A 503943-nucleotide genomic window follows, 5' to 3' on the forward strand; every position below is an offset into this window, starting at 1 on the left:
GACTCAATCCCGGGTCTCTGGGATCATGACCTGAGCTGAAGGCAGTCCGCCAACCAATGGAGCCACCCAGGCCGCCCAAGGATAAATTTTTAAAATGAATTTCCGTAGTCACCAAGAAGGAAAGAAAAGAAATCTTTCCCTAGTCCTCTTCTTAGATCATTTCTGTGAGAAAACTTAGTGATTGTGAATTCTTCTCTAGCTTTTTAAAAAAAATAAACATTTTATTTTACATGCAAAGTATGAGGGTATTCTACTACACATCTAAATATCCCACTCAGAGAACTTAGAATTTAGGGGCACCTGGCTGGCTCAGCCAGTAGAACATGCAACTCTTGGGGTCATGAGTTTGAGCCCCATGTTGGGTGTAGAGATTACTTAAAAATATAGAAAAAAATTTATACAGTAAGCTCTTCTGTTTTCTAATATATGGTCCATATTTAAATTTCCCCAATAGTCCTAATAATGTCCTTTATGGTTTTCTTTTTTCTTCAAGATTCAATCAAGGATTACCCATTCCTTCTTTAGGAATTAGACCTATTAGCTATATTTTTAACCTTTCTTCCCTCAGAGTTTTGTTGTTGTTGTTTTTTTTTTAAAGATTGTATTTATTTATTTGACAGACAGAACACAAGTAGGCAGAGAGGCAGGCAGAGGGGGAGGGAGAAACAGGCTTTCCGCTGAGCAGGGAGCCCGACGCGGGGCTCAATCCCAGGACTCTGGGATCATGACCCGAGCCAAAGGCAGCTGCTTAACCAACCGAGCCACACAGGCGCCCCTCTTCCCTCAGAGTTTTGGCTTCTTTTCTGTATGTAAGAAGTAAACAGGTAGACAATAGTATGAGGTACTAGATTCAAATCTTTATACTTACAAATTATTTAATTTTACTAAACCTCAGTGAATCAGGTAGGATGTTTTTGGTTGCAAGTAATAGAAAATCCAAAATAAAAATGATTTAAACAATTACATTTAGTATCTTAACTAAAAATAAGTCTAGAATTAGAGGAGATGCTCATTGATGTCATCACCATTTTGGAGGCACCTGGGTGGTCCAGACAGTTAAGCAGCCAACTCTTGATTTTGGCTCAGGTCATGATTTCAGGGCCATGGGATTGAGCTCTGCATTGGGAATCCATGTTCAGTAGGGAGGCTGCTGGAGATTCTCTCCCCCTCCCTCCCTGCTGCCGGCTCCTGCTCTCTCTCTCAAATAAATAAATCTTGAAAGAAAAAAAGAAAGAAAGAGGAAAGGAAAATGAAAAGAAAAGCAACCAGTTCTTTCCATCTTTCCATTGCCAGTCTCAACATACTGGTGTGCTGCATTAAGCTGGCTTCCTATGTGATTCCAAAATGGCTGCCACAGTTTCATGGTCACACGTGAATGATAATGTTCAGAGGTAGAAAATGATAGATCTCTTCTTGACTCTTTTTAAGAGTGACGATAACCTTCCTGAAAGCACCACCCCACCCCTCAGCCTTCATTGCCTAAAATTTAATTTCATGTTACTGCTCAAACCTGCTCATCTTGGCAAGCACAATGACAACTCTGTGATTGCTCAGGCCAGTTAAAATTTATCCCCTAGTCTAAGAGGGCACTGAAACACCTCTGAAGGATTTGTCCGCATAATGAACATAATCTGGTTTGGGAAAGATGACAACAGTACCTGCTATACTCAGTTTTTTCTCTTCTCAAAAGGAGGATGATATCATTTATGGAATATTGCTATGAAATAATATATGTGAAGTCCTCTTACCAGTGCCTGGAATAAAATTTCTTCCCTTGCTTTCTTCTTCTTCTTCCTTTAAAAAAAAAAAATCACTTACTTATTTGAGAAAGAGAGAGAGAGAGAGAGAGAGAGAGAGCGTGCATTGGCGGGGGGAGGCAGAGGGAAAGGGAGAAGCAGACCCCCTACTAGGCAGGGAGCCTGACGCAGGGATCCGATGCCAGGATCCTGAGATCATGAGCTGAGCCAAAGGCAGGTGCTTCACTGACTGAGCCAAATAGACACCCCTTCTTCTTTAAAAAGATTTATTTACTTATTTTTAAAGAGAGAAAGAGGGCATATGCATGAGGTGTGGGGGCAGAGGGAGAGAGAAAATCTCAAGCAGACTCCATGTTGAGCATGGAGCCTAACACAAGGCTCAATGTCACAATGCTGAGATCATGACCCTGAGATTACGACCTGAGTTGAAATCAAAAGTCAGATGCTCAACCTACTGAGTCATCCAGGTACCCTTTCTCTTGCTTTCTTCTTAAGGTTTACTACTGTTGTCTAACCAAAAGGTGGCAGCAAAGGGAAAATCTTCAATTTAATATTTTCTGCTCTCATCTACCCAGCAGAGAATATTAGCTCACCTGATCCATCACTTTATCTATGTTAGAATTTATCAGACTTTTTAAGTACTCTGAGTTTTAATATTACTAGCAGAACAATTTTAATAGATCATAGATTATATTATTAATGTTATAATAGCTGTTCTTGAAATCAGATAGTTTCCACTCAAATCAATCAATTCAGAAGAAGAGAACATATTGGAATTACAATTCTTAGCTGACAGAGCAATTAAATAGACCAGGAAACATGCTGTTCAAGCCAGTTGACTCTCCAAGTATTTTTATTTGAGGGGCAAATCATTTCATAATTTTGCAATGCCTATATCAAATATGTTAATTAGCCACTGATTGATTAATACTCACATCTCCCGATGGAATTTGAACTTCAGTTTAGTTCAGCAAATATTTGTTAAGCATCTGTTAGATGCTAAGGTCTGTGCTGTGCTGCCTTAGAAGAGTCTATTGAGTTGGACAAAGGCACGGATAGAAATTCCAACAAGTAAGTGCTAAGGTAAAGGTATATACAGGGGCCATAGGAGCAACAAGAAACGTACCATACCCCTTCTGGGAGACTAGGGAGATTTTTTTAAGGTAGATGAGGCCTGAGCTGCAGTACAATGAATGAGCTGGGTTTAGATGAGCAAGAGTTGGCTGAGCAAAGAAACTTGGGAAGACATTCCGAGGTGGGCACAATCATAAGCCATAGCCTGAATCCCAAACTTACAGCAGAATGTTGGGAGAATGGGGATCTGTGAGATCTGTGAGCAATGAAGTATTACCCGAGAGTAAGGTTTATTGTACGGAGAAGGGGATGAAACTGGAGACCTAGGGAGCCCAGTTCTTTGAAGACTTTTCAGACCAACTGAGAATAAATTTTAAAGAATCAACAGTGGGCCCTCATCCACTGTCTAAAAAGTTTTAGGCAAAGAAGTAATATTGTAAAAATTTCCTGTTCAGGTAGCTCAGTATGTCTATTTACTGCATTTAGTTTTAATTTCTTAAAAACATTTTAAGGGTGGCTCAGTTGGCTAAGCATCTGACTCTTGATTTCAGCTCAGGTCCTGATCTCAGGGTCATGAGACTGAGCCCTAAGTCAGGCTCCATGCTGGGCGTGGAGCCTGCTTAAGATTCTCTTTCTCCCTCTACCCATCCCCACCTAAAAAAATGCTATTGACTTGATTACAAAGCGGGGTTAATTGTCCCACACAAAGTCTCAAATTCTGGTTTTAACTGGATATTCCTCTTACTGTTACTTAACTTTTTCCTATAGCCTCCATTTTTCCTGTAGACTTCAGGCTTGATTAGATCCAGGTCTGAGGTTTTTGTCTATTTGTTTTGTAAAGACTTTTTCATAGGTGGTACTATGTACTTAATATTGCATCATATGCAAAAGCATGTAATATCTGCTTGTCTTACCTTTAGTGGATGCTAAGACTGACCAGTGAGTCCAACCTGCTCCCTTTATTGGAAAGTTTCCCTTTAATCTTTATCTAATGATTTTGTTATCCCTTGCTAACCATTTCTTTTTTTTTTTTAAGATTTTATTTATTTATTTGATAGACAGATTACAAGTAGTCAGAGAGGCAGGCAGGGAGAGAGGAGGAAGCAGGCTCCCCGCCGAGCAGAGAGCCCGATGCGGGGCTGGATCCCAGGACCCTGAGACCATGACCCGAGCCGAAGGCAGAGGCTTTAACCCACTGAGCCACCCAGGCGCCCCTCCCTTGCTAACCATTTCATTAGGAGTTGCAAAATGTTGATTTTCTAATTCAAATATATATATATATATATATTTTAAGATTTTATTTATTTATTTGACAGAGAGAGATCACAAGTAGGCAGAGAGGCAGGCAGAGAGAGAGGAGGAAACAGGCTCCCTGCTGAGCAGAGAGCCCAATGTGGGGCTCGATCCCAGGACCCTGGGCTCATGACCCGAGCCGAAGGCAGAGGCTTTAACCCACTGAGCCACCCAGGTGCCCCTCAAATATATATATATTTTTTTTTAGATTTTATTTATTTATTTGACAGACAAAGATCACAAGTAGGCAGAGAGGCAGGCAGAGAGAGAGAGGAGGAAGCAGGCTCCCTGCTGAGCAGAGAGCCTGATGTGGGGCTGGATCCCAGGACCCTGGGATCATGACCTGAACCAAAGGCAGAGGCTTCAACCCACTGAGCCATCCAGGTGCCCCTAATTCAAATATTTTCTAATTCTAATTTTTATCTACTAGAGCTATTTAATTTCCAGGAAATTCTGTTCATACTAGAAAGGCAAAATAAATTCTCATCTCTTTCTCTTTAGTTATCAATTTTTAGATTAATGAGTTAGTGCCCAGCAAGCTTTAATTGTATCCACACATTCTTGTATTTTCTTTACTCTTTTTCTTTTAAGATGTCTTTTTTAAAAAAATTCATTTTACAGGGGGCATGGGTGACTCAGTCAGTTAAGTGTCTGACTTCGGCTCATGTCATGGTTCCAGGGTCCTGGGATTGGGCCCCATGTCAGGCTCCTTGCTCAGTGGGGAGCCTGCTTCTCCCTCTTCCTCTGGCTGCCACTCCCCCTGCTTGTGCTTCTCTCTCTCTCTCTTGCTATTTCTTTCTCTCTGTTTCAAATAAATAAATAAAACCTTTAAAAATAAATAAAAAATTCATTTTAATCATTTGAAATCGTAATTCTTCTATGATCAAATCATCTCATCTTTGACCAATAGGAGCCTCTTCCACGTGGCTCATGGTTTTTTGTTTTCTGTTGTGTTCCCATTTTTGGGTTTTGATAACATCTTCGCTTTCTGGTACAACAAGCTGTTCCAAGCTCATCTTGTGTACTTTCTGCCCCACACATGAGTTAGACTTGGTGGCTTGGAATGGGAAATGGTGGGTTTTTTTAGCTATACTAATGGGTGTATAGTGGTATTTCATTGTGGTTTTAACTTGCATTTCACTGATAATTAATGATTGTGAGCATCTTTTTTTGTGCTTACTGACCATATATCTTTGCTGAAAGTGTCTGTTCAAATCCTTCACCCATTAAAAAAAATTGGGTTGTTTTTTATTATTAAGTTGTAAAGGTTTCTTTTTTATGTATATTCTGAATTCAAGTCTTTTGACAGATATGTGTATTATGAATATTTCTCCCAGTTTGTGGCTTGCCATTTAATTTCCCATTGTGAGGTGCCTGGGTGGCTCAGTGGGTTAAGCCTCTGCCTTCGGCTCAGGTCGAGATCTCGGGGTCCTGGGATCGAGTCCCGAGTCGGGCTCTCTGCTTAGCAGGGAGCCTGCTTCGTCCTCTCTCTCTCTGCCTGCCTCTCTGCCTATTTGTGATCTCTGTCTATCAAATAAATAAGTAAAATCTTAAAAAAAAATATTTCCCACTATGTTTTTCAAAGAACAGAGTTTTGTTTTCATAAAGTCCAGATAATCAATTATTTCTTTTAAGGCTTCTGCTTTTTTATGTTCGAAAGTCTTTCATTATCCCAAAGTTGTAAAGATTTTTCCTGCTATGTTTTCTAAAAAATTTATGGTTTTATCTATTACCTTTAGGTCCATAATGCATTCTGAATTAATTTTTTGTTTATGGTGTGAGGTGTTTTCATACCATTTGTTTAAAAGACTGTTTTTTTCCTTCATTAAGTTATCTTGGCATCTATTCTTGAAAATCAGTTGTCCACATATGCATGGGTCTATCTCTGAACTCTTTTCTCTTCATTTGATCTCTATGTATATCCTTATGCTAATAAAAAATTGCCTTGATTATGCTTACTTTATGGGAAATTTTGAAATGAAGTAGTGTAAGTCTTTGATCGTTGTTTTTCTTTTTCAAGATGGGTTCTTTGAATTTCCATATTAGTTTTAGCTTGTCAACATCTACAAAACAGACTTCTGAAATTCTTATTGGGATTGCATTGAATCTATAGATCAATTTGGGGAGCATTGACATTTTAACAATATGATTGTTTCCATCTATAAGCATGGTGCACCTTTCCATTTATTTAGATCTTCTTTAATTTCTCTCAGCAATGTTTTGTGGTTTCAGTGTATAAGTCATATTTTGTTAAAATAAGTATTTCATGTTTTGGATATTACTGTAAATGGTATTTTAAATTTCAGTTTTGAGTTTATTAGTAATATATAGAAATTAAGTTGAATTTTGTATAATAACCTTATATCCTAAGACTTTGCCAAATTTATTTATTTGCCAAACTTATTTAAAGCTTTAGTTACTTTCTTGTAGAGAAAGAATGATATTTGAATACCACAATCTAGATTTTAGTAATATTCACTGCTGCTGGGTTGTCATTGTTTCTAGGGTTTTTCATTGGATAGGACCAGGAAGAAATCATGAGGATATATTGATATCCTTGGGTTTAGATTACTGGATTTTAAAAAAAGATTTTATTTATTTATTTATTTAAGAGATTGAGAGACAGTGTGCACGTGCAAGGGGGAGGGGCAGAAGCACCTGAGCTGGAATGATGACCTGAGCCAAAGGCACGCTTAACTGACTGAGCCACCCAGGAGCCTCCGATTACTGGATTTTTACTTAAAACGTTTGGTTTAATTTACTTGTATGTCTTTTCTGATATTGAGAACCCTGTTTCTTAACATTATTAGCATAAGTGCTTGTTTTAGCCAACAATATAAATATACTTAAATCAAAATATCAATCTTAATATCATTGCTAAAAAGAACATAGAATGAAGTTCAAGATTTTTTTTTCTGTTCTTTTTATCCTTAGGGCATCCCACTGAGGCTATTCAGTCAAGATCCTATATAACATAGTTAGATTAATTTGTTTTCATTTATTTTAAACTTCTAGATGTTGATTTTAATTTAATTTTATTTATTATTACATAAACATTTTTATTATCCAAGGTTAAGACTAAATAACTGCATTTTGAAAAGTCTCATTTCCGTCACTGTCCTGTCTATCCTATTCCCTTATGGGTAATTATTTACATCAGTATTTCATTGTTCATTCGGCAAATAGAGGCAAAAATCGCAATTTTTTTGTTTATTTACTCTTGTATCTTTGAGATAGACTACTAGCAACAGGAATATTGGGCCAAAAGATAAATACATTTGTAAGTTTGTTAACCATTGGTAAATTTGCCCTTATAAAGACTGAACTATTTTGCACTCCCATCACAAATTATGAGAGTCTATTTTCCCAAAATCTCACTGAGAGGGGGTATTGTCAAATTTTGAAGTTTTGCCAACAAATAGGTGAGAAATGTTATTTTAACAAGGATTTTAATTTATATTTATAACATTTTTAATGATTTTTTTCTGGAAAATTGCTAATGCTACAGATTTTGCCTTTTAACAAGATATTGCTGATCCTTGGAAATGAAAATGATTTTATGAATTTGACATTGGTTATCTTCTCTGTTGAATTCTTGGTCAATAATCAATAATATCAGAATCACATATTGATTTATGTAAATTCAGAGATAGGCTATTTATATCATGTATTAGCTAAACCCTTATTTCCTTTCCTCCTTTTTTTGCAGTATGATCTATGACTATTTGACCAAAATGCTTTCCTTGTTATCCGACTAGGCAGTCAGTACAAAACATAAGGGAAACTTTAACTAGTCAGTCAGTGTTACTATTTGTTGGTGACTCAGCATTACAATTAGTTATATAGTAAATTTCTCCCTGGACTGTTGATTTTAATAAGCCATGTTAATTCTCTACCACCTTAGAAAACTGAGCATTGTCTGAAAGTTACATGTGTGCTGATAACATATGCTTTAACATATAACTGGTAAGTGGAATGAGAAAATGGTTGTTTGTGTAAGCAAGTTTGCATTTCTCAACTGTTTTTCATGCCTCTGTTCATACTTGTAATTGAGATTATCAGGTTAGTAAGGCAAACAATCACTGTTAGGAAAGTGTTTTCAGGAACACAGTAGGTAACTCGTACAAAGAGCAAAGCCCTGATCACAACTGTTGGAAATGTTGACGTCTGCATGACAGTTTTGTTTTTTTTTTTTTTTTAAGATTTATGTAATTATTCATTGGCGAGAGAGAGAGAGAGAGAGAGAGAGAGAGCGAGCAAGCGCTGGAGCAGTGAGGAGAGGAAGAAGCAGGCCACCCGCTGAGCAGGGAGCCTGACTTGGACTCCGCACTCCAAGATCATGACCTGAGCCCAAGTCAGTTGCTTAACAAACTGAGCCACCAAGGTGCCCAGCGCAAGTTTTCTTTTTTTTTTTTTAAGATTTTATTTATTTGACAGAGATCACAAGTAGGCAGAGAGGCAGACAGAGAGAGTGAGAGGGAAGCAGGCTCCCCACCGAGCAGAGAGCCTGATATGGGACTCGATCCCAGGACCCTGAGATCATGACCTGAGCCGAAGGCAGCAGCTTAACCCACTGAGCCACCCAGGCGCCCCACAAGTTTTCTTATTAATGATGTTTATCACCAGCTCTCTTGTTTTTGATGTACATTCATGATCCATTAACCAGAGAATCCCCACTGTTTGCCAGAGGAATATCAGATTCTGAAAACCTACCTGGTAAAATGCAAAGGTTGGGGGCAGGTGGTATGTGTAGGGTGCTCCTTCTGGCTTTCCCTGTGCTAGAGTGAGGGTAGCTCTAGTTGTGCACTTGCTTATGTGAAACAGGAGGAGCACTCACTGAGAGGCAGGGGTGCTGGTTTCCTGAAGCTGTCATGGTCTGAATGTTAGCTGTTATGTCTCTTTAGATGTCTCCTGGAAGAGTCTCCTTGTTGAAACTTTTCCTTTAGACTGTCAGAGCTTAAAGATGGTGATTTTATCTTGTGTGCCTTTAATCTCTACATGGGACTCATATTTCTTCCCAGATCAAGGGATACTCGAGCCTTGATACTCTGTGCCCTTGACCAGTAGTTATTCCCCAACACCCCCCACAAGTGTTTGGGGAAGAACTAGTGCACTCCATGTGGGCAAGAACTACATCTTGTTTAGCCTATTACTGTATCTCCAGCACTTAGAACAACAGCGTTTTGCACATCATGGATGCTCGATTTGTTGAAGGAACTATCTTTTCTTCCTTCAGCAGCTGAGTGTCACAGCTTTGCTCCAGGTTTGCAGTCTCCAAGTCAATGAAAAGTCAGTTTGACTGGCTCAGGACCCCCAACATCTCACATAGGATCTGGAGTTGATCGGCTTAGCCCAGAGTAAAGTTCAGAGGTAGGGTTTTTCCTCTTCTCCCTCCATCACTACACGTTTTATGTGTCTGATTTGATTGAGTGGGATTCTTCCTTTTTTTTTTTTTTTAAGATTTTATTTATTTATTTGACAGACAGAGATCACAAGTAGGCAGAGAGGCAGGCAGAGAGAGAGGGGGAAGCAGGCTTCCTGCTGAGCAGAGAGCCTGATGCGGGGCTCGATCCCAGGACCCTTGGATCATGACCTGAACCGAAGGCAGAGGCTTTAACCCACTGAGCCACCCAGGCACCCCTGAGTGGGATTCTTCTTAAGTGCATACTGGGATTTGAGTCCTACCATTAACCAGCCCACTTGGCAATGGACCAGATCCCCTGCATACCTCTAGCTTGTTTTCTATTTTCTTCCTAGGGAGTTGGCTTCAGCTCCTGGAAGCCCTACTTTGTCCTGTGTCCTGGCTATCTCTAAACCCACAATGGTGCCATGATTTTAACAGCAAGTTAAAATCCAGTACCCATTGACTCTTACACTAAGTACCCTATCTATCGGAATGGATTCCTTAATATTGATTCCATCCTGGATCAGACCAATGAATCAATGCCCTCTCAACACACACACATGCACACACACTTTTAGATTTATATTTTAAAATACTGTCTCCACTTTGGGGATTGCTTCTATTACAAATATGCTATCTTAGTCACAGCTCATTCATTCCTGGGGCTTACATTCATCTCTCTGCCAGTTCACTATTGGATTCCCAGCAGATCTGAAGGCCAAGACTATATATGGTTATAAGAAAAGCTCCTCTCTTTGGCAGTGCACAAGGGGGATAAGCAGACTTTATTGCTTCGGTTCACCCTTATCTGTCCACTTCTTTGAAACAGGAATTGTCTTGCTTTCCCTTTCTAAGTCACACAACTTATATATTATTAAAAATAAAAATGAAAGTGCTCCTATGATTTCATTCCATTGGCTAGTAATTTATTTAAAGAGGATCCATGAGCCAATTCTGGCATATGAGATGGGAGTGGAACTGACCTGTGAGGGGTTTCTTTCCCAAAAAACCAGATGAAGGCACCAAAGGAAAAAGCTCTTACCCCCCCCCCCCACTTTAACTGGCTTGAACCGGGGCGGAGGGGAGGGGGGTATTATTTCATGTGACATGTACTATGACCTCACATTCACACATTCCTGGCCCGTCCCTCTCTTGGAATTTTATTTTTCTTTGTGTCCCAATTGTAGACTTTTCCTTGTCTACCACTGGATGTCCCCCTACACTTTTTTCTAAAGGCTAAATAAGACTATTCTACTCCATGGGTGCCTGGGTGGCTCAGTAGGTTAAGCAGCTGCCTTTGGCTCAGGTCATGATCTCAGGGTCCTGGAATCCAGTCCCACATCAGACTCCTTGCTCAGCGGGGAGCCTACTTCCCCCACTCTCTCTCTCTGCCTGCCTCTCTGCCTACTTGTGATCTCTCTCTCTGTCAAATAAATAAATATAATCTTTAGAAAAAAAGACTATTCTACTCCCACATAATTATTCTATTTTTTAGATGAAGGAAACAATGATATATGGAGGACCTACCACATGTCAGGCAGCATACCAGGTATGTTAGAGTGACCAGTTCCCTCATGGACACTTCCGAGAGCTGCATACAGAAGTGATGGCTGCCAACAGAGTAAAGTGCTCTAGCTCTTCAAGCAGAAAGGGACTGGTTTCATAGCTTACAGAATTTCCAGGAGTGCCAGGGACCCAGCTTTAGTGCTGCACAGCTTACTTTAAACACTCAACCACACTATGGACTGTCCCTACCCACCCCACCCCCAATGCTGCTTGTGTGTGAGAGCCCTGGGCAGCTGGGATACCAGAGCGTGGTCAGTGGAACTTCTCACACAGCAGCCCCAGAGGAATTGTGTGCTGGCACCACCAGCGCCCATGGGTCCCAGGGCAGCTGCCTCCTCACAGGACTTTTTTTCTCCTTCCAAGTCTCCCCAGCTTGCTTGACCAGGTCTGGCCATGTATGTAACTGAGGCTACAAGGGAGTCTAAAAAACCGAGTGCTTAGTTTTCCAGAACTCAAGTGTGGGTTAGCAAGCTAGAAAGGGTTGCAACTGGCACTGAATGAGCCAATAGGCGGATCTGACACTGGCTTCCTTAAATAAAGATCTTTCTTTCCAGGAGAGCTATTTAACTGGTTAATTGGCGCAAGGCAGAGCCAACAGATGCATTGCAATACAGGGCATCTCTAGGAGAGAGGTAGTGTTGGAATGATCGAGGTGGAATTTCAGGAATGAGGGCCGTGGTGTAGGAAGGATGCCTCTGCTGGCTGAGGAGGAAATAGTGGCTTCTTGCCATAGGTTAAGGAGTTGTTCCTGAAATTTCTTTTAGGTAACACCACAAATAAACATTAAAATATTCACATACTTCTTTTTTTTTTTTTAAGATTTTATATATTTGACAGAGATCACAAGTAAGCAGAGAGGCAGGCAGAGAGAGAGGAGGAAGCAGGCTCCCCGCTGAGCAGAGAGCTCGATGCGGGGCTCAATCCCAGGACCCTGAGATCATGACCCAAGCCGAAGGCAGAGGCTTTAACCGACTGAGCCACCCAGGTGCCCCTTCACATACTTTTTAGTAAAACGAGGACCTGCTTTAAATAAATTAAATCCTTGAAATTTTTGTTTTAACCTGTTTTAATTTTACTTCTGGAGGTAAATGGCCAGATAAAACCTTGCCTCTGCTCCTACGTGAGTATACGGGAAAGCCAACCTATGGGAACATCCCTTCTCTGTTGGTGGTGATCTTATATGAAATGTAGACTAAAAGCCCTTCTAGTGGCTTATGGAAAGTCTTAATGAACTGAAAGGGTGGAGGAAAGCTTTCTGACTGGTCCTATACTCGTCACCTTAGTAATGGATACATTTTAACATCTTAAAATAAGAAAGCTTCTTCACCGGGGCGCCTGGGTGGCTCAGTCGGTTAAGCCACTGCCCTCGGCTCAGGTCGTGATCCCAGGATCTTGGGATCGAGTCCCGCATCGGGCTCCTTGCTCAGCGGGGAGCCTGCTCCTCTCTCTGCCTCTGCCTGCCGCTCTGCCTGCTTGTGTTCTCTCTCTCTGACAAATAAATAAATAAAATCTTTAAAAAAAAAAAAAAGAAGAAGAAGAAGAAGAAAGTTTCTTCATTGATTATTCTGTTAAGGTTTTTTCCCTTTCAAGGGCAATGTTCATTAATTTAGTACCACCAGCTAGCTGACAGGCTGTCCTACAGGCTGTCAAGGGCATTGACAAATGACAAGGATATTGCTTTTCCTGAAGGATTCCAGGGGGCTTATCACCCCCACTCACAGGGTATTGACAGCAGAGAATGTCAGTCCCCTGGCAAAGAGTCTCCAAGTGGCAGATTGAACATTTCCTGCTGCTGCCAGAAACCCAATACCATAGAGTGAAGCTCTTCTCTGCATTCAGCACCCCCCGCCCCCATTCATTTTCAGAGCCTGTTTTTCCTTTGACAACACCTCTCAGAACTGTGACAAGTGTACAAATGAACTGTCTATTCCTACTCTGTGGTAGAGCAACATGTCTACTATCTTAAATCCTCAAACACAGCAGCTTCTAGTTCATTTTCTTGATATATTCATTCTGGTGGCTGTACCAGGGGTGATCAAATCAAATTTTCATTAGTGCATATCTCAAAAGAGAAGGTGTGTCTCTCTGCAGGATGGCATAGCTTTCATAAGTTTACTATGAAGTTACTTTAAAACGGATCATGCTTTTCTCATTAACATCATCTTACAAATGAGGAATTTCATGCTTATTAAAAAAAACTAGCCTCAATATATAAGTAAAGACACTTGACAGAATATAGCAAATTAAGAAAAAAAAACTTAAAGGAAAAGGAACATCATTAATAATTTTAGCGCATTTCAGCACAGATACCAGATTCAGTGTTTGTTGGATGAAAAATCATATTATTTGAACTTTAATCCTCCTGGGTTATTAGGCCTACTAAACAGGTAAACCTAGTAAATAGTAAACCCTTTTAAAATGTCAAGTCTATGGCTTTTAGCCATTTGTTGCAAAAGCGTTTTGCTGTTTGCTCATCAGTTTAGTTTCTTTTCCTAAAGACTTCTGTTTAGCGCTAGGTCTCACTTCAGTCAGCATATCTGATAGACAAGGGGCTCAACTGATGTTTGAGTTTTATCCTATTGTTTGTGAGCCTGGGACTGAATCTTATCTCCAGACCCAGGCCTGCTGCCTGAGAGATAATACATTTGTCAGTACCTGAATGAGTTAACCTTGATGCCCACCTGAGGAGAAAATAATCACTGCCTTTTTTTTTTTTTTCATTTCTATAAGTTTGTCAGCATAGGAGGTTTTAAGTACTAATATGTAGTAATTAACAGTAAAAGATGAGGTGAAAAAAGGAAAATGAAGAAAGCAGATCATTAAGAAGAAAGAAATGGGAACGTCTGGGTGGCTCAGTCGTTAAGCATCTGCCATTGGCTCAGGTCATGATCCCAGGGTCCTGGGATCAAGCCCCACATTGGGCTCCCCTCTTGGCAGAAAGCCTGTTTCTCCCTCACCCACTCCCCCTGCTTGTGTTACCTCTCTTGCTGTGTCTCTCTCTGTCAAATAAATAACTACAATCTTTAAAAAAAGAAGAAGAAGAAACATGGGCATGGAAATTTGAATAAGAAGAATGTTTGATTGAACAGTTACTAGTTGGGGACTGGTTTAGCTTAGAGCAGGGGTTAGCAAACTGGATTGTTGGCCAAATCTGGCACAATGCCTGTTTCTATACAGCTCATGAATCAAGAGTGGTTTTTATGATATTTTGATCGTTGGCAAAAAAAATAAAAGAAGTCCATTTTGTGACTTGTGAAAATTATAAGGAATTCAGATTTCAGTGGCCATGAATGAAGTTTTATTGGAACACAGCTGCTCTCTTTAAGTATTATTTGTGGATGCTTCCCTACTATTATGGCCAAGTTGAGTAGTTATGACAGAGATCATGTAGTCTGCAAAATATTTAATATCTGGCCTTTAATAGCAATAGCTTGTTCACCCCAGACTAGATTATTAACTTTATTTATTTTTTTTAGAGATTTTATTTATTTTATTTTGAGGGAGAGAGAGCGCGTGCGCACAGAGGAGAGTCAGAGGGAGAAGCAGACTCCCTGCTGAGTAGGGAACCCTACATAGGCCTCGATCCCACCGCCCTGAGATCATGACCTGAGCCAAAGGCAGATGTTTAACCAACTGAGCTACCCAGGTGCCCCACTTTCTAAGTTTAATATTTGATACTTTGCTCTTCCTTGCTTCTCCAGTCCTACACCCCTCCTTTTCTATGCATATTTTGGGGAACTTCAATCTGAACTCAGAGGAATTGGGTTAAAGTGAGAGTCTTGGTTTATTCCTAATTCTGAAGTAGAAGAGGTCCAGAAAGAGCAGAGAACTTAATAGAGGACAAACCTGAGTTTGGATTCTGGCTCTGCTGGATGCTCTTTATGGAGCATCAGTTTTGTCATCTGTACAATAGGGATGTTAATTCAGACACATGTAGTGTGTAGTTTAAAAAAATTGAATACACACAGTACCTGATCCATACCTTCCTTTCCAATTTCCTAAGGAACAATGCTCTATGCTTGAGGTTGTTTGCCTAAATTCAGAGATGGTTTGGGGGGGAAGAACTTCTCCTGTAGGGTAGTTTCTTCCTCTGGATCCTCTCCTGATGCCATGATTTAAAGCAACTTCCCCTGGCTCAAGTGGGATTTCTCATGAGACTGCATTATAGTCCCTTTCCCCTGAGGTTAAGGAGGCCTGCCTTTCACAAGTAATATGGTGGCTGATGTAAAGAATCTGGGCTTCTATGTGACTTTTTATTGTTTTATTGACATTTATCAACTTTATTTTCATTTTCACTTAACTCACCTTTCCTTTAAACAATGTATGTCTAGGGATACCTGGGTGGCTCAGTTGGTTGGGCATCTGCCTTCTGCTCAGGTCATGATCCTAGGGTCCTGGGATAGAACCCCACATTGGGCTCCCTGCTCAGCAGGGAGTCTGCTTATCCCTCTCCCTCTGCCCCTCCCCCCTGCTTGTGCTCTTTCTCTCTTTCTCAAATAAATAAATAAATAAAATTTAAGAAAAAAAAAGTGTCTAGATTTACACTTAGATTGAATCACATTATTCCATAGTATTTCTTTTCTTGTGTTGAGCCCTAAAACTTTATGATCCTGACCAATCTGGGGTTTTTTTTTTTTTTTTAAAGAAATTTTTTTTTTAAAGATTTTATTTATTTATTTGACAGACAGAGATCACAAGTAGGCAGAGAGGCAGGCAGAGAGAGAGGGGGAGGGGAAGCAGGCTCCCTGCTGAGCAGAGAGCACGATGCGGGGCTTGATCCCAGGACCCTGGGATCATGACCTGAGCCGAAGGCAGAGGCTTTAACCCACTGAGCCACCCAGGCGCCCCTGTTTGGTTTTTTTTTTTTAACCAAAATGCTCTTAAATATTTTGATCAGATGCTCTTAAAGATATACTGGAAACACCTGACTGTGTTTTTAAATGTCATTTTTTTCCTCCACAAAATGTAGGCACTCATTAAAGTTCTCACTCTTAAAATGCTTCCATGATATTTTTATATCTCAACTTTGTTTTTGGTCTGGATAGAGGCCACAGTGATGACTCAGTTCATTCCATGAACCTTCAGTCTATTTTGCTAAAATAGACAACAGCTGAGCCATATTTATGTCATAATTTAATGAACCAACAGTGTATATAATAACATTATAAATATTTCCTATTTGAGAAGGAAATTCACTTAAAATTTCCTTTTATATCTATTTAAAACAGGCACCATAGGATTTTTATACATATATATGTGTGTGTGTTTGTATTTTTTTTTTCCTACTCCATCTCTATAGGTACATATTAAGTTTTGGGAAAGCTTAGAGTTTTTGCTAAATACATTGAGTCCTGTTTTCAAATCTAGGCTTTGATAATTAAGACAAGCCTTGCTTTTTCATCATCTGTGAAGTGGAGATAACTTTACTGTCACATTCTTAGTCCTGGGTTTATATTTGCATAAAAGAGGAGCTAATTGCTGAAACTCTTCAAGTTTGGAAGGAGCTTGTTCCTTTAGCTGGCACAGAAAATAGATCTGCTCCCCGACAATGCCGTGGAGGTGGGAGGGGTGCTGATAAGGCTGGTCAGAAGTAACTGGCTACTGTGGCTTGAGTGCCATGGTTTGAGACTATGGTTAGGTCCCACACTTATGGGTCCATTCTAGACATCTGTTATCCTCTGTTCCACAGGTGTGATGGGTGGGCTAGAGACCAGGACCTTGAGATCTTAGCTGAAACTAAGAGTCAGTTGCTTAACTGACTGAGCCACCCAGGAGCCCCTAGGCATTGCTGATTCACATGCTAGCCAGCCTCTGAGGAGGTGGGGGAGTTCCCAAGAAGAACATCTGACCTGCCTGCCTCACATGTATTTACAGAGCCTACAGCCTCTATAAAGGGCTTCCTCAGTATCTTTGTAGTCTCATTTATAGAGGTGAAAGTGTTCAGAACGTGCCTACCCCAAATATGGCCCCTTTGGTATATTGATTATTTTGAGCTGAAGACACTTGAAAATCAGCAAAGGCAGGAAGATGCTTTTCTTGAACTCCTCTTATCTGCCTAAAGACTGATCCTTCAGAAGGAATGGGAATGCAGTTGTTAGAGATTCTCTTCTGGAGTTTGATCAAACAGGGAAGATTGAGTCTTATCACAGGAAGGAGACTAGAAGTCTCCTTCTAGTCTCCACATCCAGACAAACTTTGTCACAAACTATCATATCTCCCATCAATTCTCCTAAGGCCCACTCATTTTTTTTTCCCATTCATTTTTTTTTAAAAAATCATGAGGTCTCTCCAAAGTGGCCTACAACCTCTCTTCCCTTGTCCTATTGAGACTGTAAAGCTCTCAGATTTCACAGCTTTTTTTGGGTATTCACTTTTCCCCCCAGGTGCATAATATTAAAAATTAATAAATTTGTGTACCTTTTCTCCTGTTAATCTAGACCCAGATATTTTCCCTAGAAGGGTGGGGGAAAGTCTTTCTCCCCCTACAAAGGCTTATAGCCTTTTATATGCCCATATCTACAGAAGAAACATAATAGTAAGTTTTCTATTTCCATACATATTTGAACTCTCTAATGAGGAGAAAGTATGAAATTTATAAACAAATAATTTTTTCAACTTACCATTTAATCAATTATATTATTCTTTTGCCTTCCCTTTCTATGTTTGAACATGTTCCTTATTATATACTATAAATTGAATAATTTAGGATTTACTTAATTCCTCCCTCCATGCCCACTCTCCCACCCCCCCAGCTTCAGGCCCACTGGTGGTCATAGTTCAATTTCCCATTGACCTGGTTGGATGTCATTATTATTGTAACTATCATAAAGTTTCCCCTGACCCAAATTACTCTGTGTCCCATGTCTTTGCAAGCTTTTTTTTTTTTTTAAAAGATTTTATTTATTTATTTATTTGTCAGAGAGAGAGAGAATGAGAGGGAGAACACAAGCCGGCAGAGCGGCAGGCAGAGGCAGAGAGAGGAGCAGGCTCCCCGCTGAGCAAGGAGCCCGATGTGGGGCTAGTCCTGGGATCCTGGGATCATGACCTGAGCCGAAGGCAGCGGCTTAACCAACTGAGCCACCCAGGCATCCCACTTTCCAAGCTTTTGAACAGGTTTTGAAGGTGGTAACCTGTGTCCCCCCAGATGAGTGATCTGCAGTAGCCCAAGTCATGAACTGCTGAGCTCAATGAAGACATGACAGGAATAATTCCCTTTGATTGCAAAAGTGTTCCATTAAGGACTGGTTGTATTTATCATGTTTATTTTTCAGTATCCATCCTGACAAGCCAAGTGTGGTATAGCCTCAGTTATGAAGTAAACAGCTACAGACATGGTTTGATGGATTAATAATGTAGTCCTCACTCAACAACCTTTGTTATAGACTGTGGATATATTCGGAAAGATTGCTCAGGGAGTATTCACTTTAGGGTAAAAGGACATAGTGTGGCCTGATCTTCCCGATGACTTGAATTTCTTCTGCCTACTTCCTCCACTAAGACTACTTCTTAGCCCATACCCTTGGTCTTCTAGAAGAACATGGCTTTGAGTGGTCCTCTACCCCTGTCTATTCACAACCACATTTGAAGGGTCCAAGAAGGATATTACAATGGACAATTCTTTCCATGGAGTAATATGGATCCCAAAAGCATCAGACCTGCTTGCCTTAGCCACATATGTGATAGAGCCAACCTTCCGTGTTTCTCTCATCAGCATTCGATCTGTCACATTCAGGTAAACAATCAAAAGTACTTAGGGTTTCTTTGTTTTTGTCTTGAGGGTGAGTAATAGAATTCCTGGTCCTGAAATGAAAAAAATGTTTTTTAAAAATTAGTTGAATGTGTTGTGATATGCATCATGTCTTCCATCCCCACCCCTCTTCCTGTCCATATCCCTCAACATGTCCTCCATGTTGGTTTTGCATGTGCAGCTTTGATACATGATGTGTGCCCTTCTAATCTGCGAAGGCTTCCCTTCTGGCTCCAGAGATCTGTTGCGTGTAGCAGTTGCTTCACTGATCATCTCAATTTCCAGTTGTACTAATTGTGTCAGGAGTGATGTTTGGAAACATGAACAAAAATCCTCAATGGTGTTGTAACCAAACTAATGGGAGTTCACTCCTTGATGAGTCACGGTTAAGACTACACCAGGTGGACTCATCACAGAAGGGAAGCTTTATTTGCAGCAAATATGGAGATCACAGGAAATAATTTCCAAAGCCATGACTCCCTGAGCAAGGGTGATTGGGTTTTTTTTATTTAGAGTTAGGATGAATATTCAAAAGGGGGAACTTTCTCATCGCATGTAAGGATGGGCATAAGGTTATGTAGGCCCTTGGAAAACATGCCTACGCATGCATTCTATGTCATGTTCATCAAGCCTGTGCTCCTCCTACTCCTAATGAAGCAGAAGTAACCATCAGAGCAGGGGAAGGGGCTCTGGGCATGCTCTTGGAGCTGGTATAATCTACATGGTGGTCATAGGGGCATTATCTTGGGGAAGGAGTGCAGGTCATTGCTTACTTATGAAACTCAGCACTGGGAGTTTTAATATTTATTTATTGTCTCTGATCCGGTTAAGCTATTTGCTGGCCTGGTAGAAACTGTTACTGTTTGAATTCCCTTTGTTTCCTGAAAATCCTTAGCTACTGAGGTGTTTGCATTTCTTTGTAATTCCAGCACCTCCTAGGAAGTTCTGCAGGAAGTGTGCTTGGGCAAGCAGGGCACAGATCATGGAAAACAGCTGGGTACCTAAAATAACTTCTCTTTTGTCAGGAGAGCTAGGTCTTGTCTTTTATTTCTGAGAACCCCTAACTCTTTCTGCTTACAATGTTTCACTTGACTCATTCTGCATAGCTTAAGGCTTGAAACAAAGTTTTAAATTTTGTGGACATTTCCAGTTTCTAGTCCAATGAGAGAGGAGACAGTGGTGTAGGAGAAAAGTTTGTATTTACAGTGGACGAACATCATTTGCCTGTTGTGAGGCCTTGGGCAAGGTATATAACCTTTCTGTGCCTTCGTTTCCTCATCTGTTAAATAGGAATATAATCTCCTGTGGTTGTGGTGAGGGGTCAATTTGTTGTAAAACACTTAGAACAAGGCCTGCCATAAAGTAGCATTCAGGACATGTTATCTTTAAAGAAAGCTTTAGAGACAAGGACAATGGGTTAGGATGAAATCAACCTTCACGTCTGTTTACCAAATTGAACATCAAAAGCTTGCAGTTGGGTTTTCCTTAATCACCCGGAGAATGCAGTTGCACTTGAGATAAATAGGTGATGAAGTTTGTATAGCTCTGTCTAGCATGGGGCGGTGGGCCAGGTGTATAACATCATTGAATCTCTCAGTATTATAAAAAGAGGTTGGTATATCCAGGAACATTTTTTTTTTTTAAAGACTATATTTATGGGGTGCCTGGGTGACTCAGTGGGTTAAGCTTCTGCCTTCAGCTCAGGTCATGATCCCAGGGTCCTAGGATCGAGCCCCGCATCGGGCTCTCTGCTCAGCGGGGAGCCTGCTTCTTCCTCTCCCTCTGCCTGCCTCTCTGCCTACTTGTCAAATAAATAAATAAAATCTTAAAAAAAAAAAAAGACTTTATTTATTTGACACAGAGAGATCACAAGTAGACAGAGAGGCAGGCAGAGAGAGGGGGGAAGCAGGCTCCCTGCTGAGCAGAGAGCCCGATGCGGGGCTCGATCCCAGGACCCTGAGATCATGACCTGAGCTGAAGGCAGAGGCTTAACCCACTGAGCCACCCAGGCACCCTTATATCTAGGAACCTTATTAAGAGAAATCAGAAGAGAGATTCAAGAATTATTATGGCATATGCTTTGTACTTATTAAAGTGTTTTTAAAAGAACAGAAAAAACTAAAACTGTCAAAAAACAGATGCTAAGAAGTTGAGCTGTTCATGTAACACAATGCCAAACCATCAAACTTCCCTCTACTAGCAATGAGAGAAAGCATTTTTTTAAAAGATTTTATTAATTTATTTGACAGAGAGAGAGACAGCGAGAGAGGGTACACAAACAAGGGGAGTGGGAGAGGGAGAAGCAGGCTTCCCACCAAGCAGGGAGTTGGATGTGGGGCTTGATCCCAGGGCCCTGGGATCATGACCTGTCGGAGGCAGATGCTTAACGACTGAGCCACCCAGGTGCCCCAAGAGAAAGCATTTCTAAAAAGAAATGAATTTGGTAGATATACGATTTATTTGATTTGGTTCACTAAAAATTATTTGTGCAAGCTAGGTATGTAGGCATGGCATCATCTGGGTTTCCATGGTTGCAAAAATACGCACTCTCTTACAAACAGTCTTTGCAATAGACAAGTGTTTGATTATGATCTTAAAATTACTTTATAGTTCAAGGAATTTTCTTCAACTGAAAGAACAAAAACTTAATTTTTTAAAAAAATGTGTTTTTCTGGAATTGAGCATGTTTTAAAAGAACAGGAGAAGAGAGTCAGATTACGGAAATGATCTATCAACAGTGCTTCGAGTGTTTTGCTTTTAAAACTATGCGCACATCTTCGGTTCATTCTGCAGGACTGGAGTGTTAACCTGAGTGTCCTTTATGTGTTCCTGCCTATTCCCCATGACCGTTCCTCAAGCCTCTCTACTACATTGTCTCCCTTCTCTCAAAAGATGACTGGAGAAGGAGGAAAGAGGGCCCCTTATCTTGTTTAAACAGATAAAAGGAAAAACACAAAGACCTAATAGAAAGATTGCAAAAGATGGAAAGAGGGAAGAAATGTAAATGATTAATAGAATAAATGTAGTGGTTTTGGTCAGAAGGTTCAATCTCATTGGTTATCAACAAAATGTAGATTGAAACGACAGTAAGGCAGTACTCCTCTTTTGCCTGTCAAGTCAGCAAGAATTTTTAAAAGAACTCAGCACAGATAAAGGCATGATAAAACAGTAACTTTTTCCACGCCAGTTGATGGGAAAATTAGTACACAGCCTTCAAAACACGCATGGTCTTTGCCCAGTCATTCCAACAGGGATAAAACAGGAATGAGGCTAAAAATACATATTATTTGACCTATATCCTTGCTAAAAATCACAAATTTGCCAAAAGAAGCAGCCTGTGGGTAAAGGCAAACCTGTGGGTAAAGGCAAACCTGATCAGTTATACAAGTCACAGTACTCATGTTATAAAAGCAGACCAGTTACTCTGGAGAAGGCCAGCTATTCTTGATAGTAAGATCAGACACAGATTTATTCCATAGAATGTAGAAGGTTCTCATAAACGATATTAGGTGAGGTCATGGCTCATGACCTCAACAGTATCCTAGTGTAGTAGACAGGATGACCACTTATACTGGGTTGAGTATTCCAACTTTTCTCATAGAGCCTCATGACCCCGCGTCAAAACATGGTTAGTTGGCAAGTAGAATGTGGGCCAGGCATGTTGTTCTGTACTGGTCCAGAGATTATAGAGTACCTGTGAGTGAGTGAGCTGATATCCTTTAGATAATCCTCCCTTTGATAAATGTTATGGGGCATGAGATTGAGATTGTGTTTTTTAACAAGTACCTAGAATTCAGCTTTTGTATTTTGTCAGTTTCATGTGCACTAAGGACCATTGGATTGGTTGGAGGCAGAAAGGATTAAAAAAATTATAACATGAGATAGTCAATTATGCAGCTATTAAGGGTGATGCTTAGGAAATATTCTGATAACATGAAAAATGTCTTGGACTACAATATTAAATAAATGAAGCAGGATATAAAACTATAGATAGCATATGATCTTAGCTATGATAAGAATATGTATATAGCAAGATACGAATCTTCAGTTTTTCTTAATATAGAATCTGATTTTTTTTTTCTGTTATTTACTGCAATAGGAGAACGGAAGCCACTTTTGGGATCAATTGGAACATCTTAGAAAGAGGAACCAGTTTTCAATTACTAATTGTTTGGGTTCTAGGTTTGATTTCACAATCCAAACAAAGGAGAAAAGAAGAAAGCAGGTTTTGTTTTGACTTGATTTGGGGGGCAATTTGATTTGATTTGATTTGATTTGATTTGATGGGGGGGAGGTACAAAGACAATATGGGGTAACAGATTGGGAGGAAGGATAACAATGAGGAGAATTTCCAGGGGCCTTCAGAAACCTAAAAGCTGGTCAGTGGAGTTGCCCATGAAGGGAGGGAGTCCAGGACTAGATTTCTGTGCCCAGGAGAGAGCTGAGCCCTTATACCCTATCGGATACACCTGCACTTGAATGGTAATATGCCCATCACCAGTGTCCCAGGGTATATGGCTGTTTCTTCTCACAGAGATATAGGGAGTGATGTGCTCCTTCCTGAATTTGCATTAAGCTGATAATTGCCACACAACAAGACTGTGGGATCCCTCATTCAGTACTCCGTATGTGCATCTTCAGTAACAGTGCTCTAGGATACCGGTGCAGGCTGGGCAGGGGACAGGAAGGAAGCTTTTGTGTGTAAAGAAGGCGAACTAGACAAGTTTGAGATCATTTTCTTTTGAGATAATTTTAACAGTGTGCCCATGTTTGTATGCTTGTACACATGCACATACTGGAGAAAACTCTACCTCCTTCAGGGATCCTACTCTGCCTCCCCTATCTGCCTCTTAAATATGGGTGCTGCCGGGGCGCCTGGGTGGCTCAGTGGGTTAAGGCCTTTGCCTTCGCCTCAGGTCATGATCTCAGGGTCCTGGGACCGAGCCCCGAATCGGGCTCTCTGCTCAGCAGGGAGCCTGCTTCCCTTCCTCTCTCTCTGCCTTCCTCTCTGCCTACTTGTGATCTCTGTCAAATAAATAAAATCTTTAAAAAATTAAAAAAAAAAATGGGTGCTGCCCAGGATGCATTCTCAGTTCTCCTTCTCCTCATTCTAGGTATGCTTCCTGGGCTGCTTCAACTTCCACACAAATTCTGATGCATGTACATTAAATGTGAAATCTCCAGCAAAAATATCCTTCAATTATAGTCTAATGACACCCAAAATAGCTTCCACATAGGAAACACATCTAGTTCCTCATCTATAAGCTTTTTTCTTTGTTTTTGTCTTTATTCCTTAATCCTTGATGAATATCGTTCCATCATAAACAGGAGGGTCCTAGGAAGAAGAAAGAAATTAGTACTCAGAATCCTTACAGCTACTTGTGAAGTAGGTGTACAGTCATTCCTATTTACAGATGAGGAAACTGAGGTTGGAGCAGGTAACTTGTACAAGATCAAACAGCTTGGAAGTAGGATGACTAAGGTTTAAAGTTAGACTTCCTGGCTCTTGTTGGGGAATCAGACTTCTTGTCCCCAGGATATGGGAGACTTTGCCAACCAGAATATAACTAATTCCTCTAGGACGTGGTCATGATTGAGGTGTTTTGTAAGTCACCCCTGCCTTTTAACCTCAGTTTTATTTAAGAATCCTGAGTAAATGTTGTGACCTTTTGGCTTCATTTATCTTCTGATATTACCTGGAACCTCAGCCTGCCCAGCAAAAAGGCACATTATAGGATGCACAGCATAAAGAAAAAAACAACCCTCCCGCTGTGTGTCTCCTTTACTCTCACACTACTCTCCTGACCCCACATATGTGGGTTTTCCACACATCAAGCAATTCTGGGATACCAGCTGGGTGTCCTACAATTTAACTCAGCTGTGACACCACCTACCCGGAGATGGTTCAGATCCCACACGTTAAGGACTCAGTCTCACGAAACTGCCCTACACCCCCTCCTTCAGACACGGATTAAAAGTCAGAGTTGTTACCTGTGCTTCTGACCAACAGGCTGTCAGGGAGAGGTTTCCACACCCAAATCCTTGGGTGTGATTAATTTACTACAGCAACTCGTAAAACTCAGGAAAATGGTTTACTTACCAGAGTGGCAGATTATAATAAAGGATACAGATAAATAGCTGGCTGAAGACATACACAGGACAAAGCCCAGAAGGGTCTTGAGTGTAGGAGCTCTGTCCTCATAGAATTGGGCTGTGCACCATCCCAGCACACGGATGTGCTCACCAACCCAGAAGCTCTCTGAACCCCACCCTTTGGGGTTTTTATGGAGGCTTTCTTACATGAGCATGAATGATTAGATCTTTGGCCTTTTGGTGATTGATTCAACCTCCTTGCTGAAGTGGGGGATGGGACTGAAAGTTACAACAATTTACAACATGATTCTATTCATATTAAGTGTCCAGAATAGGGAAATCTATAGAGACAGAAAGATTAGTGGTTGTGGTGGGGCCATGGGGTGGGGGTGGGGGGCTTTGCAGGGGGAGATACTTGGATGATAGCTAAAGAATACAGGGGTTTTTTGTTTATAATTTAAAAAAATATTCTAAGTAATCTCTATACCCAGTGTGGGGCTTGAACTCACAACCCCAAGATCAAGAATCACATGCTCTACTGACTGAGCCAGCCAGGTGCCCCACAGGGTTTCTATTTGAGGTAATGGAATTTTTCCAAAATTGACTGTAGTGATAGCTGCACAGTTCTGTGAACATACTAAACACCATTGAGTTGTATACTTTAAATGGGTAAATTCTAGGGTATGTGACCCATATCTCAAAAAGGCCGTTAAGAAAACAAAAGATTGACTAGAATAGATGATTTCTAATGTTGCCCTTCTTAGGTGTTCCTTGCAGTCACGAAGGAGGAACAAGAGCTAAGCTAATTTTCTCAAGGTTTTTTATCTTTTCTAACTTAAAAAAAAAAAAAGTCACTTTACATGGGTGTTGAGTTTAGAATATTAAAGCTGGATATCTCACCAGTCGTCCTGTTAAGATTTAAGGACCTAGGCAACTTCTATCCTGTGGCTCATTCTACAATACTTTCATTATCAAACTTACTTCATGGGCTGGATGGCTCCTGGAGCTCGGCCATTCTGTTTGCATTCCAGACAGCAGGAAAGTGAAAGGGGAGAAGGGCATACCTCCTCACATTAAGGACAACTACAGAGTTGTACGTGCCACTTCTTAAGTCCAATTTGCCAGCCCCTAATCACTGGCAAGTAACTGAATGCATTAATTTAAGTAAATAGCCATGACCATTCATACAGCAAAAAATTGGGGATGCAATTATTATAGAAGAAAAGAGATGTTGAGAGACACCTAGCACTTGGCCATGTTCCACAGTTTAACCCATCAGTTACCTTCTCATCCATATCCATTCCTTGTCTCCTATTCCTCCTACACACTCACTGACAAAACCCTAAGTCTGGACTGATACATCTACCCACCATCTCTGCTCTTTTCCTGATCTTTTGGAAAAAGCCACACAACTATATGGCTTTTAGTGTTTCTATAAGTCTGTGATATTTAACTACAGGTGAGGTTTTGACTCAGCTAGCTTACAGGAATTTGTTCAGAACAATCTTTCTATTCTTTGATCCATCGCACCTTGGAAGACCTGGGATATAACTATCATTGGCTGCTAGCATATAGTTTTGCTCACTAAAGTGATCCTTAAAATAAACTTTATAAAAAAGAGGAATTGATCTTCTGAAACAAATGACTCAGAACACTGCCTCAGATCAAGAAAATCAAGGCAGGTTAGTGGACGAATTCTAAAGAAATAATAACTGGCAGTCAGAAGTTCTTAGTCTTCTTAAAGAAAGAATAAGTTATATTAGCTTGTGTACTACAGTGTACAAATTCCTTGTGGTTGTTTGCAGCCAAAATACATGGGAGACAGATTTAATAATGAAGAAAGAATTAATGAGATGAGATTGCCTCTGAAATTGGCAAATGCTGATGACAAAAAACAGTAAAATCAAGAGTTTTGAAGAAAATATCATTTAAAAAGTAAAGCAAAACACAGATGGAGAAATGTAATTCCAACGAAAATTAAATCAGTGCCTCTCTGGTGGGAAGATAACAAGGATGTAGGCTGTGGCTAAGAAATAACCCCAGAGCGTCTGGTGGTCACTGATTTTGAAGGTGTAAAACGAGAGAACAGCTATGTGCCACCCTCCTTCCCCCCAACAAAATACTCCAGCTTTAATTCATTAGCATCTTGCATCTTAGAAGAGACAAAAGACAGATGAAGTAGCAGAGTTGGGAGCGTTCCCTGAACCAGTACCCAGAAAAGAGCAGCCGGGGCACAGGAAACCATGTGAGCAGAGGAAGGCAGCAACTTCTGGGAGTGGGCCTGGACCCAGGGGTGTGCTCCAGGATCTGGGCCAGAGGGAGCTGCTCAGAGGTCATATATCTGAGCAGCTTGGAGATCAAGTTCTGGCTCAAAAGGCATTGACGGGGGAAATCTCACTCTTACCTTGAGGGTGCATTTGGACATCTCAGTGTGAACTGCTCTTGAAGGGTGGATTTCCCACCAGCATCTCATAGCTGAGATTCCAATCCAGATTCAACTTCTCTTTGTATGTCATTCCCTTCACTGTTTCTTGTGAGCTCCAGCTATTTCCACATCTTAAAGCTCTCCTCATGTTTCAATCTCCTATATTCTGGTTTTTACCCTCTTTGTCCTGCACAAACTACTGTGGTCAAGAGTACTTATTTGCATGTTGCTAAATATAGTAACATTTCTTTGTCCTCATCTTACTTGACCTTGACCTCTCAATGGCATTGACTTGGTCCTTATTCCTTCACTCTTCAAGTACTCTCTATTGTTCCCTTCAGATATTTCTCTCCTGATTTTCCTAACCACACTGACTGGTCCTTCTTAGCTTTCTTTTTCTTTTTCTTTTTTTCAAGTTTATATTTAAATTCCAGTTAATTAACATACGGTGTAATATTAGTTTCAGGTGTACAATATAGTGATTCAACACTTGCATACACTACCCGGTGATCATCTCAAGTGCACTCCTTAATCCCCATCAACTATTTAACTCATTCCCTCACCCACATCCCTTCTGGTAACCATCAGTTTGTTCTCTATAGTTACCTCTTAACTTTGTTGGCTTTTCCTCTTCAACTCAACCTTAAATAGGGGTACCTCAAGGACCTCTGTTTCTTCTCTATTTGTACTCTTTTCCTGGATAATACCATCCATTTCTTTCATTTGAAATTCACACAATGCTGGAGCACCTCGCTGGTTCAGGCAGAAGAGCATGTGATTCTTGGTCTCCTGGTCATGAGTTCCAGCCCCCTACTGGGTGTAGAGTTTACTTAAAACAACAACAACAACAACAACCCACAAAACATTTAATGTTAATGGTTTCCAGAGGAGAATTGTTATACCTCCCAAGAAGTCTCTTCTTAATTCTGGTCTTATATCCAATTGTTTGCTTAACATTTCTATGTCTCCAAAATGTCTTAAATTTAGTATGTCCAAAATAGAATTCATAATTTCCTGAAATTTTCTCAAAGTCTTTCCCATCCAACTAATGGCAAACCACCTTCCCAATTGCACAAGTCAAAAAATTAGATTTTTAATGATTGCTTTTTTTTCTTTCTCTCCCACATCCAATCCCCAAACAAGTCTGGAGACTTCTATCTCACCTTCCCGTCTGGCAATATATTAGGAATCCATTCATTTCTTTCCCCTACTGCTACTACCATACTCCAGGCTGCCATCTTCTTCTAGACAATCACAACAGCTTCCTAACTAGTGACCCCACTTCTTCTTTTTTTTCCCATTATTTATTTAATTTTTCATTATTTATTTATTTGAAAGGAGAGAGAGAGAGCATGTGTGAGTGAGGGGAGGAACAGAGGGATGGGATCTTTAAGCAGGCTCCCTGCTGAGTGCAGTGCCCAATTCAGGGCTCAATTTGGACTTGATATGGGCTTGATGTGAGGTTCCATCCCATGACCCATGAGATCATGATCTGAGCCAAACCCAAGAGTCTTGATGCTCAACCAACTGAGTCATCCAGGCACCCCCTTTTCTTTCTCTCTCCCTTCTTTCCTTCCATCCCCTCCCTCCCTCTCTTTCTTTCTTTCTCTCTCCCTGCAACATTGCGCTTGAACTCATGACCCTGAGATCAAGAGCTGCAGGATCCACTGACAGAGCCAGGCAGGTGCCCCTTCTACTTCTATTTTTTGATACCACCAATCTTTTTTTCTGTATAGTCATGATGCTCTTAAAATATAAATCAAATAATTTCATTTCCTGACTAAAGAATCAAGTTTTCCACTCCACTGAGAATAAAACCCAAATTCCTTATTCTTCTCTTTCTCTTTTCTTCTTTTTTTTTTAGCCTGTTGGGTAAAGGAATGTTTCTGAACAGGTTAAGAATCTCTATATACGTTTTAGGGCTATCAAAAAACAAGAGAAGGGGACATATTTTGGCAGAAAGAAGCATATTAAGAAATTTTGCTCAATTCTTGAAGAGCTGGAGGCAAGACCAGCCTTAGGCACAGATGTGAATTGGGTAATGTTTATCTGCAGTGTTCCCAGCTTCCACTTCTTCAGCCATTCAGTTCCTTCCTTGGGGTATTTCCTTATCAGAATCAGGAAAAAATATAAAGCAAATATAAGTACAAATTTAAGTTTAATAACTTTTTGCATTTCAAAGTTACTTCTAATTACGAAATGGTAGGCATCTTTCTTTATTACCAAAGGAATTTCAGACATCTTTTTTGAAGGGGATTAGAAAGAAGAGCAGATGATTTAAGAAGTCCTTTCTGGCAGCCTTAAAATCCCCATTTACAACCTACCAGCTATTCTGCCTTTAAAGCTAATCCAGTTAGGGTTATTTAAAATTTCTTATAAAGCATGCTGAGAAGCAAAATAGAAGTATTTTGTCTCCTCTTGTTCTTGTGTGGTGTGAAACTTATTTGCCTGGGAAAGTTTTTTAACTCTGCAAATGTTTGCAATTTGAAAGACCATATTCTTTTTTTTAAAAATTGGGATATAATTGACATATAATATTATATTACTTTCAGATGCTCAACATCCAGATTGGTCTAATCTGCATGGCAGACATGATCTGAGTTTCCCTTCTGTATTGCCCTTCTAGTGCAGTCCAGGCTATTTTCCCTTGGCTTATAAGCCTCAGCTTTTGATTTTTATCCTTTGTACTCACCAAATTCTTTTCTGCCTTAGACCTTTACACACGCCCTTCCCTCTTCCTGGGAAGCTCTTCCTCCACAATTAGCATAGCCAGTTCCTTCAGATTCCTTAGATACTAGGGTAAATACCACTTCTGCAGAGAGATCTCCACTGATCTTTCTGTTGTTTCTTTTTTTCTATCTCAATCTTCTTCTTCTTTTTTTTTTCCCAAAAACTTAAAAACAAACATACATTTGCTGCTTATTAGGTGTCAAATACTGTTCTATTCACAATAGTCTCATCAGTAATTATATTATTGTCCCCTCTTTAAGAATGAGGCAACTGAGATACACATAGCTAGTAAGAGGTAAAGTTGGATTTGACCCAAACAGATTAGCTTCTGCTCTTAACCACTATGCTGTATCCTGCTTATCAGTGCCACAATCTGGAATTTTTGTATTTATCTTTTTAAAAAAAGATTTTATTTATTTATTTTAGAGAGAGAGGAAGCATGAGAGTGTGTGGGGGTGGGGTGGGGAAGAACAGAGGGGGAGGGAGAGGGAGGAGGAAAGAATCTCAAGCAGACTCTGTGCTGGGTGCAGAGCCCACAGTGGGGCTTGATCTCATGACCCTGAGATTATGACCTGAGCCAAAACCAAGAGTCGGAGGCTTAACCAACTGAACCACCCATGCATCCCTGTTGTTGTCTGTTTTTAATCTGTTTTGTCATGTGTTTTTTGCTTGTCCCTCTCAGAACACAAGCTTCATGAAGTCAGGACCACTGATTACTGGTATCTTACTGGTCATTGATTTCACAATACCTACTATTGTTCCTAGGACATAAGGGGCACTTAAAGAATGGGGCGTTTAAAGAATGAATGAATGAATGAGAACAAGGGAAAACAATATTCATGTAAAGTTGGTGAGTGGTTGGTTTGAGGTACTAAGTCACAAAATATAATTTTTCCTAAATATTTGGGTTTTTAAAAAATATTGTTTATTCTCTACATCCAGTGTGGGGCTCGAACTTATGACCCCGAGATCAAGAGTTGCACTCTCTTCTGACTGAACTAGCCAGGCACCCCTAATTTTTTTTCTAAATATTTGTAAGTAAGAAGGTTTCCTAAGTAATCAAAGGCTGCTAATTTAAAGAAATATGAGGGAACACTACTTCCAGGAATGGTTTAAGAAATTCTTTTCTAGGGCACCTGGGTGGCTCAGTCATTAAGTGTCTGCCTCTGGCTCAGGTCATTATCCCAGGGTTCTGGGATGGAGCCCAGTACCAGGCTCCCAGCTCAGTGGGAAGCCTGCTTCTCCTTCCCCACTTCCCCTGCTTGTGTTCCCTCCCTCCCTCTCTCTGTCTCTGTCTCTGTCTCTCTCTCTCTCTCAAATAAATATTTCAAAAAAATTCTTTTCTAGATACTTGTCAGTGATCTATATATACATCTATCTATATCTATGTGTGTACCTATATATACATGGTATGTATGACATATATATGGAGAGAAATGTAACTTTGCAGCTCTGGGAGAGTATGGTAGGTAAGGGAATAAGTTAATTCTTTTCAAGTTAAATACCAACATATAAAGGATCAAAGTTGTAATAAGCAAAATCTTGTAATATTAAAATAGTGTAATGTCTGAATGAAGTCAGACTGAATACATTAATGAATCAGGAAAATGGGGCAAGAAGGAAAGTTGCAGAGGCAAACTCCATTCTCAGTAATATCCAAAGGAAAGGGAGTAACAGGCAATCTCCCCCAAGTGTTATGATTCCTTCGGAAGGGCTCTGCTTATACTTTGTGGAGTGAGGAAAGGCCAGGGGGCATACTGGGAAGAAGGCAGTTTGGCTACCCACAATTATAGCTTTTATCTCTTCTCTCAGCAGGTCATGATCATTCTTCATTGTGGGGCGCCCAGGAGGAGCTTTGCAACTGGACTGTGACATCAAGGCAGTATAAGTGGAAATGATGTGGTCATTATCTCCCCTGCTTCTCTGCTAGGTTGGAAAGTATGGTTAGGAGCGTATTTCAAGTATTTTCTCCATTTAATTAATTAATTAATTATAGGTCAGATAATCACAAGAGAATATTCTGTTGTAATTGTCAGCATCTGGAAGGAATCTTTTTTTGTCTGTTTTTGGAGGCAGTGAAAATCACATCCAGACTGCCTATTAGTTAAGGCTTTGTAAGAGCATTGTTTGCTCTTCCTCCCACACCATCAGCAACTGTCTTTGTTTCCTTACCTTCTACAAAAGGGAGTGTTGAGTCCTGCTTTCTAAATCAGAAAGTGTGTGTGTTGATCACCTCCTGGCCACTGAGAAACAGCTCTCTACATAGTGGCCCCCAATAGAAGAGAAGGAAGGAACTGGTAAGACCTTTGGTGTATTGGTCCCAGAGCCTCCCTTCTATTTCCACAGAAATCACTCCTTTTCTGCTCCCATTCTCCCTTTCCTCTAGGTTAGCCATTCTCATCTCTTCTCCATTTTTGGTCTTTCACTCTGACTTTGCCTTCCTCTCCTTTTGTGACTCTTCATATTGATCAAAGTGGTCATTTTACCAGCATATAATATTTAGTTGCCGGGTGTGTATTATTAATGAGTGGTGAGACCAATATAATCCAGTTTAGGGCTCTGGAGTTAGAATTAAATTTTGGCTTCACCACTGAAGAGTTGCCTGATTTGGACAAATCCCTCAATTTCCTGTGCCTTTCTTTCACCACTTTTAAGTTGGGGATAATGGTTCCTACCTCCAAGAGTGGTCATTAAGACTAGAGAGAATGCACATACCATACTCAGAAGAATGGCAGGCATGCGGTCTCAAGAACTATTAGCTCTTATTATTTTAAAAATGTTTATTGTAGGGAAGGAATCGTTGATACCATATATAGGGAATTTCATGCAGTTTTCCTTTACTGAAGAACGAGTAGCACGACTGAGGCAAGAAACAGTAGTACCTAAAGGCTTACTGGGTGTATGCATTTTTCGGAGCAGATCCCAATCCTGTGGCAAGCTGGGCACAGACCGCTGTGCGAAGGCAAGCAACTTTAGTGAAGACTGCCCTGAGGGGTAATAAGGTTATAACCAGGCCAAGCTAGCCAGGGGAAAGGAGGGGAGGCAGAAGGTAGGGGGGCGGGCGGGAAGAGCTCGCAGTGGGGTGGGTCTGGCACGCTTTGGAAGCGCAGCGCTGGTTTGGGTGCAGGAGGCTGGAAGGAGGCTGGGAGCCCAGGGGGTGAGAAGGATACGCGGGACCCCGAGCGCGTTAGTTACTGTTTGCTTTTCCCTGGGAAAGGCGTCGATTCCAGGCGGTTCCTGAGCTCGGGCTCCCGTCGCAGCGGCAGAGCAGGGGCGTCCCCGCCACTCCGGGGGGGGCTTCGGTGTCCGCGGGTCAAAGTCCTGGGAGGAACTCGCGTCCGCGGCCAGCCGGGCGGGGCGGAGGTTCCCGCGGCGCGCGTCCCGCCGCCTCCGCCTCGGCCTCCCGCCCGCGCGCCCCCCGGTGCAGCCGGCGGTGGCGGCCCCGCGCGCCCGGCGGGAGGCGCCTCGGGATGTTTCCGTCGGTTCCTTCCCTCCCCCCGCGCTGACTCCATCCGCCTCCCCGCCCCCTGCTCGGAGCCGGGGCCAGGCGCGAAGGGAGGGAGCGGGCCGAGACTGCATCATTCCGCACCGGCTGCAGCACAGCCAGAGGGAGCAGGTGGAGCGAGCGAGCGAGACGCGAGCCCGAGCGCGCCAGGCCCCGGGGAGACTGCAGTGACGCTGCCCGGGAGACATGGCGGCCGGGCGCCTCTGAATAAGCAGAATCCGGAGCCCCTCGTCGTCCCCGGCAGCCGCAGCCCAGGCCATGCCGCACGGCTGCTGACCGCACGCAGGGGCCGGCCCAGAGGACTCATGCGGCAGCGGCTGGCGCCTCGCCCCTGATCCTCTCCCTGCGTTCTCCATGTTGCATTTCTCCTCAGTTTCTCCGGCAGTGTAGCCGCTGCCGCCGGAGCAGCAGTCAGCGCCGCGCTCTGCTCATTCATCCAGCCACACTTTTCTTTTCCATTTTTACCCTTCCCCCGCCTGCTTTGCATCCATCTCCCCACCCCGACACCCCCTCCTGCCTCCATCCGCCGGGGCTATGGCCGCAGAAGAGGTATTGCAGACTGTGGACCATTATAAGACTGAGATAGAGAGGCTGACCAAGGAGCTCACGGAGACGACCCACGAGAAGATCCAGGCTGCCGAGTACGGGCTGGTGGTACTGGAAGAGAAGCTGACCCTCAAACAGCAGTATGACGAGCTGGAGGCTGAGTACGACAGCCTCAAACAGGAGCTGGAGCAGCTGAAAGAGGTGAGTTGCCTGTCACCTCATCCCTCCGCGGCCCCCGGCCCCCCACCCCCAACGCCCACTCTTCACTGGCAAAAAGTCGGAAAGGATGCGGTTGAAAGGGAGGTTTCTTCGTCTTAGAGCCCTTTGTTGATAAGAGAAGATTGAAAGAGTCCATTGTTTTCCCCCCAAGAGAAAAATTGCCCGGGAAATGAATGTATAAGCTGGAATTTGAGAGGCGGTGGCTGGGCGGGCTGTGGGGGAGGGAGATTCAGAAGTCTTCAAGTCTCAGCACTCGAAGGCGACTGCTGGGTCGGAATGCGTAAATCCAACTTCCCAAAACTGTTATTTCAAACCCGGGTTCCAGCAACAATCCCGTCATCCACAAAAGGTGATGAGTAGGGTTGCGCTGAGGGACCCACGATTTCAGGATGCAGGACCCATGGTGCCTCAGCCTGGTGAATGTAACCACCCCTGATGCAAGAGGGAACTGTGTTAGAACTCTCCGCCAATCCCATCGGACAAAGTCTGGGCGGTTTTCCTTCTCCTTGGCTTTAGTTATTCATGTCCTCGGGCTGCCTGAGAAAAACAACTCTGCTGGGTGATCCCACTGCCTCGATTTCACCTCTGAGTGAGGCAGAGCCATGCCCAAGTCAGATAAGGTCACCCTGACCAGGGAAAATTGAACTCCTCTACACGTTGGCTGAATGGTATATATCAAGTGCAAGGGTAGCCGTCCATATCAAACGAGGCTCTTCTGTTTGAAATGACTGGGTTTATAAAACCAGAATATCACAAATGGGCCATGTATGCCACTGGCCCTCTGGAGTCTTTCGGTATTTGGCTTCTCTTAAAGACTGGCTAATGTTTGGAAGAAAATAATGGATATGCTTTGATTTCCTATCAAGCGCTCGTGAGAATATACATACTGTTGAAGGAACTCGGTCTGTTTTATCTGATTCCTGAAGCACTATGGGTAGCAAGTCACTGGTTATAAATTTAGATGTATACACTGCTTTTCTTTGTGGCGAGTCTTTATTTTTAGGTGCATATTGGCTTTTAGGTGTTAATTTTAAATTTAGCATGTATTATTATCAAAAATGTTTTTCTTACTCAGTGTTTTGGAGGGTGTCTGTTTTTTTGTTGCTACAGTTAAAAACGTGATTTATGACCTATCTAATCAAATTGCCTTCTAATCTAGTACACAATACGGTAAATACACTTTCAGGTATGTCTTATTTTTATTCTGATGGCTAAATGCCTAAATGCGAACAAATAAACGTATGGTAAAAACCCCAACTAAAAATCTGATTTTCATGTATCAGGCTGTAAATTTTGAGTTCATGTTTTTCTTACCATGTACATGTCTGTTCTTAACAACAGCTGGAATCACTGGTGTTTTCCAAGTTATATTAGGTCAGATATGTTTAAATTCAGTGATGCTAAACCTTGTGAAGTCAGGAAACAGGATAGTGATTGTAATTCTCAGAGATGTTTTGATGTTTAAACCTGTCAACGCTGCTTTGCCAAGGTGAGGAAGTGCAAACCAGGCAGTGGTAAGCCATCACCTCCTTGATAAAGGAGGTAGACTTAATTTAATGAAATGGAGTATTACTGTTAACTGATCTTCCTGCTTGATTTAAGCAACCTTTCTGGGGGTATTCCTATGTCTTTTGCACTTACTCTGCATAGTAGTCCATTATGCAATTGTCTTTTGCCTTTACTAGACCATGAGCTCTTAAGGAAAGGAATCTGTCTTAATTTATCTTGCATCCAAATCCTTTAACACAAAGTCTATCACATTGTAAATGTATAATAAATATTTTATTAAAGAATGAATTTCTACTGGAAGAAGGGACACCCTTATCAAATATTTACTAGTCAATATTGGTTAGTGTCAGAGAAAGATGAAGAAAATTAGGAAGTATAGGAAGTGACTGGTATTGAAACACTACCTTTATTATTGTCATCAACAATAATGGGAAAAATGAGAAAAAACATTTTGTGAGAATAGCACAATTGTAGTTTCTTAATAAAGAATAATACAAATAGCAGTTATACATTTTTTTCTTTAAAAATTTGAGGAATATTTTGTTCTGTATAGCAGGAGGCTGATAAAAAATTTATCAGGATTATTTTTACCAAATGAAACTCATTTACATAAGTATTTTGAGTTGCACTTAGCATAAACTGATTCGGTTTTTTATTCCGAATGAACTGTCTTAAGCAATTACATAAAACTGTATTTAAGAGTAATAAAATAATCATTATATTTGATTGATTGATGTTGTGACCTGTTATTTTTACTCTTTTAATGTATACTTTAGTTGGAAGTATTATTTAAATGTGCTAAATCAGTCTCAATAATACTTCCTACTTGAAAGGTAAATCCAGAATAATTGGGCAAACTAAAATATCCCAATGATGATAATCATATAGAAGCCATTTTTGAAAGACATATTTTGTGAGTGCTCTGATTTTTAAAAGGGAAGTTTTGTTCACTTACAGGTACATATAGTAAACAACGCTGCATTTTTTCTATAAAGCCAAGTATAAAATCTTTGGCTTATTTCTAGGCTCTTGCAACAAATATGATTCATTTAAAAGTAATTGGTCCAGTTTACGGGAATGTCAGCAGAAAATGATGGTACTAAGTCCTAGTTGAACATTGATATTTTGCAGTGTAGCAAACTGGCTCAGTCTTTACAGGTCATTTTATTTTCAAGAGTCAGTACCCAGCAGTGTTGCTGCCCTTCTTCCCAGGCTGATTACTGCTGTGATAATAATGCCAAGTGAGCAGTGCTGCCTGAAGATGTGCAAAATCAAGATAATAAATTCATTAATTTTTTCTAGTTATTTCTTCCCTGAGTCTAGATTGCTTTTGACCTGGCTTGACATCATTTAGGGCTCTGCTCTGTGCCTACATCACTGTCTACATGACCCAAAAGAACAGACTTGAAAGAAAAGTACTAATGTTACGAAAAAAGAATGACTTCTGCCATCATCATAATGTTCTCCTTTTAATTATCTTTGGGGAGCTGGACAAAGCAACATCCCTGTTAGAATACTTGACCATTGTTTTATAATTTCACAAGTAATGCTTGCTTTTCAGTGACCTGAGGGGCACCCAAGCCCAGATATGTTCAGGTCCTGGCTTATTATATGTTTGGGACGTGTGTAAATCAGCACTGTGATTGTCATTCAGGCCAAAATAGTGTTTGAGGAAGAGTCATAGTTCCAAAATAATTTTTAAAAACTAAAAATACACCCACATAAAAAAAAAAAACCTAGAATTTAAATTTTTTTGTGGTTGTTTTGTTTTTTACTTTAAAAGTATTTGAATTTAAAAAATAGTAAAATTGAAAAAGATCCCCATAGAAAGGTATGATTCAGCATTCCTGGTAGCATTGTAGAAAACATATCCATGTGACAACTTAAGAAAAGTTTTGCAGCTAGCTTATGGTAGACCATGTACTAAGAATTTTCAACTCATTTTTTTTGCTCATATTCTTAACCCTGACACCAATGATAGACACCATTTGCTAATGAAGCACTTTGTGGACAATGACCAGCTTTTCTTCCTGAAGCTAATTTTATGGTTTTTTGTTTTCTTTTTCCAGGACTATGGTTAAATCATTCAAGGAATAAATATTGAACTTACTTTTTAGAGACTGTCACATTGGGGATCTGATGAAAGCCATTTAATTTTTTGGATTCATCTTTAAACAGAAATTTTTTCCTTCTTATGCTTAGAAAGATTGTTAGCTTTGTATGTGCTAAATCATGAAATCATACTGGGGGGAGGGAGCCCCTAGATTTCATTTCCAATCTATGAATAAACATAGAGAATGTTAATAATTTATTTGCCTAGGCTAGTGTTTTCTCTCTCACTGGTTTGAAAGAAGAATGTTTATATTTATCATCATATTTATTACCAAATTAAAACATCTATAATGTACCAACGTATGCTTTTAGAAGGTATTTGCAAAGTATTTGCAAACAACCTCAACAAACAAACACAATCACTTTCAATCATATATATATTTTTTTGACCCAGTCATTCTAACCTGTACCATTCCTTCTTTTTATTTCAACTCAAAATTTCATCTCTGGCAAAGTTATTTCTCAGATATCATTTAACAAGATGTTACATCTTTCATCACATTCATTGTGTTTGCATGAACATGTAAGTAACCATGGTTTGATGATTTTTTCAGATTTTTTCAGATTTTTCAGATATTTATGAATATTCTTCTATATCATCCCCTTCCATATACTTATACTTTATGGGTATTGCATTCCAAATTTGAAAATATGATAATTACTTGCATGTTGAAATATATAGAAAAGACTTTCTCACACATAATGTTGTACCTGTAAATATGGCTTTGAAGGAGAGGAAGACATGAAGAGAAGCAGTCTTACTATTTAATAATTCATTATGCTAAAGAAGACATGTGAAGTCAAGTGGCAGGAGATCATATTGGGAAAGTGGCAGTAGTCACATTTTGCCCTGGGGATAGCAGAACCATTAAAAGGAGATGAAAAGAAGCACTTAGTAACACTGTGTTCGGTGCCTTACATCTTATTTAATCTTCAGAGTAATTCAGAGACTTAATGGTCATTTTTACAGATAAGAAAATAATAAAAATAACAAAGCATTTAATTCTGTAAAAAGCTCCATTTAGGACTTGGCATTTTGCATGCCTTATCTTATAAGAATCCTTTTTTAAGGTAGTTATCATGTGAATTATGCAGAAGAGGAAAATAGGTCTTAGATTAAGTATTTTTCTCAAGACTGCAAAACTAAGTGGTAGAACTTGGTTTAGGAAGAAGCGCATTTTCTTTTTACTGCACCACAGTACCTGAGAGGGTGGAACACCTTAGTCACAAGTTGGTTTAGAAAGTCCCAGCGTGGGGCACCTGGGTGGCTCAGTGTGTTAAGCCTCTGACTTCAGTTCAGGTCATGATCTCGGGGTCCTGGGATCGAGCCCCACATCGGCTCTCTGTTCGGCGGGGAGCCTGCTTCCCCCTCTCTCTCTGCCTGCCTCTCTGATGACTTGTGATCTCTGTCAAATAAATAAATAAAATATTTTAAAAAATTAAAAAAATATTAAAAAAAAAAGGAAGTCCCAGAGTTGGTTATAGAGAGTATATTGGAGCTGTGCAGGGGCAGTAGGAATGATGAGGAGGGGCCAAACCTAGCAGCTGTTTAGAAGATGTAGGGTGGAACATGATGCTGGGTGATTAGATGTGGGAAGTAAGGAAAAGAATAGTGTTGAGAATTTTCTAAGGGTATGTAGAAGTTGTCTCCATTCACAAAGGAAGGTGCTATGGGGGAGAGCTCTTTTATTTTTTTAATTTTTTATTTTTTTTAAAGATTTTATTTATTTATTTGACAGAGATCACAAGCAGGCAGAGAGGCAGGCAGAGAGAGAGGGAGGGGGAAGCAGGTTCCCTGCCAAGCAGAGAGCCCGACTCGGGGCTCGATTCCAGGATGCTGGGATCATGACCTGAGCCGAAGGCAGAGGCTTTAACCCACTGAGCCACCCAGGCGCCCCGAGAGCTCTTTTAGAGGTTCCAGTTGATTACCAGGTTATATGAATCCTTATAATTCATGTTTTCTTTGAGCGGAGGCATAAGTTGCATAAGAAATTCAAATACTCAACTCTCAACTTAATAAAACAAAGGAATAATTTGTACAATTAGTTGTCATTTTATTCAAACCTAGTCTCCAGAACACAGAAGATATGAACAATTCAACAGTGTTTTCCCCAGTTAGTTTGATTGCATTTTGAATTAGGAAATGTGCATATTAATAAAAAATGGGCAAAGAAGCTGGGCCGGCACAGTGAGTACCCAGAGGTCAGCCTCAGTGGGAAACTGGCCCTTCCTGACCTCCTAGGTTAGAGGGCGCTAGGAGAAATAGCACACACCTCTTGCTGACAGATAACTTGAAATTGCATTAGTGCTTTTAATTTAATTTTTTTCTTTCTCTTTTTGGTCATAATCATTTCATTGCTCTTTATTTTTTTTTATTTTTTTTAAGATATAGCTATTCTATTTTTTTAAAGATTTTATTTATTTAATTGACAGAGATCACAAGCAAGCAGAGAGGCAGGCAGAGAGAGAGAGAGGAGGAAGCAGGCTCCCCGCTGAGCAGAGAGCCGGACGCAGGGCTGGACCCAGGACCCTGGGATCATGACCTGAGCCGAAGGCAGAGGCTTAACCCACTGAGCCACCCAGGCACCCCTTGATTGCTCTTTAAAAATGATGATTCTATAATTACAATTTATGGCAACAGTTCCAACTTAGATAAAATCATATGCAAATTAGTTGCTTCTCCTTTCTCTCCTCCTGATTCTGTCTGTATTCTTATACTTTGGTGAGTATTCTCTTATACTTGTTTTAAATGTCTTTATTTTTTTTTTTTGAAGATTTTATTTATTTATTTGACAGATAGAGATCACAAGTAGGCCTAGAGGCAGGCAGAGAAAGAGAGAGAGGAGGAAGCAGTCTCCCGGCTGAGCAGAGAGCCTGATGAGGGGCTTGAACCGAGGACCCTGAGATCATGACCTGAGCTGAAAGCTGAGGCTTAACCCACTGAGCCACGCAGGCCCCTCTTAAATGCCTTTAAGTACATGAGTCCATTGACAGGGTTTTTTGTTTATCCTGTTCTTTTATTTTCATAAAAATGGGGTTGTGTTATACATATTACTCTGCAACCTGGTATTTTTCATTTAATACTTTATCCTTTTAAAATGCAAATATGCCTGGGGGCTCAGTTGGTTAAATGTGAGACTCTTGGTTTCTGCTCAGGTCTTGATCTTGGGATCCTGGGATCGAGCCCTGTGTCAGGCTCCATGCTCACTGTGGAGTCTGCTTGTCCCTCTTCCTCCCCTTCTGCCCCTCTGTCCACCCCCCTCCCCCAAATAATTACAAAAAATCTTTAAAAAAATTTTAAAATGCAGATTTCTAGAGCAAGGCTAACTTTTTTTTTTTTTTAAGATTTTATTTACTTATTTGAGAGATGGAATGCAAGCAAGTGAACATGGGGGGGCAGGAAAGAGAGATGGGGAAAAGGGGCAGAGGGAGAAGCAGAACCCCCACTGAGCAAGGAGTCCCACACGGGGCTCAATCCCAGGACCCTGAGATCATGACCTGAGCTGAAGGCAGAGGCCTAACTGACTGAGTCACCCAGGCACCCTGCAGGGCTTCCTTTTTAAAGCACTGGTGTTTCAAGTGTGAAGAAAATGGGACTGAGTAGAAAAGAAAACCAGAGAATCTCAGGGAGTATGGGTGACCCTAGGGACTTAGAGGAAGCAGGTAGCCTTGGAAAAAATGGAAAAGTTTTGTGGGTGAATTAGCAGCTATTTTGATTCTTGTCTTCTTGGCTGATGATGGGGTTATATGTATCAGCTTGATAGGTGGCTAGATTCCGTGGGCTGAGAGAGCTGGTCCTGCAGTGTGGCCATATCCTGTCCATACCAGGTCTTGGTGAGAAGCCAAGATGATTCAGGCAGTTGGGCCTCATTATGTTATTCCATCTTTGCCCTGTGATAGTTGAGTTTTGAGATAGCTGGTTAGGGTCTTATACAGAATCTCAGATTCAGCATGGTATGTAGGCGATGGGCATCAGTGGCTACAAGACAGGAAATGGTTTGACAAAAGTGTTCTTCCTTAAAGCAATGAAAAGGCATATAAGAGTGGCAATTGATACCTTTTCTTCTAGGATTTATTTCATCTATAAAATTAAGGGGTTGAGATAGATAATTTCTATGATTTTTTTCAGCTCCGAATTTCTGTGTTGCTTTGTTTTTGAGTTACCTAGTCTACTTATTTTATCTACTTGTCCTTTACTTTTCACATTCTTTCTTTTTTTTAAATACAAAATAATCTTGTTCAATTACCATAATTTTTACTTAGCATTCAGGAATGTGTATCCGCTGTTTTCTGTCTTTTTCCTCCTATCTGTTTCTACTCTGGTCACTCACCTCCAGCCAGGATAATCCACCTGTTTTCACACTTGTATTCTGTCCCTTGACTGTTTGTTTGTTTATTTTAAGATTTTATTTATTTATTTGACAGACAAAGATCACAAGTAGGCAGAGAGGCAGGCAGAGAGAAAGGGGGAAGCAGGCTCCCTGCTGAGCAATGTCCGGTCTTGATCCCAGGACTCTGGGATCATGGCCTGAGCCGAAAGGAGAGGCTTTAACCCACTGAGCCACCCAGGCATCCCTATTTATTTATTTATTTATTTATAACACTTCAGTGTTCTCTTTTCCTGACCCAAACTTATTTCCCTTCTGGACTCACTTTACTTCTTTTAATCATTGTTAAATGATTGTTGTTAGAACTGACTCATTGAGTTTGTTTCATTGACATATTTGTACTTGGCTTCAGAGAGCAGAACAAGGCCCAGTGGGTCCCTGGGAGCCAGATTTTGAGTCAAAATCAAGAACTAACAGGTATAGGTGTCCAAGAATGGAATAAGTGTGGTTTCTTTAGGAAGTAGTGAGTTCCCTGTCACCCAAAAAATTTAAGGAAAGGCTAGCCACATGCTAGGAATACTGTCTGGAAGGTTCATGCTTAGAAAGGAGTTTATATGGAATGGTCTCTATAAGTTCCCCCACCCCAATCTGAGTTTTTTGATATTATCATTTCAGGTGTTCCAAGTAATTTCATATTGTTTATGTTTTTTTATGCTCCCTTCCCCACTACTAGATCACACTGATTCCAATATGGTTACACTTTTCTGTTTTAATATTTAGCATTTTGCTGTATTTATGGCTGTTGAATATTTGGAATGTTTTCAAAGTATATCAAAAGTTTATCTGAATTTTGATTATGTCTTACCTGAGTTTCAGAAGAAAACTGATGCATAATAAGGAATTTAAGATGACTACATCTGTACATTTGGGCAAGTTTCCATGAAATTTTGTACAGTTTGAAGCTACATGGTTACATTGAGGGGGTCTTTGGCATGGCCAACTATTTCCATTATATAGCGATCTGAATTTGGCTTTTGCTTTAGGTTGCCCATGCCTCTTGTTCTATTTCATTTATCCATTCAAATGTTTGTATTGAGTGGCTACTGTGTTGGGCACTGTGCTACTTGCTAAAGATAAAGAGTATTGAGCAAGACAGACAAGACAGAGTTGCCTGAATGGAGCTAATGTTTCAGATCTAGGAGATCATCAGCAAGCACACATGCACTTAGGATGTGAGGAATGCCATGAGCAAAGAGATGGAGACCGGTTGGGAAAAGTGTGATCAGGAAACCCTCTCTGGGAGGTGATATTTGAGCCCAGACCAGAATGATGAGTCACATGGAGACTGGGGGAAATGAATTTTAGGAAGGAGTACAAGTACAAAGATCTTGGAACTCTGTAGTTGTTAGGAGAAATGATGGGTCACCGTGCCCCATTCAAATAACCATTCATATTTGAAAAATGACCATCTATAAAGTACTATTTTACCTTCAGGGCTTTCGGATGGGATTTTGGATCTTAGCACAGGAAGTGTTTAAGCAGAGCTTGAATACCCACCCTGGGATCTTCTTTTAGAAGAGCTGTGTCAGAATCAGTGACTTTCTATACAGACTACTCATTACGGTCACTTGGGTGATTTACAAAAATACTACCGCCTAGACTGCACTCCACGATAGTTGAGAGTCAATGGGGGTGGAGCTGGGGCTTTATTATGTTAGCCCTTCTTCTCTCACAGGTACAGCTGGGGCTGAGAACCTTTCCTAGAAACTTCCAACTCTAGGAGTAAATGAGTCCACAGGAAGAGAAGTTTTATTTGTTTTTTTAAAGAAGATTTATTTGTTCTTTATTTTTTGAGGGGAGGGGCAAAAGGAGAGGAGAGACACAATCCTAAGCACACTGCATGCCCAGCATGGAGCCCAGTGCGGGGCTGATTTCACGATCCTGAGATCATGACCTGAGCCAAAATCAAGAGTCGGATGCTTAACCGACTGAGCCACTCAGACGCCCCAGGAATAGAAGTGTTTTGGAGAAAAAGGCTGGGAAGTTATGAGCTAATATGGAAAACTTAATTGCAGTGTCTTTTTGCTTCTCCATTTTCTAGAGTTTAAAATGCTGTAAAGCCTTTCAGAAAACCATCAAATATCAAAAACTTGACTGTACTAGACAGAGATGTATATTAAATGTGACTGTGTTTATTTTTATATCCTCCAGGGTTGTTTAAAGTTTCTTTTGAAAGTTGTCTCCTTTGTTAAATCTGTTTTGTGGCTTTGCTCTGCTTGCAATAGCTTATGCAAACTTTACGAGTTTATAAATAGGGTATTAAAAAAGATTGCTTTGTTACATTGATTGTTAACTTCTGGGGTTATTTTCAATTGCTCTTTGGTTATACATGCTTACAGTTTTCAAACAGTAGTTTATGAAGAAAAAGCACTATTCTAAAATGTAATATTTAACTGCTGTGTTTCTATCTTTAAATTTAGAACTGAAAATAAGAAATCTGTTTACATTTATAGGAAGTACACAGTAACAGCAATTTCCTTAAGAATGTGTTGTTGCAGTTTGGTGTGGGTCTATAATGGAAGGTTCAGAATGATGGGCCTTTGTTTTTCTCTTGCATACTGCAGACTAATGTGGAATCAAATGCCACTGCTGAAGAGCCAGCCCTTAACCATCAATTTTTGAAATTGAAAGAGGTTTATATTGTAACATGGATGTGTGTTGTTGATAAGCCTTACTGATTGCCATTCTCTAGAAGGTTTTAGGAGATTTTTTTTTTTTAAGTTGACCTCAGTGTGAGGTAACTAGATGGAGACAGGACTGTACGTGACTTCTTTTGTTGAGCTGAAGATACTGTCATCTTGTGCATTATCTCCTTGGCATATACGACCATTTTTTCCCTTTAAATCACAATCTGGCTTGCTTTCTGCTAATGCTGATGTGTGTGCAGAGCTTTTAAACTCAAAACCTCAAGTAAATATAATTAGGAAGGAAAAGCAACCATTAGAGAGGCAGAAGAAAAGGGATATATTGCACTTGAAAACCAATTCTAAATATCTTTTGAATTGTTGGCTCTTTGAATCATTTTTAAAAATTGATACAGTTTCTTAAGTAGTGGTGGTAATTCAGAATTAGCTATGGTTTAATGATCTGCACAAGAAGATCCTCTTTTATTTAATATTTTAAGATAATTTAAAGAATCCTTTCCAATGGGAGTCCTCAGGTCATTTGTCTTAGTCACTGTAATTATTTCCAATCAAATTATATGTGTTTGTTTTTCATTTTAGCAAAATAAATAATATACCTTACAGGTCACTTGAAGTGTTTGGGATAATTTGAGCTATTATTTGCTAGAATTGAGACCAGTATCTCAGAGCCACAATTAAATTTTTAGACAATGGTCATTGTAAGACATTTCAGGAAAAGACAATGAAAAGAACTCTATACACATGAGGTTTTTGTCATTGATCAGTTCCAAATGAAAAAAAAATTTTTTGAAGATTTATTTATATATTTCAGAGGGTGAGAGAGAGACAATGCAAGGATGGATGGTGCAGAGGGAGAAGGAGAGGAGAAGCAGACTCCCCACAGAGCATTGAGCCCAACATGGGGCTCAATCTCCTTTCAGGGAGATCGTGACCTGAGTCGAAACCAAAAGTTTGACGCTGAACAAACTGAGCCACCCAAGTGCCCCGAAAAGTTATTTTCAGTAGAGGGGTCAGAAAGGCTCCTAGAAAGGGATGGCAGAGGCCACCTGGCTGTCTGGGACTGAATGAAGGGGTGAAAAGTAAATAAGCACAGAGACATGAGGGTTAAATGATGAAGCAGCTTTTAGGTTGTAACCAGGACTTTGCCTTTTGCTCTGAGTGAGATGGGGAAACTTGTGGAGAATTTTGAGCAAAGGAGCCACAATGTTCTACACTATATTTTCCCATAGTGAGATAACCTGTGCATACATTCAAGTAAGACTTAACTTCTTTCCAGGAAAAAGAGTTTACGTTAAACTGGTAGCTCATGAGATACGATGCATTCTTCTTTTTTTCGTTTTTTTAACTCTCTCCCCATGGCCAGTATTTAATAGATGTCATGCTATTGATTTAGGCTGGAAAAAAAGATGAAGTTATTAAGATAGCCAATATTTTATTTAAAAAAATATTTTTTATCTAAATAAATCTCTATACCCTATGTGACAAACTCTTGACCCCAAGATCAAGAGTCACATGCTGTACAACCTGAGTTAGCCAGGTGCCACAGATAGCCAGTTATTTTGAAAAGAGATTGGATTAGACCACTTGTTTAAAAAATAACCATTTTAAAAATTAAATTGGTTTGTTAAAAACATGCTGTGTTGACTTTTCTGTTGTTTTTGTCCCTGAATCTTTAACTTTCTTTTATTTTCTATCTCTTATTCTGGACCATCTGAGCCAGCCAGTAGACCCTAGTCTAAGGTGACATAAAGACATTGTAATATGGATTCTGTGCCATGGTTGATATTCTAGTTTCTGAGGGACTGGAATGGATGCTATTCATTATTTCATTCATTTGCGTACCAAATCTTTTCATTGAAGTGTAGTTGACATACAATATTGCATAGTTTCAGGTACACAACATAGTGATTCAACATTTACATACTTTATTTTTTTTATTTTTTTTAAGATTTTATTTATTTATTTGACAGAGACAACGAGAGAGGGGAGTGGGTGAGGGAGAAGCAGGCTTCCCCCTGAGCAGGGAGCCTGATGTGGGGCTCCATCCCAGGACCCTGGGATCATGACCTAAGTCAAAAGGAGACTCTTAACACCTAATGACTGAGACACCCAGGTGCCCCCATTTATAAACTTTATGACATGATCATGATAAATCTGGCTACTGTCTATTACCATGCCATGAAGTAGTTACATATTTGTATATGCATTCTCTACGTACATTGTATCCTCATGTCTTATTTTGTAACTGGAAGCTTTTACTATATTAAATATTTAGAGAGCATCAGCTATATGCTAAGCATTATGCTTATTATACAAAAATGAGGAAGACATGGTCTTTATTTTTAAGTTAGTTATTTACTCTTGGTGGCAACTGACATGAACAAAGGTTGATTTTATTGGACAGCTAATGGCCTTTCGAGTCAGAATGAACTGTATTTAAATCTGTTTAGTGGCTGTGTGATCTTAGGCTAATCTTAAAACTCTATGAACCTCACTTTTCTCCTCTGTAAAATAGAGGAAGATAATAACTATGGGCATTAAAGAAAAATCCATGTGGAGCCTTTAATGGAGTCCTTGATACATATTAAATACTTGATAAATGATGGCTGTGATGGTAATAATAATTTAAAAAATTGAACCAATAATGTATTGGCTATGGTTGATAGGACATGGAAGTGGAAGGCTGCAAAGTTACCTTTAAAAAATCAGAGAAAACTTCCTGATCAAGGCAACTGTGAGTGGTCATTGAAGAACAAGGAGGGATCTTCCAGGCACCTGAAAAGGCAGAGTCATTCAGGAAGAGGGAAACAACATGTGGAAGAGGGAAGATTGGAGGGATTGTTGCTTGTCAGCCGCTGTGTGTGGTTGCAGCTGAAATGAGATAAGAGGTGGGATGGGCCTGAAGAGATGGTTTGGGGCCGGACAGTGAAAGGTCTTGTAAGGAGGTTGTCAGTCCCCACCAGCCAAGGGCTTGGTATAGCTGGCTCTGATGTCTGCCATGGGAAGGCTTTGACAGTGAGAGGAGGCCCAGTGACACTGGAGGAAGGAGGGTCTAAGGAATCAGGGGTCTGGAAATATCTGTTATTCCTCTGTGCTCTGTTTGGTTTGCTTTAGGGTTTGTTTTCACCTCATGGCTTTTTGTGAATTTCTCTGAGAGTGGCAGCTTCTCCGTCTTCCTGCCATTGTGACCAGGTTGCCTAATTGCCCATTAGTCTGGGTCCTCATCGCCCAATGTCCTTTCATGGCATTGGACTGGTGCTGCTCCTTGGGGTCTTCACCCCCACCCCCTCCAGATTCCTGACTCTCAGCTCTGAGAGCCTGAAGTGCCCTGTGGGCGTGACTCAGATTTGAACGTGTTGATCAAACCTTTGGCTATGTTAAGCTCTGTCCGTACTAGGCTTAAATATTCTCCGCCGGTGGCTTTGCTCATTAATTGCCATTTTCTCCTCTCTCTTGTCTTTTCTCTCAGTTGCCATTGGTTTGGGCTCAACCTTCCTTTGACTTCTCTTCTGCAAGAATCTCTCTTACGGCTCCAGAACAGGAGCAGGTCACTTGTGGGAATGCGAAGGAGCTTCAGTTTTATTCTGTTGCTGTGGGACAAGCATTGAAAACTTCAAAACCTCAAAGCACAAAAATAATATAATTAGCTTTCTGTCTTAAAATCATGATTTTTGGCTTTTGATTCTGGCAGCACAGTGGTCTAGGCCCTCTAACTTGTAAGGGCCTATTTAGCCAGAGCGACTCCATCTTGGTTAAAAGCCATTTTGTTGTTTGTGCAGTAAAACTTAAATTGACCCTGCTCACCATCTCCCCCCCCCCCCCCCCCCCCCCCGCCGACCGAGAAACTTACTTAGAAGCAAGTCTGGGAAACCAGTAAAATATGGTCAGCTAGTTCCTAATAACAGAGCCTAGAATACAAGGCCAGGTCGGGCCAGTTCCCGATAACAGAGCCCAGAATACAAGGACGAGTCAGGCCAGGTGGAGACATCCAATCAGTAGAAGTACACATATTGTCTCCCTAACCACCAAGGAATGTAAACTCTGCCTTTTGGGTGCCAAACTTGAGCGCCAATTCTGACCAGAGTAATAGGTTAGTTCAAACAGCTACTATAGGGTAAATTGTAATTCAATTGGCCACCTGCATGTGACCTAACATGACTACGCAACTTTCTCTGTGTGTTACAATTTCATTGGCCACCTATGTGTGGCCAGGCTTTTGCTCTATAAAAGGTAGTCTGTAAGGTGGGGGTGGTCGCTCTCTTCGGAGACAGCCCGGCCGGTCAGTCTGACTTCTAATGCTTAGCGTAGAATAGAGCTTTGCATAACTTTCACCTTGTCTCAGTCTCGTTCCTCTGGCCGATCAGTCTAACTTCTAATACTTATCATAAAATAAAGCTTCAAATAACTTTCACTTTGTCTCAGTCTCGTTTCGTTTAATAACGGACCTAACATAACTAACTCTTCTGCTGGAAACAATTAAAAATGTTGGATAAAATGTAACACTGTCCCTTAAAATGCAGAAGTGAATTGGCTACTTAGTGAGGATTCTCAGAGGCTAAAACTGAATTGAAGGAGAAAACCGTAGAACTAAACAGTTCATCAGAGCTGACTTTTGCCTTGAGTGCATTTGCTGAATCGGGTAAAATGAGCTTTGTTTCTATGGACAACTTAGGGTAGAGGAAGTAGGAGAAAGACAAAACCTAGGATCCTCCTAAGTTTGGCCCCAAAGGACTTCACGCTAAGAATAAGGGACAATTGGATATACTGTCTTTCCCTACCTCTAGCACCTGACTATGTGAAAAATTGGGTCTCTCTCCTCAGGCTTCACACCCCCCACCACTGGCTTTCACAAGATTACAGACTGTTCACACAGGGAATGTGTGTGGAGGTGATGAAATCCAAAAAACCTTAAGGTCTTAAAGTCAGAATTTAGTTTAGAGTGATTGCAGGCTGCTCATGCCTGCAGACATCTGTCAGAAATAAATACAGACATGTTTTGAAGAAACCTACCGCTTGGGGCACCTGGGTGGTTCAGTCATTGGGTGTCTGCCTTCAGCACAGGTCATGATCCCAGGGTTCTGAGATCAAGCTCCGGGGTCCAGCTCCCTGCTCAGTGGGAAGCCCGCTTCTTCCTCTCCCACTCTTCCTGCTTGTGTTCCCTCTCTTGGTCTCTCTCTTTCTGTCAAATAAATAAATAAAATCGTAAAAAAAAAAAAAAGAAAAAGAAGAAGAAGAAGAAGCCTACTGCTATGGTGGCCTAGAAAAAATCAACACAGGTAATATTCTAAAAACTATGAGACCGTGGTGTAAAAAAAAAAATTGCAAAATATGCAAGGAACAAGGCACCATTGACTCCCCCTCCTTGTCATTACTTTGTATTGTTAAACTACAGGATATTTGACTCACTGCTGGATGTGAAAGTGTGTCTCATTGTACCTTTAGTTTGCATTTTTGGGACTATTGATGAGGTTAAACATCTTAAATGTTTACAGGCATTTATGTTTCCTCTTCATTGAAATGTTTTCTTGTGTGTCTTTTGCCCATTTTTCTGTTGGGGTTGTTTATATTTTCATACTGATTTGTAGGAGTGTAACTGTATTCTGTAGACTAAGCCTTCTTAGTTATATGTGTTAGAAATCTCTTCCTAGTTTATGGCTTGTCTTTTGATTCTTTCTGGGGTGTCCTTTGATGAAGAGAATATAATTTTAATTTGGTTGATTTATCACACCTTTATAGATTCTGTGTTTTGATTCTTGCTTAAGAAATCCTTCCTTACTATGAGGTCATAAAAATATTCGTCTAGGGGTGCCCGTGTGGCTCAGTCAGTTAAATGCCTGCCTTTGGCTCAGGTCATGATCCTGGGATCCTGGGATCCTGGGATTGAGCCCGACATTGGGCTTCCTGCTCAGCGGGAAGCCTGCTTCTCCCTCTGCCTGCTGCACCCCCAGCTTGTGTGCTCTATCTCTCTGTCAAATAAATAAAATCTATAAAAAAGATTTCACCTAAATTGTTTTCTGAATATATTGTCGTTTGCCTTTTATATTTAAAACTTTCATTTTCCTGGAGTTGACATACGTGTTTAATGTGAGATAGAAATCTAATTTTATTTTTTTCCCATAACTTCTCCGTAAAACTGGAGAGCCACGTATCTCAACACCAGCAGTTATTGAACAGTCCTTTCCTCCACTAATCTTTAAAGTCTGCTTTGTCATAAATCAAGTTTCTATATATGCATAGGTCTGTTTCTGGACTATTCTGTTTCACTGACTGTTGGTTTATTCCTGTACAAATACCACATTGTCTTACTGTTATGGTTTTATAATAACATTCTTTTTTAAAAAAAGGATTTCATTTATTTGACACAGAGAGAGAGCGTGCACGTGTGCACAAGTACGGGGAGTGACAGGGAGAGGGAGAAGCAGGCTCCCAGCTGAGCAGGGAGCCTGAAGCGGTGCTCCATCCCCGGACCCTGAGATCATGACCTGAGCCAAAGGGAGATGTTTTACCAACTGAGCCACCCAGGCATCCTTATAATAACATTCTTGATAGATGGTGGAATATTCCTTCCTATTTTTCTCTTCTTTAGGACCCATTGGTTTCAGGAGTCATCTTCTTTGCTCTCATTGACTCTTTGCTTTGATAGGCTTTCAACATTTACAAGGAAGCAACAAGCGAATGAGAGCAGATCATACTGTTTATTTCTATCTCCCCAGTAAGTGTTAAGGAAAAGGATGCCAAATGTTTAGTTGTGGCTGATGTTGACTTTGCATACATTTTTATAAGCAAAGCAGGCAAGCTCCAACAAAGGAACTTAATTGTCTAATTAGATGTTATTGGAAACCCTAATGGGATCTGTGCTCTAATCCTTAGGAAGCTACTTTGGAGAAAAATATTATTTAAGGGCTTTTCATAAAGTATTACAAAATACAAGTTCTCATCTCAAAAGTATATTTGTTTTGGCTTTTGAGCAAGCACATGCATAGTTAAGCATCTGGAATATCTTATTACCTATAGCTCTGTAAAAATTCTTCCTTTATTTTCTTCTCATGATAGTTGTTGGAAAAACAAATCGTTGACTAATTCCTAATTCCCTGGTTTATTTACGTATAAATAACATCATAATATCAGAAAATTTAAAGCTTTTATGGAAAAGGCTCAGATGAAATATTACCTCAGTGGGAATTAACTTATTTTTTATCATTTTATATGATTTCACTTTTAGTATTATGAAAATTGTAATTATTCCTCATCTTACTTTAAAAAAATTTCTAGTATTAAAAAAAATTTCTAGTATTATTTGTGCTTAGATAGTTTTAAACCAATAATTTCCCCTTATGATTATATTTATATAATTAAAGCTTAATTACACTTTCAAGTCAAAATACTTGAGTTTTTTTTTTTCCCCTTTCGTAATATTAACCTTATGGAGAGGAAAATTCAATAATGCAGCATCTCTTTAACATTAAAAAATAAGACTTCTCCAGTTCGTTTTCTCTACCCTTATATTTTTCTTATCCTCATTTATCCCCTCTCTCCATTAACTTTACACTAGAATTTTGAGGATTTAATGGATTGTTACAGAATGAACTCTAATTAGGGGAAAATTCCCAAGAACATTTTTTTTCCCCCAAGAACATTTATTAAATGTCAGTGTGGGGGAAATATTCCTAAGCAAGATATGAAACTTGCAGTCAAAAGGCAGGACTGACACATTTGGTTACATAGATTTTTTTAAAAATGTGATAGATACTATAAACAAAAGTCAAAAACAAGCAACAGACAGAAAAAATAATGCAGCATGGATGACTTACAAAGACTATTATCCCTAAAGTACAGCTCCCACAGGTTGACTAAAAACAATAATGTAGAAGAAAGGGCAAAGACTAAATGGACAAACAGAGGAGGATTCGCAAATAATAACATCTGAAAAGATGCACAATCATAGTAGTGAATGCAAATTAATAATAGTGAGTTTTTACTTTTTTATCAATCAACTTACAAAAAGTGAAAATATTGATAATATACAGTGTTGGAAAGTGGGTGGGAGTGGGAGCATTCTCATACATTGCTTATTGGAGCATGAATTGCTGTGAGTTTGAGAATGGCATCTGGTGGGTCACCTGGGTGGCTCAGTCGGTTAAACGTCTGCCTTTGGCTCAGGTCATAATCCTGGAGTCCCGGGATCAAGCCCCCCGTTGGGCTCGCTGCTCACTGGGGAACCTGCTTCTCCCTTTCCCTCTGCCTGCTGCTCCCTGTGCTTGTGCTCTCTCTCACTCTTTCTGTCAAATAAATAAAAATCTTTAAAAAAAAGAGAGAGAATGGCATCTGGCAGTCTATATTATGATATGAAATACACACAGTACTTGGGCCCAACAATCTCACAGAAATCATAGTTTATTGTATACCAGACCCCAAATATCACTGATTGAAGAAAAGCACTTAGCATTTAGTATCTAATCTAGACTCAATCCAACTATAGGTCTTTATGTGTGGAACATGAATCAAATTATACTTTCTTCTTTAACAGACTTCCATATATTAAAATAAATAATGCTTTGGTACACTTCATAAATTCATCTTATAAAATCTAAATGTAGGGGCGCCTGGGTGGCTCAGTGGGTTAAGCCTCTGCCTTCGGCTCGGGTCATGATCTCAGGGTCCTGGGATCGAGTCCCACGTCGGGCTCTCTGCTCGGCAGGGAGCCTGCTTCCCTCTCTATCTCTGCCTGCCTTTCTGCCTACTTGTGATCTCTCTCTCTCTGTGTCAAATAAATAAAATCTTAAAAAAAAATAAAATCTAAATGTAATCCTACATATCCCCACTTACCCCTTCTTCCTTAGCTCATTTCATAGACCTGTCTTGAAACTTGAGATTTAGCGCTCTCAAAGTGTGTTTGAAAAATAGTTTTTTAACATTGCATTATTTTTCAACTCTTCTTGGTCTTGAAAATATGTTTTGTGAGCATTTCTGACAAAAGGTGATTCTCATTCATCTGGTGGATTAAGGAGTTGCTTACGTCAAGGTAAAGTGGACTACCATCACCTGTGTTTACTTTTGCCCTTGGAAGCACTTCTACCCTTGCTCTACTGACCATGTTAGCCAGAAGAAGTGACACATTTACTGTGAGGCTTACAGAAATATGGTGCTCACAAAACAAACAAACAAACAAACAAACAAAAAAACCAACAAGACAAAACCTCTTTCACATTCTCTGAAAGAGTAAAGTGGTGACTTAGAACATTTAAAATTTACTGTTACCTCTCCGTGCTGTGGATGGTGAGTAGGTGACACTGTACATCAAAATCAAGTTTTATTCACTCCTAACCCTAAATAAGAAAAGTTATTATAGATATTTATTCATCTCACAGATGATTATTGAACAACTGCTCTATCCCAGGCATTGTTAGGTGCTGTGGGTACAAATTCCCTCAAGGGGTTGACATACCAATGGGAGAGAAAAGCAATAGAAGAGTAAACAAATAAAAAATTTTTGCATAATGATGTGTGCTAAAATGTGAACAAAGCAGGGTGAAAAAGTAATAACACTGGCAGGGATGCTCTTAGGGGATGCTATTTTAAAAATGAGGGCTGGTCCATCTTCAAAGGAGATGACTTCCCAAGTGGTGAGAAGGAGCAAGCCAGGAAAGATTTCAGAGTGTCCTGAGCTGAAAGTAACTGCAAATGCAAAGACCCTGAGGTGGGAACGAGCTTGCAAAAATGGCATGGATATTCCTGGCATGTGGGTACCGTGATCCGTTGTAGTGTAGAACTGGGCTGTGTTGTGGGGCAGTGGGTTCTTTGGTGCAATGTTTCACATCCCTGATCTGCTGCCTACTGAATGCTAGTGGTGCCCCCCTCCCAAGTCATTGTGATTACAAAAGTGCACTCACTGTACACCATGGTGACTATAGTTAACAGTCCTGTATTGCATATTTGAAACTTGGAAAGAGAGTAGATCTTAAAAGTTATCATCACAAGAAAAAATTGTAACTATGTGCAGTGATGGATGTTAACTAAATTTATTGTGGTAATCATTTTGCAGTATATACATACTCCAACTCTTTGTGTTGTATACCTAAAACTAATACATTGTGTTTTGTTTTTGTTTTTTTAAGATTTTATTTATTTATTTGACAGAGAGAGAGAGATCTCAAGTAGACAGAGAGGCAGGCAGAGAGGAAGAGAAGCAGGCTCCCTGCTGAGCAGAGAGCCTGATGTGGGGCTTGATCCCAGGTCCCTGAGACCATGACCTGAGCTGAAGGCAGAGGCTTAACCCACTGAGCCACCCAGGTGCCTCGACCAATACATTGTTATTTGTCAATTGTATCTCCATTAAAAAAATAAGTAAATAAAAAGAAACGCAAAACAAGAAACATGCTCACACATTTCGAACACTCCTTCTTCCCCCTGCAAGGTGCCAGTCCTGCCCCCCAATGGAGAATCTCTGAAAGCTGGAGTGAAGGAGTTGGGGGTACGGATGTTAGAAATTAGAAAGGAGGATAGAGAGGTGGACAGCAACCAGGTCCTTGAGCCCTGGCAAGAAATCTGCATTTTATTTTAAGTATAATGGGCAGCCACTGGAGTGATGTGATCTGATAAATGTTTTAAAAAATCACTATGGCTCTTCCCCTTACAGACTGGGGACAGAATGAGATAGACAAGTTAGGAAGACTGTGGCTCCAGTTCCCGCAGTAGATGGTGTGACTTGGACTGGAGGGAATCTCCTTGGGGGAGGGGATGATTTCATGCAGGGTGCTGAAAGATTTGATAATTACTTGGACATGAGAGCAAAAGAAAGAGAAATTAGGATGGCTCCTGGTTTGGGGGTTTCTTAAGAAGTTAAGAATAATAGGGATGCCTGGGTGACTCAGTTGGTTAGGCGGTTGCCTTCGGCTCGGGTCATGGTCCCAGCGTCCTGGGATCGAGTCCCACATCGGGCTCCTTGCTCGGCGGGGAGCCTGCTTCTCCCTCTGCCTCTGCCTGCCACTCTGTCTGCCTGTGCTCGCTCCCTCTCTCTCTCTCTCTCTGACAAATAAATAAAAATATATATAAAAAAAAAGAAGTTAAGAATAATATAAAGAAATCATATGATAAGGAGATTAGAAAATGAAGGAGAAGGATAACATTTCACAATTCAATTTGGAGATGAAATACTCCATATTTGTTTGAATTTTCAAATTCTTATGGATCCGTTTTGATGTTCTTTTTATTTTTTTTTAAGATTTTATTTACTTTTTAGAGAGAGAGAGAACACAAACAGGGGAAAAGGCAGGGAGAGGGAGAAGCAAGCTCCCCATTGAGCAGGGAGCTTGAAGGGATGCTCAGTCCCAAGACCCTGAGATCATTACCTGAGCCAAAGGCAGACAGATCCTTAACGGACTGAGCCACCCAGGTGCCCTAATGTTCTTCTTTTTTTTTTGTTTTTAAGGACTTATGTATCTGAGAGAATGGACATGAGTACACACACATGGAGTTGGGGGAGAGGGAGAGAAAGTCTTAAGTTGACTCCACACCAAGTGCAGAGTCTCACGGAGCTCAATCTCATGACCCTGACTGAGATCCTAACCTGAACTGAAACCAAGAGTCGGACGCTTAACTGACTGTGCCACCCAGGCACCACCCAATTTTGATGCTCTGTTTAAAAAAGAATTTTAAAATATGTCTGCCAAAAGCATTTTACATTTGGAAAGGATTCATGACTTTGACAGATAAATAAGCATCGTCCTATAGTTATTATGTTCTATGATGTAATTTGCCGGAATTAAATTGGCTACATTTCATGATACACATTGGGTATATAACCATATTTCTTAGTTTCATTTAAAAGCTAAACTTAAAAGTTAAGTCATTTTCTTTGTGTGAAATTTCTTCCTGTGAAATCAAATACTCTTTTAATATTCTATGAAGGCAACCTCATCTGGTTATTAAAATGGATGTATTTTTATAGAGGGAGGGTCAGAGGGAGAAGCAGACTCCCTGCTAAGCGGGGATCCTGATGCAGACTCAATCCCAGGATTCCAGGGTCATGACCTGAGCTGAAGGCTGTTGCTTAACCAACTGAGCCACCCAGGTGCCCAAAATGATTGTATTTTTAAAACTAAAGAGTTAAGATGCAATGTGTATATTCTAGATTAGGAACATGGAGATTAGGGCATAAATGCATCCTTAAAGTGGAAATAAGTTTTTAAAAAGTGACTGGTAGAAAACAACAGCTCTCTTTCCCCTTCAGTGTGGATCTTTATTGACTTACTTGCATTGCTATATCATTCCATAGTCCCAAGGGGCAAGGGAGGCATTGTACTAGACTCATGAAACTTTGTTCAGGCTGTGATGACAAATGAGACTCCATCCACTGCTGGAATATTGTGCTCTAGGCATAATCCAGGAACAAATAGGTAGCAGATGTAAGGATAGAGAGCTCAGCTTAATAGGAAGAGGGGCCTTCCCTATGGGTAAGACTAGAGTAGATGAAAATTAGCAGGACTTCTGAGGAGAGAGACTTCCCTGTTGGCTAATGGAGATGTTTAAGCAGAAGCTAAAAAGCTACTCACTAAGGGATGTCCAGGAAGTGAGGCAGGCACTCGATGTACTTTGGAACAGATGATGTCTAATTTGTTTTCATACCTGAGATTCTGTCATTAAACACACCTGTCCCATTCACACTGCAGAATTAAAATAAAATCCTGATGACAACGGTTGCACCAGTCCTGTGGCTTGCTTTGCAATGACTGCTTGGTTGTTTAACCCTAAGGGTGAAATACCATAGTGATGGAGAGCATGCCAGTCAGATTGGCCACCTGTCATCTAGAGCAGAGATTGCAAACTGCTATCTCATAGGCAGAATTCAGCCCAGTGATTAGGAGACAATGGATTTAGGGAGCTTCTTAAAAATAATAATAATAAGGAGAGTTATATGAAAAGACTGGATTTCAGAACTCTCTCAAAAAATTGGAAGATTTCACAAAGCCCTGGGTCTACATTCTGCATGACATCAGAGCTAAATGAGTCTCCTTCAGAAAGGGCATGAACCCCCAATTAGCCACAGTCCCCACCATCTCATCTATATCCTCTTCTATTTTCCTCATTTACATCATCTGCCACTTCCCTATTGACATTTGAGTTTTGACTTCTGATCTAGATGCTGACACTCTCTTGCCCTTCTAGGGGAAAAAGAAAATAGAGAAAGGCAAGTCAAGAATGAGAAAGTAGAGGAGGTGGAGAAGCATCATGGTGTCTTACAGAGAGCCCTGGACTTGGACTAAGAGGGCCCCAATTTCATTCTGAGTTCTATCTCTTATATTTTGAAGACTCCATTTCTTCATCTACAGAACAGGAACCATAAATAGGACTGATAATTATTTTCGAACGAGAGAGTTTATACAGGAGCACCTGGTATATAACTTTACCCAAAGTATACCTTCTGGTTAGCTGGTTAGCTGATATCTGTGTTCTCCTATAAAACTTAAGGTAACTATAATGTTCCCCTGTTCTGTGACCATTGATTTTTGTTTGTTTTCTCTACTAGATTCTTTGCATCTTATTCAGCTTTATATCACCAATGAACTTGACATTTTGATGAATAAATGTATTTATCAGTGGATTTTGAGAGTGGAGGAAAAGAGAATAGAGAAAAAAGGAATGACTGGTCACCTCCTGCTTTCCCCTACTTCAGATCCCTCTCCCTCTTCCTCCAGACCCTCAGGCTCCTAGTCTGGCTGTGAATCCTAATCTCTCCAGAAGAATGTCCAGCCATATTGACTTGGACCACTTTGTGCCCAGGTTGTACATTCTTAAGAAAATAAGGATGTGGTTAAACATTTGGCAGTTTCTCATTTAGAACCTTTGTTACCAGCTTTGCTTATGGCTCCAGATGTAGCCGTTGATCTCTGGAGCTTGAGCACTGTTTTGTTTATCAAGACTCTGATTTCCATTATATACATAGTATTTTAAAGCTGGTTACCTTATTAACAAGTTATTTTGCTTTTGTGACCTGGAGTAATACTATCAAATATTTACTGTAGTGATTCATTGTTTGGATATATACTTTATATTTTTCAAAAAAGGAAAAGTCATAGCAGAAAGAAAGAGAACAAACTAGTTAGTCTGTTTGGTTGTGTTTGTCCTACTGGAGTATCTGACCTGATTATGTTACCTCCTATAAAGCCTTTGGTACTTAGTTTCACCCAATACACAGTGCAACATGTGTTACTTTTTGCTACTATATCATAAATAATACTTAATTGTATCTATTCAATTAAATGGCCTCTTTTCTATGTTTTCTAGCAGTGTGGCTATAGTAGGTGCTCTCCAGTTTTTAATTCATATCCCCTATTTACTGCCTAGGAGACCAAGGCCAAACATTTAAACTGTAAAAATTACTAAATTGTGTTTGCGTCAACCAGACACTGAGTATTGTGCTAAATACTTAATACTTATTTTAATACTCTTGATAGCCTATGAAGTATACATTTTTATTATTACTTGCATTGTATGAATGAGAAAATCAGGGCACAGATAGAGTAACTTGTGATGTAACAAAAATTTGAATCAGCGGTGTGACTTCAAAACTTACGTTCTTAAATAATAGTATCAACAGCAACAATAATAATAATACCGTTATGGTAGGGATAATAGCTTAGACATACATAGTGCTGGTTATGTGTCAAGCAGTTCTCCGTGTGCTTTACATATATTTATGTAGCTCAAACTCATTGAGCTGTGTTGTTTTTTTTTAAGATTTTATTTATTTATTTGAGAGAGAGAGAGAGAGAGAGAGCACAGAGGTAGAGTGAGAGGGAGAAGCAGGTTCCCCACGAGACCGGAGCCCCATGTAGGACTCGATCCAAGGAACCTGAGATCATGACCTGAGCTGAAGGCAGGTGCTTAACCAACTGAGCCACCCAGGTATCCCTGAGCTGTGTTTTTTTAAAAGTTCATAAAGTTGTTATGTTCATAACATAAAGTTCATAAAGTTGTTATGAGTAGTAAATGTGAATATGTGTGCATATTTACATATATATATGGTATGAAATTATAAAATAACTATAAATTTCTTACATGCCATTATTGTACATTCACACATAAGAATGAAGAATTTGTAATTTTTTTTAAATTTTTTATTTATTTTCAGCGTAACAGTATTCATTGTTAGAATTTGTAATTTTTATTAATTCATAGACTATAAAGTAAGCAGGACGGTAGAATTTGCTGCTTCCAAGAAAGCTGCATGTGCATTAATTTCATAAAACAGTATGACAGGAATAACTTGGTCTTTCTTTAGTAAGTTTGTAGTTCAGTTTCCATTTTCTTGAAAACTTTTTACAAGAGAATTTACTTGGTGGTCTTATCTAGAAACTGCATGACTGCTTCATAAGTGGGGAAGCTAATCTGTCATATGCCCTGTGGTTGTTAAGGTAACTGCTTTTAACAAGAGTTCCCTTTGCTGCTGAATTAGGTTTTACTGCACCATCTGTGGTTGACGCCGTGTTTTCTAATGTAGACCCATACTGTTTCTGTGAATTTGTGTTTGTTGTTATCTCAAAAATTTTAAGGCATTGCTTTTATGGCCTCTCTTTTTTCCTTTTGTGTGCAGCATGAAGAAAAAAAAATGTTCTTAAATTAAATCAGCCTTTAATACACATCCCTAAACTAGGTGGTAAGCCGCTTTAGACCTTTTCCTATCCCTTTACACCTAGTCATGGCTCCATAAATACTTGCTGATTGATTCTGAAGTTAAGGATTATTTTTATAGTAGCATATGGTAGACTTAAAAAAATATATTGGTAGTGGAAAACTTGTTGGCATGTATCCATTTTCAGGTTTTTCTAGAAGGTCTTCTACCAGATGAAAAGCAGCAGAACCATCTGTCCCGGTACTTTAGACAGATCTTAGCAGTCCTCCTTTGGGTTGCACTCTTTGTAGTGGATTGCTTCGCGGCACTGTAATTAAGTCAGGCGGCGGGAGTCCCTGTATGGAAGGGGCCCTTCCCTGCTGGATAAGTACCATTGCCTTTGTGTTACATGTCATGTTATTGTGGAGTGGGTAATTTTTTTTCCTGCATGGGTCTTGATTTAACAGCAGGATCCTCTGGGCTTCTTCCAAGCATGTTTCTTGTTTCCCTGAAAATAAATGGTGGATGGATTCTGTCTCCAGATTATGAAAAACTATTAAATGAAAGCTTTTCTTTTTCTCATGTTCAAAACAATGCAAAATGTTTATAATTATACTCACAATGAGTTACTTGGTTCACTGTCTTTTTTTCTGTTCTAGCAAAGATGGAATTTTTTTTTAACATGACAGATAAATTTTATAAAGATGTAATATTTTAAAAATGCCTAACAGTCGGGCACCTGGGTGGCTCAGTGGGTTAAGCATCTGCCTTTGGCTCAAGTCATGATCCCAGGGTCCTGGGATCAAGCCCCACATCGGACTCTCTGCTCAGCAGGGAGCCTGCTTCCCCCTCTCTCTCTGCCTGCCTCTCTGCCTACTTGTGATCTCTCTCTCTGTCAAATAAATAAATAAAATCTTAAAAAAAAATGCCTAAAAGTCAAGAATATAACGTCTTTACATGCCTCTCATTGTGGTCTAATAGAAGAAAGGCTATAAATGAGACTGTTATAATTGGATTTATTTTGTCTCTTATTCTTACCTTCTTAAAGCCTTGTGTCTCCTCCTTCAGCCAGGCCCCTTTCTGCTCCGCCATTCTCTTATTCTGCCAACTCCCTAGACCCCACCTGCTTACTTACTGTCTGTTACCCTTCCCCACAGCAAGGAGACTTTCTTGTACCTTAATGTCTTCCTGGAATAGTCTTTCCATCTCCTTTTCTTGGCTTTGCCTGTCTTCTTCTGCAGCCCTTTGTAGAGGATATTGCTCATTCTCTCCCATATCCTGTAAACCTAAGAATCCAGAGACAAGGGCATATTTTCTTTTTCTTCCTTATTGCAACATACAGACGATTATTCCTCTGTCATTGCCTCTACTTTTGTTATGTATCCTTGCCTGTAGTCTAGTTGGACTAAATAGCTCAGTGAAAAAGAATAGACTGAAGGAAAGAGGTTAAATGGGGAGACGTACGTGGGAAGTTGATCAGCAAATATGCTATGATATGATGCTGTTACTTCTTAAGATTTTTTAAAAATAAGATTTTATTTATCCATTTGAGAGAGAGAGACAGCACAGGCAGGGGTCAGAGGAGAGGGATAAGCAGACTCCCCACTGAGCAGGGAGCCTGAAATCGGGCTCAATCCCAGTATCCTGAGACTATGACCTGAGCCGACGGCAGACACCCAACTGAATGACTCACCTAGGCACCCCAAAGATTCTATTTATTTATTTGAGAGAGTGAGCAAGCAAGAGAGAGTGAGCACGAGCAGGGGGAGGAGGGCAGAGGAAGAGGGAGAGGCAGACTCCCTGCTGAGTGTGGAGCTGGTTATGGGACTCCATTCCAGGGTCCCAAGATTATTTTCTGAGCTGAAGGCAGCGGCTTAGCTAACTGAGCCACCCAGGTGCCCTGGTGCTGTTCTTCTTCTTCTTCTTCTTTCTTTTTTTTTTTTTTTTTAAGATTTTTATTTATTTATTTGACAGACAGAGATCACAAGTAGGCAGAGAGAGAGAAGGAAGCAGGTTCCCTGCAGAGCAGAGAGCCCGATGCGGGGCTCGATCCCAGGACCCTGGGATCATGACCCGAGCCGAAGGCAGAGGCTTTAACCCACTGAGTCACGTCACCCAGGCGCCCCTGCTGTTACTTCTTTATGAAAACTTCTAACCTCAATTATGAGCTCTCAATGCTGATTACCTGGCTGCATACAAAGCAGTTCCAAGAGTGATCATCTAAAGTTTGAATATTTAATTTAAGGGTAGAAATAATATTATTCCATTGGTAAGATGCATAATTTCACTTTGAAATGTCTAGTAAATCCAGTCAAAATGGGCCTCAGTTTTCCAAGAAGCATTTTATGGTGCTTTCATTTCTTGCAGGAAATCTTCTCAGGCATGACATTTTGAAGTCTGTTATCGCTCTGAGGATATCTTAATAGGAACAAACATGTAATTAGAAATGTAAATTATGAAAAATGCTAGAATTGTGGTCATAGGTACACAAAGGAAACAGAAATCTATGCCTTCTTTCCCCCAAATCCCTACTTATTGGATAGGTAAAATGTGGTATGCCATACATAGTGTTTTGAATTTTTATTTTATTATTATTTTTAAAAAAGATTTTATTTATTTATTTGACAAAGAGATAGAGAGCGCAGATAGGCAGAGCAGCAGGCAGAGGGAGAGGGAAAAACAAACTTCTTGACAAGCAGGGAGCCCGATGTGGCACTCGATCCCAGGACTCTGGGATCGTGACCTGAGCCAAAGGCAGATGCTTAACTGACTGAGCCACCCAGGTGCCGCCTATTTATTTTTTTAAAGATTTTATTAATTTATTTGACAGAGATAGATCATGAGCAGGGAGAGGGGCAGAGGAAGAGGGAGAAGCAGACTCCTCGCTAAGGAAGGAGCCCAATGCGGGGCTTGAGCCCAGGACCCTGAGATCATGACCTGAGCTGAAGGCAGATACCTAACTGACTGAACCACCCAAGTGCCCCAGTATTTTGAATTTTTAAATTATTAATAAGGGTGAACAACTTGCTTTGATATTGTTTAACCATTAAAAATTCCTCTTCTGTCAACTTGTTTTTGTGTATGTGCCCCTCACCTTCTTTTTTTTCCCCCCATTTTATTTTACTTTATTTCTTTTCAGTGTTCCAGAATTCATTGTTTTTGCACCACCCCCAGTGCTCCATGCAATATGTGCCCTCCTTAATACCCACCACCAGGCTCACCCAACGTCCCATCCCCCTTCCTTCCAAAACCCTCAGTTTGTTTCTCAGAGTCCACAGTCTCTCATGGTTTGTCTCCCCTTCCGATTTACCCCAACTCACTTCTCCTTTCCATCTCCCAGTGTTCTCCGTGTTATTCCTTATGCTCCACAAGTAAGTGAAGCCATATGATAATTGACTTTCTCTGCTTGACTTATTTCATTCAGCATAATCTCTTCCAGTTCCATCCATGTTGATACAAAAGTTGGTTGTTCATCCTTTCTGATGGAGGCATAATGCTCCATTGTATATATGGACCACATCTTCTTTATCCATTCATCTGTTGAAGGGTATCTTGGTTCTTTCCACAATTTGGCGACTGTGGCCATTGCTGCTATGAACATTGGGGTACCCTCTTACACTATTGGTGAGAATGCAAGTTGGTGCAGCCACTTTGGAAAACTGTGTGGAGATTCCTTAAGAAATTAAAAATAGAGCTTCCTTATGACCCTGCAATTGCAGGGTATTTGCCCCAAAGATACTGATGTAGTGAAAAGAAGGACCCTCGCCTTCTTATCAAACTGCATGTCAATGCTTCCATTGAAAGAAGTGCCATAATTTGAGAGGATCTTTATTTTCTAAGCAGACAATTTCTTTGATTCAGTATTAGAAGAACTAGATCTACAAATAAAAAACAAAATGTTGGGTATTAGTTTCTTTGAATGAATAAAATTTTACATATATTTCCTCATCCTTACAAGGTTACATGCTTGAGTGTGTATGGTTTTGGCATTTGAGCGAGCAGAACTGAAAAAAAAAAAAAAAAGATGTTTATAACCACAGCAGCGGCATGCTATATAGCGGAAGAAATGTACTAACTTAAATTCACTGACTGAAAACTCAAAATTTTTCAATGTCATTGATATCTTCCTTTGAATGTACATGTTTCCTTGATTCAGAAAGGAAAACACGTTAAGGAAGTTTACACTAGTTACCTTCTATTTCTGTAAAAGTCTCTGAAATTCAAAGTCTCTTACCTTTGGAGGGATAAAAGTTCAGAGCCATGGTTCTCTGTTTTGCTTCTTTGCCTTTGGCCCAATGGTTACCTTTCCTGAGCCCTTGGCTTTCCATCTGTGAACAGAAGGTGCTCCATCTGCTGTCTTAAAGTCAAGATTTATAATTCAAATAAGACACTGTTTTGATCTTATTCTCCATTTTTGTAAGATTCCAACTTAAAATTAAGAAAATGGAATTATTCAAGACTTTATTACCTCATCTGTAGCTTATTCAGAATTTATATTTTTTATTTATTTTGTCTTGATATCTGCTTTTGACCAATTGGTTGTGTTTTTGTTATAGCTTAAAAAATGTGTGAAATAATATCTCAAAACAAAATGCTGTATTTGTAATGCCCAATGAGAAATCTGATTTAGACACCTCCTCCTTTGGACAAACTTCAATAACACTTACCATGGTATCTTGTACGTGTTGGTTTTCTAACCTTTTTTTCACCTATTATCTGTGAGCTTCATGAGTCAGTGATCTTTGTCTTACGTGTTTTTGTCTCTCCCTTGGTGCTTGCACATGGTATATGATCGAACAAATGTTTGCTGAATATATGAGCTAAATCATAGTCTAGTTTTAAAAAAAGGTATAAACCTCATCAGTGTTTTCGATTTTGCCGAACAGAAGTTAGTGGATTTCTTTTAAATAGAGAGGAAAAGTTACAGTGAAAAACACACATTTCTGCATATTGGCCAGCTCTTCAAGCTCTGGGAGGCAGGACTGTGCCATAAATAGGACATAGCTTAGACAGTGGGAGTCACATGTTAGGACAAATTGTATGAAACTGCCTTTTTTTTTTTTAGATCAAAAGCGATAGGTTGAACCATGTGGAATTGCAATATTCTAATATATTGAACAGAAAAGGGTGAGTGTGAAGTCTTAAAATTTAATCCATTTTGAGGACCTTTGTTATCTGTGAACAAAATGACATACAGGAAAAATCAATTCATTTAAAAATTGGGAACAACACTTCATAGTAAATAGGAAAAGAAAAAGGACTGATTGGAATTCTTTCTTGAAATATATAAACATGAAAATGTTGATAAAAATAACAACTAATTCTTCAAATTAAAAATGAATGCTTTATTGTTATTTATGACATATAGCCTTAACTTCACATCTCAGATCTCAGATTAAATTTGAAGAGTTAATTAACTCTTTCGAGGCTTTAATAAATACTTTATTATTAAAATGTTCATATGAAGCATCCAAAACATAGACTGCCTTTTAAATTTTATTTCTTTAATTTTTAATAGTCTAACACTTCCAGATCCTTATCTGTCAGGGACTTTGGGTGTAATTGGAACCATCTTTTATGGACTTTATGAACTCTTGCACGTGGCACAATTTGAAATTTCACTGTGCATTCATTTTGCATTGCTCCTATTGTGTCCACAGCAGCGCTGTATACTTAGCTGTGGAGACTGATTTTGTCGGCTATAAATAAATAGTTCTCTCTACTCAACCCACTCCCATTATCCTGCTTTATATTTCTTCATGGCATGTGTTCTTTACTGATAATATATTTTTTAAAGATATTATTCATTTATTTTTGCACGTGTGTGTGTGTGTGTGTGTGCACAAAAGAGAGAGAGCGTGCACAGCATGGGGAGGGGCAGGAAGAGAGGGAGAAACAGGGTGCCTGCTGAGCAGGGAGTCCAATGCGGGGCTCAGTCCAAGGACCCCGGGATCATGACCTGAGCTGAAGGCAGACACCAAACAGACTGAGCCACCCAGGCACCCCGATGATATTTTTTGTTTGTCTTTTATTTCCTCCCATCCAATTTCTGGAACATCTAGTCTTACACATCTTCATAGCCTTTTCAAAATATATATTTTTTAAGATTTTATTTATTTATTTGACAGAGCACAAGCAGGGAGAGCAGCAGGTAGAGGGAGAGAGAGAGAGAGGGAGAAGCAGGTTTCCTGCAGAGCAGGGAGCCCGATATGGGGCACGATCCCAGGACCCCAGATCATGACCTGAGCTGAATCGCCAGGCTTACACACTTCACAGCACTCACCATAGCACATACCCTCCCCAGTGTCCATAACCCAACCACCCTCTCCCTTCCCCTCTCCCCCCTGCAACCCTCAGTTTGTTCTGTGAGATTAAGAGTCTCTTATGGTTTGTCTCCCTCCCGATCCCATCTTGTTTCATTTTTTCCTTCCCTACCCCCCCAACACCTCTCTCTGTCTCTCAAATTCCTCATATCAGGGAAATCATATGATAATTGTCTTTCTCTGATTGACTTGTTCCACTCAGCATAATACCCTCTAGTTCCATCCACGTCATCACAAATGGCAAGATTTCATTTCTTTTGATGGCTGCATAGTATTCCATTGTATATATATACCACCTCTTCTTTATCCATTCATCTGCTGATGGACATGTAGGTTCTTTCCATAGTTTGGCTATTGTGGACATTGCTGCTATAAACATTCCATGCACGTGCCCCTTCGGATAACTACATTTGTATCTTTAGGGTAAATACTCAGTAGTGCTATTCCTGGGTCATAGGGTAGCTCTATTTTCAGCTTTTTGAGGAACCTCCATACTGTTTTCCAGAGTGGCTGCACCAGCTTGCATTCCCACCAACAGTGTAGGAGGGTTCCCCTTTCTCCGCATCCTCGCCAGCATCTGTCATTTCCTGACTTGTTAATTTTAGCCATTCTGACTGGTGTGAGGTGGTATCTCACTGTGGTTTTGATTTGTATTTCCCTGATGCCGAGTGATGTGAAGCACTTTTTCATGTGTCTGTTGGGCATCTGGATGTCTTCTTTGCAGAAATGTCTGTTCATGTCCTCTGCCCATTTCTTGATTGGATTATTTGTTCTTTGGGTGTTGAGTTTGATAAGTTCTTTATAGATTTTTGATACTAGCCCCTTATCTGATATGTCGTTTGCAAATATCTTCTCCCATTCTGTCAGTTGTCTTTCGGTTTTGTTGACTGTTTCCTTTGCTGTGCAAAAGCTTTTGATCTTGACGAAGTCCCAATAGTTCATTTTTGCCCTTGCTTCCCTTGCCTTTGGTGATGTTTCTAGGAAGAAGTTGCTACGGCTGAGGTGGAAGAGGTTGCTGCCTGTGTTCTCCTCAAGGATTTGGATGGATTCCTTTCTCACATTGAGGTCTTTCATCCATTTTGAGTCTATTTTCATGTGTGATGTAAGGAAATGGTCCAGTTTCATTTTTCTGCTTGTGGCTGCCCAATTTTCCCAACACCATTTGTTAAAGAGACTGTCTTTTTTTCCAGTGGACATTCCTTCCTGCTTTGTCAAAGATTAGTTGACCGTAGAGTTGAGGGTCTATTTCTGGGCTCTCTATTTTGTTCCATTGATCTTATGTGTCTGTTTTTGTGCCAGTACCATATTGTCTTGATGATGACAGCTTTGCAATAGAGCTTGAAGCCTGGAATTGTGATGCCACCAACTTTGGCTTTCTTTTTCAACATTCCTCTGGCTATATGAGGTCTTTTCTGGTTCCATGTAAATTTTAAGATTATTTGTTCCATTTCTTTGAAAAAAAATGGATGGTGTTTGATAGGGATTGCATTAAACATGTAGATTGCTTTAGGTAGCATAGACATTTTCACAATATTTGTTCTTCCAATCCATGAACAGTTTTTCATTTCTTTGTGTCTTCCTCAATTTCTTTCATGAGTATTTATCGTTTTCTGAGTATAGATTCTTTGCCTCTTTGGTTAGGTTTATTCCTAGGTATCTCATGGTTTTGGGTGCAATTGTAAATGGGATTGACTCCTTAATTTCTCTTTCTTCTGTCTTGTTGTTGGTGTATAGAAATGCAACTGATTTCTGTGCATTGATTTTATATCCTGACACTTTACTGAATTTCTGTACAAATTCTAGCAGATTTGGAGTGGAGTCTTTTGGGTTTTCCACATAAAGTATCATATCATCTGCAAAGAGTGATAGTTTGACTTCTTCTTTGCCGATTTGGAGGCCTTTAATTTCTTTTCGTTGTCTGATTGCTGAGGCTAGAACTTCTAGTACTATGTTAAATAGCAGTGGTGATAATGGACATCCCTGCCTTGTTCCTGACCTTAGCGGAAAAGCTCTCAGATTTTCCCCATTGAGAATGATGTTCGTGGTGGGTTTTTCATCATGGCTTTGATGATATTGAGGTATGTACCCTCTCTCCCTAAACTTTGAAGAGTTTTGATCAAGAAAAGATGCTGTACTTTGTCAAATGCTTTTTCAGCACCTATTGAGAGTTATCATATGGTTCTTGTTCTTTCTTTTATTAATGTATTGTATCACACTGATTGATTTGCAGATGTTGAACCAACCTTGCAGCCCTGGAATAAATCCCACTTGGTCGTGGTGGATAATCCTTTTAATGTACTTAAACAACATCTTTTAACTGTGAAATATACCATTATATACAGAAAAAGTACACAAACAGGAAGCATGGTTTAAACAAATAATATAAAGCCACTCTTCATGTAGCCACCACCCAGGTGAAGGGAATAGAATATTGTAAGCACCGCAGAATCTCCCTTTGTCTCTTCCTCAATTGCAACTCCCTCCACCCCAGGTAATCCATAATTTTGTCATAATAATTATCTTGATTTTTGTTATCGTTTTTTTTTTTTAAGATTTTATCTGTTTATTTGACAGACAGAGATCATAGGTAGGCAGAGAGGCAGGCAGAGAGAGAGATGGGGAAGCAGGCTCCCTACCTAGCGGAGAGCAGAGAGTCCTATGTGAGGCTCCAGGACCTGAGCCGAAGGCAGAAGCTTTAACCCATTGAGCCCAGGTCCCCCTGTTATAGTTTTTTACATGTGGTTTAATTTTTTATCTGTTTTGAACTTTACATGAATGGAATCAGATTGTATATATTCTTTCATACCATATTGTTTTGTTTAATATTTTTTGTGATATTCTCCTGGTCATTGCATGCAACAGTAGTTATTTCACTTAATTACTGTACAGTGCCCCATTGCCCTATTTATCCACTCTTTGGCTGGTGGACTTTTAGTTTACTTTCATTCTTTGGGTGATAATGAAGAGTGCTACTCTGAATATGAGTTTGTGAATTTCTATAAGTATAATTTCTGTGGCATAGAATATGCCTGTCTTCAACCTCACCAAATTTTTCAAAGTGAAGGATTTATATACTGATGAGCAGTGTACAAGAATTCTCACATTCTCGGATATTGTCAAATTTTAAAGGTTTGCTAATCTGGTGGGTATAGAATGGCATCCTCTTGTAGTTATAATTTGCATTTTCTTGATTACTAAAGAGATTGAACAACTTTTCAACTTTCCAAATGTTCTTTTGAATTTTCTATTTTATGAAATGCCTATTTAAGTCTTTAGCCATTTAAAATATTTGGTTATTTTTCTTTTTATACTGGTATATAGAAATTTTTTATATATATTCTAAGTCCTCTTTCTTTATCACTTACATGTGTTGCAAATATTTTTTTCTTATCTTTTCATTCTTTTTGTGATGTCCTTTGATAAAATTATTAGTTCTAATTAATGTAACTGAATTTATCAGTTTTTTTCCTTTGTTCATGTATTTTTGTGTCTTCTTAAAGTCTTCCCTATTCTGAGGTGTTACATATAATTTTTTTCTTCCACAAATAGTTCTTTAGTCTTACATTATTACATTACAATCTATAATCTTACACTTAATCTTACATAGTTCAATAATCTTACATGATTAATCCTACATTACATAATCTTACGTTATTTAATCTTACATTATAATTAAATTACATTATTTAATCTTAAATTATTCTAAGTGTAAATAAATTTTGACCATCTTTGAATCCACAGTAGTTGAACTGCATCTATAGAAGCTTGAGTTCATAAATGATTCTTTTCAGGGTAAGTATTAGCATATCACACTAGGACAATGGCTTTTTTGCTAGCAAAATCCCTTTTTCTCCTTACCCACTCACAAAAACATGTTTGCTAAACTAGAAATGAATGTACAAAGATAGAAATCTGTAGTAGATGTGAACACCAAAAGTTATGATTTAAATCAGCAAAATACACCTTCTGAGACAAGAAACATTTTCTCAGATAGCCCCTGGTTTCATCTGGGCTAAATGAAGAATCACCAGGAGATATTACATAGTGAAATTAATCCACTTGTGGTAACAGCACTTGGTAATTGCTTTCATTAATCAAGGCAGGTTAATTTCTATGTACTCATATAACAATGTAAAAAACCCATTTTCTACTGAAACCTTTTATATAGCAAGTTAAGCTCTTACTTCTTTCATACAGATTTTTTTTTTTAGATTTTATTTATTTGACAGAGAGAAAGTGAGAGAGGGAACACAAGCAGGGGGAGTGGGAGAGGGAGAAGCAGACTTCCTGCCACTGAGCAGGGAGCCTGATGCAGTACCCGAGTCGAAGGCAGAGGCTGAGCCACCCAGGCACCCCTCTTTCATAAATATTAAAGATTAACCATTAACCCAACTACTCAGAATCACTTTCTTTCCCTCACCTTTCTGATACCTGCACCCACTCCCTTATGAGGGAAGCCAAATTACTTTATCAGTCATCTTAAAGCCTTCCTCTTTTATATCCAATACCAGGCCATTGGTTTTAAATTTTATTTATTTATTTATTTATTTATTTTTTAATGGAAGTCATTGTCTCTTATCTAGGAAAAGAGTTGGCTCTTTCCTGATGGTTGAGTAATCTATGTAGACAAGGAGAGACCAAAGTGTTCTTGAAAGCAGTATTTAATTATTGTCAATGTTTTAATCAGTACCACTATGCATATATTATTTCTGCATATTTTAGCACTTGATGTTGAACTCCGTATTTGTTCTTTGTTTCTGCTCAGGGACCCAGTAAGAGAGAAACAAGGAAGTAAAGGAGCCTTAATGCTAAGTACAGTGCCCATAGCTCCATCTCATTGAAATTGCAAGGAAGGTTCTCTGACACAAGTTAATGATCATATGAGATGACCATGACAAATTGTAGAGGAAGAGGCCATGGAGAGGTACAAAGTAGGAAAGATAAAAAGATTCATTTTTGCTATCAAAATTCTTTGTATCCCCAATCTATTTTCTTCTTTTAAAGACAGTGATTTGGGGCGCGCCTGGGTGGCTCAGTGGTTTAAGCCTCTGCCTTCGGCTCAGGTCATGATCTCAGGGTATTGAGATCGAGACCCACATTGGGCTCTCTGCTCGGCGGGGAGCCTGCTTGCCCCCTCTCTCTCTGCCTGCCTCTCTGCCTACTTGTGATCTCTCTCTGTCAAATAAATAAATAAAAATCTTAAAAAAAAATAAAGACAATGATTTATTGAATACCAATTAAATTACCAGGTACTGTGTTAATCCCATTCATTACACAGGAGATCCTGAAAATCTTTAATTAGTTCCTGGTCTTAGATGAGGGAGGGAGGAGGGAGATTGCAAAATAATTATAATACATGATATTTGCAGAGCGCATTGGAAGCACAAAAAGCCAGGAACTTTACACAGAGAAAGGGTTTTGAGCTTGATTTTAGGGGACCAGGTTGATAGGATTTGACGATCAGTTAGATTTGAGGGGCTAGGGAGAGTGAGTTTGTTGTTTGTTTGATTGAAGGTTGGAGTGAATATTATGTCTGCAAGTACAGGGCTTTAAGGAGAAAGGCTTAGGACAAAGTGCCAGAAGACAGCAGATTTCTATTTTCTATGTGTTTATATATCAGGATAGTTCATGAACAAACACAGACACTCATCCTTGTGAATAGATTGTTCATATTACCTTCTACATGCTCTGAGTTGTCAGCTTTGATCATAGAGAATATGGAGTCAGCTTCTCTTTCAGTGGGTGTTTGGGTGAATGTATTCAACCTCTTCTTGGTTCCCCCCTGCCACCCCCCGATCTTGATTAGACCTCTCTGCTTGTCTCATACCTTCCTGATCAATTGATGCCCAAGAAATTTGATATCAGACATTCTAGACTCGCTTAATCATTAAAAGGGGCTTTTAAAATGATAAATGACCCTTAAGGCCAGTTTAGTTTTACTGAGGTGAAAATCGCTATCATAATCAAGGTCTTTGATTTAGTGAGAAAGAGAAATTTCTGATTATTTAATGAACTGGTGACTCAACAGGTATGCTAAGGAAGTTTTATTCCTCTCACTAGACAATTTTTAGCTTTTGCGGTAGTATTATACTGATATCGTGTATTGACATTCGGTGATTCGGCTTTGAAAAGCCGAACTCGATTGTGTTTTCAGCTAATTGTGTCAGCAACAATGTATCCAGCAAGTGTCTTCTAAACACGTACTATATGTGGAGCATTATATTAGATGCAAGCCATATAGAAATAAGCAAAACAGGCATGGATCTTGCCCTCTTAGAGCTTAAAATTGAGTGGGAAAAACAGAAATAGTAAATCTTCTATATTTATAATTACAAATAAAGGTCTCTCATAACCCATTCATTATTCCTTTCCAGTCTTCCTATTTATACCGTCTGCACAAGTTTTGTCAGGCTTATTTAGCAACTAGCTTTGCAGTTTTCTCTTGCACCTTTTTACTAACAATTATTGTTACACAGTCACTTTTATATATTAGCCAAAATGCCTCACAGCCATGGTGGCTTCTAGATTTTCAATTTGGGAAAGCAGGTGGATGGAAAAGCCAAAAACTGAAATAAAGAATGTAGGAGAGAAAATTTGAGACTAAGGGGAAAAAATGTTTTGAACACACAGAGTTTAAGGGGACTGTGAGACATCAGAGTGGAGGTATGGAATTGGCTGGTGCAAATGCACTTTAGAAATCTCAGGACTGGGGCACCTGGGTGGCTCAGTGGGTTAAGCCTCTGCCTTCAGCTCAGGTCATGATCTCAGGGTCCTGAGATCGAGCCCCACATCGAGCCCCACATCGGTCTCTCTGCTCAGCAGGGAGCCTGCTTCCCCCCCTCTCTCTGCCTGCCTCTCTGCCTACTTGTGGTCTCTGTCTGTCAAATAAATAAATAAAATCTTAAAAAAAAAAAAGAAATCTCAGGACTGACTAATGAAAAAACAAGAAAATTAACAATGAGGAACCCATCCTATGTGTCTGGCTCATGTATATAAGTCATCCTTCAAGTCACAGAATGAATGAGATGAAAGTAGAGGGAGAAGGACAAGAGCTGTGGGTGGAGCCCTGGGAATCGCCGTCCTTTGGGGCAGGCAGAGGAAGAGGCTGCTGTGAGAGCCAGAGCAGTGTGGTGGGAGAGCTATGAATGCGACCAGGAGAGCAGGCCGATGGAAACCAGCATGGGAAGCATTTCGAGAACCAGAGACCTGTGCTGCACAGAGTGCAAGACAGATGGGTCCTGGAGAGCAAGCTGGATTGGGCGGTTTGCGGGAACAAGGATGGAGAATCCTGAAGTGTGAAATCCACAGTTCTCACTTCATGGAAAGGACAGTTGGGTGGTGGTTTCTTTTCTTTTCCTTAACCACCCTTTTGGATATTTGATTAATTATCAGCCAGCTAACTTCCAACTTCTTGGTAGTTAAGATTTACCAAGAAAAATTTCTACACTCTTCAAAGTTAAATGACTTGGGATTAAAATCCCTCAAGTTCATTGTTCACCACACTGCTCATTCAATTTCTTTGTTTTGTCCTGTGTTTTAACATCTGCTTCAAGGCTACTCTCTATGGTGATAATTTTTGAAAAGTTTTTTCAAGTTTTCTAGAAACATGCATAAGTACACAATAACTTTGTGAATGTGGGCAGTCAGTACGTGGGTGTGGCGGTGGAGTGCCTGCTATGAACTTAGAGATAAGGAATGACATGAACCATTAAAGGCTTGAGTAGAGAAGGAGAAATCTCAGAGACAGAATGGCTCCAGATCAGCAAGTTTTGTCTACAGTCTTAAGAAAAAACATCTTAATTCTCCATCAAGACTGCAGCAGTCAGAGGTAGGGTTGTTTAAAAAGGGAAGCAGAGAACAAAGAGAACCTGAGAAGCAGATGTTGGCAGGGTGCACTGAGCAGGGGCGGGCACCATGCCTGGCTCTGCAGTGGTCAGTTCTGCCAACAGGCCTGTGCTGTGGAGACAGACATGGTGAGTTTTCAGGCCCTGATGCACTTACATTTGAGTCAGGCACATCTCATGTTGATTTTGAGTCCATGTTCCTCCAACTGGTTGCTGGAGAGCTTGCCTTTGAGGAGAGAATGTGATTTTCCTACTGATGTCCTTCTTTGACCTCTTGGCAGTTATGCAATTTATATTGTAGAGTAAATGTCTATTTTGGTTTTGTGTATCAATCTCCTGGGGGTTTAATTCACATGTTAGAGCATCCATAAGTCTGAATGAGTCTGGAATAGGATCAAGTTTCTTGGTCCATGGCTTATGTCCTGAACCACGTCAGATTAAAGTCTGTTAAAGTCTGTCGGCAGGTAGGCAGGCTGGGGGGGCAGGTGGGCTCTTTTTTCACGAAACTCCTCTATTTTACCATATAGCCTTAATCTGGGAGTTTTCACAGATTACCATTATTTTTCTAAACCTGATAAAATTTAATGCAGTAAGACCTAATTCTGTTGTAAAGACGTGAAACAGATATTCTCTACTGTGAAGTGAATAACTGGTCATTTGTAAGCATGTCATGATTGCTCCCATATTGCATTCTGTCTCCTGGTGCTCAACTGCATGGGCCAGACCATTTGTATATAGCCCGGTCATCTGAATAAGGAACTATGATGCCCATAAACATGTATTAAATATAGATCTTCAGTAATATTGGAGACATTCATGGCCATTGATAAGGATTGTTCTCTGTACTGATGGGCTGATCTCTTAGGAATGGTAGCATTACACATCTATATGTTCTTTATGTTAAAATTCATGTAACTTTATAACAAGTTACATAAGTCACACAACTAAATCTGCCTTTCTAATGTTTCAACATGTATTCTAGGTGAAACCATTTTTTCTTTTTTTAATAGATTTTATTTATTTATTTATTTATTTGAGAGAGAGAGAGAGAGAAAGAGACTATGAGTGGGGGGAGAGGGGCAGAGGGAGAGATAGAAGGAGAAACAGACTCCCTGCTGAGCAGGGAACCTGATGTGGGGCTTGATCCCAGGACCCTGAGATCATGACCTGACCCGAAGGTGGACGAGTAACCAACTGAGCCACACAGGCATCCCAGAAACCATTTTTTTCTGAAGTCAAAAATAAATATTGGTTCACGCTGCTAAATTTATATGCTTTGTCAAAAAAGCACTTCCAGAAAATGAGCTGAACTCTAGAACAATAAAGTTGGGGCTTTAAGATTTTGTTTTTATTATTTTTGTTTATTTGACAGACACACAGTGAGAGAGCAAGCACAAGGGTGGGCGGTGGGAGAGGGAGAAGCAGGCTTCCTGCTGAGCAAGAAGCCTGATCTGGGGCTCAATCCCAGGACCCTGGGACCATGACCTGAGTCCAAGGCAGACCCTTAACGATTGAGCCACCCAGGCGCCCTGCATAAGATGTTTTAAGTGAACCAAAAAAAAAAAAAGAGAGAGAGAGAGAGAGAAGACTAGTGTCAGAGTTAAAAGGATGCAAAACAAGAATAAAGACAAAAACATTGACCCTGTCTGACTTGGGAGAATTCTGGTCATGGGATCTTCAGAACATGTAATCAGTTTAGGATTTCCCTGATAGTCCTGGTAGATCATTTTGGCCTCTATGAAGATTTTATCTAGGGACATGAGAGAAGTCGCATATGTTTTCCTCCTGACCTTGAGTGTTTACCCTGGCTTTGCTGTGTACAAACAGGAAGATCCTAGGAGATGCCCAATCAGTTTTAGAAAGGCACGTGAATAAAGGTAGGGATTGCAAGAACTGGGCTTGGCAGCTGGGCAGAGAGAATGATGATCTGAAAGGAAACCCAGGTCAGATGCTTCTCTAACTGTACAAATACATTGCTTGTTAACATCACTGAATTCACATCCTTGCTTTTCCATGCTATAGACAGGTAATTTCCAGGGTTGCTGTGTTGCAGAACTTTGAGGATTAGTGATGGAAATGGCACCCCTGAGGTTATGCAGTGTGGGTCTTCACAGTGTGATGGAGATGCCTTGGGTTGGTCTGTGACAGCAGTAAGTGTGTGACACCGATATCCCGCTAGAGTAGAGGTACTCTGCTGTCTTAGGAAATTGGTAAGACATGCAGACTGTTGCTCAGTGATAGTAGTCTAAAGAGTTAGAAACCTTTCCATAGGTTAAGAAGCCTGGCAAGACTCCTGGTAAATTCATTGACTCTTCTTGATAATTATAACTCTTCCTTGTAATCTTAATATAAACTGTATACTGTGCTTCTCAGCTATTCTGGTAAATCTTTGTACTTCACCAAATGCTCCAAAAAATGTAGGGTCTACTGGCTTATGTCCTATGTTTAAGCATCAAAAGAGATGATGGGGACATTATTGGAATGATGGTATCAGACACAGTTGCTTAACAGCACTAGATTTCCTTGATGTGACAAACACTGAGATATAAGTGACTGGAAATTTCTGTACAAGGTGGGTGATAGTGTAGCCTGTTTCAAGGCAGAAATATATGGTCCAGTTCACACAGCGCTATAGCTGCTGCTCATGGAGCCTGCACAGATTCCGTCAGTGGACAAGCGCTTACCTTCTTTCTTCCGCAGTCTTTTTACCCTGACAGCCCTCTGACTCTCCTGGAGCCTCTGGCTGCCTGCCTGCCCGCTTAGCAAATACAGTTCGTTAATTACTTGTATACAATATGATTACTGAATTATGGTACAGCTTTGCTTAAATCACTTACATTTTTCATTCTTATTAATTTGGAGAACTGTATATGCCATCCCAAATATAATGAGTTGCACAGTATTTGTTGCGAGACTAGAGGGATTGGAGGTCATGTTTCTAGGCACCCCTAGGCTTGGTAACTGTATATTATGGTTACTTCATATTGGGTGCTGACTAATCAGACTTGATCAGATCTACCCTCTGGGAGTTTGTAAGACAGGGAGAAAGGAACCGAAATGCCAGCGGTGGGAGCAGGAGGCAGAAAGAGGAGGAGCAGAGCCTGAAAGCAGCTGAGAGTGCACCAAGTCACAGCGTAAGGAATACCCAAGTAGACCCTGAGGTGGGGGCATCCGTGCCTCTGTCTGCACATCTACCTCCTTCTTCCCTGCCTCTGGTTTTCCTTTTTCTTTTTCCCGATGGCCATGGTAGAAGATGGATGCTCCCCAGTTCCTGAGATGTCATGTCTTCAGTTTAAGCAGTCACCAGACATAGGTGTTTTTAAATCCCAATACTGTCTGCCAGGGAGAGCAAAATTGATTGGTGTACCTGGATTATGTGTTCGCAGCTGGTCTATTATGTTGTAGCCAAGGAGACAGATTTGTGTGTATAAACATGGCTGCTGGGGCCCACCCCCAAGAAAACAGAGATATGAGCTGTTGAGAATAAGTTCTCCATTTAATGAGTTAGATCTGTAGGCATATCACATAACCTTTCATTCATTCATTCATTCATTCATTCATTCTTTTCAAAGAATCAAACCTACTGAATATAGTAATAACATAGTCAAGGAAATACAGATTAGATTAGGATTGTTCAGTTATGTTCAAGAGGTTCAGTAGGAACACCGCTCTTAGCAAGTGAGTAAATAAGGCCGCCCTGACAGAAGAGGAAATTAAAGAACATTAAATCAATTAAGATGTTTATCAGATTCCCAATGCTTGAAATCAGAGGATGGATTTAAGACTTAATGCAACTCTAAGAGTTTTTTATGGTTTTTTTCAAGTTCATTGTAGACCTTATTTTAAACAAGACAATAGTTATTTCTTTTCAGTGAATATTTTGGACCTAATGCTTTTTAAAAAAAAAACTTTTTTTTTTTTTTTTTTTTTTAAGATTTTGTTTATTTGAAAGAGAGAGAGCATGCATGACCGGGTTTGGGGAGGGACAGAAGGAGAGAATCTCAAGCAGATTTCTGACCTGAACATAGAGCTGGACATGGGGCTCGATCTTGCAAGCCTGAGATCATGATCTGAGCCGAAATCAAGAGTCGGCTGCTTAGCTGACTGAGCCACACAGGCCCCCTGGACCTAATGCTTTTTAATGACTTTCCTTCCTGGGGCTACCAGGACCTTATTCTCATTCTCCTCTTACATCTCTTTCCTCCAAAGTCCCCTAAACACTCTGTATCTGCCCTACTCTGTGAATATGGGCTCTGCTTCGGTCCTTTACCTCTGCTTTTCTTTTTTCACTCATTTTCATAAGTTTTTCCAGTGTTTTATACCAAGGAGGCACAATTTCTATCCCTGACTTCTCACATCTATTTCTTTGTAGATACAGTTGCCAATTGAATGACAACTCAGTGGCTTCATGTCCCACAATTACTAACTTGCCCCTAATTTTGTCTGTGTCACCAAAATTCTCCCATTTACTTAGGCATAATACCATGAACTCATCTTTGACAGCATTTCCTTCTTCTGCATTGTCATTGCTACGACCACAGACCAGATTCTCATTGGAATACAGTCCATATTCTCCTAAGAAGTTTTTTTTTCTTTTTTCTTTTTTGGCTTTTGTTTTGCTTTGTGTTTTAAAATTTCTCTGCTTAGTGTTTTATAGGTAGAAATCACACCAAGAATTACTTATTTCTTAAATATACACCCTCTGATCTCCCTTACAATCACAATCTCTGGAGTGATCTGAAAGTCTCAAAAAATAAAGACAAGTTCTAGTGTAGAAAGTTTCCCAGGTGATTCTGATGTGTTTCCTTGGTTAAGGATTACTGCTCTGGTCTACCATAGCTCCATTCCATTTTACTACTGTTAAATCAGTTCTTTAAACACCACTTAAGTCCTTCCTTTCCCATCAGCCTCCTTATACCAGTCAGGTCAAGGTGAAGATACTTAGTCTGACATTCAGTGCTTACCCTTCCTCTATGTGACCCCTGCACTTGGAGTAACTAGTGTTTCCTTTATCTGCTGTGTTCATATTCAATCTGCAGCTTTACTAGTCTCATTAAAGTAGTTCTGCCTTAATTTCTCTACCGATCATTCCCAATGAATATAGCTCATGTTTTTCTTTCCTTTCTCAAATTCCTATGGTCTTATTGTCTGGACTTCTTATAACCCAATACTTGATTATGTATTGTCTTGCATGCATGAAATCTTTTCTATCAAAGTAGACTTTTCATTTCTTAAGAGTAGGACAGTCTTTGTGATATCCTGTGCATAGTCTAGGATAGCCTGGTACTTTGAGTAAACTTAATGTGCATACTGATGCATTGTGGATAAACCTTGTGCTTATCCTGTATCCAGTTAAAATGATCTCATTTCAGGTTTTCCTCTAATTCAGGTATTTTACCGCATATTGTTTCTGCAGTTAGGCAGAAAGATGAGCATCTGTGAAATTAACCTTTCGGCTTTTTTTTTTTTTTTTTTTACTCTGAAATGTGATTTTGAAAAACAAGCGTGATTTTCTTAAAATCCAGTATCTGGAATGACATTTATTATTTTTTTCAGGTGACATATTTTTAAATTTCTTCAAAAATCCACAGTACAGACATGTCCCAAAAAACAAACATGGATTTTGTCCACAGATGTACCCTATCAGCCACTAACACTCTGACTGCATTATTTCAAAGGCACAGCAATCATTTACACTCTTTATTACCCAGGGGCATTTCAAACAGTTACTGAGATGCATCCATCCCTGGAGTAACCATCTGTGAATGTTGACACCATAAGGTAGAACGATGAGAACTAAATCTAATTGATATGCAAGAAGGAGAATTTCAGTTGTCCAGCTATGGAGATTAAAATTCAGCAATGAGCTAAATTTTTTACATAGTATCTAGTTCAAGAACTTATTGTATTAAGATTCTCAAGTAGAAATATAGCCCTCTTCTCCATTCAGATAAAAACATCTCAGAGTAAAAGTATCATCTTTAATACATGTTTATTGTAAAAGATTTAAACTCTACAAAGAAAGGAAGTTCTTATTAAGGGAAGGAGGTTGCTACTGTGGCTGTAGGATACCACAGCAGCAATACATTTCCTTCATACATTTGCTTGCCCTCCAGAAATAGAAAAAAAAAAAAAAGAAAAGAAAATGCCTTATTTAATATTTCAGCTATATTTAAAATATTGGAAGCCACATTTGTCAAAATATTAAGATATATTCACTTGTATTAAATTGGTTTTATAACAGTGGCTTAAAATCTTTGGAAATTTTTCTTTCCCTTTATTATGAAATGTAATAATGAAAGGGTCACATAAAGTGGCTGGCTGGCTGCTTGTACCAAGCCCTCCCTCACAGTGATATCAGTTCACTTGGAATTATCTAGAAATCCTACAGGCCAGCTCCCCCTTCAGAAAAGATGTTCTGCGTGATTTATACTTCTGTGCAGACAAATAACACCTTTAAAATGCAGTGAGGTCTTGAAATAACCCTGTCGTTGCTCTCCATTGAGAGATCATTAGTCTCCTGAGGTCTCCCCTAATGGCTGGAGGGGAAATAGTGGTTCGGTCAGTCTGTGACAGGAGTGGATTAGCAGACGTTTGTAAAGAGCCAACGGTAGACTCAGGCCTTTCTGCAATAAAATTGCACTTAAAAATGATTGCTTCTGCAGGGTTTTTATATGCGATCTTGCAGCAGGCAGACAGCTCTCTCTGAAGGGCAGGACAAGCATGTCTCTGTGTGTGAAGTGCCTGTGCTTGCCTTCCCTTCACCAGGGAGGACACAATGGCATCTTCTCTTCTCCCCGGCACAGCTCAGTCCTGGCTTCTGGGATGAATTAATAAAGGGATATCGCCAAGGGCAGCCTTGGCCAGGGCTCAGGTTCCCAGCTATCGTATTGCTGAAATCTAAGGATGGGCTTAAAGTAATTGAAGGAAAGCACAGCAGGATTTTATTGGCTCAAGATGAGGCACTCCGAGAGAGGTCTGTTAACAGCATTTGGGGAGTTATTTGGTACTGGAAACCTAGATCGTGTCCCCTAAAATTGCAGTATTTCTTGGTGTTCTGGGCTCCAGATACTTAACCATTCTTTTCTAAAGAGCTGTTCCCTCCCAGTCAGTTTACATGATTATGTTTTGAAATAATGCCATGAGGCTATCTCTAAGCTGTCTTGGTATTATTTACCACCAGCTGGGAATGTATGTGTTTCAGAACACATGTGTTTAGATCAACCAGGAGATACACTTGTGACACAGTCCTAGAAGCAGTCAAGACAGCTTTTTATATTCTTAATATGTTATTTGAAATGTATTTGTATTCAGGAATAAGTCATAACCAACTGAGCCACCCAGGCGCCTAGTTCAGGAAAAATTCTATTTGGATTCTTCTCTCCAAAGAGGGCAAATCCTGTAAAATTGTTATATATATGTATGTATGTATAAATATATGTCTACACACGTGTGTATGAGACTTGCTTATTGTTACATAGTGTGTAAATTGTGTTTTGTAATGTGTGTGTGAAGTGCTGTGTTTATTAATGGGTGTATGATTATGTCTCTATTATCGTAAGATTTGACAGTGTTGACACTACACCATGTGACCTAAGAATAAATGAAATCCCAATTTATTAACTCTCAGAACAATTTCTCAAACATGATGGTACTATTTTATACTGAGTAAATGCTGGTTATTATAAAAACAATAGTTTTTGCATTTGCATATTAAGTAATTTTTTATAGTCAAGCTAATTCTCTGATTTTGCAGTCTTCTCATTTGTAAAATGTATTTTTTTTAAGTTCTATACCCATCTGTGGGGCTTGAACTTACGACCTCGAGATCAAGAGTCGCATGTGCTACTACTGAGTCAGCCAGGTACCCCATGTAAAATATGTATGTTAATCATAGTGCCTATCTTGAAGGATTTTATGTATTTGTTTATCTATACATATTTATCATGTATACATTTATTTATACATTATTCCCCCCAAAGCAAATATATGTGATAGAGATGTATACACACACACACACACCCCCTCTAGATGTGTATGCATATATAGAATGAGTTAGTATACGTGCATGACTGTTAACTGGGAGTAATTTTGCCCTCCCTACCTCCTCACCTCAGGGGACATTTGGCAATGTCTGGAGACGTTTTTGGTTGTACCTACGTCTGTAGGGAGACCTGGATACTGCTTAATGTCCTGCAATGCACAAGACAGTCCCCAAAACAAAGAATTATCTGATCCAAATGTCAATACTGCTGAGGTTGATTATCCCTGGATTAGCATAAATTAAATGTTGTTGACCTGGATACATTCGTGTGTGTGTGTGAGATAGACGTATGCATGTATGTATATGTGTGTATATATACTATATATCCATACATAGTATGGATATATACATATGTACATACATGTTGTATATAATATATATACACACTCTATATATATGAGAGAGAGAGAGATGGAAACAGAGATAGAGACAGACACATAAACATATACCAGATGAGTCAGTAAATACAAAACACTTTGCACTGTTGCCTAGAATGTAATTGCATTTACATATGGTATGTATGTGTACATCGTAATTATTTTTCTAAACCAAAGGTCCAGTTTTCACAGGCTTAAAACCCAATAAAGTTGGATGTTAATTAGCATGTTTTAAAAATATTAGATATTGATTCGAGTAATTAAATTCTTTAGAAAGGTCTTTTGCCTATTATAATTATTTTGAGTCTAGAGTCTTATTTTCAGAGATAAGGACTTGATCCCAGCCTCTGTTATCAATTTGAGTTTCACTTTTTATGCATATGCCTTTTGATGGTATTCTTTATGTACACATGCAGACATTAATGAAGGACCTAGGCCTACTCTGATGATGCTAAGGAGTTTACCTTCTCTAGAAGAGCTGAAATGTTGGTAGGACAGACTTCTATGTTTCAGAGCAAATGCAAGTGTGTTGTTACTCTTTTTGGATAGTTTGTATTAGCAGATTATTTTACTATTATTTTATTTTATTATTATTTCAGACCACCCCTAAACATTTTAGGGGGCCAGGACAAGAGGGCAAATGGAAGCCCACACATTCTATGTCTAAATATTAAAAGTGGTAAGTCAAGGGTGCTCTTCATGTTTTTCTGCTGCTTTTGGAGCAAACCAGATTCCAGAGTGCTCCAGGCTGCCTATTGAGTGGTGCCTGGAGCCATCTGATCCCAAATCTCCTTGCCACGTTTCTTTATTCTTTCAGCATGACTCTTCATTTCCTAGGTGTTTTATCAGTCTCTCCCCCCTCCATCTTTATTGGCCATAGCTTAGTGAATTTCACCTTTGAGATTTACTTTTTCACCTATTCACACTAAAAAAAAATCCTGCCCCCCATATTCATTATGGTGTCGTGATTGAGAATGTGGATTCTGGACCCCAAATGCCTGGGCCAAATCCTCGATCTGCCTTGGACTGGCTATGATCTTGGGTAAATTACCTCCCCCTGTGTCAGTCTCTTTATATGCAAATGGGAATAATAATAATACTTTAAAGGGTTGTTTTGAAGACAAATGAGAACGTACAAATAAAGTAGGTAATAAGCACTTGATAAATGTTACCATTCCTACTGAAGGGAATGTAAACATAATAATTCTTGCTTTTACCTAAAATTTTTGTCTAATCAGAAGCTGCCTTTGGGATTTTGAAATTTTGATTTCTGGTGTTAACAAAGGTGTGATATTTTAGCAGCATTATGGATTAAAATAACTTTTGGTGAGTAGATAGGACACTTTGCCCCACTTAATAATATTTGAGGAAATATTTTCAGGGTACAAGCCTATAGATTAATATTGGGAACATGCCTGGTTTGTAAGTTGGGACTGTACTTGCTCACTGAATTGACAATGGACTGATGCCTTCTTGTCTGGGGTCAAAAGTGGCCTCCCTTATATCTGTACCTTCACAACCTGAAAAGAAGCCAAGGCCTTTAGCCAAATAAAACATGTCCCACAGTTTATTTAACTTTAGTTTGGCCATTAATTATTGGGCACTTCTATATGTGCTAAGGGTTGGGACAATAATACTGTTAAATGGTTAATGTGTGGGCTTTGGAATTAGACAGCCTGGTTTTAGATCCTGGCTCTAGCTCTATGACCTTTGGCATATTACTTAACTTCTCCACGGCTCAGTTTCCAGAAGTAAAAGGAAAATAAAAATGATAGCTACCTCTTAAGGTTGTAAGAACAAAATGAGTTCATGTGTGGGAAGAACACCTCTGACCCATAGTAAGCACTCAACAAGTATTAGGTGTTCATCTTTCAAATTCCATAGGTGGCAGACTTGGTCCCTGGGGTTATATGGTAGAGAAGCTCACACCGTGGGTTTGTGACCAGCCTTTCATGACTCTCGTGATGGCTTTGCCTCCATTTCTGTGCGACTTCCACACTTGTGCAGAGCTCTGTCACAGAGCTCTGGGACATGCCGCAGCTTCATGTTTGTACTTCCTGCTCTCCACCCCCACTGGTTTCTCAGCTCTTCCAATGCAGGAATGTGCGTGGTCTTTGGTATTCTTTTCAAAGGGCCTGCATGATGCCTGCCACTCTTGATTAAAAATGCTGAAGAAATGTTGGTTGAGTGAGTGAATGAAAGAATGGGACCAATAATGTGTGTATAATTTGCACCCCATCAAACAAGTTCGGTTTCCCAGTTTTCTAGCTTCTAGATGAGCTGGTAAGATGCACCTTTTGGAGAGGCCAGGTGGGGAGAGGAGAGGAGACAGAAGCTGCTGGTCAGGCATACTGACAGCAAAAGTCCCTACTAGTAGGCTAGCAGGAAGGGCAGAGAGAGGAACTGTGAAAAGTCTAGTGGTCCACAGCTATTTCCTGTAGATACAGATGTTACACAGCTCAGCACTCCTCTCCAGCATTCCTCTAATGTCAAGGTGCGGTCACCGAAGTGCCACCTGTGTCCTCCCTGTCCCGTTAGCTTCAGCCATCATTATCCTGTTAGTGCAGCATCAGCCACTTGGTCCCAAAAGCCAGTCCTGCCAAGGCACATTCAGGGAGAATCAGTTCACCAGCAGGTGGGACTCTACAATGGTCTTGCATCCAAAGACCCACTCTATGGTATGTGTCTGTTATTACTGGATATGTGTGTCCCCAAGTCAGAGTCACCGTACTAACCATTCCCTTGACAGGACTCTGGCTTGAACCCTGCCTGTTTACCTGGTGCTTTGACGTTCTCCCCAGCTTATCTTGCTAGTCCTGTTCCTGCAGAGGAAATAGGGCGGTTAATTTCTACATGTAGTTTGGGGTTCTCTTTTGGGAGAAGACGCACAATTGCCCACTTCGAGCACAGAGCTTTCCTTAGATAGAAGGGGTTGGACCCAACAGGCCATGGATTCCACCTTCCCTAGTTTGTGAACTCTCTGAACCTCCAATTTTGCCCCCACAAAATGGGGATGATAATGCCCAGTTATTATAAGTTTAGATAACAGGTGTGTATAATATCTAACACATTCTTAGCATGTGGTTTGGTCTGGCACATACTTTGTAGTCAACAAATGGCAGGCATTATCCCTCCCACTGCCATGTCGCAACCACTGGCTTAGCTCACTCTGGATATTATCCTCTTCTGGAATCAAGCCTACCTTTATCAGGCAGCTCTGGCTCATCCCTCAGAGGTGGACCCCACAGCAAGGAGAATCTCTCCCAGCATGCCTTACAGAGCCTCTTTTGACAAGAGATTTATAAATACCCTTTGTAGTTAAGAAAAGATTTTATTGTTAAAAAGCTAAGCTGATGCAAGCTATTTTAAAAAATCTATTGTATACTTTAGAAATATTTCCATAAATATGGTTAAAATAAAAGTAACCACTCTTATTGAAGTTATGTTCATTTACCTGAAAATAGAAGCACCTCAGTTTAAAAAAAAATTGGGCCTTACTACAGATTTTGGAAAATCAGGGAGTATGAGTTTTTCAGTATCAAATCTGTGTAATAAGAGCTAGCTAACTCAAATTACTTTTAATCCTTGTAATTTAGGATGGCAATCTGAATCATCTTGAAATTCAGTGGTGACAATTAAAACTGCTTTTGTGTTTCATATTCCTACATTCATGCAACCATTTAGAGCTTATGTAGATTATGGGTAGTAGATCATGAGGTGGGTAGATGCTCCTGCTTGTTAATGGCAAAACATATTTTTGTATAATTAAATGTCAGATATCTCTTGCACACACACATGCATATATACATATACATAATGTTTCCATTTTTCTCCTATGTAATTAAAAGTTAAAACAAGTGAAAGTTGTTTCAGTTGTGCTTAAAAGCTCTATCGAAGTCTGCTTTATTTGCAGTAAGACTGACACAACTTTATAAATATCTGACATCACCTATTTTTAAAAAAAAAAAACATTTTTATGATGTAGGTTTACTCTGACTCTACGAGCTATCTTTATCTTTTGTCTGGGAGTCTTAATGATACAGTAATAGTCAATGATACAGGAATTGTTCATAATCTGTTCAGATCCAGAAAGAGAAATGATTTGGATGTCATTATGTCTTCACATTCCTAAATCCAGCTTTTACATGACTTACTGAACCCCCCAGATGGTGAGAGATCTGAGCCTGATGATACCCGCTGCCAAATCATTAGCCATCATAATGCTAAGTAGTGATCCTTCCAAGCTGAAAGATGGCATGCTATATAACAAAGGAAAGGGAGCTGACACTAGAAAGAACATTAGTGAAATCAATATTATTCAGCCAGAGACATACACTCCATTAACAGTATGTCAATATGACCAATTACTTTCTATAGCACTGACATCATGATTTTATTTTTTTTTTCTCTTTGTCTTTAGCAGAGAATAGTTTTGCTTACCGTAATTGTTGAATTGTAGCCATTTGCCAGAAGAAGGTCTTCTTGGAAGTTTTGCGTTGTCATCATTACTGGTTCAATTTGTCTTTATTTGGTATCTAAACTCCTGATTGTAACTTACCCTAGTTTGAACGTTGAGAACAATAAACTGGACTAAACACTCAGTCAATATGAATTCTAGAAATTTCTGATAGTATTCACTACCTACAGAATAGGATAAAATGAAAGCAGGAAGAACTTTGAGTAATTAGAGTTTGTAAATAAATATTTATTTGTAATAAATATTTTCATTAATTTCTACTTTCCCAACTAGGCTGTAAGCTCCCTAGCTGTAGGGATGTGTATATTTTGCTTGTCATTGTGTTCCCACCACCAAGGACAGTATAGTGTCTGGCAAATAGATGCCTCCTGGTGAATATTTTCTTAATGCATTTCTAATGTTCTGTGGATTTTTGTTTAACTTTTTGACATTGGGAAGACATCAGCTTCAGAGTTATACCTCTAACTACTGTGGTAAGGAAACCACCATGATCAGGAAACTGCAAATACTGTTGCTGGTTCCAGAACCATGCTGTGCCTGCTACAGCATGCGCCAGCAAATGGATCCTTCAACACCCATGAGGTGAGGGAATAATCTTTGGTAGCCCTGTCACTGAGGAAGCTACCTCCATGACCATGTTCCATTGCAGAAACAGCTGTGACCTCAGCCTCACTTTCCCCTTCTAAATCCCAAGTGAGTATGTCTGTGGTCGACCCTAAGTCATACTCAAAAACCTAGCCACAAAGGAGTCTAGAAAATATTCTGGCCTCTGCTGGAAAGAAGACTCATTAGAAAGAAGTTGGGATGGATGGTAAGCACAGTCTATTGTATCTATTCTATTTCCTTAAAAGTCTATATTCCAGGGGCACGTGGGTGGCTCAGTGGGTTAAGCCTTTGCCTTTGGCTCAGGTCATGATCTCATGATCTCAGGGTCCTGGGATGGAGCCCCACATCAGGCTCTCTGCTCAGCAGGGAGCCTGCTTCCTCCTCTCTCTGCCTGCCTCTCTGCCTACTTGTGATCTCTGTCTGTTCAATAAATAAATAAAATCTTTTTTAAAAAAGTCTATATTCCATGAGCAGTCTTGGGAAGAATGTTGGTGTAGGTGAGGATTTTTCAGTGCCAGAAAATAATTGACAGGTAGAGTCATGCTGTCTGAAGTCAAGTCGTCTTTCTGCTCTGTGTGCTCTAATTTCCAAATCTGTAAATCAGCATAATCTTGTTTCAAGGTAGAAGTTTGAGATAAAAAATGTGATATGCTTAGCACAGTGCCTGACTAATGGTAACTGACCAATAAATGTCGCCTATTGTAATTCTTACCCTCATTTGTCAAATTTTTGTTTTCTAGTAGGAAATGGAGATTCTTTGATTAATAAGTAAAATTTTAATTTTCCATTTTAGTAGATTTGTCATGTAAGAGTAACATATCTCATTGTTTAATTCTTCCAGTTTCCTTTACATTTATTCATACAGCAATTGAGGGTTTATTAGTACACAAGGTCCTGAGGTGGATTGTATTCTAGTTTTATTAGATTGGTACAAATTTTTATTGTTGTTGTTTTAGTGTATGTGCTGCTAAAGCAAGCATGGATTGATATAAATTCTTTTTTTTTTTTTTTAAGATTTATTTATTTTTTTGAGAGAGAGAGAACACAAGGGGAAGCACAGAGGGAGAGAGAAACTTTGGCAGACTCAGCTGAGCGTGGAGCCCAATGGGGAGCTTGATCCCAGGACCTCGAGATCACAACCTGAGCCGAAACCAAGAGTGAGATGCTCAACCAACTGTGCCATCCATGTGCCCCTGATATAAATTATTAATAGATGATTATTCTATCTGGCCATGGTATTATAGAATTTGGCAATAAGAAAGTACATAGAGAATAGCATTAAATTACCTGTGATCATACTATGGAGATAACTATTAGTAGCAACATGGTATTTTCCTGTAGCTTTTAATTTTAATTTTATTATGTAGAATGTAAAAAATTGCCATTTCCAGCAATTGAAATATATCTTTTTTTGAAATAATCATTTTTTATTAAAGATTTTATTAAGTAATCTCTATACGCAGTGGGGGGTTCAAATTTACAAATTTACAATACTGAGATCAAGAGCTGCATGGTCTACCAAATGAGCCAGCCAGGCACCCTGGAAATATATCTTTTGAACATGGATTTTAGTGCTCACCAAATACTCCATTGTGCCCCTCATATTTCTTTTTTTTTTTTTTTAAGATTTTATTTATTTATTTGTCAGAGAGAGTGAGCACAAGCAGACAGAGAGGCAGGCAGAGGCAGAGGGAGAAGCAGACTCCCTGCTGAGCAAGGAGCCCGATGTGGGACTCGATCCCAGGACCCTGGGATCATGACCTGAGCCGAAGGCAGCTGCTCAACCAACTGAGCCACCCAGGCGTCCCAACCCCTCATATTTCTTAGCTTCCCTTCTAGTTGAGTTAGGATCCTCAGACTAGTTTAGACAGTGATCTGTGAACAGAGTTCACTAGTGGCACTTCTAGGCCAGCGCAGTTAAGAGCCCGTGTGTTTCCTTTATCCCTTTCTTCCTCTGCTGAAATGAACTTGGAGGTGGTATATACGAGATGGCACACTTGAGGGTAGCTGCCCAGTCTACTTTGGCCTTTACCTGAGTGGAAAATAAACATTTGTTGAGTTAAACCATTAAAATGTACAGATTTGTCTATTGTAGCAGCTTCTGATAGTAGTCCTAACAATTTATGAAATGTATCTTGTTTACCAGTGGTATTGGTGTACTTTTATACTTTCTTTTTTCTCCCCAATTTTAATGGGCCTGGCTATTATGCACCAATTTTCATCAGTGCCCTTAACAGTTGGTTCTTCCTACCATGTAAACTGAAGGTAAATCAGAATATGTGGTTCAAAAGTGAAAGACTAAAGAAAGTTTACTAATCTTTTTTTGTTTTTGTTTTTGTTTTTCTTTTCCATTCTTAACCAACTTTATTGAAGTATAGTTATATAAAACACACATAACTACCATATAATCTATTTTTGTCTCCTTTCCCTTTTTATATTAACATTGAACCAGTCAGTGTTTGAGACTCCAAAATTTTTGTTGCATGGAGGAAAGTAAAATAGGTTGAGATAATTCCTATTGTTAAATGAAACGTTATGGAGTTTGTTATAGAGACGATTAAGGTAATTAGAGAAATACAAATATAACCTATCCTTCTGTCTCAGTTCCTTAGTTATGAGGTCAAAGGACAAACACTGCAACCTGGGTCCAAAAATCCCTTTCGATAGCATATTGATAGTTAAAGAGAATCTTTGCTCTTCAAGGGCCCGAGAGGACAAAAGTGAATCCATTAACACTACAGAAAACAGTCTGACTACTGTGGGAAAAAGATCAAGAGGCAAAATGGATTTTAGAAGGTCATAGAAGTGAATTGTCAGTATTCAGGCCCCTCATCAAAATTATTTTTAATGAGCTCCTTGATTGCTGGGCATCCTGACAATGTAGGTGAAGTGGCAAGCTTAGAATCCTAGGGGCATACTTGGCTGACAGTACCCTGCTTTTGCTGAAATGCAGGGACATCTCCCCTTGAGAAAGATCCAGGGGGGACCATGGCGAGTTAGACAAAGCATGCAGTGAGAGCTTGAATTTCACATCAGAGCTCAGAGAACCTGCAATAAAGATGAATTAGGTTCATAAGTATAAAATAGAATATTATGAGAAGAAAGACAAGAATTACTAGAAGAAATATTTGAAATGAGACTACAGGATTAACGGTTCAGATGCATATAGAAGTATTTGAGGAGATGCTCTGTCAAAATACATTTGTCAAGAGGATTTGGCAGTTAGCCTCAAGATGAACACCATGGAGGAATGCAAAATACCTAGAAACTGCAAAGAAGTACCTGTGGACCATTCAAGAAGTCTTAAGGGGCTCTTTATAAAGGAAATCTGTAGATCATCTTTATTGACTTTTTTCTATGAATAAGATCTTAGTTAACGGGCTGTGGTATTATGAGTTTCCAAAGATTGTTCCACAGTCTATTAAACTGCACTAGTTCTCAAATGGGGGCAGTTTTGCTCTCACCTCTCCCTCCCCAATGTCTGGAGGCATTTTTGGTTGTCACGATGAGGGGAATGCTACTGGCACTAGTGGGTAGAGGCCAGGGATGCTAAACATCCCAGTGTCCTACATGGCACAGGACAGTCCCCACAACAAGGAATCATTCAGCCACCAAGGTCATTATTGCTCAAATTGAGAAACCTTGAGTTGATAAACCAGGAAATTGTATTCAAGTGAAAAAAGGGATAAGACCGGAGGAAGTGAAAGTTAACCATATTTGTTAAGCCTCTACCCAACACAGTGCCTGATTATAGATGGGGTGCCTGCCTCCCTGAGAGGCTAGGATTAGCAATCCCTCTAGGACTAGCTTGGAACCTTGGCTGAGAGCAAGTTTCTTGAGCTCTCTAAGCCTCAGTTACCACAAACATAGGAGTAATAATAATAGTACTTGCCTTGTAGGTTTTTGTAAAAATTAAACAAGAAACATAAATGCTTGGCACAGTGACTGACAATCTTTAAATGCCCAGTAAATGGTAGCTAGTATTGGCACAGAAATAAAATTGAATAGGTATACGCCACAGTGTCTATATTGGTTATCACTGGGCCGTGAGTTTTAACTTAAATTGTGTTTTAAAATTTTCTACCATAACATGCTTATTTTTATGAGGAAATAGTAAATTTGTTTTAAATCAGTTCAAAAGGAAACTTCATATCATAAATTCATAATATTCTATTCAATTCATATCATAAATTCTAAATATTCTCTTCTTTCCAGAGTCAAGTCTAGGTTATCTAGATCACAAAATAGATACTTTCAGCTACTACCTAATCAATGAATTAGAATGAAATAAAATAGTTGTTAGTATTCTAGGCTAGCAAAAGCAGTGATGTGTTTTAGATGTGTTTATGACAGATGGGAGAATGGATTACAGGATTTGGTTTTGTTCAAGTTATTCATATATATTCATGTTTTGCTTAGACTTTAAAATTATTTCTCTTTCTATGAGCACATAGCAATTACAGGTAAGTAGCTGAGAGTCATTCTAATTTGACACTGATTTCCCTATTGCCAGGTCATATGTGATGAAGGGAAACCCAGAAAGAGTTTCGTAGAGTGGTTAAGAACACAGATCCTGGGCGCACTTGGGTGGCTCAGTTGTTAAGCATCCGCCTTCGGCTCAGGTCATGATCCCAGGATTCTGGGATCCAGCCCCGCATTGGGCTCCCTGCTCAATGGGAAACCTGCTTCTCCTTCTCCTACTCCCCCTGCTTGTATTCCTTCTCTCTCTCTCTGTCAAATAAATAAAAGAAAAGAAAAGAACACAGGCCTTGCAGCAAATCCCAGCCCTATCACTCATTAGCTTTTTGATCTTGGCTAAGTAACTTAATTTCCTTGTGACTTAGTTTCCTCACCTTTTAAAAGGAAATAATAATGTTTTTATAATATGAAAGTTAAAAGAAGATGGTATGTATTTCTATTTATTGATTGTTGGATATGGTTCTATCCATATCTATCTAAAAATTTTCTATTTTTTTAACCTACTGCAAACACACACAACACTAACTTTGATAAAACAAAGATAGTTTTGATAGACGTTCTTCAGTGTGTAAATAATAGATATCAGACTGCGCTGAATTAGTTCACTTATATTGGATTGCCTCCTCTGGCTTCTTCATGCTGTCAGTTACATTGATGATCATATTATTTAGAACTAGCTACTGATGCATGACTGAGATTTCCACATTGTAGTTCTTGGTCAAACACCTTCCTCACCTTTCTGTCCTTCTCAAGGAGGGCCTCTCATTTTTGTTCAAATCGTGAGAGATAAAATCTGAGAATGCACACTTCTGTTTTCCTGGTGAGAGAGTGAAGGATTCAGGGTCCCTTTCTCCTGGTGGTTTCTTGGTCCTTGTTTTCTACTTACGTGGTAAGACTTGGCCTCTGTGAGCCTTCTGCTTTGAGGACCCCAGTGTAGGACTGAGGAGTGAGGCCAGCTGAGGGACAACAAATGGAAGCCAGCAACTCAGTGGATGGTCCTCTCCTGGACCTTGAGGAAAAAAGGATGGAAGGCGGGATGGGGCAGTCTTTGAGACTGGTGAGGAGAAACAGTTACTGGCATTTGGCTGACAGGAACCAGAAAGTTGTAACAGAAGTTGATCACTGATAACATTTGTGCTGAAAGATTTTTAGTCTCAGACTGCCTCAACAATGCTCAGCTGTGTAGAAACTTTGGATGTGAACCAAGCGCTAGGTCAGGTCCTGAGTGGAACCAAAATGGATATCTGAGAAGAATCCCAATTATGTGTCTGTCTGTTATGAGGGGATGAAACGGTATTGTACCTACAAGTAAATCCTGGTCAGAAGCTTTCATTTCCATAATAGAAGTGGGCTGAATGATGAGCTCTTCTAAATGTAAGGATCTGAGCTCAAACCACATGGCGCCATGTTTGAGACAAACTGAGGCTGAGAGAGGTTACGTGTCTTGTCCATCAAATATAAGATTTAAAATATAATCACCCAGATTTATTCTTGATGATGAGATATTTCACTTTGAGACTGAGATCCGGATCAAGATACCTGTTCTCAAAAACTGAGTGCCCTCCCTGAGGGTGCCTCTCTACAGGAAGAATGTGTATTCCTGCCATGCTGAAGTCAAACATGGCTCTTTGAATTGTCTGGGCCTGTGGCCTAGGAGCAGAAGCAACATGCCACTTTCAAATGGAAACCTTGGGAGTGTTTGCATGGTGTGTCCTGTTCTCTCTTCCCTTTGCCAGCATGACTGGCAATGTTCCAGGTCGGGCAGGTCTGTTAGCGTAGTCTCAGTCAAAATCGCCCTTGGATGGGGTGTGGTGGAAACTAGAAATAAGTCTTTACTGTTGTCTTAAAAACATAGTCACATTAAGGAAGTTTACAGTTTTCCTATGAAGAGCAAGATTTTGATGCTTCCTTTCCTTTATAACTTAAGGTCTGCACACACAACATACAATAATTGTTTCTTCTTTTGTGATACCTCAACCAGGGAACCCTCTGTTCTTACCCATCAGGAGTAGATGGTAAGGCTTATGTCACAGCCCATTATGATGGAGCTAGCAATATGAATGCTTCTCTTTGTTGTTTTTGTATATTCATATTTTTAAAATTATAATACCAAGACTGCTGGAATGGAGCACTGGGCTTTATGATAGATTTTTTTCCTTCCCTTCTTGCTTCTTCGCATCAATTTTTCCTTCCGTTCTCCTGTCCTTCATTTGATATTTATTTCTACTTTGGACTGAGCATAAATGCATTCATTACTGGCTGCTTTCATCTACCTTGTGTAGTAAGTCTAGAATACCAATTACCCAAAGAAGAAGGAGTAAGTGGCTAGAGAAGCAGACAGATTATAGTTAGCGTGTGTCCCCAAACAGCTGGCATCTTTGTGAGAGGGAGTGACTAGTTTGCTTTTACACTAGGTACTGGTTATATAGAGATGAAAAGAAAAGGACTCTTCACTCAAAAACCTTAGAGTCTGGAAGGGAAACAGACATGACAGCAAGCTATTTTTTCTCCTCTCCTCTAAACTTAACACTTGAATCTCTATAACACTTCAATGTGGAGATAAAAGCCCTTCCTGAGAAAAGGCAGTAAGAGATCCAGAGTCCAGAGCTTTCTCTCCCAGGCTTATAGTAGATCTGGTTGATTTCACCTTCTTACTCACCTACCTGCTACTGGTCCTTCACACAACTTCAGATCTTTTAAAGGTGTGCAGAACTCCCAAGACTCAAGCCCTCTTACCTCATTCCTATGTAGGGAGGTCCATAGTGACTAACCCTCCAGGGCTCTTAGAGATCATTTGGCCCTACGGAAGGGTTTGACATGGCTAGGTCAGAGTGTCCATTCATTCCTGCCTGTGCTTACCATGTGCCAGAATTGGGGATCCACTGCTAAATAAGACACACTATGTCTTTGCCCTCAAAGTGCTTATGTTCTGTACATTAATACTGTGAATCGTACCATACCCTAGGCCAAGTCATCCTCTTCTATTTCTCATCTTTAATATTTTATTTGTTTGTTTATTTGACAGAGAGAGACACAGCGAGAGAGGGAACACAAGTGGTGGCGGGGGAGTGGGAGAGGGAGAAACAGGCTTTCCATGGAACAGGGAGCTTGATGTCCGGCTCGATCCTAGGATCCTCGAATCATGACCTGAGTCAAAGGCAGATGCTTAATGACTGAACCACCCAGGCAGTTTCTCATCTTTAATTATGCGTTGTTCAGTTGTTAAACCAACATTACCAGGTAGGGTTATGCCAGTTGACAGCATAACCCAACTAATACCAACAGCATAAAATACCCGAGTTTACCACTTGCTTCTGCTCTCAGCTGGCTGGCCAGGGGTCCTGCTGCATTCAGGCAGAACTTTAAGTGACTACGAGGAACTGCATCACTCCTAGATACTAATTTCTGCTCACGTTCCTTAAAGCTATGTCCCACTTACCTGGCTGGCTGTCTCAATACCACTGCTGAGTAGTTAACATAAGGGTGGTATCAATTTCTCTCTTGGCTGTCCATGGGAACTTTACCTAACATGATCATTTTTATAAATATTTTCTTTCAAAACAAAGAGATGGGAGGGAAGGAAGAAAAGAAGGAAAGAAGGAGGGAAGGAGGGAAAATAACAGCTCAAGTCATGCTTAACCTGGTTCCTACTTGTGAATTTTGCTTCTTTCTTACCAATGCAGTAGCCCAAAGGTAGATGAAACACCCTAGCAGAGTAATCCCCAACTCCAAACCTGATTTTTTAATCCACTTTTAAGAAATCATTTGTCGCTTACTGTATTTTGTTTTTTTCTTTGAAAAATTACTTTAATTTACGTATAGGTGCCAAATATATTCATCAAACACTTCTCCAAGAATTTTGCACATACTTGCAATTCAATAAATATTGGAATGTGAACTCTGTAGGAATCACTTATTCCACAAATGGCCCTTTACCAAAATTTCCAGAAACAATTTTTGTATTAAATCAAAAAACAAGACAAAATAAACAATTCTGCTCCTTCCCACAGAGTTTTACAAAAGCCTTTAGAAAATAATCTTGAACATATTTCAGTCCTTGTTTATGGTAAAAATAAAAAGGCATCATCACATTTTTCTTTTGGGTATTGTTTTCCTCTATAATTCATAGGCATTCTTTGTCTATTATGATTATAACTTTAAAGTCTTAATCCACTGGAATTATTCTGTATTTTCTTCCAGTTGGATAGCCAATTGTGTCAGCATAATTAAAGTATTCTGCCCTATGCAATGAATTGCCATCACTGTCTATAGACCCATCTTTCCCCATACATTCTGTTCTGCTCCACTGATCTATCTTCTATAGTTAGGCCAGTATAACGTTTGAAAGCATTGTTGTTAACAGAAATTTAAAAATAGTAGAGATACTCTTCACTATTCTTATTTTTCATAATTTTCATGATTCATTCCAGATTTTTATTTTTCAAATATATGATTATAAATCACTTAGCTCCAAAACCTCATTAGGATTCTAACTAGAATTGCATTAGATCTTCTGATTCACAAGCATGGAATGTATTTCCATTTATTCGTCGTCTTTTATGTTTTTCTGATATAGTTGTCTTCACATAAGATTTGTAAAATTCCACAGTATTTTATAGCTTTTTGTAAATGGAATTTTATTTGTTTGTTTACTTATTTTTAAGATTTTGTTTATTTATTTGAGAGAGATAGCACAAGCTGGGATGGGGGTGGGGGAGAGGGAGAAGCAAACTTCCCGCTGAGCAGAGAGCCCCAGATCCAGGATGGGGCTCAGTCCCAGGGTGGCTAGGTGATGACCTAAGCAGATGCTTAACCGACTGAGCCACCCAGACACCCCTGTAAATGGAAATTAAAATTTTTCTCTTTTGGGGTGCCTTGGTGGCTCAGTGGGTTAAGCCTTTGCTTTTGGCTCAGGTCATGATCTCAGGGTCCTGGGATGGAGCCCAGCATAGGGCTCTCTGCTCAGCAGGGAGCCTGCTCCCTACCCCCCCGCCCCCGACTCTTGCCTCTCTGCCTACTTGTGGTCTCTCTCTGTCAAATAAATAAATAAAATCTTTAAAAAAATTTTTTTTCTCTTTCTACCTGGTTATTATTAGTATAGAGAAAAGTGATTTTTATTAGCCCTTTATTTATTTGATTTATTATTTGTAAACATTTATTAGTTGATCATTTTTAGGGTCTGTTTCCTGTTTTCAATATAAGAACAATACAGGTTGAGTTTACATTGCTTTCTATTTTATTCCCTTTCCAGCAGGTCAAATGAATGAATGAACGAATGAACTTCTTTTAAAAAGAGTGGGAGAGGAGATTCGACAATCTGCTCTACTTTTCCTTTTTGTTTTTTCATAAATGTGTTTCTAACACATATGAAACTTAACATCCTTGGATTCCTGCTGTCAATAAATTGGGAAGATTCTTCAATTTTTTCCTTAACTTTTAAAAGACCATATTATTTAAGTATCTATTTTGTGTATCATGAAAATCACTTATTTCAAGTGCACAATTAAATGATTTTTTTTTAAGATTTTATTTATTTATTTGACAGACAGAGATCACAAGTAGGCAGAGAGACAGGCAGAGAGAGGGAGCAGGCTCCCTGCTGAGTAGAGAGCCCTATGTGGGGCTCAATCCCAGGACCCTGAGATCGTGACCTGAGCGGAAGGCAGAAGCTTTAACCACTGAGCCACCCAGGCTCCCCCAATTAAATGATTTTTAGCAAATTTACTGAGTAGTCCAATTGTCACTATTAATCAGATTTAGAACATTTTGATCCTCCTAATAAGATCCCTTATGCCCATTTATAATTAATCTCTGTTCCCACCTCCATCCCAAGCCCCAGGCAACCACTAATCTATTTTTCATTTCAATGAATTTGCTTATTCTAGACATTTCACATAAATGGGGTCATATAATATGTGATCTTTTGTGACTAGGGTATTTCACTTCACATGATGTTGCTGAGGTTCCTTCATGTTGTAACATGTATCAGTATTTCATTTCTTTACAGCTAAATAATAGTCTATTGTATGTTATACCACTTTTTGCCTATCCATTCATTAGTTGTTAGACATTTAGATTGTCTCCACTTTTTGGTTATTGTAAATAGTGTTGCTGTGAACTTCAGATGCAAGCCTTTGTGTGGACAGATGTTTTCATTTCTCTTGGGTAGGCATCTAGGAATGGAACTGCTGGTTCATTTTACTGTTTTTGAGAAAATATCAAACTATTTCCCAAAGTGACTATACAGCAGCAATGTATATTATATTCCTAGCAGCAATGTATAAAGTTTCTGATTTCTGCTTCCTTAACTCTTCCCTCCCAAATGAAGTATGATTGAGATATGATTTACACTGAGGTACGATTTATATGTGATAAAATCCTCAGACAACCCCCCCCCTTTTTTAAGATTTATTTGAGAGAGAAAGGGAGAGAGAGAGTCTTAAGCATGAGTGCATGGCACAGAGCCTGAGTCAGGGCTCGATCTTACAACCCTGAGACCATGACCTGAGCGGAAATCAAGAGTCAGATGCTTATGTCAATCAAGATACAGGATATTGCCATAACTCTAGAAAGTCCCTTTATCTCTTCCCCCTCAGCAGTAATTACTGTTTGGATTTTGATCATTGTGGATTAGTATTGCCTATTCTAGAATTTAATAGAAACTGATGCATACTCTTTCGTGTTGACTTTTTTCACTTAATGTAAGGTTTTTGAGTTTTGTCAATCGGTGTTGCTGTGTTTATTCTCGGTACTTTGTTCCTTTTATTGCTGAGAATATTTCAGTGTGTGAAAGCACCATATTTTATTTATCCATTTACCTCTTAATGGACATTTGAATCATTTTTAGTTTACGGTTATTAGGAACAAAGCTATAGTTGAACATTCCTGCAAATGTTTTTGTGGACATGCTTTCATTTTTCTTGTACAAATACCCAAGAATGTAATTGCTAGGTCATAAGGTAGTTGTATGTTAACTACTGATGTATATCTGATATTGTCGCCTTATGAAGTTTCTAGAAGAATTACAGTTTATAAAATATCTAGTCTTTGATTTTTAAAATAATTGTATAATTTGCTGATATAGATAATTTTATCTTTTATGATATTTTACTGATTATTTAATTTTCTTGTATAGAGCTTCTAAAAAACATTTAATCATGATGGTGATGTTTGGCATTTTTGTTTTGTTGCTGATTTGAATAGATATGGCTTTGATACATCACCGTTTGGCATGATGTTTGCTTTTGGTTAAAGTCTTTATCATACTTAAATTGTTTTAAGTTTTCTCTATTTTAGTTAGCTGCTGAATTTTGCCCAATACATTCTGGGAATCTCTTAATATCTTCTTTTACTTCTCTTTATTTTTTTGTTGAGATAATAAATTATGTTTATAGATTTCCTGAAAATGAACTAACTTATCATTCCTGAAACAAATCTTACAAAAGACAGAAGATAGAAATAGGATTTTATAGAAGAGGAAATCCAAATGACCAAAAAATGTAAAAAGAGACTCAACTTCAGTTTTAATGAGGAAAATCTATATTAAGGTAACATTGATATACTTTTGTTCATAAGATTAGCAAAGAGGGTGATGATACTCAATACTAGCGAATTTTAAGAAAAGAACACACTCATATTTACTGGAGGGAATATGAATTACTATAGCCTTTTGGGAAGACTATCAGGCAAATCTTTAAAAACTAATAATGCATAAAATTATTAGATCTATGATCTAATAGTTATAGTCTTGCCTTATGTTAGAATAGCCTTATAATATTTTTCATTAATTTCATACCTTATAAGAATTTGATTTTATATTGTGTATGATGGAGACAGTCTTTTCTTTTTTTAAGATTTTATTTTCAAGTAATCTCTATATCCAACATGGGGCTCGAACTTACAACCCCAAGATCAAGAGATCAAGAGTCACATGTTCAACCAACTGAGCCTACCAGGTGCCCCAAGTGAGACCGTCCTATAATCAGAACATCAAGTTCTTGAGTAATAAATGTTACCCTTGATTAGCATGTAAATTTGAAATAATATTATAATAACATTCCAATTATCAGGTCATTATTTTAATGGTATATAAACAGCAGGATTTTGTATAGCAACAGAGGAAGGAGTATGAGTGGCATAAATATTAAAGATTGCCATCCTTAATAAATTTATAATAAAAGGGGTTCCTAGCTGGCTCAGTTGGTTAAGTGTCTACCTTTGGTTCAGGTAGTGATCCTGAGGTCCCAGGATTGAGCTCAGCCTCAAGCTCTCCGCTCAGTGGGAAGCCTGCTTCTCCCTCTGCCTGTTGCTCCCCTGCTTGTGCTCTCTCTCTTGTCAAATAAACAAATACAATCTTTTTTAAAAAAGAAATTTATAATAAAAAACATATGTTCCACTAAAGTGGACAAATCCAAGACTTGATGAGATGTTTGCTTTATAAAAACTATCACTAATGTTTAATTTATAACTTTAAAGTGTAAAGTTTACTACATATACATGAAAGGTTTCTTGTATTGAATGCCCATGGCTTCTGGCAGTAATGCATTATAATAGAGAAGAAAAGAAAGTGCTCTCTTTTTCATAGTCTTACTAGAGTAATTTAAAGATAGCATGTGTTCTTTATTTTCCATTATTTCCTTTTATTTTATTATTTCCTTTATTTTATTCCATTATTTCCATTATTCCTTTATTTTTCATTATTTCCATTCTCTTTTTAAAAAACAAGTTTTTTCTTGAAGTGTGCATTTTTCTCCCTAACATACTAGGTTTCTATTTATTTAGACTTAATTCAAGTATTCAGTAATAGTAGTATAATGTTTAGATTCAGACTCAAGCTAAATCTTATCTTCCTCAATATTAATACAGTCAGTTTTATATCATTTTGTATAATGGCAAGAACTAGAAAAATCTGAAGCTCATTAGTAGGGAAATGGTTGGATAAAATCCATATCATACATTCATGCCTTGGAATTTATTTTAATTTTTTTAAAGATTTTGTTTATTTATTTGAAAGGGAGAGAGAGAAAGGAGGAAGAGAGGGTGAGCATGAGCTTGGGAGGACAGTGTCACAGTGGGCATCTTTTGAATCCCTTTCCTTGCCTATGAGCATGTAAACAAATATACACATGATTGTAAAATTTGTATTATACTACCTACATTTCTCAGCAACTTGCTCATTTCACTAAAAACAAAAGACAAAAAACAAACCCAAAATCAATAGATAAAGATCTAACTCATTCTCTTTGTTACTCATATAAATTCCAAGGCGGGGGAGCCTGGGTAACTTAGTCAATTATCATCTGACATTGGCTCAGTGTCCTGGGATAGAGTCCCGTGTCCCGTATCCCTCTTCTTCTCCCCCTGGTCATGCTTGCCCTCTCAGTCTCTCTCTCTCTCAAATAATTTCCTGGCTGAGGATTGGGGATGTCTAAGAAATAGTGGAAGGAATTGAGTTAAAAAAAAAAGGGGGGGGCACCTAGGTGGCTCAGTCGTTAAGCATCTGCCTTCGGCCCAGGTCATGATCCTGGGGTCCTGGGATCGAGCCCCATGTCGGCCTCCCTGCTCAGCAGAGCAGGAGACCTGCTTCTCCCTCTCCCTCTCCCCCTGCTTGTGTTCCCTCTCTCATTGTCTCTCTCTCTGTCAAGTAAAAAAAAATAATAATAATAAAAAAAAAGGAAACAAGGATAAAAACATTATTTTGAAAAGAAAATTATTTTAAAAGCGTATAGATATTTATGTAAAACAATATTGCAAAACTTTATAATGACAAAATTTAGAAACAGTACAAATGATTAGCTTAATGAATTTTTTTGCAGCTGTTAAAAATAGGGATATACATGTGTTTAGTATGTATTTTAAAGGACAATTCATATTGTCTACTTTGTGCTAATATGATTATGTGATGATGGGTGCTTTTTTGTTTATTTTTTTAACCTAATAGGGAAAAAGAACTGAAGTTATTTCTGAAAGTATGAATTACTTCTAGTACTTGTAGTCTGTATTACCTTAATTGTACTCTTCCTGGTATAGCTGTAATTACAGGAGATTTAGTCATATCTTTAATTAGATAGTAGTCTGATTGAAGGTAGGAATCACTTTTTAAGATTCTTTGTGTCACTCTCAGCACTCAGAATAATTCTGATTCATAATTTCAAGTGATCACCATTGAACACAGCCCATACACAAGAGTGGACAGCATTAAAGAGGTTAAAGCATGAACTCTTGTAAACAGCAGACCATGGTGAATGTATTCTTCACTCGGCTCGGTGCTGGTGCTTGCCTGTTGCAACTAACTAGCTCCATCACAACGGTTGCTGGGATTTAAGCTGAAGTTCCCTGGAAAAGGACAGAGAAGTGAGCTAGGGCAGGACTGGTGTTAAATGAGACTGATCTGTTTGCTAGGTCAGCAAATTAGTCCCTGATATATGGGAATTTAAGATTTGATTTGATTAGAATCTGATTAACGTTGCTTTGATTCAAGGTAAAGACTACTCCAGGATATCCCATCTGGTGGATGGGCCGTAGAAGCAAGAACCTCATATTAATGTTAAAAAGTCAGGCAGGTGGCCACTTGTTGGTTCTACGAAGTCTCCAACTCTACAGAAGCCTGGCAACCAACTGGGTAGCTCAGTCTGCTCTCCCTAATGCTGATGTCGAGAGTTCCTCTGTCACTGCTGTTGGCCGTCCTGGGTCCTTCTTGACTGCAGGCCAGGCACCTGGGGGTCACTCTCTTCAGCACCTTCCCACTGACGTAATGAGTAATGAGTGAGGCTCTTGTATTACACTTTCATTTAAGAGCTTCACACTTCATTTTAGGGAGCAGAGCTGTTCCTTAATCACACAGCTCTCTACTTTTAATAGAGCAGCCGCTATTTTGCGCTTACAGGAGGGATAGGTTTTGGAATATATAAAGTATTAACCAAAAAGAACAAGTTATGCTTCATATTTCTCTAAAGGTACGAAATGTAAGTAAATTAGGTGATTCCACATAGCTGAGGGACCTGGCTTTGCTTTTCTCTGAGTAATCTCTTGGTGCCTCTGTAGAAACCATAGGCCACGCCTCGAGTGACAAAGCAGTTCTGTGGAGAAACCCATTTATACCAGATTCTGGATGACATTCCCACCAGAAACAATGCCAAGAATATACTTATATTTTAAATAAATGAGAAAATCAATATCTAGATAAAGTATATATTACATAGTAGAAATTTTGTATTATTGGTATATTTATCAATCCATTTTAGCTAAAGTTGAACCTGACAGAAAAATATCAATCCCTTCTTAAAATAGATAAAACACATTTTGAGGTAAATTGCTTAAAATTTAATGATATGACAGTGTAGGGGAGGAAAAAATTTTTCTCAACCCTCTTGCGGCCCCTGGCTTGGTCTGAGAATTAAACTGACAAAAAGACAGATTAACAGGAGAAAAGCATACAAATATATTTAATAATAATTTTACGTGATATGGGAGCTTTCATAAGGAAATTAAACCCTGAAGAAGTTGATAAACCTGAGTTTTTTTATGCTAAGTTTGATGAAGAGTGGGCATTTGTGGAAAAATTTGGTAGGTCAGAGAATATGAGATTAGTGAAGTAAACTGGAGAAGATTTAACAAGGCCTCTTTGCTTTGGTTCTTCTTAGTGTCCCCTTGTTTTAGAAATAAGGATGCTCCCTCCCTCCCTTATAGGAAAGACGCCTCTCATATAAAGATTTTATGACCCGTTCAGGGTGGAAGATGGGGAGGAGGAGAGAAGGTCTTTCCTACTTTTGCCATTTTTTCAAACTCCCTCAGCTTAAAATTTCAACATGTTAAGTTGCCATATTTTGAGGTAAGGTATCCTGAACCCGATCAATAGGTTGAGTAGGAAAGGAATCTAAATTTCTACTTTTTTGACTCCCAATATGCTAACTTTACTAAAACTATGAAAATTAGCAAGGTATTTTCATAGCTATAATACGGATTTTTAAAACTTATGTGAAGATTGTGTTTTAGGCTGAAGCAATTCATAGCTCTGTAGTGGGAATAAAGTGGACTTAACATGGAGGATTTCCCTTTGTACGAGGCAAAGAAGAAAAGCAGCAAAACCCTATATTAACCACTGAGCCCAAGTCTAGATTTGAATTTCTCTCTCCTTAGGAAGCAGCACAGCCATGGAAGTCTGCACCTCGACTTCAATGCTCCTGAGCTCTTGGGTCCAGTAATTAGCTTTAATGCTCTGCTGAAAGAACCCTGAGGATTTCTCCCTAGACCTTCCAGTCATCCACTGAGGTGTGTTTTCTGGGTCTGCTTTTCCTTCTTCCTCATGGATGGATATCTTCTCTGTCTTCCTGAAGACTCTCTACTTCACTTAGCCTTTCATCTAGAGGGAAACTCAGGCTTTATAATAGGCACCAGGTACATGTTCTACTTACACGATTCTGGAGTTAGGCCTTTTTCTTGATGTTTTCTGTGGTTATGCATTTTATTTCTTTATCAGAGTTCCAAATATACTTTCCCTTGTGTCCTCCATTCTCTTCTGCAAAAGCTTTTCTAGGCAAGGTTACCCTAGCTCTACTGGAAGTACATGGTACCCTTGGGGAATCTAAAATAAGGGCAGCACCTCGGAGATATTGTGGGTTTAGTCCCAGAACACCGCAATAAAGTGAATATTGCAATAAATAGAGTCAAATGAATTTTTTGGTTTCCCAGTGCATATAAAATTTGTTTATACTAAACTGTAGTCAATTAAGTGTGCAATAACATTATATCTAAAAAATGTATATGCCTTGGTTTAAAAATACTTTATTGCTAAAAAATGCTGTCATCTGATCTTTTTCAGTGAGTCATAATCTTCTTGCTGGTGGAGGGTCTTGCCTTGATGTTGATGGCTGCTGACTGATCAGGGTGGTGGTTGCTGAAAGGTGGGGTGGCTGTGGCAATTTTTAAATATAAGACAATGACAACAGTAAAGTTTGCTGTATTGATTGACTCTTCCTTTCATGAACAATTTCTCTAGCATATGATTTTGCTTGATAGCATTTTAGTTACAGTACAACTTTTTTCACAATTGAAGTCAATCACCTCACACTCAGCTGCTGCTTTATCAAGTAAGTTAATGTAATATTTTAAATCCTTTGTTGTCATTTCAACAATCTTCAAGCATCTTCACCAGGAGTAGATTCCTTCTCAAGAAACCTCTTTCTTTGTTCATCCATAAGAAGCATCCGTTAAAACTTTATTATGAGATTGCTACAGTTCAGTCACATCTTCAGGCTCTTCTAATTCTCGCTCTCTGGCTATTTCCCCACATCTGCAATTACTTCCTCCCCAGAAGTCTTGAACCCCTCAGAGTCATCCATGTGATTTGAAATCAACTTCTTCCAAACTCCTGTTCATGTCAGTCTTTGACCTTCCCATGAATCACAAATGTTGTTAATGGGTCTAGAATGGCAAATCCTTTCCAGACCATTTTAAATTTACTTTGCCCAGATCTATTAGAAGAATTAGTTATCTATGGCATCTGTAGCCTTACAAAGTGTATTTCTCAAATAAGACTTGAAATTTGAAATTACTCCTTTTTCCATGGACCACAGAATGGGTGTTATGTTAGCAGTTGTGAAAACAACATTAATCTTATACATCTCCATCAGATCTCTCAGTGACAAGATTCATTGTAAACAAGCAGTTGTATTTTGAAAGGATTCTTTTTTCAGAGCTGGAGGTCTCAACAGTGGGCTTAAAATATTTAGTAAACCATGTTGTAAACAGAAGTGCTGTCATCCAGACTTTGCTGTTCCATTTACAGAGCAAACGTAGAGTGGATTTAGCATAATTTTTCAGGGCCCTAGGATTTTTGGAAATGGTCAATGAGCACTGGCTTCAACTTAAAGTCACCAGCTGCATAAACCCCTAAAAAGAAAGCCAGCGTGTCCTTCAAAGCTCTGGGACCAGGCATTGACTTTTCCTCCAGCTACGAAAGTCCTAGATGGCATCTTCTTCCCACTGGAGGCTATTCTATCTATATTGAAAGTCTGTTGTTTTGTGTGGCCACCTGTATTAATGATCTTAGCCAGATCTTCTGGGTAGCAGCAGCTTCTACATCAGCATCTACTGCTTCATCTTGCACTTTTATGTTACGGGAACGGCTTCTTTCCTTAAACCTCACGAACCAACCTCTGCTAACTTCACACTTTTCTTCTGCAGCTTCCTCACCTCTCTCAGCCTTCATGGAATTGAACAGAACCAGGGTCTTGCTTTGAATTAGGCTCTGGTTTAAGGGAATGTTGTGGCTGGTTTGATCTTCTATCCAGACTACTCAGGCTTTCTCCATATCAGCAATAAGCCTGTTCCCCTTCCTATTTTGGTGTTCACTGGAGTGGCCTCAAGAACTTTTCTTCCATTCACAGCTTGGGTCACTGTTTGGTGCAAGAGGCTTAGCTTTTGGACTGTTTCAGTTTTCAACATACTTTCCTTACTGAGCTTAATTATTTTGATCTTTTGATTTAAAGTGAGAGATGTGTGATACTTCTTTCACTTGAACATTTATAGGCCATTGTAGGGTTATTAATTGGCCTAATTTCAATATTGTTGTGTCTTGGGAAATAGGGAGACCTGAGTAGAGGGAGAAAGAAAGATGGAGGAACATCTGGTTGGTGGAACAGTCAGAACACACATAGTATTTACAAATTAAGTTCCCTGTCTTATGTGGGTGTGGTTTGTGGTACCCCAAAACAATTACAGTAGTTACATCAAGAATCACTGATCACAGGTCACCATAACAAATATAATAATAATGGGAAAGTTTGAAAATATTGCTAGAATTACCATATGTGACACAGAGACACAAAGTGAACAAACACTGTTGGGAAAATGGCATTGATAGACTTGCTCAAAACACAAACATTTCATTTGTTAAGGAAAAAAAAAAAAAAGCCAGTATCTGCAATGTGTAAATCAAAAGTATAATAAAATGAGGTTATGCCTGTAGAGCCTTTTCCTTTAGTAATTTACAGCTCTGGTCTCAGGAGGTTATATTTTCTTCCTAACATTTCTGGTGTCTGGTTTGCCAATTCAAAACTCTGTGCTGTCTTCCAAAAGGTCACCCTTTGTAAACATCTTATTAAAAATTAAAACTTGTGGGTGCCGGGGTATCTCAGCTGTTAAGGTCTTCCTTTGGCTCAGGTCATGATCTCGGGGTCCTGGGATTGAGCCCCGTGTCAGCCTCCTGCTCTCCCTCTGGCCTCACCCACCCCCCAACACCTGTGCTGTCTCTTTCTCTCCCTCAAATAAATACAATTTTTAAAAAATCTTTTTTATCTTTAAAATCTTTTAAAAAGATTTTATTTCTTTATTTGAGAGGGAGGGAGAGCATAGAGGGAGAAGCAGCCTGCTCAATGAGCAGGGAGCCCAACGTGATCCCAGGACCCTAAGATCATAACCTGAGCCAAAGGCAGACACTTAACCCACTGAGCCACCCAGGCGCCCCTCAAATAAATAAAAATCTTAAAAAAAAATGCTAACATTTATTGGATGCTTATTTTGTAACATATATGATCTCATTTAATCCTTCTAATAATGTTCTTGATTAAGGAGCATTGGCTTTCTCAGGTTTGTGGAACCAGTCCCTCGTCATCCACTCATATTCCAGTTAGTAACGTTGCCTCCTGACACATTCTCTGGTGGAAACATAGATACATATTTAATTTTCCTGTAGCTTGAAAGGATTTCCAAGGGGGAAGTGAAAATACATGTTTCGATCCATCTTTACCCAGAAGTTGGAATATCACGTTCTACAGCGGAGTCTTGAGTTTAGGTATATTTTAGAGCTTGGTGGCAGACTGAAAGAACTAAATAGGTGTTTATAAAAAAAAATCCCACTCTTTACTAATGTGTCACATTGAATGTCATGCTGTATAGTAATTCTGGCTATAAAAAGAAAGTGATTATTTTTAAACTTGATTTTTTTCCCTGAGTTAACGTTTGAAATCATTTTAAGTTACTATCAGGAGTCCTTTATTTTGTGCATATAAGTGCAGTAAGATGGCTTGTTGGTTATCTTAAACGCAATTATGTACAATCTTATGAAGGATTGTGTTTTAACACATCTTCAAATTCACCTAACCTAAAGAGTCTATCAGAAAATACAATTTTTCTACCCACTGGTTTTTGGAACATAATTCAAAAATTTTTTAGCAGCTTTTGCTTTTATAATTGACATTTAGTTGTTACAATTCTAACAGAGCAAAACACTGACCTCTGTAATTTTAGTGCAATTAAATTTTTCTCTCTATGTGTATATGTACTTCATCAATTTCGCAAAAGCCATAGCAAAGCTTGGAAATCCCTGCAGAGCAGATTGTAGGGGAAAGAGTGTCTACTGATTTGTTTGCATTGTAAGACCCTGATTCTGGCAGAATTGTGATGGTAATTGCTCAAAGATGCCTTCTGTTTACTAAGACTAGTCTTGAAGCTGTTTTTAATTAGCTGCTATAAATGATTAACTGCCAGTGTATGCATGTTAGATTTACTTAAATTTATTCTATTCCAAATAAAGGAAATTTAAAGAATATCTATATAGAATGGAAAACTCACTATTTTTTTTTAAAGATTTTATTTATTTATTCATTTTACAGAGAGAGAGATCACAAGTAGGCAGAGAGACAGGCAGAGAGAGAGGAGGAAGCAGACTCCCTGCTGAGCAGAGAGCCCGATGTGGGGCTCGATCCCAGGACTCTGGGATCATGACCTGAGCCGAAGGCAGAGGCTTTAACCCACTGAGCCACCCAGGTGCCCCTGGAAAACTCATTATTAATCAAGTTCAGAAAGGTGGCAGTAAAAATCTTAATGCATCCTTTTGATTTTATGGGGAGGAGAAAAACTTGATTTTCTCTGGTACAGATGATTACATCTTATGTTCTATTTAGTTTCCTAATTTTTTCTTATATGTAAATTTCTGTTTTGAGTAGAGGATTTACTTCCAAAGAAAAGGCTCTTTGCAGTCCCCACTGTGGGCCACTGTGTATAGAAAACATTTCTTGACACAAGGAGATTTGTAGTATTTCTATTCATACGAGTTTTAAAACTTGCTTTGAGAAAAAGAGTTAGAAATGAAGGGGAGTTAAAAGTGTTATGATTTATCATGAAATTTGATGACTATCATTTACAGAGCTTTATTTATCCAATGGATTGGAAAAAAACCTATGTTAATTTTTCTTATTTTTCTTTTTTTTTTAAAAAGATTTTATTTTTATTTATTTATTTGACAGACAGAGATCACAAGTAGGCATAGAGGCAGGCAGAGAGAGAGGGGGAAGCAGGTTCCCCGCTGAGCAGAAAGCCCGATGCGGGGCTTGATCCCAGGACGCTGAGACCACGACCTGAGCCAAAGGCAGAGGCTTTAACCCACTGAGCCACCCAGGCGCCCCTAATTTTTCTTATTTTTCTATTTTTATAGGTCTTTATACCGTTTTGCTGTTAGTTGTATTTATTTTTTTATTTATTTTATTTTTAAAGAGATAGGAAGCGTGTGTGAGTGGATGGAGGGGCAGAGGGAAAGAATCTTCAAGCTGACCCCCCACTAAGTGCAGAGCCCAGTGTGGGGCTCGATCTCTCCACCCATGAGATCATGACCCATGAGATCATGTCCTGAGTGGAAACCAAGAGTGAATGCTCAACCAACTGAGCCATCCGGGTGCCTCTTGCTGTTAGTTTTAAAAGCGCAGTATTGGGATGCCTGACTAGCTCAGTCAGTAGAGCATATGACTCGATCTCAGGGTTGTGAGTTCAAGCCCCATGTTGGGTATAGAACTTACTTAAAAAAAAAAAAAAAATTACAACATGCTGAAAGGTCAGATGATGGTTTAGCATCTTGAGGTACCTGGCTGGTTCAGTTGGCAGAGATGTGTGATTTTGGGCTGTGGGTTCAAGCCCCATGTTGGGTGTAGAGATTACTTAAAAATAAAACCCCTTTTTTAGAAAGAACAATTTTGATGCTCAAATCAGGACTGTTGAAGAAAGCTGACATTCTAGGTTACTGGAAAGTATCTAAATTGTGATGTTATCTACTGCAGTGCCTTGCAAGGAGAACTTTTATTGATTTTATTTCATGGTGTGCTGATTTCTTGCTGCTATATGGCCTTAAATGATTATGCCTACACTGTGGTGTGGAAGGTGATTGTTTTCCATCCTTTGTGAGGACCTAGAGAATATTTGCTTAAAAATCACAGCAAAGGACCTTAGACTTCAGAAAAGCAAAATAAGGATGATGGGAATCCTTTTGCATAGGACTCCTTTTACCTGAAACTTTGGAAAATAGATAGATGAATTAGAGAGCTAAATTTTCTCAACTTTTGTTTTCTTGATTTTCATTGTTCTGTGGAAAGTTTATGAAACCTAAATTTTCTTCAATATGTGAAATGTGTTTTATGGTCTAATAGAAAAGTCATTATCAGGTTAGTTATATGTTATATATTAATTGAGTTATATATTAGTTACATGTTAACTTAGTCCCTACAAGCCACATTCCTGCAGAACCAGTATTGCCTTTTTTTCAGCATGATTTGTTGAATTCTAGAAGTTTATTTGTAAGTCATTTGTTATGAACGTGTTATTATATATAAGCTCTGTCCACATGGACATCGCTTCATCCCTGCACATGCAAGGTAAAGAACTAATAGTGCCAGCAAACAGAGGAGCACAACCGTCCCCAGGTACCTCTCCTCTTCCACGGTATCACCACTTGGCAGGGGAAGCAGGGACTCCGCCATTTACAAGCTGCTGGTAGAGTCCCTTCCCCAGGACCTGGAAAGTAATTGTAGAAGAAAAAAGTCTCAAGTAAAGGTTGTACCTCATTTAAATTATTGCTTTTGTCACGTTCTCTATCAGTCATAAGAATGTTTTACTATTAGTCCCAAATCATGGAATTTCTGTTCTTAATTTATAATGCTTCTGAAGAGCCACATCCACCACTATGGTTTTCATACTTTATTAGTCACTTAGGCTAAGTTATGCTGTGGTAAACAACCACCACCCCAACTTATAGCGGCTTGTAACAGCGGAGTTTTCTCTCTCATGTTCTACATCTGTTAGAGTTAACTAAGACTTATTCCATGTCATTGTCATTCATGAGCCAGAGGAGCAGCCCCTCTCTGACTTTGCTTATCTTTTAGCAGAGGGGGAAAAAAAATCCCACAGTGGAAGCAAACAATGGCTCTTAAAGCTCCTGCTTGAAAGTAGCACATGGCATGCCACACACGTTTTACAAGTCAAGTCAGACAGCTACTCTGGGGCTACGCAGTTCTGCAAAGAGGGACACTGCCAGTCATGCAGCCAAGCCTGGTGTCAGTGTGGCAGGGATGTATAATCCTTCCATAGTGAGGGGCAAGGAATAGTTTTGAATAGTGATACCACCTACTTATAAAATCTTGAGACTCATCTGTGTGTGTGATGAGGTCTGAACGTTGGCTGACGTATCAGGCAAAGAAAGCCCTCTGTACTCATCACATTATTTCATTTTCTTTTGGGGCATATAGGAAGATAGTCTTTCTCAACCCCTTTGTATCTGTATGGGGCCAGAAGACTACTTATGGCCAGTGGACTATGGAGACAAGTGGTGTGTGGCACTTCCAGAGCTAGCTCCCAAAGATCTAGTAAAATACCCCCTCCTCTCATTATTGTTGGGGTGAATTCAGAGGAGCCTACCTCTCCAAATCACTGCTCCAATCATCCAAGTCATCCAAGGAGATGTAGCCTGGAGAACCACCTGACCAGAAACATCTACTTTGAACTATGAGATAGAACAAATGAACCTTTGTTGTCTTAAGATGCTAAGATTTTGTGGTTGCTTGTTCCTGTGTTACCCTATTCCGATTAGTATAACTTTGCTTTATGGGTTTATTTAATGATGCATATTTACTAAGGTTTTATACATTCTGTAGTAGAGTGGCCAACTATGACATATCCCTCCCTGCAAATTTTTGAAAGTATACATAGATTTCTACTCTATAAATATGAATATGTGATCAAAGAACTGATTTTTAGATATTATTTAATTTTAATTAATGTGAATGTAAATAGCCACATGTGGCTAATGGCTGCCATATTGGATCACAGAGCTTTAGACAGTAGGAAGCTTTTGGCGTTTAATGTGTTATAAATCTTTCCACTCTTTCAGGCATCTAAACATAAAACCAAGATGTTGTCTAAATTAGACACTTTTTGAATGACCGGGAGTCATAAAAATGAAGAGCAGAAAGTAATCACCTCTTCATATAGTGTTTCATTGGTGACAGTTTTGATATTGGAGCACTAGTCAGAGTTCTTTACTGGTACAAGTTGACATGGGGGCCCATGTTAATAGGTTCCAAATACAGTGCAAAAGAATAAATGGTGGAATGGACATTTTTTGCCAAAGTATAAGTGTGATCTTTACTGACATAAAATAAATTTAAAATGAAGAAGACGGGGCGCCTGGGTGGCTCAGTGGGTTGGGCCTCTGCCTTCGGCTCAGGTCATGATCTCAGCATCCTGGGATCGAGCCCCACATCGGGCTCTCTGCTCAGCAGGGACCCTGCTTCCCCCTTTCTCTCTCTGCCTCCCTCTCTGCCTACTTGTGATCTCTCTGTCTGTCAAATAAATAAATAAAATCTTTAAAAAAAAAAAATAAAAAAAAAAATAAAATGAAGAAGACTTCACAGTCTTTTAAGTTTCTAAATTTTTTCATTGTTGAGTATGTAAGATGTGTTAGGAATTGACAGCTTTGCCAATGCTATGCCTTTGCTTCGATCTCCATATGACAGCTGTAGAGATGCTTGTGATCCCAGGAACCAATTATAGGTACTGTGAAAGAATCTACATTTCTCTGTGTTTAAGGGTCCATTTCAAAGCAGGAGCTGAGTCATGTAGTAGAATATTGGATTCAGAGCAAAATATCTGTATTCTGTTGTCCTCTTTCATGCTATATAAAGTTAGGTAGTATATTTAAAATCTCTAGGTTGCTTGCTGTATGAATTTAGGTAGATTATTTAAATTTTCTGGGTCTCAATTTCTTCTACAGTTTACATATGAGCTTGCCACTCACCAACTTCTAAAATTCTATGGCTGAACGTTCCTCTATGTCAATCATATTTTTTCTCCTTAACCATTTGTTATTTACATGTGGAATGCGATATATTAGAACTGAGCCCACCCGTGTCAATATGACTGAACTCTTTGCTCCAGGAAATTCTTGCTCAGGAAGATTAGACAGTAAATTAATAAATAACTTTACTGTTTGCTTTAGGAAATTCTTGCAAATCAATTTATCAGAACAAACAATTTGCTCATCTGGGCAAACAGCTTGACAGATATGTAGAAGAATGACATTATGCATTGTGGTCTTGAAAATGAAGCTGCTATAAATGTTATTTTATTTTACTATCTAGTTGGGAGAAAAAATATCTTAGTATGTGAGTTTAGGTATTTTTCTTGACTAGCATCAGACGCTACCTAGTTTGTGCATTGGTGAGGTTAAGTATACTGAGGTCAAGTATACTGAGATCACAGACATTGGGTTAATTATAACAAGGCGGGTGTGCAAAATCAATTTTCTATGTCAAACATAGTTTACAACTTTATGTAAATGAGAATTTGTCTTTAAAATACATTGTGAGAGATTCAGTTCTCCCTAACAAGCATACGTAGTCTTAAGGTTCAAGGTTAAAGCCTTTATAATTTGCATCTTTTTTTTTAAATTAAGTAAACATTATGCCCAATATGGGGCTTGAATTTAAGATCCTGAGATCAAGATTCACATGCTCTGCTGACTGAGCCAGCCAGGTGCCCCAACCCTTAATAGTTTGAAATAATATAATACAGATGTTCCCTGACATTACTCACCCAACACTTAAGAGCTACTTATTAGCTTGGGGCACCTGGGTGGCACAGTCAGCTAAGCATCCAACTCTTGGTTTTGGCTTAGGACATGATCTTAGGTTGTGACTTCAGGGTCATGATGTCAAGTCTCAGGTTAGGTTCACCATTCAGCACAGAGTCTCTGCCCCCCACTCCCAAATAATTTTTTTTTTAAATCTACTGATTAGTTTGACAAGAGACAGAGCATGTGCAAATTTAAACTTAGAGCATAAATTTGTTCAATGTGCTCTTAAGACCCCCAAATAAAAACACTTCTCAACTCGTCATATTTTTGACCCTTCTTGAATTCTTTTTTTTTTTTTTAAGATTTTATTTATTTATTTCACAGACAGAGATCACAAGTAGGCAGAGAGGCAGGCAGAGAGAGGGGGCTGAGCAGAGAGCCCGATGCGGGGCCCAATCCCAGGACCCTGGGATCATGACCTGAGCTGAAGACAGAAGTTCTAAGCCACTGAGCCACCCAGGCGCCCTGACCCTTCCTGAATTCTTAAATAACCTACATTATTATTGAAATAACTATAAAGTTATTTTTCTCAAAGTTTCTCACTCAGTACCTTCATTGCTCATGAGTTCTTTCTTTACTTTTTTTTTTTTTTGTCAGAGAGAGAGTACACACAAGCAGGCAGAGAGGCAGGTAGAGGCAGTGAGAGAAGCAGGCTCCCTGCTGAGCAAGGAGCCCGATGTGGGACTCGATCCCAGGACCCTGGGATCATGACCTGAGCCGAAGGCAGCGGCTTAACAAACTGAGCCACGCAGGCGTCCCTCTTTCTTTAATTTTAACTAAGGTTGAATTGAAGTACTTTCAAATTCATACTTTCTATTTCCCCATGAAGTCCGGGAGGAAATCTTTGTCCTCAGAGTCACAGTTTTACCTTGGAAAATTCAAACATGGGTCTGAAAGAAGGTTGTTGAGGGTATGGAGTTAGAACTTAGAACGTGCCTTTAAGAAGGAATAACCCTGAGAAAGAATCCTGTGACAGTTACCTTCTATTGCTTTGATATAGCCATTTTGTTGCGGGGTCATGTGAGGTAGACTGAAGGGATACTTTGATTTTCGTTGGAGAGAAATGGCCAAATAATGGGCAAAGCAGACCACCTCACCTTCTGTGAGTTTCACCCTACTATTGACCACCTGTTACATTCTCTTTCCCTTCCTGAACACCTCTCCCCCAACTCCCCACCTCTGCCCTGTTGATACCAGATATAATGTCTAATTGGAGATGTGGTGAGGCATAAGGTAAATCAGAGAGAAGTATGAGCTGAGCTTGAGGGTTAAATAACATCTGGCAACCCAACCATGTATGACTAGATGTTAGAAGTTTTCCAGCCACACTTACTCATCTCAGGAAAAGCCATCAATCATAAAAAACAAAGCATCTTTTCCTTCCTGAGATTTTACTTCTATCTTTAATATCTGCATCTTAAATTCCGTTTCTCTCATTTCTCCCCAAAGTTAAAGGCCTTGATGTAGATTAGAGTTGGGTGGAAATGTTTGGGTCTGTGGTAGGAAAATTCATATTAGTTTTTGTTGGAAGAGAAGAATCTGTGGTTATCATTTTATTACAATCAGGCCCAAAGGAGGAAGCCAAAAAGTCTTCGTATTTTCTTACCGACAGAGGAATTTAAGCTCTTGACCAGGGATGTTAGATAGAGAGGGCTGAAGACCGCTTCCTTGACAACCCCTTAGATGCATAGCTTCAAAGTTGATGACTATATTCCCCAAGAGTTAGAGTTAGCCTTCTGAAGTCTGGATGTCTCAAGGCAACTTTTACAAGTTAGTTGGGACTCTTTTATGATGACAATATACAGATGAGCCATAAGTAAGACAAGAAAGGGCCTTCATCCAGCACAGGGTAGGATTTATAGATCTTGAAGTCCTAGGACGGCTGCTGTTCACCTTCACCTGTCAGCTGGCTGTGACTGACTGTCTAACACAAATCTCTGAGTAACAAGCATGTGTCATGTTTTTTCCCCCTAGCCCTTTATAATGATCAGTTTGGAGAGAGGCCCAAATATCTTTAAAATTCTCACAGACATTTAAAATTTTTTTGAGAGGAGAATGATTATAGGAGTAAAATCTGTATTACAAATGCCCTGAAAATACTGAAAAAAATAAATAAATAAATAATGAGGAGACCAAAAATTCTTCATAGCCAGGGTCATGGTCAGGCTCAAGCTCAGGGTCAGGGTCAGAATCAGGGATGAATGTTGCATGACTTGTAATAAATACCAGCAACTGTGCGCTTTGACGGGCCAGTCCGAATACCCTGCTTGTTCATCTGTTTCCCCACCCCCATCTTCCCCATGCTGGTGGTTGAGAGGCACCTCTAAGTCTACTTATTTCATGATTTCACACCTCCCTTTTGGTTCTTTTCACCAAATCTGCTTCAGTACTGCACCAGGTTCTGCTTTTCTTAAAATGGTCCCTGACTCTCACAGCTTCTGATGGCCTATAAATATGTACTGTCTACCTCCTTCCTTCCTTCTCGAGGCTTTTGCTAAATCACCCCCAACCAGAAGCTTTTTCCACTTCCTTCTTGCCCGTGTACTCTTAGCGATTCCCTTTAAGACCAACATCACAAAGGAGCCTTTCGGTTGGAGCCCTGGATTCACCAATAACTGGACTCAAGATTCTAGACAAATTGCTTAACTTTAAATTTCTCATGATCTTTTTTTCCCTTTTACATCACAGGCTGAGCTGTTGAGTTTTGCATCTACTATTCATTTCTACCTTTACTGATATTCCAGTGTTTTCTGTTAACAGTGTATGCTATGAATTCATAAAGACATGAGTACAAGGCTAGTAGAGATGAGTTGCAGAGAGGAGTAAATGTGGGGCAGAAAGGAGGTTATTGTGAATTAGAATACAATTTATTAAGAGTTCTTATAAATTTCTGGAAAGAAAGTATTGAGGATAGTTAAGAGTTAAAAATTATCTTTACAGAAAACTCAAATAAGAGTGGCTTAAACAGGGGCACCTGGGTGGCTCAGTGGGTTAAGCCTCTGCCTTCGGCTCAAGTCATGATTCCAGGGTGCTGGGATCAAGCCCCACATTAGACTCTCTGCTCAGCAGGGAGCCTGCTTCCCTCTCTCTCTGCCTGCCTCTCTGCCTACTTGTGATCTCTGTCTGTCAAATAAATAAATTAAAAAAAAAAAAGTGTGGCTTAAACATAAAAGTCCAGAGCTAAGTAGTTCAGGGCTGGGGTGGCAATGCTTTTTTTTTTTTTTTAATAAGATTTTATTAATTTATTTATTTGACACAGAGAGAGAGCACAGGCAAGGGGGGAGGCTGGCAGAGAGAGAAGCAGGATCCCTGCCGAGCAAGGAGCCCAACATGTGGCCAGATCCCAGGACTCTGGGATCACCACCTGAGCGGAAGGCAGGTGCTTAACAGATTAAGCCACCCTGGTGTGGCCCTGGTGTGGTAGTTCTCTGGTCACAAAGAACCCAGGCTTCTCTTAGTGCTGTCTTACATGCCATAAGTCTCCTCGTGGTCATAAGATGCTATCAGTGCTTCCACCATTATATATATTCCAAGCTGGAAGGAAATGAAAGGGCAAAGCATGTACCTCTCAACTGAATCAGCCCCCTTTGAAAGAACTTTCCTGGCTTCCATCTACTTAGCTTCTGTTTCCATTTCCTTAAACTTCCCTAGAAACCAAGAAAGTTAGGAAAAGTAGTCTTTAAGCTGGGTTGCTATACCCAAATGACATCAACATTTCTTGGGAAGGGGAGAGGAGGGTGGATATTGATTAGGTAACTCACAGGCCTGTCCACAACAGCAAACTAGGGCAGAGATAGCTAGATGATGCTTTTATTTTGGTTTAGCCTGAACAAGCTCATATCTTACTCAGCCTAAATTACTTTTGTATTTCCTAACTTCCTATAAGTTCAGAACAAAAATCTCATATTGTCTTAAAATGCCCCCCCCTTTTTTTTAAGATTTTATTTATTTATTTGACAGAGAGAACACAGCAGGGGGAGCAGCAGGCAGAGGGAGAGGGAGAAGCAGGCTCCCCACTGAGCAAGGAGCCGGATGCCAGGAATCATGACCTGAGCTAAAGGCACAGGCTTAAGGACTGAGCCACCCAGGTGGCCCCTTATTAAAGCTTCTTATCAGGTTCTTTTTTTTTTAAATATTTTATTTATTTATTTGACAGAGAGAGATCACAAGTAGGCAGAGAGGCAGGCAGAGTGAGAGGGAGGAAGCAGGCTCCCCGCTGAGCAGCAAGCCCGATGTGGGGCTCAATCCCAGGACTCTGAGACCATGACCCGAGCTGAAGGCAGAGGCTTAACCCAATGAGCCACCCAGGTGCCCCTTCTTATCAGGTTCTTCATTCTGATTTCTTGCGGCAGCTCTGCTTATACATAGTGCAGAGTACCTGATACATGGGCTCTGAGGTCAGGGCTACTGGGCTTTGAATCCCCACTCTGCCACTGACCAGCTGGTGACTTTGGCAGATTACCAAACATTATATGCAAAGTAGTGAATAATGCCATTTGTTTTATAAGTAGTTTTTTAAGGCTGAGGTGATTTTTAAAAATTCAAGTAAAGGATCACATTACTTTACATGAAGACAGGAAGACACACTCAAAACATACAGTTCCTTTACTTGGTTAACCAGTAAGAATATAAAGGCCCATGTATGGAGAAAAGGAAATAATATGTCCAAAAAAACCATTTTTCTTTCCTTACTTGATTAGTAATAAATCTATTCTCTTATATCTCTTATATCTCTCTGATCTATTCTCTTATATCCTAGTCACAACTGAGTTTTAAGAAAATCTAGGTCATATTGATAACTCCATGTCAATACTGGTTTTTTTTTTTTTGCTGTTAGTTTCAAGATCAGGAATATGCCCTCATTACTTTCTTCTTTAGGTTTCGAAAAAGCCTACTGTATTTATTCTCTGAGGATAGTGTGTGAGATAATCCTTTTCCTGAATGAAACCCTCCTTTCTACATTCAGTTCTTTCTTCTGAAACAAGACTTTCCTGAGTCCTACGTAGGAATAGTCTCCTCAGGGGGATCCTTCTTATCTACAGGGATTATTGTGAGGTCACTGCCTGAGCCAAGGTCAGTTCATTTGCTTGAGATGAATCAACTGAATGGCTCTACAAGTTGTTCTTTAAAAGGATAGATTTGTGTTTTTAATGACTTTTTAAAAAGATATTTATTTATTTATTTAGAGCATGAGTGGGAGGAAGGGCAGAGAGAGAGGGAAAGAGACAATCTCAAGCACATTCCACGTGTAGTGCAGAGCCCAATGTGGGGCTCAGTCTCGAGACCCTGAGATCACAACCTTAGCCAAAACCACAAGGTGGATGTTCAACAACTGAGCCACTGAGGTGCCCAAGGGATAGACTTGTTTTTATACAAAGCCAGCATATAAATAAAACCACCAGGTTTCTTCATACAATATAATGAGTCCTTGATAGTCCAGTGATTTGGTATGTAAATGCATAGATTCTGAATGAATGTTTGTGGGAAGGAAGAGTGGCAGAAAGGGAGAAAGGGAAGGGAGGGAAATTTAGCAAAAAGAATTTTTTTTTTTTTACTGGATATTGTTTTGATTTTTAATCAGGAAAAAGAATGTAAATTTTATTATTTTTATACATGGGGACCCAGAATACAACTTATGATGACTTAAGAAGTTAAGTTCCTTTTATCTACATCTTCATAGAGAAAGACCCTCATCAGATAGGACCCAGAAAAAAATTTTTTTTTCCTGTATTTTATACATGTGTTGTTCAAAAAACACTGAAGTGTCTTTCTGGTTGTAATACTCCTAGAATGTGTGCATTTGAGTTTTGCTTTTGGACAGACATATTCTGCTAAGCAAGCAGTCTAGAGATTACTTGCTGAGCATCTATATTTTTTCCTTATGCTGATTCTTAAAGTCTCTGTAATTTGCTTGGGACTGTGAATAGACATAGTAATAAGAGACCAGCTTCTAACCCAGTGAAAGGAGGCTGAAGTGAACCATAAGTTTGACTATATATATCAACTAGGGGACAGTGGTTGTCTAAGATTTCTTATGACATACATACCCTGCCAACAACAACAAAAAATACTTAGAACCCAGGGAGAGCTAAGGAGGAGAAGGCGTGGGTGGACACCCTCCTTGGCAGATAGAGTCCTTTTGGTTGAGCCAAGTTCACTTCGGGAAGAAGACCAGATCCTAGCATGAGGCCTAAACCTTTATGAGTAAAACACGTGTTAAAGACCTCAAGGGGCCCAGTAGGCAATGGTGAGCAAGGGTTTGGAGGTCCTTAATTGCCCTAAATTGTTGGGGTAAGGGAAGAAATGTGTAACTTTTTCTTTTTCTACCTTTTGAGATTATCTATATTTTCTTTAATAATTGTATATATTCCTTACATAAAGGAAAGAAAAACCTAGGTTTTGTATATTCACTGGCTAAATTTTAAAATCAATATGGATTTGCTCCTCTCCTACAAAGTATGGCATTTTCATTTAATAGATTGCCATTAGTAATGACATCCTGTTTGATGCAGTTGGTTCAAAGCTTAAATCACAATGAAAAAGGTTTAGATGATGTAAGTTACAGCTTCTTTCTCAGAGGGACTGCCCCTCACTTCCGTGCCCTAAAAACATCAGTGGAGCCTTATGGGATAGCCTAGAAACAGGCACACTTATGTCAATACGATTTATGGCTGACTTAGCACTCAACATTAGTGGAAATGGAGGGGTAATTCATTAAATAGTGCTAGGGAAATTGATTATTTATATAGAAAATAATTAAAATAGATCTGTACTTCATTCTGTACCCAAAAATCAATTTCAGTTGGAATAAGGGACTTAAATGTAAAAGACAAAACTTTTATACTTTTGGAAGAAAATACAGAATACCTTTATGAACATAGAGGAGGGAAGACTTAAATGAGACGCAAAAAGTCCTAGCCAGGAAGCAAGGGATTGGCCAGGGACATTAATAATAAATCAGGGACATTATTTCATCAAAAGACATCACTGAAAGAATGGAAGGGGGCCACAAACTGGGAGAGAATATTTGCCATACGTACTACTAACAAAGAGTAAGGAAATAAGAACCTGTTCTTTAGAAAATGAGACATTATGTTTTCGAAAGACACTGTCGGGGCACCTGGGTGGCTCAGTCAGTTAAGCATCGGATCTGACTTCTGCTCAGGTTGTGGTCCCAGGGTCTTGAGATTAAGCCCTGTGTTGGGCACTGTGCTCAGTGTAGGGTCCGCTTGTCCCTCTCCCTCTGCTCCTTCCTGCCCTTTAAAGAGAAGAGAAAAAAAGACACTGTAAAATGAGTGAAAAAACAAGCTGGGAAGATATTTGCCATGCATATGGCTGACAAATTAATAAAGGGGGGGAAATGCACTCTGGAAAAAGGAAAAAAGCCTTGAGTAGAAACTACACAGAAATGGAAATAGAATGGTTAATAAAATATGAAAATGCCTAACTAACTTCATTAGTAATCAGGGAAATGCAAATGAAACTACCAGGTGGTTAAAAAAAAATAAAAACCTTCAGAGTCTGAAAGTCAAGAATAAGGATGTGGAGCAATAGGAACTTGTGGACACTGCAAGTGACAGTGTGAATCCATGTGGCAACATTGGAACACTTGGCAGCCCTGTTGGGAAGAGCTCAGGCTGTGTGTCATCTACAATCTGGTGGTTTCAGCTCCTGACCCACACCCTAGAGCAGTGGTTCTCAACCCTTCCTTACATGAGAATCTCACAATGAGCATGTCAGAGATACTTTGGCTAGGCCTTACCTCAGATCTGTGGATACCCCAAACCTTGTGTGCCTAAGTGCCCAGCGGCACCATTGCAAACCCACAGAGGACCATGGGGTATTTTACATGTTTGAGGGGAACACAGTGATACGTGGTGTCTTTTGTCACTACGAGCTCTAGTTCAGTTCACAGTTTCAATATTGGATTGAGCTACATTCTTTTTTTTTAATGCAATATTTTGCAAAGCTGGGTTTTCAGTGGTTGCTCTGATAAAAAGCAGATGCCATATGAAAATCAGTGTGGAATAGGAAATGAGGGTGACAGGGTCCAATCTGATTCCAGGTTTGAGAAGTTGTGCAGTGCCCAGTGGGAGCACACATCTTATTATACATAATTGTGGTTATTTAAGAATGAAATGAAAATATTTTTTCTTTAAATTTACTTTTTTTTTCAAACAGCTACTATATTCTTAGGACATGAGCACTTATTTAGTAAAAAGAATTATTCACTATTTCTTTTGTCTTGGGGTGCTATGAAAACATTATTGAGACCCCATTATTGACACTGGGGTCCACTGGGAGGTCCTAAACCAAGGAAGTTTAGGAATCTTTGTCCCAAATCATTTAACTCAGAATATTTGGAGATGAAGTCTATGTGTCTGTTTTTCAAAAGCTTTCCAGGTGATTCGAATGGGCCACTAGGGCTGAGAACCATCAGAGAGAAATTCTTGCACTTGTGACTTAGGATAATGCTATTCAAAATTCAAAATGTGTATATCTGGGAACCAGCACTGGTTTGCAAACTATTTCCTACGGGTCTGCACCTGTATTAATATAAACATAGTTTATATTAATTATAGTTACAGTAAATAATGATACAGTTTTTATAATCCTTTTGTAATCCTTTTTTTCTCCTATGCTATGTTCTGGTTAAGTATATTGAAATATAATTTTATGTCTGTTAAATTTAATATTTAATAAATTGCTTAAGTGATTACTGGTGAGGATATGGAACAACGTTAACTCCCATGCATTGCTGGTAGAAATGCAAAATGGTGCAGCCACTTTGGGAGACAATTTGGTGGTTTCCTATAAAACAAAACATACTCTTGCTATATGATCTAGTAGTCATGCTCCTTGATATCTACCCAAAGGAATATGGATATGAAAACATATCTATAAAAAACCTGCGCACGGATATTTACCACAGCTACACTGTTTATAACATAAAAGAACTAGAAGCAATCCAATTATCCATTCAGTAGACGATAGCAATGAAAAAAGATGAGTTACAGCTATACCAATCAAAATGGATACATCGTAGGAATGTAAAGTTGAGTTGAGAAAGCAAATTGCGAAATTTGTGTATAGAATGATTCCATTATAGGACTTTAAAAACAAGCAATATCGAACAGTATATTGTTTACAAATACATATGTATATGGAAAACTACAAAAAAGTAAGAAAATGGTAAATACAAAATTTAGGATAATGTTTACTTGGGGAAGGGTTGGGGCACAATGAGGGAGATAGGACAAAGGAAGGGCAAACAGAAGCTTTTGAGGCTAATGGGTCATGGTCTTTTTCTTAAACTACAGAAATTAATTTCAATATTTTTTTGCTTATATTTTGTGATAAGTTCTCTTAGTGTATATTCAATATATAATAATAAAATTTAGAAAAATCTTAGAATAGTTTGAAAGGCGGTTTGTTCAGCAAGACAGAAGGTGCTAATTATAAACCAGCAAGGATACCAAAAAAAAATTTAGGCTTTAAGTACATATATATTTGAATGATAAGCTGTTAGGTATTACACTTGGAAACATCAGGGGCAATAACCCAAGTTATCATAGCTTTCCAGTGTTTCCTAGATGGATGGGATTTATAACTGGTTAGGACTTAGGTTAAAAGCCAGATAAGATGGGGCAAATTAAGGACGAGCTGAAAATTTTCACTGAAAGAAGATAAAACTGAATTCTTTGCTAAAATATACCTTAGAGCCTAGGACTTAAGAAATTTGTCTTTTTACATTTTTTTTAAAAGATTTTATTTATTTATTTGACAGAGATCACAAGTAGGCAGAGAGGCAGGCAGAGAGAGAGGGGGAAGCAGGCTCCCAGCTGAGCAGAGATTCCCGATGCGGGGCTCGATCCCAGGACCCTGAGATCATGACCTGAGCCGAAGGCAGAGGCTTTAACCCACTGAGCCACCCAGGCGCCCCTACATTTTTAATGACTTAATAAGAAAAAGGGCTACATCAGAACTTCTGGTAAGAGGTTTGGTGTTTCAGAAATACACATGGAGCTGTGGTCCGTAGAGAAGCGACCCACCTCCTGAGTCATGTGGGAGTTCACTGAGGACCTTTACACCAGAGGAAGCAATAACCTGCCCCTGTCAGATCCGAGACTTCCAAAGGGCAGGTGAGAGAGGCTGAGGACTTGTACTGAGCAAGCATCTACTGTGTGCAAGGCATTTTGTGGTGGATTTTTTTTTAATTAAAGATTTTACTTATTTATTTGAGAGAGAAAGAGAGACCGAGATAGTGAAAAAGAGCATGAACATGGAGGAGGGGGAGCCCTCCATGGGGCTCCAATCCAGGATCCTTGGATCATGACCCAAGCTGAAGGCAAACGCTTAATGACTGAGCCACCCAGGCGCCCCTTGTGGTGGATTTTATATCTCCTTTGATAAGGGGTTATGTTTTTAGGGCTATTTTGTTTTTACTTTTAAGGTAGATGCTATTCTTCTTGTTTTGCATGAGCGATGACTGAGACATAGAATTTCAGAACCTTGCCAGAGATTTCAGAAGAGGCATTTGTACACCCAAATGCATTTGATTCCAAAGGACATATTCTTTCTTCCAAAGGACATATTCTTTCTCTTTAGCCAATAATTTTTGAGCACTTACAGTATTTGTACCAAGAACTGTTCCAAGTGATACATAGACTTTCTCCTTTAAGCCTCACAACACTGTGAGATGAGAAAACTGAGGTACAAAATGCTAAGCAACTTGCTCAATGTTCTGCAGTTAGGAAGTGGCAGATTTGGTCTAGCTCAGGAGCCCACACCCTTGACCGCTTTTGCCTCTTTTGCCTCTTATGGGTTCATGTGCCCTTTCAAGGATCAGGCTTGATTCTAACTGTCAAGGATACCTGATGATTCTTAATAACTTTTGAGCCGTGAGTCATGGAAACCAATTTCTCCCAGCTAGGTTCTTTTGGATTGTCTTACCTCCCATGATCCCTTCTTTTGTAACTGGATCATACCCACTAAGACACTTTGCTGCTGGAGTAAGTATTTTGGGAAATGTTTCTCAGTCAGTTCTAACAAGTTTAGCTCATTTATTCCTGTATGTATGTGCACATGTGCACACTTTATGAAATCCTTTGGACTCATTATTTTCCACAGAATGAGAATGAATCCTTAATAGAACTCTCAGTTCTCTTAAACTTTCAAACTCTATTCTTCAACATGGACTTTCTTTAAGGCTTAAATTAAAAAAAAAAAAAAGGGTAATTCAACATTATTTAAACCAGTTGGTGGGATTATAATTCATATCCTTTCTACTCCAAAAGTATTTGAAGTACATAAAAATAAAGGAAACCAATACCATGAGGGTAAATACAAAAGAAACTCAAAACAGTGTAGAGAAAACTATATATTCTGGAGAGTTATACCAGAAACTTAAGATAATTTAGCTAATTGCTGATAGCATTTAATGCTCAATTTCCTGGCCATCTGAGGCAACAGAGACCTATAACTGGTCAAATAGTTTTTAATTATATGTTCAAAGAAGGTAAGGTTTGGGGAAGTTGGGTTACAGTGACAGAGTAGTTGTCAGCGCTTTTCTTCTTTCAAGTTAAATCATGTCTCAGTCATCCCTGGCTCACTCAGGTCTTTAAGTGCTCTGGCAGAGACTTAAAGAAGATGCCACCATGCCATGCCACCAATGGTCTTTAAAGAGGTGCCGTGGCAGTGCAGTAATTCTTGCTTAGTAGCACTTAATTTTAGGTTTGCTGCTGTGGGGAAAGGCCAGCTTCTGGCTCACTCCTTCCTTTGTTCAGGTCTGCTCAAAGTTTACCCCCTTCCCTGAAGGTCCTATCTAAATAGGGTTTCCTGTCTCAGCACCTGCCTTACTCTCTATCCCTGCACTGTCCAACATGGTAACCACTAGCCAAAGGTGACAATTAAAATTCATGAAATTATATAAAATTTAAAAATTCAATTCTTTGGTCACACTAGCCAAAATTTAAGAGCTCACTAGTCACCTGTGGTTAGTGGTTAGTGGACAATACAGATCCATCTTTGAGGGAAGTCCTGTTAGGCAGTGCTGTTCTATGCTTTTACCCTGGCTTTCATTTTCTTTCTAGAACTTCTGCTACATTACGCTACATGATCATTGATTTATTTATGTTCCACTGGAAGGTATGCTCCCATAAGCAAGAGATCTTTTTGCTAGAACATAGCAGATCTTCAGTGTCTTAAGCAGCGCCTATTACAGTTCTCTGTAAATACTTGTTATGTGAATGAACAAGCAAAAAAATTTTAGTATTTCAAATAAAAACTATTTTGTCTAACGTCCTTAGGTGACTTAGTACACTGTTCTGCTACAGTTTTTTAAGATAAAAGAATGAAAATTCTGTAACCAAGGACACATTATTTTTAAGATAATGTGATATTACTAAATATACTAGCCAAACTTTTATTTCTTTAATCATTCGTAGTAAGAAGGATAATAAGTATGAAAATTCCATTTAACAGCTAATATATTGTCCTGAACATGAAGGTGAAAAATATCAGTTTTCTTTGGATTAAGAAGTCATGTGAGTAGAATGAGAAAGGAAAGAACTTATTATATAGCTGATTGGACTTACATTAGTATGTAATTGAAAGCACTATGATACATTGCAGTGGACTATATGAAGGTGATATTGTGCGATTAAATCATAATATATTCCAAAATTGTGTAGAAATGTCAGCTTAGTGGAATTAATTTCAAATGAAAATCATCCATGTAATTATTGCAGTACCCAAAAGGAATTTGCTGCCTGAATGAAATATAAGTAGAAACATGACTACCCTCGGTTTGCCTATAAATAGACATTGAAGCTAGTTTTGTGATTTCTGCCAAGGATACAGCTTCAGTGGCCTTGATAAACGTTTGTCTTCTCTTAGGTCCAGCTTTGTCAGGACATACTTAAATAGTGATGGAGGAGGAAGCTACCCGGCAGAGCCAGACAGGTCCTGGTCAGTCCACTTTAACAATTAGCCAAATGGCAGATGTCAGTTGGCGTCATGTCCCATTCCACTTACTGACAATTAGGAATTAAGCAAAATAGGAGTGTTTTCTCCTTTACTCTCCCTTTCTAAAATGCAGATTTTTTCTGAGTAGTGTTAGTACCCACTGGATTTGCAAATGCACATCATGGGGCATCTGGAGGCTGTGCAGCGTTGGTATTATTTTTCTATTATATGTGGAAAACACCATGGTTAATGTCCTTGGATAACCTTGCATGCTTTCATTGGTTTTCACATCAGGTCCAATGAAGGGCCAGGTTCTTCATAAAAATAATGACTAACTTTGGAAACCCATATGTTCAGTTAAGGTTTCTGAGCTGCAGTAAATATAAAGAGTCATCAAAATGTTTATATTTGCAATTTCAATTCTTGATTCTTTTCTGAAAACCTATTCCATATTATTTATCTGGAAATTTTTATTTCCTTTGGTGCTGGATCCAGAGTACAATTTATAAAACTTTATGTCGGGGCGGAAAGGCAAATTCACTTGCTGTTAAGACTTTAGAGGTTGTTTTAGCTACCGGGAGACCGTTGCCTACGTGCTGAGAATAATATGAGAGCCATATTCTGAGTGCCTGATTTTACTCAGGCAGAGTAAAGAAAATGGCCCTGTGGCAGTTTTCTGTTACAAAGAAGTGGAAAAGTATGTTGTAAAAAGGAAGCTAGCTGAGGTGCTTGATGCACGGTTCATGCTAATTGTAAATTTTATTAATGCTTAACTGTATAGTCAGGATTCGTTTGCTAGGGTGGGGTCTGGTGAAGACTTCACCAGGTCATTGTGAAACTCTCCCCTCCAAAGGCTTTCTAATAGGTAACGAATTCAGAATTGACCTCAAAGAATCTGACCATTACTGATGGGAAAGCAAAGTAAACATCACCGCTGAAGATGATTTTTCATCTGTTCATGAGTCTATATGCTTATTACTACATATAGAAATTTTGGCTACTGAAATAGGAATTTCTTTCTGTTCAGGGACTTAACAAGCCAAATGCCAAGAGTGTTCTACTCTGTACAGATGAACATCCATCTGTCCATCTATACAGGAATGTTTCTTTCTCAGTTGATGCTTTAGGAAACATTTTTTGATTTTGATCCATATAGAGAGTCTAAAGTTAGTTTATTGAGACACAGGTTTGCGGGTTATTATTTTTCTAAATTTCTGTTCTATGAGTGAAATTTGGAGAAGAGTCTTTGAAATCATTAAATCATAGTGTCTCCTCCTAATAAGTATTAGAACTATGTAAATATCCCATTTCTCATCATACTTTTGGCTTATTAATTTAATATTGCATTGATAATTTTTATCTGCAACAATTATTACTTGGTGTTTGCCAAATTCTGATACATTTTATCTCCATCATTCCTACTACACTTATTAATTAGAATTCTACTGTAAGGAAGAGCTATTCCTTCCCTCATTTATTCAGTTATTATATCAATGTGGACTCATGACTATATTATTCTATTGATTATAATTCATTACTATAGTTATTTATTTTATTGTCCAAATTATCCCAGATTTGGCCATTGGGAGCCCCTTCTGACAGGCTCTTGTGTCCTTTAACAGATCCCTGTTATTTTATTTTTATTTTTTTATAGATTCCTGTTATTTTTTTAAAACATTTTGTTATTTACTCTTTGGCACCACAAGATGTATGAAATTCATTTTGCTCTAGCTCAAGAACAGACCGTTTCTCCAAAGAACCCTAGTTCTTTTAACTGGACATTGCTATTTAGAAACAAAACCTGGATGTAGGTATACATTGCTACTGAGATGTTCTTGCTTCTGGGCCTCTCAGTGGGAATTGTGTGCATGGATATGCACATAGGGAAATGTCTCTACCCATCTGCCTATCTATGAATATTTATCTACCCATTAGAGACTGTAAGTTCATCCTGATGCTTCTAATTACAGCTCAGTACCACTAGTTTCCTTTTAGAATTCTCCCTTTCCTTACTTGTAACTTTCTCCAAAAGTGAGAGACCTGGCATTCATGATTGATAATATAGTTATTTATTTGTTCAACCCTAGTATAAATATTAAGAAATTTTTAGAATTGTGATCCCTGTGAGAATTTATTAACTCCACTATAGGAGTTGGGTACAGTTCTTTTTGTCTTTAGCATATAGCAAAAAATAACAATTTCCCAAATTACTCAAGCCAGATCTTTTCTTCTCCAAACCTTTCAGTGTGGTTAAGTTGTTCCTTTGTAGTACAACTAGGAACATTTGTTACTGTTTGTGTTCCACATGGGGCCCTCTGACACCCAGAGACTGGTTTTACTTATTATTTATTTGGAAGATCTGTGAAACATTACTATAGCTCTTAGAGTCAGGACTGTATGAAAAGGCATGCTCCTGAAAGTTTCCCTCATCCCTTGTTTTGAATTCCACCCTACCCCTCCCCCTCATTCCCACTCATCCCCTGTGGCTTACCAATTTCATTAGTTTCTGGTTTATTCTATATTTTTTAATACAAATATATAGATAAATACACATTTTCTTATACAGTGGCTACATTTCAATTTTTTGTTTTTGTTTTTGTTTTTGTTTTTGTTTTGTAGTTGTAGTACTGGGCAGTGAATGCTGTTTAGGGGTTTTCTGTCTTCAGGGTGCTGTTCATAATTGGTGTAGTCTTACCACTAATGTATCAGAAAGCTAATGAAACCATTATTTTCTTCCTTGAAAAATGTTTTTGGGATTTTTTTTCTAGAATGAAAGTGAGTGTGAATTTTGATGACCTCATTAGCACTGAACTGTCTATTCCTTAATAGGATTTGTTTTAAAAAATAGCAATAAAACAGTGTTTTTCGGATTTTCCTTAACTCATTATATATATCTCTAGCAAGATATTGAAAAATTCTCTCTCCCCTTATTAATTGAATTTGAATGATTTCAGGTTATCAGTGAGAACAGTTAGATTGTTGTATAAAATGTGTTGTTTTGCTTCTCTAAAATACAAAACAAAACGTTTCCCTGAGTCTATTTAAATAGTGCTATGGTGCATTTCATCGGACGCTCGTTTTTTTTTTTTCTTTTCCCCGAATACTCTGCAGGCCTTTGGGCAGTCCTTCTCCATTCACCGGAAGGTTGCTGAGGATGGAGAGACTCGGGAGGAAACGCTTCTGCAGGAGTCTGCATCGAAGGAAGCTTACTATCTGGGGAAGATCTTGGAGATGCAGAACGAACTGAAACAGAGCCGGGCCGTGGTCACCAACGTTCAGGCAGAAAACGAGAGACTCACAGCCGTCGTGCAGGATCTGAAGGAGGTAAACAGCAAACTCCCTGTGAGAGATTTGTGTGAGCGAGCAGTAAGATAAAATTCTTTCTAAGAGAGGAATAAAACATTTTCTTTGCTCAGAGGAGCTGCCTTAAACAAGAAGCACTTCATGCTGATGCTAGCTATTTTTCTTGTTTAGGGAAATGACAGCTTGTTGTGAGATGAGCTTTTCTCTTATTGTGTGTTAAGAATTAAAATCTGTTTATTGAGTAGTTGGGAACTGGCCTTGCTATTTCTGCAAAAGTTTAAAGAAAGATAGTGACCTTAGCTCCTCTTCTCACTTTTACCTATTCTAATACAAGGTGGATACTTGTATTAATACTAGTATTATATAGTATCTAGTATTAATACTCGTATTATATAGTATCTAGTATCTATTAATACTAGTATCTATTAATACTATTAATACTAGATACTATATAATACTACTATTAATACTAGATACTATATAATACTAGTATTAATACAAGTATCCACAAGTATCTATTAATACTAGATACTATATAATACTAGTACTAATAGTATCTAATACTAATTCAAAATGACAGTAGTGTTAGCTCAGGACCCTTCCCACTAGGGAATGAGACCTCAGGGGAGTGTCTGTGGGGTCGTAGAATCTAGCCATGCAGAGTCATTAACTATGTTTCTGGTTTTAGGGAAGGCAGCAGATTACAGCTAGTATGAATTAGGTCGGGGAGCCTCCTCAGTCGCCGCACTCACTGTTTCTCTTCAGCTTTTCCATGGCAGCGTCATGTGCCAGGCCATTTTCAGAGTGGCAGAGTCATTCTTTACTGGAGGGGGGGTAACTGGGAACAGCTTCATCCGCCAGACACTTTTAAGAACATTTTTGGAAACGTCACTCCATTTTTTGATAAGAAAACTATAGAAGAGGTCCAGATGTCCTCTAATTCTTACAGCAGTGCCATGGAGATTGACGAACCAAGCAGGCTTATTAACTGAGCGTATTAGTAATACAAAAAGGAAAGATGAAAAATTATTAAAGATTGTGAAATATAAGAGAAATAATCCACTGATATTTTTCTCTTGAAATTAGTGACATTACAAATACAGTAAATTATCCTAGATTTATTGGAATTTAATCAATAATTTGCATTTACATATATCCGTATTGTAATGAACTAAGTGCATATTGACAGGAGGGTTTCTGCTTTACCTAGCTCATTCTCTTTGGACATGCCCAAATACAGCAGTATGACTTCTAGAGACGGAGAAGCAGCCAACCAAGCGGGAGTTGGTGCTGGGTACTGAGAAGAACGTGAGACAGTTTTCCGGATACCCAGCCTCATTTCCCTCCAATGCCAGTGGTTGTTAAGAAAAAAGCTCCTCTCTAGTTCTGTATCTGATGCATCTGTGCATGTTGGGTGTGGGCCATCACTTGCTTACCCTTTGGAGTCCCAGACCCTGCTCCTCCTAAGGAATTCATTCACGCTTTCAGCCCCAGGCTTCCTTATGAGACAGGCATCCACTGTGGAAGTGGACCCGAGATCATGTAGTGTCATAGGCTACCACCCTGGATCAAGCAAGGTCCTGAACACCCACAGAGGGCAGCCACGAGCAGTCGATCCACATGGCAAGTTGGCAGAGGGGCTGAGAAGGCCGGGCAACATGAGGGTGGTGGACACACACACACACACACATACACAAGAGTAAGTGCAGGCAATGAGTCGAGCAGCGTTGATTGCCAGTTGGATGGATCCTCTGAAAAGCTACGCATCCCCGCTGTGCATGGCAGCTACAACTGAGCATTGAGCAGTCAGGGTTGGGGAAGGGCCGAGAATCCAGAGATGTTTCTCTGTTGAGGCATTACAGTGGTGACTAACGAAGCCTCCTCGTAACGTAGACCGTGCTTGAGGGCTTTTTCCGGTGAGCAGATTTAGGATCACTAGCAGGATCCTCATTAATTAATTAAGAGTAATGAAGAGTATGAGGATGTAAGTTAGGAATGAACTGAGGCAGCAAGGAAGAAAAGATTTTGAGGAGCTGTTAGTTTCAGATGAGTTCTCCAATTGTAGTGAGCATCAGAGTCACCTCGAGAATGTGTCAAAACATGACCCTGGACCCCACCCCCAGAAATTTCATTCTGGTGGTCTAGTTGGAGCTCAAGAATTTGCATTTCTCACAAGTTCACAGCAGGTGATAGTGTGGCTGCGTCTCGTGCTTTAAGAATCACTAATTTAAACTTTTTGGCCCAAAGCTAGGGAAGGGAGTATCATAAGCTTCACAATTGGGGGAATTGCTGAATAGATCACTGGGTTATAATCCTCTATTTCTATACATTTTCAGTAGTTGATTTGCCGTAAGAGAATGACGTGCTTCATCCAAATTTGTGTATTTTTTAAAATCTAATATAATCATAAAGCAATCTAGCCTATGAGTGTATTCATTCAGGTTTACCAGTTAACAAAAAGAAAAAAGAAAAAAAAAGCCAGGTTATTGGTTTCCTGGGCTTGTAAGTGTGGTACTATATTTGTTGGTGTTCTCTTTGCTGGGCTGGAAGCTATTGGTATTACTACACCGGCAGGCCTGCTGGGTTTCATCCAGGCCTCATGTTTTAATGTACCTAGTAAAATTATTAGCATTTAGAGCTGAGTACGTTTGTAAAAGGAGGAAAGGAATGAATTGTATGTTTTGGAACATTGATACAGACTTTTTGATTGAGGTGACTGGCATAAAACATTATATTAGTTCAGGTATATGGTATAGTGTTTGTTTTTTTTAAGATTTTATTTATTTATTTGATAGAGATTACAAGTAGTCAGAGAGGCAGGCAAAGAGAGAGGAGGAAGCAGGCTCCCCGCTGAGCAGAGAGCCTGATTCGGGGCTCGATCCCAGGACCCTGAGACCATAACCTGAGCCGAAGGCAGAGGCTTTAACCCACTGAGCCACCCAGGCACCCCTAATATTTATATTGCAAAACAATTACTACGGTAAACCTATAATGTCCATCACTTTACATAGTTACAAAAAAATCTTTTTTCTTGGTGCACTTGGGTGGCCTAGTTGCTTAGATGTCCGACTCTCTGTTTCAGCTCAGGTCATGATTTCCTGGTTGTGGGATCCAGCTCTGCACCCAGCTCCACGCTCAGCATGAAGTCTGCTTAGGATTCTCTCTCTTCCTCTCCCTCTACCCTTCCCCCAACTCATGCACATACGCATGGTCTCTCTTTCTCTAAACTAAATAAATAAAATCTTGAAAGAAGTTTTTTTTTTTTTAAGATTTTATTCATTTCTTTGACAGAGAGAGAGAGAAAGCAAGCACACAAGCAGGGGGAACAGCAGAGAGAGAGGGGGAAGCAGGCTCCCCACTGAGCAGGAAACCCGATGTGGGGCCCTATCCCAGGACCCTGAGCCAAAGGCAGATGCCCAACTGACTGAACCCCCAAGGCACCCCTTGAAAAAAAATTTTTTTCCTGTGATGAAACCTTCTAAGATCTATTCTCTTAGCAAATATGTATTACAGTTTTATTAACTATAGTCACCATACTGTACATTATATCCCCATGACTTATTTATTTTATAACTGGAAGTCTGAATTGATAAAGATTTTTGATGTCTGGTGTTAAATTCAAATCCCAGATTTGTTTTTATTATAGACTCAATTTAATTTATTTATTTTTGTACTCTGAGCTTTGATTGATGCATAGCAATTGGAGGAGAGATCATGAAACAAAAAATTATGACCTGATGGACCATGAGAAATACACAAGAATGACCAACACAAAATGCAGTAAATCATCAGTTTGACAGATGCTGTGTGAATTTAATTTATGGAATCACTTTTATTAACTGAAAGTAAATTATTTACTCATTTATTTATTCATCTCTTATTTCAGTAGGATTATTGGTACTGGCCAAGGTCTGTGTGTGTGTGTGTGTGTGTGTGTGTGTGTGTGCATAAACATGGTGTGTATATTATGGAAGCTTTATATATATGTTTGTAAACATGTGTAATTCTTAGGTCAAATTCTCTTCCATATATGCTAGGTATAGGATAATGTAGTGGGAAAAAAACCATAAAATTTTCTGAATTCGATATTAGAAAATTAATATTCTAGTCTCAGCTCTGCTAAAAGGTTTTATAATTATATCCATGGCATTTATAGAAGATTATTTTAGCATATAGTAAATACAGTACATAGTAAACATAAACTGTTATCATTAATAGTTTTCTGCATCCTCCATAAAAACATTGTTGGGGATATCATTATTATGTACATCTAGTTCATCCACATTCTTGGGTTAAAGAAACATCAGATAGAGGCCTCTTTGAATTTATTACCTTGGAAATTCTTTCTGTTGAGATGAATGAGGCAGTAGGAATTACAGTGTGCTTTTTTTCCTGCTTTGATTGTTAAGAAACTCCAGGACTATGTTCAACTGTGAAGACTAAGATTTTCCATATAATTCTTCCCATTTTTATTATCCTTATTGTATATGTGTCTTTAATAGTAAACTGCTTTAAATAATTTTTTGAAGTATACAGAGTATAAAGAAAAAAAATCACCCCAACAAAGCACCAAATAAGAGTTAATCCTATAGGGCAGGGAGGAAAAATAACCCTGAGTTACCTTGACCAGCATCATTTTGGTGTGAGCTTAGAGAACAGATAGATTACTATAGTGAGGGGTGCCTGAGTGGCTCAGTGGGTTAGGCCTCTGTCTTCGGCCCAGGTCATGGTCTCAGGGTCCTGGGATCGAGTCCCACATTGGGCGCTCTGATCGGCAGGAAGCCTGCCTCTCCCCTGCCCCGTCTGTCTCTCTGCCTACTTGTGATCTCTCTGTCAAATTAAAAAAAAAAAATTACTATAATGACTAAACAGATATTTAGTAAACAAATTTGATTTTCATCTTTCTTTGACCCTATAGACGTAACATGTAAAAGATAGCCTAAATAGGTGTATTTGAGCAATACTTATTGAACATTTACTTTGTACTAAATTAAAATCCACATTGATGAAATCATAAAAGAGAGTAATGAAACTTTTAGTTGTTAGTAAGTTAAGTCAGAATTTACTGCACTGGGACGCCTGGGTGGCTCAGTTGGTTAAGCGGCTGCCTTCGGCTCAGGTCATGATCCCGGCGTCCTGGGATCGAGTCCCACATCAGGCTCCTTGCTCAGCAGGGAGCCTGCTTCTCCCTCTGCCTCTGCCTGCCTCTCTCTCTGCCTGTGCTCACTCTCTCTGATAAATAAATAAATAAAATCTTAAAAAAAAAAAAAAGAATTTACTGCACTATTTTACAAACTATACAGTACAATTTTACCAATATTACTAACCAGAACTGGCTTATATGTGAAAAAGAGATGTTATGAAAGGTAGACCCCTTCAGGTAGAATGCAGAAGATCGGAGTTCTAAAATGGCTTATTGACCTTAGTGGAGATAAAGCCTGTACTTTCAAGTGAAAATAACTTAACCCTGACTGCCAGACAGTGTGCCTGGCACTGTTCTAAATTCTTTATGTGGATTAACTTGCTGAACCCTTATAACACTCTATTGAGGTAGGTTCTGTTACTCTATCATTTCATTTTTCTGACAGAGCATGTAAATCTGAGGTCACATAACCTGTCCAAAGTCCAAAGCATGTTGGTAATAAGTGACAAGCCAGGATGAGAATTCAGAAAGTGGCTCTGATCTAGACACTGTGCACTGCCAAGAGCACAAGTTTAGTCTTGCCTCTAGCTAATGAAATTTCTGGCAAAATATATGAAGCTTTAGTACATTATCTAAATTTGTAACTTACTGGAATATTATCATTAGCCTTCTGTTGGGATGTGGCCATTTTATATTTTAAAAATTGCTTAATCCATATGATTTTTTAAAAAAGATTTATTTATATTAAAGAGAGAGACAGTGAGGGGTGCCTGGGTGGCTCAGTGGGTTAAATCCTCTGCCTTCAGCTCAGGTCAGGGTCCCAGGGTCCTGGGATCGAGCCCAGCATCGGGCTCTCTGCTCAGCGGGAAGCCTGCCTCCCCCCACCCCTCTCTGCCTGCCTCTCTGCCTACTTGTGATCTCTGTTTGTCAAAAAATAAATAAAATCTTTTAAAAAGAGAGAGAGAGAGTGCAAGAGAGCAGGGGGAGGGGCAGAAGGGAGAGGGAGAGAGAAAATTTCGAGCAGACTCCATGCTGAGTGCAGAGACCCATGCAGGACCTCTATCCCAGGACTCTGAGATCACGACCTGAGCCAAAACCAAGAGTGGGATGCTCAACTGACTTAGCCATCCAGGTGCCCCAATCTATATAATTTTTTTAAAAGATTTTTAAAAATTTATTTATTTGATAGACAGAGATCACAGATAGGCAGAGAGACAGGCAGAGAGAGAGGAAGGGAAGCAGGCTTCCTGCCGAGCAGAAAGCCCAATGCAGGGTTCGATCCCAGGACCCTGGGATCACGACCTGAGCCGAAGGCAGAGGCTTTAACCCCCTGAGCCACCCAGGTGCCCCCAATATAATTTTTTACCAAAAAAATTTTTAAGTTTTTTATTTAAGTAATCTCTACCACCCAATGGGGGACTTGAACTCATGACCCTGAGATCAAGAGTCACATGTTCTTCCAACTGAGCCAGCCGGGTGCCCCAATCCATATGATTTTTATTACAGTTGAAGCTCTACTGCTTCAAGAGAATATACAACCAGATTTCATAATATACCAGTGGCTCAATTTCCAGAAACCTAATGATGCCAGCATTGTAGGAATATATCTAATCCACTATACAGAATCATATCTATAAGCTTTTCAGGGCAGGAAGGCTCTCAGTGATTATTTGGTAAAGGGGTGCCTGGGTGACTCTATTGTTAAGCATCTGCCTTCGGCTCAGGTCATGATCCCAGGGTCCTGGGATGGAGGCCTGCATCGGACTCCCAGCTCAGCAGGGAGTCTGCTTCTCTCTCTCCCTCTCTGTGTGCTCACTGCTCTCTCTCTAGTTCTTTCTCTCAAATGAATAAAAAATAAAATCTTAAAAAAAAAAAAAGATTATTGGTAAAGACTACTCCCAGATCAACAATTCTTTCTCCAGTATCCCTAAGTGGTCATGTAGACCTTACTCAGACATTTGCAGCACTGTGTAGAAGAAAAACTGTGAGTCCTTTCAAGGAAGGAACTGTGCTTTGTCCTTTATCTTTGAATCCCCAGCACTCGGCACAGTGCCCTGCCAAATTAGACATTAAAAAATATTTGTTGACTTGAAATGAAAGAACATACTTTGGGAGTTAGCTACTCCTAGGTTTGAATTCCAGCTGTACCACTTAACAACTGTGTGATACTGACAAATTACTTTTGTTCTCTAAGCTACACTTCTTTAATTCCGATGTGAAGGTGGTAATACTAATGTGCAGGTCCTGTGCAAAATATCCGGAGCTGCTAAATGACTGTTTATTCCCTTTCTTACAACTTCTTCCCAAGGATGCCCACCCTGTCACTTGGCAGCTCTAATTGTTAAACTGCTCTTTTTCTATTAAATGAAAAGTTGACTCTCTGTAATTTTTACCAGTTGGCCATATTTCTAGCCTCTGGATCTACAGAGGAAAAAAATATTTATTTATATTTTTAAAATACTATATATATATCTAATTAGATATATATGTATATATATATTTTTTTTAGTTTCCTATTCCACTTGACAATTTTAGCCTATGCCCAAAGCTTCAAATATTTGCAAAGAACTATCTTGTCTTCTCTTTTTCAGACTAAACATATCTAGATCCATTAACATTTCTTTATGTAACATGGTTTCAGGGTGCCTTACCTTCTTAGACTAGCATCCAGTGTCTCTTAAAAATATGTGTCTGCTTTTAAAAAACATATAATTAAGGGTCTTTACCCCTGTTACAAATATCCTTGAAATTTTGAATCATTGGACCTAGATTTTGAGTTTCTCATCTTAGTGTTTTAATTTCTTCGGATTTCCAACTTTGCAGTCATACATTCATTCATTCAACGAAGGTCTCTTAAGTGCTTACCATGAGCCGGAATCTTGGGGAACATCAGTGAATAAAAAATTCAATAATAAGTGGTTGTTTTCAATGTTAAAACAGCTAAATGTATTTAGAAACTGTTTTCTTCTACTCTTTATTATCTGTGGAAATAGAGAGTCAACTGTGTTTTAGACAATATATGTGATAGATTGGATGTTTGCACGCCTCCCTCCCACCCCCCGCCACTGCCAAACATACTTATATTGAAACTAACCTCCAATGCGATAGTATTTGGAAATGAGGTTTTTAGAAATGATTAGGTCTTAAGGGTGGAGGCCTTATGAATGGCATTAGCATGCTCATAAAAAAGATCTCCCTAGCCCCTCCCACCATGTGAAGACACTGCAAGAAGATGGCCATCTCTGAACCAGGAGGAATGCCCTCACTTGACACAGAACATGCCTGTGCCTTGATCTTGGACTTCTGGCCTCCAGACTGTGAGAAATAAATGTTTGTTGCTTAAGCCACCCATTTTATGGTATTTTATTATAGCAGCCGATTGGACTAGGACAACATATAACATTTTGTATATTATATGCATCTAAGTCTCTTATTAAAACTACAAAGATGGGGTACTTGCTGTGACAAAGTGAAAAACACCCTCTGAAGCCAGATTGGATGTTATGACCTCAGTCACTAAATACATATTACTTTATTCCAAGGAGAGCCCTTTAGCTATTTTAAAAATTGATTTGCTTATTTTATAAATAGATGGTTTGGTAATAGGGTAGAATTAGAAACAAGGAAATCTAGGGGTGCCTGGGTGGCTCAGTCGTTAAGCGTCTGTCTTCCGCTCAGGTCATGATCCCAGGGTCCTGGGATCCAGCCCCTCATTGGGCTCCCTACTTGTCGGGAAGCCTGCTTCTCCCTCTCCCACTCCCCATGCTTGTGTTTCCTCTCTTGCAGTCTCTGTCTCTGTCAAATAAATAAATAAAATCTTTTTAAAAGAAAGAAACCAAGAAATCTGAGTTCATGTCTTAACTATTTTACCCATTGTGTAATTAAACTTTTCATTTCCCATATAAACATTATAGTAACTTTAATAATAACCTGTCCTGTTCCCCATGATTTTGTTAAGGATAAAATATTTTCCTGAAAATGCTTTATAAGAACGAAAAAGAAATGCTCTATTTATTGTTTCAAGGTTTGGTTATCAGACTTACTCACACATGGCAAGACAAACAATAAATTAGAAAGATGTATTGGAGTATCGGGAAAGGCCTTAGCACCTTCCAATAATAGCAAGAATAATGCCTGACTCTGGACACCAAAAGAGGAAACCACACATATTTTAAAGCCAGTAGGTGGAAAGAGGAGAGTTGTCTAGGTGTTCTATCCATGTGACACAGCCTTTCATACCTGGCTCGTTCTTGAAAGGGTCATTACGTTATGAGTATAACATCAAATGTTCTTACAGATGATCCAAATCATGGGGCAAGATTAAATTATTTAATTAACACATCCAATAAATAATAAAGCTTTTCTTATAGTCTCTGATATTGGTCATTGGGAGCTGTGTTTACACAGAGCTGAATGAACTTGACACTTCCAACTGAATGATGATTTTTACCATTCTGTAAATGGCTTGGTGATAGCTGGAAAGTGGTCTATTTTCCTGGCATGTCCCAATTTCTCCCCAGCTCTCCACACTTTTTGGGAATGGACTTTATGCCTCTTGGAATGATGCAAAGCCCCAGTGAAGAATTAACAGTGTTTTAATTGGTTTAAATAACTAATAACAATATCATAGCTAACATTTTTGAGAGCTTACCATGCTCCAAGCATGATATCAGCACTTTACCCTCATCATCTCATTTAGTTCTCTCAACAGAATTACAAGGCATGCACTGTTTCTCTGTTTCCTCTCTATCTTTACTGCCTCTACTTGCGAGGCAAAGAGAGGCTGAACAGCTTGTCTGGCAAGTAGTCAAGCTGGCTTGAAAATCTGACTCTAGAGCCTCTGCTCTTAATTATGTTAGTGCCTGCTGTTGGTTTATTAATTCCACTGGAGAGAGCTATATTTCTTTTGGAGGAAAAGTTCCTTCTAACACTTGTTAAGGTACTGTAAACAAATATCCCTAATTAACATCATCTGGAATTTGAAAGCAAGAGTTTGACGATATATAGACAATTCACCTTTGAATCATGGTGATTTGATGATGCCTTTGGGAAAAACAAGTTACATAAGAGGGCTTGTTTGTAGGACTAGTTGAAAATTATAAGCTCATAGAATTTTGGGGGGGGGTAGATGTGCAGTCCTATGAATTTTAACAAATAGATTCATGTAACCACAGCCACGATCAAGATGCAGAACAGTTTCATCATCCCAGAACCTCCCCTGTGCTGTGCTACTCCTTTGTAGGCATACCCTCCCCCACTCAATTTCTGATAACCAATCATCTATTCTCAATCACTGTAGTTTTATCTTTTCAGGAACGTCAAGTAAATGGAATCAAACAGCATATAACCTTTTGAGGTTAGGTCTTTTCTCTCAGCATAATGCCTGTGAGATTCATCTAAGTTTTTATATATATCATAAGTCTTCCTTTTTGTTATATAACGGAATAGGTTTCCACTGTGTGGGATGTGCTATAGTTGTTGTTGTTGTTGTTGTTGTTTTTTATCAGTTTACCTGTTGAAGAACATTTGGTTTGTTTTCGGATTTTGGCATCTATAAACAGAGCTGTTACATACATTCACGTATATTTCTATTTTTGTGTGAACATAAGTTTTCATTTCTCTGGGACAAATACTAGGAGAGTGGGAATTCTTGGTCAGATGGTATATGTGTGTTTAACTTTTTCAAAGTGGCCATACCATTTTGCCTTTCTTCTAGCAATGTGTAAAAGTTCTAATTTCCCTTCATGCTTTCCAACGCATGACATTATCAGTATTTTTAATTTTAGCCATTCTGAGGCGTGTGGTAGAATCTCATCATGGTTTTGTTTGCATAATGGCTAATAATATTGAACATCCTTTCATGTGTTTATTTGCCTTCCATATATTTTCCTTGGTAAAGTTTGTTTGAGGCTTTTTTCCATTCATTAGTTGTGTTATTTCTTTTCATAGGTACGTTTTGAGAATTCTTTATATATTCTGGCTACAAGACCTTTGTAAGATAAGTGATTTGCAAATGTTTTGTCCTAGTATTCGGCTTGTCTTTTCTTTCTCTTTAAAGTGCCTTTTGCAGAGTACACCACTTTTCATTTTGATAAAGTCTAATGTGTCAAAAAAAATTATGAGAATTGAGGAAAGGCTGGAATGAGTTAAGGGGGTCAAAAGGTACAAACTTCCAGTTAGAAAAAAAAAAAGTCATGAAGATGTAATGTAGAGCATGACAACTATAGTTAATAATACTGTATTGCATGGTTGAATGTTGCTAAGAGAGTAGAGCTTTTTAAAAAGATTTTACTTATTTATTTGACAGAGAGAGAGAGAGAGGGAGAGGGAACACAAACAGGGGGAGTGGGAGAGGGAGAAGCGGCTGCCTGCAGAGCAGAGAGCCCAATAAGGGGATTGATCCGAGGACCCTGGGATCACGACCCGAGCCCAAGGCAGACGCTTAATGACTGAGCCACCCAGGCGCCCCACTAAGAGAATAGATCTTAAAAATACTCAGCATATGCAAAAAATTCTGTAACTCTATATGGTGACAGATGCTAACTCTACTTATTGTATATTATATACTTACTGTGATCATTTTGCAGTGCATACAAATATTGAATCATTATATTATATACCTGGAACTAATATAATATCATGATACCTGAAGCTAATATAATATCATGTGTCAGTTGTACCTCAATAATAACAACACATTTTATGTGTCATGCTTTTAATATCAGATTTAAGAATACTTTTCTATCCCCATGTCATGCAGATTTTCTCCTATATTTTCATCTCAAAGCTTTATAGATTTAAATTTAGCTCTGTGTTCCCGTTGAGTTAATTTTTGTGTAAGGTATGAAGTTTAAGAAGAGGTTTATTTTTTTTTTTTACATATAAATGTCTGATTGTTCTATCACTGTTTGTTAAAAAGACTGCATTCCATTGAGTTGCCTTTGCACCTCTGTTGAAATCAACTGGCTATATTTGTTTGGGTGTATTTCTAGACTCTCTATTCTGTTCTGCTGATTTATGTGCCTGTCCCTTTACCAGTACCACACTGTCATGATGAAGTCATAGAGGTAACAGGAAGCCAAATCTTGTAGGATCTTATAGATCTTTGAAAGGATTTTGGCTTTTGCTTTGAGTGAAATGGAGAGTTACTGGAAAATATTGAGCAAAAGAGTGACATGACTTTAATGAGGCAAGGATAAGAGTAGGAAATTTTTGCAGTCATCCAGATTTGAGAAGATGGTGGTTTTGGCCAGAATGATAGGTGAAGGTGGTAAAAAGAGGTCATAAATTATGAATGTATCTTTTTCTTTTAAAAATTTTATGTATTTATTTGACAGAGAGAGAGCACAAGCAGGGGGAGCAGCAGAGGGAGATGGAGAAACAAGCTCCCCACTGAGCAGGGACCACCCCCCACCCCGATGCGGGACTCGATCCCAGGACCCTGGGATCATGACCTGAGCCAAAAGCAGAGGCTTAACCATCTGAACCACCCAGGTGCCCATGAATGTATTTTGAGAGTGGAGCCAACATGACTTTTTAATGGGTTGGATGTAGAGACAAAGAAATAAGGAGGAGAAAGGATGACTCCAGTCTAAGGTTTTAGCTTGACGCTTTGAAAAATGGAATTATCATCAGCTGAGATGGGAAAGTGTCAGGTGAAACAAGTTTTAGGAGGGAGGATCAGAACTTAAGTTTTGGATGTGTTGAATTTTAAATTTTGATTAGACCTCCAAGTGTAAAATATGGATGGGTTGTTAGACATGAAGGCTTAGAGTTTGGGAAAGAGATTTAGGGATAGAAATATAACTTGTGGATTTATCAGCAGATGTATGTTATTTAAGGAGTATCAGAGATATCATCAAAACCAGAGTGTAGATAGAAAAGGTGGAGGACCAAGAACTGAGTCCTAGACTACCTCAGTGAAATTGGGGACAAGAAAGGAAACGAGCAAAGAAGACTAAAAATCCTAGTGGGGTAGAAAGAAAATAAAGAGAGAATGGTTCCTGGAAAACAAATGAGGAAAGTGCTGTCTTTGAAGGAAGTTATCAACGGTGCAAATGCTGCTAATAGGTCAAACAATGAGGAAACTAAATAGACTTTTGGATTTAGCATCAGTCACCTCAGTGAGAGAGGTTTCCATGGAGTGGTGGAAACAAAAGTCTGATTTGGAGTGGTTTAAGAGAGAATGGAAGGAGAGGAGTTGAAGACAGAGAATAGAGACAACTTTTTTTTTTTTTTTTAAAGAAGACCAAAGACATGAGCAGATAGCTAGGGGACAAAATGAACTCAAGAGAAAGTTGTTGGTTTTTATTCTTTTTTTTTTTTTTTTTTTTTTTTAGGTGAAAGAAAATGTAACAGTGTATGTGAGTACTGATTGCTGATGGGTGACCTAGCAGGGAGGGAAATTTTAATGATTTAGGAGGAAAAGGGGAGAATGCCTAGAACAATTGATTTCCTTGATTGAAGGAGAGAGCAATGGGACCTGGTATAAAAAAAATGGAGGGATTGCCTTTAAAAAGGAGCAAGGAATGGGGTGCCTGGGTGTCTCAGTCGGTTAATTCTTGATCTCGGCTCATGTCTTGATCCTATCAGGGTTGTGAGTTCAAGCCCTCTGTGGGACTCCAGGCTGAGTGTGGAACCTACTTAAAAAAATGCTGATTTGGGGGCACCTGGATGGCTCAGTTTGTTAAGCTTCTGCTTCTTGATTTTGGCTCAGGTCATGATCTCAGAGTCATGAGATCTAGCCCCGCATCAGGCTCTGCACAGGGTGTGGAGTCTGCTTAAGATTCTTTCCCTCCTTCTCCTGGCCCTCTCCCAACCTGCATGCCCCCTCCCCCCCATTCTCTCTCTCTCTCAAAAAAAAAAAAAAGGGGGGGAGCAAGGAAGTTTCATCTTTGGCAATACCTGGAAAAGCAGAGTATGTGGATGTAGACATAGGTACTTCGTTAGGTGTGAGTGAAGAGAGTCTTTCCAAGTCCTCTTCAGGCTGCTTCATTTTCCTCACTGAAGCAGGAAGCAAGGCCAGTAGCTGAGAAGGAAGATGGGGGAGGTGTTATGTTTTGAGGAGAGAGGAGTAGTGAAATAGTCACCTGGGAGTGAGTCACTAAGGTAGGACGGGCTGAAGCAGGAGGAGGACGTCCGTCAGGAAGAGGAATTCCAGGAATCAAGATCATCTGTGTACATATTGAGAATGCCAGGAATTAAGACTAGACCATAAATTCTAGAGATATTGGTGATAAGCCTGGAGCTGAAGTCTTGGAGAAATGAGCAGGGGAATGTGTTGGTGTGTGAGAGCTGACAGTGTCTGTGCCGGTAATGGACAGTATATAGGGTTTAGTGCTACCCTGCTGCCACTCCCTTGTCCCAGTGGAAGCTACTGTTATTTGTTTCCCCCCAAAATGTATATTTATCAGCTTAAGAAGAAAATCTCCTAATGACTTGAGGTTCGAAGCAGAGGAATTTAAGGGGAGCTGGAAGGGAGACTGCTCTGGAAGCAGCCATGTGGAGCAAAAGGGGCACCCATCCCACCTCCAGGCCAGCACTTGAGAGGGTTGCCGGGAAACAGTGTCCCCAGGGAGAGTCAGGTTTCCATTACATCGAGGTAAGGAGTGCACTACACGCATCTGTAAAACTGATATGATGCCTGCTGTGATGCCATATGCTCAGTCAGTGAATATCAATTCAAATGCATGCATTATTGTAAGAAGCATATACACTTAATTCCTCTTTTTGAGGACTGGAAGTATTTTTTCCATGATTTGAGATGTTGGATTATTATGTTTGTCAATGAGAAATAATATAACAACATTAGAATAGCTCTGAAAATGATGTCAGTTGATCTTTACTCAAAAATATTATTAGCTTTTTTGAGGTTAGAGAGGTAATAAGGACCTCCATCTTTATAATCCCCAAATTTTCAGGGCAACTTAAAAAATGAAAGCACACGTAAATGTTTCCAATATCTAGAAGTTGGACCTCATTTGGACACAGCTTCAAAATAGTACCTTCTTTGTTTGTGATGCCTTCGTTTCTGCATTAGACAATGAGAAGGGTCATAAACTTCTGGCCTGAGAAGATAGTTGCATCAATTTCCTGTGCAATAGCTAGTCATTAAACCAGTGCCAAATGGAGAATTAAATGGGAAACTGCAGGGAAGGTCAAGCCAAAGTTAGAAATGGGGAGAGAGCATTGCTCAGAACATACTGTAGAGATAGAAACTTGGAAACTGACATAAGTTTTAAAGAAAATCTATTTTTAAAGTAATCCTGAATAGTCTACTTTTTTCAAGGTAATTAAGTTTTTATTAATTATCATTCATCATTTAAAAATAATAAGCAGTAAAAGGCAGCCTGCTTTTTAAATGTAAAATCAGTATGTTTATTATATATATGTATATATATATTTCTTTCCTCTCCCCTTCCCTCCCTTTCTTCTCCCCTTCTCCTGCCTTGCCTTTTCCCCGTCCTTTTCACATCTTTTGAATAGTCAAACACCAGCTTCCTGCCTCTTGGGATATAAGAAGAAAGATATGTGCACAGTCCCTTTTCTACACATTGATTCTTGGACTAAAAATATCTTGATTCAGTTTCAAACTTTTCTCCCACCCCAAGCTCAGGTTTTGCTCTCTGTGCAGACTCGGTAGAAGGAGAAGTAATGCACAATCAGCATTTCAGCTGGAGTGCTTAGTGGACAATTTTAATCTTTTTTTTTTACATCTTGACCTCTATTTCCAAAGAACATCCTGGTTGGCAAGTCTAGCCTGATTAAGATTCTGCTCAGGCATTTAATTCTCCTAAGGGAATTTATAGCTTAATCTAACAATCAAGAATACCTGAATCTACTCAGAACTTAATTTCTTGAAGGTTATAGGAAACTTATACTTGAGCAAGGCAGAGAGGGCAAAGAAATGAGTGAATTTAGGGATATAATGAATTTTGATGTATATATTTTGAATTATAACTTTTTAATGCTTAATCAAATATGTATACATATGTATTTTTTAAAGGCTTATTTATTGATTTTAGAGAGAGTGCTCGTGCAACTGTGTGCATGGTGGGGAGGGGCAGTGAGAGGAGGAGGGAGAGAGACTCTCCAGCAGACCCCCACACTGAGCACAGAGCATGATGTGGGGCTTGATCTCATGACCCTGAGATTACTTCCTGAGCTGAAATCAAGAGTCGGATGTTCAACTGAATGAGACACCCAGGTACCCCTAACAAATATATTTTTTTAATGTTTTTTAAAAGATTTTATTTATTTATTTGACAGACAGAGATCACAAGTAGGCAGAGAGTCAGGCAGAGAGAGAGATGGGGAAGTAGGCTCCCCGCCAAGCAGAGAGCCTGATGTGGGGCTTGATCCCAGGACCCTGGGATCATGACCTGAGCCGAAGGCAGAGCCACTGAACCACCCAGATGCCCCCCCAAAAAATATATTTTAAAAAATAAATGTTGTAGGGACGCCTGGGTGGCTTAGTCGGTTAAGTGCCTGATTTCAGCTCTGGTCCTGGGATGGAGTTCTGAGTTGAGCTCCCTTCTCAGTGGGGAGTCTGCTTCTCCCTCTCCCTTTGCCCCTCCTCCTGCTTGTGCTTTCTCTCACACATACTCTCTGTCTCAAATAAATAAGTAAAAATTTTTAAAAATGTTATAAACCAAATAACACTAAATGTATTAATAGACCCAAACTTTAACTTGCAATTTGAGTTAGAGTAGAATACTATGTATCCCATAAGAAAGGCTTACATGTTGATTACCTTCTTAACTAGCTTTCTCATAATCACTTACTTTTTCAACAATATTAAAAGTACTTGAATTTAGAAATAGTTCTATGATAGAGTTTTGGTTTCATTAAAGCAATCTTTCAAGAGGCAGAATTGTAACTAAACATCTCTTCTGAGGCTACCACAATATAAAAATCCTCACTGCCTGCGTTACATTGAAGAAATCTAGAATATCAAAATATATTTCCTCATGGAAATATGGGATTTGGCACACACTATAACCCCACAATTGTTTTTAAACAACAAGGTAGAGATTTGGCTACCTGTACAGAAAAATGGCCTTCAACCTTTTTCTGGATGGCCAACTTGATTATTAGAATGAATAATATAAAAGAACCTGTTGGGATAACAGCACCCACCCCACCTCCCCAGCTATTAATGATGGTGAACCTGGGCCTTGAGAGTAATGAACACCTGGCCTCATTATTTGAATCAATCTTTCACTGGCAGTGCTCACCAAAGAAATGGTGTTTTATAGCCTTTTTTCATTATCATCTCCTTAAAGGAGCCTTTCAAGGTATTTTTTTTTTCTAATTACCACAAAATTAAATACTGAGGAGTAAGGTTTTGTAGAGGAGGGTTGAGCTTGAAGGGATCACAAACCAATGTAATATCTAAGACTTTTTTCACATCCCCAACCCCTCTTGGGCTGCATTAAGTTTCTAGGGCTGCTGTAACAAAGTACTTCAAATTCTGTGGCTAGCGAATACGCCTTTAGTTTCTGGAAGGCAGAAGTCTGTAGGTTACTGGGCTACGGTCAAAGTGTGGACAGAGCCACAGTCGTCCCTCTGAAGGTGCTAGAGGAGTGTCGGTTCCAGAGTTTAGCTTCCACCCTTTCCCAGATTCTAGAACTGCATTCCATGCACTCATTGGCTCAAGACCCTGTCTTCCACCTTTCAAAGTCAGCATTTTAGCATCTTGCTTCAGTGTCATAGTGCCTTCTTCCTTGTCAAATCTTCCTCTGCCTCCCTCCTATGAAGACACGGTGATTACATTTAGGGTCTACCTGGATAACCCAGGATAATCTCTCCATCTCAAAATCCTTAACTTAATCACATCTGCCAAGTCTCTGTTACTATGTAAGGTAACATTCACAGGATCCAGGCATTAAAACTTGGATATCTTTGGAGGTCATTATTCAGCCTACCACATGGGTGATACCGTCCAATAGGAAATGCACCACTAAGAAAGAAAAAAAGAAAGAACAGAAGATGATAAATATGTAACTTTTGCTAGTAATTATTTCTTTATAATATTTTAGTCTATTGGGGGCACTTGTCATTAGAAAACACAAGACATGTCAAAAATAATAGGAGTCAGAGGAGTAGAGTTGGTGATGCCCATCTTACTGTGGTGTGTTCACCCATCCATTTACTCTGCATCACCCTTTCTGCTGGGGCCAGTCAGCAGAGAAGGGCAATGAGTCACTCCAAGGTCAGACAGTGTTATTACCTAACTCTTATTGTGATGGGCAAATCCACCAGTAAGCTTCAGACTGAGAGAAATACTATTGAGTTGGCAAATGCTTTCGATGTGTACGTGCAGATAGTCATATGTAACCACGGTTTTTCACACTCTATGGCAAAGAGAGAGACGAAAATGAAATGAAAAGAGAAATGAGAATTCTATGTTGTATTTTAATGTGCTGCAAAGGGGCGCCTGGGTGGCTCAGAGGATTAAGCCTCTGCCTTCAGCTCAGGTCATGCTTTCAGGGTCCTGGGATCGAGCCCCGCATCGGGCTCTCTGCTCAGTGAGGAGCTTGCTTCCCCCACCCCCCTCTAGCTGCCTCTCTGTCTAATTGTGATCTCTCTTTCTGTGTCAAATAAAAAAATCTTAATGTGCTGCAAAACTTCTTCACAAATGGCCATTCTGTTAAGGACTCTGTGCAAATGCTATGCCAAACACTGCTGAACATACCCAGCATGTGTAATGCAATGTATACCTCAAAGAGACTGTTTACAGGGATAAAATAAATATATAATTACATACAGTACTGGAAGGCACTTTTCTTCCTCTGGGCTGCTCAGGACGGTTGCCTGAATTAAAGCAGAAAACACCTGCCTGATATCTTCTCAGTAGTACACAGCCTGATCAGTGCCCTCTGGGAAACATCCAGGGGCTACCACTTGGTTCTCTAGCCTAAGAGAAGTATTATTAATTAAAGACTTACTGCCAGGTTCTTCTTTGTTTATTGTAACGAATATCTTAGATGACCTTGAAATTGATCAGTTCTCTATTAACAATCCATGAGTTGTACCTCTATCTGAAATACCTAGAGGGTATGATGGAGGTTGAATAATATATTTAATATAATTGTGGGGGATGAGTTCAACAAGAGCCCTTATGAAGTCCAACACTAGATTCTTAGGGCTCTGATCAAATTGCTTCTGGAGACAGACTTTTCCTGACATATTTCACCAAATCACAGGCTAAAAACCTTCCTACTTACCCTTATTCTTGGGCGAATAGGCCTGGGCATCTTCATCTTTTTTTTAAAAAACTGAGTTGCTGGGGTGACTGGGTGGCTCAGTCCTTAAGTGTCTGCCTTCAGGTCAGGTCATGATCCTGGGGTCCTGGGATTGAGCCCCACATCAGGCTCCCTGCTCGGCAGGAAGCCTGCTTCTTCCTCTCTCTCTCTGCTGCTCCCCCTGCTTGTGTTCCTTCTGTTACTGGGTCTCAGTCTCTCTGTCAAAGAAACAAATCTTTAAAAAAAAAAATTCAAAAACTTAGTTGCTGGGAAAATTTTATTGAAGCCCAGCATAATAATATTTCATGTTGGATAAAGCAGATGTACAAAAGGAAAATTGTATTAGGAAAAAACCCTGAAAAGTGTATTATTTAAAACTTTGTAAATAAATGAAGTTAGAAGCTTTGGGTTTTGTTTTTAGAGCTAGGTGCAGATTTCGCAAGTGTTTTTCCCCCATAGTGGCCGCCTTTTAACATTGGTTCTGCACATATGAGCAGAGTCATGTTAGGCAAGTGAGACTGTCTCTTGGGGCCTCAATATTGTTATCTATTAAGTGGAGATAAGAGTAACACTTACCTCCTGGGCTGTTGTGAGGATTAAATGAATCCTTACATGTGACACACTTGGAATAGCACCTGCACATGGTTAACACTGAGTCAGAGTTAGCCATTTTATTTCATTGTTGTTCAAATATCTTTAAAAAATATATTTAGGATTATTTCTCTAGGAATGCATTTCAGAAGTAGAATTATGACATCAAATGATACAATGTGTGTGTGTTTTTTTTTTTAAAGATCATATGTATGGGGGTGCCTGCGTGGTTCAGTCGGTTAAGCGGCTGCCTTCGGCTTGGGTCGTAATCCCGGGGTCCTGGGATCAAGCCCCGCATTGGGCTCCTTGCTAAGTAGGGAGCCTGCTTCTCCCTCTCCCTCTGTCTGCTGTTCCTCCTGCTTGTGCTCTCTCCCTCTGTCAAATAAATAAATAAAATCTTTATTAAAAATATAAAGATCATACGTGTAGCTGTATTGCTTTCCTAATTGATTAAAGCAATTGATGCTCTCATCATAATAGAAAAGAATTCCCATTTCACTGAGCCCTGGCAAGCATTAAGCTCTAACTCTTTCAGGTTGCTTATTTGCTATGTGTGTAGTGACATTTCAGTACTAATTTATAAGGTCATTGACGGTAGAGACATGATTTATCATGCTCATCTATGTATCCTAGCACAGAGTTTGGCATATAGCAGACACAGAAAAAAAGAACAGATAGATGAATGAGAAATTGACCACTTTCATTAAATTGTAGAATAATTAATGAATAAATTCATTTATTAATTAAGAAATAATTTATGTTCCTTAAGGTTTTGCACATCTATTTATTAGGTTTTAGTGTTTCGGTTACATATGTACATGTGTCAAGAAATTGATTTTTCTTTTTTTCATATTTATTTATTTTTATTTTAATTCCAGTATAGTTAACATACAGTGTTATATTAGTTTCAGGTGTGCAATATAGTGATTCAACAATTCTATACATTACTCAGTGCTCATCATGGTGAGTGTTGCTCTGAATCCCCCTCACCTATTTCATCAATCCTCCCCTCTGCTTGGAGTTGATTTTTTAAATCATTACTGAGTATTTCCTCCAGTTTGTTATTTGCCTTTTGATTTTATTTTACTTTTGACCTGCTGAAGTTTTGGCAGTTCTGTTTTTAAATCTTCTGCTTATAATCGTATGAGATTCCTCTTAGTAATTTTAAGCATAGAATGTTTTTCCCTCTTTTTTCCATTCACCTTCTCAAAACTATGAAACTTTAACGCTCATTTATATCAGTTTTGATGGTTTGATTTTTACTTTTATTTATTTTTTAAAAGATTTTACTTATTTATTTGAGAGAGACTGAGAGAGTGAGCACAAGTTGGGGGCAGAGGCAGAGGGAGAAGCAGACTCCCTTCCCTCTGAGCAGGGAGCCCAATGTGGGACTCCATCCCAGGACCCTGAGATCATGACCTGAGCCGAAGGCAGACACTTAACCAACTGAGCCACCCAGGCTCCCCAGGTTTTTACCTAAAGCATTTACTAATGCTTTAGCTATGTGAGATTCAGTTTGGTGTATAGAACAATGTGAGTTTAAGTTAAAAATCTTCCCTGAAATGGTTAAATGTTTACATACCATTTACAGCATGGTGCCCCTCTTTTAAAAAGATTATCCTTCTCTATACTTTTTTTTTTTTTTTTAAGTAAGCTCTACACCTAACATGGGGTTTGAACTTATGACCCTGAGATCAAGAGTCACATGCTCTATCCACTGAGCCAGCCAGGTCCACCTTCTTTTCTATAATTTTTATTTAAGTTTATTATAAACAGTTTAAACTGGGAGAATCAGAATACATTACAGGTTTAAAAAAAAAAACCAACAAAACCCAGAATATTTTTATAATGTTGGGGAATAAAAAAATGAAAAGAATGAATTGTTAGTAATTTTCAAGTAAAGAAAAATAAGCATATTTAATGTTATTAATATTTTCTACAATAAACAATTTTTGTGATTTCACATATTTAAGACATGATTGACAAGCTATTAGAATTAGCCTAAGTCCTTCAGTTAAGGGTTTATAATTTTGATAAGAGACTCAATGTTTTTATTTCAAATATTAAAAATACAGTACTGGGGTGCCTGGGTGGCTCAGTTGGTTAAGCATCTGCCTTCAGCTCAGGTCATGATCGCAGGGTCCTGGTATTGAGCTCTGCGCTGGGTTCCCTACTTAGTGTGGTCTGCTTCTCCTTCTCCCTCTGCTCCTCCTGCCATACCCCCCATCTCGTTCTATCTCTGTCTCAAATAAAAAAAAAAAAAATCTTAAAAAAAAATACAAGACTTGGGGCACCTGAGTGGCTCAGTTGGTTAGGTGTCTGCTTGGGTCATGATCCTGGGGTCCTGGGATTGAGTCCCACATGGAGCCACATGGCAGATTCCCTGCTCAGCGGGGGTGGGGGGGGTAGGGAGGGTGGGGTCTGCTTCTCCCTCTCCCTCTCTCCCTCCCCCTGCACTTGTGCTCTGTCCCTATCCCTATCAAATAAGTAAATAAAATATTTTTAAAATTTGCAAGACTATAGTCAAATTTAATCTTATTTCCTTTTGCTTGATTAGTCAGCAATAGGTTGACTAGCCTCCTGAAATCTAAATATTCAAACGCCTAAGGGTTTCCTATCAGGTCCAAGAAAGTTGCTATATACGTAGCTTCTGAACAAATAAAGCATTTTTTGGTCTGAGTGATTTTCTTGGTAATTTCCCTTTTTAAAAAAAATCAATTCCTTTCTTAAGGATATGTATTTTCTTTTCTGAAAGAACACCTACATTATCCTGTCCTCACTGTATTGTGTTTTCTATACTGTCTGTCCTATTTTATCTTATTTCTGTTCTATCCTGTTATTCTGTCTACCTACTCTTACGCCAGGAATTCACTTTGTAATTATTGCCATGTGGCAATGTTTAAGATTTACTAGTACTGTTTTTCTCTTACTTTATCTTTTGTTTCAATTATTTTGGTGACCTTTTTATTTTTAATTTATCAATCTGCCTGCATTTTTGATAGATAGTACCATTTGGAAGACACACTCAGGCTCCCTTTTCTTTTCCTGTGCTGATTTAATATTTCTTCTAGGAGGGATTTTAAAAAGTCATTAGTTCAGTTGTCCTCAAGTAAGAAGACTTATTCTTTATCAGCTGTTCCAAAATTAAAATCATTGCTTTCATATGTATTCTCTAAAATGAAATATGGAAAACAGTGATACAAGTAGACATTGCGAAACTCAGGACGAAAGTTATTTTGTATTTGAAGTAGAAAGTTCATAATACCTACTCAGAATTTCCAGTCTAATTTTTTTTTCTGCTAATTGGTGCTCGGTCTGACAGCTCTTCTTTTTATTTTATTTTATTTTATTTTATTTATTTGACAGACAGAGATCACAAATAGGCAGAGAGAGGAGGAAGCAGGCTCCATGCTAAGCAGAGAGCCCAATGCGAGGCTCGATCCCAGGACCCTGAGATCACGACTTGAGCCAAAGGCAGAGGTTTAACCCACTGAGCCACCCAGGTGCCCCTTCCCACAGCTTTTTTTTTTTTTTTTAAGATTTTATTTATTTATTTGACATAGATCACAAGTAGGCAGAGAGGCAGGCAGAGAGAGGGGGTGAAGCAGGCTCCCTGCTGAGCAGAGAACCCGATGTGGGGCCCAATCCCAGGACCCTGGGATCATGACCTGAGCTGAAGACAGAGACTCTAACCCACTGAGCCACCCAGGCACCCCTCCCTCAGCTTTTCTTATCAAGAAGCATGAACTACCAGGGTGCCTGAGTGGCTCAGTCAGCTGAGCATCTGCCATTGGCTCAGGTCATGATCTTGGGGTCCTGGGATTGAGCCCCACATCGAGCTCTCCACTCAGTGGGGAGTCTGCTTCTCCCTCTCACTCTTTCTCTGTGTTCTCGCTCTCAAATAAATAAATAAAGATCTTAAAAAGAAAGGAAGGAAGGAAGGATGGAAGGAAGGAAAGAAGATAGATGAACTACAGTACCAAAAAATACCTAACTTTAACCTGACTCCTATAAAGTTTAAGAATTATTTAAAGAACATCACAAAGCCCTGATTTGATTAAATTCTCTGAGAAGGTGAAATTCCAAATTCCAGTGCTGGAGGTAGACACAGTAATCACTGGGCTTCAATCTTAGAATCAGGACATTGAAGAAGCAGCCGACGTTGCTTCCATTTCTCTCTCCAGTAGTTGTAAAGACCTTTGCCAGATGAATGGCAAGTGTGGAAAAGAAATATTAAAACTATCCAGTGGTCTGATTTTATTCTTATGTCAGAAGGGAAGATTAGGAAATGTTGCCCAAATTGACTTTCTAGTGTAGAATAGAATAGTGTAGAATAGAATTTAGATTGAAAAACAACTAACTGTTGGTAAATATAAAGATGTAAATAATACCTTTGAGTTTGAGGACACTTGAATGACCTATTAGTTCATGGTTATTTTTCCTTTTTAAGGAGAAAAATGGATTCTCTCTATGTCCAGAAATAACAGCATAATAATATGGTAGATTTCCACCAAACCATGTTAAAAAAAAAAACAAAAACAAAGCCAGCAGTTTGCTGCTGATTAGGTAAAACTACTAAGAAAGCATTAAGCGGGGCACCTGGGTGGCTCAGTGGGTTAAAGCCTCTGCCTTCGGCTCAGGTCATGATCCCAGGGTCCTGGGATCAAGCCCCACGTCGGGCTCTCTGCTCAGCGGGGAGCCTGCCTCCCCCCCCCCCCCCGCCTGCCTCTCTGCCTACTTGTGATCTCTGTCTGTCAAATAAATAAATAAATAAATCTTTAAAAAAAAATAAACTTGCTATTAAAAAAAAAGAAAAGAAAAGAAAGCATTTAGCATTAAGAATGATAACAGCCCAAGTAGAACTATGGATTAGTATTTTATTGTTTTTGACCAGAAGTGATTAGAATGTTTCCTTTTTCAAGGACAAAAAAAAAAAGCAAAGGTGATTGTTATTTATGAGTCACAAGCCATTGGTGAATAAGTGACCGAAACAGGTCCCTAGTTACTCCCTAGCACATTTTTATTTTATTTTATTCTTAGCATTTTTTTCCACCATGTGAGCTTCTCTGGGTTTCTTTTGTTTATTTTCTGTTTCCCTCCAACTGCAGTATAAGCTGTTTGTAGTCAGGGATCATATCTGCCATATTCACTGCTCTTATCCCAAGCATTCAGAAGAGTGTCTGGTCCTCATTGAAGAACATTTGCTTAGGAAAGTATGTGTTGCATACAGAAAAGAAATTTAAACCTCTTAATAGGTACCATATTTTGATATATTCATTTGTAATATCTGTTTGAAAACCCACAAGCAACACAATAAGAGCCTGGCACTCCACTAAGATCTTTCCTCCTCCCTTCAGCCATGCTGCTAATCAGTACTTGTGCTTGCGTCACTGTCTCACTCAGCTGGGGACAGTCACATCATCTGCCTCTTGCTGAACTGAGCCTTGAATCAGATGAATGAAATTTGGGCCCAGTTTTCTGGAATTCAGTGAGTACTTTTATCTAGTTTCCCTTGGGTGCAATTAGAATGGAGCAGTGAACCAACAGATAACATTGCTTGAAAAGCAATTTCCTTTTTTGTTCTCCTTCTTCAATTAGTCTGTCTTCAGTTTGTTTGTCTCTGAGCTGCGGAGGGGCATTTTCTTCTCCCCAAGCGAAAGCCTTGCGATCTCTTCCGTGTTTTGACTGAGCCTCATTTATTCTCCCATGACTAAATCTCGGCCACTGCGTTAGTCTGCGCAGGCTGCCGTAACAAAATTACAGACTGGGTGGCTTGAATAACAGAAATTTATATCTGAAAGTTCTGGAGGCTGGGAAAGCCAGGATAAGATTCCAGCCAGTTTGGTTCGTGGTAAAAGCAGCCTTCTTGCTGCGTTCTCACACTGCTTTTCCTTCTGTGCTCAGGCTGGGGAGCGGGGTGCCAGGGAGGAAGCAAGCTGTCTGGTGCCTTCTGAAATCCCATCCTGGGGTGCCCCCCCTCATAAGGTAATAATTCTGATTACCTCCCGAAGGACCCATCTCCATCACATTGGCAGAGGTTAGGACTTCCATGTGAATTTGGGGAGGGGGCAACAATTCAGTACCTGGCAGCTGCAATGGGCCTGTCAGTTGGATGAAGTTGGAAAAGGCTCTATCCATGCAAAAGCTTTATCCCTTTTTACAGTAATGGAGGTTTAATTACTAATGTGACCCTTTTAATGCTCATATATTCTACAGATACTTGTTTGTGCCGTATAACTCACAGCCTTAAAAATCTTCTAACGAGGGAGCAGTGAATTGGGTACTATAACCAGTCTTTCTACAAGGTCATGATGAGGCAGCTGCTTACCTCCCAAATGCACAGTAGCACTCTCCCTGACCCACCCTGCCTCAGCACCTGAACCTCCTTGCTGAGGTCTCCTTCCTTGGGGCCTTTGCTCTTGCTGTCCCCTCTCCCTTTGCCCCAGATGGCCAGCCCATTCTCAGCATTCAGCTAAATGTCTTCCCTCATAGGACTTCCCTGACACCCAGCCACAGTTACTCCCTGGACTAGCTGGTTTGTGCCAGATGCTTTGCTGGATACAAAGAAGCCAAAGATCAATAGTAAAATGCCAGGCTTGTTAAATTGTTACTCTTAATAAAAGTCAGCATGTGTGTTCATGTTAATAACAGCTGGTGTGTATAGAACACCTACTATGTAGGAAGCACTGTGCCAAGGGTTTACTATTATTTCTCTAATCAAATCCTTTCAGACAGCCTCTGATACACATACAAGCATTATCTTCACATCAGATCGAAAACCACAGTGCAGGAGAAAATGGAAGGGCAAGGAATTAACTCCATTTCACCAGGCTTTAGATTTTAAACCCTTAAGTAAGATTTCCCTTTTGCCAAATGATACACAAAATCAACAAGACAAAGTTTCTTTACCTTGAAAAATTGAAAAAATAATAGATCAGAAGGAAAATTGTAAAAAGAAATAGGAGTGATTATTGAAGATAAAGGTATTTTGTAATTTGACCTGCATTTGGACTCTGACCCAGCCACCAATTGGCTCTTATCAAAGAATTAACTCTTATTTTTTTCTTATCTGTAAAAAGGAAGTTACGATTAGATGAGATAAGAAACACAGGCACTAACATACTCTCATTCGGTGTTAGTTTGATTTTCTTGAATTGTAGCAACAAAACTCAGGTATGTAATTACTTTGCAGTTCAGCACCAAGCACAAATAAACATTTAATGTTTCTTTTCAATAGTATAAAATCTTTTCTAAGCAGCCCTAAGATTAGAATTGCAATTTTTCCAGAAATTCCACAGCTATGTTGAAAGATTAAACATGTTATTAGGGAAGTAGAAATATATATAATTCTATCCATATAAAATTATTTTATTTGTTCTGGAATATAAAATGTTGCCTGTATTTCTCACTGTAGATCCAGTGATCGTACAAACTTGTGTTAGCATTTTGTTGAGCTCCTCTATCTCTTTGAAGACTGTGCCAGGGTATTAAAAATGTATGGTAATACCAAATGTTAGTGAAGATGGGGGTCACTAGGAACTCTCAAACATTGAGAGTGTGAGTGTATCTTGGTACAACTACCTTGAAAAACTGTTTGGTCTTATCAAGTAAAACTAAAGATGTATAGATCCTAAGATGTAGTGATTCCAATCCTAGGTATGTACCTCAGAAAACTTGGCACTTTTGAATTAGAAGCACGTACAACAAAGTTTACAGTGGCAGTGTTTGTAGTAAAGAAGACTGAAAACAATCAAATCTCCACCCACAGTGAAATCAATAAATTTTAGTGTAGTTATACAATAGAACCTTATGGTTGTACAATTTATTTAAGTGGCCGCATGAGGTTGCATTGAGTATGTGTGTGTATGTGTGTGTATCACATCTTGGATGGACACTTGGGATATCTTGGCTATTGTAAATAATGCTGCAATAAACCTAGGGGCACATATATCTTTACTAATTAGTGTCCATACTGTTTTCCATGGTCAATACACCAATTTACATTCCCAATAAGACTGCACAAGGGTTCCCCTTTATCCACATCTGTGCCAACACTTGTTATTTCTTGTCATTTTGATTCTAGCCATTCTGACAGGTGTAAAATGATCTCGTTGTGGTTTTGATTTGCATTTCCCTGATGATGAGTGATGTTGGCATCTTTTCATGTATCTAAATTGTTTGAGACATTTGGCTATTAGGAATAGGGTTTCTCTAAACATCCTTGTGCATGTATGTGTACATTTCTGTTAGTTATATGTCTAGGAGTTAGGAGTGCTGTGGAGTTATACCTGCTCAGCTTAGTAGAGACTGCCAAACAATTTTCCAAAGTGGTTGTACCAGTGTACATACCTAATATGTGAGGCTTTGGTTATGCTGCATCTTCAGCAATACCTGGTAATTGTTTCTCTCCATTTTTGCCACTCTTGTGAGTGTAGAGTGGTTCGTATCATGGTTTTAATGTACATTTTTCTGATGAGTAATAAAATCGAGGCCCTTTTAATATGTCTATTGGTCATTTGATATGCTATTTTTCTTTTTTTTTTTTAAGATTTTATTTATTTATTTGACAGAGATCACAAGTAGTCAGAGAAGCAGGCAGAGAGAGATGCTCCCTGCCGAGCAGAGAGCCCGATGCAGGGCTCGATCCCAAGACCCTGGGATCATGACCTGAGCCGAAGGCAGAGGCTTTAACCCACTGAGCCACCCAAGTGCCCCAATATGCTATTTTTCAAAAAAGATAATTATTAAGAAAAGGATCACTGGAAACATTACTTAATAAACTTGATTATGAAATATCTGTATAAATCACTGTGTCAGGGGCGCCTGGGTGGCTCGGTGGGTTGAAGCCTCTGCCTTCGGCTCAGGCCCTGATCCCAAGGTCCTGGGATCGGGCCCCGCATCGGACTCTCTGCTTGGCGGGGAGCCTGCTTCCTCTCTCTCTCTGCCTGCCTCTCTGCCTACTTGTGATCTTTGTCTGTCAAATAAATAAATAAAATTTAAAAAAAAATAAATCACTGTGTCAGTGAACGGAGGCTACGTCATCCTATAGGGAGTGTTGCGTGACTTGAGAATCTCAGTAGTTAAAACAAGGTTTAATTGTTGCTTTTGCTTCTTGCCTATTTCTGATGGTCAGTGGCTCTGTTCCACATCCCCAGCGTTCTGGCAGCTTGGCTACAAGCATAGCTCCTACATGGTGCATTGCTGGTTTCCAGGCAGAGAGAAAAGAGAGGCAGCGATATGATGGTCACATACAAGCTCTTAAAGCTTCTGCTCAAGAGGGGGCAAGCACTTCACTTGCACTCACGTTCCACTGACCAGACATATCATGTATCCAAGACTGGTGTTAGTGGCAGCATTATATAATCTTCTGAAAGGGAGGGGCTTATATTTATTTACAAACAAGAGAGGGAACAGTAAAATCTCTTTCTGCAGAGTAGCTTTATAAGAATATTACTCTGGGATGGAGAGCCTAGACTGTTTGTCTGTGGGCTGTTTTCAACACACACACACACACACACACACACACACGGAGCACTTCTTTTTTGGTTTGTTTAGTTGAATTAGTTGCTAACCTTTTAAAATCATGACATTTCACGAAGATACAGATTTGTGGCTTCTCTTGGAAATCATAAGCTATAGCAAGAACCACTTGGAGCTAAATGGCAGCTGCCCCTCCAGGTGGGATATGCACTCTCCAGTTCTTCATGACTGTAACTGATGGCTGCCTTCTCTGCAATTGTGCCTTCCAGACCTTTGTAACATAGCCCTCAATAAATAGCACATTTTACATACTCATCTTCCATATGCACGCATATGCATGTGTACACACTTGTGTGCAGCTGTAGATAGACATACACATACACACTCCAAAGCAGAATTTCATTAAACAGTCCTCACTGTTACTTTCTGCAATGCATACTGATATCACCTCTTCTAGTCTGTCCTAATTACCCTATTCTATTATTTGATTTTTTTTTTTTTTAAATGCTGGAATCAACCCTCTAAATTGATTTCACAAGCCCCTGCTGGGTCGCAGGCCACAACCTGAAAACATTGCTCTTGATCATGTTACTTGTCTCTGCTCTGCTGAATGATACTGGTTAGTTTCCCAAACTCAATTTCTGTCTAAGCTTTTTAGGATTCCTAGGACAGTCTGTTGTGTGGGTGAGCAGCATCTGCTTTCCCTCACTGATTTAAGCCTGTGCAATTACTGCTTTTGCCCGAGGGCCCTAAATAAAACTTAGACTGCTTAAGTATCTGGAAGTTTCCCTGACTCCTCTTTCCTTGGCTGACTTTCTATTTCAATCAGAATAACCTTTTAGGAAATAGACCTCTGATTCAAAGTATCATAGTCTCTTAGCTGGGCAAATGTGAGTGAGCCTACTGCAGGTGCGGGAAGGAGAGCTCCAAGCATGAGAGCTGTGAACAGGGCCTTCATTACTTGGCGAGGCCCACACAAATGGTTTTGTGAGGATCAATTCCTCTGTCTCATGGGTTCATTTAGTAAGTATTTATTGATCACCAATGTGCCAGGCCCTGTCCTAGAGAACATATCCAAAACTTGTGCAAAGATTCCTAGATGCGCAGAGTGTAGGTGGTAATAAGCATTTATTTCTGTGTTTTTCCCTTCCTGTTTCTTGTCTTCCCTTGACCCAGAAATCCATCCACTGTCAGAAGGCAGTTCTAGTTCAGTGTTTCTCACTCAGATGTGTATTCTGCTCAGATCTGTGAATTCTCGTGGTGGTTTTTCTATACGAGCGTGGCATGGGTTGTATGCATGTTGTATGCATGTTGCTGTAGGAAGAGAGTATGGGGACCGTGAGACACAGAGTAAAATCTGTCACCACCGTGACACAGTGGCATTGTTATAAAACCAAGTGGAAAAGGGTAATACTAAAGGGGAAGGAAAACAGTGTTTCCACATTTTTATGGAGTTCAGTGAGGCTTTTGCATTTTCAGGACCAGAGCCATTTTGGTACCAAGAGGATTACGCCACTTCTGTGGTGTTGGTGCCTGGAAGAGATTTGGCGCCTAGGGAAGTGCTGGTCCAGAGAGCCCAGCATGATCCGGCAGCAAGGCCTGCTGGGACATGGAGAGAAGAAACCCATCGGGACCAGCAGAGGCGGCAGTGAGGCCCTTTCCTGCCAGCTGACAGGCAGTGAAGGCCCAGCAGTGGACATTGCTGGGAGAGGCCAGAGCAGGAGAGGAAGGAAATGTCTGATGCCTTGACAGGACGTGTTTCTGAGCCCAGGAGGACAGCTGAGGGAGACTCCCGGAAAGAATTATGGGGATAAGGTGGAGTTCACACTGAAGAGATACTACCATAGCTGATAAGAGGCGAGGATGGGTGATACCTAGGTTGTTACTATTATATGTAACCTTGTTTTAAGTCCTGGGCTTAGATCACAAGGTTATTTATCCTTGTCTGTGTGTATGCTTCCCCTATAAATGCCCTTTCATAGGTGGATGGAGCTCGTTACCAAGCATCCCCGAACACTGTCCCCATCCTTCCCCATTGCCTTGACATTTGTTTCTTGTTTTTTTCTTAATCTTGCCTCTTTTTCTGCCTACTCTTTTCTTGATCTCTTGAGTATATATCGAGCCTGAAGACTCATGAACTCTTTGGCTGCTCTGTTATCTGTGTCTTCTGTTTCCTCCGTGGTTCCTCTTAAGTCTTCCATTCCCTTCTCTGTCCCTATCCCTGCTACTAGCAAGGCACCCCCCCCACACACCCCCGACACCCCCATCCCCCACTGCCATGCCCTCCGGCTTCCTCCCACGCTTAACATTAGCAAAACAACAACAAAAAGAATAATTAAGGTGGGTATAGTGGATTGACTAGCAGTCCACCCTTTCCATTAAGCATTGTTTCATGAAATTTGGCTTTGGATTATGTATGTGTATGCATATCTACACCTGCCCCAGGCTAATACCTGGTACCTCAGAATGTGACCTTATTTGGAGGAAGGGTCTCTGCAAATGTAATTAGGGTGAGGATCTTGAGAAGAGGTCATCCTGGAGTAGAGTGGGTCCTGAATCCAATGATGAGTGCCCTTATCAGAGAAGAAAAGGAGGTGAGACAGGAAAGAAGGCCATGTGAACACAGAGGCAGAGATTAGAGTTCTGTTGAGGTAAACTGAGGAAGACCACTGGACGCTGGAACAGGCAAGGAAGGATTCTCCCCTCCAGAGGGAGTGACTCTGCTGGAACTTTAATTTCAGACTTTAGGCTTTTAGAACTGTGAGAAAATACATTCTATTGTTTAAGCCACCAAGTTTGTGGGAATTTGATGCAGCAGCCCTGAAAAACTCAGACAGTGGGAGACCAAACAGCATGAAAGGAATATTTATTTCAAAACTGGTGAACGTTTTAAGTAGAAAAAAGTATTGGGGGTGCCTGGGTGGCTTGGTCCTTAAGCATCTGCCTTTGGCTCAGGTCATGATCCCAGGGTCCTGGGATCAAGCCCCACATTGGGCTCCCTGCTCGGTGGAAAGCCTGCTTCCCCCTCTCTCACTCCCCCTGCTTGTGTTCCCTCTCTCACTGTCTGTCTCTCTCTGTCAAATAAATAAATAAAATCTTTAAAAAAATATGTTGTAGACAGGTGCCTGGCTGGCTCAGACAGTGGACTGTGTGACTCTTGATCTCGGGGCTGTGAGTTCGAGCCTCATGTTGGGTATAGAGATTACTTAAAAATCTTTTAAAAACATATTCTAGAGAAGAATATGAAAACATTTTCCAATTAGTAACACATTTTAAAAATGCTTGCTAAATAATTACATGTGACATGTTATAGCCAGTTCTCACCTGGCAATAAAGTGCTCCTAAAGTTAATGCATACAGATTGTTTGAGACTCATAATGCAGTTTTTCCTGCAGGAGTCATATGCTATGTTATGAGTTTTTCAGATATTAATCCTTAATAATTATTTTAATGTTGATCATGTAGACTGTAAATTTTGTGAAACTGGGGATTGTCCTATACACTTCTAAATTTCACTGCCTAGCAGACAGCTTTGCATACAGTGGGCCCCCCAATAAATACTCCTTAAACAATTCATTTTTTTAAGTACCAGTAATGTGCTATAACAGCTGTTTTGGAGTTAAATTTGAAGTCTTGAAATTCTGGCTCTGCCACCTACAAGGTGTAAGTCTTTAAACAAATTACATAATATTTCTAACGCCTCAGTTTATTTGTCTATAAAATTGTGATGATCATAATTAATACCTACCTCATAATGTTAGGAGGAGTAAATGAATTATTACATATGAAATACTTACAAAGTAACAGTACTTGCATACCAGGATTCAATGCATGTTAAATATTATTAGCTCTTAAGTACATCTCCCCACCTAAATTATAAACTCTTGGAGACAGAGGCAATGTCTTATACTTTTTATAATAACAGAACCTATACAATTTCTTACATATTATATACATTCAAGGAGTATCATCAAACTAATAAAAAGAATGAATGGATGGGTGCATATATGATTGCAATACTTTCTCCATAAAAAAATCAGATTTATACAGAATTTGATAACATTCTAACATTTGTTACAGTAAAAAATGTGTTCAGAAATTAAACAGAATTTAAGACTTGTCAGAGAACTACAAGTATAAATAAGAGGAGACGAGAAACGGAAATCACTACCAATGGGAAATTCTTCACTATATTTTAGCCCCCGAAAGACAGAGTCTTCCTATGTTTCTTTGTAATTCCAGTGGTTTGCATTATGTTTGGGATAGAAAGACATGTGCAGCCTCATACATAGGAAGAATTCAAGGACTCCCCTAAGTCGATTTTCCCTTCTCTGTGTGGCTCTCTCCTTCCCAGCATTCTGTCCTGAAGCTTCCAGACACCTCAGCTTCCTGAGCCCTAAACTCTGTCGGCTCACCTCAGCTTGCCTCTGGGTTCCCTGTCCTGGCATCTCCAGGCAGAAAGTTGGGGTGTTCTTAGTGCTCACCTCATCTGTTTTCCTTCTTCCAGAAATCGCAGGCCTATATATGTGTGCCATTCAATGTTTGAAAAGAGCTGTTTCGTTTACTTTGTTCAGATTTTTAATTGTTTACACATTAAAGTTACTTTATCATGGTTAAAAGCAGAAGTTCTCACACAGGCATCTTGGTTAAAAGAGAGAAAAATTAAGTCACTATAAACTGAGACTTTTAACTTCATTCAGTTCTTTTGTTGATTAAGAGCTAAATTGGGGCCCCTGGGTGGCTCAGAGGGTTAAAGCCTCTGCCTTCGGCTCAGGTCATGATCCCAGAGTTGTGGGATCGAGCCCCACATCGGGCTCTCTCCTCGGCGGGGAGCCTGCTTCCTCCTCTCTCTCTCTGCCTGCCTCTCTGCCTACTTGTGATCTCTCTCTGTCGAAAAAATAAATAAAATATTTTTTTAAAAAAAGAGCTAAATGCTGTAATTAATGAAAAACGACAGGGCCATTCCTCAGTTTCGAAGAGGTTCTGCTAGGCAAATTTTCAGTATCAGTCAGCAGTTTGCTTCAAGAATAGACACTTCCATCCTCACTTCCAGCTTAAGTGAATTAGAATGGAGAATGGAATTCTAAAGTATAAAGAATGTGTGCTGGTACTTGACCCAGAACACATATCTCATAGCTTGTTAGGCAGAATGGTGAGTTAGTATGTCATCTCTCCATTTATTTGTACATTAGTTCTTCTAGCCATAGTCTGTGAGGATCTCCCATTGCTTCTCACAAATTGTCTTAAACTTTTAATGATGATACATACAGATTTCCTCATCCAAGCCCAGAGTCCATTTCTGCTTGCGTTATTTCTGTGCAATCAGTCATTTCCCCTCCAAGGTCATAGCCCTACAGTTCAATCCTACACAATCTTTTATTCCCCCCCCCAAACAATCGATTTTGATAGCACCCTGCTGTGCTGCTGGGGAGAAAAGGGTGGGAGCCGTTTCATCAAAGAGATGCATTCCACCTACTGGAAGATTTCCTTGTTTCAGAAACACTCTTGGAATTATATTGTTCAGAAATTTCAAATTTTACTGAAATGCGGTCGTTGTCAATTTTACGACAGGATTTTCTTTTCAGCATAGTGATTATAATTGGGCCACGTTCTAAAATTGACTTCCTCATGAATTATGACCAGACTCTCAAAAGCTCCTTCATGTGGTCTGCCAGAACAGCAGTTGAACCCCACCAGCTAAAAGATAGTCTGGGAACCCCTTTGGTCCAGAAGCCAAAGCAATATGGCTGGGATGGAATTAGAATGAATGAGAAGTTAATGACTAATACCACGATGGCCTTGCGGGTCTTAGAACCCTGCAGTGAGAAGCCTGGCACCAAGGCTTGAATTTTGTTGCAGTTGACAGGACTCCCGATGCTTCTGGTCACTTTCCTGGTCTGAGAGTGGCTGACGTCAGAGGCTGACAGTTTGACACTTCCCCGACTTTCAGACTTTCTTCTTTCGGGTCCCTGTATTTAAACATAATGTATATAATTTACCCACAATTTAAGTAAGTAAACTGCATGATTTACTTATTGATTAGGTCTCTTGTCAGCAAGGCATGTAAGTTCAAGAGAGCAGAGATCTCCATGGTCTTGTTGTTGTGTTTACTCTATCCTAACACTTAAAATAGTGCCTGGCACATAAGCACTCAATGAATGCTTGTTGAATGAATAAATATGAAATATGAATCTTTGTCAGCATGTGTGAGAAATATCTATTCCTGTTTAGAGGCTTATCTTTTCATTAACTTTATTATAAATGATATTTACGTAAAGTTGTATCGAATTTTAGGTGTATCAATCTTCCCCTTTATGGTAAGCCATTTTTCTTTCTTTCTTTTTTTTTTAAGATTTTATTTATTTATTTGACAGACAGAGGTCACAAGTAGGCAGAGAGGCAGGCAGAGAGAGAGAGGGAACCAGGATCCCTGCTGAGCAGAGAGCCCAATGCGGGGCTCGATCCCAGGACCCTGAGATCATGACCTGAGCTGAATGAAGAGGCTTAACCCACTGAGCCACCCAGGCGCCCCGCCATTTTTATTTCTTATTTGAGAAATTTTCTGCTAAAAGGTCCCAAACATATTCTATATTTCCTTCTAGCCCATCTTTTCCCCACTGATGTGCAATGACATCTCTGTTGTTTATTACATTTTTTTTTCCCTTCCATCCCCTTACCCATCTTGCCTCTGACAACCATCAGTTTGTTCTCTTTATTTATGGGTCTGTTTCTGCTTTTTGTTTGTTTTCTCATTTGTTTTGTTTTTTAGATTCCACACATGAGGGAAATCTTATGGTATTTGTCTTTATCTGTCTGACTTATTTCACTTAGCATTGTACCCTCTAGGTCCATCTGTGTTGTCACAAATGGCAAGATCTCTTCCTTTTTTATGTCTGAGTAGTATTTCTGTGTGTGTGTGTGTGTGTGTGTGTGTGTGTGTGTGTGTATCACATCTTCCTTTTTAAAAAAATTTATTTTAATTCCAGTATAGGTAACATACAATATTAAATTAGTTTCAGGTATACAGTATTCTATATATTACTCAGTGCTCATCAAGGTCAGTGTACTCTTAATCCCCTTCACCTATTTCACCCATCCCCCCACCTGCCTCCCCTCTGGTAACCATCTGCTCTATATAATTAAGAACCTCTTTTTTGCTTTGTCTCTTTTTTTTCCCCTTTGCTCACTTGTTTTATTCCTTCAGTTTCACATATGAGTAAAATCATATGGCATTTGTCTTTCTCTACTGACTTATTTCGCCTAGCATTATACTCTCTATCTCATCCGTGTTGCTGCAAATGGTAAAATTTCATTATTTTTTATGGCTGAATAACATTCCATTATATATATCTCACATTTTCTTTATCCATTCATCTGTTGATGGACTCGTGCATTGCTTCCATATTTTGGCTATTGTAAATAATGCTGCAATAAACATAGGGATGCGTGTGTCTTTTAAAATTAGAGTTTTCATTTCCTGGGATAAATAACCAGTAGTAGAATTATTGGATTATATGGTACTTCTAGTTTTAATTTTTTGAGGAGAGTTTTCTACACTTTCTACACTGTTTTCTACAGTGGCTGCTCCAATTTATATTCTCACCAATAGTGCATAAGGGTTTCTTTTTATCCACATCTGTGCCAACACTTGTTATTTCTTGTCATTTTGAATCTAGCCATTCTGACGGGTGTAAGGTGATACCTCATTGTGGTTTGATTTGCATTTCCCTGATGTTGAGTGATGTTGAGATCTTTTCATTGTCTGTTGACCATCTGTATGCTTCTTTGGGAAAATGTCTGTTCAGGTCCTCTACCCATTTTTATTTTTTAATTTTTTTAAAAGATTTTATTCATTTATTTGACAGACAGAGGTCACAAGTAGGCAGAGAGGCAGGCAGAGAGAGGGAGGGGAGGCAGGCTCCCCGCTGAGCAGAGAGCCCGATGTGGGGCTCGATCCCAGGACCCTGGGATCACGACCTGAGCTGAAGGCAGGCTCTTAACCCACTGAGCCACCCAGGCACCCCTCTCTACCCATTTTTAAATCAAATTACTTTTTGGAGTGTGTGTGTAGAGTTGTATAAGTTGTTTAGGTATTTTGGATATTAACCCCTTATTGGTTATATCATTGGCAAATATCATCTCTTTTCTCCCATTTAGTAGGTTGTCTTTTTGTTCTATTAATGGTTTCCTTGCTTTTTATTTTGGGGGTAGTCTCAATAGTTTATTTTTGCTTTTGTTTCCCTTGTCTGAGGAGACATATCTAGAAAAATATTTCTATGGCCAATGTCATATTGCCTGTGTTTTCTTCTAGGAGTTTTATGGTTTCAGGTCTCAAATTTAGGTCTTTAATCAATTTTGAGTTTATTTCTGTGTGTGGTGTAAGAAAGTATCCAGCTTCATTCTTTGGCATGTAGCTGTTGTGAGTCAATTTTTCTTATTCGGACCAGTGGTTGTAAAACTTTCATGTGCCTCAGAAGAACTTGTTAAGACATTGATTGCTGGAGTTTCTGATTCAGTAGATTTGGGGTGGGGCTTGAGAATTTGCATTTTTAACATTTCTTATGTGCTATTGATGCTGTTGGTTATAGGACTACACTTTGAGAACCTCTGTTATCAATAATATGCCTACAACATCAAGTGGTCATTATTTATTCCTTATATCATCAGATTTAATATATCATCAGATTTAAGTGGTAGTGTGTGTGTGTGTGTGTGTATATATATATATACACACACATATATATACACATATATAGATATATATATACACACACACACATATATATATACACACATCATATTAGAAAGGCAGATTTATTTAAAACATAATATGAGAAATAATTACATGAATATATAATATTTTGGACTTAAATGTTGCTGTGATTTTTTTAAATGAATATAAATATGAATGCTGTTCTTTCAGACCTTGATAGGAGTTTTTTTTTAATGTAAATTATTTTCTTAGACTGACAATATAGAGCATTTTCCTTTACAGACTTAACTGTTATATAGGAACTATAAGATGAGTGATTTAATAGAATATTTCTATATGCAAAAAAGCATTTTTTACTAGTCTATACTTACAGCTTCTAATTTGATTTTATCCAAAAGGAAAAAAATTATAGAGAAAATATTCCATCAAAACTAGATAAATGTTCAATGCATCATTTTAGTATTTCTAACACTTTTGTAGGGGCGAAAAATTTTCCTTTCCTCTCTTCCAGGTTTTTTGGCTGCTCTAATAATTAAATTGACATAAAACAGGTTAACAGGAGACAAACAAATTTGTTACGTACAGGAGCCCCAAAGACACAAGACCCAGAGACAGTGGAGGCTTACATGTCATCCTGAGCTAAGGAGAAAGGGTAGTGGTCTGGGGCTTCAAAGGGGAGGAAGACAATTCACAGGAAGATGAGTAGAGCAAATGTTTGGTAAACTGGTGTTTGCTTTGCCATGCAGGTCTTTCTGATAAAAAGTTATCTTTGGTATTAGCTGTCTCCCGGTACAGGCCTTCCATCTGCCCATTTTTCTAGGCGGTTAAGAGGAAGGTGAGCAGTTCTTCTTAAGTCTGTTGGGCCATGATTGCCTTCAGCCCAAGAAATAATCCACATGCCAAAGTGGCATTTTTGAGGTGATGTATTTTGCTCCTCCTCACTTTTACAGACAAAATTTTCTGGATTTATAATACTTTCAACTTTGCCTTCTGATGTCACCACAAATTGGATGGCTGAGACACTGATCAGTAGCTCATTAGGAATATAGCTGACCCATAAAAAACATGGGTTAAAACTGTGTGGGTCCACTTATATGTGGATTTTTTTCAATAGCTATATAAATTTATAGTATCAATATTTGCAGTACTGCAAATGTGCTTTCTCTTCCCTATGATGTTGTTTGTTTGTTTCTTTCTTTCTTTCTTAAGATTTTATTTGTAGAGTACCTGGGTGGCTCGGTTAAATGACTGCCTTCAGCTCAGGTCCTGGGATGAAATCCCATGTTGGGAATCCCTGCCCAGCAGGGAGTCTGCTTCTCCCCCACTCGTGCTCTCTCTCAATTAAAAAAAAAATGATCTTTTTAAAAACAAAAATAAAAAAAATAGGAGCACATGAGTGGCTCAGATGGTTGGGCGTCTGCCTTAGGCTCAGGTCATGATCCCAGGGCCCTGGGATCAAGCCCCATATCAGACTGCTTGGTGGAGGGCCCACTTCTCCCCCTCCCTCTAGTGCTCCCCATGCTTGTGCTCTCTCACTCCATGTCAAATAAATAAATACAATCTTTAAAAAAAATAAAAATAAAAGATATTATTTATTTGAGAGAGAGACAGCAGGGGACGGGTGGGGGGAAAGGCAAAGAAAAAGGCAGACTCCCTGCTGAGCAGGAACAGATCCCAGGACCCTGAGTTCATGACTCGAGCTGAAGTCAAGCACTTAATGGACTGAGCCACCCAGGCACCCCTTCCCTATGACTTTTTTAAATAACATTTTCTTTTCTCTAGTTTACTCTATTGTAAGAATACAGTATACAATATATATAACATACAAAATATCTGCTAATTGACTATTCATGTTCTTGATAAGGCTTCTAGCCAAGAGTAGGCTATTTAGTAGTTAAGTTTTTGAGTTTTTTGGGGAGTTGAAATCCACACGATGGGACATTGGCGGTCCTAACCCTCATGTTGTGCAAGGGTCAACTATATGCTGAAATTCTTGGCTTTGACTTTTTTAAATGCTACTTAACTTTATGTTTGCTTAAAATTAACTTGTTTTAAGCCAGTCATGTGTTAGGCCCTAACATATATTAGTTTATGATTAAATTGGATAAAAAATGTCATAATTTGATTTATATATATATATATATATTTTTTTAAGATTTTATTTATTTATTTGACAGACAGAGATCACAAGCAGGCAGAGAGGCAGGCAGAGAGAGAGTGGGGGAAGCAGGCTCCCCGCCGAGCAGAGAGCCCGATGCGAGGCTCAATCCTAGGACCCTGGGATCATGACCTGAGCTGAAGGCAGAGGCTTTAACCCACTGAGCCACCCAGGTGCCCCTATATTTTTGATTTATTAATGAGAGAGATTAAAATAATGAAGAATTAGAACATTTTAGCATATTGATAGTACTAAAATAATACAGTTTATCTTTACATTTTGAATATAATTGACACTATATTTGTCTTACAACTGATTCTTTACAAAGAACAGTTCTGGCTTACTGAAAAATTCACATTTTAAAAGTCTTTCGGTTTAAGTGTTTCTGGAGAATGGGAGCTTTACTAAAATCATGGAGATGAAATGGAGTTTGATGGAGATGAACTTGAATGTGTGAGGTACCACAAACAGTGAAAGCTATCTCTCACATACCTCTTTTATTTTTTATTTTTTGTAGAGAGGAGTGGGTGGTACAGAGGGAGAGGGAGAGAGAATCTTAAGCAGAATCCCCACCCAGCGTGGAGCCTGACACTGGGCTCCATCTCACGACCCTGGAATCATGAGCTGAGCCAAAATCAAGAGATCGACGACGCTTAACTGACTTTGTCACCCAGGCACCCCATATCTCACACATATCTTGGTTTATTAAATAGTAGATAGAAACATATTTTATCTCACTATTTAGATCACTACAGTGTTAAATAAGTAAAGCAAAAAGTAATTATTAGGACTTTTAGGTAAAAGTATGACAAGATAAAAAAAAAAGTGAAACTTCAGCAGAATACTCCTATGAAATATCCACACACCCCCAAGCACACTGAGAGCTTGTTTGCTTAATAATGATTCTTAATATATATATATTTTATAATATTGCCTGGGTCTTGGCCCACAGACTAAATGCAAATATTTCTCAGTCATTTTCAGGTTTGTTGCCTAAGATGCTAATTGAAATTCAGGGCAGGGAAAAATACATCACTGGCCTTTGTGTATCTATGAAAGGCCTCCTTATTAGACTTTGTTTAGTATAAAAGCTTCTCTTCTCTGCCAAGTGAGAGCGACCCTATGTGTGAAGTATGTTCAGCGGGGTCTTCAAGAACAACATAGATACCAGTTGCTCACCAGCCGGAAGCCATCAGGCTCTTTCTTCAAGAGGACAGCTCACAAGCCCTATGCGCCTCTGACCAGGTGCCAAAAGAAGATGCTCACTCATGCTGTCCAAAATGCTTTCCCAGGCCTGGGGGAAGGGAGCCATCCTTTGAGCCCCTGTGTGGACCTCTGAGTCTCCAAGGAGGTAAAGCTTGTTCTCATGGCTCAAACACTCCATTTTCTCCCTGAATTCATGTCCTTTCTTTGAGCCAAGTAAGGACCTACTTAGGGCTTGAGGGTATGACCCCTTATTTCTCTTGTTTGTAGAATGTTTCCAGCTTCCAAATTTGAAGGCCCACAAAATAAGGAATTCATAAGAACTCAATAAGAACTCCTCATTTCCACCTTGCATATTTTATTCTTTTCCTTTAAGTTTTTTTTGGGAGGGGGAGGGCAGGGGTTTCTGCCTCAGTGAAGCCAGGAGACGAAGTCAGCGTGTCTTAATGAAAGGAGCTCAGACCTAGGGATCTGGGGGACCTTTGCCAAAACTTAGAGCTATCATTTCCTACCTCTGTGACCTACCTCAATTTTCTTACTCTCTCTGGGCCTCAGTTTACTCATTATTGTAGTAAAATATACACTACAAGTTCTTTTTACTTCACGACTTATACCCTATTTAATTACCAAATACTAATATTACATGTTAGTAATATATGATTGAATTGTATTTTCTCTTGCTCTTTTTTATGCCTGAGAAATTGCTTTCCTATGTCTGATAAGTTATATGTATGTGGTTAAAACAACTTTTATTAAAACACTAAAATAATCAAAGTTTCCCACTTCAATGACAGTGTAAATGATTGAAAATTCACTTTGAGTGATTGTAAAATAAGTGGTAACAATAAAGCAGTTATTTTCATATAAGAGAAAGAGAAAAACCACAAGATTTAGAATCTATTTACCTTCACCTGCCAAAATGTTGCTGAGTGTATTTATATATACATACATATGTATGTATATCTTTCAAATATTTCAAATATAATTGAATTTCTGCTAGTATTTCACTCTGAAGTTTATCTGCAAAGATATAATTTGTGGGGAAAATGTTCTACTCCAAATGTTTCTTACTGTTAGAGAGAATGTGAAGAAAAATGCCTCAGAATATTTTCTTAGGAAAGCAGAAATTTTCTGCAACAGTTCATATCCTGGACACCTCTGTTTCACTTCAAGGCTAACTTGTGTTGTCTGCCTTCCAGTGACTGAACGGCTCTGTCCCATCCATGAGCAGGATGCAAGAGAGGAAGGCTGTGCCTTCTCAGCCTCTGCGTATTGTCTTCCTGGCTGGTTGCTGGAATTCATTCTTTTTGCCCTCGACTTTCCTAGTCTTGGTCTCTGTTTCTGCTAGCTTTTACTAAAGTTGCAGCAATTTACAAGGATCAGATAATTGAAAGGACTCACATGGTTCCAAAGGGTATATTCATGTAAGGCTTTGTAGGGGCAGAAACCTTTCCCGTCTTCCCTTTTAGGTTCTTTGGCTGGTCTAATAACTACATTGACAAAACACTGATTGATAGGAGACAAATTTTGCATGTAAAAAATAGGAGACTCCCCAGCAATCAGGTAATTGAGGCTTGTATCCTGTCCTGAGCTAAGGAGAAGCCGGTAGGGGCCTGAGACCTTAGAGGGTGGAAGATAATAAACAGGAAGATGGGAAAAGCCAGTGTCTGGTAAACAAATGTTTGCCATGCCATGCAGATAGTTCTTTCTGATATAAAAAGTTCTCTCTGGTAATAGGGATAGGCCCCCTATCTAAATTCTTTAAGGCAGTTCAGAGGGAGGTTTTAAAAAAAACAAAAAACAAAACAAAACAAAAAACCTAAAAAAAAAAAAAAATCTTCCGGAGTCTGCTGGACTCCTGGTTTTCTTCAGCTCCAAGTAATCCACATGTCAAAGTGGCACATTCTGGGGTGGTTTATTCTGCTCCTTCTTGGCTTTGATAAACTAAAGGGTGTGGTACATCAGGGGAAGAAAAACACAGGCAGACAGAGAGGTCTGAGCCTTCCAGACATAGCTTCAGGGCCTTTTCTTAATCTCAGTGGATGTGATTTGTGTTTGCTTTATGAACCACTAAAATACACACAAGATACTTGTTTCCAGGGAAGCCAAGACACAAGTTTATAGAAGAGCATTTTATGTCTCACCGTGCTCATGTAGATTAATCCTATTTTTACTCTACCACCCACCTCTGTGTAAAATATATGCCTCTCAGGTGTGCCTGGGGGGCTCAGTCAGTTAGTGTCTGACTCTTGATTTTGGTTCAGGTCATGATCCCAGGGTGATGGGATCTAGACCTGCATCAAACTCCAGGCTCAGTGGGGAAACCTGCTAGGATTCTCTCTCCCTCTGCCACTCCTCTCCCTCCTTGCTCACATGCATTCTCTCTCTCTAAAATAAATAAATAAATCTTTAAAAGATAAATAAAAATGATTTAAAAATCACTTTAATGCACACCATTACCTCCTTTTTTGTTCACTTCGTTCCCTTTCACAATATCTCTTTTCAATAAAACAATCTATATATAGTGGGTTCCCTTGGTAGTGGGGACTAAAATTGCTTATCATAATCAACGACTTTGATCCTGTTGATGCTATTCATCTCTTTGGTTAATTAGATCATTCTTTACAGTAAGATCTCAGGAAAGTAGGAGAAGCCGAGGTGAAAGGGTAATTGCTTAAGATTGAACTATTTCTGGAATATTTGTGAATCCAGCCTTCATGTTTATTGTACAATGTAGATTCAAATCTATTGTCTTACCTAAATTTCCCTTTTCCGTTTAATAAATTATCACAGTAATTGTATAATCAAAGCAGCATGTATATTTATAGTTATAAGGAGTTACTAGCAGAAAACTGGCATACCATCATTCATTATGGTGTTTTATATCTTTAAATTTAAGAAAGAGAAATTAAAAGAAAAATCAAACAAGTAGACAAGAGGTGAATAGACTACTTTGGAAAACGATCATGGTTTCCTGATTTCAAAATTGGTTGTAGAAAGATGAAAGATTCCAATATTTATGTGTGTAAAAAGCTTATTCCAAAACAGATCAGTATATTCAGGGTCACAAAGCCACATTTTATTGATAAAAAATAACTTGCAGCCATTGGTGGAAGTTTAAATGATCATGCTTTCTTGTGAAATGTAATATTGCAATTACTAGACCTGATGTATGCTGGATAAATACCAGCACAATGGAGTGCTTTGCTGATGCAGAGTGAAATATGTTTTGTGCTGTAGCAAAGCTGTCTGTAGACTTTGAAAAACAAAGATATTCTATGAGCAGTAGCCCACTATTTAAAATCTTCCACTCAGTCTTGAAAGAACACAGATTATATGATTGCATTTATATGAATTGTCCAATAGAGGCAAGTAGAAAGTAGATTCGTAGTTGCCAAGGGCTGGAAAAGATGGGGTGTGGTGGTGGGTTGGTTGTAGCTAAAAGGTACGGGATTTATTTCTGAAGTAAAAAAGACGATCTAAAATTGATTGTAGTGATGGTCTCAACTCTGTGACTATATTAAGGACCACTGAATTGTACATTTTAAATGGGTAGATTACATGTATGTGAATTGTATCTTAATAAAGTTGATAGCAGGGTGCCTGGGTGTCATAGTTGGTTAAGCAGCCAGCTCTTGGTTTCAGCTCAGGTCTGATCTCAGAGTCATGAGATCGAGTCCCATGTAGGGCTCCATGTTCAGTGCTGGGTCTGCTTCAGATTGTCTCTCCCTCTGCCCCTCCTGCTCATGCTCTTTCTCTCTCTCAAATAAATAAAATCTTTAAAAAAAAAAAATAAGGAGATACCAAAAAAATCTACACAAAAAGCTTTCCTGCAAAACGCATGTTCCACTCAATTAAGATACAATGTAAACATTTTTCTATTTAAATTTAGAACAATACCTCTGGGGCGCCTGGGTGGCTGAGTCGGTTAAGCATCTGTCTTCAGCTCAGGTCATGATCCTGCGATTAAGCCCCAAATTGGGTTCCTTGCTCAGCGGGAACCTGCTTCTCCCTCTGTCACCTGCTCTTGCTCTCTATCTCAAATAAATAAATAAAATCTTTAAAAAAAAATAGAATAATGTCTGAATTCTTTTAATGTACTTTCTATACAAATAAAATGAGGAAAAACTATAAAGAGGATATAAGAAAATCAATCACATATTACTTCTTTTGTGCCATTTATTTCAAATGTTTACAACAAAAGACATTTTATTTTGCTGTCAAGATTTTGCTTATGATAAATGTTTGAAATGAGGCATTGAAATGTGAACTGCTTGTGAAATGGGTTGATCATTGGCTTCTTTCTAATGGAAGCAGATATCCAATGGGAAAGATGACTTTGTTGCTTCAAATTCAGTCTAGCATCAATAACTCTTCATGGTACCACTTTCTCCAGAGCAAGATTTATATACACCCCAAAGTGAGAATTATAGAATCTTGGTTTTATTATAGCTTACTATTCTTCTCTTTTAAGTTTGAAGTTTTTATTTAAATTCCAGTTAGCTAACATAGTATAATATTGGTTTTAGGAGTAGAATTTAGTGATTCATCACTTATATACAACATCCAATGCTCAACACAAATGCCCTCCTAATGCCCATCACCCAATAAATACATCCCCCGCCCACCTTCTCTCTGGCACCCTTAGTTTGTTATCTATAGTTAAGAGTTTGTTTTATGGTTTGCCTTTCTCTTTGTTTTCCCCTATGTTCATCTGTTTGGGTTGTTGTTGTTTTTTTTTATTCCACATATGAGTGAAATTACATGGAATTTGTCTTTCTTTGACTTATTTCGCTTAGCATAATACACTCTAGTTCCATCCATGTCTTTGCAAATGTCAAGATTTCATTCTTTTTTGGGGCGCCTGGGTGGCTCAGTGGGTTAAAGCCTCTGCCTTCCGCTCAGGTCGTGATCTCAGGGTCCTGGAATCGAGCCCCACGTCGGGCTCTCTGCTCAGTGGGGAGCCTGCTTCCTCCCCTCTCTCTCTACCTGCCTCTCTGCCTACTTGTGCTCTCTGTCCAATAAATAAATAAAAAATCTTAAAAAAAAAAGATTTCATTCTTTTTCATAGATGAACAATATTCTATTGTATATATACACCACATCTTTATCCATTTAACAGTCAATGGACATTTATGATCTTTCTATAATTTGGCTACTATTGATAATGCTGCTATAAATGTCAGGATGCATGTATCCCTTCAAATCAGTGTTTTTGTGTCTTTAAGGTAAGTGTCTAGCAGTACAATTGCTGGGTCATAAGTTAGTTCTAGTTTTAACTTTTTGTGGAACCTCTATACTGTTTTCCAGAGTGGCTGTACCAGCTTGCATTCCCACCAACATGTAAGGGTGTTCCCCTTTCTCCGCATCCTTGCCATCATCTGTTGTTTCCTGGGTTGTTCATTTTAGCCATTCTGACAGGTGTGAAGTGGCCTCTGATTGTAGTTCTAATTTGTATTTCCCTGATGATGAGTGATACTGAGCATCTTTTCATGTGTCTCTTAGCCATCTGTATATCTTCTTGGAAAACTGTCTATTCATGTCTTCTGTCCATTTTTTAACTGGATTATTTGTTTTTTGGGTGTTTGATAAGTTCTTTATATATTTTGGATACTAATCTTCTATCAGATATGTCATTTGCAAGTATCTTCTCCCATTCTGAAGGTTGCTTTTTAGTTTTGTTGATTGTTTCCTTCACTGCAGAAGTTTTTTTTATCTTGATGAAGTCACAATAGTTCATTTTTGCTTTCGTTTCCCTGGCATCCAGCAATGTGTCAAGTAAAAAGTTGCTACAGCCGAGATCAAAGAGGTTGCTGCCTGTGTTCTCCTCTAGGATTTTGATGGTTTCCTGTCTCACATTCAGGTCTTTCATCCATTTTGAATTTTTTTGTGTGTATGGTGTAAGCAAGTGGTCTAGTTTCATTTTTCTGCATGTTGCTATACAATTTTCTCAACACCATTTGTTGAAGAGACTATCTTTTCCATTGGATATTCTTTGTTACTTCATCGAAGATTAGTTGATATGTGTCAAAGATACAGTTGTGGGTCCATTTTTGGGTTTTCTATTCTGTATTATGTGTATTATTCTATTCTGTATTTATGTGTCTTTTTACACCAGTATCACACTGTCTCGATGACTATAGCTTTGTAATATAACTTGAAATCTGGAATTTTGATGCCTCCATCTTTGCTTTTCTTTTTCAGGATTCCTTTGGATATTCAGGGTCTTTTGTGCTTCCATTCAAATTTTATGATTGTTTGTTCTAACTCTGAACAATGGTGGTGGTATTTTTAAAGGGATTGCATTAAATGTGTAGATTGCTTTGGGTAGTATAAACATTTTAACAATATTTGTTCTTCCAATCCATGAGTATGGAATGTTTTTCCATTTCTTTGTGTCATCTTCAATTTCTTTCATAAGAGTTCTATAGTTTTCAGAGTACAAATCTTTTGCCTCTTTGGTTGGGTTTATTCCTAGGTATCTTATGTTTTTTTTGGTGCAATTGTAAATGAGACTGATTTTATTTCTCTTTCTGCTTCTTCATTATTGGTATGTACAAATGCAACAAATTTCTATACATTGATTTTGTATCCTGTGACTTTACATTGTGTATCAGTTCTAGCAATTTTTTGGTGGAGTCTTTTGAGGTTTCTACATATAATATCATGTCATCTACAAATAGTGAATATTTAATTTCCTCTTTGCTGGTTGGATGCCTTTCATCTCTTTTTGTTGTCTGACTGCTGAGGCTAGGACTTCCAGTACTGTGTTAAATAACCACGGTGAGAGTGGGCATCCCTCTCTTGTTCCTGACCATAGAGAAAAGCTCTTGGTTGTTCCCCATTGAGGATGATATTAGCTGTGGGGTTATTTTTTGCATATGGCCTTTATGATGTTGAGGTATGTTCCCCTCTATCCTTACTTTGTTCAGGGTTTTTATCAAGAATGGATGCTGTACTTTGTCAAATGTTTTTTTCTGCATCTATTGAAGAGATCACATAGTTCTTATCCTCTCCCTTATTATGTGGCATACCATGTTTTATTTTTGTTTTTCATTTTAAGGAGTGTTCTTTTTTTTAAATTTAATTTTATTATTTATTTGAGAGAGAGAAAGAACAGAGAGGAGGATGAGGGAGAAGCAGACTCCCCACTGAGTGGAGAGCCTGATGCAGGGCTCTATCCCAGGACCCTGAGATCATGACCCAAGCCAAAGGCAGATGCTTCACCAACTGAGCTACCTAGGTGCCCCCATGTGGTGTATCATGTTGATTGATTTGCTAATATTGGACCATCCTTGCAGCCCAGGAGTAAATCACACTTGATCATGGTGAGTGATTCTTTTAATATACTGTTGGATTCGATTTGCCAGTTTCTTGTTGTTGAGAATTTTGCATCCATGTTCATCAGGGGTATTGGCTTGTAATTTTCTTTTTAGTTTGCCCTTTGTCTGGTTTTGGAATGAGTTTGAAAGTCTTTTTTTTCCTTTTCAATTTTTTGGAAAAGTTTGAGAAAAATAGGTATTAACTCTTCTTTAAATGTTTGGTAGTATTCCCCTGGGAGACTTTTGATTCCTGATTAACTATCTTTGCTAGTCTGTTGAAGTTTTCTATTTCTTCCTGTTTTAGTTTTGGTAGTTTATATGTTTCCAGGAATTTATCCATTTCTTCCAAATTGTCCAATTCATTGGCATATAATTTTTCATACTATTTTCTTATAATTGTTTGTATTTCTGTGGTGTTGGTTGTTATTTCTCCTCTCTCATTTGTGACTTTATTTATTTAGGTCCTTTCTCTTTTCTTTTTGGAAAATCTGGCCAGAGGCTTATTAATTTTATTAGTTTTTTCAAAGAACCAGTTCCTGGTTTCATTGATCTGTTCTGTTTTTTAAGTTTCTGTATCATTTATTTCTGCTCTAATCTTTATTATTTCCTTTCTTCTGCTGGCTTCTGGCTTCATTGTTGTTCTTTTTCTAGATTCTTTGGGTATAAGGTTAGGTTGTTTATTTGAGATTTCTTTTGCTTCTTGAGGTAGACCTGTATTGCTGTATACTTCGCTTCTATGACCATTGTTGCTGCATCCCCCAAGATTTTTTTTTAAGATTTATTTATTTATTTTAGAGAGAGAGAGAGAGAGAGAGAGAGCAAGAAAGAACAAAGAGGCTGAGGGAGATGGAGAGAGAGAAACCTAGACAGGCTCCATGTTCAGCACAGAGCCAGACATGGGGCTTGATCTCACGACTTTGAGATCATGACCTGAGCCAAAATCAAGAGTCAGACACTTAACCGACTGAGCCATCCAGGTGCACTTGCATCCTAAAGGTTTTGGACCGTTGTGTTTTCATTATAATTTGTTTCCATATATTTTTTACTTATTCTTTTATTTTCTGGTAACCCATTCGTTCTTAGTAGCATGTTGTTTAACCTCCATGTATCTGTGGTCTTTCCAAATTTTTTCTTGTGGTTAACTTCAAGTTCATAGCATTGTGAACTATGCATGTGAAATTACACATGGTATGATCAATCTCTGTACTTGTTGAGCCTGACCTGTGACCTAGACTGTGACCTTTCCTGGAGGATGTCTCACGTGCTTTTGGAAAGAGTGTGTATTCTGGGGGGCACCTGGGTGGCTCAGTGGGTTAAGCCTCAGCCTTCGGCTCTGGTCGTGATCTCAGAGTCCTGGGATTGAGCCCCACGTTGGGCTCTCTGCTCAGCAGGGAGTCTGAGTCCCCCTCCCTCTCTGCCTGCCTCTCTGCCTACTTGTGATCTCTCTCTCTGTCAAATGAATAAATAAAAATCTTTAAAAAAAAATGTGTATTCTGCTGCTTTAGGATGAAATGTTCTGTGTATATCTGTTAAATCCATCTGGTGCGGTGTGTTATTCAAAGCCATGGTTTCCTTGTTGATTTTCTGCTTAGATGATCTGTCCATTTATGTAAGTGGGGTGTTAAAGTTCCCTACTATTATTGCATTACTCTTGATTATTTCCTTTATGCTTGGTATTGTTTTATATATCAGTCCTCTTGTTGGGGGCATAAATACTTCAATTGTTAGATGTTATTGGATAGTCTCCTTTATTATGATATAGTGTCCTTCCTCAAATCTTGTTACAGTCTTTGGTGTAAACTCTAGTTTGTCTGATGTAAGTATTGCTACTCTGGCTTTCTTTTGACTTCAAATGGTAAGTTTTTAACTAGGTGTGCTCTGGTCTACTTGTTAAAAGAGACCTGTTGCTATTTCCACTAGAGCTGAAGCTTTGCAGCACTCTATGGTCAATAGACGTGGTATGTGGAGGTGGTTTGTGCTGGTCTTCTGTGGGAGGGGCCCATTGCATTTGTTCTCAGGTACACTTGCCCAAGAAAAGCAGCACCTGTAGAGCACGGTGGGGGTGGGGCAGAGGGTTTGGTGTAAGTGGTTTAGGCTGCCACTGTTGGCTCTTTGTTGCTTATTGAAGTTAGTTTATGATGAGGACTGGAGGAGAGAAAGGGCACCAGCCTCCTCCCTCGGCTTCAGAGAGGGGAGCTTGCACCCACCTGTCCAGGAAGCCCTCCCAGAAGAGCAGACGATCTCCTCTCCTGTATTCCAGGCATCCCTCGGATCCGTTCCTCCACCTTTCCTTTGTCCGTGACACCCCAGTATTGCAGGCTTTGTCACTCTTGTATACTCACTCATTCATGGCCAGTCAGGACTTGATCATCTTGTCTTACCCTTTTTTAATATCCATCTACTTCTCTACTTCTAATTTTATGCCGTTATTTAAATCTTATGGTCCATTCAGCCCTTGGCAGTCCCAAGGGATAAGGAACTTAGTGGTTTATCCCATTCAGCTGTGCAGATACTATTCATTTTCTACAGTCTCAGAGTAACATTTTTCAATGATTTGGTCTGTGGGTTGTTCAAAATGTTTCTTTAAAAGGCAGAAGTCTTGTGGTCAAATAAATTTAGGAAAGGCTGCATACCATGTCTTGCTCTTGCAAAGTCTCAAAGAACACTAGCAAATGAAGGTCTCTGAGATGAAAGAAGGGGGGAGGGGAAAGAAAGAGAAAGAAAGAAAGAAAGAGGAGAGGAAAAGGAAAGAAAAGAAAGGAAAACAAAGTTTGAATGACTCCTAGTAACCCTATGTAGAGCTAGCCTACTTTGGAATTCACTGTGGGAAATGCTGTCTTGAAATTATAATTCTCTCCTCTGTTACTCTTTCTCAGCCATGACAAATCTCCTTATATTTCCCTTTTCTTCTTCAGCATGTTTGTTGTAAGCTACGTTTCAAACTTGCCTTAGTTGTTTTTCCTATTTATTAAGTCTGGAATGCATTTGAAGATGCTGACTCTTTGGTGCTCTGGATATTATGTTTTCTTCATTGATAGCTCTCCTGAAGACTTGTGAAGTCCACATTACCGCCTGATAGAACAATAGGATTTGCCTTATTGTGATTTTGGATTAAGATCTTTCTGTGTCTATCAGTAGTTGTGTTGTTCTGTCCCTCATGAATTGGTACCCATTCTTATAAGAGATAACATCACAAGTCGTATCAGTAATTACCTATAGTAATTGAGTTTATGAAATCTTTTCTTAGTGAAAATTTCTGGAGATGGAATAAAGTATAAATATACATGGAGTGGGTATCACCAAAAAAGCCTTTTCAACTCTAGAGAATTTTACGTGGGACCTGCTTTATAGGTATGTTTTGGGTTTTTTTTCAACCTATGAACTTACAAGTATAAAATATGCTCATCCCTAAAAAAGATTTCCCCAGCTTTCCATCATGCTACCACTAATCCTATCCAGGTCGGAAGTGATAAGTTGAGCTCTCGGATACAAATACCATGAGTGATATGCCCACCTGGATCCTGGAGCACTGTGGTGAACAGTTCCTCACAAAGCCCCTGTTCTCATGGCTCTTACATCTAGTGGGGGAAGAGGAAATAGCCAATAAGCAAACAGGTAGTGATAAACACTTTTCAAACCATTAACACAGGGTAATGTGAGCATGACTGGGTGGCAACTTTAGATTGAATGATCAGGGAAAGCTTCTTACAGAGATGGCATTTAGGTTGAGATCCTAATGAAGCAATAAGCAATGTGAACAAGGAGAAGGGAATTGAAAATGCAACACTCTAAAACCGGACCCCGCTTGAGGTGGTTAAGAAACCAAAAGGCCAGGGAAGGGAGTCTCATGGGTGAGTAGGGAGAGAGATGATGAGCTCTTTAAGGGAGGCAGGGTCAAGGCAAATGGGGTTCTGTTAACCCTGGTCAGGATTTGACAATCATTAACATATTGGCAGTATATTGAAAGCCGAAGACTTGGACAAGGTTTCCTTTAGGGAGTGAGTAGACAAAAAGGGAGGGGCTCAGTTTCGATTTAGAATAGTCAACATTTAGAGGTTGAGCAGAGAAGGATGGGGAGCAAGTCAGAAGGGACTGCAACCAAGCAACCGGTGAGAACGTGTTTCAAAAAGGAGCGAGGGGTAAATGCTGTTGAAGACATGGAGTTAAAGGAAAACACAGGTGCTGAATTCAGTGGCAACATGCAAATCATTGATGACTTTGACAAGAGCAGATTCAGTGTTCGTCAGAATGGACTGAAGACAAACATGATCTGAGAATGCTCATGGGTATAGAAAAAGAAATACAGATAGAAAGGTCAAGGTTTGCTTGTTTTAAGGCAGTATTTATTATCTTTAAACTGTGTAGAGTAGATTGGAAGAAATTAATAAAGATGAGAATGGGAATAGGAGCTATACCTTCTTTCTTCTCTTCCCTTCTCCCCATACTACCACCACCAAGGAAATGTGAGGCAAGATTCTTAGGAGGGAAGGATAAACTGATCAAAGGAAAAGAGAGAAGCAGGAAACTTAACTACATTGTGGACACAGAGTGTGGACACTAATGTTTAAAGCCTGTTTGAATTTGAGAGAGTCAGGACTTTTTTGGTTTTTTAATTGATTCCTCCTACCAGACACCATTTGAATCTACAAAGCAATCCTCCAGAAGTGGTTCCCCCTACAGGAAAAGAAGGAGACAGGGAGAAGTAAATCAACTTCACCAAGGTTAGTAAGTGTTGGAGTTTAGCTTTGAGCATGTTTAGCTTTGGGCATGCAAGGCACAGTTGGGCTTTATGATCAAGAGAGACGGATGCAAGGGAGTTAAATGTGTTTGTAAGACAGTGTGTGACAACAGTGGGATTGAAGCTGGATGAGGAGGAAATTGAAGACCCAAGGTCATAGATAATGAGCAAACTGGTGGTCAAAGGTGGAAGAGTGGCTGGGTTAGGAGAACTGGAGATGATTTGGAAGACTAGGCAGTATGATTATCGGTGACAACATCACAGAGTTGGATAGAAGGATAGATCACCCGAGCTGAGGTTGAGGAACTGAGGGGTCAGGACCTGTCCCATGGATCTGTCATCCATGAGCTTCATCCTTCTCCTTTCCTTGCAAAAGAGGAACTCAGAGCCTTGCGCTCGTGGTGTCCTCAGATGAAGTGTGTGCTTGTCCTAGGGCATGGAGAGTTTGGGCAGTGCAAGCAGCAATATCAGCAGATTCCCTTGGGTTAAAGTGTCACTCCTTTCCCTCTCTGTCCCACACCCCTAAACTACCCTAAGCCATGCATTCTTGGCCCCAGGGCAGAGAATTCTTGGCTGGGGAGAGGCAAATAGAACAATGGTTCACTCCTCTCACCAACAAGAGAAGTGTTCATTTTTGGCCAAGTGAAGAAAAATAAAATAAGCAAACTGCCTGGCAGTGGCAATTCTCTGGGAGAGAAGAAATACCCTGTCTACTCCCCTCTCCAGCGTCCTCCCCTTGGACCAGTGCAGCTGTCTTCCTTTACTCCACTCACAGATCAGAAGTTCCCACTTTGACTATCCAAATTAATGCTACTTATATTGTTTATAAGCCACATCACTAACCCTTGCATTCACTTTATTGTAGATGTCTTTTCTTCTTACAGCTTGGTTTAGGTACTTTTATCCTTACTCTTTGTTTTTTTCTTCAGTTCTTTTTTTTAATTTTTATTTATTATTATTATTTTTTATAAACATATAATGTATTTTTATCCCCAGGGGTACAGGTCTGTGAATCGCCAGGTTTACACACTTCACAGCACTCACCATAGCACATACCCTCCCCAATGTCCATAACCCCACCCCCCTCTCCCTCCCTCTTCAATTCTTAAGTCAGGCATTCTAACTGCAATGTCCTTCAGCATTCCCTGTCTCCCTCACTGTGGGCTTTTGGAACGGCTGCTCAGCCCATTTTCTGTGGCGCTTTCTTCTTACAGCCCACCCTTCCCTGCTCTCAGCAGGGTCACTTGCCAAAGCATAGATCTGATCACATGGCTGCTTTGTGTGAAAGACTTTGATGGTTCTCCAAATTATTTTAACATTGAATTTCCTGCAAAATTGTCTCAAGTTACTTTGTTCCAACAACACCAAACTGCACTATTTTCTAAACCACAGCACAGTTAAGAACTTCAAAGATTTTATTTATTTATTTATTTGACAGAGAGAGACACAGCGAGAGAGGGAACACAAGCAGGGGGAGTGGGAGAGGGAGAAGCAGGTTTCCCGCTGAGCAGGAGCTCAGGAGCTGTGGGGCTCTATCCCAGGACCCTGGGATCATGACCTCAACCACCCAGGAATCCCCAGTTAAGAACTTTAAAGGTTCTAAGCACTAAAAACATCTTGTTTCTTTTCCTACCCCATAGACTAACAACATTAATCTGTAATTAATTTAATTTTATTGTATGGAATAATGTGGAACTTAGACATAAGCTGAAAATAGGCTATTTTCTAGATTTTTTAAATCTCTCTTACTGTCTCTCTGTTAGTGCCCTTTGCTGATCCCCCAAGGAAATGCCCAATTTGACTATTGGGTATTTTAATACTGCCCTCAATACAAATATGACTCTGCTTTTGTTTCAGAAGTTTACTTCTGACTGGAAAGTCTGTCCTCCTTATCGATTATGTTAACTCCCCTTGTCCTTCAAGGTTCTGCTCAAATGTAACTTCCTTTGTAAAGCTTTTGCTGACTCATCCAGGAGTAACTGATTGCTCAGCCTTGTGGTATGAACCTCTAACAGCACTTGTTCTGTTCTGTTATGGTAAATTATCTGTGTGTCGGGCATCTCTGCTCCTGTCCCCGTGTGACATCATCAAATCCTCACAATTACCACAAAATGTTAAGTATTAGGGTCCTCATTTTACAGATAAGTAAACTAGAGGGTCTGTCGCCCATCTTGCACAAGCTATTATTAAGACCTAATGTGACAATAAATATAATTAATTTATAAAGGACTAAGCTATAGAACTGGGAGGCATTCTTTTTTATACATTACTTTTGTGTGGTAACAGATGTTTATATTTCTTTCTTGCCAATAATAGAATTTATTATTTCCACACAAAGAAATCCTTTAAATAGCAATTAAAACTAAGAACGCTGCTAGCGCAAACAATGAGGATAGCCTGCCCCAAACGTTTCAGGTTCATCTGATCTTCCTGAGGAGGAGCTGGAGCCCAGGGCTCTGGAGGTGAAAGGCTAAAGCATTCCCTGGTTGTACCTTTTTCTCCCCTTTCTTGCCTGCTTTATTTTTCTCACTCCCATTATTCTTCATGGGGGTTTTTAGTAGAGCTCAGCACCATCTTATCCCAGGAAGAAGAAGTTGTCATAGATAAATTTATGATGATGAGTGGCACAAAAAACAACAAGAGTAATCTTTAAAATTTTTTATGGAAGCAAAGAACATTGCCATAGAGTAGAATCTTTGGCAGTTCAAAAAACAAGGACTTCTAGCAAAATTCGCAAGACGGGTTTTCTTCCTTTGGGTCTTACGTCTGTTTCGTTGTTAGCTAGTCTTTCAACTTAACCGTCTCTCAGCTACGCTCTCGCTTTTCCTTAATTAGCACCAGGAGTTTTCCTTAGCTCTGTTATGACCTATTTGTTAGTGATCCTCGTTAGCTTTGCTGTGGCCTTAAATCTGTTTGACATTTACTGTCTCACTATATAGGATTTTATGGTTAATTCTCAGTGTGTGCAAGCTAGGCTTCTGGTCATTACATTTTTTACAGTGTATACATTCACATTTTATAGAATCTCTTGTATCTTAACATTTTTCTTTATAATTTTGTATCAATGGCTGGCATCCAGTTTGTCGGGTTTCTTCATATCTTTCTGCAGGTAAATACAGAAAACTAAATAAATACATATCATGTAGTTAATGGTAAGTTTTTCAAGAAATAAAAAAAATTATATTAAGGTTTCATGTTTCTGCAAAATAAAAGAATTTAATGAAAGGTTGTAATTTGGCTTTATACCAAACTCTCTTTTTCATTCTTTTCATTTATTGGACACATATGCTCAAAGTATTATCCAAGGACTAGGGAATAAAGTAACATTTCTGCCTCCGTTGCTGGACTATGTTGTGAAGAAGAATTATAACAGGTCTAGTTATTTCATAGATCTAGGTATGTTTTATTTCAAACTGTGTTATTCTCCCTTTGTTCTCCACTCTAAAACAATACAAGACAAAAGCCATCATCCCAGCAATCGTATTCTTCTTTAAATTTTGTGTTAACCATTTGTATTCTTGTAATTTGCCAGGTATTAGGGACACATTGATTAACAATACACAAAAGGTTCATTATGTTCAAATCAAGTGGGAAATTTAATAAATGCAAATAAGGTAGATAAATGGTTTCAAGTAATGGTTAGTGCTGTTCTCTCAACGGTGATTTTTTTAGTATCTACCATATGCTAAATGCTGAGATATAAAGTAAATCATGTAGGGTGAAGGCGAGGGAGCTGTCTCAGCTGTTCAGGGAAGGCCACTCTAAGGAGATGACTTTTGAGTTGAGATCTAAATGACAAGTAGAAGCAGAAGAGTTTTTTGACCTGGGTCCTAAGAGTCTGTGGATAGAATTCAGGAAACATGGTGGAATGCTTGGTTGGGAAAAATAATTCCATTTCTGTTTTTGCTATGCTGACTGAAATTTAACATTTTCTTCCATTGGAATGTATCCTATTTGAATACCTCAGCAGTATTAGCATCGCCTGTGACTTTGTGATCAGTATTTTTTTTTTTTTTAAAGATTTTATTTATTTATTTGACACAGAGAGAGAGATCACAAGTAGGCAGAGAGGCAGGCAGAGAGAGGGGGAGAAGCAAGCTCCCTGCTGAGCAGAGAGCCCGATGTGGGGCTCGATCCCAGGACCCTGAGATCATGACCTGAGCCGAAGGCAGAGGCTTAACCCTTCATACCACATCTCAGTTCTTGCAGGTATTTTGAAATACCGTCGTTGCTTTGAAATTACCGTATTTCTTAGATCTGCCACTAAATCTGATCAATACATTGTGTAAATCAAGAAGCACACATAGTTACAGTATTGGTTATGTACTCCTACGTAATCAGCGAACACACAGAGCCTTCATACAATACCCCATGATTCTGTGGACCGGTCATTTGGGTTGTACTCAGCTGGGCAGTTCTTATGGACTTGCCTGGGGTCACTCCCATGGCTTCTGTCACTGGGCTCTCAACTGAGCCAAACAGCCCATCAAGCTTCACTCCCATCAGCTGCTGGTGCTGACTCTGGGCTGGGCCATGTGGCTCCAGCAGGCAGGCCTGGCTTCATCATTCCATGGCAGTGCTCCAAGAGAGCCAGGGTGGCCAGGCCTCTTGAGGCCGAGGCTCAAAAGTCCTCCCTCACTTCTACCGCCTTCTGTGGGTCACAGCAAGTCAGAGGCCTCCTCAGAGTCAGTTTGAGAGGAGACTCCACAGGGAAGTGTGATTAATTTAGGACCATTACTATGATAAACTACCTGATTACCATATCAGAATTTTTAAATATTGTATTAACTTAATTCTAATAGAATCGGTATCCTTTCCTTTGTAATCCTGTCTTTTACGCTACAAGTGAGGAAAATTTGGCTGGGCCAAAGAATTAAACTGAGATAAGACAGATAAACAAGAAGAAGGCATACAAATGTATTTAATTGTTTTATGTGTACACAGGAGTCTTTAGCAGGAAAATAAGGACCCAAAGAAATCGTTAGGCCCCAAAACTTTTATGCCTTTTTTACACAAAGAATGATGAGTTGTGGGGATGTGACAAAATATGATAAATTAGGCTAGGGGCTATAAGTTGTAGGACAGTGGCTAGGAAATGTATGGAGAAACTAATGGAAGACCAAGGTGTTTTTTTTGTTTTGTTTTGTTTTTAAGATTTTGTTTATTTATTTGACAGACAGAGATCACAAGTAGGCAGAGAGGTAGGCAGAGAGAGAGAGAGAGGAGGAAGCAGGCTCCCTGCTAAGCAGAGAGCCGAATGCGGGGCTCGATCCCAGGACCCTGGGATCATGACCCAAGCCGAAGGCAGAGGCTTAACCCACTGAGCCACCCAGGCATCCCCTAGACCAAGGTTATTTTAATATGTTTGTTTGTACAAGTGCATTTTGGTGCCAACTCCCAGTGTCTGGTGCTAAGATCATTCTTCTCTTCTGGTACAGGGAGAGCACCTTTTTTAGGGGCAATTTTGTGTCCTGCTTTTAGGTAGAAAGGAGGAGGGCAGAGAGCCTTTCCTGCATCTCCTATTTCCCAAGGGCCTGAAGCTCAAAATAATCAGTAAGTCAAAGGGGCATATTTCGGGGTGACATGCTCTGAACCCTTTCACTTCCCTTTAAAATACTATCCTGACAAGATCCTCATCACCTTCACCATGTTGTCAAAGAATGCCATCATGCAAATGAGGTTACGAACCCCTGATCAGGAGGCAGGGAGTTCTGGGAGGGGAAGTGCAAAGTGCAAAGCCTCAAGGCAGCAGTGAGCTGGCAAGTCCAGTGAGGTCGGGGAGCACAAGGAAAGCTACGGAGGCTGAAGCGAGTGACCAAGGGCTGAACAAAGGCAGGTCAGACCATGTGGTTTATTGGGGAACTTGTGGTTGGACACTCCCCCACACCCTCCGGAGTATGGAAAGTTGGTACTATCTGCATACTAATCTACAATTTTCTTTTATATTTCGTAATATGCTGTAGCTATATTTCTCTTTTAATACATAAAACTCCTCATTTTTCCACATAATTTTATAATGCTCAATTCAATGGATGCATGACTATTTCATTGTTTCCCTGATAGCAAACATTTAGACTGTTTCCAATTCTTTGTGTAAATATACAGGATTTATTTTTCTCTTTTATTTACCTCTATGAAAATATACTTTAGAGTGATTTTTAGATGTAGAATTGCTGGGTGTCATGTATGTGCTTTAAAAAGTTTTGACAGATGTCACTACATTGCCATTCAAAAGAAGGTGGTCCTGACTTCCATTCTATGAGGTGTTTTATTATCTTTAACCACCAAGAGATCTGTACATTATTAACTCTAGAATAACAAAGTTTTATATTGACTGTTTCTTCTATTGTTTCAGAACAATGAGATGGTGGAGCTACAGAGAATACGGATGAAGGATGAAATCCGAGAATACAAATTCCGAGAGGCCCGCCTCCTTCAGGACTACACTGAGCTGGAAGAAGAAAATATCACATTGCAGAAACTCGTGTCCACATTAAAGCAGAACCAGGTAAGGTTCAAGAAATTTTTTGGCTACACTCCAGTTGGAGCCACATCTTCTGACCACTAAGGTTAAATCTTCTTTTTATTTCTCAGAAAGGAATGTGTCAAAATTCGTCTTAATCTTCCTACAATATGTATGTGCTGAAATTTCCCACCCCTCCTATTTCAGCTGACATTTAAAAGGCAAGCCTGGAAGGATGATTTACAATAAAGTTTTATTGGATAAGATGCAGAATCTTAGTTGATCCTTTAGCTCTGTGTTAACATATTTTAGGTGGAAGTGGAATGTATTATAATCCATTTAACCTGACAACTTCTCATTAAAAGGAATCCCTTCTCTCTGTCTGTCTGTCTGTCTCCCTCTCTCTCTCTTTCTGTAAATCGCTTTTAAATCATACTTGGAAAGGAATTATGAAATACAAATAAATAAGAATAAAATTATAAGAGAAAGATAATATATTTTTTTCAGCAATAATGTAACCAAAAACATTGCATGTCTACACTTCAATAATTTTTTTTGGTAGTGATGGTTTGGCAGCTTAATTGCTTTATTTTCCTGATTGGTTTGCATTGTGGTTTGTTACAGTAAGTAACAAAAGTATGTAAATTAGTAGGTAAACTTAGAGGCCAGCCCAAATGTATGCATCTACTTCTACTCCCTTCCAAAGCTCATATCTCTATACAAAACTATTTTTGGTTTTGACAGATACAAGGGTTAAGAAGAGAAAGAGAGAATCCAGAAGGGAAAACAAAATGCATGTATTGACACAACTGAAATTTGATTTCTGATCACTGCCACTTCCTCCAGCTTTGGAGTGTTTGGGGAACAAGATGTCTGCCCTGCCCGGGAGTCCCACGGGTGGTTTTAGACCCTTAGAAAGGTTTACCAGGATGTCCCGTCTGGTTTTACCTCAGTCATTCCCTTTTAGGCACCGACTCACTGTGTGTTTGTGTACTGAGGCTTGATGGTATTGTAAACATCCCGGGTCTCAGCTTGGCTGGGGTCAATGAGCTCACGGTGAAGAAAATCATACTGAGAATTTTTCAAGTATGCTCAGAACTTCTAAAGAAGGTTTTTGTTTTGTTTTTGGTTACCAGCAACCCTGGTTGCAGAGGATTTGAAGCAAATGTACTTGCAGTTCACATATTTAAAGAGGTCATTATTCCCAATTCCTACAAATCCTCTCTGCTCTCTGCACAGACAGGAGGCTGTAGTCTCCCATCCCTGCATGTGGTAGACTAATTTACTCAGGAGGTTAATTTAGGCCAGTATTAGGTATTTTTGAAAGTCTGCCAAGGTATCCTGTGTGTATTCATTAACCCAGAGGCCGTTTCTGTGGGAATTTGTACTATTAGCCTGGCTGATTACTGTTTATGGTTTACCCCTGCCCTTACACCAGTCATTGAAATATGGAAATCAAAGGCTTACCTCAGAAGTTTGAAACAAAACAAAACAAACAAATGGGAAAATGTATACATCTCTTTAATTTTATTTTCTAGATGCAATATTATAATTTTCCCAATTAAGTGTCTAATTAATTAACTTGAAATTATTTCCTCCACAAAGGGCCATTCTGGCTTATTTCCTGACAAATGGATGCCCTGTACAAGTCTCTCCCAGTGAAGAAAATCCTGGGTTTTGTTTTTTGGGTTTTTTCCCTACTGTTGGCCTTTATTGACAGGAGTTAGAATCCATCATATACTCCGTTTCTAATTAGTGAAATGTTCAGTAAAATATTTTATGTACAAATGCCACAATTTTTTTTTGTTTTTGTTTTTCAAAGAGATGACAATGCTAGCTTTCAGTCTCAAAACTGCTCTGAATGTTCTTTGTACTGAAGCTCCCTACACAAAATCTACTTCTGCCGTCTGGGTGGACATTTCTCTTGAGTAGCCAAGCTACTAACATTAAAAAATGCTTAGCTATTTACTATTTGCTAAGTGACTGTTGTTTAAATAGCACTTCTTATTCCCTATGTAGTTCCTATAGGTTAGTTTATTTATTTTCCATCCCCCTCAACTATAATATAACATCAAGAACAGAGCCTGCCTGGCCCATAGAAGGCATTAAATAAATATCTGTTGAAAGAATGGGTAAATTATATTATATTCACTCTTCAGCTTAGAAAGGAAACTAAAATTGAAGATTATTGTAATTAACCAAACCAAGTTTTATTTGTGATCCTAAATATGGAATCTATAAGAACATCAGAGAGTTGACTCTGAAAACTTTAGCCACATATCTCTATGTGCTGACTGGTTTCTGTGTACAAAATAAAATCAGGCCCAGCCTTATAAATACATTTTATACTTCAATACTTTTGAAAACCAAATTATCTGAAAGAAGTGTAGGAAGAAGCAACAGCCTAAAGAGTGGTCGAGTTGACTGTCAATTCCCCATCAGAAAAACCCACTGATGAAGCAAAGCTATTTATTAGAGCTCTCCACTAAGAGACCCACCTTGACAGAGCCTCAGTAATATCTCAAAATGGGAGGTTTAAAGAAAGGCTGTTCATAGGGTTTTAGGGTCTGGACTGGGTTTTGGATGGTGGGAAACTGGTTGGGATAGGTGGAGTTTATGACATAATGACTGTCTGTTGGGGGCACAACAAAGTGAAGGTCTTTTACTTGGGTCTTACCTTGTTTTCATTGGGTCTCATCTTCTAGAACAGTATTTCCCACAAGCAGCTAAGTGTTCTATGCCTAGTCTCAGTATTGGTTAATACAGGGTTAACAGGAAAATTTGTCTGGCCCCAGTGTTACCTACCAGGGCAGGAGATTATGTTAGCTTCCATTTCTAGAGATGTACTTGTGGGAGGTGGGGGACAAAAAGTAAGTCCTATGTCCCTAGTATCTCACGTACTGAACTAAGGCACTCAGTAGTTATCTAACCATTGAAAACACTTGTTAAAATTAATAATTCAACCACACTGATATTATGAAGAACATTTCCTCCAGGGATATGTTTCTATATCAGGAAATAATATCATAAGAGACCTAGGGAACATATTCAATTCAGTTTGATTTCATTTAACCAGTGTTTCAAGAGTATATTTCTATGAGTCCATGTACTTTTTTTGAGGACAAAAGATATGGTCACTGTCTTAAAGAATGTATAGTCCCAGGAGGGAAGGCAGTTAATAGACTCATAGCCATCTATGTAATTGCATATTAAAAGCTATGTGTTAGAAGTGGCAATAGAGGTCTGGATTAAGATCTTGAGACTTCCTAAACTCTGCAATGATTATGATACTTACCCCCCAACACTCATGTAGTTAAAGAGAAAAAAAAGTTACTAAACTATGAAGTTGCTAGAAGGAATTGCACCAAAGTACTGATTTTTGTAATGGTAAGTACTTTGATGCTATCTTAAAAATGTCAGGCATTTTTTTTTTAATGGAGCCCAATTAGAGGCTTGAACTCATGACCAAGAGTCAGATGCTTAACTGACTGAACCACCAGGTGGCCCCAGATACCAGTTTTTAAGTGTCTTCTCATTCCTGTTTCTTGGTGCCTCCACTTTTTGGGGGCTCAAATTATCTGATTCAGCCTTACAGTGATGGCACCGGAAAGGACTGATCTGTTTGCCTGAACAAGTCAATAAGGACTTTAGAGTCCCTTTTTTTTAATTTTTTTTTTTTTTGGTATTTTTGATACTGGTCTTGAAGGTTGAATAAGAGTTTTCCAGATGACAACCTTGGCTAAGGCAGAGAAACATGAAATAGCTGCATGAATATTAGGAGCCTGAACCACATAGGAATGAATAGAGTGAGTAGAGTTGGCCAGAGAGAAAGAGATCAGGTTTTATATGACGTCTACCATCAATTAAATATGGATTACAAAATTTAAAAATCTACAATGCAAACCAAATTAATGTCTTCAAGTCTAGCCCGGGAATCAGTAAACGTTTTCTATAAAGACCAGATAGTAAATATGTTAGGTTTTGTAGGCCTAATATATCTCTAACAGTGTCTCTTCCAACTACTACATTCTGCTGTTGTATCATGAAAGTAGCCAGAGACAAAATAGTGTGACTGTGTTCTAATAAAACTTTATTCACAAAAATTGGTTGGTAGTGGGCTAAATTTCATCCAGAAGACACAATAATATTAGACAATCTCTGGCCTAAGCTATCAGTCTAACAAGGATTACAGAATAAAAGGTCTACAATGCAAACTAAAGAAGTGTCTGCAAATGTAAGCTCTCAGATAATTTGGGAAGAGTCAGAGGATTGGTTGAAGTACTAGGAAAGGGTAGCAAGCAGGTATCTTGAGTTGCCCAGGGAAAGGAATAGAGAAGATCAGGAGGAAGATGACTTTACAGTATATAAGCAGGCCTGGAAGGAACCATGACACAAGGACCCAGATTCTGTTATCCCAGACAATTTCTATGATTTGAGTCTTTTCTATCACGGACATGTGGAATTCCAGTGATCTTGTATAGCAGTGAGTACTGGTTGTCCATCAATATCCATTGTTCCCTCTCCCAATGTGATTACCTTGTGTTTGTTTGTATGTTTGTTTTTATTTATTTGAGAAAGCAAGCAGGGAGAGGGGCAGAGAGAGAGAGAGAGAAAGAATCCATAAGCAGACTCCCTGCTGAGTGAAAATCCCAAGACCCTGAGATCATGACCTGAGCTGAAACCAAGAGTCAAGTACTCAACCATCTAAGCCACTCAGGCGCCCCTGTTACTCAGTTTTTAACTGAGCCTAAGGCTATGTGGGGTAAAGACAACATTCTTCACCTCCCTTGTAAGTAAGTGTCATGTGATTAGTACTGGCCACTGGGATATGAGAAGTGATATGAACACCTTTTGAGACATGTCCTTAAAGAGAAAGGGTGTTCCTCTTACTTTACCCACTGCTTGAAACATGATCAAGGTGGCAAGCTGCCTTAGATCATATGGACCAGAGTAGGAGGTAGTGTAATAGGATAGACGATGCCCAGGGCACCTGGGTGGCTCAGTGGGTTAAGCCTCGGCCTTCAGCTCAGGTCATGATCTCAGAGTCCTGGGATCAAGCCCTGCATCAGGCTCTCTGCTCAGCAGGGAGCCTGCTTCCCCCTCTCTCTGCCTACTTGTGATCTCTGTCTGTCAAATAAATAAATAAAATCTTTAAGGAAAAAAAAAAAAAGAAGATGCCTGGTTCCTGGATGACCTCATGGAAAAGAGAATCCTACTGGCCCTTGACTGTCTATCTCCATAGTGTTACATGAGAGAAAGCCAAATGTCTCTCTAGACTCAGTCAGTCTTATCTAGGTCTCTGTCACATCAGCCAAACCTACATCTGACCTAAACCTATGTCAAAACTGTTATCCTAACCTTTTGCAAGACAAGCCATTGCACTGAGATTATGTGAAGAAGGGTAGGGTGGGGTGTGGAATAGAAACAAATGAAAATGGTAATGGTCTATGATCCCTATTCTTTCATTTTTAAAAATATTTCTGGGGGTGTTTGCATGGCTCAGTCGGTTAAACATCTGCCTTCAGCTCAGGTCATGATCCCAGCTCCTGGGATGGAACCCCGCCTCTGGCTTCCTGCCCCATGAGGAGTCTGCTTCTGCCCCTTCTCTATCTCTCTCTAAAATAAATAAATAAAATCTAAAAATAAATAAATAATAAAAAATATTTCTTAAAATACAAGTTTAATAATATAAACAATAAAATAAATGTACAACTAAGCACAAAGTTTAAACTAGTATCTAATATCATAACGACTTTATGATAATACCTTTTCTAGTTTATTTTTTCATTCACAACAGCAAATGCTTGTTGAAGAGCAGAATTCTCTTGAAACACAATGATGGAATATTGAAGCACTGAGGGACACGTAGGTGCGTGACAAGTATTTCCTCCTTCTGAGGAGACCACAGTATAGTTGTGGAGATAAAATATTTATTAAAAAGTAGAATGTCACTAGTGCCATGGAAAAGGCCTCAAGGAAGGTCTGTCAGTTTATAATACAGATCTCTTTCTTCTGTGGGCTTTCATGGACAAGAGAGTGTTTACACAGGCTATTTGGCTCTTAATTCAAAGGACGATCACATTGATAACAATATATATGTATTTTTCTGTTATCAGATAATCAGTACCGCTATTCCAGATTCTATCCGTAAGCACATAAAATTTTTCTGTCTCATTTTACTTGCAAACATATTTTGTTGAGATAAATTCTTAGTGTGATCTTTTAGCTAATCTATCTCTGAATATAAAAATTTCCTTATCATTAATAATTAAATAAAACAAAGTAATAGTGATGATAAAATATTTTCTTGGTTTTATTCTGATAAACTTATTTTTTTTTAAAGATTTTATTTATTTATTTGACAGAGAGAGCACAGCTAGAGAGGCAGGCAGAGGGAGAGGGAGAAGCAGGCTCTCTGCTGATCAGGGTACCCAATTCGGGCCTCAATCTCAGGACCCTGGGATCATGACCTGAGCCAAAAGCAGTCCCTTAACCAACTGAGCCACCCAAGCACCCCTGATAAACTTATTTTTAAAAAATTCCTGGGGGCGCCTGGGTGGTTTAGTCAGTTAAATGTCTGCCGTTAACTCAGGTCATGATCTCAGGTCTTGGGATCCAGCCCCTGGTAGGGCTTCTTGTTCATCGTGGAGCCTGCTTCTCCTCTCCCTCGACCCTTCTCCCTGGCTCTGTCTCTTTTTCAAATAAATAAATAAATAAAATCTTAAAAAAAATAGGGGCACCTGGGTGGCTCAGTGGGTTGGAGCCTCTGCCTTCCGCTCCGGTCATAATCCTGGGGTCCTGGGATCGAGCCCCTTGTTGCGCTCTCTGCTCAGTGGGGAGCCTGCTTCCCCCTCTCTCTATCTGCCTTCCTCTCGGCCTACTTGTGATCTCTGTCAAATATATAAAATCTTTAAAAAAAGAAAATTCCTGGTTTTTTTTTTTTAAGCAAACAGTGCCCCCTTTTGGCCATTAGTCCCCACAAAAAGAAATCCTAAAACAGACATTTTCATCTCTACTAAGAATTGAATTTATGTATATAAATTATATATAACTTAAAGTATTTATAAATTTTATAATATATAATACATATTAATTTTATATATTATAAATTATGCATAATTTCCAAAGAAACCATCCTGTGTTACCTGAAGAGTATATACTGTGTGCTTCTTTAGATTTATTTTGTAGACTCACATTTTATACTGTGTGGTTTCCTGTTTTTCGTTAACATACAGTGTTATATTAATTTCAGGTGTACAATATAATGAGTTGATTAACATTTTAATTTTTTTACATAGTTAGGTCTACTAGAGTGGTTGATGGCAGTTTTGTAAGACCCAAATTTTAGTTCTATGAATCTTCTTTATCCTATCTAATTCAGGTTGAATATGAAGGCTTAAAGCATGAGATTAAGCGGTTTGAGGAGGAAACTGTGCTGCTCAACAGCCAGCTGGAAGACGCCATCCGGTTGAAAGAAATTGCGGAGCACCAACTGGAAGAAGCCCTTGAGACCTTAAAAAATGAGAGGGAGCAAAAGAACATCCTGCGGAAGGAGCTCTCCCAGTACATCACCCTCAACGATAACCATATCAGCATCTCTGTCGATGGACTCAAGTTCACGGAGGACGCAAGTGAACCAAACAATGATGACAAAATGAATGGGCATATCCATGGGCCCCTTGTGAAACTGAATGGAGACTATCGGACTCCCACTTTAAGGAAAGGAGAATCTCTACACCCTGTTTCTGACTTATTCAGTGAACTGAACATTTCAGAAATACAGAAGTTGAAGCAACAACTTATGCAGGTAAGATCTCTAGGGCTGTGAGAGTAGATTTCTTACAGATTACGGGTCACCTGTTCTGGAATTTCTTGTTCTCACATTTTACTTCTAGCTTGTTTTTTGAAATATTGCTTCTTCAACTGGCAACTTTGAATGTACAGTATCTTAGAAAGACATAACAGAATATGTGTTGAAAAGAAAACTCTCATTTGTGTCACTTTAAGAAATCTATATTAGAGAATGGATAAAGATGATGGGAGATATATCTATCTATCTATCTACATACATACATACACACACAATGGAAGAGTATGCAGCCATCAGAAAAATGAAATCTTGCCATTTGCAATGACGTGGATGGAACTAGAGAACATTATGCTAAGCAAAATAAATCAATCAGAGAAAGGCAATTATCATATGATCTCACTGATATGAGGAATTTGAGAAACAAGACAGAGGATCATAGGGGAAGGGAGGGAAAAATGAAACAAGACTAAACCAGAGAGGGAGACAAACCATAAGAGACTCGTAATCTCAGGAAACAAACAGGGTAGCTGGAGTGGAAGGGGGGTGGGAGGGAGGGGTGGCTGGGGGATGGACATTGGGGAGGGTATATGCTATGGTAAGTCCTGTGAATTGTGTAAGCCTGATGAATCACAGACTTGTACCCCTGAAACAAATTTAAAAAAAAAAAAATCTATCTTAAAGCCACAAAGTGGATTGCAATCAGGTGTGAAGGGAGAAACGGGTCTCCATCCATTTCTAACAGAAAAATTCAGAACCTATACATACAAGCGAAATGATAGAAAAATGAACGTTTCCATCACAAACAACTGTACATATAGCTTCAAGAATAATGGTAGAGTTCACAAGAATACCTTAAGCTTTAAAAGACATGAAGGACTTTCAGTATGCTAATTAGCCAGGATATCATATGATTCAAAATACAGAACAGGGATAAATCTGAAACCAGCATGATCTAGGCCTTAAATTTTTAGCACCTTCAAATTCAAATGCCTTATGAAGAGTCCTAGCCTTTAAGGTTATCTCGCTATGAAATGGCTTTTCTAGTTTAGGTCTTTCCTCCCTGCGGTATCTTAATCCAGTGCTGATGGAGTCTTGCCTGAGGAACAGCATCACCGCTGTCACCATGGCCTGGGGGCCTCTCACTACTACAAATTGTTGGACTCCAGCAGACTTGCGGAACCATCAGGAAGCTTGTCAGGTGATTAGGTTTGAGGCTGAATTTTCAGTCTCTTGTCCCCCCCCAGGTTCTTTGCATTTGGGTGATAATTAGAGGCTGTCGAGACTCTGGAAGGCATTTATTTCTATAGCAAATGGGGCTTATACTTTCCTGCCTTTATAGAAATGATGACTAAAAAGTGAAAATAGCAGAAGTAAGAAACTAGAGAACCAGTGATGTTAATTTAATAGGTTTATTATTAACAGCACATTGAGAATTAACATATCATGCACTTTACCTGCCCTGTGTGTTGGGCTACTAGCAAAGAATTCATTTTCATGGTGTTTAAATCAAGAAATCAAGAGGGCATGGCCATTGGAAGAAAATGAATTTCATATAGACTTTTACCTGACTGCGAAGTTCAGTTCTGTTGGGTAATATTTCTCTATGTCTTTTTGCTCAGTTTACACTAATACCACTAGATTGATAGCAAACATATTTTAAATTTTTGCATGATAATTTGTAAGAATTCATACCCCCAAACTAAATAGAATTAATTTACAGTTTTTCTTAAGCTATCACATTGGTGGCTTTAGTATACAAAGTTAGCGTACCAAGACTTTTTGTTTCTTCTTTTTATGGTGGCAGTGTAGAAAATAATAGGAAGAGGGGCTTTTATGCACAAAACAGCTCAACAGTTTTCACCCAGGTCAGCTATTGGCTGAAAACTCAGAGCTGTTTTCTTCGCATTTAATCCTAAATCTAATCTGAAATAATACAAAATTCTAGAAGAGATGAGTCATTTAACAAGAAGAATGGTGAAGACAAGTTCTCAGCAAGAGAGTGGTTCTTGGCTGGAATGTCGTTTGCATTTGGGGTGGGAAGATTCCTCATTGTCTGAGACTAGTGAGCTACAAGGGGTCTAGCATCTCTGGACCCAACCCATTTAGTGCTAGGTACATCTCTTCAGTCAACTTGATGACCCAAAGTGCCCCACACATTTCAGATGCTCCAAGGGCCAACCGCTAGTTGGGAACCCTTTAGAGGGACAGCACATTACTCTACCATCAAATGGGGCTACAGAATACCTTCCTGGTTAGAATGGCTTGATTTATGAGTTAATGTTTGTAGAGTGCTTAGAACAGGGCCAGACAAACTGTAAATGCTCAGTGATTGTGAGCATTACTTTTTCTACTATTTTACTATTTTCAACTCCACAGTGCCTTTAATTTATTAAGCTCTTGATTCATTTAACTTCTATTAATATTAACTTACTATTGGACAGTTTTGCTCAAGGAGAGTCATCTCAGAAGGACTAACATATGTGGTCACTGGTGGGAATACAGAAAGGTAATAGTTAAGTGTCTGAGGGTGGGGTCTTTCTGAAAAGGGATGTTCATTTAGCAAAGAGGGAGAGAAAAACATGACTGGGTAAGCCTTCCCTCAATACAGCAGAAAACTGTACCAGTGCTTAATTCATGTTGACAGTTTGTCAAGATATAGAGGGGCACAGGGAGGGCTTTATATTCCAAAATTTGCTCCACGTTTAATTACAGAAACCAGGCTCAACGCAGGAAAGGCTTTGCAGCTTCCAGTCTCACAACCAACAACACTAACGTGTAATTTTGTTTTAGACAAAGTAGCCATCTTTTCGTAAGCAACATTTTTAAAAAAGCATATCAACTTTTTCTAAGAATATATTTCATTGAGCACAAATATAGCAGAATATATCCTTTCATGCATAATTTGTTTATATAATCTGATAGATTTTCCTTAGCTATGCGTCCCCTGGGTTTAATTTATGTAAATAAGCAAATTATAAAGAACATGCCAGGATATACTGCCTAGAAGTGATTGCATTTGTGTTTGATGTTAATGTTTCACCATGTTAATGTTAGAGCATAACATTTAATAAAGTTATAATAAAGTTAATAAAGAGTATGACAGTTCTGATATTCAACAGTACTAATACACCTTGCAGCATATACTGTGTATCAGTGCCACTCTCCTGGATGATCCAAGGAGCAAGCAATAAAATGCACTTTAAGTGCGGCTCTCTGAAATGCTTGGGGCCAGGTGTGTTTTGAGATTAAATGTTCAGAATGTAGAAAGGTAATATGCAACACGTATGATATATTTATGACATCCCTAATGGGACGGGGTGCAGCAGTGAATGATCAAATAATATAAGCATTTCTGTAGTGCAACATGTGGTTATTCATGCTAAGAGGAGAAAATGAGCACCAGAAAAGGTCTCTCAGCAGTCAGGTACAATTTTGCTGCTAGAGAAATCTAGAGCTGTGAATTAAGAGAAAACTTTTATTTAAAGCCACTTGAGATTTAGATGTTATGGCTGTCTTAGGCATGGCAATTGCCATACTGTCAGGCAGCTCGCTGACTTGTGTATCTCAGTTTCTGATATCAGCATACCTTGGATATCGCAGCTTGTATTTTCATAGTTCCCTTGTTTTCTAGGATTTCTTTTGGCTGGGGTCCAAAGTACCTTCAAACCGAACACCTGTGCTTCGTTAATGTTGACAGTTTGTGGAGATATATAGGGGCACAGGGAGGGATCTAACACCGTGTACCAGGGAATATGCAGCTTTTAAATTGTTCTTCCTTAGAATTAAAGAAACCTTTTGAAAACAGCATACCCAGGTCGAAGAGATCATACTGCCATCTGCTGGGAAGTGGTGATAATTAATATGAAAATCTAGGACAACTGCAATTTAAAGAGTACCTCCTAGAGTTGTATTGCCCTCAAGACTCAGTTATTTCGAATAGACTATACAGCTGACCCTTGAACAACACGGATTTGAACTGCATCGGTCCACTGACATGTAGTTCTTTTTGCGTATAGTACTGTAAAGGTGTCTCTTACGATTCTTAATAACTTTTTTCTCTAGCTTACTTTATTGTAAAAAAAAGTATATAATACACGTAACATTCAAAATATATATTAGTAGACTATGTTATTGGTAAGGCTTCCAGCCAATAGTACTGCATTGTTCAAGGGGCAGCTGTAATTGATATTTTCCAGTGACAGCCAAGTACCTTAATTAGTTTTATTAGAATGAAAATAAGTAGATCCTGTCTGGGGAAGCTAAATTACTTAATCTATTTAAAGGAGTCTCTCTGCTTGTACTAAAATTTCTGCCTTTGATAAATAGCCTCTGTTTAACCTCACAATGCAGAGAGTCAAACTAGGGAGAAAACTCTTCGGATTATTTTTTTCAGTATCATACCAGCTATATAATTTCACATCTAATGTGACAAAACAGCAATGTTTCTATGAAACTGAAACTGATGTTCTATTGTATCCTCATGGATGTGAAAGAAATAAAGATTCATATTATATTTAGATCCATTCTATTGAAGACCATTTTGATTTTTCCTATAATGATGGTAAGTGGTCAGTTTGCTATTATGTCCACTAAGAGTTCAAAGCAATTTATATATATTTGCTTAATTGGTTGGTGTTATAACAACTGTATGAGGTAGAGAGTATCATTATCCCCATTTTATAGATAGGCAAATTGAGGCACAGATATGTTATTGTCATTTGCTCAAAGTCAAGAACTTAGTAAGTAAATTTGCTACAGAGAGCAAGTCAAACAAGTTAAATATTCTCTGCGCTTAACAAAGACAGAATACTTATGGGGTGAAATTAATTAAAAGAAGATTAGGCAGTTTGTGTTTTTTAAAACTTAAAGTGACAAATAAATTTTCTAGGGCAGAGTTGACAACCCGTTAAACAATTACAGATTTTATAAAGATTACCTTTAATGTAAGCTTTATTGGCAAATGCATTTCTCAGAAGAACTTTTTCTACTACATATCAGAAAACATAACAAGAGCATCTGTTGTCACAACAGCAAGGGAAGAGTCTTTGTGATCTTTTTTAAGAACAACTTTTTGGAGATATAATTATGTCCACCCAGTTAAAGGGTGTAATTCAAAGATATTTGTTTGTTTGTTTGTTTGTTTATTTATTTTAAAGATTTTATTTATTTATTTGAGAGAGACAGACAGAAATAGTGACAGAGAGCATGAGTGGGGGGGAGAGGGAGAAGCAGTCTTCCTGCTGAGCAAGGAGCCCAATCCAGGGCTCCATGCCAGGACCCTGGGATCATGAACCTAAGGCAGATGCTTAACCAGCTGAGTCACCCAGGCGCCCCTCAGTGGTCTTTAGTATATTTACAGAGCTGTGCAACCATCACCACAGTCAATTTTAGAACATTTTCATCACAACAAAAATAAACTGTGTACCCATTAGCCACTCCAGCCCTGAGCAACCACTAATCTACTTTCTGTCTTGATAGATTTGTCTGGTCTGGACATTGGATGTAAATGGAATCATACAACAGATGGCCTTTCATGACTGGCTTTTTCTACTTAGCATAACGTGTTTGTGGTTCATTCATGTTACAACATATATTAGTACTTCATTCTTTTTATTGTCAAATAATATTCCATTTTTTGGATAGACCACATTCTAGATATCCATTTATCAGTGATGAACGTTTGAATTGTTTCCACTTTTTGACTCTTCTGAATAATGGCATGAACATTTATATACTAGTTTTTGTGTGCACATACATTCTGATTCTCTTTGGTATATGCCTAAGAGTGGGATTGCTAGGTCATATGGTAACTTGGTGTCACGAGGTTAACTTTGCACTAGGTTGATCTTTTTCACAGTTCTTTTCAGGGCACAGATAGGCATTGACAGAATTGCTTCACTTCAAACAGAGGAGAATAAATTATTTATTTATGAGTTCTATTTGTGCATTTCGATACTATGTATACCATTACAAGAATCACACCCAAGCATTCAAATGTCAAATTGAGAGTCAGTTGAACAGGATAAAGACGATGAAAATTAATAGTCTACGAAACAGCTTTTTTTACTTCTTTTCCTATAAAAGTCTTAATATGAATGTGCAAATTCTGATTATCTTTTCTTTTGTTCTTCCACAAAAGAATCTATCAGTATTCAGTACATGTAAGTGTGTTTATTTAAAAGATAAACACTCAGTGAAATTTAAAAATTTCTGTGGGAGGGCTGCCTGGCAGGCTCAGTAGGTAGAGCATGTGACTCTTGACCTAAGGGTCATGGGTTCGAGCCCCACACTGGGAGCAAAGATTACTTTAAAAAAAAAATTCAATTGGACATAATAACAACAATAATAATAAACATATACTGTATATTTACACTGGATTACAGAGTTCACAAATTCTGCATTTAAGTTTTCTGGCAAAGCAACCAGTCCTACTGTAAAAAAATTAAAATCCTCAGTTCCAGGTAGAAGATGAAGATTGTAGAAAGAGAAATAAAGCAACCATTCTTAGTCACTATAGAAGATGATAATTAAGTCAGCAAGTGTCTCTTGGATAAGTTCCTCACAAATGGAGATTAAAACAGTATACTTAAAATGAATAGAAATTTTAATATTTGAAGGTCCTTTGCTTTTATTAATTCAAAACACAAGATATCTTAAATAGTTTATGCACTGCTTCTGAAATCCAAATACAATTTAAGGTTCTCCAAACTTCAATAGCTGAGTGAAAATAATAATCATGCTGGAGTTGTATAAAATTACCCACAATTTAGTTATCTTTGGAGGGAACGCAGACCAATCATAACTGGGAAAATGTGTGTGTGTCAATTTGGATATCACTCTCTGTTCAAATGATTCCACCAGAAATGCACTGAGTGTGTGGAAGGGCCATACACGAAAGAGACAATATTCTATCTGATGTTTTCTGGAGAGGCGATCCTAAAGAGCCTGATTGATTTGTCTTTTAGTCTTAAAAACTGTTATTTTATTTAATTTTTTTATTTTAATAAACATATAATGTATTTTTATCCCGAGGGGTACAGGAAAAAATGTTATTTTAAAATCAGAATTGGCAGAGCACAGATTGGAACTCTCCTAATGGCATTACCTCTTTCATTATAACATTTTTCCCTGTAAAAATGAGGTTGAGACACTTCAGTACATTTTGTTCTAGTCCAATTTTTATTTTATTAAAAGCTTTTTTTTTTTTTTTAAAGTAGGCTCTAAGACCAGTGTGGAGCCTGATGCGGGGCTTAAACTCATGATTCCTAGATCAAGGGTCAGATACTTAACTAACTGACCCACCCAGGCACCTCCTATTAAAAGGCTTTTTGAGAATACCTTTGTCGAGGCGCCTGGGTGGCTCAGTTGGTTAAGTGTCTGCCTTCTGCTCAGGGTATGGTCTCAGGGTCCTAGGACTGAATCCTGCATTAGGGAGGCATTAGGGAGTGGGGGGAGGACCCTGCTCAGCAGGGAGTCTGATTCTCCCCCTGCCCCTCCCCCCTGCTCATGAGTGTGCTCTCTCTCTCTCTCTTTCAAATAAATAAATAAAATCATAAAAAAAAAAAGAAAACAGCTTTGTCTTTTGTAATTATGTATACTGATCAAATGATGTTTAGGCTTTTCAGAGCAAATTCACTTAATTTTCAAGAGAAAAAAAACTCCTGAAATAATCTGTTTTCACTGAGATTATATGCAATATCAATAACAGAATATTTAGGAGATTTATTTTTTATTTTCTAACAAAATTTCAAATAACTTGGCTTTTCATCAAGTACCACATTACCTAATACCTGGGTTTTTCACTTAAAGTGATTGCCCAATAGTGTGGATAAATCAGATCTTCAGCTATGGGAATATAATTTGTTATACCTAGTGAAACCCAACTAAGAGGATTTGTATTAGAATATATCTTGATTCTGAAATGAAAGAGTTGCTTTTGCAACTACAGATCAAATCTGTGAAACAAATGTGTTTGGCATAAAGAAACATTTTGGTCCTGGGAATGACCAGCTACCCAAATGTTAACAATGGTTAACATTATAATACCTTGAGCATTATATTCACTGTCTTACTCAATCATCCTTTTTTAATTGCATAAACTGTAGCTTGCCCAGAGCCACGGAGCTAGGTAAATGTTGGTGCCAAAATTAGAGCTGAGTTCTCAGATGCTACAGCCCCAGTAGACTTTCTTTTTTAACCTGTTATACTATTTTTTTTGGAATATTTTGGTTTCTGTAGCCATAATATGTAACCTGTGAATTGTGTTCCAGATCTGGGCAAGTACGGTGTCATAAAATCAAAGCTACAACTTAGGAGCCTCTGATAATAATCTAAAATAATAAAACTGTATTTTTCATTCTAATTTCATGACCTACCACACAGGCAGACCTTGCTTTGCTTGAAATTGCTAGGCCATAAATGATTGTGCAAGCTGAAACCATGCAAAACAAACTCGTAATTAATAGAGAAATGGAGAAAGTTCAATTGTTTCGTGATTTTTTTTTTTTTTAAAGTAAGCTCAATGCCCAATGCTTGAACTCATGGCCCCAAGATGAGGAGTCTCATGCTTTACCAATTGAGACAGTCAAGTGTCCTCTGTTTTATGATCTTTAAAAAATTTTTGTCAAAATGTTAATTAAAAACTCCCTTACAGTTTGTTGTAAATGTATAAAGAAATGAAAAAATAATATGACGACTTAGTACACTGTAATCCAAAAAGTAGAAACATAAAGTTTTTCTTGTTAAAAAACTTACCTTTAAAATAAAAATTTACCCCCCCCAAAAAACTAGGGAAATTAACTTTACATTTTATAGAATACCAAAGATATGCAAGCTTTTGAAACAAAAATTTAAATTGTGCCTACACCCCCCAAAAAACTTACCAAGTACAGTTCAATCTTACCTTCTTCTCATCATATGTTTTATGATAGGAGAAATCTTTTCTATGCTTTGGTAAATTGTCATACTTCTATTTGGATCAACTTTCAACCTCCTATCCGTTACACTTTCAATGTCTGAAAATATCTCTGAGAGTACATTTAGTGTGCCCTTGTCACTTCCTCTAGGACATTTTTATCCTTTTTGTAACAACTACTTTTTTTATTCTTGTTGGTGCATTCTCCATCACCAACTGCTTTGGCTACATATCTAAATTCTTTCAAATGACATCAACGTCAACACTGTCACATTCAACTATTTCTTCTGTAACTCCATTTATATCTGATTCAGATTTTATTTCCAGTGTTGTCATCACTTTGTTTCTCTGCTGCTTGTTCTTTCTTTCCTTCCTTTCCTTTTTCTTCTCCTTCCTTCCTTCCTTCCTTCCTTTCTTTCTTTCCTTCTCTCTCTCTCTTTCTTTTTCTTTTCTTTCTTTCTCTCTCTCTCTCTCCTTCCTACCTTCCTTCCTTCCTTCTCTTTCTCATTTCCCTTTTTGGACTATCTATTTTGGTAAAACCTCGTGTGAGTTTACCACTGGGAGACAAGAAGACAAGAGAACACAGCTACACTTTGCTCTCTATGAATGAACTGAATAACAGATACACAGTGACCAATCACTGAAACACTCTGAAAGAAGTGATATGATTGGTAATTTCATAATTTTGTAAACTTTGTAAATTGAAGCAGCAAAGTTTATACTTACACATTGCTCACAGTTAATGTACTGTGTATTGGGGGACTGGTGTTTTAACTAACCATAGTCACTGAAATTCATGCATACTAGAACCTTAAGTGAGAACTGTCTATATATGATAATAATATGAAGGATATTATACCACAGAGGATCATAAAAATACTACTCTACTGGGGCACCTGGGTTGCACAGTCAGTTAAGTGTCAGGCTCTTGGTTTTGTGATCTCAGGGTCATGATATTGACCCTGTATAGGGCTCTGCACTCAGTGCAGAGTCTGCTTAAGACTCTCTCTCCCCCACTCCCTCCTCCTGATGCCCCCCCACCACACTCTCTCTCTCTCTTTCTCTCTAAAATAGATAAATACGTCTTTTAAAAATTTTTTTTTAAAAATGAAGTTTGGCGATATCTCAAGCTATTAAAAAAACTACTACTACACTGAATTACAAATTTATAGATAGGTATAGATCTCCTAAAGTAATAGGCTAGTGTTATATTGATTATAGTTTAAGAATTGTTATTTATCATGCTAGTAGAATAATTTTACTTACCTCCTAGCAATTTAGAAGTTTGGGGGGATGTAATGTACAATCCAGGAAAATTTAAAAGTTCAAATTGATTAATTCCTTTAGATAGAAAAGCATTCAACATCAATCCATTATCTTTAAAACAGGTCTCAATAATATTTGCTTATTGAAAAGCACATTTATGTTTTAAGCATGTAAAAATTTTAATTCATAATGATTATCCATATAGAGGGACAGAAAATGGTTTTTTAAATTCTCCTATTATAATTTCTTACATACTTTTATTTAATGAGACAGTATTTTATATTGATACCAGAATATTTTTCAATATACAATAATACTATCATATAATAACAAAACTGTCATGTTATTCAAATAAACTGTTAATTTTTAAGATTCCTATTTGGACTGAAGGAATTGAAATGATTTGTAAATTGTTCTTTTAATCCTAAAACTCTGTGTTCTCTGACTTTTATATTAAAAGCTATCAAATGTAGTACATGTCTATTTGGGGGATTAAATTTCCATTTTTTTTTTTTTTGAAGGGATGGTTAAGGTTCCTAGTATTATTTAGTAAGTTAAAGCCTTAGGTGTTAAATCTGATTTGGGGTTGAGCTCTCAGAAGGAAAGGATGATATGTAGGCACCTTGAGACAGTCACTTTTCCCACATGAATTAAGGAACAGATATACCCTAGGGCTCTCAAAGTAAAGACAGTGCCAAGTACTATCTCTTGACATCATGTTATGTTTTCTACAAGGTGTTAAAAGATAAAAATAAGATTGTTTGAATAACATTCAAGTTTCATGAGTGTATGTGTATAATGCATGAGAATTTGGATAAGTAAATATGCACAGTATAATTCTTTTAAAATGATGTGCTTTTAGACTGATTGACTTACCAGAACTGCTGAAATAAGAAAACCACTCCAGTTTACTTTGAAGTATTCGGGATATTGGCTGTGCTGCAGTTACATTAGACGTATACATGCCTGACAGTGAATGGATCAAGTGCATCACTGGCACTGCATTGAAGTCATTCACAGACTTTGTTTTGCCATTGCAGGTAGAGCGGGAAAAGGCCATTCTTCTGGCCAATCTCCAGGAGTCACAGACGCAGCTGGAACACACGAAGGGGGCACTGACAGAGCAGCATGAACGGGTGCACCGGCTCACAGAACATGTTAATGCCATGAGAGGCCTACAGAGCAGCAAAGAACTCAAGGCTGAGCTGGACGGGGAGAAGGGCCGGGACTCAGGGGAGGAGGCCCATGACTACGAAGTGGACATCAATGGCTTAGAGATCCTTGAATGCAAATATAGGGTGGCAGTAACTGAGGTGATTGATTTGAAAGCTGAAATTAAGGCCTTAAAGGAGAAATATAATAAATCTGTAGAAAACTATACTGAAGAGAAAGCCAAGTATGAGAGTAAGATCCAAATGTATGATGAGCAGGTTACAGGTCTTGAGAAGACCACCAAGGAGAGTGGAGAGAAGATGGCCCACATGGAGAAGGAATTGCAAAAGATGACCAGCATAGCCAATGAAAATCACAATACCCTTAATACAGCCCAGGATGAGTTGGTGACATTTAGTGAGGAGCTGGCCCAGCTTTACCACCATGTGTGTCTGTGTAATAATGAAACCCCCAACAGGGTCATGCTGGACTACTATAGGCAAAGCAGAGTCACTCGTAGTGGCAGCCTGAAAGGGCCTGATGATCCCAGGGGACTTTTATCTCCACGATTAGCCAGGAGAGGTGTGTCATCCCCAGTAGAAACAAGGACCTCATCTGAACCAGTTTCAAAAGAAAACACAGAGGCCAGCAAAGAACCAAGTCCAACCAAGACCCCCACAATCTCTCCTGTTATTACTGCCCCACCATCATCTCCAGTATTAGACACAAGTGACATCCGCAAAGAGCCAATGAATATCTACAACCTTAATGCCATAATCCGGGACCAAATCAAGCATCTGCAGAAGGCTGTGGACCGGTCCTTGCAACTGTCTCGTCAAAGAGCAGCGGCACGGGAGCTGGCCCCCATGATCGATAAAGACAAGGAAGCCTTAATGGAAGAGATCCTCAAGCTCAAGTCCCTCCTGAGCACCAAACGGGAGCAGATCGCCACACTGAGAGCAGTGCTGAAGGCCAACAAACAGGTGATCTCACCCTACTAACAACGCATGCTAGTTACCGCTTTCTTAACTAGTTAATTCTTTAAGGTTTCTGAGTGTCCATTAGCATCAGGATGAGAGTTCAGATTCCTGGTCAGCAGCAGAATAAATCAAACTATGTCCCAGTGCCAGATCAGAATGTGAGAATTATTTTTCAGTTAGTAAGTGGATGATCTGGGATTGTAAGGATGCCCCCCTAGAGAGAGGTAGAGGTGACGCAGTTAAAGCAGGACCCAAGGAGAATCCAGTTGCAGATGTAGAATGGCAATTCAGGCAGTACTTAGCTGGAGGGATGGCAGAATAGGCTGGCAATGGCAGCTCTCACCAGGGAGATGCTGGCAAGGGGCCAGAGCAAACAGGTCTAGAGAGAAACAGAGATAGAGATAGAATGTCCACTAGCCTTGTCAGTGGCCACATACCTAAAATTTGGGTTCCAATGGGATGTTAATTCATCTAGGTCAGACCTGAAGCAGCAGAAAAATTTTCCTAATGGTAGATCTTGTCCTTCTGGAATAAGTTGGAATGCTACAACAGGACCTTACGTAACTGATCCCTAAATCTCCTTCACGACTAAATTTTGTTTTCCACCCTTCAACTTTACCTGGGTGGGAGTGCTATGAAATATAGGTGGGAAAATACTTTTAATTTCTGTTTAGTTTCTCAGGTAAATCTTGAAAGATACATTTGAGAAGGGTGCTAATAAAGGGTGTTGATAAAGAGAAACAACAAAGCATCAAATACCTTCTTGCAAATGTAAACAGTGCTGGTGTTGGGGGATGATTTCAGATGTAATGCTCCTTCTTTTGCCCTTATTTGGGGGAAAGCACACCATTATTATGTCATCCACAATACAGCTTTCTAGCATCTTTATCTTCAGTTACTATAAACCCACTAATGTAAATGGGAGGTCTATCTCCCAAGCACTAATATTGTCTGCACTATACATATGTTTTATATAAACCTAAGGGCAAATTACGACCTTCTTTTGTGCCATCACTTCAGGGAAATAGAAAAGATTAGGATGAATAAAGGATTTGTGAGAGATCTGACTCCAGTTTGAGGTCAGAGTGAAAGAATATGTTGCCATAAACTGCTACAGTCCAAAGACCTAGTGACTTAGAGTGGTCATCAATAACCAATACCATATTACTAATACCACGATAGATAAGGCTTTATCAAAGACGTAATATCCTGGGCATTCTTGGTCAAGCCATTCAAATAACATCTTCGACTTCTTGCAGGTTGAATGTTAACAACCTGGAAACCTAGATCTATAAATGTCAAGAGGCTTTACTGATGCAGAAGTATAGATAAGCATGGCTGATAAGCCACAGGAGACTAATTTGTGAACAAGCATTCATTGGTTACATATTTCAAGACAGGTAATAAATAGGGATACAAAAATAAGTGCCAAGTAATTTAGTAGAAATTCAACGCATGCCTGTAACTATTTACAGGGTAGGACATATTGAGCAGTATAAACAGAACCATTGGAATTCAGTGTGATACAGGAATACAAAACATTCCTGGCTAAATTTTTATTTTCTCAGTGGTTTGCCATACCATTTGCATTACATTAGCATCGCAACTCTTATGGTCTCAGTAAATAAAATGAAAATACATTTCTAGCCATGCATTTAGTTTACATTTTAATGATGTTGGGCCTACAGCTATGATGCTTATGTGCCACGAATAACTTCAGATGTCTGCAGATGACATCCATTATATTTAGACATTGTGGAATGTTCACTATTAAGACTAAGGTAAGAATTCAGTCTTAAAGGGAAAAAGGGAACTCTTCCTGTTTTTAAAAGAGGCATTCTGCATTCTCTGTGAGTCTTTTAATATACTTCAGGGTTTTTTGCATGCACATTGTCTTCTGCTGAAATATGCAGTGTTTATGAAATACCATCTGTGGACTAAACTGTATGGGAGGCTGAACATTCAGTGAGGACTAATACACAGTCCTCACCTTCCAGACGAAGGCTCGCAAACTAGGGAGGCTTTGGGGAAAGATACAGATCATTACAGTGTGATGTTACACATGGTGCATTAGAAGCTATGCAAGCGTTGTCAAGGAAGGGATTAACGTTTTCTAACAGGGTTAGCAGAAGACTTCATGGAGGCAGTTATACCTGAGTTTGTTCTTCAAGGATACAGAGCTGTTTTCCAGGAGAGGAAGAAACCATTCCAGACAGCAAGAAGCGTAGGTAGAGAGCCACAGAATAGAAGGATATACTCATGGAATGGTGGTGAAGATCTCTGTGGCTGGAAACAAGGTATTTTATTTAGAAAGTCAACTCTGGGAGCGTGGAGAATGTAGCGAATGCAGACATCACCAAATCTACTCAAAGGTTGTAGAAACTTGAATTTCTGACTTCTGAGAAAGCTTTGTACAGTCTGTGGACACACAAACAAACAAACAAACAGACTTTGGGGCATTTCTTACGAAGAATAAATGAGTTTGTACTTCTATTTGAGATCTTGCTCTTTTGTCATTCCCTCCTCTCCAACCCTTCGATGACTGACCACGAGGCTCCTACAGATTTGTACGTCAACATTTTCACGACTTTTAAAGTTAATGGTCTGTCTGAAGTAAATATGTGTATAGATTTTTAAAAAACTAAACAACTGCCATTTTTTCCCCAGGTCAATTTCTGCATTCTGGATAATTTTCTGAATCCATAATATTTCTGAAGAGTCCACTGAGCTGTAGCACTACAGAACATACCAAAATATTTTATGAGTAAATTCTCATTTTAATCTGAGTCTGAGATTCAATTAAAACTCGTGAGAAACTACTCTGGAATCAAAACATTAACAAACTACCCTATCCCAACATTGTTTTAATTTTAAAAAGAATCCACTTATCTCTATAGAAGTTGGCACTTTGCATAAGAAAGTTGAGGCTGTCCATTTCAAGCACAAAAAGAAATGTTAAAAACCAGGATAGTCTTCTTAAGAAATCCCGTTAGTAATAGATTTTTTTTAATTAGTAGTGGACTTTTTCGTTAGTATTGAATATTTCTACATGCTCTGAAAAGCTGTGGTTAACAGTTTGTAAAAATAGTATGCTTCCAGTTAAGTGTGTTTGTGTGTATACATATATATACATACATATATATATATGTATATATATGATGTACTATGCATCAAACAGGTAATCCCTAAACATACACTGATTTCATGCATTGATTCAGTCCACATTTTTCTTCCTACTATGTGCCAGCTAGTTCTCAACTTGAAACACTGTTAATTCCGAAAGATTCAGAAATGCCCAAATTCCAAGTTCAAACAAGTATTTTAATTCATTCACATTTTGAAATTTCTGCTTTTATGGAGATTGTGAAGAATTAAATTAGACTATAGTTTTCTGTTTTGAAGTTGTAAGCAAAGATAGGAAGTACTTGGTTCTTTGTTAATTCTTTTCCTTAAACATGTAATGTGGATTTATAGTTTGTCATATACCCATGCTATAAATTGCAATAGCCTGTGTCTTTTAGGCCCACAGAGCACAAATGACACAAGAATATTTGCATTCTATTATATTTCAGTTGGACTATGCTTCTTCACTGCCTTCTCCTTAATAAAATCCTTCTTGTATAAAGTTTCAGTTCAATTCCCTTTCTGTCTGAAAAATCACACTCTCAAGCATCTACATCAACTACCTACTGAATTACTATCATTTCCTTAGCTCCTGATACTGACTCTGGTTCATAGCTGGCTTTCAGGGCACTTTAACCATGTTAAAGTATAGATAGATAGATAGATAGATAGATAGATAGATAGATAGATAGATAAAATGTAACCAAGTCAATTTCACTTTCCCTTTATGAAAAAAAGTAATAGACCCAGCAAGGACAAGTCTGTATGATCGGTTTTCCTGATATGAAAACCATAAGCATTGTGAATTTTCTGCTTCAGACAGCTGAGGTGGCACTAGCTAATCTCAAGAACAAATACGAAAATGAGAAAGCAATGGTGACTGAAACGATGACGAAGCTTAGGAATGAACTGAAGGCTTTGAAAGAAGATGCAGCGACTTTCTCATCCCTGAGAGCAATGTTTGCAACAAGGTAATAGTTTTTTCTTCCAAGATTAGGTGCAATAGGTGGTGAAAAGACTTTAAAATTCATGTGTATCTCTTGAGTGTTGCTTGGTGTGCCATCCAAGAAGGTAAGGTGTGAAGAAATCACTTGACATCCCCCGAGGAGAAATCTGAAACAAAATATTTTGTTCTGTTTTCCAGAGCCCTCTACTGGGCACAGTGGATTAAGCAATTCTTTTACACAGAAGTATTTTTAAATTAATGCAATAGATATTTTTCCTAGAGCTTATGTGCCAAAAAGATTTAGACCCCTCCCCCAAAAGCCTCCGATAAGGGGGGGAAACGTACTTCCTAAAATAGCTAAGTGTTATATTTTCACCACTGAAATTTATTTCTGTGACTAAGGGACATAAAAGTGCTTATCATTAGTGTTATGTGAGAAAGACAGCTCCACAACAAGTATCAGTATTCATTATATCAGCTAATTACTTAAACTTTAGTACACCAAATTAAATTAGAATTTCTAAAATGTAATTGTATTTATCACCAAATTTTTCACATTGCCCAGCTAATTAATTAGGCAGATATTAGTGACTACCTCCCCCCACCAGTTTCATTATCACAATTCAATGGTTCTGTACTTTGCTTTTAAAGTGATTAAGCATGATTCAAAGGTTTCAAATATTGATTCAAATGTTTCAAAATCCTGAAATTTTCTTTTTCCTTTCCTTTTTTTTTTTTTAAAGATTTTATTTATTTATTTGACAGACAGATCACAAGTAGGCAGAGAGGCAGGCAGAGAGAGAGGAGGAAGCAGGCTCCCCGCTGAGCAGAGAGCCCGATGTGGGGCTCGATCCCAGGACGCTGGGATCATGACCTGAGCCGAAGGCAGCGGCTTTAACCCACTGAGCCACCCAGGCGCCCATCTTTTTCCTTTTCTTAATAAGAATTTGTTTATTTATTTGTTTTGAGAGAGAGAGACAGAGAGAAAGCAAGAGAGCGTGTGTGAAGGGAAAGAGCAGAGGGAAAGGGGGATTCTTAAGTAGGCTCCATGCTCAGGGTAGAGCCTACACTTGGGGCTCAATCATGACCCTGAGATCATGACCTGAGCCAAAATCAACAGTCCGTATTTAACCAGACTGAGCCACCCACGTGCCCCATCAAAATTATGAGCTTTTCAAATATTTTGCCATCCATTTTTTTTGCTGTCACAGTTCAGTACCAAAACAAAACCAGTCACATATCTTATAAGATACAAATGTGGTACAAAATTTACAAAGAATAACTGTGGCTTTATTTGCAGATTCAGTAATTAACTTATATGTAGCTGATATAAGTGTAAAAAAAAAGTCCTGGTTTTTATAGGAGCCCTGGAGTTTGTCCAGCTTCCTTGTATATAAGGAGAGACAAGTTTCAAGCTCATACTTTGTGATTGATTCTCTTAGTGATGGCTGTGAGAAGGTTGAGTGCCTATGGATCACAGGGATGCAGGGGACCTGAAGAAACTGACTTCTGGGTCTGGGCCTGGGAGAGTTCAAGGAGTAGGGTGTATACACCTCTGGCCACTGTAGAGGGCAGGATGGAGAAGGGGGATGATACTCAGTGCTCCCCTCTTTGATGAATGAAATCAGCCAGCATTACATGTAGTATATATACGTTCTTTTAAAAAGAAATCAGAACTTTCTAAGGGGACATTTATGTCTCAATCTGGCTTACATAAGCATTATTTCTCCCAAATAGTGCATTTTCACACTGTATTTTTATGTATCATAATTGCCTTTCTCTGTAGTATTTTTAAAAATATTGTTTATCTGAGCAATTAAAATAAACCCAAGGTCCTGAAATCCACCTTCTATTTTACTAAGACTTAATCTTTGTTATGGTATCCCTACTGCTTCTTGAGATTTAACTTAAAAAAAAATAGCACCGGCCTGGATCTCAACTTCTTTCACTAGAATCTGTTTTTTTCTTTAAAATGCTGCAAGGCTTGTGTTAATTTCAAAGTTTATATAGCACATTTTAGATACCTCCATCAAGTCATTAAGTCTCAACTGGTGCATGAAGAATATTTGTTATTTTTCTTAGTGGGTAAGTAAACTCAGAAAAAAAAATTCTGAATAATTATGTTATTAGTTTTTCCTTCCAAACGTTTATGTGCTTACGTTTTACTTTTGATGGGGAAAAAGATCACTGAGCTTTTCTTTCTGCTGTAGCATGAGTATCAAATCTGAATAAAGAGATTCCTGACAGCCTGCTATCTCTGTATCAAACTCCATGCAAATCTTGGTTTTCTTTGACATCTATTGCTTTATCACCTGGTTGAGAAAGCTTTGAAAATATTCAAGTTTCTAATTCAGGCAGATCTGCCATATTGAAAGCAGTGCAGCTGCAATCTGTACTCAAAATAAAACCCATAAATATAGATAAAGAAGGAAATGAGCATTTTCTTTATAAACATTATTATTCTTTTGCACGCTACAAGCCTGCTCTATAACAAACTTGTCACATTCCTCCAAAGATTACAATGTTATGCTATAGAAGAAGCTATTGTAACACATCTAAGGAGCAGTGAACATTACCAGAGACTTTACTGCTCATTCTTCTGACGCCCTGTGGCAGCCTCCACAGTAACTCTGTCCTTGGGGTTTAAGATGTCGCCTACTAAGAGTGTCCATATGTACTCCATTGTAGAGATGAACCATCAGTTACTGTATCCAGTTTCCACTGCCGTAGCTTACCTCCATTCTGCTCAGGGAAGACCAGTATTCCAAATCTAAATTCCAGGAAAATTTGTTACTGTTCAGCATAAGTTCGCCATTTAATTTCACTGAGGTTTTCACTGAGATTTGTTTGGGTTCTAGATGTGATGAATACGTCACACAGTTGGATGAGATGCAGAGACAGTTAGCAGCCGCAGAGGACGAGAAGAAGACTCTAAACACTTTGTTACGAATGGCTATCCAGCAAAAACTCGCCCTGACCCAGCGGCTGGAGGACTTAGAGTTTGACCATGAGCAGTCCCGACGCAGCAAAAGCAAACTTGGAAAGAGCAAGATCGGCAGCCCTAAAGTAAGTGGGGAGGCATCAGTCACCGTGCCCACCATAGACACTTACCTCCTGCATAGTCAGGGCCCACAGACACCCAACATTCGGGTCAGCAGTGGCACTCAGAGGAAAAGGTATGCATGCAGCGATCTTCATAGTATGGTGCAGAGGCCAGATTTTTAGTTAACTGCAAAAATTAATGTGCTCTTATTGTGGAGGATGGAGGAAGGGAAGGAGGAGGAAAACTGGGAGTGGGTGTATAAACGGGCCTTGCTAATGTTGGTTTTTCCAAATCAAAACCTTTTGATAATTGTGTTGATTTATTCCTTTCTGTCCTTCCACACCCCACCTCTTGATTAACCATAATATAATTTTCGAGTATCTGTCAACATTTTTGCTGTTCCTTGTATGCGTAAATATGCCTCTCCCTTACCTCCAACCTAAAAATTGCTAGCTTAAAGGTGGATATTAAGAATGGAGCTACGTTTTACATGTTTTACATGACATTTAAAAGTTATTGTACCTCTAGTAATGGTGCTATTTACCAGCTTCTCTTTAATGGGGCAAGAATATGAATCTGTTCTCTTAGGGAAATTTTTGTCTGTATTACCGAACTGACAACTGACTAAAAGGAGCTGTCTCTACTGAGGTAAAATGGAATGGAACATGTATAGTCTTTTTCTTAAAACCAGGTTTTTGTGCCTTTTCATTTGGTATGTGAATGTTGCTCAAGAACTCATTTGCAAGGTTTTTAGTGGCTTGATTTTGTGACCTTTTTACAGAGTCCTGGATGTTGAATTACTTACCCTGTATTTTCAGTTAATGGTAAAATTTTTATTTTAGGAAATTTCAGTAAAGAATCAAATAATATCAATATTTTCTATTTGCGGTTCAAACTGACTAACTATAATGAATTTCTTTTCCAGTATCTAATACAGTTTCCAAATAGGGTTGTATCCTGTTATGGAAACTAAGCGCTTATCAAAAAATCTTGATTTACATGTTAAAAAAAATTAAATGCCAGTATAAATAATGTTGTCACTGGTGAGGCTTTGAAAGGTAATTAAAGTAAAACTTTTTTGTTTCCTATATGTATTTTCTTGGATCTCCTGCAAGACAATTTTCACCTTCCCTTTGTGATCAGAGCCGTCCCAGGACTTCAGGGGCTACCTACCTACAGAATTTATTAAGAGTTCCCCCTGATCCCACCTCCACAGAATCATTTCTTCTGAAGGGCCCCCCTTCCATGAATGAATTCATCCAAGGGCACCGGCTCAGCAAGGAAAAAAGGTTAACCGTGGCTCCACCAGGTAAACATTTTTTCCTTGGGTGCATGTGATGCAGATGGTTAGCTGAATAGACAACTCTCCCCTTCCTCCCAACCACTCATGCCCACCCATCTACGGAGTCCGACTTTAATGACGGGTGAATTCCTACAGCTAAATTAAAAACACCTTTACAGTTAGCATCCTGTTTTCTCCTCTACTCAGCTAGACAAGCATTCCTTTTAACAGCCAACGATGGAAAATGAGAGTTGGAAGGAATGGGACATGTCAAGGGAACCTAGCATCAGGTATAATGCAGAGCACAGCCCTGGGTCCTATTTGCAATTTGGTAGCTCATAGGGATTCCATTCTGATCAAATTTTGCCATTTTGTTCTGATAATTTTTAAGGTAATTTCAGTAAAGGGAACCAGCTTTACAAAAGCCTTTAGGGCTCTTCTCCTTTTGTAGTCACTCAGAATGTCTCCTCTATCATCATAGAGAAAATAGAAGTAAAATCCTCTTAAGATTTTGCTCCTCAGGAACATTTACACCTTAGTGTAATATTCTTATAGTTTCCAAGCCCTTATTGATTTGTGCTTACCAATATGCTCACATTTTATGTTTAGCTTCACTGTTCTGCATTTTTCTTTTTCTTTTTCAAAAATTTTTCCTATGAAGAGCTTCAGTTGAAAATGTGACTCACTCCTGAGTACTGATACCCAGACCACTGCACTGTTTTGTCTTCTTGACCCTACTGTAGCCTTTGAGTTTGCCACCAAATTTTGTTTTTTAATTCACTTTGATTTTATCACCTACCTCATTTACTTCAATTTTTACCTTAATTCCTTTTTGGAAACCTCAGCCTTTGGATCTCTAATACTTTCCATATATGATTTGTAAATCAGTCTACTGATTGGACTTAAAAGGTGTGGTGTGGAAATTTACAGCACATACTCTACATTCTAAGAATGTTTGAGTGAATAAGTAGTGATAATGAGTTGGGAGAGCATAACAGCCAAAATGTACACAAAAAAAGAAAGAAAGAAGAGAAAAGAAAAAAAAGCAACAACGCTGCTGGACGTTCTTACTTTCATAACTCATTTCCTTTTGTTTCAGACCCCTTTGGAAGGTACTTTGAAGTATCTGTAAATCACCAAAGTAGTTATAATTCATCAGGACACTTGAATAAAACCCACCAGTAGTTTTAGTGTTCCAACTGACTTTAGTAGCACTACCTACTAGAACTTAGAAAAGAAATCCTGTGATCAATAAATAACCGCATTGTATTTTAATTTAAAAGTGACGTATCAGTAAGATTAAAAATTAATAAATAATAACTATTTTCATTTTGTATATGATCACTCGATCCTTATTTACATTAATATGTATTTATGTCATTGTCATTACATTGTCAAAACCATTAACATTATATTGTAAGCTTTTCTGTGTTTACTGCCTAGTCTATTTTTATTTTTAAAGGTTGTTGTATCATAAATTTTATTTCAGATGTTATCACTTTAATCAGTACTTCCTCTCTTGTTAACCACTGGATAGTTTTTCATTATTTGTTATTTTATGCAGTGCTGCTAGAAATAGCCTCATGTAGTCAACTTCTCATCGGTTCAGTTTTTTCTTGAGCAACATCATTGGGTTAAAATTACAAACATCTTTGTTTTTTGCTCCATTTTGACATTGCTGTCAAAAAGAATATATCCATATACCAACAGTCTCACAAAACATTTTTCCTGTTTTCATACATTCTGAATCTTTCTACGACTTTTTGCACACCGTGCACAACTTGCAACTCTTAAGGCTACCTACCATATGTGAATGAAAGCACCATTATGTTGTCTTACATTCTTAGTTTCGAATAACTGGAAAAGCCATTGGCCTTAGAAATTATCATTTATATACAAGATTAGAGATATAAAGAACATGGCATTCAGAATCATCACGAGGCCAGAAAATCATTTTAATGACAATGTAGCATACTAACAAATTTTACATTTTTAACCATTTATTTGAAGTTACAATAATGACGGGGGGAGGAAGTAAAGCTGTTATTATAGCCTAAAGAGTTTTCAGTTATATACTGTGGGTCCAACCAGATTTGTTCTTAATAAATTTTTAGATCAACTGAGCAACAACTTCTAAAAAGTTTTGGTTAAATCAATTGCTATAGGAAGTGACTAATTAGCTACACCAAAAAATTGTAGCTTCTAAAAATATTTGTATTATCAACAGTATATATTATTTTTTGTAGACTGAACTGCATAGGGTAGGACATATGAAATATTACTTATGGTGATTTTACTGTATAAAATGTGTTCAATAAGCTGAGAAGGGGATATGCCATATAGATGCAGTCCTATGTTCTCTGTAAGAAATATTTTAAACCCATGAGAAATAACAGATTTTTAAATAAATAAATAGATTTTTATTCTTGAATTTAATATAAGTTACTGATAATTATAGAATCTGTTAGCTAGTAACAATATCTATTCATCATTTTTTAAAAGGATAATTCCCTATTAATTTATTAGAATGTTTTTGGGTAAGTTTTCTGAAAGGTATTTTTAATATATCTTTGTAGGTGGTTATTATTATTCTAATAAGTGGGTTTTCTATTGAGAACCATTGAAGTAATTAAATTAATTGAATCATTGCAGTAGAAATACAAAGAGTTTAAATTTTTTGGATCCTTTCTTGAGGAGTTATGACAGATTTAAATCTCATTTAAAAATTTAAGCACAAAGCATAAAATATTATCTACCATATATAAGGGATATTTTCAAATAGATTTTTTTTCCTATGAGATGGTCAGCAGAAAACCCCATCTTCTTCAAGCCACAGTTTCTCAATTTCTGAAGAATCAACTCTAGGATGGGGCATTGATTTTCAAAATTAAGAGGTTGTTTTGTACTAATTGATTTGCAATATTAATACAACCTTGTGGAGGAAAATTCTGGCTTTTGCCTTTGACTCTGGCTGTTTCTGCTGCCTCACCCCCCCCCCCGAATTCCAGAATTTCTGTTTATTGACTTTCTTGTTGCTGACTTAGTCCTTATCTTAGCATACAAACTCCAGTGTTCTCCCCCAGCTACCAGCCTTGATGAATCTGAGTCAAAAAGGACCCTGTTGTCACCAGTGAGGCAGTCAGGCAGCAGGTGGTACATCTTCACAAAATCACTTTGTTTTATAGTATTTATCATACAAATAGCTGTGGAATATTACTTATATAATAATAATAATAATAAAATCTTACCAATTCATCAATAATTAAAATCAACCTACCAGAATATGTGAAAGAAATCCATGTAATTTATAGGCAAGAGATGTTATTTCTATAGTAAAGACTTGATTATGTGATTTGCATGGGTAAATTAAGTTCCCGAACCCAACTGCAGTGAGTGTATGTGTGTCTGTGTCGAGGCTTCCCAACTCCAACAAGCAATTCTCAGACACCAGCAGGGTATGCTGCAATTCAACTGAGTTCTGACACTGTCTACAGAGAAATAACATTAGATTTTGCCTGTTAGGGCTCAGTCCCACAAGACTGCCCCTCCCCCTTTTCAGACACCAGTTGAAAGCCCAAGTTATTACTTGTGCTTCTATGGATTAGAGGTTCCAGTGACAACGCCCCCCTCCACCCTCCCGGCTTGATGACCAGTCACAAGTTTATGTTGTTACCTGTATTTCTAACAAACTGACTATAAATCAGAGTTCCCGTGATCCCCTCCTCAACTTCAGTCAATTTGCTAGAGCAGCTCACAGAAATCAGAGAAATATGTTACCTACTAGATTACTAATTTATTATAAAAGGATATAACTCAGAGATAGCCAGATGGAAGACATGTGTAAGGCAAGGTATAATGAAGGAACTCGGGGTTCCATGTTCTCTCCAAAGTACACCACTCTCCCCAGATCTCCATGCATTCACCAACTCAGTCCTTTTGGGGTTTTGTGGAGGTATCATTACATAGGCATTATTGATTAAATCACTGGCCATTGGTGATTGATTCAACCTCCAGCCTCTCTCCCCTCCCCAGAGGTTGGGTAGTAGGACTAAATGTTCCAACCCTCTAGTCACATGGAATGTTTTCTTGATTCTCTTGGCAATCAGCCCCCATTCTTAGGTGGAATGTCACTTTATTAAAATAACTGGGGACACCTTTGTCACTCTCAACACTTAGGAAATTCCAAGGGTTTTGAGAGCTATGAGCCAGGAAATGTGGATGAAAACCAAATAAATCTTTCTTCTAAATCACAATATTGCAACAGGATAAACAAGAAATCTCAAACTTAAAAAGCAAGTTTGAACTCTTCTTGAAGTTACCGCCTAAGCAATTTGCTCTTCCCACTCTTTTTTCCATGTAGGAGTTTTCCCTTTTAGATGTTTTGCTTTCCCCTATCATTTCAATTCCTGCTGCCCCTCCCTACTACTCCCTTTCCTTCTCTTTCTCTGACACCATTACTGAACTAGTGTGAGAGAATGGTATTGTTTTGAAATCTGAAAATTTTGTATGATATTTTAGATTTTGCCCATGTTTAAAGCAGCTCACAGAAATGTGTTAACCTTAGATATGTAATCACCCTTTTAAATGTATAGTCAACAGACACAAGCATGTTCATGAGTGAAAATTGCCTTTACATTTCACTATATTCAAACAACATTTGTCTGTTTTTTATATTGTAGTTTATGTTCTTAAGCGTGTACCAAACCCACATTTCTTTCTTTAACTCATTTGCTCATTCACTCATTCATCAAAATTTTAACAGAATGTATTGAGCTACCACTATGTGTCAGGCACTTTTTTTGGCTTTTAATATAATATGTTATTTAAGTGAAATGTCATCCCTGTGCTTCAAATAAGTAGTGGTGTTAATAGATGTTCCCAAAATAAAAGAGGAGTTGGGGTGGTTAGGAGCATTCGCCCAAAAGAAGAGCGAGCTCTGGTCGTGAAAGTTGACTAAACCTTGCTGGCAGACAGCAGGGATGCAGGTGTGGGTAATGTGAAGAGCCTTCTGGGAAAGGGCAGCTTTCGCAAAGGCCACGAGCTTCAGGACTAGAAATTGAAGGGGGACTTGGGAGTGATGGAAAATGACACTGAAAAGACAGACAAAGACTTGAAAACAGACAGCCGGGTTAGTAGAGTGGACTTTACTCCATGGGCATAGATGACTGTTTAAAGAATAAGTCCAGGTTTTCATTATATTAAATTGCCCTGATAGCAAGGTGGAGAATGGATTGGATGTGGCTAACACCTACGATAAAGAAATAGGTATGAAGACTCATGAAATGTGCAGATGAGAGATGGTGGAGACTCAGAATCAAAACGGGGAGGAGTGTGAATGTTGACATGTGTCTGAATGGAGAGAAGTCCAACCAGACCTGAGAGCCAGTGTGTCCTGTGTACACACCACCTCCTCTAACTGCCTGTCTCCTTCATCCTCCCACATTTTGTATGTAGAAGGAGCTCAGTAAATGCTATTGGAACTGACTTCCTGAACTAACAGAGAGCTTCAGTGGTTTTTTTTCCCCTAAGTATATTTTTTCCTCTAGAGGCTTCTCCTCCATTTTTGTGAGCTCCCCTTCCCCAAATCACTATGCTTTTTTCTGCCCCTGCAGGATTCGGTCCTTGAAATAGCCAGAGTGAACAGCAGTCTGTTGAAACTTGCAATCTTTTAGGCTTATGTTTTATCTTAACATAGCTTCTATAGAGTTCTTCTCTGCAGAGGAAGGCTTAGGCATTTCCTGATGCTAGAGCATGTTGCCCTTAGTTTGGTATCTGACAAAAGTTAAATCGAAAATATTAATTCAGAAAATCACCAACCACATGTTGAAATATACATGTTTCTATCTAGCCCCAATGTAATATACAATTAGAAATTAGTTCAAATTTGCAAATTTTAGTGTATCATGTATGCTGCAGGAGTATTTTTCTTTTTCTGGGGTACTCATGATTCATTTTACAATGGAAATGTACAATACCTTCATATTTCTATTCAGTATTTTTTTTCAAGGAACAGTTCTATTTTTCCAGGAAATCTTTTACTGTAGGATGATCTTGAGTTGGAATGTACAATATTAAAAATGACATCTGAGAGATGAGAGGCCTTAATTAGATTCCATCTGTCTCTGTGATGACAGATACCCAACTGAAAAATACCCAGAAACCTGAAAAATGTATTTCATTTTTTCCCTATAGCTCCAGATTTGTTTTGTATAGATAAATACCTGATATTCTCTGACTTAGCTGAATGTTTTTATTTTGTTTTATTTTCATCCAGATAACTAGTTTCATATAAAAATATTTTAGAATTTTAAGATTTCTTCCCTTGTTATTTTCTTTTACAGGATTGTAAGTCTTTAACCTATATGTATCATATACACCAATTTTACCACTGTGTACATAAATTATAAAGACTTTTCTGATCTCTTATATTCACCAGGTAGAATTACCTACCTCCTCCTCTTTGCCTAACTACAGATAGAGTGTCTTAAATTACATTCCCCTATGAATCTATAAGCTTTTGAGCAGGAATCTTGCTCCTTGATCTTTTAATCTTCAGGTCCTGCACTGTACCTGGCACACAGTAGGCCCTCAGTTGGGTGGATAATTGGCAATAAGCCCAAATTTTCTACAGTATCTCAAAATATATGGCTTTACTGTGGTTTATCACCTATACATGTAGATCTTCTAATAGTTATTTCAGATGTGATTTAATGTAGATGATATAATAAATTCCCCATAAGAGTTGAATTGGGGAACTTCCCAAGTCAGTTATTCACTTCTCTTATCATTCAGTTTAGGCAGTGTGTATGTCTGTGTGTGTGTGTGTAATATTATATATTATATATATATATACAATATATATGTATATGTGTATATTCATATGTATATGTGTATATATAATATATTACTAAAGTTTCTTTAGTTGGTTGTTTTTGTATATGGGTGCCTAAAAATCAAGACAATTATAAGAAAATATCCATGTAATATGGAGTAAAAGATTACATATAAATATGACTTTCCTTATTTTTTACTTTTTTTATCTGTTTTTAAAATAGTTTTAAAGTATTTTCAATAGATAATGATGGTTCAAAGTTCAAAGGGTATAAAAGATTGTAAAATAGAAAGTAGCTCTCTCCCAGCCTACTGCTTGTGTCCTTCCAGAAACATTCTCTATATGTACAGGTGAATATATAAAAATATGTACATATATAATCACAACTACTTATTATATATGTATTAAAATTGGCATAACCAGAAACATTGTTATGCATGCTATTATTTTCACTTAATATATCTTGGCTCTGTTTATATCAGTTTCATCTTTCTGTTTATTTTTAACCAGATGTTATAGAGGACAAGGAAGATACTTGAACCCTTTATGAAAGCTCGAAATGTTTTCAAGTATAGAATAGAAATATTTCTTGCCAAACAATAAATGGCCACCAAAAGAATGTTTCCCCTTCTAGACCAGAGCTATTCAATAGAAAGATAATGTGAACCAGATACGTAATTTAAATCTAGTAGCCATATGAGAAAAAGTAGAAAGAAACACATGAACTTAATTTTAGTAATATTTTACTTAACACAATGTACCCATAATATTATCATTGCAACATACAATCAATAGAAGCAACTATTGAGATATTTTATGTTCTGTTCTTCTTAGTCTTTGAAATTCAGCATACATTTTGCACTTAGAATGCATCTCAATTTGCACTAGCCGTATTTTAAGGGCTCAATAGCCAGGTGTGGCTAGTAGCTACTGTATTGGACAGTATAGTTCTAGACCTTCTTACTCACCAATGGCTTTACTAGATATAATTTCTGCACAGAAATTATTACACACAACATCTAATTTTACAATAAGACTTAAGATGGCACATATTTAGGTTTTCTTTGGAAATGAAATACTGGGCCAAATGTTTTTGGTTGCAGTTTGATTCTGCCTTGTTTATCTCAGATTGGTGGCAATGCTTTTTAAATAGGTACATAGTAAATGTTTGTATACTCTTCTTTATACATCTCTCTTATTTGTTACTAGGTCTTTGTCAGTATTATAATCAATTCCTGTTGTTTAGGTACACCCTAAGAAACCATATGTTTTAAATATTCTTAAAATAATAACACACTTAATTTTAAAAAATCAGTGTAGTCAAGCTTATAAAAATTCTGTTTTTATTTATTTTAAGTAAAGAGTACTTTGAAAATATTTATAATGCATCCTGGCAATTTTAAATGGCAGAATTTAATGACACCATAAGGGGACCAAAAACACAAAGGAACTCTTTCCAGGTGGGTCTCATGTATTTCCTTTTGTCCAGGATAACAGAGATGATAAAGACAATACTAAGTAAATAAGTTCATGGTACAAACCGAAGTCACTCAGTAAATAATGCAGTGATTAAGGAACATCTGATGATTACAGCTCTGTCAGCATTTTTACTTATTTTTTATTTTTGTATTTGTTTCCTACTCCTTCCTCTGTCAGGTTTACTAACGAGAACTTAAATTTTCTTAAAAGATTCCATATTCAAAACCTGAGCACTGTAAGCCAAATAAGTGATGATAAAAGGATTACTGAAGGGATCCAAAGTTGCAGCCCGAATGTGCATATTATATTAGATAATATTTTCCAATCCATGTTGACGATTTTAGTGTAACTATGTAGTTTTAAAGTCTTTTGAGTTTTATTAATATTAAGCCCATGGAAATTGAAATTTTCTTATTAAATTCTTCAAGGGAAAAAGCTAAAATCTTCCCCTAATATATCCATTAAGTGAAAGAAAATACAGGATTTGTGTGTGTGTGTGTGTATGTATGTGTGTGTGTGTGTGTGTATATATATATATATATACATATATATATATGTGTATATATATCTAAGTATTACATATTCAGGGCAACAGTGGTCAGGACATACTTGTGTCCACCAGAGTCCAAACATACAGTGTGTAGAGACAGAGGCCTCCAGAAGGTGGCTGAGTCTGGAGTGGCCACAGCAGGGGGCAGGGCGGGGGTGCACAGCACAGATGGGCTGAGACATACAGAAGACTCAGGACATTCCAGCCAATAACTGCCTTCCTCTCCTGATTCTGCCCAAATGACACTTTCTGGCTCACGAAAAATATCAATAGGGAAATAGAAAACATGAAAGAGACACAACTCTAGGATTGGTTTTAGATCATAGCTCCTGCTTCAGACTCACTGAAGTGATTGGACTCTGCCCCCTAATGACAAACTGGTCCAAATACTGAAATAAGAAATTGCTCATGTTCTCTCACTACTTTCTACCTATGTATGCTCCCCAGGGAACATCAAGTCAGAGAACAGCCTTTATTCTGCCCACATGCTGTTAATTACTATACCTATAGCACCTAACCCTTAGGATCTTTGGTGTCCTTCGTGGGTGTCCAGGGCTACAACTGTCTACCATTGGCATCACTTTGCCTTCATATCCCAAAGCCCCTTATGCAAAAAAGAGTTTCAGTTCTCAGTTCTGGTGGGTAGCTGGTACCTCTCCCTTACTGTATTCTGGGAGAAGATGGCCATCAGCATCTTCTCTGCTATGCTCGCACTATTTAATCCAGTCTGCTGGCCCTAGTCTGTTGTATTCTACTGTTTGCCTTCACCGTAACTACCTAACAACCTTTAAACCTTTATTTAAAAAATAGCAACAAACCCTCTGATCATAAGCATTTCCCGGATGTTATATCGAAATTTCAGCTTTCAAAGAGACATTTTCTATTTACAAAGAACACTAAGAAAAATGTGATAAGAAAAGGCCACATTGGTACCCAGCAAAGCCAATCTTGAGGTTAACAACTGTAAACTCTCCTTTACATTTATAACAATATATGGACAGTTACAGTGAAAAAATACTGATGGAGCTTCTCCCAACTCTGAAACTCTCTGATTCCGTGAATGTAAATTATTCCCTTCTTGACTGGGACTGGACTTACTGTACACAACCCATGTTTCCAAATAGACTTGTAAGGAAAAATATTAAAGTATCTCAGCACCAGTAGTATAGTTTGCATCAAGAAAAAAGAAGATTTGGATTATCTTAACAGAACAAGCTTCCCCCCCCCCCCACAATTTAAAGTGTCTGTGTGTTAGCACTGACTGTACAAGGCAGAAAGGAACACTGTTCCAGAGTTCATGCCAAGTTCTTGCAGTGTGCTTACACTTGGATTTCCTTCTCACAACTGATGGGATTCAAATTCTAAAAGCATACCTAGATTGGTGTACATGATACGGAGGCCACCAATTTAATTCAAGAATGTTTCTCTAGTGCCGAACAACATGGCAGCTGACAGACCCTTCTGAGGCCTTAACAAACAGTTGGGGAATGGGCCTTTCTATGTGCTAGCCCTGGCTTCAGTGGCTCTCCTGACCTCTGAGCAAGTTGGTCGAGGTCTAAAGGAGCAGCCTGAGTTCCGTTTTGAGTGTGGTACACACGATGGGTGGTTGTAATGCTCATGGAAAGGCTACCCTTGCTGCTTGTTCCTTGGCTTTAAGTGATGTAGTGAAATGTAATGCTTGCACCTGTGCTACTTAATGTGACCTAGTCATTAAACGTGTACAACTAATCAAGCAGGAAAGATTCACAGTGCACTGTATTCATTGCATAACAATGGAACATCCGGCCACCCTGGTTTTCCTTTTGCGCAACTGTGTGTCCCTTCTTCTACACACTCGTCTCTTTAGTCATCTATTGATGCTTGTTTGGTTTCTTAGGCTGTCTTGCCAGTGTATTGTGCCCGTAATTATGAGAGGAAAAAGGAAAAAAGCACAACTCAAAACAGCTGCTTTATTCCTTTCTATTGTTTACTTTTTTAAAAAGTAAAGTCATAAAGATGTCATATTACTCTTAATTTTACTGTTTTCTGTCACCTGTCAGCCAAAAATGAACAGTCATTGGTATGTTTTCCATATCACAAATCTAAAGTTTTTAGGAACTGTACATGTAAAAGCCAATTTTGTTTCAGTTTTGCTCATTACTGGACTCAGGGGATTTTCTTTTTCTTTCTCTCTCTCTTTCTTTCTTTCTTTCTTGTGTGTGTGTGTGTGTGTTTGTGTGTGCGTTTATATAGGTTATGTCACTTCTGTGTGGCCAGACCATAAATCAGGTCTTCTTCTAAGGGGCTGCTTTTCAAGCTGGCCTCTCATGTAACTGAATTAGTGCCTGAAGGTTCTCAAGAAATGGACAGATTAGATTGTTACTCTTAAAAGAATTAAAAGAAACAATTCTAATCTTTGCATTGATAGATTTATATGAAAATACGTGTATTTATTTTGCAGGACACTGATTTAGAGCAGGACTGTTATCTTAGCTAAACCTACTTTTAGTGGATGTAAAATTGTTGCTTTTTTTAGTTGACAGGGAAAAACTTTCCTCATATTAAGGACTTTTTGCTGCTCTGATGCTGTTCATCTGGTCCATTTTTTTGCTCTAACCTGAGCCTTGCCTCCCAATTCTGCATTGCACATAAGAGTATGTCTTACAACAAAAAGAATCAGTCTGTGATCAGTTTAAGATCGTGTGATCTGAAATATGAAGTTTAGAGTAGGAGGGGGTACACTCAAGGCTCTGGCACAGACATCCCAGTGAGGATGCTGCGAAGTGCACCTCGTGTACCTATGTCTGGCTGTCCGGGCAATCCCAGCTTCACCTCTATTCGTATGTCCTTAAAAAAACAAGTGTAGGATAGTCACTTACTCTGAGTAGGTATTTATGGAATAGCCATTATGTAATAACAATAGAATCAGTTAAACATAAATTTTTTTCTCTTTTTATGCACTACTTGACATCAAAAGCAAAAAGAGGTAAGTTGGCTGCAAACCTGTAGGTGAACCTTATTTTCTTTAATAGAATTATTCCTGAGTAGCTTTGCTTCAAATAAGTTTCTATAAATCACATACTTTCACATTAGGAAGCTTGCCTTTGTAAATCCTTATTCTTTTCTTTGAAAAATGAATAAGCGCCTTCTGTAAACTTGGATTTTAAAAATATTTAATACTTACATATATTGCTTTTCCTTTAACCGAGTTATACTTATGGTTTAATTTGCTTGTGAGGACATAGTGCATTTTATAACACTTGGTTTAGTTTGGGGGTTTCTGGAATGCTTCCCCACCAAAAATATGGATTACATAAGTATTTCTTCTTTTCTAAGAGAAGTTAAAAAAAAAAAAAAAAGCCAAGAAACCACTGACATTGCTGAAAACCTATAATTTTCAGATCCATCGCTTTACAGAAGAAGATGCCCTGAACCTCTCAGAATATTTTCTAGTGTTGTTTTTTTTTAATGATGAAAAAATATTAAATAAGAAAATCAAACACATTTCACTGAGTGGTGTCTCATATATTTTTCTTTGGGGGATATATATTTTTTACGATGGATCCTTTTAGTGGGTTTTTGGTTGTAGTTTGTTTAACTTAACTTCTGTTTTGTGTATTTCTGATGATGAATTAATTCTGACATTTCCAAGGTATAGCTGGTCTTCATCTGTTGCGTGCTATTATTGACTTTGCTGAATGAGAACAGACCATCCTACCACCTTGAGTTACCTCTGTGCCAGCTGACACTGTTCTTGAGAAGGTCATTTCTGAACAAAAGGCTGTTTTCAAAAAGGTGTTTAATTGGTGTAAGAATTTGGCAGCAAAATGTACTTTTACCTCTTGGTGCCACTGTATTTTATCACACCCCCTTCCCCCAAAATTTATCTTCTGTCTTCCTCCGGTAGGCAGTTGATTCCACACACGCTCATGGTTTCATTGTATCTTGCTCGGGAACAGAAAGTTGACTATACTGCAGGGCATTTGTATATTTCTCTTGCAAGCTTTGAAATAAAAAATAGGTTGTGAATATTGCTTTTCTTATCAGCTAGTCAGATGATAGCCATCAGGACAGCAAATGGAAAGCTGGGTGAAAGTTTTTGTCTAATCTATAATGACGTAAAGGTCTAAAAATGCTCCCTCTTCTTCACAAGTCATACTCTGATTCTACATCATTGAAGACCACTTTAATGCTTGTCACCAAAATGTGATAAACTATATGCAGTTGTCATATGCATGAAGGCAGAGCCAGATGTTTTTTAAGATTTGTTATCAGGTCATATTTTTGCATTGTCTACGTTGAATTTTTTTTCTATGTATTTCAACAATTCTGTCTTTACTGTTCTTTGGAAACTTTTGATGAATAATGATTGTTTCTGACTGTCAAGGGTATAAACCTATAATGGAATTTGCTGTGTTAAACACGGATGGAAAGTTAAGGCAGAAGTGTTTGGTGACATGAATTAGTAGATTACACTCCTCAGTAGTTGGGAATAAGGTTATTGTCTTATCTGTGGATACTTTCAGAGAAACTAATGTATTAACAGGATATGTCATATGTTTGGCAAAAAGGGATGAGATAGCCAGCTCTATGTGTTTGATTATAAAATGCTAAAAGTTGTTCACAGCTCTCCATTTTTATTAGTGTCAATGTACCATTAAGTTCATCATTAGATTTTTCCTGATTACTGTTTATATTTATGTCAATGTTTCTATCTCATGCTCTCCTTATTATTTTTCTTTATAAAATGTTTCTGCTTTAAATATTTCTTACTTTTTTCCTAAATTCTCTACTATGTATGTATGATTTTTGTTTGTTTGTTTTTTTCAGTTTATGTATATAGACATCCATAGGAGTACTTCAGTGTTCAAGCTGTTACTATTAGGAGAATGTATTTTGATGCTTCTTACCATTAACTTTTCTGTTAATTCACTAACACACTATTAATCATTTTGTAGATTTAGTGAGGAATAATTCAGTATTAATGTTATTTGGCACAGTTTAAATAATGGCAATTTAAATTATTTTAAAGATTTATACATCAACATCTTACAATTATAAAGAAGAATAATTAATCTCCTAAAATTACTAAGTTAACTTTAAAACTTTTATCAGAAAGATGTTGTGTTAGGAATGCCTAATTGTAAATTCTCCCTTCTTCAAATGGATCCATCAGACAATGCATTAATAAAGTACTAATAGAGAAGCAAATCCAAGGATGCCTTAGGAAAGGTGAAATCAATATATTAGTAATGCATGCTAATGCCCGCATCCCCAAGCAAACTATGGTGGGAAAACAAAGAATTGTAAGGTAGGGTCTGCCCTGCTCTGAACCACATAGAGTGATGGAGGAGATGAGATACACTGCAAGGACAGCAGTGGTCAGAGCTGTACGCAGAAATGCTGGAGGAGATGCCAAAAGTGCTAACGCAGTTTAGGAGAAGCAGACACTTCCTCCTGGGTGGTCGGGAACAAAGATGAAACTTGTTAGTTCTGAATAGAACAAGAGAAGAGCATTTCGGATGAATGTAATGAAAGAGGCAAAAAGAAGAAGAAGAAGAAGAAAGATCATTGTCAAAATGATTTCACCCTATGGTCTATCTTGGCTTTTTAAATTTCATTGCTGTCAATGGCATTTACTTCATTTCTTGAGGCTGAAAACCTCAAGGTCACCTTGACTCCTCCCCTTGGTCCCTCATGTGTAATTAATGACCTCTTCCTGTCAGCAGACCCTGGGCTACATGCTTTCACAGGCATTCTTTCACCTTGTCTGCAAAGTGGTAATTTAACATCCTCACTTAACAGAAAAACTGAGACTCAGAACCGTTAAGTCCCCTTTTTGGTTTCCTTCAGTTATTGTTTGGTAGAGCAGGGATCTCAACACCAAAGTGTCTCTGATGGACACTAAATCTCACACTGAAATGGAGGAAAGTTGATGAACACAGGGGAGAGAGAATGGGAATGAAGAGGAGGATGAGGAGACCACAGAGAATTGTTACATCGTTGGCAGATGGAAGAAAATTGTTGTGATACACCCATTGTCCATGCTCAAGAATTGTTGTGTAAAGCCCTCACTTAAGACCTGGGTGTATGCGTAAGTATGTCAGTAGCTAATGATGGGGAGCACCTTTGTGTTATTATACAGAATTACTGAGTTTGAGAGGCTTTTCTTTAATAATTTATGCAATTTCCTATCTCCACTTCAGAGCACAGTGCCTAGAAATGTGTGTTTTCTTCTATTTATTTATTTATTTATTTATTTATTTATTTTGAGAGAGAGAGTTACCAAGAGAGAGCCCAGGTGGGGAGGGAAGGGGGAAGCAGACTCCCCACCGAGCAGGGAGCCCAACGTGGGGCTCCCAACTCAGGATACTGAGATTATGACCTAAGCCGAAGGCAGTCACTTAATGTAGTGAGCCACCCAGGTGTCCCTAGAAATGTGTATTTTCTATCAATGACTCAGATATCATATTCTATCATCAGTTTAGTCTTCCCCAATAAGACATGTTTATTTGTCCCAATTGTTAGAATGCTTAGAGTTTAGAAAAATATGGGAGAACTTTGGCGATTCTCAGTTTACCTAGACTAGAGTGAAAGGTAAGAGAAGGTGTGACAATTGCTTCCACTTTAGAGCAAGTACAAGGGCTCCATATTAGTTTGCAAGGACTGCCAGGGCAAAAGACCACAAACTGAGGGGCTTAAACAATCTACATGTATTTATTCACAGTTCTGGAGGCTAGAAGTCCAAGATCAAGGTTAGGCAGGTTTGGTTTCTCCTGAGGCCTCTCCCCCTGGCGTGTAGATGGCCACCTTCTCCCTGAGTCCCCACACGGCCTGTGTGAGGCCATCCCTGGTGTCTTTGTTCTAAATCTCCCAATCCTGTCTGCTCAGAGGCTAGCAATCAGGCCAGATAAGGCCCACCCTAACACAGCAGCATTTTCACTTAATTACCTCTTTAAAGATCCTATCTTCAAATGTAGTTGCATTCTGAGGTAGTAGTAGAGTTTCCAACATATGAATTTGGAGTGACAAAATTTAATCCATTATGGGCTCCATGGGGCATTCCACTGGGTTCATGTTCTCATCTGCCGCTCTCTCCAGAGCCCCTGAGAAAATCACTTAGCCTTTCCGATCCTCAGTGTCCTGACCTCTAAAATAAGGATTATGGCAGCCAAACTCAGTTGTTTTGTGAGCACTAGAAAGCTTTTGTTCACTATAAGAAATCATACAGAAGGTGACCAAGCACACTCCTGAACCTCCCTAGGCCTCAGTTTGTCATTTCTAAAATAAAAATAAAAACCATCTCTTCAAGTTTTTTTAAGGATTAAAGAGCTGTTGCATGTAAAGTGTTTAGCCTAATGTCTGCATAGATACAGCACTTAATAAATACTATATGTTACCATTATTTCTCATCCTTTCCTCTTCTGCATTCCTTCTGCCTGCTCTCCCTTTTCTGTCATTGCCAATATCCCAATTAGTGAGTAGTCTGGAAGATATGACCAGGTGTGCAGAAAGAAGAAAGAGAGATGGATCTCCTTCTATCTTCCTTAAGGACACAAAAGAGGATGTCTCTATGCTTTGATCATTAACTAGGTAGTTACTTTTGGACAATTCATAACTATTTCTGTCGACCTTCTGTTTAATAACTTTCATCATGAAACATTCTTGCTTTTCTACTGTTAATCATCTGTCCTCATTGAAAGGTCCTTAATGAATGTCAACCATTTACTCTAACTAGGTAGGATATTTATTTGTTTCAAAGGGATATCTATTTGGAAATAACAGCAACGTCATTGTTTTACGACAGCAGTTGTTTAAGTGGGTAAATTTAATTACTGAACCTATCTTTCTTTAACAGTCTTGGAAACAGTACAAGTTAACAGAGATATTAACTGTCTCACCAAGAGCCATGTTTGCTGTTTGTATCATGAATTTTTATTTTTCTCAACAATTTTTTAAGTATATGAGTTGCCATTTTTAAATGAGAAGAGGAAAAAAAGGAAAATACACGTGGCTTTCCTCCTTACTTTTCTTGTCGAAGGAAAGATGCTAAAAAATCATGGCTTTATGAAAGATGGAGGAAAAGGTACCCAGGGAGAAACAGAATATGGAAGTAAGAAGGTAAATTGCTATGTGGGTCAGAGGAAGAAATGTGGAAATAGAGTTTTTATACAATGGAAAAGAAAGACGTTTCTCTAACCTATGGACCAACAACCTTGAGGCTGATCCTAGGCAAATTTCTGGAAGTGAATGGGTTTCATACACTCCATATGGAATAGGGATTACTAACTGCCAGCATGAGTTCATCAAGAAAGACTTATGCTAGACTCATTTTCATTCTTTATCTCATAAGGTCAGGGAAAGTGGTAACATAATGTACCTGAATTTTGGCAAACAACTAACCAGGTATTTTATAAAATTTCTTTTAGACAAAGAGAGAAAGTTCTAGGTGGTGATATAATTTTTTGGGTCCATAACTGATTGAGTAACATTTTCAAAGGGCCCAAATTCATAGATGGATATTTATGAAATATGGTCTCTACTTAGCCTGACCCCATTATTAGTTACTACTCTTAGATAAAGGTGAAGATATTAAGGTCATGATTATCACATTTTCTGATTTGAGGGAGAAATGAAGGAGAGGATTTTGATATGCTAAATTATAGAATAGGATCTAAAAGATGCATCAGGGAGGAAAAGGTGAGACTTACTAGAGATAAACATAAAGTAAAAAGTATGTGGGGGTGCCTGGCTGGCTCAGTCAGAGGAGAATGTGACTCTTGATCTCAGGGTCATGAGTTCAAGCCCCACACTCAGTGTAGAGATTACTTAAATAAATAAAACTCTAAAAAAATAAAGTGTGTGAAATATTGCATTGGGATTCCAGACACCCCAAGTACAGGATGGAGGAAGCATGACTTGATAGCACCATCTGTAGCTAAAGTAAGCTCATATGAAACAGGTCAGCTGCCAAAAACAATTGCCATGCAGGCTTCTGCTCTTTTAATAGAGTGAGGATATCTCAAATGAGGCAAGCCTGCCACTTCACTCCACCAATCACATCTAATCACACATGATTTCCTTTCAGAACACCTCATTTTTAGAAGAGTGTTGCACACCCTGGAACATGGTCAAAGTGCAAGGAGAGTGAGCGAAGTTGAAAATGTGTCCTGTGAGGAAGAACTTGCCCTGTTTGGCCTGAGGAGAACTCAAGGGACAGAGAGAGTTTTCATAAAAAGTGTGCAGCACCTGGGGAGTTTGTGGTCGTGAGGGAGTACGGGTGCTCATGAAGCGGTAGGGATGCATTAGTTCTCCATTCTGGAAAACCAGGGGCTGTAGTGCTGGCCATTCTGTAGGAGAATGTTTGCCACAAAGAGCTGCTGTTCCACTTCCCACAGAGCATCTGGGTACCAGGGAAGCTGTCCATGCAGCTGCACAATTGCGGGGTCTCTACGGATCAGCTTTCACCCACTAGGGTCCTCACCCACCTCTCAGCACTGACAGCTGAGCCCGGTGTGGAACCCAAGCACAGAGGGGTTCCCTGCCTCCTTCCACATGGGGCTTTCCCTCCCTCCCCAAACCAGTGGGCTCCCCCACCCTCCCCGAACCAGTGGGCTCATGGGACTTTCTAAGACATTGACTTTTAGAAAATTGACTTATTTTCTAAATTACCAGAGGGAGTTTAAAAGTAGTAGAAGCCTGAGGCAAAAACCCTATGACCAGAATTTCTCTCCTCATTCATTAACTTATAGACATTGAATAATATCCCCATTCTTGCACCCTTTACCTTGCTTCGTGTTTTTGAAGCAATTGGGTACGTTCAAATTACTCTCTCAACTGTCTGAAGTTCTTATTTATGTTTCTTTGACTTTAACATTTTCTAGAGGTAGTTGGTGTCAACTTGAGAGCCAGCCAGAGTAAAGAGTAGAAAATAGGCCTCAGCATCAGAAAAGTCTGATTTTAAATCCTTGTTCTGCCACTTCATAGCAGTGTGACTGTGGGTGAGTTAATATATATGGTGATCATGTATTAATTTAATCAGCAAATGTTTGGGGAGCCCCTCCTATGACACCAGCTCTGTATTTGCTTCTGGGCCCTGAAAGATGTTAAAGGAATAAAATGCCTCAGGGTATATGAGATCTTGATATAGTCCTATAGATCAGAAATATTTATTTGCTTGTGGTACGAATAGTGAAAATAATGCCTCTGGAGTGTTGCTAAGACTTAAAAAAGAGGTAACTAATATTAAGTTCCTAACAGAAATTACATCATGTTGATTCAGCAAATAATTTCCTTCCTTCTTTCTCCTTCATTTTTTTTTAACCTTCCTTTCTAGTTGGCTTTTGTTTATGGGGGAATGTCATACATGGGTATTCTTCTTATGTCTGTCACTACAGACCTATAGATGCTTTAAGCTGTCATATCCCTTATTCATCTGCCCTTGAGGCACTAAAAATCTCTTGAGTATGCTCTGACATTTCTCAGTCCTGTAACCTTATGAATGTACAGTGTGATCTAATTCAGTTCTGAGCATTTCAAAAGACTTTAATTTTATGATGAAATATTTTATTGCTATTAGTAGAGATCATAAACCATTTATAGTTGCTAAGAAGTTCTCTGGCTAAAAAAAAAATTTTTTTTAAGGCATTAGCCTGGATGTTACAACCTCCAGGAAGCATTTCCTGACCACTTAGATTTAGTTAAGTTTTTCTGCTCTGAGGCCCCTACATTTCCCTATCATGGAAAGCAATGCAGTGATATGTCTGTAAATTCAGTCTAGCCTTTGGATCATGCAATCCTGGATTTAAATCCAGATCTATCACTTAGTGGGCTTTGGCTAGCTACTTAACCCAAGTCCCCCTTTCCTCATCCATCAACTGCGACTCATAAAACAGGGCTATCGGAGAGCATGCAGGTTAAGTGCCTCCACAGTGCCTGGCACACGGTGGGCAATAAATAAGTGCTAGGTGCTGTCATCATCCTCACCATCATCATCCTCACCATCATCATCATCGTGACACTTTATTGTAATTGCTCGTTGAATATGATTGTCTTACCCAAATGGCCAGGGACCATATCTTCTCTGTTTTCCCTTTGTCCCCATTACCTAACAGTTTTGAACACATACTAGGAGTTTAGTAACTTGATTGTTGAATGGTTGTGTTCTGGTGGCCCACAGGACAACAGTGGCTGCTGGCGTTCTTTAATGCATCCTGCTTGGGTCAAATAATTTTCATCTTTTATGCCCTCAAAGGTAATGAGATGAGGCCTCGCTCCTTCAGGAGTGAGTCTACCCCTGGCGTAGATCCTAGAAAGAGCAGGTGAGACTATGTGGAACCCATAGCATCTCGGAACTAGGAAGGATTTACCCAATCTCCCATTCACTCCTTTCATTTTACAAAGTCCATGCTGTCACACATCCACTGCTCGGCTGGGTTAGATGTGTATATAACTGGAGGGCTGTTAACCTGAGAAGAGAGATTTAGAAGATGGTTGAGTCAGAGCAATACGTCCATTTTTCAAATTTCACCTTTTTTATCTGTCACCATCTTACCTATGGAATTTGCTTTTTATCCTTTAAAAATAACACTTAGCTAAGTCCATGTAAATAACAAGTACAAAATAATAATAATAATGATGATGATGATGATGATGATAATAATTAGCCCAGAGGTGATGTTACTTCTCCTATCCAAGTACTAACCAGGCCCGACCCTGCTTAGCTTCTGAGATCCAACGAGACCGGCCGTGTTCAGGGCAGTATGGCCTGTTGAGGTATTGCAATATGTGATGTTACTTCTAAAGGAGAAAAATTCAATATTCCCTGCAAATGTCAGGAATATCCACCACTTGTTGACATTTTGTTAAGAGAGTGCACTGTGCCTCTGCTCACCTGCTCTCTAAATTTCATCACAGAGCATATGTTGGATAAATAATAATCTATAATTGCATTAGCAAAAAAACCATTTCTAATGTAAGTGAATTTGGAAACAAATTTAAACCCCCTACTCGAATTACTCTAACTCTAAGGCCTGTAATTCCACAGAGGCCAAAATTTTGCTATAGGACTGCTTCGTTTTTACCTGCCTGGAAATGGAAGACCTGAGGCCAAATTCCAGAGTGGTTCTCCAAGTGTTCCTTTTCATTTACATCCATTGTATTTACCCAAATACACCATAGGAGGGCAGCACTCTCTTGGTTAACTTAAACAAAACTGCATGTCTGCTGACCATCTCAAAGTCCTTGACATCCCTAAATGATAACTCAGATAGGAAATCTGTTGGAAAAGATAAAAGGAGCATAAAGGAATTCATCCTTTAAGACTCTGAGTTTCTACAAAAGGGAATCTTTGAGCTAATCAAGATGCAAAATGAGAAGACAAGGAGTTAAAGGAGAAGAAAAAAAAATTTCCCCAAAGTGGAGAAAATGGAATTGTTACATTTGAAGGACTTTTACTGAGTGTGATAATCTATAGACCAGCTACCAATCAGAAGCAGATCTCATTCCTATTAATAAATGATAATTAATAAGCTACTCTGCAACAAAGACTGCCTGTGAAAGGCTCCCTTCGGTAAGGATTTTCTCTTGAATGAATGCAAATCAAGCCTGTGTACTTTACATCAGACAGCTTTAGTGTGTTTTCAATGTTGTAAGCAAAAGCATCAGCAGTTTGCATGAATTTTGGTATTCTGGAATTATATAGGCAGGTTTTGCTATAATAAAAATATGCTGGCTTTAGAACAAATGGTACTTAGATACAGGCCTGTGAATGTAAATTTCAGTAGAGCTTCAATAATTCAAGCCTGTAAATCCAAGTTTTTATGATAATTTGGCTTCAGTATTACCTACATAACAAATAAAGAAAGCGATTTGCCAAGGAAATACTTGGTCTGAACACTTAGTGAGAGGACATCCTGCGGTTACTTTAGACTAATTGAATTTTCAAGTCTAACTCCAGTTTAACTTTTTTGCAAAATCTTTTTGCAGAAGTATAACGTGCATTTCTAACCAGCTTCTCAGGTGACTCCAGTACAGTCAGCCTGGTACCAATAAACAGATGTTCTTTCATTTGTGTAGAACACTCAGCGCATGGTCTTTCTTGCAGTAGATGATTAACATAACTGATTAGCTAAAATATGGAGTTTTAATAGCTAGCATTTTGTTAACCTAGTGTGAGTTACATTATATGACTTTAAAATATAACAAAAGTGGACTTCCCATTCAGGTTAGCTTTCTTCATCAGCCCAAGTTAATAACAATTTACTATATAATAAACATTCTAATATTTCTGCTAACAAATCTTGCTTTTGATTAATAAAATTTTCAGAAAATATAAAGATGATTTCTTTCTCTAATATCTCCTTAATCATGGAAAACATTGTACTGCATGCTTGCTTTTTTCAGTGTACCTATGGGATTGACAATATGCCCATGTGTCCTGACAATAAAGGCAGTTATCTGAATATATTCCATTCTGGAAAAGCAGATTTAGATGCTAAGCATGTAACTGCCATTATGTTCAAGTTCAGAACTTGAAGATCTTTCATTATATCAATAGACCCTGTATTTTTAGATGTATCCAGATACCAAATGTGAATGGCCACATATATTCTAATGTTTTTGAGAAAGCTCACTACCAATTTTGCATCACTAATTTTTAAATCTTGTATTTAATTAAGAAAAACATCTTTTCTATTGACCTCATTCAGGGGGAAGTAAAATGTCAGATGTTTCTGTATGAATGCACATTCCTCACTAAATCTCTCAGGCAACTGCTTTCGTTACTGTTACTAACACGATGCTCCGTCATCTCTTTGTATACATGTCTAATTTATCAGTTTCTTGTAGATTGTCAGCAGCCTGCTGCCTCCGTACCGCCACAGTGCTCACAACTAGCCGGGAGGCAAGACTGCCCAACTGTCAGGTAAATTTGGACGTCCTTTCTCTTCTCACCCCAGCTGCATGTCAGATCCATGGATCCCAAGCTCTCCTTTCCACACCATAAATTCCTATCCATAATTATATTTGCTGCATCTTATCTTAAACATATGCTAACATACTCTGGATACCTGAAGTCTACGTGTGCTCTGTGGACAGGCAGGAGAGCTAGTTTATTTTACTGGCTGCTAGTGGGTAGACTCAGAGCTCCCTTCAGCTCCCTTATGTGAATAAATGCTAGGATTAGTACAGTGGTTCATTACCTTCCAAAGTACAAAACTTGGAGTTGTTAGGATGTTTGCCCTACTTCTTCTTTTGCTTGTCTTTTGTCCTTAGAGTATAGTCTCAGACAAATAAGCAGTAAGAATAGAAAGCATATCTCCTGTCTGTTCCAAGACAACTTTATGAATGCGTTTCTCTTTTGTCTCCACCCACTATCCTCATTAAAACTGGATTTGAAGGCTGGAGAAAAATTTATAATTGGCATTTTAAAAGAATATTTACAGTAATAGTGCCCTTTATGTGAGATTAACTGAGGAATCCTAAAGGTAGTGTTATTCCCCGTAATCTAAATTGGAGAATTGGTTGACAATTTTTTTAAATTAACATATAATATATTATTTGCCCCAGGGGTACAGGTCTGTACCCATCAGGTGATGTACATGTCATCTGGCTTACACATTTCATAGCACTCACCATAGTGGTTGACAGTTTTTATTCCAGTGAAAGCTTTGCAAATCCATCACGAATTTACCCCCATGTGGGTGAACTCGCACTCCACATCAGAGCACCCCCTCAGGACGTTCCGTCTCTGGGTAATACTTCATCTCCAGTTATTTGGCCTCTGATGGTACAAAGTTTTTATAGTCTGGTGTGGCTTTTATAGTCTACTTATTTTTCTTTCTGTATTTTAATGTATGTGTCACTCTTCTACCAGAGGAAGGCTGTTTTGGCATAGGGGCAGGCCTAAATAGATCTCCACAGGCCTCAGGAGTGGATGTCAGGAGCAGGCTGCATGTGGTCAGGGGTTCAAACCAGGAGAGCTGGGGATCCCCAGATGCTCCGCAGAAACACGGGGGGCAGCCAAAACCCCCATGTGACTTGGTCTCAGAGGGGGCTGTGCCTGCCAGTTACAGAAGGGAGACATGGAGTTAGCAGGAGAAGGTACACGATTAAATAAGCTCCAAGCCAGTGTCTCCTGAATGATGTCTAGTCTGCCAACAGGATTCCAGTCACAGAGTTTTATTTCAGGAACATTCTTTGCTGACATATGAATACCATCTTATCTTAACAGCCAGCTGTAGAGTCATTTTAATGATGTGACTAACTAAATATAATGGTAAACGTTCAGACCCATCCTAGTGGGACCTAGTGCATGCAGTGGTGAACAACATGGGGTCTTAACCCAGTGCCACCGTCCCTTCTCCACCAAGCACCCCACCCCCACCAGGTCCTGGCACAGTGCCAGGCACGCAACCCATGTTCAGCACCTGCTGATTACAGGAATGAGGGAATGAGCTCTGGAGGCAGATTGTTTGGGTTGAAATCCCACCTCTACCCCCTGCTAGTTGTGTAATCGTGGAAAGTTGCTTTTGCTAGCTAAGATTCTCTGTCTACGTGTGTGTGGTTTTTGTTTTTGTTTTTGTTTTTTTAACTTGTAAAGTAAGGAAGGGAATAGTTCTGAGGGATTCAGTGTGGCACAGACCCGATGCATAGGGTACTCTCGAGATGTGTTACTCTTACTAACCGTTGTCAGTATCTAACTTCCTCAAGGCAAAGGTCTGTGGCCTCTTTCATAACTTCTCTGATTTGCTTGGGGAAAGAATAGAGAAGCCTACTTCTTTAAGTGTTTCAATTAGGTAAGGAGGGGAAAGGCTACTGGGGAAATTTTTTAAGTTTTATTTCACTTAACTTTTTTTTTAGGAACTGGTTTGAGTAAACGGTTACCTGCCCCAGTTCTGTATCTTCTGAGCTTACAGAATTTAGGTTGCTTGTTACACCTTCACAGAGATGATTTACTTTAAAGAAAAGCAATTTAATGAGTTACAAATGTTTCTAGTTTCTACCCATATGAACACAGCATAACCAGGTTCTGTGGTCCCCAGAGAAATTATAAAATCCACATAGACCTGGAAGAACTTATGTTCATAGTCACTGGGATTATGATTGACTTCCTTCCCACCCACGCCTGCTGCCAAATGGATCTAATTTAAAGCCCTCACTGCTCTTGTCACTTCTTGGTGGCAGAAAAGTTAACGGCCAGTGTTTGAATTCTTACCGTGTACATGACATGTGTTCGGTTCTTTACACTTATTAATCATTAAAACTCCCAGAAGGTAGGAACAGTTATCACACCCATTTTGAAACCAGGAAACTGAGGGGGAGGAGTAGGAGGTAACATGACTTCTCCAGGGTCACCCATCCTGAAAGCTATTGAGCCCAACGAGTCTGGCAGGTGTTGTCCTAACCACCACGGTACATCACTGTACCACCAGGAGACCCTCCCCGATTTTCATTATACTGTAAGGAGCATAATCAGAATTTAAATCACTCATGTTGACCCTGTATCACTGAATTGAAAAGAAAGGAACATTCGTTTAATGAGAAACATGAGAAATAGAACATGCTCACAATGTTGAGTAACTTTAGATCAGTATTCTCTATCTCTGTTTTCTCACAATAAAAATTGTTTTATACGTCCATTGGCTTATACATATGTTCAAATAACTTTTTTGGTGTAGGGTTTTGAATAAATGAGCATTCTCATATTTTCCGTATACGCTTCTTACAGACTGATTCCGTTGTAAAGCTAAATTATTAAAATTGTTTACAGATACTAGATAATCATAATGTGAAGGGAATGCCCAATGTGGGGCAGCCTTAGATGTAATATTTAAATATATGGAGATGTTTGGGATTTAGCACTTCTCCCCTTCTATCGGGGAGTTGCTTACTGGAACAAAAAAAAAAAAGAAACTTTCTGAAGAAATACCCATTTTTACATCTTAGGAACAGTTTCCTAAGCCTACTGTTTACAAAATGATCTACCTACAGAAAGTAGGTTCTTAAATGGTAAAGGTTGAATAACAAGTGGGTTCCTGAAGGCTGTTAGCAATTGGAACTAAATACAGCCTATACCTGAAATAATTAGAACTTATTAAATATTTGCATCTAAGAAATAATTTCTTAACCAGTAAGCCAAGAACTTCTTAATATGCTTCTGTCTTAATATATATAGTGTGATGGCATTTTATGCAAATGTAAAGTAGAAGTAGTGTAATATAAGGTATTTATGAAAATCTGAAATCATGTAAGAAACCTGAAATAGTGAACACATTTTGAAATCATGTAAAGTAGGAATAGTGTAATATAAAATATTTATGAAAATCTGAAATCATGTAAGAAATCTGAAATAGTGAACTCATTTTGAAATCATCATGAATAACATAATGTGATGGTGTTGGGCCAAGTGAGCTACATAACCTGTGGCTCAGCTGTTGCCACACCCTTCAGCTGGTCCAGCAGAAATTCTTGTCTCCGTCCAGAAACCAAAATCATACTGTATGTTAGCTCAGAAAAGAAAAGAAATGTTTGTCTTCCTTGATTGGGAAGAGTATTTAGACTACATGGGACCTTCCAACATCGTTCTTTTATAATGTGACCACCCCACACTACTTGCCATAACTTATGTTGAATAATGTGTTTAGCTCCCTAAAAAAGAAAGGTGTCCTAAACCATGCAGCTCTAACAGAGAGAGAAGCTCTGTTAAGTCTGTGGGAGAGTCTGTCTGCTGCTGTGTTTCCTGGGCCATCTGACTCGTCTGCAGTGGGGAGGAAGAGCCTTGCCATGCAATGATTTTTTTTTTTTTTTTTTAGCCCTGGTGTTGAAGCTCCAGCTCTCCCAGGGCTACCTACCACGTTTTAAAAATAGGTAGGAAAAGTCATTTTTATCACGGGTTGCTCTAACTAGTACAGAAGAGTGCTGTCCTCTGAAAGTAAATTCATAGCAGTTCAAAGAGTTTGGGAACTAAGGATGACCTCAAGTAGATCAGCAGTTTACATAATTATAATTTTGTCTTAAAATTCAAGAGTTACACTTGAAGGATAATTTCAGTACCAAAGATAAGAAGGATTTTGAATGCTAATTTTTAATGAATTCAATGATGATATTAACTTTAGATATAAAAATGAAATAGATAAGAAATTATTTATTAAATATGTATTTATTGGGGCCATGGCTTAATTAAATGGCTCTGATTTGAAATGAATTCTATGGTACTGAATTTCATAATATATGAGGGGGAAAATCAGAGTTTTAGAAAAATGCCAGTCTTTTTCTATTAAAAAACCCTTATTGTGTGTTTCCCCCAGTCAGTCATCTTTGAGAGGGTCCAAACCCAAAAGTGTTTTGTAGTTTTACCTTAGGAAGTTTTACTCCCTTGTCCTTCAAGATTATTCATCAAGACATTAATTAGCCTGAGCATTTATGCATTCTTTTAAACAGGAGGCTCTCAGAAGTGGTTATTTGGAAGTCTGCATGGTATGCTCAATAACTAGGAAGTCGTAAAACTGTCCTGTCTTATTTATACTGCCAAACTAAAGCAAGTAGTGGGAACCCTTAGAGCAAATTAGGCTTCCATGGGCAATTTACTTATCCTAGGGAATCTAGATCCAGCAGAGAACTGTGGGTCCTCTAAAGCTTTGATCCAACGCTGTCTACTTCCCTGGAGCTTGTTGGAAATGAAGATTCTCCTGTCCCATCCCCGACCTATCAATCAGAAGCTGCATTTTACCAAGATCCCCCAAGTGGATGGTATGCATATTGAAGTTTTAAAAGAACTGATTTGAAGAAATCTTGCAACTAACCCAGAGACCTAGAGGAAATGAGACTGTGTGCAGAAATTGAATAGAGCGACGTTAGGGGAAGGGTTTATGTATCATTTCCCTAAGGTTTCTTGTTTGTTTGTTTGTTTGTTTTGGGGTTTTTTTGGCATTGTTTTTGAAAAGCTGCAGTCGTCTTGGCGTGCTTTAAACTATTTTCTGTGCAAAATTTGTGTTTATGTTTTTAAAATTTCTATGAAAAGATTGTGTCTCTGTAACTCTTAAGAGTATGCCTGGCCTCCTGTAAATGCGTTTCTTGCTGACACGCTTGTTTCTCATTTTCAGTCCTGACCTAGCTCTCCCTGACGAGCAGCCACATTCCAGCCCACACTGCGCCCCTCTCCACTGTCTCTCCAAGCCTCCTTACCCCTAGTCTTCATCTCCAGCGGATGGATATCTAAGGTGAATGCTTTATAGCCACACACAGGATACTGCCCAAGACCCGGCGGGTGTTTTCTTCTCGGTTGTGAGATGTAGGATTGGATTCATGTTCATCATTTTGGAAGATGAGAGAAAGTTAAGAAGAATAACACAAAGCACAGACTCCAGTGTGATGAAACATTTTATGGTTTCTCTAAGTCACAGATAAATTCTGCAATCAAATGGCTATGGTTGAGTTCAATAAAAACAAAAAATAAAAGGAAACCGGAACTATGTATCTCAGATGGCTGGCTTTACCTCGATAGCGTAAGAAAGACCTAAGACAATGTAAAATACATATATTATAAAATCATCTTTCCTTGTACTTCAAATTCAGCTATAGGAGTTGATTCCGATACTTTTGGTCATTGATATTTATTTTGTATTTTATTTACCACATGATTTATGTCTATAAAAATAATTTCTGTGAGAGGTGAACTTAATTCCTTTATTGTTAAGTATGCATAATTTGCTCAGTTAAGTATGAGTTTTAATTTAGTTCAAAATCTGGAATTGGCCAGACTGTGGTCATGTTTCTTGCACAAAATAATAAATGAGGTGCATCAGAATGTTAACAATAACTGTATTTTGCTGCTACAATGATACTGTTTATGCACTTATTTTCTGATCAGTAGCTCATTAACTGCTGGTTGTTTTTTCTTTCTTTTGTTTTTTTTAACCAGAATTCTTCACTTGCCATCATTAAGTAAGTCTAAGAAAAACTATGCTATGATTCATTGACTTATTCAACTCTTGACAGCATCTTTAATTTTTTAAAATTACAGACAAGTAGATGCACTGGTGCTGCCCCTTTGTGTGTGTGTGTGTATGTGTGTGTGATAATGTTAAGAAAGCTAAATAACGTGAAGGGAAACAAAAAGCTGTGTTTATTAAATGACCAGAATTTTTTTTTTTACTTTCCCAAATTCAGGGTCCTACTAGGAGTTTTTCTTGCAAAAAGGTATCAAATGGGAAAATATATACATAGATGTAAGTTAGCGTTTGGTTAATTAGTTGACCCAGAAAGTGTTCAGATTTTGAGTAGGATTGTACGTTTCGTTGTTGCTGGGTTTTTTTTTCATAGTGAATCGTCCTTGCCAAAAAACAATAATAAACCTTAGCTCATTGTCTACTTTTGACAAACACTCAGGTGCCTACAATCATTATATTATATTGAGGTAGTCCAAGTTTTTAGTTTGTTTTCAGATTCTGCTGGATAACTTTTATGACTTGATTTAAGGCAGCGGATTTTCATAGCAAAATTTCTTTTGCACATAATCTGACAAACAAGGAAAACAGCTAATCGAGCTGAAAGGTCTAACACTCCTGGGCTCCTTAACTATCAAGTGCTGCCCACACAATTGCTCCTAGCCCTGATTCCTTGTCTAGTCAGGTAGCCTTAACTTATTTAAGACCATAACAGTTTGACCTTTTCGTGTAACTCTATCTGTAACTTCTCTTCAAAACAAAAACAATCCTCACTGTTAACACAAAAGGTACTTAACAACACCGGGCTCTAACAGTGAAGATCTGGTAGTGGAGATCTCAGCTTACTGAGTGGGAGTGGGTGGTACATTAATGGATGGTCCATCAAAGATGGCAGCCAGTCGGTAAATCATAAAGCACAGTGCAGGAGCTTTCGTCAATCGTACACCTATTAAGTAGTGGTCACACTATTACCAAAGCAACCAAGAGGTTTTGAGTTCCTCCTATGAGTGCTATTTTTCAACAGCGTCATTCATTATGCAACTTGGAGTAACTGGAAATCTTCACTAAAGTAGAGATTCAGGTTAAAGTAAAAAAAAAAAAAACAAGAAACAAAGCAAATCTTCACAAAGTCAGATCATGGCACCCTAACATTCTGCTCTTTCCCTACCTGCATCGCCTTGTTGTTCCTAAACTCTCACTTCGTTTTATTGGTGTTTTCTCTACCTGGTACCAGTATGAGTGAGACAGTGTGGGTTTTGTTGGAGTTCAATTGAAAGAAACAACCCCATTCCCCATACTTCCCCATTCCTGCTTTTTCTTTTTCTTTTTTATCTTTTTATTTGTTCTTCAAGCATCATGTTTTCGGACCTGAGAAGTGGCATAGCTGCTAAGTTGACTTTTAAGAAAAACTGTTTGTGCCTGAGGGAAAATACGCCTTTTTTTAAAAGTACCTCAGAAAATCTTCCTATGCTGCATCTCGATGTTGTTGGTGGTACAGGGAACTGAGCAGTAAGTACTGTCTGTGTGTAACGACACACAGTACTTCACACAGTACCATCTGTGTGCCTACTTACAGTGTAGTATTGCTTTCACGCTCCCTGACTTTGTATTTATGACCCGGTGAAAAGTCACGTTGTAGATGAAACATTTATTTCTTCCCATACAAAGTCTATTATATGCTCGTTTTAACTCAGTTCTTTATCTTAATAGAGTGGGAAATGCTTGTTTTGAAATATGAATTCTATAAACATGTTAATTTTAGCAAAATTTTGCCAAGAAGATATAGAGACTTGGAAATAAATGTCTAATTTTCAGCACAAAATTAGATAATAATCCCTAAGCAGTAGGAGAGAATTCCATGTACTTACACTGTGGCATCATTTAGTACACTTTAAACTGAGCCATATCTGTATTTATTTAGATGCATTTAAAAGAATAAATATGTGTAGAATGTGTTAAAATTAGTACCTGTAAAAAAAAATCAGGATTCAAAAGGAAATGAAAAATTGAAGTATCAGTGAAAATCAAAAAGAGTGAACCTCAGTAAGACTAATTGTAGATAGACTTGTAGAATAAAAACCAAACACAGAAATACAATAAGAATATGGCTAATTATTGGGAACAGAGTGGGCAAAGATTAAAGGTAACCAGCAAGAGTGGTTAGCAAAGTAATTAGGTAGGTTTTTAAAAGTAAGCACAATTACCATCCTAAAAAGAAGTCCTTATGCAGAAATGCTTTCCTAACTGAGGATTCCTCTTAGCTAAGAAGTTAAATTAAATTTAAGGGAGCAATGAATTTCCTTTAGCCTGAGTGCACAGGGGTATACAGGACCCTTGGATAATTCTTTCCAATCAACTTCTGACTCATCAGATCCCTTTCTTACATCCAATTCTGCTTCAAGAAGAAGAATTTGGAGAACTTTGAGAAAACAGAAAGCTATTAAATAATTAAGAAAAGACCCATTTAGAAAGATAATACTTGTATTTAGCCTAAGGAAGAGGAGGTACAATAGTGACCTCCAAAGTAAGGAAATTTAACAAGAGGTACCAGCTATAGATATCACTATTAAGACTGGAATAAGAAAAACTAAGCCTTTAGTGTGTAGGATTTATATTACCTTGATGAAAGAGATTTTTAACAGTGGAATATGAATCACTAATAATGATAATCATAAGGAACATTGGTTTTTTAAAAATTAAATATTATTGGTTATCTAGTAAGGATTGAGTTAGGGGACAAAGTATCTTATGATAATGTATTATAATTCTGGGGTTCCATAATCTTATGCTTCTTTTGAACTTAAAAATACATTAAAGTTATGCTGGTTAGTCACAAAATATTTTATCCCTTGAAAATAAGATGGCAATCTTAATTTTTCCAAGTTATCTGATTTAAAAAAAAAAGAAATCATTGGTATTGTTTTTTCCTCCAGCTGTATTTCATAATATTGTTAGTAATTTTACTATAAAAAGCCTCAATTGTCAGAGTTTGAAAAAACAAATGTCCTCAGGAATACTTTGGAAATAGAAGGTATGCAATCCCTTAGGGGGCAAATGCCTCTTGAATTTTATCTTTTCTTAAAAGCATCTTCAATCTCAATATTTCCTCTTTCTATTGCTTTGGAAAATATTCCTGTGCAGCTAGTCCTTCTGTTTCAAACAACCAGGAAATGTTGGTCAAATAAGCCAACTGTGAATGTGGACAGTATTAAATGAAATCCTCTACAATTCTCAAGTAGAAATTACAAAATATGAAAAAGAAGAAATGAAATATATTTTCTACTAGGATAAGAATGGCAAATTTAATGTCTAATTGTTATAATCAAAGAGCCAAAAGACATAATCTGTCTTCCAGAAAGACACATCAAGGGACACTAATCAATTCCCAGTAAGGAACTGTGCTGATTCAGCCCAAGGAGGCCAAACCCACTGATACTGTAGATAGAAAGTAGGACTAGGTTCAAAAGGAACTCCAAGGGAAAAGTTCACAATTTAAAAAAATTTTGTTCTTCAGGTTTTTTGTTTGTTTATAAACTGGAATGATTTAAAATAATCCTCATATTTACGATTGCAAAAATTTAGAAGAATATGTTTTCACATAAAGAGGACACAGTTCTCCAAAAAGTTGTTGAACTGGAGTTGTGATAAATGACGTTCGTGATCAATGCTGATACCGACAAGTAATTTTTACCTTGAAATCCATTTCTATGGACATAGAAGACCAATCTAGCTTCCGAGTGACCTTTTCCACTGTCTGCAATTATGCCCCCAGATGAGTTGCGTCTGTAAGTTCATCTTTATTTAAATGCTAAGTTAACTGCCATAGTCCCTGATGTGTTGCATTTGTAGCCTGATCAATTATGTTGACATCTGAAAGATTTTGTCGAGGCATCTCTTTCATCCTTCCCCTCAAAGTATAACTGAGGAAGATATTTAGTACTGAGATATGTTCCCCAATCGACGATTTTCCAGAAATAATATTCTACTTAAGAAGAGGAATAATTAACTGCCTTTACTGTAAGGGTGTGAGTACATAAGTACGCGTGTAAAATGTTTGCATGAGAAATTTCACATCATGTAAGCTTTCCCACACTCATAATGCAAACACTATAGAAGTCTTATTTCTCTTGTGATCTTCTCTCCATTAGGAATGTAAGGAGATTATTACCTATATCTGGTCTCCTTTCCATATTGAAATGCATGGCTCTAATCCTCAATGTATTTTTATCCCTTTCCTCCACAGTTATTTAAAATTTGTCTTATTTAAACTGACACCTGGATAAACTACCAAGCTGGATTATTTCTGTGATTGGAGTTTAAGTGCTGTAGAACATTGGCCGAGAACACATTTTTTTTAAACTTTATTTCTTTCAGAATTATTCTCTGATTATTATGGTTCTCTAATAAAAACACTGAGAAGTAAATTGGATGCTTTTAGTGTGACTGTACGGTTTTCTCTCTAAAAAGTCATTTAAAAAACAAAGATCAGAGAACCGTATAAAGTAAAGAGAAATGTCATCTTTTTGTTGACAAACCATTATTCAACAATACGGAATATCCAGAATGAATTATTTTGTCATTTAGGTTTATAGATATGATTACACACCAAATCTTAGAGGAAAGAAATGATTTTACCATTATTGCCACAAAAATTTTAAGCTCCATGGTTTGACTGTTAGAGTCAATTAAATAATTCTTTGAAAATCTTTTATGATATTTTTGTAATCTACTCAGTGTTTTTATTTGCATGATTACACGTATATGATGAACCATACATGATTCTGAATTGTATTTCTTTCCAGTATTAACATTTGTGTAGTGTGTGGCCAACCCTGATTTGTACACTGTATAATTGTTGTTGTAATGATTCTGCTATTCCTACCTTTAATTGCAATTTTGTTATTATGCCTTTTGGGATTAAATGATGTGAAGTGTTCCCACCTAATGATAATACCATATGAAAACATGACTAAAAGACTGACCTAAGAAATTCTTTTGTTGCTAATCATTTTTTTAAATTCAAATTTCAACAGAAACTTGTTCTCAAAGACATATGCATTTATTTTAAATTCAAAAAAATTCTTATGAATTTATTATTGCTTGTCATTTTAAATTTTTTTATTGTAGACAATCCTAAGTGAATGTCTCTGGGAGAATCCATTTATGATATCTGCTTGTGTTTGTGTAATCAACGGTTGGAAAAGGCACTCCAATGCTAAGAAAATAACCAAAAGCCGATATATCAGTTCTTATATCTTGGTTTATGTTACCAACTGACTATGGTGTAATGCATAACTCTTTCCAGTAAATAAACTGGTTATCTTTTGTTCATTTCATCTATGCTACATTTTTATCAGTTTTAGCAATCTTTCTGTATGTCATTTTTACTTGTACTTATCAAATAAGAAAAAAAGTATATGAATCTCTATATGATTTATGTATCTATGCAAAGAGCCCTTATTTGAACTAAAAACTAAATGCTTTGCTTTGACATTTCTACACATTCCTAGTAAGTAATGTTTATCAAATTTGCCCATTTTCTCCACTTGTCATCTTTCCCACTTGTAATCATTTCTAAAAGGATATTTTGGCAGGTGGTTACACTTAGCTGAATTAGATTAGGAATGTTCCAACATGAAGAAAATGCCTGTTCAAAAAAAAAAAAAGGGAAACATTATTGTAATGAAAGAAGTATGAAGTTTGTATGCTTTATTTGGGATATAATCCTTCTTTGTTCTCTTTCATATGAAGGAACAGCAGAGTCCCCCGAAAAATATATGTTGGAGCAAATATGGACTTCCGTGAAGTTTTGATGAGTTGAAAACTCTAATGCAATCCTCATCATAACTAAACAGATTAATGGGCACAACAACAATTCTAGCTGAAGGTGCCTGCCTACCTGTTGTGTGAATACAACTCTGGAAATAATAGTGTAAACTTTCCCCCAAATATCTCCTTTTTCTCTTATAAGGGTTATCACTTTTCCTGGAAGTAGGATCTCTAAGTCTGTTTGATCCATAATCTTCTCTTACACAATGAAGCTGATAGTTGCATTCAAAAGCTAAAAACTGGATCAGTTTCCAGGAGAACCAAGAAAATTTCTTCTTATCCCTGCATTTTGCAGGTGATTTGGGTAGCCCTGCATCCCCACTGGAGGTAAGAAAGAGTCCAGAATTGATGGGAACTTGTGGGAGGGATTTTCCTTTATTTGGGGTTGTACACACATTGACTAGTAAATTGTGGGAACCTGAATTTTGAATGTGAGCGATAAATTCCTGAGAGATGGGTTCCTTGGCTCCTTGTCACCAAGCCTTAGTTATAACTCATTTGGAATTGAGATTATGGAACCTAAGTTTACCTAATGTAATACCAGCAGACACCAAATACCAACCAGTTGAGGGAAATGGTCTTTAAATTAAGTGAATGGTTATTCTCCTCATTTTCTCTTGTTCAATCTAGATCTCTATGTTTGAAGGAGTCTTCATGTGTATAATCAAATCATCTCCAGAGTTCCTTCTTAAACATTTTATGAGTGAACTATCATTGAAATACTTTAAGAAAAAAGGATAAATCAGCCACAACATTAACATTAAGGAAGATAAATCTCACTGGAAAGAATATTGCCAGTAGCAAAAGTAAAGATAATTCATAATGTAATTTAAATGTAGAAAACAGTATAAGATAAATCATCACTATAGTGACATCCCGTAAAGAGCAAAGAAAAGTTACAATTGTTTACATAATTGGTGAGACCCAGTGCAGAATGAAAATATGGACCTCCTTTTTCTAAAATGATTAAGAATTTCAAAACTGTGACAGCAGAACATTAAATCAGGCAGGGAATCCTAAGTGACTATGTGACTGTAGAGGGGTAGCCTGTGAAGCCAGACTTGCCCCAGAATATGCTAAAGTAGTGATCCAGGACCTAAACAGTGAAGGTAGCTGTCCAGAACCTGGACTTTATTATTAACAGAATGGATTTTCCAGTTTCCATGCTTGCAAAAAGAAAACAATATGCTTATTATCTGGGACAAAACATTTTAATGCTATTAATTTAAAGAGTTATCAAGTTGAATCTGGCAATAATTCCATAACCCAATGCAGCCTTACATTTCAACTTAAAATTTTTTAAATTCTGATGTTATCTATCAAGTTGTATAGAAATTATAAAAATCATTAAAATAAATAAATAACAGCAGTAGACATTGTAATTGCTGTATATTTAAGTAAAACTAATATAAGATCCCTACTGATAGCTTCACAACTTGACTTCCTTTGAAGTTATGAATGATTAATAAGGTCAGCCAAATAACACAGGAAGATTTATGTCATTTAGAAGAGCTAATAGCCCAAGATTAGTAAGTGTTTTATATCAACTTCTAAATAAATCAAAGAGGAAAAAGATTATTTACTTCATTGAGAGCCATTGGTACTGAAGATATAAGGGCTTATGTCTTACTAAGCTACCTTATACCTAAAAAAAGGAGAAAATTAGAATATATATTAATTTTTTTCTTCTTCTTGGTAAAGCAACAGTAAAGACCAATAGAAATGGTTATCTATAAAAGAGCAAAGCATATGGTGGAAGGGAACCAGAGGAGACAGATTCCTCACTAGGAGCTGAATGCCTTTTTGTATTTTTTCCTATTTCAACCATGGAAATACAATATCTATTCAAAAATGAAAAAATAAATATGGGCTCACCAAAATTTTATGACTAAGTCAGAAATAAAAATTAGTGGGGCGCCTGAGTGGCTCAGTTGGTTAAATGTCTGCCTGCAGCTCAAGTCGTGATCCCAGAGTCCTGGGATCGAGCCCTGCCCCCAATGGGTTCCCTGCTCAGCGGGGAGTCTGTTTCTCCCTCTGCCTTTGCTCCTCCCCCAAGTCATGCTCACTCTCTTGTTCTCTCTCTCAAATAAATAAAAGAAATCTAAAATAATAATAATTTAAAAAACAATAAAAAATAAAAATTATCATGAATTCTAGAGAAATAATTGTTCCAAAGCAAGCTATGTCAGTGGAAGTATTTTGAAAAACATGGAATTTGATCAAATTTAAGCCCTGGTATTTATAAGCTCTGTGCATTGGAAAGGTATTTAGCCTCTCTACACCTCAAGTGTCTCATTTTATAAATGAGGATAAAAATGCCCACCTGGCAAATTTATTGCAAAGGTTAAAGGAAATGACAAAGGTGATATCTTTCAAAATGGTGTTTAGTCTTTGATAGCTAATATTATTTCCAATAATATAATGCTTAGACTAGTGAAGTCTTATCTGGATGAAATTCTTCATTCACTTATACATATATTAATTCAGCAAATTTTTACTGAGAACCTGCTTTGAGACAAGATTTTGCTCTAAGGGCTTAATATATCAGAAAGTAAAGCAAAGAAGGTTCATGTCCTTTTGAAGTTTGTATCAGATATGTTGCATTGACGAGGGAGAGATACGAAAAGCAGTAAACAGAAAAAAAATGTAAATATCGAAGTATGTAAAACAAACAGTTTCAAACAGTGAAACTTATGGAAAAAGGAAAAAAGCAGGACCAGGAAAAGAGATTATGCTGGGTTGGGTTGGGGAGAAGGTGAAACAGATTACAATATTAAATGGTGTGGGCAGGTGGGGCCTTACTAAAAAAGAAGAAGACAAATATAATCCTGTTCACATTGTGATTGTTTCAGTTTTTAAAATTATTAAATTACAAATGTTATTTAGATTTTAGATGTTATTATCCATCTAAAAACATCAAACGCCTTGAACATTAAGCAACAGCATTTTCAAAAACTAGTCTTTTAAGATGTTCTAATAATTTAGAGTGAGCATTACAAAATCTCATTTCATGACAATGTTGGCTTAAAAACTCAATATTCATTCTACAAGCAGGTATCATGCCTTTTTGAAGACTCAGGACAAGCCCATTTATGCTTCTCCAATAAAAATTTGAGTCAGACACTGCATCAAAAACTAATGATGTGGACACCTGGGTGGCTCAGTTGGTTAAGCAACTGCCTTCAGCTCAGGTCATGGTCCTGGAGTCCTGGGATCAAGTCCCACATCAGGCTCCCTGCTGGGGGGGGAGTCTGCTTCTCCCTCTGACCTTTCCCCTCTCATGCACTCTCTCTTCTCGTTCTCTCTCTCTCAAATAAATAAATAGAATCTTAAAAAAAAAACCTAATTATGTATTTTATGGTGACTCACATAACAATAAAAAAAATTGAGTCATAATTTTATTCAACCGACTTATTGGTAACTGTCAATTCTAATGAATTTGTGATTGACCCTAGAAATAATCCTTATGGGGACTCGTGTTTTTCAATATATAGCCAGAGACCAAACTGTTCTTTCTTCTTCTTCTTTTTTTTAAGATAGTTTGTTTATTTATTTATTTGACAAAAAGAGAGACACAGCAAGAGAGGAAACACAAGCAGGGGGAATGGGAGAGGGAGAAGCAGGCGCCCTGTCGAGCAGGGAGCCCGAAGTGGGACTTGATCCCAGGACCCTGAGCCAAAGGCAAACACTTAATGACTGAGCCACTCAGGCACCCTAAACGTTCTATCTTCTAGTTGTGAATTCTAACTCTCTCCTCGAATGACCCTTTCATCCAAATTTTCTGTAAAAGTAAGGGCATCTTTTAAAAATACACTGGCAGCCTTCCCCAGTACATTTGCAGCCCTCCCCACCCAAATACATTTGCACAAACTTTCTTTCCAAAAACAAAGGTAAGAAAAGAAAGATACTATCATGGGGCACCTGGCTGGCTCAGTTGGTAGAACATGCAACTCTTAATCCCAGGGTTGTGTGTTCCAGAGCCATGCTGGGTGTAGAGATTACTTAGAAATAAAATCTTTAAAAGAAGAAAGATATTGCCACATTGCTAAACTTTACATTAGCTTGCTGCTGAGAATTACCATTTTTCTTACATTTGTGTAAATTCAAACCTCAAGCCTGGCTATCTCATTAGAATCAGCAGAAAGGAATATATATTTTGAAGTCAGCCTTCTCTTTCTTCTTGTAAATAGTTCCCCTAATTCTGGGTTACTTTACTAGAAAATAAAATCCACATTACTAAATATACTTATGTAACGTGGAAAGAGTCTCTTCAAATTACAAATCTAGATAAGTATGCATACTTAACAAATATCAAACAAAGATGAAAATAAAATCCAACTGATGAAAATATTACCTATTAAAAGTTCAATTATCTAAGTCTAATTTAATGTCACCTTTTTCCAGCAGATGCAAAAACAAAGCTGACTTGAATTCAGGTATAATTACGATAATGTGGTTTTAATTATGCACACCAAATCAAAGATTGTCCTTTAAAAGTGCATTTTATCTGGAAAATGGCTGTCATTGGACTGGGTGATGACAGCCTACCACTACTGGTAGTGCCATTTAATTTCCACATCTAGTGGTTGATAAGAAAAACAAGATTTTTCAGAAGTACTCTTTAGTTAGGGGGCCTGGGTGGCTCAGTCCTTAAGCTCTGCCTTCCACTCAGGTCATGATCCCAGAGTCCTGGGATCAAGTCCCACATCAGGCTCCTTAATGAGGAACCTGCTTCTCCCTCTCCCGCTCCCTCTCTGCTTGTGCTTTCTCTCTCTGTGTTAAATAAATAAAATCCTTTAAAAGAAGAAAGAACGAACTTTGGAGTCAGACCAGAGAAATGGAGCAACTTCATATTTCTTCTATTGTTGAAATAAAAACTAAATGAGTTCAGTGTGTAGGCACCAAGCTGTTCTTAAGTTCTCTGTATAACATTGCACGTGACCACTAAAACTGCAATTTTCTCTTTTTTTTAATTTTTAAATTTTTTTATAAACATATAATGTATTATTAGCCCCAGGGGTACAGGTCTGTGAATCACCAGGTTTACACACTTCACAGCACTAACCATAACACATACCTTCCCCAATGTCCATAACCCCACCACCCTCTCCCTACCCCCTACCCCCAGCAACCCTGTTTGTTTTGTGAGATTAAGCGTCTCTTATGGTTTGTCTCCCTCCCGATCCCATCTTGTTTCATTTATTCTTTTCCTACCCCTCAAACCCTCCACGTTGCATCTCCACTTCCTCATATCAGGGAGATCATACGATAGTTGTCTTTCTCCGATTGACTTATTTCGCTAAGCATAATACCCTCTAGTTCCATTCACATCATCACAAATGGCAAGATTTCATTTCTTTTGATGGCTGCATAGTATTCCGTTGTGTATATATACCACATCTTCTTTATCCATTCATCTGTTGAGGGACATCTAGGTTCTTTCCATAGTTTGGCTATTGTGGACATCACTGCTATAAACATTCGGGTGCACGTGTCCCTTCGGAGCACCACGTTTTTTTGTATCTTTAGGGTAAATACCCAGTAGAAAACTGCAATTTTCTCTTATAAATTGTTTAGTGACTACAAAAGATTCTTGTGCAGTCATTAAATGAACATTTATTGACCATGTACTATGTGTGTCAGTGGACTCTCAAAACTTCCTTGAGAAAAATTATTCTATCTTGAAAAGCTGGAACACGTGCCAAAGTAATGGCAATGTCCTGGTGCTCGCAATCCTCTACTGAACAACATTGATGCTTCTAGAGCAGTGCTGTCATTTAAGACGTGAATGCAGTATAATAGAGTTAAAACATTCACCAGAATATATCTGGTAAAGTCTGCAAAGAAGCACAGAGAGCCTGTATCTGTTTTCGGATGGAAATATTGCACCTGAGGTATTGAACAAATTATGCAAGAACCGATCATGTTCTTAAATATACTCTAGATCAGCAAAGACACAGGGTGATAATTGGCTGGAGAAGTGAGGATCACACTGGCGAGGCTGTGGACACAGTGTCAGCCCTTTAAATTCAAGATCCCATTCATGGCCCAACCTTGTTCAATATATTCATACAGAGCTTCTCTTTGTCCTTGGATGGGAGTTACTTACATCTCCTCACAACCAGGAAGTTTGCGAGAGACCTGATCAGTTCAGGATAAAAACATTCATTCTGGGGGTACCTGGGTGGCTCAGTCAGTTAAGCGTCTGCCTTCAACTTAGGTTGTGAATCCGGGGTCCTGGGACCCAGCCTCTTGTTGATGGGCTCCCTGCTCAGGGCAGAGCCTACTTTACCCTCTGCCTGCAGCTCCCCCTGCTTGTGCTCACTCTCTCTCTCTCTCTGTCAAATAAATAAATAAAATCTTTTTAAAAAATATTTTAAAAAACATTCATTTCAGCTGGAATAAATCAGGTTATTTTCTTTCAGACTGGTCACAGAAGAGGTTCTGACAACACCATTCATTTACTTCCCAAACGTTTGTCTTTTCCTAATAATAAAACCAATACGTGTTTATTTTAGCAAATTTGCAAGACGTGGGTAAGTTGAAAGAGGGCAATGAAATTCACCCATAATCATCTCTCAATAGAAACTGCTGATAACACTTTGGTGTCCTTCCTTGAATCATACTGAATATTCAGTTTTGAATCCCGCTTTTTTTCTCTTACTATTTTATGGTGCATTTTTTCTAGGGTTTTAAAAATTTTCAATTAAGTCATTTTTAATGCTGGTATATTATTCTATGGAATGAATAAACTATATTTTATAAAATACTCTCTTGTTTTGGAACATTTAAATTGCTTCCAGACTTCTACTATTATAAATAATAATGCCATTAAAATCCTTGTACAGAAATTGTCATCTAAATTTCTGACTCTTGGGATCCATTCCTTTAAGAAGAATTACTATAATGCACATTTTTCCTTTAATGCATATTTCTCCAGGAAATTTCACTGAGCATTTTACTATATAGAAGTCACTGTGCATGATACTACAGACAATACAAATATGAATTAAACAGAGTTCACCACAAAGAAGCTTACAATCTAGAAAGGAAAATCAGACAAAAGTACACATAACTGTAATAAATATCGGAAAGGGATACATTTAATGAACAAAGGTTTTGATTTGCCCTTTGGAGACTCAAAAATGAGGACTCTTTTCTCATGACAAATTGAAACCTATTTGCATGAAAATGTTTATTCCCTGCTTTAAAAGCTGTTTCTGATTGCTAATATTCTCATTAAAATGCTTATCGCTTATCTGTGTCTACTTTGGGAAAAAAAACTCTATTGGATGTATTGCATAAATATCACTGACTTCAGGTTTATAGTTTGTCTCTTTCCCAGGGGAAATTTCAAGCATTTGAATATGGTTACTTTGTTTTCTAACGATGCAGGGTTATGTGGGTGGCTGCAAATCCCTATAGACATGAGCCTTGTAATAAAATAATATAAATAATAAATAATATATATAAATAATAAATAATAAAATAAAAGCAATGGTGTCACTGGGGAAAGTTGTAGGTTGCGATTATAGATTAGCACACACTCTTACAGATTCAGTATGTTAGCTGCCATTGATTTGTTACGGTAGGTACAAAGGCATCATCTCACTGAGCTTCAATGACAGGTTTTGATAATAGTTTTATCATTTCTCAAAATCAGACGAAACTTTTATGTAGGTTTCTTATTTCCATTGTATCAGGGGTCAAAAAACTTTGTAAAGGATTGGAGAGGAAATATTTTCAGACTGTGTCCATCTCTTCTGTGTCACAGCCACTCAGCTCTGCCATTGTAATGTGAGAGCAATTGTGAACTGCTGACTGACTTCAATAAATATTTATGGACATGGAAATTGGCATTTTACGTAAATTTTATATGTCATAAAATACTGTTATTTTGATTTTTTCCCCCACCATTTAATTAAAAGCCCTTGTTAGTTCATGGCCCATACAAAAATAATACGTGGGGGGGCTGCATTTGGCTCACAGATCATAGTTTGCTGGCTTGTTGCCTAGATTATCTCATTCAAAAACAACAGATATGTACAAATTCTAAAATAAAACCCTTTAAGCAGCAATACTAAAAGATTAAATACGAGGCTTTATAACTTTACAACTTTAAGTACTCTTTTTTTTTTTAAGATTTTATTTATTTATTTGACAGAGATCACAAGTAGGCAGAGAGAGGCAGGCAGAGAGGGAGGGGGAAGCAGGCTCCCCGCTGAGCAGAGAGCCCGATGCGGGGCTCGATCCCAGGACCCTGAGATCATGACCTGAGCTGAAGACAGAGGCTTTAACCCACTGAGCCACCTAGGCACCCCTTTAAGTACTTTTCTTAAAATCTGGATCAACCATTTCCCTTGTATTGGTATGTTTTTGGCTATAGGTAACAACAAAGTGTGACTAATGGTGGCTTAACTCTGAGGACAAGTTATTTTATCACTTATCAAGGATTCAAAACGTAGGATATTTCAGGGTTGGTTGCAGAGCACACTGAACTCTGCAATGGCCCGGGGCTCTTTCCAACATGCTGTTCTGCCACCCTTAGTAGATCCTGCAACATCTCCTCTCCTGGTCACAAGATGACTAGGCATTTCAGGACTTATATCTGTATCCTTACAAAGCCACATCTGCAAGCAGAGGGAGCACAAAGGAGGAGGGTAGGGAATCAGTTCTTTTCAACAGTTTATTCTCTTACTGAGTAAGAAAATTCTTCCCAGAAGTCCACAGCAGTTTTCCCCTTAAGACACATAGTGCAGAACCAGTCATATATGCATGTACGCTCTCCCCTTAACTCATCAACTGACAAAGAAAATAGGATTACCATGATCATCTGACCCTATCTGGCCTTTGCTGTGAAGGAATACAACTTGTCTGTCCATAATGCCGCCAATATTTGAATGACATTGGATTTTGTTAGCAAGGAAAAGTGGGGATGGCAGTTGAGTGGACAAAGAGTGCTTGCCGCATTCTTTTAATTTTTAATAATTTATGAGTTGATATATTTAAGGTGTATAAAACCAAATCAATAGGAAAAATACACTTTATTGAATGAGATATGGGGCTTTTGTTACTCCATATGCATTTTTTGTATTTTGTTATGTATTTTGTAACTCCATGGTACATTTTCTAACTTCTTTATATACTCTACCACTAATTCACTCTTTATCAATCCTGAATATTTCAGCTCTACAAGGCCAAACTTGTACCATGACAGGTTCAGGTGACACCTCAAATTTGTGCAAATCTTCTAAGAGGTGTGTATATATTTTTCCTTGCACAAGTCACTAATACATGCAATACCTGGTACAAATACAGAAGTAGGAACTAAATTAATATGGACATTAATCAACATTAAATAATACATATGAAATTATATATCTATGACTGTATAATTTCTAACATGTCATTTCATATATATGGTTTCATATATATGAAACTATTGAAATCTCAACTTGCATCAGCTCGATATATCATACTGTTTACTAAGTTCCTATTAAAATAAATGCATCATCTTCTTCAAGTAGGTTTTTATAAAATTATCTTCTGTAAATGATACTACATAAAGGCAGCATGGCTTATGTTCATGGCTTTTAGTCACCTTTCTTACTTTAATGGCATTTATATAAATTTCTACCCAGTGATAGCATCAAAGTGAATAACTAATAAATTTATAATTTATTTACTGAGGAAATAACAATTTATTATTAAAATGAGAGAACTCTTATCTTTCTCTCGTGAGATAAAAATAAGAATAACTTTGTTATAAAATGTTGATTTCCCTTAGATTCCAGTTTTGGAAATGATGACCTATTAATAGTCGAAGCAGCTTACTGATTCCTAATTTTTCTCCTGAATATTCTTTTTTGGCTTTATCTTGCTTATTAGGGACTAGATCAGTTGGAGACTGGTTAGGTTGTTAAAATTAAATTGAATGTTTGTTTAAAACATTTAAGCTAGAACGAAGAGACATATGTCAATATACATATGATTTTTGCTACATTGGGAAGTCTAAGGATAAAATTTAAGGAACATGAATTAGTCTATAGTCTTCCTGTGCATTTTTCTAGTCTGACCTTATATGTTAATTCCTAGGAAAGAGGTGATTCTGAGCTGCCAGCTCCTTTCCATACTGTGGTTCCACCATAGTGTGGGGTTCCAGGTTCCTCCAACGGTCCTTCTGCATTCCAGCAGGCAGTCAGAAAAGAGGACTAGCGAATCTCCTGGTAAGGGTGCAGAAGCCAGGCCTGAGGTGACACATACCACTTCTGTCCACAAAATTCTGAAGACTGTAGTGACATGGCTCCACCTAAGTGCAAGGGAAGTGTGTGTCCAAATGAAAATGACGTGGGATTTGGTTAGCGTTCAGCGCTGTCTCAGTCACAGAGAGCTGTCGTGCATAGACACCTGTGAAATATGCACATCTCAGGCTGCGTGGGTGGCTCAGCCCATTAAATGCCCACGCCGGGCTCCCTGCTCAGCAAGGATACTGCTTCTCCCTCTCTCTGCCCCCAGCTCTTGCTCTCTCTCAAATAAATACAATTTTTTAAAAAAGAAACAAACAAACAAAAAGAAACATGCACATCTCTGTGTCAGTATCCAGCAGAGCTCTCATTCAATATGTGTTAATTAGTGGCAAACTTCCTATTAGATATATAGATGAATAAAACAGTATATGAAGACTATATGTACAAGATGATACTCAATATTTTGTTCTACTCTGACCTAAGATAACTTGAGATCAAATGGAGTTGTTTGACCCACTCACCTAGTGTTGCAAAACACAGCCATCAAATGCAAAGTCTGTTAGAAATTGTTGCAGAAAATTGTAAGCAGCAGTAACATTGGTAGAAGTAATGTCGGATGATATACATATATTTTTAAAGACTGTATTTATTTATTTATCAGAGAGAGAGAGAGAGCGCGTACACAAGCAGGAGGAGCAGCAGGCAGAGGGAGAGGAAGAGTCAGGCTTTTCCGCTGAGCAAGGAGCCCAATGTGGGACTCCATCCCAGGACCCTGGGATCATGACCTGAGCCAAAGGCCGATGCCTAGCTGACAGAGCCATCCAGTGCCCCCAGATGGTATATATATTATAAACATTCCATCTGAAAATACAGACATCCTCTGATATATTATTAGGCAACTATGAACAACTTTGAATCAAAAAAGAAATAGAAATATGTATACATAACTCAAAATATACAAATGAGGAAGCATAGAACTCTTGCTACAAATACTTGTGGTAAGATATCTTTTTGCCCCAAACAGGTATGTTTACTGCAGTTCTCTACAGAAAGAATGAGCTTTCTACAGAGAAAGTACTTCTGTGTGTGTTTGTGTGCATGTGTGTGTGTGGGGGGTGATTTTATCAGTAACCAGTTCTCTAAAAAATGTTGTGGGGGCACCTGGGTGGTTCTGTTGGTTAAATGTCCAACTATTGATTTTGGCCCAGGTCATGATCTCAGGGTCCTGGGATTGAGCCCCACATCAGGGTCCCTGCTCCCTGCTCAGTGGGAAGTCTGCTTTTCTCCCTCTGCAACCGTCCAAAATAAATTTAAAAATCTTAAAAAAAAAAAAAAAAAGATTGACAGAATCTGCCCACTTAAAAAATAGGTTATTCCAAGGTTACTCCAAAGGTGGCTAGTATGGTAGTATTGATTGCAATACCACTTTTTTATAGAACCAAATACATTAAGTTATAAATTTTTCAATTATGGTTAACTCATGGTAATATGGAGTAAAACTTCTTTCAACATTAATTTATCTTTGAAACTACTTGTTTAAATTATTTCCAGTACTATATAGCACAGTAAATAACACTGCAATTACATTGCAAGTGAAACAATGATTAGGGACAATGTAGTGATATGTATAATAAATCCAAAGGGAGCAAAACCTCCTTCCAACAAGGTCTGAAAGGATTCATTAACCATTAGGGAGTATTTCCTTCTCCTCAGTGGTATGTCTATTGAAGTATCAGCCAAGTAGACTGAGACAGTTGAATTGCCCTCCTCAAAGGTTACTTCAGGAGGACTGGATTAAGGGCAAACCTCAGTTTGCTAGAGGAGATGTTACCTGGGTGAAGGACCATTTGAAAAATGTGGAGTGGTTTCTAAGGTGGAAGTGATGGTTGGGGAACTTCATCTACTTGAGCTGGGGTTCTTGGAATGCTGTCCTTTCCCCTCCTAGCTCTGTGATTTTGGAACACAATCCCTTCATTATTAGAGTCGCGAATTTTTAAGTGCACATAAACCAATTTAACATGTATTTTCTTCAATTTGTTGTTTAGCTAGTGTTAAACAAAACAAATTAAATGGACTCTAACGTGTATTACTAATAAAGTCCTAAAAGTGTTCATGGTGATGGAGGGTTCTGATGCCCTTCTGGAAATCTGTGAATTATTAGCACCACCTTTCACTTTTACTTCCACACATCCCTCATCATCTCTAGTCTGATGCTTCTGATAAGATAATTTGATTCGGTGAGAGAAGGACAAGAAAGACATTGATGCAGAAACTCGAGTAGCATTCTAGGTCTGCAGCGACTCAATGTAGGTTCCGCGCTTTGGTTTCCTTATCTGAAATACTTAATTCACTGGGTAGCTCTAGGGCATAAATAAGATTATCAAGCGCCCCGCACAGCGGCGTGAGACCGCAGGTGAGCGCGGCTGACCTTTTGAGCACCCAGGTGTGTGCCGCAGGTGCGCGCCCGCGCGATTCCTCTCGGCCAATGGGCGAGCCCGCTGCGCGCCGGGCGGGACGGGGGCGGAGCCGTCCGGAGAAAACCGGCTCCGAAGCCGCGCCCTGGGCGCTCCCCACAGCACTGCGAGTCCTTGGCTGCCTGCCCCGCTGGAGGCGGCCGCGGCGGCGGCGCGAACTGCCTGTACTCTGCGCTCTCTGCGCTCCGCCCTCGGGGCTTGCGGGCCATCGGCTCCCAGGGAGGAGGGTGGACGCAGCCCGGCCGGCCGCTGCAGCGGTGTCAGGTGAGTGCGGGCGCCGCAGAGACTGAGGCGTTGCGGCAGCGCCAGGAGTCCGAGCCAAATTCTCAGCGCGGCCCAGAGCGTCCCGGGAAGGAGGGGACGGCGGGGCACTGGCCGGGGGGACGCCGGTGCCGGGCAGCCCGCAGTCGCCCCTCTTGAGTCGCACCGAGCGTGGCACGCAGGCGACGCCCCCCGGGGTCGGGTCACCCCGAAGGAGTCGGTCTAGCGCACATTTGCTGACGGACGAGCGTGATAGAGAGGCGGGAGCTGCGAGCGAACCCGGCGCGATGAGCGGCGAGGGCGGCTGCAACTTCAGGCGGACGGCTATACGGCGGAAGCCCGGTCCCTTCTACCTGCCGCTGGGGACCCCTCAGCCCTGGAGACCATCGGGGTCGCACTGGGGACGGCCCGAGACCGACGCCTTCAGGAGCCAGGCAGCTGCGGACCGCCCAGGTGAGTGACCCGCGGGGCAGGGGCGGGCGGGGGCGTTGCCGCCGGAGAAAGCCGCGCCGAGCGCCCTGCGGGTGCGCCCAGTCTCCCTGCTGCTAAGGGAGCCCGCGGCAAGGAGCTTCCCAGACGGCTGAGCCGGCCCGTCCACCCCTTACCTGATTCTGTCCCTTCCCCCAAAGGACCTTGGGCAGGAACCCGCGGGGGGCTGAGCTTGCCCTGGAGGTCCCTAATCAGGGAATTCCGGGACTAAAGGTATTATTTTAAAAGTTTGGCTACGAAGTAATAAAGCCCATTCTTTTGAAACACTGAAGTTTAAGTTTCTTAGTTAAATTCCTGCTTCGGCAGACCTCGTGAAGGACTAGTACAACACATGGGGGAGGCTGATGCTCACCTTAGTCGGCTCGCGTAGCTGTTGGTAACCTCGGACCAGCTATCCTGAGTGCTCCGGTTTTCGCTTTTGCAGAATACGGTTGACTCCCACCTTACGTGTGAAAAGCGGCGTCTCTCATAAGGAAACAGATTCCTAATATCAAGAAATGGAACTGTTATTGCTCTTTTCGTATAGATTAATTCAGCTATCGGTAATGCGGTATTTTGAGTAGTGAATTCTCGTCGAATCTTAGTATTGGAAGAAATCCTAAAGATCCGTTCAAGCCCACGGCATTTCGGAGGGGAGCTTGAAACTATGTGGAACGCTAGGGATTTTTTCTTGATTTGTGAACTGTTCTTTAATCCCCTCCCCTTTTTTGTGCTCCTATCATACTATAGCTAGAAACGTTTTGTATGGAGACCAGTTATGAGACAAAACCCTCATTCACGCAGCAGAAACGCAAATACTTTTATTCACTTTCATTTTGTTTTGATTAAGCAAAGGTGTCATTATTTAAATGTGATAACTGTTGGAGTTTTAAAATTTCTCTAATCCTTGTCCTGAAGTTGTAGTTAGTAGTCATAGGGTAGAAAAACATGATGGATGATTTACACATTTAAAGCCACATTAGATAAGGGCAGAAATAGTGATGTGAGAAAACAATGCAAACAAGTAACTGAGTTACAGTTCTTTACCTCTCAATTTCCTCTTCTGTAAAATGAGGACAGTGAAATCATCTCTTCTAGATTTAAGTGTGATTCACTCTAAAATGAATGGAAGAGTGTATTCCTTTCTTAGTGAACATGTTTTACTTTGTTCTGAAGTTATTTACACATTTTAAAATTGAACTACCATTTTTTTTTTTGAACTACCATTTTTTTTTAAAACGTGATCTCTACATCCAACGTGGGGCTCGAACTCATGACGCCAGTGTCAAGACTCCCATGTTCCTCTGAGTCAGCCAGGTGCCATGAGTTACCAAATTTATTAATCACTGACTGTTTTCAGTTTTGAGGGCAATAGGATTCAAGTTCTTTACATCATGATTTTATTTAAAATTACATTACGTTCAATTTCCAAACTGAATAGGTGAGCAAAAGATGAAGTGACTTAAAAGGAATGAAAGGAGTTGTTGCAGTCTATAAATAATCTTCTATAAAGTACCTTTGCTTGTAGAAGAAACAGTCCTTTTTTACTTCAGAGAAAATCCAGAACACTTTTTTTTTTTTTTTTAAAGATTTATTTATTTTAGAGAGTGAGTGAGTGCACATGCAGGGGGCAGGGTTGGGGGGGGCGGTTCTGGGAAGGAGAGGGAGAGGGAGAGGGAGAGGAAGAGGAAGAGAGAGTCTCAACTGATTCCACACTGAGCATAGGCTTGATCTCAGGACTCTGATATCAGGACCTGAACTGAAACCAAGAGTTGGTCACTTAACTGACTGCCACCCAAGTGCCCCCACAACACTTTTTTTTTTCTTTTTCTTTTTGAATTTTTAAAAAATATATTTATTTTACAGAGAGTGCAAATGAGAGCACGTGGGGGAGAGAGAAGGAGACTCTCAAGCAGAGTCCCCACTGAGTGTGGACACTGTCTTGGACTGGATTTGATGACCCTGAGATCATCACCTGAGCTGAAACCAAGAGTTAGACACTCAACTGACTGAGTCACTCAGACACCCCTTTTTGTTGTTTTTAAAATGTTAGGTAGGGTCATGATAAGCAGTAGAGGTGCAACTCTTGATCTCCGGTTATAAGTTCAAGTCCCATGCTGGGTGTAGGGATTACTTAAAAATAAAATCTTTAAAATAAATAAATTAAATGATATGTAGAGTGTAGCAATAACTTTTCTAGTCTGTTACATTGTCTTAATATTGTTTACACAAACTCAAAGTTCTTGCTGCTGTTAGTTTCAGGGTTGAAAAGTGAAAATGACTTAATCTTTCAAGGTAAGATTGTTCCTCTTTACCAGGATATATAATCTATAGTATCTATTGGAGAATGATCCGGTGTTCTGACAGGAAGTCTTAACCTATTGAGTGACCACACCCTATTCAACTGGGTAGTGTAAAAACATTTTAGAAAGCGCTTCCTTCTTTGAATCAAATCTGCCTCCCTACGCGGTCTCATCCAACCATTATTTTATAAGATCCTCTCCAAATCAAAAACTAAACCAGGTTTAAATCTGCAAGAAGTGTCAGTTTTACTGCAGCACCTAGAAAAGTATTTATATATGAAACCACAACATTTAGACCCATTACATACAGAGTGGATGTTACTCATAATTGTTACTTTCCCTCTTAAAGAAGGAACAAAAACTTGAGAGGTCAAGAGCTTAACAGAAAATTCAGTTTCATGGTATTGTGTTATATCTATGATTGTGAAACCCACTAATTTTAGAGTTTTGTGATTTTTGCCAGGGGGAAAGAAAAAAAAAAAAGTCTACCAACTGCATATGCTGTATATACCTGACTATGAATTTCCTCGTCTAGGTGAAGCAGAGAGTTGAGGTGATTAAGATCTAGGCTTTGGGGTCATATAGCATCCAAGTTCTAGCTGTGTGAATCGGACCAAGCCTCTTAATTTCTCAGTTTCTTCATTTATAAAATGGAGAAAACAGTACTTTAAAAGATAATATAAATAAATGGCACAAAGCAAACATTCCAGGTGGTATCATAACAAGGAATCTTTATTCTCTGTGTCTCAAAGAATCTGGCACTAGGATACTCTAAAAATACTTGTTGAATGAATACCCTGCCCCTATAATGTTCATAATAATGATTTATTGAGTGCATTTTCTGTATGAAATACTATGCTATGTGATACACACATGTATATGTGTATGAATTTATTTTATAACAGTCCTAATAGGTAGGAGTAGTATGCCCATTTTACAGCTGAAAAAAATGGAAGCATAGGGAGTTTTACTAACTTGCTTGGAGTCCTAAAACTGGTACTTGTTTTATTAGGATTCAAATTCAAGTGTGCTTAGAGTCAAAGGTGATGGTCCTACACATATAACATTAATCATGTAATTCCATTACGGAAAAAAAATCCATAAATTTAAACGGTTACTTGTATACACATAAAGTGAGATGAAAATTTTCTGTTGTGCTTCCCCCCACCCCCATACTCTGAATACTGGTTGCCCTTGAGGGTGGGGAAGAGTTGATCTAGTCAGTGTTTTTTTTTTCTGCTATCATTCAAGGCAGCTTATTTCCGTAATTCTGTAGTTTTATGGGAATCCTGAAAGCCTTTACTGAAGATGACTTCCTGTAGAAAATATTTGTTTCTACTTGCAACCTAATACTACTTTTATTAGGCAGACATTTCCATGACTTGAAGATAGTGTAAATTTGAGTTCAGGCTTGCTCAGAGGAGATCAGCATCATTATCATCATTAATTTTTCCACTTGGTGAAGGGACAGACTTTATCGTCAGTTTGCTCTGATGGCAAATTTTTCCTAGGCCACCTTTTTATTCAGGTGTAGCTCTTTCAGTGTGGGACATTGGTGTCTGGTTTGAGGCTCAGTCCTTTCCCATTTCACAAGGTCAAGGCCAGTCTCCCTCTCTCCTGCAAGCCCCTCAGTTCTTGGGCTCTAGGTTCTTGGGAATGGTATTGCCCCCAGGGTAGCATGGGCTTACGAATTAGTTTGCCATTCAGGTTTAGATTTACTGTTCTTTTTCTTTTTTTTTTTTTTTCCTCTTGTCCGTGGGAACCTCCTTTCTTATAATCTCAACAATAAAACTACATTTCAAAGCATAACTGTTGTAATGTATTCATCATCTGGGTACTTTGTGGCTATAGATGTTTCACATTGTATGATGTGCTGGCTTTACATAAGTAGAGTTTCTTTTTCCAGTTCTCACCATGGCTGGAGTACTTGGATTTTCAACACTTAACTCCAATATCCTGAGTGCTTTTACAGAAATAATGTCACCATTGTTGGGGGGAGGAGGGATGGAGATTTGGGATCGAGGGATGAGCACTTACTGTGTATTTAACGCTGTCTCTGAACCAGGCCCATATGTGTTTTACTTCCACTTCTTATTCTTATGACAATCCTATAAGATAGATTATATTATCCTTTTAGAGAAAAATATCAAGTTTCAGAAAATCTTAACTGCGTTGCTGTACAGACGGCCTAATGATCAGGGTCAAGATTTGAACCAGTTCTCTCTAGCTTCAGTGCTCACATGCTTGACACACTAGTTCTGAAGGTTTCCCAGGGCTTTGAGAGGCAAAGTGCAATGCAACAACAATGTGTTATGTATTTAGGGCAAAGATTATTTGTGACGCTAATGAATATAATGATCTGAGCAAATAATTTATCTGAGGATTAGAGTAAAATAGCAGTGTACATCAATATTGTTTATGTTTCTTGGAAGCTGCTTCAAGATGGATTTTGAAATAGGAAGGTCCTTCAGAGGGGTAGGAACCAGGAAGCGTTTTCTTACTTGGATTTCCTTCCAAGAGCTGTTAGTCGTCTCTTAACGAACAGCTCTGCCAACTTGTGAACCTGAAGACATTCGGAGACTTATTCCACATTTACTTATTTGCTTGCATTCTTCCTCTGCTGATGGAAACTTAGGCTCATAGATCCAACTGGTGACAGAAGAGGATGTGGGACTTTTGGGGATGGAATTAAGGGTCTGCCCAAAGCCCTGGACTACTGGGGCACTGGATTACTTCCTTGTATAGTCAAGGTTGTACTGAAGTTCTTCTGTACATGCGTCTGCTGAAAAGTGGCTTGAAAAAGGAGTCAAACATGATGCATTTATTTAATTGTGTGAGTATAGTGTGAGATTCACTCAGTTTGGACAGAAGCTCATGAACCTGTATTTTTTAAAAAAGTACATCAGATAATTCTCATGATCTGCTTGGTTTCCAAATGTTCTCCTGCTGGCTGCATCAGAGTTACTTGGAGTGCTAATTAGAAATTCCCAGCCGCACCCTAGGTATCATGAGTCAGAATCTCTAGGGGTAGGGTGAGAGAAGCCGTATTTTTAACAAGTGCCCCAGATGATTAGGATGTGTAACCAGCTTTATGAACTACTGTGCATTCCCAAACATGGGCAAATCCTGCCTTCAGTCTTGAGCACAGGCAACCAAAATTTGCAGGTGCAAAGCAAAGAGTAATCTAGATGGCTTCTCAATTAGCACATCATCTGGGCCCTCTGTAACTTTTGGCAAATTTTGTGCCCCTAACTGACTGGTTCTTTTTTTATTTTATTTTAAGATTTTATTTATTTATTTGACAGACAAAGATCACAAGTAGGCAGAGAGGCAGGCAGAGAAAGAGAGGAGGAAGCAGGTTCTCTGTGGAGATGAGAGCCCAATGTGGGGCTCAATCCTAGGACGCTGGGATCATGACCTGAGCCAAAGGCAGAGGCTTTAACCCACTGAGCCACCCAGGTACCCCTAACTGGTTGATTCTTAATTGCATTTTTTACATCTGTTATAGGTCTTTTCTACTTTGCTCTTATTTCTCAGCCCCATCCTGTTCCTCTTGAAGGAGACTTTAATTTATGCAGATGTACAATTTATATCTGACTGGATTATCTGATATGAACCCACGTACCTTCCTTTCACTTCAGACTTGGCTTCTTTCTACTTGATAGCTGACCTCTTTCTCATTCTGGTGGACAGATCTGGTCCTCAGCCACATTTCTCCTTTTTTACCTTCCCTGGGCTGCATGCCTCTTTACTATCCCGTCCCGGGCTTGTCCCTCACCCCCTCTTTTCCCTCCAGATGAGGTCTGCCTACACTTTATGTTTGGAAGTTCTTTGGAGCTATGACCCAACAGCTTTCTCCCCTAAACTACTCTGTACTTCCCTTGTTGCCTGCACTTCTTTCTTCATCCCGGTCACCCTTTCTCCCCACTTCCTCTTCTTTTTGGCTGGCTTCTCTTCCCAAGCTGGCATTGGTAGGTAGTCTAAGTCAGCTGTAGATTCCCAAGTATCCTCCTATAGGCTGTTTTGGACCTTTTTCTTAATTTCTCTGTGGTGTTTGCTTCCTTTTTTTTTTTTTTCTTTAATGTATTTATTTATTTGACAAAGAGGGAGAGGGGGAGGGAGAGAGCGCAGACAGGCAGAGGGAGCGGCAGGCTCCCTGTACCGGAGCGGATGTGGGGCTTGATCCCAGGACTTCAGGATCTTGAACCAAGCTGAAGGCAGTCCCTGAACTGATTGAGCCACCCAGGTGTTCCATGTTTGCTTCCTTTGAAGGCACTTTTCTTGGTCTTGATTGTCATCTGAGTTTATTATTGTACCAGATCTCCAGGTTTCTTCCTCTGGCTAGCCCATTTTTCTTCTTCTTGCCCCATTATTTCCTGCCACCTCTATTCTTTGGTGGTGTCATTCCCCACCCCCAACCCCGGGCTTCTGTAGCTTATCTATACTGCTCTGCATTTTCGAGAACTGGCTTTTAATACATGTTAATGTGCTAAGGGTACGAAAGTGTGACTTCTTTTTCTGCCAGCAGCACAGCCCCTCCTACTAACTTTGCTTGGAGGTATTACTAACCTTTAGGCTTCAAAGTTTATTTTAAATCTGCTTTTCTCTCTTGTCTACTTGCCACCCAGTCATCTGCCATTTCTTACTGACTCACCTTCATTTCTTGATGGTGGCCTTTGTCTTATTTCAGACCAGCTCCTCACCAGCAGTGTTATTATCCACCTCACACACTCCCATTAATTTTCTTAAATCTGGGTCTTGATCATAATCTTCACATTGTCAGAAGCCTTCTGTGGCTCCCCAACTGCCTGTTATTGATGTCTCTGTTCTAAAATGATCACCTTAGTGATTCTCGGTCAGACTTCACCAGCAACCTCTCAGTATGAAGATGGACCTTTCAAAATTCATGCAAATATTAACTCTTATTTGAACTCTGAAAGTTGGACTAGTCATACATTGATCACACCTGAGAAATTGTGTGTGTGTTTTCAGGAATAAATTTGGCATGGTTTGCAGAGCATTGTCTAGAATTAGTTCTCTGTTCCTGGACTGTAGTTGAAGGTGTGCACATCACCAACAAGTATTCTTGTGCCTGTAATCAATTTTGTATTGCCTCACTGATGCAGGAATGGAGTGGAGAAGAAAAACCCAGCTGCCATTCCCCCTTATGCATACCCATGCACTGAAACCAAACCAGCTTTAGCATCTGCAGAAGCTAGGGAGCTGCCCCCATTCTGGGGAATGCATTGAGCCACAGGGCAGCCTTGCTGCAGACCAATCCACCACCTGCTCTGCAAGGCTGGGTTGTTCTCTGGGACCTCTAACAGGATTTTGGGTTAGGCCACATGTTAATAGTAATCCTAAAAAGTGCAGTGACTTTAAGAAAAGGTTATTTGTGTTTTTAAAATGTATGCTAGTGAGTATATTTAGGAAAGTCCCTAGGTACAACCGAATAAATAAGATGCCCTAACTGAAGGATACAGAGGGATCATGCTTATAGTTTCAAATAAAATGCAAAATGGTGTATGTGAGTTTATCAAATTATAGCCAAATTCAGTTAAAATTGCATTTAATTTTCCTATCAAGGATTTTTATAAACAAAGTCATCTTCATTTCCCCTGTAGAAAGTTGAGTAACCTATACCTTTTTTCCCCCTAAATTATGCTACTTAATGGTATCATATTGACAACATACCGTACTGATAAATGGTATCAGGAGTCCAAAGCTGAATGAGACAGATGCCGTGACCTTTAGTGATTTTCATCCTAGAAGGAGGAATATGATCTATAATGAACACCAGGATGTAAGTTAGTATTGTGTATAAGAGCAATAATCAGTGTGCTTGTAGTTCAGGGGGAGGAAATCTATACCAGGTTGGAAAAATGATTTCATCTCCAAGTTCTATTCAGAGCCCTATGCCAATTACCTCCATCTATATCTCTGTTCTCTTTTCAGATCCCTGTATCCTTCACTACAGAGTTTGCCTCCTGTAATCCCATTAAAGCTAGGGATTCTTCAGTCCTTCTACAGATATTTCAGTGTTTACTATGGATCAGGCATTGTGTCAGGGTCTAGAAATCGAGGTGAGAAGAATCCCTGATAAGAGCTGAGTGTGGGCTTTGGAGTTAGACTGGCTGGGTTTGAATCCTCCTCTAGTAATTAACCAGCTGATTTGGATCTCTTTTTGGCTCTGTTCTCTCATCTATAAAATGGGAATATTAATATTACCCACATCATAGAATTGTTGGCAGGATAAAAATTGATATTCTTTTTTTTTTTAAATATTTTATTTATTTATTTGACAGACAGCGAGAGAGGGAATACAAGCAGGGGGAGTGGAGAGGGGGAAGCAGGCTTCCCGCTGAGCAGGGAGCCCGATGCGGGGCTCGATCCCAGGATACTGGGATCATGACCTGAGCCAAAGGCAAATGCTTAACCACTGAGCCACCCAGGCACCCCAAAAATTGATATTCTTAAAGGGCTTAGAACAGTGCTTAGGAAGTGTTCAGGTAAGTTTCAGTATATTTGTTGGGATGAACACAAGTGCTAGCATCACAATCTGGTGTTCTTTTCTCATTTTCTGTGTCTGTCTAGTCTAGTGCTGTCTCACAAGATTGTGATTAGTTGCCTCCAGTCATCCCCACGGAGTGCAAGCTGCTCCCCAAGGAACAGGCTATGCCGGGCACATGTCTTCCATTCTTTTACATCCCCTTCCTGCTCAGCCCCACCCACCCCCTCGTTGAAGTGCCTCTCACTGCTGACCTCTGTCCTCGGTCTTTCCTCTTGTGCTGTCTTGAGCCCCACTTTGATGTCAGACTTCCCTAAAGCCTGGATTGTGTCACAAAACCATCACCCTCTGCCTCTGTTTCCTAACATTCTGGCCTTCTCCTCTTTACTGTGCTGCTTTTCTGGTGACACAAGTAGCAGCTGGGCAACTTGCAGGATCGATCCACAGATCTCCTGGTCAGGATATGAGGCCCTCCCTCCCTTAACTTTCCCTGACTATTTGTTGTCTGTGTTCCTAGAAGAAAATCTTCCTGCACTCACTCTTGCCAGCCAACTCAAGTTGCTGCACCTGCCGTCCAGTCCCTAACTTGTGTGGTCCATTGCCATCACTCCTTAGGGGCCCTTTGAAGTCCATTTGAGGACTCAGTAAATATTATGTACACAGAAGAACCCCAAACTAGCTTGGCACATTTTGGTTCAGCATGAGAATTTTCTGGCAACATTGCCAGAAAATGGAATTAGGTTCCTTTGCTGGTTGTGAGCTTCTTATTAATGAGGATGCTGGGGGACTGAGCGGCTGAGCTTAGAGGAGATGTGCTGTCTCTCTGGCCTGTGCACCCTGTGCACAGACCCTTCTTGCATCAGTGCTTCTCTGCTTTCCTTCTGAGTCCACACAGTTCCAGTGCTCCTATCAGCAACATGTGTTAGGGAAGGCGTGGGAGTGGTGTACTTCGGTCTTTGAGAATTCGTGTGCTAGATGTCCTTTTTAGGTTACCAGTTGTGCTTATTCAGGTATTCTTTCTGATGCTGTGATATGTCTTGAGTAAGAGACCATTGGAGTTGGGAGGACCTGGCTTGTTCCTGCACTGGAAGACCCAGAGTGCTTTGTTGTAGAAGTTTTGTTCTCTTCTAGCTTTGTCTCTTGTTTTCCATTCCTGCTGCCCTCCTTTCTTCCTTGCCTGCTTCCAAGCCTTTTTCTTCCTTGCCTGTTGGGTTTCTCACTAGTAGGACCTGTCTTTTAAGGTCAAAACTCTTCCCTCCCCCCCAAAAAACTCTTAATAATCATTGTCTTTCTGCCCAGATCTAATAGGCTTCTCTTAAAAGGCCATCTGAGTGGTAGGTGCTAGGTATGATCTGAAGCAAGGTTTTAGCTTCCAGCTCTTAGAGCAAAAGATGGGACTGTGGAGCAGCTGATACCTGGAATAGCTCTGTATTGTTTTCCAGATTGTAGTGTATTTCATCAGATCTAAAATGTATATTTTATCACATTTTAACATCTCTGAAATGGGATGCTTTCTGTTGATGGCATTAAAAAAATTGTAAGATATTGAAATGTAGATTGGCCTGAATTTTAAAACATAACTGCACAATATTTACTGCCTCTAAATAGTAGTAAAGATTACGAAATATATTCCTGGATTATATAACTGAGAACATCGACTAACAGCTTTCCTCTTCCTCTCCTCTAAACCCAAAACATACTTTGCATTGTTATTTCTCTGTATCTCTGGCAACTTCTTCAGCCTCCTTAATTATAATTACTATAAGAGTCAGAATAATAGCTACCATTTATCCAGCACTTTCTTGGTCAGACACTGTCTTAAGTACTTCATGTGCATTAACTCACTCATTACAAATAGAATCCGTCATCCCCACTGTAGAAAAATGGAATCAGGATGCCTGGGTGGCTCAGTGGGTTAATCCTCTGCCTTCGGCTCAGGTCATGATCTCAGGGTCCTGTGATCGAGCCCCACATCGGGCTCTCTGATCAGCGGGGAGCCTGCTTCCTCCTCTTTCTCTACCTGCCTCTCTGCCTACTTGTGATCTCTCTTTCTCTCTGTCACATAAATAAATAAAATCTTAAAAAAAAAAATAAGGAAAATGGAATCAGATGCCCAGGCAGATTCAATAATTTGTTGGAGTTCATATGGTTGGGCGAGTCAGGATGTAAACTCATGCTCTTAACCCCTGGACTTTTCTCTCATTAATTTCTTATTGCCAGTTTTTAACATCTCTGAACCTAAAGATGTTAGTTGTTAATTTTGAATAATGGAGGAAATACATTTCCCTGATAATTTTGTCTACTTTATCCGTAGTATTAAAAACAAAAGCAATGCTCTGGCCCACTGTAGCTAGCAAGGAAGGAAAAAAAAGATATTTTCAAGGAGAAAGAGAAACCTATTCTTAAAAAAGATCTGGAGATGGAAATGGAAACCAGAAATAGCTTCCTGGTCTTTGCTGTGCAACCCGACTCAGGAATACTCACCTAATTCAAGTCCTCTACTGCTTTCTTGCTAGGAAGTTTTGATTAGAATAGATCCTACCTTCAGCACAGTGATAGTGACCTATTGAACTTGGATGGTATGTGAATGGTATTGATTCTCAAGAATCCTATTATTTGTAGATGTGCTGCGAACAGACAAAACTGCTTTTCTCCTACCTAATTAAAATATAGAACTATAGTATATGGCTATGTAATAGATATCTACTATACACGATATGTATATATGTCTAATGTTAAATATATCAATATCATGAACCTACTGGTATTTGCCATTTTAATTTTTCAAAGAGAATTATGCATAGCTCCCTCTCCCCCACTCCTAACATCTTAGTGTAATAAAAAACTGGGTGTGAGTAGTCACACTCAGATGCCCGCTGCTGTGAAAGAACTAGGGAACTGACAAGGGTGCTAATTAGAGCCCCTCTGTAGTCCTTTTATAGAAAGTGGCAAACTCAGGCCACTGGTTATGAAAACAGTGAAAAGAAGGGAAGAGAAGGATTCAGGAGGAAGCAAGGAGGAAACTGCCAATGATGGCAATCATTGTTCTGAAGTCAGTGTGGTGCCCAGTATAAGCTCCTTTTCAGTGGAGAACTAATGCCAGTTTCCAAGTTTGGGAACTGAATGACCAACTTGCATGTTTTTGTTAACCTGGGAGATTTGCTTTAACCACATGGTGGGCACTGGGGAGATAGAACAAAGAATTGGAAAATTAAGATACTGATCTAATCCCTACTTCTCTTCCTCATGGTCTTGATGGTAGCTCATTTCTATAAACCCGAGGAAAATTATATTGGCAATTACAAGTATCATTGCACTAAAAGCCCTTGTTTTAGAATATTCATTCCTACAGATCTTTTGTTAATTGTCCATTTCTGGCAGAGATTTCTGGGTCCTACTATTTATACTATTCCATCTGGAAAAGGTCTCAAAGTCAGTTCCTTACAATTAGTTCCTACAAATGTTATAGCGGCTCATTCAGAAAATAAGCTTTTTCATGGACTTTTGGAAAAGCTTAATAGTTTATATCTGCTTATTTTCTTTTATCCAAAAATACCTCTGCAAGAATAGATGAAGAAATCATTCCCCTTTATTTTTTTCTTCTAATATTTTCTCTTTGCTCATGTGTTAAGTGATACAACTTATTGTAGACCTGAAAGTCTTGACTAATAGGAAGTTTTGGCCACTTGAAACATCATTTTTAGTGTTAAAAAAGTATTGAATTCATCAGTTTCATGTGTTTACTTATATTTGCCTTTTCACTGAGGACCCTCCCTGGCCACCTGATTTAATGTTGGAAGCCTCGCTTCCACACTTCTCTCCTCGATCTTTTGTTCTCTATGACACTTGCCACTATCTCTGTTTTTTAAGTTTTATTTTCTGTCCCTGCCTCTCCTGCCCTAGTGCATATACTAAATTCCATGAGAGCAGAAGGTTTTTGTTTTTAAGATTTTACTTGTTTGAGTGAGGGGGAGAGAGGGAGGGGGAGAGAGAAAGAGGGAGAGCTCATGCATGAGCTTGAGGGAGAGGGAGAAGCAGGGTCCTCGCTGAGCCAAGAGCCCAACGTGCGGCTGGATCATGGGATCATGACCTGAGCAGAAGGCAGAGCTTAACCAGCTGAGCCACTCAGGCACCCCAAGAGCAGGAGGTTTTGTCTGTTGCACTCTTTTTTCCAAAGGCAGGGTACAGTCAGGATCCCCGTTGTGGAGACTGCCCAGCCTAAGCCTACAGACTTGGGAGACAGGGAGGTAGGAGGTGGGTGTGTTCCGTGTGTGTGGTGGAAGTGAGCATAGTCCTGAGAGATAGGGTGCGAGGCCTAGGCCCTTCCCAGAGCACCGGTGGTTGCAGCAACCCAAAAACTCCTGGCTGAGGTTTTAACAGGAACAGGTGGAGGTAGAGTGTGGGGTCAAACTGATTTTTAAGAATAAGGTAGAGGGGTGCCTGGGTGGCTCAGTGGGTTAAGCCTCTGCCTTTGGCTCGGGTCATGATCCCAGGGTCCTGGGATCAAGCCCCGCATCGGGCTCTCTGCTCAGCAGGGAGCCTGCTTCCCTCCCCACCTCCCCACCCAAGCCCCCCCCTGCCTCTCTGCCAACTTGTGATATCTCTCTCTCTCTGTCAAATAAATAAATAAAAAATCTAAAAAAAAAAAAAGAATACGGTAGAAACAAGAGTTTGTGTGAGGCCTTCAGTTCATTAAGTTGAAACTGTGGATTCAGAGAAGCTTTCTTCACCTCTTTTAGTAATTTGTTAAATCACTTTGACATGAAGATGAACCTTTATGTTAGTATACTGAGAGCAGTGACTATATTGGTCTCGGTCCCTTCCTGTTTCTCCAGCACCTAGAAGAGTTCCTTGTTCACTGGGTTTTTGTGATGTTGAGCAAGAGTATAAAAATGTAGCACTCATCATAGGCTTTCAATATATCAGCCCAATATTTAGAAATCTGGCTAATACACAAGTTTTATCGCATCCTACCTGAATTGTTTTCTTTACTCGGTTTCTTTATTTTTCCGAAATAGAGTTCCTTTAAATAAGTTTTTTTTGGTGCTGTTGAGAAGTAATTCAATTTAAAAGTGTATAACTATAACTTTTAAAAGTTTATTTGTTTGATATACAAAGTATCCTTTAATTATAGCTGTTGAAGTTATCTCTCTGAATTATTTCTTTGAGACAGAGTTGTATCTTTGAAAATCTCCCCTGGGTTGGGGTGGGGTGCGAAGGAAAGAATCCTTTGACAAGCCGTGGGATTAGCTATCTGATAATCATTTAATCTGAACTACAAAACAAGTTGAGCCTTTTCCCTTGGTTTTCTAAGGTTTCTCACAGGACCCAGGAAGGTTTCTCCTTCAGCTCTTATTTAGTAGTACATTCTAAACTTTCCATCTACATTTCTTTGATGGAGGAAGACCTTAAACCATGCTAATTTGTTCTGTGTTAGCTTGCAGTAGATCTTCCTTAGCTACGGAAAAGTTAGTTATCCTGTAACTAAAACAGTAACTGCAGGTGAGCAGTTAATCATTTGAATACAAAACTCTTTATAGCTGGAATATCTAAAATAGTTTTGTTCTCCTCCCCATAAATTTCATGCACATGAAAATAATTTTAAATTCATAGGCTAAATTCATTTCTTAGCTCTTTTATAATAGTCTGGCCTTTTCACAGAAGAAAGCTTTAATTATGCTGTCTACAGGAAGGTCACTTCCTTCATGTAAATTAGGATTTTTGTGTATCTGGGCCCACTCTGGTTTCTTTATAGGCATAATTAACTTAATTGCCTTCTCAGTGCTTCGTGCCAGGGAGTAGGAAACGGTTTTAAACTTCTGTAGATACTGACATTTAGAAAATGATTAACTTATGAACAGAGTTCAGATTTATTCTAATGCAAAAATCTGTACAATGTGATGAGGCATCATTTGGTGTTTTGACGATATTTTGTCTGTGCCCTGTATATAATGTCAGTAGTGGACAGTAGTGGAGTAGTGGATAGATTAAAGAAAAATTCAATACAATGGTGAATGATAGAAATTTCTGTTCTGAGAGGAGTAGCTTCATTTCTTGAAAGAGGGACAAACTGGTTAAGAGTTCTGGCTCAGTGGGGCGCCTGGGTGGCTCAGTGGGTTAAAGCCTCTGCCTTCGGCTCGGGTCATGATCCCGGGGGTCCTGGGATCGAGCCCCACATCGGGCTCTTTGCTCGGCAGGGAGCCTGCTCCCTCCTCTCTCTGTCTGCCTCTACTTGTGATCTCTGTCAAATAAATAAATAAAAATGTTTAAAAAAAAAAAAAAAAGAGTTCTGGCTCAGTAATCATACAGGTCTGGGTTCAAATCCTGCCTCTGCTAATTTACAGCTTGAGCAAGTTGTCTTACCTCCCTAGGGCTTTCTTTATAATCAGGATTATAATGAATAATGAAAATATTCATAAGGTTGTAAGGGGTTAAATGAATGTCAAGTTTGGTACATGTACATATTCAGTCCTCAATAAATGCTGGCTACTAATTATATACAGACTGTGTATGTGTGTGTATGGTGATGTGTATATTTTTTTTAAAAAAAAGATTTTATTTATTTATTTGACAGACAGAGATCACAAGTAGGCAAAGAGGCAGGCAGAGAGAGAGGGGGAGGCAGGCTCCCCACTGAGCAGAGAGCCCAAAGTGGGGCTCATCCCAGGACCCTGGAATCATGACCCAAGCCGAAGGCAGAGGCTTTAACCCACTGAGCCACCCACACACCCCGGTGTGTGCATTTTAACTGGTAATTAGAATTGGACTGGGCTCTTTTGAAGATATCTGCTAAAACTAATGTAGCAAAACTTCTAGACAGATACCCACAGTATTTAAGTAGAACTTGCAGATTTCAAATTAGTAAGTGTTTTTATTAGCTCCTAAAAATCTTACAAAGATTTTAATCTGTTCTTAGTTTACAAAGTTATGCTTACAATGTTTAAAAATATATATATATATATATATTTTCTTGTTATTCTTTGTTATCCTTTTGGATGTTTCACATTTGACCTGTGTCTTTTCATTTTCAGTACAAGTGAAATATCTTTTGTAGACCCACAATCTTACTATTGCACATAATTTCACTCATTTTACTCTCCCATCATCCTCTGCACACTCTGTATACCACCGATGTATTGTCACCATGAAAATTATTTTTCATAATGTTGCTCTCCAATGTTAGGGTTAGGAGTATGCAGAAAATGCTTATTTCTTTTCATTTTAGAAAACAGTACATTTACATTTGCATTATAAAAATGGCTTGGAAATATGTAGCACCTGACAGCACTGTACCTCTATATGTCAGTCTTGAGATAACAGTAGTAACTATTAGGACACCATCCCACCTTGGAAAAGGAAGAAGTATCTGCTATTAAAATAATGTTGAAAGCTCTGCACTTAATTCATGTTAGTCTTCATCAGCAAATTCTTTAAGCTTGGTTTTACTTTTCCCCACTGTTCACAGCAGATGAAAAGCCACAAATTAGGAGAGGCAAGAAAGTGACTGGTCTGCAGGAGAGTGACTACAGGTGTGTGCTTTTAGACAATACACCAGAAATTACCCAATAATCTGGCATAAAGAATAGAAAAAATTTAGATACCATCCAGTGCTTCAGTAATGGGTATTCACAACTATATCTTTCTCATTAAAAATGTTAAATAATGTCCAACATTGTAGAAGGCAATAGTGTATAATTCCCTTAAAATTTCAACTGTAATAGTTTTCAGGTATACCTTCATGTACCAGACTAGGATTATAGTGTAACATAATAGAAATAACATTCTGGTTGTTAAATCATGACCAGGCTGCTGCTGCTGCTGCTACTACTACTACTACTACTACTACTTCTTCTTCTTTTTTTTTCTTCCCTGTGGTTTCCATTGGCCTATCTCTTGGGTCTTTGTGAGAAGCAAAGAGTATAGGTAATGGGTTTTAAAATTCTCTTCAAATGCTAGTGGTTGGTAAACAGGATTTTCTTTATCAACCCCAGTTATGATGTTTAAGAGTACTACCAATAAGGAATTTAGTTGGGGCAGAATTTCTCATCTGCACTATTGGCACTCTGGGCTAGATAATTCTTCGTTGTAGAGGCTGTTCTGTGCATTGGAGGATGCATAGTAGCATGCTAGCCTCTACTCACTACATGCACGTAGCTCCAGACATTGCCAGATTTTCCACTAAGAGACAAAATTGCCCCAGCTTGAGAACCACTGGTTTATTGTAAGTATATTTATATTAGGTATAAACTTAAAACCAAATGCATTGCTAACATTGTTTTAGCCATGCAAAAATGTCCAATCACCGTCATCTCTTTTTGGTAGTTCTGGGTACCTTCTGTTCTCACTTTTTTTGTTGAGTGAGGAAAGAACTGCCTATATTTGGATATTTGTTTCCTACTTGTTTTATGTTATCCCTATTGTGACTTTAAAGTACTGAAAAAGACGTCTATGACTCATAGAGGGGAGTATACATCATTGTTTTAGTTTCTCGTTATCAAAGCTTCTAAACTTTTTGGTGGGGCATATAATTCTTAGTAGAATGCCAAGTGCTGGTTGAAGAGGAGAGTATTTGGAACTTGCTGATTTGTAGCTGGTGCCCTGGAATAGCTGGTACCCTTAAAACTGGTCTCTGGATATGCTGATCTGCACAGACAAAGTGGGGCAGAGTGCCAGAGAATCTACCAGGGAGATGAGTGTTGCCAGCCTTTGCTTCCTCCCAGCCACAGAAGGTGATGAAGGCTGCCTTTCTCATTTTTTTCTTCTTCCTTCTCATTCCATCAGGAGTCACATCATTTTTGTACTGGTTTTACAGAAGCATGAATTGGACAAGGCGGGTGGGCAGGAGAACCAGAGAAGGCTGGGGTGGTGGGGAATGCTTTGAAGGAGAGCTCTGATTAGGTCTAGGAACAAGTGCAGAGTGTAAGAAGCACATGGGAGACCAGAGAGGGCTTTAAGAGCTGTTGCTTGAATGTCTTCTATGTGCCAGGTGTTGAGCAAAGGGCTTTCTTTGTGCAACTTTATGGAATTCTCCCTCCAGTTTACTGAGGTGTGCACTGTTCCACTCATATTATAGATCAGGATACCAAGGTCTTGGAAAGGTGACTGATTTGCTCTGACTGAGTCTCACAGCTAGTGTGTGGTAGAACCAGGATGCACATCTAGGTAGGTATTTGTAAGGAGGAGATTACATACACGGTCACTGTTGCTTTTTGGTAAGATAAATGTAAAATCACCCAGGCATGTCTCAAACCATTGTTTCTGCCCACTGCCATCTTTATAGATCTCTGGATCAGTACTTAGAGAATTACTTTTGGTGATATCCGTTCATGAGCTAGTAGTCCTCTGGTTTTGTGGAATGTTTTTACAATAAATTCCTCTCCCCCTCCTACTTAAAGTTCACTGAACCATCAGCCCTAGGATCTGGTCATAGTGGCTTAGCTCTTTTCTGTCCCCTTAGCCAAAAGTTTTATCTTCAGAGCACCATTCTTGTTTGTAAATTTTCATGTTCCTCAGTGTTCTTGCTTTATGACTAAGAAAAGGGTTTTTGACAAATAGAATGTCCAGTCAAAAAAATCTGTTTTAGGAGAGTTGTAGTACTTGATGTAGGAAAGATGTTAGGTTTCCAAGCCAATAGCCAAGAAAGAATTCTTGAGACATCTTTGGTGCAAAAAGGTGGTTTTGTTAAAGCACGGGGACAGAGTGCCTGGGTGGCTCAGTCAGTTAAGCAGCTGCCTTCAGCTCAGGTCATGATCCCAGGGTCCTGGGATGGAGTCCCACATCCGTCAGGCTCGCTGCTCAGCAGAGTCTGCTTCTCCCTCTGCCCCTCCCCCTGCTTATGCTCTCTCTTGCACACATGCACTCTCTCCCTCACTCAAATAAATAAATAAAATCTTTAAAAAAAAAAACAAAAGAAGAAGAAGAAAAAGCACAGGGACAGGTCCTGTGGGCAGAAAGTACTGCACTGGGGTTGGGACCGGTGACATATATACTTTCAAGTTGGGAGGGGGTTAAGGATAACATAAGTCTCTAAGGAATTTTGGAAGCAAGATTTCCAGGACCTTGAGGGGGCTAGCTATTGTTGGGAAAAGATCATTTATTACTGTTTAATAAAACCTTAGTCATGAGACCCTTAAGATATATATTGGTGGGTCATATGCTTTGGGGATGACTGCCAACATATATTTTGGGGGATAGAGATAAAGGAAGTTTCCAAGGAATTTGTATATCTTGAAGTAGACTTACAGGATCCTGGGGGTCAGGCTAAGATTGCCTTTTGCCCTTAGCAAAGTATTAATATTAACATCAAGGCAGCTGAGTTCCTGGAGGAATGTCACTCTGCCTGCTTCCAGGACTTGTCAGTTGGTGGGCTGTAAGTAGTAAGGAAGTTTAATTTTTCTTTGGCTTTTGTTTCCCACATCAATAGGGGTAGTCATCAAAAAGAATGAAAATGAACCATAGTCTTTTGCATTTGATTGTGATGACAGTTTTGAAGAAGGAACAGTATTTGAAAGGGCTTAAAACCAAATCAAAGTAATACATTGTGAGGTAGTGTTTCTTTTTGTTTGTTTTTTGTTGTTGTTTTTTAGAAAATTGACAGGGTCTCTTTTTAAAAACCAGCTTTATTGAGATATAGTTAAAATACTATACACTTTACTCATTTAAAGTGAATCAGCTGACTTCTGAGGTGGAAAAACTTTGGATTATTTCAGTATAGTTCCATAAAGCTCTGAATTAGGCAATGATTTCTGACAGGAGTCTTTGCTCTTCAGAAGTGCTTAATTATGGAAAAGTAGGAACAAGGCAAAGATCAAACGAAATGGGTGGCATTTCTTCAGAGATCTGTGGGAAGTTTTGGCAACCCTTAAGAAGACACTCTGTCCCAAATTTGTAATGATTTAATTGCTTTCTTCCAAACTGCATAACATTTGAAATGGTGATTGATAATGCATAAAGACATGGTTGGCTTATTAGAATATCTTTCACAGAAGCTTAGCAAATTGAAAGAGAAAAGCAAGGGTCCGGGACACTGGGGTGACTCAGTCCTTAAGTGTCTGCCCTCGGCTCAGGTCAGGTTGTGATCCTCCAAGGTCCTGGGATCAGCCCCACACCCGGCTCCCTGATCGGGGGGAAGCCTGCTTCTCTCTCTCCCACTCCTCCTGCTTGTATTCCCTCTCTCTCTGTGTCTCTCTCTGTCAAATAAATAAATAAAATCTTAAAAAAAAAAAAAAGCAAGTGTCATTAATAAGTTCCTGTGCAAATATTTGCTTTCTTTAACACTTCCCAGTTGAAGACTAAGGGGTGTGTCATGAATTGGCCATGAAAGAATGTGAGACAAATGGACTATGAAGATGGTTCAAAGGTTCTTTTTTTTTTTTTTTTTTTTGGTTCAAAGGTTCTTAAAGAGACAGGAGAACATGTACTTGGCATAATGAGATTTATTAGAAAAAATGATGTCTGGTGATGTCTTTCGTGAAATCTCTTTAGTCCTTACAAGAAAAAAAAAATCCTTTAAAAGAATATACAATCTTCATAATATAGCTCTTTAAAAGTAAATTTTTACATGCTTAGTATTTGTAGAAGCCTGTATTGAGGTTTTCTTTTCAATTTACAAAATAGGTATTTAGGAAATTGAACTTTGACTTACATAATTCTTACCCTTTGACCATTGCTTAAAAATGATGAGATTGAAAACTGGAGGTTGCCTCTGGTACAATAGCTTTTTATATGGGTACGGACTGAAGGAAACAGCTAGCTCATGATATGATTATTGAATTAAATCTTTTGTTTCTGTGGGTGCTGAAAATGGCAGAAAACCTATTTACTCCATTTCATCAGTAGGTCTTTATGCATTCGTTATTTTGGGACTGAACTTACATGTTTCACGTAAGCAGTCACTGAAAATGAGGCCTAAGTTGAGACTGGGAATTGGGCTATACTGTGAATTGTGAATAAGATACATATTCTTTCTAAGAGTTTGAAATTTCTTTGCTAAATTGCTAAACATGGAGACAGATCTATCTATTTATGTATCTACCTCTATGTGCTTCTGTAAGGACCTCCTGCCTGTGGAACTTCTAATTTTTCTACAGAAGACCAGAAGCTGGAATTGTATGTAAAAATTTCTTGATGGTTGCCACTAATGAAAAGTTACTTTGTTTTGTGGGCCAAACTAACCTGCTCTTTTTAGCTGTGTGCACTCTCAGGCTAGGCGGTGTGGGCATGATTCTGTCCTCCGTGGAGAGACAACAGCAGCACCTGTTCAACACACTAAAAAGTTGACAAGCCTGGAGTGCAGGGACGTGCTACGGTCCTGCAGCAGGACCCGGAGGAAGAGTGTAGATGGGAAGTGGCATTGATCTGGGGCCTGAAGCACAGGTCAGATTTAGAGGGGGGTCAGTGAGGGGTGCACGTCCTGCCCAGAGGGGGAAAGCACCAGCCGGTTACTGGGAGTAGCAATTGGTTCAGTGTGCCTCCAGCCTTCTGCTCTGGAGATGTCCCCAGGAGGAAAAGAAGGATAAAGCCAAGCCCTTCCCATAATCTGTGTGAGCCCGCACACCCCCAGCCTCTCAAAATGATTCATGCACTGTAGGTTAAAAGAGAATGTGAAAATTCAAAAATAAGAAAAATCAGCTTTAAGACAGGTCCCCTAGCCTGACCAGATTGTTGATTCTTAAAAAGTCTTGTGTGGGGGTGCCTGGGTGGCTCAGTGGTTAAGCCTCTGCCTTCGGCTCAGGTCATGATCTCAGGGTCCTGGGATCGAGTCCCGCATTGGGCTCTCTGCTCAGCAGGGAGCCTGCTTCCTCCTCTCTCTCTGCCTGCCTCTCTACTTGTGATCTCTCTCTGTCAAATAAATAAATAAAATCTTTTAAAAAAATAATAAAAGTCTCATGTGTAGTGGAGCTGCTTTCCTGAGTAGTCTCACATTTTACTTTTAAGTAAAGAGGATATTGGCTCAGTACCGGAAGAATTGAAGGCTTTGGTCCCTTAAATTTTGTGTTTCCTTCACTAGACTTTCATATTTTAGAATCACCTTTATATTTCTCAGTAGTTTCCTGAGGTGTGGTTGGATGACTCAAGGTTACTAAAGTTACTCTTTGACTTTCCTGGAGTTCAAGTTTATTGTCTTTACTGTTAAGCATTAGATTTCCGATTTAAGGTGACACCAGTGTGCTGTATGAACTATTGGGTTGTATTAAGTGAGACTATCTGTTCCATTCGCAGTATAGGAGATAATCTAACACAACTGAAATTAAATGTGCAACGGAAAGGCTTAGCCTTTCTAGTCCTGGGTCATCCATTAACTTGCTCAGTGACCTAGGGCAAGTCACTTACCTTGAATGACGTGTGATGTTTTTCATCTGTTAAATAGAGGTGTGTAGCCAGGTTAAATGCCTGATAGGGCAAGATATGGAACACACACACACAAATGCTGTCCCTCCCCACCTGATTTGTTCACCTTGGAATCCTAGTGTGATGCCTCGTACATAGCAGGTTCTCAAGTATTTGTTGGATGAAATCAATATAGAAAAGAAGTCCTCCCTCCTCCCCCACCATGGTACTAGAAGAGGCAGAGATAGGTATCTTCAGTGTTTGTTTTGATGTGTGTGTGTGTGTGTGTGTGTGTGTGTGTATGTGTATGTAAAAAACTCAAAGCCAAACACTTATTGAGAGAAGGACACAGGTACAAGACAGAGAACTGTGTGGCAAAAATTAAAAGTAAGTGCTTGTCTGATCTGTTCCCAAATCTTTAGGTCCTACAGATTGTAACCTTGGCCTTTTTTATGCCTTTACTTGCTCACTCACTTTGGTTGATGCATTTATTCAGAACTCATTTCTTGAGCACCTGCTAGATCTTGAGTCCTGGTTTAAGCATGATGGTGGCTAAGATGAATTAGGTTCATACCATTAAGCAGAACATCACCCTTTTCTCTCTCTTTTTTTTTAAGATTTTATTTATTTATTTGACAGACAGAGAGCATGAGAGGGGAGAAGGTCAGAGGGAGAAGCAGACTCCTTGCTGAGCAGGGAGCCCAATGCGGAACTCGATCCCGGGACTCCAGGATCATGACCTGAGCCAAAGGCAGTAGCTTAATCAACTGAGCCACCCAGGTGCCCAGCAGACCATCATCTTAATAGAGAAATGAACAGAAGCAGATCACAGTGCTATATGATGTGAGAGGTATTATGGTGAGTGTATATAGAAGGAATAGTGGAAATGTAAGTAAGAGAGCCATTGTATCTGAGCACTTGGAGCAGAGTCTTTTGGGCTTATAGGAAAAGGGGTACTTGAGCTAGATCTTGAAATGTAAATGTGTGTTGGGGCACCTGAGTGGCTCAGTCGTTTAAGTGTCTGCCTTACACTCAGGTCATGATCTCAGGGTTCTGGGATTGAGCCCTGCGTCAGGTTCCCCACTCCTCAGGGAATCTGCTTCACCTTCACCGTCCGCCTGCCACTCACTCACCCTGCTTGTGCTCTCTCTTTCCGTCAAATAAATGAAATCTTAAAAAACCATGAACATATGTTGAGTAAGAGGAAGGGAAAGGTGGGGCACTGGGGATCACCTCCTGTAGGCTGAATTATGGGGAGAGACATATGGGAGGGATGCAAGGAAGAACTGGGAAAAACCTGACACCATAAGATATCCCCTGAGACAGAGTTTTTCTGAGGTAGGGTTATAAAGTAATGTAGTTTTATGTTAAAATATTTCTTCCAGTATACTAAACTTTGTATTTTTATGTGATTTAATTTTCATAATACTCCTGGAAAATAGGCAATATTGTTTCATTTGTAGACTGAGAATCTGAGGTAATCAAAGTCAGATGATATGTTTAGGATAATTACTAAGTATGGCTCCTGTGTCTTTTAAACTTAAAATTTAACTTAAAATTTTAAATAAATTTAAAATAGTATCAAATGTGCCAAAAAATTAAAATTATAGTACATAGAACTTTTTTTCCTGATTGATAGTAAGTGGTCTACCTGATACCCAATCAACCCTGAATATTTAATGCATATGTATATTTTAAACTAAGTACATTCACCTACATATTCATAATACAGCCATCAAAATCAGGATAGTAAATTGCTTACAACAGTTCAGGTCCCGTTCAACAGGTCCCATTCAAGTCTCACCAGTTGCCCCAGTCATGTCCTTTATGGCAGGATATCCAGTTCAGAATTGCCCCTTGCTTTTAGCCACTCTGTGTATTGATAGTCTCCTACAATCTGGAACAGAGCCTTAGTCTTTCCTTTATTTTCATGACCCTGACACTTCTAAAGATTGAAGGCCAGCTGTTGTGTAGAATGGGTTTGTCTGAAGTGTCCTCATGATGAGATTGAGTTTAGATATCTTTGATAGGCATATCACAAGACTTACACTGCTTTCCTTCTAACTGAATCTTAGCAGTCATAAGATGACTGATTTCTCTGTCTCATTGCTAATGCTGTTCACTTTGATACCTTGACTAACGTGGTTTCTGCCAGGCTTCTCTACTGCAAATTTCTTTCATTGTAATTAACTACCAAGCATTTTGTGGTTGAGTACTTTGAGATTGTAAATATCTCCTTTCTCATTAAACTTTAAGTTTATTTGGTTGCAGTAGTGTGTATGCATCATTTCCTGGTAGGTTTTTATCTGTTATACTCCTTTCAGGTTGTAGCTTTTGTTCCTTTTTGACAAGTTCCCATAATTCTTTGAGCACTTCTGGTAGGCACAAGTTGTTCCAAGATCGTCTTGTTCTTCCCTTTCCCTTCAGTACTGGAATCGTACTGGAATCAGTGATTCTCCAAGGAGTCCTTGTTCTTCTTAGTGGAGAATCATATAGAGAAACCAAGATCATGACTATGGAGATGTTAACTGCTCTCAGGGCTACTCAGCTGGGAGAATATATGCAGTTATATGCATACATCCATACACACACATTTATACATTCTCAATCTAAAAATTGTGAGCTGTTCATAAAGAAATAGCTAGTTCTAATCTGACACCACAGACTCATTCCAGTTTTCTCCCTTGTCATATTTGCAACTTCTTTTCAGAAAGTGGGTATTCTGGCTGTTGCCCTTAATGTATTATCTTATTTGGTCAGTTCTGCTATACATACCCAGTCTCTCGTTGCTGCTACCCCTCCTCCCTCTGTGCTGTTGTCCTCACACCGCTTGGGCTCTGATAAACTGTCCCGTGTTGACCCCTTTTGGATACCTTCTTGATTGAATATGGGCATGACTCTAACTAGAAGAGTGGCAAGACTGGAGGCACTAGGTTTACCTCTCTTGCACTTCAGATAAAGCTTTGTGAAGGGGTAATTGAGATCTTGCCTGTACTCTCCTAATCTTAAATTGTATATTTTGAGTCAGTTTTTTCATGTAGTTAGGTTTCTTTTTGTTTTGTACTTTGTACAAAAGCAATGAATGTATTTATGTGTGGATATTGTGATTCTTGTATAATGCCTACATGTATCATTATTGGACAGCTTGTGGTATAAGTGGTGAAGCCATATGTTTGTATAGTAACATAAAATGCAAAGATGTAAGAACCAGCTTCATCTGTAATCCTCTCTCTCATGGATTGCAATATAAATTAGAATATTGCACAATGTCGTGATCCTCTAATTTTTATTTTTTGAAGATTTATTTATTTGAGACCGTGCATGTACCTGCACACACATGTGAGTTGGGGGGGGGCAGAGAGAGGGAGAAGAAGAGAATCTCCAGTAGACTCCCTGCTGAGCGCAGAGCCCAATATGTGGCTTGATCCTAGGACCTTGAGATCATGAGCCCAGCACGGTTCCGCTGCGCTACTCTGCTCCCATGACCCTGAGGTCATGACTTGAGCCAAAATCAAGAGTTGGTTGCTTAACTGACTGAGCCACCCAGGCACCCTGTGATCCTCTAATTTTAAAATTACAGCAAAGACATTACCAGTGGTGTATCAGTTTCTTTTGATTTATATTTGTGTTTTTCCTTAAATTTATTTTTCTTTTAAATATGCATGAGGAGGTAATTACTAATTAAGGTCATGCCTGTCTCTTAAAGATAACAATAACAGGGTTTCTTACTTTCCTGAACTGCATGCCTTTGGAAATCCTTCACAAATAAGTCAATTTGTTGGGAAATAGAGCTTCCTGGACTTTACTTTCTTGTGTGCACTTATGTGTTCTGTAGGAAGCTTATGTAAATGTGGGCACTCTGAGTAGTTGTTGACTGATTGCCAATCTAATTGATTAAAAATCATGCTGAGGGGCGCCTGGGTGGCTCAGTCTATTAAGAATCTGCCTTCAGCTCAGGTCGTGATCCTGGCATCCTGGGATTGAGCCCTGCATCAGGCTCCCTGGTTGGTGAGAGACTGCTTCTCCCTCTCTTTCTGCCTGCCACTCCCCCTGCTTGTGCTCACTGTCTCTCTGTCAAATAAATAAAATCTTTTAAAAAATAAAAAGCATGCTGACATTGAGGTTCTTTTAAATTTTGCTCCTTAACATTTTCCATTCATAAGTCTGTCCTGAAATAGCACTCTGAGAAGCCATCCTTTTTCATTATTCTTCAGTGATTTGGGGAACAATTTTATAGGAAAATGTTTTGCATATATGCCCATTGTACAGGGTAGTTCTTGAGGAGTTTAGTGTCAATATGTACCAGACACTATTCAGATCTCATCTTTCTTTCTTAGTGAATGTGGAGATCACTATGCACCCATGAATGGACAGATCATTCTTCATCCAAAAACAAGTTAACAGATTCATTTGTCTAAGAATGGCATATTGGTTAAAAAAAAAAAAAAGTGGGAATCTGCAGAAAAAGTTAGCAATATACATGTAGGTATACCAGTTTGTGAGGTACAGTTCTACTGCAAAGTAATATAATCAGCTGGATTGGTAGGATGTGCTACTCTTTGGAAGTTGGGACCCTGAGGCAAAAGGTAGAGAACTTCAGGGATCGTAAGATGGGTGAATTATTTGAGCATTCTCCTTGCTCTGAATTCTAGCCCATCATTGCCCTATGGAACTATGTGATCCTTAATAGCTGAAGTATATAAACACCTTGTACACAAAATGAACAATTTTTTTGTTATGGAAAATCTCTACTTTGTATAAGTTTGGAAAGAGTATGACCTCCAGTTCTATCACCCAGCTTTGCCATTTAACATATGGGCAAATGATTTTAAGTTACAAAGTATTTTTAAAACCCTTAGAATAATGAAATGGGACTTAGAACTTTTAGCCTGCTATGTTCTCAGAATTAAAGTAATTTATATTTAAAGCATCGTGCATATGTAAACTTTGTCTATACCATGGCAAATGAGAAATTTTCCTTGGATTCCAGTTTATCATTGCCTTAGGTACAATTTATTCCATTTCTCCCTTTGTTTCGTAAAATCATTAAGATTTCTTTCTGGGAAAAAACCTTTCCTCGAGGCTTAACCGAGAGTAAATAAAACAAACAAAAACATTAATGCACTGATGATTGTTAGTTGCCTGAATTAATCAAAGGAGTTCAAGAAGATGTTTGTATAGCAAGATTTCTTTTGCTCCTGATTTTGTGGTATTTTTCTTTACCTCCCTGTCTGCTCAAACATCTACAGAACTTTTTTTCCATTTTCAAAAACTGTGGTAAAATAATCATAACATATATTTTGCTGTCTTCATCATTTTAAGTGTACAGTTCAGTGGTACTAAATACAGTCTTGTGCAACCATCTCCACCCTCTATCCCCATAACTCTTCTTTTTTTTTTTTTTTTAAGATTTTATTTATTTAGTTGACAGAGAGATCACAAGTAGGCAGAGAGGCAGAGAGAGACGGGGAAGCAGGCTCTCTGCTCAGCAGGGATGCTGAGGCAGATGCGGGGCTCGATCCCAGGACCCTGAGATCATGACCTGAGCCGAAGGGAGCGGCTTAATCCACTGAGCCACCCAGGCGCCCCAAGTCTTCATCTTTTATAAAATTGAAACACTATACCCATTAGACACCAACTCTCCATTTTCTGCGCCTCCAAAAAAACCCCCCAAAAAACCCTGTGGGTTTTTTTTTTTTTTGAGTTTTAGGAATTCTGTATGTAGTCTAGATATTAATTTCTTATCAGATTTGTAAATATTTTCTCCCATTATGTAGGTTGCCTTTTTACACTGTTTTGATAGTGTCCTTTATGTGCAAAAACAGATTTTCATCAAGTCAAATTTGTCCATTTTTATTTTGTTACTTGTGCCTTTGCTTTGTTGTCAAATTAAATGTGAATCTTTTGTCCTGTGTTTTCTTCTAAGACTTATATTGTTTTAAATCTTGAATTTAGGTTCTTGATCCATTTAAGTTTTTGCATGTGGTATTAGGTAAAGGTCCAGCTTAATTCTTCTGCATGTAGATACCTAGTTTTCCCAGCACCTTTTGTTGGAAAGACCATCCTTTCCCCATTAAATGGAATTGGCTTCCTTGTCAGACATCATTTAACCATATATGTGAGGGTTTATTTTTTACTTCTCTGTTCTATTCCACTGGTCTGTATATCTTTATGACAGTGCTACACTGTTTTGATTTTGTAGCTTTGTAATTAGTTTCAAAATCAAGAAGTGTGAGTTATCCAGGTTTTTTATTTTTCAAAATTACAGCAGCTATTCAGAATCCCTTGAGATTCCATATGACTTTCAGGATGGATTTTTCTATTTCTGCAAGAAAAGTCATTGGGATTTCTATAGAGATTGAATCTGTAGGTTGATTTGGGTAGTACTGACATTTTAACAGTACATTTTATAAGGATTTTATTTATTTGAGGGGCGCCTGGGTGGCTCAGTTGTTAAGCGTCTGCCTTCGGCTCAGGTCATGATCCCAGGGTCCTGGGATTGAGTCCCACATCGGGCTCCTTCCTGGCTCAGCGGGAAGCCTGCTTCTCCCTCTGCCTACTGTTCCCCCTGCTTGTGTTCCCTCTCTCGCTGTCTCTGTCTCTGTTTAATAAAATCTGTTTAATAGAATATCTCTCTCTGTTTAATAAAATCTTTAAAAATATATATTTTATTTATTTGAGAGAGAGAGAGAGAATGAGCAGGGGGAGGGGCAGAAGGAGAGGGAGAGAAGCAGATTCCCCATTGAACACAGGGCCTTATGCAGGACCAGATCCCACAACCCCAAGATCATGACCTGAGCCAAAACCAAGAGTCAGAGGCTCCACCCACTGAGCGACCCAGGTGCCACTCCATTTGTCTTTTAAAATCTCTTTGAGCAATGTGTTATAGTTTTCATTGCACCGGTATTCCTAAGTAGTATACTTGATGCTCTTGCAAATATATTTTTATAATTTTCTTTTCAGTTCATTGTTTACAGAAATGCAATTGAGTTTTGTGTGTTGACTTTGCAGAATTTATTTTTCAGTTATAACAGGCATGTGTGTGTGTGTGTGTGTGTGTGTGTGTGTGTGTGTGTGTGTGTGATCTTTAGGGTTTCCTAAATGGCCAATAAGATCATCATCTGCAAACAGATAATTTTACTTCTTCCCTCAATTTAGATGCCTTTTATTTCTTTTTCGTGCCTATTTGCTCTGGCTAGAACTTCCAGTACTATGTTGAATAGAAGTTGTGAAAGCAGGCATCCTTGCCTTGTTTCTGATTATAGAGGAAAAGCTTTTAGTCTTTCTCAAATGAGTATGATGTTCACTATCAGTTTTTCATATATGGCTTTTTTTTTCAGATATGGTTTTTATTATGTTGAGGTTGTTTCCTTCTATTTTCAGCTTGTTGAGTATCATCATGAACGTGTATTGAATTTTGTCAAATGCTTTTTCTGTATCAGTTGAGATAATCATATGTTTACCCCCATTGTATTTATTTGATATTTTTCATGTGTTGGGCCATTCTTGAATTTTAGGAAGAAATTTAACATGGTCATGATATAATTATTTTATTATGTTTCTGAATTGTTTGGTAGTATTTTATTGAGAACTTTGTATCAGTGTTCATAAGGGTATTGGCCTGTAGTTTTCTTTTCTTGTAATGTCCATTTGGTTTTGGTATCAGAGTAATGCTGATCTCCTAGAATGAATTAGGAATTATTCCATCTTTGATGTTCATTCTTTCTCTCTTTCATTCTTTCTTTCAAGTTTGAGAAAGGTTGGTATTAATTCTTCTTTAAATGTTTTGTAGAATTCTCCAGTTAAGGCATCTTTTCTTTGTTGAGAAATTTTTGATTAGTGATTCAACCTCCTTAGTAGTTATAGGTTTAGTCAAGATTTTGTTTCTTTGTGATTTAGTTTTTGTGTGTGTGCGTGTGATTTAGTTTTGATAGGTTTTGTGTTTCTAGGCATTTGTGCATTTCATCTAGATTATTCAGTTTGTTGGTGTAGAACTGTTCATAGTAGTTTTATTCTTATTTTGTAGTAAGGTAGTAATGTCCATACTTTAATTTCTGATTTTAGTACTTTGAGTGTTCTCTTTTCTTCTTTGTTCATCTAGCTAAAGGTTTGTTAATTTTATCTATCTTTTTAAAGAACAGCTTTTGGTTTCACTGATTATTGCTTTTCTAGTCTCTTTAATTTAGCTCTGTTGTATATTTCCTTGTTTTTAGTTCATTTTGTTCTTCTAGCTCATTATGTTGTAAAGTTTGGTTGTTGATTTGAGATCATTCTTGTTTTTTAAATGTAAGCAGTTACAGCTATAAATTTCTATTTTAGCATTGTTTTCATTGTTGTTTTCCCGTAAGTTTTAGTATTTTTATTTTCATTCTTTAAGTATTTTCTGATTTCTTTTGTGATTTCTTTGATCCATTGGTTCTTTAAAGGTGTGTTTAATTTCCACAGTATCATGAATTTTCTGATTTTCCTTGTGTTACTTCTAACTTTGTCCCACTGAGGTTGGAGAATATGCTTTGATATTTAAAAAATTCTTTGAGATTATCCTAATATATGGTCTGTCCTAGACAATGTCCCATGTACAGTTGAAGAATGTGTACTCTGTTGTTGGGTAGAGTGTTCTGTATATGTCTGTTAAGTCTAGTTGGTTTATTGTGTTAAGTCCTTAATTTCCTTACATCCGACTGATGGTTCCAACTTTTATTGTAGAACATTTTATTTCTCCCTTCAAGTCTATCAGTAGTTGTTTCATATATTTTGATGGTCTGTCTGTAAGTACATAAATATTTATAATTGTCTTCTTGCTGTATTGATCCTCTTAATACATAATGTACTTTTTGTCTTTTGTAACCTTTTTTGATTTAAAGTCTGTGTTTTTTTATATTAGTATAGTCACTCCTGCTTATTTTTGGTTAATTTCATTTCCAGTCTTTTTGTGTCTTTGTATAAAAACACAATCCAACTATATGCTGTCTACAAGACACTTGAGATCCCTTCTGCCAATCTGTCTTTTGATTGAAGAGACTAACCCATTTACATTTAAAGTAATTATTGATAAGGAGAAACTTCTGTCATTATGCTATTTCTATATGCCTTATAGTTTTTGTTTTTGGTTTTTTGGTCCCTTATTTCCTATATACTGTCTTCTTTGGTTGACCTATTTTTTTTCTTTATAGTGAAATGTTTACATGCTCTTCTCATTTCCTTTTATGTATATCCTGTAGTTATCTTCTATCTGGTTATCATGGGGATTACCTTTAACCCTAAAGTCATAACACAGATTTGAAAATACCAGCTTAACTTCAATGACCTATGAAAAAATCTGCTCTTTTACAGCTCTGTTTTCACTACGTTGGGTTGTTAATGTCAAAAAGTTACATCTTCATGTATAGCGTGCCCTAAAACAAACTATTAATTCTTTTAAATGCATTAGTCTGTTTCTCATGTAGGAAACAAGATTTTGAGTGATAAATCAAAGTTACAGTAATATTAGCTTTTATACTGATAACTGTTTTTTCTTGATGTAGTAGTGTCTTAAATCATGTAGAAAACAAAGTTGAATTACAAACCATTGTTAAAAGAATACAAACTTTTACTATTGCCACGTATTTACATTTATTGAGGTTTTTATTTTTCCATGTGGCTTTGAGTTACTATCTAGTGTTCTTTTTATTTTACCATGTAGGACTCCCTTGAGAATTTCTTACAGGGCATATTTTGTGGTCACAGACTCTCCCAGCTTTTGTTTGTGTGGGAATGTCTTAATTTCTCCCTCACTTTTAAAGGATAGTTTTGCTGGATATAGGATTCTTGGTTGAGAGGTTTTTTCTTTTAGCATTTTGAATTTATTGACCCACTCTCTTCTTGCCTCCAAAGTTTCTGATGAAAAATCTGCTTATACTCTTACTGAGGATACTTTTGTTTGTGATGACTTACTTCTCTCTTGTTGCTTTCAAATTTTTCTTTGGTTTTGGCTTTTGAAAGTTTTAATTGTAATCCTACCACAATAGTGGCTGTCCACCTCCTTGTTTGCACCTTTATGATCAGAAGCAGCAATCAGCAATGAGAACATAAATCCTGAAATTTGGAGGATGGGGTCCTTTTTGCCCACCCTGGTTCCTATAAGCTGTATGTAAACTACTGCCTGTCGTGTGGCTGGATTTGGGTTAGTTTGGGTTAGTTTGCAGCTGCTGTGTGAAGAGCTGAAGTTGACTTATATTGACTGTAGTTCACCACCCAAGTCTTCTGTTGGAATTTGCAAGCCTTTAACTGACTTCAGAGTTCCAAAACAGTTAACATCAGAGAAATTCTGCAGAATTGTTTTCTAGTTGAAGAGATAAGATCCTAGTGGTTCCTACTCTATCATCATCCCAGATCCTCTCCACAGAAAATTTTTTGAAGAGCACAGGATCCACTAGACCATAGATTAGATACAGCCATACAAGTGCTCAATTCTGTTTAAAATTTGCTTCTCCTTTTCCCTCTTGGATCAGCTCATTCTCATCTGATCTTTCAGCTCATGTTGCCTTTTTTGCCATTTGGCTGTTAGGTCTGGATGGTAGCAGAACACTTCATTGAAACAAATATATCAAAATGGCGTTTAGTTCCATCTTAAGGATTGGTTAAATTGAGATTGGGGAAGGTGGGATAGGAGTTGGGAAGGATATATTCCAGATCTCTGGAAAGTACAGAACTATATCCAATTATGATAAAAGTAGGTGCCTTTTTATGTGATAAATCCTCTGATACACCTTGTAAAGTATTTACAGTAAGGAGGTAGATATTGGTATCCCCATTTTTGGTATAATATGTCTTTCTGGGAACTCCTGTGGTTTCTGTACTGGCATCTCTTCCTGTTTAGCATTAGTCCTGGATAAGTGTCCTGGTTTGGCTAATAAGTTCTATGCTCATCCTATGTAGAAGCTAAATGGAGTTCAGACTGATTAATCAGCTTGCCCAATTTGCTTGCAAAGAGCCTGATTTGGGGGGCGCCTGGGTGGCTCAGTGGGTTAAAGCCTCTGCCTTCGGCTCGGGTCATGATCCCAGGGTCTTGGGATCCAGCCCCGCATCGGGCTCTCTGCTCAGCAGGGAGCCTGCTTCCTCCTCTCTCTCTCTGCCTGCCTCTCTGCCTACTTGTGATCTCTGTCTTTCAAATAAATAAATAAAATCCTAAAAAAAAAAAAAAAAGAGCCTGATTTGGGGTCATTATTTCAAATGATAACAAATGGTATCTTCAAAAACTGTTGATTTTCCTATGATATTAGCACACTTTTACTTTTTATGTATTTGTTTATATGCTTATCCTCTCCCTTGTTCTCTAAACAATAAGATCCAGGAGTGACGATTCATAGACCTATACCCCTGAAGCAAATAATACATTATATGTTAATTAAAAAAAAAAAAAGATCCAGGAGGGCAGGATTACATCTGTTGTATTTACTACTGCATACCCAATACTTAGAATAATGTATGCTATATAATGTTGAATAAATATTTGCTGAGCAAATGAGTTACACTAAAAATTTTTTTTTAAAGATTTATTTTTAGGTAGTTTCTGCACCCAACATGGGACTCAAACTCACAACCCTGAGATCAAGAGTCACGTGCTATACTGACAAGCTAGCCAGGCTTCCCTCAATTACTTTTATAGTAGGAATTTTGGACTTGAATTCTAAAAATACTTTAAGTGGCATAAATTAAAAATAGTTCCCCATTTTTCTTCATAACAGACTGTTGCCACCAGGGAGAGAGTAGACTTTATTATTATGAATGTTTGTCTTTAATAAAAAGAACCTACTAAAGGTAAATTATGAAAGGACTATAAACTTTGTTTATTTTCCAGCCTGTCAGCCAGTTGCTGAATTAGCACTGACAAGCACTGGGTAGCATTGAGGAGAAATAGGTACATTGGTAATGGGAAGTGAGAGACTAGTTCTACCGTGTTCCAGGAGCAGAACTGTGTAGTATCTATATTCTTTTCTCCTTTTAACATAATCACAATGTAAAGGATCATGTGGGAATGACTTGATGGAATGAGTATATGTACTCTGTGCAGCTGTCTTTGCATTTTACCTTATTAAAGCATAAATGTCACATACTTTGAAATGTAGAAACTTAAGTTGCCCAAAAAGCAGAGGGTGGAAATGAACAGTCTACTTTGTTCATTGAAAGAAGTACTTCTAATTGTCAGGTTAGTCTATACTCAACGACTTTATTCCATAGTAAAGGATTTCATAGCAACTTTTTGTTAAAAATAAAATATTTTTCTTTTGTTAAAAAGAAATTTTTAACAAAAATTTTCTTTTGTTAAAAGAAAATATTTTTAATGTGTTTAGTTACATAGAGGCAAGCCGAAGTAATCTTATGTGCCTGTCTTCACTTTGAAGTTCATCATGAAATTTAACCCAGTGTACCACATAAAATGTCAGCACAGTCCTTAAGGTTTGTCTAGTTAGTTTGTTGAATTAAATAATCAGGAATTGCCAAATCACTCAATTGTTTCATAATAAAAAAGCATATTCTGATCTTAAGACACAGAAAGAAAAAACTGACCTTTATATTATCTAAGTGAATGTATCTGAGCAATAACATTTACTTTTTCTGAAAATGTTATCAGAAAATTGCTAGAACTACTACACTCATCAGGAGTATAGAGTGCTGTTAGGACAAGTAGCATAAGCCCTAAATGTAGTCTCAGATATGGAAATTTCCTGTTAAAGGCAGCTTTGTGGATGAAATTAGAAAGTCATAAAATCATAATATTATAAAATTCCAGATTTTGTCTATATTCTCCTTTGGATTGATTTTTTTTTAATTTTTAAAATTTTTAATAAACATATAATGTATTTTTATCCCCAGGTGTACAGGTCTGTGAATTGCCAGGTTTACACATTTCACAGCACTCATCATAGTGGATTGATATTTTGAATCCTTGTGTCTCCCCCCTCCCAACTCAAATGTATTTACTCCTGTGTGCTTGTCTTCCTTCAGGACTGTATCTGTGTAATACCTAGCTAGCTCATGGGTATGCATGGTGAATTGTAGAGACTGACTTTATTTTCTGCTGATGCTTTTATTGTAAAATTTTAATGTACATTGTGTTTGAGTGCTATTAGCAGTATTAGAGTTTCTGTGTCAATTTAGATTCCATTAATTTGAAACTTACAGTGAGTTGGATAGTATATCTCAAGTCAGGAGGACAGAGTTGGCAGCTTTTTGGTCATCTAAGATACAGACATTCAAGCAGATAAAGCCTGAGAGGAAAATAAAAAGTAAAGATATTCAGGGGCACCTGGGTGGCTCAGTGGGTTAAAGCCTCTGCCTTTGGCTCAGGTCATGATCCCAGGGTCTTGGGATCAAGCCATGCATCGGGCTCTCTGCTCAGCATGGAGCCTGCTTCCTCCTCTCTCTGCCTGCCTCTCTGCCTACTTGTGATCTCTGTCTGTCAAATGAATAAAATCTTAAAAAAAAAAAAAAAGCTATTCAGAGAATAGTGTACTTTTCTTAAAAGTAAGAACAATTTATAACTAAAATTCTGTGTTGAATTTTATTGTTATCGTATTTATTTTAAAAGAGAAAGTGTGGGGGAACCTGGGTGGCTCAGTCAGTTGAGCATCTGCCTTTTCAGCCCAGATCATGAGATTGAGCCCCAAGTTGGGCTCCCTGCTTTGTGGGGGTCCTGCTTCTCCCTCTCCCTACTCATGCTCTCTCTTGCTCTCTCTCTCTCTCTCTCAAATAAATAAAAGTTCTTAAAAAAAAAAAAGGAAGTATGGTGAGTCAAATTAATAATTTAACGATTTATTGGACATTATGGTCTATGTAAATGTGAAGGGGGAAACTTTTCAGGTACTTAACATAATTTCTTTTTTGTTAACATATATTATTTGTTTCAGGGGTACGGGTCTGTGATTCATCAGTCTTACAAAACACACAGCGCTCCCCACAACACATACCCTCCCCAATGTCCATTACCCAGCCACCCTGTCCTCCCACCCTCCTCTTCTCCAGCAACCCTCAGTTTGTTTCCTGAGATTGAGTCTCTTATGGTTTGTCTCCCTCTCTGGTTTTGTCTTGTTTCATTTTTCCGCTCTCTTACCCTGTGATCCTCTGCCTTGTTTCTTAAATTCCATGTATCAGTGAGATTATATAACTGTCTTTCTCTGATTGACTTACTTTGCTTAGCATAAAACCCTCTGCTTCCATCTATGTCATTGCAAATGGCTACCAGAATTTATTTTTATTTTTATCATTTAGTAAATGATGAAATAAGACAATTACTGGTTATTTCATTTAAAGTTTAAAGTAAGGTATTTCTAAAACTAAGCTTTGAAATTTCTATTCTGACAAGATTTCTTAACTCTTCAATGCACCTTATACTTACTTTTTTTAAAATTGAAGTGTAGTTGGTATACAGTGTTAAATCCATTTCAGGCATATAACATAGTGATTCAAAAAGTCTGTACGTTTTGCTATGCTCACCACAAATGTAGTTAGTATCTGTCTCCATATGATACTGTTACAATATCATTGACTATATTCCCTGTGCTGTACTTTCCATTCCTGTGACTTCTTCATTCCATAGCTGGAAGCCTTTACCTCCCACTTCCCTTCACCCATTTTGCCCCTTCCCATAAGCCTACATTTACTACTTATTTTGATTTCTGAGGTTTGATTCATTTCAGGACTCTACACTAAATGGTCATCTCTCACTCTTTATCTCAGATTACTCAAAATGTTTGTTTCGTCTGTCTTCTCTACAGAATTATAAGCTGCAGGAGGACAGAAATCACATGTTCTTCACTTACATATCTTGATCGTCTGGAACATATTAGACAATTAATAAATATTTATTTTAAAAAACCAGAAATGTCAAGTGTGACTGTTATGATGTGATAAATTCCGTATGCTCCTGAGTATTCTTTATTATAGAATCCTTGCAGTGTAGATGCTTTTGGGGGTATCTGCCAGTCAGTCTCTGAATTGTTTCTTCTTTCCATCTTCAAATGGATAGATTTGATCTTACACTTCTGCCTAAGATGGGATAACTGAATTTGTCCTCTCATCTAAAACCAAACAAAAATAAGCAACCAACCAACCAACAAACAAAACAGACAAAAGACGTGGCATAAGGTAACAAGGAACAATGATCTTGAGAAGTGTTATCCCCGGGAGATGGGAAATAGATGAGGCAAGTCCTAAGGTTTCCCAAGTTTTATTGCTTTGAGAGTGTTTCTAGTCCACAGCTCAGGGAAGGCAAAGATCTCAGGAGGAGCACAGAGGATTCTCTGAGCTGAGAAATTAGAGAGACCATTATGGTTAGGATTTGTAGGACAGAGTACCAGAGCGAAGAGAGCTGCAAAGGGAAATCTCTAGAGATCTGTAGGGGAGACCTCCTATAGAATACTGATCATTGTTTACGTATAAGGAAACTACCCAAAGGCCATGATAAACCACTGATATAGATTATAGGAAACAGTGCCCAGTGCTCAAAGGGAATAGTACTTTTTCTGAGTCATGGGACCTTGGGGAGAATACTCAGAAAGATTTTTGCCTTCATAGTGCAGAATAAGTTGTCCTAGGCTGAGCAATGCCTTGGACCTACCTAACACATCATAAAAGCAAGCCCTGAGAGGCACAGATAGTTTTCATGTAATTTCTAACTGCCTCTTGGAACAAAACTTAAGAATATTTTTAGTAGTATAAAAATATCCAGTATCCAGAAGAATAACATTAGCAGTGTCTGGCATTTAATCAAAGATTACTAGACATGCAAAGAAACAGGAACATAATCCTTAATAAGGAGGAAAATCATTTGAAACCAATCCAGAACTAACAGACATTGTAACGATCAGAAGACATTAAAACAGGTTACTATACATGTATTACATGTTGAAAAAAAGGCAAAACAAATGAAAAACAGACCTGGGAGTTGGAAAAAAGACCAAAATCGAACTTTGAAAGATGGAAACTATAATATGAGATGAAAAAACACACCAGCTGGGATTAATGGCAGATTAGACATTGCAGAAGAAAAGACCAAAGAACTTTTTAAAAAAGATTTTATTTATTTGAGAGAGAGAGAGTGCACATGCATGCAAGAAAGAGCATGGTGGAGAGGGGGGCAGAGGGCAATGGAGACTGAACAAGGAGCCCCACACGAGGCCCTGTCCCAGGACCGTGGAATCACGACCTGAGCTGAAGACTGATGCTTAACTGAAGGCAGACGCCTAACTGACTGAGCTACCCACACGCCTCTGAAAGACTAGAAACTTTTGAGCATAATAGACATTCTCTGAAATAAAATGAGGGTGGGGGACAAGACTGAGAAAAAGTGAAAAGAAGGTAAGTGAATCATGGACAGCGTTAAGTGGCCTGATATAATTTACTTGTAATCTTTGAAAGGGGTAGGAGACAGAAAATAATTTTGAAGGAATAGCCAAAAAAATTACCAGACTTGATGGAAACAATAAATCCATACATCGAAGAAGCTCAGTAAACTCCAAACACTAAGTTACACAGAAGCACATCATAATCACCTTACTTGAAATCCTTGATGAAGAGAACATCTTAAAAGCAACCAGAGTGGGCCACCTGGCTGGATCAGTAGGTAGAGTATGCAATTTTTATCTCAGGGCCATGAGTTCAAGCCCCATGTTACATGGGAGTGGAGCCTACTTAAACTTAAAAAAATAAAATGAAATAAAAATGGCATCCAGTGGGGAAATGATACCATACATAGAGAGGAATAAAGGCAAAAGTCTTTGCAGCAGATTTTGTCTGAAAATGCAGGTGAGAAAACAAAAGAGCAACATCTTTAAAGTACTCAAATCAAAACAAACAAACAAAAAAACCCCTAGAATTCTTTATCACCAAAAATATCTTTCAAAACTAAAGGTGAAATAAAAACATTTTAGACATTTTCAGATGTACAAAAGCTAGAAGAATTTATCAGGAGATGGGCTTCCCGGCACCCTATTTGATTGGGCCCAGATGACTTCTGAGCTGGGCCAATCCAAATATTCTTCTAGGACCGATATTACACAGTGTGTTAACTAGAATGTATTTTATTTTTATTATTTTTTTAACTGGAATTTAAATTAAAAAATATATCCTTGTAGGAATGTGAAACTTGAACTGAGGAAATCCTGTTACTATGTGAAATTGGGGCTTATGTGTAATAGCCCAGGGGAACTGAGTAACAGAGGTTTTGAGCACAGAAAACAGTTAATGAAATGCAACTTGGAGGCAAGAAGCAGACATTCCCATGGTTTTCAGTGGTCTTCCAGTTCCCAGTTCTAGTCATTCTTGAGGCTGAGTTGCAGACCTGCATTTTGAGTCTGTGAGAAGCCACTCCATCCTTAGGATAATTTACCTCTTTTTAAACATGTTCTTAGATACTTGTCACCCCCCCCCCAAATGATTTATTTTAATGTAAATTAGATGTCCCATCTAGGCATAAGAACAGAAAGAGGAGTCAGTTGTGAGGATTTAGCATTTTTAGGCCAGTCATCTATTTAGGATTGTCGTTATGGTTTTCTCAACTGTAAGGTCTTAGATTTCTTTTGAATCATAGAAGGAAAAATATGCTCTAGCTTTTAAAGTTAGTTTTCTGTCTCACTATCTGGAGTGCCCACACAGCCAGAAATTGTTGAAGAAATGAGGAAAACAGTGGCAAGAGCTTCACAGTGTTGATATAAGAGTCCCAGAGAAGTTAGGGTTTTCTATATGGACTGTTTGCTTTTCTAACATCCTCCACAAGATGCCCCTATGCTCTGGTTGATATTAGATAAAATCTTTGACTAAAAAAAAAAAAACAAAAAACAAAAACTGACTTTTGCCTTTCCATTAATCTCTAGTCTTTTTATTTTTACCTTTTTTTTTTTTAAAGATTTATTTATTTATTTATTAGAGAGCAAGAGTGGGGGAGGGTCAGAGGGAGAAGCAGACTCACCACTGAGCAGGGAGCCCAGTGCAGGCTGGGCTTGATCCCAGGACCCCAGGATCATGACCTGAGCCCATGCAGAAATTTAACTGGCTGAGCCACCCAGGAGTGCCCCTTTTCACTAATGTTTTAAAACAAATATCAATGTGATATCCCAGCCTCTAAATCTATACCAAATGCTTGTTGTTTTAAATAAGTTTTGGTTTCCATGCAGTCTGTATTTCTATCCTAGTCATTAGATATTATTTTCTTTTATTTAACTCAATAGGATCATAAGCATGCTTTTGACCAAATATTTTGCTGCTAAATATCTTAAGTTGACTAGACTTCAATTCAGAATCTTAGAAAATTTAAATCTTTAAACAGTTCCTCTTTTTATCATCTTTAATGTTCTTGTTTCTAACAATGTATCTTGTGATTCTTTGTATTTTTCCACCTTTTGGGTGATGTGGCAGTATTAAAGTCTTTTTTGAAGGTTCTGGTGATCCTAAATATCGTTTGGGAGTGTTCTGACCTACTTGGAATGGCTCTTTGCCGTAGAGAGAATGTTTATCCCCAGGGTAATTCTGCTACAGAATTGCCCCCGTGTGAATGCTTCGAAACTTCCCACTTACCAGATCTTTTATTACTTGAACACAAGGAAGCAGCATGTAGCCAAAGAGCAGGGAGGAAGATTGCATTGTTCTTGACTTCCTTGAATTAAGACATTTTATTCATCTAGTGTTTTCTACAGATTGTTTGTCAGTAATATCCTGAACAAGGATTTTACAACAGTTGCTTGCACATGTGTTCCTTCTCAGTATGTTTGCTGTGGTGAGAAACAACTTAATCATTTTGTTTAATACAACATGATACTTTTAGATAAAATTTTACTTTATAGCTTACCTTTCTTAGGTATATGGCTCTATTAAATATAGCAGTGTAGTCTTTTTTGGTATTTAATGATGAACTGTCAGGTCACTGTATTTAAACTTACAGCATACATTTTCAACGTTTGTATTTACTCTATGCCATATATTTTTAAAAGATTTTATTTATTTATTTGACAGAGAAATCACAAGTAGGCAGAGAGGCAGTTGGGGATGGGGTGGGGGGGAAACAGGCTCCCTGCTGAGCAGAGAGCCCAATGCAGGACTCTATCCCAAGACCCTGAGATCATGACCTGAGCTGGAGGCAGAGGCTTAACACACTGAGCCACCCAGGCACCCCTCATACACCATATTTGTGATTGACAGCAGAATATTTAGGTCATTCGCTTGATCTCTTGAGGGTTGGGTCATTTACAGTAGACATTTTTACCTAACCATTTCAGTTTTGTTTTGTTTTAAGATATATTTATTTTAGAGAGAGCATAAGCAGGGGGAGGGGGAGAGGGAGAGAGAGTCTCAAGCCAGCTCTGAGCTGAGCACAGAGCCCAATGCTGGGCTTGATCTCAAAAGCCTGAGATTGAGACCTGAGCCGAAACCAAGAGTTGAACGCTTAGCTAATTCTACCACCCAGGTGCCCCACCATTTCAGGTTTTTTTTTTTTTTTTTAAATGCAAGTATATGTTTATACAGAAATGAGAAAGAATCGCTTAAAGTAAAAAATAAGCAGGGCATGTTTTGTTTGGTGATTGTCAACACTTGAACTTGAGGTTTTGTGATGTTTGTTGAAACTAGGCAATTGAGATGAATGTAGTATTCTTATGTACTTTGGCCTCTAGGAGGCAGCATGAGCTAGTAAAATTTCTACATCCTGAATAAGGATCCTTGGTCCTTTGTCATTTTAAGAACTTTTCAGTATGAAAACATTTGCTCCTTGATTCATAAAGTTATACTGGGAACAAGTAACAACTGATAGTCACAGACTTACAGATGGAGATTTTGTGATTGTGTTGTTCTCTTTTGTGACTATTTAAAAAGAAAAAAGAATTGTTGTCATTGCCATAATGTAGCCTAATGATTGAGAAAACAAAGGAATTAATAATTTTAAGGACAAGTACTTTTCCCTTTGCAGATCAGTTTTCTTATGGAAATGCTGTGTGAGCATTACTGTCATTAATAGTTTGGGACTCTTATTTCTAGCTGGTGTTTTTGCTAAAATACTATGATAAGTGTTTAAGTATAATTTGATTAAAATTACTGGCAAATATTATGGCTCTCTTATAGCTATTAAATGGTATCTAAAATTGGCTGAAATTCAAGAACTACATTATGTTAGTATTTTCATTTTAATTATACTTTCTGGGTGTGATCAAAATGTGTTCATGACATTAAAACTATTGGCTTCAGGAGAACAGGAATTGTGAATGTGTTGTCAGGGGACAGTGCATGAACAGCCATTCTGACCTATTTTTCTTTTCCTGTTTTCATGCCCCCTGAATGATTGCTATTTAGTGACTTGGATGACGGTAATATAGTAGAGAAATAATGCCCGTTGGTTTTCCTAGAATTGCTACTTTTAGGAGAATGTATTCCGCTCAAAGCTCAAAAGTTGGTTCAAGGGGCAAAGGAACTGGTGGGAAGATTATAACCTTATTGATGACATTGATATTGTTATTTTCAGTAATTTAGTTTTGGGTCTGTTTCAACCCAAACCTCAAAGTTCAGGTCATACTCTTTTGATCTTGAATGTATTTAATTCAGAAAGGATTAATCAAATACTGAACAAATTGATAAATGTGAAAGAAAATTAGAGTACCATATGTTCTGAAGAAGTCCAGTAGTTATTTTTCCATAAAAGGATACAGTCCTTTAAAAACAGAAGTCTAAAAAAAAATAAAATAAAATAAATTATAAAAATGGATATCTGAGCATAAAATCTGACATTTTCTGTTTTGAATGGTCTGAGGTTTCCACCTCCCCTTTTGTATTTCAGACACAAAGGTCTACAGTCACCTAATGCACTGGGCTGCTTTTTGCATTTTTTTTTTTTAATGTTCGTTTAATGTTTATTGTCTCTGCATTTTCAGGATGATACTTGGGACAGAATGGAAATGGGAGAGCTTGAGCTGGCATAACCTGTGTGACTTCTGTAATGAGCTGGCATGTACTTGAAGGAATTAAATCATCTGGAAATCTTTAGATTGTAAGAAGCAAAATAGAGTTTCTATCTCAACTTTTTATGTATTCTGCATTAGGTCACTAGAATGTTACTTATAGGAAAATATAGTTTCTATCAAAAAAAATTGTCTGAGGGCACCTGGGTGGCTCAGTGGGTTAAAGCCTCTGCCTTCGGCTCAGGTCATGATCTCAGGGTCCTGGGATCGAGCCCCACATCGGGCTCTCTGCTCAGCAGGGAGCCTGCTTCCTCCTCTCTCTCTGCCTGCCTCTCTGCCTACTTGTGATCTTTCCTCTGTCAAATAAATAAATAAAATTATTAAAAAAAATTGTCTGAGTATTCTATTTCAACATTATTTAGTTTCTTGTTTTTCTTTTAACTAGAAATCAGAATTATTTTTTTAAGGATTTTATTTATTTGAGAGGGAGAGAGGGAAGGAAGGACAGAGGGAGAGTGAGAGGGAGAAGCAGGCTCCCTACTGAGCAGGGGGCCCCATGTGGGACTCAATTCCAGGATCCCAAGATCATGAACTGAGCCTAAGGCAGACACTTAACCAACTGAGCCACCCAGGCACCCTAGAAATCAGTTATATGAAGGAAAATCATTGTGAAACATTTTGTATTTTTTTAACATTTTAAAACTTTTATTTATTTATTTATTTATTAACATTTTATTTTTTTATTAAAGAGACAGAGAGTGAGAGAGTGCACAAGTGGGGTGAGGGGCAAAGGAAGAAGCAGACTGCCCACTGAGGAAAGAGCCCAATGCAGGGTGGGATCATGATCTGAGCTGCAGGCAGACGCTTAACTGACTGAGCCACCCAGGTGCCCCAAACATTTTGTATTTTAGCCTAAGTGTATCTAGGGTTATTTTTGTCCATTAACTTAATTCAGGATTATTGCAGCTGAAATAATAATGCTTAAAAGATGTCCAACTCCTCTTAAGATGGGGAATTGTAGTAATAAGATAATTTTTTTTTACCATTTACAACTGTCCTCATTTCAAAATTCGTCTATCCAGCACGTGCCACAAGTATGCATTATAAATATATTGTAGTGTTGGTAGAGTGTGGGGTGAAATTTCTAGTATCTAATTGCTAGGATCTTTTGTAAGAAAACAGCCTATGCTTGGTTTGTCAAATATGGAAAAAAATGTACTGTTAGAGCATTAGGTGTGCTTCAAGGATAGATTCAGGGGACCCAGCGCTCCAGGGTTGTGTTTTGTGGGTATGTGTTTATGTGTGAGTATATGTACATGTGTGTGGGATGGGCTGTTTTCATTAAAACGGTCAGCTTATTACACATTATTAAAAGCACTACATTGTTATTTGTGCCCAGAACATACAGCATATATGGATTAGAATGCAAATTTCAGTGGAAACCAAAGTCCTAGAGCTTAAAGGGACCTTGGAGAGTATCCAGTGCTTCAGTCGTCCATCTCTGCTCCCAGGAGCTGGGGTGAAGACTTCCGCTTTTAAAACTTAATTATCAATTGATTAATAATTAAATTCAGTAAGGACAGGATTGCTTTCCTTCCTGTTAGATAATGAATAGCATTTCCTCATTAAAATTTTTTTTTAACTCAAAATTTCTTTTAACCTTTATCACTTCTTGCCATTTATCTGTTTAGGAGTATGAACTGAATTCACGGTGAAATCTGTGTAAGTACATATGAATGCAAATTAATGGGAAAAACACAAACAGCCCATTTTTTGTGGCCTTCTTTGCTTGTGGCTGTGATTTTCTTTCTTTCATTCTTTTTCTAATAGGTATAATAGTTATATTTTTGTAATAAGAGTCCCCTATGTGTTGTAACACTGAACTTGTTGGTAAATCAATATTTTATTCACAAGAACATGTTTTGCAAAGAGCATCATGAATTTCAAGTGCTCTATAACCCAGACAATTACTGTATAGCCAGTGGTCTGGTCTGGTGTTTGTTCTTGGCAAGTAAATCTAAGTCTCTGTTAGAGTATTTTTCACATTATGCTGTAATCTTATTTATTTGATAATTGTGCTGTGAGTCTGGGCATTTGCAGGCAATGAATGACTGGGTCTTCCTTATTTTCCTCAATGCCTGGTATATAATAGGTAGCCAATAAATGCTTGCTGAATGAGTGAAGGTATGCAAGACCGTATGTTAGAACCATCTAACAATGTGGTAGGGCTCCAGACTAAGGCGTGGTGTGGGCATTGGTAAGAGATAAAGCTGGATATAGATCATATCCTTATCCATATCTTGGGCTTTTTATGCAAGGCTTAAAGGGTTTGGATTTACCCTGTAAGGAGTTGTAGTGCCATTGAGGATATCTGAGAAGGGAGTGGGTACCATGATTAGACTTATAATTTAGAAGGGTAACAGTTTTAAACCGTGTAGAACATAGACTGGAGGAGCTGTATCAAACGTTGAAGGCCAAGTGCGGTGCAGGGTGTGTGTATACTTGGAGGTACCTAAGACAATTCAGGTGTTGGGAGAAAATTTTCACACTTTTGGTTATTTAAAAAAAATCCTTACCAGGAATTATATATGTTGAAAAATCATCTTAGTTATTACGTCTGTTGATGGTGACTTCCTTGTGTGAATGTTACATTGTCGCATCCCATGTGTTAGGTAAGGCTTCCTGAAAGGAGAATCGCAACTCTGTGACTCAGAGGGGATGGCAGGGCTTTTTAGTCTTTGCTTTTAGTATTTTGCTAAACGTTGCCGTTTGTATGTACTCGGTTCGGTGGATTTACACAATTTGTTGGCTAGCTTTAAACTCTTACAGAATGATACAAGAGTGCAGAAATACTCTTAAGGAAACCACAGTTTGAAGATAAGCCTAACAGTAAAATGCAAGTGAACAATAAGTAAATGGTAGAGCTTACACTTCCCTGTAGCTCTGAGTCACATTATGATGCAAAAACAAGGTTTAATCTGATAGGACGAGAAGGTGACCAAAAAACTAAAATCAGAATTATCACAAAGATTGCGGTGCCTGGGTGGCTCAGTGGGTTGGGCCTCTGCCTTCCGCTCGGGTCATGATCTCAGGGTCCTGGGATGGAGCCCCGCATCGGGCTCTCTGCTCGTCGGGGAGCCTGCTCCCCCCACCGCCACCCCCTGCCTGCCTCTCTTCCTACTGGTGATCTCTCTCTGTTAAATAAATAAATAAAATCTTAAAAAAAAAAAAGATTCTTTGACATCTGGGTGTTTGTCGAGTGTGAAGTATGAGCTTGGTTTAAGCTTTATTGTGCTTTGAAATATTAAGTAATATTATGAATCCAGTATTTAAAACTGCTTTTCATTTTATCTTTATATCCTCTTATTAAAAGTTCTATTTTTGTATATTCTGTAATGTATTAGTGTAGTCATACATGTATAATTTATAAATGCTCATGTTCTGGGGTGCAAAAGCAGAAGTTTTAATGGGTTGTATGAAAAAAAACTCAAGAAGATTGGTTTAGAGAAAGATGCTGAAAAACTAAGGCAAAGAAGAGTCGGTGATCAGAGGATCTACTTAGATTCTTCCTAGGCGCTGTAGACCTTATGGTGTCCTTTGTATATTTTCCGTGATAAGTTAACATTACTCCCCTGAAATAGATACTGTTATTCTATAGACAGCAAAACTGAGATTCAGAGAAATGGAATACCTTGCCCAAGATCACAGTTACAATATGTATTATAGATTGAGTATTTCAGCCCAGGTGTCTTAAAAATTCATGGGCTTTCTACATACTGTTTCTATTGAATAACTAGGGATTTTAAAAATGCTATTAACTGAGATAAAGAATGTAAGTATCCCATTTTTTCCAGTAGATTACTAGTGAATTTTTAATGGAGTTGTATTTATAGAAACCCTACTTGAAACATCTAATCCATATATAATGTGTGTTATTCCTGTGTCTGAGGGTCCAACATTTATTCATCATGACTGAAGTTAATATGGATTTTTCTAAGTTTTTGTATGATAATAGAATACCCAGTTAGAAAAAAAATTTTTTTCCTTTGAAATATCAGTCCTAATTTGAATCAGGAACATATGGGAGGGGGGGAACATAAGCACTATTCAAGCAACTAAAACTGATGTAAATGCAAAATTTACTGTTGTATTTAATTAAGCCCTTGTCAGATGAAGGCTTTCATGGCTCCTTATGTATCTCCAGGCTTGTAATAAAAGTTCTCAAATGATTTCTTCAATCTTAGAAGCTAACAAGGTGAAGAAAAATGCCTCAGAGCTTAAGAGACTTTTACTTAATGAGTTCAGTAATAATATTTCCCTTGATTCATCTATTTCTCTGGTTCTTTTTGATCTCCTTTTGCCAGGTACTTAATTTATTTGCTGTGAATTTATACAACTAGCAGTAGTGGAATTTGAGTCCGCATATGTTCACAGAACACTGAGAGGTGCTTCAAAGCAAACGGAAACCTTCCTGGGGGAATTTCAAGAATGTTTTAAATGGAAGTATCTGCTTGTTCCCAGTTTGTGCCCCCTGCCCTGTGATTATTATTTTTTCCTTTTAAAGGTTTTAACTATGACCTTTTTGTTACGGATTTGGTTTGGTGTCTGCATGATGTCAGGTGGTTAACAACAAGTAAACACTGCATATCTGTCGTAGGAAAGTTGGTAGAAAAACTACTTTTCCATCCACCGTATGGCAGCCTTAAGTGCCCTCACAGCTTACTCCACGGTTTGCCTTTTCTGATGATTGTCAGATACGATAATGCATCACTTCTGTTTCTGCATATTTCTTTTCCATCTATGAGGAAATGACTATATGCTTGTATTTAAAATGAAACTTAAGTTTCATCTAAATAGGTCTGCAAGTATTTTTAAAAATAGATAAAAGCCTGAAGGCAGTTTTGTAAGTGCAGAAAGGTTTGGGACTCAACTTAGCTCCCTAAAGCTGCCGCCCCTCCCCGCCTGCCTCCAGTTAGAAAGTATAACCGGGGCCACAATAAAGGAGAGAATCCAGCCAGCACATGCCAGGTACGGTGCATAGCTGGGTAGTACCCACTACGGAATGTAGTATTTCCATTTTACGTGGGAGGAAACTAGGCTTCAGAGAATTTAAATGTGTTTTCAAGGTTATACCCTCAGTAACTGACAAAGTGGGGATTGATTTCTGACTGTGGTCCCACTGCTTTACTTTTTCTTGAGAGGGATAACCTATATATAAAAAAAAGTCTTAGCTTGCTGTCTGTCACATGGTAGGTTCTTAATAAATGTAGATTCTCCTTTCTCTTTCTCTGAACTTTTGTACCTTTCACTGAAACAAACAAACAAAAAACCCGCAAAGGGGATTGGCTGCTGTTTCCTCCCTTTGCGGGAAGGGGCAACTTGATTAAAAGAAAAGAAACATATCCTGATGCTGCTTTATCCCTTTTGGGCTTAGCATGAGGCGACCACTCACAGAGACCTTTTCTTATCTTTTTAACTATTATTACTGAAGTACAGTTGACATAAAATGTTATATTAATTTCTGGTACACAGCACAGTGATTTGACAACTCTGTATTACTCAGTGCTCACTGTAAGTATAGTTACCATCTGTCACATACAATGGCATTACAATATTATTAACTATATTTTCTCTGCTGTACTTTTCATCCCCATGACTTATTTTATAACTGAAAGTTGGTACCTCTTCATCCCCTTCACCTACTTGCCCACCCCCGACAGAGTTTTTCTATTTTGAATATAAGTGGGAGCCGACCAAGAGGTGTAGGGAGCTAGAGGCCATTTGACCCCTTAATAATAAGGGTTATTATGAGAGACTATGGACTCTGAAAAACAATCTGAGGGTTTTGAAGGGGTGGGGGGTGGGAAGTTGGGTGAGCCTGGTGGTGGGTATTATGGAGGGCACGTTTTGCATGGAGCACTGGGTGTGGTGCATAAACAATGAATTCTGGTACACTGAAAAGAAATTTAAAAAATTAAAAATAAAAAAAAATAATTAGGGTTATTAAGGAAGGCTTTGTTTGAAGATTTTTTTTTTAAACGAGTAAGCGTTTCAAGAGCTTAGCTTTGCATATAAGGCCAGACAGCTCCTGTTGCAAAGAAAGAAGTAAGAGGGCATTCTGACAAGTTTAGGTTATCAAACTTAGATATATTAAGTATGGTGAGTCTCATCAGGACCCTTGGGTGTTTGCGAAAGGTCCATGCAGTGCCATTCATGTAGGCTAGCTTGTGAATGCCCCTTTGGGACCTCAGAGCTGTATAGCACAGTGGCCTTGAATCTAATAGATGGATAATTTCTGAATAGAGATCATTTTCTATGGGTGTTTAAGTCTCTTTAAAAATCCCATCTCTGTGTTTTACCATTTAAACAAATGGTAACAAATACAGTGGCTTCTTAATTGATGGCTCCTCTGAAAGTGAAGTTTGTCCTAATGAAGACAGGCTTTGTGAGGTAGGTGACATCTGAAGACTAGGGTCCATGGGAAAGGCTCCGTCTCAGCAGGGGCTGAGAAAAAAAAACTTGATTGGCTGAGGCGCTTGAACCCAGGGAGTCTGCACTTGCTCTGGTCATGTGAATCCTTGCTGCCACTAGATGGCAGGACAGGCAAGAATCCTAGGGCGACCTAGAAAGTTAGGAAGCCAGGTCAGCCCTACCTGCGGGGGTGGGGTGGGAGAGGGTGGCATAGCCAGTCAGGATGCCACAGGGAAAAAATTTGTGCCCTAGGGTTTATGTCTTTGCTACTTATTTTAATTCTGTCCTTAATTCTGAGGAAGTTTCTAGTGATGGGATTTATTACTTAGAACGTGTCCTTTACCGGTATGAATCATAAAATCTTTGCTGTCAAAACCTTGCAAAGTTCTGTGACCAGGGAGTGAAGACACAATTATACTTATTTTATAGACACACAAATAGAGGTCCATGGAGAAGTCGGCTTTCCCAAGATCTTACAGCAAGTCACTGGCTGTTCTTACTCATCGAGTTCCAGTTCTGTGCCAAGTAAGCTATTGTTTTAAATGCTATTTATGGAAAAATCTAGAGACGGGAGGATGTTCTAAATTGTACCTTCTGGTTATCCATAACCCTAAAGGTAGTCCCTGTCCTACCCAAACCAGGCACTGCTGGTCCATGGGTTGGTAATGACCAAACTTGTCAGTCCAGTGACTACAGGAAAATGACCTTCATTAGGTCATCACTTAAAATGCAGAACTGTGAAGTGTAGCTACCACACCATGATACTTACACGATTGGGGGGATTAAAGGAGGAAATCTGTATGTGTGCCTAGAATATAATCTAACACCATACCTAGAATTAGTAAAGTTTTTTTTTCCCTCTGTACCTGCCCTCTCCCTCATGATTTGCTCCGTATCTGCCTCTTGACTTGAAGATATTTGGACCTATTAATGATCAGTTGGACCAACATGCTAAAAGAGGAGGGAGAATTTTCTTCTTAACAGTTCAGCCTTTTAAACTGTCTTTGTGATAGCAATGACCTTTTAAAAAATAGTGTTACCATCAGTTACTTATTTTCAAAAGGAGAGCAGTCAGTCACTGTGCTTTTGAATAGTGGTTTTCAAGCTTATGAACCACAACCCAGTATGACACCATGTTTGTGTGGAATAAAACTTATCCTTTCTGTGTGCACACATAACTCTATTTTCTGTCAGACCCGCTAATGGAATGAGACTGCAGTTTGAAAAATCTTATGCCTTAGTGAAAAAGATGGTAAGAAAACAAAACATTCTTTTTTGGCAGATTGGCAACATCCGGGGCCGAATTCAAAGTGAGAAAGTGTTGGAAGGTGGGGGAGAGACAGTAAAGTATCTCCCAAACAGAGAGGGCACTTTGAGACTGGAAAATACAGCCAGCCCCCTTGCAGAGTTTACACAGAGCTTTATTCAAGGTGCCTGACCGACGTGGGGGATCAGGCAGAGGGTGATCCTTGGCAGCCACGTAGCTATTCTCACAAAGTCCAGCCCTTAGTCCACAGATTTTATAGAGTGAGGGGACACACAGAAGGGCACTGTAGTAGGATCAAAGGGTTCACATGCACCTCAAAGGGCTTGCATGCATTTAATTGACAGCTGTCCTTTAATTAGATCTGGTGGCATCACCTGTGCATCAAGAAAGAAAGACTATGTTATCTCTAACAGATTCATGAGAGGCCAAAATAAAGTCTTTCCCATCCTGGCCTTGGTGGGCCTCTCTAAGGTATATGTATATTACTCTCCAAGGGACCCAGGACACGTAGCCCCAGGAGAGGTCATTGAGCAAATATGAACAAGATGGAGTCATTATTGTCAGCACTCCTACAGAAGAGGAACTTGAAACATGCAAGTTTGGGCCGTAGACCTTGAAGCTTCAGATGGGGTGTTGTCTTTTTTATCAGCTTTCTCTACACGTACTCATGCCAGAGCTATGATTAAAGGCAGTGAGAACGGAAAGAAAATGCAGCATAGGTACTGTGAATCACAGCTAACAGTGTTGCTTAAACTTTTACTCCCCCTGTATTTCTTCTGTGGGTAGGTTTTAAACTTATCTTGCAGTTCTTGGATCAGCAGGCTTGTGTTAACTCACATCACCTAGCAAATCCACTTGAGACCGCTTGGAAATCCAGGTGTGAATGAAACAGACTGCTGCCGCGGCTGCTGATGGAGGAACGCAGCAGTGTTGACTGGTGCCGCCTTGTTCGTAATGTGGTGTGTGTGTGGCCTCATTTGCTCCTCATCATCCTGTGAGAGAAGAGATGAAATTGTCTTTTTTGTTCAGTGTGACCACCAGCACCAAAAGCAAACAAAGCGCAGGGATCTACAAGGTTAGCCAGCTTCTCAAAGTCACAGAGCTAGTGGAAGAGATGCTAGGAAAAAGCGCCAACCCAGGTCTGCCTTACTACTAAAACTCTGGATACCAAAACCTTCTGTGATATGAATTTGGAAATGTCAACGTCAAGAGTATTTTTTATTGTGGATTACATACAAATTAAAGTACTAATTCTTTGGGAGACAAGTTAAAGAGCACAGCACATGAAATTGTCCCTCATCTGTCATTGTTTCAAGGCAAATAACCCATTCTTACAGACTTTATACTTCAGATACTTAACATACCTTCATTGGGAGGAACATCGATACACAGATGGTTTCTTCCCCCTGTGCAGCAAACCTGGAAGCCTGTGCCTGTGTTTCATGGTTTGTCTTCACTGTTTTTGTCTGAAAAATCTGTGCGGCAAGGGGGCCAGTGGTATCCTTGTTGGCAATATTGAGGTCTGAAAAGGTTATGTGAGAATTTAAATGAGAACTTGGGTCTTTTGACCACCTGCCCACTTTTTTGCAGAAGCATTAAGCCATGTGGACAGAGTAACTGAATGTTTTGGGTAAAGGCCCAAGGTCTAAAATGGCAGAGGAAGAGCACCGCAAGATGTACCTGCCACTTAAGTTTAGAATGTAGTCATATCAAGACTGTGTTTGACCAGTGTTGTATAAAGTGACCCCATGACAGAACAATTAAGTTCTGAACTCACTGGCTATTTCACATACCCAGTAAGCAGCCAACTCAGCAGGTAGAAATGTTACTTGATGTTGTGATTTTTCCTGTCTCTCCCAACTTTTTTTTTTTTTTTTTTTTAAAGTAGGCTCCGTGCCCTGTGGAGCCCAACGTAGGGATATGAACTCATGACCCCGAGATCAAGACCTCAGCTGAGATCAAGAGTCAGACATTTAACCAACTGAGCCACCCAAGCACCACCCCTCCAACTCTCTTTGCTAAGCACTTATTTGCATGTGACCCAATAAAGCATGTTATGTAAATAAACCACTGGATATATCAGTGGTTTTTAAACGTGTTTGGTCTCTTTCAGGTGAAATTCATGACTCCACAAAAGATTAAAAAGGACAAGTGTGGGGCGCCTGGGTGGCTCAGTGGATTAAAGCCTCTGCCTTCGGCTCAGGTCATGATCCCAGGATCCTGGGATCGAGCCCTACATCGGGCTCTCTGCTCGGCAGGGAGCCTGCCTCCCTTCCTCTCTGCCTACCTGTGCTCTCTGTCTGTCAAATGGATAAATAAAATCTTTAAAAAAAAAAAAAAAAGGACAAGTGTGAGTAGGGCATGTATATCATAACCATTGAAAGGCTGATTTCGTTATAAAACAGTAAGGAGAATTGATAAAGTTTATTAATAGTTTCCTATGTGTTAGGCAGTGTTCAGAGGTTTTATCCTTTTTATTTTGTGAAATCTCAAAACCCAGTTGAAGGTCAATACTATTCTGATTTTTACTGTTGAGGAAACCAAGTTTTTTGTTTTTGGTTTTGTTTTTGTTTTGCTTTTTTTCCTTAAAGACTTTATTTATTTGACAGAGACATAGTGAGAGAACACAAGCAGGGGGACTAGGAGAAGGAGGAGCAGACTTCTCGCTGAGCAGGGAGCCCGATGCAGGGCTCTTCTCAGGATCCTGGGATCATGACCTGAGTCAAAGGCAGACACTTAACGACTGAGCCACCCAGGCGCCTGGGAAACCAAGGTTAATAAACTAATTGCTTCATATGTTTAATTGAGGGTCATACTGTGATAAGTGGTAAAGCAAGTATAATCTGACTTCCGATCTTAGGCTTTTGATAAGTGTTATATAGCCTCCCTGTGTAAAAGAAATTTAAGTTAATAGAAAAATGGGTCCTAATTGTAGTTTTAATAATTTACAGTCTGAACTTGTACAAGTCACTTCATCTCTTTTTACCTTTTTGTCCTCATCTCTAAATTGTGTATATTGTCTATTCTGGGGGTGTCTGGGTGGCTCAGTGCGTTGGGCGTCTGCCTTCAGCTTGGGCCATGGTTCCGGGGTCCTGGGATCAAGCATTGCTTCAGACTCCCTGCGCAGTAGGGAGCTTGCTTCTCCCTCTGCCTGCCTCTTCTCCTGTTTGTGCTCTCTCTCTCTCTCTGACAAATAAATGGATAGAATCTTTAAAAAAAAAAATGAAATCTTAAAAAAAAAATCTATTCTGCCCACACCTTCAGTGGGGATTAAAAACTAGAGTGGTATAGTGGCCCTAGAGCAGGATATATTGTGGAAATGAGAGGCAATGAGGAGGTAAAGATGATAGAAAGTGCTAGAAAGTATAGGTTTAGGAAGCTTATCTGCAAGAAATATTCCAAAATGTTGGTGTGGTGGCACTTACTTTTCTCCTAACATGGAAACGGTCAGGGTAGGCTGCAGGTACCATTTTACTGGGAAGACAAGGAGCTGTAAGGAGAATGTGGAGAAGCAGCAGTTTCAGTGACCAGAGGGTGGATGTATAGGGATGCCCTCTGGGTGCTGCTGCGCAGTGGGGTCGGCCACATTAGAGAGCAGCAAGAGTGGGTCATTTGCTTAATCAGGCAAATGTTGGTGGAGGGGGCGAGAGCTGGGTGGAGAGTTTCCATAACTATGTAGATAGATATTTGGAAATTCTGAGGTATTTTGAGGCAAGCATGAATAATTCAGTCATTTGTAATGGAGAAAAATGTGTGTGGTGCTCCAAAACAAAAATCAGTGTACTTTCTGCTGCTGTCTGTTGTCTCTACCTGCCGTTTTCCTTTTGTTTCCACCATGGCCTTCGCAGGTCATTGATGAGGCCAATTTATCTAGTTATGTGATTTTTTAAATATTGTTTGTCTTTTGAAGCTTTGAGCAAAGTATAAACTCCCTTCAGGACTCTTTCTCTTCTTAAGAAGCTAATAAGTAAGGGATAATAAGGTGTGCCTCGCTATATCCTCGCTATATAAGGGATAATAAGGTGTGCCTAGCTATATCCTACTCCACGCATATTCATGTATTCCTAAACAGCATGATTTGCTGGCAACACCGTGATTGGAAGAAGGGTTAGGCATGTTGTGGTCAGGAGAGGCCGTTTCCCCTCATTGAATTACTCTTCCTCTGTAGATATTAAACTGCTGGTAGCCAGGCTATGATGTCCCAGAGGGGATCCCTGTATTCAGGATTTTCCAGAGAAACACCACCAGTAGGGTATATGGGTATGTGTATGTGTGCATGTGTGTTTTAAGGAATTGGTTCATGTGTTTATGGAGTGTGGCAAGTCCAAATCAGCAGGCTTAAGACCCAGGAGAGCCAATGGTGTAGATGACGTCTGAAGGCAGTCTGCTGGAGACTTCTCTCTTGGGAAGGCTGGGTTTTTTGTTGTTGTTGTAATATTGGGGCTGTCAACTGACTGAACAAGGTCTACCACATTATGGAGGGCAATCTGTTTACTCAGAATTCACTGATTTAAATGTTAATCTTATCCAAAAACACTCTCCAAGTGGGCATATAGAATTAACCATCACACCCCTCTGTGGGGTGTGCTATAGGCAAGGCCTTCATAGAACATTAGAGTCTTTACCATCTCATCCTCAGAACATCTCTTAAAGGCCAGCATTTTTTTTTTTTTTTGTTCAGTATATTAGGTAGAAATTCTATAACCCGTTTGAATCAAATTAACAGATAAAAAGGTACTCTTAAAATTGTGTCATAGAGGTGCCTGGGTGCCTCAGTCAGTTAAGTGTCTGCTTTCAGCTCAGGTCATGATCCCAGGGTCCTGGGATGGAGCCACTCTCTGGGCTCCCTGCTCATCAGGGAGCCTACTTCTCCCTTTCACTCTGCTGCTCCCCCTGCTTGTGCTCTCTCTGCCCCTCTCTCTCTCTCTCTCTCTGAGATAAATAAGTAAAATCTATAAAAAACAAAACAAACTGTAGTTTACAAATGCAAGGAGGTTAGGGAAGTGGTGAGTGGAGAGTGTGGGTAGAGTTAAGTGTAAGAGTGTGTATTGCCACCTGTTGTGATGAGTACAGTTTGGCAAGAGAACAATAAACCCTTGTTTTTGTGACTGGACAGCATGTTACCAGATACTGTGTATGTGTCGGGAACTGCTTCTTAGAACCTTCTTAGATCTGCAGGAAAGTCCCGTCTTCATTCTGGGGAGGAGTGACTTGGTGTGGGGCCTTTGAAACTCTGGTTCTGCTACCTAACAACTGAATTCTTCCCTGCTGGCTATGCTGCTGACTTCCTGAGAGGACCCCTTAGTGGTGCTGTGAGCCCATAGGTTGAAGAATTGCATAGATCAATACAACTTGTTTCCATAGCAGCTATCTTCTGGGCCGTATTGTCTCATAAACCGTGGGAGAATCAAATGATTTGGAAGGGGTGATTTTGTTGCTAATACCCTTACAGATAGAGCAACCATAATTTTAATTCTTCTAGTTAGTATAGAACAGTATTTTGCACCTAGTTGCTCAGGAAGTGTTTGGAAAGCTTTATTCTCTTTCTGTATTCATTCTCTTTTCTCTCTCCCTTCCGATGTTCCCTGCAGCTCACATTTGAGTGCCTATAATACGAAGAATGCTGTATTATTTTTTTTCCTTAGGAGAAATGAAGTAAATAGAAGTTTTAGATTCCCTTGAGAAATTTTTAAATGAGATTGATCTTAGTATCAGGGTGGAAATAAAGTTCTTAATACTCATTGTTACGTACCATCTAATACCTTTTAGACTATGTTTTTGTAACTGAAATCTTTCATTTTACTCTAGAGAGTAAGCCTTTCTTTCGTTTGACTTGCAGAAGTGGTGGTGGTTTTATTTTCCAGTGAACTCTTACAGCAAAATGTTCATTAATTAAAAATAGCTGCCCCATACAGGAAACAGCTCATATAGCAGCTCTTGACACCGTTCTAAAAACAGACTTGAGCCACTCTGAGTGCTAAAGAGGAGTGAACACTGACGACCATGTGAACAAACTCAGGTAAAAGCATGCTGTTTTTTAAGAAGGCTCTGGGTGCCTTTCTCTGCATGTTGTTCTATGATAAGAGTCATGTGCTCACTATTAGGAAACCAAATATTATAGCAATATGTTCTGTAGAAAGTGAAATTCTCACCCAGATTGTGGTGTCTAGTTAGTCTGGTGGCTTCTGGCAGATTTTTTCTGTGCATATACAAGCAGTATAGACATATTTTTAAAATGGGATTATATGTTCTTTCAACTTGGTTTTTCATTGATATGTATTGGAAATTTTCCACATCAAATTTTTCAAAATCCTCTGGTTTATTATTTAAGTTAGCGTAGTATTTCACTGTATAGCTGTACTACAATTTGTTTAAACCAGCTCTCTGTTAATAGACTTGTGAGTTGATACTCTGTTATTTTTTTCCTCCAAAATCATTGTTTTTAGGGTTAGATGCGCTTGCAATTGAACAAAGTTACCACATACAATATATTGATAGTGTAATATATTGAGAATTTACTATCTGCCTGGAACTTTTCTAAGCATTATCCTGTGAAAATTAGAATAATTCTGTTATGAGGGATTTCTTCTTGTCTGTATTCTCGAGATGCAGAAAACCTCTGAGATCCTTGCATGCCATCATGGCCATCCCTAAGATAAACTGAAAGACAGGAGTCACTGGGGCAGACACATGAGCACTCTTTAAATCCAGAGGAGCTAAGCAGGACAGCAGGTGTGTCAGCATAAGAGAAAGCAGAGTTGAGAAATTCTTAATGGTGTTACTGATGTTAACAAAAAAAAAAAAAGAAAGAAAGAAAGAAACACTTCACTGGTTGTCATAACAACTTGGCTTCAGGAGCCCTGACATCTTAACCCTTGTGACTGTGCCTGGAGGATTCCCCTGGCTGTCACCACAGACTGCTTGATATTTGTGTGTCCTCACTTCTCTTCCGAATCCCTATTGTGAATTTGTCTGATCAGCAGGACCTTTCCTCGGATTTGCCTGTACTCCTGGAGTGCCTTACTGAGCACCAAGAGATGTCCGCTAATGCTGAGGTATCTGGCCAGTCCTCTCTGCTGGCTTAAGTAGCTGCTCGGTGCTTGCTACTGGAAATGGAAACTTTCAAGTTTTTGTCACTCTTAGAGACTTGGACTCTAAAATAGACTCTGTGAAAAGTCTCCTGAGACCCAGAAGGTATATTTCATTTGCTTAAATGGTTGTTGAATTAATCCTAGGTATAAGAGGTTAAATTTGTAGAGGGAAAAAGTGTACTGCACATTACAGTTCTTCATAATTAAGTAGCCTATTGTGACTAGAGAGAAGTAAAGCTTAAAATACCGCTGGGGCGCCTGGGTGGCTCAGTGGGTTAAGCCTCTGCCTTCGGCTCAGGTCATGATCTCAGGGTCCTGGGATCGAGCCCCACATCGGGCTCTCTGCTCAGCGGGAAGCTTGCTTCCTCCCCTCTCTCTCTGCCTGCCTCTCTGCCTACTTGTGATCTCTGTCAAATAAATAAATAAAATCTTAAAAAAAAAAAAATACCGCTAAAAGCGACCTGTTTGGGTTATTTATGGCTGTGTAATAAACCACTCCAAAACTTGATAGTATAAAACCGTGGCTTATCTCATGATTCAGTGAGTTGACCAGGAGGTTCTGTTCTGTTGGTGTCAGCTGGGTGCTGGTCCTCTGAGACTTGCTTGGGAGCTGGGACTCAGTGGCTGTTTAGGTAGCCTTGTGGTATCTGTCTTCCCAAATAGAAGTAGATGCTGCCCAACCAGTTAAGGGCTTGGCCCCGAATTGGCATGCATCATTTCTGCCATATTCTAATGATGTAGGCAGTGATAGGCCGAGCCCAGCGTCCGTGTGGGAAGGAACTGTACAAGGACATGAATACCCACAAGTGTGGTTCATTGGAGGTGGTCACCAGAATGACAGTTTACCACAGTGTGCTCTCTGGCCCCTCACACATGCAGACTATACTCACCCATACATAAGACTCCCACAAGCCTCACTCCATTGCTATGTTAGCTTGGGTCCAGGAGCTCATCTAAATCAGGTCCAGGTGCAGATGAAGCTCTTTGGGTACAGCTAATCTCACACAAAATACCTGTAAACTAAAGGCACAAGTTATTTGTTCTCATCTCCCCACCCAACATACAATGGCAAGGCAGGGACAGGAAAATTGCAACAGACACTCTCCTTCAAAACGGTACTAGAGGGGCGCCTGGGGGGCACAGTCAGTTAAGCATCTGCCTTCAGCTCAGGTCATGATCGCAGGGTTCTGGGATCGAGCCCCACTTCAGGCTCCCTGCTCAGCGGGAAGCCTGCTTCTCTCTCTCCCACTCCCCCTGCTTGTGTTCCCTCTCTTGCTGTGTGTCTCTCTGTCAAGTAAATAAATAAAATCTTCAAAATGGTATTAGAGGTTTTGGAGAGGTCACAACACTGATACACTGCTGGTGGTGATATAAAATGGTACCATTACTTTGGAAACAGTCTGGCAGTTCCAGAAAAATTTAAACATAGAGTGACCACGTGACCTGGCAATACCTTTCCTAAGTGTATACATAAGAGAAAGGAAAAAATATGCCCACCCAAAACTTATACCTGAATACAACATAGCAACATTATATAGTCAAAAGGTGGAAACAACTCAAATATCTATCAACTGATGAGACATAAAATCTAGTATATCCATACAGTGGAATGAAGTACTGACATATACTGCACCATGGATAAACCTTGAAAATATGCTAGATGCAAGAAGCTAGTCACAGAGAGTACTTACTGTATGATTCCATTTATATGAAATGTCCTAAATAGGTAAATCTATAGAAACAAAGTAGACCAGCAGCTTCTTAGAGCTGGTGGGTTGGGCATATGGGGGGTAATAACTAAGGGTACAGGTTTCTTTTTGAGGAGATGGAAATGTTTTAAAGCTATCTGGTTGTATCTGTGGATATATACTTTAAAAAAAAATCTGAGTTGCAAACTTTGGGTAAATTTTATGGTATGTGACTTATATCTCAGTAAAGTTGTTTTTTTAAACAAAACAGAAGAGGGAAATGAGAGACACCTAGCAGTCCCCATTCCACAACAGTTCTAAAATCCAGCTAGGTAAATGTCAGTGGTTCCTTGTTTGGGACTAATTTTTTTGTTCTTGTTTTTTGGGGTTTGTTTTAGGGGGTGGGGGAGAGAGAGAGAAGGGAAGGAGGAACAGAGGGAGAGAGAGAATCCCAAGCAGGCTCCACACCCAGCACAGAGCCTGAGGAAGGGCTCGGTCTCAAAATCCCGAAATTATGACCTGATCTGAATCAAGAGTTGGATGCGCAACTGACCGAGCCACCCAGGCACCCTGGGGCTTGTTTATAATCTGGGTGGTTCTCTGTGGCTCTTGTCTCTACTCTCTAGGCTCTTGGTTATGTCCTCTGGATCTTATTTTTCCATAAGAAATGACTTATGTTTGTAGCCTCTTCCTATCTGAATAAGGGCCCTGATAATTTTCATTTTGAACTATGTCTTTTTAGTCCAGATCGATGGTCTTTCCATTCATATGTTTTTATTTAGAGTTTGAGTATTCCCATGGATTTCTTTGGGGTTCACAACATTAGATGAAAACTGTTCCCACTAATCTCTTTGAGACAGGGCCTTTCCTCAAACTGCCTTTAAGTCAGGGCATTCTGTGAAAATACCATTAAAATTCTTACAAGCTCAGTGTGCCTGGGTGGCTCAGTCGGTTAAGTGCCTGCCTTTGGCTCAGTTCATTATTTGGGGGTCCTGGGATTGAGCCCAGTGCTGGGCTTCCTGCTCAGAGAGCAGTCATTTTCTCCCCCTCTCTCTGCCCCTTTCCCTCCCCCATTTGTGCTTTCTCCCTCAAATAAATAAAGTCTTAAAAAAAAATTCTTACAAGTTCTACTGTCTGGTAGAGATGGTTCTTAAGACACACTTAAAATCCTCCAAATCCTTTTGGTCTCACACTGATTCACAAAGTTTGGTCTTTGTACCAGCAGCATTAGCATCACCTGGGAACGACAGGGGTCAGACAGCATTGCAGACCTACTGAACCAAACAGTGATCAGATGCAGCAGTCTGGGTTTTAACACACACACACCCCCCCCCCCCAACAGCTGAGTCTGGTGCACATGAAGTTTTAGAACCACTAGTCTAACATAGTCTGTGAGGAACCAACCACCTAAAATCTTTGAGGGCTCAAAAAATATTTTGAGGCCACATTTTACTGGCAGTATAGGATTTGATCTTTGCCTTGAGCCGTGTCTTACTTTGAGACATGCTTACTTTGAGCTTGCTTTTTGCTAAGATGCTGAAATGAGGAATGGTTTTATTTTTGAACCCATCAAGTCCGGCTCCTTTTTATTTCCTCTGAATTCTACTTGAAAAGGAACCGCACTGTTCCTTTTTTTAGTTCATTTCACTACTCCCATATTTTATCATAGGCGGCTAACATGAGCCATTTGGTACTTTCAGCATTCTTCCTGAAATTCTCCTTGGTCAGATCCGTGAGTTCACTAGGTACCCTTTCTATTTCCATGTTACTGCATGCTTTGGGTTTGCTAATTATTCTGCCAACATGTGATGTAGGTTCCTTTTCTTCAGCCACCAATAACGTTTCTTCACTTTTTCAGATTTTTATTAACTGTCTCCTCAAGATGCTTCTAATTTCTGCCCACCACTGGGACCCAAGGCCAGTATATATTTTAGGCTTTTTTCCCCCAGCCTTTCTAGTTCTAAACTTTGTTTTGGTTATCTGTTGCTGCCTAACAAGTCATCCTTAAATTTTGTTTAAGGTTAAGGCAACAACTATTTTGGGGGCACCTGGGTGGCTCAGTCAGTTAAGCGTCTGCCTTTGGCTCAGGTCATGATCTCCCGATCCTTGGATCAAACCCCAGGTTGGGCTCTCTGCTCAGCAGAGACCCTGCTTCTCTGTCTGCCTGCTTATGCTTGTTCTCTGTCAAATAAATAGATAAATAAATCTTAAAAAAAAAAAAAAAAAAAAAAAAAAAAACCTGTTTTCTTGCTCATAGCTTTGGGATCTGGCCAGGATTTGGTAAGGATGACTCATTTCTGGTCTATGTGTTGTCTGCTGGGCCGGCTTGTTTAGGGCTGTAAGATTTATTTCCAAGGTAGCTCACTTGCAGGCCTGGTAGCTTGGTGCTGTCAGCTGTGATTTTAGCTGGAGTTGTCAGCTGGGCCTTCATTCTCTCCCGTGGAGGCCCTTCTCGTGTGTGCAGCTATTTGGACATTTTCATAACATGGCGGCTGGACTCCAGAAAGGAAATAGAAATGGCCAGGCTTCTTCAAGATTTAGCTCAGAACGGGTGCAGTGTCATTTCTGCTGTTTTCTGTTGGATAGTCATTCAAGGAGGGGGAAGAACTAGATCCCACCTCTTGGTGTGGGAATAGTGGCAAAGAATTTGGGGCCATCATTAACCCACTGTTATCTGTTAGAGATATTTTTGGGTTTTGTTTTTGGTGTTTTGGTTTTGGTTTTGGTTTTTGTAATACTGAAAAGGCGCTTGGCCTAAGTTATAAGTTGGTGGCAAGTAATTGTTTATTAGTTGGAGAAAGGTTCAAGCTCTGAAAGGAGGTTGAAAGAAACCTTTACAAATAAAGAGCCTCTCAGTATATCTGTGGAAATATTAAATGTTGTACTTCACTGGTGCACAAAAGTCATTTTTTTGGGTAGAATTAAATTTAAATTTTTCATTAACAGAATATAGTTTTTAGCACCTTTGTTGTGTCAAGATTTGGATGTGACAGGGATGTCTGAATGCATTTATGGTTTTAATTGGTCTGAAAACAGAAATGGTTATTTTTAGTAAAGATTGCCTTATATATTACCAAAAGTAGAGAAATAACCCTCTTCTACAGACTTTCCTTTTTATAATAGGGGCTAAATCTTGTTCAGGAATTGGGAACAATAAAAAGCAGCCTCTGGGTGCATTGTAGAAATGATTGTGGTCAAGGCAGAAATAAATAATGGGCTGAAAGAGTCCCAAGGATTTCTACCATTTGGAACTTTTGTGTGCAGCTGTTTCGACTGGTAAGAGGGGACAAAACAGCCAGCAGAAGTGGCCTCTGATTTTGTTTATTCACCCGAATCACATATTAGATTTGCTCATATAGCCTGGTAAATGGCTTCCTGAATTTGTCAAGCACTTGTGTTAGTAGATTTTTTTGCTATTCAAATTGGAACTCTATTCCAAAAAAAAAAAAAAAAAAAAATCAAGCAGTGCTTTATTCCAATAGTGATTCAAGAGTTTAAATACAACTTGTAGCTTTAAAATTAAAAGACTCTGACTGGTGTTGAATCTTTGACCTTTAGTTCCTATTTTTAGCTCAGAATCAAACATTTGAATGCTTTTGGTTTTGGTTATACGTTATCTTGATAGTACTGATAAGATGTTGTTAAACATAAAATAAGTTGAATATTTTTTCTTTAATTTGATCTTTTGTAAAAATGTTTGCGGCAGCACTTGTTTCCCTTAGTTTTAGTTTTTACTCTCCTATATCTAAGTAGTTGTCAAGCTGACTGATAATGTACTTCCTCTCTTTTTTTTCCCCTCTCTCCTTGGTTCTTCTATTTGTTTTTTCTTCTTTATTCTCCTCATACCCTGCACAGTCGGGTGCAGTGACCTATTCAGGAGTGAGATTATGGATAGTTTGGATAAGATGACCATGATACCTGTGTTTGATTCTGTGGAACAATCCTTCTACCTGTCAGTGTCCAACTTCCCTGGCATGATAATCATGACCAACAGTTTAGAAAATGATGCCCATGCTCTTTGTTTTCAGAAATTGTCTTCCTCTGTTCCTCCACCAGTTAGAATTCCGTTTGCTTTGGGATATCCTAGGTACTCATCAGTCCATCAAGCAATTATTGTGTGTGAACTGATAAAACATTCTAGGAGACACAGAGGTAAGCAGGGATGTCACTGTTAATCGTTCCTTAGTCTCCAGTCCTCAGATTCTTCATCGGTTAGATTTGAAAGCTGGACGTGGTATTTGAAAGACTTGGATCATACACTGGTCTGAATTATTGTGGTGCTCTCCTATTTCACAAATACACTTCACAATTATACTCATCATGAATAGGACCTTACTTATTTCAGGGTTTGTACAATCTACTGTGTTCTATTTTGAACTCCAGTTGTTAAGAATGTATTTTTGTTTATATTTTTAAGTTGTTCATTTCCCTTGGGTAGGTGCATAACTTCCTAATTACCTTACAGGTATTTTCACAGAATTCTCATTTCTGGGCTAAATAATTTTAATCTCTTCAAAATTTTCTGGTATCTCACTTTTCCCTGCAGCTTTCGTGGTTTGTCCAAATAGTTACATAACTTACTGTTCAACAGAAGTTTTTCCATTTGACCTGCCCTCTGTAGATCTCTAAGCAGCAATGTTCACAAAGCATTATTTTCTATCACTTTTCAAAAATGTAATTCATAAAATACTGTAGAACTTGGAATGGACCTTTGCAACTGTGTAATTTAGAGCCCCCATCTTGCAGTGTTATTGCACATGTAATGCACAGCTTTGATACATGGAAAAAATAACATCAAGAAAGGGAAGAAGTGCTACTTGTAATAGGAAGGTAGGTATTCCTCCTTTAAACTTCCAATGTGTCCTATGTACTATTTTAATTGCAGAATTACCTATAATGCCCTTTTATTTCTTTGTAAATGATAGAAAGCCAGTCTTTCAGCAAAATCTGCTTATTTGCCCCAAGTGAATATACTTGTGTTTGTGTGATTCTTGGTTATTAACTTTAGTTAGCTCAGATCACGCTGGATTCCAAAACCTGTTTAGACTACCACCTTTGTATTTTGGTGGCATTTATAAGGTATTTCTAGGTCACTTCTAGGTTTGCTTTTAAAAGATATACCCATGAAAACTACAAAGTGCTGATGAAAGAAATAAAAATCTAAATGAATGGAGAGACATACTGTGTTCTTGGGATAGAAGACTCTCAATACAATGAAGATGACAGTTCTCCCAAACTGATACATAGGTTTAACAACATTCCTGCTAAAATTCTAGCAAGACATCTTATAGGTGTAGATAAGATTATTCTAAAATTTACATGGAAAGGCAAAGTAACCAAAACAGCTAAAAAAAAAAAAAAAAGTTTTGAAAAAGAAGCATAATGTGGGGAGAATCACTCTAATTTTAAGAAGTGATGTAGTTACTGTAACCAAGTAGGGTATTGCCAGAGGGATAAACACATAGGTCAGTGCAACAGAATTGAGAACCCAGAATTAGGCCCACACAAGTGGAGCCAAATGATTCTTGATAAAGGTGCAAATACAGTGTATCTTTTCAACAATGGTATCAGAACAATTGAATATCTATTGAATACCCCCCCCAAAAAATTAACTTTTACCTAAACCTTAGACTGAATCCATGAATTAACTCCAAGTAGGTCATCAATCTAAATGTAAAACGTAAAACTGTAAAACTTTTTAAAGAAAACCTAAGAGAAAATCTTCTAGACCTAGAACTCAGCAAAAAGTTCTTAGCCATGACACCAAAAGCATAAAAACCATAAAAGAAAAAAATTGATAAACAGGACTTCATTGAAGTTTAAATCTTTTGGCTCTGTGACTGTTAAAAAGGGCAAAAAGACAAAATAGACCGGAAAAAAGTATTTGAGAACCCTATATTTGACAGAGAACTCTAAAATGTATAAAGATCTCTCGAAACTGAAGAGTAAAAGAAAGAAAAAAAGAACAGGAAAGAAAGAAAGACAGAAAGAAAGAAACCCTAACAACCGAATTAGAAAATGGTCAAACACCACAAAGACATTCAGGTTAACAAGTGAAAATAAGCGCATGTGGACACCCATCATATAATCTAACAGTCATACCCTGATCATTCATCCCAGAGAAATGAAGACTTAGATCCACACTAAGGCTATAAAGGAGTGTTCATAGCAGTTTTATTTGTAATTGTCAAAAACTGTTAACAATTTAATGTTCATTAACATGTTAATGGCTGAACTCACTGTGGTATCACCACACCATGGAATTCTACCCAGCAAAAGAAAAGGAACAGACTATATTAACATATGCAAGCACTTTGAAAGGGCCACAAGAGGGGCGCGTGGGTGGCTCAGTTGGGTAAGCATCTGCCTTTGGCTCAGGTCACGATCCTGGGATCCTGGGATCAAGCTCCACATCAGGCTCCCTGCTCTGCGGGAAGCCTCCTTCTTTCCCTCCCACTCTCCCTGCTTGTGTTCCCTCTCTTGCTGTCTTTCTCTGTCGAATAAATAAAATCATAAAGAAGGAAAGAAGGAAGGAAGGGCCTCGAGCATTATGCTGAGTGAAAAAAGCCAATCTCAGAGTCACAGTCGCATACTGAGTAATTCCACTTACAGAGCGTTCTGTAAACATGACAACATGATAGAGAACAGAGTAGTGAGTGCCTGGAGTTAGGGACAGTGAAGAGAAAGTGTTGATGACTAGAAATGGGTAGCATGAGGGAGCTCTTAGTGATGCTGGAATCCTTCAGTATCATGATTGTGACTGTGCTTACCCCAGGTCTATACAAGTGATAAAGTGGCATAGAACTAAACACACACATTGTGCCAATGTCAGTTTCCTGGTTTTGATATTGTACTATAGTTATATAATATGATGTAATCATTAGGGGAAACTGGACCTCTCAGTACTATTTTTGCAATTTCCTGTGAGTCTATAATTAATTCAAAATAAAAATTTGAAAAGACACCCAGATCTGAGGCCTATGCTGTCCATTAGCCACTGGTTGTTTTTAAAATTTAAATTAACAAAAATAAAATTAATTTGGGTGCCTGGGTGGCTCGGTGGGTTGGGCTGCTGCCTTCGGCTCGGGTCGTGATCTCGGGGTCCTGGGATCGAGTCCCGCGTCGGGCTCTCTGCTCGGCGGGGGGCCTGCTTCCCTCCCTCTCTCTGTCTGCCTCTCTGCCTACTTGTGATCTCTGTCAAATAAATAAATAAATAAATAAATAAAAATAAATAAAATTAATTTTAGCCCCCTGGTCACACCAGCTGTGTATCAGGTGCTCATGTGACTACTTTCATATTACACAAATACAGAACATTTCCGTCACCACAGAAATTCAATTGACGGTGCTGATTTAGACCAGCTCAACAGTGCCGATTGCCATATGCATGGGTACCAACACATTTCTTAGTGTACTGTCTTAAATTTATAAATTAAAGATAACGTTCTGCACCAATAAAATTTAAATAGAAGAAATGGATTTAACATGACACTTCTTGAAAGTATCGAACTTCTTGAGGCTATATCCCATATTTTAATAAGAAAAGGAAATGAAACTTTGCTTCATGTTTGAAATAGGAGTAAGGTTTTTTTCCTTATCTGTCAAAGCAGTTGCAGTTTCTTTCCATAATCACAATACAGGATATATAGGAAATGGGCAAAATAGAGGGGAGGAACAAGTTAGGGGAAAGAGATCAGCAAAAGAAGTATTTTAAATATCCCATGCTTCTTGTTATTTTTTGTTTCTTAATGACCAGTCTACCAATAGTAGCTTACCATTGCAGAGGAAGCGTGGTTTAGCAACCAGACCTTAGACCAGAATTATATTTCTGGCTCAGAGTGGCCTTGAGAAAATGACAAATGTACTCTTCTCATTCTCATAATCAATGAGCAAACTAAGCTAAAACGGACTATTGCTTGAGAGGACTAAGGGCTGAGGTATACAAAAGGAGGATCCTTTGTAAAACTATTGGCTTACAAGTAGATTAAATACAAAGTTTTGAGGAATTTGGTTATGAAAAGGTCACATGGAGTAGAAAGCGGAAGTTTACCAGGTATAGACCGTTTCAGTTTTCGAGTTTGGGGTTGAATACAAGAAAACTCAGGGTGAAAGTTTTTCTTCTTCCATCCAAGGTTGTTAACTTCAAAGCTTTGTGAGACTAAGCAGACATTTTGGATTTTAGAGACCAGGTTTTGAAATTCAACAGTGCAGGGTTTGAATCACAGCTCTGCCACTCAGTTTCTGAGAAAGCTGCCTAACTTGAGTTCTCACTTTCACCATCTGTAAAATGGGGCTATAATGATCTCTCTTTGTCAGGTTTTTCTTGAGAAGGACACATAGGTAAACAGCTCTAGTTACTGATAATTTTTTCAAGACATGGAACAGAATGATGGTGTTAGGAACAGTTAAATAGCCTTGTTATTTTCCTTTTTTAAAGGTGTATTTTTTTTTAAAAGATTTTATTTATTTGACAGAGAACACAAGTAGGCAGAGAGGCAGGCAGGGAGAGAAAGAGAGGAGGAAGCAGGCTCCCCTCTGAGCAGATCCCAGGACCCTGGGATCATGATAAAGGTGTATTTTTAGTTAAATATTTGGATAATGTTTTTGGAGGTAGGGTACTAGTTTTAGCTTTGTAAAAGCTTGGTTAATATCATGGTTTCTAAAGCCATTCTCAAATTTAATTAACATATATAGTATGACTAAACTGATCAAATCTTGATTTGAAGCTAAGACAGATAAATCTGTTCTTATAAAAATCCAATAGACCAAAATACAAGCAGCAAACTGAACAACCCCCACACATTTATGAGAGAAATGTTATTTCAGTGTAATTTTTGCAACCTGTTTCTACAACTATAGCCACATAGTATCTGAATGAATAGTGAGGAAGAGGCTTAATTAATTATAAAGACATATAAAAATCTACAATATACAGGGTCAGCTCATCAGAAAATACTTGCTATTGATTTTCTTTTTCTTTGCTTACCACACCGCTAAAACAGTGAAAAAGAGGTCAGGAACCAGAGCCAACATACTCATTAGGATCCTTCTGGCCCTGGTACACTTAGCGGAGGAGGACAGTTGCAGTTTTAGCCAATAGTTTACTGGCATGTGGTCAGTTTGAAGGGAACCAAGAATGCTGACATCCTCATTTGACTTCATCACTGGAGCCTAAGTACATACACCAGCACTTCCTGTATAAAACCTACCCTCATTCTGCAGAGGACACCCCCGGCCCTTGGCTGATCTGGGTAGGGATGATGGCTTGGCTTGGTGAAGTCCTCAGCTAGCTGGTATCCACACTATGTGAACATGTCATGTCTCTTTACTGTATCTTTCACTTCATAGAACTCAGCTTTCAAAGCTGATGATAATATTCATCAATAGCAAGACATTGTTGCAGGTGGGTTACTGGCTCTTGAAATCGCCAATCCTTGGAAGTATTCTACTGGATAACATGTTTAAAAACTAATTTAGAAATACAATTCTATGGAAATCATACAGAAAAAAAAATCTGTCAGAAGATCTGGGTTATATAGAGCTTGTCTCCCTAATAGATCAGTATGGCTACATCTACCTTGACACCCATGGTTTCTGTTTTCTCACCCATACAATGGGAGAGTTTCTAAATTCCTAAGACTTCATGATTTTAGTGAGTGTCTCCAAGTAATTTCCTCTATACTTCTACTTGTTGGTTGATAAACTACATGAAATACTTTTTCTATCCATCAGAATTTCCTCACATATTTTCAAGTTCTTTAAGGTAATATGCTATTTTCAACTTGTCATTCTTTCAGAGACATAGTAATTTGAAGAAGTGATACAGCAAAAGTGAACTGACTCTCAGTATTAGAGTTTGATTCTGACAATATCTAAATATCACATGAAAGGCAAATTAGCATTTGGATTATTATGTAAATGTTGAATTCACATGATAAACCATTAGGTGACTTGAGAAGTCTGTGATTTATTAACTAGAGCATTGACTTTAATCAGTAAGTTTTTCTGATATAATACCTGGCAAGGATGAGAAATTTGCTCATTGGTACCCCTCCTCTTTTAAAATTCTGATGTTTTTATGAAGTTATTGGCATTGTTAGGTAACCTAGGAAGGAAACAGAAGGCCCCTTTGCTCAGGAAACAGAGGGCATAAACACTATTTCACTGTGTTTTGCTCTTCAGCATTCCTTATGACTTTCTGATGAACATGAAAAAAAGTCCTAAGGCTGTTTAAAGCCCGTTTTTAAAGAGTAGTTTGTTATAAATCTATAGGCTGTAACTGCAGTAAAATCACATGCTGTTGGCCCCATCCTTCCCACTCCACCCCAGGACCGTAGAACTCTCTCACTACATTTTGAAATACCTTCATGGAATTTTGAAATGCTATACTTGCGTAGATCTTTGAGGCTACATCAGTGCTAGAAAAGTTATGAAACCTAGCTCTGCACTTCCCATTAGTTAGTTTTTCACCATGTCAGACGGAAGATGTGTGCGTGTCTGGTGTCTAAATACAGACCTGTAGGTTTTACCCATAAATCATAGATCCAAATAATTCCTCCACAAGCAGGAAAAAACTATGATTAATCAGAAGAATAAAAGGCACTGCTGGATGTTATTGGAAAAAAGTCCTTTATGGGGGGCTGTGAGTATTGTTATTTTTGCAATTTCTATTTCTAAAATATCTCAGGTTAAAAACATTTGAAACTTTTATACGAGTAGATGAAGTAACTGGTATTTGTCTTTTTGTTTACTACTAAATGACAAATAATTTGTCACTATTAAAATTATCATGGCTCTTGTTTAGAATGGTTTCATGGTGTGGTTTTAGCATGAAGGTGTACTTTTTCTTTTTTTCATGGTCCATGTCTAATACCTTGAGGTAATGGACCTTCTCCCTGGGACTTGTCGCAAAACAGTGTTCCCTGAGAGTGATGAACGTGAGCTGTGCTTTGAATGAAACTGTTGACCCTTCTTATCAGAGACTTATAACTTCTTGCTATCTATTTCTTTTCTTTTTTAAAGATTTTATTTATTTATTTGACAGAGAGAGATCACAAGTAGGCAGAGAGGCAGACAGAGAGAGAGGAGGAAGCAGGCTCCCTGCTGAGCAGAGAGCCTGATGCAGAGCTCGATCCCAGGACCCTGAGATCATGACCTGAGCCGAAGGCAGAGGCTTTAACCCACTGAGCCACCCAGGCGCCCCTCTATTTCTAATATCCACTTCTTCCTTCCATTTCTAATACATAAAAGCTATACTTCAGTCAATTTCTTAGAACTCCAATCAATTTCTTAGAACTTATTTGTGTAGTTAATATTCTCTTAGTCATCAATTATTTGGGGATAAAATTCCCTGTACTTCTAAAACATTAGCAAGGTACACTGGTCATGTACAAATTTAAGGATTTCTTGAAATTACATACTAGAATCTGAATTCTAGTTGACTTGATCCTCTGTCATTATGGCTAAATAATGTTCTCATGGTCTTTTGTATTTAACTGAAAAGCTACTGAATGTTTTTATTCAGAAAAACAGTTTTAAACGGATTATTCTTAGTAAGAAAGAAGATAAACATCAAGTTGCAACTAACATTTTGAGGTATTTTTCCTCTTTGTTCTGTGAAGTTGAGGTCCTATTTTATGTGGATTTTTTGATCATGCTTCTCCATTCCCATGTAACATTAAATTACTTCTTGTTACTAAAAATCTTTAGTAAAAATTCAGTAACTGTATGGTTCCATTAAAAAGTAGTATTTTAATTTAGTCAACATGTCCTAGATATTTAAAATTTTTCAAGATTTTGGATTAGAAGTAACTGAGAATACCATCATTTTAAATTAGAAGACTATCTTGCAAAGTGCGGGAGTTGCACTTTACAATTGAATTGCACTCACAAACATTGCATTAGGATTTCAAACAAATGTGTTGGGTGCCATATTGGTTTAAACTATGGATTTCACATTTTTTTCAGCTTTTGCTTCTGTGTGGCAGACAGCCTATGTGCTAACTGTTTTTCAAATGTGGATGATATTGCTTTCTTTAGAGAGACAAACTGGAGTGGAATCTGTAACACTTTTGCAAATAAATGGATCATTGAGGAAACCTAAAAGAGGACTTCCCTAACTAAGGTTGATTCTTCTCCATGCAACAAAATAAATCAAGCATGGGCTATGAAAATGTGCCTCGGAAAAACACAGATTTACAAGGCTTTGGCCAGAGTTTTTCTCTTTGTTTCACTAGGTTAGAAATGGCCTGGCATTCTCCTGATAATTCATCCACAGAAGAAAAAAAAGCTTATTCTTCGTTCCCTTTTTATAGAGCCCCTATGTCACTGACTTGCACCAAGACGGAGTTCTGACCTTTCTTGTGGAATGATTGAAACTGAGTTTAGAGTTACTTTGAATTACTCATAAATTCTTTAATGTATCTTCTTTTTAAAACTTGATAGGCCTAATGATAAATTTTAATAGAATAGAACTAGCTATTGTATTTGACTACAGTCAAAATATGAAATTTTGGACCTTTCTCTTCAAGAAACTATTTTGGATCGGGAAATTTGATTTCAAGATTTCAGGAGACTTATTCTTTTTTCTTTGCCCTACCTCCACCTTCCCCTTCCTATTTTAGATGGCAATATAAGTTAATGTCCTAACTTTTCTTTCTAAATGAGTAAAAATTTTACTGAATATATATTATACTTAAGAATAGTCATTTCTCTTAATATTTATTATAACTTTAAAATTTAGGATCTGGTTGCTACTAAATACAAGATCTTACACACACACACCACGTATTCTTACATTAAGAAGTCGTCAACGTGAGATTTATTGTAGCACCTGTTTGTTTTAGTCTTTAATGACAAGTATGAATAGATTGATTTTCGAGACTAAAGTAGGCTAAGAATTGGGCTGAAAACCACAGTAGTACTAAGGGGCATTTTGTCCCATTTTCATTCTTTTGTTTTTCAGACATCCTAACCTGCATATGCTTCTCTTCAGAGTGTGCATCCAGTGTGCATAGTTTCTAAAGATCAACTTTGTAACTGAACCATTTGGACTCCTGTCCAGTGTATGCACTAGTTGGCATTTCTCCTGCCCATTTGTTTACTCTTTCCAACTCATTTGATCCTCTGGCATTAGAGGTGACAGCTGCAATTGCATATGGGTTCATAAAGTAGCTGAGTAATAAAATGCCATGACCTGATTCTTGTGTAGTTTTACCAGTGACTGAGTTGGCAACTTAGAAATGCTACAGATTGGTTTGGCAGGTCAGATGGAACATTATCTTCATAGGAAGAGAGTTTATATATTAAAAAGTCTGGTATTGATCCTGACTGATAGAAGTTCCATTTCCTAAATCCTAGACAATGTTTACTGAGCACCTATTAGACATAGTGTTTTGTGTTATGTGCATATTACCTTTAATCCTCAGATTAATTACAAGAATAATCTTGTAAGACAGGTGATATGACCCTATTTTTCAGATGGAGAAAGCAGGTTTATGTACTCATGTCTACATATTTAGTATTACATGATAAATAGCAGGGTGAAATTCGTGTCCAGGATCATTTGTTTCCAAAGTTTGTGTCCAGTTCATTACACATTGTAGCAGTAATTTTGTTCATTTTGAAGGGTCTTTATTTCCATTTTGCCATGGATGGACATTGACCATTATGCTGAATGGTGCTATGAACATTTTGTACATGTCTTTTGGTGGAATTATTGGGTCACAGGGTATGCATATGTTCAGCTTTAGGAGATGCTAGCCTAAAAGTTTTCCGTAGTGGTTGTAGTGTGTGAATATTTTAGTTATTCCAATTCTTGCCAATACTTTCTGCTGGTTTTAAAACATTTTAGCCATGTGGCAGATGTCTAATGATATTATTTTGTTTGACTTTAATTTACATATCTCTGATGATTAATGATTTTTATGTGCTTATTAGAGACCTTCTTTCTTGAAGTTCCCAGTCGAGACTTTTGCCCATTAAAAAAAAATCGGATTGTCTCTTTTGTCTGAGTGCTTTATGTATTCTGGATATGGTTCCTTGAACAGTGAGTTGCAAATGTTTGTTTTTCCTGTAATGCTGTCTTTTTTATAGTTAGTGGTGTCCTTTCATCAATGATGTCCAATTTAAGTTTCATCCTTTAAAGTGAGGTCTCTGTGTTCTTTTTTATAATTTTGCCTATCTGAAGGTGGTAAAGGTGTTTTCATATAGTATTTCTAGAAGCTTATTGTTTGATTATAATTGTTTAACCTTTTAGGTCTATGATTCTTCTGAAATGGGTTTTTGTAAAAGATGTGTGGTAGGAGGTCAAGATTTATTTTTTTGTGCCGTGTGGATCTTAAGTGGATTTAGCACCATTTACTGAAAAGACTATCCTTCACCTGCTGTACCTCAATGTCAGTTTTGTTATACAATTCTGAGGGAGAATTCTGACATTTGACATTTCCACAATCCAAACCATCTTAAATTCTTTTCATGGCTTTCCTTAAGTTGTCTCAAGTGTAGGCCATGTTTTCTATTTCCTCTAGCCTCGCCTAGTATACTGCCCTATACACATTGTAGGAAAGAGTAGAGAATTTGCCACTTGTGGAAAGGTTTTTATTAACAGAATGGCAGCCATTTGGGTATATATCACTGCAGGGGAAGGAAAAGGAAGTGGCTTTCCATTGCTAGGTGGGAGCAGTGTATGGGTTTTTTTGAGGCAAAGTCTTCCTAGCTGCACTTTTCACCTAAATTTCTTTACACGGAAAACTATGGAGGTTTGGATTATAGTTCTCACTGGACTGAAAGCAAGAATCACAGGACTCATTCGCTGAAAACGTAGTTCTTTAGCTGCACTCTCTGACGGGTTTTATATTTGCTCAGTAAGCATAATGTTCACCATAGTGGGGAGCTTCCCCCTCCCTCATTTGTTTTGTTTCATTGGTTTTTAATTGGATTTTTAAGTAAGCACAAAGAAAGCATTCCATGAAGGATTTTTGGTTCTGGCCATGATGGAATAATTGGTATTGGAATACTTTTCTGCCATAAGAAAACTATAAAACTGGAAAGATATATGCAGCGTCATGTGCTTATATTAGGAAAGAAGTTTTAGAATCAGTGAAGGTAAATACAAGGGAAGGCATAATAAACATGAAAGTGAACAATATGCAGTAGAGGACAGACAATAGAGAAAATACAACAAAATGTTTCCCTGAAATATGGTAAGATTGATAAATCCCTGTTGAGACTGATCAAGAATAAAAAACAATTCCAATATCAGGTTTCTTATAGATATTAAAGGGATAAGTAGTTACTATGAGCAACTTAGATGCAATGCACACATTTCTTTGAAAGACAAACTAAGGTGGCACCTGGGTGTCTCAGTCAGTTGAACGGCTGACTCTTGATTTCGGCTTGGTCATGATCTCAGTCAAGGTCCCGGGATTGAGCCTGTGGCAGGCTCCTTGCTCAGCCAGGAGTCTGCTTGAGCTTCTCCCCCCTGCCCCGACTCTTGTACTCTCAATTTCTCTCTCTCTCAAATCTTTAAAAAAAACCAGAAATTAGAAAATACTTAAAAAAAAAAAAAAAAGGGAAAGACAAACTGAGAAAACAAAACAAATTGGAAGAAATAGGAATTTGAGTAGTCATACAGCCTACTAAAGAATTTGAACTGGCAATTCAGAATTTTCAGAAATAATGATGTTAACATGACGTTGCTGGACCCAGAAACCATTGTGTTAGGCTGTGAGGTCTATGAGGGCAAGGAATAACTTTCAAACCTCTTTATTTGCATGTGACATAACATTTGGGAAATGTTTGTTAAATAGAATTGATTGGATAACTCAGTACTAAGTAGAGAAATTTCTTCCCTTGAGAAACCCTACAATTTTTTACCTTTCTTTAGTAAAGAATCTTTGATCTAGTTCATTTCAGAAAATGTGCACACCCTACTGAAATGAAAGCACTTTAATTTCTTGTGCTTGTGAAACTATAGGATTCGGAAGGCCTCAGGGTTTCCTTGGTTGAACATAAAAATCATGTTGGGTGTAAGTGTGGGCTGTGTTGGTCCCAGACATGATCCTTTAACCTAAAACCATAAATCTTGCAGTCATGAGTTAAACCAAAAGTAACGTGGATCCTCTTCTTAGCAATGGCAGTTTGGGGGTGGGCTGGGAAGGGCAGATCGTGGGAGAGCAGCGTGTGTGTGTGTGTTTCCTGGCATTACAGTTCTGTTGAGCACTATGTTGCCCATTTAAGAAAAAAACCTTTTATTTATTTTGGTGGGTGGGGGAGGGACAGAGGGAGAGAGAGAGTCAGCATGGAGCCCCATGTGGGGTTCAGTGGACTTGAGATCATGAATGGAGCAGAAATCAGAGGCTTAGCCTACTGAGCCACCCAGGTGCAGGACCTATGTTGCCCATTTTTAAAGAAAGAATCAAATTGTAGCACTCCATTTGCTGTTTAAAATTCATGAGTTTCATCTTGCATGAGACATTATTCAGCTAACAGTTGAAAATCCTCCAAAGTGAACAGCATTTAGGAGACTATTAGAAACCTTATTAGAAAGTCAGATAGCAACTCTGCATAATAAATTAGCTTAACCTGCAGAAGAAAATGGTACATCAGCTGAAAATAAGTCTCCTTTGAATTAGGAGGCAACTCTTCTTGGGTGGAAAGTTTTGTTTATTTGAAGAAACTTGAAATTACTATACTGGTATTTATTGGACTGTAACAGAAATTATGTTCTTAGCTGTACCAACCACTACAACATGTTAAATAGCTTAATTATATATCAGAGTCACTTTTTTAAAAGATTTTATTTATTTGAGAGAGATAGCACACAAGGAGGGGTGGGGGAGGGAGAGAGAATCTCAGGCAGACTCTGCACTGAGCACAGAGCCTGACAGGGCAGGGCAGGGCAGGGCAGGGGTGGGGGAACCTCGATCCCACGACCCTGGGATTATGACCTGAGCTGAAATCGAGAGTCGGTAACTTCACCAACTGAGCCACCCAGGTGCCTCACAAAGTCACCTTTTTAACTCCATCTACCCTGACATAATTAAGAATAAACAAATTATTGGGGTGCCTGGGTGGCTCAGTGGGTTAAAGCCTCTGCCTTTGGCTCAGGTCATGATCCCAGAGTCCTGGGATCGAGCCCCACGTCGGACTCTCTGCTCAGTGGGGAGCCTGCTTCCTCCTCTCTCTCTCTGCCTGCCTCTCTGCCTACTTGTGATCTTTGTCTGTCAAATAAATAAATAAAATCTTTAAAAAAAAAAAAGAATAAACAAATTATTTATTTATTTAAGAAGAGTTTGCTTTTTTCAAAAATGATTTCATAAAATTTCTTTAAAAAAAAAAAAAAGATTTTATTTATTTATTTGACAGAGAGGGACACAGTGAGAGAGGGAACACAAGCAGGCGAGTGGGAGAAGCAGGCCTCCAGCTGAGCAGACAGCCTGATGCAGGGCTCGATCCCAGGACCCTGGGATCATGACCTGAGTGGAAGGCTGACACTTAATGACAAGTTACCCAGGTACTCCGAAATGATTTCATAAAATTTCTTAAAGAGCACAATATTTAGAAAAATTCCAATCCTGATGTGTATTATGCGAACATTTTAAAGGAAAGACATCAAAACATTGGTCATGATTATATCTACGTGATTGCTTTATAGGTGATTTTAATTTTATTTCTGTAATTTCTTAATCTGTAAAAATACATTGCTTTTTAGTCATTAGGATATTTTTGTTTAGTAATATTTGCAAGAGTTAACTAAAAATAAAAATTTTTTTCACGGTGAGCATAGCAGTTAAAATTCGTTGTACTTTGGGGGTGGGGGAGGCTGGCTGGCTCAGTCAGTAGAGTATGTGACACTTTTCTTCTTTAAGATTTTATTTATTTATTTGAGAGAGAAAGAGAGTGTGAAAGAGGAGGGGCAGAGGGGGAAGCAGACTCCCTGCTGAGCTGGAAGCCTGACACAGGACCTTGTCTCGGGACCCTGGGATGGTGACCTGAGCTGAAGACAGAATCTTAACAGACTGAGCCACCCTGGTACTCAGAGCATGTGCCTTTTGATCTCAAGTTCCTGAGTTCAAGCCTCATGTTGGGTGTGGAGCCTACTTAAAAAAAAAGAAAAAGAAAAAGAAAGAAGCCATACTTCCTATTGAAATACACTTACAAACATGTTAACATAGTGCATATCTGAAATTGCTATGACTTTTCATACAGGTAAAGCAGGATATGTAATACACTGTTTTTTTAAAGATAAAACATTTGTGATATATACATCTGTATGATATATGAATGTGTAGAAAAGAGTTCAGAACAAGTACCACAAGATGGTAATTAGGGGTTATCCGGAGATAGTAAGGTAGTGAGAGTAAGCTGCTTAATTGCCTTTTGCTTATTTCTTTAAAAAAATTTTTTTTTCCGGGGTTGGTGCCTGGTTTCTCAGTCAGTTAAACATCTGCCTTTGGCCGTAAGCAGAGGCAGCCTTGCTCTCCAGGGACAAGGCAGTGAAGGAGGAGATGTATGAAGAGAATATAACTGGAGGCTTATGAACTGACCAGCTACTTTTGACTCCCAGATTGGCTGACTCTACTGTTTTTGAGAGGAAAACACCATAGTGTGATCACACTGGAATAGGGTTAAGATTTAGATGACTGCCAGGTTTGGGTCGTGAGGTAAAGTCCAGGTCATAGCCAGGGAACATGGAGATCTGGTGTCAAAGTCACCAGTCACTGTCCAGCCACCCTGTAGGAGACCAAAGAAATAGGAAAGTGCCAAAAGAAAGTTTAAAAAATTTCCCTTGATTTACAGTTTTGCTAAGGCAGACATCTCTTTTTCACTTTTTCCACTGAAAGCATCTAGGATATTAGTGACCTCTATAGGATCCCTTAGTATCTCCTGGGCTGCCAGCCATTTTTCTTTTGAGCCCACTCATTTGTCCTGGACAAAGTGTGATATCCTGATGAGTCAAGTTCATTAGTCCTAGACACAGGCTTCCTGCCTGCTTGTTCAAGACCAGCAAGCATACTTGCTCAACTTGCTTCAGGAATTCGTCACCTATTCCCACTCCCATTCACTCAGATGTGTTGGGGACCTGGCTTCATGGCCACTTCGCACATAGGTTACAGTGGTGTAGCCCATCCTTACACTGTCTTCTTTCAGTCCCTACCATTTTTTATTCTTTTCATTTGTTCTTACAGCAAAGATTTAATGAGCATCTACTTTGGGCCAGACCTTGAAGATTCCTTTGTAAACAAAACAAAGCTTCCTTATTTATGGAGTTTACTTATTTATTTATGTCTAGGGTAGGAGCCAGAAAATAAAATGAGTGAAAAAAGAACAAACATTTAATGTTGGGCAGTGATGAGTGCTGTTAAGCAACAAAGACACAAAGATGTTGGGGTCGGTAGAAAGTCACAAGAGATAGGGTTGTGAAGTGACGTGGCATCTAAGGGCAGACTTGTATGGAGTGTGTTACGGAAGCAAGAGGAAGATTTGGGGAAATGTTCTCGGCAGAGGGAACTCCAAGCACAGAGGATCTGAAACAGGAATGAGGTTTGGCGTCAGAATGTGGTGGGGAAGTATTTAAATTCCTATACAGCTATTGGGCAGACTATTATGAGGGCTGGTAAGGTCTTTACTCTGACCGACCTCCCACTCTACGCTCAGTAAGATATCATTTACCTTGTTTTTTTTTTACATAAAGGGATGAAAAGTTTCTCATCAGTTAATGGGGTCCGTGTTTGAACTGATAACTACATATTTTGCCCATGAATTGCTGTATAGTATCTAAGCACATTTGCTTGGGATGTGTTTTATGAATTTATTCAGTGAGCATTTACTGACCTTATCTGATTAATTGGTTGTGCCTGAAGAGGGAGAAGGTATAGAAGGAGTTGCTGGTAAGAGAAGAAAGGAGTTGCCGGAAAGAGTCCTGGAGAACCAGGAGAGGCGGTAGTGAGGCGGCACAGGAGGAAGGAATGTCAGAGGAGCACAAGGTCAGCACAGTCAGACCCATGCAGGAAAGAAAGTGTAGGAATACGGGAACTGAACAGTGTGACCTGTGGGTTGGGCAACTGGAATGTTCCTGCTGGTCTTGATGGGAGCAGGGTCAGTGCGTGTGGGTCAGACAGAGGTGAGCTGAGGAAGTGGAAGCAGTTGACTGTCGAGTTCCCACCTTTTGAGAAGTGCGAATGAGAAAGAAAGGAACAAGAGTAGACAGGTTGACAAAATGAATGGAGCTCAAAGGGGTTTTGTTTTTTATTTTAGAAGAAACTTTTAAGTGTCTGTGTGTGTGTGTGTGTGTGTTTTCATGACAAGAAATGCTATTCTTGGCTCACAGAGTAAACAGTTGTTTGTGTGTGTCCCACCACTATACTTTGAAACATGTTTAAAACGTCTTAGACCTGCATAGTTTTCCAGGTAGTCAAAAACAGTTAACCTGTGTGATCTTGAACTTCTTGAGAGGAAGGTACCAAGTATTGTGCCTAGGTTTCTTAGATGCAAGTCTCAAAGCTCAGGTTGTAGCTCAGAAGTCACCCCACTAATATTTTAGGGACAAGAAGTTTAATCCTTCTATCCCATCCTGCCCAGAGTTCGGCAGTCTGTATTCACAGCATTAACTAACCATGATTTGCCCCCGCTATTCAACGGGTTATCCTCTGGTTACCTCAGAAAAGAACCCAGGGCATTTAGAAATAATTTACAGGGCTGATGAAGAAACTTTTCAGAATATGCTGTCAGGGGGCGCCTGGGTGGCTCAGTGGGTTAAGTCTCTGCCTTCAGCTCAGGTCATGATCCCAGCGTCCTGGGATCGAGCCCCGCATCGGGCTCTCTGCTCAGCAGGACGCCTGCTTCCTCCCTTCTCTCTCTGCCTGCCTCTCTGCCTACTTGTGATCTGTTTGTCAAATAAATAAATAAAATCTTAAAAAAAAAAAAAAAAAGAATATGCTGTCAGGTCCCAAGTACCACACATACCCTTCTCCCCTCCACGTGCATCTTCATATGTATACCCCCCCACACTCCTGCCGCACACAGAACACACACACACACACACACACCCCCCTTCAAATGTTCACAGTTGAGTTTACCTCAGTCCTAGTCTTAAAGGATTCTTGCTCACAAAGCCTGTCTACTCTTTTCAATACTTTCCTCTCTGGCGTTTGGACTTATGATAGAAAGATAAAGTTAGGTTGAGAAAATTGACTTTATAAGACCAGATAGGCCATAAATAAATGTACAGTTTTCAGGAGTAAAGGTTCGGTTGATTATTTTTACAGGATCTGCCTTCCTTCCTAACAAAGGAAATCCTGTACAACTTAAGCTCAACAGTTTTGAATAAATTTGATCAAAAGTAATAGTGGTTTGCATGTGTTCTCTTTCAGGATATTTAATTTTTGAGCTGTAAGTGTTAATTATTGAGCCTTGAGTTTTATGAGCACAAAACCTGGGTTGTCATTTTCACTCTGGCCTTATCTCAGCCTCTTAAAATAAAAGAATGTTCATTATGTTGATCATTTTGATAATTTTATGGAATGACATTTGTGTGATGTGTCTTTGCCACTTCCCTAGTACTATACATCTATCACTGCTTTACCTTTTTTTTTTTTTTTAAGATTTTATTTATTTGACAGACAGAGATCACAAGTAGGCAGAGAGGCAGGCAGAGAGAGAGGGGGAGGGAAGCAGGCTCCCTGCTGAGCAGAGAGCCTAATGCTGGGCTTGATCCCAGGACCCTGGGATCATGACCTGAGCTGAAGGCAGAGGCTTTAACCCACTGAGCCACCCAGGTACCCCTATCACTGCTTTATCTTGTTAGCACCTTACCTGCTCTCACCCCTGCACCAGAGGTAAAACTCTTTGTTTCTTAAACATGGTGAGGACTCCTCTGGAAAAAGGAGCCTGTGTCTCCTTTTCTTACCTATAAAATTTAGGTTGGCACTTTGCAAACTGTGGAAACCCAATGTCTTGTTTACATAACATTCTTTGTTCTTACCCCGTTTTCCACTGATTGCACCCTCTCATAAACATTTAACTTAAATGTATTTACTAATGTAATTAATTAATATAATTAGTACATTAGCAGAAATGTATATCATACGTATGTACTCCCTGTAAAGAGTCTTCAACTTTCATATATTTCTGGAATTTTCTTACACAAGAATTTAAAACATCTAGATTCCAACTTAAATAAGTCACTTCTTTTTTAAAAAAAATGTGGGTACAAATGGAGAATGGGGAGAGCAACAGACTAGGACCCAATGCTTGTATAATTTCCTCCCACCTCTGTTTTAGAGTCAAAGTGAAGGATTTGGAAGAAGAGGGACTATTACCTTATGGACGACAGCAATAGATAATCTAATGATGTGAAAAATTGGATCCCGTTATTCACATTGGACTATGACATTTTTCTTCTGATTGTAAATAAAAATATTCCTGTGGGGTGCTTGGCTGGCTCAGTCAGCAGAACATGCAACTCTTGATCTCAGGGTCATCAGTTTAAGACACACATGGGGTGTGGAGCCTACTCAAGAATAAAACCCCTGACGCATTGGTAGACCTGAGTCTACCTGATGGTTGGACTTGCATGAAAAATGACTAGTATATGAGACCCCTGATATAGATTTATCCTCCTTATAATTGTTTTCTTTACAATGTGGTAGCAAGTCCTAGAAAGTAAAGTATTTCTTTCAAATGCTAACCATAAGAGAGGAATGATGGGCAATTAAAAAAAAAATTGCTTCCATCAAATCAGACCAGATTTGTTACTGTATCATCTTAACCCCTTGCAAACTGGGCAGAAAAGTTCCACTTATTTCATTTGTTTTCATTTATTTTCTTTTGCTCATAATATACTCTTTACCCTGCAAATACATTTTTTAAAAAAATTATTTAAATTTAATTAATTAACATAATGTATTATTAGTTTCAGAGGTAGAGGTCAGTGATTCATCAGTCTTTATAACACCCAGTGCTCATTATATCACATGCCCTCCTTAACGTCCATAACCCAGTTGCCCCATTTCTCCCCCCCCAAACCCCCCTCCCAGCTACCCTCAGTTTGTTTCCTATGATTAAGAGTCTCTTACGGTTTGTCTCCCTCTCTGGTTTTGTTTTGTTTAATTTTTCCTCTCTTCCTCTATGCTCCTCTGTTTTGTTTCTTAAATTCCACGTATGAGTCAGATCATATGATAATTGTCTTTCTTTGATTGACTTATTTCTCTTAGCATAACACCCTCTAGTTCCATCCATGTCATTGCAAATGGCAAGATTTGGGGGTTGTTTGATAGCTGCATAATATTCCTGAGTGTGTGTGTGTGTGTGTGTGTGTGTGTGTGTGTGTATGTGTGTGTACACCACATCTTCTTTTTCCATTCATCTGTTGATGGACATCTGGGCTCTTTCCATAGTATGGCTATTGTGGACATTGCTGCTATAAACATTCGGGTGCAAATGCCCCTTCGTATCACTACATCTGTATCTTTAGGGTAAATACCCAGTAGTGTGATTGTTGGGTTGTAGGGTAGCTCTATTTTCAACTTTTTGAAGAATCTCCATACTGTTTTCCAGAGTGGCTGCCCCAGCTTGCATTCCCACCAACTGTGTAGGAGGGTTCCCCTTTTTCTGCATCCTCGCCAGCATCTGTCATTTCCTGACTTGTTAATTTTAGCCATTCTGACTGGTGTGAGGGGGTACCTCATTGTGGTTTTGATTTGTATTTCCCTGATGCCGTGGGATGTTGAGCACTTTTTCATGGGTCTGTTGGCCATTTGGATGTCTTCTTTGGAGAAATGTCTGTTCATGTCTTCTGCTCATTTCTTGGTGGGATTTTTCATTCTTTGGGTGTTGAGTTTGGTAAGCTCTTTATAGATTTTGGATACTAGCCCTTTATCTGATATGTCATTTGCAAATATCTTCTCCTATTCTGTCAGCTGTCTTTTGGTTTTGTTGACTGTTCCCTTCACTGTGCAAAAGCTTTTGCCATTGTTTCCTTTGCCTACATTTTTGTTCTAAACTATTGTTTTAAAACTAATTGCAAAAAAAAAAAGTCAAATTAAAAAAAACATAGAATGTTAACTAAGAATACAAAATTCTTGGTAACACGGTATAAATATCTGAGAAAATGTCACCTTTTTATGAATGTTGTATTTTGTGTTTCAGTGTCTGTACCTGGTTAGCGCTGTTGTTTAATCTGGTGCTTCTTAGGCAGAGATGATAAATTTGATATCTAATCAGGATAGGTCATTTTAATCAGTTTCATTGTCAGACTCCAACCCTGACAATATCCAGTCACTTAATCATACAAACCTTTTGTCCAGAAGGAGTTTCAGCAAGAGTAGAAAGTGACAAAAGCATGGCAGTGGTGACAGAGTCACTCAGAGTGTGGGATCCACTTGCCGCCTTACCTGGTACTTCAGTAACACCTCACATTCAAAACTTTATCATGGCACACCTGAATTTTAGTCTGGGTTTCCTTCTGGAAAATAAATACTTGTTCTGGCTGCTCTAGGCCTTTCTCTTTTTCCTCTGAAACTAGTAAGAACGAGGAAGAACCCTCTTCCTCTAACATTCATTCTTACTGTTTTAGAAGAGGAGGACTGTTGGAGGTGATCTAACCTAGCTCCCTTGTTTTGTGTTGGAAGCACACAGGATAGAGAGGACAAAATGGCATGCCTATGTCATGAGTGGCTAAGCAGGCAGTCCAGGCTTCTGGATTTCTAATTAGGGAGTCTTTCTGTCATGGGGCACTGCAAAATCTAAGAACTTAAAAACATCATTGCCGAAATATATCCCTTGAGGTGCTTGAGGTGCTGTCGTTGTAGACGATGTCAGAGTGCCCAGAGTTGACTGTGGTTCTGAAGAAGACACTGTTGTTGACATGCCTTTCTTGAATCTGCCACTGTTTTTTCTTTCTCATGAATTCCCATAGAATCAATTCTCAAGAAATTGTGAATCAAGTTATTTTTGGATTTTTTTATTGTGGCTTGCTACTTAGTAGATCCACCCAAGAACATAGGAAAATGAATAGTGAAGAAGACATGTAGTAGGAATAAATATTATTTTTAGAAAATAATCATTCCTGATATGAGGAATTTTGGAAAATAGAGGAAAGGATAATATCACCAATATTTCTTCCTCACAACTGCTCTTATAATTTTGAGATAGGTAAGCCTAGGCTTTTGTTCTTAAGAATCTTTTCCTTTTTATGTAGTTGTTCATAGCGAGTGTTCAGTTATGTATTTATTTTTTCCTCCTTTACTTCCAGGAGGGAGTGTAGCAATAATGACTTAGACCCAAGCTTTGGCCACAAATAAGGTTCAAATTTTAGCCTTGAGACATAGGGCACTGAGCTGAATTTCTTTTCTTCAGGTAGTCAGCTTCGGGATAGGTTTCATCATTAATTCCGAGCTGAATTTCTGAGTCTGTGTTTCCACACCTAAAAAATGAGGATAATGGGGCGCCTGGGTGGCTCAGTGGGTTAAAGCCTCTGCCTTCAGCTCAGGTCATGATCCCAGGGTCCTGGGATCGAGCCCACCATTAGGCTCTCTGCTCCGCAGGGAGCCTGCTTCCCTTCCTCTCTCTGCCTGCCACTCTGCCTACTTGTGATCTGTCTGTCAAATAAATAAATGAAATCTTTTTTTAAAAAATGAGGATAATAAGATCTACTTTAAAGTCCCTGTGAAGTTTGAATAAAATATTTGTAAAGTGCTTATTACAATGCCTGGCACATACTAAGGGCTCATTGTATATTGTTATTAAAATGCCATCATCATTCTCCTTAAGCCACCTCATTTTTGTGACTTTATTTTTAATAACCACATGATATTCTATCAAGCACGCATTCCTGTGTAATCATTCACTTATTATTAGACTGTTAGGTTGTCTCTAAATGTGCACTGGAATAAAAAATTCTGCAGCAAGCTGTTACTCATTGCAGATTTAATAAGTGCTCATGATACACAAGGACCTTTGCTTGGCACTGGGAGCAGAGTCCAGAGTGGAAGTCCCTGGCCTTGAGGGGCTCACAGTCTGGTGGGGTTTGGGGGGATGTGTACAGGTAACTGGCCTGTGGGAAACACCATCACTGTCCCAGTTTCTGAGAAAGTGCTGAGGAGAGGACAAAATGTCAGACTGCTTGGAGAGCTTGGGGAAGGCAGGAGAAGGTTGTAAGAAAGGAGCTGAGTGAATTAATGGGATGGGGCCCAGGTTATCAAGGGCTTTCTAAGCCATCACACAGAATGGGACTTGTATTAGTGCAATGGGAGTGGCAGTTTTGAGAAGAGAATTGGCATTATCGGTTTAGGTTTGTAGCCTGTAGGAGGTGAGATGGAAGCAGGGTTTAATTAGGAAGTTATTAAGGAGACCAGGTGGTAAGAAGTAGCCAGATTGGAAGAAATAGCTCATGACATGAGCTGTCAGGTTGGATGTGAATGTGTCATAGAAGGCTGGGAGGAGGGCTCTTGGGTGTTAGACTGAATGATTGCAAGAGTGCAGTTGCCATTTCCAAAACCAAGGAAGGATACAGGAGGAGCAGGTTTGGGGAGACAATCAGAAGTTGAGTTTGGGGGACTTACGTCCGAGATATTTATTAAACATCCAGGCAGAATAGGTAATTAGATGTAGGAATTCAATGAGAAAGAGGTTTTTCCTGGAGTTATAATATGGGAGGTGTCAGTATATTGTATTTATAGCATGTTTTAAAAACTTGGTATAGTTATTTTACCTTTTATAACTTATCTCATAGAATTTTCTTTGGTATTTTCATCTTTTTGAAATCCAAATAAACTTTAGAGTCACTTTGTTAAATTTATTTTCTAAAGTATGTTGGAAATTTTACTACTACACTGTATGGTAATTTGGGGAAACTTGGAGTCTTTAAAATAGATCTTTGTATTCAGCAAAATACTAGGTGTCTTCGTTTCATTTTCCTTCACCCCTTCTGATAAGAATTCATTCTTTTCCCCCCGGGTAGTTCACACAAATTTCTTGATACTATTCCCATGAATTGTATACTTTGCCTTGCCCTTGTTAGTAATTCCCCTTTCATTGGTATTCTGATAGTTTTTGCTGTTCTAAAGGAATTGTATTGATTTATCGGCTAGTTCACTGAGCTTCTGGTACTATAAATAATAGCCTACTTGATTTCTCTGGTTTTTTTTTCAAGATAGAGTCATCATCTGCAAATAATTTAGTCTCTTTCCTTTCAATATTTGTCTCATTTATGTTCTTGCCAGGAAAAGAACTCCTCAATTTAAGATAGGAAGTAACTGTGAAGGCAATTAATACCTCCTTCTAGTCATAACGTGCAAGTTTTGTTTTGTTTTCACCTTAGGCTTATCCTAATTATTTCTTTGCTCTTTTAAAAATTTATTTCTGATGGATTTTTGGAGTACCTGGAGTTTATCTGTTTTAGATTTGTGCATTACTTCTGATAGTTGGTTTTGGTGTGAAGTGGTACTTGGTTTTCAGCCATTTTGCTCCTTCAAGGGCTTAGCCTCTGATTTCTTGAGCTCCACGAGTTGAGGGGAAAGCTGTTTTCCTGCTGACCCAGCATTTAACTTTCATGATTGCAGAAACAAATTAAACCTGTGGGAAGCACCTAACGAAGCGATTTCAATCCCATAATTGAGTAAGGCTCTAATGAAAAGTTTAAATAGCCTTCCTCCTCAACCCCCCAAATCCACAAACACAGTAAAAATGAATGTATACAAGTTATTTTTTTAAATGATTAGGTGCACATTTATAAAACAATTGGTTTTGAAAACTTATTTTCAAACTAAGGTGGTTTAGCAAATTTAAAAGTTGTATTGTTTAAAATAAATCTAAATACATAATAAAATTTAAAAAAATCTAAATACAAAACCAGTTCCACTTCTTATGTGGATTGCAAATCAGAAAACGATTTGCTGATGCAGCTTAGATTTCTAGAATGCTTTATCTTGAATTTTCAAGTTAACTTTCAAGTGTTATTTTCTGTTTGTCAAGTTAAGCTGCTTGTGACCTTTCTCCCTGAATGAGCAGTGGACGCTATCTGAAACGTTAGGACTTTGAACCACCAAGGGTAGATTTGCTGAAAAGCTTTTAATTGGCCTGCATTGCCTTGTTTAAATAGCCAAACACCTGCTAGGCAAGCCCTTGCGCATGTGAGTGGCTATATGTTGCTTCCTTTAGGATTTGCAAGGCTGGAGCACAAAGACAGTGATTGTTACCCAATAAGCTGTAGTCACACACTTCTACCAATCGCCTTAGGAGGGCTGGTTACCATGGAATCCACCATCTGTTCACTCCCCGCTGGAATGTGATTATCCTTGCTGGGCTGGGAACTGGGAAGCGTGTGCTGTGTGAAATTATCTGCAATGGACTGGGTTAATGGGAAGCTAGATTTGGCTCGCTGGAAGAACAAATGAAGGGAGTTTTACTTAAACCATTTGTGACTTCTAATCAAGAGGAAAACATCCAGCTTTTATAAGGTAAGTAACCCCAGTTCTGTGTATCCAGTTTGTACTACATTTGGTGTGGGGCACTATCTCCATGTGGTCCCAGGAACCGGAGCTAGAAGCTCTTCTGGAACACATCTCCAGCATTACACACTTCTCTTGTATTGAATCTGAGCAGCTTAATTATGCCTGTACAATTTTATGTTGATGGAAAAAATGAAAGAGTTGCGTTTTAATCATTTTAAATGCTTTGTGCCTGTGAAATTGTGTTATGACCTCTGAAAGGGGCAAAGAGGCAATCATTTTTAATGGTGTCTGAGAGTGAGTTATACCCATATTCTTTTTGAAATACGCCCATGGCCACAGCGTGTTCTTATGCCTGTTCGTTCAATAAGAAAATGTCTCAGGTCAGGGACATTTGTAGGTTATGGTTTAATTAAGGATTATTCTAGCCCACATGGCTGACCTACCATTACTAGCTCATGTTTTGAAATGCGATGTTGATGCAGTTTTATTTTGCAATGCTTTTGCACAAGTTTCGAGGGCCCTGAGCATGTGGAAACAATGTGACCGTGCTTTACCGGCAGGCATGCAGGCACAGTGATAAGGGCAGGGGCAGCGCTAGGGAGCTCTGTTTCTTTTTCAAGGGCTTCCTTTGTTTTTCTGGTTCAACAGCCCCTTAAAATGTGTGGTGCATATTGTAAGCAGTCGAAGGAGATTTTGGTGCTAACAAATGGATGACTGACATTTTTCTGTGTGGCTAAGAGGTTGGTAGCTCAAACAAGGGACTTCTATGTCCTTTGTAAAGCAGCATTGTATCCCCTTCCCCAAAACAGCGCCCTAAAATATAAAAGTGAAAAACAAAAAGAGTGCTGTCTATACTCCAGATACTCCTTTTGTGTTTTTCTGTCATTTAAACCATAGTACCAAGGGCTCTCTGAGTCTTGCTAGGTCTGCCATTTTTATTTGCTATAGGAAGGGTTGCAAAGAAAAGCTTTTGCTTATGCAGCTGGAGCCCTTCTAATTGTGCTGTTTGGCTGTCACCTTAGACATTGATGTCAGTGGGTCATTGGCTGCCTGGAGAGCTAGAAAAGGTCATTGCTAATAGGCCTTACCTTGTTTGATTTTCTTTTTTTAATGATAGTATAAAATTAGATAGCCTTGTATTGGTCAAGGACTCATGGTCTTACTTCAAGAACAGGATTTGGGGCCTGACTGCTAGTTGTGGGTTCTTGGTATTAACTGTAGTTTACTTTAAAATCCTTACCTTCTTTTGCACTTACTGATCTATATACCTTATTATTATTTGAACTGTTTTTTACTATGAAGAATTAAATTAGGTACATACCTGCTCTAAAAAGCATCTTTTTCAATAATAATGTCTCTCTGCTTGAAATTTTCTTAGCATCTGTAAGAAATTTTAGGCTAATCTTATATTACTGGGGTGAAATTTTCACCCATAAAAACACAAGCATTGTAAGTTTAAGGAGGAAATGAAATAATCAAAAAGCATCCATATTTAGGATGTTCATGTTGCTTTAGTTACCCATTATCTTAAAAACCTGAAAAAGGCTTTGAGTAAATGAGCGTGACGTGTGTGAGCCTCTGTGTGCCTGGGGTGTGGTTGAGCACAACTGCTTGAGCAGTTGAGGTAGGCTGGATCAATCTGTGTATTTCTCAAGTTCTCTAGTGTTTGTGAACTTCTTTACCATTTTTATCATTACTGAATTGAAGTTAAAAGTTTGTGTTTGCTTTCAATGGGTATCCACGTCAGAATTTATCCCGGCATTTTACAGATATTGGCAGGCACTTAGTCATTTATTTTCACTTGTAAGCATATTTATTAATATCACCCTTGACTGAGTTTTCCGAGTAAGAAATAGTGAAGCCACAAGCATATTTAAATGTGTTGAAAACCTCTTCTGTCAACCACGGACATGAAACCTAAGGCTGCTCTTTCAGAAATTAGAGAATAGGACTGGACAGCTGGGACACTCCTGGAGAATTTGAGATCTCTCCCTACCAGCGTACCCGAGGGACGGGAGTGCACGGTCATAGAACTATGTGAGTTCGTTTGAGGGGATATGACTTTGGGACCTGGTGGTTCTTACTGCAGGCGGTGAAGTGTTTGTCTCCATTCATGAACACTGTGGGGAGTGAGACCCAGCATCATATCCACAGTCTTGTAACGAGTTCAGACTGCCCTCTGTTCTTGGGTCTCCTGCCAGGTGTTACTTTCTGATTCTCACTGTCCTTACCTGTAGGTGCTAGATTTTTGTGGTTTCTGAGCCTTCTTCCAACTTTTCAAACTGATGGCATGCTACTTTTCAGTCCTTCAGTACAGCTTAGGATTTTACCAAAAGGCAGGTTTATAATGTTTGTTAACCCTGGTTCAGACTTATTTCTTATGAAACTATTATGTAGATGATGTATTGGAAACTCTGAATAAATAGCTTGTACTAATTCAAACCCGGAATAGTCTGAGTAGACAGCAAATCAGCCCACCACTACTACAGGGCAGGCAAGTGCTTCTGCTGTTTCCTTTGACACATTATACTGGAATGCTGCCTGACTTGATTTACATTTGAACAGGTAGACTGCAGAGGTAATAAATAGCACTTAAATGCTTACATTTTTCTTCCTGTATTTTATTGCCACATTCTTTGTAACTTCTAAACTGAGTCTTTCTCTTTGCTTTGGGAGTACAGATTTCGAATCCCATTTTTTGAAGCTAATGCTTTTGGGCAGCCGTGGTCCATTTGGCCCTTGAGCTGTCTGAGATGATGGAACACTAGGGATTTGATGTGGAGAAGAAACTGCGGATGCTGTCATTGCTGATGCTGTGTTCACATGTCCTTGGTATTGATGCTGTTTGCATGTTACATGACATTTAAAAACAGGTTTATGGAAAATTGCTCTCTTTTACCCTCTCCAACAATTCCATATTGCTCTGTTTTCAAGAAATGCTTACAGTGAATGGATTTTATGCACAAGTAAAATTTTGTGTTTGTGTTACCTACGGGATGCAAAGCCTCTAACGTGTGTGTGTGTGTGTGTGTGAACGATGCAAGCTCACCCAAAATCTATGGCTCAAACATTGAATTTGACAGGATGTTCCTCTGTATGAGTGTGCTGTATTTTTGATTATCAGCAGCTGTGCTGTATTTTTGATTATCAGCGGCTGTTTCTTCTGAGATGCTTCCTCCTCTGTGTTTGTAATTCCTGCTCTGCTTCTGTAGAAGGCAAACTTTGTTAACAATTGGCAATGAATGGGTCTGTGGAAGCTGCAGCCCATTTTGGAACGGTTTTGTGTAGCACGCACATCCTATTCTGGTTCAGTTGCCAACACTTTAGGTTTACAGGTGGCTTGATGGAATTGGGTTGATGGTGTCTAGCAATACCTTATTCTTAGAAAAGTTCCATATTTTACAAATAACCCCCACACTGAGGCTAATTGTTCTTTTGTAACAAATGTGTTGAGTTACTGACTTCCCTTGTAAGGAGCTGTTTTCTTTCCTTCCCTCCTTTGCTTCCTCCTTCTTTGTGTAAATCCTGTGTTCTTTTTACTTTTTCACCAGTTTTCTGGTCCTGAATTCAGATTAATAAGATTATGAGGCAAGGTATGTTTTCCATAAGGCAAACAGATGGAATTTATTGGATTTTTTTAGATCCCTACTATATATTGCTAGATGTTTATTTTCACATAATTTCATATAATTTTCACATATTGTCACCTATTTTGGGGATCTGTCAGGATCATCTTGTTTCACAGCTCTCATTTTACAGAAAAGAATCAGAGACCTATAAAGATTAAGCAGCATATCCAAGGTCACAAAATTGGAGTTGCAGAAATAGCTAATATTGAGTATTGCATGTTGAATGCAAAGATACAGGGTAAAGTCAACTGACTTCCTACACTGAAGCCTTATGTAAAGAGCAGAACATTGGGTTGTCACCATAAAGTCCTACAGGTGCAATTTTCAGTATGTCCAGAGGAAGAACAGCTTTGAAAGCTGGCTCCTCAATAACCAAAGTCATGAGAAAGAGTTTTTAAAAAGCTTAGGCATTTTATTTATTTTTAAAGATTTTATTTATTTGAGAGAGAAACAGGGTGAGAAAGAGAGAGCATGAGCAGGGTGAGGGATAGAAGGAGAGGCAGATTCCCTGCCCAGCAGGGAGCCTGATGCAGGGCTCAATCCTGGTACTCCGAGATCATGACCTGAGCTGAAGGCAGATGTTTAACCCACTCAGTCACCCAGGCACCCAAAGTTTAAGCATTTTTAAAAAAGATTTATTAGAGAGGCGGGAGGGGCAGAGGGAGAGAATCACCAGCAGACTCCCAATGAACATGGAGCCTGAGGCAGAGCTTTATCTCACTACCCCTAGATCATGACCTGAGCCAAAACCAGGAGGTGGACGCTCAACCGACTGAGCCACCCAGGCACCCCAGAAGTTTAGGCAATTAAATGAGAACTAAAACTTTCAAGCCAACTCGATGTTTGTGTTTTTTAGTTTGCATGTTTTCTTCCTTATGTCCGTATCTGTGGTAGAAGTAAAGTGATGATCAGAATGTTGCTTGGTGATTACGGAGCCTAGAGCAGGTGGGGGTAGAGCCCTGGGGAAGGATACCCTGACGGACAAGTACAGTTCCACTTGAGGGCACACTTGTCATCTGGCTAGTGCCTAGTTTATTTTTTTTTTAAATTTTAATAAACATATAATGTATTTTTATCCCCAGGGGTACAGGTCTGTGAATCGCCAGGTTTACACATTTCACAGCACTCATCATAGCACATACCTTCCCCAATGTCCATATCCCCACCACCCTCTGCCTAGTTTATTTCTGATGTGGGCTAATGCATCCTCTTTGAACGTTGCTGGAGACATACAGCCTGTGATTACTGATCTGGCACCCCTTTTCTCAGCTTCCCACCATGCCAGCCACCTGCTTCCCCTTGCCCAGGACCACTCCGTGCTACCTATTGAGACTTTCTTTCTTTGGTATGTTACAGTCGTCAGTGTTAACTTTGCATTCACTCATCAAACATTTATTGAACGTTTACTCTCTACTGGGCAGTATTGTAGGTGTGGAGGGTAGGGCACAGAACACAAAGAAAAAGGACTTAGAAGTATATAGTAGAAGGGGGAGACAGTACACAAATAAATGAAGACTGTTAATTTCAAATAGTAGTGACAAAAACCCGTGATGTATTGAGGGATTTGAGGGCAGCAAATTTCAGATTGGTTAACTAGGAAGTGCTTATGTGGGAGGTCTCATAAAGCTGAGACACAAATGATAAGAAGCCAGCATGAGCCAGTGGAGTGGTTGGGGAGGCTGCTATTGCCACTTCATTCAGGAGGAAATTAAGGAGCGCCTATGGGGATCATACTGTGTTCAGTTAGTACTTCAAAAGCACACTGCGTGTTGTCTCTACTTCAGGACTTACTACTGAATATATGCTCTCTTCCCAAGTCAGAGTTTAGTGGGCTAGCATGGGAAAGGCATTCAGTACAGTGGTTTAGAGCACAGGCAGTCTAGACTCCGACTGCCCACCTGGAAGTCTAGGCTTGTTATTCTAGGCAAGTTACTTAACCCCTCTCAACCTGCATTCCCATTGTTAGAATTTATGGGGTTATCATGGACACTGAAGGAGGTAATATTCAAACCCCCTGTTAGCTGCTAAAGATGATGGTGATAGTTGTGATGTTCTCTAGGGGGCATGGGTGAATAATCCCATGAATGTTGAAATATTTGCTCCTGTTTGGCAGTGAAAGACTGGAAGTACTTTTAGCCTTCTCTCTATAGGGTAAGTTTTTCTTTGATCTCTCCCATCAGTTTCACCCCTCACTTCCTTTCATTCATCTCACACATTCATTTATTCAACAAACACTTTTGTTTTAAAACTACATCGAGGTATGAGTGATGTGCAAAAAGCCATACATACTTGACATATACAACTTGATGAGGTTTGGAGATAAGTATACACTTGTGAAATCCTTTCCACCATCTCTGCCTCCAAAAGGACGGTTTTTTTTTTTTTTTAATTTTATTTATTTATTTGAGAGAGAGTGAGAGAGAGCATGAGAAGGGAGAGGGTCAGAGGGAGAAGCAGACTCCCCATGGAGCTGGGAGCCCGATGTGGGACTTGATCCCGGGACTCCAGGATCATGACCTGAGCTGAAGGCAGTCGCTTAACCAACTGAGCCACCCAGGCGCCCCAAAAGGACATTTTTTGCACATTCATCTGCCCTTGCTAGCTTCTGGATGAAGGACTTAATTAGACGTTGTCTGTGCTCACAGGTGCTCAGTTAACTATCTGCTCATCAGGCAGTTGCATTCACTGTGGTTGGTGACTGAGGACGTGCAGGGCACTGAGGAGCAGGTGATTGACCATACAGGTAAAGTGGGCTGGGAATTCTAGCCTGAGGCAACAAGAGCAGGGAGGCTTGAGCTGGCCTGGCGAGTGCAAGCCTCCCTGGCCTGGCGAGTGCAAGTAGCTGAGTGCAGAACCTGAACTAAGGCAGGCTTGGGATTCGAGAGTGCAGAACTTGGCTTGTGTAGATGTTTTTACTATCCTGTAAAGAATGAGGAACATTAAATATTCTGAGACTAGATTTCCAGTTTTGTAGTCTAGAAAGATAACTGGCAGCATAAATGATGGAAACCCTGGAAGGAATAATATCCTAGGCAGCATAAAAATCTTCTTTTGCATCTTTATTGTCTTCTTCATCCACAGGGAGGTAGAGTTTCTCTTCTCTTATCACCACCACAATACAGTCGTCCTATCTTACTCTTGATATTTAGATTCCAACGTCAGCACATAAAGTAAAACTTGTATAGAGCCCCCCCCCCAAAAAAAAGTCCTTGAGAATTTTCTTAGGAAGGCATTGCTTTGGAGATCAATTGTTTCATTGAGTTTGGCCTGGTGTTTTGTTTTATTTTGTTTTGTTTTGTTCCTAGCGTTGGAAGAGAGATTGCTACTGCTTTGTTTTGGGCACGAGATGGAATATTGACTTTGCTTGCATTTCAGGGCTGTTCTGCATGAAATATTAAGGAGAGACGGGTTCATGATTTCTAGTTCATGCCTATGACAAGGCGCAGGAGCATTGTTTGCCTCAACAACTTAAACTATAGCTGCCGTGTTTGTGCTGCTCATGTATAGCCGTTTTCTATGTCTGCAAAGCACATTAGTTCAAGCAAGTTTAAATGCACCTACAGCACAATTGCCGCTGTTGCATTAGTATTAACTTTTAGTGTTTTCTGTGTCAAACAATGCAAAGTGTATTCATCATCTCATTTAATGTTTAATAAACATGTGAGATGAGTGGGACTTATCCTCGTTTGAACAAATTAATCTTGCTATGAGATGTATATTGTTCTCAGGTTAAACAATAGTTAAGTGATAAACTGGGATTAAAACCCCATTCACTCTGGCTTTAATCCTATATTCTGAGCTTCTATGCTGAATTTTCTTTAATTAGAAAACCATTGCATTAACATAGGCAGAAACAAAACAAAACAAAAAATAAAAAACCTTCCTCCAAAGCTAGGAAACTTTAAAGACTGCAGTAGCTGAAGGGGTAGAGAAATCATAAGATTCCAAAGAAATGAAGAGAGAATTGAGTTTTACTGTCTTTAAGAAGACCATAGGTAGTTAGTAATTGTCAAAGAACATGAACAGTTATTTCAAAAAGGAAGAAATGCAAATGAGTCATAGATGAGAAGAAAGTTTTCTATAGCTGGCAATCAAAGAAATACACAAAATAAATATTCTTTTATTACACTGGCAAAGATTTCCTGAATGGTTATATTTTGGTTTGGCACCCTTACTTACTTCAGGTGACGGTGTAAATTGATATAATTTTTTGGAAAACAATTTGATAGTATGTATTACCTTAATCCAAAAACATTTTTGCAGGGGATAGAAGAATACCCTGTAACTTAAAAGAAAAGAGAGATGTATAGAAACAATTTTAAAAAATTATCTTCTGGAGTCAAAGGACAGTACACCCATTCAGGCCTCACAGGAGCCTGGAGCCAAGGCAGTTACATTCTCTCTGTCCCTCAGACCAGCCTCTTCTGTATCTCTGTGTGGGTGGCAGAAAACAGGGTCACTCCAAATCTCAGTCACACCACTTCCTAGTCCCAGTGCCCAGCAGAAACAAAAGTCCCAACTACTTATACTTGGAGAGAAACTCTGATGGCGAAGCATTGGTCGGCACTTACCATGATCGCATCAGATGTGGCCACAGAACACAGAGGTCATTTGTCTTATCTACCTACTCAGAATGTCCTGTGAAGCAGAAACTCTTTGAAAGGAAATAGAGTAGGCAAATACGAGAACACACCTGGTACATGTATCATGAGCTCTAAAAATATTCATGTCCTTTGATCCCACAGTCCCAATTTTAGAAATCTACCAGTAGTAAGTTATCTAGTGATCCAGTAAATGATTTATCACATCAGGTGCTCCAGTGGAATGGAGAGAAGTGGGAAACTATGGATATGTTCCATAATAGGGAAATAGCTACATGAATTATGACTTAGTCATGAGATTATATGTTACACAAATATTAAAAATAGGTTTTCAAAAAATATAGAAAGTGCTTAGAATGAAATGTAGTATGCATACATGTCATTTACACTGTACTGTTACATTTTATATAATACATACAAAAAAAATTAGAGGGAATTAACGCCAAACACCAGTTACTACTAGATTTTCAAATCCCTTTTGTCATTTACAACTTGTTTGTAGATTTTATTTATTTATTTATTTTTAAAGATTTTGTTTTTAAGTAATCACTATACCCAATGTGGGGCTCAAACTCCCAACCCCAAGATCAAGAGTTGCATGCTATATCAACTGAGCCAGCCAGGCTCCCCTTGTCTGTAAATTTTAAGTGATTAACAATGGCCTTAGAGTAATCTTAAAATTAAAAAATAAACTAATATAAAATGACTCAAATTATAATCTGGTAGAGAAGATAAACCTGCCCTAATTAAATAATAGTAACTGACATAACCTCATATGTATTTTTGTGTTATGGATTGTATAAGAAAAGCTTAAGGATGGGTTTCCTAATAATTAGACTCTTTATAAGTAGAATGGTGTATTTAAGAGCTACTTTGCTATCACTCGTGGTCTTCAAATAGAAATGAGACAAGCCCTTACAAGAACTGTGGAGAAGATTCATCTGTCATGTACGAAGAATTAGATGGCATCTAAAGTCCTTTTTGACCCTAATGTTCTGTTAGAGAAACAGGTTTACTGTGGCAATTGTTTAAAAAAAAAAAAAAAGTTAGGAGAAGATACACAAGGCAAGTAGCTTTTGTGAAAGAAATGTGAAGTTCTTATAGGGGAGATGTCACAATCTGTAGGATTAATCAGGAAGCAATGAATTTGAGTCCTATCCTGAAGGGTGTGATAGTCAGGGATTGGATTATGTGATGAAAGTCATTTTAAGGTCGGCTAATGGTTGATGCTGAGGCAGATTTTGGATTTGGCCATTTATGGGTAAGGATAGTAACCAAATTGGTTTGCCAAATTGGAGAAGGATTTTCCTTGTTCATTTTCTACTGAGATGAGTGAAGTGGTACAAAACTTAAACTGAACAAGAGCAAAGTCAAGCCAGTCTGCTTGTTTGTGGCCTTAACCATATTCTGAGAAGAAAACTCCAGGATGATAGGCCACGATTTTTGGTGGGTTTGTTAAATTATGGCAGTAATACATTAATAGCTATGCTGTAAATTCAACCTGCTTGTTTAACTCTCGGACATTAAAATTTTTTGAAACTACACACAACTACATAGGAACGAAGGACCTTTAATTGTGTGTGTGTGTGTATGTGTGTGTGTTGGGGGTGGGGGAGTCGTCTTTTTGCCGAAGTAAAGTCATACTGAGTGCATGTTCTTTCTATTCATTAGAAAACAGTGTAGGTCCTTAAAGAGTAAGCTGATCCCAGGGCTGACACTTGGTGTAGCATTTTCTGTAAAGCTGATTTTCCCAATTTAAAAAATTGGAATAGGCATAAAATTATTGCTGTAAAATGATTAATAATCTAGCTCTTCCTTGATTTATTTTTCTGCTTTCTGATTATTGCATACATTGAGTCTCTTCTGTGATGATTAACAACGTCTAGGCCAGATCTTTTTTTTTTTTTTTTAAGATTTTATTTATTTATTTATTTAATAGAGTTCACAAGCAGGCAGAGAGGCAGGCAGAGAGACAGGGGGAAGCAGGTTCCCCGCTGAGCAGAGATAGGCCAGTTCCTATGAGTACATCTTCAACTCATGGTCATGACCACTTGGAAAGCTCTAAGGTATAGAGTGTTTATGATTTTGAGCTCATGTAGCTTCAGCCTTCAGCTACCTGATGGAGTTACAGCATTTGGCACTCCTTTTCCAAATTAGCGCCCAGTCCCTCATTAGAGTTAGTCACCGCCTTTTTGTCATAGAATATTGTCAAAGTAGTGTCTTTTCTCAGAAGAACCAGCTCTGTACCTGGTATACTAGCCACTGGCTAATTCAATAGTTTGACTACCTCAAATGCACAATTGCTTTGAAAAAGGCTGTTTTAATACCTATATTTATGTAAAATGTCTAAAATCTATCCAAGCATGGAATTAGTTTGTTACATATATTTTAGTAGTAAAATATTGAAGCAGTGTGAATGTTGAGGCAAGAAATGGTTATATGTTGTACGTTTTTGTTTTTAAACAACAAAAAAATTTTAGTGTTAACTGCACTCCTTCAAGACACTGCTCAACTACCAGTCTTCCAGTTAACCTTTCTTTCCAGTTGCATTCCTCTCCTCTGAGTTCCCGAAGCACTCTGTGGTTCTGTCTGTTATCAACATATTTTGCAATTGGCTGTTATCTTGTCTCTCTACCTAACTGGATTGATTTCCCGAGGCCAGGAACTATTTTACTCATCTTCAATACCCAGCTTTTGGCTCCTCACAGAACCCATGCTTACACTTAGATCCCCGAACTGAACTAAGACAAATGAAAAAATGTAAAGCAATTTACCCAAATTACCAGCAATAGTTGTGTGTTGCCATTTCAAAGATTGGAAGATAAGGCTCAGTTGATATAGCATGCAACTCTTGATCTTGGGGTTGGGAGTTTGAGCCCCACATTGGGTGTAGTGATTACTTAAAAACAAAATCTTTTAAAAAAAGAAACTAAAAAAAAATCTACAAATAAGTTGTAAATGACAAAATCCCCATAGGATTGGAAGAGTAACTGCCTCACCCAGCTCCTGTATTTCTTCTTCCGAAAGAGCCCTTCCCCAGAAAAGAGAACGAAGCAAATCCTCCTCAAATCTCTGATGGTTCTGGATCCATTATTGTCTCTTCGTGATTACACTGGGTGCTGGTGGAGGCCATGGATTTTGTTGATCAAATTTATTCATATAGTTGGCTAAAGACCAGCAACCGGAAAATGCTAGATAAAGCATCTGATGAAGGAATGAGGAGAAGAATGAGTCATACCCAGAAATCTTCAAAATATTTGAAGAATCACTGGTTTTTCTGCCCTATGGAATTTTAGGTACGGTTGGTTAAAAAGACCAAGGTTGTGTTAATCATATGTAATTGTGATGATTACAGATCTTAGATAATGTATTGGGATTCTGACAATACTTGGTGACAAGTCATCGTAAACATCAGGTTTATAGGTTATTAATGGCACAATACTTCAATGAATTGTCAGACCAAAGACCTCTTTGTCTTTTCTTTTACAAGAAAACATAAATGTTCCACATTTACTAACCCTGTTAGAGAAGTGTATCAGTACATATTTAACAAGTTCTTACATAGCAGATATATTTGAAAAAATAAGCAAACCTGTCCTTCTGAGGTAAAGGTAACAGTTGAGTGAGTGAGAAAGTAGCTGCAGTCAGCAGAGGGAAAAGTGCATTATGGACAAAACATTTTTGAAAGGACTGTTTGGAAATGTTTCCATTATTGTGTCATCACCAAAATAGATATGTGTATCTTTTTTAAAAATTTCCTTTAACAAACTATTTCTGCATACACATTTAAACTTAAATACAAGATCTTTTTTAGCTGTTTTAGAATCTTTGAGATAGTTATAGTAGATTTTAGACCAAAGAAAAAAAAAGGTAACACTTTCTAAGACATCAAGGCAGATGGAAATACACTAGAATTTCAAGGAAAACTTTTGCATAATTGAAAGATGGGATTTAAAAATGTATATCATGATTTAGTGAGTGCAGCCAGTGTTGTACTTCTCCCCTTTAGAACAATGAATCTTCCTCTGCTAGGGGCAGTCATCAAAACCACCTATGGAAGTAAACCAACTTAGATCTGCTAAGTTGTATCATCAACGGCTATATCATCAAATATTTAACCAAGATTTAAAAAAAAACAAAGCAGATTAAATCACACTGATCCCTCAAAAATAGTATTTTATCTTTACCTCATCTTACCTTAAGTTTAATTTTTGTATTTTACAGTATGCATTTTAGTGCATAATACTTGTGTTTAATGCATTTAACTTACGCACATACCGATGGATACATCCACACTTGAAGGTGCATTGCCTAGTTTTCACACTGAGAGGGAGGTGCCATCATAATGTTTGGATGTCACTGTCCTAACAAGCCCTTCTTGACCTCCCTAACCCCATGGCAGTCACTGGGCCGCCCTCAGATGTGTCAGTCACCATTCTACTTGTCTGCTCTCCCTTTGACTCCTTGGAGGAGGCGACCATTCAATGAGATTGTATTAAGCGTCTGATCTAGTGTGCAGAGGGCCTATAGACACGAACAGGATAGTCATGGTCCTTTTTCTCCGGAAGCTTTGAGAATGGCAGGAAAGACAAATGCTGAACAAGGACACTCTATGAACTTTCATTTAATTACAGTTGTAAATGAGTATTCAAAGGAGACCTACAGGGGATAGTGAGACCTAATCATACGAAAGACCTTAAGGCCATAGGAACTGAAAAGAATAGTGTGGTCGAAGGCGTATGAGATGCCATTGAAAGTGATGGTGCAGACTTCTCTAAAAAATTCCCAGGTACTTAGCAGCCTGCCATGTTATACTGTATTAAGCCCCATGTAAGGGCTCAAAAATTCCTTGTGAATAAACGGATAAAACAATTTCAGAACAAACCTCGAACTGATGGCTCAAAATTTTATTTGATCTGCACAGTATTTTTTAGTTATTTTGTGTTTTTGAAATTTTAAAAAAATCCAGAGTCTAGGTTGCCATAAGTAACTCTAATTCATACTGTTTTAGACTGGTATCCTTACCCATTTGTGTTATGTGCCTAGATGCGAGATCCATTTGCCTTTCTGCCCTGTGTGGAGAATAAAGATTACGCCACACTCCACAGACAGGGAGCTGTTGACTAATAGATTATTTGAGTTCTAGTGATTAATGTACAAACTAAGTATTAGGTCTTAAAGACCATATGGTTATTTTATCATCCTTAGTATAATATTGAAAATCTCTTTCACCATTATTGGTAAAGTTTACAATACACAGATTGGTAGGATAATAATTTGAAAATTTCAAGCAAGTAAATTTGTAATTTATCATGTACTCATTCATCAATTTAAGGCCCTTATGATGGAAATTGCCCATTTTCTTTTTTCTTTTTTTGAGTTCTTTTTTTTATTCTTGATCTTCATTCCTACCACAGAAAAAGGTATCTGGAAGCTTACTAAAATTTGGAAGGACTAATACTCTCTTTTTCCTTTTTTGCAGTTTTCTTTATTTCTGTAATATATTCCTGAGATGGCATCAAAAAGGAAATTGCATGTTTAAGTGAGTTATCTGTGGGATAAGAGGGAAGAAATAAGTAAAATGGATGATTTGCAGGTGGGATGGTGCTGGTTATATTTAGGTTATCTTTTCTTTCCATATTCTGAGTTTGTCCTTTAAGAATGTTTGGGCCAACACAAAAGGCTAAGCAGCTGCTGTTATACCAGCAAGCTGTGCATTATGATCTTGAGGAAAGGAAGACAAGTAATTAAAAGAAATCTGGATGAGGCTGCTGATCAAAAAAAGAGAGAAACAAAAGCCCTCCTACTGTTCTCCCAAGTTAGTAGCAAGTAACTGGCTGTACTTTACCCTTTATCTGACCTGCCAAGGGCAAAGCCTAAGTTTTATTTTCTTAAAGTCTCAGAGGAGCTTTTCTGGAAGCTGTGTGGCTATTTCAAAGTTGGAAAAAATAATAGTTCGGTTCCTGTGGAAATTTATGGAAAGAAAATATTTTTCTTGACTTCCTTCTCAAAACCGGTGATTGATAGAGGGAGCATGTTTTGGGAACATACTTTGACAGCAAAGTGGCAAGAAATGAGTCTAGAAAGGTAAGCAGGGGACAGAGACTTGGGCCTTTGTGTAGTCTGGATTCATTCTGAGCCCAGTAAGCAGCCATGGAGGATATCATCTGGCAAGTGACGAATAATTCTGCAAGCAGCAGCAATGTTTGCAAATCTGCCACAGATATCTTCACCATACAGCCTGAAATCAGGTGCTTTCTTTCCCCTTTGCTGCCTAACAAAACCTCAGGAATCCTTCAAGGTAAAGTTCAGTCTTCTGTGAAGGAGGTCACTTGCAGATATATGGAAATGAGAGCATGAAGCTCAAAGAGAGGTCAGTCCTGGAAATGCTTCAAAATCTTCTGCATAGTGAGGAGTTGTAGCCATCGGGTGGGCCCATTGTCCAGAGTAGATACTGAAGAAAGAAGAATGCAAAGGAATAGTACAGGCAGTAGAGAGTAGGCGAGGGAATTCATAAGCATGAAGAAATAGATTGGCCATGGCAGAGATAGGCTGGCTGAGGTTGAGTGTCATGAATTCATGGTGGAAAATGTTCTAGTTGCAATAACTTTTTATTGTGATACAATATACATGGCATAAAATTTACCATTTTTGCTGTTTTTAAGTGTACAGTCAATTCTGTAGCATTAATACATTCGCATTGTTCTACCACGGTCACCACCAGCCATCTCTAGAACTTCTTCATCTTCTCTAACTGAAATTTTAGATCCAGTAAGGTAATTGCTACAGTATTTTGTTCACACACAATGTCAGCCTCGGCACCAGAACCCTGTGGGTAGACATTGTTGTGGTGCACACCGGGGACGGAGCTGCGGCACAGCACAATTACCTGCCCGAGAAAGCAGCTGTAAAGAGTGACTCTGTTGTGAGGTGGGTGAGGCAGGAGGACTGCGATAGGGTTGAGCAGAGAAGAGAAATGGATATGTAGTGTGTGTCCAGCATCATGTTAAGTGCTGTGTGTATGTTCTTTAATGAAGCTATTATGAGAGCTAAAGAAGAGGTTGATTCCAGAGTTTAGGAAGGGGAGGAATCGAGGAGGTGGCAAGATGAGGATTGTAGGATTTGAAACCTCAGCATTAACTTGCTGAAGTGGATGTGATTTCCTCAAGGAAATGCACAGCTCTTCCGATGTAGGGTAGTCACTTGGCATGGATCAAGTGGAACCCGAAGAAGTTGTACAAAAATAGTAATGATCATAATTAAAGAAGAAACACTGTATTTATCAATTAACTTTGTTTCTCCTTTGAATTTAGATAACACCAACTACCTGGGATTAAGATAAAGGCTAAATGAGATAAAAAGCATGTCAGGGAGCTCCTGGGTGGCAGCGTTTGTTTAGGGTCTGACTCTTGGTTTCGGCTCAGGTCATGATCTTGGAATCATGAAATTGAGCCCTGCTTGGGTTCTGTGTTCAGTAGGGATCGGCTTGGGATTCTCCCTTTCCCTCTGCCCCTCCCGCTCATACTTGCGTGCTCATGTGCTCTCTCTCAAGTAAATAAAAAACAAAAAAGCATGCCAGATGTGAAGGTGGACTGTAATGGGGGGAAAGGCCAAGAAGAGAGACATATCACCCACTTAAAGTGTGTTTGCTATTGAGCTGTGTAGGTGAACATGTGCAATGAGTGGTGTGATGGAGGAAATCCATAGTGGTAAAATCAGACAAGCAATAAATTGGGATGTGGAGATGAATTCCATAATTTAGGTTAGAGAATAGTGTTTTTATTCTCTAGGATTGTGCATTTTTATTTAGAGAATTATGACATTTCAGGTACAATGCTTCTTTTATATACCTTAAATATATAAGCTATCCCTATCCACATGCCATAAGGAAGATGTGTAGCTTTCCATGGGCTTCCGAAGTAGACGAGTAATGGAATTGTATTAGAACCCAGAGTGGACAGTAATGTAATCTAAGATTATATTATCATCCATCCAGAAACTCTGGTCTGAGGTGTGCTGTCTACTTTAATACTGCACTATGTGGTTGGGACTTTAAGCATCTAACTGTGGAATTAATATAAAACACTTATATTACATATATTTTTTAAAGAATCTAGGTTCAGGGATAGTAGACTTTCTTTGAAGATCTCTATAAAAATAATTTGGTACAAAAATATTTAAGCAACAGCACTTACCTGGCACATATTCAAAAATATGTAGGTCTTACTTCATTAAGTCTCAGACATGCAAAATGGAAATTATGTATCAGTTGGTTGGCTTTTTTAATTAAAATGTGTTTTTTTAGGCCAACAAGGGAATCATTTTAATATCAAATTGTTACTTGATTTTATTAGATTGTTGTTAGAAGACTAAAGAGTGCAAAATAGGTTAAGATTTAGATTAGTTTTGGGGTGCCTGGGTGGCTCAGTGGGTTGGGCCTCTGCCTTCGGCTCAGGTCAAGATCTCAGGGTACTGGGATCTGGCTCTCTGCTCAGCAGGGAAACTGCTTCCTTTTCTCTCTGCCTGCCTCTCTGCCTACTTGTGATCTCTGTCCATCAAATAAGTAAATAAAATCCTTTTTAAAAAAAGATTCAGATTAGTTTTGTTCTGTGAAAATGGAGGTTGCCTGTCAGTTAAATAACATTAGAGAATGAGTATGAGAATTTTACTCCTTAGTTGATAATTGAAAGTCACAAGTACTTATTGTTGTATCTAAACAAAGTGAAATACTAGTATTCACTTGGTATAACTGTCCTGTTATTTATTGCCAAAATATGTTTATTAGTAAATAATTATTAAAGCCACTTTTGCCATTAGTACATGGAAGTTTTCAATTATATGACAGATGATGTGCTGGATAGCTTTAAATAAAGCTGCCAGGTCTAACAACTTAATCTATCACCTTTTTTTTTTTTTTTAAGATTTTTATTTATTTATTTGACAGACAGAGATCATAAGCAGGCAGAGAGGCAGGCAGAGAGAGAGGAGGAAGCAGGCTCCCTACTGAGCAGAGAGCCCGATGCGGGGCTCGATCCCAGGACCCTAGGATCACGACCTGAGCCGAAAGCAGAGGCTTTAACCCACTGAGCCACCCAGGCGCCCCAATCTATCACCTTTTTAAAAACATTGTAGATCAATAAATTTTGTTCAGGAAGTGCAAGTTGCATGGTAAATTTTTGTTTTAAATCATTCCCATTAGAAATGGTAAGCTATTAAAAGTAATAGAAATAGGCGTTAACAGAAAAAGTAAACTAAAGTCAATATAATGAAAAAAACAAGTGGTTATGAAATACCATCTGAATGTGGGGCAGAACTTTCTAAGTCCTTATTCAGCAATTTGTGAAGAATAACATTTCTTTAAGGAGATACATAAGAACAGAGAGCCAGCCCGTTAGATCCTCAGGACACGGTATTTTATGAATAGCTGTGAGTTGTTTAGTATTGATTTTGGGTATTTTCAGGGCTGATATCCGTGACAAATAATCATAATAAATTAATGAAATGCCATACACTATTGTAAACTTCAATTTTCCCAAATGGACTTTAGGTGAAACTAATTAGGTCACTTCTGAATTTAAGATTTTTTTTAATCACAGGAAACAGATAAAATGAACCAGTGATTATCTTTGCTATTGATGGGAAAGGCAATGAATATAACAAAAATCATAGTTTTGGGTTTACACTAATACCATTCATTTCATAGCCTGTTGCTTTTTATTTGCTCCTTAATTTTTAAAATTAGAGGATAATTTATATACAACAAAATTCACCCTCCTGAGGGTAGAATTGTGTTTTGACAATTGCATATGGTCATGTAACCACCACCACAATGAAGATCTAAAACAGCCCTATCTCCTTCTAATATTCCATCATGCTCTTTAAAAAAAATTTTTTTTTATTTATCATGCCCTTTTGTAATCAGTCAGTCCCTCTCCACACCACCTGCTGCTTCAGATTTATTTTCTGTCCCTATAGGCTTTCCTTTCCAGAATGTCATATAGAATCATATATGTGTAGCCTTTTAAGTTGGCTTCTTTCTTTTTGTTTCAAATTTTTATTTAAATTCTAATTAGTTGGGGTACCTTGGTAGCTCAGTTGGTTAAGCGTCTGCCTTTGGCTCAGGTCGTGATTCCAGGGTCCTGGGATCTAGTCCCACATCTGGTTTCATGCTTAGCAGGGAGCTTGCTTCTCCCTCTGCCTGCCACTCCCCCTGCTTGTGTGCGTGTTCTCTCTCTCTCTCTCTCTCTCTCTGACAAATAAATAAAATCTTTTTTAAAAAATTCCAATTAGTTAACGTAGAGTGTAATATTGGCTTCAGGAGTAGAATTTAGTGATTCATTACTTACATATAATACCCAGTGCTTATCACACGTGCCCTCCTTAATACCCATCATCTATTTAGCCCATCCCCCCCACCTCCCCTCCAGCAACCCTCAGTTTGTTCTTGATCTTTAAGAGTCCATTTTATAGTTTGATCTGTGTTCTTTTTAAATCCCCCTTCCCCTACATCATCTATTTTGTTTCTAAAATTTCACATATGAGTGAAATCATATGGTGTTTGTCTTTCTCTGACTTATTTCACTTGGCATAATACAGTCTAGCTCCGTCCACATTGTTGTAAATGGCAAGATATAATTTTTTTTGTTGGCTGAGTAATATTTCATATATATACATATATGTATATATGTGTATATATACATATATATGTATGTATGTGTATATACGTATATATACATATATGTATATATACACACATATGTATATATACATATATGTGTGTATATATGTATATATATATGAAATATTACTCAGCCAACAAAAAATATGTGTATATATATGTATATATATACACACATATGTGTGTATATATATGTATATATATACACACATATGTGTGTATATATATGTATATATATATACACACACATATGTGTGTATATATATATACATATATATATGTATATGTGTATACACACACACAGACACCCCCCCCCCATCTTTTGCAGGGGCAGGAAGGGACAAAGAGAGAGAGAGAATCTTAAGCAGGTTCTATGCCCAGTGTGGAGCCTGAGGTAGGGCTGGATCTCAAAACCCTAAGATCATGACCTGAGCTGAATCGGATACTTAACCAACTGAGCCACCCAGGGGCCCCTTACTACATCTGCTCATCAATTGATGGACATTTGGGCTCTTTCCATAATTTGGCTATTGTTGATAATCATGCTATAAACATTGGGGTGCATGTGCCCTTTGAGTCAGTATTTTTGTATCCTTTGGGTAAATACCTAGTTGTGCAATTGCTGGGTCATAGGGTAGTTCTATTTTTATAAGTTGGCTTCTTTCTAATGCACATGTGAGTGTCCTTACTTGATTCCTTCTTATTGCTCAGTATTATGCCATTGCATGGATTTACCACAATTTGCTTATCCATTCACTAATTGAAGGATGAGTGGGTGTTTCCAGCTTTTGGTGACAATGAATAAAGCCCTGTAAGCATTCCTGTACAGATTTTTGTGTGAATGTAAGTATTCTTTTCACTTGGTTAAGTACCTTGGAGTGTGATTGCTAGGTCATACAGAAGTACATGTTTAACTTTGTAAGAGCCTTTCCTGGCTACTATGGGGGTAGCTTAGAATTTAGTACAAGTTTATGACAGATGCTGAATATAATCACAATTTACCATTTGTGGACAAATGAGAGTCGGTGACAATAGTTATACTTTATTTTAATTACCACTTACTAGCTGCAAATCATGTCTTGATTTTCTGGCTTTCATCCATAAAACTTCAAAAGTGGATTGCATTATATCTTAATTTATTGTACAAAAGTGAATTTAGTTTCTTAAAGGTTGTCATTTTATTCATGTTATTGGCCAAAATTTTTAACCTCTTGAACCTCATTTTCTCTTCTACAAAATGGGAATTACTGTTTCCTACCTTACCTGTATTATTCCTTTTACAGAAGAGTCTGTAAAATAGTGATAAATTATTAATACCTTACAGTGAAGATTTAATGAAATGCTGCATAGAAAGTGCCTAGCAGTACCTGGCACAAAGTAAATACTAACTATAAAAAAAGGAAAAGCTATTTATTTGTTTGAAAACCAAATTTACAATTTGGTTTTGAATTTACAATTTAAACATTGCTATCAAAGCTAAGAAAGCACAGAAGTTGGGGCATTTTTATGACAGGGAAATGTTCTGTTTTTTACATTACTGAAATTTGCCAAGATTAAGTGGTCTTGGAATCAAATATAGACAGTTTTCCTGCCACAGTGAAATCCAAATCCATGGGTGGAGTTTGCAAAGGAAATAAAAGACAATTCAGATTTCTTCTTTCTTTGACTCCTTTTCTCCATGTTTCTAATTATCTATTCTTTTTAGATCAGTTGTAAAACCTATTTCTTTTATTAAGAGTTAAGTTGATAATCCCCACTTCCTAATGAGCAGGTGGCGGTGACTGTGAGTCTCATTTGAACAAATACATAGCCCGTCATACCTCATCCTGAACATTGCCCTCCTGTCCAGACATTGAGTGTTTCCTAAGCAGGTGCAAGTAACCCAGAGCTTTAGGCCATTGGTGAGTGAGTCAAGAGTCCAGACAGGCAAGTCTCTGCCCCATTAGCTCTCCAAGTATGGTCCCTGACGTGCAGTCCCAGACTGGCTGTGCCTGCGTCACTTTGGAGCTCGTTAGAAAGGTAAATTCTGGAGCTCCACCACAGACTTCCTGAATTCAACTCTGGAGATGGGATTAGGCAACATATGTCTTAAAATGCCATCTAGGTGATTTGATGCAACTGGAGGGTGACAGCGATTGTGTGTGGACACCTGAAGAAGGGATTAGAGAGATTATTTTCAACCATGAGAGTGATGTCTGTGTAACCTGTTACTTCATTGTGATTTTGTAAATATCTTCATTGATATTTTCTGATATTTCAGGGGATCAGGAATTTTTAAAGTACTTATTGAATGATATACACTTATAAAGATCTATAAAATAAGTAATAAGTATTATACCAGTTAAAAAGTATTCTGAAATCACCTATAAAATTTGGTTTCCTTAGGAAATCTGTGAGTAGTATTTACTCGCCGAGCTCAATGAGCTGTGCTAATAGAAGGTCGAAGTGGCAGAATAACATTTGTGATCATTCAAAATGACATTTTTAACATCTGAAGCCTGTGAATCCTGGGTCTGTAACCTCTTCTGTTCAAGGCATGGACCCAGTTAAAGTGGAAACAAACAGTTTTCATGTTGGCTTTTTTAGAACATTACTAATAGTTAAGGAATTAGTCAGTTTATAAACCATCCTATTCCCAAATGTATTTCTAGTTCACTCGGAGCTTCCATGTGCCTCTGTTGTTGTTTCTTTTACCGTAATAAATAGAAGCCTCCGCATCTTCAGATACTTGGCCTCAGGAACGGCACTGCGGCAGCCCTTCCTCTGGGGGAGGTGTGGCATAGTATGCATGAGGTTGTCTTTGAGCCGTAAGGTCTAAGAATGCCCTGAAGTAAACAGTGTCCTGGTGGGGCTCCTGGCTGGCCTGTGTGTGATCTCCAGTCTACCAAAGGCTTTAAGCCAGCAGGGAGATTTTATCACATGATCATTAAAAGAGTAAAGGCAAATATTTTGTCAAACCTGAGTAGACTATCAGTATATGTGAAGTCATGTCCACTGATCAAGGTAAGTGGTTTCATTTTCTAGTGTATCTTTCTTATGTGTTTTTTAGAGTGTGTGTGTGGTCAGTTGATAATTCAGCATGCCGAAGGACATACAAGTGGCAGAGTGTAGTTTTGTTTCAATGTTAAGAATGAGGTTCACTTTAATTTTCAACTTTAACATTAAAATATGTACTATGGCTCTTCCAACAGGCGTCATCTGGGTTTGCAAAGTACAAATTTGTTTAAGTTCTGTTTCTCTGACTCATTCTTACTAACATTAGAACAGTTTGAAAATTGAGTCAGTAAGGAGAGGAATGCAGAGAAAGAAAGCAAGAATTTTCTTTTCTTTTTTCTTCCGTTTCTGGTGTGAACAAAGCTCACAAATGTTTACCACTGATCCTTTCCTAGAGCTATTGCATGGAGCAGCACTGTGGTCAAACAACCCCCCACCCACCACCACCACCCACCACCCCAGTCTGCTCGTTTTGGTAAAGTTCAGGGGACTGAGTGTTCTGGGTTTTTCATTTTAGATAACATCGTAGAGATAGGCATGGAGTATTTTTAAATTGTTAGTGGTAGTGAGCCACTGTTATTTCTTCCAGTATTCTAGAGAGCATATACATGGGAAATTGACATGCAAAGAGGAATGACATTCTACTGTGTGGTAGAAATACAATCATGTGACAGGAAATTTCTGCTAAAAATATTTTTTAAAACTGAAATGGGTTCACTTTGTGCAGCTAATGTTCCCATTGTTTCTGCATGGACAGAACCCCTCCTGAAGAATACGTCCATTGCTGAACCAGGTGGGCTGCCTCTTACAGCGGCTGGCCTGCAGAGCTACCAGGACTCTCTTCCCCTCTGACGTCACTCCTTACTTCTCGCGGGCTCGGTGGGGTTTGCACTGCGTGTGGAAGCCCAAGGGCGGGGTTGGTCGTAGCACTGCGGCAGGGAAGTTGAGGCTCCTTTCTGGAGCTGCACACACAGCCTTGGCTGGCTCTGCTCCCAGGTTCCAGTAGTCTAGAGAGGAAGGAGCCCAGTCGGTGCCTGCCGCTGGTCCCTCCATCATCTGGGTGGAAGCCTTGATTCCTTTGTGGGGGTTCTACTCTTCTTGCATAAGTAAGTTCAGAGTTTGTGTCCTCTCTTCGTGGTTTACCAGCATATTCCAAATATGAAAATATTTTTTAAAGTGACAATAGGGAAGTATTTTCTTTCTTCGTGACTGAAGTTCTCTCTTTGCTTGAAATAGCTTCTGTCCCTTCTCATTCCATTGTCAAACAGTTAGGGATGATTAGAGGGAATTGATATTCCCTCCTGGAAGGCAACTCTTGAACGGAGAGAGAACTACTAGAATTTTCTGCTCCGATGGACATCTCCCCATAGTGAGTGACCTGAAATATAGGCTTAAGAAGCTCCTTTAAAGGTTTTTAAACTGAAAGGACAGTAACAGAGCACTTCCTGTCCCCACCAGTGGTTTATTTTGTTGCTGTTATGTTGTCTAAGAAAACATTTTATGCATGCATATTTAGTGTACTTGTTATTTTGTAAAAGTTTTATCTCCTTTTAGCGACTGGAAGAAATTTTCCTTTACAAAACCTGTACTTACAGGCAAACTCACGTGGAAACTGAAAAGTGAAAAGTAGTATGAGGAGCACTCAGTAGGAAGTATTATTTAATCTTTGCAGGGATGATAATACGGTCTTCATTTCGTAGTCATCCAAAATATATGTAACTTACACTGTGATCCAAGAGTAAGATTTAAACTTTCCCAGTTCTCCTTAGACACTAGAATACTGTTCATTAAAAAAATAAATAAATAAAAAGGTCTTTTACTTGCTGCCTGTAGACCTTATCCCTACTCCTTTTCTGATCTGCCCTCTGATAATCTTTACTCTCTGCGTTCTTTGTTGTTTATAAAATAGGGAGCCAATTTTTACTGGCCTGAAATATATTTTTAAAGGTCTTTACTCTGTAATTCTCTGAGTTGTCCCCTACCACATTACCTCTAAGCCCTGTTTAGATCAGATCCTTCTAAGATTATTCGCCCACTTGGTTGGTCCTATGTTGAAGCTCAGAAGGAAAATGCCTACGAGGAGGAAAATTGTGTTAGCCTGGGAGGTTGGCCATTCTACATGTGGTTATTAAAACCTGGCCTGGGGAAAATCCCTCCTTCTCCTCTTAGAGAATGAATACAGACAAGATTTTCTTTAAAAAAAAAAAAAAAGATTTTATATATTTGAGAGAGAGAGAGAGAGCAGGGGCATGCTCTCTCACACACATGCATGAGTGGGGTACGGGCGGAGGGAGAGGGCGAAGCAGACTCCCCACTGAGCATGGAGCCCCACATGGGAGCTCAATCCCAGGACCCCGAGATCACAACTTGAGCTGAAATCAGATGCTTAACCGACTGAGCCACTGAGGCACCCCCAAGACTTTTTTTTAACTAACCCCCCCACCATTAAGTCAATATGGCTTTCTCCATGTCACTGTGTAGCAACTCTTCTTTCTTTTTCTTTTTTTGAGATTTTTTTTAAGATTTTATTTTTTAAGATTTTATTTATTTATTTGACAGAGAGAGAGAGATCACAGGTAGGCAGAGAGGCAGGCTGAGGGGAAGGGAAAAAGCAGACTCCCTGCTGAGCAGAGAGCCTGATGTGGGGCTCGATCCCAGGACCCTGAGATCATGACCTGACCCAGAGGCAGAGGCTTAACCCATCAAGCCACACAGGTGACCTGCAACTCTTATTTCTTAGGCTCTGGCCAAAGACCTTTATCTTCCTTCAGTCTTTTTCCTCTTACATCCCATCTGTCAACAGATCTTGCTTTAAGAGACCTCAAACTGACCATGTTTTAATATCTCCCCTACTGCTTCACAGGCTCAAGCCACACTCAAGCTTTCCTTGGATTATTCCAATCACTACTTATCTGCCCTTGACCTCCTGGACTCTGTTCTGCACGCTGTAGCCTGAGTGCTCCTTTAAAAATGGAAAACAGGGATGCTTGAGTGGCTTAGTCGGTTGAGTATCTGCTTTCAGCTCAGGTCATGATCCCAGGGTCCTGGGTTCAAGTCCCACATCAGGCTCCCTGCTCAGTGAGGAGTCTTCTCCCTCTGCCTGCTCTGCTTGCCACTCCCTCTGCTTGTACTCTCTCTTTCTCTTTCTCTCTCAGACAAATAAATAAAATCTTTCTAAAAAATGGAAAACAGATCATGGTCTCTCCTCTGCTTTACAGGGCTTCAGTGGATTCCCAACTCTGTCAAAGAGATAGCCCCTATCCTCTCAGCGATTGACCAGGTCCTGCCTGTCCTGATGCCAGCCTCTATTGTTAACTCTGACCTCAATGCCAAATGCTCCCTGCTCATTCTTACCTATCCATGTTGTCTTTCTTTTTCTTTCCCCCATGTTTCATTTCTTCGTGAACGTATCTACTGTGCCACTACATTAGGACTTTTGTAGTTTTATCCTTTGCTTGAATGTTAATCCCCCAAATATTTGTGTGTCTCACTCTCTTCAGGTCCACTCAACTGTCACCTGATTGGGGAAGCTTTCCTTGAACTGCCCCACCCAACAGCCCTCTGTCTCCTTTATTCATCTTTGTTTTCCTCATAGCTCTCTATGCCACCTAGCATTTATATAAATGTATTTTTTTTTTTTATTGTGTGGCTCACGGTTCTAGGGCCTACAATAGTGGCTGATAATATACTGGGTGCTTTGTTAATATTTGTTATATGATTGAGTACATTTCTAATACTTGTGACCTTTTCTGTTAGGAAATTAAAAGCTAAATGAACAGGAGTATAAAGAAGTTAATAAATTAAACATACATATTTATAGTATTCTCCATTTCTTCCCCTCAGTTTGCTTTCATAGAGTAAACATTCTGCTTATTAGTTCCTGGTCTTCCTTGTTAAGCAGAATCTGAGTAATGAGTGTCTTTCCGTTGGAAGTCTGGAGACCAAGTTGATCACTGTTACAAAGAGCAGAGAAAAAGGGAGAGTGACACTGAAGTCATGGCTGGGCTTAGTAAGTGGTTTTGAATTATGAATTACAGGGCTCTGTTAGAGAAAATAGATGGGAGAAGTTTTGGGGTATGAGACCAAGAAATTTGGGGAACCATTTGTCTGTGTGGAGAAAATTATGGCAAGATGACAATAAAATGTTTAAGATGTTTTATTACATACTCAGGATGAGCTTTCCCCACTTTCTTTTTCTTGTTTTTTCCTCCTGCATTTAAGGCATTTTAACTTTGAAATTCTCCCATAGGAGGAAAATAAGAAAAGAATGAAGATAAAATAAAATGTAACAATCTAGAAATGTTTCCTCTTAATAAGTTCTTGTAAAGCTTGATTTAAAGGGGATAGAAAGCCAATTCATGGATTAAAGTCTGAGAATTATTTATGAGTTTATACTTCATCCAGTTTCTTTCCAAATTCATCTGGATAATTGGAAATTGACCGGCATTTTAAAATTTATAACCAGGAGTTAAATTCTGTGAACTATTATTTGCTATACGATATTATATTTATCAGAGTAATAACAATGATATGTTGCTGGGTCACATTACTTGGAAATATGAAATCTATTTTGAATATAATGAAAAGTAGATAAAGCTTGACTTTATATACTTTTACTTTATATACTTAAAAATGATTATTTTTGTGACTCTGTAAATGTAAGCCCCCTAATGACTATTGAACTGGTGAAGTTACCGATTTATAAAGAATATCACCAGTTTTTCTCTTTTAACATTGCCCAATAAATTTTTTTTCTTGATTTACTTCTGTCAGGGTTGCTAATTTAGAATAGAAAATAGCAAAATACAGAATGAAATGATTAGCAAAGAAGATATTTTTTGTACTTCTTTATTCTAAAATTCATTAACTTATTTAGATACAGGACAATGTTAAGGAGACATGCTTAGGGATAGGGAATATAACTGTACAGTTGTTCCCCTTCACCCAGGGTTTCACAAGCAGATGATCCTTCTTCTGATGTGTCTGTCGTCAGAAGGTCAGTAGTAGCCTAACAGTATGTCACAATAACTGTCATTCACCTCCCATCAGCTCATCATGCAGACATTTTATCATTCCACATCATCACAAGAAGGGTGAATATGGAACAATAAGATACTTTGAAAGACAGAGCAAGCGCAGTCACATAACTTAGCATAGTATGTTATAATTGTTTTATCTTATTATTGCTAATCTCTTGTCTGTGCCTAATGTATCAAATAAACCTAATCATAGGTATGTGTGTATAGGAAAAATAGTAAATATAGACTTCAGTACCATTTGCAGTTTTAGGCATCCACCTAAGGTCTTAACATCCTCTGTGGATAAGGTTGGGGGTGGGGCAGGGAACTAATGTATTCGCTAGACCCAATTCTTTTTTTTTTTTTTTTAAAGATTTTATCTATTTGACAGAGCGATAGAGCACAAGCAGGCGGAGAAGCAGAGAGGGAGAGGGAGAAGCAGGCTCCCCACTGAGCAGGGAGCCCGATGGGGGGCTCTATCCCAGGACCCTGGGATTCCAGCATCCCAGACCTGAGCTCAAGGCAGATGCTTAACTGACTGAGCCACCCAGGTGCCCCTCACTAGACCCAATTCTAAAAACCTTCTAATATTCCTGCCTTCAAGGAAGTTTAAGTATGTCTCTACCCAGACACAGATAAAAGCAGTGACTATGCCTGCCAAATGTAATAATATAGATACAAAATATGTGTTTGGAGAACAGAAAAGGAGGAACAACTGGCTGATTCAAGGAAATTTCCTCAAAAAGGTGACATTGGAACTAGAATAATATGATAAAAGACTTTCAAGCTAAGGGAACCAACATAGGCAAAAAATACAGAGACATAGGAAAAGAATATAATAATGTTCTCGAAGGTAGAGTGCTGGGTTGTATATAGACATGAGTAGATAGACATGAAACCTTTATAGGTAGATGTCTGATGGTGAAGAGCCTTTTATGCAAATTAGAGTTTTTTCCATGGGTCTTGCAATTCTGTTAAAGGATTTTAAGCTAGGGGAGGAATAAGATTGGTTATACCATGGAATGAATAAAATAAATTTGGTCTTTGTAGGAACAATCCCCTTAGACGTAACTAAACATGACATATATAATGCAATTTTAAAATTCAGAACTAGAAAAGTGGTTATATTTGATGAATTGGTTTACTTTTCTTCCTTCCTCTGTCAGCCGGGGCGGGGCGGCGGGTGGGGAGGAAATAATAGAAAAGCTAGATGGAATATTTGCTTTTTAAGTTTTCATGACTGAAACAATCCCCTACACTGTTAGTAGCTGAACACACAATGCTATTGTGCTCCTGCTCTAGAACCCAGCCAGGGAAAAATACAAGGCCGCGAGGCCTGCTGGTCTGATTACATAGCAGGGAAAGCAAATATCTAACTTGTTAAGCTGTTAAATATTACATTTTTAGTAAAATGGGATTTATATTAATGTTTGTCTTAAAAGAAAGAGTAGTGAAATAAAAAAAAAGTGGGGTGGGATAGATTAAAGACTGTCTCCAAACCTTTTTGTAGAAAGCCACCTACCTTGTCAGATTTTTAAAAAATTGCCACCCTTCAAATAGAAGTGTTGAGGTCTACATACTACCCACCTGTGACCCATAGCCAAGCAATGACATAAAGCAGTAAAAATTTCTCTCAATTATAAAGGTAAGTAACTTTCTCATAGTCACAAAAGTAAATAATCACGTCAAAACTTTGGCCTTTTACTAATCTACCCTCTTTTCTCTTAGGAAAAAAATGCCCTTCCCAGATAAACATTAGCCTTGTTTCCCACAGCAGGTCTGGCTGGTGTCCTGGACTATAGTGATTGTATTAGTGTGTTTAAACAAGTAACTTTCAGGATGAAGGACTTGCTGGCCCCAAGGAGCTTTTCCTATTTTGTAGGTTTTTTTTTTTTTTTTTTAAGATTTTATTTATTTATTTGAGAGAGAGAGAGAAAGAGCACAAGTAGGGAGAAAGGGAAGGGAGAAAGAGAAGCAGACTCCTCACAGAGCAGGGAGCCCAACAGAGGGCTCAGTCCCAAGACCTGGGACCATAAACTGACCTAAAGGCAGACACTTAACCAACTGAGCCACCCAGGAGCCCTGATAGAGTTCATTTTTACCCATGATTGCTATGAAGCTAAATTTAGGTTTGAAAACTGAATGAACAGTGTCAGTAACTGCAAAATGAAGTGTAGGAAGACAGTGGGCTGAGAAGTAGAAGTTTGCCAGTAATTTTAAGGAGGCAATGTGAAGTAGGCAGAAGCTTACAGACACTAGTTAATAAAGAGTGTTAGTCTGGAAGGTTTTAGCTGCTGGAAATCAGGTTTAGAGAAATCAAGTTCAGAAAAGCAGGTACAGAATTAAAATAAGCAAAGTCAAGAAGGATTTGGTTATGAAAGTGATTTTGTTGTATGTGTGTGAAGAGAAACAGTAGTCAGTTTTTGGTTGCTTATGATCAAGATAATTAACAATTCTGTTTGGTCTTAGCAACATCCTTGTCAAACCTTACGCAACACTGGCCAGTTTGATTTTCTTCTTTCTGGATCTGCAGATAAATTTATTGTGAATAAATGGAAAATAGTTTGGCAGTGGGTAGAAGGAAGAGGAAAAGCCAAGATTCTGGTTAATTTATAAACCAGACATCTTGAATAAATGAGTTGGCTATAGCTCTTAGAAAAAAAACAACTTTATTTTGCCCTTCAAGTTCTTCTCTTACATCTGTTTTTATTTCTTTCAGAGTTTTTGAAGTCAATAAAATTTTTTAATTTTATTGTTTCAGAAGTCTCCTTTCATAGCAGGGCTTTCCGTACTCGGCCAGAATAATCTCCCTCTTTTGAATTCTCAAGCTTCTAATTGATACCTTTTCAAATATACAGAGGATGTCTAGCTTTTTGGCATTTTGTGGTATTTTAGAGAGAGCATGTGCATGCACACAGATTGGGAAGGGAGAGAAGGAGAGAGAATCTCAAGGAGACTCCATGCTGAGCACAGAGGCCATCACGGGGCTCGATCCCATGACCCCGAGATCACCACCCAGGCTGAAACCGAGTCAGATGCTCGACTGACTTTGTCACCCAGGCGCCCCTCAGTAGTAGATTCTAAAATGAGATAATTTACTTTATCTACCATAGTGCTCGTTTCGGCAGCACATATACTTTATCTACCATATAGCAAAGAGGGCCTCATTCTTGAGATTAAATTTTGGGTTTACCTTAAATAGCCAGTTGATGCTGTGAACCTAAATCATTTCTATTAAAATTTCCCATGGTATCTCCATTTTATGATATAATTTTGGTGGAACTTTAGCTTAACAGCTAAAAATTAAAAAAATTCATTTCATACAGCTTCCAGCGAAAATACTAATTTGATCTGTGCCTGTTATGGTATCAGAAACAGTGGATCTCAACCTTGGCTGTGCCTTGCAATCACTTCAAAACACACATACTTTGGGGGGCACCTGGCTGGCTCAGTGGGTTAAGCCGCTGCCTTCGGCTCAGGTCATGATCTCAGGGTCCTGGGATCGAGCCCCACATTGGGCTGTCTGCTCAGCAGGGAACCTGCTTCCCTCTCTCTGCCTGCCTATCTGCCTACTTATGATTTCTCTCTCTGTCAAATAAATAAGTAAAAAAAAACCCAAAAAACAAAAAAAACCACAGATACCTTGGGACACCTGGTGGCTCACTTGATTGCCTGCCTGCCTTCAGCTTGGGTCTTGATCCCAGGGTCCTGGGATCAAGCCCTAAGTGAGGCTCCCTGCCCAGCGGGGAGTCTTCTTCTCCCTCTGCCCCTCCCCTGCACTTGCTCTCACTCGCTCTCAATAAACAAAATCTTTAAAAAATACAAAAATAAAACATAGATACCTGGCACCCCTCCCAATGATCTCATTGACTTGGGATTCAGTGTAGGTATTGCAGGTTTTATTTTTTAAAGCTCCAGAGGTGATTCATGGGTGAGCACGATTGACCACGAGCATGACCTATTGGTTTATTAGTTCAACATGCAGTAGATAGCTGGGGAAGATAATTTTTACTAAAAATATTAGGAAGGCAACTGAATTAATAACATAGTAAGCATGTGGGATTTAGATCAATAAGAAAGTAAAGATCATACCATGTAGCACTATTAGGTTACCCCAAAGTCATCTGTAAGCCCAGATGTGCTAGATAAACTATGTTAGATCAACTGTGCCATGATGCCGTTAATGAGTTTCCTGAAACCTAGAAGTTTTTACTCAAAGAGGTCACATTGCTAGCTGGGGACAGAACCAAGAGTGGTTTGGGAAAATTATAGTGCTGACGTAACACAGTGTATACGAATAATAGTGTTATCACACAGCACTTATACCACTAATCTGTAGTTTGTTGACTGGATTATTTAGGTCAAGGTCTGGAAACCTTTTCTGCAAAGGGCCAGATCATATGTATTTTAGGCTTTGCAGAACACAGGGTTTCCGTCACAGCTACTCATTTCTGCCAATTTAGTGAGAAAGCATCATACACAGTATGTAAAAGAATGAGTGTAGCTATATTTCAGAAAAATTTTATTGAGAAAATAAGTCGTGGACCAGATTTGCTCTGTGAGCTGTGGATTGCAGACCTTGAGTTCAGGGTTATTTTAATTTTCCCACTGAGGGACCTGTGGGCTGTAGCTTGTAGCCCCCTGATTCAGGGGCATTTTAAACTTCCTAGTTGAGAGCAGGGTGAGGATCCTGGTGACCCTAAACACTGATAACTCCACTGGCATTCATTGATCCTGTTTTGGTGCCCTCTCTTGCAAGGTGCTAAGTACACACTTATTGAATTAATGTATACATGCAACTTTTAAACCTTTTTCTATTATCTTCAACCAACCTGTGTAACCAGTCTTCCAGTTGGGGAAAAAGTTGGCACATATGTCATCTATGGAGAAGAAATGCATTTCTGTTCTTTGAAGTCTGTGGCAAGCAGTAATTGCTGGGTTTGGTAGAATTCTCGAAGTGAATAGGGATCTGATTTGCTCTGAGGACATTTATTATCCTAATTTCTTAGAGCAGATTCTAAGACTTTTATTTCTAAAAAGGCATTTCTTTTCTTTTTTAAAAATTTAAATTCACGTTAGTTAGCATAGTGTATTATTAGTTTCAGGGTAGAATTTAGTGATTCATCACTTGCATGTAACGCCCAGTGCTTGTTACATCAAGTGCCCTCCTTATTGCCCATCACCCATTTAGCCCATCCCCCCACCCACCTCCCCTCCAGCAACCCTCAGTTTGTTTCCTGTAGTTAAGAGGCTCTTATGGTTGGCCTCCCTCTGTGTTTTTATCTTATTTTTCCTTCCCTTCCCCCATGTTTATTAGTTTTGTTTCTTAAATTCCACATATGAGTGAAATCATGGTATTTGTCTTTCTCTGACTTATTTTGCTTAGCATAATACTCTTAAAAAGTATTTCTTAAACTTGGTTTTGTAATAACTAGGGTGTTGTTAGTGATTAAAGAGTATGTTTAGTTTCTCAGAACAATATTTCAATTCATTTGGATTTAAGATCTCTATCATGCTTGTATGTGGTGAGTGGAGTCTTTGGCAAAACAGAGCAAATACTGGAAATCCCACTTCAGATCATGAGTCCATTTGCAGTACAAAATACAAATGGGCCTGACCCTAGTTGTGGTGGAAATTTAAAGCCCTGGTGTGACTCTTGGCTTTACCACTATTTGCCAACCTTACTAGAACATGGAGATCTCTGTCCTACATCCTTCTGTCGACGCTGAAGGTGAACTGTGGTGAGATATATGGAAAAGTGCCTCATGAGCTCTTTCCTGGCCTCTCCTTGTAGAGTCTGAGTCAACTGTAGCAGGAACTGCAGAGTACCCCCAAGCTGACTAGGACTGTACTGTCATGGAGGGAACCTGAGAGATACGCCCACTGGTACTCAAAGAAAATGTGTAAAAGTATATAATGGAGTGGCCTTCTTGGCCTCAGTAGAAGATGAGAAATCTCAAAAATTGAAGGTCAAAGCAGGGGAGAGGCAGAGAAGTCTGGAACTCTGTCTTGATCTGTTTAGTTACCCCAAATCAAAATTCACATTCTTTTTTTTTTTTAAGATTTTATTTATTTATTTGACAGAGAGAGATCACAAGTAGGCAGAGAGGCAGGCAGAGAGAGAGGAGGAAGCAGACTGCCTGCTGACCAGAGAGTCTGATGCGGGGCATGATCCCAGGGTCCTGGGATCCAGACCTGAGCTGAAGACAGAGGCTTTAACCCACTGAGCCACCCAGGCATCCCTTAAGTGGGATTTCTTGAACCTCCTGGCTACCCAGTATTGACTGAAATGGAGGCATAGGATCAAGGCAAGTGGCTGGAATATAACAGATGCAATCACTTGATGGTCTTCTGAGTGAAAGCCAAAGAATTATGCACTAGAGTCCTTGTCCAGAGGGTGTTTACAAATTGTGTGTAGATATGACCTCTCACATCAGCCTAGTCACTTAACCACCACCTCCATTTATCACCGCCTCCATTTACCACCTTCATAATGGACACAATGCCTGCCTACCTTTATCTTATTAGATTCTTGAGAGGAATTAATGAAATGATGCATACAAAGTGCCTCACATTCTGCATACTTGGCTCAGAATAAACAATAAACAACGTTATGTTTTTTACTACTGTGGTTAATAGTATCTATTGTATACTGTGTAAGTTTTAAAGCATTAGGACATCCCAAGTTATGATTGTTAATATTTTTGTGACATTTAGGGAAGCAACATGTGTATGTTGCTGAAGGGTGTGTATCTTAGCATCAATGTAACCCTGTCTGAAGCTATGCATTGTACTGCATTTATCCAATTGCTTCTTCCTGTCTAGAGAACAAATCAGTTGAGAAAGGCCATTTTGAATACTAGTTTTTTTTCAGGGAGCATAAGCCTATTCTAATTCCCTGTTGGTATATGGGTTATAAGTCTTCAGGAAGAAGTCAAGCTTCCTATCAAATGCATTGTTTTGCCTGATCTTGGGATTTAAACCCCAGGGAGGTCACAGAGCAAAGGAGCAGTTGGATCTGTTTGTGACTCAGCAGTAAAGGCGAGTGATGTGTTTTATACTCAGGGGTCTTAGGATATTTTTCTCAATGAAATAAAACTATCCACAGTATTCTATGTATTGCTGTTCTCTGCATGGTTAATTATTGTAATACTTTACATCCTATTTTATAACCACTTTGAAGGGGAAAAAGTCCCTTAGGAGATTTTTCTGTGTTTGCTAAGTTTCAAGTCTGCTAGACTGTGGGATTTTCCAGGTGAGAGGAGGAGACTGGTGGAAAGACAGTGGACTAGCAGAATTAGAGAATTGTGATCTCACCTGGGCTCTAAAACTCTAGTTTTAGATTACAGAACTCAAACATCCAGGACCTGGTGCTAGTGCTGCTTTTTTGGTCAGCACATTGTGTTGTGGGATTGGGCAGCCACAAAGCTGGGGGCAGCAGCATCACCTCAAGAGCCGAGGGCAGGTTAGAGTTTCAGCTCAATTTGAGTCAAGGTCATGAGTGCAGCCAAAATGAGAGCGAAGTCAGAAACAGGTGCCAGTAGCGGAGATGGGGAAGTGGGGTGGGGGGGTGGGGAATAGCCAAGAAGGCAAGGAAGGATCCTAGGGCCACTTTTCCCAAAAATATGTTCCAAGACACATTAGCCCTGTGGGATGTTGTCTTGTAATCTATGATGGCAGGTTTTCCTGGACATATAGTGGGTTCAAAGTCAAACAGGTTTTTCTACTTTAGGGCTTGTAGTAACCTCTAACATGCCCAGTGGTATCGTGGGAATACAAGGTAAAGCTGTAAAATTTGGCAGGTCACTAGTATTTCTCACAGAATCATTGTTTGTGGTGGGGGTAGTGGGAGATGGAGTGGACAAGAGGGTTGGAGGGGGGGATGGGGATGAGAGATGCTGTTGCCAGAGGAGAGTTTCCCAGAACACACTTTGGGAGAGGCTGCCCTAGGGTATGTGGCATGTGCTATGAAGTTTGCTGTGGCTTTTCGCCTGGGCTCTTGAGTGGACAGCTTGAACCCTGTGGAGTCCTGAAGGAACCCGCAAATACCCACAAATTTTCTCCAGGCTCTCAGTAACTGTTCTTGTTTCATCCCTCTAGCCTCATCACTTGACTAATATTTGTTACTGCTATTAATAAAATTAAGGAAATGGGTCAGAACTTATGTACAGTTGGCCCTGCCTCAGGCATACAGGCCTACCCTGCTCCCTTAAAAGGCAACAAAAAATACTATTTTTTTTAAGGTTTCAAAGGGAATACATTTGAAAAATTTAACAATGAGTTTGAAAAATGAGACAGATGGCGTGTTTAGGAATGAACTTAATGAATATCAGGGCATACTGTTCATTCAGGCATTCCCACAGGCTTCTGGAACTTAACACGCAACTGTATCCTTGCATGCTTACTTAAAATGAAAGGCACTGTTTCCTTGTCACATTAGCCAGGAACCCGAGCAAGCATCATATGTTACTCCTCTCTGTTCTTCTCTTCTTCAGCCAGGCCCCTACCTGTGCTACCCTCAGGATGTCTCACCAGGCGCTCCTCTCCTCTTCAGCCTCTGCCATGGGCATGGTGCGGGTGCTTAGCCTGTGCTAGACCAGTGCAGTTAGCAGGGGGCCGAGGGAACTGGGGAAAGGCGAGCATTCCAGATACCCATGGATTTGCACATACCTCTTCTCTTGTGTAAATCATGAGTTACATGAGGGTACAGATTATGGCTTATTTGGTCTCCTGTCCCCAGTAGTTAGCAGAGTCCTGGGGCATTTTTAATTAGGGAGTTACTGGTACATTTAAGTAGAGACAGAAAGAAAAAGCAAGGAATGAAATGAAGTAGGAACTTGATAGGGTCTGTTAATCCCTTTGCAGCTGATCATTAGATATTTTCATTGCTGACAGAACAGTTTGTATTTTGGAGGCATAAAGATAAGACCTGTTAAAATTGAATACCATATTTCTTTAAGTGGTCATAAGTACTTAAATGTGCTTTTCAGAAAATTGTCAGATTCATTGTCAAATTTCAGAGTCATTGTCAAAACAGCAGTTATGATTAATGTCCAATGGAGGAAAATTGAAAAGGGTTTATGGAGTCCAGGACATGGTAAAGGGTGAAGGATAATGATTAAATCATTTGGGATTGAAATTATCTGCAGTAAATTCTCTATAGCAAATGTCAGAAGTCATTTTATCACTACGGATGCTGTTACCTTTATTGAATAAAGATTCATGTTTGTAGCAGGCCATGTGCTTATAAACTAATTATTAATTTGCAGAAGGGTCATTATGCGGCTTGAATTGAACCAAAGTGGTTTATTGGGCATCCTAGAAGTAGCAGAGGGGCTGGGCACTGAAGCACATGACAGGTGCTGAGAAGCTAAGCCAGTATGAACAAGTGCTAAGTGGTAAATCGAAAGTTGGGCAGTGGTCAGGGCAAATGCAAGCGAGGAGGGCCCGAGGAAGCTGGAGGGAGGAGAGAGGGAAGGATCTGGTTCCCTGATCCACTACCCTGACATCCTATAGCACTGAGTATTCAAGGGGAGGGAGAAATTCTCCTCTGTCTAGGGTTCTTCTAGCTGGACTAACAATTAAATTTACATGAGACAGATTAACTGGAGAAGAAGCCACACCTTTATATGTGTGTATGGAGGCCCAATTATAAAATTGAGACCTAAAAGGATGACCAAGGCAGGCAGGTTTTATACTTTTGGGCAAAGAGACAATAGTGAGAAATTGACCAGACAAGGAAAACGTTAGAATTCCCTACTAGCCGAAGCTCCCAAACAGAACTTGGGCTGAGGTTGTAGATTAGTAAGAAGTCAGCAGGGTGGTTTATGCAGCCTCTCAGCTCTAAATTCCCTATCTCTATAATAAATATATCTCTACCTCCTGGAACAGGGAGAGATACCTTCCACATAGAAGCTATATTTTCTGCTTTCAAGAAGACAGAGGGGAATCTGAGTGTCCTTGCACAAGCTGTCTCTTAAGTAATTTTTTATTTGAAATAATCAGCTTATGCAGAGTGTTTAGATAAATCTAGGTCCCAGTTTAATCCACCTGGTTACACTTTGTAGTAAGAAGGAACTAAGAAATGGGTGTAATTATAAATTGAAAACAATCGATCAGATAAAGCACAGCACCTCTTCTAACTCTGATGAAAACTAGAACCACCCTTTGCAAGGAGGCAAAAAGAAACACATACTTGATTGTGGTTTCTGTTTACTCCCACCTTCCGCTCTAGTCAATGTGACAGACAGAATGATCTTTGTGCTTTAAATAGCCAGAGCTTTCTGTAATCTTGACCAACAGTCTTAGTTGAATATAACAAAAAAGTGAACCTCCATCAGTGCATGATTTAGGGGTGGAAGAACTACCTCTAGCTCCCTTCCTGATGCAGGGGGGTACTGGAGGAAGTTCAGTCTCTACGATCATACCATGCCAAGGGCACAGCAGTGCTATCCCAGCACCGATACAGAAGTCATCATGGAGGGTGTACTTTCAACACGTCTATGCAGGAATTCATGGGACCTAACAAATGGTCACACTGAAAGGGGGAAACAGATTCAGAAGCCTAGCACCAACATTTAAATTGTAGTGGTAAAATGTAGTCAGCAACATAACAGGCACTATGGCCCTGAGCCTCACGCTACTCAAAACTGGAATTTTGACAACCTTAGTGTGGTTTGTTTCAGTTCATCTAACAGAATTCTAACTTTTAAGGGAGCAGACAATAGCATTCTTTAGAAATGTTATCTTTTTCATTCCTCATACATAACAAAAAAAGAAAAAAAACACTCAGTAAATAATTATGGAGCATATTTCAGGAACACAAATATTTCTATTTTGAAAGCATTATTTTTGTGTCTTTAAAGGCTGTACATTTCTTTCATCTTATTGCATTCATGCAATGTTGCATTTGATTAAGCAAAATGCAGTAGTCAACAGTTGCCTTTTTATACATTTTATTTGTGCTTATCCAGCTATGGGACCTTGAAAATATTGACTGTCTACAGTTACCTACCTTCAAGGCTTATTTTGAATTCATACTGCTTTTGAACTTTAAAGACATCAAGCTATCTGCTTTCTCTGACAGTATAAAATTCTGTAATTTTAGGTAGCATCATCTGATGAGGTCTGAAACATTGGCAGCCTACATTGCCTAATAGTGACTCTAGTAAATGTAAACAAAATTACAGATTATGATGGATGGAAGCATTTGAGTCAGTTGCTGGGATTTTTAGCTGCTGCTGTTTTTATCAAGACATCTGGATAGTTACACAATTCCAGATGTTCAGAAATCTGCAGGGTTGTGAGAAACATTACTTGGGTAAAAGGTTTTTCCTAGATACTTAGAATTTGTGTAGAAGTAAGCTTGAATGCTTTAAAACTTAGATAAGAATGGAAATGTTTGAAATTTCATGTAGAATTGTTCTCTCAAATAGTTATATCTACTTATTATTGAAACTTAGAAAACATCTCTCGTGGGGATGCCCGGGTGTCTGAGTTCGTTAAGCATCTGCCTTTGGCTCAGGTCATGATCCCAGGGTCCTGGGATCGAGTTCTACATTGGGCTCCTTGCTTAGCAGGGATCCTGCTTCTCCCTCTTCCTGCAGCTCCCTCTGCTTGTGCTCTGTCTCTCTCAAATAAAATAAAATAAAATAAAATAAATTCTTAAAAACAAAACAAAACCCTCTCTCATGAAAGGCAAATGAAGGTAGGCAAATGAAGAGAAACTTGCCTAGGGTCTCTAGAGTTCATTTGTTCAAAACTATTTATTGAGCATCTACTATGTGGTAAGTGATATTCCTGGGATACATCAGAACAAAGGTCACTGCCTTCTCAGAGCTGACATTCTAACCAGGGGTTACAGACGATAAGTAAATATGGTATTGATTTAATTTTACTGAAGTATAATTGATATACAACATACTAGTTTCAGGTGTACAGCATAACTCAATATTTGTATACATTGCAAAATGATCATCACAGTAAGTCTAGTTACCATCCCTCACCAAAGTTACTATTTTCTTTCTTGTGATAAGAACTTTTAAGATTTTACTTTCTTTCTTTTTAAGTTTGCAGTACATTATTGCCTGTAGTCACCATGGTGTGCATTACAATCCCATGACTTATTTTAGATCTGTAAGCTTATACCTCTTGAATCTCTTTACCCTTTTAGTCCACCACCCTAGCCCTTTTCCCTCTGGCAGCCACCAATCTGTTGTTCTGTATGTATGAGTTTTGTTTGTTCAGTCCTTTTGTTTATTAGATCCCACATATAAATGAAATCATATAGTAATTGTCTTTGACTTATTTCACTTAGTGTAATACCTTCAAGGTCCACCCATGTTGTCATGAATGTCAAGATTTCATTTTTTAAAATGAGGACTATATTCCATTGTGTGTGTGTGTGTATGTGTGTGTGTGTGTGTGTGTGTGTGTTTCTTTATCCATTCACCCAGTGATGAACACTTAGGTTGTCTGCATGTTTTGGCTATTGTAAATAATCCTACAGTGATATAGGGGTACATATATCTTTTCAAATTAGCATATTCATTTTCTTTAGGTACTGGAATTGCTGGATCATATGGTAGTTCAATTTTTAACTTTTTGAGTTACCTCCATACTGTTTTCCATAGGTACTGCACAAATTTACATTCCCATCACTAGTGCACAAGGGTTCACTTTTCTCCAGATCCTTACCAACACTTGTTGTTTCTTGTCCTTTGGATACTAGCCAATATGACAGATGTGACATGATAGCTCATTGTGGCTTTGATTTGTATTCCCTGACAATTAGTGATGTTGAGCGTCTTTTCATGTGTCTGTTGGCCATCTTTGTGTCTTCTTTGGAAAAATATGTATGCAGATTGTTTGCCCATTTTTAAAAATTGCATTGGCTTTTTGTTGAGTTATAGAAGTTTTTGTATATTTTGATAATAATCCCTCATTGAATACATGATTTGCAAAACTTTTCTCCCATTCAGTAAGTTGCTTTTTAAATTTTTATTGATGGTTTTCTTCATTGTGCAGAAGCCTTTACTTTGATGTAGTCCTCTATTTGTTAATTTTTACTTTTGTTGCCATTGCCTTTGGTGTTAGAGTCTCTACTCTCCGCCAAAAAAAAACAACCCCAAAAACCAAAAGACCAATGTTAAGGAGCTTAGCCATTTATGTTTTCTTTTAGGAGTTTTATGGTTTCAGTTCTCTAATCCATCCTGAGTTTTTAGTGTACGTTATAAAGAAAGTGGTCCAGTTTCATTCTTCTGCATGTGTCTGTCCAGTTTTCCCAACACCATTTATTGAAGAGAGTGTCCTTTTTTCATTATATATTCTTGGTTTCTTTGTCATAAATTAATTGACAGTACATGCATTAGTTTATTTCTGGGCTCTGCATTCTGTTCCATTGATCTATGTGTCTTGTTTTTATGCCAATACTACGCTGTTTTAATTCCTATAGCTTTGTAATACAGTTTGAAATCAAGGAATGGCATGCGTCCATCTTTGTTCTTCTTTTTTAAGATGGCTTTGACTCTTCAGGGTCTCTTTTGGTTCTATACAAATTTTAGGATTGATTGTTCTTGTTCTGTGAGAAATACCATTGGATATTTTGATAGGAATTGCATTGAATCCATAGATTATTTTGGGTAGATGGACATTTTAACTATTAATTTTTTTAACCCATGAACACAGAATAACTTTCCATTTGTTGGTATCTTTTTCTATTTCTTTCATTAGTGCCTTACAGTTTTCAGTGAACAAATCTTTCACCTCTTTGGTCAAGCTTCTTACTGTTTTATTCTTTTTGATGCAAATGTAAATTTCTTAATCTCTCTTTCTGATAGTTTGGTGTTACTGTTTAAAAATGTAACAGATTTTTGTGTATTAATTTGTTTATTCTAACAGTTTTTTGGAAGCCTTCAGGTTTTTATATGTATAATAAAACCATGTGTCCAGATAGTGACACTTTCACTTGTTCCTTTCCAATTTGTGTGTCTTGTTTCTTTTTCCTGCCTAATTGCTCTGGCTAGGACTTCCAGTACCAAACTGAATAAAACTGGCAAGAGTGGCGTCTGTGTCTTGTACGTGATTTTAAATAAAAGCTTTTAGCTTTTCTCCATTGAGTATGACATAGGTGTGGATTTGTCATATATGGCCTTTATTATATTGAGACACATTTCATCTATACCCACTTTGTTGACAGCTTTTATCATAAATAGATGTTGAATTTTGTCAAATGGTTTTTCTTCATCTATTAAGATTATCATAGTGACTTTAACTTTCATTTTGTTAAGGTGCTATATCACATTGATTGGTTTGCAAATGTTGAACCATCCTTGCATCCCTGGATAAATCCCACTTGATCATAGCATATGATCCTTTTAATGTATTGTTGAATTCAGTTTGCTAATACTTTTGTTAGGGATTTTTGCATCTATGTTCATCAGGGATAATGGACGGTAATTTTGGGTGTGTGTGTGTGTGTGTTGTCATTGTCTGGTTTTGGTGTGAGGGTTATGCTGGCCTCATAATGAGTCTGGGAACGTTTCCTCGTTGTTTTGTTTAGTTTGTTGTTGTTGTTGTTTTTGTTCATTGTTTTTTGTTTTTGTTTTTGTTTTTGAATAGTGGGGGAAGAATAGGGATTAAGTCTTATTTGAATGTTTGATAGAATTCACCACTAACACTGTCTTGTTCTGAACTCTTGATTGTTGGGAGTTTTTTTTTTTTTATTACTGATTCAGTTTCCCTACTAGTGATTGGCCTATTCAGTCTTAGAAGATTGTATGTTTTTTGTGATTTATCCATTTCTTCTAAATTGTACTATTTGGGGTGAGTAATTGTTCATAGTAGTCTCTTATGATCCTTTATACTTCTTTGGTGTCAGTCATAACTTCTCTTTCATTTCTGGTTTCATTTATTTGAGCCCTCTCTTTTTTAGTCTAGCTAAAGCTTCGTCAATTTTATTTCTTAGATAAAGCTCTTAGTTTCATTGTGTTTTATTTATTTTAGTTTCTACTTCATTTCTTTTCACCCTGATATTTTTATTCCCTTTCTCCTAACTTGGGAATTTTTTCTTTTTCTGGTTCCATTAGGTGCAAAGTTAGATTGTTTATTTATAAGAGATATTTCCTGTTTCTTGAGGTAGGCATGTGTCTCTATAACCTCTTTTATCCCATTGATTTGGGTATGTTGTATTTCCGTTTACATTTGTCTCATGGTATTTTTTAATTTCTCCTTTGATTTCTTTGTTGACCCATTGGTTGTTTATTGTCATGTTGCTTGATCCCCTCATATTTTTTATTTTTCCCATTTTCCTCCTTTAATTGATTTCTTGTTTCATGCTATTATAGTTGGAAAAGATGTTTGATCTAACTTCAGTGTTCTTAAATATATTGAGACTTGTTTTGTGGCTTAACATGTGATCTATCCTGGAGAATGTTCCATGTGCATTTGAAAAGACTGCGTATTCTGTTTTTGGATGGAATATTCTGTATATAACTGTTAAGTCCATCTGGTCTAACGTGTTATATAAGGCTGATGTCTCCTTATTGATTTTCTGTCTGAATGATCTATCCATTGAGCTAAGTGGTATGATAAAGTCCCCTACCACTATTGTTTGGCTGTCAATTTCTTCCTTTATGTCTGCTAATATTTGTTTTATATATTTAGGTGCTTCTGTGTTGAGTGCAGAGATATTTATAGAAATTATATCCTCTTGCTAGATTGACCCCTTTGTTGTTATGTAATATTCATCTTTGTCATTTTTACAGTCTTTGGCTTTCTTTTAGCTTGCACTTACATAGAATGACTTTTTCCATTCCTTCACTTTCAGTCTGTGTCCTTACATCTGAAGTGAATCTCTTGTAGGTAGCATATAGGTGGGTCTTATATTTTCAATCCATTCAGCCATGGAACTTAGTCCATTTACTTGAACCTAATTATTGATAGGTGTGCACTTATAGCCATTTTATTAATTGTTTTTCCGGCTGTGTTGTATTCCCTCGGTTTCTTCTTTTCTTGCTTTCTTCCCTTTTGGTTTGATGACTTTCTATAGTATTATGATTAGATTCCTTTTTCATTATCTTTTGTGTATCTACTATAGGTTTTGGCTTTGTGGTTACCATGAGGCTCATATGTAACAGACTACATATATTATATATATAGTATGTATATTCTAACTATATATATTTATCTAATATATAGAGAGAGATTAGTCTACTAATCTCTCTCTATATACATATATGAGTCTATTTTAAATCAATAAGAAATTAGGTTTGTGAATGCATTCTAAAACTTCACAATTTTACTCCCCACCCTTCATGGTTGTATTTTTACTGTCCCATTGTACACCTTTTTTTTTTCCCCCCAGAAGAAAAACTATATCCTGGGTGTATTTTCTTCTAATTTTATTTTACTTTATTTTTTTAATTTCTTTTCAGTGTTCCAGAATTCATTGTTTATGCATCACACCCAGTGCTCCATGCAATACGTGCCCTCCTTAATACCCACTACCAGGCTCACCCAAGCCCCCACCCTTCCCATTTTACATCTTTTTATTTTGTGTATCTCTTAACTAATTTTTTCAGACTTATTTATTTTAGAAAGAGAGCACAAATGGGTGGGGCAGGGAGAGGGAAAGAATCTCAAGCAAATTCTAGGAATGTGGAGCTGGGCGCGGGGCTCAGTCTCACAACTCTGAGATCATGACCTGCCCCCAAACCAAGAGTCAGATCCTCAATTGACGGTGCCATCCAGGCACCCCTCCCTTAACTTAATCATTATAGTTGCTGTTACTCCCTTAATCATTATAGTTACTGTTATTTTTACTACTTTTGCCTTTTGAATTTTTGTACTAGCACCATTATCATTACCATATATTTACCTATAACAGTGAGGTTTTTACTGTTTTTTTTTCTTACTATTCAGTGTCCTTTCTTTTCAGTGTAAAGAAGTCCCTTTCACATTTTTCTTAAGGCCAGTTTAGTGGTGGTGAACTCTGCTAGCTTTTGTTTGTCTGAAAAGTTCTTTATCTCTCCTTCAAACGTAAGTGATAACCTTGCTGGATAGTGTTTTCCTGTTTAGAAGTTTTTTCCTTCAGCACTTTAAATACACCATCCCACTCTCTTCTGGCCTGTAAAGTATCTGCAGAGAAATCTGCTAGTAGTCTTATGGGTGTTCCCTTATATATAACAAGTTATTTTTTTTCTTATTGTTTTAAAAATTCTTTAACTTTTGATATTTTAATTGTAATGTGTCTTGGTGTGGGTTTCTTTGGGCTCATTTTTGAGGAATTCTTTGTGCTTTGTGGATCTAGATGTCTATTTTCTTCCCTAGGTTAAGGAAGTTTTCAGGCATTATATCTTCAAGTGAATTTTCTGACCCTTTCTCTCTCTTCTGGAATTTCTATGATGAGAATGTTAATCTGTTGTCCCATAAGTTTCTTAGCTATATTCACTTTTTAAAGTTCTTTTCTTTTTATTGCTTTGTGGGATTAGTTCTACTGCTTTGTCTTCCAGATCATGGATGCTTTTGTTTGTGTCATCAACTTTGCTATTGAATCTCTCTACTATATTTTTCAGTTTAGTTATTCTATTCTGCAGCTCTGTGACTTCTGTTTGCTACTTGTATTTCTAACTCATTTTTGAAGTTCTAGTGTGTTTATTCATTCTTCTCCTGAGTTCATCGAGCATCTTCATGACCAGTATTTTGAACTCTGTATCAGATAAATCTCATCTCTGTTTTATTAAGTGTTTTGGCGGGGGGGAGAGGTGAATCTTGTTCTTTCATCTGGAATATATTCCTCTGTTTTCCTATTTTGCTTGACTCTCTTTTCATTTCTGTGTGTACTATGTGAAACAGCTGTGTCTCTGTCTTGATGAATGGCCTCATATAGATGATGAAACTTATTGCTAACCTTGTCCTTTATTATCTCTCGAACCTTTGTGATTGTCGAAGCAATGTGATTTATTCCTGATTGGCCCCAGGTGTTGAGGGAATGGCTAACCCTTTGAGTCTTCCAGAAAGTGGGATCTCCGTCAGCTCCTAGCTTTAGGCTAATTGGAAGCTTAACTCTCAGGCACAGAGTCACCTTGGCCACCAGAGAAGATTCACCAAGAAAAGTGATGAAGCCAGGGAGATGCACTCCACTCTGGATTTGGAGCAAGTCTCTGTTAGTACGGCGGGCCCTGCAGAACCCCTGCCCCTCCTCCTTTGCCCATCAAAGACTACAGAATCTAAGTGGGCTTTTACAGCACTCCAGTGAAGTTGGCATGTCTTTGAAGACTGTCTTGGAACATCTTTATTCTTTCTTTCCTGTTTTCCTTCTCTCACGATCACTACTGAGTGGTGTTTATCCTCACTAATGTACTTAGAGCAATCTTTGGTTTTTCAAGTCAAGTCTTTGACATACGTCCAAATTTGATCTTTAATTTGTGTCGTTCTATTGCATGTAGTCAATTATATTTTGAATTTTTAAAAATGAAGCCTCAGTGTTTGTTATTAAATCAGGATGAATGAAAATCCAGGAATCTGTGACTTTCAAGATATGAGCTCCAGAGAACCATGAGATATTTTGGATTTTCAAAACTCAGCCTGGGACACTACAGTTTTATGATGTTGTGCACTGGTTTAACTGAACTGCATCCTGTCTGTTGGTGCCAGGCTGATTGTGGTTCACATTTATGAACAGTGCTTTTAGGAGATTTAAGTGAATTTCCAAGATGTGCTTTTAGGAGATTTAAGTGGATTTCAAACTTTGTAGTAGAAGAAACCCAACCTGAAAAGCAGGCAAGTGCAGAGTGGAAGAGAAGTCTATTGCTCAGATCCCATGTAAAAGAAGAAAACAAACAAACAAACAAACAAGGAGCACAAATAGATACAGTCTTGTGGGACCACAGCTGTAAACCCTGCTGGCCTCCAGACCAGGGAATGTGCAAGTGTCTCCTTGGTGACAGTTGGAAAGACTGGGGCTCCAGAATAGTGTATAAGCTCATTTCTGGGAGGAACAGTTAGGTTGTAGCAAGGCCAAGGGAGTGCACAAAGGTCGTGTCCCCTGGCCTACATACCCTGAGATCATGTCTGTGGCCTTTAAGTATGTAGTAATCCTGAAGTGAGTCCTTCTCTCTGAAGTTCTAGGACAAGTAAATGCCATTTTTCACATGACAGTGGGGTTGTGTTTTGGTCTGCTGTCTCTGCAGTCTTCTGGGGATAGTAATCCATCAAGAACTGTCACTCCAATGTTTCAAACCTGCTGGGACCAGAACTACAGTCTTCCCTGGCCCCAGAGCCAGGTGCTCAAGGGACATCCCTATGAGGGGTATACCTACCTTCACTAGCAGGTTAGAGGGGAGTGCAAAAATGGCACCCACCAGTGCCTCTCTCTCTCTAGAGAGAGTCCTAACAACTTTTTGGCAGATACTATAAGATTAGCAAATGAATCTCATTCACTCATGGTCTAGGTGCTTTTCAAACTGCTGCCTTTGTGCTGGGTCTCAGGGTGAGTGAGTCTGCAGTCAAATGCTTTAAAAGTGGAATCTCTGTTTCCTAGAACCGTATATTCTTCTGAATGTAAGCCCTCTTGGTTTTCAAAGCCAGCTATTTTGAGGGCTCCTCATCTCTCTGATATAGGTTACAGGGTCAAGGTGCTTCACGGGAGGCATGTCACCTTGCTCCCCAAGGAGAAGCTCCATATTTGTGACATCCTTCCTAATTGTGGGTTGTCACAGCAAGGGTAAGGTTTTTGGTGAGACCCTCTCTGCTTCTCCTACCCATATTGATGTGGCTCTGTAGTTGCTTGTTATAGAGGAGCTGTTCAGTTAGTTTTCAGGTCTTTTTCAGGGGGATTTATTTCATAGGTAGCTGTAAATTTGCTTATGGGAGGTGAGTTCAGGGTCTTCCTGCGCTGCCATCCTAAACTGCCTTCCTGAATAATGTAGTTTCTAGAAGGTGATAAGTGCTATGAAAAAAAAATAACCTATACAGCTAATAAGAGTAGTAGATGTACTGGGATGGTCAGTATAGTCCATACTGACAAAATAAAATTTGAACTAAGATGTGAAGAAGACAAGCAATTAGCCAGCAATTATATGGGGAAGAGCTTTCCAGCAGAGAATGCTAGACTGAAGGTGTACTTGGCCTGTTTGAGGAACAGCAGGGAACCAGTATGACTACCAGTGAACAAGGGGGCGATACTAGCAATGAGGTCAGTGGTAAGAGGATAAAGACCAGATCATGTAGAGCCTGTCAGCCCTTTTAAGGAGGTGAATTTTTATTCTGAGTGAAATATAGAGCCATTGGAAAATTTTTAGCCCAGGAGTGACATGATCTGATCGGGTTTTTAAAAGGGATGTCTCTCTGGTCCTGTCTGAAAACATGGATTGTACTACATGGCGGGTGGGGAGGAGCAGGGAGACCAGGTTGGAGTGTCTTGCTCTAATCCAGTTTAAATTTCTGGTCATTTAGGCCAGAATAACAGCAATGGGGTGGTGGTGGTAAATGGTGGAGTTGGCAGAATTTCTCGATGGATAGGATGTGGAGTGTGAGCAAGGGGACGTGAGGTTGCTTCCAAGCTTTCTGGCCTAAGCATCAATGAAGCTGCCATTAGCTGAAATGGAGAAGACTGTAAAGACAGTAGTTTGGGGTCAGTGTTGAGTCAGATTTAGGTATGTTGAGTGTGAGATAGCTCTTAGACATACTAGAAGAGATGCTAAGTATGCAACTGAATGTATTAATATTTCTTGACCTTTTCCTCATTAAGCAAGTGATATGGTTTTTATTTTTGTACTTTATTTTATTTATTCATTTTAAAGTGTGGGGCTTGAACTCATGACCCGGAGATCAAGATGTGAACTGAGATTAGGAATCCAGTACTCAACCAACTCAGCCACCCAGGTGCCCCTTTACTACTTTTTTGGGCAGGAATATTTTTAATTAATTTTTAATATATATAGTTTTATCCAATAGTTTTTCAACATTTTACTTTATTTAATTATATCTTTTAACCAGTTTTTATAAACTACCAATTTTGAAAGAAGTATTGCAAATATATTTACATCTAAATGATCATCAAATCCATTTTATGTTAGAAAATGTTTTTTTCCAAATTTTTAAACTTATATTCAGTTGATTAACATATAGTGTATTACTAGTTTCAGAGGTAGAGTTTAGTGATTCATCAGTCTTAAATAACACCCATTACATCCCATGTGCTCCTTAATGTCTGTCACCCAGGTATCCTATCCCCCTCACCGTCCCTCCCGTCCAGCAACCCTCAGTTTGTTTCTCGTGATTAAGAATTTCTTGGAGTGCCTGGGTGGCTCAGCCAGTTAGGCATTTGCCTTCAGCTCAGGTAGTGATCCCAGGTTTCTGGGATCAGCCAGGAGCACTTCTCCTTGTCCTACTGCCCCTGCTTATGTGCATGTGTGCTCTCTTTCTCTCTCTCTGTCAAATAAATAAGTAAAATCTTTAAAAAAAAAAAAAAAAGAGTTTCTTATGGTTTGTCTTCCTCTCTGATTTCATCCTGTTTTATTTTTCCTTCCCTTTCCCTATGCTTCTCTGTTTTGTTTCTTAAATTAAATCATATATGAATGAGATCATATGATAATTTTCTTTCTCTGAATGACTTATTTCACTTAGCATAATGCCCTCTAGTTTCATCCACATCATTGCAAATGGCAAGATTTCATTTTTTTTGATAGCAGAGTAATACTCCATCATATATGAACCAGGTCTTCTTTATCCATTCATCTGTTGATGGACATCTGAGCTCTTTCCATAGTTTGGCTATTGTGGACATTGCTGCTGTTAACATTGAGGTGCAGGTGCCCCTTTGGATCACTACATCTGTATCTTTGGGGTAACCACCAGTAATGCAGTTCGTGGGTCATCGGGTAGCTCTATTTTCAATTTTTTGAGGAAGCTCCATACTGTTTTCCAAAGTGGCTGTACCAGCTTGCAGTCCCACCAACAGTGTAAAAGGGTTCCTAGGTGCCCCTTTAAATTAAAGCTGTTTCATTTATTTTTTTAAAAAATACATAAAATTTGCCATCTTAACCATTATAAGTGTATAGTTCATTGGCATTAAGTACATTGGCATTGTGTGATACTGTGACAACCATCCATCCATAGAACCCTTCATCTTATAAAACTGAAATGCAGTACTCATTAAACAGTAACTTTCCATTCTCCTGTCTCCTCAGTCCCTGGCAACCACCATGCTACTTTCTGTCTGCTTCTGACTTCTCTGTGTAACTGGTATAAGTGGAACCAAACAGTATTTGTGTTTTTTAACTGGCTTATTTCACTTCACATAATGGCCTCAATGGTCATCCATGTTGTGTCATATTTCAGGACTTCCTTCTAAGGCTGAATAATATTCTGTTGCATGTATATGCCACATTTTGTCTCTCTCTTCATCTGTTAATGGATAGTTGCATTGCTTCCATGTTTTAGCTATTGTGAATAATACTGCTGTCTACATAGGTGTGCAAACATAAAGGATATATACTTTTAAATCTTTAATACACCCAACTTTCATAGATTTTCTCTTTTTCATAAGTAATTTCTAAGCACCTCTTCATTATAAAAGATTTAAATGATACAGCTATATAGACAGCAAAACGTGAAGGTTCCCATTCATCTTCTCTTCCTACTCCCAGTTCTCCCAGTTAAGTTTGCCCTGTTACTAACATCCCTTTCTAAAGCATTTATGCACATTAGTATGCATCTTTCTTTTTTAAAGGGGATCCTACTATACATATTTTTCTATAGTTTGTCTTTTATTTAATAATGTCTTGGAGATCTTGCCAATCTTATTTTTGTTTTTCTGTTTTTAACAATGGTTCATGTGTTCCATAAAGTTGCATCAACTAGTCATATACTTTTGTATAAGTACCCATATATATATATGTATATATACTTTATGTATGTATGTGTATATGTACATATTCTTTTATACACACAGGATTCTTTCTGTACATTCCTAGATGTGTAGAATTCCTAGGTCCAAGAAAATTTCTTAAATTATTAATCATATTTTCTTTTCTAAGATCTTTTATGGTTTGCTTGTTTTTCAAAAGTTCTTATGGAGCTCTAGAAGTTTGGAAAATGTATTCTAAAATAAATTTCCTGGCTATGGCTTTGTTCCCCTTTGCAAAAGAGTTGTAAACCATGAGTTTTATAACCTTAATGGGTTTATTAAAAAAAAAAAAACAACTGCTTGATCTTTTTTTCTTTTTTTATTATGTTCAGTTAGCCGCTATGTAGTACATCATTAGTTTTTGATGTGGTGTTCAGTGATTCATTAGTTACATATTATAACACCCAGTGCTCATCACAAAATCTAGGTATTTTAGGTAACACATGGGATATATGACCCTTATTTGAAATTGTAGGACAAAAGGAGAGTTTTTGAAGAGGTGATAAGAAAACATTGTTGAAAAAATGTCTTTTAATATTTTTAGTGTAGAAACCTGGCAGATACCACCTTACCCAGGGTCCAGAGTTAATATCACATGTGATAATCACATTGATAACATGCCATGATGTAATATGGTGAGATGGTAATACAGTGAGATGGGCACATTGTCTCTATGATGTCCTGCCCTCAAACCCATAAACCCAATTTAATCATGAGACAACATTAGAGAAACTCAATTTGAGGGACAGTCTACAAAATACCTGACTGTGACCCTTCAAAAGTGCCAGCATCATACAAAACAAGCAATGACTGAGTAACTGTCTTAGGTTGGGTGCCGTAAGGAGACAATGAGAACTAAACACAATGTGGTATTTTCGATTGGATCCTATAACAGACAAGGGATATTAGTAGAAAAATTGATGAAATCGGAACTGAATCTGTGGTTTAGTGTTTTTTCAATATTAAATTCTTAGTTTTCATAAATGTACCATGGTTATATAAATGCTAATTTTAGGGACCTGGGTGCAGTTCCTTGTAAACCTAAAAATATTTCAAACAAGTTTTGGGGCAGGGGTACAGATCATGCCTGGGTGGCTCAGTTGGTTTAGCATCTGACTCTTGGTTTCCACTCAGGACATGATCTCATGGGTTGTGAGATAGAGCGCTACGTCAGGCTCTGCACTCAGTGGGGAGTCTGCTCAAAGATTCTCTCCCTGTGCCCCTCCCCTAGTTCATGCTCGCATTTCCTCTCTCTCTCAAATATAAAATCTTTTTTAAAAAAGTAAGTTGTGGTTTTGTTTCCTTTTTTAAGGTATCATTTTGCTCTGGACAATGTACCCCTGAAAAGTTTGTCTTCCCTGGAATACTACTTCTTACCCCTTAAGCCCAGAGACCCTCTTGTCCCAAGGAGGGGAGTCCATTGAGCTATTATAGACTTGAGACTCGGTGCAGTTGGAAGAGATGTCATGAATGGTTGAGGCAGTATAGACACGGCCATAGCAAGGCCAGAAAGATGTGATCTGGGGGAATGGATACTATAGCAAGAGAACAAGCCTGAAGAATCACAGAACTGAGTGGACTTTGCTTTGAAGTGGATGGCCAAAGACTGTGAAAGAGCTATTTGAGAATGATTTGGCAAACTATAGCAGTTCAACACAAAGTTTTCCAAATAGGAGACAAAGTCACCCTAACCAGTAAGAGGGATTATCTACCACTCACAAGTGATACAGAAGAAGACAGACAAATGAAAGTGAAGCCGTAGTGGTAACCTCTCCAGCTGCAGTCAAAGACGAGGCTGGATTGATTAACTGAAAATATCTGAGGACTTTTGCAGTTAGTATACATCTAGACATTCCTTACAGGAGATGTGACCCAGCAAGCATGAATCAGTAACCCAGAGGAATGCAGAATGGGTAGGACCAGTGGCTGAAAAGATCATCGACCCTCAGGAAGAGACATTATTTAAATTATTTATTATTTAAATAGGCCCCCATCCGTCACACTAACATCATGTAACTGTTGTACTTTTTTTTTTTTAATTTTTATTTATTTATTTGACACAGAGAGAGAGAGATCACAAGTAGGCAGAGAGGCATGCAGGGGGTGGGGGGTGGGAAGCAGACTCCCTGCTGAGCAGAGAGCCCGATGCAGGGCTCGATCCCAGAACCCTGAGATCATGACCCGAGCCGAAGGAAGGCAGAGGCGTAACCTACTGAGCCACCCAGGCACCCCAACTGTTGTACTTTTATCTGAGCCCAAGATTAACTGTTTAGTCACTCTTCTTGGTAAGAAGAGTGGACTCTAAAAGTTAATACTAAATTTCTTGAATAGGTGAACCATCTGGTTGCAATTTTGTTTTCGGTTCCCTGTTATGCAATTGGCACCCAAATAAGAACTGTCTCCAAATGTGAGTAGGCTGAGTCAGTCATAAACACTCAAAAAAAAAAAAAAAAAAAGTTTTGTTTTGTATTGCTATTCCAAGATTACTTAGAAGATGAAATATTTAATGAAATGGCCGTTTTTTAAATGGCACATTTCTTTACCATGGTGTGTTTAACCTAGAGTAGTGGTCAGCAAACTTTTCCTATAAAGGGCTAGATAGTAAATATTTTTGGCTTTGGGGCACCTGGGTGGCTCAGTCAGTTAAGCGTCTGCCTTCCGCTCAGGTTGTGATCCTGGAGTCCTAGGGTGGAGTCCCACATCTGGCTCCCAGCTCAGCAGGGAGTCTGCTTCACCCTCTACCCCTCACCCTGCTCTCTTTCATATGTGTTCTCCCACTCTCTCTCTCTCAAATAAATAAAATCTTCAAAAATATATTTTTGGCTTTGCAGCCACAAATGGTCTCTGTTGCCTATTTGTCATTGCTTTTTTTGTTTTTTCCTTAACCCTTTAAAAATGTGTTTTCTGTATCTTTCACCGTATTTTCATACTTTGTGATAGTGGCTGAAGTTTGTAGACTGGTATTAAGCAATAATCTAAAATCAAGTTTCTGGCTATAGATTTATTGCCACTGACCAAAAAAAAAAAAAAAAAGTAAACCTGATTTCAATGGATTTATAAGAAAATGAATATGTAGTTGATTTCTTACTGCAGGCATTTTGGCACATTCATGGAAGATACTCCAATAAATATGAGACTTGCATAAAACCCATCATACCCTGAGAGTTTGCTATCCAGAAATAAAGAGCCTAGTTTTAAATTTCAAGTTACTTATTCAAGACATCTTTTGTTTCTAAATAGGCTAATTATTAAAGTAGTTTCATCTTTTAATATGTAAGTTGGTGATCTATTTTTCAAAGCTTCAGTATAATCTGTTTTCTCATTTAGCCCATTAGCTATCTCCTTTTTATAGTTTTATTGCTGTAAGCAGCATTCTTGCTTTCAGTGCCTCATTTTACAATCACATTATAGTTTGTGCCTCTGATTTGGAGCTAAACTCTGGCTTTTCACTGTTTCTGTCCCAAGGCCATCCTTCCAGACCCCAGCTGGTGGCCTTTAGGCCCAAGAAGCCATCATTGGGATCACCGTGGAACAAACATCCTAATGTTCCTAATAAAAGGCTGAGTCGTTGGATATCATGCTACTGATTTTAGAGTTATGCTTTGCCTCCCTCACACGGTTTTTCTAAAAAGGTAGATAGGATTACACATTTAAGGACTTGAGCTTTTATTTCTTCTGTTTGTGTTTGTCATAACATACTGTCAAATAATCTATAAATCCTGCATTCAAAGCCTTTGTTCTATTTGGCTAAACAGTGGTTCATCCAGCTGGCAGGCCATTTGAGCAGAAGGGTGCCTGATGATAACCCATTTACGTTGTTGTCCCACCGGCACTCTCAAACTTGTCGACAGTACTTGGAAGGGTTAAGACCTTCTAAAATTTGTTTTACCAAGATAAATTTCAAGGAGAATACAGAAAATAAAGCAGCATGCGCAGTTTTTAATTAATACTGCTTAAGAATCAAAATAAAAGAGAATCATTTTACTCAGTAAAAAGGTGATTAGGTTTTATTAGCATTTCTTGTTTTGGATAATTAAGGCTTTTTATCTCACAGTTCTCTCTACAGATATTTGGATTCTGTAAAAATGAAACTATTTTTTAAAAAGATTTTATTTATTTATTTGACAGAGAGAGAGATCACAAGTAGGCAGAGAGGCAGGCAGAGAGAGAGAGGGAAGCAGGCTCCCTGCTGAGCAGAGTGCAGATGTGGAGCTCGATCTCAGAATCCTGAGATCACAACCCAAGCCAAAGGCAGAGGTTTAACCCACTGAGCCACCCAGGCACTCCTGAGACTCTATTTTTTAAACAGTGATGGTTTCTTAAGTGGAAGACTTTTATTTAGTTATCACAATATTCCTGGTAGAAATTTTATTTTCTCCTAAGCAGAGTCCAGTCTGTTGTTAATATCATTGTGTCAGCTAGAAGAAAGGGAAATTTAATACAAGTGGTATAAAGAGAAAGCCAGCGGCATATGATTTCTTAAAAAGTCTCTGAAACTCAACAATTCACTTCTTGTATCAGGAACCGAACAGAAAATCGATCTATTTTCCTACATCTATGTCTTATGATGTATTTCGGTCTCTTAACATTTTAGAGTTTTGAGCTGTAGATAAGATCGTGTAATCTGTATAATCCTTTTTTTAAAAAAATATGCGGGTATTAGCTTGTATGTGTAGATCTGGAGTCTGAGTAAGCTCATGAGTGAGAGGGGTGTGTGTTCGTTTCTCACTGACCCATTCTTCTAGAGTCTTTAGGTCAGCTGTCATGTCGGTGCTTTCCTGCTTTGTTCTTTGGAGTCAATGACTGGTGACTGACTGGCTGCTGGAAAAGACACTTGAACAGATGAATACTGGGGCCCTCCTGTCCTCGCCTTCCCCCGTAGCAGCTGCATTCTGCCCTTTCTGTGGCCCTGCAAGGAAAGGAGGGAGAGAGGGTGGGGGTGTGCATGTGTGCATGTGTGTGTGTGTGTGCACCCGTGTGTGCGGCGATCTCTGTCAGTATGCATTACAAGGTTTCTTGAGCACATGGAATGAGATCTTTCCCAAGAAATTCTGTCAAGGCCAGCACACACAGGAGATGTGTTGCTCTGCTTAGTCTTAGATCTGTGATTGTTTTTGTTTCGTGGGGTAAGAAGAAATTTAACTCATGGGACATAGCTGTGTTCCACCTCTCTATTTACCTGTTCTTTCTTTTTGAACTCTTGCAGGCAGCAGTACCTGTCCAAAGATCACTGTTGTTCCACCTTATTTGAAAAGCAGCACGACCCCACAGGTTGATCAGAATGTATCTAATGAAGAGGCTCAGGGAATAAATGGAAAAACGCCTGCGAAACACTCAGCTGCAAGTCCAAAGCCACAAGGTATGTTTTGGTGTTTGTTTTCTTTTTGTTTGTTTGTTTTTAATCGGGTTGGGTGTTTTGTTACTGATAAAGGCTACCCAGAAAAATGATAATGACAAAAAAAGGGTTTTAAGTTTTAAATGGGAGATATTGGGTGGATTTTTTTTTTTACCCAGGGAAAAAATCAGTCTCGGGCAGAGTTGGGTATAGAACACCGTATATGTTTTTCTAATATGATTCTTTTCTCATTGCAGAAATTTACATGTCCCCTTAAGGGGACAATGATCACTTCATGCGTTATGCTTGACCTAGTACTTACTATTTGCATAATAAATGTGTGACAAATGAATGACTACTGTCAGAAAGTCAGTGTGACTTGCTAAATGTCAGAGGATCTGTGAAACAGATAACTGTAAAACTGTGCTTAATATACTTAGTAAGAATGTGATTTTATACTATTCAGGAACTAGGACTTGAAAATGCTTCTTAATAAAGTCATCCGCAGATACTAAAATAAACGGCTCCTCCATTCAAGAATTGAGCAGTTAATAAGGGGAAAAACAACTATGATGGTGGAAATCTTTGACTGTTTTGTTCAGGGACCATTTCCTTTTAGCAATAAATTTCTGGTGAACGGGGTATTAGCTTTGAGGAGCACAAAACTGCAATTTTGATGACAGAGAGCAAGGCTTTGAAACATTAACACAAAGCTGAGCCCTACTGTGATTTAATGTGTAGTTTCTTCCCAATAGATTTTTATCTGTACCAAATGATGAACATTCAGCCAAGAAACAATACTGGGCATTTTCAGAATTACTACACTCTGGAAAAAATAAATTTCTGTTTGATTTATGTGGTATTCACTTTTTGGTCTCTTTCTTGTTCTTTGGAAGAAAAGTTGTTACAAAGGCGTCTGGGTGGCTCAGTTGGTTAAGCAACTGCCTTCTGCTCAGGTCATCATCCCAGAGTCCTGGGATCAAGCCCTGTGTCAGGCTCCTTTCTCGGTGGGCAACCTCCTTCTCCCTCACCCTCTCCCTCTGCCTGCTGCTCTGCCTGCTTGTGCTCTTTCTCTGTCTGTCAAATAAATAAATAAAATTTTTTTTAAAAAGTTGTTACAGAGAACACGTCATAAAAGAACAAGTGTTACTCTTTAAAGTTCTTATGTTTTTAGGATTTCTGAAAGAGTCTTAAAGGTGTTTAAATAGAAAGGGGTTTAAAATAGAATCTGACAGATTGTGGGACATTTTTCTTTTTGTTCTCACTACTAGGTATATTTATGGTAGTATGGGGGTAAGGCTATCAAGTGAGGTCAAATAATTGGTGATTCAAATGAATGACTCATTCATGAGTTCATAACCTTTTCTTTTGACCATATTCCTCCCTATGTAAATGATATGAATATGAACATAGAAATTTTTGTGATCATGATTTAAGCTATTTTATTTGCAAAATACAAAATTCCATCTTGCTTGTTAGACCTGAGCTGACAAAGATCAAATGAAGTAAGAATATGAAAAACAAATGTAATTCAGTTTTATGTAATTACCCAGATCACAAACAGGAATTTCATTATTTATAAAGCCTTTTTTGGGAATTTCATTATTTATAAAGCCTTTTTGGGGAAGCCTTTTTACTTCTTTGTGTTTCATAGTCCATTGAGATAAATTACACCAGTGTCCTTCTGAGTTGCTATGTGCCAAAATAATCATCTTCCTTAGGGAGATAACACTTGATCTTGCTTTTGCTGTTTGGAATTATATTAAAGTCAATATACTGATATTTAAATACATTTATACTTCCTATTCTGAATATGGATTAATACATATAATTTTACAAAACTATAAGGGCTATTTCCAGGTATTAAATAAATCATTTAGAGAACATTGTGCTTTTTGAAAGTACTCTCATTCATTGTTTGGTTCTTCCCTCGTTCCCTAGCTAAAATTTTAACTGCACTGTCACCTTTGACATTTCATATTTCCTCACACTTACTTAACTTTTTCTCATTCGTTATCATTTAACCTACTCTTTATGGCACTTCTCCATCTTGGTTTCTTTCTGCCTTTGTACTGCAATCCCCCATTGCATTGCAGGCCTTCTGTAACCCTTGTTGAATGACTCCCTGATCCATTGCCATGTTTCCTCTACTTTGTTTCTACTGTTCTTTGTTTAAAACTTGGAAGAATGGGTGCTATATAGAGAGAAACATTCAGGAAATGAGGCTACACCTTGGTATTGTCAGATCAGCTGCCAAACAAATTGGGCACTACTTACTTATGGGCCAAATAAAAGTGTTTCCCCACCCTCTAGTGGAGAGAGGCTCGCTTTTAATTTCTCCAAACCCTTAAGAATATTTGGGTGACTGAGGCAAAGAAAGGAAGGGATTATTAATGGGGACTTCCTGTACAGATCCAGGGATTATCACACTGACACCTTTATTCTCATGGCGTGGCAAGTCCCTTACAAATTTATGAATGGTGAGCCTAGGGAGGCTTCAAGATCCATTATGTAACTTTAAGATTCTTACTTTATGGGGCGCCTGGGTGGCTCAGTGGGTTAAAGCTGCTGCCTTCGGCTCAGGTCGTGATCCCAGCGTCCTGGGATCGAGCCCCGCATCGGGCTCTCTGCTCAGCGGGGAGCCTGCTTCCTCCTCTCTCTCTGCCTGCCTCTCTGCCTACTTGTGATCTCTGTCTGTCAAATAAATAAATAAAATCTTAAAAAAAAAAAAAAAAGATTCTTACTTTATTTATTTTTTAAATTTTTAAGTTTTTATTTATTGAGAGAGAGAACAGATAGTGACAGAGATAGTGAGAGAGAGCACAAGCAGGAAGGAGAGGGAGCCCAATGCGGGGCTCGATTCCCAGGACCCTGAGATCATGACCTGAGGTGAAGGTAAGCACTTAACCAATGAGCCACCCGGGTGCCCCTAATTGAAGATTCTTATTTTAGATAAGCGTTTATTATCTTATTTTAGATAAGTGTTCTCAACTGGAGATAATTTTGCCGCTCTCCTACCTCCACCCGATGGCCTGCACTTGATACTGTCTAGAGACTTTTTTGCTGGACACCACGTGTGGCAGTTTCTGATGGCAGCTAGTGGGGAGAGGCTGGGAATGCTGTTCAACATCTTACAGTGCGCAGGCCAGCCCCCCCAAAACAAAGAATTATCTGGCCTGAAATGTCAGTAGTTTGAGAAACTCTGATCTGGATCCTCAAAAGAGCTCACAATTAAATCTTTTTTTTTTTCCCCTCCTGTGGAATGCTAATAATATAGCTACCATTTATTTTAGTGATATTTAAAAGGAGAGACAATATTAAATACCTTTATTAGTGGTGATTATGTAGTAATGTGTCTGGAACAACATTAGGTTTTTATGTTTATTAATAAGTAAGTTATGAGGATATAGTGTACAGCTCGGTGACTATAGTTAATAATACTGTGATGTATATTTGAAAATCACTGAGAAGAGATCCTAAAAGTTCTCATCACATGAAAGAATTGTGACTGTGTGGTGGATGTTAGCCTTCAGTGATCATTTCACAATATATACAAATATACAAATACACAAATAATTCATATAATGTTGTATGTCAATTTTATCAATTAAAAAATACCAACAAGTAAGTATTTTTGAACAATTACAGTTTTAAAACAATGAAAGAGCTGAATTTTAGATTAGATAAGCTTCTATTTGAATCTAAGTAAGAGTCTGTTGCTTTTGAAATGGATTCCTTTAATAATTAGGGCTTGTTTTGCCTCAGCCTCAGAAAATACCCTAAAGCCGTAGAAAACAATGGTTTATTCACTTCATATCAATCCTACCCTTCAAATAAATAAATTAATGAGCAACTTCCAACATAAGTCTTTCTTCTTGTTCACCACTTTCAATATCGGCCTATTTCCTGCCATGCTAGACATAAACTCAAAATAACTTCTTTAGCAGTTAAAGCTAATAGTTCTTTTTCTCTCAGGAGCTTTGATCCACAGCATTCTCCATAGTTGTTTATTTTGTAGAGCCTATATATCATCACTCATCAGTCATTAAAGCTTAATGTTTAAAAAAGTTTCATGAACTTCAAAAACCACATTATTGTTTGAATAATTTAAGAAAATGTGAGGTACTCAAACCTATTTCATTTGCTTCTAAAGTAAAGCATCCTATGTGTAATGTTCCGTTTTTAAAGTATAATATGTTATAAATTTATAATGTATTAAAAATAACCATCTGTGTAGGGCACCTGACTGACTTAGTTGATAGAGCATGGGACTCTTGATCTCAGGATTGTGAGTTCGAGCCCCACCTTGGGCGTAGAGTTTATGTAAAAATAAGATGGCCAGCTATTGTTTTCCATAGTAAGTAAAATGAGACTAATCAAAATCCACTGGTAATTCCCAAACTTAAGCTGGCGATTCATTTTTTTCATGCTCAGTAATTATCTCGGATGATTGGAAATTTTTGAATAAATTGTTTTGTTCTATTTACGGTCTGTAAAATTGGCTGCAATAGGGCCCATTTTCCTTACAGTCGACTAGATATCTCAAAGTTAGCATGTCCACAACTGGACTACCGATTTCTCAAAAAATTGCTTTATGTGTTGTGTCAGTTGATGACAGTTCATCCTTCCAGTGGTTCAGGCCAAAGGTCTCCAGAGTCATCCTTGGCTCCTCTCTTTTTCTCTCGTATCTCACATTTATTCTATCAGGAAGCCTACTTTTAAAGCATACTGGAATCCTACCTTCTTCCAAGTACCATTATTTCACCTGAATTTCTGCACTAGTCTCCTGACTCTTCTCCCTGTTTCTGCCCCATTTCCTCCCTGTTTCCTGACATTCTCAACAAAGCAGCCAGAAAGACACAGTTGGTTAGAAGTCCTGTCGTGTTACTCCTTTGCACAGAACTCCAGTGACTTCTCATTTCATTCAAAGTCACTCTCCTTACAGTGTACCACCAGCTTCTGTGTTGCCAAGTTACCCGACCCTCCCTCTGACCTCTGTACCTTCTCTTGCCTGCTTGCTGCTTTGGCTTCAGTCACATTGGCTTCCATTGCCTCTAGCTTGGTCTCTACTGGATGGAATACTCTTCCCAAAATAACTCGCTCAACTTCAAGTCTTCTTCAAATCTGAACTTTTCAAAGAGGCCCACTTTCAGTACCCTACTTAATATATACTGCAATCTGCCTTTCTCCCCATTTCCTATACTCCAAATCCCTTTAAACTTGTTCTTGCATTAGCCCTCCCCCCTTTTTTTCTTAGCTCTCACCACCTTCTCATAAATGGTTTATTTACTAGCTTTTTCATTTCTTATCTTTCCTTTTATTCATTGATAAGATCAAGTACATAGAATTTAATAGTTATTCATTAAATGCTGAATTAATGAAAAAGTGAAAATTTAACGAAACCCTGTAATAGATATGTAAGAATTTCTGTAGGATATGTATTTTGTAACTGTCAAGTTCTTAATGGCTCTGTTAATTAAAATTCCCTCTCGAAATACATGAGATATCATATTGCTTGATATCCTCACTGACTCTTGGTATTGATTTAAAATTTCTGGTTAACCTGATGGGGCTGAAGTAGAATCCTATTTAGATTTAATTTTCATTTCCCTGATTATCAGTGAGGTTGAACACTGCTTTTCCTATTTACATCCATTGGGCTGCAGGGGGAAGAAGTAAACTCAACCTACTGGTTGAGTTTAAGAGAGATTCAGTGGAGGTGCTGATAGAACACCTAGGAGATGTCCAGGGAGCATTTGGAAATGTTGACCTCCATAGGGTAAACGATCAGAAATGTTGAGAAAGGGGGCAGGGGAGGGGAAGACGAGAGTCTTTTTTACTCACCAGTTATGTTTTTTTGGCCAAAGCACACATTATTTCCCCCTAAGGCAGTGTTTATGACACTGTAGCCATTCATGTATCATCTTGAAATTTGTGTCATATACATGTAATATTTGTGCTCTTTTATTTGAAATGTGCATATTTACTTTATTTTCCATTTGGGTTGTCTCCGTTGATGAGATGTCTCCTCTGTGCTTCTAAAATAACAGCACCCCAGTGCCCGCTTTTATCAGCCTCATTAAACTGTCTCCTCACTAGACTATGAACTCTTCGATGACATTTTTTTCCTTCACGTATTCCACAGATTTGCCAAACACTGTGTATGTGGTTACTGTGAATATATTTGTGATCAAAATAAACTTGTTTCTTACCCTCACAGAACTCCAGCCTTGTGGAAGAGAGAGCTTTACATCTGTACTATACTTAATATTTTATTTCTGGTTTCTTTAATACTATTTATGACTACTTAATCATAATAATTTATTATAAGCATTTTGGAGACAAAGTACACAATGCTATGAAACAGTTTAGGTAGGCATAATTGATATGGGAGAAGTTAGTGGAATTATCTCTGAGAAACTGACTGACAACATATTATTTGAGTTTTCTAAGCATCTAACAGTGTCTGATATGTAGTAAATAGTGTTCACTGAGTAAACTCTAGATGGGTGAATTAAAACAGTTTTATAACAATTTTTGTAACAATTTTTATAGAATTATAAAGAACACATTCACTTCCTTTTTTTGAATATTCTAATTAGGAATGTTGGAATTATTCCTAATATTAAAACTGCTTGTGTGTGTGGGGGGGGAGGTGATATTGTCATAGTTTGCTATTTTGGTGTAATTCTACACAGGAAATTTTTCCTTCAAATTAACAAATATCACGCTTATATAAGTCCCTTCTTTCTCAATGGATACTATATTTAACCATCCCCCCTGATCATTTCTTGGAAAATAACATCATTTCATAAAAAGAAGCATGCCTTTTTTTAATTGGGATTTTCTTCTTGTGTTGAAAGGGAATGAGGTGAATTAATTGTCATACCTGTAGCATATTTTTTTCTTTCTTTGTAAGAATTGATAACTCACATAGAAATGATGACATCTAGGCCAGTGAGCATCAGGCAACTGTCAGCCGAGTTTATAGAAGAAATAAGAGGACTGAAAACCAGGGTAGCCAGCTGGGGGAAAATGGGGCATGTAATAAGAAGGAGACATGATTCCCTACCCTTCCTTGGGAATACAGAACAAGGATTTTAAAAAAGAAAAACAAGGAATTTATTTGATTTGTTAGAACCAGTTGTAGAAAAATGCATACAAGTTATATAATCCTTTACCCAGAATGTTAATCTAAGAGGAAAATTATATTGGTTTTCAAAATTGAAGTAATCCTGTACTGATGAAGCAGGCACTTATGGTGTATTTTCTCCTCTACAGAATTTCTCATCTGTTAGAGATATTCCATAGATTTTAATATTTCAGGAAATGATCTGTTAGCTGAGGGAAGAACTTACTACTAAGCAAATAATTTGTGGTATAGTAATACAAGCCAACTATTAACATAGCAGACAATAATAACAGAACTCCTATAACCCCCTATTGCTGGTTTTATAATTGGAAGCAATGCTGACAGAGGAAGGAACTAGAGTCTGGGTACCAGTCATAAAATCAGATCAGCCTTATTCCTCTAGGGCAAGCACTTAACCACTCTGAACCTTCATAGACCTAAGAGGTAAATAATGCTACCTATCTCAAAGGACTGTAAAGTGAAAATTTTCATCTAAGATCAAATGAGGTCAGGAGCTTTTGTTAAATGGGAAGATGCTATAGTAATTACTGTTGTTTGATATTGTTTTATTGGCTTTTAGGTCTCATTTACTAGCTCTGGATTCTATTATATTCGTTATTACTCTATATTTAGAAACTCTGTTTCATAACAAGCAGTGTATACCTAGGAATTAGTTTCAAAGTTAGTACTTTCTTTTCTCTGTTTAGATAAATAACTGCCATGTTATCTCTAATAGACGTTGGAAGTTCACAGCAATATGTAGATGGCTAGATGTTTAATAAAGCCATATTTAAAATGACTTAAAGTTAAAAGAACCGCTTGAATCTTGGAGATGGGATTTATAGAGGACACAGCAAATGTCCTAGATAGAGATCCCTTGGTTAAGATTCAGTACAAATTTGAGAGACCCCTTTACAAAAATTTGATAATGTTGAAGATTTTTGCACCCAGGCCATCAGTTTCATTTGTTATGGAATACGTATCCATGAAATACTGAATTCTTTTAATTCTTCTTCTACAGTGCCTCCAAAGCCATTGCATCTGCGGAATTCAGCTTCGTCCAATATACACCAAACCCCCAGGCATAAAGCTTTATCTAGTGAGAAACCAAGGATGGAGGAAGTTAAACCTGCCCCTGCTTCTTGTGTCTCAAAAGAAAAACCCAGTAAGGTATCAGATCTCATCAGTCGCTTTGAAGGAGGCAGGTAAGAGCTAATTCACAATGAGAAGAAGAGGGGAGAAGAAAGCTGGGCTGTTTGTATGTGTGTGTGTGTGTGTGTGTGTGTGTGTGTGTGTGTGTGTGTGTGTGTTTTAAGATGATAGAGTAATGGATTTTCTAAATCATAAGAATTTTATTCTACTAGGTTTGGGAGGCTTTTAGAAAGAGTAAATTTTAAAAATACTTAAAACTTGCCCGAATATGAACTGTCATTTACTATATATTCCCTGTGTGCAGCAGGGTCTCTGCCGCCAGCTTTTTCATCACATTGTGTGTGGTATAGATCAATTGATAATGCGCTCTCATTTCCTTTGTATCTGCCTATGTCATGTTGTGTTATGCCTTGGGGTCATGCGGTGGGTAGCTGGATGTCTGGGTTGGGAAAGCAGGAGGTTGTCTCTCCTTGTTTCTCACTGTGCATGTTTGTGACTGTAATTTCTGCTGGTCTGTGCCATCTCTGTGGCCTTCTTTCTGACCCACTTTTTATTTAGCATGAGTCTTCAGTATCCATTCAACCCCCATACCCCTATCTCCACTCCCTCATATCCTACTAGGTTTTGTGAGGAGACATTGCCAATAGCAAAATAAGTTTCGGTTCTGTATTTATTAGATATAATTTTATATTCTTTAGTCCTAATGTTTCAAAAAAGGTAAGTAAAATATGAATTTCTCACTTAAAGATAAAAATAAACTCCCGTAAGTTGTTTTTCTCCTTTATGACCTCAATTGCTTTTTCTTAGAATTCCCATTGCTGACATAAATAGAATTTTTAAAAAATTTTAATCAGAAGGATTTTAATTTATCTGTCACCAGAAGTCTATATTTAAGTCTATATAAGTCTTATATAAGACTTATATAAGACTTTTATATATATATATATATGACTATATAAGACTTATATATAAGTCTATATAAACTCCCTTTCATCCTTGAAGCCAAATATTTCCATTCATTGCAGTGTAATATTTGGGAATGGTTTCCTGCTAGGTGATTACATTATTTATTTGCAGGATTTATTGTTATTTACATAGTGGATCATAGCTTGGAAATACTTCAGAAATCTTCTGAAAATTGTGACCAAGTACAAAACTGCAGTGTCCTTCATTTAAAATGAGATTATATTTAGAAACAAGTTCTTAAGAAGAAAAGTAGTTCAGAAGCCTGTCTTCATTTTCATTCCCAATCAATTGTGGGAACTTGAGTCATAAATATTTAAACTTTAACATCTCTCCCTCTAAAGTAGGAATTTTAATACCTTTACTATCTTAAATTATAGTAATCTTTACCAGGATTATTTTTTTTTAAAGATTTTATTTATTTATTTGACAGAGAGATCACAAGTAGAGAGGCAGGCAGAGAGAGGGGGGGGAAGCAGGCTCTCCACAGAGCAGAGACCCCGATGCGGGACTCGATTCCAGGACCCTGAGACCAGGATCCGAGCCGAAGGCAGAGGCTTCAACCCGCTGAGCCACCCAGGTGCCCCTACCAGAATGATTTAATTCCACTTTAAATTTTTTTTTTCCTCAGGGCAACTTGATTCAATAGCGCAGTCACCTTTCATATTTGCAGTTCTCAGGGCCATGTCCAATGACTGCATAATATCTGGGAGGGCTGGAGCCCTAAGCCCTGTCTATAGTGCATACCAGATTTGGAGGCAGGTGTGGGAAGCCCTTAATAGGTCAGTATTGAAAAGGTTGAGCCTTCTGGTTCTCACCATTTTGGTAACCCACTGTTTGCATTCCTGTCCATACACAAAATGTATACAGTTTTTCTGCCTATTAGTACGTTTTCTTTTACTCTTTCAGACCTCACAGATTCAAAGTCATTTTTCCATGCAAAGTTTGAAGGTTGTATCTAAGGAGTGGTGTGTTGTAACCTAGACATTTAAAGCAAACTTATTCTAAGTGCAGATAGGATGTAATGGGAGTATTTTGGCAAATCTGGTGAAGGAGGGTGTTACTTGTAGCAGTCTACTGCCTATATGAAAAATGATTATATGCTCTTAGTGAGGTATTACTGGTAGGAATTGACCCTAAAAGTGTGTGAATGGGTTAGTGTTGCACTGAGTCTATAGGACTTGAATGGGAAGTTGTATTTCCGGTTGAGTGATGCCCGTATGCCTACGGTATGTGTAGCTTTCAGGATTTACCCCAGTTGTTACAGTTTAAAGTAGCATTTTGGGGAATAGGAATTCAGCAGACTGAATTACCGCCATAAACTGACAGGAAGAGTGGGGTCTTACTGTTACCAACTATTAGACAACACTATGTATCAGACTATATATCAGAATTTTGCTCTTTGCAGTAATGCAAGTAAGACTATTAAGATGAGTGATTTGGAGCACCTGAATTTTATTTATTTACTTATTTATGTATATAAGTATTACTACAGTCCCACGCTTCCTTCCTTCCTCCCTCTTCCTTCCTCCCTCTTCCTTCCTTCCTCCCTCCCTCCCTCTTTTTCTTTCTTTCCTAGTGTAAGAGAAACTAGCCTTTTTTTTTTTTTGAGAAACTAGCCTTTTTAACCCATGAAAGATTTCAAGATTTTAGAAAGAAATAACATCTTGCACAAAACTGAACACTGGCTTTTCCTGAGGACACTTCAAGGCCATCTGTTTTTTCCCTTGGTCTGGGATCCACAAAACAGCAGGAATATGCGTATAGGTTCAACCACTGTTTTTAGCGACCTCTCACCACCTTATCTCTACCCCATCTCAGTGTTCATGTCCCCTGGAAACCACTTATTACAGGAAATTCCTACCCTTTTTTTTTTTTTTTTTAGGATTTTATATGTCAGAGAGAGAGCACAAGCAGGGGGCAGTGGCAGGCAGAGCAGGTGGAGGGAGAAGCAGGCTTCCCACTGAGCAAGGAGCCCAAAGCAGGACTTGATCCCAGGACCTGCAATCATGACCTGAGCTGAAGGCAGCCACCTAACTGACTGAGCCACCCAGCATCCCAAATTCCTACCTTTCATCCAACACAGTCCTTTCCAAAAATCCTAAGCAAGCCTAAAATTGGTTCAGAGGATCTGCTGAGGAACTTTCTGCTGGGTCTCTGGACCCTGATGTGGGCAAGGAAAGGAAGACCGTGCCATTCAAATCACCAAGTACTGCTTGAGAAGTCGTCTAGGCCAAGGCGTGTACTCCCCTAGAAGGCACACATTAACGGTGGAGTATGTGACACTTACTTACATTGACAACCACCAACTTTTATATATATGGCATTTTTCCTGCCAAATTTTTCCTTCCCTTCCTGTGGTGCTGAGCTTACCATGTCTTTATTAACATTCTTGCCATCTGTGGTATCTCTGTTCCATTCTCCGTTCATATCCGGAGTGTCCGGGAGGAGTAGAATGTGAAGGGAGAAGGTAACACATCTGAGCACTGTCCATGGACTGTGCTGCTGTGTCCTCTAGCCTGTAACCTCTCCCTGCACTGGGGAAGGTCTGGCCTGGACTTTCTTCCTGCGTTGTGTGTGCAGGGTACTCACCTGCTCCTTGTTCCCGCCTGCATGTTCTAGTGTATTACAATGTGGGGTTAAGACCATGGATTTAGAGTCAGACTTCGGGGTCAGACTCTAGCTGTATCATTTCTTAGCCGTGTGACATCACTTTATTATGCAAGTTTCTAAGCTTCAATTTCTCTATTTTGGGGTCCTGTTTTACAATTATTATGAGATTGAAGCAAATAATGTAAAGAATACCATGCATTTTCTGGCACTTAATAAATGCTAGCTGCTGTTGTTGAATGACTGCCACGATCACCATTATAGTCACTATTGCCAATTATCCCTGACCACTTTCCAGATGCCTAGCACTGTGCTACAAAGTGGTAAGAAAGCAAAGAACAAGATAGGCGTGGTCTGCACCCTCACAGTGTGTTAGTCTGTATTCGTCTTGTCTCCTTATTAGGTCATAGGAATCTCTCCAAGATTACAGCCCAGAGATTTATGTTTTTCCTCCCCCGGAATCCTAGATTAAAATGTTATGCAAACATTTACATAGGGACATTGTAATATATTGGCAGTTAGGTTCTATTGTACTATTAGGGTTATATATATAATATCAAGTAATAACAAGGGCTTTAAAGAAAACTTAACAAGATGCATAGTTTATGGCAGAGTGCACTTACAATAGATAGAATAATCCAAGAAAGCCTCTTTGAGGTGAACATGTGAGCAGAATCCTGCGTAATGGGAAGGAGTCAGCCACCCTGATGTCTTGGTGAAGGTCATCCTGGGCAGAGAGAAGAGCAGCTGCAGAGACCCTTAGATACACACATTGGCTTGTTGGGAGTGTGGGAACAGCAGAGAGACAGGACTGGCAAGAGGTGGTGAGTGAGGACAAATAGAACTGAATGGGGCTAAGGCAAGTGGGGGCTCATGTGTACAGACTCCTAGGCCAGGGGCAGGAGGCCAGATTTACCTTCTAAGTGTACAGGGTGCCCTGGGAGAGTGTGACCTTCTGTGGTTGACCTGGAGAAACTGGGTTTGAGAGGATGGAGACTGGAAGCAGAGAGGTCAGTTAGGTTCTGGCAGCAGGGCTAACAACACTTCTGAGACTGTGTTCTGCTTTGTAAACAGAAGGAACTTTTGATTTCTAACCTGTTCCTAAATTGGGATCTGAAGATAACTTGTTTTTAATATGTACAAAAGTAAAAGTCTTGGCAAAAGATGGCTTTCACTATAAATAGTTCTCACATTTCAGTCCTGACTGATGTGCCGTGTTGACAAACAGCGCAAGGAAGTGTTCCAGACCCTATGGCAAATGTTCGGTCTTCCCATCTTTCCTTAGGTGTTTACTTAAGTGTGTGTAGCATCCCAAGAGACTGAGAACTATGCCCGACTATTCCAATTCACATTTCTAAAACCCTCAGAGGAAAAGTCTTCACTAAATATCTCCTTTCCATTGGAATAAGCTGGTCTGTCTTCTAGAACTTTTCCATGCCAGTGTTTACATGCTTCTCTTGTATTTTATCTTTTAGCACATTATCAAATTACAGTGATTTGAAGAAAGATTCTGGTGCGAACCTGAATGTTCCTAGGACCCCAGGAAGGCACGGACTGACAACCACCCCTCAGCAAAAGCTCCTGTCCCAGCACCCACCACCAAAGCCGGAAAATGACACAGATCCAACTCAGGGTGTACAGACTGGTGTGGCTAATGGTGTGATAGCTGCACAAAACCAGATAGAATGGGAGGAGGATAAAGCGGCCACTCTTAGCCCAGAAACTCCAGTTCAAGCTCTGGAACCCTTGCTTGCTGTGAACCTAGTGAACGGAGAAGGAGAGGAGGAAGCGACCACCGGCCCTGCATCCCCCACAGCAAAGGACGACGACGAAAATGCTGCTGACAGTAGCTGCAGGACTCCCAGGGTCAGCCAGGTGCTCCCCCTGGAAGAAGGAAGGGCAGACACGGAAGCCCAGGTGCAAGAGCGGGAAGATGGAGAAAGCCCTCTGGAATTGGACCAGCTGGACCTGCACCCCGAGATGAAGGTAACGCATGGGACCGGGTCGTAAGTAGAGGAAGCACCAACTGCTCCACTGGTTTTAAAACTCAATTTCCTAGCACCCGTGAGATGAATGAGTCAGATCACCCGCACCACCAGTTAAACAATTTTTAAGCTTTAGCTGCTAATGAATGTTACCCCTACTCTATGAGGAAATATTTCGCTTTTTCTGGTGTCGTTTCTGTTGATCTTTGTATTATGATTTCAAGAGTCAGAACATTCTGAAGACATCAATATAGGAAAACCACAAGCTTGTTGTTTTTACTTAGAGAGGAAGAAAATGTTCTTTGTTGCTCTAGATGTAAGGGCTAGATCCCTAATATTTATGGACGAAACAAGAGGAAATTGTGTAATTTTCGCTTTTCACACATTTCTAGTCTAGACCTGGAAGAGTAACTTGCACTAGCACATGTTTCATTTAAGGACACAAATATGGGAGTGCTCACAAATTATTCAACAGATTGTAACCATAACTCTTTCCAGGCTTCCAAGTGTTTTTGTCTTTTTTAAAAAATTTCTAGTTAGTATAGTTTTAAAACAGTCGACTTAATCTTGGATTTAGAAGCCTCTTTAAAGATGGGGCGCCTGGGTGGCTCAGTGGGTTGGGGCCTCTGCCTTCGGCTCAGGTCATGATCTCAGGGTCCTGGGATCGAGCCCCACATCGGGTTCTCTGCTTAGCAGGGAGCCTGCTTCCTCCTCTCTCTCTGCCTGCCTCTCTTCCTACTTGTGATCTTTCCTCTGTCAAATAAATAAATAAATAAAATTATTTATTAAAGATCATCGTAGGAGCCACCTGAGCGGCTCAGTTGGTTAAGCGTCAATGTTTGGCTCAGGTCATAGTCCCAGGGTCCTGGGATCAAGCCCTGCACTGGGAAACGTTGCTCAGTGGGAAGCCTGCTTCTCCTTCTCCCTCTCCCCCTGCTTATGTTCCCTCTCTCTCTGTGTCTCTCTCTGTCAAATAAATAAATAAAATCTTTATTTTATATATTATATATATATAATATATATTTTATATATATATAATCTTAGTTAAGCAATTCATTTATAGAAGTAGGGACAGTTCCAGAAAGCCCAAGTGATTTTTCAGGTCACAAAAGCCTGGACCCTTGTGCCCTGACTGACAGTCCAATATTTGATACAAAAATATCACAAACTTAAGTGACTAAACACAGGAAGTATCAACGAATACAATATCCACGAATAATGTACTAGAGAGAGGGGAAGCTCCGGCAAACTAGAAGTTTCGATCCTTTCCAAAGAGGGCTGCAGTTCAGTGAAACTGATTCAGTGGCATACCTGTCCGTGTGCAGAATCTAAGCTTAATAGGAACTGATTTGCTGGTGAGATGCATTCCTAATTCACCTGTGCTACAGAGAAGCTTTGATACAACTCTAGGAAAAAGACCATTGCATTTGTATTCTTTATTTATGTCAATAAGATGCTTTGGAAGAATTAATAAATACAACTTTTACAAAATACCTGGAATTTCTCAGATTAAAGGTGCAATATGAGCATCATCATACAGTTCACTGGAAGACAAAATTGTTTATGTGTCTGAGGACCAAAAACAAGCAAAAAAAAAAGTTCCCATTGCTCAGTTTCTCTTTTTAATTATACATAACAGTCTGTGTAGGAGAGTTGAGAATTGAAAATTTGGCAATTATAGGAAAATCTGTCAATGACAAATGCAAGTTCTAAATTTATTTAGGATTTTTTTTTATGGTGCTGTGCCTTAAGTGGCATTAACAAAGGGAGAAATTTAAAAGGACTGGTACTAAAATATCCGAGTAAAAAGCAATTGGTGTATTTACAACTTTAACTAAAATGAAATCCACGTTAGGGGACAGCTTTTACTAACCCCGAAAAAGGTCCCAAATAGACAAAAAGACAGGGATTTATTTTCTTCCAGTTAGTGAATAAATTTTAAGTGCTGACTGTCAGGCAGGGAAAGTTTAAATAAGGAAGTGGGTGGAAGAAAAGTGAGTCATACTTGGTAACGTTATCTGAAACATTAAAGAGACAGAGCCCTGCAAAGTGAATCTCTTCACTACATCTTGAGGTGGTGCTGCTGTGCTTGAACCATGGTGAACAGAAGAGGAGGGTAGAATCAAGAAGCTCAAGACTCCTTTAATAGTTGGGATGATGCCACCAGCAAGTGCTTATAAAGCAGTAAGAACTATTCTTATTAATATTTTCATTGGAAATGCCTTTGGTTACTGGGTAGTACTTTTTTTCCCCTGACCTATATTATTATTTGTACATTCTCATAGATGAGTCATATTTGGTTTGGGAGAGACTTGAATAGGGGCTTTGGTATTAAACTAGTGCAATGAAGTAGCACAGCTGGCCTTTCTCCCATATGGGAGTGAGTAGTGGACAGCACATGCTGTGTGTAGGAACAGAAGTGCAGTTCTCTCTGTAGTGCTATTGATACAAAATACCACATGTGTCTCTCATCTGAAAGGGAGTACTGGGGGGGCGCCTGGGCAGCTCAGTCGGTTAAGCTCTGCCTTCAGCTCAGGTCATGGTCCCGGGATCTTGGGATTGAGCCCCACGTTTGACTCGATGGGGAGTCTGCTTCTCCCTCTCCTGCCTGCAGCCCCCCTGCTTATGTGCTCTCTCTCCCGCCCTCTCCCCCCACCCCCCCGTCAAATAAATAAATAAATCTTGTTTTAAAAAATAAAGGGAGTGTTAGGATTTAATTTCTATGTGGTGATAATATGTTCTCCTTTGTTGCTCTGGTGTCTGTTACATTGCCTTTGTTCAAATACGCAAATATAAATGTTAGTAATGTTAAGATGGTAAATTTTAAGTGATATATATATTTTGTCACAGTTAAAAAAGAAAAATGAAATGTTAAAATAAGTTAGTCATATATAGTAGAACCATTGGAATCAGGAAGTTTGGGTGCTGCTTCTGGCTTACCCACTAACTAGTGGTATGACTTTAAACAAATCAAATTATTTGTGCCTTCAGTTAAAGGATATTAACTGGGTGTGATTGTAAAGCCCTTTTCAGTGATACTGTAATAATCACTTTCTGCTGTTGTTGATGAGTATCTTCCTTTGTTAGCATAGCCGGTATTGCCAGCTGCCTCTTGAACTGTCTAATGTATCAAATCTCTTAAGATATAAAGGAATAGGGGCGCCTGGGTGGCTCAGTGGGTTAAGCCTCTGCCTTCGGCTCAGGTCATGATCTCAGGGTCCTGGGATCGAGTCCCACATCGGCTCTCTGCTCCGCAGGGAGCCTGCTTCCTCCTTTCTCTCTCTCTGCCTGCCTCTCTGCCTACTTGTGATCTCTCTGTCAAATAAATAAAAATCTGTTTTAAAAAAAAGATATAAAGAAATATCTGGGTTTCACTATGCAGGCAACTGAAAGAAATTACTTTGGTCTTTATATAACTCAAGGTAGAGACATCACGATAGCCTTAGCTAAGTTTAAGCCAGTATTAAATGTAATGGCTGTTTCTTAAATGCCTGCCAAGAATGGGAGAAGGAGGGATTGAGGGATGAAGGGGTAGGACCAGAGTAGAGTTGCAAAGATTGTCCAGAAAAGCAGATACACACTAAAATAGATCTTGAACAGTCATTAATAATGACTTGAAAATGGTCTCAGCTTGAGTAACTTTCACTGATATCTGATGTATTATTGTGATCAAGAATCACTTCTGGGGGTGCCTGGGTGGCTCAGTGGGTTAAAGCCTCTGCCTTCGGCTCAGGTCATGATTCCAGAGTCCTGGGATCGAGCCCCGCATCGGGCTCTCTGCTCTGCAGGGAGCCTGCTTGCTCCTCTCTCTGCCTGCTTCTCTGCCTACTTGTGATCTCTGTCTCTCAAATAAATAAATAAAATCTTTAAAAAAAAAAAAAAAGAATCACTTCAGTGGTGAATACAGAATATTGTTACTTTTACTATGTAAAAGATAATACCTACCTCATTGAAACTATTGTTCTTACCATACTTTAGCAAAGCTACACTTTTCCAATATTCAAACTTTTCGCAGCATCAGTGATCTCGAATATAGCCAGACACTTCAAAGTAAGCAGATAATTTTTTTAAAAACCTCTGAAGTAAAGGAAAATTGTGAGCACTTTGTGACACCTTTAGCTCTTACCCATAAGGTGTTATCAGTATCTTTAAATTTAGGTGAATTGTGTGTTACAAGAGATTAAAAGACTGAAGTCTGCTAAGGGGGAGATGTCATTAGAAGGAAACCTTAAAACCCCTAAGCGACAGGGGGCAGGAAACTGTCACATGTGCCTGCGTACTTGAGGGCTTCAGTACTTCAGGGGTAATAGTATTATAATCCCTGTTTGGCATGACTGATTTGGGTTATCATAAATAGCTTAACTATATTAAGAGACTCAGGTAAATGGGTCAGGACATTTTAGAATGTATTTCATTTAAGGATGAATTTTTTTTTTCTCAGATTTATGTGCTTCAGTGGGTAAGCTTCATTAGAAATGCATTAGTATGGAATGCATTCAGTGGTTACACCATTTAATAAACACTTCTTTTTATAGTTTTCATGATCCTTTTAATAGCCAAGATCTACTTTAACAGGTTGTAGTTGTAGATCTCCCTGAGACTTATTAGTGTTTCCTTCCTCTGTATTTCATATTGTAAGCCAAATATAAACCTGCAGATGTATGCTTTCTAAGACTAAAGTTGATAGAAATTACAAATCTGCTGTTGGCAACATAATAATAAGTCTAATAATAGCAGTTTTATCAAGAATATTATAGACACATTTTATTTTTTTTTAAGATTTTATTTTTTTTATTTGACAGAGAGAGATCACAAGTAGGCAGAGAGGCAGGCAGAGAGAGAGGAGAAAGCAGGCTCCCCGCTGAGCAGAGAGCCCAATGCGGGGCTCAATCCCAGGACCCTGAGCTGAAGGCATAGGCTTAATCCACTGAGCTATCCAGGCATCCCTACAGACACCTTTTAAATTAATCCTTCATTTCACCAAAAATGAAAGAAATTATATGATAAAGTGAGGAATTAATGAAGATAGAAATTTGATACAACTGATAGAGAATTGACAACATAGAGATTTATAGAAATATTTTTTTTAAAATTAAGCTTTTTTTCTAGTGCCTTGTTTTTTTAATTACCATTTTACTTATATTTTAAATAAGCCTTGAGAGTTTAAAACCTTTGAACATACTCAGAAGTTAAGAAGATAATCATCTCTTAAGGAAAAGAATGACAGAGAATCAAATTTAGAAGTAGTGCAAATAGAAAACCAATGCTATAATTCAGGTTAACTCACTTTCCTTTTTTTTTTTTTTCCTTTTAATTTCACTTAATTGTGAACTTTAACACTGTTGATTTTGCAGGATATAATATAAGGTATCAGAGTTTTCTGTGAGTTAAAGCATAATGCTAACCTTGGTTGTCTCTTCCTTATGATGGGCTACAAGTTCTTTTTTTTTGTGAGGCTTTAAATTTCTTTGCTCACTTCTTGAAAAATAAAGGGGGCAGCTGTTGAGATCATGTTAGACTTGAAGACAAATAGTAAGTTACTCCCTAGCTATTTCTTCTCTTGCCAACTCAGCTTCCATTCTAAGCATGTGAAAGACGGCAGAAGCAATGGAACTATCCAGCTTCAGTAGTCAGTCTCTGTTGTTGCTGGTATTACAGTGAAAGTTCTCACTTAGAACTGAATGGTGAATTTAGAAAGTTCTTTATTTTGTGGAGGCTCCATTTAGTATAGTGGAAAGGTATAAGAAAGTAAAATGAGAAAAAAATGAACTTCACAGAGACTGTACCTGAAAAAAACACCTGTTCCATTTGTAAGTTCAGTATGTGGGGCATACTGGGCTAGGTGCTAGAAACAAATGAACAAGACGTACCCCGCCTCCAGAGCCTCAGTCTACATAGTAGAGAGACATAAGTAAATCCCCATGCTATGGTATGATTTCGCAAACACAGATAAGGAATGACCTGTGCCTGGGAGAGGACTGACTGGGACGGCGGCGGGGGGTGGGGGGGTGGGGGGTGCAGACTTGCTGAAAAGCAGTTGAATTTAGCTTAAAGCAAAGTGATGGGGAGGTTGCTGGATAGTTGAGAATGGACAGGGATGTGGTGAGGTAGGGAGGAGTGGCTGTATCTAGTCAGAGACAAGTGGATAGATGCCATATTTGTGGGTGTTTCTGGCCTGATAAGAAGAGGCCAGAGGGCCAGAGAATTGTGTGTAGAAGGATGGGTTTAAAAAGAAAACATAAGGGGCGCCTGGGTGGCTCAGAGGGTTAAGCCTCTGCCTTCGGCTCAGGTCATGATCTCAGGGTCCTGGGATCGAGTCCTGCGTCGGGCTCTCTGCTCAGCAGGGAGCCTGCTTCCCCCACCTCTCTCTGCCTGCCTTTCTGCCTACTTGTGATCTCTCTCTCTGTGTCAGATAAATAAATAAAATCTTTAAAAAAAAAAAAAAAGAAAACATAAGTTATGGATTGCAGTGGGTTTGTATGCTTAAACTGTATTGGTCCTTGCTGAAAACAGTGGTTTTTTTAAATTGTGGAAAAAAGTTAATAATCCTCGTAGAAAAATCAAGAAAATGCAGCCAAGCATAGAAAATACAAAAATCACCCATATTTCCATCACCCAAAGAGAGCTGCTTTAGTATTTAACATTCCACCTTGTTTTGAGCTGGAAATGTTGTTTTGAGCTTGTTTTGAGCTGATTTTGGGGGGAAAATTTTTTTTCAACAGCCTAGTATATGGTCATTCTGCATCCTGTTTTGTAGGATTAAACATAGGAGTTTTCCTGTGTTATTTCAAACTTTCCATAAGTCTAATACTATCTGGCCTCTGACCTCCGAGGCATTTAATTAAAGCATGGAAGTGACATGATTATACATCTGTGGGTTTTAGAGAAATGAGTCAGATAAAAGGAAAACAGATGGAGCAGTTGTAAGCAACTGCAGGAATCCAGGTGTGAGAGGATGAGGTCCTAGACGGATGCGGGGTGGGTTAGGACAAGGAAGAGAGATTTCTGAGGGCCTCCTGGATGGAGGTAGGGAATGAGTCATGTTCAACTCCTAGCTTGGATGAAGTGGCAGATGGTGTATCACCTACTGAACTACAAGACAATAGAAGGAGCAAACGTATTTGGGAGGGCAAAAATTTAATTGGGTTTCGACATACTGAATTTGAGGCACTTGCGGACTGTCCTCACGAAGGTGTCTCAGACAAAAATGAAATAGTCTGGAGACCTTATGGTCAACTGGTTAAGGATGAAGACTTTAGATTTAAAACACTCCAGCTTTGTCACCTACCAGTTAGGTGACCTCAGACATAGTACTTTACTGTAATTTGGCAGGTCTTGGTTTCTCACTATGTTCATGAAGTAGTTGAGGTGGCTGACAGGAAGGAATTGTGTTTGGAATGATGGGAGGGAGAAGAGTTGCTAATTAGGTGAGTTGTGTGCTACTGGGCTTATGGTACCTGTAGGACGTCCGTTTGGAGATATTAATGAAGCAAGTGGAAATACAGATCTGGAGCTCAGGAAAGAGGATAAGAATGTAAGAGGGTGTACATAAGGGTGTGATTAATATTGCTAAAATAGAATGTGCAGGAACAGGAAGAGAAGGGCAAAGACTGAGCCATGGAGAGCACAAACATTATCAAAAGGGGAACATACTGAGTTGTGTGAGAGGAAAAAGAAGAGAGAGCAATGTCCTGAGAACCACAGGATTTGGGGGAGGGGGGCACAGGATTATTGGTGAGCTTATAAGAATGGTCATCATTTAGAATAAGGAATCTTGAAGCCTTGGCCTTACTGGGACATTATAGCTAACTAGCTCAGAGAACCTGGGTAACCAAATTAAAAGCAGTACATTTACATTGCGCATATACTGTTTGCAAGGCACTGCAGAAAGTACAAAGAGGAAACAGCTGAAAAGGAGTATTGAGATAAATAACCTCATGTAAGATATCTTGAGTTAAAGGGGAAAAGAGAACTCAAAGATAAAGTCAAGGTTCAGAGCATGGCTGAGAGGGTGAATTCTTCCTTGTTAGCATAGATCAAGGAGTAGGGAGAGTCTGGAACTCAGTGAGTGAGATACTAAGACTACAGTTTAGAGGTGACTCTTAGGCTTGGTGCTGAATGTGTCCATTAGGGAAGCACCCCCAGAGAGGCCAGTGAGATAGCCTCCAGGGGTTGAGGACAATGGAAAAGGTTAGGTCTCATGGTAACTTGTGACTAAGATTCTGAAGGCCAAGGTCAAGGGTAGTGGGCATAATCGATGGTCTCCCCAGCATTGCTGAGTGGCCTGAGACTAAAAAAAAAAAAAAAAAAAAATCAAAGGTGTAATGGGAGTGAGGCAAGTTCTGCAGATCAGCAGTACCAAGAGAACAAGGAGATAATGGAGTCAAAGATGGGGTTTAACAGCATGTTGACATGCTGTTTGGGAGGTTTGGGAAAGCAAGGAGTTTGGAGGTCACAATGCATATAAAGACACTGTTTGGCATAGGTGGGAGAGAAATGGAAACGGCAGATCTTAAAAACACAGCTGTTGTTGTATGTGCCTTAAAACAAAACTAAAGAAAATAAAACAAAAGCAATATACCATAACCCTGGGGGTCAGGAAGACAAGCTCAAAAGCCAGATTTTCTAAGTTTGCAACCCAGCTCAGCCACTTACTTACTATTTGCATGACCTTGAACAGGTCACTTAAATCTCTCTGTACCTTAGTTTCTTCATCTGCAACGTAGAAATAATAATACCTGTCTTACACGATTATTACAAGGCAAAGATCATTGAATCGTAAAGGATTTAGAACACTGCCTTAAAACATAATGTGAGCTGTTAGATAAACATAAATTAAAATCCTGTTTCCTCATCTGTAAGTCAAGATGAACAGACTCATGACCTGAGATATCCCTTGATAGATCCAACGTTCAGTGTATCCTGCCAGGTGACTATCCCAACAGCTGTCAGTTCCGGGTTAAGCTGACGTGCTCCTTTGCGGGATGCACAGAAATAATTTTGCATGCCACTTCCTTTTTTTAACCCTGGTTTCCTATATTTTGTTTGTTTCTCTTGCTTGAGGACCATCGGTTATTTCCACATAGTGCACTCACTTACGTGTACAAGGTTTTAACTCTAGGGAACTATCATCAGAAACACTTATTAGTGACCTAATTACTTTGATCATCTGCCTAGACTTGGGATAGGTTAATTCAGTTATTGATTGTGAGCATATATTAAATTGTCCTTGGTGCCTGATCTTTAATTTCTGCCAAAGGCAAAGGACAATTTAGTCTAATGTATACTAAACTGGGTATAAGAAGAACAAAGTTCTCTATTTACTACCACTTACTTCCTGTCTGATCTTGTGCAAGTTCAACTAAATTGTCCTTCTCAGTCCAAGCTCTCTTTTGCCCTTCTCCCTGCCCTATCTCAAAAGGATATAATGTAAACCTTCTGATTAAAACTTCTCACTTGACTATTCTCTGTTTTGAACTAAATAAATAGTGTAGAGGACATCAGATTGGAAAAATATTGGTGCTGGGTCAAGAGTAGGCTTGGACTTTCCTTCCAAAGCTTCCTGAAGGATCATGCTAAAATAAAAACTGTTTATTCTTGTGACACGATACATTAAAGCCCTGGGAAAGGGATAACGTGTGTGTATCATAGTGAGTATTCTTTTTCCTGTAATGTGAACCTGGTGATAATTTCTTGCTGATTACAAATCTTCCCTGAGACCATGTGACCTTCCTTATGGCATTATTATATGATCTTAATTGAACACAAAATCTGTATTTTATTCCCTTATCTTCTTATCTCGCAAATCCATAGGGGCTTCTCTTAAAGAGCTGTAACAAAGCAAGAACTTTATTTTTACAGACCAAGATAGGAATCCTGGCTCAGTCACTTCCTAGCTATATGATTTTGGGCAGGTTCCCCATCCTCGTTAAGACACTGCTTCCTTATCTATAAAATGAGAAGATAATGATATCTGCTTCCCAGGATATTAGTAGGATTCCACTAGATAATTCATGTGAAATACATACAGTATGCCTAGGACACAGTAAATGCTCTCTAAATAGTTGGGGCAGTCACTATCTCTTCACTTGTGATTGCCTCCCTTGGCTTCCCTGATCTTTAGTATAATGAGAAAAAAATCTATACAGTTCTGGAATATTGGAATGAAGGTGTCAAGACAGGTTAGTGACTTTAAGATGCTTTTTCAGATGATAGGCCAATTATGTGACATTCAAATATCATTGTCATCTCATTTTAAATTATCACCTGGAGCCACATGGAAGACTTTAATGTCTAGGAAGACATTAAAAATGAGCTATCAAAATGTTGATGCATCTCATGAATTGTACAAAATCAAGTATTTATTCCCTAAGTTGACTCATCTTACTATGAAAGAATGGACTTCAGGGAAAGCAGAAACATACGTATTCATACAAAGCCACATTTGCCTTCTCCATGGAAGAATTTAATTAATTGGTTAAAAACTTCCAGGACCTAGAAACATTCATTCTGGTCATAAAAAAACCCAAGAATTTATATACATATTATTTTAAATATAACCTATAATGAATATATGGAAAGAACTGTAAGAACTTTTAATAGTTTTGATTCAATGTATTTAGAAAAAAATTCTTCCTGCTTAAAATGAAATCTTGAGAATATGCACTGAAAAGTTAAAAAGTATAATTGAGTAGGAAAGTATGAAATCAGTATCTGATTCATTTTTATGTAATTGAAGGTTTTGCCCTTAAAGCATCTTCTAGGAAACTCTAATTGTTGACGAACCTTTATGAAGTTCTTTCCAAAATGTCTTCTCCCCTGCTTGGTGTTTTGAGGCATGTGGCAGTGCATATGGCACTGAAGAATGAATTGCTGGCTCCACACAAGCGTCTTCTGCCTACCCAGTAAATGAAGTCTGTGAGCGGCAGTGGGGGCTCTTTGTCTGGGCTCCTGCCATATGGAAGAGTCATGCCAAAAGGTCTGAAAAGGAGCAGCAGGAGCTGGTGACGTCTGTAAGTGGAGAGGCAGAACCGACAGTGCTGCACATTCAGGAGCCAGCGGGCACAGTGACTCACCACCAGGCTGAACCTGACCTAGTGGGAAGGCAGAGGATCTCTGCTGAAAGGTTGTTGCACATGTGAAGGCGCACAGTCCTAGCCTAGCAAGTGCACTGTGCGGAGAGGAGAGAGAAGCAGAGGAAAGTAAATTGTGTCCTTTTTTCCTGAAAGAGGCATGCATCTTACCTTTTCAGTTGGGATTGTTTAGACATACTCTATTGTATTTTTGTTTGAGGCAATACTCTGAGAGTCAGCTTTCAGTGTAGGGACGTGGTGATTCTTTGCAAATGAAAAAAAATCTGCTTATTTTATAGAGGAATATCAAAGGTAAGATGGCTTTTCCATAGCATATTTATCATTATGTTAAAAGGTGAAGTCTGTGTATTATGCAAATGGGATTTTTTTGTTAAATCGATATTGTGTGGCTATTACTATTTTCCAAAAAAAAAAAATCATTAAGAATATATGACTGTTGGTAAAGTGCTGAGCACAAAGTAGGGGTATATAGTTTTGAAGTGGCAAATACTATGAGACAATATTATGTAACTTGACATATTTAACTTTCTACTTAAAAAAAATTCCATGCTGGGGCACCTGGGTAGCTCAGTGGGTGATGCCTCTGCCTTTGGCTCAGGTCATGATCTCAGGGTCCTGGGATCGAGCCCCGCATTGGGCTCTCTGCTCAGCGGGGACCCTGTTTCCCCCTCTCTCTCTGCCTGCCTCTCTGCCTACTTGTGATCTCTGTCTGTCAAATAAATAAATAAAATCTTTAAAAAAAATAAAAAATAAAATGAAATTGGGACGCTCAGTCATTAAGCATCTGCCTTCGGCTCAGGTCATGATCCCAGGGTCCTGGGATCGAGCCCCACTTTGGGCTCCCTGCTCAGTGGGAAGCCTGCTTCTCCCTCTCCTGCTTCCCCTGCTTGTGTTTGCTCTCTTCTTGTCTCTCTGTCAAATAAATAAATAAATCTTTAAAAAAATAAATGAAATGAAATAAAGTTAGAAACCATCATATCATTACATCAAATATGACTGAATTTTTAATATCTGATAATTCTTTTTTTTAATATCTGATAATTCTTAATAAGATGCCGCTATAAATAGAAATTATATTAGAGAAAGAATATGTAAATTCAAATGCCTAGTAGATACCACATTTCATTTTCAAGTGGATAGTTTATATTTTGTTAGTCTGTATCCCTTGCAGACACTTATTACAGTCTTGTTTCTAGTTGCAGAGAAGAGTAAGAGTGAGAACCATGACGTAGAGTCCCATGCTTTCCTATGTGATTGGAATCTGATTTAGTTACCTTTTAACTGTGTGACTTGGGACAAGTCACCTGGCCTTTCTGAGCCTTGGGATTTTTGTCTTGTTGTATGTGTGTGCTGCCTATAAAACAGGAATAATGTATGTATGCTATAGACTTATCATAAGGCTTAGTCAATTTATGTAAATAAAATAAAACAGTGTCTTGTGCATAACAAGCAATCAGTGAATAAGTGTTAGGTGTTCTTCTAGTGAAATTGTTGTTTGGGTCCATGATTTCCTCACCCCCACCACAAAAATTCCTGGTAACTTTTCATAAACCTATATGATGTGATTAAACTGAATGTCAGCAAGTTTACTCTTGCTTATCTTGTGTTGGTTTTGGCAAGGTCAGGGACCTGACATTAGAAGACCATCTGTGTGGAAGGACACAGGTTTTTGCTGATAACTGCTGACATCTCCCTTGGATTTTGCAAATTATGATCAGAATACCTTCAATTTGCCAAGTTCAGCTAAAGTATGATTTAGAGTCAGCAAAAGATCGTTTATTATAAGCTTCCTATTTAAGATCCTGTAGGATGTGGAAGACCTCAGGAGTGACTTCATTGCATAGCAATAACTGACCATATGACCTGTTGGTTAGTGAATTCGCTGACTCATAAAAGATGTTTTATTTTATCATGGCACAAACTTTGCTGGGTGGTTTTCTTTAGAGGTATTTGTTAAAACCAGAATCAGAGCATATGAAAGCATGTGAATGAGTCAAAAAGATACAGTAGTATCACTATTAGAATAAAACTAAGGGCTTGGAAAGAGCAAGCCACTAATACTGATGACAACAAGGATGTGTCTCAAATGCATTTTGAGAAGTGGAAGACACAAGTCTCAAGAGGCACATACTGTGTAATTCCATTTACACAGCATTCCGGAAAAGAGCAGATCTGTTAACAGAAGCTGGTGATAGGAGAAAGGCATGGGGTGGAGAGGAGGGAGTCCAGTGCATCTACCCTCGTGTTTCATTGGCTCCTGAACCAGTCACTCTGTATTCTCGATTTTACACCAGTCAGGGCTGTCCTTTTGATCTGGGGCATGAGGATAACTTCTCCAAAGGAAAGGCTATACATAGTTGTGGATACACTGAACAAATCTGGATATCATTAAGAAATGGAAGGAAAGGATGTCAAATAGGCAAATGATAATGCTAATACTTTAACCTGAATTTGTTGTTTAACCAAAACCTTGGCTACTTGTGGGATTTAATGACTACATAGTTTTTATCTCAATATTTTTGAGACCACAAATTATTTACATAGTATTATGTTACTTTACCTGAAGACTTCACATAAAAATACCTCATTTCAGTGCTGCTGTAAAAAGCAAAATGGTAACTTTTCACATTCGAACAGATACTGCGTAGGGGCGCCTGGGTGGCTCAGTGGGTTAAGCTTCTGCCTTCAGCTCAGGTCATGATCTCAAGGTCTTGGGATCAAGCCCTGCATCGGGCTCTTTGCCTAGCAGGGAGCCTGCTTCCCCGTGTTTCTCTGCCTGCTTCTCTGCCTACTTGTGATCTCTTTCTGTCAAATAAATAAATAAAATCTTAAAAAAAAAAAACAGATATTGCATAAAGCATAAAAGTAGACCTCATATGTTGAACACAGTGAAGCATTCCTATAGCTTAATATCATTTTATACACAGTTTAAAATGTAGCCTTCACACAAATTAGACACTGGTTTAGAATATACTTTGTTCCGCTTTCCTATTAGTTTTTACTAAACACTTACTGGGCTTCATACTTGCCTAGAATGAAAAGGGTACTTCAGCAAGTAGCTAGGTAGAAATTTTTCAACAAAAAGATGTTCAGATATAAAATACAAAATGAAAAAAAAAGGGGGGGAAAGTAAAAAATAAAATAGAAAATGAGCTCTGATAAGACCAAGCCCAAGAGCTTTGGATGGTTGAAGAAGGCTCCATGGACAAGGAATGGAAGAAATTCAGCAGGCCATCCAAAAACAAAGTAAGTCTTAAACACCTAGAGAGATAAAGCAAGAATGTATGCCATGCAGAGAGGATGGAAAGAAGAAAGGTTTGGGAATGGACGTGTTTGGATATCAGTGTATTAGACTGGTTTGTTTGGAGGGAAGAGCACTTGCAGAGATACAATGAGAAAAGCATCTGAGGAAGTGAGTAGAGATGGGATTTGAACAACCCTGAATGATACACAGAGTCTGGATTTTATTCTGTTGGTGAACAGAGGACTGTTGGAAGTTTTCCTTCTGTGGAAAGTAGAATGATCTTGGCAAAGCAGAGTTAGAAAGATTGCTCATACAACCGCATACAAAGTGGGTCTAACTAGCCCCCCCCCCCAAAAAAAAAAAAAAGGTAGAATCAGATCAACTGGGAGCTGGTGACTGGCCTGGATTTGAGATATGGTATGAGCAAAACTGGATGGCAGTGATGAAAACTTAAATGTTGGATGCTAATATGAGTAGGAGCTTATTAACAGCTGGATTTTGTGGTAGGGAACTAAGTTTAGAGTGATTCAAGATACCAAAGCCAGGTAACTGGAAAGGGATGGAACCATTACCAGACTGGTAAAGTTCTGGTGGGGTAGGGTGGGTGGCATGGGGTAGGGAGGGAGGTAGTAGGATAGAGGTTTTCTTGAAAAGATGAGTTTGGTCTTACATTAACAGCATGCCAACGTGGTAATAAATGTCCAACAATAGTTAATTTTGGATGATTGCTACTCATTCATTCGTTCGGCAATATTTTATTGAATGCCAGTATTTTATTGAAGAAAGAGAGTTACCATGTTAGCAAAAAAAAAATGTTCCCATTCTCATGGAACTGGCAAAACTATACAAATGTATTTAAGGGCTAAGTAAACATATACTGAGGAAATAATAAAATGTTTGTATTTAAAATAATATGGGTGGAGGGAGGTGAACATAGATGAAACAAGATTAACAATGAATTGATAGCTGTTGAATCTCGGTAATGGGTACATACTGGTTCACTTTACTGTTTACTCATATGTGATTGAAATTTTCTCTAACATTTTTTAAAAAGGCAAAAAGTTGGGTGCATAAGGCTAATAATTAGACAAGGTATCTGATAGATTGATGAAATCACAGCTAAAGGGTGGCCTGAGAGAGGCAGGAAGAAAATGAGCCAAGTACTGTCTGAGAAAGATAAAAGATGTTTCAAGGACAAAGATAATAATGTTAATTTTGACTAAATTTAGGCTAAAGATGTTATAAGTTAAACCTAGCAGATTGTTTATTTTTAATTTTGTTCATTTCTGGTTGGATGGTCCTTCATGGCTGAAAGGAATTGAGTACCTGAGAAGCTTGAGAAAACTCTTTTGACTACTTGATAAAGTGTTTATTACTTGAAAAATATGTCCAGGCTTTATTTTCTAATATGTGAACATCTATTGTATTTTTAGGAAACTAATGAGCAAAAGCTTCACAAAATAGCCAACGAACTTTTGCTCACAGAAAGAGCTTATGTCAACCGACTTGACCTCTTAGATCAGGTAAGATTTTCCCTTTCAGGGTAATTTTTTGGCATTGTACATCATTTTTAGTAATCAAGTGGTTTTAGAAACTATAAGAAGGACATGACTGTTTTTGGCCAGTGGAAGCTTTTTCTTCAAGGAAATCTTTAGAATTTTTAGCTTTGTCAGTGAATTCACCAGACACAAAGAAAAAATTCATAAAGAGCAGATTCAAGGACTCTGAGTCACAAAATGCCTTTATCTGTATCTTTCAAAAATCAATACTACTATGTTTCTTGACCATTTATTATGATCCTAGATCTCTACGATCTATTATATTATATGTATCCATTACCATTATAATCCAAATAAGAGACTGGCGATTCTCATTCGTACATGAATATGTCACTGATTTGTTTGTCTCATGCACTCTTCACCCCCATGTGAGTCATCTGAATTGATGGAGTAATAGGGCTGGAAGAATTTTGAGCCTTCACTTACTTGTTCAAGCTTGTAGGAGAGCTCTAATACAGTGCCTGGTGTAAAGTTGCATGGTCAATATTTGTTGGAAATGACATCCTACTTTCTCACATTTTGTACTCTCATCATGGTGGAGCCTTGAGTATCATTTCAAATACAGGTACATTTACAAACAAAATTTTAAAATGCACCATAAGAATCACTTGAAAACCAAGGCCTCTTAATATTGTTTTAATGATAAAAGAACAAGATAATTAGTCGATTGTTCATAGAGACTCCTCTTACTAGAAGAGAAAGTTGCCATGTTTGACTGTTGATTCTAAAAAGAGTTGTCCGACTTCTGCCATTGGAAAACTGGAACTTCAGGGGAGCATGCCATCCCGGGCAACCTTCTTATCATCGGTTCCTAGAGTGAACTCTAGCCCTGTTAGAGTGAGCCTTAAGGGATCAGATTAGGGTTCTGTTTTTGAAATAATGAGTTTGTGACTTAAACACTCACTTTCCAAAGAATTTCACTGTAAGTTCATCAATTCATGTTGAGTTGGTACATTTGAAACAATTTTTCTCCTCATGGGCATTACAGACCTGAAATGTTAGGTATTCCCATCATGGAGACATGTTTTTTTCCTCTTAATCAGGTTTTGTGGGTTTTTGTTTTTTGTTCTTTTTTGTTATTTTAGCCATATCAGCTTGTCAGCAACTATTGCTGACCTTTTAGAATTTTAGAGGCTTAAATACTTACAATATCCTATCTATTGGAGTCTTTAAGGACATAATTTTGTGTTCCTTTTGCCTCCCAAGAAAATGCAGTGGAGGTGAATTTAGAAAATTAACAACCATCTGGACATTATGAGGGAACAGACCTCCTTCTGCCTACATTTAACAGAATGGTAATTAAGAGGTATAGTAGCTCTAGTGGAGTATAGCTTAAGACTGCAATTATTTTTTATTGTTTTTAAGATATTATTATGTGCAGGAGATCCTTTTATCCTCTTTTAAGTGTTCAGGTTATCATGCATTATTACTTAAAAGCAGGGAAACATCTGTGTTTTACTTTTACTTATCCACTGACCAGATACTTACTAAGCACCTGTTCTGCCGTGGGAACTAAACTATGATGGCCTCCCTCCCCATGGGGCATACACTTTTAATAGGGAAAATGAGATTTATGCCAACAAATTACAGTAAAGGGCAATATGATATACATGCCACAAAATATTCAAAACATAAAGAGGAGTGAAAAATACCACAGTTGTTGTATATAAAGTTTTTCATCTCTCTTAACTCTACCTGTAGATAGGAGTAAATCCCTTTACCTCAGTTGGAAATTCTCTGGCATAGAAAGATTAAAATCCCCTAGATAGAAGCATGGCTTAGGTTAGAGTCAATTTTCTAATTCTAATTCCTTCTTCTCAATCAAAGCATATATTCGGACGTTTCAAAAATGATTTATTTCTTGAACCATGAACCTTTTCATTGATTGAACAAAAGTTACTGAGAGCCCATTATATGCCTAGCACAGTGCTGGGTGGGAACCAATAAATTTAAAGTAATGTTTACTTTATTCTCTTATTCAGGTATTTTACTGCAAATTATTAGAAGAAGCAAATCGAGGCTCATTTCCAGCAGAGATGGTGAATAAAATCTTTTCTAATATTTCATCAATAAATGCCTTCCATAGTAAATTCCTATTGCCAGAGCTGGAAAAACGAATGCAAGAATGGTAAGAGGAGTAGATGGCAAATGATATGTCTAAGGCAGTCACATTAGGTGCTGTGTTATTTGCTTTTAAATTGAAACAATACTATACAGAGAGCTATAGCCAAACATGTGTGTTAAATTTTTACCATAAAGACCACTGATAGGAATTGTGGTACACTTTTAGCTTCGGTTGAAAAGAATTTCATCTCTGCTCTCCAAACTCTCTTTTGATTAGTGGAGATGAGATATCAGGGGGTAATCTGGAGCTTTAAAAACTCCATAGCAGTTCTCTTTACTATGTCATTCCTAAACTCCCTTTAAAAAGGTACTGCTTCAGTCTCTACCCATCTCACAGCAAGGTGGGTCTGATAAAGCACAGGGAGTGTATAGAAAGTGATCAATTCATTTGGAGTCCTATTAATTTACATACTCTGTAAGAAATCTTAATGCTTTGTTTCTTTGTACAGGGAAACAACCCCTAGAATTGGTGACATCCTTCAGAAATTGGCACCATTCCTTAAGATGTATGGAGAATATGTGAAGGGATTTGATAACGCAATGGAATTGGTTAAAAACATGACCGAACGTATTCCCCAGTTCAAATCAGTAGTTGAAGAAATTCAGGTAATTGGACTTTTTTGTTCAAGGCTATGAGTTAAATTTTCTGTACAAATCATAAGGTCTTCTAGATCTAAATTTGAGATTGAGACATCTTGTGAGGCTCTATGTCTCAGGGGTTAGAGCATCGGTCTTCTAAATTGAGACATCTGTCTGAGACAGCCAAATTCCATGCTATTCTGAATTATGCAAAATTCATCTCTGCAAAATTAACATATTTATTGAGCACATGCCTTGTGCTAAGCAGTAAATTCTCCATTTACATTTGAGTCTAGCCTTTATAAAGATCCACATAAATTTATGAAGTGAGTTCCCATTCAGGTCTATGGCTCTCACTTTCTTTCAGAGGTTGAGATGATAGAATGAATATATAAATGAATATAAAGAATGATTGCCATAAACCCTGACATTCTGCAAACATTATTATTCTGGGTGTGTGTGTGTGTGTGTGTGTGTGTGTGTGTGTATGACTTTACATATGTATACTGATTTTTTTTTCAATTTCACCAAACCTGGATAATATGCTTTGATAACACCATAGTAATTTCTGTTTGATTCTCTAGTTAAAGTTGTTAATGACATTATTTGATAAAGTTTAAAAATCAAAAAAGAATTCTATAGATCACATAAGATTTTTACGGCAGGGATTCTGCTGCTCCTTCTCTGTTTTCTTTTGTGCTAGATAAATATTTTTTATTTTACCATTTTAATCCTCTAAATTTTAAAACTGTTTTTTGTTTTTTCCTGCTGTTTGTTGAAGGAATTATAATATGCATTTTAATTTATCACAGTCTACTTCAGATTAATATTAACCTTAATTCTGTAAAATACAGGCATTTTGCTATGCTCCATGCTTTTAGTCTGAGATACATTACCCTTGTATGTTTTAAATCGAATAATACAGAGATGTAATTATTATTTTTTATAACTTTTTGTCTTTGAAGGAAGGATGTGAGAAAAAAATATATCTATAAATATATTTATTAACCCATATATTTGCCATTTCTGAAATAAGTTTCTTTCCACATAAAGTGATAAGTGTTTCTTGCAAGGCAGAGAATGAATAGCAACAAATTTTCTTGGTCTTTGTTTATCTGGGAATATCCTTATTTTTTCTACACTGTTGAATTGTGTTGCTGGATATAGAATTCTTGGTTAATACTTTGGTTTTTTTTTTTTTCTTTCAGCAAAATGAATGTCATTTCACTGTGCTCTGTCCTCTATTGTTTTATATGGGAAGTTAGGAACTGTAATGATATTACCTGTATGTGATGAATTGTTTTTCTCTTGCTATTTTCAAATTTATTTCTTTACTTTTGTCTTTCAACAGTTTGAATATGATGTGTCTAATGTGACTCTGTATTTTTCTTAGGGTTAAATTTCTTAGATGTGTAGGGTTTTTTAATCAATTTGAGAAGTTTTCAGCCATTATTTCTTCAAATACTTTACTCCAATTACACATATGTTGGTATTCTTGTTATTCTACAAGTTTCTGAGATGGTTCATTTTTCTTCATTGATTCTTCTATTCTTCAGATTGTATCATTTCTTTGAATCTTTTTTTGAGTTCACTGATTTTTTTTTTTTTCTCCTGCTGTCTGGAATCTGCTGTCAAGTCCCTGTGGTACATTTTTCATCTCAGCTCTTGTGCTTTTCAACTCCAGAATTTCCATTGGTTCTTTTTTTAATGCCTCTTTCCTTCTTGGAAATTGCTATTTGTGTATTCATTGTTGTTGTACTTTTCGTGTTTTTCAAATACAATTTCCTTTAATTCTTTGAATATTTTTATAATAGCCACAGTGAACTCTTTGTTGGCTACATCCAGTATCTGTATTCAGAGACAATTTCTTTTGATTGCCTTTTTTTCAGTTTACTAAATAGTAATAGTTTACTATGTCTTCGAATGTCTCTCTCTCTCTCTTTTTTTTTTCTACTGAATATTGGACATTTTAGGTAACCTATTATAGCAACTCTCTATTCTGATTTCCCCCACTGAAAGTGGCTTTGGTTAGTTTTGTTTGCTTAGTAACTTGCTTAGACTAAATCTATAAAATCCTCTGGTATGCTGTTGCCAATATCTCTACTCACTATATGGTTTAATATTTCTGTGTGTGTGTGTGTGTGTGAGAGAGAGAGAGAGAGAGAGAGAGAGAGAGAGATCCCAGCTTTCTAGGAATTGCCCCTATGTCTGTGTAGGTTAGGGGGTCAAACAGTTATTGAACAGAGATGACTAAACAAACTACCTAGAGCCAGTAAGCTCTTGTCTGCTGATGGACTGGTCTATGCAGAGGGGAATGCATTTTAAAGATCAGACCATTTTCAAGTCTACTGGACCCTTTTACATCTCCTGTTTGCATGTTCAAGCGTCATGGTAGCCCGGAGACTGTGCTGGCTTAAGCTGTCTTCTGTCTCTGCTGATCATTCACATAGCCTCAGCCAAGAATATTATTATCTAGCCTCCTCTTGCCCCAACCTCCAACCGCAGCTTCAGACCAGTAGAGCCATTGGTCTTCCCCACTCACCCACCTTCACTTTCACTGACAGTGTTGCTGGATGAGTGCATTGCCCACCACTCCAAATCTAAGGAGCCCTCTCAATTTTAGCAGAGACATGACAGTCCCACAGCCAGTCCCACCCGAACCAAACCTTCCAGTCATTGAATCTTCATTTGCTAAGGGAGGAATGGGTGTGATCCCAGGCCAGAATGCCACAGATTCTCATTGTTCTTACCCAAAGGTCAACAGTTTTTAAAGCATAAATGCTTTTCAGATTGTTCTGTGCCTTTGGTCTATTTCCAGATTGCCAAAATGGTGGTTTTATCAGTTTTATCCAGCTTTCTCGTTGCTTTTTCCAGGGAGGTTTTTTACCATCTTTTCCCTTAGCCATAGACAAAAGTCCTGCCTCTTTCCATTCACTCTTTCTTTTTCTTCCCTTGTGATTAAGCACTCATCTACCTTTCCGAACACTGGCTCCTTTGATTCTTTTACCAGCCCCATTGGCTTAAACTGGAATGGGGACAGAGTACAGGATTGACTTCTCACATTCTTCTTGGCCTTCACACCCACATGCTCCTGGTCCTTTATCCATCATGTCCTACAGATGCCTCTAGGGTCGTTGTTTCTAGTTTTTTACTACCTGTAAACTGTCATAGTCCTTGGGAATCAACCAACTAAGCTTAGAATTTTGCAGCTTAGTCCCTGGACTTCTCTGAGCCAGAGTTTCCTCATGTAAAAATGTGGGGGTCAGTAATATTTTCCTATATTTCATCTACATATAATATATATATTTCCTGTACACATATACAATAGAATCAAATGGAATGACTAAACTTATATCATTAATATTTTATACTTAATTAAGGAAAGCTATTATTTCTTCAGCTTCCATGTTGATTTCAGGCTCTTTATACCTTTTTTTCCTGGTCTGCACCATAACTTCCAAACTAATTTCCCCATATCTCTCTAAAGCCATACTGCAGGAGGTTAATATTAATATGTCTCCTATCCAACAATATTGCTCCTCCTGCCTGAAAACCTGCATTAGAAGAAGCAAGTCTAAACTCAGCTTGACTTATTACCCCAGATTACCTTTTCTTTCTCATCCCCTTGATGGCCAACTTAATTTTAAAATCTTTCTTCAAAAACCTTTCTCATTGTAGAAACAGAAGATCTGTGGGAGCTTGACTTTGCAGCATCACATGCTAGAACCTGTTCAGCGGATTCCCCGGTATGAGATGCTCCTGAAGGACTACCTGAGGAAGTTGCCCCTTGACTCTCCAGACTGGAATGATGCTAAAAGTAAATGCTTCTCTCCTGCCCTCTCTCTATTATGGGGTAATCAGGTGACCAAGCAGCCTTGTGGTTAACAAGCAAGATATGTCTCACAGCCAATTTAGTAAAATATTGTTGCCAAAAAATAACCTCCCTGGAAATTGTCATCAACATCTCAGTTAGCCAAGCACTTCTGAGCCCAAATCACAGGTTTAGAGCAATGCAAATCGCATTTCTCCTGCTGATTTCACGTTAATCATTAACTTGAAAATCTGAAACTATAGTCTTAGAGACATCTGGCCTAGCAATACATAATTACCCTCTCACAGGAAGAATACAACCATTCAGAATTACTGGTGCTGCTGGTTAATTAGATAGGTTGATGTATACCCAGAAAGCTAAAATGACATTTACTACGTAAAAATAACCTAAGCAAAGTTGGCTCTACCTACCCTGAAAGAGAAGAGAAAATGATGCTTTTTAGTGTCAGTTAACGTCTTCCCAGGAAAACTTTATTCCTATTCTTCTAGTTATCTTCTTTTTTTTCATTAGATCCTAATGAATGGGTTTTTTTTTTTTTTAAGGCTCAGGAGTTTCAATACTTTAGCTTTCTCTTGTACTTTTAAAAAATCAAAGCCAATGACTCTTGATCTCTAGGGGTCATAAGTTCAAACCCCTCATTGGTTGTATAGCTTACTTTAAAAAAAAAAAAATTATAAGGGGGTGGCTGCCTGGCCTAGCCAAAAGAATGTGTGACTCTTAATCTAGGGGTCATGAGTTCAAGTCCCACTTTGAGTGTATAACTTACTTTAAATTTTTTTTTAATTTAAAAAAAAATGAAGGGCAGAATACAAATATAAGGGATAGAAATGGCTTAGTGTCAAGAACTAACAATGCTGCTGTACAATCTTGAAACATAGATACTTTGCTAATAATTTCTTGTCTTTATTATAAGTGTATCCTGGCAAGAGATGAGGAATACAGAATACAATCTTTGGTCTTGGCAGCCTGGGTCTTTTTTTTGAACAGAGGCTTTCTCTGATACACTTCTCCCACCACCCAAGTGAGTCAACGACCACAGGAACTTCTCTTCTTCCCTTTCGCCCTTTACAGTTTAGAATTATCCTGACTTGACATCTTCCACTTTCCACTTCATGCCCACTTCCTACTCATCTGGGCTGCATGGTTGGTTTTAGTGGCAGAAGTGGTAGTAGTAGGGTCACCACTCCTCTCTTCCAACTGCTGATGCCAGGTTATTTTATTCTGTCTCCCTCTACCTTGGATCCTGTAGGGAATGCACAGAATTGCCCCAATCAGGATAGTCCTCCAAAATCTAAATAAAAAATTCAATTTCTTCTATACTCAAAGACTTAGACTTGCCCTAAGGTGGCAGTGTCAACAGTGAGAAATTTAGCAACACTATAGGATATTTTATTACTCTCTTTGGTTGCCCATTGCTCCTAAAATTGTAAGAAAATCACAGAGGTGCTTTTAGAGACCCAAAGGAGAGAAGAAAACAACACAAGTGCATTTTCTTCAGCCATGGAACAAGAAGGCAGAGAATTTGGTCTAGAAGAAATAAGGTTGTTGTAGTAACAGAATTAATCAGGCCGGTATTCATAAGATAGAAAGGAAAGAACAGGTCATGATTTAGGATTGAGGGCATTCCCTGGGGTTGATCCAGCAGGAGGCCTCAACCTCCACAGCTCTTTGCCAGCAGCGCTGGAGCCCCTCCCTTGCCCATACCAGGCAGTTCCCATTCCCATCTCTCCCACCACCTGTTCAGCATAAAACCTTCCATCAGCATTGGCATCAGAGGATTCCCTGTCACCTGAGCAAGACTAGAACTGTGAGTGTGTTTTCCCAAAGAAAGTTGTTTGTGCTTGGTGGTTAGTTTGCTCATAAAACTCATAAAATAGTATTCCTGCTGAAATGTTGTAGAACTTTGAGCCAGAAGACATAGGTTGCAGCGTGGCCCTAGAGTATCATAGTTGTGTGACCTTAACCAAGCCACCTCACTTGCCATTTGTCTCCACTGCCAGGCGGGGCTAGCTAACAGACTCTCCATTCAAGGTTGTATCAGAATGAAGAGACATAATATATAGGAAAGCATCTGGCAAAGTGCCTTGTGCCACTCCAGTGTACATGTATTTGTTAATTTTGAAGGTTCGTTATATAGGTCATATGTATAGTTGTATATGACTATTTACAAGGAAATGCCCTCATGTTCCAAGTAATCTGCTTACAAATGAACTTGTTAAAGTATCTGTTTTGTAAATGGAAATTGCCCCTGCTTTTGGTGTCAGATGTGGTCATCAGTCTCAGATTTCTTCTTATTGTAGTATATGTTATTTAGCTATCTAGTAGCATAGGAACAACAAAATACATTTATTTAATTTCTTTTTTTCTATTTAGAATCACTTGAAATTATATCTACAGCAGCAAGCCATTCTAATAGTGCAATAAGAAAAATGGTAAGTGATTTTCAAAGGAGATGGGAATCTCCTAGTTAGATAATTGTTGATAATAGAGCCTAGTGTTATCTGTAGGTTTGGACCAAAATGAATTGATACAAGTGAACAAAAAAGATTCTTTATTAAATGTTTAGTGTTATGTAGAATAATCCTCTCCCCTCTTCTCCCAGGTTTCAACTTGCTCATAACTGACACATTTTATACCAAATTTATGCTTAGTCCCAATCCCTTCTGAATTATCCAGATTTTAGCTAAGGTCATTGTATTGTTTAAGCCACTAAGGTAAAACCTCCCTTTATTTGGTCTTGCTATGTTTTGTTTTAATTTTCTAGGAGAACCTAAAGAAACTGTTAGAGATTTATGAAATGTTGGGAGAGGAGGAAGACATTGTAAATCCTTCAAATGAACTAATAAAAGAGGGACAAATCCTCAAACTCGCTGCTCGGAACACATCAGCACAAGAACGCTACCTTTTCTTAGTGAGTATGATAGTGTGAGCCGGTCACTTAAGAGTAATTCATTAACGTTGTTCTGTACATGTTAGAAAAGTAGGGTGCTAGCTTGCTAACCAAAACAATTCTGTCTAACCTGGTTTAGTCAACACTGTTAGGATTCCACAAAAGTGAATGTCTTTAGTAACTAAAACTTGGTCTTTCAAGGACACAAATCTTAGAGTATTTTTAAAATATTGTTCTGTGTACTTATCACATATCAGTTACTTTAGTAACACACAACTGAAGACAATTTAACCTGTCTGTGATGATCTTAGTTATCAATGTACGGGAGAAGGTATGATGTGTTTTCTCAAATGTTCCTTGTTTCAGATTCACTCCTTCCTTTAATTCTTATAGGCGAATGGGTACCATTTTCTGACCGGAGTTCTCTTCCTAATCCTCTCTGATCGCTACTTTTGATCTTTCCAGTTTGAGGAAATGTATCCTCAAGGTTGTGAAGTCTGTGCCTAAAATATCTCTGTGAAAAGTACATGAGTTTGCCATATAGTTCCTTTTCACTGGAGTGGGTCCCTGTCCCTTCCTTTACTTCCTAGAAATGACATTTAGTCTGCGGCTTATCTCAAATGTAAGAGCTCTTCCTGGGACATCCAGGCCATTATGTTTTTAGTCTCTGTTAATTCCAGTTCCTTTCTCTATCTATCGGTATACTGATAATCACGGTAATAGCCAACGTGGAGTAACAATAAGTTAACACTGAGTAGTAGCTCAGTAGATGTTAGCTGTTATCATGATTGTTATTAGAGTCACAGAAACAGAGATGCATTGGTCATGAGGCTACCCAGTGCCTGGCACATTCTCAGTGTGTGACAAACGTCTGACTGTGGGCTACAGGCAGTCATCCCACCATAATATGAGTTTAATTGGAAGCTTGCAGGTTTTCATTTTCTGGTTACAGCCTCCTTAGAAAGGAAAACTTACAGGAACTAAATATCATGCATAGGGGTGTTCAGGATCTCTCATTTTCCAAAAAGAACATTTGGTCACCTTATTATCTAACTGTTCTCCTGAGTTTGTGTACCTCAAGAAAATTGAAAATATATGTCTACACAATACATTTTTATGAATGCTTACAGCAGAATTATTCATAATAGGCAAAATATTTGGACATATGGATATAATGGTATATCAATGCAATGGAATGTTATATGGCCATAAAAAAGAGAATATTGGTACATGCTACATGGATAAACTTTGAAAGTGCTGTGACAAGTGAAAGAAGCCATTCACAAAAGTCCATTCTATATGATTTCATTTATATACGATGTCCAGAGTAGGCAAATGCAGAAAGGCAGGAGATATAAGTAGTGGTTGCCTGGGGCTGGTGGGGAAGAGGAAATGAACACAGGGTTTCCATTTGGAATCATGAAATGTTCTGGAATTAGATAGTAATGAGGATTGCACAATTTACAGCTATATTAAAAACCACAAATTGTACATTTTAAAAGGATAAATTTTACATCGTATAAATTATGTCTCAATAACTTAAAAAATTTATAGATCGTGTCCAATTTAACTGTAAAAATCTTCATTTGAGCGCAACAAAAGTACTCACCTCTCAGAGGTTATATAGAGGGCTAAAAATGTAAAGCAAGGATTGTGATGTCCTGTCAGGGTTCAGAGGCCTATTTATTTTGAAATACCAGTTTTATTACTCAGGTGTGGTGAGGCTACTAGATCAGGAGACAGTTGCCATGAGAAACATCATTATACTCACAGATTCCCAAAAGGAGAGGCATGCCATAACATGGGGGTTACTGAGAAAACAGTGGGGTCCATAAGGGAGCAAAGGGAACACATGTGAGCAAGAGCCTTTCTTGTGGTTCAGTGAGAAAGAAGGGGCAAGGCAGCATAAATAGGTTTAGAATCTGCTAGTTTAAATAATTCTGTCAGGCTCTGGGGCACGCCAGGGCTGCTGTCTGGGACCTGGTCCTGGCAGGGGAATACTGGCCCAGGAAGGGCTTAAGAAAGAAGATGGTGGGGGTGGGCTCTGGATGGGTTGCTTTCCACAGGAAAGGCGTGCCTGTAGGTGAGTCATTTACTACTTCTAGGAAGTGGGTAACCCTAAGAGGAACAAGTTCCTCTGTTGTCAGCAAAGCCCCAAGATGTCAGAGCATCAAAAAACAGATTAAAAAAAGACATACTTAATATACTATTTTGGGTAAAATGCATAGAAGTTCATGTCTCTTCCCTTTGCCTTTACCCTTCCTTTAGGTGCTTTGGTACTGCTCCTTTCCTGTCTTCTGGATTATATTACAGTTTCAGTAGTTAAGCTTCTAGCTCTGTGTCTAACCGATTGCCTGGGTTTAATTTTCACATTTGAGAATTATTCTGGAAATAGTTTAAGGTTGAATACCTTGTTGCAGAGCCAAATTAAGCAGCTATTTGGAGGACAGATGGCAAAGAGCCTTGGGAGAATACAGCCATAGTGACTTTGAAGAAAGGACCCATCTTGTTCCAGTTATTATAAGCTATTAAACCTCTCTTGCCGTTGCCTCCCAGGAGGATGGAGTCATAGAGCAGGAGTTACCGGAATTCGTCTTGGGAAGACCATCTTAGAAGCATTTCTGTAGGTCCGTTCTGCTAATCCCTGCATGCCACCCACCTCCACTCCCTGCTCTGTCTTTGTGTCATACTCTTCCTCTTCACAACACACTTTTCTTGCCATAGAGCATCTTGGTTGTTTGTAAGTAGAAACTTCAGAAGTACCATTTTTATCTTTCTGTCCCTAGAAAATAAGGGCTAGTTTTCTAGTATCCTACCCTGGCGATCTCACATTTCTCTAAAGAGCCCAATTGCATGTAGAATCCGATTTCAGCTTCCAGCTGAGCCTCGCATGTTTGCTCATTTGCTTGCCCCCACACCATGCTTTTTTCTGTTACTGCTGGATACTCTGTTGACTAAATCAATTAATCACACACCTGACATCTGAAAGTTTAAAAAAAAAAAAATCACCTGATTATCCCATAGAATGGCCCAAGAGGTTTTATTCTTGGCCCTTTGTTGTTCTGGTCTTTATTTCCTTATAGCTTAACAGCTTTCAGGTTTTTTGCCCCTTGACTCCTTTAAACTTTGAATATAAGAGCAGGCACTGGGAGTTTTTTCCAATCATGTACTTTTACAAACTTTAAAACAAACTTTAATGAAACTGTCTCTGGTGAAACATAACATTGAATTGTTTCACTCAGATATTGCAAGACCTTTTTAATAAGTAGCTGAGGACCACGGGAGATGAGGAAGGGGGACTCTGTGCTTTTAATAAAATCAAGGCTGCCTTGTAGCTAGCACTTTCAGAGCTTGCCCCACCAGCCAGAGATCACATGTCCCTCACGCCTTCTGGCCATGGATAAAAAGCAGTCTCCTGCACTGAAAGGGAAGGCCATCTCCTTGGTGCTGCAGTTGCTCTGAGTTCCTCTTTGAGCATCAGCAGAAACCCACACGGAAGGGGATGGTGGCTTTTGCCACAGCAGCAGGGTTCACAGAGGGAACAGAGGGCATCTACGGCTTTGTAAACAATATTTTATGTCCGTACGCTCATACTTTGGCCTCTAGGAAGAAGAAAAAGAGTATTATGGACTAGCATTAGATTGTGATAGGAGTTATGTAAGGTTAATAAATAGTTATTGACAGTTTACAATGTAACATGCCACTTAGGAAGCATCTGTAATTGGGGAAATGTAATCCTGCAAGCATAAAATGGAAAGAGAAACATATCATTTATAAGATAGTCTGTCATCTTGTATGAGTGTCACCACAAAAAACAAATGCCTGGAACTTCCATATTCATGGACTGTTTCTGTAAAATGACCAAGACTTTGCTGAACTTTATAAAGTGAACTTGAGTACAAGTAGCAGATAACTCAGAAATTTTATGCCATAGCATTACATTTGTCGCTCAGTTTGTGGAAGCATAAGGTGGTGGTTGCCATCCTGAACGTTGAGCCTTGGAGCCCCCCGGGTATCTCAGTCAATTAAGTGTCTGACTCTTGATTTTGGCTCAGGTCATGATCTCAAGGTCGTGAGATGGAGCCCCACATCAGACTCTGTGCTGGGCGTGGAGCCTGCTTGGGATTCTCTCTCCCTCTGTCTCTGCCCCTACCCACTCTCTCTCTCTCCCCCCCTGTCAAATAAATAAATCTTGAAAAAAGAAAGAAAGTCGAGCTTTGTGCCTGTTGGTGGCTGCTTTGCAGCTCCATGTGCACTGTTCACAGCCTTAACCAAATCCCCTTCCGAGAAGGCCTTCCTACGAGATCGGAAAAAAGCGTTAACAGGAACAGTTAGCAGCAAGCTATTGCCTTAATCTAGCTGGGGTAGGGAGGAGAGCCTTTCTGAGTGTTTTCAAGTCCCTGAATCCCATGTACTGCAATGAGGCTGGGGATTGCCACACTTGGAACGCAGGGGACAGTTGATGATAGGTCGTTAGGGTTCCCTGCTGGCAGTGGAAATGTGAAATGTGGTGCCAAGGTGCATGTGCTCAAGGGTGTTTAGTACCCTTTTATTTCTGCATTATCCAGTGTGGAAATGAAATTTATGACACTTGGTTACAGGAACTTGCAAAATAGAGTGCAAGGAACAGCTGATGAGAAATCTGCTTTCAGAATGAGTGCAGTGGGCAGTGTCCCTTAAACTGGTCAAAATGTTTTAGAAATCCCTGCACATCTCTTGTCTTGATGGCTCTGTGGAGCTAAATGGAACCTGGCAGAACAGGACATTTTCTGGATTTAATCCTCTGACTGAGACTTTCATAGATAATAATCCTTAAGTCCCCAGTTGTTCTTGTCTTTGAAAAATATATGTAACTCTAATATAAAAATATATGTAACAGTGTCAGAAACAATAAGTATGAAGGAGGTAGAAGATAAGTATGGACCTTCTTTAGGAATCCACCTACAAATTAACCTAAATATTTAGTCTTTGCTCCTTTTGCATGTTTCAGTATTTTCAAAAGTGAATTAAAAGTCTCCCCAAACTTACTCTTTGGTCCTAATTAGCAGGGGTGGTTCATTCTTGAGTAGAAATGGAGCATTGTACATAATTTGATTCAGTTTCAAAATAAAGTCCTTCATTTTAAAAGAAGAGCTGGTAAAGAAGATCTTTAAAATTTTTTTGCTAAAATAGATGACTTTTCTATCTGTACATGATGAATTCTTAAGATATAGGCCAATAAAAAACAGTAACTTAGTTTTTTACATAAGGTTTAGTGTGCTAATCCCACATGTTCTAAACTAATAATTTGGGTTTTTTTTTAACTTAATACTAAACACACTGGCAAAAATAATTGTTAAATAATACTTGTTTCCTCTACCAGCTATTGTAGATAATTAGAAATTTTCTTGCCTAAGGACTTCAGCTTATATGGTTGAGAACTTCAATTCCTGGTGTATGTAAAGTCCTTTATAAATTGTTGTTGAACTTAATTGAACTAATTTTCTTCATAGTAAAATGATGACTGGTTTACTTAAATATCAATAAAATATTATGAACCAATAAAGGGAAGTATAAATGTTAAAATAAGGTAATTTTGATACAAGCATAAAATCTCAATATAGTGTTTAAATAATCTTGCTCACGTAGAGGGTATGGTATTCCCTAGGGCTACTTGTAATACTGGTTGCTTCCTTCCTCCTTGTTTTCCTATTTACTGATGTGTGCCCTGTGTCCCTGCAGTTCAACAACATGTTGCTATACTGTGTACCAAGATTCAGCTTGGTGGGCTCTAAATTCACAGTTCGAACCAGGGTTGGCATCGATGGAATGAAAATTGTGGAGACTCACAATGAAGAATATCCACACACTTTCCAGGTGTCCGGGAAAGAGAGAACACTGGAACTGCAAGCCAGGTGAGAGAAGCCTTCCTATCACACAGCTTTCCAAAAGCATCAGAATGAGTTGTAGGACAGAATAATTCTGAGGATCTTTCCCAAATGAATGCTATAGACCTCTGGGAATCTGGTTGGACATAAGTAAAGAAACAGAATCTCTTAAAAGGCAGGAATCATGTTATCCCTTTTGATTCCTTCACTAGTGCCTAGAGAGTAGTTTTCAGACAGTAAGAATTCAGTACATTAAATTGACTCTTCAGATTTGCTAGGTGCTCAGAGAATGAAGTGGTTGCATTCAAGCCAGAGTTTTGAGACTCGTAGGGAAGTGTTCTCCCCTAACCCTTCCTCCCTCCACCCTTCCTTTTGGTGCCGATGTTCGTTGATGCATCAGAGAGGCAGAGTAGAAAAGGTAATGATTCTCCTGCTACATTTGGAGGATATAGGAAGGGGACCGTTTGGGGTTCGAGTGGCCTCTAGAAACCAGGACTTCTGGAAGGCGTGCTTCTTCATACAAGCTTTGTTGGGTTGGAAAGAAGGACGGGGGTTCTGGCGCCCATCTACTTGACATAACCAGGTTTGGAAAGAAAAAACTATGAGAACCACTACAATGGCTCATAGCTACCTTGTGTGTAAACCTCTGAAAGATAGAGTGCTGCCAGGTTTTTAAATATCTGCCTGCGAAGACTGCCTTCCATCTATCCCACAAAGGCTTATCATGGTGCGATTTGGGAATCTTCAGAAGGTCACACAGATCAGGGGGTTAAGTACCAACCCTGACTCTGGTGGTTCTGATATCCTAGAGTCTGGAGACTCAGCACTTCGGTTCCTTTTTGTTCTCTTACACCAAGAGCATATGGTTCTGGCTGCTCAGATGAACTCATCCTGGATATTTGTACGTAGTAACTGTGTCGAAGTTTGAAGTTCAGACTTTTAAAGGAGAATAATTCATTTTAGCAGGAATCTGCCCAGGGAATCAGGGAATTGGTGAAATTACAGTTAAGGGAAATAGGGCAGGCTGGTACAGTTTGAAGAAGTAGCCCTTTGATTTCCCACAGAAAATCTATACTGAACCTGCCAATTACTTAGCTGCCAGGGGACTGGCCTAAGGACTAGAAGGTGGCATTTCAAGCATAAGTTAAAAGTGTAGAGGACTTGGCTTTGCATGGCATGCTTTTCCTACCTTATGGTGGGATTTGGGCTCCAACCACCCAACCCAAGGGAAGAATGTATTATGTATGCTGTGTTTGGAGGCTCCTGACTTGAGTCCTTGCTCGGTGCTTGGCACACTGAGCGATTGGTTCTGGCAACAGGGAGGATGCATCAGTAGTTCTGACCATCAGAGAAGTCTTCATTGCAGAAGAACTAAGACACCACTGCTCTGAAAATCCAGCATACTTCCAAATCTGCAAACCCAGGAGAGGTGTTAAAACAGCAAAAGAAAGATTATCAAGGTTTTTGGGGGATTGCGTAAATGGAAACCCTAGCTATGCATTAGCAGGTGGGCCTGTTTTCTCTTCAGGATAGGGCTGATACCTGAGGAATTTTCTGAAGTACAGACAGTAATCACTTTGTAGAGTTCCAATATGCAGTATTGGATACATTTTAATTAGCATTGAAAACACAGTCATTTTTCCTTAAATTTCTTATTCCCCTCATCTCATTGCTCAGTTATATTTATGATTATATGGTGAATTGAAGAGCTGAATTAAGTGATTACTTTTCATCTTTTCTATGATTCTTTCAAGAATAAGGACAAACATTGAAAGTCTCAGAACATCAGAGTGTTATGGGGATTACATGAGCCCAAAGTTCAGTATGTATTTGGAGATATTTAAAGATCATTCTCTTCCGAAGCCACCTGGGAAAAAAGGGTTCTGCTTTTCCTGCTAAATGAGTCAGCCTGAAGACTGACCTTTTACACTCTGCTTCCTCTTTCATATTTAAAAGAATATTAAGTATTCTGTCTTATAGACTTTTTATGTAATTATTTTATATTGCTAAATGAATAAAAAAATAGTAAGTAAATTAGAGGAATAAAAATTCTGCATGACTTGAGAAAGTAAAACAAAAAGCATCAAAGACTTGTCAAGTTTCTTTGCATTTCAAAGGCTAGAAGCATCTAGGAAATAACTGTGTTTCCAGAGCAGTGGAACTCATTTTATCCAGGCAGGGGACTGCAGTAGTGAGAAATCTCTTTTGAGGGACAAGATTGAAACCCACCCACCCCCCCAGCCACCAAGGCTCTTGGTCCAAGGATTCCCCAGGTGAACAATAAGCAGAATCTTCTCTTTGACGGCATGGATTCCAGCAGCATTCTTGGTGCATCTTGACGCTCAAGAAGAAATTTGCATGAAAGGTAGATGATGTCATAGGAGCAAAACCCCTGCCAGACTCACCCTATGTGATACCTGGGAGTGAGGCATGTGACCTTCAGGCTGGAGCTCCAACTTAGCCCTAGCCTACCAAACACATGCAAATAAACAGAGCCCACTCTTTTGGCATTCTTCAAATTCCTCCAGCATAGAGATCTAGCTCTGTCCAGAGTCTACTAAAATAAGGACTTTTCTAATATACTCTGTGACAGCAGCCAGCTGGATAAGCTACCTGCAAGGGAGATGAAATAAATAAAATTTGGGACGCCTCGGTGGCTCAGTGGTTTAAGCCGCTGCCTTTGGCTCAGGTCATGATCTCAGGGTCCTGGGATCGAGTCCCGCATCGGGCTCTCTGCTCAGCAGGGAGCCTGCTTCCCTCTCACTCTCTCTGCCTGCCTCTCTGCCTCCTTGTGATCTCTCTCTGTCAAATAAATAAATAAAATCTTTTAAAAATAAATAAATAAATAAATAAAATTTGCCTCAATAGGAAAATAGATTTGACTATAGTCAAGGAAAATTTTTCCCAATGGAAAGTATTAAATACTGGAGTAAGTCCATTAACCTGTGAAACTTCCTTCCTACAAGCATCTAAAATGTTTGGTTTGCTTTATCTGTAATAGGTTAAATACAGTATTGCCTAAAGCTTTCTAGCAAAATTGTTTATCAAAGGAAATGTTAAATAGTTCCCTGAGGCCTTACAAAGATGTTTCAGATTCTAGAGGATAATTATAATATTTTCTAAGATGGTTTGTGACTAGTAGCCTTCAGAAGCCCCCTGTGTTTTCTTAAAGGTGAATTGGAAGACTGGTTGTATATCTGGTACAATGCTAAATCTGCAGTTACCTAACATACTGAGCTAGATGATGGTTGTTAAACTTAACATTAGGGCATTTATTAATGGAAGCTAAATATAACTCTCCCAGTCAAAAGTTATGTGTAGCAAAGTGGATGGTGTAAAACTGTTTTAGGGGTGGGTGGCTAGGTGGTTAAGTGTCTACCTTCCTTCTCAGGTCATGATCTCCAGGTCCTGGGATGGAGCCCTAGATCAGGCTCTCTGCTCAGCGTGGAGTCTGCTTCTCCCTCTCCAACCCCCCATGCTCGCTTGCTCTCTCTCAAATGAATAAATAAGATCTTTTTTAAAAATTAAAAATAGTAAAACTCTGTTTAAGAATTTATTTGTTTAGGGATGCCTGGGTACCTCAGTTGATTAAGCACTGACTCTTGATTTCAGCTCAGGTCAAGATCTCAGGGTCGTGTGTCGAGCCCCCAGTTGGACTCCGCACCCAGCCTAAAATGATCTCTCTCTGTACCACCCACTTTCTTAAAAAAAAAAAAAAAAAAAGGCATTAGTTTGATTGCCTGCGATTCTGTGTAATTTTTATTATGACTCCTTCCTAGGCATCCCTGAATTTTCCAGAAAGTTGGAACAGCATTAAAGCATAGTTTTATTCATGAGGTGTAACTCATTAATGTTCTGTATTCACTTGAATTTTGTTTTGTTTTAGTTCTGAGCAAGACAAAGAAGAATGGATTAAGGTAAACCATGTATCTATTTTTTATTTTTGTTTTTTGGTAACCTTCGTCTGTGTGCACAAACATGCACATATAAGAGTGTACACATATTGTCATCAGAACAAGGTCATTTAATTTTTAAGATCATTCTTACATCATAGACATTTGTTTGGTAAAGCATTTTCATTAATTTGCATGTGATGTTTTAATGTGTGCTTTGAATCTCATTTATATTTTAGGCTCTTCAAGAGACCATTGATGCTTTCCATCAGAGGCATGAAACCTTCAGAAATGCAATTGCAAAGGATAATGACATGCACTCAGAAGTTTCTGTAAGTTGAAATGAATTCTTTAAGTTCTTTTCTCTTTGCAGTTGTAGATCTGTCTAATCATTTTCTTATGTTGCCTTTTCTCTTTGCAAGGCCAGAACTGGCTATTTAGACAGAATCTCATTCTTTCTTACATGAATACAATAGTGAGTGCCTTTGTATGGTGCTTAAACTTCTTTAAACCTTTATTTCTTTTCCTAGGTCTTGAGTTTCAAAGCAAGATAGGAGCAGTGTTGTCAAAGTGCTTTTTAATAAATAAGTAAATAAGTAAATAAATAGATGGAAATGACAGCTTTTTCTATTAAAACTCGATCCTATTTAGACTGCTGAGCTGGGGAAAAGAGCTCCAAGATGGATCCGAGATAACGAAGTAACGATGTGTATGAAATGCAAAGAGTCTTTCAATGCACTGACAAGAAGAAGGCATCATTGTCGAGCATGTGGACATGTAAGTGAGATTTCTTTTTTTTTTTTTTTTGGTAAGTGAGATTTCTTAATGATCATAAGGTTGCTAGTAACTAGATAGATGTTATATAATCATCAAGTTTGAAAAGACAAAAAAAGTCATTTAATTAATCAGCCACCTAATTGATAAACTTGTTTTGGTGATGGCTATGTGCAAAGCACTGTGCTGGGTCCTGGAGAAAAATGGTAAGCAAAATGATACCCTTCTTCACGTATCTTACATTCTAATGGAGAAAATAACAAAAGTCAAGTAAGTAGGCAAATAAGCATTTCAAATTACTATAAAAACAATAAAGAGGCAATGAAGAGGTTAGAATGGAGAATAATGTTAATGGAGGAGGACTTAAAACCACTTTTACTTAGAAAAATGAAGACCTTGGGCACCTGGATGGCTCAGTTAAACATCCAACTGTTTATTTCACCTCAGGGTCATAAGATCAAGCCCTGTGTCCAGCTCCACGCCCCAGCAAGGAGCCTCTTCAGATTCTCTCTCTTCCTCTCCCTCTGCCCCTCCCTTCTCCCTGTCCCCCTATTAGAAAAATAATAATAAAGAAAAGAAAAATAAAGACCTATCTGAAGGTTGTTATTTAAGCTGATGAGGGTGAGAAGGAGCTAACCATGCCAAGGGAGGTGGGAAAGGTGTGGAGTGGCACTCTATGTCAGAAGCCCTGAGATAGGAGAAAGTTGGGTCTGCTCTTGAGATGCCAGAGGCCATGAGGCAAGAGCCTGATGAGTAAGTGGAACTGTGGCATAAGAAATAGTTAGAGGTTAATAATAACCAAAGGAGTTAATGTCCTTGAGAAAACAAGAGACGGAATGTAAATAGCAAAAGTGGAAGTTCAGGCTTCTGCTGGGAGAGGGAGACTTCCCTCCATTATAACAAAAAAGAGAAAGGTAATGATGGGTGCAAATGTGGGTGTGTTTTTGATTTTGGGGTAGGAAATTTTCAGCATAATGATAACTATGTTGTCATTGAAGTATGAGCAAGAGTCATCGGCTGAAAGGAAAGGGAGTAAGGGTGGAGAGGGGGAAAGAGTCAAGAAAGAGGGCTCAGTATGAAATAGTTGTCTCTGGGCAGGGGAGTGAGCCTCCCCGAGGAACAGGTGTGGACTGCTCTTTTCCCATTAGAGGTTTATGGTTATGCATGTAAAGGGACACTCAGTCCATTTACTGGCAAGGTTGTTCTATCACAAAATTCAATACCTCTGGCCAGAGAAGGCAGGTGACAGGTTTTCAGTGATTTGAGTTGTTTCATATAGAAAGCGTGAGGAAGAAGAAGGCATGAAATGAAGCAGGAAAGAGATAACAACAGGTTTTGGATAGACTTGTAAACCAAGCTGAAGGTGATATACTTTCTTCTAAAAAGCGACAAGTAAACAGAGAAGGGTAGGCATTGTAGTGCTGTGATTTAATATATTACTAGTATGCTAAAGTGCAAAACAGTTCGTATTGATAGCTCTTTTAGATTATTTTCTTACTGAAGACTTATTCTTCCATTTTTTTTCCTGAGTTTTCTCTCAGTGAAACAATTCTATGATCAAATTCAGTTTGATAGCAAACAACTTTTACCCTCCTCATGGTAAGACTTTTTGATCTGTCATTGAGTTTGCTTGAAATGATTTCAGGTTTTGACTGGTAGTCTTACCTTCAGTAAACAAACAGAAGGGTGTTTGAATGTGGATTACCAAAATACTATAATGTGACTTGGAAATAATTAAGGTGGTAGCTGATATGAATGTGCAGATGCAGGCATGTCTAATTCCAAATCCAACAGTAATTTCATTTTAATTTTGAGAAAACAATGAATAGTTCTTTATCATGAATTTACATGCTATGAACCCAAACGAAGTTTTACTAATATTTATATGTTCATAAATAGTTTATTATAAATTGGGAAAATATGCCTCCAGAAGCAAGAAGATAATTCTTTTTTTACAGATTTTATTTAAATTCCAGTTAATATACAGTGTAGTATTAGTTTCAGGTGCACAATATAGTGATTCAGCCCTTACATACAACACCTAGTGCTCATCACAGCAAGTGCCCTCCTTACTCCCCATCACTGTTAAGTGCCCTCCCTGCCTCCCTTTGGTAATGATCAGTTTGTTGGCTATAGTTAAGAATCTCTTTCTTGGTGTGGCCCTCTCTCTCTTTTTTTCCCTATGCTCATTTGTTTTGTTTCTTAAATTCCACATATGAGTGAAATCATACGATATTTGTCTTTATCTGACTGACTTCTTTTGCTTAGCATAATATTCTGTAGCTCCATCTATGTCATTGCAAATGGCAAGGTTTCATTCTTTTTGATGCCTGAGTAGTATTCCTCTGTGTGTGTGTGCGCGCACGTGCACACACACTCTTGCCACCACATCTTCTTTATCCATTCATCAGTCAGTGGACATTTGGGCTCTTTCCATAGTTTGGCTATTGTAGATAATGCTGCTATAAACATTGGATGCATATATCTGTTTGAATTAGTATTTTTGTAATCTTAGAGTATAATTGCTAGGCCATAGGGTAGTTCTATTTTTAAATTTTTGAGGAACCTCCATACTGTTTCCCACAGGGGGTGCACCAGTTTGCATTCCCACCAGTAGTGCAAGAGGGTTCCTTTCTCCACATCCTCCCCAACACCTATTGTTTCTCGTGTTGTTTATGTTAGCCATTCTGACAGGTGTGAGGTGGTATCTCATCATGGTTTTGATTTGTTTCCCTGATGACAAGTGATGCTGAGCATCTTTTCATGTGTCTGTTGGCCATATGTATGTCTTTGGAAAAATGTCTATTCATGTCTTATGCCCATTTTTTAATTGGATTATTCATTTTTTGGGTGTTGAGTTTTAGAAGTTTTATACATCTTGGATACAAATCCTTTAACAGATATGACATTTGAAATATTTTCTATCATTCACTGGATTGCCTTTAGTTTTTTTTTTTTTTATTGTTTCCTTCACTGTGGAGCTTTTTATTATGATGAAGTCCCCAGTGGTTTATTTTTATTTTTGTTTCTTTTGCCTCAGGAGACATCCAGTAAGAAGCTGGTATGGCCAAGAATATCATTTTTTTTAACTGGAAGGGTGTTTTTTTTTTTTCTAACAGTTATCCTGTAATAATCAGAACAAAATACTTTTCACTAAGAAATAGCAAGCATTTGCACTGTACTCATTTATTGGCATTCTCTAAATGTTCATGGGATGCCTTATGAGCAACGTATACAAGGACAATGTCTCACAGAGCTTATAGCCTAGTGAGGATTGCGAACATAAACTGTGAATAATCATACAAGTATGTGGTTAAACATGAATCAGTGCCTCAAGAAGAGTAAGGAGCTTCAGTAGCATAGTGACAAGAGACAGTGCTCTTGAGTCTTGAGGAAGTGAGGTTTGAGTCAACATTTGAAGGATGAACAAGAGTTAATTCACTGAAGCAGAGATGAGAGACACTTCAGGGGCTCTAAGAAGCCTGCGTCACAGGGGATACAGAGAGGAAGAGGGGTAGGCCATGGGGATAAATCTGTTCTTTAAGAGCAAAAGGAAAACTGTAAGGATTTTAAAAAGAGGAGAAACCTATCAGATTAGCATGTTTAAGACAGCATCTGGTGCTGTTTGGAAAATAGCCTGGAGGGATATTAAAATAGAGGCTAGAGAATGCTCTGGTAAGAATTCCAGTAAGCATGCTACAAGGACCAGTCATGAGACTATAATAGTCCAAATTATGACATTGATAACTTGTACGTGGAAGGAAGATGTAGAAAAATAGACAGATTGAAAAAATATCCAGGAGATAAAATCAGCAGGGCTTTGTAATATGGTGACTCTATGGGGCAAAGTAGAGGGAGACGTTGAAGATGATGACTCCTAGGTTTCTGACTTGGCTTGACTGGTTAGATGGCTGTGCTATTTTCTGCAATAGGCAGCACTAGAAGGGAAAAGGTTGGGAGGGGTGGGATGAGTCAGGAGAGATCTGAGGGCAGGGAAGATCAAGATCATTAGTTCACTTGAGGAGTATATTGATGAAACATCCAGAAGTATGAAGGGTAAAGTCTGGACCAAGCCTTTGAAGATCTCCTTCTTTAGAGTGAGGAAGACAAGGATGAACAAGTAGAGCCCATCACCAGCAGAATTACAATACCATGATACATACTCCTGATGTTCATAGGGCATTCTTAGTCTAGTATAAGTTTGTGTTAAATATTTAACTCTTTCTTATTTATTATTACTGTGATTATTGCTCAAATCATTGATTATTCATTCTTTTTAATTTAAGGTGGTTTGTTGGAAGTGTTCTGATTACAAAGCTCAACTTGAGTACGATGGTGGAAAGTTAAACAAAGTTTGTAAAGACTGCTATCAAATAATAAGTGGATTCACAGATAGTGAAGAAAAAAAAAGAAAAGGAATTTTAGAGGTATGGAACATTAAATGTTTGGTAACGTTTAAATTTTTATGCAAGGAATGTAGAATTGTCTTTTAACCCTGAAGAATACAAAAGCATATTTTGTTATTTCTCTTAATATTTAACAATTTGAAGAACAAGCAAGATTCATACTTTTGTCCTATCTTGCTGAATTTGGGGATCATACTCAGTTGTGTAGAAAGAAGAGGGACAAGTGCTGTATTTTAATCACATGCATTTGAGAGTGAAATATGATGGTTTTGTCAAGATGGCTATAGTCAGATATTAGATTATTAATTGTCTCTTCCAGTGCCTAACTTACGGTATATTTTTTAATAGAAAAGCTTTTCTGTCAATTTTATCATATTGGCTTCAAAAGCCATTGTCTGAAATTATTAGAATTCATATTAGAATTCATATTAATTCATAGAAATCATATTAATTCATAGTCTACCAACTTATTGCATTAAAAGCATCATTTAATAGCCAGTGACACTAATCTGGTAACTGCATTGAAATATTATTGAAATGTCTTGCAGATGAATTTGACTCATGTTTTCAAACTAAAGTCAGAACCTCCCAAGCCAGGGAGCTATAATGCAGCTTGTATCTGAAATGAGTTTTACACTCAAAAGACATTAATGTAAGGAATAAATTATGTAGTAAGGCCTTTGTGGCAGAAAGTTCAATATAGCCTGGAAGGTCTGTGAAGAATAATAGGCTCATGATCAGACTCCAATATATCTAAAGTCAGAGACACACTTGGTTTATAAAGAATTTCCATGATTTATTAAGACTCAATAAGCATTTATTGAGCATCTATACAGTGTAAGCTTACAAAGGTCATTTCTGTTAACTGAAAAAGAATCCTAAACTTCGGTGTCCATTGAAGGTTAAAGTATAGGCTGACAAGCTAAAAGTATAAAACTGAATCCTTCTAGGGTATATATGTTGCTTATAGGCAGACCAAAATAGGGCTTTTTCCGGCAGGAAGGTGGAGACATATTTCATTGGCTCCCAGGAACACAGCCTTGAGACTTAAACACAGCAACTGATGAAACTGGCATAATAGAATGAGCCAAATAACTTGTGTTATGGGATGAATTTCAGGCTGTATCTATGAAATAAAAAAAACTCTAGGTAGTTTTCTCAAAAAACCTTTATTTGGAGGACAAGTTACCAGGTTAACACATTTAATCAAATAAATATATAATGTGAGGTCAACATAATATATATATGTGCACATGCACACACATGTACACACGTATTTGAAACTGGCTTCATGCCAGCGAGTTTGTTATGTGCTCTAGACCAAAAGTCAACAAACTTCTCCAGTAAAGGGTCAGAGAGAAACTATTTTAGTCTTTTCAGGCCAAGAGGAAAAACGGAATGTTACTTCTATAACAAAAAAAAATATTTTCACAATTTTTTGAAAGAATTCAAAATTTAGTAATAACTTAGTATAACTTTTTATAATATGGCAATAAGACTGGAATTCTTTGCGAGTAGGGGAGAGAGCAGTTCGTTTAATTGGAGTCCAGAGTTAGTGTTCGCTGTCGTCAAATTGATTTTAAATGTTCATCCTTAAAAACTATTCTTAGCTCATAGGCCATACAAAAACAGGTGGTGGGCTGGTGGGCCCTAGTTTGCCAGCCAGTTCTTCTTAAACTGTCTGTGATGAAGGGCCAGTTTTATTTCCAAACCACCACAGCTCAATATTTTTGTAACATAATTATGTTGCTTGTGTGTTGTCACAAAGCCCAGTTGCTCTAAAAGTTTCTAAGTGCTTACTCTTACTTTCTGTGCTTTATCTTGAAGGGGTAGCAAAACAGTCTGAACCAGCACTGCTCAGTGGTGGGCATTGAGTAGCACTACCCTAACGATTAGAGCAATTGAAAATAGAAACAAACCACTCACTTCCCGTAATGTGCATAATAAAATCTATCATTTAGTCCAAGGGTTTTGTTCCCTTTTTAACCAGAGATATAGGTATCGGGAGATAAAGCAGAAAACTGTAAATGGGTCTACAAAGAGTTGTTGCCATTTTCAAAACTTTTAAATTATCTCAGATTCCAGGACAAAGCTTGCTGGTCAGTATTTGCCTTTTTGCTGTTGCACTGTTACACAGTTGAAGCTGGTATAGCATTGTGGTAAAAGGGCAGGCTCTGCATCCAGACCCAAATGCCTAGCATACCAGTTCCTAAATGTGTGACCTGGGGACAGTTACTTCGTCTCTGAACCTCATAGATAAGGGAAGGGGTATCTTCTTAGTGTCAGTGTAAAGATTAAATGAAATAATACACATAGTGAACTAAAAAATGTGCCTGCATAGCAAGCAGCCAGTGAATGTTTAATTTTATTTAAATTTCAGGTCTGGTGCTACAAAGAGTTAAAATTCACTTAAATATTTTCCCTGGCTCATGAAAAATCTAGATGAGTATTTAAATAAACACTGCCATGAACCTTTTTGGACATTCCCAAGAGGAATTTTATATGAAATTATTGTACTTTATGATTATTCCCTTAAGGTGAATTGTTTCTCTGCCTGGTTCATTTTGTGTTCTCTCTCTATCTCTCTCACTCTCTTTCCATTATCTTTTTCTAGATTGAATCAGCAGAAGTATCTGGAAACAGTGTTGTGTGCAGCTTTCTTCAGTATATGGAGAAGTCAAAACCTTGGCAGAAAGCTTGGTGTGTGATCCCCAAACAAGACCCTCTTGTGCTGTACATGTACGGTGCCCCCCAGGTATCTAACCTGCATCTTTCTGAAGGGGCAGAGGTCCTGGGGCACAGGCGGAGGTGAAGAGACACTGAACTCAAAATCCTTCCATTACTCCTCCACAGAACAAGAGAGCTCAGACAGTTGCATTGTCTTTCATTACAGTTGAACAATAATTAGGAACTAAAATTCAAGTTTAAACTGACTTCTATTTTTTTAAGCTTTTTTTTTTTTTTAAGATATAGCCCATAGTTTCTTCACCCTGTGCAGCATTTGCCTTCTCCCCTCCTCTCATTCCTATTCAGTGATTTGAGAAAGGATGAGCTGGATTAGGAAGGGGTATGAGAAGCAGGGGTGAAGCAGAGGAAGAACCAAGGAGGAAAAGGAACCTGTTTGGTGAAGGGAAATAATTATTATAGGTTTGGGTTTGTTTTTTTTTTTTTTTTCCTGAATGGATGGATACCTGAAGAAGAAAGGAATTTGAGAGGAAAGGGAATTTAAATCAACCTCAGATTTTCATTGTCCAGTAACAAGTTTCTAAGAACCATGTATACATGGACCTGAGCTAAACCTGAGGGAGTAACAGAGACGCAGGTTTAGCTTCTAACCAGAGCAGCACCAGGCGCTGTGGAAAAACACCTGCATTCACCTGGAAATAGATAAAATCTTAAATGTGCCTGTTGTATTTTAGCCTCTATCCATACTAAGGGCTGGTAAAAAATTTTTTTAGAAATAAATTTAGCACCTGGCTGGCTCAGTCAGTTAAGCGCCTGCCTTTGGCTCAGGTCGCGATCCCAGGGTCCTGGGATCGAGTTCTACATTGGGCTCCCTGCTCAGCCAGAAGCCTGCTTCACCCTCTCCCTCAGCTCCTCCCCCTGCTTGTGCCCTCTCTCTCTCTCAAGTAAGTAAATAAAATCTTAAAAAAAAAAAGAAAGAAAGAAAGAAAGAAACTTAAAATACCAAGTATATATTGTCTTCTATTTCATTATTTTTCCTATACCCTTTTCTTGTCCATAAATAAATTGATGCATGAATGAATGAATCACCAAATAAAACTGTTTGGTAATCAAATCATCATTAGCATTTGATGGTTTTGTACAGTAAGATAACTATTATTTCCCCTTTTCATCTGAATGAAGAGCTAAATGGACTCCTTCACAGGGGGGTGGGGTGTAGAGTCTGTGAATCTTGGCTGATTGAGGTATCTGCTCTCATTCATTAATTCACTCAGCCAGCATTTTCAGTGACCTCATGTCTGGGCAGTATGCTAAGTACTGGATCCCAGTCTCTGTCCACAAAGAGCTCATAGCATGAGTCTTTGTGGAACAGCAATAGGGAAAGTTTTAATGGGAGCCAGATCACAAAGGGTCATGGATAGCAAGCAAATACATCTCACACTCCTGTGTACCATGTTTTTTCCTTAGGACGTCCGAGCCCAGGCCACCATTCCACTCCTCGGCTATGTTGTGGACGATCTGCCAAAGAGTGCAGACCTCCCCCACAGTTTCAAACTGACCCAGTCCAAGTCTGTGCACAGCTTTGCTGCAGACAGTGAGGAACTGAAACAGAAGTGGCTGAAAATCATCTTTTTAGCTGTCACAGGTGAGACACCAGATGGTCCCAACAAGCATCCAGCCACCTTGGATGATCATGCTGAACCTAAGAAAAAATTAGAATGCTGAACTCCAGGACCATCCATGACATGGGGGTCTCATGATTTACAGCCCAAGACATTCCCAGCCCTCCTTATTCATCTCTTAGCACTTTATGTTGAAAAATATAGGCTCATAAATGCATCTTTTGGGGGACTATTTTCCTATGTTTCTGTACCCTTAGTGAAACTGATGTGCAGAGCCATTCTACCGATAAAAGTTTGAAATAATGTGAAAATGGAGCATTTTTTAATGAGCTATTCCTTGCATATTTACTTTTGTCTTGAAGAAGATGGTATCAATGGATTCTATCACTATCAGGTTAGAGTAGGCCACTTGCATCTAAGGTCCTTCCACGTCTTCTCCCTCATAGGTAGGACTTGTAACAGTTTGAAAGATATACCTCCATGTTGCCAAAATAGATCCATGGTATTAAAAAAAATACAGGGACAGTTTAGGCTATTAACTTATTTAATTTAGTTTATAAAGCTCAAGCTGCATAAATAATGTAAGGTCTTTTAAAACAAAAAGGACAAATTGTTGATGTTCAAACTTTCAACTTATTAAGAAAAGATAGTAATTGTTTTTGCAGAAATATTCCTAGAAGAAACTATCTCAAGTATATAGCAATTATGTGTATATAGTATTAAATATGGATATAATTATATTATACATGCTTTTCTCTTCAGCTTTAGGTTGATATTTGTCTCTAATTTATTTTTTAAATATAAAGCATGTTTTATCTTGGATTTGAACAATGTTCTAAACTTCAGAAATGTTTTTGGTGGTTTATGTTTAACTGATTGACATCTAAGGGTATTGATATTTTTATAATAAGAAAAAGCAGTAATTTATGTGGCATGGGATATATTAGTTCCAACAGTATTTTTAAAGTACTATTTTTTCGTTCTGTGCCTATTTAAAACAGTGCCTCTCTTTGAAGGTGCTAATAATACCTATTTAAATATATAATGAGGGTTTAATTAATGCTTCAGTCTTGAGTATTTGGCCACTGGGGTGGTCGAAGTCACACAGGTTATTTTACCTTTCAAAGTCCTGCAATTGTTGCAGCAGTTAATATCAGCATGTGCAAAAATGTTCACAGAAACCTAAACTGTACAAGATACCTGACTTTATATAGAACTGGGATATATGGAAACTACATTTATTGTAATGTTTTTCTATTCTGTAAGGCTATTAAGCATGGTTAAATGAGGACTATACATAATTAACACTTAGATAACTGTGTGGGCCTATGCCTTCGTCAGATGGGAAACGAAATTCACATGTGATAACCTGTGTTTGAGGGGAAGGTAGATAGATATTAGAGGGAGTTTATGCTCAACTCTTTAAACCACCTCAGTGAAGAAGAGGAGGGGAAAACACAGTAATGAAAAGCAATATTTTAATGGCAGGTTTGGGAGGTACAAGATGTTTGAAGAGAGTCTGAGCATTTTTTCCCCGGTCATCTGGGGAATTTTTAATAGTCAAAACATGATTTCTTATCACAAAGGCTGCTCTTCATTATATTGTGGTTGTGATCAAGATCTCACATTAAGTTGGCTATTTAAGTTAATCTTTTTCTCAGATTAGGTATTTTTTTTACCCATTTACCCTGTTATGCCCCAAACATTGTCACTTTTAAATGCCTAAGTCTGCTAGAAATCAACAAGAATGACCCCACTATCTTGGCTTTTGAGAATTATATCTTTTTTTTTTTTTTTAAGATTTTATTTATTTCTTTGACAGACAGAGATCACAAGTAGGCAGAGAGGCAGGCAGAGGCGGGGTGGGAGCAGGCTCCCTGCCAAACAGAGAGCCCGAAGCAGGGCTCAATCCCAGGACTCTGGGATCATGACCTGAGCAGAAGACAGAGGCTTTAACCCACTGAGCTACCCAGGCGCCCCAAGAATTATATCTTAAGTGTAGAATGGATTCACTCAGAATTTGAGACAGCCACACATTTATTCAGGCCTGTCGTTTTAAGAAATATTTGAAGTCTCTCCTTTTTCCTCCCACTCCAAAGGCGAAGGTAAACTAATTATGGCTGACAAAATTAGATTGCCTTCCTCTGTAAAAGGAATTTCAGCCATGATCATTAACATTAAACCAAATATTTGGAATCAGAAAGAGATAAAGGTGTAGCTTCTTAAGCCCTATCACATCAGGGACCGACTGAAAGAAATGTTACATTACTTCTCTTTTCTAGTTGCCAATCCTATGTGGGGAGGTGGTGTGTGTGTATGTACAAAGTATATATTCAAGGTGGCTTTTGAGATGGTTACACTATAGCTGTAGTTGATGTACTGGCATTCTTAATCTCCAGAAAAGAGAAGCAATAAAAACATAGAGGGATTATCAGGAGAATGTGACTTTTGTAAATTGTGAATAGAGCAATGGAAACATAAGGGCCAGTTTAGAAGATTTATGGGCCAGATTGTTTTTGAAAACTATTTTGAACAGTGAGAAGACTACTTTGCCGATCATAAATTGTTATCCTGCAATGGGAGTAACATGGATACACTCAAGTTTTGGCTCAGTAAATATCAATGTTATTTAATTTAGATTATCAAAAGAGTACGTAAAAAGAACATTGTCATGCTCTTAACATTATCTTTAATTTTTCCAAAAAATAAGAAATAATAGTACTAGAAGAGAATTTCTGGTTATCCAGTTACCATCTTTCATGGCACACCCCGTGTTCTTTAGACAAGCACAAAGAGAAGCATTGAGGCAGGCTTACCTGTTTCTCATAAAGGGTCACTAGTGCTTTTACTTGGAGGAAGGCAAGGGAATACTCTTAGGCATTTAGTAAACATCCAGCTAAACCAAAAGACATCAAAGTGTGATTGGTTTCAAGAACCATCATATGTCTTGGTTTCTGAGACACCTGAGCAGCATGACAAACTGAACATAAAAAAACAATTGATTGCTTTCCAATTAAAAACAACATTCCATATAGGTTTTATTCTTTATTTTCCCTAATCTGGTGCTTTCCAAGTCATCTTTAAAGTGCCCTTTCTCCAAACTTAAAAAATACTTCTTTGATAAAAACTGCTATCCATTACAAAACATTCCAATTTTTTTAAACTTAAATTTTGCTTTTACTGAAAGTCTACCATTTGGTATATGAAGTATGAAATGTAGTGCAGACTTATCTCCAGGTTTTAAGTGGGACTCAATAATGAAAAATGCCACCAGCCACTTTTGTAATAATGGCATCTACAATGCCATCATGTATGCAAGCAATAAAATTCTTCAGGGTATGTTTTTATACTGAAATTTTAATAAGAATGCCCCTAGCCACAAGGATATAGAGAATTAACTTTTAGAAATGATACTATAACTCAAATTGCTGGGCATAGGGAAGGGAAGGGGGGGGCATTATTCCTTGGATTGAAATAACTGTCAAAAGCATTTTTCCTTTCACAAAGGGTATGGATAGTGAGAGAATTAAGCACATCTGCACTACTTCATCAAGCTACATTTCATTTTCCATGAAGTTTAATACAGCATACAGGTTGGTGTACTTACCTTCATTGGGTGACCTATCCCAATTTAAAAAAAAAAAAAAATACTCCAACCTAAAAAATTACTAAACTTTTTATGAAAGCTAACCTTTTAAATGTGCCCTGTCCCCATATATAAATACTCATTTGGATTTTTTAAAAAGAGTACTTGTTGTAGTAATATATAAACTACAAACTTCATAGTACTGCAGGGTTGTTAAAGATTCATTGATGCCTTCTAAAAACCTTATATCAAAAATACTTTTGTGAGCTCACAATTCTGTTTTACTTTCCCTTGTCTACTTTGTGGAAACAGGGTAGGTTTTTTTTGTTTGTTTGTTTCCTTTCAAAGTTTAGATCCCATTTATGATTATATTTAAAGCCTTAAGTACTTATTCTGAGAATATTATCTGTGATAACTCTAATGATCTTTCCAGACTAGATATATCCAGAGGAAAAGGCACCAACAGGAGCAAATAAACTTCTAAGGAACAAAGGTCTTATTTTTTGCAGGTATCCTTGTATAATGCAGAATAGAAGATTAATTAAAATTTCCTACATCATGTGATGTTCGTGTTAGCGGGTCTAAGATTAAGCACATGGTATTTATAAGCTAAAATTAATTCAAAAGGCAAGAATGTCTTAATGTTTTCATTCTTCAATTTTGTATTCTTTAAGAATGTATTAATATAAAAACTGTGGCTAACCAGTTCTTATTCTCTAGAACTGTATTCACACCAGTAGTGGATCGTGTTACTTCTTCATTCTCATCCAGTTTTAGTAGAATCAAATTGCTTTTTATTTTCATATTACTATCTACTATAGATTCTTCAGATTTAGAAAATTAGTAGGATATATAAAGACCACTAGATATACTTTTAAAACCCTTTCTGTGAATTTATGCATATATGTATATATGTAAAAACATTGTTGATTTTCCAATTGTTTTTCCATAGGAATGAAATTTTTATAGAAACTGTTCTTTTTAACTTAAATATTTTAACATAAATTATTTACATGGATTTTTAGTACAATTCATTCTTGTTTGTGCCCTGTAATCATGTTTCCAGAAGAAGATTACTTTCTTTATTGATACGGTAAAGAGGAATAAAAAATTAGGAACTGAAATAAGCAAGAGTGAACAGAGAGGTGGACAGAAATAGACTTCTGATCACCAGATCAGAGCAGTATATGTTAGGACAAAAGAAAAAATACTTAAACTGCAGAAGGGATATGAACTATAAAATAAAAGTCTTTGTAGTTGAGCACTGATGGGATTTGTTGCACCAAGGCCTTTCTCCACTAATTACTTTTTCCTTTAGGCTTAAAATTCTTTCATCCTATGGGCCATTTTCTGCACTGTTTACTGAGGTAAAAAATTCCTCTAAACTCAATCATGGTCTTTCCACTTTTTGGACTGAGCATTTGGCAGAATGCGGTGTCTTTTCTGTGTTTTGAGATGAACTAGCACATGGCTCCTACAAGATAGTTTTTAAGTCATTGGGGTCACTGGAAGTTACATGATGGTATACTTCTTCCTAAAATTTGTTATGGTAGATTTAGTGAGAAAATAAATCAAGAAATCTCATTGTAGCATATTTTAATAAGTGAATACCAAATATGTAGAGTGAGATATATATACACATATATATCAGTTTGGAAAGAAACATAATAGTCTTGGGGACCATTATGAAAACGGAATTGCATTATATATTACACATTATGTGGATGTTGGAATGTATCACTTGGGGGAGGGGTCTCCATTCATTAGCAATCATGTCTGTATATAAAACTTTTTTTTAACCAAACTAGCATTTTATTTTGTGAGTGACAATTGACTGATATTTTTGAATAAGTGTTATCTGGGTTTTGGAATTGTGATCAGTTTGAAAAGGTATGTTACCAGAATTTTAGAGTTAACTCCAATGTGAAAAAGTATACACAAAAAGTAATTCTTTTCTAGCTATATGAATGTAAAATACTTGCATATAGTGTATATATTGTGTAATATATGTATATTTGGTCATAAAGGCTAGAATTGGAAACATTGTAAAATTAAGCACTTTAATTCCTATTAAATATTAAACATTTGTATCTTGTAAATAAATACATCCTTAAATGAATTATAAAGACTTAAATGTCATTTCAGCTAGGACTATAGATGTTCACAATGATCTCGGTTATCAGAAATTTTGGTTATCTCACAGAACAGTTACTCCAATACAGTGCCGATTCTCCTTCCCACTTCCAATCCCCACCAAAACCTGTGGAAATCTTTCAAGAATACAGCAGTGACAGAAGCCAGGGCTCCCCAGGCATAGAACTGGGGACTCCTCCCTGTGATAACTCCAGGATTAGGTCTACAGGAGCCACAAAAGCAGTGCTACTCTGTTCTCTGAGAAATGACTGCTTTACTACATTGTTTATGGTGTTTGCCTGCACTGCTCAGTCTTAGCTGGTGAAACAGACATGGAAATGGAAGTCAGAGGAACCACATTTGAGTCTTAGTCCTGCTGTTACTACTATTATGTGATCTTAGACAATTTACCTGAGTCCCAATAATAAACTCTTATAGTCATTCCAAGAAATACGAAAAATGCACTTGGTGACTACAAAACACTATATACGTAAGTATTTTATGGAATACTTCACTGGGTTTCATACAGTTACTTTATTGGCTTTTGATTTAACACGTAAAAGATATCCCAAAAAGGAATGTGTGAACAGTTTGATTTAAGAGAGAAAATATTTCCAGAGATAATCCTTTTTAGAAATTAATATCCTTGTTGAGGTCTCAAAGAATTAATTTATCAATTGGTTCTTTAAAGCAATTAGCAGGGTGCATGTGTGGCTCAGTTAAGTGTCTGCCTTCAGCTCAGGTATCCTGGGATTGAGTCCCACATGGGGCTCCCTGCTCAGCGGGGAGTCTGCTTCTCCCTCTGCCTCTCTCCCTTCCTCTCCCTCTCATGAATAAATAAAATATTAACTTAAAGCAATTAGCATCAGCTGAAGAATTTCTTGAAAGTTGTCCTTGGCTTACCAATATGACGTGTTTGAGTCCACCTTATCCCAGAGTAGAAATATGGCAAAGAGACCCAGTGTGGCATAATTCAGAACTTCTCAGGCTAATGTACATGGGAATCATGGAGGGATCTTGTTAAAATGCAGATTCTGTTTTAGCATGTCTGTGATGATCAAGTTCTAACAGGGTCTCAGGTAATGTTGATATTCTTCAAACCATTCCTTGGAGTAGCAGCTTAAACTGAGAAGGACTTTGTCATAGACAAGTGACTAGAGGTCCCTGACTCTGCCACTTTTTGTGACTTTAGACATAAACTCTTCCTTGAAATGTTTTGGGACTTGGATAATATTTTAGTATATTGCCTGGTCTACATGAGGCATTCAGCACATTTTACTTTTAATTGAACTATAGTTGATAATATTACTTCAGGTTTACAATATAATAATTCAACAATGATATATATTACAAAATGCCACCAGGATGAGTGTAGTTACCATCTATCACCATACAAAGTTATTATAATATTATTGACTATATTCTCTACACTGTACTTTTCGTTCCTGTGACTTATTTTTGTAACTGGAACTTTGTTATTTCTTAATCCCCTTCACATACTGCTCGCATCCCTCCTCCCCTCTGGCAACCACTGGTTCTCTGAGATTTTTTGTTCATTTGTTTTTTAGATTTCGCATATAAGTGAAATCATACAGTATTTGTGTTTCTCCACATAATACCCTCTAGGTCTATACATGTTGCAAATGACAAGATTTATTAAAGATTTATTAGGGACGCCTGGGTGGCTCAGTTGGTTAAGCGGCTGCCTTCAGCTCAGGTCATAATCCCACTGTCCTGGGATCGAGTCCCACATTAGGCTCCTTGCTCCGCGGGGAGCCTGCTTCTCCCTCTGCCTCTGCCTGCCACTCTGCCTGCCTGTGCTCTCTCTCTCTCATTCTAACAAATAAATAAATGAGATCTTTAAAAAAAAAAAAAAAGATTATTAGAGAGAGTGTGTGTGGAAAGGGTGAGGGAGTGAGAATCTCAAGCTGAATTCACTGAGTGCAGAGCCCAATGTGGGGCTCCATCTCATGACACCAAGATCATGACCTGAGGTAAAATCAATATTCAGGCACTTAACTGGCTGAGCCACACAGGCACCCCAAGGATTATTCTTTTTTATGGCAGAACATTCCATTGTATTTATATATACCACATCTTTATTGATGGATACTTAGGTTGCTCCCTTATCTTGTCCATTATAAATAATGCTGCAATAAACAAAAAAAACACATCTTTTTTTATTACTGTTTTATTTTTCTTTGGGTAAATACCCAAAAATAAAATTAATGGGTGTTATATTTCTATTTTTAACTTTTTGAAGAAACTCTGTGCTGTTTTCTTAAGCAACTTTGTCAATTTGCATTTCCATCAACAGTCATGAGGATTCCCCTTTCTCCATCCTTGCCAAGACTTGGTATTTCTTGTCTTTTTGATAATAGTCATTCTGACTGTGTAAAGTGATACCTCTTTGTGGTTTTGATTTGCATTTCCCTGATGATTAGTGATGTTGAGCACCTTTCCGTGTGTCTGTCATGCATCTGTAGATCTTTAGAAAAATACCTTTTCAGGTCCTCTGCCCATTTTATAATCAGATTAGCTGGCATTTGTGTGTGTGTATGTGTTTTCTTTATATATTCTGGTATTAACCAAAATTTATATATTTTGGTATTATATATTTTGGTATTAACCCCTTATTGGATATATACTTTGCAAATACCTTCTTCCAACTAGTAAGTTACCTTTGTTTCCTTGATGGCTTTTTTCACTGTGCAAAAATTTATTAGTTTGATGTAGTGCCAGTTATTTATACTTGCTTTTGTTCCCCTTGCCTGAAAAGACATATCTAGAGAAATATTGCTAAGGCTAATGGCTGTGAGTTTACACCTATGTTTTCTTTTAAGAGTTTTGTGGTTTCAGGTCTCAGGTAGGAGTCTCTAATCCATTTTGAGTTTGTTTTTGTGTGTGGTATAAGTGGCCCAGTTTAATTGTTTTGTATGTGGCCATCCAGTTTATTGAAGAGATTGTCTTTCCCCATTTTTGGTCCTGTTGTAAATTTACTTACAATATATACATGGGCTTCTTTCTGGGTTCTCTATTCTGTTTCATTGATTTATGTGTTTGTTTTTATGCCACTACTGTACTGTTTAATTTACTAGAGCTTTGTAGTATAGTTTAAAGTCTAGAATTGTAATACATCCAGCTTTGTTCTTTCTCAAGATTGCTTTTGCTATTTGGGGTCTTTTGTGATTCCATATAAATTTTAGGATTATTTGTTCTAGTTCTAAAAAATGCTACTGTTATTTTGATAGGGATTGCCTATGTTCTATAGGATTTTTATGGTTTCAAGTCTCACGTTAAGGTCTTTCATCCATTTTGACTATTTTTGTGTGTGGTGTGAGAAAATGGGCCAGTTTCATTCTTCTGCATGTTGCTGTCCAGTTTTCCCAACACCATTTGTTGAAGAGACTGTCTTTTTCCCACTGGATATTCTTCATTAAAGATTAATTTGACCACATAGTTGTGGGTTCATTTCTGGGTTTTCTATTCTCTTCCAATGATCTGTGTGATTATTTTTGCATCAGTACCATATTGTTTTGATCGCTATAGCTTTGTAATACAGCTTGAAGTCTGGAATTGTGATGCCTCCAACTTTGCCTTTTCAAGGTTGCTTTGGCTATTCTGGGTCTTTTGTGGTTCTGTGCAAATTTTAGGGTTGTTCTAGTTCTGTGGGAAAATGCTGGTGATATCAAAAATACATATTTTGATAGGGGTTGCATTAAATATGTAGATTGCTTTGGGTAGTATAGACATTTTTAACAGTATTTGTTCTTCCAATCCATGAACAAGGAATGTTTTTCCATTTTTTTGTGTGTGTCCTCTTCAATTTCTTTCATCAGTGTTTTATAGTTTTCAGAATACAGGTCTCTTACATCCTTGGTTGGGTTTATTCCTAGGTATCATGTTGTGGGTGCAATAGTAAAGAGGATCACTTCCTTAATTTCTCTTTCTGCTGCTTCATTATTGGTATATAGAAATGTAAGAGATTGCTCTATGGTGATTTTGTATTCTGCAACTTTACTGAATTCATGTATTGGTTTTACCAAATTTTTTGGTGAATTCTTCTCTACATAGAGAATCATGTCATCTGTAAATAGTGAAAGTTTGACTTCTTCCTTGCCAATTTGAATCCCTTTTCTTTCTTTTTGTTGTCTGATTGCTGAGGCTAGGACTTCCAAAACTATGTTAAATATGTTTAACATAACATGTCAAACTATATGAAATAACAGTGGTGATAGTGGGCATCCCTTTCTTTTTCCAGACCATAGAGGAAAAGCTCTCAGTTTTTTCCCATTGAGGATGATATTAGCTATGGGTTTTTCATATATGGCCTTTATGATGTTGAGGTATGTTCCATCTAACCCCACTTTGTTGAAGGTTTTTATCTTGAAAGAGTGTTGTACTTTGTCAAATGCTTTTTCTGCATCTATTGAAAGGATCATATGGTTCTTATCCTTTCTCTTACTGATGTAGTATATCACATTGATTTGCAAATATTGAACCACACTTGTAGCCCAGGAATAAATCCCACTTGATTGTGATGAATGATTCTTTCAATGTACTGTTGGATTTGATTTGCTAGTATTTTGTTGAGAATTTTTGCATCCAAGTTCATTAGAGATACTGGCCTGTAGTTCTCTTTTCGGAGGAGTCTTTGTCTGGTTTTGGAATCAGAGGAACGCTGGCTCCATAGAATGAGTTTAGGAGATTTTGTTCCATTTCTATTTTTTGGAACTGTTTGAGAAGAATAAGTATTAACTCTTTTTTAAATGTTTGGTAGAATTCTGCTGGGAAGCCATCTGGCCCTGGACTTTTGTTTGTTGGGAGATTTTTGATTACTGATTCAATTTCTTCAGTGGTTATTAATCTGTTCAAATTTTCTATTACTGTTTCAGTTTTGGTAGTTTATATGTTTGTAGGAGTTTATCCATTTTTTTCATATAGTTTTTCATAATAGTCTTTTATATTTATTTGTATTTTTGTGGTGGTGTTATTTCTTCTCTCTTTTTACTTATTTTTTAAAGATTTTATGTATATATGTGTGTATGTATGTATTTTTGTGATGTTATTCTCTTCACTTATTTTTTGAAGATTTTATTTATGTATGGATATATACATACATGAATATGTATTTCAGAGAGTGAAAGAGAGCCTGAGCAGGGGAAGGAGCAGAGGGAGAAGAAGAAACAGACTCCCCACTGAGCAGGGTGCCTGACATGGGACTTGATCCCAGGACCCCGGGATCATGACCTGAACCGAAGGCAGACACTTAACTAACTGAACCACCCAGGCATACCCTATTTCTTCTCTCTCTTATTTTTTATTTATTTGGGTACCTTCTCTTTTCGATAAGTCTGGTTAGACATTTATTAATTTTATTAATTTTTTCAAAGACCCAGCTCCTGGCTTCATTGATCTGTTCTATTGCTTTAAGTTTCTATGTCATTTATTTCTGTTCTAATCTTTATTATTTCCTTCCTTCTGTAGGCTTTAGGCTTCGTTTGTTCTTTCTGTAGCTCCTTTAGGTGTAAAGTTAGGTTTGAGATTTTTCTTGCTTCTTGTGGTAGGCCTGTATTGCTATATGCTTCCTTCTTTCCTTTTGCTGCATCTCAAAGGTTTTGGACTGTTGTGTTTTCATTTTCATTTGTTTCCATGTATGTTTTTAATTTCTTCTTTGATTTGACCCATTTATTGTTGTTTAGCCTCTGTGTATTTGTGGTCTTTCCAAATTGTTTCTTGTGGTTGACTTCTAGTTTCATAGTGTAGTGGTCAGAAAAGGTACATGGTATGATCTCAGTCTTTTTGTATTTGTTGCGGCCTGTTTTGTGACCTAATATGTAATCTATTCTGGAGAATATCCTATGTGCACTTGAAAAGAATGTGTGTTGTGCTGTTTTGGGATGGAATGTTCCAAATATATGTTAAGTCCATTTGGTCCAGTGTGTCTTTAAAAGCCATTGTTTCCTTGTTGATTTTCTGCTTAGGTGATCTTTCCATTATATAACTATGGTGTTATAGTCCCCTACAATTATGGTGTTATTATCAGTTAGTTCCTTTATGTGTGTCATTATGTGTTTGGATGCTCCTATGTTGGGTTCATAACTGTTTATAATTGTTTTATCTTCTTGTTGGACTGCCCTCTTTATGATTATTTAATACCCTTCTTTATTTCTTGTTAACAGTCTTTGTTTTAAAGTCTAATTTGTCCGATACAGATAATGCTATTCCGGCTTTCTTTTGACATCCATTTGTGTAATAATGAGTCTCTGGGGGCACCTGGATTTTAAGCATCTGCCTTCAGCTCAAGTCATGATCCTAGAGTCCCAGGATCAAACCCCACATTGGGCTCCCTGCTCAGCAGGGAGTCTGCTTACCCCTCTGACCCTCCCCCTTCTCATGCTCTCTCTCACACTCACTCACTCACTCTCTCTTTCTCAAATAAATAAAATCTTTAAAATAAGTCTCTTATAGGCAGCATATAGATGGTTCTTGTGTTTTTGGGCTTTGGGGTTTGTTTTTTTAACCCATTCTGATGTCCTATATCTTTTGTTTGGACCATTTAGTCCATCTACATTCAAAGTAATTATTTTTTGTTAAGATTTTAAAGTAATCTTGGGATGCCTGGGTGGCTCAGTTGGTTAAGTGTCTGCCTTCCGCTCAGGTCATGATCCCAGGGTCCTGGGATTGAGTCCAATCAGGCTTCCTGCTCAGCTGGGAAATCTGTTTCTCCCTCTGCCTGCTGTTCCCCCTGCTTTCTCTCAATCTCTCTCTCTCTCTCACTCACTCACAAATAAATAAGATCTTAAAAAAAAAAATTTTTTTTAAAGTAACCTTTACACCCAACATGGGGCTTGAACCTACGGCCCTGATTCAAGAGTCATACGCTCCACCAACTGAGCCAGCCAGGTGCCCCTCAAAATAATTGTTTGATAGATATGTATTTACTGCCATTTTACTACTTGTTTTGTCATTGTTTCTGAAGATTTTCTCTGATCCTTTGTCACTTTTGTTCTCTCTTTTGCAGTAAAGATTCCTCTTTAATATTTCTTGCAGGGCTGGTTTAGTGGTCAGACTCCTTTAGGTTTTTATTGCTTTTTGTTTTGTTTTTAAGTAGATTCCATGCCCAGCATGGAGCCCAATGTGGAGCTTAAACTCATGAGGCTGAGATTAAGAGTCAGGTGCTTAACTAACTTAGCCACCCAGGCTCCCCAACTCCTTTAGTTTTTTTTCTGGGAAACTCTTTATCTCTGCTTCTATTCTGAATGACAGCCTTGCTGGATAGAGTATTCTTGGGTGCAGATTTTTCCCATTCAGCACTTTGAATATATCATGCCACTCCTTCTGTCTTGTCAAGTTTCTGTTGAAAAGTCTCCAGCTAGCCTTATGGGTCTTCCCGTGTAAGTTAAGGACTTCTTTTGTCTTGCTGCTGCTAAGACTTTTTTTCTTCATCACTGTATTTTGCAGTTTTAGTTACAGTATGTCTTGATGTTGGCCTGCTTTTGTTGATTTTAATGGGAGTTTTCTGTGCCTCTTGCATCTGGCATTCTGTTTCCTTCCTCATATTAAGGAAGTTTTCTGCTATTTCTTTCTGCCCCCCACCCTTCTCTCTCTTCTTCTGGGACTCCTATAATACAAATGTTATTATGTTTGATGGAGTCACTGATTTCCCGGTCTATTCTTGTGTTCCATAGTTATTCTATTGTTCAGCTTCATTATTTTCCATTATTTTGTCTTCCATTTCACTTATTTGGTTCTCTGCTTTTTCCAGCCTATTTATTGCATCAAGTCTTTTTTCCAAATCTCATTTATTAGATTTCTTTTTTTTAAAAAAGACTTTATTTATTTGACAGACATCACAAATAGGCAGAGAGGCAGGCAGAGAGAGAGAGAGGGAGGAGGAAGCAGGCTCCCTTCCGAGCAGAGAGCCCGATGTGGGACTCGATCCCAGGACCCTGAGATCATGACCTGAGCCAAGGGCAGAGGCTTAACCCACTGAGCCACCCAGGTGCCCCACTCATTTGTTAGATTTCTGACTCAACTCTTTTATCTCTGTGGCAAGGATCTCTTCTGATCTCTTCCATTATCTTTTCTCAAGTCCAGTGAGTATCCTTATTGTTGCTTTGAATTCTCCATCAGGCATGTTACTTATATCTGTTTTGCTTAGATCTTGGGACATGGCCTTATCTTGTTCTTTCATTTGGGATAAATTCCTACATCTTGGCATTTTGTCTAAGTCTCTGCCTTCTTCTGTGTATGAGAAAAGCCAGTTATGTCTCCTGATCCTAAAAGTAATGGCCTTATGGAGAAGAGGTCATGTAGTACCCAAGGCCTGGTGCTTCAGGGAATGTCTCTGGTGTGTGCTGCATGTGCCCTGCTGTTGTGTTGTGGGTGCTCTATCCTTAACGACAGTCATCTGCAGGGGCTCTTCTTGCATGCTGTGCAGTTTTTGGTTTCTGGCCTGAATGTGGCAACTTTTAACTAGGCCTGAACCACCATCACCTCTTGCCTACATTACTGCAGTAGCTTTCTAATTAGTCTCCAGGCTATCATGCCACCCCCTCCATTGTCAAATAATCAGCCAGGGGAGTTAGTTAAAGCACAAGTCAGATCATGTTGCTTTTCCTCCCCAATCCCTCCAGGAACCCCCCATTTCACACCCAATAAAAGCCTAGGGCCTTGAGTGGCCTCCTAGGCCCTATATGTCCATACATCTCCTTGCTTTCCCTTAAAGAAGCCAAGTACATCACAGCCTTATAACACATACACTGGCTGTACCCTCTTCCTGCAATGTTCTTTCCCCAGATACCTACATGAGTAACACCTTGCCAATTTAAGGTCTTTGTTCAAATCTCTCCACCTCAGTCTCCCTTGACCATGTTATTTTAGATTACAACTGCCTTCACTACCAATGTAACTCCCATTCCTCATCTATTTTTTCCCATAACACTTAGCATCTTGTAGCAAAATAATTAGCTCTTTTTATGTTTCTTTTTCCTATCTGCTCTACCTACTAGCAAAAAGTTCCAAATAAGGTCCATTTATCTGTTTTGATTACTGATGTCCCAAATCTACAAAACAGTGCCTGGCACATTTTAAGAGCACAGTAAATACGTGTTCAGTGCACAAGCTAAGTTATGTAAAAGGGGAAAAAAATGAACAGAACATTTCTTCCAAAGTATCAGATTGTGGGTATAGACTTTTGGAATAGAGGTCGAGAGGAAAGAAAATCAACATTTTATAAGCTAAACTGCTTTAATAACAAAACCAGATTTCTGATCAAGTGTTTAAAACATAGTCGAGGACTTCAAAATATGAAAATCTTGGTTAATTTTTTCATAATGGATTTTTGCTTTCAAAAGTCAGTCTCAACCCACTATCACCACCATCACCACAGCACCTCAACTGCGGAAATTAGAGGCAGCTGGTTACTGTTCCAAAAAGAGCCAGAGGCACTGAGAGACACATGTCCTGAGGAAGTGGGACTGGCAGGGGGAACCTCATCCAGGGCTTGGATAATGAGTGCCTAGTCTGCAGCCACTTCATAGAGGAAGTGATTCATGGATTGTTTTTGTCCTGCATTTAAGTAAAAACAAAACCAGGTTGCTTTGTCTTAGTAAAGGAAACTCTCTGCTTTTATACAGTAAGATTGGACCTTATAGTCCATTATGTTTTTTTCACAAAAAACAATATTTTAAATCACTTAAACATATTATTATCATATACTGTGAAAAAATTAAGAATGTTGCTTCTATAGAGAATCATGTCCAATGGTGGAAGAAACATACCTTGTCCTAAAGATCATCTTGTAGTTTTTCCAATACCTTCTCCACAATATGTGCTTATGTATCTGTGTATATATGCTCGAGGAGTGAGGAACAGGCAGGCAGGAATGGGACATAAGGAGAATGAATCAAAGGATCCAGGCTCACTTATAAATATAGGAGAAGGAGGGGCGCCTGGGTGGCTCAGTAGGTTAAAGCCTCTGCCTTTGGCTCAGGTCATGTCCCAGAGTTCTGGGATCGAGCCCCGCATCGGGTTCTCTGCTCAGCAGGGAGCCTGCTTCCTCCCCTCTCTCTCTGCCTGCTTGTAATCTCTGTCTGTCAAATAAATAAATAAAAAAATTTTTTAAAGATTTTATTTATTTGATAGACAGATCACAAGTAGGCAGAGAGAGAAGGGGGAAGCAGGCTCCCTCTTGAGCAGAGAACCTGATGTGGGGCTCGATCCCAGGACCCTGGGATCATGATCTGAGCCGAAGGCAGAGGCTTAACCCACTGAGCCACCCAGGTGCCCCAATAAATAAAATCTTTAAAAAAAAATAAATATAGGAGAAGGAATCTTCAAATATAAAAAAATTATTTATGGGTCACCTGAGTGACTCAGTCAGTTAGGCATCTGCCTTCAGTTTGGTTCATGATCCCAGGGTCCTGGGATTGTGCCCTGTGTCATCAGGCAACCTGCTCAGCATAAAGTCTGCTTCTCCCTCTTCCCCAACCTCCCCCCTCTCATGCTAGCTTGCACTCTTTCTCTCATAAATAAAATCTTTTTTAAAAAAAAATTATTTGCTAAAGCAGTCATGATGCTTTTCTAAATATACCTTTTTGTTGAGTTTCGACTTTTGAACCATCTTAATGTTTTATGTACACACACATAATAAAACTAAAATTGTAAAACAAAACCTAATACGGAAGACAAATGCAAACAAGTGAACCTATCTGTATATCAAATAATAGCAAATGAATAACACAGCCAAACTGAAGATAAGAATTAGAAGAACTAGCTAATGCACATTTTTAAATGTAAAATATTGACTATATATTCTTAAAGAAAAATAGACTTACAAACAAATATTGAATTCTAGGTCTTTGGTTTGTTTTTCCCAATGGTATGGCTTCACAATTCTAACATTACTTTTGCTGAGTTTTAGAACCAAGAAAATCAAGTAGTATGTTGACTATAATGGAAGCCAAATTTCTCACTGTCAGAAAAGGCAGTATGGAAAGGGTGAACATGATAACAAATCCTGTTTTTTGGACTAGAATTGCAGGAATCAGTATGAATACACGGTTTTATAAAATTAGTTAACTAGGTGGGTATAGTTATACAGATATAGATATATTGATGTGTATAGATATGTGTGTGTTCGTATATTTCCAAGCTGTCTGCTGCAAGGGTCTAGAAGCAATAACACCCCAGTAATAATGAGCATATCTCTATTGGTTTCTAAGTACCATTTTCCATTGAAAGAAATCAGAGGTCCTTGGAAAACCAGCTGGTTCCAGGGCTAGGGCAGAGAACATTCAAAATAAATCTGGAATATTATATTGTGCCAGAAAGTGGGAAAGTGCCCAAAGAATAATGGGGACATGTCAGAAGAATCCGTAGTCAGCTTAAAGAGACTCCCACTGGTAAAATCTGGGATAGTTGAACATGAAAATAAAAATGGTGGTAGTTATATGTCAACTTTTTTTTTTTTTTAAAGTAGTGGTGCCCAGTGTGGGGCTTGAACTCACTGATCCTGAGATCAAGACCTGAGCTGAGATCAATAGTCGGATGCTCAACTGACTGAGCCAACCAGGTGCCCCAGTGATGTGTCGATTATATCACAATAAGCCTGGGAGCCATGGGAAATGATGGTAATGGATTAAATTCCGTTCAGTAAAATAGGAACACATGAATTCAAGCTGATATGAATGAATGAGTGAGTGAATGAATGAATGGAGAAAAAGGAAAATTTCTTCCCCATAATAAAATACAAACAAATGTAGAAGGAATGATGAAATTTAAAAAACAGCATTTTAGCTGTTTAGCATCATGAGTTCAAGCCCAGGACACTCCATGTGGAGCCTACTTAAGAAAAAGATATTTGACAAAGCATAGTAAAAATTTAGGTAAGAATTGTCAATAGACACTATAACAGATGGGTAAGAAATTCTTGAGGACAAGTGTATCTCTACAGTCTCAAAGTTGTACCCACAAAATTCTTACTAATTACAAAAAAAAACTTTACAATGGAAAAACCTGGGGACAACACCCTAACCAAATTAGTGTCACCAGTGAATACAAACTGGTATCATGGGCTATTGGTCTGAAACACTAAGAAGGGCACAATATCATTTCTGTGGTATTCCTACCAAAAATGCAGAGCCTAATCTAATCATGAGGAAATACCAGACAAACACAACTGGAGGAATATTCTACAGAATGCCTGGTCTATATTAAAAAATGTTAAGGTCATAAAATACAAAAACAGACCAAGGAACTTTTCCAGAATAAACGACTAAAGAGTTAGGACAACCAAATGCAAGGTGTATGTAATCCCGGGTTGGACCTAGGCCAGAATATTTTTTTCCTTCCATCAAGGATATTACTGAGACAGTAATTAATGTTTGTAATGAGATAATTGTATGTGCTAATTTCCCCATTTCAGTCATTGCAATGTGATTATGTAAGAGAATAGCCTTGTTCTTTAAAATACACACACAAGTGTTTGAGAGGAAAGAGGCATCAGGTATGCAACATACTGACAAATGGCTCAGCGACAAAAAAGTCAAAGATTAAGCCAATGAAATAAAATGCTTCTAGAGAATCTGGAAGAAGGATAAACTAGAGTTCTTGTAATTCGTTTCTAACTTTTCTGTAAGTCTACATGTATTTCAAAAATTTTTTCTAGGGACGCCTGGGTGGCTCAGTGGGTTAAGCTGCTGCCTTCGGCTCAGGTCATGATCCTAGGTCCTGGGATCGAGTCCTGCATTGGGCTCCTTGCTTGATGGGGAGCCTGCTTCTCTCTATGCCTCTGCCTGCCACTCTGCCTGCTTGTGCGCGCGCTCTCTCTCTCTCGCTCTCTCTCTCTCTGATAGATAAATAAAATCTTTAAAAAAAATTTTTTTTTCTAATGTTTTTATGGAGTTTAGCCTAGTCATTTACTTTCCTGAATTGTTTGTAAGCCTACATATTGCAACCTTCCTTTTCTTTATCTCTTTCCATACAAATAAAAATTGTCTCGTAAAGATATATAAAGAAAAAACAACTGTAAATTGTCCCAGGAAAAACAATAGTTTCAAGAAATAGTTTATCTTGAGTCATTCATTCATTCGACATCTAAATATTAATTGAATGCTTTCTGTATGCTAGTTGGTTATTGTATCAATATTTAAGGTCTAAGATTACTCTGACTATACTGACAGTAGGTTTCTTTTTAAATTTCTCCGAGCACACAAAGAATTATTCCCATATTTTGTCATTCCTCTAATCAGAAGATGTGTTCTTTGTAAACAAAATACCCTGGATTTTTAAAATACATAAGCTGTAGTGTCACAAAAATGTGTATTTGTCAACATTCATATGGAAAATTTTGACCCCATACTTGTCAGCTGCGGTTCAACCTAATATAATATTTATAAAGTAAAATAAAAACAGGAGAAGCATCCTATTTTAAGCACAATGGAAATATGTATCAACAACTATGTGGAATGTTATAAAATTATACAGTTTTTCCTCTTTTTGCTTTCTTTTTTTAAGTAGGCTCCACAAAGTAGACCCAACAAAGGTCTTGAACTCATGACTTGAAATCAAGACCTGAGCCAAGATCGAAAGTCAGATGCCTAACCAAGTGAGCAACTCAGGGGCCCCAAATTACACATTGTTTCAAATAAAAAGAACCGGGATTGATACTAAAAGTATTGCCTTGCTACATATTAATAATTGGTTTATTTAAGGCACCCAAAAAATGGTAATAGATTTTTAGAAGAAAAAACTGTGTGAGAGGCAAAGAGATAACAAGCTGGGTTAATCTGTGACCTTTCTACCTTCCTGTGTGCATTTGGGCTTCTCAGAGACACCAAGGGGCTGCATAAATGTATTTCGTTTACTCTTAAAATGCCAAATTCCAGAGGGTCTGAGGTTCTATTGTTTCCAAATGACATTAGAAAAAGTGCAATAGGACAAGTTGTACATTTCCGGATTCAGGAACCAAACCGAGAAAACCATGAAACCAAAATGGAATTAGAACACGAAGTCCAGACTTCGAGCAGCCAAAGTAAAGATCAATGTAAGTTTAAAGCTGTGGGATCCTGAGTAATTTCATCTTAACTTTTCTTCTCTGTATCTTCCATTTTTCTTAAGTCTAAAAAGAGTCAGAAATTAAGAAGAAACACACCATTATTAAGGAAATGCTGCCATCCCCCTACAATTATACAACCATTAGTAACAGTCACTCGCCAGAGTTTGGGGCAGTGACGGTGGGCAGGCAGAGAGTCCCCTGCTCCCAAAGTTTGCATTAGTATTTGTCCCCTAAGCCCCAGTTATAGGACGCAAGTCTCTGAGATCTTAGTATGCAACAGATTCCTTGGCCAACATAACAACCGAAATGCAACAAATAAAAATTCTTCAGTTTCTGCCAATAATCTTGGTCTTTATGAGCTCTGAAGAGGGGCGGGCCTGGGATCAGGGCCAGATGGAAGGTACAGGCTCCAGGGAAAGTATTAATTTGGTGCCTTTTAAAACTAATACTGTTTAAATACTTGCTTAACATTTACTTAGAGAAAGAAGGAAGGACAGAGAAGTAAGACTTCTGGGGGCAGCTGGCAACCTCTTCTATTGTGTTCTGGGCTCTCCAGTTTTGGCAAGAGAGCTGCATATACTTACTGTTCACAAAATGAAAAGACCAGAATCAGCTGGACCCAGTTTCACTAGAAAGCCGTGTAGGGATCATTTACTCACCCGCGCCCCCTGGGGGTTTCAAACTGTGACAAGTGACTTTAACCACATTTGGTACTCTGAGAGTTTTGGAAAATGCAAGTTTCCCCAAAACACTGTTTTCTGCTATGGCTAGTGCTCACTGATACTTTAGCATCCCTTGTGCAATTGCAACACAGATGGCTCACCTGCTTGCCCATCCCTTAATCCAGCTCAGCTGGGAAGGAGACAGTCCCTAACCCAGCTGCTCTATGATCCTCCCAGTTAGTTGTCTTTCTGTTCTCCACTCTGTTCTCTTATTTCTCCTTAATACCAGAGGAATTTCTTCAAGTGTGTCTCCCACCAGTCATAATGAAATCTAAAAGATAGACACTCACAGCTCAGTCTTGAGCTGGGATCCCCAAATTATGGGTATCTCTTTAAAACACAGGGATCCACTATTTGTAGCCTGAGGTCTTATTATTTTCATTCAACGTCATACCCTAAGCACTTCTTTACCTCCAAAAGCAGTTTTGCATAGTCATAGCAAGCATTTGAGGGCTCACTATGTGCTAAGCACTATTCTAGGAACTTTATATGAATTCTTTCGTTTTTACTCCACCACAACTTGTTCAGCAAATCTCCTACATCCTATTTTTCACTAGTTAAGATAATGCTTCAAGGAACATTCTTTTTAAGTTTATTGATTTATTTCGGTAATCTCTACACCCAGTGTAGGGCGGGAACTCAGAGTCCCGAGATCAAGCATGCCATGCTCTTCTAACAGAGGCAGCCAGGATCCCCAAGGAACATCTTTAACTTGTTATTAAGAGCCCACCTGTGACTGAGGTTGGATGTAGAAAACTTCTTAGGCAGGTGATTCTTCCACGAGGAGAGAGTTGAAAACAGGCACACCCATCCTGCGCATGTGCCTGCTGGGATTTTTGATGTGCCTGGGGCTAGATGCCTGCAGGTGGACAGGGTTATATCATTTTCTCCCAGATGATTCTGGTTCATCCCCTTCTTCCTCTACCTGCTCACCTCCATTTTTAAGAGCCACGGTGATAGTCAAAATTGAGGTAAGCAGGTTAGTTTTCAGTGTTTCTCTCAGGCTGAATACCACAAGCCCTGCCCCGATGAGACCTCACCGATGGGACCTGCGCCCTCCTGCTCACCTCCCGGATGCGGAAGGGCTTCACCAATGGTCTCTCGGGTAAGTCGCAACCTGTGGTGGGGTGACTAGGATGAAAACAGAGATAGCTCTCCAGCTGCAAAAGATCCATAAAGGATCTTTTAAAGGATCCATAAAGAACCTTTCTAAAAAGGTAAAATGTTTATAAAGGAGAAAAAAAAATTTTATAAAAGGAGAAAGGGGGGAGGCAGATGTCCAGGGTATGTTCCTATCGTTTGCTTCCTCACACCCAAGCACATCGGCTCTCAGCCTGTTCTTCCATCTCCTTTCTCCTGCCTCAGCAGGGACATTTGGCAGAGTCTGGAGACATTTTCGGTTTGTCCGCCCTGGGAGGGGTGGTGCTACTGCATCTAATGCAGAGAGGCTCGTTATGGTCCTACAGGGCACAAGACAGCACCCCGCCACCAACAGCTCTGCAGTCCGAAATGCCAGTAGTGCCGAAGCTGAGAAGTTGTGCTCAAGAGCCTTTACTTGCCTGCGATGCTCTCCTCCTTTCCTCGGTCCCCTTGTCCAGTGCTCGCCTTTAAGTCCAAATGGAAAGGGGATCTAACCAGAGTGCTTTAGGGTGTCAAGCAGTTTGCTTATGTTCTCAGTCTGTAGGTGGTATTTAGTAATAAGGTTCTTGGAGCAAAATTCCTTCTCTCAGCTATAAAGACTGGGGACTCGTGGAGACACATGGCTCGCCTAAATCCTGGTGGGCTGGGAATGTGTCCTTTGACCAGCAGAATTGGAAAGTTCCCTTCCTTAAGTGGCCTTGAACTATGAACTTTTCTTTCAGAGCTATGTCTAGTTTTCTAGCTTAACAACTTTTTAGGATGTTTCTCAGTTTTGCATTCCTCTGGGCTGCGATTCAGCCTCCCATAACTACTTCCTACCCCCCATATGTCATTATAGTTTGTGTTTCTATTGAACTTGTAAATTCAACAGAGAAATAGAATTAGTGTTAGCTGTTATTTGATAACTTAAGTAATTAATTTGCTGAGAAAATGTACCCCTTGAAGGAAGAAGTCCTCTGTGGGTTTTTTTTTCCTTAAATGATTAAATGATTAACATTCTGCTTGAATACATTTTATCACTATTCATTACATTTCATTACACTTTCTGTAAACTATTGGGTAAAACAGCCCATAGAAAGGACTTTAAACATTTTAAAGGACTTTCACAATGGCAAAAGGGCACAGGGGTTTTGACTTTGAAACTCCCCTTCAACACAGCTACCCTAGAGTTTAAATATACTTATCTGGGGGCACCTGGCTGGCTCTGCTCAAAGAGCACGAAACTTGATCTCAAGGTTGTGAGTTTAAGCTCCATGTTGGGTGTGGAGCCGACTTAAAAATAAATTAAATAAATACTCTTCATCTGTGCATGATGAGCTGGGAAGGACCTGATGAGTGCTCCCATTCAAAGACCTGAACACAGTGCTAAGTGCCTGTATGTACCATGTTTCGGGAATGATGCTAAGCATTTCATTTCATCCTCACGATCCTATAAGGTAGCTTGAGAAAACTAAATTCAGAAACTTTAAGAGAACTCCTCAGGAACATGTATCTAAGGACTGCCAGAGGCAGATTTTAAGCCCAGGTTTATCTAGCTTCAGCGGTCACATTTGACAGTAATTGCTACTATGACTGAGCACATTTAATGAAAAACACACTCTGGTAAGCCCTTTATATGCATTATTTTGTTTTGAATCACACAGCTATTTTTTCATGTACTTCTTAAAAAAAGATTTTATTTGTTGGGGTCCTAGGTGGCTTAGTCACTAAGCATCTGATTTAGGCTCAGGTCATAATCCCAAGGTCCTGGGATCGAGTCCACATTGGGACCCCTGCTCAGTGGTGAGCCTGCTTCTCCCCCCACCCCCCCCCACTCATGCTCTCCCTAGCTCTCTCTCTCTAAGTAAATAAAATCTTTTCTTTTTAAAGGATTTTATTTATTTAACAGAGAGCGAGAAAGAGAAAGCCAAAGAGCACAAGCCGGTGGAGGGTGGGGCAGCAGTGAATGGCAGGGGCAGAGGAGCAGGCTCCCCGCTGAGCAGGGAGCCAATGTGAGCTCGATCCCAGCACTCTGAGATCATGACCCAACCCAAAGGGAGAAACTTAACCCGTCAAGCCACCTGGGTGTCCCTATTTTCTCATGTCTTTTGTAGATGAGCAAATAGGCTCAGAGAGTGTACATCAGTCATTCCAGGTTAGAACTGGTAAACAGAACTTGAATTCAAGCATGTTGTGTCTGCTATAAAACCCATGCTTTAAAGAATACAGTATACTGTGGGGTGCCTGGGTGGCTCAGTGGGTTAAAGCCTCTGCCTTCGGCTCAGGTCATGATCCCAGGGTCCTGGGATTGAGCCCCACGTCGGGCTCTCTGCTCAGCTGGGAGCCTGTTTCCTTCTCTCTCTGCCTGCCTCTCTGCCTACTTATGATCTCTCTCTGTCAAATAAATAAATAAAATATTAAAAAAAGAATACAGTATACTGTCCCCCAAAATGCCATTTCCACCTCACTAGGTAGCCCTATATGCATTATGTCATCAATGCTAAAAAATGTAGGTCCCTTTTTGCAGATGGGAAAATTGAAGCTCAGAGGCATAGGTAACCTTCTAAGGCAACACATCTTTCCCCATATATGGATTATACTAGGCAAGGAACATTTACTAGTACTCATTCCACCAGTAACTTTCAATTTCTCTCTGTGTGGGTGTCTTTGAGGCACCAGTGCAATTTAAAAGACAAATGAAATCATAAATTGTGTACTACATATATACATACATTTAAAGGTATTAAAAAGAATGAGGGGATGCTATATACATTGATTTGGAAAGATGCCAACAAGATAGTAAGTGAAAACTTAAAAAATTATTTTTTAAACTTAATTATAAAACAATATGACTCCCCCATGTGTGGGAAATTTCTGAAAGCATACACCAGAAACCTTTAATAGTATTTACCTCTAGAGCAAGGGATTTGATGAGATGCCAACAGAGTTCAGGTGACTTTTACCTTCCTCTTTATATATTTCATTATTATTTTTAAAATTATTACCACTCTTTCTTTGAGGTGAAAAAAGAAAATCTAAATCAGCCTTTAGAGAACCTCCTAGCTTGAGAACATAGCCTAGATTGGGTGTGATAAAAGTAACATAAAGGTTGTCAGCATGTTGTTGTTGTATAATGGAATCCAGAGAGTGAGATGTGCGATCTCCAACACACGGTTGGCAAGATGGGTGGGGAAGGGCAGGAAAGTGGCTTTTAGAGAACCTATAGATTAGGTTCCAGGTCACAACTTGCTCTGAGTTGCTGATCCTGGGATTTGATTGTTTATATGAATTTAACGTCTGTGGGCAAAACTCAGGAATGCTACTTACTGGGTCTTTGAGTTGGCTTCAGGGCTTGGGTTTACCATCTACTGAATAGCGTAGCTCAGCTGGGTGTTAGAGACATGAAATAGTTGTGAAACCCTGATAAATAAACTATCAAATTTTAATTCTGCAAAAAACGACGTTTTAAAATGTGTGAGGTTTGTTTTTAATTCCAGAGATATTGTGGGATGCCTGGGTGGCTCAGTTGGTTAGGCCGCTGCCTTCAGCTCGGGTCATGATCCCAGCATCCTGGGATCGAGTCCCACACCGGGCTCCTTGCTCAGCAGGGAGCCTGCTTCTCTCTCTACCTGTGCCTGCCACTCTGCCTGCTTGTGTTCTCTCTCTCTCTCTCTCTGACAAATAAATAAATAAAATCTTTAAAAAAAAATCCAGAGATATTGGAACTCCTAAATTAAGGAGGTTTTGTCAAATTGAGAACTGAATTCTAATCCTGTCTTTGCTAGTAACTGGAGCCAGTTCATCTGTGAGTTTTCTTTAATCATCACAAATTTTCTGCAGCATTGCCCATAAAAAGAAATTTGAACTGATTTATCATGTGTCCAGAGAAAAACTTAATTATCATAATCTTTACAAGCGAATACTATTCACCTGTTCGAAAGAATATTTTGGGATTTTTATGCTATCTGTAATATTTTTATGATATCTGTAATATAGCAATAAGTGAAGAAAAATCATAATGAGCTTTTTCCACAATAAGTGAAAAAATAACTATAGGTGTAGTATAATCTAATTTATATTATGTTTGTGTCTGAATGGTAAAACAAAGGAAGAACAGAAAGAAGCTGCTCATTCTCCCATCTAGAGAGTGAGATCAGAGGTGAGGAGGGGCACCTGGATGGCTCAGTCAGTTAAGTGTCTGCCTTCGGCTCAGGTCATGATCTCGGGTCCTGGGATCAAGTCCTGCATTGGGCTGCTTGCTCTGTGGGGAGCCTGCTTATCCCTCTACCCCTCTCCCCTTGCTTGTGCTCTGTCAAATAAATAAAAACAAATCTTAAAAAAAAAAAAGAGGTGAGGAGCTCCTCATATTTTATATTATTCATTCAATGATATTATAGACTGAATTGTGTCCCCAACTGTCCCAACTTTATATGTTAAAGCCCTAACCCCCAATATGACTGTATTTGGAGATAGGGCCTGTAAAAGAAGTAACAGCTTAAATGGTCATGAGGATGGGTCCTAATCCTATAGGCCTGGCATCCTTATGAGAAGGGGAAGGGATGCCAGAGAACTCTCTCCTTCTACTTGTGCACAGAGGAAAGGCTATGGATGAAAACAAGGCAACCATCTCTAAGCTAAGAACAGAGATCTACCATAAACCAATCTTGCTGGCACCTTGATCTTGGACTCCTAGCTACCAGAACTGTGAGAAAATAAATTTCTGTTGCTTAAGCCACCCAATCTGTGATATCTTGTTTAAGCAGCTTGAGCAGACTAATACAGATATAGAGATTTTCACACTCTTATCCTTGAATATTCTTTGTTGGGAGAAGCTCATGCCCCCACCCCCTTTTTTGCAGATAATTAAAAAACCCACTTCAAGACATAAGCTGCACCCCAAGATAGAAACTTTTCCAATAATGTGCCCATCAAGGTTAGGCTGCTGTAGTAAGGATAATTAACAACAACTGCTGCTACAGACTCTAAATCTTAGTGTCTCTAAACCACAAAGATTTTTTTCTTGCTTATGCTACATGTCTATTATATTTTGGCAGAGGACTTGATTCTACATAGACAGTCAGGGACCCAGGCTGACTAAGGGTTGACCATTTTGGTAAATCACTCTTTCAACCTTTGTCCTCAGAGATTGCCAAGTCAGGAAAAGGGAGCTAAAAGGTTGAACCAGGCTTTGCACTGACCCAGCTCAAACGACACACAGGCCACTTCTGCTCACAGTGATTTGGAGAAGTAGTCACATGCCCCCAAGCATATTGCAAAGGAAGCTGGGAAATATAAGAATTATCAAATATTTAATGAATACCAAATGTTCCATCATTCCTGTTATGGACTGAACTGAATTTCCCCCAGAAGATACATTCAAGTCCTAGGTTGAGTACCTCAGAATATGACCTTATTAGAAACCGGGTCTTTATGGAGGTAATCAAATTAAAATTCCTTTGAGTTAAAATCCTTCTGCTGTCTTCTCTTTTTTAAATCTTTTTAAAGATTTTATTTTATTTTTTATTTTTTTATTTTTTTAGATTTTATTTATTTATTTGACAGAGAGAGAGAGAGAGAGAGATCACAAGTAGGCAGAGAGGCAGGCAGAGAGAGCAGGGGAAGCAGGTTTCCTGCTGAGCAGAGAGCCTAATTCGGGGCTTGATCCCAGGACCCTGAGATCATGACCTGAGCTGAAGGCAGAGGCTTAACCCACTGAGCCACCCAGGTACCTCTATTTTTATTTTTTTAAATTAACATATAATGTATTATTTGTTTCAAGGGTAGAGGTCTGTGATTCACCAGTCTTACATAATTCACAGCACTCACATAGCGCATAGCCTCCCCAATGTCCATCAGCCAGTCACCCCAATCCTCCCACCCCCCTCCCCTAAAATTTTTTTTTCTAAGTAATCTCTACCCAACGTGGGGATTGAAACTACAACCCAAGATCAAGGGTCTTACACTGCACCAACTGAGCCAGCCAGCAGGTACCCCCTTCAGTCTTCTCTTAATATGAGGTCATTAGAGTGAGTCCTAATCCAACAATGACTGGTGTCTTCATAAAAGGACATTTGAACACAGAGACAGACACACACAGAAAGAGGATGGTATGAATATAGGGGGAAAGCAGATTGCCATGTGAAGGTGGAGCCAGAGATCGGAGTCATGTTGCCACAAACACTCGGGCTCACCAGAAGCTAGAAAAGAGCATGGATTCTCCCTCACCACCTTTCAAAGGAACCACTCCGGCTGGCAACTGGATTTTGAGTTTCTAGTTCTAGAATTGTGAGAAAATAGATTTATATATTTCTTTCTTTTTTTTTTTTTTTTAAGATTTCATTTATTCATTTGAACAGACAGATCACAAGTAGGCAGAGAGGCAGGCAGAGAGAGAAGGGAGGAAGCAGGCCCCCTGCCGAGCAGAGAGCCCGATGCGGGGCTCGATCCCAGGACGCCGGGATCATGACCTGAGCCGAAGGCAGCGGCTTTAACCCACTGAGCCACCCAGGCGCCCCTCTTTCTTTTTTTTTAAGTAACCTCTACACACAACATGGAGCTCAAACTTAGGACTCTGAGATCAAGAGTCACATGATCTACAATGAGCCAGCCAGATGCCCCAAATTTCTATTTTCCTAAACCAATGAGTTGATGGCACTTTGCTACAGGAGCCCTAGGAAATGAATACACTCTATCAAGTTTATACAGAGAGAGATTTAATGCATGGAATTAGATGTTTGTGAATCTGCTAGAATGACTTGAAAATGAGCTCTAGGCTAGACATCCAGGAATTACTCCCAGAAAAACTGGGCGCCAAGAGTTACTGATACATTTACCACAATTAGGAGCTGGCTCTCAGGATCTCCTCACCTTAGCCACTATCTGAGAATCAGAAAGCATCATCAGAACCATTAACTCTAGAACCACGACATGCCCCCCATATCTGCACAAGTAAAATGGTTGCCTTGTGTAACTTGTCCATCTTCTCATAATTTAGATCAGAATTTAAGCCTTGAGTGAATGTACCTGTTTTATGGAACTAAAATTATATATGGAACACTGAGTTGTAAAGATATTGAGAAATGTAGTTTTTAGCTTCTGGAGCAAAGAAAAGCCCACAAGAAAGAGGTTAAAATACATTTGCACAAGCCATTTAAACAAGTTTTTTCCTTTTTATGTTTTTAGGTCACTATTTTATAGTTTCTCTAACATCCTTCTTCTGTCTCCTCTTAGATGTTCCTATTGCCCTTTCTGCCCTTAGCCATTTTTTTTTCCTTTATACTACCTGGACAAATTCATCTATTCCAAATTTCTCCAGTTCCACCAACCCACCTCCATTATTCCCACCCTAGTATACATTACCATCCTCTCGGACTTGGATTACTGTACCACTTACTATCTGGTTTCCCATTCTCCCTTACCTCTCCCCAGTCCAGTGGGATGTGGCTGATCTTTATAACACTCATAAGATAATGTGTCTCTTTGCCCTCTTCTGATTTTCTCCCTTACCCTCGGGATCCATCTCTATGTCCTCACTCTCATGAATTCATCTCTGACTGGCAAGCTATTAGTCTGGGCACTTAGCATTCTGGTTCAGACCCTCATGCCCTATATATAGCCACATGGAACTATTTAAAGCATTGAGAATGCATCATGTGCTTTCCTTCCTGTTCATTTTTGCACAAGCTGCTCCTTCTGTTTGGTTTACAAGTCCTTTCTCTTCCTCTTCGGTCAACTCCTATTCATCCTTTCATCCAGGAAGCCCAGGCGAAGTCTTTTTCCTATGTGCTGACTTATTAATTAAGTTAATTAATTAATAGTTATTAATTAATCTAATTCTGGCCACTTGCCTGTTTTCTTCTTGAGGAGAGGTAAAGAGAAGAAGGGAGTTTTGAGGAATGCCAATGGATGTGTTTTGTTCACTTTTGTATCTTAACACCTAATTTAGTATTTAATAGCCCTTTTTTGTTTTCATTTTTATTTTGTTTGCTTTTGTGTTTGCTACTGGTGTGAATAGTGGCACACATTTGAAACTGTTCCCTGGGTTTTGGGCACACCATTTTCTGTCTTTCTATTAACTTACTAGTATTGCTAATTCTGTTTTAAAACTTACTTCTGTTTAGGTAGTAGGTCACATTCTTAGCAGTTATATTATTACTCCTGTGTCATAGATCAGGGGTTGGGAGTAAGTAAAACTTCTTAAAGAGGTTGATTAACTCAGAACTCTTTTCCTCAGTCTGTACTAGTTCTAAAATGACTTGTTAGTCTTTGGCTAGCCCAGAAGAGGATTTTTAATATGCAAACCATCTAGTCAATCATTCATTCATTCACCCATCCATCTCCATTCATCCATTTCATCAAAATTCAGTAACTGAAGAAGAATTACAAATTCATTAGAAACATAAAATTCATTAGAAACATAAGTCAACTGTTGGATAAGCCTTTTTATATATTATACATACTGTACTTAGTACTTTATGCTATACTGTCTTATTCACTAATTTTACAATCATGTCACTGATGTATAAGTTTTATCATCCATCACAATTGTGCAGCATGTTTATAAAATAGGTTCTTATAAACTCAAATCTACTCATGCTACCCATTACTGGTTAGATGGGCTTGTTGTGCAATTAGAAAGGAAAGATGTTCAAAGTCTATACCAGGCCTGGCTCCTAATGGAAGAAATTCCAAGTAGAAGTCCCTTTTGTTTACCACCGGGTACTGGTAAGCCTTTGGATATGCAAAGGTAGCTAACCAAGGACTGAAAAGCTTGATTTCTCTTTACCAAAAAGTGTGAGCTAATTGAGTTGGTATAGGGAAGACATAAAGGAAGCCTGAAAAACAGGGATAGAGGAGACTTGCAGAGCTTCTAAGAATGTCAAACAAGTTTTTGGGAACCTGGAATGCAGTTGGAAAGAGACCAGTGAGAAATTTCCATAGACAAGGTGAGAAAGGTAGTTTAAGGACAGGGACGTCTAATGTGTAATTTTCAGTTGTTGGAAAGTCACTCTGTGTCTCTAGTAGTTAGTGAAATATACATATTTTGAGGGTGGGAGAATTTTAAAAATGGCGGAGTTCCACTGGTGTATACGAAAGGAGCAGAAGACCATCAGCTAGGGAGAAGAGTCGGCTCCATTACTCTTAATTGTGTTGTCACACTGCCCTCTACTGTGCTGTCAGTGTCTCCCCAGATTTCATTGTTGGCAGCTGAACCACATGACCTGCCCCACCATCTGTGGACAATTTCCGGCACCTACTGACAAATTCTGTGTTAAGCTCGAGGTTCAGGGAGTAGTGCAAATTGATTAAAGCTGTTTTCTTTATCGTCCTTCCAAAATACAGGCAGTTTCCAAAATATAACAAAGAGGCTTCCCCATCAGAGTTGTGTATTTTATGTTCACATTAGATCTGCACGTTCCACCACGATTTGAAGGCATGGATAGTGGCAGCTTGGCTATGATTGATGATCAAAATGTTGGCATAAAATCATACCGGGCAATTATGCTATTAAAAAAAGTCTGCCTGAGCAGACTGGATGGTCTGCAAGAGCTATTAATAATTTCTAGTTATTAATTTAACTCAAAATGAACTTCCTCTCATCTTAGATATTGAGTTAGAACAAAGCCAGCCTACTCCCCAGCAAAATAATTTGTCAGCTATTCTGATGAGTCTTCTGCCAGGCCAGCCTGCTATGTTTCAACTCGGTTTAACTGCAAATCCTAGCTGCAATTCTGCCAATTCTGACCTGCTTAAATCGTTGCTATTCCAGAATTTCCAAGTAAAGCAAAAGGAACCCACCCCCTTCACTAGAGGGATACAGTGTAAGAAGCATCACACTTGGTAGTGGAGATAGCTAGCTGTATAAGACACCCCCTCTGCCCTCCTTGAGCTCACTGCTGACCAGGGGGGAAGGGCATGCTATTGTCATGTCCACAGTAACCCCTTTCCTTTAGCAAATACAGTGCCTGGCTAAGATACATATGTCTACAAGGTACGTGATAAACATGTGTTGAATAAGTGAGGGAATGAATGAAGAAACTAGGCAGTATGTGTAAAGGTTAGGAGTTGGCCAAATAGCCTGTTTTGATCACAGCTCTGCATGTACTAGCTCTGTAAATGTATCATTTTTTTTTGCAATTTTATTTTTTAAATTTCTTTTTTTTAAATTTTTTTTAATTTTAATAAACATATAATGTATTTTTATCCCCAGGGGTACAGGTCTGTGAATCGCCAGGTTTACGCATTTCACAGCACTCATCATAGCACATACCCTCCCCAATGTCCATTTGTAAATGTATCATTTTATAAATAAATCCCTGAAGTCTCTGTTCAACATCTATACGGCAGTCCCACAAAGCAACTGTAAAATGCTTAGCACACTGCTTCACCCCCAGCAAGCACTCAGTGAATGTTTAATTATATAATGTGAAAAGGGCAAGGAGGAAAAGGAGTGATTAAATATGGGGATTAGAATTCCTAGATTGTGTCTATATATGTACATTTAGAAGTATGGGACAATGTTGGCTTTGGGTAGGTTTTTTTTTTTAATGGTGAATAAGGGATCTATTTTCCAAAACCAATTTATTCCATGTGGTAGGAAGCATGATTTCTGAAGACATTGACTCACATCCTGAAAATGCCATAACCAGACAGAGAAAATTCTTAGGTTAACTCAATTTAAAAAATTCTGAAGGGAGGGGCGTGCCTGGGTGGCTCGGTCGGTTAAGCGTCTGCTTTTGACTCAGGTCATGATCCCAGGGTCCAAGGATCAAACCCCACATTGGGTTCCCTGCTCAGTGGGCAATCTGCTTCTCCCTGCCCCTATGGCTCTGCCCCTCCCCCCTCTCATGCTGTCTCCCTTGCTCTGCTCCCTCTCAAATAAATAAAATCTTTGAGAAAGAAGAGAAAAAAAAAAAAAAATCAGAGGGAAGGCTTCTAAATGTCCCTGCTGGGGTCAGTTCCATCTCCAGAGCAATCCCCTTAACCTGATGTGGTAGACAGAATAACGCCCCCCAAACATGTCCATGCCCTACTCCCGGGAACCTGTGAAATTTACATGGCAAAAGGAACTTTGTGGATATGATTAAAGGAATGGACTCTGTGCTGGGAGATTGTCTCGGGTTAGCCAGGTGGGCCAATCTAATTATGGGTTCTTAAAAGCAGAGAAACTTTCTTGGCTATAGTTAGAGATGTGATGGCAGAAGAAGGGTCAAAGACATATGACATTGATAGTTCCGAAGATGTTGGAAGGGAAACAAGTGCTGGAATGTGAGCATTCTCCAATCTGTAAAAGGCAAGGAGATGGACATTTCTGTAGATGCTGCAGAAAGGAATGCAGCCTTGATGATCATTTTAGCCAGGTAAGACTCACATTGGACCTCTGACCTACGCAGCTGTCAGATAATAAATTTTTGTTGTTTGAAGCCACAGTGTTTGTGGTAATTTGTTAAGGCAGCAATAGAAAACTCATATACCAGGAAAACAGGGTAGAAACCTAGTTTCAGTTCTTCTCCCATTCTTTCAACATCATCAGCCCTAAGGCAGCTTGCTCATGGAGATTCCTATAGCTTCCACTATTGCCTGCTGTCCTGCCTGCAAGAATAAATTGATTTGAGAGAATGAAGTAGATTATTCAGAGAGAAGCAGAGCTAAGAGGTAGAGAGAATTCTGATGTTACCTGAGCCCCCAGTTCCAGTCATTTTTGAGGCCAAGGTCATGCTAGTTCTTTGGTTATATAAGCTAATGAATCCTTCTTTGTGAGCTAGTTGGTTTGAGTTAAATGTCTGTGACTTGCAATCAAATGATCCTGCCTAAATCATAAACCTATGGTAAGGGAGGGATGGCTGAAGGAGAACAGTTGTTCTGCTTGTTTTTTAAAGCTTTTGGGACAGTAGCTGATAATGGCTTAATGTGATTTCATAGCAACCCACTGAGAAACACATTATCCTACTTTAGATGAGGAAAGTCATATTTATTGGCTAAATGGCTTTCCTACAAGCAAGAATATTCTGAATTTAAAATGTTAAAACCAATATTGGTTTGCTTTGTCTCCAGTGAGACACATTGCACATAGAGTATCCTGCCTTATATATTTTTTTAAGTTATCAAAACAGAGCTACACTTTTTAAAGGCCTCACCACTTCCTGTTTCTATAGTCTCAAAGACTTTTCTTTTCCTCTGCACCCGATAAACTCAATGGTTTAGAGTCTAGGCAAGTACTGGACAAAGCTGCTGAAATCTAACTGGTGGTCATGGTAATAGGAGGATTTTTGAACACTGACCATGTGGTCATTTCTCCTAGAAAAAAGACAATTAAAAAGCAGTCACTAGGGGCGCCTGGGTGGCTCAGTGGGTTAAAGCCGCTGCCTTCGGCTCAGGTCATGATCCCAAGGTCCTGGGATCGAGCCCCGTATCGGGCTCTCTGCTCAACAGGGAGCCTGCTTCCTCCCTTCTCTCTCTGCCTGCCTCTCTGCCTACTTGTGATCTGTCTGTTAAATAAATAAAAAATCTTTAAAAAAAAAAAAAAAAAAAAAAAAGCAGTCACTATTATTCCTGAAGCATGTTATAAGACTCTGGATGTTCCCTCCCAAGAGATATTTTATAATGTCAATGGAAATACATAATGCCACACGAAATTCACGACATTCGTTTTCCTGGAATATATGTATGCTTATTCTTTTAATTTTGCAAAAAGGAAAAGACTACATCTATTGATGTCACACATAAGGTAAAAGCAGTTGTAGTTGCATCATTTTTGCCCTAGGGCACATTGCCCCTATGAAGCAGTTACTGATTTTGCCCACGGAGCTTCACAAGGAGCCTGCCCTCTCTGACTGCTTTTTCCTGTTGGAAGGAATACAGACCACTCAGAGAAAAAGAAGAGATGAAAATCTCTATCAGTAGAGGACTGAAAAGCAAAGTGGGTAAAATCTGACTATTACATTGTCTTTGATAGAAAATAAGGGGATTTGGAATAAATGTTTTATTTGCTCTTTGTTTTCTGGGGTTCTGAAATTTTAATCTCACTTTGTTTTTGAAATTTTTGTTTTTTAAAACAATGAGAAGGAAATGTTCATAAAACTTGGTAAGATGCAAAACACTACTAGTGGCCCTTCAGGTCTTAGCTTATGTGGTATTTTATTC

General features: G+C 38.7%; 2 protein-coding genes across 3 annotated transcripts; both read left to right on the forward strand.

Annotated features, from left to right (window-relative positions):
* Window positions 1-33634: 33634 nt before the first annotated feature.
* BICD1 (BICD cargo adaptor 1) lies at window positions 33635-247788 on the forward strand. 2 transcript variants are annotated; one of them, XM_080810795.1, is made up of 10 exons: window positions 33635-34341; window positions 130746-130958; window positions 190887-191039; window positions 198376-198801; window positions 210025-211119; window positions 215059-215210; window positions 218044-218361; window positions 219344-219537; window positions 242199-242274; window positions 247454-247645. In XM_080810795.1, exons 1-10 carry the CDS (start codon window positions 34129-34131, stop codon window positions 247539-247541), a joined length of 2928 nt encoding a protein of 975 aa, XP_080666921.1. In that variant the 5' UTR covers window positions 33635-34128; the 3' UTR covers window positions 247542-247645. The 2 variants fall into 2 exon arrangements, with proteins under 2 accessions (XP_080666921.1, XP_080666922.1); XM_080810796.1 differs by lacking the exon at window positions 219344-219537 and having other exon boundaries at window positions 218044-218251; window positions 247454-247788.
* Window positions 247789-266984: 19196 nt separating this feature from the next.
* FGD4 (FYVE, RhoGEF and PH domain containing 4) lies at window positions 266985-469771 on the forward strand. The gene is made up of 18 exons (XM_080811709.1): window positions 266985-267560; window positions 317534-317629; window positions 410640-410792; window positions 418922-419105; window positions 424101-424611; window positions 440381-440470; window positions 442489-442634; window positions 443080-443236; window positions 446888-447026; window positions 449415-449473; window positions 449806-449952; window positions 455653-455825; window positions 459685-459715; window positions 459931-460023; window positions 460343-460468; window positions 464752-464892; window positions 467486-467626; window positions 469024-469771. Exons 1-18 carry the CDS (start codon window positions 267395-267397, stop codon window positions 469279-469281), a joined length of 2811 nt encoding a protein of 936 aa, XP_080667835.1. The 5' UTR covers window positions 266985-267394; the 3' UTR covers window positions 469282-469771.
* The last annotated feature ends 34172 nt before the right edge of the window (window positions 469772-503943 follow it).

The sequence above is a fragment of the Martes martes genome (assembly GCF_963455335.1).
Source record: "Martes martes genome assembly, chromosome: 8".
NCBI lineage: Eukaryota > Metazoa > Chordata > Mammalia > Carnivora > Mustelidae > Martes > Martes martes.

Excerpts from the sequence above, each read along its gene's own strand:
- FGD4 (XM_080811709.1), top strand. The coding sequence starts at position 267,395 with ATGAGCGGCGAGGGCGGCTGCAACTTCAGGCGGACGGCTATACGGCGG. Across the intron at positions 419,106-424,100 it reads AGTCGCTTTGAAGGAGGCAG|CACATTATCAAATTACAGTG; the intron begins GTAAGAGCTAAT and ends TTTATCTTTTAG. Across the intron at positions 447,027-449,414 it reads AGACTGGAATGATGCTAAAA|AATCACTTGAAATTATATCT; the intron begins GTAAATGCTTCT and ends TTTTCTATTTAG.
- BICD1 (XM_080810795.1), top strand. The coding sequence starts at position 34,129 with ATGGCCGCAGAAGAGGTATTGCAGACTGTGGACCATTATAAGACTGAG. Across the intron at positions 218,362-219,343 it reads AGTGGCACTCAGAGGAAAAG|ACAATTTTCACCTTCCCTTT; the intron begins GTATGCATGCAG and ends ATCTCCTGCAAG. Across the intron at positions 219,538-242,198 it reads GTTAACCGTGGCTCCACCAG|ATTGTCAGCAGCCTGCTGCC; the intron begins GTAAACATTTTT and ends AGTTTCTTGTAG.